Source organism: Sinohyriopsis cumingii, chromosome 12 (genome assembly GCF_028554795.1).
Source record: "Sinohyriopsis cumingii isolate HCF-2022 chromosome 12, ASM2855479v2, whole genome shotgun sequence".
Classification (NCBI taxonomy): Eukaryota; Metazoa; Mollusca; class Bivalvia; order Unionida; family Unionidae; genus Sinohyriopsis; species Sinohyriopsis cumingii.
This window is the reverse complement of record NC_142972.1, coordinates 54,446,779-55,023,494: the sequence shown is the minus strand read 5'-3', so window position 1 is coordinate 55,023,494 and position 576,716 is coordinate 54,446,779. Positions and strand designations below refer to the sequence as shown.

Here is a 576,716-nt window from a genome sequence, read left to right as displayed (position 1 = left end):
GGAAGTAACTTCATTACATGAATATACTCAACGGAGTTATCTCCCTTAAATGCACTGAAATTTATATTTTTAATGTAGAACACAAAAAAGAACAATTTATTGAATTTATGATACAATATTACGGGTCTTCACCTAACATAACAAGGATAATTAACGCAAAAATTTTTTATTTATTTACAAGCCTGATATTTTATCGTAAATATGTCTGCGGGTCTGTGTCATGGTAACTTCATTACATGAATATACTCAATGGAGTTATCTCCCTTAAATACACTGAAATTTATTGAAAATATAATTAAATAAATAGTTAATAAATTTAACGACACACAACTTTTCTTCACTGAGAAAACAACCGTAATATAAACTAACCACGTTATTACCTGTTCTAACAATATGGGAAGATGATTTTCTGTTTATATTTTTTAGAGAAAGCAGATTTGGTTATATTTTCCGCGACAGAACGTATTGAAAATCTTTCAATATCAAAATATTTGCCAGCTGCATACATTGATTGAAACATTATTTCTTCGCCAGTCTCTAAATTTATGTATAAAACTGCTCTGGCACTCTTATCATTATAGCCAGTGTTTCCAAATCTACAATTCTGGCTTTGTGTGACAACCATCAGGTTGGATAAATTATTGTTGGTTTTCACGCCGTTGATGTGATCGATCACAAGACCGTCTTTGATCAATCCCTTGTGACACTCGTATATGAAACGATGACAGTAATACTTTTTCTTCCCAGCACCAAACATTAGATAACCGGTATTAATAACAGTTATTAATAACAGTAACAACTAGTCTCTTCAACCTGCATGATTTGATTCGTAGTTTGTTATTATAGGATGCTTCACAAACTCGTGGTTCATTATAATTATATCATTTGTTTAAATTATAATTTGTCTGAAAGCTTAGCTAGATAATCCTCCACAGATTTTATAGCGTTGTTACTGTTATTATTTTTTTATCATAATATCTTTTAAGCTCGCGATATTTTTTTCACCACTATTTGCACTCAAATGTGTTTTTCTCGTACTCCAACACCACATCGCAGACATGGTATTGGTCCTAAACAACCTCTACGAACGCTCTGCAAGTGTTGTCCGCAGAATTCCTTTTTACAGGATTTATTACAAGGAGTCAATGATCCAATCATCAACCATTTGCATCGAGACATTGTACACATAATATTTTAATTTAACTATTTGTTTGAAATATAATATGAACGAATTCGATAGATTATCCCGAATAAAGCCTTGGAAAACAGATAAATTTAATCTCGACAGAATATCTCCTGACCTACCGATGCGAGATCTGGTTGATCCGAAAAATAAAAGTTTGATTAATAAAATTCACGACACCAAGAAATAATTTCACGCAGATGGTGCATCTCATGTCTGGTCAACGTTCAAGATTATACGCAACAAAGATATCATCGACGCTACGATGAACGACAAACGAGCAGCAATTATCATTAACTATCTCGATAATCGCAAATATCTTTACAGAATAAAATTTGTCGTGCTAACAGAAACAGATGATTAGATTATCCGTGACGAATATGATCCTGTTCATCCTAATAAAAAAAACTGTCGCACTAAGTAAAGATGCCAAACCAGGTCTATTGACTGGTATTGACAAACCGTATTATGAGCGAGCGTATCCTATGACCGCGGTTATTTATGGAATCTATCCGATGAATAAAAAACCCAGCGTTGATAATCTGAAACCGGTGAAATTTTCATAAATTAACTGTGTAGCTGAACGAGTAACAGAACATTTTACCGTTTCGACTCGTGGAAACGGTTTAACGGATAAAAGATGTAAAATAATAAACGAGTGGAGAGAAATGGTTAGAGATACCGGAGAGTCTATCAAAGATGTCGCTGAGGTTGGAAAAAAATTAAAATTCCCAATAACTGTAGCGACGATAACAGGAGAGATTTTGTATGAATCAAAATATAAATCAAAAGGAGTTTCGTATAAAATCATTGATCATAACACGCATGTGTGGACTAACGCAATAACAATATTTCCACGAGATCGAACTGTTAAATACTATCGCGGAGATATGTTTGATTTTATTAACAAAATAAGTAAAAACTATCCTGTGTCAGTATGGTTGTTTCAAAGTTCTGAGAACGACGAATTAGATATGAAAGAAAAAAGTAAATTTGATCAGTTTGCAAGACCGAATGGTATTATTTATCGAACAGATCTTCTCCACGAGAAAATGAAAAATATTGCGCTGCAATATACTGATGATACTGACGAACTACTGAGCAAATGTTTTACTGTTCCATCAGTTGCGGATCATTTTGCTAGAAAGAAAAAATCGTGGAAGCCAACTAGATTTGATTTTCTTGATGATGTAATATCGAGTTGTGTCGAACGGTGGATTATGGAATACTAAATACGATCATAAAGACGTTATTTCAGTTGATATGGTTGCATATTATCCAGAAAAAATGTGGGCACCAATAGTACTGATACGGTATATGCTTGATTGTGCGATATTAATATCGCTGACGATCAGCGAAGCAATTATATCATACCGGAAACAAACTGAAGTTTGGTTACCACAGCAAAAAGGAAAATTCCGATGATGAAAACCCCGATAAAACAGATTACGAGAATAAAATCGCAAAAGATCTTGGCAGAATAATTGGCAAGTTCACCCAAGGAGGATCATATGATCATAAACGACATTGTACGAGATTGATCATGGATGATGCTGAGTTAGATTTTATAATCGCTGATACAACGAATAAAAACACGTTTATAAGTCGAGAAATAGCTTTCTTGCCAAATGGAAATAAACTAGGTACAATTGTAAGTTATATGGACGGTGAGTCACCTCAATATACTCATTTAAGATCATCAATGTTAGCGTACGTTTCGATAAATTTATTATCGATGATAAATAAGGTTTCTGAGTTTGCTGTCCGAGTCGCTACAGATTCGTTTTATATCAATAACAAATATTCAGGACTGTTAGAAAAATTAAATATAGACATTTGTGCATCGTGGGGTTCGTGGAGAATAAAAAAAGAAAATATACTTAATTATTCCGAATCCGCTGATGTTGCGGTTAAAGATATTTACCTGATAAAATCAGGCAGAAATAATAAGATATCTTCTGTACCATCAGTATACGATCCAATAACCAGAAATAATACAGTTTATCTAACGGACCTGAAGGTTCTAGTAAAACTACTCGAGCGATCGAACTATTTCAGAATTCAGATATGATCGTGCTTACACCTACACATAGACTCGCGCGAGAAATGAAACAACGAGGTGTACAATCATGTACTTATCACAGCTTTTTCGGTACAAAGGTGATGCATGGACTCCTGATCGAATTGGAGAAAAATATATTCCGAGGATTATCGTTTGGGATGAAATATGTACAGTATCCTTAGAAATATTAAAAACATTTCTTAAATTTATTATTAACAAGACATACTGCTGTGATAATGTGCGGCGATCACGGTCAACCACCACCTATAGATGGACCATCTCCACATGATTGGCTGAAAAATTTCTTTGATTACTATGAAGAAATAACTGATGATCATAGAGTACCTGATGCAGAATTAAAGGAATTTAAAAAATTAATCAGACTACAACCGAATAAAATTCAAATGTGAGATAATGCGCGAGATAATTTCAGAAACACCCATGAACGACTTTCTACAAACGTGGAGACAAAACGATTTGATAGTTGCAAGTAGAAAGATAGTTCCTGATACACTTCAACGGGAGTTGTTTCAGTTACAACGAGATAAATTTCCAACGTTGCCAGTTCCGTTATGTTATCGACCAGCGGATACACGACGGCAAAATATTGACGTTGATTTGCCAGGACAGGGGAAACAGAATCTTGTGTTGAATGATACGGTCGCAGTTCATGTTGATGTTGTTGAAGATGCTCTACGTGCTAATAAATCCCCGTGGACGCTTGGATACGCGATGACGATTCATTCATCTCAGGGATTAACTATTACTGATACAGTTGTTTGGATTGTTGATGATCGTATCGAATGGTCGAACTTAGTTTATCTTGCAATATCTCGAGTTAGAAAAATATCTCAACTGTGGAGAATCGTCATGGACTCGTCAGTGATCAATGAATAAATAAATGGCCGGTTATAAACAAAATGAAAAAAAACACAAATTTGATCTTGATGTTGAGTTTATTAACACACTGAAACAACAACAGAATAATCTTTGTGCAAGTTGTAATTGTATAATGTTATGGAGGTATCCGAAAAATGATCCAAGACATTTTACCGTAGATAGAAAAAATAACAATTCTGGTCATACACGAGAAAATACTATGTTGACCTGTCTTGAGTGTAATCGACGTCAGGGTGCTGGCACCCTTGGTGCTAGTTAAGTGATTTAGGTGGTAATTGTGTGTCCTAGGGAATTATTTGTAATTGTTCACGTACAAATCCACGTCGAGGAGCAGTTATATCCAGTCTGTAGATTGCTGGTCTACCAGTGGATCTTGTTACGCTAGATATCTTGTGCGTCTTAATACTCCAAATAGGATCAGTCGCTCTTTTTTTACCACCTTCAAGTTCACCGGGTTCATATAAATACCTGACAGTGGTATTGCCTAATACTGGTTGTGTTGAAAAATCACGTTGTTGTATTGGTATATGTTTTCTTGTAATGGCATGAATAGGTTTCATGTTGGTTGTTCGAGTAATCTCAATATTTAATGCAGTTATCACATTTGGTAGTCTTGCCACCCATTCGCGAGATCTCATATCCTGAAAAAATTCCTTCGCGTATTGATATCCAAATAACCGCTCAGCGAGTGTTCGATTAAATCTTTCAACAATTGCCTGATCACGATGAATTACAGTATGTCCTTCACGTATTTTGACATTATGTCTCTTCATCAACGATGATACTGAACCAAGAAAGTCCATGCCAGGATCAGCCTGTAATAATTGTGGCCATCGTAGAGATCCTCGTTGATAAATTCTTTCAAACGCATCGGCTACTTCAGATGCTGTCTTTGCTGATAATGGTTCTGCATCTTTATATCTACTTGCAACATCAACAACAGTTAGCGCGTATTTGTATGCTATTTGACGTAGACCAATTTTAACGCCATCATGTGGTAGAAATAATATATCAGCCTGATGAACTTCATTAGGAACAATAACATCAAAATGTGCAAAGTGAATTTGCTTAGGTGGCGGTAGATAAATTTGCCATATTGCTTGTTTTTATAACCGCACTTTAGCAGTAGAGTACTTGACTTTTGCTGCATCAGCAAGTTTATTAATTCCTGCTTTACCCCTCCAGTATCCAACTGGGGAATAATAAACTGATTCCATTTAAATATTACCAGCCCCTAGCGCTAATTTACCTTTCATCGCGGATCTTACTAACCAGTTAGCTAATGATTCTCTGATATTTTTATTTTTTATAGAATTTAATGAATGAATCAATTTCACATCTGCAATATGTCTGTCTTGTAGGTTTTTGCTTTTATAAGCTACATCATGAATATGACACGCTTTTTCAAAAGCGTTTGTTGGTTCCTCGCCTGGTTTTGGTTCATCCTGATTATCAAGCCTGATATCAAGTCGAGTACCAGGACCGCAATAATTATATCCTGGTAGATGTTTTTCTCCAGAGTATTTAGCCCAGAAGGTGCCTGGGAACTTTGACATTAAATTTAGCAATATCACCACCATCTTTTTTAAGTAAAAAAGAAAAAACAATTATGTTGCATACTGCACATTTCCCACCATATGCTATTCTCGCATTTTTTGTTGTAACCGTGGATAGATCATTAGTTGGGGTTTAAGTTCTACAGCGTAAACAATATAGACTCATATGTTTATATAATATGGATATCATTGATTTCTCAGCGACTCGAAAACGAGAACCTGTCAAACATCATCCTGCGTTACCGAACTCGATTAGGATGATAATAATAGGAACTTCGGGAAGTGGGAAGACACAGTTGTTACTTAATCTTATAATGAGATGGCTAAAATGGGATAAATTATATTTGGTAGCCCCGTCTGTAGATGATCAACGATGTTACGATGTGCTTAAAGATTTTAATGAAAACGCAAGATTATTGGACAAAGATAACGATTTTATCGAGTTTATAACCGATATTGATGAAGCACCATCTGTTGATTCTATTGATGGATTTATTAATAATTTGGTTGTATATGTTGATGTGATGCTGGACAAACAATCAAATCCAGCTAGGATTTTTTCCCGTGGTAGACATAAAAACACTGATGTGATTTATGTTACTCAGCGATACACACAAATACCAAAAGTAATCAGAGACAATTGTAATATTTTAGTTGTGTTTAATGGAGTTGATACACATAGGTTGCGAAATATTCATCAAACTTGGTGTGGCGGTGACATGGACATAATCAAATTTAGAAACTTTTTTCACGAGCGCAAGCTACTCCGCATGGATTTATAACAATAAATTTACATGATCCTCGAGCACGATATAGAATCGGACTTGATAAAATATTTGGATAAATTAATAACAGCAGGAAGGGCGCGACCTCATATATGTAAACAAAGTACATACTTTTTTAGTATGATGTTTTGATTTAAGCTAATTATATTTCAACCAAGTAGTCTGTTCGCCCTTCCTGCTGCTAAAGAGTTCCCTTTTGATAAACCCCAGAATGGTTACAGCTATTGAAAATCTGCCTTCGAAAACACCAGCTGACACTAAACAGTATCCATTCTACCATTGCCACCATTAATTTAGCTTGTGGAGTAGCCTTGCTTAGAAAAGTTTTATTATAAACGCAAACTGGTCAAACAGTAGATTTCCGAAACAAATCACTTCATTCTCATTACAAAGGAAGTCTGGATTTATTTTCAAATAGGTGGTCACATTCCTCATAGGTTTGTTTTAAATAGGTGGTACATTCATCAAAGAAATGAATGGAAGAACTCTATTTCTTCCACATTGCCAGCTAGACTCGCGTGACATTTGTGTGTACGCTGACGATTATTTGGCTTTCTAGGCGAGCTGTGGTTATATTGTCAACGGAATGATGAATTGCGAAACCAAAATATCACTCACAGAGCTATACCCAACAATGCTATACAAAGATAGTACTAATTACTAAATACACAATTAGTATCGGACTAATATGACTTATTTCATTTCTCGTCCAGCAAACAAACAGTGTTCCCCAGAAGAATTTATGTGCAACTGGTTTTATACACAATGTTAATAATTATAGTGACTCCATCAACTTGTTACAGGCTTGCCACGAAAACAAAAATAAAAGTTTCTTTCTGATGTTAGATTACCAACTGACAAGTCTGTTTTTCAAAATCCTGCAAATGCTAGAACTCACTCCCTTTCATCCTGTTACAAATGCCTGCTATGTTTTGCAGTGTTTTCCCTGATATTCCATACATTTTTACAAACTGGGGGAAATGATTGTGCAGTTTCTTAACTATATTAACTCTGATCTCTTCTACGGCAATCATTTTGTTCTCACATGCCATTATATTACTTTAACTTGCACCACATTCAAATAGAGACAGTGCCATCGGTGCAAACATTAAAATAAAAAAACTATGCTGATATTTTCCCGGTGTCAAATCTCCGGAAATGCATATCTCCAACTTATAAAATAAACCTCAAGTTAAAGGTAACGCAACACAAAAACAAAGATATGGTGAGCATTTGAAACAATATATTTCATCTTATAATTGGATCTCCATTATAGATGAGGACTGGAGAAAGAATATTGCATGCTTGCCATCATTCGATATCTGTACAACTGTGTTTTAGCTAAGAATATGTCTGCACAAGCTCCCTACAAAGTGGGTGACTCGAGTGGTTCTGTGTTATGGATATCTCAGCTCACTAATAAATTATTTTGGTATTCACGATAGAACTTTTCACATTCATATCATAGTCTGTTCATAAAATCTATTCAACTACCAATGTGTCTGAGATAGGATTTCCTATGTAAAAGTACCTATGTAGTTAAATCACGTTTCTGAATAGTTATTTAAAAACGTTTAACAAAGCATTTTTGCTCTATTTGCCTGTGAAGTCTTCAATATATACAGCCATCTTGATCATGTGAAGAATCTTCATTTATACAGTCTTCAATATATACAGCCGTCTTGACCATGCAAAGAATTATAATGTGTACAGTCTTCAATATATACAGCCATCTTGACCATGCGAATAATTTTCATGTGTACAGTCTTCAATATATACAGCCGTCTTGACCATGCAAAGAATTTCATGTGTACAGTATTCAATATATACAGCCGTCTTGACCATGCGAAGCATTTTCATTCGTACAGTCTTCAATATATACAGCCGTCTTGACCATAAGAAGAATTTTCATATCTACACTCTTCAATATATACAGCCGTCTTGACCATGAGAATAATTTTTATACGTACAGTCTTCAATATATACAGCCGTTTTGACCATGAAAATAATTTTCATATGTACAGTCTGGTCTCGTTGAAGCATTCGTAGATAATAATATATTGGTTCTTTATTTAAGGAGAAATGAAAATAAAACGACCAGAATATTAAAGTCCTTGACAAATTGTATTCATTCTTAAAACGTTTTCGCTGGCAATTTTTATTAGCTTAATTGGACAGTATTTTCTTCGATGTATTTATGACTAGTATGTCATCAATTCTATCGTTTTATTCTTATCTGTAGCATCAATATTACCCATAATTCCCTATGTCTTCTCCTGCATAATGTATCATTATAATGTTTGGACTAATGCAAGGATATGCATAATGTATTGAATAGAATTGTTAGGTACCATAAACAGTCGCATAACAGGTCCTTTATGGCCAACCAGACATCCTCCCATTAGGTCACTAGAGTCTTACCGCATATAATATATAGCCTTAAGATGTAACAATATATTAGCTATTAGTCATAGCATTGTGTGAAATACTGGTTGTGTAATTGGTGCTCATACCTTGTCAATTTTCCTCGTACACCCCAATACCCACATCCGTAGATAGCTTGTCCATATTTGAGTTTCAAGTCCCATTGACCAATCAGTGGTGGCAAACACATTTTTGAGTATTTCAATACTTCCACAATATATGTACACTAATTGGATAGGTCTCTTTCTGAACGATGCATCTTTTGAATGCAGTTTCATTTTATTTATCTCCTCTCTTCTCCTCTCCTATCCTCTTCTCTTCTCTTCTCTTCTCTCTCTCTCTCTCTCTCTCTCTCTCTCTCTCTCTCTCTCTCTCCATTCTTTAGCTCGTGTTCTTTGTGGATTTTCTTACTGTCACTGTATGTCTTTATGTTACATTTTTTGTTCTAATCTCGCTACCGTGGGTTATAGTGTCATCTGGTATAATACGTCTATAAAGTGTAGTTCTTCTGTCTTATTAATTATTTTCGTTATTGGTGCCAATTCCTTCAATATACCTGCTTCCCGTGCTATTTGTATTGATCCATACGGCAGTATTGTTGATTCTTCCTTGGGTCGTAAAATGTATTCGCTGTTTCTATTTCTGTTGAAAGCAGTCAGATTTATCACATTTTTCTGATTATTTGTGCTACTAGAAATTTCGACATTGATGGTCTATGTACAGGTTGGATGACTGCGTTCCATCTGGGTATTTACATTGAAGAGATGGTCCATTTTCTGTTTCTATTCTTCCGATTGCAAACTATTTGTCTTGTTTATTAATTTTACTGTTTTCCCAGCTAAGTTCTTATGACACTGCATGTACCTTGTTTTGCCTGGGTTTTGACACGTATTCACTCAGTATTCGTTTGGTATTTCCTATTTCCATCCTTTATATTTTTTCTTCGTACTCAGATGGCAAATCCAAAACCAAAACGTGTTGTCTCGCCGAAAAGTGTGTTCCCTTCTAATCGGTAGATTTTCGAGCTGTTTGCTTGGCACTTGCCATCTTATGAGCGGTCGAAACAAAAATACGTCTAACCACCTACACTACAAGGAGGCCGTCGCGAGTCTCTTCAGGGGCTCTCTAGAGTTTCGCATATTGCATAGGGGTTAGCTTTTTATAGTAAATGGATTTCCGAGGTTATACTGGCAGTTCAAAATAAAGGCCTTTTATATCTTAAGTATTGTTAAAGAAACTTTTAATTCCATTTTAATTCATATTTTGGTGTATGATTGATGGGGGTTTGGGGGTTGTAGAGATTACAGCTTGGTTTTACTTCAAAGGTTCACCTGTAAAAAAAAAGAAAACTTAGCTCCGCTTGATCAATTTCACTCTCTGGACTTCAAAGGTAATTTTAAAATAGAGCCGACATTTTCAACATTCTGTCGCTTTTGTAATTCGTTCAATACACTGTCAAAACCTGGTATTGTCTAATCTGGCAAAATTCGTTTTTCCTATTTAATAACTGCTTAATATGGTGTACTTTACACTAGTTTCGTCTGATCGTTTGCGCATATATGAACACTCATATTGGTTAACTGTCAATTTCGCTAGCCAAGGTTCCAATATGATAACCCTGTCTACACCTTGGCGGATCGTACAGATATTTTAGTGCTTTGTCCAAGAGACATCTATTGGATTTCATGGGTTGCCTCCCTTCGTGCCAAAGAACCAATAGCGTGTAACAATAGTGCATAGGAAATCGGCCTGATATGGTGGAGGTAATGGAATTAAAAAGGATGCTTTGTATATTTGACATCGAAATTTGAATACGTCCTATATGGTAGCCATTACATATGTATTTGAGTGAAAATCATTTGTACAAACACGGACCGGTAATGGAAAATTGCTTATTTAGCAGTCCATTCAAGTTGTGTGGTCCCCTTGTCTCGATCATGTAGGAACAGTGTTCAAATTTGAACAACTTAATTTGGATTTGACGCGGTGGCTTGCCGCCGCATTCAATAAAATTCACAGACCCGAAGCACAGGAGTATCTACTCGATACGCCAAGGTGTAGACAGGGTTATCATATCGGAACCTTGGCTAGCGACGATGGTTAACTGTGTACTTAGATCATGTACATCCGTAGCTAGCGACGATAGTTAACTACAATGTACAATCTCCATAAGTATAATAACAAGAGAAAATTTAGCCACGGCACATGAAAGTAGCATAAGAGATATGTCAATAGTCTCTACATTGTACATGTTTACAAATGCAAACCATTTCACCTTACACCTGTCAAGCTCAGAAGTTCATAATATTTGTAGAGTGCCCCATAAAAACCAAACTGGTATTATTATTGTATTATATAATTTTGGTTGCATAGATGCAGCATTCAAGTCGCAAGCATCCAGACAGTAATTTGAATAATTCTCATGGGTTCCCACCACCATCACCACCACATAATGGTATTTATTAGTAGCAATGTCACACATACGCCCAGCCCTCACCCTGCCCGTGATGAAAAGTGAGCAATTTTACAAATGCACATTGCATTTTCTCACCAGACGGAACATAAAACGTGCCAAAAATATTGCTAAGATGTCGCTAATAAATGTTAAGAGTTTGAAAGGGGATGGAACTTATCAGGTTCATGGAGGTCAAAGGTCAAAGTGTAAAATAATTGCATGTTCTTCTAACACTAGAATGTGGAAGAAAGCGAATTTGGTCAGTCGTCATTTATTTACTTATTTCATTGCAAGTGAATGACAACAATGTTTTCACCATATGTTTATTTTGCTTAATGCAACAGTTTTGAATTTAAATTAACTTTGCTATTAAGCTCTAAGACTTCTAATTTCTCCATAATTAAGATCATTTTGTACACAGTACTGCCATGAGTAATATTTTGTAAGCCAGAACAAAATACGCATAATTACCTTAATGTCATGCATAGCATCGATGTTAATATACCCTTTTGTTGAGAACATCATAAACGACGATATTAAAATAAGGAAAATAATGACCAACATTTTTATATTTTAATTTTTGCTTTTTCAACTTAGGTTCTGGTTTGATTAATAAATCTTTCTTGGAGTTCGTGGTTTCTCAAAAACAAAACTGAATCTGAAGCACTGATAAACTGTTTAAAATGAGTTGAATTCGCTTGAGCTTCATTCATATTTCTAAATAACAATGTCGATTATGTCTTATTGATTTTGCTGTTTAACTAGAACGACTGAAGACGGTCGATCTGTTAAAAAATAAGGATGCTAACAAAACCGACAAAAAAGTATATGGTTCACGTTGAGCAAAACTGTGAAGACATATAAGAATACATCTTGAGGAAAAACATCAAGAAGATTTCGAGATTCCTTTCATCCACATAAAAGTTCCATTTTTTCTCTCAAGAGGAAGTCTCTTAGTGTCTAATTCGTACCAAGTAGATAATCTTTATCACTGACATAATAATAATAATAATAATAATAATAAGTACTCCTTTGCCTTAAATATATTACAAGTGTGACCCCGAAAAACTTACCTTAAAGCTAAACTGAAAACGGATGGCTAGAAAGGATGGATAAGGATTATAATATATCTCTCAAACACATTATTGTTGGGACATAACAATTTCCTCTGACCTGTGCCCACCGTTTTGTTGGATTTATGTTGGGAATACATGTAAACGTATCTAAATGTTGTGGGAAATATGAGAAGAAACTCGGATTACTGCATTTTACTGGGCATTTATTTGAGACACTGTAAAGCATAATCTAGATAATTCAGCTAAATAATGAACTGTTGCAACTGTATGTGCAGTAAATGTAACATGGTTCAGATTTGCTCCTTTACAATTCATTTTAATATGAGACAATGCTTTTTCTGGCAACATTTTCCCCCTGTTAAACAACGCAGTTAATGAAGCACTTAGTAAACTTACATATACCTATTTAGTTCATCGCCTCTAGCCCACGCAAAAGGGTGATGAGTCTGTAAAGTATAAGCAATAGTAGGTTGTTGATGTTGTAGTGTTTAACGCCATTTTTCAGCACACGATAGGCTATACATGGCGGCCAGTATTATTGGTGGAGGAAGAAGCCGGGAAAACCCCGGAAAGAACCACCGACCCACGAGAAACTACTGCCACCGACCCACGAGAAACTACTGGCGAGCTTTCTCACATACCCACATTAGCCGAATCCGAGACTCGAACCCACGCAGACAGAGGTGAGATGGCAGTGATCCGTAACGGAGAGCGCTTTAGACCACTCGGCCACTCGGGGCCCTAAGCAATAGTAGGAGTAGAATTAATAATAGCAGTAGATGATTTTGTTGTTGTTGTTGTTGTTGTAGCAGTACTAGTAGCAGTAGTCGTAGTAGTTGTAGCAGTACCTGTTGGAGGCGTGGTAGAGTAGGAATCGTAGTAGAAACAAAAGTAACATTCTACTAACTGTGAGTCAATATTATTTGTAAAATTATTGAAATTTATCACAATTTAGTAATGCCACAATATTTTGACTAATAGTTACAACTGCAACCTCATGAAAGCAAATTAACCCACGGCTATTCTTGAGTACATCGGATTTATTGAATGTCTCCTCCTCATCTTTACATGGACAACACAAGTGGTCGCAATGTATGTATGTATGTATGTATGTATGTATGTATGTATGTATGTATGTATGTATGTATGCATGTATGTATGTATATATGTACTCCCTTATAAGAAGAGTCCCACTACAAACAAAATAGACCGAAATCTGTCACAGCATAATGCTTCCTGTACTGATAAATTCTATCAGGGTCTGTGCTGTTTCTTGTACTAATTACTCCTCTTCAAGGTGTGAAAAGTCTAGTCCCGCAATCAGTATCAAGAAGGCAAAGATAATGCAACAACCTGAACCAGGAAAGCCTTAATTAGAGCCTAGCGTGATTGTACATGAAAAAAAAAACCTGCTGGCAGTGGACACGTTTGACAAACTCGGCATCACTGTCACGTGCAGTCCACATCGATAATGAAACGCGAGTATTGCTAAAGAATGTGTGGTTCTTGGCAAACCGTGTGCAAATATTTGGGTGTGCAGAGGAATCAATCTGCAAACAAATCAAAGTCTACAAAGCCGTCGTGTTGTTGACCCTGATGTATGCGAAACCTGTTCATTATATAGAAGAAGCGAACCGAGAAATCTCGTAATTGCAGCACGTCCTCACTTGACCAGACCTGTTCGGTATATAGAAGTGAGCAGTTAAATCTCAGAACTGCTACACGTCCTCTTTTGACCAAGCAAATACAAGTGACATATCCAGTCAAGTGTGCCATAGACAGTTCAGAGTTCAAATTGGCCTAATCAGCCACTTGCGTACTCACAGAATGTGTGTGTGTGTGTGAGAGAGAGAGAGAGAGAGAGAGAGAGAGAGAGAGAGAGAGAGAGAGGAAGGGAGAGAGATTTGGATTTTTAACGTAGCTTTAACAATATTTCAGTCATAGTTTATAGTGATGTCTAGCACTGGAGCATCATGCCGCAGACATGTAGCATAATGTCCCACCCAGTCACATTATCCTGACACCAGGCCGACACTAACAGTCATAACACTAACCTCTCAATGCTGAGCTCCAAGCGAGGCAGTTGTTAATTCCATTTTTGTAAGTCTTTGGTATGACTCGACCGGGTATCTAACCCATGACCTCTCGCATCCGAGGCGGACGCTCTAACCACTAGGCCATCGGAGCGGTCAAAATCAAAGAGAGAGAGAGAGAGAGAGAGAGAGAGAGAGACATGCCATTCAGCTAAATTGGATACGTTAGTTTCTAAAAGGAAACGGCACTGATTAAGCACTGTCTAAAAAGAATGGTAAATTATAACAAAACCCAAACTTTGTAAGTCCCTCGAGACACTAATGAAATAGTATATAGAGGTGTGTAAGATTATCCAAAATGTGTACACTGTGTATGCATTCTACGTAACGGGACACACTTACTTGGGCAAAAAGTGTTGACATTTCTTGTTCAAGGTTTATTATGGAATAATATTAGATATACATCAGCTCGTATGTCTTGTTTTATTTATTTTTTCCATTAGAAGGAGTTACATAAAATAAAACATTTCTATCTACTATCTCTATTGTAATAGTGATAAACGAAGAAACAGAATACAAAAAAAAACAGTACAATTAAAATCCAACGAATGTAAACACCGACTAGTTCAAAGTCGGTAGCTTATTCACCTCGGACCAAAAGTGTTGGCAGATCGTCAATTTCTCTAACTCTGCATTTTCTACCATCCACGAGCTTTGCAAAATTATTGCAATCTAATATCCACGCTTCTTCTATACAATATTACTTTTTTCATTTATCAAGAAAGTCTGTGGTTAGTTTTGCGAAATTCTTTAATGACAGTCACTCAACGTTTTCTTTTTCTTCAAAACATTGAGTTTCTTGATCCTTGAAATTAATTTACAAATCATGGATCTCTTGGTATTATTGTTAAATCTGCCATGTCAATGGCTATACTGATATCGCTTACTTTGATGGCATTCCCGGTTTACTATTCTGTTGACTTACCACTCTTTAACCATACTGGTTAGTAGTTTTCCTTTTGTTTCGGTTATCCAAACCATATATTTTAATTAAATCCTATCGCGTATATTGCTCCGACTCATTCATATTGTCTTTCAACATCATGTTAGCAATTTTTAACTCCAGTAATTTAAACGGCTTGTGACTCTTTCTCATGCTGCATAGAGTCAAGTCTACTACTAAAGGTTTTGTTTTCGATTTGTACAACGAATCTTTGTCTCTCAGTCTATTGATCACTTACATTTTTACATCATATTTACGTCTTCGCCATAACTTGTACATCAGCATCTTTTGCAGTGATGCAATTAGTATAGACGAACAGACTGGTTTTGAAGTCGATATAATCTTTAGGGATCATTTTTTCCATCATCTGTGGAAGAAACTTAAAATTGATCATGTCCATTTTGGTTTCTTCTGTTTGGTCTGAAGTTTCAAGCTGAGTTATCGCAAATTGCCTAACAGACGTTTGTGAAGGTGACAACAGAAAATCATCTACCCCAAATGCATTTCCATCCACTCCTCCTTTTTCTCTCCCCCGTCACTATTTATGTGGTTTATTTGACATTCTGTTTCCTCGTTCCTTCATCATAAAAATATCATGTCAAGTGTTGATTACTAGCCTTTAGTTTGAGAACAAATTCTACATCATATTTTCAAAGAAATTAACTTTTAACGCTTGTAGCGATGTTTCCCCAACGGCAGACATATCAGCTGTTGGAAAATAGGTCAAACTACGTACATGTATGCTACCTACGTGAAACGGACTTCACAAATACTTGTATACTTTATTTGTTAATGTCAAAAACATCAATAATTCAAGTACATATTTCAACGCATATTTGATTTCATATATACGAAGGTTGATTAGGCACTTCGTATTAGATACATTCAAATAGTCATCTAAGTGATGTCTACATACATGCACATGCACCCACACGGGCTCGTTACAAAGAAAATGTCCGCCAATTGTTAGAGAGCTGTAACAATATAACACAAGGGAAGTCCGCACCCCTCGGTATTTCCAGCCCTGCTAGCTTATGCTATTTTCGTCTCCAACTGAACAACTTACGCCAGCCGTAATCAAGATTGGATCACTTTAAAAACATCTCAACCAGAATTCGTTCAGTTCGTGACATATTGGAGAAACTTCGACGCTAGTTAGCCGATTTCGAAGAATCAATAAGTAGTGTTATGGATGTTGACATAAGCATCTAGATATTCTTAGATTTCCCTATTGACCGAAAGGTAAGTCTAAAACAAAGCATTATGATAAAATGCGTATGTTTAATATTTACGCCACTGTATTTATTATAACATGGCTCATTAAAAGTAATCACTTCTTCCTTTTATATCGTCTGCTTGTATTAAGCGCTAAATTTTATAATAGATGATGTTATAGATTTAACTCAACAGAGAGCAGCAAAAAGAACGAAAAAACGTTGAAAACATAGAAGTATGAAATTCCATTAGCTCCAACACAACCTTTTAGTTTCTTTCTTTATGCAGACCAGTGTTTCTGGTGTATTTTAATTTTTCAACTTTGGTCCACTTTAAATATGGGCGAAAGTTTATGTCTGTTGAAATATATCAGTTCTCAAATGGATAATGAAGCTGCATATCCAAAGCAAAAAACGATGGAAGGATATCATAGACAATGCACTGTTTAGATAAAGAAATATGACAATGCTTTAAAGGTGCCTTTGTGATGGAACCTACGATATTCGACACGGTGATGTCTCCAGTTTTATTTTGTTTTCTAGCCTAAGTAGTCAAACTAGGTTAATTTTATGAACGGAATGATCCACATGAGAACTGTTGACAACACAAGTAGGATAACTAAGAAGGATATTCCAATCCATGGTGCGAGTAGGGGAAGGACAATACGCTGTACGATGTACGTCAGAAGTGATGTTCCAAAATACACTGCAAACGGAAGCCATAGCTTCGTCAAGTTTTCTTTAAAACATGGCCAGCATATTGTTTTGTCGCTGTTGTACTGTTTCCATTGAGATATGGTACAAATAATACAGTAGATAAAATAGGCTACAATACTTCCGGCTAATATCCCAGCAGGGGTTGCCGTCGCGGAAGTCAACGCTGACGCTATTTCATCTGAAGAATTAAACAGAATCCTAAGAAGGAATTGTACTGTTTTGCTGCTTCCACCGAACACGAACTTAAGTACATTTTCAATACATACTTGGAGGCCCTGAACTTGGAAACTTTCATCCTTCCCGATGATACACCATGTAACAAAATGTTCACAGTTACATGTAAGTGGATTGTAACTGGCAAATTTCCCTTCACCGCATTCATTCAATACTAGTTCTGCCCTTCGAACAATCACCTCTGGGGAATATCTTGGGTGCCTATAATCTCTGACGCGTAACTCGTCTCTGTGTATATCGTAGCACTCTGTTGTTTCGTAAATTTTAATTTTTCCATCTTTTTTGTTAAAATGAATCAATCTGAGCTCTACGTTATCACCGGAACACGAGATTTTTTCCTTAATAATGGCATGATGTCTATATAATGATAAACCAGAGATTGCGAGACTTTGACCCGGAACAGATATATGCTGCCCACGTTGCAAACGGCTCGCGTCAGTAACTATTGTTTCTTTCGAACAATAAGCACAACTTCTTTCTGTACGATCATTTTGTTCTCCAAGTATATTTTCAAATACGGTCTGTACATCGGTTTGTAAGGTAATGTTTCGATCTTCTTCGTCTTCTAACTGATAACTTCGCTCGTGATTTGTTACTAACTCCCTGGAGGCCATTTTATCCTGCAATGATAGAAGAACAAATTCATTCTTTTGTTTTAGATGGAAAAATAACATCAAAATCCTGTTTTTGTGACTCTCGTAAACGTTTATCCATGCTCATTGAATAACGAATTTATTGCATACTTAAGAGTAAAACATAAAAACTTATCGGTGGAATATCATAGATATTTTTTTAATTCACATAAGTTCAAGCGATGTTTGTTTGTGTATGGCCACAGAACTCAAGAAAAACGAGCATATTGTAAGTCTCGAAAGATAATGATAACCATGTTCGCTTTTCTATGAAATAATGTCTTAAGTACACTCTTGTCAACCTGGATTATCCGATAAGTTCCCAAATTTATATTGGTATGTTGACGGCTTGGACTCTAATATGACCTATTAAAAAAAACATGCAATTATTGTAGACAGGTTTGTCCACAATATATCAGTGCACATATAAATCGTTTTAGACACGCACCTGCATTTCTTGCAAGTCTTTATGTACGGTCACTTTAAATGGCCTCTCGGCAATTCACATCGTATGGCATTTTATTTATAAATCAGATTGTGCCTTACACTGGATGCATTTGCAAAGGCAATAAATAGTTAACATTGCGTTAGCAAAGTGATTAGTCCATATGCGCATCTTACAGTGATGATCGTATTATTTACCAGCATGCATGGCCCTCTATCACATATTACAGGATGTCTCATTGTGTCATGAACAGTAATGCACAAAGGACAGTAACTCTAGCCACAGTCGCGGGGGAAAATTATTCGTCTTTAAGTGGATGTGTATACGATTAACATAATAATTACGTGTTTTCATGGCAGTAAATTAAAAGCTCTGTATCCTGTTTCTCTAAAAGGAAAGCAAAAGTTATTTATCAAAATGACCGTAAAGTTATCAAGTTTTACGGGAATCCATCTTTCGTATTTTGTCTTCTTACTTTCAGTTCCATAGCAACTCATGCTTCTAATATCTCACTCGCCTTCTTCGGAATATTAAGAAAATATTTTATTACAGAACCATGTCGCATCCCTAACGAACTCTTCACACCATTCAAGATCTACAAATAGAGCCTCAGAGAAAAGATTTAAAGAGGTTCTTCTCGGTTTTAGAGGAGAAATATTTCTGTCAGAAATTATATCCTAATGCAACCAACGCACAAATATTATAAGGTAAAACACGTTCAATTTAAGTTAAGAATTACTTCTATTACCTACAATGTTTAATACCATTATTTCTTCAAAGGAAAAACATTGGAGGATTGCATCGCACGCTATTAAAGTTGTTTGCGCCTGTTTCTTATTAACTCTTCCATAGTGTAATCACTCCATAGCGGAACAAGTACTGTAGACCGGACAGACAAAGATTTTATTAAAAATTCTTTATCACCTCCGCATTGGAACAACTTCGTAAAGAAATGTATTTTGGGGATTTGAAAAATAACGTTTGCTCTCTCTCTCTCTCTCTCCAGGGCCGGATCGGGGGTCTGGTGTTCCCGTCCCCGCACCCACCCCCCGCTAAAAATTAAACGTACAAAAACACAAACATACAGTCACTTGTCATTTGAAATTTTATTCTTGCGCAAATTTATTGGGTACTATGCACACTTTCAGTACATTGACACAGACGTTTTTTTGGTGCCTTTTGAGGCACGTCAGATCGCTTTTGAAATTTTGGAACCCCTCCCACTAAATCTTGACCTGATCCGGCCCTGCTCTCTCTCTCTCTCTCTCTCTCTCTCTCTCTCTCTCTGCGTAACTAAAGCATAATCAATTATCCACAGTACTTCCACACTTCTAGGTCCACATACTCACTTTTGTGTCTTTCTTCAGCAAAGACTTCCGGGAGCATGTGATTGTACTTTACTAATGATGATGGTGTTTATTGACGTTTTGGTGGCATTTACAATGAATTACATGCTGCTATACATGTATATAGACAGCCAAACATGTGACAGACGGACTGCCAGACGGATATGATTACATTCAACTACATTCTACAGGAAAACCTACCTACATGCAAACATTCATACGCACAACCAGACAGATATGGCAGACATACATAAAGACAGTCATTATTACATATTATATTTACACACACAAACGCACACGGGCACACACACACCATATCTCTCTTTCTGTCTGTCTGTCTGTATGTATGTATGTATGTATGTATGTGTCGACTTCTCCGGTGGCCTAAGTGGTTAGAGCGTCCGCCTCGGTATCGGAAGATCTCGGGTTCGAACCCCGTGCGAGTCATACGAAAGACTCATAAAAATGTTACTAGCAGCTGCCTGACTTTGCGCTCAGCATTAAGAGGTTACCTTTAGGACTGGTCGGCCTGGTTTCAGGTGATACATGATGCTATATGTCCGAGGCATGATGTCCCGGTGCTGGACATACATCTGTATCAACTGCCACAATGCAGACATCGTGGTGATATGAGTGAAAAATATTTAAAGCTACGTTACAAATCTAAGTCACACACACACACACACACACACATATATATATATATATATATATATATATATATATATATATATATATATATATATATATATATATATATCCCGGTCCATATATTCACATTTACCATTATCTATACAAATCTGCCTACCATCATGCATGTTTCCTACCCTATTTTTACATTTACAATTATCTATACAAACTTGCCTACCATCATGCATGTTTCCTGCCCTTTTTTAACATTTACCATTATCTATACAAACCTGCCTACCATCATGCATGTTTCCTGCCCTTCTACTACATACATTAAGGCAATGACTGTTCCACTACTAAAGCGATTACCTACCTACTCACGTGTAATTGTGCGTACGTTTTTGTCTTTGTGGATAATGTGTGCTAATCTGCTGATCAATATAGATTAGATATTATACATGCTAACTCTTCTATTCAATAGCCAAAAAGGGTTAGATTTAAAGTAAATTTGCTTTTCTTTATTCTTTTGAATATATTTAAAAAATATTAACTTTTCAGCCTTTTTTACTAACTAGCATAAATTGTCAGGTTACATAAACATTAAAATGGAGCTTTACAAAACTATAAAATTACCGAGTTAAGCTGAAGTGCCTACTTCATTCTGCAAACACGATTGGCTTGTATTTTCAACAAATGCAATTTTAAAAATACAAAACAAAGAAACAGATAAGATGAATAAAATATTTTATCACACCTTGCTGATGGTTAAGAACGGTTGTGCCAGTTTTTACTGTTGAAAGTTCAACTATGAAAGCATGTCCCTCATTTAAAGCATACGGAGCTATTATGAACAGAAAACGCATCATTTAGGAAAAGAGATTTTCTGATTGCAAAATAAATTTCTGAAAAATAACTCTACTGTATGGTGCATGACTGCCTACCTCTTGAAAAGAAACATTAGAAGTCATGAAAAGTTTTTTGTTTTTTTTTAATTCAAAGCGATTTGGAAAGTGCGGCAAATTTTATAAGTGGCTTAAGTGGTTAGAGGGACCAACATGGATGCGGGAGGTTGCGGGTTCGAACACCGGTCGAATCATACCAAAGATTTATAAAAATGGTGCTAGCAGCTGCCTTTCTTGGCGCTCAGCATTAAGAGGTTAGTGTTATGACTGGTTGGCCTGGTGTCAGGATAATGTGACTGGGTGGGGCATGATGTCTGTGGCACGATGCCCCAGTGCTAGACATCACTATAAACTGTTACACTGCAGACATCGTAGTGATCTGACTGAAACATTGTTAAAGCTACGTAAAAATCCGAATCACACACACACATACACACACACACACACACGTATACACAAACACCCTTTCCTGAATGCTTTTCTAAGCACATTGAACATAAAATTAAACATCGAACATAAACTTAAAGTTTGGAATTTAAATGAATTATGCCTTTTGCAGGGGTGAGGGTGCTTTGGGGATGGGGAGACGGTAGTGGAGGCCTGGAGGAGATGCAATATAAGATCTGGACATAGCGAATGACAGACCTCGCCGGTATACCACAACGTTATGTTGTAATTTATAAATATCCAAAGACGTGAAATAATTGCTTTGTTCTTATGTTTGATCTGGGGGGGGGGGGCACTTTGGGGGTCGGGTCTTTATCATAGACGAAAGAAACCTAAATAAAATTGTCCTTAATTCAATGACTTACCAAGCCAATATAAATCTCAAGGACTATTTCAAAATCCTGCTGACACAGAAGACTCTTTTAGCTTTAGCTTTCTTCTGACCTTATATTTTGATAAATATTACAAACATTTCTTGTGTAGAAAAAGTATAAATTCGTCAAAAACCGACAAGATTCATTGATTATATTGAAAGAATTAGAAACTGCAGTCAATAAGATACATCAACATGCTCATAAATTGTGAAATGCAAACAAAGACATTTGGCCCAAGAAACTGAGTCCCTATGAGAAAACAAAGATATTTACCCCTCATATTCCAACTGATAATAATCACTCAGCAAGTTAAATTTGCCCTTGCATGCAACGAGCATTCACATGATGCATTGCAGTATGTGGGAAAACCCGTGGGATTCCTGCCAAGTCAGGGACTGCATACTTTCTATATCTGGAAAGGGTCTGGAAAAACGAAGATTTTTAATATATTTAGGAGATAGGCATGCGCGTTGTGAATTAAGAGTAGGTTTCTCTAATGGTATTATGCTATATGTGATTGTTACTTCCTACTTCTAATTGACAATAATGTTGTAATTGATACAAGTATATAATTATCATAAGCTGTTCTTTGTTTAGACACCGCGGCATAGTATTTTGAGGATCGTATGCATATGTACGTACGTTTAGTGTTTGCACATCGTATGTGGTAGATATGCTAACACTCGTTTTCAGCTGCCACAAAGAGGTAAATTGTAAAGAAACTTTTTTTAAAAAAACATACAAGAAAACAATATGCTACCTCGGCTGCTTTTACGAACGATATAAAATGTCAATTTACATATACGCAAAAACCGAATTCAAGATAAAATGAGCCACTAAAGACAAAACAATTTATTTAGGAAATCTATTTCTTATATTAAAATGAATAAAATGCAACCCCTCCGTCTGCCCCCCCCCCCCTTCCCGTTAGTATCCTACTGTTAATCCCACTAATTCAGGAGGGAAAAAAAGAGCCTCTAAAACAAACCGACAAAGAAATGAAATTTCTTATATCAAAATGAAGCGTGTCGATGTGTGCGTTAGCATCACCGCTTGTCATTAAGAATGAAATTTTAAAAGTCTTGAAAATTTCGAAAATTGTCTTTTATAGAGACTTGTAAACGATCATAAATTTCGTATCATTTTTGTTATTCCGAAAGTACTGAACATGAATTAAACATTTGGATTTTAAATAGTGCTACTATTCCTCGGAATATTATACATGAACTAAGTGGATCCCATACAGTTTACAGACACTTGAAAACGCCGAGTCTTTCAATTTGACAAAAAAAAAATTAATAATGTAAATAATTATATCCGTTTCCAAGCTAATATCAATAGCTTCTCAACTACATGAAAACCTGCCCACATCGAAGTCTCTTTTGACAACGAGTGTGATTTTTTTTCCCGAGCTTAATCTTTTTAAACCATTACAAACACTTTTTTTTTTGAAAAAAATAAATACTTTAGAATACAATCATCACAGACAAGTAAGATTCAAGTCCATAAATGTACATGCTCAGAAATCATGAAATGTAAACAATTACCTTCGGCCGCAGAAACTGAAGACCTATGAGAAAATAAAGATATTTACCGCTGATGCACCGACTGACAATAATCACTCAGCAGGTTACATTTTCCCTGGCACTTAACGGACATTCCAGACTATGAACATGCGAAATCGTTGGAACCAATCGCGTAATTTCTTCCAAAAAGTGTGTCACGTGGTCATGACATCACACACAAAACCAAACTCAGCAGCTGTAAATATGACGTCAAAAGATGAAAATCGACCATCAAGAATGAACACTGGCGTGCCCAGTACTTCTGGAAGTACACATTATCAGAAGTTACGCAGTGAGAGCAGTGAACAGGTTTGTATTTCAATTTCTTGAAAAGATTACACCAATGTGTATTATAACGTACCAAACAGCTGCCAATTATAAATTATCATTTCATCCGTAGCCACCCACCCACCCGAAATGGATGGTCTATTAAAGAAAACAGAATGTGATTTTATTCATAGCCGTTTGAAAGAGGAAATATTTTAGAATTCTAGTAAGTTACTCTTTGCCCATGGATTATGTTGTTCTAGTTTAAAACCTATATTAACAATTTGAATCTTCCTTTAAAACACCGAACAGCTGCCGTTTACATATCAGGAAAGACTATAAGCACTGCCGCCGTGTATATAATTTACGTAAAGCTATTCGTAGGCTGCCGCATACCTCGTAACACGATATACGTAATATACTCATTACCCGTATTTCGATATTTGCAAGTTATTGTTTAAACTTTTACAAATAAGAATGTTTAAATTAATATTGAGTGAATCTCATTGGTGGAAAATTCAGTATTGTCGCCCAATAATTGCACTTTATTAATAATTAACTCAGTTGTATGACATATCAAATTAAATTAATGAATTAACAAGACTCCAGCTTCTTATTTTATTTTATAAGGTTTATTTAGTATAAGCGATATATAATACAGCATATGATATAAAGGTAAATTCTACGTAAACCTAAGAAAAGGAATAATATGCTCAGACCAGTATATGAAAATGTTATTATATGGCCCTGTTTTATGATCTTTTCCAGTGATAGTAATCACTTTAGTTCTCAATAAAAGAAGGTAAACTAATTTTTGCACCAAGATCAATGAGTAGCTCTGATAACATTTCCTTTTTTAAATTGGCAATCCGAGATAAATAGTCATACATTATTTCATATGATTTGAATACAGAACTCTGCCAACCACTCAACATACTTAGGTAATAATGAGATATCATTTTAAATGTCATATTTATATCTAAGACAAGATTTAATGTTTGTTCCATCTTCTTCATCTTGTTTTAGTTGAATTTACCATCAGCTTCCAGAGTACAAGTAGGGATATGAAATTGGTTAGTTTTTTCGATTAATTTTGACCAAATTAGGTTGGCTTTTTAAGGCATGTACTGGTGTTATGCTGAATACCCCCCCCCCATACATACATCCAACAATATGCTCAATGATTGTATACAGTGTCAATAGCCTAGTGGTTAGAGCATCTGCCTTGGATGCGTGAAGTTGTAGGTTTGAACCCCAGTCGAGTCATACAAAAGACTTATAAAAATGGTACTAACAGCTGCCTTGCTTTTCGTTCAGCATTAGGAGGTTAGTGTTAAGACTGGTTGGCCTGGATTCAGACATAGCGATATGACTGAAAACTTGTAAAAGCTATTGTTAAAAAAAATAATTAACACCCATATACAGTGTCATATACATGTGGCCATACTGTGTTTTTTTTATTTATTAATTGGTTAGGTTAAATCACTGCATGTAAACTTCCATCTCCACCCAGCATTTTATGAAGGATATTATTTTCTTGCAGGTGCTTGTCATGGGTGTTCCGTCAGACCATCCAGAACTTGGCATATACACAACAACAATGCAGCAAAACAAAGGTAGTTCTCTAAGTGTGCATTGATTATCCATTTCCATATGACTAACAGAAAAGTTTTAAATTACTAAGCAACTATATTTGCAAATCATAATGTGTTTTAATACAGACTGTCAGGGTTGTTAACCTGTATGGCTTGCATTAATTAGATAAGATTTAAGCAATATTCCAAACTAAATGTTAGTGTAAGAAAATATATTTTTTACAATATAAAAAGTTGAAAGGGAAATACGTGATAAATTGATAACGATAACCATGCAACACCACATCCAGAAAGGAACCTACATATATTCTCACACATTAGTTCATGAAATACATATTTCAATATTTTGTATTATTCATGGTCAGTACTATTGTCTTTTTCATGCTTTTATAATTCCCTTGCCCTGTTAAAACAATCGGGTTCAACAAAAAACATTAGAAGCCTTTATATACAGTGCCCCCCCCCCCTTGAATGTCTCTTTGACCAGTGTCCACCCACTTTTTATGGCCAGAATTCCATGGCACTGAAGAGTTCCTGTTTAACAGTATCCCCAAGAAAGTCCACCCCTCAAATGCAAACAGCAGCAATTATAATTGTGCACAAATGTAAGATTTTCACTTCACAAGTGGGAACATTTTATTTTAATATGTGTCCGAAACCAGTATTTGATTGGTACAGTAAGTAACATGATTATCTCTACTGATGTCTATTTCCCAATGTCAGGTTTGAGTGTACCACTAAGGTTAACAATAATTATCTATAAATGTCAGGATTACAAAATGGTCTTCATGGGCTAAAAATAGAGTTATGGATTAGCACACAGGAAGAAATTAACATTGAACAGCACTGAGTAGCAGACAAAGACCAGAAAATCATGAGACAACTCATGCATCACTTCCTTTATAAACTAGGCATTTTGTCCACAAAAGTTTCATCTTCATAATCAATTGCAGTACTGTACCATTAGAAAAAAAGGAAAAAATCATTAGAAGACTTTAACAATTCATCACGAAAATGGAGACCTATTACTTTAAAAGAAAAGTTAGTCATTCGACTCAACATCCTTGGCTGTGGTGTGTGGGGCCCAAATCGCTTTATGTTGGAAAGGCTCCAATCCAATACATTTTTTGTAACAGATACGGAGGATATTCATCAGCATTGGAAAATGGAGTAAATGGAAAGAGCATTGTATATGTACAAAGATTTAAATGACATTTTTTAATGTTTCTGCAATTTGCATGATAAATATACCTCACCTGCATTTCATTCTTAAGTCGAGAAAAAGAATTATTCAGTTGTTCAATTGAAATACGTCTGTTCTTAAGACAAGAACATTTTAATAATTAATGCTGCTTTTAAATGAAGATGTTAAATGCTTTGAAGTTGTATGTAACTTTCTTACTACTGTACTATGTACATTCTATACACTTATGCACAAAACATTTAGTCCTCAATTGAAAAGGCCACATAATAAGAACAGGACCAGTGTGTGTATGTGTGTATATATATATGTATATACATACACGTCTTATACATTTGAAAGATCCTTTTATCTTCAGTCAGTTTTGTTAAGGTGGTGGATAAGATGTAGATATGTAGAACTAATAATGTATTGGTGGTGTGAATATTTCTATAGATAATGATGAAGTAAACATTTGTGTGCAGTGTCTGTAAACTGCCACAAACTGGTTTTAATTATATATGATCTTTTTATTTTGTGTGTTTACAGAGTGGACTTCCAACCTCAGACGTAACATGGAATTATGTCATGCAGCAGTGACTCGGCAGTCAGCTTTTTGCCATCTTCTCCAAAGGACAACTTTACCAGAAACATCTTACATGTTCCTTTTGGAGAAGAGTATGATGGACATGGCAATAGCAGGATTGTCCGAAGGCTGTGCATATGGTGTTGTATTTCGCCAGGGACGTCTGCACTATTTACGATTTTTTGAAAGTGGCATTTTCAGTGGATTTTTTGAAAGCAAAGGTAATCACATCATCACAACATTATAGTTACATTTGAGACTCATGAAAGCAAATGCTCATGCTTTTGGGACATTCAAACTGGCTCCAAATTACTGGATGGTTAACTGGTGATCAAAGCACAGAGTACATTGTGCTTATGTTTGTAAGCATTTGTCAAATTCTATTCTACGACATCTCTTTGTAATTGCATTTATTCTATATTTGATCTATGACCACCTTAAATAAACCACAGGGGAGGGATAAAAACTATCATACCCTAGTTGCAGCTATAAAAGTATAAAAACGTATGTTGAAATATCAGTTAAGTTAGAACAGTGTAGTTTAAAACCTTGTTTATCCCACTGATAGGAAAGTTTTTAGAAGTTGAATTTGTAGTTTTATTTCATTTAGCATTAAACTGAAATTAAGACTGTCAGAGAACAGTTATTAATCTTCTGATATGTGTGGTTAATGAAATCACATTAGGCTTACAGTAATGTTATCTTTAACATTGTCATTTTGTCAAAATGTACAGATATAGCTTTTTTATCAGGTTATCAGTTTATACAAATATTTAATGTTCTTTTCTCCTTGTTAAAGACAATCTATTGATTATATATATATAATTCTATTGCATCTGATAAACATTGTTAACTTTTCATTCTGAAGCAGTATAGCGGATGAGTCTTTGTCTGCATGATTAGTTATCTCCAGAATCGAGGCACAACATTTTACCTATAAATCTTTCTCTTTCAAGGTTTGGATATTATCAAACAGGCGCTTGAATGCGATAGAAACGAGGATTTTTTTGGGAAAACATATTTACATTGGATGATATCAAAGCAGCTGAAGGAGAATACTTTAATTTGCTAACCGAGAAACGCAAAAAGCTGCCAGAGCCAGGTTTGTGCATTATTCAAGGCTTTCTTCTTACTAATACGTGACCAAATATACCTGTAGCTTGCCAGCTTTCTAGTTAATACTGGAGTGTTTAGAAGCCACAAAATCAACTATCTTAAAACGTAACTTTGAACAAAAATGAAGTGAGAACAAGATAGGCATTGTTGATGTGAAATGTGAACAGAAGATTGTCTTTAATGTTTAATAGTGCATTTAATTTTATACTTTGTAGTGTTGGTGCCATAGTAATATACGCTTACCAACTCCTACTTCAAGTTTGAGAATACAGCTTAAACAGAAGAATGCCTTGTAGTGTCCATAAGACAAGTAGGTCATTTGGATGTCAAGTAATTTTTATTTCAAGAGGTACAGGAGGAAACAAAGTAGAACACATGATCTTATGAGTGATAAAAATGGAAAATGTCATTTTATAAGAGAAAAGTAGCCAGAAACCAAATGGCAACAACATCAAAGCAATTTAACCAGACCTTCAAGTTGTTAAATATTAAGCAGCTACAGTAAGGAAACAAGTAAGATAAAGTGAATGACATCCGCAAAGAGCACTAAACCCGCAAACAAAATTGCACCATTCATCCCACTAAAACCTTTATACTTTATGTACATTTTACAGAAATTTAACATCTATACCTTGTATATTTTGCCATGTATATAACTTGCATCGAAATAGTCACATTTAGTTCTTTTGACAGAGGGTATGGATCTTTTTTTGTGCATGCTGGCAAGTAGATGCATGCCATAACCTACATTTGATTGTCTGTGGTGGGCAAGTTAAACACAGTAACATTATGCTTATAGTGTTTTTTTTTTGTTTCATTACAGATTCAAAGAAATTACCATCCACAGGAAGAAGGTATTTCGAAATACTGTTCCAAAATAAAAACAGTATTAGGAAGTCATTAGATCATTTTCTTCATCACGTACAAACAAATATTTTCAAAGAAAATAATTTTGGGTGTATGGAGGTGATGGTGCAAATAGAGAAGAAAAAGAGCTACAAAGACAAGCAGAATGCGAAGTAAGTATTAAGAAGAAATGCAGGAAATCATTATTACCTTTTCCTTCAGTCTTTCTATATCCATCTTTCATTTTCCATTTGTTATAACCATGCCCATATACTAATCCATATATGTCTATCCTTCCTTCCATTCAGCACACTGTTAAGACAATTAGTCTCTCATATATTTATATGAGTTGCCATAAAACATGTTATATGTACTGGTCATTACCTAAATAGGCACCAACTGTCCAGTCACTTTGCCCCAGCTGTTGCTGTAGGGTTTAACGCCATTTTTCAGCACAAGATAGGCTATACATGGCGGCCAGTATTAATGGTGGAGGAAGAACCCGGAAAACCCTCAGAAAGAACCACCGACCCACGATAAGCTACCAGCAAGCTTTCTCACATAACCACATTATCCGAATCCGAGACTCCTTTGCCCCTGCAATTTTTATTATATGTATTGCTCTTTCTGTCACTGAATGTCACAATCTTGTTAGTACAGTTAGCAAGGGTTGATGTGACACAGACTTTTTCCATTGGCTGGTGTGACCATCTTGTGTGAAAATCAGTTGGCCCTGCAGAAAATCAACTGGCTCTCCCAATCAGGAAAATAATGATGGAGGAAAATTTAATTGGGCCGATGGCCATCAATTTTAAATGACCTTCCTCAGAACCCACAGGTATTGGTCGGGCAAGCCAGCAACAAAATTGCCGCCTGAAGTAGTCCTTTTGTTTTTTATTAGACTGGAAACTTGGTAAATGCTATGGTCATTATCAGAAGATACATATATCAATGAATCAGTGTACTTCTGCAATTTTTGTTCAGTTTTCTTTTGTATATCAATGCAGTGCATGATACAAACTTGTGAGTGCAAATTGTACAACTTCTTTATGGATTGTAATGAAATTCAGTAAAATATTATGTTCATTAACAAATAATGCATATATCAAATCACTGTTCCACTAATTAAGTTTAGAATTATTGCCCTTTATTGATTTCAGTCTAAAAACAGTGCATAATATAATCTAATGAATCATCTAATCTTTCAGATTTCACTGGATTGCCATGACATTTGGAAAAATGTTTTCATCATTATCGGAAGTTGCATACATTGACAAATCTCTGCTGCTATTTCAGTTAGAGCTAGTTACTTTCTTAGATTAATGTTTGATAGGATTTTGTGAAGTCAGCTTGTCTCACATTTTTCATTGGATTGCCATGTAACTGCATGTTACAGTCATCATTTGAAAATGTTCATATAAACAATTCACTTTGCTTTTGCAATTTTAGTCTGATGTATTGTCGTGCAGCAGAATGCATTGTTAAAATCTTGTCAGTGCTACCGATTGTGGTGCCTTTTTGAAAGGATCATGAAAATTGGCACATGTGACAATATTCATCTAAAACTGCATGTACAAATCTTTGTGCTCCCATGATATTTGTAAGGGTTGTGGACATTTTTGGATTACAGTTGGATACAGTGTATGACCAAATTTTGTTAATGCAGTTACTCAAAGTATTTAGTTGATTGCCCTGAAACTTGGTACTTGTTCTGCTCATCATGAGAGGATAAGTTTCTTTACAGGCATTTCACTTGCACTTTTTTTAAAACAGTTGTGCACTGTTAAGCTCTACACGTCTTCATCATGGGCTAGGGGTGTGATGTAGAGGAGGCATTGGTATATTTATATGATCAAATCACTCACATTTCCTCTAGCTGTGAGCATCATTGTTAGTAGCCTTTTCAAAAGAACAAATACAATTCATTAAGTTAACTGCATTGTATGTGAACTTGATTCTTTTAATGATTGTGTCTTTGCAGCTCAATTGCTGACTTAGTTATTGGTCTTTTTTAATAAGAACTGAATCTGTACAATACCCGTTTGATAGCCTAATTACTGGAAGAAAGATTCATTATTGTGTTTGTGAGTGATCATTGTTACATGCTGCCATTCAAGTATGTGCATGATATTGTTGAAATGTGACATGAGTAATTGACGTGAGTAATTGACTTATGATCATTTTTGCAGGGTACAAAATTGATGGAGATCTCATGATGGGTTTGGCTTTACTATTTGCAATCTGTAACAAATACACTAAAGAGAAAAAATTGGTACTCGAGATTTTCAATTGCTTTAGTAGTGTAGTCATTTTGCAGGGTCTTAGGTTTTGCATAAAATCTCCATCGAGAAATATTAATCACAGATTTGTTTCAACTAGCATGCAATAAAAGAATAATATGTTTTCTTTTCCTACATTTCAGGTTTTTTCCTGCCAGTAAATGTTTTGATGGAACTGCCTTTCAGGCTGCTTTTGAAACTCACAGAACTGAAGGTAGGTTGTATGTGCCAACAAGTTACATTCTCAGATGTCTTTGTTCCACTTGAATATCCAGTTTCATGGGATCAGCAGCTTCAATATATCTCCATGTTTCCAAATTTGCATAAATGGCAGCACAAGACAGTTTCTTATTCCCGGTGGCTATCAATTCAAGATATGAAAGAAAAGTATAAACCTGCTTCACTAAGGAATCAGGTGCTGTACAATTTTAGAGAGGGTAACATGGATAAGGTCTATTCCATTTGCTCCAGATATAAAAACATTGCCTTAGATCCAGCTCAATCTAATTCCACATTTGAAAGTTTACCAGAGTCATCTGATTATGGTGACATAGTTCCCCCTGCATCCAAACGCAAACGTCATGAACCTACTAGACATTTGACAATTGAAGAATTGATGACAAACATACACACTGTAGACCCTCAGTTTTCTTCAGAAAATATAGCTGAAGAAAGATCTTGTTATGATAAATTCAAATATGCAATGATTGAAAATGGTCATGTAATTTGGCGACGTAGTGCAGCTAATGTGAATATTTTTTCAATGAATGAAGTTAGTATGACAACTGGACTGTTTCAGGAAGACTGTTATGTTCATTTGACCAAAACAGATATAGATAACACAACTGAATTGTCTTGTAGCTGTGGAATGTATGGCATATTACTGCAGTTAGCCACAATAAGTATACCTCAGGAAAACCTTGATGAGGTAGATCTGAGTGACGTGAAATGCTGCCATATGAGACTTTAATGAATTGATCAGTGACCATATACCTTCTGTATTAAATAATTCTTCCAGGTCAGAAAATAAGATAATTGAAAAACTTGAAGCTGCCAAAGATCAAATTAATGAGCCTATTTGCCAGATGCCAACATCATCTGATAAAACTTTGAAGTTCTTGGTGTATTCTGATGATGACAAAACATGTACTTTTGTTCATATCACTGACAATAGTCTATCTTGTCAGTCTGGATTTTGTAATGCACTTTATTCATCTTCAAAACGTAAAGTTCTCCATCTTGACAACTCTGAGACCCTTTGTCCTCACCTCAATCAATTGAAAGTCCATGCTGACAAATGGATGGATCTACTGATACAAACTGCTGATTCCAGTGATTCTGTATATTTTAGTGGTGGTGAGGATGAAGAGGATGTGATTCCACCAGCATTAGCAGCTACAGTTGCTGAGGATATAAAGGTACTATCAATAGCTGATATCCCTTCTTATATATTCCAACTCTTTATGAAGTGGAATTTTCTATTACCATGAGTTTTGAAATTCCATTAAACCAGACATTTATAGTTATACTCTGAGCATACTCTTTCAAATGAAATCTGAATTGATGAATAGCTCAGAAGAATTATATAGAAAATTGTCCCCAGAAATTAGATATTAGAATATTCGATTCAGAGGAAGTCTGAATTACATTAATATTTTCTATAAATGCTTAAATTATTTAACGTTGGATATACTTATAGATAACTGATAGTCCCATGGATTGCTGTTAACCTGTACATTCAGAATCATAATGTTTGGTTCATCCACTGAAAAACTTCTGACTGGTTGGATATTACCTTTGATGACGAGGATACAAATAGGTGCCAAACTTAATACCAATTTCTCTTGTTTCGCTTTATCAGGACACAGTCCTTTCAGAGAATGAGTATATTTAATGTGTCCTTTTAACAGGGGCATCAGTTTAATGAAGATACTGGCCTGTGGGAGTATCCAAGCCTCAGCAGACACATACCATCGCAAGATGGTTCATTGTTACTTCAGCAGGCCATACAGTTGAGACATACCTTTTGTGATGCCAGTTTTGGCCGCGACATTGATGGATACCTTTACACTGCCCCTGATGGTGGATACCATGAGTTGCCTCCACCGACTGTTCCAGACGTGTGCAAATGTGGTGTAAGTAAATGCTGTGTTCAGCTTAACAACCCATTTCTATAACCAACCACTTCCAAATACATAGTTTATCCATTTGTCTCTTTTTTTTCTCCTAAGCTATTGTATAAAACTCTGTAGGCTTGTAGTGTATGTTTTTAACAATTGCTGATAATCAGGGTATTGCTGGTTATTGCATTATCTCACTGACTGAAAGTGAGGCCTAACCTGTGTATCTCATGTATGTGACTAAAATCAGTGTGGCTCTAGCTTACTTAGCTCTGCTTTCACTTTTACATGGTCCAAGGTTTGGAGCTGCAGTTGCTAAATGCCAGGGTCATGACCATGATGGTGGAGGTTCAAATATTAGTATTAGATCAGCCCAGATACAATTACAGTGGTGTGTTCTTGGCAAGGTACTTTGCCCCAATAAACTACATTGTGTTGATGTACTGTAAAATGCCAAACCGAACTTAATTTGTGAGAAAGTATTTAAAAGAGAATGAAAATAACCAATATTAAATAAGGGTCTATGGTAAAATGCATTCAGGTAGCTCAATATTATGCTCGTGATCACATCAGTAACTGACATAAATCATTACAGCAATTATACAAACTATATGCATGTAACAGAAGTAAATTACCTGTATTTACCATTTATTATTGGTTACAGTTTTAATTAGATAGTCACCATACATTATTTTTCTAGTGTATCTTTCATCAGCTCTTTTTACTTATTATGAGTAGGAGCATGAACATACTGTTTGAGAAAAATCTATGATATTTACATGAAAAACTGAGGTTATCTATCACTTTTGTATGGAAGAGTTAGTGCATTATCAGCTAGTGTGTAATAAAGGAAGGATAAATTGCTTGGAGAAAAAAAAAGTTATTGCCTAAAGAAAACATCTGGAATACAGAATAATCATCATCTTTGTGACATCAGTATTTGTATGAACCGAGGATGGATGTACTTTCATTGATTGAATATCATACAAAGTTGTCATATGCATATTACTTATTATGGAAAATTATACAATGTATGTACTAATTGCTTATCCACAATTTAAATGAAATTTCATTCTAAAAAATTGTTATCAGTGTCAGATTTTTCTGCATATATTAATGGGATTCAGTACAGGTTCAGATGGACCAGGACTAGATAGTTAATATCACATCCTGTACACAATAAATAAAAGTACATTTACTTTGGTTCTGCTGCATCTTCAGGAAATATTTGTCACATTGCAACAAGAAATTTGGTTAAATTTTGGTCCTTGAACATTCACTGTCTGTTCATACTTTTCCTCAGTCATATTTGAATTACTTAAAGTTTTGTTTAATTGATTGATTTCAGGTAGGATATGTCTTTCCTAATGGAGAGACAATTGCAGTATCCCATATTTCCACTGTATATACACGTCATGGACCTGTAAAACACAAGGTATAAATTTTTGCTTTATTTTCTTCTTTCAATGAGCTTCAATTCATTGATGACGAACTTACTCATCTTTTAAGTAAACACTTTATTAGAAAGCATTGCATTTTTATTTGTTCCTATCTATTCATATCTCTGTCTTTCTATCAAATATTGTTAGCATAAATATGCACACAAAAAAAACAAACATTTTATACCAACAAATGAAAAATATGTTGTTGCTTATATTGGCATGCATAAGTCCTTTTTATCAAGCTAAGATGTATCGACTAAGTTATGGGGATGTGGGAGAATAATTTTTCTGTTGCTTTACAAACCCAAATCTAGTTCTTTGAAAACTCACAAATTTCACAACATGCATTAGCATCTAATTTTATGGTATTAAAAGATTGACTTCAATGGTCAAGACAGTGTACTTGCCTTAGTGTTTCCAGCAGTATAAAAGATAATAGTCTTAACTTTTTATCAGTGAGGAATCTGTTTTTACATTTGTGTTGTTTGTATAATGTTTCATTTATTTGGTAAATGATACATTTTGTGTGTGTGTGTGTGTGTGTGATTTTATATTTAGATTTGTTATCACAGTTGTTTAAGTGTTAATCAGGATACTGATATTTCTTATTTTATATTTAGATTTGGTATCGCCGTTGCTTAAGTGGCACTTGGGATTGTGACATAGGTCCAGGAGAGAGAGAGGCCATCCACTTTCTTACCAGGGATACTGGAGCTGGCGATGAAATTGGCTGGGACTTTGTGGACCATGTTCTGAACTCATATATTTCTTTTGGCTCCTATTGTACAATCATGAATAGTTTCTACAAACGTGTCAGTCATAATTCAGCTTCTTTTATGTCTAATAATACTTTTATTGCATGGTTTTTTTCCTGGATAAGTAAGTTCAATTTAGATTATAGACAGCCATGTTCCATTTGCAAATTTAGTCCAAAAGTGTTAGCTGCTGATGGAACTAAGATAGGCATCAACATTCGATATTCAACAGTTGTACCAATAGAGACTCCAATGAATGACTTTACAATAGATCCTTGTCATCGAAGGAATAAGAGGGCTTTCATTAGATTTGCCCAGGGTGATCATGATTCAAAGGATAAAGCTCAGAGTAGAAACTCTACCTTTCTAAGAAAGTGCTTGGTACCTTGGGCAGTGCTAATGAGCTACCTTTAGAAGAGGAAAAAAACCGAAATGATATTCTGTTACAACATGTTGATAGAAACTTTCACTCACTGTTGACTATTTTTCTGCAAAATGGTTGTAGCAACCGAGTATTGAGAAAGTTAGCAGTTCTTTTTATGATATTGTCTTCAAATCATTCCATTTCAAGCATTATTCCCTATCGATTTGTTGACGACTTCCAATCTATTTTGAATTTACTTAGGAAAAATTCAAATTTAGACACAAATGTTATAAACAGAGTTGCCAAGTTTTCTCCTGAAATTAGAGATGTATTATTTGCAGTCATGAATACTTGTATATGTTCAGCAACTTTAGAATTTTTGGACCATCTGGTGTCAAGAGTGAAACAGCTTTTTTGAAACTGTAAAGAACCAGACCAAATTAATCCTAAACCAGGTAGTTATAATCCTGCTAAATTTGGGAGAGCATATTACTTCACCTCCCATGGTAAGCAGTTAAGAGAAACTCCAAAATACACAATGGATAAAATATCTCATAATAGTACTTATGATGATGAACCTGCAAGAGCTGAAGAAAAATGCCATAAAAAGTACCCTGAAGTGGGAAGGAAGGGTACAACATACTTATTTCTCTGGTTTGACCCACAGCATTATGGGCATTGCTATGGATATCATATGATACCAGGACATGAAGGGAGAAAAGATCCTGCTTGTTCTGCTTATGCATACATGGAAAATGCCCCAGAAGAAATATTTTATGATTTTAGTTGCCAGCTTGAGGAGTACTGTTTGAATCGAGAACCTGGTTTTTGGAAAAACACTCGTTTTTTTCATGATACATTTCATGGCTTTTCCCATAAGTGTCCACCAGTATACAAGTCATCACGTCTCACGTTGTTAAAAAAAATTAATACTGAAATGTGTGAGCAAACAAATGATTTTCTTCAGCACATCAAATATTCAGCAAGAGCTATGGGAATGGGTAAATTCAATCACTACTTGCAGTTTTTTATGCACCAATGGAGCCAGAAGAAAAAGAAGAACTTCTGCAAAAAATGTATGTTAGCTTTCAGTTATGTTGGATGATACACTAACCACACTGTACTTATATCAATCAGTCCAGTACAACAAATTTAATATGCATGATTTACTGTGCAAATGGATGTACCATATTTGAGCAAATTATTGTCCCTGACTATAATATGCATCTTAAGACTATTTTAACGCAGCTCTCTTACAAAATGGATATATTTATATTGCAAGTTGTTTGAGAATAAAATATGATGACAGTAGAATAAAATATGTAGATCCTTCAAGTTTGCCGGTTTTGGATAATCTATAAATATTTTGATATGTTTGGTATGAATTTCAGATAGTGTTGTGGTTAGCACATGATATACCAAATCTGTTCTTAAGTTAATTAAACAGACCAGTGGTAAAACTGCAGCGATTAGTATTTCATCTATTTTCCAAGACTCTTAAATTGAGTATACATTGAACATGTTGTCCCCATGTATTTGTAACCTGTACAAAAGTGTCTGTACTTATTTATAATGTGACACATTGTCCCCACATATTTGTTACATGTAAAAGTCTGTCCTCCTTTATCATGTGACAGAATTTCGGACAGCATTTTTTTTTACAGTTATGTGGAAAAGTGTAAAGTTGTATACATTATCTTTTCTTAAATTTAAAAGAATTTAATTCATATGAAACCTCTTTGTATCATTTTCATTCCCAACCCAATTGTTTTATTGTGGTCATTTTCTAAGATTATTTGATGCTTAAGGATTTTATAGACTTATTTACTTCATGAAAATACCCAAAATGTTTTTTCCATAACTACCAATGTAATGCTGATTATGTCACTTACCAGGTACCAATGAGTCTTCTGTCATGGATTTAAAGTGGACTTTTTTTTACACATTTTTTATAAAATATGAATGTTAAGTTCAGAGATTTTTAAACAGGAAGTAATAGGCGTTTGTTTTTTGGTAGAAAAATATTTCCTGTACATGTATCAGTTGCTGTGAGAAGAATGGAATTTTATGAGAGCGTGTGTTCCGCTTAAGGAAAATTTAGACTTTACGTGATTGGAAATTATGTCTTATAGTACTTTGCCTAATGTGTGGTATTTCCAGTGTGTGTGTGTGTGCTTAAGATTTATTTACCCCAGTTACAATTCTGGGTAAGAAAGGTTCATAGCCATTATACAGTTAAAACGGAATAGAATATACTTGATAACATGTTAGACTGATAACTTGTAAATAGACATTTTTATTTTTGTGAACTGTACTTTAATCATTTTGTTGTATTTACAAGGCTGGTCATCTCTGGAAAATAATGCATTTATATGTTTGCCATAACAGTACTTGGATCCATGCATTGTTTAGGATTTGACATGCATTTATATTTGAGATCTGTATTATTTTGTTCAGTGAATGGTTATTGTTTGTATTTAAGAATTGTAATGCATTTGAAAAAGAGCAAAAATAAATGATTTGCTTGTTGTGAATGTGTTGATATTTTACCATGCAAAATATGAATAAATTGATTTCTCATTCATTGGAGTAAATTTTATTTACATATATGATTTATGCTCTGGTCATAAGGCTGACATATTATGATGTCAGTTGATCTTTGACTGTATTCATTTTGGCAAAGTGGTACTAACTGTCCTTCATCTTAAGTTAAAGAACTATGCAGATTCTTACACTTTGGGTAAGATAAGCCCTATTGCATTTGGGATCAAGATGTGAAAATAGTGTCTTCTGTACATTATGTTTAGTTCAGGGTAGTATACCTTGACCAATGATCAAAGTTATTTATAACCATTATAATGTACCATGCATGGTATTCCTGTTATGTTACTATTGCCATACTCCACGAGTCCATGTGGCCATCTTCCCAGTCTATGATTAACACAGATTTCAGGAGTGCAATGAAAACTTGCACTGTAGGTACATCTTTGGATGGTGGTGTGTTGTACATTGAGATCAATGCGGTATAAAAATGGCAAAAAGACTCTAGCTTGGCGCTCAGCATTTAGAGGTTAGTGTTAGAACTGGTACGCCTGGCTTCAGGATAAAGATACCGGGGTAGGGACATGATGCTACATGTTTGCGACATAATCCACACACACACACGCATGCAGGCATGGTTACTAAAAAGACTTAAAACATGGTTTCCGCGCAAAAACAAAAGTTGAAAACGACATACCTCACCCAAACTCTGCGATTGCTTGCAAAAGAGGCGAGGAAGAAGGTTGTGGAATTTTATATGAAAGGTTGAGATCACTTGCTAAAAGAAGAAAATTGGTTTCCGCACAATAACAATAGTTGTACAAATGTGGCGCAGACTTTGAGTATTACTTGCACTTCGGTTAAGGAAGAAACCAAGCGATTGTGGGGTGAAACGGACAAAGGTCGATGACAATCTGCATAAATCTTGTTACGCTTGATAAAAGAGAGGATGAAGTCCTCAAATACGAGATAATCCCCAAGATGTGCATATTTATAAAACAATAACCTTTTAAGGACAATTCTAGCTTTTGTGACTGTATTTTAATTATATGGTGCCTGACGAATGCTCCATGGAAGAATCATTGTTACCAAGCAGATATTCAATAACCTCGATTGGAGGATAACAATTTTAGCAGAAATTTTAATTCCAAACAAATTATGTTTAATAGATTTGTAAAATATTTGCAACGGTCAACAATATATTTATTTAGTGCTTGTAGTGCACTTAGTTAATATAAACGTTTTCTTGGAAAAATAACAAATAATACTACAAAGCAGGCATGCTCGTGTAGCCTATATACACCTAGAAATGGATGTAGCTGCAACACTTGTCCATGTTTTGTAGAATAAAACTCTGATAGATTAATGTAGATTCTAGCTCAAGTGACATCATGTATGCAATTATTAAAGTATCACTTACCGTACTACATCTTGAAAATGCGGAAAACTATGTATGACATGCAAACCCAACACATAATGGCAAATTTGCAAGGCTCATATTTGATATCAAGCACAATATAAATGAACCGGCCCGTAACCATTTTAATGTCACAGAGTCATTTGTCAAACAAGTGATTGGTTCTTCCAACATAATTACTAATAGACCAAGACAATCTAATAGATTTATAGGGCAATGAGATTATAAAATTAAAACCTTTAAAATCTTTGGGCTTTAATTTTCACGAATAAATGGACATCACTACATATGACACGACATTAACACAACTATTTGATTTAGAGAAAATCTATAAAAAAAATTAAGTCAAATCTGACCGAAAATGTTCCATATAAATTAGTCGGGGCCTACTGCAAAAATACAAATTTAGGTTTCTTTTCTTATTAAAAACATTTTCAAGAACACGATTAATTATCCCTAGGTCAGTGCAAATTAGAGTTACCGTACACTTACACCTAACCGTAACTCCAAATCAAACACTAACTACAATGCGAAAAACTTGGCAAAGATTACTGAAACTTTGCATAAAGGTAATAGTATGCAAGCAGAACAAAGAATGCAAAAGTCATTAACTGGATTGTTCTTCCTGCCTATCAGATCATATCAAATACTAATTTCTCGACATATTCAATATGATCCTCGTGTATAAGGAAAGATGTATGTATGTGAAATGTAATGAACTGTGCAACGTTTATGCTTATTCAAGGATGATCTTGTATAATATCTAATTTATCTCTGTTGACCTCTTACACAATGCTGCAAAGTTAAACATAATATATTAGATCTATTAAATTGCTTTGATACGAAAAAAAATATTATCTTAAATAAAATGTTTTTAAAAAATATTCTTCAAAATTTTAATACGTTATGGCATTCGGAAGGTTTTCGGTATACCAGCAACGATTGCAGATTTGTGAACACTTTAAGCATGCAAATGTTTAAATTTAAAAGCCATTAGAAGGAAAAAAGATTTTCCTCTATGCCGGATTATGTTAGAAAAAAAGAGTGACTAAACCGAGAGCAGCTTTCAGTTAAAATTTTGATGAAATAATTCAATACATTAAAAGGACAACTTAACAATTTTAGTTCCAATCACACTTAAATTTCGGTATTCATTGTGAATTATATTCATTATGAATTATAAAACTTTGGGATGGTGTATAATTCGGTATAAATAAAGACAGTCGATGTTGTGGGGAATCAGACCAGTTTTTCTGAACCCGGTATTCAAACAATGAAACCTTTGTGAAAACTATAGTATTCGTCAGTACGTCATTTCCAGAGAAGCCTAACCCTCATCGCTAAAACTTACCATAAAAGACAAAAATCCACTATTCTCCCAGACGGCTTGACAGATTCTCATGAGCGAGGTACCTGTTTGTCGGATTAGATGAGGCAAATATTGCAGAGAGAATCCTGTCAAGACTGTCATTTCGGTTCGTACGTTATCTCCAGACAACTGTAACCCTAACCCTAACCCTAAAAGTCACCAAAATTTATTTTTCTCGCAAACCGCTAAACCGATTTGCATCATCCAGGTACCATTTTATCGGTGTTGATGATACACGTATTGCAATAAAATCCTGTTAAATCTGGCCTGTCCGTTCATACGTTTTCTCCAGAAAAGCTTAACCCTAACCCTAATAGCTAACCCTAAAAGCCACATAAATTCACATTTCTTTCAAACGCCTGAACCGACTTTCATTTCAAGGTATGACTGGATTCGTCTTAATAATGCACGTCTTCTGGTCTATCACGTATGATAATCAAAGGTTATGAACACAGCAACACGTACATATACAAATGAAATTTGAGTATAGTTTTTATTTACTTGCATTCAGTGAACAAACTGATAATACACATTTATTGGTTTTACGGTCAATGGGTTTGTCTCAGGCTTACAGCTGTGTACTCTGGTTTATGAGCATGATAACACAAACAATAATTTTTTGTTTTAATGAATCCCAGTTTGTGCATATGCCTGCTGAATACGTTTGAAAATGATTTTGCTTTGAAAACAAGAATCACTCAAATAAACAGATTATGCTGGCTAAAAAGAATTTAAAGAATTTCTAGATAAGACATTTATTCCTTTTAACTGCTAAGTGTTGAAAGTATCTGATATTCTTAAGCAATAAGATTTTCAAATTAACTGTTGTGTAAGTCATATTGATATCAGATTGGCACCAATTTCATTTTGGATAACGTAGACATCAGCGGAGGTCTTTTGGTGAAAACCTCATGTCAGCATCCATTCAGGGTGAGTGGTGACAACAAGATTGTCAAGACATTCATCATAGCAGCCACATTGGATGTACCATATACAAAGTCCCCAGATAAAAACCTCATATCAATATGACTTGTCCACAAGAAGTAGCAATAACATGATTTTCAAGATGGTTGATGTGGTGGCCATATTTGATTTAGGACCAACTAGCCATCACATTCAGTCTTAAAGTAAAAAGTCAAAGTTGATATGACAATCCATTCAAAGGAAGAAGTAAAGATTTTCAAGATGGTCACTGGTGGCCATAGTTGATATCCAAACAGCCACATTTTCAAGTTGGAGGAACTAGACCATGTGACGAGTGTAAAGCTTCATGGCAATATTCTATGTAGTTTAGGATGGCAGTAACGAACTCTTGCCAATGGATAGACAAAGAAATTAACACACCATGCTATAAACTCTCTTGGTCTATGACCAGTAGAGACCAAAAATCTAAATTATGGATTAACCGAATATAGCATGTTGGTAAATCTTGACACTGAGACAAGTTTTATGACGTTCTATCCATTGTATCAGGTTCAAGGTCCATCACGAAGAATTTTGTACTGCACTTACAGGAATCGTGCAAACATGTCAACTTGGACAGGTAGGAAAAATACTATTTTTATAAAAATTTGGTTTGGTGGAGTTTTATAATGTATCAATGATGGTTTAACCATAACGATTAAAAAATAACCTGACAGTCAAGTATTTGCCCCTTTGAGGGACCTTTCCTTTTGTTAAATCTGACTAAAAGGTCTGATTTAATTATGCACTTCACCGATAGGGAAGATCCTTGTGGGACAGCATATGATTACCGATAGGGAAGATCCTTGTGTGACAGCATATGATTACTGATAGGGAAGATCCTTGTGGGACAGCATATGATTACCAGTAGGGAAGATCCTTGTGGGACAGCATATGATTACCGATAGGGAAGATCCTTCTGGGACAGCATATGATTACTGACAGGGAAGATCCTTGTGTGACAGCATATGATTACCAATAGAGAAGATCGTTGTGGGACAGCATATGATTACCAATAGGGAAGATCCTTGTGGGACAGCATATGATTACCACTAGGGAAGGTCCTTGTGGGACAGTAGTGGGACAGCATATGATTACCAATAGGGAAGATCCTTGTGGGACAGCATATGATTACCGATAGGGAAGATCCTTCTGGGGCAGTATATGATTACCGATAGGGAAGATCGTTCTGGGACAGCATATGATTACTGACAGGGAAGATCCTTGTGCGATAGCATATGATTACCAATAGAGAAGATCGTTGTGGGACAGCATATGATTACCAATAGGGAAGATCCTTGTGGGACAGCATTTGATTACCACTAGGGAAGATCCTTGTGGGACAGTAGTGGGACAGCATATGATTACCAATAGGGAAGATCCCTTGTGTGACAGCATATGATTACCGATAGGGAAGATCCTTCTGGGGCAGCATATGATTACCGATAGGGAAGATCGTTCTGGGACAGCATATGATTACTGACAGGGAAGATCCTTGTGTGACAGCATATGATTACCAATAGAGAAGATCCTTGTGTGACAGCATATGATTACCAATAGGGAAGATCCTTGTGGGACAGTACTGGGACAGCATATGATTACCAATAGGGAAGATCCCTTGTGGGACAGAATATGATTACCAATAGGGAAGATCATTGTGGGACAGTTGTGGGACAGCATATGATTGCCAATAGGGAAGATCCTTGTGTGACATCATATGATTACCAATAGGGAAGATCCTTGTGTGACAGCATGATTACCAATAGGGAAGATCCTTGTGGGACAGAATATGATTACCAATAGAGAAGATCCTTGTGGGACAGCATATGATTACCAATAGGGAAGATCCCTTGTGGGACAGAATATGATTACCAATAGGGAAGATCATTGTGGGACAGTTGCGTGACAGCATATGATTACCAATAGGGAAGATCCTTGTGTGACAGCATATGATTACCGATAGGGAAGATCCATTGTGGGACAGCATATGATTAATTAATCTGAATCCTCATATTCATTTCATGAAGATTCTTCTGATCTGTGATGCAATTTTTTTATATCAAATTACTGTTTGCAGCCTATTGCCAATAATCGTAAGACTTACCAGTATGTTATAGATATAGTATTAAATGGCAGATAATAACATGTAGCGAAAACACTACTCACTGAAATACTTTTTACAGTCTAAGTGACATAGAAGCAATATCATTTATATTTTTTGAGTTGTTGATATAAATAAAATGAGAAATAGTGGTCAGCTATTTGAAAATGTATAGGCAGCTCCATTGTTACCAGTCCAGCAATTGATGTACACTTATATCTCAATGTATGCTCCAAAGTATGTTTAGGTATTGATCATGGAATCAAAATTTGGTCTATTAATGATTATCCAGCTGACAAGAATTAAGTTCAAGAAATGTGAGGATTTCAGGAAGACAATCTGGTTGAAAGGCTTGTAAATTAAAACGTGTTTCTTAGCACATTACATGACATCATTAATGAAGCATAAGTAGAAATTCTTTAAAAATGGATCACATGTAGGATAATTCCTTCATGAACAGTTTACTCTTTGGTGTCAATGTGTCATGTATAATTCATTTGGACTTAAAAGTTATGCCAGCTGAACATGTTACATGGAAGGGATTGAATTTATTTTCTCCCCAACTATGCATTTACAAATTTTTTATATATGGATGTACACATTATACTAGCAATCAAAGACAAATAAAAATATTGATCCAATATTTAAAAAATTACTTCATTGTTAAAATTGTAGATGTTTTGGCTAAAACTATCATTAGTTCAATTATTATTTGCCTACTTATTTTTCTCTCATTTCTTACAAAATAGGCACACAATAACACATACCTGGCATAACTGAAGAACATTTAACCTCATGATTCAAGCTATGAAGTGTTCGGGTGAACATGTAAGGCAAGGTCAAATCAGATAGCGCTAAGTTAGCAAAAACATCAAATGTTGTCACAAATATCAGGCAACAGTCACTGTACAGAGCTACATGGAGGACTTTGGAAATTCAGTACAGCCACATGGACTTGTAGCTTCCTAAGAGTTTCCATTTTCCATTTCTGGCTGCGTCTTCAGATGGTTTTGTAAAGAAAACTCATTGTGTAAGTCATATGTACATAGATGTCTGGGGATTAAATTTTGTTCACCGCTCTCAGTGTCATAGAAGTACCTGACATTTATAGAAATTTTAACCTCAAAATTCAATCTAGGAAGTAATTTGTTTATCTATTGAAGGTAAAGTACAGACGTAATCTGATTAATTGACCAGTAGCAGTGGTGGCACCTAGGTAGTAATGATAATTCACTACTTGCTCCCATGAAACCATCAAGACCTTTTACACATTTATAAGTGGGTTGTTGCACTTGAACCATATTTACAGCATTTGTTGAGTGTATAATCTTTTATGACTTTTGAATGACTACATCTTTACACTTGCTTCTTTCAATCAATGAATCAATCAATATTTATAACTAAAATGTCAATGAGGTACCCATGCTGTCATGGTTACCTTCTTAATGTAAGGAAGCAGAGTACTGTTTGATATTCCTATGATCCTAACATGAACCCTGATTAGTGTGGGACACTAAAGACAATAAAATGGTAAGATAACCCTAACATGAACCCAGACTAGTGAGCCACACTAAAATAGTAAGATAACCCTAACATGAAACCCAATTAGTGAGCGACACTAAAATGGTAGAATAACCCAACCATTAACCATGACTAGTGAGCGACACTAAAATGGTTTGATAACCCTACCATGAACCATGACTAGTGAGCAACACTAAAATGGTAAGCCAACCCTAACATGAACCCAGACTAGATAGCGAAACTAAAATGGTTTGATAACCCTACCATGACTAGTGAGCAACACTAAAATGGTAAGCCAACCCTAACATGAACCCAGACTAGATAGCGACACTAAAATGGTAGGATAACCCTACCATGAAACCAGACTAGTGAGCGACACTAAAATGGCAGGATAACCCTAGTATGAACCTTATGACCGTTGCTCTAGTAGTCAGTGACATTTAGGTCACTAAAATTGACTATTATTACAATAAATGGTTATAATGTTACAAGTTACTACCACAAAAAATACATTATTCTAAAACCTCTGAGAAACACTTTTGGGGGAATTATGTATTGAATTAAAATTTTATATTGCTGACAAAAACATAATAAAAATCACCATGACCTTGAATAGCAGACACTAGGAGAGAGGTAAATTCTGTGTGATTCTCACAGAAACATTTCTTTCTGAATCAGAGAAGCATACAAGCTTAACTTTACTGAATGTCTGGCTTAAGGTGGAACAAAAAAATTAAAAAAATGGTAACAGAAAGCAGGATGTTGTTCCATTACAGAATTTTTTTCTCATCTTTCAGCTAATGCACAATAACAATTAATCATGTTATTTTCAATAGTGTGAGCAAGTGAGACAAAAACACAATAGAGACTTAACTTTCTCAAAATGAAACATTTATTGAAGAATGATAGTTGATGTCTCAAAACATTTAAAATGGTGTACAATCTGCTGTAATCATGTCCAATATTATCTCATCAGAAGCTTATGAGCTTAAGCTTGTCATTAAATACACAATGGGTAGTTATCACTCCAAAGGATCATTTGGCTTCTATCGTCAATTATGCTGCAAATAACCAACAGAATAACCACTGATGCTCCAACGAGACTGTCATGCTGGCAACATTTAAGATGTAACAATGTGATGCTGCTTTGTTTTGATCTCATTATATATTAATGCTCAAATGAATTAAATTGTAGTATTTTTTACACATGTCAATCAGCGAGGACTGCAAAACTTATTTCAGGTGAACATCTGTATGAAATCATGTATGATGCTCTTTTCTGTCCATATTGTTCACAATTATTTCCTTCTTGGAAACTGGTTACTGCAGCACTGTTCACTTGTCAAAGTATCTAGGATCTTCTCAAAAGAGGTTCTGAAAAAAGTGAGAAATAATTCATGTGATAATTCTGTAATTTGTTCCATCTCATGTGGATTTTACTACAGAATAAAACAGACACTAACAGGGAAATGTCATCAACCACTATTATAAATGGATGACATCATTCCTACAAACAAACTTTTATTATGCTGAAATCTATTATGGGAAGTCCCTCAAAGCTAGATCTTAGGCAAAGATCCCCGCCATTTTAAGTAATTTTAAAGATTATCCCTTTGAGTACTGATGGCCAAATCTGACGATTATCAAATTCATTTGAAAAATTTATAAAGTACTTAATACACTTGTGCTTAATGTGAAATTTTTGTTGCACAGATGTTTGTGAGAGAGTTGCTTACCAATTTTTCTTTGTGGAGTAAAAATCGTGATATAAGGAGAGTGGATCAGCATAATGCCTTGAAGCTTTCTGATAAATGTATGAAAATATATTCAGTGATTTTTTAAAAGAAGTTATTCAAAGTTTCATATGTTGAATTTAAGTATGTATACTTTTTGACAGATTTGGTGTTATCCTTAAAATTTTTAAACTCTGCATGGATGCAGTGTGCTATGTTTTGTTTTCATTTGTCTGGTTGTTTAGCAGATGAATGATGGACAGGGTTTTCCATTTTTACCAGATAAACATAGAAATACATGATTTCCAAACTGTCATAAAAACTAAACTGAGCATAATTTTAACAAATAGAACATTTTAGAGAATTTCGTAAGGGAAAATAAAATGAGGAAAATATTACATGATAGAAATACACATACATGATATCAATTATTCACTTACTTTTTCTTGAAAATTAAGTTGATTTTAAAGCAACTCAAAAACTGTGATAATTTTACAATATTATGATTTAGCATAGAATTTCACATTAATATCTGGGTATAAAATATGCTGCTAATCATATATGCAAATGTCAGTATTTGCAAGCTAAAAGTGGTAATTTCATTCTCTTCTCTTCCATCTTTCTTATGTTTCATAACTTTATAAAGCACAATCAAATCTGGAGACCCATATGAGAAATACCTACACAATTTGGGTGACTTTAGCAAATTCACATGCCTTCACTGGTCAGAGCACAGATCATAAGATCCACTGGGCAATGGACCTAAAACTGACAAAGGAAACATACTAAATTAGATAGTATACCACTTTAACTGTCAAGTGGCCATCCATTTAATACATACACAAAAATCTGGCAAGCTTGCCCCCCCCCCCACATGCTTTTTTACATCTCACCCCTGTGTACATATGCTTGATGCACACACACCCAGAATCCTAAAGAATGGCCCATATTTAATACTCAGAAATGATCAAGGATTAATAATATTAATGTGTTTAATAACACAGATATACCACCGATGTAGAATCTCTTGCTGCACCAAAGAAATAAGCTGTGTACATACATCATCAGTAGACACATCCACATCCACCCTCCATGCGCATGTACTAAATGGACAGCCCCCAATAATACATTCTTTACTCACTCAGGCTGCAAAGATAAAACAAGAAGATTGTTTCTTGCATACAGTGAAATACAATCAACACATCTGAAGGATAAAATAAGTGTAACAAAATTGGGACAGCATGTATTTATTATGTTATAAAGAAGCCTATAAAAGGTAAAAATTGCATATTTGCAATCTACTATTGCATACATTATATGAAAAAATAAAATGCAAAATAAAAGCTTAATTACAAAATTTTTAGAAATATAATTTTTTAAAAAAATATTATATTGTTCATATTAAAGTCTTAGCTAGACAAAGTTTACATTTAAATAATCATAAGATGGAATAGAAATAACAAGAACAAAGAGATGTGTTTAATAAACATGATAGCCCCACTGAAAAACAGATACAATGTAATATTTGATGAACATTTTAAACATTTAAAACACTGCGATACTGGCAGGACAATCCAAAAATGTCATCTATGTATGCAAATCCAATTGTTAACCTTATTTTTACCTTTGGGGGTGGGGTGATTGTGCCAACAGGGATTATGTAACAAGCTGAGCGTAAAAATTGTATAAAACATTTATGAAACTTAAAAATTGCTGTAAGGAAGAAAAGACAAGTAATAAATTACTTTACAAACTGAAATAGAATTACTTTCATACTAGCCATGTAAAACTCAGTATATTTTTATATACAGTTTGGTCAAGAATCGCTATATTGTATATCATTTTCATACAGTTTCAATTTCTACCCATGGATTAAGATGAAATGTAGTTGCAGATGAAGAGATGGATGGCCAGACAAACTGATCCAGTACTTGATGATTATAATCAGACCAGATGATTAAAAAATTCACATAAATACCGAACATTTTGTTAATGTTTACAGCATCTGCAATATTCAGATCACTGTTCCTTGCTGACTGCTCTTTGTATCTTTGAGTAGGTACAGTATATCAACCAGATTCTATTGGCATTTTATTCAGTCTTACATTTATTATCATACCTATTTTAGTAACATAATTAGATCTATTTGCATTTACTATAATTGGCTAGTTATCTGCATCACTTTACTGACTTCATCTGGTCATTATCATGGGAAGTTTCCAGTTTATTCAGTACAACAATCTGTAATAAGAAAGACAAAACATGATCTTTTGAAACAAGCTCACAGCTTTTACTAGCCGTGAAACCTATAATGAGATTATAATCGGTAAAATGAAATCAAAGCCAATAAAGATAAAAAAATGATTTCATACACTACCTTAAGACTTTTGTCAAGCTAAAATTGGAATAATCAAACTGTTTTGGTATGAAAAACTTCAACAAAATTTATGGATATAAGACACTAGAACATTAAGGCTAATTTAACTGTCATGATTTCACTAAATTACTGTAAATAACAAATAATGCAAATAGGAAGATTTGTTTACAAACTATTCAGTTATATGTAAAACACTGCAAGACAAATTAATAGGTATTGATGCAAATACATGACATGCCTTGAAGACAGCAAGTTAGTTTTCCATAGAGAATGTTAGCAAACTTGTTCCACTACTCAATAATGGAACCCATATCACTTGCATGTGAACAACTGTACTTTGTCCAATATGTTTTTGCAGAGTTTTGCATTATAAACACTTCGCATCAACATAGCCAGAAGGGTGTGTGTGTGTGTGTGTCTGGCGTGCATCCACTCCCGCTTAAAAAGAAACATACACACACAAATGTACAGTCACTTGTCACTTTAAATTTGACCATCATTTTATTCTTGCACATGTTTATTAGGTAGTATGCACACTTGGAGTGAATAGACACACACAGTTTAGCTTTGGTGCCCTTGCAAAGAAGTTGAGGCCTGAAGGAAATTTTGGAACAATCCCATTTCTGCACCACTGGACCTGATCCAGCCTGGCATAATCATATTGTTTACAGCAATGGGAGATATTTTAGACTCTGACATTGTTCAGATGAATTTCTTAATAATCTGTTTGGCAAAGTTATCTCCTATTCATTTTGAGAATTGCATTATTGTACAGGTTTAAAAATCAACAAGCTTGCAATAATGTCATGATGAATGCCAACACTGTAGTATCAGATGAATCAAAGTCATTGTTGTTGCTGTTGTGGGGTTTAATGCCATTTTTCAGCACACAATAGGTTATACATAGTATCCAGTATAACTGGTGAAGAAGAACCTGACAAGAACCACCGACCCATGGGAAGCTACTGGCAAGTTTTTTGGTCTTTACCTTTTTGGGGCTTAAAATTAAACAATCCAACTTTTTATAAATGGGAGTTAAAAATATCTGGTGTCGAGATTGTCAAACCACTCTATGACAAGATGAATTTAGAGTCAGTGCTGACCAAGTGTTGCATACTGGTTGGGCTTTCGGGGGGGTGGGGGTGGGGTATTTTATGTATCTCTGGTCCCTAAAATTATCAATATATGGGGGACATTGCCTGTTTGAGATGGGAGGGTGTCACAGGCCTCCCTCAAAGTGCAACACTGCTGATAATTGCTTCTGATGTCAAGAACACTGCCCACTTTATTCATTAAAAGTTCATACATTCTACACTAAGTTTGTTTTCCATTTGTTTTTATCAAACTCGTACAAGTTTTCACTCTTTGGTACTAATAAATGTTTACAAGACGGTGAGTAGACTGGTCTAAATTTAATTACATTAACTGTTGTCAGAAGGGTAATATAATATATTCCATTAACAATCCTTCATATGACTGATTTCAGGTCATTAACGTTAATTTTTATATTTGTATCATAACTGGTAGAGTAAAACTTTATTCTAGTCAAATTAAAAAATTTAGTATTTGCCTCACTGGGTGAATGTTGTATTTCGTTATTAATTGGAGATTTGTCAAACCAGGCTTTAAGTTCACCAATAAAATTATAAATTTCACACTACTACAAAAAACATAATGTGTAGGATATTATTGGCAAACAATAACTCTCAATAGAATGAAAAAAAAATGTATGCATCAAGCCGAAAGGGCTTGAAATGATGTCTTTGATTATCCTAAATAAAAATAAGTGAACCATATTTTGTTGTTGTCAAGTTGATGTGTTTAATGGGTGAAAATGGCTTTTAAATATTTGAATTTATGCAAGATATGATTGTTTCAAGCCTAGTTTAAGTCACAACGAAGATGAATAAAGGTCAGATTAGTCAAAATATAGTTACATATTCTGGCATTTTTTGTTTCTTCAGAAATACAAAGATTCACTAGTAGCTAGGGAAATAAGTTCAAGTGATTGTAGCAAGTTATTATTTCAATAGGTGGAGACACAGAAATAGCAAGTCCCAATTTTTGTTCCTTCTGCAGGTATTATGGTTTGCCAGAACAAATATTACATCTTGTATTACCCCACAGCATGAATGATTCATAACACAAATATCAATGAAAACAAGTAATGTCTGATATTAACTTGAGATGAAGCAAAAGATTCATTTTTCAAAACTGCCATTGTAAAGCCTCTGCTGAAGAAACCAACACTAGACCATAACGATTTAAGGTACTACCACCAGTTTGTAATCTCAAATTGATATAAAAGTCTTAGAAGAGCTTGTTCTACCCCAGCTTGCATCTCATCTGAATTCAAATAGTCTTTTTAGTAATGTACTGCTTATCGTCCTTGCCACAGTACTGAAATTACTCTTCTAAAAGTAGTTAATGACATTCTATCTGCTTGGGATAGCGGAAAGATTACAGTCCTCACCCTCCTTGATTTGTCTGCAGCAATTGACACAACAGACCATGATATATTACTTCACTGTCTTCAGCATGTATTTGACATTCATGATACATCCTTACTGTGGTTCAAGTCCTACTTGGTCAACAGGACACAAATTGTATCTGCAAATGGAATACACTCCAGCCCAGTTGATCTATGTTGTGGTGTTCCACAGGGGTCTGTTCTTGGACCTGTTCTCTTCATTCTATACACTCAGCCGCTCTCAAGTGTCATAGATCATCATCCAGTGTCTCACCAATTTTATGTTGATGACACCCAAATATACAAATTTAGCCACCCAACTGAAGTTGATGCTATCATCCAAGGTGTAGAGAGGTGCATTTAAGTTGTGAAATCATGGATGACATGTAACAAGCTGCAGATGAATGATGATAAAACTGAGACCATTCTAATCACAACAAAAAGACTTTCTCATTCACATCCTTTACCTCAAACAAGTATCAGCAACACCAACATTAATTTCACACAATCAGTACGAAACCTAGGTGTTACTCTGGACAGTACTCTCACACTGCACCAACATGTCATGAACATATGCAAGGATGTATCTCTTGAGCTGATATGCATCAGCTCCATTCTCAAATATCTTTCAGCTGATGCCACTTGTGTGTTCATTAGTACTTTCAAGACTGGACTATTGTAAATCAATTCTGTCTGGTTCATCTCAGTATCTACTCCAGAAATTTCAAAACACAGCTGCTCGGATCATACTTAGAGTACCACGATCAGAGCACACCTCCCTGCTGCTCTGTACCCTACACTGGCTATCCATTCCATCCAGAATCAAACACAAAATTTGTTCTCTGTGCAACGTTTCACTGTCGGACTATAGTCCAACATACCAATCCGACCTCACCCATATGTGCACACCAGCAAGATACTTACGCTCCTCTTCCGACAATCATATACTCATTATTGCCACTATGAAAACAAAGTCATATGGACATCGTTCTTTTGCATACCAGGACCCAGCAACATGTTATGAATTGCCCACTGAACTCAGACACAAAGACACAGTGATCCCATTCAAGAGTGCTCTAAAAACTCACTTATTTCGACTGCAAGAACAAACTTAAAGACCTAATGTTTCCTACCTTAAATATTCTCAGCATGTTTGTTATGTTTTCTAATTTCATAGCATTTGTTTTGTAATCATATCATTATATATGTTTTCTTATCTTATAGGTGTTGTCTGATGTTGTAAAGTGCTTAGAGCTTCTAAAGATTAGGTGCTATACAAAGTCCTCATTATTTCATTATTATTATTATTATATGCTACATGAGACTATAAGGCATTAAAATTTGGTTCTTCTTTTAAAACAGTATATCTTAATATACCTTCTTAATTCCAACCTAGTATATGACAAATATACTGTTATTAACTTCATTTTATTATAGAAAATGTTTATTAAAAATAAGGGAGTCCCAGATTCCTCCTTATCCTCTCTTGCAAAATGGTCCATATAATATGGAATGTGTTAAATGGCTGTTAAAACCCAATCAATATACAATTCAGTAAAAGCATACGACTTAAAATAAAAATCATACACCCATTATGAAGAAAAAGAGTCTTAACAATAAAGATAATAATACTCTGATATTCTTAACTCAAAATTATTTTTAAAATCTCATTAAAGGTTATGCCTCCTGTAACAATACAAAATTCCATAATCAATAAGTAAAAAAACCTCACGCAATGTTGACAGCTTTTTTAAAATTAAAAGTCACGATGAAATCGCATATTCTTAATTCAAATTTGGGAAAATATTGTTTACTTCATCATAATGTAACTTCTATCTGAACAGGAAGCACAACAAGTTAGTGGGATCTCAAATAAAAATTAAAAGTCCTCATATCAAATCTGATAATGCCAAAAAAATAAAATTATATTCTATATTCTCTACAATAAAACTAATCATTCATTATAGTCTATAGGTAAAAAAAATTTGAGAATGCCAGTCTTTATACATAACGTATATTCAAGCAATGATGACATTTGCATTTGAAAATGTAGTAAAAACGATACCTTCACTATATCAATTTTATCACTGTTTGAAACAAAGTAACTGAAAAATGAAAAAAAAATAAGCTGTTTAACTGAAAATGACATGTTGCATACAAATTGTGGCATGTTTAAAGACTAAGTTACTCCACATAGTAAATATCTAATTATTCACAACAAATCTTTTAATGGTACATTGATTTTATAATTTTAGGGAAATTCATCTGTTAAAATTATAAATATTTAAAGGAACAAAGATAATTTTTCAAAATAACACATATTCCATTTTTTATGTAGCTCTCAGAATATGTGATTTTCCATTTCTGACAATGATTATGCTTAATATTTAATTACCAATTGATTAACTCCTTATTTTGGCCAGATAACTTGTGTTTTGAAACTCCTCTCTGAGAACCTTCCTTCCGTAGTATGATGTCTATAGAAGCATACAGACAGCCAATTGTTCTTTATGGTGGTTAAGTACAATTTCCTAGTGCTCAAAGGTATTATCTTTTATCTTTTTGATACTTCTGCTCCAAAACTGAATTTTTAACAAACTTAAGCTGTGCCAAAGTTTCACTTTCTCAAATTAGTACTTTACTGAATACTATGATTAGACTGCTCTGGCTGGCCTAAGTGGTTATAGCATCACCATGGATGTGGGAGGTCGCAGGTTAGAACTTCGGCTGAGTCATACCAAATTCTTGCAAAAATGGTACTAACAGCTGCCTCACTTGGCGCTCAACATTAAGATGTTATTTTTAGGACTGGCTGGCCTGGTGTCAGGTTAATGTGACTGGCTAGGACATTATGTTACATGTCTGCAGCATGATGCCCAATTGCTAGCCATCACTATAAACAGCCACACTGCAGGCATCATAGCAATATGACTTTTTTTTTTAAAGCTACATTAAAAATCCAAGTCACACACACACACTACTGACAGATTTCTTATCTGTTCTTCAATGCTGTATTAGGGTTTTAGGTCCATAAATGCCATAGCTTGCTTGCTCCGACAGAGGTGTTTTGACCAAATAAATAACTGTACTTCTTATTATCATGTGTTAGTTTTACTTATTCAACAGATCTTAACCCTTAAAGGCTGTATAGTTTTGAAGCACATGATCCAGCAGGGCTAAATTGTTTGAGAAAAGAAATGAAAAGTGCACTCTAATTTTAAATTGTATGTAATTTAATTAGGTTTTGTATCATGTCTGCTTTACATTAAATTTTGATTTACTGCTCGCGGGGGTGGGGTGGGGGTGGGGGGGGTGGACTGGAAAAACTATTTTGTCCATTCAGAGTACATCGGACATGTATTTAACACCAATCAGTCACTGGTATCTCCATTAAAACTTTCCCAGCTCCAATAATCAGATATATTTCATAATAACAGAAATCACCGTCTTCATCAGTTTCAGCGGCCAGTATTTGAGGAACAAAAGAAAATGAACCAAGCAGGGAATTAGCCTTTTTGTTTTTTCTAGGTAGGCTGTATTTTTAACATGCACTTGTAAAACTTCCTTTTTACATGGCTTATACTATGACATAATGCTTACTACAGGGCACAATGTGCCAATAAAATCTAGTTTAAGAACCATATATGTCAAGTTGAAGAATCCAGATGTGAACAGTTGCCTACCTGAAAAAAGACTTATGTTGCAAAAAACACGACGATACCTCTACTGGTGTGACTTACCCAAAGCACTTTAAATAAAAATTGTTTACAGTGCAGAGTACATTTTCCTATGAGTGACTTTAAATTGTTGGAGTTCCTGTGCATCAATATTTGGGAAATTCATACAAATTTTGCGTGATTGATGCCCTGGAAGCATCTCTGTATCTGCTTTGTAATGAATCTAAAGATAAAAAACAACCACTGGATAATAAATTGTTTCCAAACTTAACAATTATCAATGGATGGGTAATGTGGGGTTTAAAAGATCTTAAAGTAACTTTTATGTTCTCAGAAATTTTCAAATATATTTTCAAATAATGAAAACAAAACATTGGTGGCTAAGCTAACAAAACCCTAAATCACAAAATTTCTATCATCACATCGGTTAAAAGTAGCATTGTGAATAATTGTAACCAAAATTAAAAAGAAATAATGGCCAAAATTGATAGGTTGGAAACAACTGGGTATTTAGTTTACTACTAGGTCAATGATTATGCAATCAACTTTTTACCCATGATAGCAACTAACTGATACATGTAAAATAAAATTCTAATGAGTCATGATCCATACAATAAAAAGAGTGGTCACGCTATACCTCCTACTATGGTTTGTGGTCATTGTGGTTTCAGCTCTGTATTCCTGTCTGGGTGTGGTATTTACCTATCTGCTGTGACACCAGGTGGTTTCTCTGACAGGTCGTCTCAAGCAAAATAGAGGTATACAGTGCTGAAAATACAAAAATAATTTAATTTTGCCACCAGAACAACTTCATACAAATTTGAGTCATACACTCTACTCTTACAGCATGGCTGGTTAATCTAAAGAGTACAACTTGTATCAATTTATTCCATGCTACTGCAGATTTATAGATAAGCAGTGAATTTTTATATTTTACACAATCAAACTGACTAATGTTTTGGAGACAAATTGTTCAATGCGTTGATAACAGTATTTAGGCATATACTACTCTTGCTGTACGTACAGTATGTACTTCATTTTGGGAATGCTGAAATCAGATCAAGTTGAAGTATACTTAGCTAATTAAATGCATAAAAAATATATTAATACTTAAGAAAGTGCTTAGATAGCTTCATTTGATTCAAGATACTTCTCATCCTTTTAACCAATTTTGGCATTTCTGACTTCATTGCATTACTGCCAACTGAAATGTAGGCCAACGAACTTGAAAACATTTCTTATGTGAGAATTTGTATTAATTAGAAAAAAGACATCAGAGTTAGTAAAGTCTGATAAACTTTATTACTTTAATTTGTAGAAAAATGTGGAGACAGGCTGCCAAGAGTGTGAGATATTCCTGACAATTTGACTTCTTGTTCTGATGTTAGTCAACATTGGAACTCACTACACATACCGTTATTTAATCAGTAAAACCTAAATCCCCAAAACATAAATATCAGGGTTGATGTCTTACACTGTTATGATTACCTTAAGCCCATTTTTCATGCTACACAACAGTAAATATATCTGTGGAGGAAGAACCTGGAAAACCACTGGGAAAAACCACGGACCCATGGGAAGCTAGTGGCATGCTCTCTCAAAACGGTGCAGAACCTGAGACTAAATTTTCCTGTAAATATTAAATGTACTATATAATAATAAATAAATAATTTAAAGAGTAAATTGTAAGCAACAATAACCCTGACCTGCGCATTACATTATACAAATGACTGCCTGTAATGCTGCTGATTGGTTATGAACTACTAAAGTATTCTCACACCATACCCTTTGATTGTACCACCCTACTGATCTGAAAAACAGAAAGAATAAAATATATCAAAAACGCACAAAACTTAGCCATTGCATTCACTGATTTATGAATTCTAAACTGATTGCCTCCAGGTGGGTCTCCAACACTGCTGACTTTTTTTAATCAAAAGGGAGCTTCTTTAGCAACATGGTCGCCATTTTTGCTTGGGCCAGCTTGTTTTCAAGCACTGTTGTGATTGAAATTACTGTCTTTGAAACTCTGTAATTCCATAAATTTGGGATTTACATCTCTTTGAACACGTGTATACAAGAATTCCTTCTATTTATTTGTTCAAATTGTTCTTGAAATATTAGAACAAAAACATTGCACATATTGGACGTAGATGGCACGGCTTCTACTTAGTCCTACAATGTAAGACATAGCACATGTTATTTTTGTTTTAGTGATATGATGCCCACAACATAAATATCAGTGTCGAGGTCTTACATGTAGGACGAGGCTACGACTGAAATAGACTATTATAAAAATCAGAAATGGAAGAGTGCTTACAAACAAACGGGAGGATATGCGAATACTATAATTATAATATAAATCTACCTACCTCGATGCATTTAAAGTCTCTTGTATAACAGTTTCGGCTTTAAAACAAAGCAGTCTAGGTGAATTACTAGGTCTACGAAAAATACTAAACATCTTGCCCGCCATGACTTTTGTACATTTTGTACTCTTCAGTACTAAAGATTCAGCATCCCGCAGCATTTCGCGAAACAACCAATGAGAGTGAATCTTACAATTATTTTACTGAATACTAGTATACTATTGGTTCCAACGATTTCGCATGTGAGCGATCTCACATTCACATCATGGAATGAAGCAAGAGATTATATCGAGGTCGCTATCAAGTTTCATTGTAACAAGTGGAAACCCCGTGCGAGTCCTGCCAGTTGCATATCAGTCAGGGATTGCACAAATTCTATATTTACGAAGTGGGCAAAAACGAGGGAAAAACCCATAATTTATATTTAGTGCAAAGGCAAGCGATTTTACAACTAGAGAATATTTTCCGTTGTTTGTTGGGAGGGGGAGTCCTGGTTGCGGCGGAGGTGGCATTTACTATAAATACATATATATATAGATATAATGCATTCAGATGGATGTCACTTTTTTTACCTACATTCATTTACCAGACCAGCCTCCATACTTGCAAGCACATGCATACTGTCGCATTAATAATTAGATCGCCTACCTACTCTCATGCAGCTGAACGTACATTGGCGTGTTTGTACGATGTGTGGTAATCAGCTGATAAATATATTAGACAATTGATATGCTAACGCTAGTTTTCAACAGCCAAATAGGATAGATTTCAAGGGAGATTGTATTTATACAAAATAATCACGAACTAGCCTAAAATGTCGTATTAATTACACATCTCAAGCAAGAGATATTCTCAAGGTCGTCTTCATAATACATTCAAGCATGCGCAGAACTCGTGCATTTACTGTGTGCTTACTGGTCGCTTGAAAACGAGGTTTTTACTAACACTATATTTAGAAGTGGAGAGACATGGGAAAAACCAGGAACTTTAAAATATATTTAGCAGACATCCATGTGAGTTGAGAAGAATTCTAATTGACAATAATGTTGTAATGACACAAGTCTGTACTGATCGTAAGATGTTCTTTGTTTAGACAACACAGCATCGTAATTTAAGGATCGTATGCATATATACGTACGTTTAGTGTTTGCACACCATATGTGGTAGATATGCTGGCGCTCGTTTTCAGCAGCCAAAGAGTGGTAAATATTAAAAGATGCTTTATAATTTAAAAAAAAAGAAAATAAATACTATGCTAACTTGGGCGAACGCCTATAAAATGTGGGTTTACATACAAGCATCAAACAAAATTTAGAAAACTGGCAATTACCGGCTTGGGCAGAATATTTTCTTTTCTGAAAAAAATATTATATTGAAAGAAAGAAGAAAAAAAGAAACACGACGAGTGAATATATTTTTCAAAGTCATCTGATTGTCTGTAATTGCAATTGCTTGATGCAAGTTCAACTGTAATAGTATATCCTCAGTATCGTACTACGGGTAAATGGCGCCAGAGACGACGATGAAGGCGCAAAAAAGGTTTTGTCGCCCCAAAACTTCTGGCACTTGTGGTTTTGGCACCCCAAGACCTCTGGCGCATGGGGCAACCGATCCTTCCACCCCTACCCCGATCGGCCCGCAGGTACCCCCACCCTCGACACCCATATTAATTCGCTACTGTTAATCACAATAATCCAAGAGAACATAAAGTCACACAGACATACTATGTCACTAGTAATTTAATTAGCTACCAACTCACAGGCAAACGAGCGCCCTTTTTGCGTTTACACACGATGATTATTTGCTGCATAATATTACTTAGATATTTTTTTATGATAATGCTTGATATCAACAACAATGAGGTGTACCTTTCATAGAAAGTACTTTTAAAAAAATAATTATCAACTAGAATAAAATTTATTAATTACACATTACAATGGAACTTTATAAAGCTGGGTTAGGCCGAAGATCTTTCATTCTGGAAACATGTGGCTTGTATTTTCAACAACATAAAATCATCAAGGTAACAGGATAGAAACGATTTTTTCAAACCTAACTTATCATTGTACCTTTCGTCAGCAAAGAATAATCACCTACATTCCGCAGGCAAATATATTTCCATATAAGCAGACATTCATACGGACAATCAAACAGACATGGCAGGCATACAGAAAGGCAGTAACTATTACATTTACATGCCCAACCCGATCTTCATCCTTACCTTTACCACCATCTTTATAAAACCTACCTACCAGCATCACTTGTTTTGGTGCCTTAAGATCTCTGGCTCCCAGGGCAACTGCCCCACCCCCACTCCCACCCCCGTTAGTAGCCATTGCTTCCACTGCTAGCATTGAGATGCTGACTGTAGCGCTATTGATTTGATCACCAACACCTGTTTACACAGCGTAATATATGCACACAGTGAATGACATAGAATTAAAAACAAGATATTTACCTTTAATGACACAATTGCCTAAACTAATCACTCAGCAAATTACATCCCCGCTAGCGTGTAACGAACATTTATATCAAGAACTCAGGCAAGAGATTTTCTCAATTTCATCTTCAAATGCATTAAACTATGTGCAGTACATATGAACATACTGTGTGATTCCTGATAGGTTGCAAATCAGAAATACCAGACACTATATTTGAAAAGAGGAAAAAAGAAAAAACCGGGTTACTATAAATATATTTAGTAGACACACAAACACATTTAACGGCATTCTACTGTATGTGAATGTGACCGTTCCGGTGGCCTAAATTGTCAGGTCGGGGATTCGAACCCAAGCCGAGTCATACCAAAGACTTACAAAAAATGGTACTTAAGCTGCCTCGCTTGGTGCTAAGCATTAAGAGGTTAGTGTTAGGACTGGTCTGCCTGGTGTCAGGATAATGTGACTGGGTGGACGTCATGCTACATGTCTGCAGCATGATGCCCCAGTGCTAGACATCACTATAAACTGCCACACTGCATACATCGTAGCGATACGACTGAAACAAAATTGTAAAGTTACGTTAAAATTCCAAACACACATACATGTACACACAGTCACACACATTATATACATGATTGTTACTGGCAACAATGTTGTAATGATGCAAGTCTATGTTATCTATACTGATCGTGAAATGTAATTTGTTTATACTCCACATCATCATAATTTGAGGAGCAATGCATATTTACTTAGTTTTAGTTTTGCATACCGTATGTGGAAGGTATGCTAGCGTCATTTTCAACAGCCTATTAAAAGCGGTAGATTTTCAAAGAACATTTTATTAAAAATACTCTGCTAATTCAGCCACTTTTATAAATGACTATACAATTTGGTCCACATACACGCAATAACCGAATTTTAGAAAACTGGCAATTACCGAATTAAATGGGTCTAACATTTTCCTTCTGTGCACACGAGCTGTTTATATTTCAAAATATAAGACACGAGTGAATTTTGTTTTCCAAACCCGTATGATCGTCTGTATTAAGAATCGTTGGCTGAGTATTTGCTTGATGCAAGTTCATCTGTAATAGTATATCCTTCCAATTCAAGATAAAAAGAGCCACTCCCCCAAAAAGGCCGAAACTAGGAAATGTTTTTGACTATCCCTGTTGTATGCTGTGTTTTAAAAAGTTTTGGTCTACGTAGTTTATAAGGAGTATTCGGTAGATCGAGCAGCATAAATTTTTATCTACCAGAACATTAAGTTGTTGCAGATTTAGGTCTTTGTTAATTGCAATTTCATCGCACGTATAAACAAGTACATACGGTAAATATCAATATGAAAAGCAATGAAGACATGAGAAGCAGACAGCAGACACGTGTTGGGCCAACATAAATAAGCTGGAAGACAGGACAGTTGCTCCAATGTTGGTGAATAGTGATTAAAAATAATATAACGTAAAATAAAAATTTAAAATGCATGTGTTTACTTCCATGAAATACGTGTAGAGTGTAAATTAATCCATTTCGTTACAATGTTAGTACAATTTTTACACAGTAGGATTATGATATCTTGATAACTCGTATTTGTTTGCCTGTAGATGGAGAGTAGTGAATGGGGGCACTAGAGCGACAATGGGAATTAGCATTAAAAACACCCCTGGGCAAATATAGCGACAATGGAAATTTAACATGGAGAAAAATCGTGGGCAAATATAGCGACAAGGGAAATTAACATGGGAATAAATCGTGGGTCTGTCTAGCGACAAGGGAAATTAACATGGGGAAAATTGTTGGGTCACTCTAGCGACAAGGGGAATTTAACATGGAACTATAGTGTGGGTCTGTCTAGCGACAAGGGAAATTAACATGAGGAATAGAGTTTGGGTCTGTCTAGGGACAAGGGGAATTGAACATGGGGAATAGAGTTTGGGCTTGTCTAGGGACAATGGGAATTGAACATGGGGAATAGAGTTTGGGCTTGTCTAGGGACAAGGGGAATGGAACAGGGGACTCTAGTGTGGGTCTGTCTAGGGACAATGGGAATTTAACATGGGGAATAGATCGTGGGACTGTCTAGGGACAATGGGAAATTTAACATGGGGAATAGATCTTGGGACTGTCTAGGGACAATGGGAAATTTAACATTACGGAAACCCCTGGGGGATATAGCCTCAAGGGAATTTAACATATGGAAATTGAACATGGTGGATCTGTATAGCGTCAAGGGGAATAGAACATGGTGGGACTGTCTAGGGACAATGATGGTAGAGGGTCAAACACAACAGAGACAGAAACATACATACACTAGTACAAGCGTGAGATTTATATATAAAGCATTACCAAGACCTGAAATCTTGCTGGGGTGTTCAAAAATTTGCATAATTGTAATGATGCTGTAAATAGCTATAATCAAGGAAATGCTCAACGACAAAATGGATATGACTAAAAGTAACGTTAAAATGACGAAATTGTCCCAAAATTTAAAGGAAAATAAACATATCTCCGAAAATTAAGTTACAATGGTTTAGACTAAAATGGATACAATTAGTAACTACTTACAATATCAACTTGTGCGACGATCGCGGATAAACACCCATGTATCTATTTATAGCTATAATCAGCTGAAATTCCTATGAAATCCCACTATCTATTTATAGCTCCAACTTGTGGGTTATTCCTTTGGAAAATCCCACTATCTTTTTATAGCCTCAGCTTGAGTGACGTTCCTGTTTATGAACTCTAGTACATATGTATAGCTACAACCTGTGGAAATCCCCAAGTCCATATTTATAGTCTCGAAATTTCCAGCGTCAGTGACGTCACTGTACTGAACACTAGGGGATAAATGTCAACAGTGTTGCAAGTGGCTGACCGGAATACGCGCTACTGCAGGTAGGTAGGTAGAATGTATTTGATAGGGATAAAGGGAGTTTTATACGGACAAACAGAGACCAATAGACACACACACACAAACACACACACACACAACGTACGCGCGCAGACATACTCACACACACACACACACACACACACACACACAACGTACGCGCGCAGACATACACACACACACACGCACACACACTATAAAACAGATAAAATTAGTAACTACTTACAAAATCAACTTGTGTGACGATCGTGGATAAACACCCATGTATCTATTTATAGCTATAATCAGCTAAAATTCCTATGAAATCTCACTATCTATTTATACTACAACTTGTGGGTTATTCCTTTGGAAAATCCCACTATCTTTCTATAGCCTCAGCTTGAGTGACGTTCCTGTTTATCAACTCTAGTACATATGTATAGCTACAATCTGTGGAAATCCCCAAGTCCATATTTATAGTCTCGAAATTTCCAGCGTCAGTGACGTCACTGTACTGAACACTAGGGGATAAATGTCAACAGTGTTGCAAGTGGCTGACCTGAATACGCGATACTGCAGGTAGGTAGGTAGAATGTATTTGATAGGGATAAAGGGAGTTTTATACGGACAAACAGAGACCAATAGACACACACACACACACACACACACAAACACACACACACACACACAACGTACGCGCGCAGACATACTCACACACACACACAAACACACAACGTACGCGCGCAGACATACTCACACACACACACACGCACACACACTATAAAATAGATAAAATTAGTAACTACTTACAAAATCAACTTGTGTAACGATCGTGGATAAACACCCATGTATCTATTTATAGCTATAATCAGCTAAAATTCCTATGAAATCTCACTATCTATTTATACTACAACTTGTGGGTTATTCCTTTGGAAAATCCCACTATCTTTCTATAGCCTCAGCTTGAGTGACGTTCCTGTTTATGAACTCTAGTATATATGTATAGCTACAACCGGTGGAAATCCCCAAGTCCATATTTATAGTCTCGAAATTTCCAGCGTCAGTGACGTCACTGTACTGAACACTAGGGGATAAATGTCAACAGTGTTGCAAGTGGCTGACCTGAATAAACGCTACTGCAGGTAGGTAGAGTGTATCTGATAGGGATAAAGTGAGTTTTATAGGGACAAACAGAGACCAATACACACACACACACACACACACAACGTACCCGCGCAGACATACGCACACACACACACATACACACACACACAGAGATGGAAGAGGAAAAAACAAACCCCAAATATACTATCAACACAGAAGGGAGATAATACAAACCCCAAATAAACTATCCACACAAACGTATGCGAACGCATACAAACCCCAAATATACTATCCACACAACGTCGCTAACGCATACAAACCCCAAATATACTATCCACTCTCGGGAGGAAGAAGAAAAAAACAACCAAATATACGATATACACAACGTACGCGAACAGACACACACACATACACACACACACACACACACACACACACACACACGCACACCACATAGGGAAGAAGAAGAAAACCATTATACACTATCCACACGGAGTGAAGAAATAACCCTTTATATATATTATCAACAGAGAGTGAAGAAAATAACCCATTATATTCCATCAATACAGAGTGAAGAAGAAAAAGTTTTTTGAAAGCACCTAAGCCCTCACCTGCAATGACCAACTCTACCAAACACCTACACCCCACCCCACCCCACTCCAACACTACAAAACCCATTTAACCCGTTATTTTATGGCATCAGTGTGTGATTTAGGAAACATCAAGACACAAAAATGATGGATGAATAGACTGACTATTGTTTACCGACTTGCATGCCTAAAGAGCGAGCGTGATGGAAAACATCCTTCCATTTCAATTCTAACTAAAACATGATCCAGAGGGATAGAGAGAGGTGAAAGAGCACAATTTCATAAAGTGTGAGTAAAAATAAAACACGCCATCCTTATTATACAATGTCAAGACCAAGAGACACTTACGTTTTCTTTCTGGTATATTCTCTTTTAGAAGGTAGCATGAAATTTCACATCAGGGCCAACGCATCGGCTCACATTGTCAATTTTTCCATTTCCATGTCTTTACTGGCACAAGTTCTTCATCATCTTCAATGTCTTCTTCTTCTGAATCCCTCTTCTCTGTTTCGTCTTGTTTTTTTGTTTCTTCTCTTTTCTCGTAGGGCACTCTGAATTCCAGTGTCCTTTCTCCTGACAACGATATTAGGTATCTTGACTTTTGTCTCTCTTTCTTAGACGAAACAGGTATTCTGGACACAAATACCCGTTTACCTTTGCAGATATAGCAAACTTCATTAGCACTTACACACTTTCGTATGACTCTCATCAAATCAACGACCAAAAGAGTAAGTTTTGTTGCCACTTTCGCATGTGAATTATGCTTTCGCATGACTTTTAGCAAATATTTGACCAGCAGGTCGATCTGTGCTGACTCTTCCATCTTCTTGATCGTTTGAGAGCGGAATGAATACTCTGACGTTAAGACACTCTCCTTATATACAGGGACCTGCTGCGTATGAAACCTAGTCAAATGTAATTTTGCAATAAGATGAAACGATTTCATTGAGGAAGTAAAAGGTAATGATGTACCGTATCGCCTCACACAAAACCTGAAGTGTTAGTTCAAATCCGTGTCAGCAATTTCGAAGACGACATAACTGAGCTTTAATCAATGCTCTCCAATTATGCCACAAAACCACGAGTCCTGATTCACGCCAAAAGAAATTTCGTTCGGTCCATAAAAAATAGTATCACATCGGAGAAACGCAAAAAAAACTTCCAGAAAACTGAGAACGACGGCTTACACCTACAACGTAAATGTATGAGTTCAAGTAGTGCGTAAAACTTAGTCAAATTAAATTTTTATAGTCAAGACGAAACGATCTCTTTTCGAACAAGAAAGCAGACACCAAGCGACAATGGCAATCCGTGTCACACAACACTTTTCAAAATGTATATTATCAGAGGTTTGTTCTAGCGATCTGCACGGTTAAATTAAATGTTGACGTATTTTGCAATAAGACGGACACAATTTCCATGGGATCGCCCATGGTACGATTGTTCGTGCATTAGTTTAATTTTTAAAAATATTTTTTATATAAATCGCCTATAGGATAGACCCAGTAAAGCATGGCCATTCTCGTCACTGTCTGAATAGCTACTCAAGTCAATTCGAAGCGAACGCGGTAAGAAAATAAGTATAGCCAATGAAATGGCTTACAACGGGTGATGCATTGTTTTGTTCTAGGACTGTGTGGCATAATAATCCCTATGTTCTTGCGTTGTTACCATTACAGTGCAGACAGACTGAAATGTGAACTTACAAGCCCTCTTTGTGTGTTGTACCATTTCCTCTTACCACATCAAAATACTGAGCGTCACAGTATTGGTTCGCGTTTTCAAGCTGACCATTTTTTTATATCTCACTTAAACATTTCAACATAAACACTCACACTCACATCGGTAGAGTCAGAACAGACGTGTTACAGTATTGAGGGGCATGTTATCTTTCTTTTTTTCAAACTAATAAATTTGGGGTTTGTATGAAGTAAAGAACCGAAAGTACAGTGAAACTCAAGGATGATGACCCAATCTGTCTGTCTATTGATGCGTGTATTTACTTAAGAAGAAATATGACCTCTAAAACACAAAGAGATACGGCAAGCATGATTAGATTAAACACAACTATGTTTTCCTTCACGCCCGTGTAATTTAGAGTTTCAATCGTCTTTGAAGACAAACTTGGTTTCCTTTTGTAGGGCTTGAAATAATAAAAAAAACTGAAAAATCTTAAGCACTTTGCTATAGATAATTTCATCAACAGACTAAACAACATAAATACCGTTACAACAATTGAAAGCCTTAAATCTTCTATCAAAAAGAAATGCATGAAAAAATTAAAGATTAACGATAACTAACCAATGAAACCGAATTTAACAAAGGCAATGACATGTGAAGAAATGCCTCTCACTTTGGAAAGGTAGGCGAATGTACTCTGTCATGCACCATCAACTTGAAAAAAATTATAAACAGAGAGAAACCTGAATTCAAAATTCAGTGGGTTTTTTTCTTCAAAATTATTTCGTTTCTTTTTTTTTTTTTTTTTTTTTTTGTTGGAACAAATCTAAGCACTAATATAAAGTGGAAAAGGGAAAATGCACATACGAGCTTTGATATTTCTGAAAAAATGACGGGATATTCCTAACGTTCATAACCACCTATATATGCTTGGACTTGTCTGTGACTTATCCACAAAACAAGATGTACATATTTCTGGTCAAGCTGCAAGTGTGTGCGTGTTTTTGAAAATGGTAAAAATTGGATATACAATTTTCTCGTGACACTTATAATGTGAAGAGTCTGTGCAAGTGTCAAAAGCCAAAGTCATATAAGTTTTGTATTTCGTACGGCTTGTAAAGATTTCCACTTTAGAAAATGTGAAGTATCACAAGCTATTATCACAAACAGAAGTGGAACATAGGGGCTTGCAAGAAAGAAAATAACCCAGACAGTTGGTGTCATCAAGAGTGCTAGAGACGGTACCCGAACTTGCTTGCTTGCTTACTTGAATTAAAGTGATTTTCGCTCTAATGGAGCATGTATCACTGGTTTAATAACGCACCGCGTGATATTTAATTACTCTTGGGGAAGGAAAGAGAGCCTCATCCCTCAGGCTTTTATGTACTCACAGACTATTTTTAAATTTAGCCACTCAGGTGTAGGACTAACTAGTCCTTAACAACCTGACTGAAAGGCTTTAAACATGAGTGGGAATTGTCTCACCACACACTCATTTTTCTGTCCGAGCGTGGTAAAGGAGGGAAAAGGCGCTCAGCAAGACAGTCATGGATGTTAAGTACTCACCAAAACGCTAGCCCGTACTTATTTCAAATCAAGTCCCGTTTTCGCTAATCGACAATAAAAAGTACCAATAATGTGTTAGCCACCTGTGCAATTAGTTCAGATCTAACGATTCTGTTAAATTTCCTACTTCCTAACGTATCTATTTAATATTAGTACTTAGTGTACATAAAAATAGCCATACTGGTCTTATTTAAATTAATATGTCTAAGCGACATATACAAGTTTTGTCACTGTTAGGTTTAAAAAGTTAAATTTGTTGCGGTGTTCCAATGAGTCAAGTTTGTTTCGAGAATAGTTTAGTCAAGGAGGGATACCAAGCCAAATATAGTTCCCTATTTAATAAAAAGCAATCTTTTGGAGCCCTAAAAGGCTGTTTTTTTTTCTGTTAGAAGGTAACACGTTTCTCTTTTATCCTCACGATCTTTCCTGCACTCCTAGTCTCATGATTCTTGATATCAGGAAATGCGTAGCCATGATGGGCGGCAATGTAAGCAATGGCTTCTACCAGTTGACTGAGGGGGTATCCAGTGTCGGCTTGTCTGTATAATTGGAGGGTGGGAGGTGGGGGAGAACTCTGACCCCAAATCCCCATTGAGAAGGTCTTGGTTTAAAGGTGTCTAGAGATTTGTAGGCAACGTATTGTATGGCTCTTATAAACTGCCCTGCTTTGTTGACGTCATACAATGCTTGATCTAGCCCCATTTTGGTGTACTTCTCAACGAGGGTCAGCGTCCCCCTCCTCCTCCTCAACCGCCTCTATTCCCTCTTCTGGTTCTGATACTTATTCTTCAGTTGAGGTAGATAGTTTCAAATCCGCTGCTATGGCGTCTGTCGCTGCTATTGTTGTTGTGGTTGTTCTTTCAGCTGGGATTGCCTGTATTATCGGAGTGAGAAAAGAACGTAGTGCCTCCAATAATTACATTTGAGTTTGCCATACCGTTTGTCTAACATAATTGACCCTTTTTTCTGCCACCACTCTTTCCGGGGCGGGTTGTTTGTTAGATATAGTCGGCTGTTGACTAGATGTTATTTGTGTTCTCGAGGTGGGTGGAGTGCTAACTGGCTGGGTCTGCATTTCTTGCTCCCGCTGCTGCCGCGTATATTTCTTCCCTCCACACCGAGTTCTGGGCCTAATTCTTTTAATTTCGTTGTACCCGAACTTACATTATCCATATTATCAACAACAACAAAAAAAAAAAACGCACAGACCTAAAGGAAGCACTCACTCACTTTTTACAGAACATCACTATTTTAAAAATTTTGATAAGCGACGGAAACGAAGGACTTAGAGTCACACTTTCTAACCAAGATAAAGAAATCGTGTGCTTATAGACTCGCTTCTGTTTTTTTTTTTTTTCTTCTAACTGATATCATATCATAGACAATGAAATGTTATATCTTTTGAGAGTATGGGGTAGCCTTGAAATTTTTTATTTTTTATTTTTTTGGGAACTTGAAGCTATGGCGATCTCTTAGGTCATAAGATGGCGGCCTCCTCTGACGACAGGCTTTCTCACAGAATAAGGTCTGCTTCTTAGGTGCTCAGATGGCGATCTCTTAGGTCATAAGATGGCGACCTCCTCTGACGACAGGCTTTCTCACAGAATAAGGTCTGCTTCTTCGGAATGAGAAGAGGAACTCTTTGGTGTCGATACGACAGTCGACAAATCCTCTGTCGGGTTCATGCTGCTGATGATGTTGCTGCTTTCTCTGCTGTTTATGTAGTATGTACTTCTCCGTCTATTCTTCTTTCTCCTTCTTGATTTCCTCCTTGAAGAGAACTTCTTTCAGGTCTTCAGTGACTTTCCACATTATAATATTGTCTATCTCTTCAGGTCTCGGTATCAGACTTGTCATGACCCTAAGCAAATTCACATAGGCTTCGTTCAACTTGGCTAATCATGAGCACATCTTCATAGGAAGATGAGTCGACGATTGATGGGCAGACTGGAAACTTCCCCGGTTCTTAAAGTCAAAGCGCGGACGTGAAGGAAAACATCCCTCTACGGTTTTCAAGCCGCGACGTTCAATGAGTGTTATGGGTGGGATAGAGAGAAGTCAAAGAGCATGAATCAGGATACCTATAGTTAAACAAACCACAAAGGCATTTTTTCTTCAAAACACAACATTTTTTATTCAAAATCACTTAACACTAACAAACAACAACTCTAACATTTTTTAACAATAATCTAACAATATAACATCAAACATTTTTTTCAAATACCAAACATTTTTTTTCAACTAACACATTATTTTGGACAGGGCTGACAACGTTGTGAATGAAGTTGTGATTTCCACTGTTGGAAGTCATTAGGCCATTGATGGACACTACGTATCCTAGCTTGAGACAAAAGATAAGCATAATGGTCACAAAACCATCGATCTACTTTCACATCGTTTCTTGAAGAAGAACGAGGATCAAAATGAGTCACTAAATGTTCTAAGGAATAGCCCAGGCTGCGATGATGCAGAAAATACACACAATATTGTCCACACACCAAGGAATCTGTGCCTTGTAATTTCACATTATTGAATCGGGTGGTCTGAGCATTTCTTCTCATAAAGTCAATGATATCGTCTTCCAAAGGGGGCAATCCGTACGAATCGAAATATTCCACACATCCTTCTTGAGGAAAGTAAACGGCTACCCAGTGGGTTCCTGGGAGATGACTGTCGTCCGTGTTGATCACGTAAGCTAGATGGTCTTGAGGTTTGCAATGAGGGAGTTCATCTTTAGCACAGACGACAGGATTCCAAGAAGCCGTGTACGAACTGTGGTTCAAAAGGTAATAAAGTTCCCAGGTATCCATGTTTTGTGTGGGGTTTTTTTTCTTCTTCTTTACAGGTAATAATAAGTCATCAATTCGATCCTGCCTTTTTGCTTGAAAATGTCTGACGAATAACCGTTTCTTCGCTTCGTCTCCCCACTCTGATCCAACAGAGCTTCGATGCGATGGATCTCTTGAGTTGTTAATGGAGGACAAGAATGTTCACGCAAGCCTTTATACCACTGTTGCAACACGTCTTCTTCCGAGATGAGCCTCCAAGCTTCGTCCAGATATTCGTCCAATTTTTCTTCTTGACTCAGCATCAAACATTTATCGTGTTGAATTTGACTGGGATGATCGTTATGACATCCATAGCAATCTTTCTTGATCTATTCTTTAATTTGTGTCTGTCAAAAATATAGCATAACAGGAAACTAAAAGTGCTTCTTGTTCTGACCATCTAGACTTCATCATGATGACTTCTTCGTCTTTGTCTTGGGTTTCTCCTTCCTCCGGATCTTCACATTCCATGTCCAAAGAATCCCTACTATATAAACATTGATAAAAGTCTTCCATGACTTCTAACAGTCTAGAATGACTTCTCTCAAACTGATGCTTTATATCGTATTGTCAAATTCAGCACACAAGATGACGTTCACCGTATTATCTGCGCGTAGATTTTCTGCAAACTGAAGTTACACACGCATCTGGTCGGATTTTATAGGGAGAAAATGTCCCTCGTCGCTGTCTTGACGTACAATTCGTTAGAGAACCGTTTTCGAAAATGGAGTTTCACTGTAACTTTCCCTTTGGTGAATGGAATATTTTGTCCCAGATCTCCTTTTATAGCAATGCTGACAGTGTCTAAATACGACTTACTGACGGGCAAATAGTGAGGATGTACAAATTCACGGTGTACGTGATAGGTGTTTGCACCTTCCTGGTCATTGTTTGTGGTACTATCCACTTTGAAAGGAATGACACGCAGTAACGGAACAAAGGTGTGTCCCACCACGTTGTACTCCACCACATCGGAATACACAAAGATCAAATTAAGTCCTTGGTTCAGTTCTACCGGGTTTCCAAAAGCTCTGTAAAAATCCATATTACTGTTGATCTTGGGGCTCATATTGTTTGCGACCATTTCTGCATGTCCACCCAAAATTTCAAACAAACTACCATTGAACCTGAGGGACAATGTGTCCGTATCTTGAAATTTGATCACGAGACGATGAGCCACTTTATGGTACTCAATCTTTACACTTTTTTTGACTCTGTTCAGTGCTTTGCCAAAGGCTAAGTTGAACCTGTCCGCAATAGTGTCCACCAAATGTTCACCACTAAAATAATAACCTGAAGGAATTTTTAAGGTGTAGATAATGAAGGCTGGATTGCTGGCTGGCCTTGTGTCCCCTAAAAACCCGATTTTATTGATTTCTTCCTCCAATCGGGCATTCAGGATTACCACCTCGAAAGTGTTTTGCTTTTCGGTGATGTTTTTGATTTGTGTTGGGTGAATGATTTCCACTAAAGCCACTTCCCAATGGGCTTCGTAATCTAACTTGATGGTCTGAGGCAATTTGACCGTGTAACAGCACAACGTGTTCTTGGGAAACACCTCCATGGAACTGTCACTGGGTAAGGTTAAGTAAAATTGGTTGTTACTGCTCATAATTCCAGAGTTTTGTGGCTGTCTGAGGTGTTACTGGAAGTCAGAGGAGTGTCTCCGCCCAAAATGGGGTTGTTGTTGGAGTGGTGACTGGCACTGGCACTGGACACAAGGTTTCCCTGGTTCCCGTTCGAGGAGAATTTCAGGGAGGGATTGGGAAGCAGGTAACCGATGCAACTGCTCAATACAATGGTCCACAATTGTTTGTCTCCTTGTTGCAAACTCAAATTGGTATTGGCTGCACCGATGACACAATACACCAAGAAGGTTTGGCAGAAAAAGACGATTTGCGTTTTAGTCACACGTTCTCCATACCACACCCACAAGGGTTGTTTTTGTAAATCTTGCAGAGAAGAATTGGGTGAAGGAGTGATCGCAGTAGCTGAATCTGTGTGAAAGGGAATGATGGTCACTTCTTTTTATAGTCGATGACGTGCGAAGCGTCGATCCAAGAATGAAAACTGGGCGGATATCCTTTCCAACGTACTTTGACTTCTTTGACACGTCGTTTGCCCACTTTACGGTTTCTGCGTTTGACAATGCCTTTGATGTCGTACACGGCGTCTTTTTTGGTGACACGACTTGATTTGAAATAAGTACGGGCTAGCGTTTTGGTGAGTACTTAACATCCATGGCTGTCTTGCTGAGCACCTAAGAAGCAGACCTTATTCTGTGAGAAAGCCTGTTGTCAGAGGAGGCCGCCATCTTATGACCTAAGAGATCGCCATAGCTTCAAGTTCCCAAAAAAATAATAAATAAAAAATTTCAAGGCTACCCCATACTCTCAAAAGATATAACATTCCATTGTCTATGATATGATATCAGTTAGAAGAAAAAAAAAACAGAAGCGAGTCTATAAGCACACGATTTCTTTATCTTGGTTAGAAAGTGTGACTCTAAGTCCTTCGTTTCCGTCGCTTATCAAAATTTTTAAAATAGTGATGTTCTGTAAAAAGTGAGTGAGTGCTTCCTTTAGGTCTGTGCGTTTTTTTTTTTTTTTGTTGTTGTTGATAATATGGATAATGTAAGTTCGGGTACAACGAAATTAAAAGAATTAGGCCCAGAACTCGATGTGGAGGGAAGAAATATACGCGGCAGCAGCGGGAGCAAGAAATGCAGACCCAGCCAGTTAGCACTCCACCCACCTCGAGAACACAAATAACATCTAGTCAACAGCCGACTATATCTAACAAACAACCCGCCCCGGAAAGAGTGGTGGCAGAAAAAAGGGTCAATTATGTTAGACAAACGGTATGGCAAACTCAAATGTAATTATTGGAGGCACTACGTTCTTTTCTCACTCCGATAATACAGGCAATCCCAGCTGAAAGAACAACCACAACAACAATAGCAGCGACAGACGCCATAGCAGCGGATTTGAAACTATCTACCTCAACTGAAGAATAAGTATCAGAACCAGAAGAGGGAATAGAGGCGGTTGAGGAGGAGGAGGGGGACGCTGACCCTCGTTGAGAAGTACACCAAAATGGGGCTAGATCAAGCATTGTATGACGTCAACAAAGCAGGGCAGTTTATAAGAGCCATACAATACGTTGCCTACAAATCTCTAGACACCTTTAAACCAAGACCTTCTCAATGGGGATTTGGGGTCAGAGTTCTCCCCCACCTCCCACCCTTCAATTATACAGACAAGCCGACACTGGATACCCCCTCAGTCAACTGGTAGAAGCCATTGCTTACATTGCCGCCCATCATGGCTACGCATTTCCTGATATCAAGAATCATGAGACTAGGAGTGCAGGAAAGATCGTGAGGATAAATGAGAAACGTGTTACCTTCTAACAGAAAAAAAAACAGCCTTTTAGGGCTCCAAAAGATTGCTTTTTATTAAATAGGGAACTATATTTGGCTTGGTATCCCTCCTTGACTAAACTATTCTCGAAACAAACTTGACTCATTGGAACACCGCAACAAATTTAACTTTTTAAACCTAACAGTGACAAAACTTGTATATGTCGCTTAGACATATTAATTTAAATAAGACCAGTATGGCTATTTTTATGTACACTAAGTACTAATATTAAATAGATACGTTAGGAAGTAGGAAATTTAACAGAATCGTTAGATCTGAACTAATTGCACAGGTGGCTAACACATTATTGGTACTTTTTATTGTCGATTAGCGAAAACGGGACTTGATTTGAAATAAGTACGGGCTAGCGTTTTGGTGAGTACTTAACATCCATGACTGTCTTGCTGAGCGCCTTTTCCCTCCTTTACCACGCTCGGACAGAAAAATGAGTGTGTGGTGAGACAATTCCCACTCATGTTTAAAGCCTTTCAGTCAGGTTGTTAAGGACTAGTTAGTCCTACACCTGAGTGGCTAAATTTAAAAATAGTCTGTGAGTACATAAAAGCCTGAGGGATGAGGCTCTCTTTCCTTCCCCAAGAGTAATTAAATATCACGCGGTGCGTTATTAAACCAGTGATACATGCTCCATTAGAGCGAAAATCACTTTAATTCAAGTAAGCAAGCAAGCAAGTTCGGGTACCGTCTCTAGCACTCTTGATGACACCAACTGTCTGGGTTATTTTCTTTCTTGCAAGCCCCTATGTTCCACTTCTGTTTGTGATAATAACTTGTGATACTTCACATTTTCTAAAGTGGAAATCTTTACAAGCCGTACAAAATACAAAACTTATATGACTTTGGCTTTTGACACTTGCACAGACTCTTCACATTATAAGTGTCACGAGAAAATTGTATATCCAATTTTTACCATTTTCAAAAACACGCACACACTTGCAGCTTGACCAGAAATATGTACATCTTGTTTTGTGGATAAGTCACAGACAAGTCCAAGCATATATAGGTGGTTATGAACGTTAGGAATATCCCGTCATTTTTTCAGAAATATCAAAGCTCGTATGTGCATTTTCCCTTTTCCACTCTATATTAGTGCTTAGATTTGTTCCAACAAAAAAAGAAAAAAAAAAGAAACGAAATAATTTTGAAGAAAAAAACCCACTGAATTTTGAATTCAGGTTTCTCTCTGTTTATAATTTTTTTCAAGTTGATGGTGCATGACAGAGTACATTCGCCTACCTTTCCAAAGTGAGAGGCATTTCTTCACATGTCATTGCCTTTGTTAAATTCGGTTTCATTGGTTAGTTATCGTTAATCTTTAATTTTTTCATGCATTTCTTTTTGATAGAAGATTTAAGGCTTTCAATTGTTGTAACGGTATTTATGTTGTTTAGTCTGTTGATGAAATTATCTATAGCAAAGTGCTTAAGATTTTTTCAGTTTTTTTTATTATTTCAAGCCCTACAAAAGGAAACCAAGTTTGTCTTCAAAGACGATTGAAACTCTAAATTACACGGGCGTGAAGGAAAACATAGTTGTGTTTAATCTAATCATGCTTGCCGTATCTCTTTGTGTTTTAGGGGTCATATTTCTTCTTAAGTAAATACAAGCATCAATAGACAGACAGATTGGGTCATCATCCTTGAGTTTCACTGTACTTTCGGTTCTTTACTTCATACAAACCCCAAATTTATTAGTTTGAAAAAAAGAAAGATAACATGCCCCTCAATACTGTAACACGTCTGTTCTGACTCTACCGATGTGAGTGTGAGTGTTTATGTTGAAATGTTTAAGTGAGATATAAAAAAAATGGTCAGCTTGAAAACGCGAACCAATACTGTGACGCTCAGTATTTTGATGTGGTAAGAGGAAATGGTACAACACACAAAGAGGGCTTGTAAGTTCACATTTCAGTCTGTCTGCACTGTAATGGTAACAACGCAAGAACATAGGGATTATTATGCCACACAGTCCTAGAACAAAACAATGCATCACCCGTTGTAAGCCATTTCATTGGCTATACTTATTTTCTTACCGCGTTCGCTTCGAATTGACTTGAGTAGCTATTCAGACAGTGACGAGAATGGCCATGCTTTACTGGGTCTATCCTATAGGCGATTTATATAAAAAATATTTTTAAAAATTAAACTAATGCACGAACAATCGTACCATGGGCGATCCCATGGAAATTGTGTCCGTCTTATTGCAAAATACGTCAACATTTAATTTAACCGTGCAGATCGCTAGAACAAACCTCTGATAATATACATTTTGAAAAGTGTTGTGTGACACGGATTGCCATTGTCGCTTGGTGTCTGCTTTCTTGTTCGAAAAGAGATCGTTTCGTCTTGACTATAAAAATTTAATTTGACTAAGTTTTACGCACTACTTGAACTCATACATTTACGTTGTAGGTGTAAGCCGTCGTTCTCAGTTTTCTGGAAGTTTTTTTTTTTGCGTTTCTCCGATGTGATACTATTTTTTATGGACCGAACGAAATTTCTTTTGGCGTGAATCAGGACTCGTGGTTTTGTGGCATAATTGGAGAGCATTGATTAAAGCTCAGTTATGTCGTCTTCGAAATTGCTGACACGGATTTAAACTAACACTTCAGGTTTTGTGTGAGGCGATACGGTACATCATTACCTTTTACTTCCTCAATGAAATCGTTTCATCTTATTGCAAAATTACATTTGACTAGGTTTCATACGCAGCAGGTCCCTGTATATAAGGAGAGTGTCTTAACGTCAGAGTATTCATTCCGCTCTCAAACGATCAAGAAGATGGAAGAGTCAGCACAGATCGACCTGCTGGTCAAATATTTGCTAAAAGTCATGCGAAAGCATAATTCACATGCGAAAGTGGCAACAAAACTTACTCTTTTGGTCGTTGATTTGATGAGAGTCATACGAAAGTGTGTAAGTGCTAATGAAGTTTGCTATATCTGCAAAGGTAAACGGGTATTTGTGTCCAGAATACCTGTTTCGTCTAAGAAAGAGAGACAAAAGTCAAGATACCTAATATCGTTGTCAGGAGAAAGGACACTGGAATTCAGAGTGCCCTACGAGAAAAGAGAAGAAACAAAAAAACAAGACGAAACAGAGAAGAGGGATTCAGAAGAAGAAGACATTGAAGATGATGAAGAACTTGTGCCAGTAAAGACATGGAAATGGAAAAATTGACAATGTGAGCCGATGCGTTGGCCCTGATGTGAAATTTCATACTACCTTCTAAAAGAGAATATACCAGAAAGAAAACGTAAGTGTCTCTTGGTCTTGACATTGTATAATAAGGATGGCGTGTTTTATTTTTACTCACACTTTATGAAATTGTGCTCTTTCACCTCTCTCTATCCCTCTGGATCATGTTTTAGTTAGAATTGAAATGGAAGGATGTTTTCCATCACGCTCGCTCTTTAGGCATGCAAGTCGGTAAACAATAGTCAGTCTATTCATCCATCATTTTTGTGTCTTGATGTTTCCTAAATCACACACTGATGCCATAAAATAACGGGTTAAATGGGTTTTGTAGTGTTGGAGTGGGGTGGGGTGGGGTGTAGGTGTTTGGTAGAGTTGGTCATTGCAGGTGAGGGCTTAGGTGCTTTCAAAAAACTTTTTCTTCTTCACTCTGTATTGATGGAATATAATGGGTTATTTTCTTCACTCTCTGTTGATAATATATATAAAGGGTTATTTCTTCACTCCGTGTGGATAGTGTATAATGGTTTTCTTCTTCTTCCCTATGTGGTGTGCGTGTGTGTGTGTGTGTGTGTGTGTGTGTGTGTATGTGTGTGTGTCTGTTCGCGTACGTTGTGTATATCGTATATTTGGTTGTTTTTTTCTTCTTCCTCCCGAGAGTGGATAGTATATTTGGGGTTTGTATGCGTTAGCGACGTTGTGTGGATAGTATATTTGGGGTTTGTATGCGTTCGCATACGTTTGTGTGGATAGTTTATTTGGGGTTTGTATTATCTCCCTTCTGTGTTGATAGTATATTTGGGGTTTGTTTTTTCCTCTTCCATCTCTGTGTGTGTGTGTATGTGTGTGTGTGCGTATGTCTGCGCGGGTACGTTGTGTGTGTGTGTGTGTGTGTGTGTGTGTATTGGTCTCTGTTTGTCCCTATAAAACTCACTTTATCCCTATCAGATACACTCTACCTACCTGCAGTAGCGTTTATTCAGGTCAGCCACTTGCAACACTGTTGACATTTATCCCCTAGTGTTCAGTACAGTGACGTCACTGACGCTGGAAATTTCGAGACTATAAATATGGACTTGGGGATTTCCACCGGTTGTAGCTATACATATATACTAGAGTTCATAAACAGGAACGTCACTCAAGCTGAGGCTATAGAAAGATAGTGGGATTTTCCAAAGGAATAACCCACAAGTTGTAGTATAAATAGATAGTGAGATTTCATAGGAATTTTAGCTGATTATAGCTATAAATAGATACATGGGTGTTTATCCACGATCGTCACACAAGTTGATTTTGTAAGTAGTTACTAATTTTATCTATTTTATAGTGTGTGTGTGCGTGTGTGTGTGTGAGTATGTCTGCGCGCGTACGTTGTGCGTGTGTGTGTGTGTGTGTGTGTGTGAGTATGTCTGCGCGCGTACGTTGTGTGTGTGTGTGTTTGTGTGTTTGTGTGTGTGTGTGTGTGTGTGTCTATTGGTCTCTGTCCGTATAAAACTCCCTTTATCCCTATCAAATACATTCTACCTACCTACCTGCAGTAGCGCGTATTCAGGTCAGCCACTTGCAACACTGTTGACATTTATCCCCTAGTGTTCAGTACAGTGACGTCACTGACGCTGGAAATTTCGAGACTATAAATATGGACTTGGGGATTTCCACAGGTTGTAGCTATAGATATGTACTAGAGTTCATAAACAGGAACGTCACTCAAGCTGAGGCTATAAAAAGATAGTGGGATTTTCCAAAGGAATAACCCACAAGTTGGAGCTATAAATAGATAGTGGGATTTCATAGGAATTTCAGCGGATTATAGCTATAAATAGATACATGGGTGTTTATCCGCGATCGTCGCACAAGTTGATATTGTAAGTAGTTACTAATTGTATCCATTTTAGTCTAAACCATTGTAACTTAATTTTCGGGGATATGTTTATTTTCCTTTAAATTTTGGGACAATTTCGTCATTTTAACGTTACTTTTAGTCACATCCATTTTGTCGTTGAGCATTTCCTTGATTATAGCTATTTATAGCATCATTACAATTATGCAAATTTTTGAACACCCCAGCAAGATTTCAGGTCTTGGTAATGCTTTATATATAAATCTCACGCTTGTACTAGTGTATGTATGTTTCTGTCTCTGTTGTGTTTGACCCTCTACCATCATTGTCCCTAGACAGTCCCACCATGTTCAATTCCCCTTGACGCTATACAGATCCACCATGTTCAATTTCCATATGTTAAATTCCCTTGAGGCTATATCCCCCAGGGGTTTCCGTAATGTTAAATTTCCCATTGTCCCTAGACAGTCCCAAGATCTATTCCCCATGTTAAATTTCCCATTGTCCCTAGACAGTCCCACGATCTATTCCCCATGTTAAATTCCCATTGTCCCTAGACAGACCCACACTAGAGTCCCCTGTTCCATTCCCCTTGTCCCTAGACAAGCCCAAACTCTATTCCCCATGTTCAATTCCCATTGTCCCTAGACAAGCCCAAACTCTATTCCCCATGTTCAATTCCCCTTGTCCCTAGACAGACCCAAACTCTATTCCTCATGTTAATTTCCCTTGTCGCTAGACAGACCCACACTATAGTTCCATGTTAAATTCCCCTTGTCGCTAGAGTGACCCAACAATTTTCCCCATGTTAATTTCCCTTGTCGCTAGACAGACCCACGATTTATTCCCATGTTAATTTCCCTTGTCGCTATATTTGCCCACGATTTTTCTCCATGTTAAATTTCCATTGTCGCTATATTTGCCCAGGGGTGTTTTTAATGCTAATTCCCATTGTCGCTCTAGTGCCCCCATTCACTACTATGGAGTGTCATTTCGTTGACTCTTTCAGAATCTTTTATGTGTAGGTGGGTTATCTTTGCTTAATCAAATTATTGGTCACTCTCCATTCCCGCGGAAGACTCTCTGATGATCAACTCCGTTTGATCAGACATCATAGCAATCTAACGGTGGTGCCATTTATATAATTCAGCTAAAAGTAAAATATTACACGTTCTTGCTAAACCCAATATTACCCATTTTATTGTTTCACTCTTTCAAATAGAATTTCATCAAGTTCTGCCTGCATGCAACTGAAAACCGAACTGTCCTTTCATAATATACTCATCCAACATTCATTTAATGTATTTTAAAGTCGAACTTGATAGTAGTGAATAGGGATACCCTAACGACAATGGGAATTAGCATTACAGACCCCCCCCCGGGACAATCTGGCGACAATGGAAAATTAACATGGAGAAAAATCGTGGGACAATCTGGCGACAAGGGAAATTAACATGGAGAAAAATCGTGGGACAATCTGGCGACAAGGGAAATTAACATGGAGAAAAATCGTGGGACAATCTGGCGACAAGGGAAATTAACATGGAGAAAAATCTTGGGACTGTTGAGCGACAAGGGAAATTGAACATGGGATTTTTTTTTTTTTTAAAAATAAAAAATAAAAAAATAAAAAAAGGGTAGGCAATCGAAAGTCATTCTCTTTTCGAGAAATGTGGGTGGCCCTGGAAAGGGCCTTTGGGTTTCTTCTGCTTCTTCTATTTCCTCCAGCCCCTAATCTTTCTCCAAATTCCTTTGTTCTTCCTCTTTTCTTTTTCTGGTAACCAGTCTGGGTGACCCATAGCCCTGAACTTCTCTTGTATCTTGATCCAATTTTGATTGACTTTGTCAAAGGCCTCTTTCTTCTTTATTGTTTCCTTATCCTGTGTTTCTTGACTCCATTTTTCTTTTATCTTTTTCACCTCTTCAGTCATCACTTGTTTCATTATTTCTTCTCCTTTATTCAACCTGTCCAGCCCCCTCTTCACATATGACAATTCCGTCCAATACACTATAGGTTCTAGGAAGCACCGGACTTGGATGACATAGTCCAGTGCTTCCTTCAAACTCCCCACTCTGACATAAGGTGGGTCAATAAATCCTCTTGATTTGTTGAATTCATCTTCTATCATTCCTTCTAATATATGTCTGGCGGCCGTTAGACGTTCGACTTGACTGGCTACCAAGTGTTCTTTATCTTCATACTTCCATTCCTTTTGTATCCTTTCTATAGCATATTCTGCATCTATCATCCAGAAATAGATATGCCTCAATTGATTAAATAAATCAGTCACTTGCGTCATCTTGTCTAGATTATTCTGTAGAATGGTGCGAACGACGAACTTTGTAGGTTCTTATAGTTAAAGCGCGGACGTGAAGGAAAACATCCCCCTAAGACATAAAATTGATATCACCTAGATCATGACCAAACAACTCGCGGACGTGAAGGAAAACATCCCTCCTACTTTCTCATTTCATATAATAAAACCCAAACTATACTCTCCACATACGCTAAGAAACAATAAACTAACCCATCATCTACTATTCACACAAACTTACGTGAGCTTTTACAAACACAAACACAAACACACAAACACATACACAAGAGTCAGTGTTTATATTCACACTACTCTACCTACACACATTGCCAAATTGATGGTTATTTCTTTTCTAGAGTATTGCGTAGCCCTGAAAAGGGCTGGGTTTTTTTTGGAACTTCATGGACACCTGGTTAATGATGGCACCTTCCAGGCCTGGCGCCACATATACATCTTGTTCTCCAGTTGCTTTTTACTTTTATTGGGGAGAGAGCAGAGGCGGGATAAATAGCTTCAGAATCCCAATTTTCTGTCTCTGGGATTCTGAAATTTCTTCTCTCCTTTTCCTCCTCTTCTTTGTTTCTTCTCTCCTCTTCCTCTTCTTTGTATCTTCTCTCCTCCTCTCTCATCCTTCCTTCTTCCACAATGGCTTCTGCGGCCAGTTCGTTCAACAGGCGCCTGGCATATTCCAGATGCACATGAAGTTCCAACAGTTTCCCTAGTCTGGTGTTCATTCTGGTGTTGATCAATCAACAAGGGTAGCTGGACTGACGAGTGACTTTTAATTTATACTAAAAGCGCGGAAGTGAAGGAAAACATCCCCCTAAAACATAAAATTGATCTTACCTAGATCATGACCAACACAACGCGCGGACCTAAAAGAAACACTCACTCACTTTTTTATACTACCCATTCCTATTCTAAAAGATTTTTCATTAATCACTTCAATATACTATTCACATACGCAAAGCAATCCAATCAAACCCCAAATCTACTCTCCCCACACCTCAAACAGCAAAAAAAACCCATGATCTTAATCTACTATCCACACCAACGTACGTGAGCACTTACAAACACACAATCCTATACACAAATACATACCCTCACACTATAAAAAAGAGTTAGTGTTTATATTCACACTACTCTACCTACACACATTGGCAAATCGATGGTTATTTCTTTTCTAGAGTATTGGGGTAGCCCTGAAAAGGGCTGTTTTTTTTTGGGGGGGGGTTGTTTGCTATGGCAATCTGTTAGTTTCTAAGAATGCGTCGTCCTCTGAGGATAGACTTTCTGACGATAGGTCTGCTTCTTCGGAAAGAGAAGAAGAACTCTTTGGTGTCGATACGACAATCAACAAAGCCTCCGTCAGGTTCAGGTTCCTGCTGCTGCTGCTGCTGCTGTTGTTGTTGTTGTTGTTGCTGTTGCTGCTTTCTCTGAAGTCTGTACTTCTCTGTCCATTCTTCTTTCTCCCTGTTCACTTCTTCTCTGAAGAGCTCTTCTATCAGGTCTTCAGTGACATTTAACATTCTCACATTCTCTGTCTCTTCAGCTTTCGGTATCAGACTGTGTCTGACCCTATGCAAATTCACGTAGGCTTCGTTTAGCTTAGCTAGTTTGGAGCACATCTTCGTAGGAGGATGAGTCGACAATGGATGGTTAGACTGGAAACTACCCCGGTTCTTAAAGTCAAAGCGCGGAGGTGAAGGAAAACATCCCTTCACGGTTTTCGAGCGGGAACGTTCAATGAGTGACATGAGAGGGATAGTAAGAAGTCAAAGAGCATGAATCCAACATTCTTATAGCCAAACAAACGACAAAGGCATTTTTTTCAAAACACAACATTTTTTATTCAAAAATCACTTAACACTAACCAACAACTCTAACATTTTTTTAACAATAATCCAACATTATAACATCAAACATTTTTTTCTAATCACAAACATTTTTTTCAATTTACAGTCTACTTTAAACAGGGCTGACAACGTTGTGAATGAAATTGTGATTTCCACTGTTGGAAGTCATTAGGCCATTGATGGACTCTACGTATCCTAGCTTGAGACAAAAGATAAGCATAATGGTCACAAAACCATCGATCTACTTTCACATCATTTCTTGAAGAAGAACGAGGATCAAAATGAGTCACTAAATGTTCTAAGGAATAGCCCAGGCTGCGATGATGCAGAAAATACACACAATATTGTCCACACACCAAGGAATCTGTGCCTTGTAATTTCACATTATTGAATCGGGTGGTCTGAGCATTTCTTCTCATAAAGTCAATGATATCGTCTTCCAAAGGGGGCAATCCGTACGAATCGAAATATTCCACACATCCTTCTTGAGGAAAGTAAACGGCTACCCAGTGGGTTCCTGGGAGATGACTGTCGTCCGTGTTGATCACGTAAGCTAGATGGTCTTGAGGTTTGCAATGAGGGAGTTCATCTTTAGCACAGACGACAGGATTCCAAGAAGCCGTATACGAACTGTGGTTCAAAAGGTAATAAAGTTCCCAGGTATCCATGTTTTGTGTGGTTTTTTTTTTTCTTCTTCACAGGTAATAATAAGTCATCAATTCGATCCTGACCTTTTGCTTGAAAATGTCTGACAAATAATCGTTTCTTCGTTTCGTCTCCTCACTTTGATTCAGGAGAGCTTCGATACGATCGATCTCTTGAGTGGTTAATGGTGGACAAGAATGTTCACGCAAGTCTTTATACCACTGGTGCAACACGTCTTCGTCCGAGATGAGACTCCAAGCATCGTCCAGATACTCGTCCAATTTTTCTTCTTGACTCAGCATCAGGCATTTATCGTGTTGAATTTGACTGGGATGATCGTTTTGACATCCATAGCACTCTTTTTTGATCAATTCCGTCATTTTTTCGACCAAGTGTTTGGCAAAACAGGAGACTAAATGGGCTTCTTGTTCTGGCCATCTTGACTTCATCATGATATCTTCTTCTTTTTCCATGGTCTCCTCACATTCCATCTCCAAAGTTTCTCCACTAGGTAAAGAGGGATAACAGTCTTCCATAGCTTCTAATAGTCTAGAATGACTCCTCTCAAACTGTTGATTTCTATGGTATTATCGAATTCTGCATACAGGATGACGTTCACCGTGTCTGGTAGAGCATTAGCAAATTGAAGTTCCACACGAATCTGGCCGGATTTTATAGGGTGGAAATGTCCCTCGTCGCTGCCTTGGTCTGGAGTGAAATCGAAAGCCCACAAAGCATAACCTCCTGCGTAATCTTCGTACGTAATGCCGTGACTGGTGTTGGTCCCTAATTGTCCAGTGGCTTCGTACAGGGACAAGTACGATCTCAAGTAATTCTTCTTCTCAAAGTCAGGTTCGAAAGGTCGGGTACACAAGGTCTTGCCATCGCGACTGACTTCGATCTTGGACACGCCAAAGTGTTGAAAGTGGAAAGGATTTTCAGCGAAGGCTCCGTTGAAGGCTGAATTCTCGACCATACCAAGGATTAAACGTTTGGGTAACTGTCCTTGAAACAGATGATCTTCGATCATGGATCGTTGTCCCTTGGGAATGGTGAAGGTTTTCACTTCCACGCGACGGATCGGATACTTGGCGGTCGTTCTGCTCAACGTCTGACTGATGTCGTTTCCCACTTTGGGTAACACTTCCACGCGTCGTACGTAGAGTTTGGCCTCCTCGATTTTGCTTTTAGGAGTGTCAGCAGCAGTATCAGCCAACAAATGGAAAGCGCCACTGCTGAGATTCAGTCTCAAGCGGACATTTACCCCGTTCAGCAAATATTTCTCTTGCAACCACATGTCCAAATGCAAACGATTCATCAGTTCTAAACTGTTCTTATTTAAGATTTTGTTTCGTCTTTCCTCAAAGCCGTCATTGTCTTTATCTATTATGTCAAACTTGGTCGCTTCGTCAGGTTCCCATAGCACACAAGCATTGAGATGAGTGTTCTTGGCATCTATTCCGTACGTCAAGAGATTTTCCAGGTAGGCACGATAAGGGTAAGTATCCATGCTGCTGCTGACCAGTTTGTTATTCAAGTACAAGTCCACTGAGCTGAACAAGGAATGCATGAAATTGTTGACGGGAGCTATATTCTCAGTGTCTTCTACTGCACCATTATCCTTATCTAGAACTTTGACTTTCAAGTACAAGTAACTGCTATTCAGATCGATGTAATCTTCGGGCTGTCCTTTGATTTCAAACTCGATGGGAGCGGAATCCGTCAAAGAGGAGACGGGGTGAAATTCCACCCATTGGGATTCTTGCATCGTCATCATCGTGGGGGGGGGCATGGCAAACAGATCCGGTTCCGTCTTGGAACAAGCGCAAGATTCTCGGTGCATAATTTTTTCTCTGTGTCTCAATAATCGAAAACGTCTAAGTCTCGAACGGTTCTTCTTTTCTTTGTCTTTCTCGCTTTAGACGTGTGAAGTCTGGTGAAAGGGTGTTTTCTTCGTCGTCTCTTTCTGCCTTGTCCTTGCTGAATGCCTGACTCGGTAGCGTGCAGGGCATTTATAGGTGTTTCTCGGCGACCCAAAATGTCTTTGCCCGTTTGCAACAAGACATTTTTGCCAGCCCTCATGAAGGCTTCTTTAGGGTTTTGTTTGTCGATGATGACATTTTGGAGAAATTCTTTGCCTTGCGTCAGTGCCGCATCTTTCAAGGCGTGCAATCCGCGTGTCACCATCGGTTTCAACACCGAGGCCACCGAACGAAAAGCCGATTTTAACATATCTCCTAAACCGTGTCCTCGCTGTCGAGCAACCCCTCGGTACACTGGATACATGACTTACGAATCGTGAGAGAACCGTTTTCGAAAATGGAGTTTCACCGTGACTTTTCCTTTGGTGAATGAAATATTTTGTCCCAAATCTCCTTTTATAGTAATGTTGACCGTGTCCAAATACGACTTGCTGACAGGCAAATAGTGAGGATGTACAAATTCGCGGTGGACGTGATAAGTGTTTCCACCTTCCTCGTCAGCGTTCGTGGCAGAATCCACTTTGAAAGGAATGACACGCAGTAACGGCACAGAGGTGTGTCCCACCACGTTGTACTCCACCACATCGGAATACACGAACATCAAATTCAGTCCTTGGTTCAGTTCTACCGGGGTACGAAATAACTTGATAAAAGACTCGTTGTCGTAAATGATTGGTAATTCGTTTTTCTTGAGCATGGTCATTCTCATGTTCATGTCTCCGCCCAACATGTCAAACAATTCAGGACAAAATAAAATGGACAGGATTTTACTCCCGTCAAATCTCATCGAGAAGCGACGAGCTGCTTTGTGGTATTCCATGGTGACACTTTTTCTGACACTCTCCAAAGCTTTAAGAAACACGCTATGAAACCTGGTGGCTATGGTGCTGACCAAATGTTGACCACTAAAATAATAGCCTGGGGGAATGAACAAGTGGTAGGTCCACTTTTGATTTTGTATACGGGTTTTCTTGTCATATTTGACATTCTTATCCAAGTACTCTTGCACTTGCTCGTCATGAACTTCCACATCAAAAAAATTTTGATTGGGAAGGACATTGAGGACTTGGGTCGGGTGAATGATTTCCACTAAAGCCACTTCCCAATGGGCTTCGTGATCTAAGGGGATGGCCTGAGGTAATTTGGCAGTGTAACAGCACAACGTGTTGTGGGGAAACACCTCCATGGAACTGTCACTGGGTAAGGTTAAGTAAAATTGATTTTGGTGACTCATAATTCCAGAGTTCTGTGGTTTTCCGAGGGGTTACTGGACGTCAGAGGCGTGTCTCCGCCTAAAATGGGGTTCTGGTTGTGGTTGTTATTGGAGTGGTGACTGGCACTGGCACTGGACACAAGGTTCCCGTGGTTCCCGTTCGAGGAGAATTTCAGGGAGGGATTGGGAAGCAGGTAACCGATGCAACTGCTCAATAAAATGGTCCACAATTGTTTGTCTCCTTGTTGCAAACTCAAATTGGCGATGGCTGCCCCGATGACACAATACACCACGAAGATTTGGCAGAAAAAGACGATTTGCGTTTTAGGCACACGTTCTCCGCACCACACCCACAAGGGTTGTTTTTGTAAATCTTGCACAGAAGAACTGGGTGAAGGAGTGGTCGACGTAGCTGCGTCTGTGTGAAAAGGCATGATGGTCACATCTTTTTATAGTCGATGACTTGCGAAGCGTCGATCCAAGAATCAAAACTGGGTGGATATTCTTTCCAACGTACTTTGACTTCTTTGACACGTCGTTTGCCCACTTTACGGGTTCTGCGTTCGAGAATGCTTTCGATGTCGTACACGTCGTCTTCTTTTTTGGTGACACGTTGTAAATCGGGCAAATAAAACGTTCCTTTGAGCACTTCTCCGTTCATGTCTTCCAATTTATAGACGGCAGGATGACGGCCATGCACTCGTCCAGTGACACGAAACAATTCGGTCGTCCAGTTAGGTAAGTAACCTTTGTCGAAAGTGCGTTTGGTTTTACCAATGCGCACCCAATCTCCTTCGGTCAGCTCTCCACTTTTCTTGGGGACAGCCCTCGTCGGGGACGTACCAAACAGGCGCTCAAACACCAACACTTCGTTGTCGGGAGTCACTTCTTGCGGGGCACGTCCGATGCTTCGATGGTAAGATTGGTTGTACGCTTGCACCAGGTGCGGTAAGATGTCGATGTACTTCAGAGTGTGGTGATGCGTAAAATATTTCCACATGCGTTCTTTCAAAGTACGTTGAAAACGTTCCACGATGCTGGCTTTGGTTTCGGGATTCTCGGTGGTAAAAAAATGAATGTCACGTTTCTTTAATTCTTTTTGGAAAGCTTGGTTTAGAAATTCGGTGCCTTTGTCCGTTTGCCATCGAAGAAGGTGACGACCGCTTTGTTTCAACACCCGTTGCAGGGCTCGCACTAACTCGCTGCTCGATTTGGAAGTCAAGGGCACGACCCAGGCAAATTTGGAAAAGACGTCGATGACACAAAACAAATATTTGTAGCCACGATTGTAGCTGGCCAAATGAGAGACATCGGCTAAATCGGCTTGCCATTGATGATCGATGCCTTCCACTTGGGTGCGACTTCTGGCAAACTTGCGTCGAATGGGTTTGTGTAAAGTGTAGGTAGCTTGTTCTTGTAACCATCGTTGCACTTGAGGTAAACGGAGACTTTTCAGTCGAGTTTTGGCAGCACGATACAATTTTTGAACTCCTGCGTAACCTGCAGGATGAGAGGGATCGTAGTAAATGCTGGCTAAGACTTTTTCCATTTTTTTGTGTGTGTTAATAAGTCACCCACTCTTCGGTGATGCTACTTTGGGTGGGTCGAAAGGGTGGTTTAGAAACGGATTTACGTGTCCGATGGGCTACGGGAGTAGAAGTCGAAGGTAGTGGTGGAGGAGGTGGCAATGGAATGGCTTTGGTCTTCTTTTCTTTTTTCACTTCTGGTTTCCTTTCTTTCTTTTTCACTTCTGTCGAAGGAGGAGTGGACATCATCTTTTTAACCCAAGCTTTCATTTCTTCTCGTTGGGGTGTGGGGGACGGGGTCAACAAGGATGCTGCAATCTTGCTCGAAATGGGAGCTGCTAACGGTGTTTGAAACACTTCTCGCATCTCTTCTTCCTCAGGTCTTCGTGGGGTAGCATCCCTGGTGACCCCTGGGGATGGTAGTAGTGGTGGTGGTGGTGGTGGTGGTGGTAGTGATGATGGTGCTGGACTTTTCATCAAGGTCTTAAAATCTTTCAGAGTGAGTAGAGCTGTTTCGTCTAAAGCTTTCTGGTGAAAGAGTTGCAGTCGTTGCAAGAGTTGACCGTACTTTTGCGATTTTTCTGTTTCGGACAAATCTTGGCGATCCATCAAGGACTGCAATTCGTGTTGTAACTGGGACATCTCGCTCAAATGGGGATTGGGAGGTAAATGCGGGGTGCGTTGTTCTTGCCAACGATGGTATTCCATCCATCGTTTGTAAGGCACTAAAGCTAGTTTTCGTCCTTCCATGGAGTTGTTAGGGGTCGATTCTGAGATCTTGGGACTTCCGAGGGCCTTTTTATCTTGCTCCCACCAGTCCTCCCAACATGGTTCCCAAGACTCCTTTCAGTAAGGGACCTAACAAGAGGGGTAAAATACCTCCACGATGGACCAACATCTTCTTCTTTTGACGAATCTGAATTTTCTTTTGAACCATTTGGCGAAGAACGTGACGATGTTTGCTTAAGCATTGTTTCTGGCGTTTGGACAAAGGGATCGTGCCTTTCAAGACGTTCAAACAACATTCGCACACGGTATCGATGACCTCTTTGGAGGCCGATTGAATGAGTTTTTTTCGTAGACGTGGAGAAGCTTTGGACAGGACAGATAACATGTCCCCATGTTTGACTAAACGAGGAGGCAGTCCTTTCCTTTTCTTTCCTTGGGGATGTTTAGAAGAGGGATGTTTTCTGGAGGGTGACATCTTTGAGTCTTCAGGAACACCAAAAAACACTGATACCCTACTTGGTCACACACCTTTTTTTATACTGGAACGCGTCGCCACTGATTGTCTTTACGTCGTATCAATTTGAGGACAGGCATGACACGTCGTGCAGGGGTACCCAACGGACTAAATCGAGCCAGTTCTTGCTTGGACAAATCCAGTAAACTTTGTAACATGCCCGATCTTTCTTGAACTTTGATTTTGGGAGAAGGTATTTTGTGAGCAGCAGCCACTGCCACTAAATTGGAGGTTCCTGCCAGGGGGAAGTTCTTTTTGGGGTCATCAACGGAGAAGTTCTTGGTGTGATCAACGTCTCCAAGTACTCTTCAGTTCTTGGTGTCATCAACGGAGAAGTGGATGAACGTGAGGCTGTCGGAGACGCAGTCACCGCCGTGGCAGGTCGTGGTTTGCGAGTGTAAGGTTGCGTCCTGGCCGAAGAAGAAGTGCCTCTCTTGCGACTAGTTTTCTTCTGTGGGCTTTTCTTTTTCTGGGGACTTTTTCTCTGTTTCTTTTTCTGGGGGCTTCTTTTCTTTTTCCGGGGTGGCGTCTGGTAAGAGGAGGGTCCCGCCACTGGAGAAGTTCTCCTTGGGGACCTGGTCTTTTTCTTCTTCTTCTTGGAGCTTCGTTGGACTTTTGTCTTGGGGATAACTTTGGGGGCATTAGGATCCCATCTTAAGAGAGAGCGAATGATGACCCCTCCTAGAGTACCGCTTCCTCCAGGTTTCAAAATGATTTGTTTTTTGGTTTGAGTGTCGATGCGAGGATCGGCCAGTTGGACCAAGGCGACTTTGTTTCGATCAAAAAAGCGTTTGGTTTGATGAAGAATCTGAATGATTCCTTGGAGTAATTGACGTGCCGTCACCGTGAACCATCGTAAGACTTCTTTGAGACTAGCTTCTAAGACACGAGCTCGTATTTGTGGATTTTTTTCTCGACTGATGCCATACAAGGCACGAATCAATTTGACGGGAAGATGCGACTGAAGGGACGTCATGTTCAAAATGTGTGTGAGACAGACGAAAAGGGTCTGAGGTTTTTATAGATTTTTTTTATGTGGAGTGAAATTAAGTCGAGGACGGAGACGTGTACAGGACAGGCCCTCCGTCTTGGCACCAGTGGTGAAACAAGTGGGTACGAAATCGCAAATCCTCGGGGGTTGTAGGTTTCAAATCGACGAGTAAATAGGCGTGTGGAGTTTGAGTGGCATCGTCGTACGCCTGAGTCAGCCAAGCCGTTCCTAACTGTTTGGCTAAGACTTGCACTTGCGATTTATCTCGAGGGCTTTTAAACAAGACCACGTAATGCGCATTGAGACTGATGGTGCGATGGGCTTTACTTTGTTGAAACAAATTTTGGGTGATGTAAACGACACTGGCATTACGATGATGCCCTTTGCGCGTGAACCACAGTTTAATTTCTTCTTCGTCTTCTCCTAACATGTCGTCAAAAATGACCAAATGGGTTTGACGGGAGTCAGAGACGATGCCGTCGTCTTCTTTAGGAATGCCTTCCACAAACACGATGGAATCGCCTTGATTTTCTCGCAAGAGGCTGTACGCCGATTGCCACTCTTTGTAACACCACACGATCCGTTGAGGTGGGCGATCGATCAGATGATGTTTATGTTCGATCAAACGTTTGTCGAATTCGGTTTTGCTTGAACCGCTAGGTTCAGCAATGAGCATGTTAAAGGGATGGCGAAGATACAAAGCCTCCCAACTGGCACGATCTAAGTGTTCGTCGATGACTCTGACAGTAGAGGAAGAGGGAGCAGAGACAGCAGAGGTAGCCATAGTGTGAGAAATGTCACTTGTGACATGAAAACAAACAAGACAAGAGTTTATATACTTTTTTCAGAACACGTTTATTGAATGTTTCAAACACGAATACGAAAGACAAAAATACATAAAAGCCAAAGGCTTAAGTACAAGGATAAAAGCACATGATAACCATTAACGTGGAATAAACACAAGTGTCTGTACAACATGTTTTGGGTAAAGTTCTGACCAGTTCTATAGTAGGGGGTAAGGTCACACAAGTGTCCTCCCGAAAGGGTCTTTCAGGCCTGTCAACGACAGTCTCGTCCTGGGTGACGGGTTCTTCTGGCACCGTCACTAACACGGGTTGAAAAGTAACTTTTTTCCTTGAACAACTCTCGTGCATACTGGGCCACTTCTTGGGTCCAAGCCTCAAAATCCCATTCTTGCCAGGCACGGACATCTGTCCAATGGGGATGTAAGTCACAAGCTACACACACATCGTCATACACGTCTTGGGTAGCTAAAAGTTGACGAATCTTTTTTTCCTGTTGAGGTCGAGAAGTATCCAGATGAAAACGCAAGGCTTTGAGCAAAAGGAGTTTTTCGTGACCATTTAAGGCCATGGGGATGTGGTAAGTACTGATCGTAAAGAGTCCACAAAGAATCGGCTGGTAAACGAAATCCCAGAAAACAAGTCACTAAGACACACACCACTTGTCGACCCAAATTGAATGGATACAGTTCTTGTAATAATCGATGGTAATGATCCACGGTTTGAATATGTTCATTGAGTTCCTTCCACGGAATCTGTTCAATTACATGTGACATAAGTCGTGGCATGGCAGCCTGTTTTTATATTCTCTTTTTTTCGGATGCAATACACGTACTTTCTAGCCAGAGATCTTCGTTCTCCAGTAGGGAATCTAAATCTTGCATACTGTAACCGAAACGTCAGAGTTCGTTTAAAAGTTTCCTCTTCCGCTAAGTAGATTCCACGTAAAATATGTTGGTAATCCTTTAACTTGTCTTCCTCAATGCGTTGCACTAGGTGAATCTCGAAGTAACCAAAATTATGAACATATCGATCATTGGCGACCTCAAAGTTTTGAACAATGTCTGACCATTGAAAGAATTTCTGACGAATCAGTTCTCTTATACCATTCAGGTACCAGTGGTTAAAGATCTGGTGACGTAACGGATGCAATTGTTCTTTACGTTTGACTTGTATTTTCACCAGCTCTCGGTAAATCCTTTCTCTCAAATCCTCAGGCAAGCCCAAAATGTTCTCTTGTAAAATATCCATAAGTATATACACTGTTTTTGGAATCCTTGGGTGGTGGCCAATAGCCTCGTTTACCTTTGTGCCTGATGTAATATCCACTCATAATCAGTCTACTTATACTTTGGAACACAGCATAATTTAAAAATGGTTGCATAACTTTGCGTTTGCGTTTCACTTGTATTTTGATCAGTTCTCGGTAAATGCGTTCTCTCAACTCCACAGGCAAAGCACGAATGTTCTCTAGCAAAGTATCCAGGAATAGGTCATACTAAATCCTCTTTTGTCTGACACAAGAAATGTACCGTTTGCACAGACATGGTTTTACTTCAGTGTCGAATTTAAATCGTTTAGTTTCTAATTTACACATTACAATTCGTTCAGAAGTTTCCTCTTTCACTAAGTTGACATTGTGAACAAGATGTCGGTAATTCGTTAACTCTTCCTCTGGAATTCGATGCAGTACGTTTACATTGTAGTAGATAGAATCGTCAATAACAAACCAATCCTTTTTAAAACCAGGGGGTTGTTGATCAATGTCTGTCCAATGGAACACTTTCAACTGAATCAGTCCTTTTATAGCATTCAAGTACCAGTGGTTCAAACACCGGTGACGTAACGGATGCAATTGTTCTTTACGTTTGACTTGTATTTTGACCAGCTCTCGGTAAATGAGTTCTTTCAACTCCACAGACAAAGCACGAATGTTCTCGTGTAAAGTATCCATGAACAGATTATGGTAAGTTACTTCAGTGTCTCGGTCCCACTAAGGGTAAGTAATGACAATTCGGTGACCATCGAGCATGTTCTACGTAGGCCGAATATTGCGGTTCCCAGTGGTGAAGTGACACACCGCAACTGAAGCACTTGATTTTATCTCCTTCGCCCAAGTAGAAAAATCCGGCTCTGGCTAATTCTTCGGGGTTCGGGCCTCCCAGATACTTAGGTCATTTTCCTTTGAACGATTGAAGACGATTTTCAAAGTCGCAGTATTCCGACAAACGCACAGGGAACGAATATTCGTCTTTCACAGGTTCGTTTCGATGAGGGTTGAGTGACATGGGCAGGAGTTTGCTCAGGGCTGGATGACATCCGTAGGTGGGTAGACGTGAAGGTGAACATTCCTCTTTAAAACGAAACCCAGTGAAATGTCCAAGAGGACGAGCGGCATCACTTTCGCATCCCTCAGGTTTGACACGCACAGCATCACTTTCCATGATAGGGGTCGTGAGAACAAAGTTCCCATGATGCTTTACGGCATCCTTAAGGTCACAGCGTACAGCATCGTTCCCATCGCAAGGCTCACAATCGCACTCGTCTGCAAACTCCGTTACGCAATTACAATGGTAACCACATGGACAATCGCAGTTTCCCTCCGGACATTTTCCGTCGCAATGCATGGGTCTTATCCATCCAATATTAGTCACACTAGAGGAAGATACAACTTTTTTACAATCCCCAAACTGGAACGATGTCTCTTTCAAAGTATTCATCTTGTTCGCTCGGTCTTGGTAGTCACAATGAACTATCGATCTTGCCTAGGGTTCCTTTTTATATACTGACCAATACCGACGTGTCCATACGGTAAGGTGAAATGATTGGGAAGTCGAACTCGCTTCTGGTACACGATTTGATAGACTTTTTCCAAGGGCCGACTGACGATGTGATGAGTGGGTAAACTTACAATCTTGTTCGGTTGATAGGTGGTCACTATAAAGTTTGCATCCTCTCCCGATTGCAAGGCTTCTTTCAATACCCCAAAGTTGACCACACGACTGGTACGATAATTCAGAGTCAATCCTTTCACTTTGCACGTCGTGTGCACTTCTCCTTGTTTGTCCCGGTATTCGTAGCCGTAATTTTTGGGACCGCCACTGACGAAACTTAGAATCTTGTCGTCGGGATGCTCGTCTGTCCAGGCTCCTAAACAGTCTCCTTCGATGTCAGGGTGCTGTAGACTCGGGTGATGGATGTAAATGCAACTGTCCGTGTCAAACTACAGGACGCGTTCCCCTAACAGTTCTAAAGCTTCGTACAATTTTAAGTGAGCATGAGCTGTCACGTAAGCCGCAATGATGACATTTCCAAAAGGGTCGTCTTGTACAAAGTCCAGATCTTCTTCGTAATTGACCAAGATCAAATCCTCGCGAACGACGTCCACGTGTTTCATGTATTTGGTTTTGTCGTGAATCATCTGGAAGTAGCGGGAAGGTTCTGCCAAATATTCCGTCTTGGGTAAACACGGTCGTTGTGCCATTTTACCCCACAAGCAATTTAACATCACTTTGGCAAACGATCGCCTGCCTTCGTTTTTCTCGATGTGGTCTAAAGTGATGCCTTCTTGTTCATAGTATTTCTCTTTGAATTGTATTTGGTCTTCGGGAGTGTGAGTGTGACACCAGGACGGATAGCCGCTGGCTTCTGGCTTCAGTTTCAAAAAGGCATCCACGTAGTCGGTGAAAATGCCTTTCTGACTGGGGTCACCCTTGTGGTATTGTTGTGTCTTGGGAAAGTGGCAAATTTCGTACACTTCTAACAGTTGGTATCCCATGTCCAGAGCTTTGAACAATTCTACGCTGACCCCGGTTCCCGTCAAAGCCCGTTCTTCCTGGGTGTGCTGACAAGGCTGATCTTGGTTGCACGTTTCGGCACAAGTACGGCACAATGGAAACATCAGTTTGCCTTGGCAATGGTGAGGTAACACGGGATGGTACAAGTCCGTGGGAGGCAAAACTTTACACTTGATCAGACCTTCGTATTGTCGAATGTTTTTCAGGTCGATGTGTTCCGTGAACAATTGTGGGTGCCCTGCAGGAAAGCGACAATATTTGCACACGTAGGGATACAGCGAACACACGTCCAAGTATTTGATTTTTTCTCCTTTCTCTTCGTCGGCTTGGTACAGTAAACAGGTGGCATTGGTCCTTCCTCCGTACAAACTATCCCTCGGGTTCAGCGGGTCCATGAACTGGTAACTTTCCACGAGGCGTTTAAACTCGGGATCGGTTTTTATACGGTGATCGTACTCGTGTTCCCACATTTCCACCACTTGGTATCCTTCCTGTTCCAACTTCAAGCGTCGCTGACAAGTGTCCTGGTACAAGTCTTCCATGGTTCGTTGTAAAAACTGATTTTTAGTGCTACGATCAGGGTAACAGACGGGACATGCGTGAAATAAGCAACCGTTAAACTCGTACACGACCTTGGGGTTTTCTAAGTCCCAGCCATCTACCGAATACGTTCCGATGGTCTTTTCACCCCCTCCATTGCGGGCATGCTTAATCCACTTGTCTTCCTTGTCGCACAAGTAATGTAACCAACGTAGGGCTTTGACCGAGTATTGACGTTTGACAAAGTTGGTCGTTTGAGGACTGATGACAGCTACGGTGTTTTCAGGCATGAATCGTTGTCGATACACTAAGGAACACTCTTTGGCAATGGTGCAAGCTTCTTTCAAAGGATCCGTGTTCCATGAACAGTTCTCGAAATTTTCCACAGTAACGTCGTAAAATGTCCACGTCGGAACGACAATACTTTAACATTTCTTCCTGAAAGTCAAAAGGGTCCGAGGCGTGAGCTTGGTACCAAGCGTAGAAAGCTTCTCGTTGTTCGGTACGCATGTTGTCGGGGTCGTAATAGTGAGCCTCAGGTAAATGGGGTAGAACGGCGTGTTGATTGGCTTCCGTATTGAAAAAGTGTGGAAAGTACCCTTTAGCCATTTCTGTCATTCCAAACGTTTTAGGCATTCGGCTCAAAGGCATGGCCAAGTAACTCATCGAATCTTTAAACTGTACTTGTTCTACTTGCATGAAAATGATTTTGGCTCCGTTCAAAGTCACTTTAGGACGCTCGGTGCCTTGTTCCGTATAGTATCTCAAAAGAAACTGTCCATCGTATCCGGAGAAATTGTGAGCCATCACCGTGACATGACGATGACAATCTCCGTAACGTTCGATGTCCTCTTGGCTCCACGTCTTGTCGATGGGGTCTAAGACCCATTGGGCAAAATCGGCTAACGTGTTCGGTCCTCGAAAGATTTTTTCACGTCCTCCAGGAATCTTGCTGCATTGAGGGCAATGACTGAAGATAGGTTCTTGAATGCACTTCTCGCACGCTCGATGAGCCATGCAGAAATTAGGAATGTGAATACCGGTCTCTTGAATGCATTCGAAATCAAAAAAGATGAAATTGCCTTTCTTCTTGTGACCGTCCTCTTTCTCTGGTGGAGGTTGGTATTTTTGCACGTAGCATTGGTGTTCCAAGTCCACGATGTGGTGACAAATGTGACATTTTTTCTTTCCTCGACATACGTGTGCCTTGGCAGTATTGGTACATATGCCTTGTCCACACGTAGGGCACAATCTCAGGAGTTGACAAGCGCATTTCTGCTGTGAACCTTGCGTCTTCAGATGTTGTTGGTAACAGGTATGGCTGACAAACGTGCGCAGACAAGTTGAACAAGGCACTGGTCCTTCGCTCAGACAGGGTGGAGAGGCCAAACATCCTGAGCATTTCAATCCGCAATGTTTGCGTTGCTCTCGATTATTATAACCATGGTCACATTTCTCACAGTAATAACCGTATCCCAGGAATGCACTGATACTGGTAATGGTATCGAAATGGTCATCGTGATAATAGACATGAATGTATTTTCCGTCCTTAAAGTCTTGCCCTCGAAACAACAGAGGCCCGCGCATTTCGTGAGGGTACACTTTCAAGGTGTATCGTGGAGCTAGGGCATCTTGCAATTTTTGCATCTCAGGAATGCCACAGGGTGTGTCTTTGGACAGTCCGGCTTGTTGTAACAGGAGTTCTGCTTCATTTCGTTGTTTGGCTCCGTCAGATCGTTGAATAGTTTTCCAGGTTCTTTTCCATTCTACCGTGTCGTTCTTGTTGTCATAGGTTCGGCCCACCACGATGGCACGGGCTAAACACATCTGGTCTTGAGGGTTGTTAATTCGGACGAGACTTGTTTTGGTGTTGCGAAGGTCGTCCACCAATAACATCTTTTTGCGTCCAGTCCCTTGAGGAGGAGAGACGTGGGTCATGTCCAGTGTGGCTTTTCCATCGGTGATGTCAAACTGGTCATTAGATTGTTGCACGTGTTGAATCTTGTCCATGACTTTGGAAGCGGTCAATTCTGCAGGGGTGCTAAACTCGATCCAAACAGGGGATTTCAAACCGTCGTGTTGTATGGAAAGTCTCAAGCGATCGTCTTCTTTGGGTTGACATTGTCGCTTGAGTGCAGTGAGCAAAGAATCCCACACTCCGGTGATGAACCCTTATGCTTTCTCTAACGGTACGTCGGACTTGAAATCTTTAAACTTCACCGTGTATTTGTAAGCCGTGGTTCTAAATTTTCTAGAGGAGCGCTTTTCCGTCTCTCGAATAGAATAGTATTTTTCAGGGTTGACTAAGGGTGGCGAACTTTGTTTAGAGGGTTCGGATTCTGGTTCACTCATGTCCTCTTCAAAATCACTGGCATGAATTTGTGCCAAGACTTCAGCCCTGGTACGAGTTGATAGATCACGTTTCTGCCTCTTACTTTCTTCTTTCTTCTCGAATGAATAGGATCGTTTCATCTTGAGTGCAAAACGTCAAATGACTCAAGTTTAAACACCATAAACTAATTTATAGTCATGGCAGACCAGCGTATATAAAAGGGTGTGTGTCTTGTCCTTTCACTATTCATTTCACTCTCTAACCGAGCACAACGATGGAAGAGACTGGCCAAATCGAACGTTTCATCAGAGCTTTGAGAGGGATCATTAGAAAATTCTCTTCAGACCAGCCGACGGACTACTCTCCTTCCTTTCGAGATAAAAGTCAAGATACTTGCTATATCTGTCAGAAGAAAGGGCATTGGTCTTCAGAGTGTCCAGACCGTCAAAAAAGAAAAAAAGGGGCTAAAAAAGACAAAAGTCAAGATACCTGTTATTATTGTCAAGAAAAAGGACATTGGTCTCCAGATTGCCCAAAAAAGAAACAAGAGGAGTCAGAAGAAAAGAGGGATTCTTCAGAAGAAGAAGAGAGGGATTCTTGGGAAGAAGAGAGGGATTTTTCAGAGGAAGAAAGCAGACAGGTGAAGAAAAAGAAACAGGAGAAGAAAAGAAGAAGGGAAGAAAGCGAGGAGGAAAAAGAGGAAAAGAGTGTGACGGTGAAGAAATTTAAAAAACAGACAGACTAAACAAGGAGACAGAAGAAGTGTATGAACTTTTTAAAGTGATCTGTTGTGAATTGTGAATTGGATTGTAACTATGGATAAAAGAATAAATTAATTACATAAGGTAAGTGTCTTTGAGTTCTGATTTTAAAATAAGAAGCTACACTCACGCACTCATATACACGTACTATAGGGGTAAAATGGGTTGTTTTGTTTTGGGTTTTTTCGAGTTATTGGCAATGGAAATTGTATCTCTTTTCGAGAAATGTGGGTGGCCCTGAAAAGGGCCTTTTTTGGTGTAGGGGTGAGTTTAAGCAATCAACTTTAACTGCCTTAAGCCTTTGCCACGGCCAAGGCCTACTTCTGGACTGCGTACTGTTGATGATGATGATGATGATGATTGGGTTGAAATCACTAAGGGTGGTACGGTAGGCTTAGTCACAGGGTTGACGTGTTTAGCTCGGGAAGGTCGTATTCTCTTCGGTCGTAATAACGAAGTCTGATACATTTGTTTCAGACTCCTTAACTCCGCTAAAATGTCCAACAGTACCGTGACCGTTTGATTTTCACCCTCTTGTTTCTTTGCTGCTACTTCTTCTTGTTGTTGTTTTTTTCTCTTCCCTCTTCTTCTTGCTGCTGTTGCTGTAGGAGAAAAGCTTGTTCCGCTTCCCTTTGTCGTTGTATAAATTTCTCCAATTCTTCTTTCTGTCTCTGTCTAAAATTCTCCACTTGCGGTAATGAAGAAGGTAACGAAGGTTCCGGAACAAATTCTTGCGAGGTAAGAAAATCCACAAAATCCCAATTTACCTCTTCTGAAAGTAAGTCCGGGTTCCCTTGGGCAGTCTCCCCTGCTGGTGCACCCCAATGGATCGTTTTCTGAGTTTCCGTCATGTTGAATCACTGTCGCATAGATTGACTGCACACAGGCGCTAGCGAATCTATATAGACCACGTGACGTCACAAACTGCTCTCTTCGGATTGGATGAGGGCTGACTGCATTTTGTAACGCGTGTTAGGATTGGTGAATGAACTCAATCCGTTTCAATCCTTCCTCTACCTATAAATAAGCGCAGTTCACTGCATTGATTCACCTGTTCTCGTCGCTTCAAGATGTGGACCACAGTTGAATCATCCATCCTTGTGTCTTCAATGATGTTTAGGACGGACATGCTCATGTATGTCTGGTCCAAGTGGACTGTTGTTGATAGGACAGATACTAGTCTATGGATGAGAAGAGTTTACATAGAAAGACAAGGATGTCTCAAGAGGGTACTTGTGTATGGACCTGCAGTTAGAAGGAGTTTAAGAAGAAGAAGATGTGACAGATGCCATCTATGTTAATATTAATATCAACATAAACCCAAAGGCCCTTTTCAGGGCCACCCACATTTCTCGAAAAGAGAATGACTTTCGATTGCCTACCCTTTTTTTATTTTTTTATTTTTTATTTTTTTTTTAAAAAAAAAATCCCATGTTCAATTTCCCTTGTCGCTCAACAGTCCCACGATTTTTCTCCATGTTAATTTCCCTTGTCGCTCAACAGTCCCACGATTTTTCTCCGTGTTAATTTCCCTTGTCGCCAGATTGTCCCACGATTTTTCTCCATGTTAATTTCCCCTGTCGCCAGATTGTCCCACGATTTTTCTCCATGTTAATTTTCCATTGTCGCCAGATTGTCCCAGGGGGGGTCTGTAATGCTAATTCCCATTGTCGCTAGGGTATCCCTATTCACTATTCTTGATACATGACACACCGCTCCGGTGGCCTAGTAGTCAGAGCGTCCGCCTAAGGGAGGTCGGGGTTCGAACCCCGGCCGAATCATTAAGAGGTTAGTGTTAGGACTGGTCGTCCTGGTGTCAGGATAATGTGGCTGGGTGGGACAGCATGCTACATGTCTGCAGCATGATGTCCCACTGCTAGACATCACTACTGCCACACTGCAGACACTGCAGACATAGTAGCAATATGATTGAAAAATTGTTAAAGCTCAGCTACGTTAAAAAATCCAAATCATACACACACAAAAACACTGATGAAGCCACGGAAATATAAAATTCATTCCACTGGAAATCTTAGAATTACAAAAAGCTGCTAAAATATTAACAAATTTAAAGAAATAAAAACAGAACTATCTTTTATCACTTATTTGCAGCTACTGTGACAACACACAAAGGTGAGTAAATGAATAAGCAGTTCACTTCTGTTATCATATAGTAATAACTGGTTTATCACGTGATGTATTAATAATAAATATAAACGCTTCTTGGAAAGGCCTGCTAAATTTTCTTTTTATGAGGTTTTTACACCATTTTTTGAAAACAAGATAGGCTATGTACTTCCGTTAGGAAAACTGGTGGAGGAAGGAAGACCCCAGGAAAAAAACATCAACCCACGGAACGCTAATGGCAAGCTTTTTTACATATCCATACTGACTGAGAGGAGATTCCAACTCATGCAGACAGAGGTAATATCTGTAACGGTATGCGCCTTAGACACCTCAGCCACCAGGAACCCCCAAAGGCTTGATAAAAAATGTGTAATAATCCAATCAGAAATTAATTATTTCAAGAGTAATCTATATAGGAGTCTAGCGTCTTTCATCTTCAGATTTTAATTACTAAATCTTTTCTTTCAGGGTCATGGTACCTGAAACTAAACTGAACGTAAAGCACTGAGCAATTAACAGTTACCTTAATTCCTTTCACCGTCATTCTTAGTATTCAATGTATTCAATGCATACGTGAATAATACTTTATTGCTTTTCTTCTTTAGCCTGAATGCATATTTTCCTATTTCTGAATAAAAATCGTCGACGTACCGGTAATAGCTTTGGATGCTAAGCAAAACTGATAACGGGTGTGTAGTGTATGCTGAGTAAAATTGTGGAAGTAAAGTAATATATTTTCAAGAAATCATGAGGAAGAATTTTATGATAGTTTCTAAATAACAGCAGGTAGTTAATCTTTATCACTGAATGTCACTTGTTAAGCTCTAATAAACAGTAAAACAGATAACGTGAAAACAACAAGCTTTGTAAAATTTAATAACTAATTTATCAAATTGGAAAAAGATTGTAAAAGTGAAGAAAAAAGAAATTACGGTTTCAGGAATCAAATCCAAAAATAATCCAAGAATAATCCACGAATTAAATTGCAAAAGTCCTAATAATAAAATATTCTAATCATTTCAAGTTCGAGTCCTGATGGAAAATCCAAGATGGATGACGTAGACGTATGCCGTAGTCTGTACTATGTTGTCTTTGACAGTTCCTTGTAAATAACACTCCGGTGTTTGAAATCGGAATAACATTGGTAAGCAATGTCTTTCCGAACATTCGTTATGAGCACTCTTCAAATATTTATAGAGAAGGAAGAATTAATATTTGTAAAATCCTAATGATCTAAAGATAATTCACTCAAAACTGGTCACGAACACACACACATCTTCTAATGCAAATGAAAAGCCCAAAAACTGACTAATTCTTTATCATAGCATCTGTATTAAACTATAGATACTGCGCAAAATAGATGCCCCTATGAGGGTCACGCTACGTTGTTTATATCACGTAATCCTATCATGACCTTGACGAGAACCAATCGTTTTACTCTAAGAATAAAAAAATATGTTCACTTCAGTAAACAATCTACAAGTCTAGAGTTACGTATTCAATAAGGCCTCGTTCTCAACCCTTATTACTCCCACAAAAAACAATAAACATTCTACGTGGCTGCTACCAATTCTGAATCAAGGTCAGGATCCTGGCCAACACCTGGTGTTTGCAAAAAGAATGATTCAGGTCAACCTATTTTCTCGAAAAATATCATCTAAAGTGAATAAATTTATATTATAATAGAATGTAGCAGAATATATATTTAAAAAATCAAAACTGACAAACAAACAATTAAATTAAAATAAATATATATTAAATCACATATACGTAAAACTGACAGTATAACGTAATTTTCTTCTTTTTTAAAAACCAATCGCTCTTTAACCTTAAATATATTACAACTGTGACTCCTGAGAAGCTGATATAATTACTTAACTGAAGACAAGTGGATAGAAGGATGGACAAGGACTGCACATTTGTATTTGAGGCATAATAATTTCCTCAAACATGTCCCCACCCCTTTTTAGATATTTTGACATATATGTTCGGCAAAATTGGAAAAGTAACTGGTGTAAGAAAGGTGAAAGGAAATTAGGACTAATGCCTCTATTGAGCATTTATTTTGGAAATTGCAAACGATAATCTAGATGATCCAGCTCAATAATAAAATATTACAATTGTTTCTGCAGTAAATATAACATTGCTCAGATTTCCTTTTTAACGGTTCACTTTAATTTAAAGACAATGATTTTTATCGCAATGTAAAGTAACCTTGATCAAAATTGCTATCTTCACAGATCAATTCAACGTGAGACTTTTTTTATAAATCTTTTCTTCCCAATTTCCCCAATTTCAAGATACATGCACTAAAACTGCATGCATCAATTGTCTTCATCATATTGTGCCTGCAGAACAAGTAAATAAGTAAGTAAAACCATAGTATATGCAAAGTAGTACATGGAGAAGTCTGTAGTTTTAATGCTACCTACAGTAATTGCTGACGTTGCCTCCGTAGTGTAGGCAAAATATACAAGTTGTGACCATATTAGTATTATCAGTATTAGTTGTTGTTATTGTAGGCATTGTAGTAAAAACGAAAAATAAACTTTTAATTTATTTTTGGATTGTACAGGTGATAATTAATACTATTAAAGAAAATGTGAAATAGTGTGATTAATGATTATAACCACCCTGAAACAGAAGTAAACCAGCAACAATGATCGATTGCATGCGACTCATTCTCTCCACCTCATCCTTCCATAGACAAATCAAGTGATTAAAAAGTGTGTGCGTGTCTGTCTGTCTGTTTTGTATATATATATATATATATATATATATATATATATATATATATAGAGAGAGAGAGAGAGAGAGAGAGAGAGACGTGCTTCGTGTGTGCCTCTGTGTGTCTTTGTGTGTGTATTTGCTTATCAGTTGCGTCTGACTCCCAACAGCATATACCCTGATATAATGTTACATAATCAGCAGACCGATCGGAGTCTACGTTGTTTCTTCTACTGATTACTCATGAAACACTAGCGGTCGCATGTAGTTCAATGCAGTTTACTAGATGCAAAAATCATTGAATAGTACATAAAGTACATACACTTTATTTAACACAAAGGAAATTTGGACATCCGTATTGATATTATTAAATTAAAATTTAGTAATCTAGATTAGTCATCAAGCTTTACTCAGCAATACGCAATGTCGGGGAATCATAAAATACCCAAAATATTGATTATTGGTAATGTTATGTTTAATTTACAATGATTAAAGGTATTTGTCAAATTTTTACAACAAGTTTTAATTCACATAATTTTCATACAATATTATATCATATTACATTATATATTACATTATATCATATTGTATTATATAATATTATATTGTTTCATATTACATTATAATTACATATAATGTTATGTGATGTATGTGTACGATTAGATTGCATCTTGATAATACATGCCAATAAAACATATGGCATACATACATACATACATACATACATACATACATACATACATACATACATACATACACCTGGCAACAAGGGAGAAAAATAGAAATATGAATGATCGTATATCTGTATCATTTTTCTAAACACAAAATTGCCCATACTTATAAAGCACTGAAAGTATTTATCGAAAAATTAAATCATTATTTCCCAAATTCGCATGCACACTATGTGAAATCGAATTAACAAATACAAAGAATACAAGATTGTACCATCTTCAAGATTATAACAGGATATTTGCCTCTATATATTTCATATACATTAAACTCCAGATAATTGTATCCTTCTATTTGAGTTTTGCTAAATCCAAAGAAATATATTATATAAACTAACTTACAATGTATTTTTCAATATGTGAAATATCATGACATCCAATTTTGTTATGAATCGAGTTTAGTGTATTATCATATATAAGAAACAGTCTAACTCTAGGCAAGATATAAAGACAACCCCATCAAGAGTATTTCAATAGATTTTCGTTAATTTCGTCTCAGGTCACACATAATTTGTATTATTTAAATCAATAATATATATTTCTTTATATCCTTACAGGAAAAAGCCATCAGTGTTCTATTATGGATGCGTATGATCACAAAAGAATGTGTCCACACTGTATAAAAGATGCAAAACCGTGCCAAAATATCAGGGCGATTCCCAGGCTTCTTCAGCTTCTGAAATATCGCTGGTATGTGACATTTCATGTAACAAAACAAAGTCACGACTGCTGTACACCAATTGGATCACATCCCTTTCTAACAGCTCCACATAACGACGTGGTTCTATTTTCTCATTATTCCCATTGGATGAGTCTAAGTCAATTACATATGGAGCTACTCGTTTTCCAACAGTGACATCCTCACGTTTTAAGTCAACCGATCTGCGTGTTGTTTACAGCATGAAGGATGGTCCACAAGAATGTCAGCTACAAGTCTATCTCGACCTATTAAATAGCTGAAAATTTAGTTTTTCCGTGAGCTCATTTTCAGCTTGAAAACTATCAGTCTTTTCAGCTACACCAAAGTTCGTGCATTACGCATCCATTCCTAATGGATTACCCTTCCGATTTTGTGGAACTTTAATACGCCTTGCACCATGTTGGCGTATTTCTCGATATTGAGACTCATAATCACCTTGACGTTTCTGTTTCATTCTCCGATGTAGATCATAATCTCGGTGTCGTCCATTTCTGTGCTCCCGATCCCTATCTTCCATGTACCTCCTGTCAACTTCAGCTTGTAAACCATCAGTCTTTTCAGCTTCACCAACGTTCATGCATTCCGCACCCATTCCTAATGGATGAAATCTCCTATTTTGTGGAGCTTCGATGCTCATTGTATCATTTTGGCGTCTTTCTCGATATTGAGACTCAGACTTATCTTGCGTTTTCTGTAGTCGTCCATCTTGGTACCAATCCCTTTCTTTCCTTAACCTCCAGTTTCTGTCATAAGACCGAGGATTGCCATCTTTTGCTATGTCTTTATCTGGTTTCATGTTCTTTGCAGGAACTGGACTCGGACTTCTTGAACCAATATTCTTCTGCTTCAAATACTGCCTAGCATCCTGAAAGAAAAATATATGATCACATAAAGGACCCAGACTTGCATATAATGAATTCAATTTTGCTACAGAAGAATGATGGCAGATGGAATGAAACTTCAAATCCAGAGTGGACAGTGAGCAAATTGTCACTTTCTGAATTCCATTGAACAACCGCCCAACATTTACACCATTTCGTGTGCATTAACAATGACTGCGTGTACATAAACAGGCACAAAGAATGTGATTACTTTGTTCAGCTTCTGTCATGAGTTAACCATGATGCACTTCAAAAACTGTATCCACCTAATTCATAGTAACAATCTACTGGACTCTGATGTTTGGATACCCTACAAATGTGCAAGCACTGAAAACCTCAAATAATCTCCCTAAAATACACTGGTCTTCCGTTCATGTAATGCTAATACCGCAAATGTCGTATTTCAGGCAAATTGAATTTCTAAAACAAATTCATGCACAAGTCCAACATAATTCCATTTTGTTCTGCATATTTTATTAGTCTGATTTAATTTAGGCTTATTCTCCCCTAGGGTCAACATACGTCAGCAAACCATAACCCAATTGGGATAATTATCAAATAACAGACTCACGTATAGAACATTTTTGTAGTGTAAATATACATATGTACCTTAAACAACAAGCTATCAAGACAAACAGAATGTGTAGATGCTGTGCATGTATTGTTTACAATAATAATATATTCTCAAGTTATATGACGTATGCTACAACAATGGATATGCCTACTTGGATACGCATTTAGATAAAATCTTACGAACGGATTCAATTCTAAGAATACTTGTCAAAGATCACAGGCTCGTCCAAAATGTGAAGTAAAATTAAACAACCTTTGGTTTATCATAGGCTATCAATCAAAGAAGATGTTGTTGTTGTAGTGTTTAACGCCATTTTTCAGCACACGATAGGCTATACATGGCGGCCAGTATTAATGGTGGAGGAAGAACCCTGAAAAACCCAGGGAAGAACCACCGACCCACGAGAAGCTACTGGCAGGCTTTCCCACGTACCCACGCTAGCCGAGCCTTGGACTCGAACCCACGCAGACAGAGGTGAGATGGCAGTGATCCGTAACGGAGAGCGCTTTAGACCACTCGGCCACTCGGGGCCCCCAATCAAAGAAGTAATTTTAGTACATTTGTGAGCGCAGTTTATAAACTTAGTTACAGGTCTGTAAACGTGCATGATGGTTAGTACGAATAAATCTTGTTGTCAAAAGTATTCTACATTCATAAGAATATCAAAATTCTTTACTTTTAAATTTTCATTTTTTCTTTTTAAAAGCTTATTTTACACTCTAATTAAAAATAAGAATAAAACCCAGTGAACTTGTTTACCGACAGGAACAAATTATTGTATTATTGATATTCGTTCTCGCTACAAAAAAAAACCACAAGCTCCAATTATTTCGTCTATTACACGCGTTATATCCCAAACGACCAAAAGATCATAAATCTAAATGGTTCTATTTCAAAAGCTACAATGTTTAAGTATTTTTATTCCATTAATTTCAATTAATTTTATGCAGACGTTGGTAATTTTACTCTTTTATATTTTGATGGAACGGCTAGTAGTACGATATAAGATGGCATGTTGTTATTTTCGATACTTTTGAAAAAAGATCTCACGTACCTGTGGACAGTTTTATTATACACGTATACCTGTTCTGAATAAATCATAAAGCACCTAGCCAAAATACTTTGAGATTAATTATAATAAACATATATGTCATAAAACAATAAAATAGCGAGTGTTTCGACTATTTATATAGTTTTTGATCCAGTATTTTTGTTTTTCTTCTGAATTTTCAGTTTTGTTCCTAGTTCTTTCAGTAAACACATTTCACCTTTTACTGGTTTATGATATTCTGTAGTTAGTTAGTGCCGAACTGAAATATGCAAGCATCGGGAATTTCATGCACTCAACACACGTGTTTAAAGTCTATACTTCATGCTTGACTGACCGGCACATTTTGTGGTAAAAGTCTATTTTCTATGTTATTCTCAAGCAAACATCATCAAAATGGTTAAAGACCATTCGGCCTAAAGACAAATCGACGCAATTTGGAGAAAATATAAGACCATTCGGCATAACTCCAAATACATTGGGCACGGTATAGAAGACAACTGTTTATACACACTTTTTATATAATTTTTGTATGTTTCCGTATACTTAAACATTGTAGCTTTTGAAATGGAACCATTTAGATTTATGAAAAGGGTGTGGTATATATACAATCTCATAGCGTGATGATTCTATCATGAATCTGAGAAACAAATGTGAACTGCACAATTTAATCACTCAGTGATGCATGAATTTTACAGCAGAGACTTTCATTTTATTTTACAAGAATAGTCTTTTCAACATCCATAAGGCCACCAAGTTTCGTAATCGAAGGTATAACAGTTTTATAGTGTACATGAAACCTGACCGAAGCACAAAAAGGAACAACGATTGTCCATATTTGTACCAATTTACCTCCTTCAACCCACCCTTTCTACGCGTATGTAATATGAAATCCACGCAGTAATGTTACCAAGAACGTAGGATGAAATAATGTTTGTCATTCAATAAAGGTGCACATGGTTATATACTTTTATCTGTGCAGATGCAAACGACAATGCCACAGCGTACCTCTATTTGGCAGAGGTGACATAACAAGAAAGAACATAAAAGAAACAGCCTTCAACAAAATAGATGCCTTACGTTTAAATTTATGTAGATACCAAGAATATTAATCTTTGTACCATTCAAAGCAGAATATGGTACGATTTTCATTCAGACCAAAATCCTAAATTTGTTAGAGCCACTCTGTTCATTATTAGATAAGTTACAGGATTTTCCATAAGCCTAATGTATTTGAATCTCATCATTAATGATGTTGACGCTATACACCTTGCATGCATGTTGACACTATACACCTTGCATGCATGTTGACGCTATACACCTTGCATGCATGTTGACGCTATACACCTTGCATGCATGTTGACGCTATACACCTTGCATGCATGTTGACGCTATACACCTTGCATGCATGTTGACGCTATACACCTTGCATGCATGTTGACGCTATACACCTTGCATGCATGTTGACCATATGCTCCTTCAATGCATTACTGTTGGAAGGCAATTTTGCTTTTCATCAGTTACACACCTTTAGCAAGTACTTCCATTACGGCCACTACAAAACTAGTCATTTTAGCTGCCGTTGTCAACGATACAGTGTTGTTACATCAACCAATGGTGTCCATTTTCAATTATTTTAGTACAACAGACATTATATGTACTCTGATTTGGATAGATCCGTTCTGACTGATCCCCTCTGAATGACGTACTTTTACGAATGCGGTATTATAAAATTATTAATTCAACGGATTAGTCATAATTTACAGAAATGTTTTCTCTTACCTTTGTATCGTGTTTACTTCTCTCCATGGCCTTGTATCTTAAAGATCCCAGTATGCTATCGTTTCACTTTCACTTCAAACCATAGACATGTATCACACAAAATCCAATATATAAGTGTCCTCCTTTTTAAAATTAAAACCTTAAATAAGCATCCTGTCTCCCGATTTAGATCACCAATCAACTCAAATGTCACCCGTTCATACCCATTCCGGGGTCCTGATTAAGATAATCCATAAATAATTGCCTACTCACTCAACTGTAATCTTTAGTTCCTGTCATGGCATGACTTACTTTGCATTACCTTTGATCTGGGTTCTAGCTTTATGCCAAGTTACATGACTGTCCATTGATGATTGAGTCCATCAATAATTTGTAATTTTGTGTTATTTATATTTCAGTCATTTCCCACTACCACTTCAAAACATACGACACATATTAGATTTTAAGTTTAGCAAATTAATAATGCTCATTCAAAATATGGAAATACCACCATCCAAGAAAATGTAAAAATTGCACATCCCTGGTTACGAGAATGAAACATTGTTGATTTATAGTCAAATAATGCAATGAAAGATCACAAGACACACAATTCATTTTGCAGCACTGAATGGTAGATGTCTTATCCTGAAGTGAAAATTGCTGGATCAGATGGCGAATCTTTCATGTTGCTAAATTCTCATTTAGATTTACTAAACAATGTGCAAGGCTGGTGTTGATGGAATGCGCGCCGTTGTCACTATTTGATTCTTACACTCCTTGTTGAGAAGTACAGTCAGTTATAGCAATGGCGCGAACAAAGCAAACAGTTTAGAGGTCCTGGGACCCCCAATAGGAATATCTTCACTGTCCACTACGGACTCCAAATCCTTTCAAGGGTAAGAATCAACTTTATAACTAATGTCAAATCTACAAATACAAATATAAAGGAAATTTAACATGGAAAATCAAGAAAGCGAAACCAGAGCACGTGCAACACGGGGCATTATAGCGACTAGAAGAGAAGTCAATTACCTTGAGAAATTCTTCAAGCTGAAAAGGGTAGAGACGCATGAAAGAAGCTACCTACAATGTACATATAGGGAAGGAACACAAGAAATAGATATGAGGCACATACAAAGGGAAAATATACCTAACCTAACTACGGTAATGATAGCCATGAAAATAGCCAACCCAGAATGTATGAACAGAGTATACTCCATAAACCCTAATGGATACAAAGGCTACATAGTAAGACCGAAAGGGAAGAAACCGATTTTACCATATGGAGAAATGTATATTGGGAAAGAAAAGGTGACAATAAAGGAACCAAAACCACTGCTAAGGGAGATATAAAAAAAACAGGAGAATTACATGTAACAGACATCCCGCTTGAAATTCCAATAGAAGAAATAGTGAAGCGCTTTGAGGAAAAATTTAATATTCCAGTTAGCTCAGCAAGGAATAGAACGATAGAACACGGATACTAGAAATAGAAAGAAGTAATATGAAGACAGTGAAGAGAGCCTTTTACATATTCGGGTTCCTAGCCAAGACGTGGTATAAAGGATGCATATATGACAGAACATGCAATAGATGTGGGAAAACAGGTCACACACCATTCAAATGTCCCCAGAATTCGGAAAAGATATTACCAACAACGACAATAACAACAACGAACATATCCAGCAGACAAATGGCAATAGGAAATATGCAGCAACAACAACAACCAATATCACAAGATGGGCTACAGCAACAACAACAACAACAGCTACAAGTACAGAGACAACAAATACAAGAACAGGAAATACCGAAAGCAAAGGATAGAAAAATACAACCACAACAACAACAAGGAATAGACATTTCACTACAGAAAGAAATTACAAACAAAAAACAAGGGCAAAATATTCAACTACAACAACAACAACAGACGCGAGCCCAGTTTTCAGTAGGAAATGAACAACAAGGACATAAACGGCAACAACAACAACAGCAAATACAGATACAATCAGGGAATGGAGATCCAAGGCAACAACAACAGGAGATTGAAACTAGACAAGAACAACAACAAAAGGCAATAAAATCACAGCAGCAACTAGGAAATATAGAGCAGCACGAAACTACCAATACAAAACAGGGGAATAACAATCAACAACAACAGCACCAACAGACTCGAGCCCAGCTTCCAGTAGAAAATAGACTACAGGGATGTAAACAACAACAACAACAATACAAATCCAGACACAAGCAGGAAGTAAAGAGAAAAGTCAACAACAAAATGACATGTTAAGCCAACAAGATAATGAAACCGGGCAACAACAACAGCAAAAGAAGATAAAACCACAGCAACAACTAGAAAACAACCTACAACAACAACAAACAAAACGAAGCCTAGAAGAGAAAGAAGTGATACCAATACAATCACAACAGCTTCATGGGACCAAACCACTACAGCAAGAAAATGATGCATTACAGGAGATTAGAGTATTCAAATTACAACAGATCCAGAAAACACAAGCACCCAAATTATTAGAAATAACCAAAATTAACAAGCCATCGCAGCAAGAAAACATAAATCCAAACGAAGATTCAGAAACGCTACAAACAGAGAATAGAAAACAAAGACAGGAAGAAGCACCCAAAAACAAAAATTCCACTAAAGAAGAGAAACGCGAAACAAGCCCAGAAGTAAGGAGAGCACTTAGGGAAATAACGAAAGCAAAAAGACAAGAAAGGAGAAGAAAACAACAAGAGGAGGAGAAAAAAGAATAGAAGAAGAAATTTGGTTCAGCACAGATGAATACATTGAAAAAAATACAAATAAAATTTATTAAAATTTTTTTTTAAAACCAAAATTTAAATTTTTTTACAATTCAAAAAATTTACATTTTCAAAAAAAGCAATAACACGATAGCTAAACATACAGAATACCAGTCAAAACATGTAAGGCAGGAGGGCCTCCCTAAATGGTCTGCGAAGATCAAAAGGAGAGAGAACCCTCCAAAAACAAATAATCAAAATATGGAAATACCACCATCCAAGAAAATGTAAAAATTGCACATCCCTGGTTACGAGAATGAAACATTGTTGATTTATAGTCAAATAATGCAATGAAAGATCACAAGACACACAATTCATTTTGCAGCACTGAATGGTAGATGTCTTATCCTTAAGTGAAAATTGCTGGATCAGATGGCGAATCTTTCATGTTGCTAAATTCTCATTTAGATTTACTAAACAATGTGCAAGGCTGGTGTTAATGGAATGCACGCCGTTGTGACTATTTGTGTATTTTAAACCAGTATCAGGAGTAGTTGTAGTTGCTATATTTGTCCTTCTTGCTATTTTCCATAACATGCCACTAGGAAATGTTTGTAAATGAAAACATCATCATACCTGTCGAGTAAATACTAAATCCCACCCCTCCGATGAAAAATGAAGGGACATAATCCCCTTAAAAAGTCTCGGTTTAGACCGTTTAAAACCTGGAAAACCATCACAAATATACATATTTGTATCGGCTTGGGCCCTTTGAAGTTTTGTGTCTGCTTTCCTTTAGGAGACGAAACACGTATAGTTCGTGGGTTAGATTTCAGATGTTTACAGACAAGGATAATAAGATGCCTATGATCATCTTGATCTAAGGACCAATTTCACGTTCATGTACTTGGTCACCTCGCTTTCATATGAATCATTCTTACACTGTCAATCCATAGCACTAAATCCTTCGGCAATGTTTTTAATACTTTTTAAAATCATATGCTGTATTTAGAAAACAAAATAGCGCCAAGATTATGGGGTTCATTTTGTTAGTCATAAGAATATGAATCCATATATTAAGCGTCATAAATTCCTTGCATCCATTGGAAATAGAGCACTACTAACATAGAAATAGAAGAATAGTGTTGCGGTTAGGCTTGACTGTATTTGACCGTTATTGTTTCATTGTGTGAAGTACTTAAAAACTAAGCCATTGCTATATTAGATAAATATGAATAATCATAATTAAATTTGCATAAAAATGAAATTCCATAATTAAATTAATTAAGATGTATATTCATATTACATCACATTTTTTTCTTTTCCCCATATCCCGTTTGGAAAAAACCCACTGCCAGATCCTTTAAATAAGTCTATAATAAATTGCCGAAAAGATTTCACAATAGTAGGTGAATATTTATGACACTTTAAACAGGGGGAGTGGATTATGTCGAGAATTTAGTCGGATTGAGATGGAGTTTGTCCTAATGTTAATTTTGCCCCACACCCCTACCCACGAGTTGCGCTCCTTTACATACAAATTATACTCGCAGCAATAATACAAATAGTATCATCAATAAATGAATTTCTTTTTGTCTATCCAAGCAAGAAAAAGAACACTACCTTCAAATTACACATGAACAAATATCATTTTCTCACTACTTTCTTTTACCAGTTTCTACCCCTCCTTGTGTACGATAATTAAAATAATCCATGATGATTGCTCACTCGCTCAACTGTAATCTTTTGCACCTGCCATGGCCTAACTGTCCGTGCATGACCAAAGTTGCAGGTTATACCTTTATAACGACTGTGTTACATAACTTGCCAGCACGATTAATCCCTCAGTTTGTGTTTTTATGTTAGTTATATTTCATTCTTTTCCAATACCAGCTCAATGTTTTGTTTCACATATATTGTATTTTAAGTTACGAAAATTAATAATGTTAATTTCAAATATGGACATGCCAACCATTAAAATTTTACCAATCACCAGGCTACGAGGATGATATATTGTTGATTTTTAGTCGGATATTACAAAGATCATAACAAACCAAAACACATTAAACACTGAAAGACAGATTTCATCTCAATGAGTGGTAATCTTTGGATCAGATGATCTTATTTTGATCTACTCACCAACTGGCAAAACATTTTATGATGGAATACAATTCTTAGCGCACTATTGCCATCTATTATTTTTCTTATCATTGCATATTTGATTTCAATTGTGTGCTTGAGATATAAATTTAGAGAAACTTATTTATTAGAAAATCATTGAGATTCCAGAGTGCTCATTAACCTTTTGGACCAACATATTTCTGTAAATATTGTGAATTCATTCCAAAAATTTTGGATTATACTATATTCAATACTGGAATTAATTCGGACCAGATACACTTTAGACTTATGATATAACTTTTTGGATTATTTGGGATTTAATTTGCAATATTGCAAGTTTATCTTAACTTTTCACTTTATTAGAGAAATGCATCTCTCTGTTACTGTTAATACATTTGTTGGCTTCACTTCTTTCTGTTACTTAGTTTAGAACCACAGTCGTCACACTCTACCAGTAAAAGTAGTAGTTTGTGTTGAAGTGTTTGTTATCATTCGTGTTATATTCCATAATACGCCTTGAGGAAAAGTTTAATCAATGAAAACAGCCTGTTACCCATGACCTGCTATTATAGATATCCTCTCAGAAACAATAAAAATAGTTCCATCAATAAATTAATTTATTTTTGTCTATCCAAGTAAGAAAAGGAAGAATCTAAAGCGTAAAAGTTCACACGTTTTGAAAACCTGTAACTAAAAGTAAGATTTTGAATATTTTGTTTTCCATTAATGGTGGCGGAAGAACCCGGTAAAGCCCCAGGAAAGAACCACCGACCCTCGAGAAGCTACTGGCACGCTTTCTCACATACCCACATTGGCCGAATCCGAGACTCGAACCTACGCAGACAGTAATGAAACTGATATAAAAATTTTACGTTTATGATGAACTTGTGCACATCAAGGCTGGGTCAGGTCAAGTAGGTGGAAATGGAAGGGTTCAACATTTTAAAAGGGTTCTCACCTTCCTCGAAAGACACCGAATCCAAAGTATATGTGTTTATTTACCCAAAGTGTGGATAATAGTAAAAACATGTGCGCAATAATTAAACTGTGGTCAAATTTCAATTGATAAGTGACCGTGTGTGTGTGTGTGTGTGTGTGTGTGTGTGTGTGTACGTGCGTCTAGGTTCTTGTTAGGCCCGGTGGATTCGGGTTCTTCGCACCCCCGATTCGGCCCTGCACATTCTTTAACGCTGTAAAATAAAATCTGGGGAGATACAGTACGATTTTTACAATCTTAATTTATAACAATATTCAACCTTTGTCTGTAATAAATTTTGGCAAACTTTTTTCATGCAATGAGACTATTTCCTGGTTTTATATATACACTCTCAGCAACAATGTATGTATGTATATATGTATGTATGTATGTATGTATGTATGTATGTATGTATGTATGTATGTATGTATGTAATATATGTATGTATACATACACTCACGTACGTACATACGTACGTGTGAGCGAGCGTACGTACATATATACATAGATACATATATACCTTCATACGTACATACATGCATACACTTAGGACTTATCGATAAACGTAGCTGCTACGTGCAGTATTTATGGAATATTTTGTATTATATTTGTTTTCAAAGAATTATAATTTGTGTTAAAGTGTGCGAACAGGAATGATAGAATACTGAACATTTTCAATTTAAAAGTCTTTGGTATGACTCGCACGGTGTTCGAATCCGCGATCTTCCGATACCGAGGCGGACGCTCATACCACTTAAGCCATCGGAGTGGTTGACACATATGTACGTGAATACACACATACGTACATATATAATTACGTGCGAGCATATATATATATATATATATATATATATATATATATATATATATATATATATATATATATATATATATATATATATATACATATATATATATATATATATATACAGTATTTAGGGAACATTGATTTTTATATGTTTTCCATAAATTATCATTTATGTTTAAGTGTGCGAACAGGACTGATAGAATATGGGTCATTTTTAAAATTTTACATTTGGCGCACCTTGTATTTTTACAAAAATAAAACATATTTTACTTATATATTTAACTTCGGACGTTTGTAAACCAATGTATTTAAAATAAAACAACGATGTCGAGTATGTTGAGAGAGAGAGAGAGAGAGAGAGAGAGAGAGAGATTTTGTGTGTGTTCCTCTCTGTGTGTTTGTATGTGTTACTTGCTTATAAGTTGTGACTGGCTGCAAACAGCATATACCCTGATCAGATGTTACATAATCTGCAGTCAGATCAGTTTCTCTGTTTTTTTGTTATACTGATTACTTGTGACATCAAGTTGTCCCATATATGTTAATACATGTTTTCATGCAACCGAACTTGTTGTTGTTGTAGGGATTAACGCCATTTTCAGCACACGATAGGCTATACATTGCGGCCAGTATTATTGGTGGAGGAAGAACTTGGGAAAACCCCGCAAAAGAACCACGGACCCTCGAGAAGCTACTGGCACGCTTCCTCACATACCCACATTGGCCGAATCCGAGACTCGAAACTACGCAGACAGAGGTGAGATGGCAGTGATCCGTAACGGAGAGCGTTTTAGACCACTCGGCCACTCCGAACTTGTTTTATAAGTGAGTTAAAACGGTATGTTATTTTTTGTCTCTAAATACATGATGCAAAAATTGAAGAAAAATAAGTACATAAACTTTATTTAACCCAAATGAAATAAATACTATTAAATTAAAATGTGGCAAATGATTAAACATATTTGTCCAATTTTTACAAGCATAATTTTGATTTCACATAATTTTCATATTACATTATATAATATTACATTATTATAATTACATATGATGATATGTGATGCATGTGTATGATTAGATTACATCATGATAATACATGGCAATCAACAAAAGATACATCCATACATACATACATACATACATACATTCGTGAGCAAGATGGCTGACAAGGTGGACGTAATGTGTTGAACCTCTGGTAAATTATGGACGCCTATAAGAGAAAAGATAAGTGTTTTTCGTTCCAGTGTTGAAATTCTGCTGTGTGAATACATTGACAACAGAATGGTATGTGTACCCTAGTTTTATATCAACTATGTTTCAAGAAAATTCGATGAAATCCAATTTTTCTTTCATACTTTTCTCGCGCCATTTTGATGTATCAGGCTATGAAAGAGTGTATTTTCAAAGCTACTGGTGAATCTTGTGTGCTGTTGGAGATATGTTGAGAAACATGTGCTGTTGGAGACATGCTGAGAGGGTACATACATTATGTTTGTTTCTACTGTGTGTGTGGATGCTAAGGCTTTATGGGCTTTTGTTTTCCAGTTTGTATGTCTAATGCATCGAATAAACAATATACTTTATAAATACATGAGTATATATTTTTCATGTATCATAAGTTGAGTTGAGTTCACTCACTATTCAGTGGATTAGTAGCCTGATTAGTAACCTGTTATATGGATATTATATGCTCGAGCAGTTCATTACCTGTGCCATTAACTGGGACAAGTGCGTCGGCATGTGGTAATACTAATATGAACACATAACAACTTAAGTAATGAGTACCTAGAATGTCCAGCATTGTATTTATCATTCTGCCTAATTTCCTACAAATTAGGGGCGATTAAGTGATAAATGAATATAGGGACAAAATGAATACTCAGGATACCCAGGATTCTGATTGTGATTTACCTCGTGCTTTTCAATTAGAGCGCTGTATTCTTGCAGAAATAAGAGAAACATAGGCAAATTAGACAAACAGTCACTCAAGCGATAGTTATCGAGCAGTCTTGACGTAACGTCCCTTCGTCATATTCGTAGTTCTTTGTATGTTAATGGTAGGCTCAACTATCCAAGTTATCCTTCTGGTCGACTGGTGGAGAGGACATCGCGTTCTGATAGTGCTCCAGTAACAGATAAAATAGCAGACGACATATATGCAACATTTCATTTTCTAGAGGGAGATGGTAACACAAGCGAAGTAAAGGCATGATGTCTAGGTATGGAAAAAGAAAGACGTGTAGAACATACAGTTTGAGTTGCTTAAAGAACCTGCAAGAAACTAGTCAAGGCATTTGCGAGTCGAGTGACATGGATCAGCCAAGAGGTAATAGATTAATCGGTGATTGTGGAATTAATAGTCAAGTTGAGAGTTGAAACCAGCATTCCTACGTTGGAATATGAAAAATGTATTGATCTGAAGCAATTTGTGAAAGATGAACTACACGTCAATTGTTCAATTATTATGGAAGAAATGAAGAGAATGAGGAAGGACATCGTTTGTTTGGATGAGATGATACAAAGTAAGGATGAGAACATTAAAAGACTAGAAACGAGCACTGACAAGGCAAGGGAGTCGGAAATGCTTTTGGAACCTGACCTACATGCAATGGCAGATGTGATACAGAGCAAGGCAATGATAATTGAAAAGCTACAAGTTGTAAACGAGAAACAAATTAAGACAGTAAGTGCACAAATGCGTGGAATTCAGCACCAACATACAAACTTTATACAGCTGTCTCGCTCTTACAGCTGTCTCGCTCTTATGCAAATATGACCAGATCTTCTTGCTCATCTTCAAATACATCTGGTACACCAAATTCAGCTCCGAATACAAGTGTAACAGATAGCCATCATCTAGAATCCCGAAATAGGATTTTGTCAGATCAACAAGAATATAGAAGTACCGGCTTAAGCGTTTCCAGGCTACCAACATACAAGATTCGTACTGAAGGTTTGATGCAATCTCAAATAGCACAAACCCCTAACACCTCATCACCTACTGTAACATGAAGCAGATAAAGAAAGAACATTTGAAAAGAAAATTGTTGAGAGAAAAAAAAATCACACTAATCGCAATCAATTATCAGATGCTAGAAATTCTCCACTAAAAAACAATGACATGAATGATGTGAATAATAATAATTCAAAACCAATTCAGGTAAGAATCAGTACTGTGCCATTCAGTGGAGTGAAGAGAAGTTCGAAAACAAAATATTTGTTGTTATCTTGAATTAAAGCAGACTATGGATCAGAAGGGCTAAATCGTATCATACGCAGGCATGCATACAATCGATGAGTAAACATCACAAATATTAGGATTTTTAAAAAGTGTTCAAGTATTAATGGAGAAACGTATACCGTTCGTGTCACTGTTCTGGAAAATCTGCTTACCAAAGTTTTTGGCCGGAATTTGTATTAGCCAGAGAATGGTATGAGAGATAAATGATCCCGTGTCCTTAAATTGCAAGTGGAATAGCTTTTGTTTACCTTTTCAATGACTACTCTAAACATAATGACTTGGAATGAGAAGGGCATTATGACCTGAACGCCCTATCTTTGTTCATTACTTCATATGGTAGATATTGTATGCATACAAGAGCATTGGCTATAACAAGAGCAACTGCAATTTTTTTCAATCATTGATAGGAAATTTACTGCTTTTTCCAGACCGGATAACAGAATCGATACATGTCCATGGGAAAGAAAGGGTCCCTCTGGATTTGGAGGAACTGCAATTTTCTATCGGAAATTATTACAGGTTCGTCCTATGAATAACATCGGGAACAACAGAGTTATTGCAGTTGAAATTAGCCTACGTGCTATCAAATTGTTTTTGTTTTGTGTGTGGTTTCCTTCCACAAACGCCTCATTAGATGATTATAAAGAAATAATGGAAACTGTGGAATGCCTTTATGATGAAGATATTCAGAAAGGATTAGTGATTATCTGCGGTGACTTTAATGCGGAGCTACACAAAAAAGATTCCAAAAAGTACAAATTTATACATACGTACATACATATTTGCACGAATTATAATTAAAGTGCGCGAACAGGAATAATAGTATATCGGTCATTTTTAAAATTTTACATTGCTTTTGTCTATAAAAAAATTAATAAGTTTGCTTATACGTGTAACTTCCGACACGTGTAAGCCACTGTATTTCAGCCACCCCACACCCCAGGGAGACAGATATATATTTGTGTCTCTGTCTGTCTGTCTGTGACTTAGATTTGTAGCGTAGCCGTACCAATTTCACACTTATATCGGCACGATGACTGCATTGTGGCAGTCAATACTGATGCCCAGCATTGAGACGGATACCTGCATAAACATAGGACTAAATGTAGCTGCTACCTACATTATTTAGGGAATATTGAATTTTATATTTGTTTTATATTTTGTGCTAAGGAGTGCGAACATGAATGATAGAATATTGGTCATTTTCTAAATTTTAAATTTGGCGGGCCTTGCATTTTATTTTTGTACTTATACGTTTAACTTCCGACATTTGTAAACCAATGTACTTTTTTAAAAACACCAGTGATTTAGATAGTGAGAGATGTAGAGATTGATGTGGATACATGCTGCGTGTGTGTATTTATTTACACTCTAAATAAAAATAAGATTAGTCATCAAGGTTTACTTAGTAATACTCAATATCGGGGAATCATAAAATACCCAAAATATTGATTATCAGTAATGATATGTTTAATTTACAATGATTAAACATTTGTCAAATTTTTACAAGCACAATATTCAGTTCACATAATTTTCATATTACATTATACCATTATATTATTTCATATTATATCATTTCATATATTTCACTATATCATATTACATTATAATTATATATATGTTATGCATGTGTATGATAGGATTACATAATGATAATAAATAGCAACAAAACATCTGGCATACATACATACATACATACATACATACTCTCGTTGTCGTCCATCTTGGTCCCAATCTCTCTTTCCTTAACCTCCAGTTTCTGTCATAAGATCGGGGATTAATATCTCCTCTGGCCTTCCCCCATCATGCCTTGATTTACCATCTTTTGCGCTGTCTGGGTCTGGTTTCATTATTTATGCAGACTCTGGACTACGACTCCTTGACCCAATGTTTTCTTGCATTAAATACTGCCTAGCATCCGGTTTCTGTTTCATTCTCCGATGTGGATCACAATCTCGTTGTCGTCCATCTTGGTCCCAATCCCTCTCTTTCCTTAACCTCCAGTTTCTGTCATAAGATCGAGGGTTATGGCCTTGCCCCCATAATGACTTGATTTACCACATTATGTGCCATCTCGGTCTGGTTTCATCTTCTTTGCACGCACTGGACTACGACTTCTTGAACCAATGTTCTTTCGTTTTAAATACTGCCTAGCATCCTGAAAGAAAAATCGATGATCACTTTAAGAACCTTGATTTGCATGGAACGGATTCAAATTTGCTACAGAAAAATGTCAGATGGACTGAAATTTCAAAATGTAAATCCACTGTGGATATTAAGTAAATTGTCACTTTCTGAATTTCATTGAACAATCGCCAAACATTTGCACCACTTCATGTGCATTAACAATACCTGCATGTACATGAACATGCACAAGGAATATGATTGCCGAGTTGAGCTTCTGCCATGATATGCTTAACAAAAGGTATCAGAGAACTTGTTAATCTAGAGGTCTTAAATCTCTTTTATTCGCAGATTCTAGCAATTTTAATCTGCACAAATTTTCCTCTTCTAGGCTTATGTTTTCCTTGTGTACAGAGCTAAACCTGATGCACTTCAAAAACTGTTTCTGCCTAACTCATAGACACAATTTACTGGACACTGATGTTAGGATACCCTAAAAGTGTGCAAGCACTGAAAACCTCAAATAATCTGCGTAAGGAACTTAACTGGTCTTCCGTTCATGTAATGCTAATACCACAAATGTCGTTTTTCAGGCAAATTGAATTTCTAAAACAAATTAATGCATAAGTCCACCATAATGCCATTTTCTTCTGCATTTTCTTTTATTAGTCTGATTTAACTTTGGCATATTCTCCGCTAGGGTCAACATACGTCAGCAAACGATAACCCAACTGGGATAATTATCAGACAACAGACTCACGTATAGAGCATGTTTGTAGTGTAAATACACATATGTACCTTAAACAACAAGCTATCAAAACAAACAGAATTGTGTAGATGCTGTGTATGAATTGTTCATACGAATATATTATGTGTTAGATCTTAAAAATCCTGGCAACTATTCTGAAGTCATATGATGTATTCTACAGCAATGGGTATGCCTACTTGAATACTCATTGAGATACAATCTTACGAACGGATTCAATTCTAAGAATACTTGTCAAAGATCACAGACCCATCCAAAATGTGAAGTAAAATTAAACAACCTTTGTTTAAGCTATCAAACAAACAAGTAATTTTAGGACATTTGTGAGCGCAATTTATAAACTTAGTTACAGATCTGTAAAAGTGCATGATGGTTAATAAGAATCAATCTTCTTGTTAAAAATATTCTACATTCATAAGAATATCAAAATAGTTTACTTTGTTTCAATTTTTCAATTTTTTTTTCTAAACATTATTCTATTTTACACTCTAATTAAAAATAAGAATAAAACGGTGTTCTCATACCAGTGAACGTATTTACCGACAGGAATAAATTATTGTAATATTGATATTCGTTCCCGCTACAACAAGCAAAAAAATTACAATAGTTTCATCTATTACACGCACTATATCCCAAACAAACAAAAGATCATAAATCTATATGGTTCTGTTTCAAAAGCTACAATGTTTAAGTATACGGTAACATACAAAACTTATATAAAAGATGTGCATAAATAGTTTACACGAGTTACTTTATATATAATATGGAATATCTATATACGTTTTGGGGTAAAATCTTTTTAAAACTATTGTCAAATTTTTGTCTTATATGCCGGGCCCAATGTCTTTCCAGTTATGCCGAATGGTCCTATATTTGCTCCAAATTGCGTTTGATTTGTCTTTAGGCCGAATGGTCAAACAAATTGTTGTTGTTGTTGCGGGGTTTTAACGGCATTTTTCAGCACATGATAGGCTATGCATGGCGGCCAGTATTAATGGTGGAGGAAGAACTCGGAAAAACCCCGGGAAGAACGACAGACCCACGGGAAGCTACTGGCAAGCTTTCTCACATACCCACATTGGCCGAACCCTAGACTCGATCACATGTGCCTCATGTCCTAGACTCGATCCCATGCAGACAGGTGAGATGGCAGTGATCCGTAACGGAGAACGACTTCGACCACTCGGCCACTCGGGACCAGCACAAATTATTGTAATATTGATATTCGTTCCCGCTACAACAACAAAAAAAAAAAGACACAACCTCCAATTGTTTCGTCTATTACACTCATTATATCCCAAACAACCAAAAGATCATATATCTATATGGTTCTGTTTCAAAACCTCCAATTGTTTCGTCTATTACACATTATATCCCAAACAAACAAAAGGTCATAAATCTATATGGTTCTGTTTCAAAAGTTACAATGCTTAAGTATACGGTAATATACAAAAATTATATAAAATTGTGCAAAAGTAATTTGTATGAGTTACTTTATATATAATTCGTTTTGGGGGACAATCTTTTAAAAACTATTGTCACAGTTGTCTTTATGCCAGGCCGAATGTTTTTCGAATTATTCCGAATGGTCTTATATTTGCTCCAAACTTTGTCTTTAGGCCGAATGGTCCTTAACCATTTTGACGATGTTTCCTTGAGAAGAGCAAAGAAAATAGACTTTTAACACACAACGTACCGGTCAGTCAAGCATGAAGGATAGACTTTAAGCACGTTGTCGTCCATCTTGGTCCCAATCTCTCTCTTTCCGTAACCTCCAGTTTCTGTCATAAAATCGAGGATTAACATCTTCTCTGGCCTTCCACCATCATGCCTTGGTTTACCATCTTTTGCGCTGTCTGGGTCTGGTTTCATCTTGTTATGTAGGCACTGAACTAGGACTCCTTGACTCAATGTTTATTTTCTTTAAATACTGCCTAGCATCCGGTTTCTGTTTCATTCTCCAATGTGGATCACAATCTCGTTGTCGTCCATCTTGGTCCCAATCTCTCTCTTTCCTTAACCTCCAGTTTCTGTCATAAGATCGAGGAAATAACATCTTTTCTGACCTTGCCCCAATAATGCCTTGATTTACCATCTTTTTTTTTCTTTTTTTTTTCCTGTTGTTTTTATTAAAAGAATTTTACAAAGCAAGTTTTATTAAGAATTTTGTCTAAAGGGTTGTTTTCCGAAATAGATTTCCATCACCTAATTTCGGTTTTGCTTCCCTTTGTTCTTTTGGTGACCTTGCTAGTGGTCTCTTACGTCCCGTGTGTGTTATATGTTGGTGCTATTTGTTGTGTTTGCTATATATTGTTTCTATTTAGGGACTTCAGCCGTGTTCAAATCTCAGCCCAGTTGTCCTATCACCTCTCTCGGAGGCTATATAATTTTGATTTTGGACGAGATAGCGTTGCGTTGTTGTGAAATTAAAACCCTAGTGGTTTATATGTTTGCTATATGGTGTCGCTCTCGTATTTTTCAATTAAGACAACTGTGCTCGAGGTGGGTTCAGTATTTTATTTATTTATTGTACTTCTCCCCTCTTGAGCAGGTTGTCTTCTAGTTATTTATTTCCAAAATTTCTAAAGTTTATTTGTTGATCTAAATTTTGTATAGAAATAGAAGAGTGAGAATATAGTAGGCAAGGAAAAAAAGTAAGACTAAATGTTAAGAGTCAGTTTTTGTGTTATGTTGTATTTATTGTAATTCCCTTTATGGGCTTTTTCCATTCTCTTCCACAGACCTGCTCACTTCGCATGGCGCCTTGTGATATAGCCCTGTGGTTCATTGATAGTACTTGCTCCTTAAAGGGCCCTGTCCCTGCCCCTACTTCCCCTAAATGGGAGGTTTGCGATTTGCAGAGGGTTGTCCGTCAGTCTCTTCCAATTTTTATAATTTGTCCACATTTCATCATGGTGTCTACTATGCAATTTGTCACTGTGTATAAGGTTTTCTTGTCAAAATGACCGTCGAGATATAGTAGATTCTGCGTCTTGTATGTAGTCTTCTCTTTAATTTCATCAATTATCTTCTGTCTTAGAGTCTGTCTTGTTTCACATTGTATTATAGTACGTATTTTAGTAAAATTGTATTTTTTGCACAGTGGGCATTTCGGCGATACTCTGATCATGTGCCGCCTCACTGCGACTTCTCCGGTCAACCATGCATTATGCATGTATTTGAAACAGAGGCTTTGCATTTTTAAGGACCCTAATTTCACCCAGTTTCCCCATGCTTTATCCCAGTTTACATATATTTTTTCTAACTCTACTTTACTTTTAGTTTTCCCGGTTATATCTTCCCTAATCCAATTGTATGTCTTGTCTTTTTCTAATTCCCACTGTTATGTTCTGTCTCTATATTTCATAAGTATTTCTCTAATTTCCCTGAACTTTTTGGGTGTTTCCAGTAGTCTGCTTAGTTTATTATTATTGTATATGTCTTTCCTATGCCTCATTAAAAAACCAGACCAATATATGTAAAGTCCTTCCCATGCCATATCTGGCATGGGTTTTAAATCTTTAAACCTATTTATTATATTTGACTGTTTTAGTATAGTTGGACTAGTAAGTGCTAAAATCCCCCTTTTCCCTTGCTTTGTGAAGTATTTCTTTTTTAATATAGTGAGTTTTAAAATCCCAGGTATAGTCAATAATTTGGTTATCTATTATTTTTAGCCTATCATTTTTAAAGTCAATTGATTTAGTTATATAGTTGATATTTGAATACATATATGTCTTTGCTACTTGTGCCCGTTCCATGAGACATAATGGCGTTAGAGCCCAGATGTTCACACTTTTGGTTATTTTGTTCTTAATAAGGTTATAATTTTCTTTATCTTTATTATTGCCAAAGTATATTCCTAATGCTTTGACCCTACCTTTTATTAGATTGGGGGTTATCCCAAAGTGATCTCCCCTCCAGTTGCCCATTTTTAAAATTTCGGTCTTTCCGTGGTTGATTTGGGAACCTGATGCTTTACCGAATTTATCATATTCACTCATAAGGTACTTGAATGAATTGGCATCCCTTATAAAGTTAGTGCAATCATCTGCGTGCTGAAGCATTTTAATTTCTTCTTTTATGTTCTGGACTTGAATTCCTTTAATTTGGTTGTTCTCATGTATTTTTATACTTAGTATTTCAATCGCTATCACGTATAATACCATCGACAGGTGGCATCCTTGCCTCACCGATCTTTTTATGTCAATTTTATCTGTGCTGGCTCCGTTAACCTGTACTGTTGAAGTAATTCCATTATACAGGATTTTAGTCCAATTTCGGAAGTTTTTCCCAAATCCAAATTTCTTTAAAACTTTCTGTATATAGTTTTGTTCTAATCTGTCGAAGGCTTTCTCCTGGTCGAGTAGTACCATAGCACCCCTATGACCCGAAGTATTCATATAATCAATGATAGTTCTGATATTTAGAATATTATTTTGTATGTCTCGTCCTTTGGTTCCGCATGTTTGATTTTTATTAATTATTTTCCCCATATCTTGTTTTACCCGCTCGGCTAGTATCCTACTAAGAATTTTATAGTCTGTGTTAAGGAGGGGGACGGGCCTCCAGTTTTTGATATCTTCCCTTTCTCCCTTTCCCTTATAAATTAATGTAATCGTGCCCTCCCTCATACTTTCAGTCATTTTGTCATTTCTTGATAGTATATTGTTATACAACCATTCTAAAATTGGCGACAACTCACTACTGAATTTCTGACAGAATTCTGCAGTGAGTCCATCTCTCCCTGGTGCTTTCCCTAGTGATAGATTTTGTATTGCTGTCTTAATTTCATTGTGCTGTCTGGGTCTGCTTTCGTCTTCTTTGCACGTACTGGACTAAGACTTCTTGACCCAATGTTTGTTTGTTTTTTGCTTTAAATACTGCCTAGCATCCGGTTTCTGTTTCATTTCATGGTCCCAATCCCTCTCTTTCCTTAACCTCCAGTTTCTGTCATAACATCGAGGATTAACATCTTCTTTGGCCTTGCCCCCATAATCAACTGTTAATTAAACATCCTGTTACATAATACAATGCATGGTCACTAAAATGACACCTGTTCCTACCTGTTCTTGGGTAGGTCATTAAAATAATCCATGATAAATGCTCACTCACTCAACTGTAACCTTTTGCACCTGTCATGGCATGACTGCCGGTTCATGACCAATGTCATAGGTTATACCTTTACGACGACGATGTTACATTGTTACATGACTAACCAGTGATGATTGAGTCCATCAGTTCTTTGTGTTTTATGTTACTTATATTTCATTCATTTTCCATTACCATCTCACAAATTTTTACATATAATGCATTTTAAGTTAAGCAAATTAATAATGTTCATTTCCAATATGGAAACATCACCTTTTTATTAAAAAAAATTCAATTACCAATCACCAACATACGAGGGTGAAACATTGTTCATTTTTATTAAGATATTACGAAGAACGATCATAAGGAAGAAAAGACATATTTCGATTCTGAATGACAGATTTTATGTCCTTGAGTGTTAATTGCTGGATTAGATGTCATATATATTATTAAACTTTCATTTAGATCTACTTGACAATTGGCAAGATAGGTCATGATTGAATAAAAATTCTTAGAGAATTATTACCATCTTTTCGTTTCCTTTTTATCGCAAAGTATAATTTAATATGTATTGTGTGCTTGAGATATAATTTTAGTGGAAACATTAATTTAAAAAATATTTATTTGTATACCAAAGTGTTCATTGACCTATTTGATTAATACACATTTCTGGGAATATTGTGAATTCATTCAGACATTCTGGATGATACCATATTCAATACCGGAATTAATTTGGACCACGATTCACTTTTAGAAATACTTGAATTAATTTGGACCACGACACACTTTTAGAAATACTGGAATTAATTCGGACCACGATTCACTTGTAGACCTATGACAGAACTTTAAGGATTATTTGGGATTTAATTCACAATACTGTAGGTTCCTCTTAAATTATCACTTTATAACTCAGACAAATAAATTTATTTGTTGATGAAAATAAACTTGTTGGTTTCACTTCTTTCTATTACTTAGTTTAAGACCATAGTCGTAACACTCTACCAGTAGCAATAATCATTTTTGTATTTCGGATAGTTGTCATTCTTGTTATATTCCATAATAAACCATTAAGAAAAACTTTTATAAATGAAAACAGGATGGTACCCAAGACTTGCTTTTATTTATACGCTTTCAGCAACAATAAAAATAGTTTAATCAATAAATGAATTTCTTTCTGTCTAAACAAGGAAGAAAAACAAAGAATCTTAAGATTTAAAGTTTTTACAAGTTTTGTAAATATGTAAATAAAAAATACTGAATTAGTGCTATATTTATATTTTATGTATTTTTAAAGTGTATGTATGTATGTATGTATGTATGTATGTATACATACATACACACACATGGACGTACTAACGTACGTGCTAGCGAGCGTACGTACATAGATACATAGATACATACATACCTTCATACGTACATACATTCGTACACTTAGGACTTATCGCTAAATGTAGCTGCTACGTGCAGTATTTAGGGAATATGTTGTATTATATTTGTTTTCAACGAATTATAATTTGTGTTAAAGTGTGTGTATGTATGTATGTATGTATGTATATATCATCCTTTGAACATTTCAGGTCATCGTCCTGTAAAAATAGAGTTGGTCACACCTTTTGTACATAATACAACAATGGCTGACGAGGATATCATTCATTCCATAAATTGGAAGAAAGCCTCGCCAAAACAAATAAATAGATATAAGGAGGCAACACGTAATGAATTGTTTGCGCAACTGCATAAGGCAGAACTAGTGACGAATGTCGATATTGAAATTATTACGGTAAAGATTTTACATGAAGCATCTTCTAGGTTTCTCCCCCATAAAGAGGTTTTACCCGTACGCTAACCCCTGTTGGAAACTACGTAAAGTAAAAAGGTTTCACACGGAAATGCGGCTAAAACGTAGGGTATGGATTTCTAATGGTAGGCCAAGAGGCTGGGAATACATGTTATACGCGAACTATAAGAAAGCGAAGAAATTGTTTGCAAAAGAATTATTGAAAGCTAAAGAATGTAAGATAGAGAACAGTTCGGTGAGCTTGAAAAGGCCGCAGAGCTCGATATTTCTACTTTCTATAGGTTTACACGGAATAAAAGAAATAAACGTGATTACATTCATGAAATCGAATCAAACGGAAAAATTGAACGCGACCACGACTCTATTAGAGAGTTATGGGCAAATCATTTTTCCATTTTGTCACTACCTGACAATACTTATCTGTACGATGAAAATCATTACCAGATGCTCTTAGCAGAGGTTAGAAAACAGAGTAAAGAAACCTATTCACACTTTCATGAAGTTCTTGATAAAATTCCCACTAGAGAAGAAATCAGTAGTGCAATTAGCTCTCTCAATAAAGATAAGGCATGTGGTCATGACGGTATTGTTGATGAGTATTTACTGTTTGCAGACCCTCCAAGCAGTGTTCAATTACTTGAAATTATATTCACAAAAGTGTATCAGGCCGAGAAGTACCCGTGCCACTCTAAATACGGTTTGGTAATACCAATATTCAAAGGAGGAGGAAAGAACAAATTAAATATGAATAATTACCCTGATATAACTATAATTCCAGTGCTTCAGAAAGTTATAGAACAAATTATATATAGTAGACTACTTATATTTTCTAAGCAGATTTCTTTTACAAATCCATTGCAACAGGGTTTTATAAATAATTGCAGTAGTATCACTGCAGTGTTCTTTATTAAAGAATCTATATGCTGCTATTTGGATAAAGATACTCCTATATATGCTACATTTCTTGATAATGATAAAGCCTTCAACACAGTTTGGCACAACAGGTTATTCTACAAGTTGTACAGACTTGGCATCAAAGGGAAGACCTGGCGCATCACGAAAGACTCGTTTGAGAGATCAACAAGCTCTGTTTTATTTGCGGGCAAGCTGTCCAAACGCTTCGATATTAGGCAGGGTTTATGACAGGGCCGTATCTTGTCTGCCTGGTTCTTTCTTGTAATGATAGATGATTTAATCACAGAATTAGATCACACTTTGCGAGGCCTAAAACTTGTCGATCTCCACCTGCCTTGTCTTATTAGCAGATGACACAACTGTAATGTCTAACTTGCAACATTCAATGCAACAGCTGCTTGATAGAATTTCTAACTATTCAAAAAGGTGGAGATTAAAATATAACGTAGTTAAAATTTGCACCATCTTGTTTACTAACAAAAGAACGACTGGTATCCCTTCCTTCTGTTCGACAAATCTCAAATTCCGATAGTCAAAAGTAAGAAGTATGGCGGCATACCTTTAAAATACAACTTAAAACCAAACGACACGATAGAAGAAGCTTGCGATAAAGTCAAACACTTCTTAAACTCTTTTTATTTTATTGGTATCAGAGATGGAGGAATGAACCCTTTAACAAGTCTGAAGATTTGGAAAAGAATTATTCTACCCTCGGTCTTATATGGATCTGAACTATGGTCAGGTATCACAAACTCCAATACAGAAGAACTTGAGTTATACCAGAGATATGCAGCGCGACGTATGTAAGCTTTCGATAAATATTCGCCTATGGAGGCAACGAGTAGTACCTTAGGATTCTGGTCAATGGAAGCATACATAGATAGGATGAAAGTACTCTTTTCAACCGACTGTGTAAGGGCGATTGGACTTTTATCAGGAAACAGATTTTTAATATGCGCTTATATCAGTATGTGATGAACCCGCTAAACCAGACGGGATTTATACCAGATATTGACAGAATAACTAAGAAATAGGGTATGGGAAGTGTTCTTTTAGACTATGCACTAAGAGTACAAACAGAAGAAAAAATCTTTGGAATCGACATATTATTGATATTATTCAAAACCGTGAAGAAACTACGTGGAGAGCAATTATGGAACTAATGGGTAATTTAATTCACTTCAGAAACATTCATTTGGACTTAAAACCAAGTAGTATATGGTTTCTTGGGCGTAAATTTCCATCCATGTTATGGTCTCTCTCTGAAGTAATGAAACTATATATCATGCCTGTTGGCAAATTTATGATATGCAAACTTAGTGGAAAAGAGACTGACGACAGAGCGAAACATCTTGTGTCTGTGTGTATATATATATATATATATATATATATATATATATATATATATATATATATATATATATATATATGTATGTGTGGATGTATATGTATATATTTGTGTGTGTGTGTATTTGTGTGTGTGTGTGTGTGTGTATTTGTTTATGTATATTTCCTAGGGATTTATATATGGTTTCCTGTATTTATATATCTCATTTTGTAAATGCATTAGTTGCTGTGTCTCATAATCTTATGATACGTATAATATGTATCTTAGTAACCTGATATAATCTTTGTTAAAGAGGAAATGAAGTCATTTAGACAGTCAGTCATAGATAAATACATACGCGCAAACAGGTATATACATGCATACATATATGTGTCACTGCATATAGAATTACACTGTTATAAGTTTTCCAGTTCCTTTTCGTTGCTATTTCGATGTTAATGTTAAGCACATAACAATATTGACGTATTGACTTTTCGAAATATTATCATCATCAAGCAATTGTTAAAAGATCAGTGCCATGCTCAGCCAAATGATTGCAGATTTGCAGACTTGCACGGACTGAGATATTGTGTTTTGTCAATACGGTAGCTGACACAGTATTACTGTTGTAATTTTGTCACTTTTCTGTTAAATTTCATGATATTGTATTATCCTGAATTTGATTAATCTGATGTAATAAAGTCAGTCAATCACTCAGTCAGTAAGTCAAATATAATAATGTCAGAAAGTCAGTCAGACATACATACATACATACATACATACATACACTTAGGACCTTCTTGCTAAATGTAGCTGCCACGTGCGGTATTTAGGGAATATTTTGTTTTATATCTGTTTTCCAGTGTTTATATATGTGTAACTTCGGATCTTTGTAAAGCAATGTATTTAAAATAAAACAACTCTGTCTTGCATATTGAGAGAGAGAGAGAGAGAGAGAGAGATTTTGTGTATGTTCCTCTGTGTGTTTGTATGTGTATACTTGATTATAAGTTGAGTCTGGCTGCAAACAGCATATACCCTGATCTGCTGTTACATAATATGCAGTCAGGCTGGGGTCTTATGTTTTTTTGTTGTACTGATTCCCCATGACATACAAAGTGTCCCATATATGTCAATACATGTTTTTAGGCAAACTGACTTATAAAGCGAGTAAAAACGGTATATTTTAATTTCTGTCTCTAAATACATGATGCAAAAATTGAACAGTAATTACATAAACTTTATTTAACCCAAATGAATAAACATTATTAAATTAAAATTTAGTAATCTAGATTGATCTTCAAGTTTTTCTTAGCAATACACAATTTCGGTGAATCATATAATTCCTAAAATACTTGTTATTGGTGTTGCTATGTTTAACTTACAATGATTAAACATACTTGTCAAATTTTTACAAGAACAGATTTGAGTTCACATAATTTTCATATTACATTATATCATATTATATTTTTTCATATTACATTATATCACATTACATTATATAATATTACATTATAATTACTTATGATGATATGTGATGTATGTGTATGATTAGATTACATCATGATAGTTCATGGCAATAAAGCATACATACATACATACATACATACATACATACGTATCTCGCAAAAAGGGAGACAAAATAGAAATCGGATTTCGTTATGAATAGAGTTTTGTGTATTACCATATATGCTCATATAAATAACGTCTAACTGTAGACAAGATAAAAAGACAAACCCATCAAAAGTATATCCATTGTTTTGCGTTAATTTCGTCTCAGGTCACGAATAATTTGTATTATTTAAACCAAATAATACATATTTCTATATATAATTACAGCACAAAATACATCATCATTATTCCCTTGTGTATGCGTATGTTAACAAAAAAATGTGTTCACACTGTATAAAAGATGAAATCAGGCCGATTCCACTGCTTCTCCAGCTTCTGCAACATCACTGGTATGTGACATTTCATGTAACAAAACAAAGTCACGACTGCTGTACCCGAATTTGATCACATCCCTTTCTAACAGCTCCACATAACGACGTGGTTCTATCTTCTCATTATTCACATATGTTCCATTGGATGAGTCTAAGTCAATTATATATGGAGCTACTCGTTTTCCAACAGTGCCATCCTCACGTTTTAAGTCAACCATTCTGTACTGAAGCACTGCGTGTTGTTTAGAGCATGAAGGATGGTCCACAGGAATGTCAGCTACAAGTCTATCTCGACCTATTAAATATGCACTCTGTCTGTGAATATGCAGTACTTGCAAAGCCTCATCATTTTTGAATGGGTACAACCTCCATCTCTTTTTGGGCTTCCGTGCCTCCGGAGGTTCATTATACTTAATAACAACACCTCTGTAAGTATTAGTGTCCTCAGTGAGCTTTCCTGAGAGCTGAAAATTGGGTTTTTCCGCTGGTTTATTTTCAGCTTGTGAATCATCAGTCCTGTCAGCTCCACCCATCTCCATTCCATGCCTATCAGGTCTTAATGGATAACCCTTCCGATTTCGTCGAGCTTCAATACGCCTTGCGTCATTGTGGCGTCTTTCTAGATATTGTGATTCATAATCCTCTTGCGATTCCTCTTTGATTATCCTATGTGGATCATAATCTTGGTGCCGTCCTTTTTGGTCCCGATCCCTACCTCTCCTGTGCCTTCTATCTCTATTGTTTGCGCTGTCTGGATTGGGTTTCGTCTTCTTTTCCGGCTCTGGATGAGGACTTCTTGAACGAATGTTCTTTTGCTTCAAATACTGCCTAGCATCCTGAAAGAAAAATAGATGATCACATAAAGAACCCAGATTTTCATGGAATGAATTCAATTTCGCTACAGACGAATGATGTCAGATGGACTGGAACGTCAATCTGTAAATTCAGTGTGGACAGTAAGTAAATTGCCACGTTCTGAAATCCAACCGCCCAACATTTACACCATTTCATGTGCATTAACAATGACTGAGTGTACATAAACATGTATAAGAAATATCATTTGCCGAGTTGAGCTTCTGTCATGATATGCTTAACAAAAGGTACCAGAGAACATGTTGATCTAGAGGGCTTAAATCTCTTTTATTCGCAGATTCTAGCAATTTTAATCTGCACAAATTTTCCTCTTCTAGGCTTATGTTTTCCTTGTGTACAGAGTTAACCATGATGCGCTTCAAAAACTGTTTCTACCTAACTCATAGAAACAATATACTAGACACTGATGTTTGGATACTCTAAAAATGTGAAAACATTCAAAACCTCAAATAATCGGCGTAAGGAACTTCCATTCATGCAATGCTAATACCATAAATGTATTTTTTTTCAGGCAGATTGACTCTTGAAAACAAATCCATTCATCAGTCCAACATAATGCCATTTTATTCTGCATTATGCACAATAACACTAGTCATTTTAGCAGCAGTTGTCAAAAATATAGGGATATTATCAGCCAATAGTATCCATTTTCAAGTATATTAGTACAACGTATGCACTCTGATTTGGATAGATTACTACTAACTGATCCCTTTCTGAATGATACACTTTTACGAATTTATTTTCTAAACATATTGTATCTATTTATAACTGTTAATTTAACAGATTAGTCATAATTTACAGAAATGTTTTCCCTTACCTTTGCATCGTATTTACTTCTCTCCGTGGCCTTGTATTTTAATGGTCCCAGTATGAAACAGTTTCACTTTCACCCTAAATGATAGACATGTATCACATAAGTTCCAATATCCAAGTGTGTCCTCCTTTTTAAAATTCAAGCCTTAAATAAGCATCCTGTCACCTGATTCAAATCACCACTCACTCAAATGACACCCTTTCCTACCCCTCTAGCGGTACTAATTAAGATAATCCATGTTAATTACTCACTCACTCTACTGTAATCTTTTGTTCCTGTCATGGCATGACTTACAGTGCATTACCTTTGATCTGGGTTCTAGCTTTATGCCAAGTCACGTGACTGTCCAGTGATGATTGAGTCCATCAATTATTTGTAATTGTTTGTTACATATATTTCAGTCATTTTCCACTACAAGTTCAAGTCAGGACACATATTAGATTTTTAGTTAAGCTCTTTAATAAAGTTCATTCCAAATATGGACACACCACCCTTCAAGAATATATCACATTGCCCATCTCCCGATTATGATGATAAAACATTGTTGATTTATAGTCAGATAATGCAATGAAAGATCATAAGAAACAAAATACATTTTTTAGCACTGAATGGCAGATGTCTTAACCTTAAGTGGAAATTGTTGGATCAGATGACGAGTCTTTCATGTTGCTAACTTCTCATTTAGAGCTACTTACCATTGTGCAAGGCTGGTGTCGATAAAATGCACGCCGTTGTGACCTAGTTTGTGTATTTTAAACCAGTATCAGTAGTAGTTGTAGTTGTTATATTTGTCGTTCTTGTTATTTTCCATAACATGCCACTAGGAAAAGTTTGTAAATGAAAACATCTTACTCATCGGGTACACACTAAATCCCACCCCTCCAAACAAAATGAAAGATAGGAAATAATTCCGTCCACAAGTCTAACTTTTGCCCCTTTATTACTTTCAAAACCATCACAAATATGTTTCTTTGTGTCGGATTGGGCCCTTTCAAGTTTAGTATCTGCTTTCCTTTAGTAGACAAAAGACGTATAGTGTGCGGGTTAGATTTAAGATCTTAACAAATAAGCAGAATAAGATGTCTATAGTCATCTTATCAAATGACCAATTGCAGGCACATGTACCTGGTCACCTCGGTTTCATAAGAATCATTATTACACTGTTAATCCATCGAACTAAATCCTTCGTCAATGTATTAGTACTTTCTTTTAATCATATACTGTATTTTTAAAAAATAGCGCCGAGATTATGGGACTTATTTGGTTGGTCGTGGGAATATGAACTCCCATGTTATTCGTCATAAATCCCTTGCATCCATTGAAATAGAATAGAAATGGAAGAATAGGATTTAGAGTTAGGGTTAGGGTTTCCTGTATTTAAACATTATTGTTATATTTTGTTGTTGTTGTTATGGGGTTTAACGCAATTTGTCAGCACACGATAGGCTATACATGGCGGACAGTATTAATGGTGGAGGAAGAACCCGGTAAACCGAGGAAAGAACCACAGACCCACGAGAAGTTACTGGCAAGCTTTCTCACATACCCACATTGGCTGAAGTTATATTTTGTGAATTACTTAAAGTCAAATCAATTATTATATAAACCATGAAATTCAATAATTACTTTTGGGTACACATGACATTCTATAATTAAATTTGGATGAACATGAACTCCATAATCGAATTTGGAAAAAATGAAATTCCATACTTAAATTAAACAAAATGCATATTCACGAGCCATCCCATTTCTTCTTTTACCACATATCCCGCTTCAAGAAAGCCAGTACCAGATCCTTTAAACGGAGGCTATAATAAAATACCGAAAAAATTTACCAGTAAAGATTTATATTTATAACAGTTTTAAGGGGGGGGGGGAATTTGCCCAAGGTGAATTTAGCTCGGGGGAGGGAGTTAGATGGATTTTGTCCTAATGTAACTTTGCCCCACACCCATTACCCATAAGTTGCGCTCTTTTGCATACACATTATACTCGTAGCAACAATAAAAATAGCATCATCAATAAATGAATTTCTTTTTGTCTATCCTTTTTTTATTTTTATTTTTTTAGAGGGTTCTCTCTCCTTTTGATCTTCACAGACCATTTAGGGAGGCCCTCCTGCCCTACATGTTTTGATTGGTATTCTGTATGTTTAGCTATCGTGTTATTGCTTTTTTTGAACGTTAATTTTTTTTTTAAATTAAAATATATTTTATCCATATTTTTTTCAATGTATTCATCGTAGCTGAACCAAGGTTTTTCTTCTGTCCTTTTTTCCTCTTGTTGTCTTTTTCTCCTTTCTTGTCTTTTCGCTTTAGTCATTTCCCTAAGTGCTTTCCTTACAACTAGGCTTGTTTCCTGTTTCTCCTTAGTGGAATTTTTGTTTTTGGATGCTTCCTCCATTGTTTGTAGCGATTCTGAGTCTTCGTTTGAATTTTGCTGCGGTATCTTGTTTATTTGGGTTATTTCTAATAGTCTGGGTGTTTGTGTTTTCTGAATCTGTTGTAATTTGAAAACTGTAATTTCTTGAGTCATTTTCTTGTAGTAGTGGCTCATAAAGCCGTTGTGATTGTATTGGTATCACTTCTTTTTCTTGTGGACTTCGTTTTGTTTGTTGTTGTTGTTGTTTGTTTTCTAGTTGTAGCCTTTGTTGTTGTTGTTGCCCAGTTTCAATTTCTTGCTGGATTAGCATGCTATTTTCTTGTTGACCTTCTTGTATCTGCATTTGTATTTGTTGTTTTTGTTGTTTACATCCCTGTAATTCGTTTTCCACTGGAAGCTGGTCTCGAGTCTGTTGGTGTTGTCGTTGTTGACTTTTATTCTCTTGCTGGTCTATGTTTTCTGGTTGCTGTTGTGGTTTTATTTTCTTTTGTTGTTCTTCTTGTATATTTTCCATCACCTGTTGTTGCTGCCCTGTTGGTATCTTTGTTTGTTGTTGTTGTTGTTGCCTTTCATGTCCTTGTTGTTCATTTCCTCGTGTCTGTTTTGGTTGTTGCAGTTGAACATTTTGCCCTTGTTTTTTGTTTGCAATTTCTTTCTGTAGTGTAGTTTCTCTCTCTTGTTGTTGTATTTGTTCTATCCTTTGCTTTTTTGCTGCTTGTTTCGGTATTTCCTGTTCTTGTATTTGTTGTCCCTGTTCTTGTAACTGCTGTTGTTGTTGTTGCTGCTGCTCATCTTGTGTTCTTGGTTGTTGTTGTTGTTGTTGTTGTGGCTGCATATTTCCTTTTACTATTTGTCTGCTGCTTGTTTTTGTTGATGTCATTGTTGGTCCTATATTTTCCGAATTCTGGGGACATTTGAATGGTGTGTGACCTGTATTCCCACATCTATTACATGTTCTGTCAAAAATGCATCCTTTATACCATGTCTTTGCTAAGAACCCGAAAATGTAAAAGGCTCTCTTTACTTTCTTCATATTACTTCTTTCTGTTTCTAATATCCGTGTTCCGTCTAAAATTGATGTTGTTTCTATCGTTCTATTCCTTGCTGAGCTAACAGGAATATTGAATTTTTCCTCAAAGCGCTTAACTATTTCTTCTATTGGAATTTCCAGCGGGATGTCTGTAACATGTAATTCTCCTGTTCGTTTTTTTTATCTCCCTTAGCAATGGTTCTGGTTCCTTTATTGTCACTCTTTCTTTCCCAATACGCATTTCTCCATATGGTAAAATTGGTTTCTTCCCTTTCGGTCTTACTATGTAGCCTTTGTATCCATTAGGGTTTATGATGTATACTCTATTCATACATTCTGGGTTGGCTATTTTCATGGCTATCATTACCGTGGTTAGACTAGGTATATTTTCCCTTTGTATGTGCCTCATATCTATTTCTTGTGTTCCTTCCCTGTATTTACATTGTAAGTAGCTTCTTTCATGCATCACTAGCAGCAGAGGGGGCGAATCGGACATTTTGTCCAATCGTTATTTTGCTTAATTATTACTTTCTGCAACTCAACGATCTAGTGTCGTCAGCGCCTGGTAAAAAAAAAACGACGACGTCGTTGGGGGATCGTCCAAACGTCATTTGGTTTAATTAACACCTTCTGCGCGTCGATCCCCAGCGTCGTCAGCGTCCGGTAAGCACATCGACGACCGCGTCGATGTCGTCGCCCCCTCTGCTGCTAAGTGGTTATTTACAATGAAAATTATTTACAACTAACCGAATATTTGGTCAAGTCCGATACGATATCGTGTCCGAGGATCATGTAAATTTATCGTTACGAATCCATGTGGGGTCGACTGAGCATGACTAAAAAAGTTTCGAAAAACATTAAAGTCCATGTCACCGCCGCACCATGTCTGCCAAATATTTCGTAGCGTGTGTGTATCAACGCCGTTGAACACAGCAAGAATATTACAGTTGTCTCTAATTACTTTTGGAATCTGAGTGTATCGTTGAGTGACATATATCACGTCAGTGTTTTTATGCCTGCCTCTGGAAAATATCCTAGCTGGGTTTTTTTGATTGTCTAACATAACATCATCGTACACGACTAGATTGTTAACGTCGCCATCAATATCATCAATACCCGGTGCATCATTGATATCCGTAATAAACTCAATAACATTTTTTTTAGCGATCGCTGATGCATTCTCGTTGAAATCTTTCAACACCTCGTAGCATCGTTGATCATCTACGCTAGGAGCAACCAAATACAACTTATCCCACTTCATCCATCTCATTATTAAATTGAGTAACAATTGCGTCTTGCCGGATCCAGATGGTCCGATGATAATCATCCGGATCGAGTTTGGTAACGCTGCAACATGCTTAACTGGTTCTCTTGTTTTAGTCGCCGAAAAATCAATTATATTCATATCTCTATACATAAATTATGGATCTATATTGTGTGAAGTGTAGAGTGCGTACTGGCACAAATGATATGACAACCGCTACAACAAGAAATAACAGATCGGCGCTTACTGGTAAGTGTGTACAATGCGGTACAAAGAAATTTAGATTTATTTCTATTAGACCCGGAGATGTTTTAAAAAAAAGCGAGGAGGTGACATCGCAGCCAAATTGGCAAAACTCCCCGGAACACCGTGGGCAAAGTATCCAGGAGAAAAACACCTCCCAGGATATAACTACTGTGGCCCCGGAACACGAATAGATATTAGACTCGATGATCAAAATCAGCCCAAACCCGGTGAGTATCCAATAAACGCTATCGATAAGGCGTGTCATGCTCATGATGTTGCTTACAAAAGTAGCGATCTGCAACAGCGTCATATCGCGGATATAAAATTAATTCACGCATTAAATGCTATTCCTGATAAATCCGTCAAAGAAAAATTGGCCTCATGGTTGGTAAAATCGGCTATGAAAGGTAAATTAATGATTGGAAGCGGAGCTTCTGGCGCTGGTAATTGAAAACGATAGCGTTTATAATAACAACATGGAATCCATCTATTATTCTCCGAGAGGATACTGGAAGGGGAAGGCCGCAATTGGTAAGCTTGCAAGCGCTGCAAAGGTAACAAAGACCACTGCGGCTAATTGGTTATCCAAACAGGCTATATGGCAAATCTATCTACCACCGCCTAAACAAATCAACTTCTCGCGCTTTGATGTCAGCGTACCTAATGAAGTTCATCAGGCTGATATACTATTTTTGCCGCATGACAACGGTTACAAATACGCGCTAACCGTAGTTGATGTTGCGAGTCGATACAAACAAGCGGAGCCGTTAAAAACAAAGTCGGCAACTGAAGTAGCCGCTGCGTTTGAAAGAATTTATCGAAGAGGCCCTCTGCGCTGGCCAAATCTATTACAAGTTGATCCCGGTAGTGAATTTCGCGGCGCTGTTTTATCAACGCTGAAACATCATAGCGTCGCGATACGACGAGGTCATACTGCGCTACATCGTGATCAGGCAATTGTTGAACGATTCAATCGGACTCTCGCTGAACGGTTATTTGGATATCAATACGCGAAGGAATTCATCCAAGAAAAACGATCTCGTGAATGGGTTAAAAGGTTGCCAGGTGTAATTGCAGCGTTAAATAACGAGATTACCCGAGCAATCAACATGAAGCCCAGCGACGCGATTAAATACGAGTATATTCCCGGAAAATCAAAAATAAATAGCGTTTCCAAGCCGATTCTTGGCGATGTCACTGTTAGATATCTATATGAACCAGGAGAGCTTGAAGGCGGTAAAAAAAGGGCTACCGATCCTATTTGGAGTGTTACCACACATAACATATCAACGATAACACGATCAACTGGTAGACCACCGATCTACAGACTGGATTCAACTGCTCCTCAGCGCGGATTTACACGCGAGCAACTACAAGTGATACCTAACGATACTCAATTACCCCCACGTGGTCTTAACTAGCGCCGTTGCGTCTATTGCACTCAAGACAGGTCAACCTCACATTGTTTTTGACATGACCGAGACTGTTATCGATCGTATCCACGGTAAATTGGCGAGTGTCTTTATCCGAATAACGCCAACTCATTATACAATTGCAACTCGCGCAGTGATTATTCTGTTGTTGTCGTAGCGAGATTATTAATTCGGCATCAATATCAAAACGCCGCTGTTTTTTTTTATCCTGTTGGCGGTAACCCGAGAGTTTTCTATCAATGACGCTTGCATCGATGATGTCGTCGGTGACTCCGTCAGTGACTCCGTCAATAACAATTCTTCGAAGCTGATTTATCCTCCGTACTCGGGACACTGCAAGATAGACTAGATTTGACCATTCGATGCGATTATCAACTATCCAAACAATTGTATCCGTGATGGTTAGTCCCTGCGAGGAATGTATTGTTGTTGCGTATCCTAGCGTCCACGGGGATTTATCAGCACGTAGCGCGTCCTCGACGACGCTGATATCAACGAGCACAATATCATTCAGCACAAGAATTTGTTTTTTTATCCCTGACGCTGTCGGGCCCGGGATTTCAACTTCAATGTTCTGCCGCCGTGTGTCCGCGGGTCTATAACATAACGGCACTGGACGCGTTGGAAACTTTTCCTTATGCAACGCAAACAATTTCCGCTGAAGTGTGTCTCTGACTATCTTTCTACTCGCTACAATCAAATCGTTTGGTCTCCATGTTTCCCAGAATTCATTTAACGGCGTTTCCGGAATCACCTCGCGGATTATTTCACATTGAACTCTATCCGGCTGTAATCTGATTAGTTTTTTAACCTCGCGCAGTTGTTCATCAAGTGCTCGGTAATCAGTATCGGTTTCTTCATAATAGTCCACAAAACCCTTTAACCAATTATGTGGGCCCTCGCCGACAAATGGTGGTGGTTGGCCATGGTCACCACACATGATTACAGCTGTATTCGCGCGCAGCAACCACTCAAGAAACATTTGTAAAACATCTAACGAAACAGTACATATCTCATCCCAGATGATAATGTCGGGAATAAATTTTTCACCCATTCGATCAGGAGTCCACTCACCGCCGCTGTATCGAAAAAAGCTGTGATAAGTAACGGCGTCAACATTTCGTTGTTTTATCTCTCGCGCTAGTCTATGGGTCGGTGTAAGCACGATTATACTTGCCCGCGTTCGAAATAATTCAATTGCCCGAGTCGTCTTTCCTGACCCGCCACAGCCGCTTAAATAAACTGTTTTGTGTCTACAAATTGGATCAGAACACGATGGTGCATTAGACCATTCTGATAAATTATTACCGCGTAGGTAATTGTTCTCAACGATGACATTTGCTGACGGGGAATAATCGCGTCGTATTTCTTCTTTAATTCTCCATGTACCCCAACTCTCGTCCGGACTAGTAAACTCGGTTACGTTTTTCTTATACTTTACGTCAATATAAAATGAATCAACGGCTACTCTAACCGCGGTATCGGGGAATCTATTTATCATCGAGAATAAATTGATAGCGGCGTAACCCAGCATAGACGCCCTCAAATGTGGATACGCGGGGCTGTCTCCATCGCTGTAGGAAACAACTGTACCCAACTTTGTTCCATTGGACAAGAAAGCTGTTTTGCAGTTCACGTATCTATTTTTCGCCACTGCGTCCTTGATTACGAAATCATATTCTGCGTCATCTATAATCAGCCGTGAGCAATATCGTTTGTAATCGCAGTTTTTTCCACCTTGTGTAAACTTACCAATTATTCTTCTACCGAGATCTTTTGCCTCGTGGTTTCGTTGGTTGAATATCCTCCTGGACCATTCGATGATATATTCCTCGTCGGCATCAATGTGTTTTCTGGATTCATCAATTATGCTATCTAGACGCTCTGGTTCTGGTAACCAGACTTCAGTCTGCGCCCGGTATGATATAATCGCGTCACTGACAATCAACGAAACTAGCATGCTACAATCAATCATATACCGTAGCAGCGCTATTGGCAACCACTTCTTTTCAGCTATGTGTCTACCGATCCAAATATAGCAACAGCGATGGAGTCCTGCCGCGAATTCAAATGATACTATGCGAGCGAATCCGGTTAAATCAAAATCAGGCAGTGGTCCATTAATAGCAACACGAGTCATTTCATGTCTGGGGTGTCCAAATCGTTTGAAATACTCAGCGGCGGATCCATAACCGAGAAAACTCGCTGGATAACAGGCAACCATATCAACGGAAATCATAGCGTCGCGGTTGTATTCAGTGTTCCATAGTCCACCGTGATAGTATTCCAAACAACTGGATTGTACATCTGGTAAAAATTCCTTGCGCGTTGGTCTCCACGCATTTTTCCTTGCTGCAACATGAGCTACAACCGATGGAATCGTAAAACAATTTGTTAGCAGTTGTTCATCATGCTCTTCAAATTCCATGGCGGTTTTTTTCATCCTGTTGTGAAATGCTTCAGTGCGATATAATTCACCGTTTGGTCTTACAAACTGATCAAAGGTATCCGCATCGTTTTCAGCGCTGCGAAGTAACCACACTGATACAGGGTCGTTTTTACACAAGTAGGCAATAGCATCAAATAGTTTCCTCTCCGCGAGAAAACCGTCCTTGGAGAATTGTTCTCCCAGGAATTCTTCGGGTATATACTTTACTGTTCTATCCCGTGGAAATATTGTGATCGCGGGCGTCCATGCGTGTTCGTTATGATCAATAATTTTGATTGGGGCTCCCTTCGATTTATACTTTGATTCGTATAATACTTCACCGGTTATCGTTGTAACGGTTATTGGAAATCTCAGCGATGTTTCTAATCTCGCTATGTCGCTGATGGTCGCTCCACGCTCTTTTACGGTTAGTTCCCACTGGTTGATTTTGCTACGTCGTAAATCAGTCAATTTGTTTCCTCGACACGCATTTGTAAAATGCTCTATTATTCGTTCTGCTACACAATTTATCCCGGTTGACTGTTTCATCGGTTTCAGTTTTCCGATATCAGGTTTCTTATTTAACGGGTATATTCCATAAACAACTGCTGTTTCAGGATACGCTCGTTCATAGTATGGTCTGTCAATTCCGGTTAACAACCCCGGCTTGGAGTCGCGGCTGACAATGACTGTTTTCTTGTCGCTGAGAACCGGTTCAAATTTATCACGTATGATCCAATCGCCTGATTTCACCCGGACAATGAATTTTACTCTGAAGAAATATCTTTTACCGTCAAGTTGTGATATTATCGTTGCTGCGCGGTTGTCGTTCATGGTAGCATCAACAATGCCATCAATTCGAAATGTTGACCAACTGTGAGATGCGCCATCACGCTTGAATTCATTGATACAATCGCGTATTTTATTCAACAAGGTTTTATCGTTTATTAACGCTTTTGGTGTGTCCTTGAGGACTCTATCGAGATTGAATTTAATATTTTTCCGGGGCTTAATTGCTGCCAATCTCTCAAACTCATCCATATAATTAAAACAAGTATTTAAATGAAAGAATATAGTATAATGAATCACTGCAAATGGTTGATGATTGGGTCGACAACCCCGTGCAATAAATCATGTAGAGGTGAATTCTGCGGATACCATTTACAAAGCGTTCGTAATGGTTCTCTTGGCCCTCTCCCGTGCTTGGTTTGCCACGTCGGTGTAAGAGGAAAATCACAGTTATGTATTAATTGTGGCGGAAAGCGATACAGGGAACTAAAACGCTATTATGACAAGCGAATTAAAAACGCCGTCATTGACCCTACCGCAGACTTCGTCATCAAAACCCCCCAAGACTACGTTGAAAGATTTATAATTAAACCAAATAATAAATTAGACAAATAGTATTATTATACAAATGGACCAAGAATTTCAGCCGCATCCTGTGCTCGTCAGTTACGAGGCATCTCGCGACGGCATTGTTAGAAACCGCAAACTGAAGAAGCCGGTTGGTACCGTGAATAATCGGGGGTATTTGCAATTTAGTGCTGGAAAGAAGACGTATTTTGTTCACAGGGTGGTATATGAAGCGTTTAACGGATTGATCAAAGATGGCCTCGTTATTGATCACATTAATTCTAATTGTCAAGATAACAGACTGTGTAATCTGCAAGCTATCTCTCAGAGCGAAAATATTAAAAAAGGCCAAACTGGTAAGTGTTCAAATCAAGCAAGAGGTGTCAAATCGTTTAATACATCAACGCACGAGGAAAAAACATTTCACTCCATGCATGCGGCAGGAAAATATTTCGACATTTGTAGGGCCTCAGTACGATTTGTTGCAGAACGAGTATATCAAACAGCGATCTCAAAAAGGACTGGACACAGAATTCGATTTTCATATGTAAATATCAGCGAGTGACGAAGTCACCGGCGCCTATGGCGCTGACAAGGCCACCGGCGCTGACAATAAATTGTCCGTTCCGGAAGAAAACAAAGTATGAACACCTCGGAATTGATACACGGGGTTTTCATTTTTTTTTATTTAAAAACAAGATGTTTTATAAGAATAATGAATATCGAAGACATCAATAATATATTAACTGAGATTTCAAAATTAAAAAATCAAGGAATTGAATTATCTGATGGTCTCGACAGTGAAAAAATATTATCCGATTATGAGATTATTAACGAACAGTCGAAACGGGGGCGTTTTACCCTGGCCCGCGAGTACTTTTTTATAAAACGATTACAACATACGATTAATGAAAACTTGTACCACAATGACGCAAATGCATTCATTGGACTATTTACTGCCGTTGAAATAATACGAAAAAAACTCGGACGTGTTTATGAACGACGCCGGGAGATTTCTAGTAAGATCAAAAACATTAGAAGGATTATAGACGAAAACTCCGGCGAGAAATTAGAAATTGCTTCGCAATTGCAATAATGGTAGGCGAATCACTTACTACTCGGCTAGCCAGAGAGCGGCTAGCAGCGCTTAAAAAGTTTATACCGTTACGAGACAGGGTCCGAGAACAACTTCAAACGCGGCAGCAACTACAAACCGATTTTACTGTTGGAAGCGAACAACTGTTTGCCCCGGTAACTAAAGCGACCAAAGATGTTACGGCGGCAACTGTACCCGTTCTTGGTGCGCTTGAAAAGATAGCGGCTCAGACCGAACAAACAAAAAGGTCTTTAGAAACACTTCCTGCAAAAATAGCGGCTGCTACAACACGGAGGCCGCCACCACTCGCTATAACCGAACCACAAGAACCCTATGTTACAATGGCCGATGAAGAAGAACTAGGTGCTACTGCGAAAGAACCGGAAGAAGAAATACCAGAAGAGGAAATACCAGAAGAAGAAATACCGGAAGAAAAAGAGGGGAATATACCCCGTATTGTACTCAAGAAGAGCACAATAGATGAAATTAGAGGCTTCAGCAGCAGGGAAGAATTAATTAATTTTGCTGCCAACAATTTTGCTAAGAGCATACGAGATAAGAAGCATATCAATAGCGGTTACGAGAAAAATATAAAGTCGTTAAAGGACTGGGCAAGAATAGTGTATTTAGCGAGTAAACATAAAGAAGCATTACCACATCGTGGTGATCCCGATTACGATGAATTCCACAAGGAAGTTAAGAGTATAACACCAAAAAAAGGAAAAGGATACCCTGTTGGTAAAGAATCCTACGGCGTTACCTGTCCTGGTAGTGTTCTCAGTGATATATCACGGCTAGAGGTACTAATTGGAGGAAAACGAGCCGGAAATAACTCTCCGGAAATAATCAATGAAGCCGCTGATATTTGCAAGCGGTTATTTGCAGGCGGTATTATGGACATTAATGCATATCGAACGCTCATAGACGAACTCGTGGATGATTAATTGGAAAACTGGTGTTTTTAATAAGGATGATCATACACTACAACCATGATAAACCAGTACTCGTCTACGTGGTAAACTCGCGATTGCCTGTTTACCGCGCGTACTATGGAGATGGTCTCGGTAGCACCATTGCGGGGTTATTTACAAGAATAGCTCCAAAAGTAGCGCCGTTAGCCAAACAATTAGGAATGAAGGCTATTGATGTTATTCGTGATAAGGGTATTAGTGCCATTGGAGATGTTGCCGGAAGGACGTTTTCTGCCGCGCGAGACAAACTAATGTCGTTGGTGAAATCCAGGAGAAAAAAACAGAAACCACCGGTAATGCCATCAACGACAGTGATGCCTGCAAATGTCAGTAAAGTAATAAATAACGCCGTGGAAGAAAAATTAGAGTCGTTGGCGACGACTCAGTCGTTGGCGACGAAGCCATCAATGGCTGAGCCATCCGCCGATGCGGCAACCAACGCGCTCATGAACGCGATAGCGGGAAGTGGTTTAAATTCAAAGAATTTACGACGAAAAAATCGCAATTGAAAACATCAACATGATAAATAATAAAATGTTTGCGCGTACCGCTGATCCCGCGTTTGATATGGACGCCCCAGTGCACAGGGATGATTCTGTCCGTGATTATCAATATTATTCTTATCATGCAGCGCAACCTGACCTACGATCGCGAATTGAACTTCAAGTCCAAGATACCAGTAAATATTTTTTGCCGTGTGAAGCGTTTATCGAAATCGAGGGAGAACTCGTGACAAATGCCGCCGATAATGCACCATACGCAGATGACCATCGTGTTCGAGTTGGCTTCGTCAACAACGGTATCATGGCGTTATTTGAGAGCGCCAGATATCTTATTGACGGGCGAGAAATTGAATCAATAGAACGCGAGGTTGATGTTGCAACAACGATAATTGGGTTGGCGAGATACTCGGATGATTATACAAGATCGGCGGGCCCATCTATGATGTTTTCGAAGGACACCACCAATAACGCTGACCATCTTCAGTACATCAACGTGCTGGTGGAAAGAGATACCGCAACTGACCCACAGGCTGAAGCAAATAACCCAGACCGCAGAGCAAAACCAGGCGCTAATTTCAATATTATAAAAAGTACTAATGATAATTTTAATCTAGGGTTTGCAGCACGAGTAGGAATGTTGCAAGGACAACGCCGAAAGTTTTCATGCGCGATTCCACTCCATCACATATTTGGATTCTGCAGAAATGTCAGAAAAGTTGTCTATGGGGCTAAGCATACAATCGCGCTGACGCGAAGGGGCGATGATAACAATGCAATATGGCATGCTGCTGGCGTCGCTGCCGGTAAAGTCATTTTAACTAAAATGGCATTGTGGATGCCGGTGCTGACTCCATCAGTTACCACGGAAGCACGATTGTTAGCATTTATGGAACAGGGAGGGAAATCGCTGTTGAGTTGGCTAGCGGTAACAACTGATGCTAAAGAGGATAACGTCGCCGATACGTTTACATGGCACCTAGCATCAAAACAGGGTGTTTCAGCCCCGCGTCATATATTCATAGCGCTACAGAATAGGGAACGATTGGGCAGTCAAGAACGCAGCCATATGATATTTGATCAATTAGGAGTCAGGGATGTTTCGCTGAGAATAAACGGACAACAGGAACCATCCGAGGATATACAGCTTAATTACGACAACAACCATATCGCACGTGTGTATCATCGATTGCTGTCATATATGGGTCGTGATCAAAACGTCGACACTGGTTTGCAAATATCACAACTTGATTTTAAAAACCTGTATCCGATTTATTACTTTTCGTTGGAACATCTTGATTTAACGAGACAATCCGTCGTTGATATACACTTCAGAGCTCGTATAGCCCCGGGTGGTGTTAATTATAGAGCGGTTGCTGTCATTCTCAGCGATAAATCAATCCTGCTAGAAGGCGTTGGTGGACGAATGAGAATCGTTGATGCGCCAGTGGAAAACATGTAATTGAAAGCACAAAACGCGTTTACAATAAAATGTCGTATAGTGTCGTCAGTGTAGAGTTGACTGATGGTCAAGTCAAGAAATTACGATCAAAGTCGGCTAAACAATGCGGGACCACAATAACGCTGAAGCCGTCACAGATGGCAGGTGGTAATCATAAGATATCGTTGACGGCGCGTCAAATAAAACATTTCAATGATGCGATGAAGAATAAAAAGGGTGTTCAAATAGATTTTTCAGCCGCAGCAATTAAAAACATGGAAAAGACCGGTGGGATATTTCCGCTGTTAGCTGCGATTCCGGCATTGATTGCCGCGGCCGCACCAGCAGTGGCTAAGGCGGCGGCGTTGGGGGCCGTTGGTACCGCGGCGGGGATGGCATTGAAGAAGGCAACCGGGAAAGGCTACAAAAAAAACGACCCGTGGCCGGAAAGGGTCTAAGACTACCGGGAACCCCGTATTCATGGTACTCGGGAAAGGGTCTAAGACTACCGGGAACCGTTTATTGACTCGGGGGTCAATGACTCCAATGTCTAATTTTGATTTAATAGACGCCGCAAACGCGCTAGCGATAAAAAACTTCAGAGGTGTTTTTATGAGGGATCAATTACCGGCGGCACCAAGGAATATTGAAACCGGCATAATTAACCTCGATGGGTCCTCCGGAGCGGGAACTCATTGGGTTGCATACGCGATTGATCCGCGTGCGATCGTCTATTTTGATTCATACGGGTTAGCCCCGCCGAAAGAGTTCATGCGGTATATCCGGGCGTGTTCAGCCCGGGCGTGTTCGGCCCGGGTTTTTTATTCCACGCTGCCAACACAGCGATTAAGTGACCCACCGATATGTGGCCGTGAGGTATTGAACGTACTCGCGGCGATTTCATCATCGCGGAAACCACCTCATGTGGTTGTAAACGAATACACTAGTGGGAAATTTAGAGACAATTACATTAGATAATAATGATTGATATTTGGGGACGACCGGTTTCGGCGCTGAAAGAATCCACGGAAACGGCCGCCGCCGACATAAAAAAACTAATTGAGGATGAAATCGCTGATATGTTGAATTTAACAAGTGTTGACCCGGGCGAAATAGTTGTATTTCAAGACCGCCAGGGTAAATTGAAATCCAGTAATGTGTCGCTGAATGACGTTTTAATACGACAGCGTGATGCCGCCGAGGGCACTATCGCGTTGTATACCGGCGACGGACGACTCAAACCGGGTGAATCCATCTTGACAATAAATGGAAAAATAAGTACACTTGGCGACAATTATATAACCATGTCAAATTCGTTAAAGGGTTTACGTGGTGAATTTAACTTTCATGAAGAACAGTTCAGGTCGATGATAACGCACGTCAGCGAAATGCGAGACATTGTCAATAGTTTTTTTCGGGGACCCCCGACGGCAACCGAACCGAATTTTGTAATAATAACAAATGCTATTTCGGATCTTATGACGCTGCCGGGCCAATTTACCTCGTTACGAAAAAATGTTAACAGGATCGATGACAACTTTGATAAATTCTTTGGTAAAAAAAATACCAAGCCGGATGAGATCACAATAACTATAAATGATATCACTGCGTATAGACAGGAAATAGAAACAATCAAAACTGATGTTGCAACGAACAAAAAGAGTGTAGACTCGCATGAACGGGAAATAGAAATAATCGGCGCTAATGTTGCAACGATCATAAATAATATGGACTCGCATGGACGGAAAATAGAAACAATCAAAACTGATGTTACAACGATCATAAATAATATGGACACGCATACACAAGAAATAGGAACAATCAAAACTGATATTGAAGCGAACAAAAAGAGTGTGGACGCGTATACACAGGAAATAGGAACAATCAAAACTGATGTTGAAGCGAACAAAAAAAATGTAGACGCGTATTGGCGGGGAATAGGATTAATCAAAACTGATGTTGCAGCGAACAAAAAAAGCATAGACGTGCATACATATGAAATAGGAACAATCAAACTTGATGTTGCGGCGAACAAAAAAAGTATGACCGAGAATACACGGGAAATAGAAACAATCAAAACTAATGTTGTAACGATCATAAATAATGTAGACGCGCATGGACAGAGAATAGAAACAATTAACACTAATGCTATAGCGAGCAAAAAAAGTATAGACGTGCATGAAGGGGAAATAGAAGTACTCAAAATTAATGTTATAGCGAACAAAAAAAGTATAGACACGCATATACAGGAAATAAATACACTCATTACTAGGGTTGCAGCGAACAAAAAAGATGTGGACACGCATATACAGGAAATAGGAACGATTAAAACTGATGTTGAAGCGATTAAAGACGGACTACCGAGAGTAGCAGAGCAATTCGAAAAAATAAAAATCCCTCATGAGAACATCATCAACACAGTATACACAATTCGGCATGGATCATTCGATTGGACTCCTACACAGAATACAGTAAATATTACCGCAACTGTTAAAGGCATTTATCGATTGACACTGGTTTCAATGATGCAGTTTAATATATTATCGTCGAGTTCATCCGGGTTTAACAATACAATATCAACAATTATAGACAGGAACGCAACTGAACAGTTTACAATTTATGCCGTTGATAGAAATCTAGCCCGGGCAAACATTACATGGTATGTGGAATTTGCGGCGAATCTAAGTAATTAAAAACACTAGCTCTTTTAAAATAAAATGACCACCAGGGTAATTGAATCAGAGGTATCACCGACGTCACATCAATATCGATTCGATACCGCAAAAGAATTCTCCGCGAATTTGAAAACGCTTTCCGAACAATACCGTGCAAAAATAAAAAAATACCGCAGAAAAATAACCGCCATCGACGCGGTCGTGTACTCGGTGTCGGGCATAGTAGCCGGTACCGGTGTTATTTTATCCACGGTGACCACGATAGCCCCGATCGCTGTTCCAATCGCTATCTCCGCGATGACAACAATTGCTGGAGTCGCCAACGCAATCACTAGGAAGATATCATCGTGTTTTCAGAAAAAACTCAACGAGTATACAGTAAAACATCAAATAGTATCCGACGCGTACTCGAAATTATCCGGGTTGATCTCGTTATCAATTGATAATTTGTTCGTATCCGATGTTGAATTCTCCACGATGGTCCAGTTATATAGCTCCGCGATGTCAAAAATCGAGGATTTTCAACTGGAAGCCGAAACCACCTGGTTGTTAAAATTAGACACTAAAAACAGCGAATAATAATAATGTCGCTGAACCCCGAAGGGTCTCAATTACTTCAGCGGATCGCGGAGAATACCACTCCGGTACAAACAAATATGATATCGATAACATCAACGAAACCCGAATTCAGTGTAAACTTCCCGTCGCCGGTTCCAGTGAAGAAAATAGCGCTGGCAAAATTGCGAATATATCACAGTTGGCCTAATATTCGAGCGAACGCATTTAACGGACAACAACCTAATAACTCGCTGGTTTTTGCACGGACAAATAAACCCGATGGAACCCCAAACTGGGAGGAGGTTACAATACCAACTGGGTCATACCAAATAGAGCAAATCAATAAAGAATTTCAACGCAGGATAAAATCGATCACAGGAAAGGAATCAAAAATCGCTATTACGGTTCATGAACCGACGTTATCGTCGACGATTGAAATAAGCACACCGGGGTATATGGTTGATATTTATAACAGTTCAATAAGAACCATACTAGGATGGCCTGAGAATCCACCCGCGGACACCCCCCCATCAACTATCCTCAGACACGATAACGGAGATGGTGGTAGGCATATTGCTCCATACAACGTAAATATTGCATCGGTGATAGCGATTAATCTAGTGTGTGATGCTATCGAAGGAAGTTACCAGGTAGATACCAAGCAATCAAATCAGGCTCAACAGGGATATATCCTTTATTCGTTTTCACCAACAGCCCCTCCGGGATTTTTAATCGTTGAGAGTCCGATTAATCCGGTCTATATGCGATGCCATGATCGGTTTTTAACGAGAATTAATTTTAGAATTACCGATCAGTCAAATAACCTAATTGATCTACAAGAGGAGGAGTTAGTGATCACTCTGTTTGTAAGATCATAAAGATTTTCATTGTAAATAGCCACTTAGCAGCAGAGGGGGCAATGACATCGACGCGGTCGTCGATGTGCTTACCGGACGCTGACGACGCTGGGGATCGACGCGCAGAAGGTGTTAATTAAACCAAATGACGTTTGGACGATCCCCCAACGACGTCGTCGTTTTTTTTTTACCAGGCGCTGACGACACTAGATCGTTGAGTTGCAGAAAGTAATAATTAAGCAAAATAACGATTGGACAAAATGTCCGATTCGCCCCCTCTGCTGCTTCACTACTCTTTCCAGCTTGAAGAATTTCTCAAGGTAATTGACTTCTCTTCTAGTCGCCATATTGTCTCGTGTTGCACGTGTTCTGGTTTCGATTTCTCGTTTTTCCATGTTGAGTTCCATTTGTTATTTCGTTTCTTTTTTATTTGTTATTTTGTATAAGTTGATTCTTTCTTACTCTTTAAGAGCTTCGGAGTCCGCAATGGACAGTATAGATAGTCCTGTGGGGGAATCCAGTGCTTCTAAACTGTTTGCTTTGTCCTTGCCATTTTCAGACGATAAAACAACAGACTGTACTTCTCAAGAAGGAGTATAAGAATCTATCCAAGCAAGAAAAAGAACACTGCCTTCAATTACACATGAACAAATATCATTTTGCTCACTACTTTATTTTACAAATTCAACTGTTAGTTGAAAATCCTGTCACCTAATTAAAAGCATCGTCACTAAAATGACGCCTGTTCCTACCCCTTCTTGGGTAGGTAATTAAAATAATCCATGATAATTGCTCACTCACTCAACTGTAACCTTTTGCACCTGTCATGGCATGACTGCCGGTTCATGACCAATGTTACAGGTTATACCTTTACGACGACGATGTTACAATTTTACATGACTAACCAGTGATGGTTGAGTCCAGCAGTTCTTTGTGCTTTATGTTACTTATATTTCATTCATTTTCCATTGCCATCTCACAAATTTTACATATAATGCACTTTAAGTTAAGCAAATTAATAACGTTCATTTCCAATATGGAAACACCACCTTTTTAAAATAAACAAATTACCAATCACCAACATACGAGGGTGAAACATTGTTCATTTTTATTAAGATATTACCAAGAAAGATCATAAAGGAAGAAAAGACATATATTTCGATTCTGAATGATAGATTGCATGTCCTTGAGTGGAAATTGCTGGATTAGATGTCAGATATATTATTAAACTTTCATTTAGATCTACTTGCCAATTGCCAAGACAGGTCATGATTGAATAAAATTCTTAGCGGACTATTAACATCTATTAGTTTCGTTTTTATTGCAATGTAGATTTTAGTATGTATTGCGTGCTTGAGATATAATTTTAGTGGAAACATTTATTTAAAAAATATTCATATGAATACCAAAGTGCTCATTGACTTATTTGATTAATACACATTAGTAGTAAAGTGGGATACTATAGCGACAATGGGAATTAGCATTACAGACCCCCCCTGGGAACATATAGCGACAATGGAAATTTAACATGGAGAAAAATCGTGGGAACATATAGCGACAAGGGAAATTAACATGGAGAAAAATCGTGGGACTGTTGAGCGACAAGGGAAATTAACATGGAGAAAAATCGTGGGACAATCTGGCGACAATGGGAAATTAACATGGAGAAAAATTGTGGGACTGTTGAGCGTCAAGGGGAATTGAACATGGGAATAGAGTGTGGGTCTGTCTAGGGACTAGGGGAATTTAACATATGGAAATTGAACGTGGTGGGTCTGTATAGCGTCAAGGGGAATTGAACATGGTGGGATTGTCTAGGGACAATGATGGTAGAGGGTCAAACACAACAGAGACAGAAACATACATACACTAGTACAAGCGTGAGATTTATATATAAAGCATTACCAAGACCTGAAATCTTGCTGGGGTGTTCAAACATTTGCATAATTGTAATGATGCTATAAACAGCTATAATCAAGGAAATGCTCAACGACAAAATGGATGTGACTAAAAGTAACGCTAAAATGACGAAATTGTCCCAGAATTTAAAGGAAAATAAACATATCCCCGAAAATTAAGTTACAATGGATAAAATTAGTAACTACTTACAATATCAACTTGGGTGACGATCGTGCATAAATACCTATGTATCTGTAATCAGCTGAAATTCCTATGAAATCCCATTATCTATTTATAGCTCCAACTTGTGGGTTATTCCTTTGGAAAATCCCACTATCTTTTTATAGCCTCAGCTTGAGTGACGTTCCTGTTTATGAACTCTAATATATATGTATAGCTACAAAATGTGGAAATCCCCAAGTCCATATTTATAGTCTCAAAATTTCCAGCGTCAGTGACGTCACTGTACTGAACACTAGGGGATAAATGGCAACAGTGTTGCAAGTGGCTGACCTGAATACGCGCTACTGTAGGTAGGTAGGTAGAGTGTATCTGATAGTCATAAAGTGAGTTTCATAGGCACAAACAGAGACCAATACACACACACACACACAACATACGCGCGCAGACACACGCACACACACACACACGCACACACACACACACACACACACACACAGAGGGAAGAGGAAAAAAGCAAACCCCAAATATACTATCAACACCGAAGGGAGATAATACAAACCCCAAATATACTATCAACACAGAGGGGAGATAATACAAACCCCAAATAAACTATCCACACAAACGTACGCGAACGCATACAAACCCTAAATATACTATCCATACAAACGTACGCGAACGCATACAAACCCCAAATATACTATCCAAACAAACGTACGCGAACGCATACAAACCCCAAATATACTATCCACACAAACGTACGCAAACGCATACAAACCCTAAATATACTATCCATACAAACGTACGCGAACGCATACAACCCCAAATATACTATCCACACTCGGGAGAAGAAGAAAAAACAACCAAATATACGATCTACACAACGCACGCGAACACACACACACACACAGAGGGAAGAGGAAAAAAGCAAACCCCAAATATACTATCAACACAGAAGGGAGATAATACAAACTCCAAATATACTATCAACACAGAGGGGAGATAATACAAACCCCAAATAAACTATCCACACAAACGTACGCGAACGCATACAAACCCTAAATATACTATCCATACAAACGTACGCGAACGCATACAAACCCCAAATATACTATCCATACAAACGTACGCGAACGCATACAAACCCCAAATATACTATCCACACAAACGTACGCAAACGCATACAAACCCTAAATATACTATCCATACAAACGTACGCGAACGCATACAAACCCCAAATATACTATCCACACTCGGGAGAAGAAGAAAAAACAACCAAATATACGATCTACACAACGTACGCGAACACACACACACACACACACACACACACACACACACACGCACACCACAGAGGGAAGAAGAAAACCATTACACACTATCCACACGGAGTGAAGAAATAACCCTTTATATATACTAGCAACAGAGAGTGAAGAAAATAACCCCTTATATTCCATCAACACAGAGTGAAGAAGAAAAAGTTTTTTGAAAGCACCTAAGCCCTCACCTGCAATGACCAACTCTGCCAAACACCTACACCCCACCCCCCACTCCCAACACTACAAAACCCATTTAACCCGTTATTTTATGGCATCAGTGTGTGATTTAGGAAACATCAAGACACAAAATGATGGATGAATAGACTAACTATTGTTTACGGACTTGCATGCCTAAAGAGCGTGCGTGAAGGAAAACATCCTTCCATTTCAATTCTAACTAAAACATGATCCAGAGGGATAGAGAGAGGTGAAAGAGCACAATTTCATAAAGTGTGAGTAAAAACAAAACACGTCATCCTTATTATACAATGTTAAGACCAAGAGACACTTACGTTTTCTTTCTGGTCTATTCTCTTTTAGAAGGTAGTAAGAAATTTCACATCAGGGCCAACGCATCGGCTCACATTGTCAATTTTTCCATTTCCATGTCTTTACTGGCACAAGTTCTTCATCATCTTCAATTTCTTCTTCTTCTTCTGAATCCCTCTTCTCTGTTTCGTCTTGTTTCTGTTTCTTCTCTTTTCTCGTAGGGCACTCTGAATTCCAGTGTCCTTTCTCCTGACAACGATATTAGGTATCTTGACTTTTGTCTCTCTTTCTTAGACGAAGCAGGTATTCTGGAGACAAATACCCATTTACCTTTGCAGATATAGCAAACTTCATTAGCACACACTTTCGTATGACTCTCATCAAATCAACGACCAAAAGAGTAGTTTTGTTGCCACTTTCGCCTGTGAATTATGCTTTCGTATGACTTTTAGCAAATATTTGACCAGCAGGTCGATCTGTGCTGACTCTTCCATCTTCTTGATCGTTTGAGAATGGAATGAATACTCTGACGCTAAGACACTCTCCTTATATACAGGGACCTGCTGCGTATGAAACCTAGTCAAATGTAATTTTGCAATAAGATGAAACGATATCACTGAGGAAGTAAAAGGCAATGATGTAGCGTATCGCCTCACACAAAACCTGAAGTGTTAGCTCAGATCCGTGTCAGCGATTTCGAAGACGACATAACTGAGCTTTCATCAATGCTCTCCAATTATGCCACAAAACCACGAGCCCTGATTCACGCCAAAAGAAATTTCGTTCGGTCCATAAAAAATAGTATCACATCTGAGAAACGCAAAAACAAACTTCCAGAAAACTGAGAACGACGGCTTACACCTACAACGTGAAATGTATGAGTTCAAGTAGTGCGTAAAACTTAGTCAAATTAAATTTTTATAGTCAAGACGAAACGATCTCTTTTCGAAGAAGAAAGCAGACACCAAGCGACAATGGCGATCCGTGTCACACAACACTTTTCAAAATGTATATGATCAGAGGTTTGTTCTAGCGATCTGCACGGTTAAATTAAATGTTGATGTATTTTGCAATAAGACGGACACAATTTCCATGGGATCGCCCATGGAACCATTGTTCGTGCATTAGTTTAATTTTTTAAAATATTCTTTTATATAAATCGCCTATAGGATAGACCCAGTAAAGCATGGCCATTCTCGTCACTGTGTGAATAGCTACTCAAGTCAATTCGAAGTGAACGCGGTAAGAAAATAAGTATAGCCAATGAAATGGCTTACAACGGGTGATGCATTGTTTTGTTCTAGGACTGTGTGGCATAATAATCCCTATGTTCTTGCGTTGTTACCATTACAGTGCAGACAGACTGAAATGTGAACTTACAAGCCCTCTTTGTGTGTGTTGTACCATTTCTTCTTACCACATCAAAATACTGAGCGTCACAGTATTGGTTCGCGTTTTCAAGCTGACCATTTTTTTATATCTCACTTAAACATTTTAACATAAACACTCACACTCACATCGGTAGAGTCAGAACAGACGTGTTACAGTGTTGAGGGGCATGTTATCTTTTTTTTTCAAACTAATAAATTTGGGGTTTGTATGAAGTAAAGAACCGAAAGTACAGTGAAACTCAAGGATGATGACCCAATCTGTCTGTCTATTGATGCGTGTATTTACTTAAGAAGAAATATGACCTCTAAAACACAAAGAGATACGGCAAGCATGATTAGAATGAACATAACGATGTTTTCCTTCACGCCCGTGTAATTTAGAGTTTCAATCCTCTTTGAAGACAAACTTGGTCTCCTTTTGTAGGGCTTGAAATAATAAAAAACCTGAAAAAGTCTTAAGCACTTTGCTATAGATAATTTCATCAACAGACTAAACAACATAAATACCGTTACAACACTAGAAAGCCTTAAATCTTCTATCAAAAAGAAATGCATCAAAAAATTAAAGATTAACGATAACTAACCAATGAAATCGAATTTAACAAAGGCAGTGACATGTGAAGAAATGTCTCTCACTTTGGAAAGGCAGGCGAATGTACTCTGTCATGCACCATCAACTTGAAAAAAAAATATAAACAGAGAGAAACCTGAATTCAAAATTCAGTTGTTTTTTTCTTCAAAATTGTTTCGTTTCTTTTTTCTTTTTTTTGGAACAAATCTAAGCACTAATATAGAGTGGAAAAGGGAAAATGCACATACAAGCTTTGATATTTCTGAAAAAATGAGGGGATATTCCTAACGTTCATAACCACCTATGGACTTGGACTTGTCTGTGACTTATCCACAAAACAAGATGTACATATTTCTGGTCAAGCTGCAAGTGTGTGCGTGTTTTTGAAAATGGTAAAAATTGGACATACAATTTTCTCGTGACACTTATAAAGTGAAGAGTCTCTGCAAGTGTCAAAAGCCAAAGTCATATAAGTTTTGTATTTTGTACGGCTTGTAAAGATTTCACAAGTTATTATCACAAACAGAAGTGGAACATAGGGGCTTGCAAGAAAGAAAATAACCCAGACAGTTGGTGTCATCAAGAGTGCTAGAGACGGTACCCGAACTTGCTTGCTTGCTTACTTGAATTAAAGTGATTTTCGCTTTAATGGAGCATATATCACTGGTTTAATAACGCACCGCGTGATTTTTAATTACTCCTGGAAAACGCATCTGGCCGGATTTTATAGGGTGAAAATGTCCCTCCTCGCTGTCTTGACTTACAATTCGTTAGAGAACCGTTTTCGAAAATTGAGTTTCACTGTAACTTTCCCTTTGGAGAATGGAATATTTTGTCCTAGATCTCCTTTTATAGCAATGTTGACAGTGTCTAAATACGACTTACTGACGGGCAAATAGTGAGGACGTACAAATTCACGGTGTACGTGATAGGTGTTTGCACCTTCCTGGTCATTGTTTGTGGTACTATCCACTTTGAAAGGAATGACACGCAGTAACGGAACAGAGGTGTGTCCCACCACGTTGTAATCCACCACATCGGAATACACAAAGATCAAATTAAGACCTTGGTTCAGTTCTACCGGGTTTCCAAAAGCTCTGTAAAAATCCATATTACTTTTGATCTTGGGGATCATATTGTTTGCGACCATTTCTGCATGTCCACCCAAAATTTCAAACAAACTACCATTGAACCTGAGGGACAATGTGTCCATATCTTGAAATTTGATCACGAGACGATGAGCCACTTTATGGTACTCAATCTTCACACTTTTTTTGGCTCTGTTCAGTGCTTTGCCAAAGGCTAAGTTGAACCTGTCCGCAATAGTGTCCACCAAATGTTCACCACTAAAATAATAACCTGAAGGAATTTTTAAGGTGTATATAATGAAGGCTGGATTGCTGGCTGGTCTTGTGTCCCCTAAAAACCCGATTTTGTTGATTTCTTCCTCCAATTGGGCATTCAGGATTTCCACCTCGAAAGTGTTTTGCTTTTCGGTGATGTTTTTGATTTGTGTTGGGTGAATGATTTCCACTAAAGCCACTTCCCAATGGGCTTCGTGATCTAACTGGATGGTCTGAGGTAATTTGACCGTGTAACAGCACAACGTGTTCTTGGGAAACACCTCCATGGAAGTGTCACTGGGTAAGGTTAAGTAAAATTGGTTGTTATTGCTCATAATTCCAGAGTTTTGTGGCTCTCCGAGGCGATACTGGAAGTTAGAGGAGTGTCTCCGCCCAAAATGGGGTTGGTGTTGGAGTGGTGACTGGCACTGACACTGGACACAAGGTTCCCGTGGTTCCCGTTCGAGGAGAATTTCAGGGAGGGATTAGGAAGCGGGTAACCGATGTAACTGCTCAATACAATGGTCCACAAGTGTTTGTCTCCTTGTTGCAAACTCAAATTGGCAATGGCTGCACCGATGACACAATACACCACGAAGGTTTGGCAGAAAAAGACGATTTGCGTTTTAGGCACACGTTTTCCATACCACATCCACAAGGGTTGTGTTTGTAAATCTTGCAGAGAAGAATTGGGTGAAGGAGTGATCGCAGTAGCTGAATCTGTGTGAAAGGGAATGATGGTCACTTCTTTTTATAGTGTGAAGCGTCGATGCAAGAATGAAAACTGGGTGGAAATCCTTTCCAACGTACTTTGACTTCTTTGACACGTCGTTTGCCCACTTTACGGTTTCTGCGTTTGACAATGCCTTTGATGTCGTACACGTCGTCTTTTTTGGTGACACGACTTGATTTGAAATAAGTACGGGCTAGCGTTTTGTTGAGTACTTAACATCCATGGCTGTCTTTTTGAGCATCTTTTTCCTCCTTTACCACGCTCGGACAGAAAAATGAGTGTGTGGTGAGACTATTCCCACTCATGTTTAAAGCCTTTCAGTCAGGTTGTTAAGGACTAGTTAGTCCTACACCTGAGTGGCTAAATTTAAAAGTAGTCTGTGAGTACATAAAAGCCTGGGAGATGAGGCTCTCTTTCCTTCCCCAGGAGTAATTAAAAATCACGCGGTGCGTTATTAAACCAGTGATATATGCTCCATTAAAGCGAAAATCACTTTAATTCAAGTAAGCAAGCAAGCAAGTTCGGGTACCGTCTCCAGCACTCTTGATGACACCAACTGTCTGGGTTATTTTCTTTCTTGCAAGCCCCTATGTTCCACTTCTGTTTGTGATAATAACTTGAGATACTTCACATTTTCTAAAGTGGAAATCTTTACAAGCCGTACAAAATACAAAACTTATATGACTTTGGCTTTTGACACTTGCAGAGACTCTTCACTTTATAAGTGTCACGAGAAAATTGTATATCGAATTTTTACCATTTTCAAAAACACGCACACACTTGCAGCTTGACCAGAAATATGTACATCTTGTTTTGTGGATAAGTCACAGACAAGTCCAAGTCCATAGGTGGTTATGAACGTTAGGAATATCCCCTCATTTTTTCAGAAATATCAAAGCTTGTATGTGCATTTTCCCTTTTCCACTCTATATTAGTGCTTAGATTTGTTCCAAAAAAAAAAGAAAAAAGAAACGAAACAATTTTGAAGAAAAAAACAACTGAATTTTGAATTCAGGTTTCTCTCTGTTTATATTTTTTTTTTCAAGTTGATGGTGCATGACAGAGTACATTCGCCTACCTTTCCAAAGTGAGAGACATTTCTTCACATGTCACTGCCTTTGTTAAATTCGATTTCATTTGGTTAGTTATCGTTAATCTTTAATTTTTTGATGCATTTCTTTTTGATAGAAGATTTAAGGCTTTCTAGTGTTGTAACGGTATTTATGTTGTTTAGTCTGTTGATGAAATTATCTATAGCAAAGTGCTTAAGACTTTTTCAGGTTTTTTATTATTTCAAGCCCTACAAAAGGAGACCAAGTTTGTCTTCAAAGAGGATTGAAACTCTAAATTACACGGGCGTGAAGGAAAACATCGTTATGTTCATTCTAATCATGCTTGCCGTATCTCTTTGTGTTTTAGAGGTCATATTTCTTCTTAAGTAAATACACGCATCAATAGACAGACAGATTGGGTCATCATCCTTGAGTTTCACTGTACTTTCGGTTCTTTACTTCATACAAACCCCAAATTTATTAGTTTGAAAAAAAAAAGATAACATGCCCCTCAACACTGTAACACGTCTGTTCTGACTCTACCGATGTGAGTGTGAGTGTTTATGTTAAAATGTTTAAGTGAGATATAAAAAAATGGTCAGCTTGAAAACGCGAACCAATACTGTGACGCTCAGTATTTTGATGTGGTAAGAAGAAATGGTACAACACACACAAAGAGGGCTTGTAAGTTCACATTTCAGTCTGTCTGCACTGTAATGGTAACAACGCAAGAACATAGGGATTATTATGCCACACAGTCCTAGAACAAAACAATGCATCACCCGTTGTAAGCCATTTCATTGGCTATACTTATTTTCTTACCGCGTTCACTTCGAATTGACTTGAGTAGCTATTCACACAGTGACGAGAATGGCCATGCTTTACTGGGTCTATCCTATAGGCGATTTATATAAAAGAATATTTTAAAAAATTAAACTAATGCACGAACAATGGTTCCATGGGCGATCCCATGGAAATTGTGTCCGTCTTATTGCAAAATACATCAACATTTAATTTAACCGTGCAGATCGCTAGAACAAACCTCTGATCATATACATTTTGAAAAGTGTTGTGTGACACGGATCGCCATTGTCGCTTGGTGTCTGCTTTCTTCTTCGAAAAGAGATCGTTTCGTCTTGACTATAAAAATTTAATTTGACTAAGTTTTACGCACTACTTGAACTCATACATTTCACGTTGTAGGTGTAAGCCGTCGTTCTCAGTTTTCTGGAAGTTTGTTTTTGCGTTTCTCAGATGTGATACTATTTTTTATGGACCGAACGAAATTTCTTTTGGCGTGAATCAGGGCTCGTGGTTTTGTGGCATAATTGGAGAGCATTGATGAAAGCTCAGTTATGTCGTCTTCGAAATCGCTGACACGGATCTGAGCTAACACTTCAGGTTTTGTGTGAGGCGATACGCTACATCATTGCCTTTTACTTCCTCAGTGACATCGTTTCATCTTATTGCAAAATTACATTTGACTAGGTTTCATACGCAGCAGGTCCCTGTATATAAGGAGAGTGTCTTAGCGTCAGAGTATTCATTCCATTCTCAAACGATCAAGAAGATGGAAGAGTCAGCACAGATCGACCTGCTGGTCAAATATTTGCTAAAAGTCATACGAAAGCATAATTCACAGGCGAAAGTGGCAACAAAACTACTCTTTTGGTCGTTGATTTGATGAGAGTCATACGAAAGTGTGTGCTAATGAAGTTTGCTATATCTGCAAAGGTAAATGGGTATTTGTCTCCAGAATACCTGCTTCGTCTAAGAAAGAGAGACAAAAGTCAAGATACCTAATATCGTTGTCAGGAGAAAGGACACTGGAATTCAGAGTGCCCTACGAGAAAAGAGAAGAAACAGAAACAAGACGAAACAGAGAAGAGGGATTCAGAAGAAGAAGAAGAAATTGAAGATAATGAAGAACTTGTGCCAGTAAAGACATGGAAATGGAAAAATTGACAATGTGAGCCGATGCGTTGGCCCTGATGTGAAATTTCTTACTACCTTCTAAAAGAGAATAGACCAGAAAGAAAACGTAAGTGTCTCTTGGTCTTAACATTGTATAATAAGGATGGCGTGTTTTGTTTTTACTCACACTTTATGAAATTGTGCTCTTTCACCTCTCTCTATCCCTCTGGATCATGTTTTAGTTAGAATTGAAATGGAAGGATGTTTTCCTTCACGCACGCTCTTTAGGCATGCAAGTCCGTAAACAATAGTTAGTCTATTCATCCATCATTTTGTGTCTTGATGTTTCCTAAATCACACACTGATGCCATAAAATAACGGGTTAAATGGGTTTTGTAGTGTTGGGAGTGGGGGGTGGGGTGTAGGTGTTTGGCAGAGTTGGTCATTGCAGGTGAGGGCTTAGGTGCTTTCAAAAAACTTTTTCTTCTTCACTCTGTGTTGATGGAATATAAGGGGTTATTTTCTTCACTCTCTGTTGCTAGTATATATAAAGGGTTATTTCTTCACTCCGTGTGGATAGTGTATAATGGTTTTCTTCTTCCCTCTGTGGTGTGCGTGTGTGTGTGTGTGTGTGTGTGTGTGTGTGTGTGTGTGTGTGTGTTCGCGTACGTTGTGTAGATCGTATATTTGGTTGTTTTTTCTTCTTCTCCCGAGTGTGGATAGTATATTTGGGGTTTGTATGCGTTCGCGTACGTTTGTATGGATAGTATATTTAGGGTTTGTATGCGTTTGCGTACGTTTGTGTGGATAGTATATTTGGGGTTTGTATGCGTTCGCGTACGTTTGTATGGATAGTATATTTGGGGTTTGTATGCGTTCGCGTACGTTTGTATGGATAGTATATTTAGGGTTTGTATGCGTTCGTGTACGTTTGTGTGGATAGTTTATTTGGGGTTTGTACTATCTCCCCTCTGTGTTGATAGTATATTTGGGGTTTGTATTATCTCCCTTCGGTGTTGATAGTATATTTGGGTTTGCTTTTTTCCTCTTCCCTCTGTGTGTGTGTGTGTGTGTGTGTGTGTGTGTGTGTTCGTGTGTGTGTGTGTGTGTGTGTGTGTGTGTGTGTGTCTGCGCGCGTATGTTGTGTGTGTGTGTGTGTATTGGTCTCTGTTTGTGCCTATACAACTCACTTTATGACTATCAGATACACTCTACCTACCTACCTACAGTAGCGCGTATTCAGGTCAGCCACTTGCAACACTGTTGCCATTTATCCCCTAGTGTTCAGTACAGTGACGTCACTGACGCTGGAAATTTTGAGACTATAAATATGGACTTGGGGATTTCCACATTTTGTAGCTATACATATATATTAGAGTTCATAAACAGGAACGTCACTCAAGCTGAGGCTATAAAAAGATAGTGGGATTTTCCAAAGGAATAACCCACAAGTTGGAGCTATAAATAGATAATGGGATTTCATAGGAATTTCAGCTGATTACAGATACATAGGTATTTATGCACGATCGTCACCCAAGTTGATATTGTAAGTAGTTACTAATTTTATCCATTGTAACTTAATTTTCGGGGATATGTTTATTTTCCTTTAAATTCTGGGACAATTTCGTCATTTTAGCGTTACTTTTAGTCACATCCATTTTGTCGTTGAGCATTTCCTTGATTATAGCTGTTTATAGCATCATTACAATTATGCAAATGTTTGAACACCCCAGCAAGATTTCAGGTCTTGGTAATGCTTTATATATAAATCTCACGCTTGTACTAGTGTATGTATGTTTCTGTCTCTGTTGTGTTTGACCCTCTACCATCATTGTCCCTAGACAATCCCACCATGTTCAATTCCCCTTGACGCTATACAGACCCACCACGTTCAATTTCCATATGTTAAATTCCCCTAGTCCCTAGACAGACCCACACTCTATTCCCATGTTCAATTCCCCTTGACGCTCAACAGTCCCACAATTTTTCTCCATGTTAATTTCCCATTGTCGCCAGATTGTCCCACGATTTTTCTCCATGTTAATTTCCCTTGTCGCTCAACAGTCCCACGATTTTTCTCCATGTTAATTTCCCTTGTCGCTATATGTTCCCACGATTTTTCTCCATGTTAAATTTCCATTGTCGCTATATGTTCCCGGGGGGGGGGGGGGTCTGTAATGCTAATTCCCATTGTCGCTATAGTATCCCACTTTACTACTCACATTTCTGGAAAAATTGTGAATTAATTCAGACATTATGGATTATATCATATTCAATGCCGGAATTAATTCGGACCACGATACATTTTCAGAAACACTGGAATTAATTTGGACCACGACACACTTTTAGAAATACTTGAATTAATTCGGACAACGATTCACTTGTAGACTTATGACAGAACTTTAAGGATTATTTGGGATTTAATTCACAATACTGTAGGTTCCTCTTAAATGTTCAATTAATAGCTCAGACAAATACATTTATTTGTTAATGAAAATAAACTTGTTGGTTTCACTTCTTTCTATTACTTAGTTTAAGACCATAGTCGTAATACTCTACCAGTAGCAATAGTCATTTTTGTATTTCGGATAGTTGTCATTCTTGTTATATTCCATAATAAACCATTAAGAAAACGTTTTATAAATGAGAACAGGATTTTACTCAAGACTTGTTTTTATTTATACGCTTTGAGCAACAATAAAAATAGTTTTATCAATAAATGAATTTCTTTCTGTCTAAACAAGGAAGAAAAACAAAGAATCTTAAGCTTTAAAGTTTTTACAAGTTTTGTAAATATGTAAATAAAAAATACTGAATTACTGCTACGTTTATATTTTATGTATTTTTTCAAAAATAAACACATACTCTGCAAATTGGTAAGTACTAAGTTATTTCACAGATATTAAATAACTTTTAGGATGCCATTGTGCACATCAGAGTCGGATCAGGTAAAGCATTTGTTTGTGGGTGAGGGGAGGTTTCAAATTATCAAAAGGCCATGACTTTGCTCGAAAGGGCACCAAATCAAAGTATATCTGTCTATTTACTGAAAGTGTGCCTAATACCTAAATAAACGTGCGCAATAGATAAACTGGTCAAATTTCAGGTGACATGTGACCGTGTGTGTGTGTGTGTGTGTGTGGTATTTTAGCCGGGAGCATCCGATCCCCTCCCATCCCCAACTCCTGTCCTGCATATGCCATAATGCTATACAAAGAAATCTGGAGAGATTGCTGATTACCATACAAGTGTTACCCAATCTTGATTCACAATTATTTGTCCACATTCCTGTGAAATCACTTTTGGAAAACTTTCTCATATAATGAGATGATCTCCTGATTTCTATTTTTTAAAAACTTTCCTATTTCTTTTCAATACAAACTTCTCACAAGTGAACCAGCTCTTGCCATCCATCTTTGCAGTACACGCTGTAATATGCCCGCATACCGTACTTATTTGAGTGCGGCCGGGGCGGGAGGGGGGGGGGGCAAATTGAATAAATGACCGTCCATATCTTTGCAAACTGGCAAATTTCAAAATATTTTTAAGTCCTCCTTATCAATATAGTGATGTCCCCAGACATTTTTGTTAGAATCGGGATCAGCATGCATTTGTATATTAAAACATTTTCAAATATACATATTGTCCTCCTAAAAGTGAAAAAATTATATCAATAATATACAAGCACAGTATATATATATATATACCATCTAATGCCACGCTCATTTGTCTTTGAATTAAAAAAATTTATATCATTCGTTTGTTCATTTCCCCATGTATTGTGATTACAGTGTGAAAATTAATGTCTTCTAGTCGAAGTCCTTTCAGTGCTCACATATTTTTGTTTTTTGTCATACACAGGCTCAGAGCTCGTAACTTTAAAAGAAGGTCGCAAGTCATGAATCAAATGGTACATGCCGCGGCTCCGATTTCAAATGCCCAAAAGATCCCTATATGTTTTAAAACTATTCAAAGCGCTCGAAGATATCATTGCTTTCAGACACAGGCTCAAGACAAATTAGTTTCAACAAATCACTACTCCTGACCCAATTTTCATTAGTCACAACGCCAATTCCATATGCCCGAAATGGCCCTATTGTTTACAGTTATTTTGACACAGTGTCGAAATTACTGTATTTTAATGTGAAAGAAAGAAACAAAATCACATTAAAGTGACTCTTTAGTTTATACGCCTCTCAAACTATTTCACGTTAAGCTATTATATCCTCTACCTCCTAATGTTAACCATTGTCTAATAGCTTCTGTATACAACAAAAACAAATCTGAAACTTCGTCCTGGGACAAGTGATTTTTACAAAAAAAACAACTTGCCCCAATTTAAAATTCCGTTACTCTACAAGGCCAGACTTTTTACACATCTGCACCATCCAGAAAAATTAAATGGTTGTCCACTCATAATTGTGACTTTGTTCACAAGACTGAACCCTCATTCACATTCCGTTAATAAGGGGTTCATTGAATCAGAAAATACTTAAATTGCAGATTATCAAAATACCCTTTTCAGTTACACTATGTTTGGTTTAAAATGAATAAACATTTTTCTCAAATCTTTTTAACGAGCACAAATTTTATTACACATGAGTTTCATATTACGCAATAATTACATCTGATTATCCATGATGTGTGCATATGATTATATTATACAATTAAAAATGTCATTAATATATTTTATTTATCGACAAAATATCTGTAATATGCATACCTACCTACCTACCTACCTACCTACATACATACATACATACTCATCATGCAAGCATAACTAATGTTATACAGTATGTAGTTTCAGAAATTACACTATTCCCACCAGAAGTATACTTCTCATCTTGAAGAAAGGGAACTAACTCTCAGCTAATATAGACAGATGGTTCACTTGTTGGTTTTAAGTTGCTTATTTCTCAATGACTTTCAATGATCGTTCGAGCTCAGTGCTGTCACTTTTAGCAGATTACTGGCTATATCATGACATAGTAATGGGAGCTAAGGGCCTTCCCCATAGACACCTCATGCCAGCTAACCCATGTTGGATTGGGTGGGTATCGAACCTGTTAGCATAGGATTACAAGTAAAGTGTTCGTTCTACCGTGGTTTTAGAAGACACTACCTCACTTATAGCCGATATAAAGTCTATACCTAAACTAACATTCTTTCACTGAAAGCTTTGTGTGAAAAGGTTAATGGAACCTATATTTGTAGTATTTCTTCACAGAACAAAAATGCGATTTGTACACGTCATAGCAAAAGATCATCATAGAGCGGTAGGGGTATGATCCTACCAACCACAGCCATCCTACCACCTAGACCAATCCCTTGGCAGAATAGCCGATTTTCCAGTTTGCAGGAGCTACATTTCTTATTAACTTGTCACGAACTTTTGTTTCTCAGCAAAACAAAATCTATTATTTCCTTGACTGAGTCACATAAAGAAAACTACAATTCCAATATTACAAGAACTCATTCAATAACTTTGTATGATGCATCATGTTAATATAACAGTCAAAGCAACTGCTTTGAAAATGTCTTTTTAAACTTAGTTTAGCCTAACAGCAAATTTATTGTTTTAGTGACGATCTACAGTTTCGTATTTTGCGCGGGGTTAGATTTTTAAAGAAAAGCCATTTTTCCAGTTTTCCTAGTTGGCTATTGTAAAAAAAGAGCATGCATATATATATATATATATATATATATATATATATATATATATATATATATATATATATATATATATATATATATATATATATATATATTTATATATCATCATTGGCGACTCGGTCTCGAAAGACCATGCGAATAGCGCCCTTGGGGTGTTGTCTGTCTCTGTTGGCAACGTCTGCTGTGGCTGTGCAGGCCTATACGTGAGTGACAGTCCCTACTGCAGTTGGTGCAGACATACTGGGAAGTCTGCGTTACTGTGGTTGTTGTTGCGTTCTTCTTTCTCTTACGTTTCTCTGCCGCCAACTGGCCTCTCCTCGCATCAGCGACTGATATGCCATTGTTTACCATCAGTCTCCAGGTGCCTCGGTCCTCAGCCACCTCTTCCCAGCCATCGGGTGAAATGTTGCATGCCTTCATGTCCCTCTTGCACACATCTTTGAAACGGAGTGAGGGGCGTCCGACTCTTCTCATGCCAGTGGCCAGCTGTCCATATAAGATGTCCTTTGGCAGCCTTCCATCCTCCATGCGTCGGACGTGACCCAGCCATCGAAGGCGGCGTTTAATTAGCAGGGAGTACATGCTGGGGGTACTTGCACGCTGCAGGATCTCGCTGTGTGGAACACGGTCTTGCCAGCTGATTTTCAGGATGCGTTTTAGGCACCGTATATGGAAGGAGATGAGCCGGCGTTCTTGCCTCATGTAGGTACTCCACGTCTCACTTCCATATAGAAGGGTGCTGAGAACGCAGGCCTGGTAGACTCGGACCTTGGTGTGCTCTGTCAGCGCGTTGTTTTCCCAAACCCTCTTTGTTAATCGAGCCATGATGGTGTTTGCCTTTCCAAGCCTTCTGTCCAGCTCCATATCAATCGAGAGAGTGTTGCTGATGGTTGACCCTAGGTAGGTAAAGTTGTTGACTGCTTCCAGGGTGACACCGCTGATTTTGATTGAAGGGGCAATGGTGGTATCTTGCACGCTGACATTTGTTTTTTCCAAGCTGATTGTGAGACCAAACTGCGTGCAGGCAACAGCAAAACGGTCTCCCAGTCTCTGGAGGGCTTCCTCGGTGTGGGCCACAAGAGCTGCGTCATCTGCAAAAAGCATCTCCCTGATGAGCACAGCTCTCACTTTGGTCTTTGAGCGCAGTCGTGCCAGGTTGAACAGCCTCCCATCAGACCTGGTGTGTAGATATATGCCATCCGTGGACGTGTCGAAGGCGTAGGACAGGAGCAGGGAGAAGAAGATCCCAAAAAGTGTTGGTGCCAGCACACAGCCCTGCTTCACACGACTGTTAATTGGGAAGGAAGTTGAGGATGATCCATCATACAGAACTGTTCCCTTCATATCTGCATGGAAAGAGATTATCATGCTGAGGAGTTTTGGGGGGCAACCGATCTTACTCAGAAGTTCAAAAAGGCCCTTCCTGCTGACCAAGTCAAAGGCCTTGGTGAGGTCGATGAACATCATGTAGAGTGGTTGACCTTGCTCTCTGCTCTTCTCTTGGAGTTGTCGTAGGGAGAAGATCATGTCTGTCGTCGACCTGCCTGCTCTGAAGCCGCACTGTGATTCCGGGTACACACGGTCTGCCAGCAACTGCAGCCTGTTGAGTATGATGCGGGCATACACTTTACCAACAATACTCAAGAGCGAGATCCCTCTGTAATTATTACAGTCACTGCGGTCGCCCTTGTTTTTGTAAAGGGTCACAGTTGTGGCATCACGCATGTCTTGGGGGACTACTCCTTCCTCCCAGCAGCGGCAAAGTAGGTCGTGCAGTGGTTTAATCAATGCTGGTTTTCCACGTTTGATAGCTTCGGGCGGGATGCTGTCACTACCTGGTGCTTTGTCGTTTGGAAGGCAGTCGATTGCTTTGATGAGCTCCTCTAAGGTTGGCACTTTGTCGAGCTCTTCCATGGTGGGCAGATTCTTTATGCTGCTGAGGGCTGCATCAGTGACTGACGTTTCTCGGGAGTATAGTTCTGAGTAGTGCTCCACCCATCTGGCCATCTGTTGCCCACGGTCTGTGATCTTCTCTCCCGTCAGGGATTTCAGGGGAGCGACCCCTTTCACTGTAGGGCCTAGAGCCTTCTTGATGCCACTGTACATGCCTTGGATGTGTCCGGACTCGGCACTGCGCTGGATTCCTTCACACAGTTGTTGCCAGTACTCGTTCGCACACTGTCTAGCAATGCGTTGGGTGTTACTTCGGGCACTTCTGAGAGCAGCAAGCGTCCGTTCATTAGGGCATTTTTTGTAAGCTATGAAGGCTTTTCGTTTCTCCTCGATTTGTGGTTCCATCCTTGATAGGTGTGCATTGAACCAGTCCTGGCTGGGTCGTTCCTTCTTGCCAAACGTTGACATAGCTGTACTGTAGATGGCACCCTTCATGGCGTTCCACTTGGCTGTAGCGTCATACTCAGGCAGGTCCTGAAGAGCCTTGTTCAGGGCAGACACATACTTCTCCACCTTGGCAGGGACTGACATCTGTGCAGTGTTTATGCGAGGACGTCCTTTTGGTTTTGAGCGGTGTAGCGCGTGTGGCTGTAGTCGCACTCTGCTGCTCACAAGGGCATGGTCGGAGTCACAGTCTGCACTGTGGTAGGTTCTGGTGGAGAGGACGCTGTTAAGGGCAGAGCGCCTGGTGATGACCAAGTCGAGTTGGTGCCAGTGATGAGATCTGGGGTGTTTCCATGACACTTTGTGTTGTGGCTTACACTTGAAGAAGGTGTTTGTGATGCACAGGCCATGGTAGGTGCATAGCTCTAGCAGTCTCTGGCCGTTTTCGTTGGTCTTTCCAGTGCCATGATATCCGAGGCAGGTAGGCCAGGACTCCTGGTCCGCACCTACTCTGGCATTAAAGTCGCCGAGGAGGAATAGTGGTTCATTTTTGGGGCATCCTTTGATCTGTTCGTCCAGCTGCCCATAGAACTGATCCTTCACGTCTTCTGATGACGTGAGGGTTGGGGCGTAGACACTGATGATGTTGACAGGACCTGAAGTAGTGGTGAGGCGGATGGACAAGAGACGCTCAGTGCCCCCTGTGGGAGGTTCAACCGAGGCCAGGAGATTGTTTTTGATGGCAAAGCCCACTCCGTGCTGACGGGGCTCCTCAGGTTCTCGACCCTTCCAGAAGAAGGTGTAGTTTTCTTCTCTGAGGGAGCCACTAGAGGCGAGCCTGGTTTCCTGGAGGGCAGCTATGCTAATATTTAGTCTGGTGAGTTCTCTATCGATGATGGCCGTCTTTCTGGTGTCGTCCACTTCTCTGAGGTCGTCGGAGATGCCTGTACACATGGTGCGCACATTCCAGCTTGCAAATCGAAGAGCTGGAGTCTTCTTTATTGGTTTCTTGTTTCTTTTGTCTGGTGTGGAATTACCGTCTGCTTGTCATGCTGAACAACACACTGAGCTCCAGACACCCACTGGAGCAGGCAGACGATGGCGGGTCAACACCTTATTGACCAGGGGCTGCCCGGCTTGAGGCGGGCGATAGTTGGCCAGTGGGACACGATGATCCCTCCCACCGTCAAAGCTGACCCGTGGCGCCCCTTCCCTACGCCAATCGGGTGGGACTTATAACCCGTAAACTGTCAGCTTCCGTGTTGTTTCCTCACTCAGTAGCGAGACTGGAGTGTCCTCTCCAGGACGCAAGCCTGGGCGTGGAGTATGGAGATCCTGGGCTGCCCAGACGTCAGGATCCCCCTCTCGTCCTTGCTGGTGGGGTCCAAAGGAATGCTGAGCATGACATTTGGCACCAGTTTGGATGCAGGAGCTGCCGGAAGGAGGTCGTAGTCGACCCCCAGCCGCCTTAGGGGCTCCACTCCTGATTTTCTGTCTGGGTTCACTCCCATAGCCTTTCCTTCTCCCGAAGATATCCACAAGGCAGTGGAGCCATAATCCAATGGATGGGACTTGGTTGGTTTTGAATCAGAGTTTCCTTCTCCTAGATGAACTGCCTGACAAGGCTAACGAGCTTCATCTGCCCGGGTTTGGGGTCAGAGTTTCCCTTCTCTTAGACTGGTTGCCTGCCAAGGCTAATGAGTCCAGTCTGCCCACCCAGTTATACCGCCGGGTACTCGGTCGCGCCACACAGCAGGCTCTGTTAAAAACAGGGGGCACCGCGTGAAGGTGCTGCTGTGGACACAATAGTGTAGGAGAGGCCATATGCAAGTAACCTCCTGCCCCGCAGAGCGAGACAGTGGTCCTGCGGCGATCACTACACCTGGGAAGGACAGGCTATGAGAGACGCTTCACTTTCCTTTGGCAAGCGGGACGTCAGGCCCAGGCCACGCACCCCCCAATATATATATTATTTTCAAGTCTGGCAAAATTCCTTTTCTTTGTTGTAATAACTGCTAAAGATAACGTACTTTAAACTAATCCAGACTGATTTTTTCGGGCGCATGGGTGCAGTCGTTAGCTTTGTGCTTAGATCTTTATGGCGGTTGCTACTGGTGGTGTAGTATTATAAGTTTGTACCTTTTTACAAGGTGTTCGCTTTATTTGGCGGAAGTAATTGCCTTCTACAACTTCATAACCTGCTTATTCCTGTCCACTCCAACTTCACTGTGGTGGTTCCTCCAAATTATTTCGCTTGATCCCTTTTCCGACCTCCTTGCTGCCTCGCCTCTTTTCGGCCCTCAAACCTTGTGTGGGTAGGTGGATACGTAAGTAGATACTTCAGTGGAAACGTCCGTGGAGCTATCTCCCCTTGTGCTTTTAAGCTTTTTTCGCTTCTACCTCCAAAATTGTGTTCGTTGACTTTCCAGACACCCGATCCCTTTGAACAATGTTTTACGAGAGAATTTCTTCCAAATTTACTCGTGGAGTCCCTTATAATTTCACTCTTGCAGGAAAAACGCAGACTTACTCGGCTTTTCCGATAAGGGCGATTTAACCCCAAAGATTTTCGTGTGATAACCACGCCTCTTGTTTATTGTAACCAATCAGGATTAAATATATTTACCTTCTTTTATAACTAGGCGCCAAAATTGCAGTTAGCATGACTTATAAAATTCCAAACAACAAATCTAGAAAAATTAAAATCTGACAGTTCCGATATAAGATCGATAGTACCCTTCTCTTTTCAAGTCGTCTAACGGTTAAGTAAACGAAGGCTTAATTAAGAATCACTTCCTCTCCCAACACAAACATTGGAAATCATTGCAGTATATCGATTTAACAAGCACCTGTCCCCATAAATCTAATTAATTGTTCTCTGGCCCAAATTAAAATGTTCTTCATAGATCGACCAAAATTTACAGCATTGCATATAGACAGCCCCACCCTCCACCCCCGAGTAAAATCAGGGATTTTTACTCCAAATTTCGGAGATCTAACTTGATTCATTTACGCATCCTCAAATGAACCCTTCACCCAAGACGTCCCTAGTCAATTTAAGCAGTCATCCCCTACATTCTCGTTGCCCTTAATATACCATACCTGTACTTGGTACTGTTGTATAAATAATGACCATCTCATTAATCGTCCATTTATTAACTTAGCGTGAGCTAAATATGCGAGTGGTTGGTGGTCAGTTTCTAAAATAAATTTTCGTCCATACAGGTAACGTTGGAATTATAGATATTCCAAAGATAATTGCCAAGCATTTTTTCTCAGAGACCGAATAATTGCGTCCCGCAGTTGACAATTTCCTGCTACTATATGCAACTGGGAATAAGTTTCCGTCATGCTCTTGTAATAGCACTGTCCCTAAACCTCTATCACAAGCGTCAAAACGCAAGACAAAATCTCGCGTCACATAAGGCAATTTCACTACTGCGTCTGACGTCAGTCTGTCATTCAACGTCTGAAATGCTCGTTCACATGCGTCTGTCCATATAACTTTCGTCGGGGCCTTTTTTTTAGTCAAGGCAGTCAATGGGCTAGCAATATCGCTGGAGTTATCAACATGTCGACGATAATACCATGCCAGTCCCAACAAAGATCGAACTTCCGTCTTAGTGATCGGTCGTACTGCGTTCCTAAGTTGGTCGACCTTTGAACTATCAGGGGTTAACGTGTCTTCGCTGAGGGTACGACCTAGGTAGGTTACTTTCCTAAACCCTACATGGCATTTAAATGGTCGTGCAGTCAGTTCCGTTTGTCAAAATCGCTCTAAAACTTTTTTTTTGCAAAATGATATGATCGTCCCAATTAGCTGTCACTAAGAGTAAATCGTCCATGATTTTTGAAACTCCAGTCCCTCTTAATGGTTCATGTAATTTTCGCATTATACGCGTGAATACACCCGGCACATTCTGGTCCCCAAATAGCATGAATACACACTGGTAGGTCCCATCTGGAGTTGCGAAGGCAAGTTTTCATTTCGGACTGGAATTTGCCAGTATCCCTTTGACAGATCGATTTTCGAAAAAATGGTATCCAACATGACAGAGCTATACCTCGACTCAGTTGGATCTATAACGCCCAAGTCTATCATAGTTTGAATTTCATTGCGGACAGTTTCTAATTTCGCATAGGGTAGCGGATATGGTTTTAACTTCACTGGCTTCTCATCCAGTGATCTTATCCCATTCCGTCTTTCATTATTATACTTGTATCCGTATAACAGCTTCAAAACTATTATTTATATTCAGATTGGGGGCTGGGTGAAACTGAAAAATATAATGCATACATGCATGCAGATTGCTATCATTTAAATGCAGGTAAACTGGTGTGTTCATGGTTAACATAGTAACCAAAAGTAATGTTAGTGTATGAAAGGTTTAAAAGATGTTTTAAGATAATAATGTTGGCAATTTTTTTTTATCCAACCAAATGCAGCATTCATTTTTGAAAAACTCTCTCTCTCTCTCTCTCTCTCTCTCTCTCTCTATATATATATATATATATATATATATATATATATATATATATATATATATATATATATATAATTGTAATTTTTATTCACTGCAGTAAATTGTAGTAATCTCGTTATTTTTAGCAAATTGTGCCCGCATGACTAAAATCTAACATAACATTGTGTCCGCATAACTAACATCTGTTTTAGGATTATTAAAATCGGAAACTAACATAGGATCTATAAGCAGAGTCTATTTATATGTTGACAAGTACTAATAATAGTTTTAATGAAAACTTTAAGATAATTTTTCACTGGCTGATGGGATTGTGATGGTTCTAGAAAACTTCAGTAACCTCCATTCAGTTAGACTAGGTCACATGAATTAGGCGGTTTCGCAATTTATTGAGTAGTATGATCTGCCACTTGGGGGTATGTTCTGAAAATGTAGTACTAGAAGGTGTATATAAGGAGAGAGCTGGGCAATCAGATTCGTTCCTATCCTGGAGTCATTTTTATTTCTTGTATTCCCGATATAAATTTGCAGACGTGTTTTATGTTGTACTTAGAAATTATTCGAGGAAAAACATTTGTTTGGACCGTTCAGTGAAAATAGAAAGTGCTCACTATTTTGACTATAATAGTAGCGCTCTACAGTTTCTTATTTTGCATAGGTTAGAATTTTAAAGAAAATGAATTTCGACTACTTTCCTCACGGGTTATGCTGGCTATTTAATAAAGACCTTGTATATCTTAGATATAATTCAAAGAACCTTTAATTTCCTTTATTTTGGTGCTTGATTGATGGGTGCAATATGGTTATAGATTATACAGCTTGGCCTTACTCCAGATGTGCATCTTTCAAAAAAGTGCTAGCTCCACTTGGTCATTTTCACTTTCCGACCTTCAGAGGTAAATTGTATAAAAAAGAGCCAATAACTTTTTCTTTTTACATTTTATATATTTGGTAATTCATTCATTGCACTTTCAGAAGCTGGTTTGTCTAGTCTGGCAAAATTCATTTTCCCTATTTTAATAGCTGTTATGGATAGTGTACTTTCCAAAAGTACAATATCCAGAGAAATATCATCCACATTACATTAATGTAGCATAGAGGTATGCCAGCATTCCCTCCATTGTGCATGTTTTAAATTCAAACAACTTCACCTTACATACGTCACTCTCTCAAAAGGACATACTAACTGGTGAGCGCCCCCATCATCAAAGTATCTCATTAATATATTTTGAGTAATATTTAAAGATTTACATGTTGTGTCCCCTTGTTGAAAGCAATGAAGTTGAGTTATTTAGCGGTAAAATCAGAACGTTGTAACTGATCAAAATAAACTAGACTGGTTGAAAACTATGTTACGGTGATAGTGCAAAGGATTAGATAAAGAAACAGATTTTCATTCATTCCAAAATTGAAATGAAATGTTTGAACTATGAATAAGTACGTAATAAATAATTAAAAAGCAGAATATACCAATTAGATATGATTCACATATAACATGACATGAAATTTGACTCTCCAGCGTGACAGATCCCACACGTCTTTTTACTTCCACGACTATGACAGTGGGATCAACAACAGATCCCGAAGAAAAGAACAGGTTATTAAAGATGAGGTCCAAGTTATAAATATTGACTGTTGACTATTGCATGAGCGACAGATCTGAGTTCTGAGTCTGACATGCAACAGATTATGGACCATGAAGAGATATATCATCTTGGTTCAATTCCGGTCTCAAGTTTGGTGGCGCTATACAGTTTCGCATTTTGCATAGGGTTAGGATTTTAAAGAAAAAGAATGTCCCCGGCTTTCCTCACTGGTTATACTGGCTATTTGAAAAAGACCTTGTATATCTTAGGTATAATGCAAAGAACCTTTAATTCCCTTTGTTTTTGGTGTATGATTGATGGGTGTAATATGAGTTATAGAGTATACAGCTTGGTCTTACTCCAGACGTGCACCTTTCATAAAATTGCTAACTCTACTTGGTCATTTTCACTTCCTGAACTTCAGAGGTAAATTGTATAAAAAAGAGCCGATAACTTTTTTTTACATTTTATATTTTTGGTAATTCATTCATTGCACTTTCAGAACCTGGTATTGTCAAGTCTGGCAAAATTCCTTTTCCCTTTTTTAATAGCTGTTATGGATAGCGTACTTTAGACTAATTCAGGATGATTTTTTTAGCACAAGGGTGCAATCATTTTAGTTAACAGTGTACTTAGATCATGTGCAATTTCCAAAAGTACAATATGCAAAGAAATATCATCCACATTACATTAATGTAGCCTAGAGGTATGCCAACATTATCTCCATTGTGCATGTTTTAAATGCAAACAACTTCACCTTACATACGTCACTCTCTCAAAAGTATATAATAACTGGTCAGCGCCCCCAATATTATTCTGGAACTGTTGTGAATTATTCAAAGAAGTTCTGGACAGCGCCATTTTGGAAATGTCTCGATTCTTGGCGTACGTTTTTTTAAGTTTTACAAAACTTGTTGGCTTTGCTTCTTTCTGTTAATAGTCTATGACCAGAGAGTGGTAACAGTTTTAATGCGAGTAGATTAATGTTTATGCAGTGAAGTCATACTAACGGAAAACTTATGTTCTCATGGGAAAATTGTTGAAAGGAAGATGTCTTACAGATTTTTATGTATACACATGAACAAGAAATTAATGTTGCTTGCAGAAAGAAGTCGGACAAATACAAGTGTATCTCTGTACATGAGACAAATGTAAGAAAATATCCATATGCAGGTTTATCATGGATTGCAGTCTATTCCTAAACTCTAGGATTTCGTTCATGGATTTAACGACTTTTAGGGTTATCTCTAGACTTGTACTACATAAAATTATATTTTGCCAGCTCCACCACTGAGTCTTAGTTACGTCTTAACTTTCCTTTACAATCTATTCATTTGCACACTGAATGCATACCACTAGTATTGGTTACCATATGTTTTTGATTTCTTTAAAAGTTTATATAATGAATGCGTTCTTTGATATATGACCAAAAACATAGTTTTAGAATAACTTTCTTTCAAGCTTATTTTGTGTTATTACATTTTGTTATATTCAGCTTATATTCAGCTGGGGGCCCGGAGTGGCTGAGTGGTCTAAAGCGCTCACCGTTACGGATCACTACCATCTCACCTCTGTCTGCGTGGGTTCGAGTCCAAGGCTCGGCTAGCGTGGGTACGTGGGAAAGCCTGACAGTAGCTTCTCGTGGGTCGGTGGTTCTTTCCCGAGTTTTCCAGGGTTATTCCTCCACCAGTTATACTGGCCGCCATGTATAGCCTATCTTGTGCTGAAAAATGGCGTTAAACCCCAGAACAACAACAACAACAACATATATTCAGCTAGTGTGAGAACAACTATCAATGACCTACCTAATATATTTAATCATATAACATTGTATTGTCTACATCAGAAATATTTTAATGTAATATCGTCAGTATTACAACAGTATTATAATTTCCATCCCTTTTGTTTTCTCTTGACACATTACAGTGGTGTACTAATTGTACGGTTACATATTGTACGAAACATTAGCTGAAAACTACCATTGTGTTACAAAGCCAAGTGAGATCTTTTATCTTTACCGCCAAGTGAGCTTAAAATAAACAACAATAGTATGAAACTGTCTATTCTGCCTTTTTGTCCACTTTGTGGCCTTTCCACCTAACCTTGCCTCTACCTTCATGCCATAGTAAGTACACCACACGCTCACGTGACTGGAGTGATCCAGTCATGGAGGCTAGAGTCTCGTCTGGATGGAAGTGCCCCAAAGGGTTTCCGAAAAAGGGCAAAACACCAGCCTTTCATACTACTCGAGTAATAAAACATATCTACTTGATGTGATTGTAATAACGAAATCACGCAGTGTACTACTTCAGCAAGCCTGGCCTGTGGTAGCGATCAATACACGTACTACATGAATCTAATGCATACATACATAATTGTGTGGCTATTTCAGCAAGGCTCTGTATTGATTTTTCCTCACGGTGCAGTATAGTTTCTATAGTAAGTCTAATTATTTTTCACTGGCGAAAGACAATAGTCGAGTTGTGAATATTTATGTATTATAAAAGTGAATATTTATGTATTATAAAAGTGGTTTAAATGGAAATGTTGAGTGTTAGACAAACCATATACTCACCAAATAATGACGGAAATCATGAAATTTTCAAATTATGGCATACAATTGCCAAATGATTGGAATATCAAACATGTGACAGATAAACTGAGATTTGATATATCGTTTGAATCAACATATACTTGGTTTATCAAAGAAGCACAAAAGATGTTCTACGCATTTTCCGAAACAAACTCAAAGTACATTGTTTTGTTCGTGAATCTGGGAATTACCTTAGAAATAGAACGAAATAAACTTGGGCAGATATCTGAGGCAAATTAAATGAAAAAGAATGCAGAATATCGTGCATACGTATTGTAGATCCGTAAAAAAAAAGAAAAAATCCCTTGTCCGCGGAGTATCAAGCGAGTAATCTTGTCGATGAGGACAGTGACGAAGATGTTCAAGAGAAAGTAAATAAAAATGCTTTTGGGCAAGAGTATAAGAATGGTATACGAACTCGCCAATAAACAGTATTTGCTTCACAAAGCAACACAACATATGCAAAAGAGAGACAGCGCTAGTATATGAGAAAACAAGTAAACTCTATCATGAAATTTAAATCACCCCAAAATTGTGCGTGAAATTTACAAGCCGTTTGACGTTATCGGGTAGATACTAAACATCCTGACAAAATTCATGTTACTCCTGTACTCAGTGATAGGTCATCTGAGATTATTAGGACGGGCTTGCAGGAAGCATACTAAGCAAGGAACCAGACTAGGCTTGTCTCTGAAAGAAGTTTTAATTCTCGATCGCAAGAAACAAAATTATGAGTACCCTACAATTTTAATCATTTGGCAAGGGCTGGCTCACAACTTTGTGTTATTTCTGTTAACGGCAAGCACTACGGTTTCTGTTTTTCATGAAATACAGGTGAAGGCTTATAACACAATAAAACATGGCAGTGTTTCCGCAGTTTGATAAAATGCTCGCGTAAAAGTACTGGAAGCTCCTTGGCATTGGGATGCAACAAATGTAAAGCTGCCTTGGAAAATATTAATTCTGTGGCAAAACATGCCATTATGAGTAATGTAAAACACACACGCAGATATTACACGATGGCCTAAGGGCATGACCATGTCTTACAGGTGACATCGAGATCAAATCACGTAATCAACTTTGCCAGCATTTATTAAGCGTTCGTGAATACAATGAATGGCGCATAAACAAATAAAAACCATGAACACCCGTGGCTGCACAAGTACAAACATATACCACAACAGAAATGAAATAATAACCAGGATTCAAGCGATTGGTGTTTCTGATCATGATAAAATAGCAAAAGTAAAACAAGCCATCGACAAAATTTCTCAATTAGAAAGATGCTTCACCCTCCCCTTAGTATAAACATGGCCACCGTCACAACTAAAACAATTCACATGGCAGCATGGAATACACATACCAATTCATTTAAGAAAAGCTGACATACTTGAATTATTGAGACCCATATTTGTATTGAATCCACCACTGGTTGCCACTGCAGCAATTACAAGCAACAATAGTACAGCTACTAAAACATTTTGCACATGAGAATATCATCTGAATACCCAGAGGTGTGTGAAAAACAGACATCCTTGCTGTAGTAAAAGAGTATGAACAAAACCGTCATCTCGCCTCTGCCTTCACTACTGAGGCGGCCGATTATGTTTGTGTAAAGAAAAAGAAAAAAACAACCACAAGTACCCGAATCAGAAAATCACGTGGCAAGTATTCCACCCACATTTACAAAATAGGCAAAGACACTCGACAACTATTGACAGATATGATTCTTGGAATCGTAATGGTGTTACAAAGCTTTGGTCATGATGGGGTCAATGAAGATATTGTTCTGAATGCACATCTGGTTAGAATGCTAAGTTGTGACAATGCTGGATTTAAAACTACTACCAAAGTACGAATGTCACTGGCTAGTGCATCCAACGTGTCAAAGCAAATCCTGGTGGCAGTTCTGTATATGCTGCAACAACTTGCAATTCTTCTCGCACTAATGGTAGGATTTGGCCACCAGGTGATCGGTAACGTGTTGGAGTATGAATACGTCTACAGACCATACTGGATCAGTGGCAAGATGTTGTCCACCTTGCAACTCTCCAGCCCGAACAAATTTGTCCTGGAGTGGTTGTAATAGTGCAGGCTGTGAAATCATTTTCGAAGTAACAGTGACAGTCTTTTGTCGAACTGAATTGGCCAACTGTAATCTAGTTATGCATGTAACTTCACTGTTCAATGCTGCTATAACTACTGGAAGTCATGCTACTCATTCCTGAGACGCTCTAGCCTTATCAACAATTCTTGTGCGTACTGGCTTTGATAAACCTAGAACTCATCTTAAAGGTGCACAAGTTTGGGTCACACTCATTTATCATAACTCGAACTAAAAGTTTATGGGGTTGTGTGTGTGTGATCTGGATTTGTAACGAAACTTTAACAATTTTTCACTCATATCGCTACCATGTCTGCAGTGTGCCAGTTTATAGTGATGTCTAGCACTGGGGCATCATGCTGCAGATATGTAGCATGATGTCCCACCCAGTCACGTTATCCTGACACGAGGCCGACCAGTCCTAACACCAACCTTTTAATGTTGAGCACCAGGCGAGGCAGCTGTTAGTATGATTTTTGTACGTCTTTGGTATGACTCAGCCGGGTATCAAACCCACGATCTACCACACCCTAGGCGGATGATCTAACCGCTAGGCCACCAGAATAGGCTGAATGGCAATGTTAATAAATGATAAGTGGCATCCTGGTTTAGTTTTGTACCACCAGTATCATATATCACAAACCAAAACAATGGCAAATTTTACTCAGATGCATTATTAGCATCAGTAGTTGATTGAGATTAAAAGTTTGTAGCACTCGACATTTATCCAGATGGAAACTTATCTTTGGTGTTTAAGATTTTATTTTTGTCATTGTATATCAGTAATGGATTCTAATCGCAGTGATGAGGTTATGCAATCTACTAATAGGGTATGGGATGAGCTGGCTGCAAATGCTAATAGATAACAATTTTGTTCCGCTTGAATTATCACCGAGGCAAATGCCCAAAAGTTGACTACAGCAGATTTAAAACCCATCCAGGATTGTTTCTGCCATGGTGAAGTGGCATTCACTGATATACGCACCCTGGTTATATTTACCAATGAATATTTTACACCAACACTGACTCAGATGAGAGAGAAGAATATCTCAACTGTTATTTAACAATGATGCACTTGTTCAGGTAACATTTATTCAGCAAAGATGATCCTTAGAAGCAAAAGGGTGCTAGCATAATCAGTGTGTTTTGAATGATCATAATGTCACACCACCAGAATACACAATTGTTGCAGATTTAAGTATGATTTAAAAGGTGTCCCAGAACACACAGTACACAAAAAATTACTTTTAAATTAATTTATGGTGTCCCAACAAATGCAGTGTCCCAAAATATACAGTAAATACGGCAATTAATAGTCTTAAGACCCTTGACTGAGAAACTCTACTGATGCTATAATGAGAGAAATAAAATCAAAGACGTAAAATCAATATCCAGTGATACATATAAATTACTACTAAATATGAATACAAATATAGCAACATTTCTTCATCTCATATTTCAGTAGCAGCCATACATTTCAACATGAAACTCATAAAATATAATCTAAAACAACATGGAATCAAAAAAGGTGAACAGATGACGTAAGAAGTTTTAGATTAAATGAGAATGGAGTTTAATGAGCAGTGTAGGTACTTTAAATCAATACAATTTTGGCTGTATGCAATATAAATCGAAAACACATTCATTCATTAAGTGTATATTGATGACACCATAAGCCTGCCTGATTAAGTACACTCTGCGGAATTTTGTTTCTACACAACAGAGTATATATGTTTTATTACTCAAGTAGCATGAAAGGTTGGAGTTTATAACACCTTCTTTGGAAACCCTGATATTCATACAAGACTCTACCCCACGACTGGCGTACTCCCATCACGTTTGCAACCCTGCAGACAAAATTAAAATTGAAAAATACGTATCATTTACATGGGGGCTAACTATGTCATGGGGGTAGAGTCTGGTATGGGTGTCAGGGGACCCAAAGGGTAACAAAAAATGCAAAACAGTTTCGTACTATTACAACAGTATGAAAAATGAAATGTGAATTTGCAACAATGGACGGGAGCTCTTATATCCAGTACATGTGTGTAAGTGACATTGGTAATCAGGTAATCTTTTGAGTGGATCTGTAGATATGAGAGACCTAGAAGTCAATATTACTGAAAATAATAGCGTTAATATAATTATTTCTCACCATATATAAATCAAAAGTCAAGGGTTGGTAGGTTTTCCAAGTTGATCATTACTTGCAACATGCCAAAAATATTTTAAATAAAATAGAACTATCTGCAACAATCTTAACATATTATGATTGTGACCAGGTAAGATACAAAATACATATTAATGAAATTCTGCTGATGGGCATTGCAATGTATTTAGATTAAGTTTGAGCTATATCTTTCAAGGCAATAACAGTGAAAACCACAAAAGTACAACTTTATATGTGGAACATACTGAATTGCAAAAATTGCAAACATTATACGTCAACCTTACTGAATAGCTGGTAGTTATTTTTCATACATAGAAACCATAATACGGATTTGTGTCAATATAAAATTGAAGAGAAAAAAAGCTGAAACATTTTAACAAATGTTCATGTGGAATCTGAGGAATGTATTTACATGCAAGCTTCTAAAATTGAACGAGTCTTAAATTTAAACTGGTTATTTATTGTTCTGAACACAGTACATTGGTTAAGCAGTTGTTTTTACGGGGGATTTATTATTCTGAACACAGTTTCAGAGCTATTCAATTGTCCTTACAGGTGATTCATGATTCTAAACACAGTAACAAGGCTAAGCAGTTAAGCAGTTATTCTGTAAATTAGAGCAGTGAATTCAATTATTAACTAAGTGTTTAAGTATCAGTCTATGACATTGTTTAAATTTTATAGCAGTGTTTAAATTTTAATTACTGAAACTTGAGGGAACTTTAAATGGATGAAATTTCCTGCAAGACATTTTCAGTATGTTGTCACTATGTCTTTTGAAATCTTAGTTATCATTTACGTACCTGTCCAAGTGGAATCACACTTTGTATATTGAAGATTGATTGATTGATGATAAACTCATTGATAAACAAATCTGGCCACTAGTTTAAGCTCGATTTAGAAGAACCTGACTTTGTTACTCAATGAGATGGCCATGTCATTGCACTTGCAATTCAACAAGTGAAAATTTCTGAGCACTTTCACATCAACATGTGCCATACTCCTGCAGAAAATTAATTCTCAGATCTGGCAAATTCAGTATATTACTATTTATACCTGTACATTGCCACAAAAAAGCCCTAACAAACTTATTCTAATTGAGACTACCCCACACATATATACAGTAATCAGTGGCAACTATTTATGAAACAGCTGCAAGACTGCAACTATTTAACAGCCACCGTACTGTTTACATAAATATCCATTGTTGAGAACAGACTTTCTCAGTCAAACAAGTCTCTTGCATGGGCACAGACAAATAGGGGCAAAGGGTGGGGGGTCACCTCTAAACATGTTTTGCCTAAATCTGTAAAACTTACTGACCACTAAATGTCACCTCCCCCCCAAAAAAAATTATGTGGGTGCTCCTGGTCTGTTGTAACATTTGTTTTGCTGAAGTACTATTACAATGATGCAGATCCGTTATCTACTGGACCATTTACACGTTATCTCCCTGACATTTACACATGTTATCTCCCTGACATTTACACATGTTATCCCCCTGACATTTACACATTACCTTCCTGACATTATTAATTCATGATCAATGATTGGATGTGATTGGACATCCATAGACATCACTGTCCAGTGTCATAAAAATATGTAACTGCATTGAGCTAGGTTATGTTTGACCGTAAATGTATGGTTCGCGCATACACAGCTATGTGACATCATCCATAAATATATGGTTTCCGCAAAACCAGAGTCAAAGACCACATAAGTATTATTTTATGATTTAATTTTGATTGTATAGCTGAAACGTTAAAATTGCAAGCATCAATGCAGACCTTGTGAATAATCCTATTTTTTCCCACCCACAGTACACTATTGTATGCATTACTAGCAAAGTCCCACAAAAGCTCAAGATGAAAAGTGAGCTATTTGAAAAATGCATATTTCATTTTACTGACATAGCAATCAATGGTATGCTGAAAGACAAGAGCATGAAACTTGCCATAATTATTCCTGATATGTCGCTAATAAATTTTAGTTTGAAATTGGGTGAAACAGATATGGTTCATGAAGGTCAAAGGTTATAATATTTGCTTATTCTTTCAACACCAGAATATGGAAGAAAGTGAACTTGGTTTGTCACGAATTTTATTTCTTAATTTCATTACAAATGAATGAAAAAGATCATTTTCAATACATATTTCGTTCACTTTACATAACAGTTTTAAACTTAAGATGACTTCACTCCTGTGATTTTAAACTTCTAATTTTCCCATAATTAAGGTCACTGCACACAATACTGCCTCAAGGCATGTTATATAAGCAAGAGCAAAAAAAGCACAATTAGCTTATTTTCATGGATAAAATCAATGTTAATGTACCATTTTGTTGAAAATCTCATACATAATATGACAATAAGAAAAATAATTGCACAAATTTATATTTACGTTTTTTGTTTTAAGGTGGTGCCCTACATTTTCATATTTTGCATAAGGTATGATTTTCACAGAAAAAGAAATTTCCTCAGCTTTCCTTGCTGATTAAACTGGATATTTAAAAACAGACCTTTAATTCAGGTATTGTTAAAAGAACCTTGAGTTCCCACTATTTTGATGATGATTGATGAGTGGAATATGGATTATAAATTGTATTAAAAAAAGAGCTGATAATCTTTTTTCCCATTTAAATATTTGGTAATTCATTCAATGCATTTTCAGGAACTGTTATTGTCTACTCTAGCAAAATTTCTTTTCCCCATTGTAATAACTGCTAAATACAGTGTACTTTAGACTAATTCAGACTGATTTTCTAAGTACATGGGAGCAGTCATAGCTGTGTGCTAAGATCACGTACAATGTCCCAAGTATAATATCCATAGAAATTTGTACAGTTCATGAAAGCAGTTGTTCTTGTTGTAGGGTTTAACGCCATTTTTCTGCACATAATAGGCTATACACGGCAGCCAGTATTAATGGTGGAGGAAGAACCCGGAAAAACCCCAGAAAGAACCACCGACCATAGAGAAGCTACTGGCAAGCTTTCTCACATACCCACATTAGCCGAAACCGAGACTTGAACCCACGCAGAGGTGAGATGGCAGTGATCCATAACAGACAGCGCTTTAGACCACATGGGGCCCCTACATGAAAGTAACATAGAGGTATGCCAAGATTCTCCCCTTTGTACATGTTGTAAATGCAAACAACTTCACCCTGTCAGAACTTCATAATATATGTAGAGCGTTTCCTTTCCCATCAACATCTAAGTTCAAGAAGAGAGGAAACTCTTGTGAAAAATTTCCTTTCAGAAATACATGCAGTTGGCCAAAAACATCATATAATATTTTATATACTAGGCAACAAGGGAAATAAAAAAATAGAAATATGAATCATCATCCAACCATATCATGTCTCTAAACACTTTGTTGTCCATGCATATGAACAAATGAAAGTAATTATCAAAAAAGTTAAATGATTATTTACCAAATTCACATACACTATGTGAAGTAACACAGGCAAATACAAAGAAATACAATAATGCAACATCTTAAGGTTATAAAAGAATATTTGTCTCTGTAAATTTTGTACACAGTAAACTTTAAAATATCATATCCCTTCTATAAGTTTCATTACAACTCAGGTCACACATAATTTCTGTATTGTTTAGACCAAATAATGCATAATTGCCATATATCATTACAGGATAAAAGATATTAACGTTCTGTTATTTATGCACACATACACAAAATGAGGTGTTCACACTGTATAAAAGATGAAAATCATTGTTAAATCAATGCCAGAATATTAGGGTGATTCCCCTGCTTCTCCAGCTTCCGCAACTTCACTTGTATCTGACCTTTCATGTAACAAAACATATTCACGACTGCTGTACCCGAATTTGATCACATCCCTTTCAAAAAGCTCCACATAACGACGTGGTTCTATCTTCTCATTATTCACATATGTTCCATTGGATGAGTCTAAGTCAATTATATATGGAGCTACTCGTTTTCCAACAGTGCCATCCTCACGTTTTAAGTCAACCATTCTGTACTGAAGCACTGCGTGTTGTTTAGAGCATGAAGGATGGTCCACAGGAATGTCAGCTACAAGTCTATCTCGACCTATTAAATATGCACTCTGTCTGTGAATATGCAGTAATTGCAAAGCCTCATCATTTTTGAATGGGTACAGCCTCCATCTCTTTTTGGGCTTCCGTGCCTCCGGAGGTTCATTATACTTAATAACAACACCTCTGTAAGTATTAGTATCCTCAGTGAGCTTTCCCGAGAGCTGAAAATTGGGTTTTTCAGCTGGTTTATTTTCAGCTTGTGAATCATCAGTCCTTTCAGCTCCACCCATCTCCATTCCATGCCTATCAGGTCTTAATGGATTACCCTTTCGATTTCGTCTAGCTTCAATACGCCTTGCATCATTTTGGCGTCTTTCTCTATTTTGCGACTCATAATCATCTTGCGGTTCCTGTTTAATTCTTCGATGTGGATCATAATCTCTGTGTCGTCCATCTTTATCCCGATCCCTATCTTCTCTGTACCTTCTATCTCTATCATAATGCCTTGATTTAATGTCTTTTGCTCTGTCTGGGTCTTGTTTCATCTTTTTCACAGGCTCTGGACTAGAACTTCTTGAACCACTATGCTCTTGCTTTATATACTCTCTGGCGTCCTGAAAGTAAACTTTATAATAAGATGATCACAAAAAAGAATCCACATTTTCAAGGAATAAAGCAAATTCTTTTTTTTATACAAGAATGATGTCCAACGGACTGGACTTCAACCTGTAAACCCAATATCCCAAGGTGGATAATAAATGCATAAACACTTTCTTAATTCCAATGAACAACTGCACAAACTCTACACCGTTTCATGTACATCTACAATGACTGCATGTACATGAACAAGCTCAAAGAAAATGATCGCCATCGCCAAGTTGAACTTCTGTCATAGCAGGCTAAACTAAAAGGACCAGAGAACTTGCTGATCTAGAGGGCTTACAGCTCCCAAATTCTAGCAGTTTTAATCCACACAAAAATATTCGTCATAGGCTTATGTTTTCCTTGTGTGCCGAGGTGCTACATCTGTCAACATATGATAACCCAATTAGGCAGAACTACCAGATACAGTACCTGGCAATCAACTCACACTGACCATGGTTAGTGTAAATACACATTTGGACCTTCAACATATTTCTGAAAGACAGAGTTTAATTGGCTGAAATAAAAGTGAAGTCAGCACTGATTGGATCTGCCACATTAGCATTTCATCCCTGTCCCAAGAAATGAGATGTTCATATAAAATTCAAAGAACATAAAATATGGGTTACACAGACTTCTTTTAGCAAAAAGGTTTGAGAACTATATAAGATGTACCCACTCACCTAATTTTATGATTCTAGATAGGAGAGTGAGCATATAACCTGACAAAAACATAGTCTTGAGTTAACTAATAAAGGATGAAAAATGAAAAACAGATCACAATAATCCATAAGAGTGTGGTAGTAACAGAAATGCATAGCATCATCAATTGCATGACAACAGCATAAACAATCCTAAGAAATCAACATGAAAAGCAAAAAACCCAAGTCAGTGAAATATAAAATATATCTGATATTTATTTACCACTTAAAAGAGGGTGTAGTGTTCACTGAGATGCACCCATGAGTTTTTATATTTTACATATGCAGAGAACCTGCCAAAAACTCTGCATGGTCATGAGCTAAAAATGTAACACCTTAACCTAAGCCAGTCAATTAAGCCAAGTTTAACGAATCCAAGTTTGTAAGTGTCTATCAACTCCTTGGTGGATCATGGTGTTATTCACACGTTTTTGTCAATTTTCCCAATTTATTATAAAACATGTCAAAATACAGGTAATTACATCTTACTGTAGAAAAAAATTAAACCAAAATATATAAAAAATATTACAATCAATATCATATATGCATAAAGTGTGAAAACTACATGCATAAATTTGATACAGTATGTGTATTGTTTGCATGCATCAAGTTTCTACTCTGCAAATTGATGCATTTAATAAATAAGCCTATCTCTTATAAAGATCTGTAGTGGTCAGGTGAGAAACTGACTTGACCGCAGTGCACTAATTGGTCGTAAATATATTTTGCTTTCAGCAAATTCATTAATCAGTTACAAACTCCATTTTCTATTTCACTGGTTTTACAAACTAAATGGCCGACTTATCGAATTTTGGTTAGCGGATATACAAGCAATAAAGCATACCATTCATTTAAATTTTACAATGGCTCGTCTATATCATTATTAATACACTCTAATTGTTTTTGTTTGTATTGTGTTTAGCTGATTTCTTTGAAATTAAAATAAATTTGAAGAAAAAAAACAAGTAAAATGCACAAATTAGTGCACTTCTGATGCATTTAATGATATACTTGTACTTACCATGTAATGACTAGAATACTGTAATATTACAATATTTTGTCTAACATGCATTCACAAGATGGAGAGTTGTCTGACTGGTCAAACATCAATGCGGTCATTTATCAAATGGAAAATGAAAACAAGAAAGAAATCTCAATCTTAATGATGATAAGGGACATAGTGAGGATGAACCCTTGGCAGTGTTTCAGAGAAGGACTTGGGGAATTCTTGAAAAAGGCCAGCCTGACATGCCAGCCATAACATGCTGTGTCATACAAAAAACACAATTTGGACACAACCCCCAACACCCCCAGGACATGGACATGTTTAAAAAGATATGATTTTCAGGAATCTTCACCCCCCAGTTTTTTCAAAGGACAATAAAAAGCTTACTTCTTGACCACCACGATGTCGGCATGTAATCACTCATATGTATGATCTATGATAAGGCCGGGAAGCAGGCTAAGTGTGGGAATAATTAGTCTGCTTCCCTGCTTCTTATGTTCCCGGTGTTGCTCTGCCCTATATAAATAGCAAATAACAACACAAGGAGCACATGAAGCAGGGAACCAGACTAAGGAATGAACTACATGTACTTAAGTCTGGTTTACAACAAAAACTATATAACCCCAGAAGCAGACATAAACATTTTTAGATATCGGTAGCCAGCCTATTTTTGGGGGAATGGTATGAGCTGTCATTGTTACTGGGACTAAATAAAAGTTGGTGTATTATATCCTCATTTTTGTGATGCGGTTGTTCATAGCAGTCAAAATGCATATTTTGCCAAAACATTGCGGTCGCCAGTTGCTTCAGCAGGTGGTTACTCACAACAGAGTGTTTATATAATAAAATCAATCCATGCATTATGATTGTAGTCAGAAATGACAGGTCATCGCTCATAGCAGCGGTCACTCAAATCAAAAGTTTTAATGTACAGTGATTGTGGTTATTTTTTTTAAAATTATTATGAAACTGGACCTTGGAAACTGGTCTTTTTGGAAAACCTGTTATAAAAGACCACCTGTCAGAAGAGACCATTTTTGTTGGCAGAAGGGGCAGTCTCTCATAACAGGTTTTACTGTACTGTCATCCTTTTGTCTTAGGCCATAGTTTTATTTGCTCTATTGTAAGATATAGGATCAGATCATAGCCTCAACATCGCTAAGGCAACAACATCATTGCTAAAGAATCACCAGCCTTCAAAAGATGATTTTAATTCATGTGATTCAAACATATCAAGGTCCATAAACATTTACAGTTAAATCAATCCATTCAGCTGCTTGGAATGTGATGGAAGCCGGGAGTGCCGAAATCAGAAAACAAAAGAATAGCAAATATACTAATACGGAAGAAAGTGTTTAGATAGCTTCATTTTGTTCAAGATATTTATCATCCTAAACCAATTTCGGCATTCCTGGCTTTCATCACATTCCAACCAACTGAAATGTAGCTCAACAGAAATTGAAAACTGTTGTGCCTGCTTGTGTCATAATTTGACTCCATTAGGAAAAAGACATCAGTGCAAGTAAAGTCCAACTAGAGCAATATGACCAAAATTTCTGGAAAAGCATTGATATGGGCTGCCAAGTTATGAGACAAATATTCCTGAAACTGATGTCTCATTTCCCTATCAGTCAACTGGGGAACACACTACACAATGCCGTTATTTAGGCAGCAAGACATCAACCTAAACATAAATATCAGGGGGACAGCTTACACTAATATCAGTACTCCTACTTCTTGGACAGAATACTAACATCAGCCTATGTGTATTAACGGAGCAACCAACTGCGATTCACAACTGACACTTTTCAGTCTATCAAAAATTTTGAACACTTTTCTTCCATATGCATAAAGAAATTATAAAGTCCAAATTGCTGCCTATCATTGTAGAAATATATGTAAAATATTGTTTACTTTCTATATTATCTTTAAGAGTGTCCACCATATTAATTAAATTGACAACTACTTCCGTTTTCAGCCTCATTTGTTTTCAAGTGTCTTATAAATACATTGCTGCCTTATCTGGAACATTAACAGATCAAAGTATACATGGTATGAATTGAATAATGTATCAAATAATACATGTATTCATATTTGGCATGACAAGCCTTATTTGGAAGATGAACTGGCACAAGAATATTGTGTTATCTGTCATGGTGGACAAAGTACAATTAGCGTAAACATACCAATATAATTTACCTGATATGGATTTAATAACTTATCAGTAGCTAAACTTCCTGAACAAAATTGCTCTGCTTAGGTAGTAGATTTTAACTACAGTCATCTATTTTTTTTGACAACTGTTTTATTTGCTCCATTTTAAAGTATAGGATCATATGGTTGATTCAACTTTGTTCCAGCTATGACATCGCAGCTGGACTAGGCGCCAGTTCTTATAAAAGCTGTATTCTTACAAAGTAAGACACATCACATATTGCATTCCAACCAGCTGAATGGAACATGAAAGTGCATCCATTTGCTACGGTCAGCTTTTATTCCATCAGGATAGAGATAGTAAATTAAGGTATAATCAATTAGATTTAAATTTGTGGGAGTGTCGATATGGGCTACCAAGTGTGTAAGATATTCTTCAAAATGTTACCCCTCAGTCTCCTGTCAGTCAACTTGGGAACATGCTAAACAAGGACATTATTTAGTCAGTAAGACACCTAACACCAAAACAAAAATATAATGTGATACATCTTAAACTGTAGTTTTACATGTAAGACCTCGATGCTGATATTAATGTTTTGGTTGTCTGGGTCTTAATGCCTAACTAACAGTGCTGTGTAGTATGTTTTGATGTTGACTAACATCATAACGAAAGTCAAATTTTCAGGAATATCTCACACAACTGGCAACCAATAATGATTTGGTTTGGATTCTTTTTTAAACGTAGCTTTAACAATTTTTCAGTCATATCGCTACGATGTCTGTAGTGTGACGGTTTATAGTGATGTCAAGCACAGGGGTATCATGCCGCAGACAAGTAGCATGATGTCCCACCCTGTGACATTATCCTGACATCAGGACGACCAGTCCTAACACTAACCTCTTAATGCTGAGCGCCAAGCAAGGCAGCTGTGGGTACCATTTTTGTAAGTCTTTGTTATGACTCAGCTGGGGATCAAACACATGACCTCCTGCATCGGACAGTCTTGGATTCCACCACTGACCGAAAGGAAAGATCCGAACAAACTCGAGTGCGCAGTTGAGCGCTAAATACAAGCAGATGATAATAAAGAAAGAAATGGACAATTTTATTGTGCCATCGTAAAATAAGATTAGCATTGTAGATACTGCTAATTATCTAAATGTAAAATTGTGTTCAATATTTTATACACACTTGAGTTTGTTCGGATCTTACCTTTCAGTCAATGGTGAAATTCAAGACTGTCCTAATGCAAAACTGCACTTCTAGTCGGGCTGTTGTCCAGACGTCAAGATCGGCAAACAATTGTTGCATTTTCTCCATTATATCACAAACTGAACGAAGCGTGTCGAGCTGTTTAGAAAATTGAACTATTCTTGATTACGACTGGCCTAAGTTGGAAATTAGCAGACGCAATTATGATAAACTAGCAGTTTTGGAACTACCGAAGGGTGCGGACCGGTGTCTTTCCTTGTGTTATATTATTACAGGTTAGATCCCCCATCCCTTGATTTTCTTTGTAACGAGCCCCTGTGGTAGGACTAATCAATACTGGTGATATTTCCTTTGGGGAACAAAATATGTATCTTACCTGAAGCAAGATATAACTATGTACATTCGTCGCTTGCGTTCCTGGTATATATTTGTTATTAAAGATATTGGATTTTTATGGAGATTATTATTTAAGACTTTTAATGTTTCGGCACGCTGACTAAAAACCAATATCCTGTGAAACGGACAAACAATTCGAAAATAGGTTATAAGTAAGAATTGCTCATAAACAAACCGAATGTTCAGGACTTTCCGATCGTCTGTGTGGTTTATGTTTCTTTCTTTTAACATCCTCGTCACTATCGCTACTACTAGTACGATGTTTGTGCTTTGGCTTTACCATCCTAAAGTATTCTGTGCGAAAAAGTCAGGAACGTACATACGTAAGGCATATTAAGAATAAACTTGTGCTAAGTCAATTGGAGCATCTCGCATCTTATATTTGACCGATCAATGGCGAAAATACCCGAGGACACTCCGATTGGTTTTCTTTTTAAATATAAATTACTCCCGAACAATTTTGAAACTTTGTTCCGGGATATTGTTCACTGTTGCCATTTGCACAGAACAGTGATTCGCAATCTGTTTAAATTAAGATCTCATCTGTTGTACGTAAAGACGGTAGGACATTGGAGATCTGCTTTTATTCAAATTGCAGTGATTCATATTCAAAAATGATGAGACCATTTATTACAAATCATATATTTAAAATATCATTCATTTTTCTGATTTGTGAGAGAGAAAATGTGAATCAGTGCTGAAATAGGTGTGAAGAGCTAATGTTGGTACAGTGTACCTGCAAGCTGTGAATTTGTTTTAATTATAGGAAAATGTTCTGCCAAGAGCCACTAAAGACAATTAGGAATGACCTTCATTAGTTAATTGTTGATATTTTCTCATTATTTTCAGAATAATTGAGCTTGAATAGGTTTTCTCCTTTGATGTGAAATAGTAAAACATTTTATATTATTATTATTATTATTATCATTATTATTATTATTATTATTATTATTATTATTATTATTATAGTAGTAGTAGTAGTTGTAATAGTAGTAGCTTGTCTTCTTCTTCTTGTTCTTCTAACTGTATATATTGATTTATTTATTGATTTATTGATTGATTTATTTATTTATTTATTTATGTATTTATCTGAGGGATTGTCATGACTCAGAGTTTATTTGCTTTAAAATAATTTTGGGATAAATCATTGTATTATACATGACTAAATTTATTCATACACCCTCCCATTCCTTTGTAATAATCTAACAATTTTACACATGAAAATAGCAAGGATATAAAAATGCACAAAACTAACAGGGTCCAACACAGAGAGAATTTCAATCAGGAAATCAGAATAGGTGATGACAGGTTCTGGCAAGGCATCATTCTCTTCAGGAATTACAGTACTATTTCAGTTCCAATAGTAAACATGTAGAAACACAGTGACGTTAAAAGTTCAATAACTTCAAATTTCGGAGTACTCATGATCAAACCTATATTTACCAGTATAGATGCTTCCTGGATGACATCTTCTGTGTAGAAAAAAAAAAAAACATATGAGCCAAACCATTTCTGGATCTACATGAGTTTGAAACAAGTGTTTTCAATTCTCCACCAAAGAGTAAGGTGTTAATTTAAGTAATGAGTGTAACAAACTCAAGTTTGTTAAAGGACTGAATTTTATCATTTTTACATATGGCTACAACAGAATTCATGCCCGGCTCTGGTTCATGAAAATATATGGTTTTCTCAGGTATTATTCCTCATATTGTCTTACAAGTGTCTAATTTCATTATCACAGAATTTCTCAAAATGAATTTTGGAAAATCTTGGGACTACATTTCAACATGTTATTGGTTATAAATATTTAGTTTTAAAACAAAAAAAAAGCAGACTAAAAGGATTTTCTTCACTATAAAACACAAAGGTGCTAACGGATAAAAACTGAGTCATCACCTACTCATCTGAGTCAGATAGGTAGGTGTTTGACTGGTTGAGTACCAGGGATTATGTCAAATCGAAACTATGAATTCCATCATTACAACAATGTCTCTATTTCGTCAGTTATAGCAGGAAGAAGCTCTAAAAACATTTATAAAAACTTCAATCCTACTTTCATTCTCAACCAATCCTAACCAGATATATATATATATACACACACACACACACACACACACACACACACACACACACACATTTTTATTATTAGTACCGTGAGTTCATCAATGACGACGTCTGCCGGATCCTCTTACTCTGCATCTACGTATTTGTGAAAAGCAGTCACCACGTACATGGGACAAAACTCTTGTATAACAATTTGGAGACGTAGGTGGAAAGTTAGGAAGAGAATATGGATGAAACAAGGAGAGTTCCTACCGTTGTACAGGGCGAGGCACCCGAATCTGATGATGAAGATGTCAGCTCTAGTAATTTACCTCCTGTGCAAAAAGTAACTTCATATTTTGAGTCTTGAATTGACAAGGCATAGAATTTAAGTCTAAAGTACAAGTTAAACTCCCACTGCCGCAGTTCACCTATAAAACAAAAAATTGGAAGATACAATTTACACGGCCACCATGTACTTTATCTGGATGACTAGACGACGGTATGCAGAGAACTCGCCCCATGGAGAACTCGCCCCAACGCATCTGGAGAAGTCGCCCCAGAGTGGTTGGAGGAGTCGCCCCAAAACTCGGATAACCTTTTGATAACAGAATTAAAACATCTTTTACGTGATTCATATTTACATGTTTATTTATACGCGTTCACAAAAGAGATATTAACTGGTAATCATAAAAAGCAATGACATAGTAATATGCTTAAGACGAAATGAAGTCTTTATATGATCTAATGAATGACGACAGTACAGTGATTAAAAAGGAGTATAAGTCAGACACTATTATTATTAAGAATCAAGAAGATTATGTTAAAGAAGTTGAATGTCAATTAAATGATGAATACTACTACAAACATATTGTTGAAGATCCGTCAATAGAAATTAAATAGACAATTTCAACATGTATTAATGAGATGGCTAAAAAAAAAAAATTCTGTATATGAGGAATTTGATACTTTCCCTCTTAATATGCGTACACCTCAATTCTACATATTACCCAAAACTCGTAATTAAATCATACATTAAAGATACAACAACTTTCATTACAAAGTTGAAGTCTATTCCACAGCTATCTGTTAATTTCAACCTTGGTATAATTAGATGTAACATCACTATATACCAACTTTCAGCATGCAGTTGGTATTGAAGCATGTAAATATTTTCTTGATAACAATCCCAGCAATAGCACACTTTCTTGTGAAGATATTCATATAATAATAAACTTATCATGGAAAATACTTATTTTCAATTTAATAATATGAATTACATACAAATAATGGATATTAATATGGCTCCTTCATACTCTTTCCTTTCATGGGTAAATTTGAAAGTTGTTTTCTTCAAAACGAAAAGTTTAATCATCTCTTGGTTCAGAATTTTCGATGACATATTTATATCTAGAAGCAGTCGGCCGAAGAACTGAAAAAGTTTATTGATCGCCTAAATCATTTTCATCCGACAATTAAATTTACTTATACTGCATTTAGTACGCATGTTTAATTTTTAGATGTAAAGGTGATATAAAATATTGATTGCACTATCTCAACAAATATTCATATCAAGGAAACTAATATCCACAAATATGTGGAATATTATTCATGTCATCCTATGTCATGTAAAAACGGTATACCATATAGCCAGTCGAAAATATACCGATGCATTATTTCAAATGATTGTCAATTACAAAATTCGTTGAATAAATTACAAACATATTTACAAAATAGAAATTATCCTACACATATAGTTCATTCTGCGCTGAACAAAGCCCATATTATTACTCAACATCAGGCTTTAAACACAGCAGAATGTAAAATAGAGAGATATGTAATTCCTTTCACAATACAGTCCAATCCTTCATTATCTAATCTACGTCGTATAATTAATAAATGTTATAGTCTCCTAAATTTATCAAATAAAACCAGCGTAAAAGCACTTTACAAAAATCAATTATTTTTCGTTATGTACAGAAGCGGAGTTGATCAAATGGAAAACTTGAAAAAATTTCACATTTTATAGATTTAATAAGTTATTAAGTTGAAGAAAAACAACAATAAATAAAGCCTTAACAACCATGTGGCGACATCTCGGAAATAATATATATTATACTTGGGGCGACTTCTCTAGATTAAGTGGGGCGAATTCTCCGACCAACATGGGATGAGTTCTCCCAAGGTGAGTTCTCCATGGGGCGAGTTCTCTGCTATTCCTGGAAGACTATTCGCACGGTTGCCATGTACATAATATATTTATAATTAATTACAATATACAGTATATATAATTAATGTAATTATATTTGTATGGCATTCCCGTGCATGACCAGTGAAAGCCAACAACCAAAACGGACTAATGCTTAAAAGTCCCGACCCAAAACGAAACTGCCTATTTATCAGTTACTAATTTTACTAGTACCATGTCTATTAAAAATAACAAATATGTAAATATCAGATCCTTGTTTTATTGTGAAATATCTATAAATAATGGGTAGTAGAGAATCATTGTGCAGTATATCACAAACATACTTGAGAGATAATGAAATTAATTGCGACATGCTACTACTTGTTCTTTGTAAAAGGAACAGAGAAGAAAATATTGCATGTTACTGAATGTGAAAAAGTTCAAATATGGCAAATATCAATTGTGAAAGAAAATATTTGAAGTAAAGCGAATCATTATCTTGGTTATAAAATATAAAGACTGAATAAGAGTTTATGTAACCCACTTTGGCTTGCGCATGGCTACTTTGTCATGGTAATGCCCTAATTAAATAACGACCATTGATTTATGATGGATAAATATTTTCGTTTGTGAAGACTTGATCCTTTTCCTGTTTCACATACATTCAGAATCCTTAATACATATGTATGCATATATTATTTTTATTGATATAATTTAGGCTTTAAATAGATGTTTGCTATATATTGTGTGACTTGTAGGTACCGTTATTGCAAGTATTTGAAGTATGTCAAGGATGCTGGAGTCTAACCTTTAGCTATTGTGCAGTTTGGGTACAGTTGATCATAATATGAAATGGGGGCACGTGGGAGGGTGAATAACGCTCTCCACAGGGAGAAATGAAATGTCCTTTGAGAATTTCACGTGTATTGGACCTCAGAAATCTGTGACTATTTAGTGAAAACCATGCTTAAATATGTCTCAAAAAACTTCCTGATGGTAGGTCCTAATCTGTGGGTATTCGCATTCAATCTCCCAACTTGGTTTTTGAAAAGATTTATTTTTTGCATGACACACTAGAATAAACAGTATTAACTAAATATATTCAGCGACTATTTTAATTGTTTGGAAATTTTTCTGTGCATTTGAAACTTCAACACAGAAGGGGCATTTATTTTTGGAATATATTCGGATTTCTTGGAACAATTGGAATAAATGGACTTTTAGGAAATAGGAATTTATTCACCATGCTGTAAGTTAATTTAATTCTTAAACTCCTGTATTTTGAGAAATTATTTTCAATTGTGCAAAACTTGTGTTTTTTATTATTTCTTGTTGCATAGTTTAAGTCCCTTGAGACGTCACATGGTATTGATGGCAAAAGTAACAGATCAATGAGCAAAATCAACATATATTACCTGCCTGGATTCATGTTTGGTGACACACTCAAAATATCACGACCAGTTGTAAATGAATTGATGACTTGTGCCTTGATACTTATATCACAGAACATCTGCTTTAACTTTGTATCAAATATCTCAGCCACATACACCCAAGTTTAAATTTTCTTGAAGTTTTGACCCGTTCATCATAATGTGGTGTTGCACTTGAAGTATTACTATCATCACTGCATGCAAATGATGTTGGACTGTCAGGTATAACATCAGGTTAATTGATTGTGTAGTCTGATGAATTTGCACTAAATCCAAATGCTCTTGATTTTGTTAACTTACTCATAGGATGAGATGATGAACACTCAACAGTAAACTTTCATTTACCCATGATAAAGTTGCACTGTGTACAGTATATAATTGTGATTGAGATTTTTGCCATTTGCTTTGTATTTATAAACAGCAATCGGTACTTCAAAAATAATCTATTTTCTGTGAAGTTTCTGCAAAACTATTTTATTGGTACATTTTTTTAATTTTAAAAAACAGAAGGTTTAGCCATCCTTCAATTAATTGTAGCTGTTTCTATTCGTGTCTTCAGAGGTCAGTCGATTGTAGGTATAGTCCAGTAGCATGACTGAGTGTATCACAGCATATAGTACTTAGGCCAGATGACAATATAAACGGATTATGATATAACAATGCACTGTAAAGATGAGTTTGTCAATATGAATAAAGGATTTGTTTACGTAGCAGATTCCAGTGCATTGTGCATCCAAGTTTGTGGGTTCCTGTCATGGTCCCTTTGAATATCTCCACTCAAAGTCCATGATTGTATATACAAATTAAACAGCCAAAAAGGTCGTCTCCAAAAAAAATTGCAGTTGCATGTCTCCGAAAAACATTGCAGTTGCAACATTGGCAAAGCCCAGGGTGAACCCTGAACACTTAGTGATAATATATGAATATTAGATTCTAATATCAAATTATACACATATACCTTACACTACAAATAATATTGCACATAATGGCTGTTAGATAAATTTAACAGTACAATTTAGTATGCAGTTCTAGAATAACAGCCGCAAATAAGTACCGAGCTATAAAAACATGCATACAGAGATATTCACTTTTCAGCAAGAAACCTTACAACACAACAATATTGCACACAATGAATGTCAATGTTAATAGAATAATGTGGGATGTAATCCTAAAATAACCAGCAGATAAGCAGTGAACTATCAAAACATGCATACTGGTACTATAAGAAAATGCATACATAAATATTCACTTTTCAACAAGAAACATTACACAACAACAAAATTGCTTACAGTGGCTGACAAAGTTAACAGTTCAATTTACAATGCATTCCTAGAATAACAGCACACATGTATTCATATTTTCCAAACCTTTGTTTTCCTAGTGTAAATCACAAGACATAAAAAGCTTGGTAGAAAATAATTTTGAAACACAGAGTTACAAATCGTGATCAGATATGTGGCAATCAGAAAGTCTCATTTCGATTTAATACATGATATAGGGCCAAAATGTGTGATATCAGTTTACTTTAATAATGTACATGTATTGACAACTGTTACAGAAATGTATGGTGCAATTGAATATCTGTATTAAAAAATTATGAGCTTCTTTCCATTGTTGGTCCATAAACCACAATGTGAGATCTATGAATATTGTGCATTCATCGAATAACGTACATTTTCTGTGTGCAAAACAACCCAACTCATTTGATTTGAAAAACCAATTACATACTTTTTAACAACATCTAAATGCTTTCATTATATAAGTACTGTGGTCCCCCTCTTATATGACCACCCTTCTGCTCCAGGAAAGTGACCTTATAAGACAGGTGGCCTTTCCAGATTGGGACTAAATTTTTTGTGAGAAGTATATGTAATATATGTAGTAAGAAAGCTACATACTTCCAAGCATTTAATATCTTCGTTTAAAAGTAACATTAATTATTAAAATGGCTCTTCTTGTTATAAACTAGACATTTCAACTGAATATACATTAATAGTTCTTATTCTTGGTGTAAGCGTGATATGCAAGCTGGTATTGTTGTCATGCACATTGAAAAACAATTCAAAAACATTTAAATCTTGGTACATACATAATTCTCTTTCCAATTGCTCCATTTTCCCACTTGATGTAGGACAGTGTAGAGCTGATAAACAGAGCTTTGTGAACTAGTGATAGATGACATGTTAACCTGGGCAGAGCTGACTTAACCACTGTCAGTTATTGAATTGGCATCCAATTAAAAATCTGTTGGTTGATTCCATACTCGTTATTTAGAAAGTACTTGCATTGGAGGAAAGATAAATTATGAAGTCATTTGAAAAACATATTAGTCAGAATGCAATCATAATGGTCATCATTTAATTCATTGTTACAGTACACAGTTAATCAAATTTGGTAGTTATTTCTCATTCAACATTCATGAAATTTGAATTCAGATAAGACTACTGTCAAAAATGAAATATTGATTTATTTGAAATGATATTCTTATAAGTTGGTGGAATTATCTAGGTTTTGACTATTGATTGTTTCATGATTCTCTGCAATAAACTACACAAGGCATCTATTTATTTGTATTTGCAGCACATTATATTACACAAAATAATAGGTTAGTTTGTTTCCATGACTACTGTTTATGCACTTGATAAAAGGTACATTTTGGCAAATGCCAGCTTTAAGTGCTCTATTACAAATGCCCTTTATGTGTAATTACTGTGTATACTCACTTATAAAAAGAGTCCAACTGCAAACTACATCAACCCAGATCTGCAGTGTAGATCTGAGTCTGTTTGTAGTTTGATTTGGTATTTAAGAGTGCATATATGGTACTTGTGCTGTGACAGTTCTGTTAGAACAGTATATGTATATTGTTTTCATTTCAGTCACCTAGTCATGGTATAGTTGTATCCGGGGAGGCCTCTGAATCCGAGGATGAAGACGGCGAAAATCAGCAAAGTTTACCTCCTTTAACAGGTACCATAGTTGTCTGATTTAAGGCAGTCTGTTTACTGTAGTATCAAAAGCTTACATGGTGGACCAATATTGAAGGTTTCTTGTTGCCCCAAACCACGAATTAAAAGACCCTAATGAAAAATTAGCCACATAGACCTCTCCCTCGATAACTCGTGCACAACAGGGTCCACAAACATAGACCACACTATAAGCAAGGCGCGAGTTACCAAGGGACCTCCAGAAATTGAAAAAAATCACTTTGACATTAAAAAAAACATAAGTTGTCAGGGGGGCGGCATTAGGGAACTGGGCTGTTTAATGACTGAATCCTCATTTTACAATCACATCGATAATAATTTTTAATAATGCGCTTTTTCTAATGAAGTTATTCATTATTCTGTTTAAATATAAAAAATTATCAAAATATCCAACATATGAAAGATCGTTCCAACTGGTTTGAACAACCATCACGTGTACACGAAAAATCTGCGTATTAACGTCACTGCTTTTTGTTTTCTTGATGAGTCTGGTTCCCATAGTGGTATTTAATAGTATCTTGCCAAATCGGTTGTTCACAATTTGGGAACTAGACTAACTGTTGATACACCACCAAACAAGATTCCTTTTTTTTTCTCCAAAAACATGTGACATTTACTTCATGACCCGTCTACGTCGAAACTCAGTTTTTTATTGTTCAATTAGTACAGTGTTAATGTCGTGATTTCATTGGTCGTAATAATGAAATTTCTTATCATCCCTGAGGATATCTCTAAATGCCATTTCAAGAATTCTCTGAAACTCACTTGCCCACAATGGTCTGTATCTGTGAAATCAAGCTCTTTATTTTACAAAGTATTCTTTTCGCTTTGCTGCCTTGTTATCTTTGGTCACAGTTATGAAAGAGTCAGATAATTTAAGTTAGTTTCTGTTACATGCACAATAACGTGTATTACAGTGTTCAATTGATCAAATGAAGTGAGTTCACCCGACATACGACCAAAGCCGCTAGATTGTAAGTTAGTCCGATTTTTGTGCCTTTTAACTTTTCTTTTATTCCACCTCCTTTTTTTTATTCATAAGACATAATTAACATGATAATATAAAGGGGGCCAGCTTTTAATTCAGTGCAGCAATACAACAAATACTTCCGCAAGTCAGTTATCAAAACACAGTCGGCACTTAATTGGGTTCTCAGATAAACGCTCGCGGACATAGCTGTTACGGTAGATTGATGCATTTTACATTTAATAACAAGAAGACACATTGCACTTATGATGATTACACTTAGAATGAACTAAAAGATGGAACTAGAATACAAATTTCAGTTGATTAAAAAATTATTTAATTTGTATTTTTTTGTTAAAGTAGTGCCTCCGCTCAGCGTAATTGACTTTTACATGGATCAAAATTTCCTTACATGTCATTAATTGCGGTGTACTAGGAATGTCGTTTGGAAAGAAAATGTAAAAAATTGTATGAGTTATTTTTAAATTTGATATTTCATAGTGTTGATTAAAATTTCCAGGTCCTATCTACCGTTTTCAACGATAAAACAAGCAATACATCAAAGTTTCCGTTACCAATTTTGATCGCGATTCTCTTCAACAAATAGGGATAATTTGGGGGTGGGTATTTTCGGGTTTATAAAATGGGATCCACGCCTGACACCGCATTATAAGCGGGTTCACAAGTTATCAGGGCGCAAGTTATCGAGGGAGTGGTGTATGTGGATGTCCACTGCCACCCATTTTTTTTAATGTGTTTTATTCCTTCAGATTAACAAAGCTGCTAATATTTGATAATTCAATGTCAATACTGTAACCTCGTAATAAAATATTAGCTTTTACATGTTTGTTTTATTTTAACACTTGGAAAAAGTTATTAAACATTTGATATTGTTTCAATAAACTCATATTATAATATTATAAAGGAATCAGGTAATTTGCACCCACTGCCTTAATTCAAAGTAAGAGAAAGGTAAGGATGCAGAGAGATGAGAAAATTCATAAGGTATTTAAACACTAGTTGTTGTTATTATAGGGTTTAATGCCATTTTTCAGCACACGATAGGCTATGCATGGCGGCCAGTATTAATGGTGGAGGAAGAATCTGGGAAATCCCCAGAAAGAACCACCGACCCTCCACCATTAATACTAGCCACCTTGTATAGTCTATTGCATGCTGAAAAATGGCGTTAAACCCTACAACAACAACAACAACAATTAATGGTTCTTTGAATTATACCTAAGATATACAATGTCTTTTTTAAATAGCCAGTAAAACCAGTGAGGAAAGCTGGGGAAATTCTTTATCTTTAAAATCCTAACCCTATGCAAAATACGCAACTGTAAAGCGCCACCTCTAGCAGCATCCTTTGTTACTCAGTTAAGTTTGGACAACAAAAACGTCTTATCTCAGTAAATAATCCAAGCAGTCCCAAATGCATCTCACACTCACAGTTTGCAACAAACAAAAATTAATGTGAAAATGACACTGAATCATTTTGCCAGCCTGTTCAACAATAGAGTATATCCCCTGGTCATTCCTTATTTCCTATTAATCACATTTAATTGCTTCTAAAAACTGACTAACAGCTTGCGGTTAGCTTCAATCATGTTTGAATAACATCTTATTCGTCATCTACTAACATAATCCACTGTCTGCCGAAGATAGTGAAAACAGGTATTAAGTGGTCCGAGTCATTTATACCGATGAAAAATTAAAAATTTAGTTTATAAAACTTTGTCGCCAGTAAAAAGTAGCACCACTTTCGAAATTCTTTCGCATTTGGTGACGAATGTTAAGCCTAGCGGAGGCCCTGTGTAAGTGTTGAACTTGCCAGGTCTTTGATTTGTTTCTATCCATGTGGTAGTATTCTTTTGACTGATCATGCGATTGCCATTTGCATCAGCATATTTTTATTATTTTGCATTATTTATTTGAGGTATTTGTAGAGATTAAACAATTTAAAAAATGACTACCAATATGCAAACGTTGACATAGAAAACCATAAATTTAAGCACCCATGAAAATGTCTTTTTATATGAAACCATGAAAATAGAACCCCATGAAAATAAACGATATAACAGCATGTGTTAGATCAGTTCAAATTTGACATTTATTTTCTCATTTTAAAGATAAAAATCATGTGATCATTATAAAGTTTGCATGAGCTTTTTTCTTGGCAAATGATGTTAAATGTGGGCAGAGCGTAACTCATTGAAAACAAGAAAAATGAAGAAAACAGTAAAGTCATTTTAGAAAAATTTGTGGATTGTTCAATATACTCCTTACCCATCAAGTGTGAATATTATAATTATGCAGCATACTTGTAGAATAAAATGCAATTAAAGCTACACTACACACAATTGTTTGATTATTATGATCACCAGACAGCATCCTGTGCAATGGTTGCTAATTCACTATTCCAAATCTAAGTGGCAAGTGTTAATTCAGAACAGATGGCTTTTTAATGAAAAGGAGTTTCATTTGAGAATATTGCAGACTTTGTTTATTAAAAGGTCCATACTTTCTACCAAAAGTTTGTTTTCCATTTATTTTGATTAAACTAATACTAGTGCTTTGATCTCACTCTTAATTGCAATTAAACACTTGCCAGACAGAGAGCAGACTGGTCTAAGTTTTTAAATATTTTCTGGTGATAGAAGGGTAACATTATATGTTCTGGAAAACAATCTTACATGATTGAATTTAGGATGTTAACATCTTTTATATTTCTTTAATAGCTAGTTGAGTAAGATTTATTATGGGTAAATAAAAAAGTATGGTACTTGCCAGACTGGGTAATTGTTTTTCTTTAGAGATTTTTCAAACCCTGCTTTGGAATAGCTGTGAAGAGCTTTAATTACATATTTACTTAAATCAATTGACATTAAATTTGTCACAAATTTCTGGATTATTTTCAAATGATTCATTGCTATATGTTCTGGTAAATTTTTCTGGATGCACTTGTTTCCTTCTCCTCCACAGTGATTAATCTAAGATCTCCATTTAGCATAGGACTGTGTTAGCTTTTGTGTATAGAATGAACCCCATTGCACCCTCAATTTGCCATAGGCGACTGTTAGATTTGTATGTAGAATACCGGTAGGCCCCATTGCACCCTCCATTTGCCATAGGTCCCTATTAGATTGTGTACAGTATGTAGAATAAGCCTCAATGCAAACAACATTGGCCAAAGGCCCTTCTCAGATTTGGTACGTAGAATATGCCCCAATGTTCTAAGAGGCAACTACTGGAGGCAACCATTTTTCACTGAGATGAATTCCACTGTCTTGCTCCAACATAGAATTCTTGGACATCTTAAAAGAGTGCAGATATCAAAAATTGGAATTTGTGTTTTAAGTATTTGCCTTATTTTGGCTTTATCTTTGCGTGTCTTACTGGCAAGACCCAAACTTACTAATCATCATGTAACCAGGGATGTGTTTATGTGCCATTGAACACTAATCATGCATACATACCTCATTAGTTGGTCATAAGGTACACGATTCTATAATACATACGTAAACATAACAAATATGAAAATGTCCCACAAGGCATGCTATGAAGGTTGACGTTTCAAAATATATGAACTTTGGCACATCTGCTTTCAGTCCACCCAAACAGTGAAGGTGATAAGGCAGATATCACTAACATAGGACTTCCACAATCCCCTACCAGCCCACATCAGGATACAGTGAAGCCAAAATATGATACGTAAGTACAGAAACATAAAAATGGACTGAAGGGAAGAAATTTCATGTAAATTATTCTGTTTATAAGAGATTTATATTTTTGCATTCAGGTGCAGTCTTTAAGATTTTTTTAATCTTAGAAACTTGAAATATGGTTGATGATAGTGAATTAATTGTGCTGTCACTTTTGGAACAATGATCTCATCCATGGAAGTACAGCATGGATCAAACCAAATAGGTTTATATGGTAAAACCTGTGTTGAGAGACCACCCCTTCTGCAACAAAAAGTGGTTTCTCAAGACGAATAGTAGACCACTCTGGTGGGCTAGTAGTTAGACCATCTGCCTCGGATGTGGGAGGTCGTGGGTTCAAACCCTGATTGAGTCATACCAAAAACTTCTGAAACTTGTACTAGCAGCTGCCTTGCTTAATGTTCAGCATTAAGAGGTTAGTGTTAGGACTGGTTGGTCTGTTGTCAGGAAAATGTCACTGGGTGAGACATCATAGCGATATGACTGCAGAATTGTTAAAGCTATATTAAAAATTCGAAACACACTTATACACAAGGAAGGTAGTTTATCATAATAGGTTTGTGAAAAATGACCAGCTTTCAAAGTCAGAATTCAAAGTACCTGACAGTTACAGTACATGTATTTTATTCTTGTTGAAATACTGCATTCTCTCAAACTATTATTACCAAGCAATAAAGATATGTGTGTGTCATAAAATAGTCTAATTTTATTTGAAGATTACAAGTACATGTTTTAGCATATGAACTGCAACATTAACTAAAGTTGCTATTAAATTATCCTGACCATATGTTAATTTCATATGTCCATAAATTTCAGAGTTTGGGGTGGAATGTTGTTGTTGGCATCCGTTAGTCTCAAGGGACGATGGAAGTGCACCCACGAGAGATATCTCGGTTGGTGGTTGTGCAGCATGTGCTATGGCTATGATGCGATGTTGGCAGAGGAATGTGACCATGCTGGGAATCGTGGCATGTTCACTCTAGGTTATTCCGAGTACACATTCAAGGCATCGCATGTGAAAGGCGCTCAGTCTTTTCTCTTGTGAAGTGTACAGAGTCCAGTTTTCACTGGCATACAGAAAGTGCTTAGCACACAGGCATGGTACACAGAGATCTTAGTGTTCAGGGTCAGCATGCTGTTGTTCTACACTCTCTGTGACAACCTGGAGAGAGTTGTTGATGCCTTTCCAATGCAAAGAGTATGTCCCTTATGTTGCTTCTTTTCCTTCAGTCATGCCATGTTGAACAGTCTGCCATCTGATTGCGTGTGCAGGTAGATCCCTTCTGTGGACATCCCAAAGGAGTGCTTGAGCAGGATGGCAAAGAAGATGCCAAAGAGCATGGGAGCAAGGACGCAGCTCTGTTTCACCCCGCTGTGGATGTCGAAGGGGGTCGGACGTTGAGCCATTGTGCCTTTTATGTCATCATGGAACTCAAATTAAACTAGTGGTCCAGATGTGCCTTGGTACATATATTAGGGGGGGCCCCAAGTGGCCGAGTGGTCTAAAGCGCTGTCCGTTACGGATCACTGCCATCTCACCTCTGTCTGCGTGGGTTCGAGTCTAGGAGTCGGGCAATGTGGGTATGTGAGAAAGCTTGCCAGTAGCTTCTCGAGGGTCGGTGGTTCTTTCCGGGGATTTCCCGGATTCTTCCTCCACCATTAATACTGGCCGCCATGTATAGCCTATCGTGTGCTGGAAAATGGCGTTAAACTCTACAACAACTACAACAACATATATTAGACTAGTGGTCCAGATGTGCCTTGGTACACATATTAGACTAGTGGTCCAGATGTGCCTTGGTACATATATTAGACTAGTGGTCCAGATGTGCCTTGGTACACATATTAGACTAGTGGTCCAGATGTGCCTTGGTACATATATTAGACTAGTGGTCCAGATGTGCCTTGGTACACATATTAGACTAGTGGTCCAGATGTGCCTTGGTACATGTATTAGACTAGTGGTCCAGATGTGCCTTGGTACACATATTAGACTAGTGGTCCAGATGTGCCTTGGTACATATATTAGACCAGTGGCCAAGATGTGCCTTGGTACACATATTAGACCAGTGGCCAAGATGTACCTTTTGCTATAGGTAATTCTTCAATTTCAATATTTTGATGCTTTTCTCCTTTGGTCTGTCTGCATCTGTCATTAACACTTGTTTATTGAAGAAACTCCAGAACTCCCACACTTAGTATCTGACTAGTATTTTGAATGTATCTCTTCAGGGTTTCAGAGATCCTTAAATTGTCTACTTTCCTGACATAAGTTTGTCCTATTCTACCGGACAGTGGAATTTTCCCTCCCAATCTTCTGCTAGCAGAACTTGTTAGCTTCAGTATTCTGAAGATTTTCTTATATCTCTCTTTGAATCCCTCAGTCATGTGCCCTTTCATTTCTTGAGCAAAATCAAAATATTTCTAAGATACATATCAGCTTCTTGATTCCTCTTGAAATATTTTGGTTATACACAGAAAAATGCATGCAGACTTGTACTTTTGCTGTTGCCCATCCATGTCAAAACAATTTAAATTTTACAAATGCATTAATACAAATTAAAGATGCACACACACACACACACACACACATGATACCTATCACATCACTGTATACTTCATTAGTACAAAACTTCTTCAATATGAAATGTTTGACAAATTCTTCAATGTCCATCAATCTCCTAGCAGGCATTTTGAATGGGGGGGGGGGGTGTAATAGCTGACTCATCTTGTTTTATTTATCTTTTGATTAATTGCTTTCATGTTCCGATATCTCAGTATTAACTACATTTTACACTTTAAATTTCACTTCATTTAATGAATACAATAATGAAAATTCTGCTTTTATTTCAGATTGCTGCACAAGAAATTGAGTAAGTCACAATTAGATAAGATGCTGTGAATTTGACTATGGGGTGGGGGGTATAAATGTTTGTTGATTTTATGGATTCTATATTTAAATTTATGAACCAAATAAATAGTTATTCTTCTAAAGTGACAGTAGTATTCCTCCCATTATCTATGAAATTACATCGTAATGAGCTATTGTAGCAATTGGTCCGTGTCAGCTGTTGTCTGTGATTAGGAGTATGGACAATATTGTAATCTTTATTATAGTGTGAAAAATTGATACAGCTGTCCCTCATTATAATGTGTTGCTATAATGTGAAAGCTAAAATTACATCGTAATGAGATATTATAGCAATTGGTCCATGTCAACTATTGTCTGTGATTAGGAGTACAGACAATATTGTAATCTTTATTATAGTGTGAAAAATTGATACAGCTCTCCCTCATTATAATGTGTTGCTATAATGTGAAAGCTGAAATTAATCCGTAATGGGATATTATAGCAATTGGTCCATGTCAACTATTATCTGTGATTAGGAGTATGGACAATATTGTAATCTTTATTATAGTGTGAAAAATTGATACAGCTCTCCCTCATTATAATGTGTTGCTATAATGTGAAAGCTGAAATTACATCCGTAATGGGATATTATAGCAATTGGTCCATGTCAACTATTGTCTGTGATTAGGAGTACACAGGACTGCTAAAATAGACTTAAGCTGTAAGGTTTCAGCTGAGTAACGACTTCATTTTGGTAAACATGCCTTTAATAACATAAAAACTTTGATGTTTAATTCCCTGTTGCTGAAGAAACATTACCTTTGCTATTAATCAACAATCAACAGAAGCATTACAGTTAATTTATAATGAACTTAGTCCTTCTCTCCAACTAAATCTGAACACAGCCAAGAACAAATACAGTACCATGCATGTCTTATGGGTGCATCTAGTTTTGGAAATGGATTTTTCTTACTATCATCACTCACACTTTCTTACAACAATGCAATGAAAGGATATGATTGCAAATTAAACCAATTAGTATAGCCTACATAATGATATGTATTGGTTAGATGTTATATGCTTTTGCTCTCTGGTGCTTGAGTAATAAATGTAAACCTACTGTTTGTGTCTGTCTTTACTTCAGAAAGCACATATATCCATTTATAATAATAACTACTCAGTAACACTTGATGCAGTCAAAGAAATTTGCAAACGTCTTAGAAATATGAAAGCATTAAAGTTCAAGAAATAAAATGTCACAGCTTTTTGCCTTTTATAGTGTCTGATTCTGATATTCATTTCCTGAATGAAAGAAGTTCTCACAAAATATTTTGTTTTATTCACAAGTACTATCTGAGCAAATGGAACATGAGGAAAATGTTATTACTAATTACATTTTATACTTAACTGCTGAAAACAATAGCTTTATTGAAACCCATTTTGTTTTATAATTACGTACGTATGAACTGATAATTTGTCGTAAGTGGAGTTAATCTAATTTATATTAATTGGCTTCAAGACCACTTTGGTAGCTTAGGTAGTTCAAGTGTCTACCTCAGATGACAGGTCATGGGTTCAAATCCTGGCCGAAACATACCAAAGACTTATAAAAATGGTACTAACAGCTGCCATGCTTGGTGCTCAGCATTAAGAGGTTAGTATTAGGGCTGGTCAGCCTGGTGTCATGATAATGTGACTGGGTGCAACATGATGCTACATGTCTGCAGTATGATGCCTTAGTGCTAGACATCACTATAAACTGCCACACTGCAGACTACATAGCAATATGACTAAAAATTGCTTAAAGTGACCTTAAAAATCCAAATCACAGACACACAATCTCATTTGATTTTCATTGCATATAAAAGGACGTCAGGATGATTGATTCCTATCTAAGCATTTATGCTAAGTGTTGGCAGTGAATTGAATGACATTTAAATCTTTTAGATCTATATTAGTTTTATACATTGTCATTATGAATTTTATGACATTTATTTTTCTTCTTCTTCTTAATAATATTAATTCTTAATAATAATAAGAATTATTATTATTTTTATTTTTATTATTAATATTAAAATGTTAAAACCAAAATATTGTTTACCAACAAATATACATTTTTAATCAATCTATGAGATTAATGCCCACAGTATACTCTCTATCCAGATGCCTAACTTGGTGGGACAAGCTTTTATGTGGCCTTTAGATTATGTAAGGATTCAAACCTAGATGGAGACTGGATTTTTCAGCTGACCATCTTAATTTTTGTTATATGTGATTATTGACTGACATGTGCAACCTATACACAAGGGCTGAATTTTATTCAGTGAACATTTATTCTGTCGTTTCAAGAAATATCCTTTTAAACCCTTGAGTAATGTGACATAATCCACATTTTGTAGTGGTTGTCTTTTCATTCTAGATCAGAAATAGGCCAGAGTGACTAATTCAGAAGTTACTGAAATCCTTTATTTCTCCATAAAATACATTACCCAGTCCCATTAACCTTGTAAATTAAAGTTAAAATATCCAGCATTCAGAGTGTATACTGCGGTAATCTGTAAGAGTTACTTCCCTTTGTCTACACAAGGTATAAACAGACTGTCTATTTCCAATCTATGGGCTGGATTGTGGAGGTAGGAAAAATAATTCCTAATGTCAGTTTGATTGGGTAAGTATTTTTGGAGAAACAGAATTTACTGCAAAATTTCTTTTATTTCACATTCCAGAATAAGTTAAGTTATGTTTCTTGCGTAATAAATAAATTTGGAGCAATTTTATGATTTTTAAACATATTTGTGAAATAAGTACCATATATACTCACTTATGAGTTCATCTGCAGACTGCACAGACCCAGATCTGTTGTCACATAATGCGCATGCAGATCTGGCTCTGTGCAGTTTGTTAGGAGTAATCAGTAGAACATACAACATAGACCCAGATCTGCAGGTGAATTATGCTATGGCAGATCAGGATCTGTGTTGTTTACAGCTTTTCTCAACTTATAAGTGAGTATCTATGTAGCATAATCATGTACAATTCCCTGGTAATCAAGTAAATTGTACAGAGTTTAGGTAAAAGTAATTTTTTTTTGTATTTGCAGGAGAGAGAAATATTGCTTTCCGCCGACATCTAGTGGACACCGTATTACAGGCATACACGTTGTCAGCTAGGGATCTGCATAATAACACATTACAATTACTGAAAACACAGGGAACCTTGCAGGTAGAATTTTTCAGACATTAGCCATTTAAATAATTGCAGTTTTCACCTATAAAGATATCTTTAAAGATTTAGTTTGTAAATTTATTGTCATAAATGGAGAAGAAAACAGATTTAACTAATGTTATAAAAATTGATATTTGATATTTTTGCTGTAATATAGATAGGTTTTGTTTGAATGTTTTGGATTGTTGATGCTGGTTTGTTTTTATTGTACCAGAAAAAAAAATGCTTTGTACAATGTTTGTTTGAGATGACTGCTATTTTGCACTCCTTAAATACACTTTTCTGCATTCAATAAAATTTTAAATGACCTTTTTATAAAATTGTATTGGCTGTTTTAGTTTTGCTAAAGAACGGAAATATTTTTTGGTGGTGTTTACAAGTAAACTTAAAGGCAGCTTTTTGTTATAGTCAATTCCCATTACAGTTGACTCAAATAAAATTCCTGAAATAGAGTGCTTAAGTTGTTTTGGACTGACACTATTCGTATTTCCCACAGTTACCTCTTAGTCATACAGTGTTAAAGCACAAGAAAAAAGTATAAACAGATTTTATTTCTGTTTCTGATAAGAGTAAGTTCTGAAACCATTTGAATAAAATTCTGTTAAACTTGTTCAGGGTCAGTACATCTTCCAGGAAAGTTGATGTTAAAGGATACAGCTGTATAGACATCTTTTACTTTATCCTTCTCTAACAAAGTGCCGACCATATTTGTTGTCAACACCTAACTGATAATATTTTGCCATTCTGGATACATGTATTGCCATTGCTACTTTAATGCATGTGTATTTTGCAAAATAGATGGGTTCAAAATACAATCTTAGGGAACTTTTTTGCTCATTATTTGAATAATTTGCAAATTAATTTAAAAGTGGATTAAAATTTGTGACATAGACCACAGAAATTATTCTTCGGAGGAAAACTAACTAGTTTTGTATGCTGAGCAGACAACAGTGGTAATTGTCTACTGCATCACAAATTGTAGATCCCATTATATATTTTATCACACAATAGAATAAAGTTCAAAGCTCATCTATGAAGAAAATTAATGACCATTCAGCACTAATAAAAGATTACTATATTCCTTATGTATGTATGCACTGCCAACAGATGATAAAAATAATCAAAACCTGATATGAAAATGTATTTAATTTTGCATTCATCCTTTCTTCCTTCTGCATAGTGTTTTACTTTTAGTTTCAACATGAAATCTTCTGATGTTGATGAATATTTTCAAACCACACTGGCTAAATTGGTATTGCAGCATTGCACTATGTTTACATCTTAAACAGCATGAAAAATGTGTGGACATGGATTGAAAAAGATTTGTAAATATCCACTTGTTCACTCTGGCAAATATCTTACAAATTTACTTGCCCAGAAAATCTTTTACTTATCAAGCTCTTAGAAATATATAAATTTATGTTAATGCCCTTAATTTGATCATCTGAAAGCATGTTTTTAACTTATTCTGTGACCCTATGAACTTTAGTTTTAAGTGATTATAAGTTGAGACCAGTCTGCTCTTCCTTTGTCAAGTGTTATTAAATAACAACAAAGTGCTTGCTGGAGTTTGATCAAAACAAATGGAAAACAAACTTCAGATGCTAAATATGATGTAAAACTTGTTAAAGGGTACAACAGTTTGTGTTGAGTACACACTCAAGTTGTTAAGTGTTATGAAAGCAGGACATAAAGTGTAACCTTACATAAACAGTTAGAGGTGATTATTTGGAATACCTTTTCACCAGAAAGAAAGACCGAATTCATGTAAATTTCACAAAAATATAATTTTTTTCCACAAATTGTGGATATCCTGTACGACCAATATTGTATTTGAAAACATTACAGATTTAAATTGAGTAGAAAATGCTTATTGAAGGTACTTGCTAAAATGTATTGTTTCATAATGTTTAGTTGTTGTTGTTGTTGTTCTAGGGTTTAACACCATTTTTCAGCACAAGATAGGCTATACATGGTGGCCAGTATAAATGGTGGAGGAAGAACCCTGGCAAACCCAGGGAAGAACCACCGACCCACGAGAAACTACTGGCAGGCTTTCCCACGTACCCATGCTAGCCGAGCCTTGGACTCGAACCCACACAGACAGAGGTGCAATGGCAGTGATCCAGAACGGTGAGCACTTTAGACCACTCGGCCTCTCGGGGCCCCTAATGTTTAGTGAAGTCCTTGATCAATTCTCCATATGAAATAAAGATTTTAAAAAATAAAAATGTTTAAAAATCAGATTTCATATTTGTAGAGAAATATTGGTATTTGCCTATGATCATAAAACAAAATCTGATTAACTGTATCTCATTGTTTGTGTTCATTTCTTTTTTATTCTGTTTGTGGTTGATTGGTTGATTTATAATGCACTTTCATTCATTATGGGGATAATGTAGGCAGAATAAATGTAAACTAAGTGCCTTCCAAAGAATACACTGAGGTAGCCAACATGACAGGTATTGATCCAGTTTAATGTGCTGTACTACCCTAACCCTCCAAGCCATGTATTCACAAAAATTTGATATTTTTCTTTCATAAAAGCCAGGTTTTTCAATGTATTCTTGCAGTTCAAACACAGTGACATTACATTATAGCAACGTGAATGTGAGTTGAAAAAGGGGCCCCTGCAATATGGAGATGGGGGAAGCAGCTGCTTTCTATAATTATAATGCTAAAAAGCAGTGAACTGTTTATAGCCTTATGTAATTAAAATGTGTATGTATTCTATAACTAAATGCTGTAATTTGAATTTCAGGATATTGCCAATCACATGCGTGTCCTGACCAATGATTTGTTTCACCTGGAAGATAAAGTGGACACTATATCAACATGTACAATTCTTCCAGAGATCACTCTGCCACCTGTTGCTATGGGAGCCTTGGCTATGGACACAATTCATACCCCTTGATTGTGTGGATAATTGCTAAATTTGTTTAAAAGATCATTATAAGAAGAGCAGAAGAGCAAATGAAAAGTGTTTTGAATTATCAGTATGTACAGATTTTGTCACATTGGCAATTTGTAACAAATCAGCACTCTTTATTCATACATCCCTTAGTCCTTCTAGTTCTTCCTAAGAGGGTGAACTAAAAGTTATACAACCATTGTGCATCAATTAAAAGCGCTATTAAAATTTATCTGAAGATTCAAAGCCAGTATCGTGACATTAACAAAAGGATCTTCTCGTTCCTAACTATTTCCGTAAAATGTATAAAATTCAAATTTTATTTGATAGTTACTGGATTTGTTAAACCAGATGGTAATAGATTCTACAAATTAGAATTATTGCAGACTGCTTGGATTCAGGTTTCTTTAATCTTCTTTGTATGTGTGTTTGCAGTTTTGGTCTGAATGTTGTCATGAACATAGTGTATTGTTTTTTTTTCAAGGCGTTATTATCAATGGAGAGAGACAGACAGACAGACAGAAAGAAAGACGGAGAGAGAGAAGTGCAATATGAAATGTTTATTTTCATGTGTTTGCTAAAAGTAATTGTAAATTATGTAATTTCTGATAGCTTCTAATTTTACTTATGAATCTATAAAATAATTATTGATTTTTGTACATAACATTTTTTAAACAGATAAGCTTGTTCTATTATCAGAAAATTCTGAGTTTTCCTATGTGTGAAGATGTCCTAGGTTGGAAGATAAACATGTTTGAGAATTAAAAATTAAATACAAATACTGTACATAAAGATGGCTACAATAAAGATAATGTTGACGTATAATGTGTTGTACACTTCCCATTTGAAATGCTTGAAGATTTTATGTTTATTTGTTTTGAGAATTTCTCATAAAGACCATTGTGAAGAAAAGATTCCAGCTATTTTCAAGAAAATACATAATAAACTGAGATTACTATAACAGTAGCCTTTTTGTACATTTGAATCATCTATTTTAAGTCTATCCAGTCATATTTAAATAATAACTGTATCACGAACTCCCCTACACTTAGTCAGATATTTAAGATGGGGAGGCTGAGTGTTTAGGACAGGTGATAATCACTCAAGGAGTGTTTAGGACAGGTGATAATCACTCAAGGAACAAAGACAAACAGTGGACAATACACAACATCACATTTGCTGGCATATAACACTAGTAATGCTCACACTCACTTTTGAAATACCACTCATGATGATAATAAAATGATAACTGAAATAATAAATGATGATAATAAAATGATAACTGAAATAATAAGACTAATAGAAAAATGCTTCAAAGTCATGTTATCCAGCTCTCTCTTTTAATTGTACAGTTATTTTATTGTACTACATTAGGAACTCTCCAAAGTCAGTTTTCCCACTTGTATCCTGATCTGAATATCACTCCATAGTTTGGCTCCATGAATATAAACATTTTGTCATCCATACATACCAGTATGTATATATACTTACATATTCGTCATGATTTGAGATCTAAATGTGGGCACAATTCAACACCATTCATTGTTCCAGAATTCAACACTACATCTTTGCTTTTCCTGCTCACATTTTTTAATCTTCCCTTCACCAGCCAGAACATTCTACAAGATTCGTAAGTCTTTGCTCTTCCTACTACCAGTCTATACTTGCCCCAAAACCGGCCAAATCACTTGGTGGAGTCACACATTCCCAGACTCATATCTCTCTCTGCTTTATATATTCCCAAAAGACATCAATGTATGTATGACATCTTGCATTCCATTAAGCACACGTATCTTGCAGGAACACATGCTTTTCCTTAAATCACACCATCAGTATTGCTCGGTGAGTGTATCCTGTGTTCACTCTTGGTAACATGTTACACTAAAACTTAATTTGGCAGGCTTTTGTGATAAATTGTGTGTGTCCTTTTTAAAATAATCAAATTGAATGATGTGTTAAAATGAATATTTATAGCAATGGAATAAACTTTTTGACAGTCTCACAGTAAGTTGAGACTACACTCTTTGACAGTCTCACAGTAAGGTGGTACTACACTCTTTGACAGTCACAGTAAGGTCGTACTACACTCCTTGACAGTCACAGTAAGGTGGTACTACACTCTATGACAGTTTCACAGTAAATTGGTAATACACTCTAGGACAGTTTCATAGTAAGTTGGTACTATACACTGAGTCTTACAATAAGGTGGTACTACACTCTATGACAGTCACAGTAAGGTAGTACTACACTATATAACAGTCTCACATTAAGTTGGTACTACACTCTATGACAGTCTCACAGTAAGGTGGTACTACACTCTGACAGTTTCACAGTAGGGTGGTACTATACTATAAGTCTTACAATAAGGTCGTACTATACTCAATTACAGTATGGCGGTGTGATGCTCTGTGACAGTCTTACAACAAAGTGCTATATTGTACAACACTGAACAGTCTCACATTAAGGCAGTACTATATGAAAGTCGAACAATAAGGTGCTAAAATCTATAAGTCTTACAATAAGGTGGTAATATTCTCTGAGAGTCAATAAGGTGGTGTTATAATCTATGACAGTCTTACCATAAGTTGGTACTATATGACTGTTTTAAAATAAGGTGGTACTATACTTTGAGAGCCTACCAATAAGGTGGTACTATAATCTAAGACAGTCTCACAACAATGTATACTCTATGAGAGTCTTACGATAAGGTGGTACTTGACTTTATGACCGTTTTGTAATAAAGTATTGCAATAATCTATGACATTTTTACACTAATGTGATACTATACTCTATGGCATTCTTACAGTAAGGTGGTACTATACTCTATGATAGTCTCACAGTGAGGTAGTATTATGCAATGTGACAGTCTCACAATAAGGTGGTGCTATAATCTATGACAGTCTTACAAGAAGGTGGTACTATATTCTGAGAGTCTAACAATGTGGTGGTACTATACTCTATCAGACTAGAGTCTCACAATAAGGTTGTACATTACTCTGTGACAGTTTCACAATAATGTGGTGCTATACTCAATGTCTTACAGTACAGTGGTACTGTACTCTGCGATATTCTCAAAATAAGGTGGTACTTATGCACTATTACAGTCACTATTAAGTGTGACTTCCAGGGGCAGCAATTTAATGTGTATTGTATTCCATACAGAAAATAATTTTCATATGATATTGATTTAAATCCAAGTTACAATCCTTATAAGGGTAAACTCAAACTTAGCTTTAGGTTTACTTTATATACGATGATTATTACTACTTTTAAATGTTTGCTTGTGAATAAAGGAAAACCTACATTGGTTCTGACCTTTGTTCACAAATCAATGAAGAAATTTGCACCAATATTTGTGGCTCTGTATTACAAAATAATATTGACCAACAGATGTATCAATTTTTCTTTCTGTTACATGCAAGTTGCAGTAAAACATATGTGGAAATATTTGCACAACAGTATAACATCTGAAATATATTCAAAAGAGACAGATGTCAAAATTGGCTTATATTTCTTATCATGAACTTGTTCATCGGGTATGCACAAATTTAACTTATATAAACAAACATAAAATGTCATTGTCTAGTGTACAGTAGCATTTTCAGGCAGCTATGTCATCAGTCGGATTTTGTGTCAGAGATTTGTATAGTGCATAAATGTCACCACAGTGCCATTTACAAATGACATTTATTATTCCATTAGATCTACCAGTACAAGGAATAGGAATATATATATATATATATATATATATATATATATATATATATATATATATATATATATATATATATATATATATATATATATATATATATATATATATATATATATATATATACATACATACATACATACATACACACACACACACACACACACACACACACACACACAAAATCCACTTGCCTGATTCCCAGAACAAGCTTAGATTTGGTTCAGGCAAGCTCTGTTTTGTAATGAACTAGCCACAAAATTGAGTGAAGGATACTGGGATTTTATTGAATATTAAATACAGTAACCTGGTACTACCAAACTTACTGACACATGGTCATGTTCAGTTCTACAAGTTGTATACCCATTGATCTCACCACAATACACATATTTGCCAGTAGCTTCTTTTGGGTCGGTGGTTCATTCTGGGGTTTTGCCTGGTTCTTCTTCACCATTTACACTGGCCGCCATTTGTAACCTATCTTGTGCTGAGAAATGGCGTTAAACCTTATAACAACAACAACAGTCTTGCTACTGTTTCTTTCATCTATTATAGGCTGTGTCATTTCCATCTTTTCATCAGTGTCATGGTCAGCATGATTGGTGTTAGGAAAATGTAGCACCTACAGGTGTCATTTATGATAGGTTGTTTATGTAATAATTACAGTAGGCGTGATGCATCCTGCTGTGCAAAAAGTTAAAAGGACAAAAATAAGTGTTCTCAAATCATTCTCAAAAGTCGGATTCTCAGACATTTTAATGCATGTCATCAATTTAAAGGTGACTAATTGATCATTCTTTGATAAATGAATAAAATAAGTGTTTGCAAATCCTTATGTTTTGAGTACAAATAAACCATTAAAAACAGTCATGATTTAATTCTCTGTCTCTATTTCTCTCTCAAAAATAAAGATATTTAAAAATTCTTTTTTTATACCAATCTCTTCATCTGTCTGTATACTATACCTGGCTGCTTTTTGCTTCTTCAACTATATATCTGCATTCTATTTAACTCTTTACAAACTGCATATCTATATATATTATTTCCTTGATATTTACCATATTAGAACTTACAGTTTTATTCATGTTGGGATATTATGCTTGTGGCAAGCTCAGATGTTTCATGGGCAAGTTCAGTTTTCCCATCAGCTGACTTTTATAAAGTTTGTATATCCCTAAATCTCAAATGGGTAATGATTTAATATTGATTTTATGAAATGAGTTTAATAGATGTCCAGCTTTGGCAAGCAAATGTTGGTCATTGTTCAATGAATTTCATATATTTAATACTAAATCATTACCCATTTGAGATTCTTTATATGACAGAATTTTTATTTTAATGGAAAAATAGTGTACAAAGAAAGAACAAAAATTAATTTTGTTGCTTGTAAAAAATAGTCCCAGCCACAGTTCTATATCAATTAACATCTAAAAGTATTTTTAAACATTTTTTTTATAAATCAAAGAGCATCTGTTCTTTCTTATAAATGTAAATTTTAATTCAGAAAAAATCATTTTTCAACACAATGTCCAGTGCAAATTCTGTGTGATGTCACAGTAAGTTAAGTTTTCTTTGCTATTGTTCTTCTTCCTGTTTGGGGTTTAAAGCCATTTTTCATCGCATGATAGTTATACATGGTGTAGTGAGCCCCTGTGGAGTAAATTTGCCATACTGAGACAAACGTTATCTTTTTTCCAAATTCCCTTTGATCAATAAATTTGAAGAATGGTGGCGATTATATTGGTAGTACTTCTTAGAAGAAATGGTTCCAGAAGGCGAGGTATATTTTCAGCATGTTTTTTTTTTTAACGTTTTCTAATTTCATGGTGTTTGTTTTTTGTAATCATATCATTATATGTTTTTTATGTTATAGTTGTTGTCTAATGTTGTAAAGGGCTTAGAGCTTCTAAAGATTAGGCGCTATACAAAGTCCTCATTATTATTATTATTAATTATTATGGAAAAATTCCCATGATTGCAGCCGATCAGTAAAGAGAATAATGTGTAAGAATTTCATGGACTTATTTGGATCAATCATAATTGCATAAGTGATATTTTAACAAGCTGTCATATCAAAATTATGAAACTACACAATGTATGTGAAGTAAAGGGAGTATGGGATAAATACATATATTACATGCCAATGACTTCATTAAACATCTAATAATGTAGTAATGATGTTAGGTGATAGCACGTGCAGTTGCAGACTGGACTACTTTACAATGAAGAGATCGGGTAATTAAAAATGATATAAAAATCTTTGACCCCGACGTGATTCGAACACGCAACCTTCTGATCTGGAGTCAGACGCGCTACCGTTGCGCCACGAGGTCTTATAACATAGAAGCTAAAGCTAGTCCATATAGCTAAAACATTAAAATCCTGTATTTCTTTTTTTTTCTACCACCTAATTATAGGGGTTATTTTTCTTCTAATTTAATTGAATTTTTAAAGATATATATTGACCAAAAACAAGTGTATCTTATTCCAAAAATTTTAGTGTTATCAAGACCGACGTATACGGTACGTTGAGTTTCGTATTTGTTTGCTGACTTTACCTCTTCAAAGGCCCGTATGTTGGATTCAATTTAATCCTACTTGTCTTTAAATGCAACTTTAAATAAATGGAAACACTTCTTGAGCAACAAAGACGTTATCATGAGGAGAGGGAGAGGTTGATGGATACCATGAAGAAGGAAAGACTGCATCCAGTAAAAACGGTAAGTGTACAGAAAGTGAGAAGTTTGACAATGATCGCATGTAACGTGTTTTCGTTATATACAATGCTGTCGGGCATTTCTGGGCACCTAAGGTTTCCGTCACCAATATTGAAGCAAAATGCATACCGAATTCGACCGATTGACGAAAATAAAATACTACAATGCTTACCATCTGAAAAGAGGCAATTGTCACCAGAATATTCTGTTCAAAATAAATATTAATTTTGGACACGCGGGATACCACTCCAGTGTTTTCATGACTCGCGATATTTCGTCCTATTCTGTGTATAGCTTTGAAAAGATGTAATATTTATCCATCGGGCTACGGAAATGAAATATATTACTTTGAACTGTTTCTGTCAGCATTTCGGCCGAGTAATTAGGTCAGGTTTTTAGCTGGTTTTACAAAATTCAACGTAACAATGCCATTAAATGGCTGGAAATATTAAGTAAACTAAACTGTAAATTTTTTTTAGTAAAGTCCAACATTTTATTTAAAAAAATAAGCAATCATATGGATGAGAACCAACAATGAATAGGATGTAATGTGTTTTGTTTACAACTTCTCGCTTATGGAAACAAAATTACTAAAGAATTTAGAAACAGGCTATAAGCCGGGAAATTTCTTGAGAATCCCATTCTAGTGGCAAGTTGACATGTTGCACAGCAGATGATTTTTGTATGTGTGGGACATCTTGCAGAATTGGAAACATGGTTTAAAGTGCAGTCTTATTTTAAGGTATACATTTCCATCTTTTATATAACGTATTTATTTTATGATTCTAAAAGATTCATACTAAACAGGATTTTCGGGGTAACATGTTAAAGACAGTCATGGAATGGGTCTTCATGTTGACATTTAGAAATCACGTTTTCATATGCAATTAGGGGTGAAATATGTGATATTTTTGTACAGTTCATGAATATCACTTCCTTAATAAAAGGATGATCGTTCTTTCTTGATACAAATTGGATATTTGGCCAAAAACAACATATGATCCAATGTTTACAGGAATGTCATATCATTGCGCAGACATGGTGGTATACACATGAAGACACTATTGCGATGAAATCTACATCTAAATAATACACTGATACATACACGCTTGACTGTAAAACAACATATGTTGCTCTGTCTGGATAATTGCAAATATGGTAGCGACAGGTCAGGTGGAAGTGTGATAACAAAGTGAAAGATCGTCCAGCTTCATTTTCGTCCCATCCTACTGAGACGAGTCCAGCAAACAGGGGCTCATATCGTTGCTTATAATTTACCTGTCATGTACTATATAATAACTACAAGAGAGGACCCTTCTTTCCTTTCTCACATGACCTATTTAAGAATAGACGCTGATATTTCAAACTACATTTCACGTAGCATAATAAATTTGCTACTGATGTTTAGCTCAGGCATTCGACTTTGTATGCATATCCAAAGTTTGGCTTACTAGCATACCTTTGATGAATGCCAGACCATTTTCCCACACTAATTTGTTTCTTTATTGTGGCGAGTCATTGTTTTGGCAATGAAAATGAACAAAAACTTAGCTTTGGAAAAGCTGAATTGTTACAAACACATCAGTTCACACATATTGTTGAAGATTACACTGATTTTAAGCTGTGGTGAACTTCACTTTCTTTCTGACCTTACTGACCCATGAAAGTGTACATCAGCTGACTCTAGCTGAGATTGGCTTGCACCAGGTTGTTGTTCAGACTGAGAACTCCACTGTTTGTCTATGAATGAAGTGTTTTGGTATAGGGTCTTTGTTTAACAAATGCATGTATATTTTATGTTGGCTCAAAAGTCATTTAACTAGGTCCATTGGCAACAATCCTTGTCTGACTGATTTGATTTGTCTGACTTTGTGTACTGCAAATGGGTTTTAATCTGTTTCATTGAAGAAAATAGCATTTAACATTTGGCTGTGGAAGGTGAAATTGTAAAGAGCAATTCTACCATGGTCTTCACATGCATTTACTATATGTGGTTTAAAGAAGCTGAGAGAGAACCACCATTGAGTAACATGACTTTGCATAGACTCTCTTGCTTTTAGATTCTTCCTTTGATTACGAATACTCAATCTGATATCCTGAGGCAAAACATTTGGAAAGAAGCATACATGGAACCAGCAGCTTCATTCCCTTACACAGCAAGTTCATTTAGGGAGTGTGGCCACACCAAGATGTCAAATAAACTATTTGAAAGTGAAGCTATAGAGGCTCTGCAGGATCCTGAAATCGGTCCATTATGTGTTAGCTCGCTTGCTAATTGAAGATTTTAATACCATTGTTATCAGTGAAGGCCTTTGGTAATGAACCCTTCAGTTTGATGTCAACTGCCCTTTTAGCCAGAATGGTTAGTGTGTTTGCCTTGTGGTAGGTAGCAGGTTTGAACCCCTGCCAAGCCATATCAAAGACTTAAACACACTCACCAGGTGTCACTGTCATGGCATGCAGTTGTTTGTCCAGTAAATTTAACGTTTGTAATATCATCCAGAAGTTTCTAAGCTTGCCCATCGTCTGCCTAAAGTCCATATAAATAGCATTTACAGCCCTTCTTTTCCCAGTTATGCATTTAATTGCTGCAATGTTAGAGCACATGATCAATTTACTAGCTGATCTAATCAAAATGCAAGCTTAGAAGCTGGTTTAACGATCATAATTTTAAAATCTACTAATCTGATGTCCTGTTTCCCTCACTTGTATAAACCCATGACTCTTGCAGTATGTTTTATGTTCCACCAACTCATCCACATTCAGAACCAATACAGTTACAGAGCTGAGCTTTGGTTACAATTTGCAATCTTAAGACTTCTTGGCAACTAGTTCCAACATGTAATTCTTACAAGGTTGCTATGTTGCTTCAAGAATAATCAAATTTTCCATTCTGGAAATTTTTGTTTCTTTTGAATCTCATAGTTTTGTCTCTTCTTTTTTTTTTAAGGCCAGGGAGCAAATCAACTCGGACCATAGAATGAAGCTGCTGTTGGACGTAAGTATCTTACAATTTATGATTTATGGTGAAATATTGTATTCATATTAGCTATACATCAGGTTATGTCAGAAAGACTGGAGCTATGGAATTAATTTGAAGTACATGTACCATGTGCAACGATTTGTAGAAGAGTTTGTTGTCAGTTTCACTCTGAACCATCTCTAATGACTGACACAGCAGAACTGCTGTTACTGTTTCCCCATTATCCAAGAAGCTTTCTTAGCTTGTTTGTGTGAAGTACTTGAGACCTTATGCTATGACCTTGGTGGCACCAACATTTTGTGTTGGCAGAGGACACTGAAAGTAGTTTACAGTTTGTGTTTAGGGTTTTAATTATGCCTTGCTCAAATTTACAAAAGCAATTAAATTTGCTGCTGTTTTCTTTATATATGCTTCTATTTATATTTTATTTTACTCAGTTTACGACTTTTTCCACAGTTTATGGGATTGGAACATATAGTAAAGAGTATATGGATTTTCATTGGCAGAGTATTGCTGTACCTTGTGTGTATTTTGATCCACTAGAAAGAATTAAGAGTCACATTTCTGTTTCTTCAGTATGTATGAAAATATGCAAAAATGATAGAGGGCCATAAGGATGATTAATTCCATGCAACTAATTTAAAAATAATGTTTTTATATTCGTAGGCCATGTAATAAGTGAGATCTGTGCATATTAATGAGGTGATCTTGCATTTGATTGGCTTAGGTCTTTACCATTGATGAGACTATATTTTTCTGATCAGAACATAAAGTGGCCATTTCCATCAGGTCATAAAATAACTTTGGAAATAGCTGTAGGAATACACATCAGTTTGATCTGTTTGGTAATTTGCCTCCGGTGGAATGCACTGCATAAATTATAATAGCAAAGGCTGACGTTGCTCTTATTGTGACTTTGTTTCCTTCCTCTGCCTTATATGAACAGAAATAGAGTATTCCCCTCTTGAAGCCCCCACGACGAGCGGCCGCCTGCTTCTTACAGCCAGAATCCCTTGGCACCGATGAGTTTTTATTCAAAAGTACTGACAAATTTTCATACAACTCCTACTTTTTCAGCTTGAAATAGGATATTGCAACTTGCACAACATACTCTCTCTCTCTCTTTCTCTAAACATACAAATATACCAACATGCACAGTTAACAAACAAATGCATTGTCCATTCAAAGATTAATTTCATTAGTTCATTTTTCTTTTAAAGTTGTACTTTTAACAGCCTCCTCAACAATATTATAGCCCAACACATTACATATAAGCCAATACAAAAAGCCAAATAAATCTTTTTAACCAAATGGGAGTTAATTTACTGCCTATCATCAAATGTGTTCTATCATAGGTTTCATTGTACTTCGTCCTAGAACACATTTATCCAAATATCAAGGAGGATACTGATTCATCTTCTTTCTAATAAGTTACACTTGAACTTTAAGATCTTTCTTTTATTGCAGTAAAAGTTAAAAACCCAAAAAATCTGCAATGACCCGCTGACTTTGTAATCCAAATAACGCATTTGTCTCTGCAAGTTTACTGATTTCTTTGTTGTGAAATAATGTCTTAGGTTATAATGTGTTCTCCAGATATCTTATGGCGAACAATGGCCTATTTTTAAAATTTTTAAAATCCTGTCATGAAAGGATTATTCACTTTTGCAGTCTTTGCAATCACCCGATCAGAAGTCACACCAGTAATCATAATGAATATTCCAGTCAAGGGAATAATTTTCTCCATTTTTCATTAAAGATAGATCCACAGTTACTCTTTTGTGTTCTGCTTCTTTCACTTTCTTTGCTAATGCTTTTTAGTGCATGATGTTTTAATCTGGAGATCACCTTCTAGTGCAACGAGCCTTGATGTTAAATATCTAGAACAGCTTGCTGAGCTCTATGGAAATCGCGAGATTAGGGGAAGCTATGTGTTGCACTTTGCTATACGAATAGAGGAGCGCAAGGCAGGAAGCAAACAAAGCGGGGAACTAGTCAGTGCCTATACGCGAAGTATATACGATGCCATCCATCGTCCAATGCATTGGGTATTAAATAAATCATGATCATATTATGAAAATCCTTTGCGTAAAAAAAAAAATGCACGGTAACGAAATGTGTGCGTCAATGTTCTCCAGCGTGCGTCCCTGACACACAAATGTGCGTAAAGGGAAACACTGCTTTATATCCCTTTTTGAAACAATATCTTGCAAAAACACAATATTACCAGGAATAATGGACTCTAACTAATGCATTATAACAAAAAGAGGGCTGTATCATGATCAGGTACAATGTTACCAGCAATTGTATATTCCAAGTAATGTGTTCTGTTGAAATAAGGAAGGTCTCTACCTTTTTTAGGTATACAAAAATGTGACCAGCAATATTTGACTCCCAACTAATGCACTGTAATTGTATTCTACTATGCTCCAGTATACATTCTGTCCAGGAATAATGGGCTTCTACTTTGTGATCTGATGATGGAGGGCTGTACTATGCTCAGGTATTAATGTGACCAGCAAAGTTGGACTCCCAACCAATGTATCATCGTGAAGGCATGCTTTACCATGATCCATTACCCACTGTGAGTGGCATTATTAGACTCCAACTAATGTATTGTAATAAGGATGGGCTGTGCCATTATCAAATAAACATTGTGACAGGTAGTAACAGGCTACAGTTAATGCATTATCTTGAGAGGGTGACTCTACCATGATCTGGTGCACAATGTGGCCAGCAAAATTGGACTAAGCTAATGTGTTATAATGAGAGAGGACTTACTATGATCAGCCATATTGGACCATAAAGAATGCATTATGATAAGAGAAGGCATGAGTAAGTAATCTGGATATTTCTTTTTTTTAATTATATAAACTGAAGGATGTTTTTGTAAATACTGTACATGTATCTTAATGATTGGCTGTACTGAAGATTTTACTTTGTTCTGCATATAGTAAACAAATTTGACAGTGTAATTACATCAATACTTCAGCTTGTTTAAGGTTGATGACGATACACATCAACCTGATATTGACATCAGTGACTTGTATCTCGGTGATGAAAGTGATAGAATTGTCTCCCCATTGAATTGCATTGTGTCACCTTCATGATGGCAGCAGCAGCAACAATATTTAGATTTTGTGTTAGACCTTTTAAAAGTCCTGTTCTGTATCTTCTACATTGATCACAATATTTAAATGAAATTAATATTACTATCCAGCTGTATGTAATGAATTTATTACTTCAAAAACTTTCAGGATGTACACTTAATGTTGAAAAAAGCAAATAGCCTGTCAAAAATATTATACCTCGTGACTCACTCAAACAAACTGTCCTGTCTATAATACTATGTGAATTGATGGTCTTTGGCTAGCCCAGACAGAGCCAAGTATCATGGTGCAGATTGAAGAGTGAAAGGAAAGAAAACCACTTGTTGCCAACAATTAAATGCTATGTAGATGAAATCCACTGATTTGATGACAGAAAGGTGCATAAAACTGGAATTATATGGATTAAATGATCATTGTTGGGTACATAATGAAGTGTAAATTGATGCCTAATCACTCACAAAGTTATTATAAAGTCCATCTAACTTTATTTACTTTGTGATTGATTATCAGGTAGGTCAGATTTACACTTCAATAAAAACCCAACCATGATCATTTAATACTATAATAATTGTAGATAATTTTTCTCGAGTATATGAAACAGTTATTTTTTCTCTTTTTCAGAGATACCTTGAGAGTACAACCGAGCTAAAGGATCTTTATGAAGACAAGGATGGGTGAGTTTTAAAGTCCAACTCCACCATGGGTTTTGCATTAGCTGTAGCATAATCTGTTCCCTTTCTACATAATACTATATGTTATGTTATTGTCAGTCCATGCATGTGTTTGTTCTTCTGTGGTTGATATATATATATATATATATATATATATATATATATATATATATATATATATATATATATATATATATCAGGGAGGTGTGGGTAACCAGCCCAGCCAGGTTTTTCCACTACCTGGTAAAATATATCATGCAGTCTGCTAGTTCCATGCTGGGTAACGCAAAATTTCACTAGTCCATCCGGAGTTGAAGCAGATTTTCTTTTGTAATATGATGAGAAAATGTTTGAATGTAATGTGAGGTTCAGTCTGTTTTGTATAGACAGATTTGAATTTAAAATGCAAGCTTGAAACCTAAGGTTTCCTTAAATGAAAGACTTAGAACTGACAGAATGAAATGCTGCTTATTTTTTTTAGAATGAGAAAAGAAGAAGTGCAAGCTTTGTCTGGGCCGAATGAATTTGCTGAATTCTACTCAAGACTGAAACATATTAAGGACTTTCACAGGAAGCATCCCAATGAGGTAATTTCATATATGCAAATTGATGTTTTTTAGAACTCTAGATCAAAATACTTAAGTATTTTTCAGTTTTAATATTTCATAAATTAAACAGAATAGTTAAACAAATTGTTTAGTTTGCTTGTGGACAGTTGTTTTACTTTATTGTTTACTATAAATTTACCTTTTTCTCATGAGGTTGCAGTTTTCATTGATTTCATGGTTGTTACAACCGTGAAATTTAAAGACAATTATTCATTTTGTCGAAATTAAAGGGCTTTGTCTTAAATCCAGGACATTGTGTAGAAATTAAAGGGTTCTGTCTTAAATCCAGGACACTGTGTAGAAATTAAAGGGCTCTGTCTTAAATCCAGGACATTGTGTAGAAATTAAAGGGCTCTCTCTAATCCAGGACATTGTGTAGAAATTAAAGGGCTCTGTCTTAAATCCAGGACATTGTGTAGAAATTAAAGGGCTCTGTCTTAAATCCAGGACATTGTGTACAAATTAAAGGGCTCTGTCTTAAATCCAGGACATTGTGTAGAAATTAAAGGGCTCTGTCTTAAATCTAGGAATGTAAGTCCTGACACTTATTGCAACAAAACCATGACAAATTTAGACCCATAAAAATAAATGAATTGACAATTCCCTTGAATCATTGCCTGCTGATAATGTCAGCTTTCCTGTCATGTGATCCAAACATTTACAAAATTTGTAAAATTTTCAATTATCAGTGTCATGTTATAGCAAAAGCATCCTTATGGTGGCTGCTTCAAACACAGGGTGTCATAGTTTATGACTTAGATGAACATAGCTTATTTGATATTTTATGCTCAAGCAAAAGAAATTTACTTTTTATAATCAAACAAAAAGAATTTTTATGTTATGCCCAGGCCAAATGAATTTTTATTTTGTGCTCAGGCAGAAAGAACTGACCTTTTTTGCTCAGGAGAAAGAAATGTTTAGACTCACAAACCCAAGGTAGTTCTATTCTTATGCTGATGATTTTTTAATATGAATATGAATGTTATTTAGTAATCCTAAATCCCTTAACACTTTCTTCCCCATCCCACCCAGTAAATAAAGTTTGATTTCCATTTCAGATAAGCATCCCAATGTCTGTTGAGTTTGATGAAATGAATAAACTTAGAGAGAGTGCCTCAGATGAATTCACAAGTAAGTAGTCTTTGAGAATTTTTTAAATTCTCTTTGGAATCTATTTAATATCATTTCTGAGAGGTCTGGGCTGTGTTCCATAAGGCTAGCATTAAGCTAGTGCTGGATAGCAGTACTACTGTATGGAATGTGTTCTATAAGACTAGCATTAAGCTAGTGCTGGATAGCAGTGCTACTGTATGGACTTTGTTCCATAAGGCTAGCATTAAGCTAGTGCTAGGATAGCAATGCTACTGTATGGACTGTGTTTCATAAGGCTAGCATTAAGCTAGTGCTGGATAGCAGTGCTACTGTATGGACTTTGTTCCATAAGGCTAGCATTAAGCTAGTGCTAGGATAGCAATGCTACTGTATGGACTGTGTTCCATAAGGCTAGCATTAAGCTAGTGCTAGGATAGCAATGCTACTGTATGGACTGTGTTCCATAAGACTAGGATAGCAGCACTACTATATAGACTGTGTTCTATAAGACTAGCATTAAGCTAGTGCTACTGTATGGACTGTGTTCCATAAGACTAGGATAGCAGCACTACTATATAGACTGTGTTCTATAAGACTAGCATTAAGCTAGTGCTACTGTATGGACTGTGTTCCATAAGACTAGCATTAAGCTAGTGCTACTGTATGGACTGTGTTCCATAAGACTAGCATTAAGCTAGTGCTAGGATAGCAGCACTACTATATGGACTGTGTACCATAAGACTAGCATTAAGCTAGTGCTACTGTATGGACTGTGTTCCATAAGACTAGCATTAAGCTAGTGCTTGGATAGCTATGCTACTGTATGGACTGTGTTCCATAAGTCTAGCATTAAGCTAGTGCTTGGATAGCTATGCTACTGTATGGACTGTGTTACATATGACTAGCATTAAGCTAGTGCTTGGATAGCTATGCTACTGTATGGACTGTGTTCCATAAGTCTAGCATTAAGCTAGTGCTGAGACAACGGTGGTTTTGTTACTGAGAGTCTTAGTACCATGTTCTCAAAACCTTTGAGCGAGCAACTCAAGCACAAGCTGAGAATCTGTAAATCAGATATGATGTATCTGGAAGAGGGCACAAACATTACTCACTTTGCCCCTAGGAACTACAAGAAGGCTTATGAGATGAGTTTAAATCAATATTGTATGTACCTAGTTCTCCGTTTGGCTTTCATTGTGTTCCAGATAAATTTTTCAGTTTGGTAAATCACTTTATGTTTATGTCATTTATTTGACTGACAGTCAGCTGATACTTTGGTGTGAAATCTGGGCTGTCACCACTAGTCTCCTACACTGTTATTTTCTGTTTTATTGATCTACTTCCATTTTTCTTTTTGCATATGCTGTCAAAAACTGACTTTCAATAAACAAGGAACACGAGCATACATTTCAGCTCATGCAGTTAGGATTTTTGTCGTAGTGGATGTGTCTTTCTCAAAAGAATAGACCCATTTCACAATATATGGGTCTGAAGAGTTGATTTTTATCACATAGTTTACAGCTTTTGATAGAAGTATGATAAGTAGATGATCTTCATAAGGGTAAGGGGAATACATGGGAATAAATATTAATAATTTACAAGTTTTTCAACATCATCAAATTAAATTTCTACATTTCATCACCATGATTGAGGTCTTCTCTCGCAAATTTAATTTTTTTAAATAAGGTTGATAGCCACCTCACTTAGGAGAGTCCTGACCTGAAAATAGAGGGGTCTGAGTGTTGGGCTGATTTTTTTAGCACTGCTTTCATTCAAATTTAAAAACAAATCAGATAGAATTATTTTTATTTAAACTTCTTAATACCATTTTTGCACACTGGATTAATACACTGTACTTTTGTACAGGTTTTTGTCCATGGTGATAACTCCTTGTCTCTGGCTAACAGACTAATATTAATAAACTCCTTTTCAGAATCCTGGATCTGAGTCCGATAATTATCTAAACATGGGCAATTTTAATTTAAAATAACATTCTACTATAGTTCGAGTATTATATTCTATTTCATGGATGCAATCGCATTTGGGGGCCCAGAGTGGCCGAGTGGTCTAAAGCGCTCACCGTTCCGGATCACTATCATCTCACTTCTGTCTGTGTGGGTTCAAGTCCAATGGTTGACTAGCTTGGGTCTGTGGGAAAGCCTGTCAGTAGCTTCTCGCTGGTCAGTGGTTCTTCCCTGGGTTTTCCAGGTTCTTCCTCCACCAGTTATACTGGCTGCCATGTATAGCCTATCTTGTGTTGAAAAATGGTGTTAAACCCTAGAACAACAACAATCACTTTTGCATTTGCACAAGGAAGGTCACTGACTTGCCCTTAAGCGAAAAATACATATGCACATTTTATTTGTTCATTTTATCACTAAGGAGTTAAACCTTTTTGTTTTCTTTACTAAATCTGATGGAAATTAGTTTCTGGTAATTTTTTTAAAGTTGTTAAAATCTCATGTCAATTTTGGAAAGCCGCAACAAATGGTGAAATGCTGAATGTCAACATTACACTCACATTCTTTTATTTATCTGAGAAATGCCCGTTTTCCCACTAATGAAAGCATGGACCATTTGTCCACTGAACTGAGACTAATGTGACCATTTGATAGACTTAAGATTTCTTCTAAATGTTTCATGGTTAAGCATTATAAAACCTCTAGGCTAAATTTGATATAGTTTTCATGATCCAACATTTTGATTGTTTTTAAATCTCCAAACATTGATCTTTTTGTTGTGAAATTTTGAGATTTTGCTAGATAGTGCGAGATTAATATTTTCAAATATTGCCCAATTGGTCTATTGCTTCAATTTACAGTTATAGTATAATGTTTGATAGCCTAAATTTTGCTGTGATATTGCTGTATAATTTTGTGGGCTATTAATTCTAAACTAATTTTAATGGAATTTTTTTCTGACACCTCCACTTACGTACAAATGATCTATTACTTAATTAAATGATGTGTTGGGGCCCCGAGTAGCCAAGTGGTCTAAAGTGCTCTCCATTACAGATCACTGCCATCTCACCTATGTCTGCATGGGTTCAAGTCTCAGATTCAGCCAATGTGGGTATGTGAGAAAGCTTGCCATTAGCTTCTCGAGGGTCGGTGGATCTTCTCTGGGGATTTCTCAGGTTCTTCCTCCACCATTAATACTGTCCACCATGTATAGCCTATCGTGTGCTGAAAATTGGTGTTAAACCCTACAACAACAACAACAACATGATGTGTTAAGTTGGGGTTAAAGTGCATATTCAGTCTGAATTTTATATGCACTTTCATATATATCGTTTGATATTATACAGGATGAAGACTAAAGTTTTGCAATAATCTGCACACATTTCATTGCAAAATAGATAAAAATACAAAATATAAAATCTCAGAAAGTTTACTTTAAGTGAATTCTATTATTTTTTTTATATGTTCATTTTTTTTCCCACAACATATAACTTTATGTGCAATATGTCATTATCTCAGTGTACTATTATAGCATAGTCTGTATGCAGTGTATATTTCAGCAGCATATAATTATGAAGTGTTCATACTTTTTGGCCAATAATCTCTTTTTAGGAAAATCCATTCTATGTTCCATGAATTTTTTAAATGACTTGAAAATATAGTAGTCTGCAGACAAATATACAGTTGTCATCAGTTCTCACCCTCAGTATTGCTGTTCTGTTATTTTGCATGTAAATAATGTATTTTGTTGAAGTATATATTCAAATGTATCAAAGCCATTGTAATTTCTTATTGCTTCGAATAATACATGTCTGTGGGGCCCCGAGTGGCTGAGTGGTCTAACGCGCTGTCCGTTACAGATCACTGCAATCTCACCTCTGCCTGCGTGGGTTCGATTCTAGGATTCGGCCAATGTGGGTATGTGAGAAAACTTACCGGTAGCTTCTCGTGGGTTGGTGGTTCTTCCCGGGGTTTTCCCGGGTTCTTCCTCCACCATTAATACTGGCCGCCATGCATAGCCTATCGTGTGCTGAAAAATGGCGTTAAACCCCACAACAAGAACAACAATACATGCTCTCGTTTAGTTGCTAAACATATGTTGAGTCAATTATTAAACTAGGTTGATGTTATTCTTACATCATTTGCTTTTCAGTGATGATATATTTGTTATATATTCTGGTTGAATTACTACCGTAGCTTATTGATCTTATCAATTATTTTTAGTGTTACTCATCTTGTCACGGTGAAAGTATACTTACATTGTCTCTTGGAGCTTAGGTTTACTCAGATGTATGTAGGTTTGTGTCTGGATATTAGGTTCTACCTTTTGATTTATGCTGAATTCAGTAATTTCATCTAACAAAATTTAACTGGCCTATCATACAAAATGCAGAGGTTGTTTGGGTGCATCTGTGTCATGAAACGTTGTTAGTCTTTTAAGGGTAATAAGAGAAAAAATTCTGAAGGTTCTCAGGTTCTTTCTTTAATTAAAGTCATAGACTGGTAATGTTTTAGTATTTAGAGCAAGAGCATGAGAATATGAGTCTGGAATCCCATTCTTTAAGAACTGTGGGTACATATAAGAGAACAGGAGGCCATTTAAGAAGAAAGCAAACTGAAAATGAGCAAAATGTTTCACCAGTTTTCCACTTCTAGCATTACCTTCATGAAAAAAAAAAAATTCTCCAGAATTGAAGACTTGCATCCTGTAGTGAGACAAGTTACAAAGTACCGTAATGCTGTACAAAATAATGTTGTATATGCAAGGCTGGCTGTGAATGGAGTAACTTCCTTTACTTACATGGAAAGTTAGCCCTTGTTTATGCCAGTTCCATATCAGCTGCTTATTAGTAATCAAATTCTATGAGAGGTATTAAAAAAATACATATATTATTTTGTTTTCTCTAGATCTGGCCGACTTCACAGATGAGGAGGGCTATGGAAAGTACCTTGACTTGCATGAATGTTATGAAAGATTTCTCAACTTGAAAGGAATGGAGGTTTGTTTTTTATGCCTTTGTTCATCTAGTTAGCTGAAGGTCAGTTTGTCTGTTCGTAAACAAGTTGATTTCTGCAACATTACTTTAGTTTTACTGTGGATTTTTTTTTCTCAAACCTCGTTTGGCTTACCTATTGATGTAGGCAAAAGGCTATTGATTTTAATGCCAAAGTGTCCATCGTCAAAATCACTGGAGCTGAAAGGTGTTATTAAAGTCAGGTTTCATTGGCCATAGTTTGTCAATCTATGGATTTTACAACCTTGAAAAATTATTGAATTCTGGGTGTTTGCCTTGAAAGCTACTTGAATTTGTGCCAAACCTCATGAATTTGTCTAAAAACTCATTGAATGTGTTCAAGAGAATGCAGAATGTCAAGACTTAGTAAAACATTTAACTTTTTAAGTGTTCACCATTGTACCACGTCAGCTTGATTCTTGAGTCCAAAGGTCAAGGATACAGGAGCTAAAATTGTTGTTTTGGGGGCACTCACCAGTTATTATGTACATTTGGGAGAGTGACTTACATAAGGTGAAGTTGTTTGCATTTAATACTTGCACAGTGGAGAGAATGTTGGCATACCTCTAAACTACTTTAATGGAATGTGGCTGACTTTTCTTTGGATATTGTACTTTTAGAAATTGTAAATGATCTGGGCACACAGCTAACTAAAATGACTGCTCCCTTGTGCTCCAAATATCAGCCTGAAGTTGTCTAAAGTATGTTATCAGCTTTTGAAAGTGCAGTGAATGAAGTACCAAATATAAAATGTAAAAATAGTTATTGGCTCTTTTTTTATACAATTTACCTCTAAGTTCAGGAAGTCTTTTTGAAAGGTGCACATCTGGAGTAAGGCCAAGCACTATACTCTATAACCCATATTACAACCATCAATCATATACCAAAATAAGTGGAATTAAAGGTTCTTTCAGCAATACCTAAGATATACAAGGTCTTTTTTAAATAGCCAGTATAACCAGTGAGGAAACTCAGGGAAATTCTTTTTCTTTAAGATTCAAACCCTGTGCAAAATATGAAACTGTACAGCGCCACCTTCATGTTCCACATAATTTGCCTTTCCCCCAGATTTTTGCATAAAATATTTATCAACTTCATAGTTGCATTATATCTGAGAAGGAGTTGCTTCCTATTGAGTCTGTGCTTGATAGATCGAAGACAGTGGTATCTGGACATCAACTTGCAAAATTGTTAATTTGTATTTGTAATAGCTAGTCTGTCAGCATGGGTGTGTTAGTAGGGATCAACATTTCCTGAGATGCTGTATATTTGTTTTGATGGGAGTAGTTGTGATGTTCTGTCTCTTCCCATCCCACTTATAAACAGTTGCATTTCATTTGTTTGTGTGTGTCTTTCTGTGTTCTCATTATTTAGTTTTTTTGACATTATACTTTTTCTTTAAGTAGTTAACCCTGAAAAATAAGGCATGAATTAGAATCATTGATTGTAAAAATATGAAAAAGGAAACTTTAGAAGGAAAAGGGATTTGATCTTGCCTTTGTAGACATGGATTATTGCATATGCAAATATGGGTAGTGTCAACCACATAGAAAATATTAACCTTATGACTGTAATGTGATTAACATTGGTTTAGAGCCCTGAGAAAATGGTTTAGAATTTTCATCCCATCTTCTTGAGGTAATGCTTTGGGTTGGGAAGAAGGGGATGAAAATGTACATTGGTAAGCAAAATGCCAGATAGTTGTTGATTATTATGGCTGTTTATTCCACGTCTTCATGCACTTTGCTATAAGCATGGCCTTGTTAAAATGGTCATATGAGTATATAAATAAAGCATAAGACATGAATGTGCTTGATCATAATTTTAATATTTTGTAATTGGATGCAATTAAATGGAGACTTTCACACTGACAAGCTTTTTTGTGTCTTTGGTACAATTACAGCTAACAAAATCATTCCTAATAAGTATAATGAGATACAAAAAGCACAAAATGAATGTTCTGATTTTTGCAGGTAAAACCCAATTAATAGGACAATTACATGGTTTCATTTTTTAAAACCACTCAAAAAGGTGATATTGCACATAACATTATCCCTGTCCATCTGTCCTTTGTTTGCCACTTCCTAAGTCATGCAGATCCTTTTAGGCACTGGTGGGGCATCTGTATTCCATGAATACATTTTTTTAATGCCACTGCTACTCAAGTCATGATGATTGATTGATTGATTACTTGGATTTATGTTGCATGTGTCCAGAAGGGCATGTGCGACGGGTTTATTCCTGCACAGTGGGATGCTAAATGTTCCTGGGGGAAGGAATTAGTGCCACATCCCCCAGGCGTTTATATGCTCAAGGAGCACTGCTAATTTAGACGTCAGGTCATAGGACTCTATGCCCCTAACGACCGTCGGGTCGTAGGACTATATGTCTCTCACGACCTGAATGAAGGGCTTTCATGAGTGGGAATGGGCCCAACACACACTCATGTTAACAAAGAGCTGATTTCAGTCTTTTATTGACTGTACTAGGTGTCGACCCAAGCAGTATGTAACACCCATTGTGATTGGTCGTATCGATGGCATCACATCGGGACACCAAGCTTTAGGCGGGTGGAAATTGTTCCACATTTCCGCCGTTATATGATGTCCAAGAGAGGCAGGAGGGCAAGATACTCTGCATGCCAGCCATAGATTTCGTTCACTCCCAAGAACGCCAGCCCATACTTCTTCAAATTTAGTCTAGTTGTACTAATGGACAATTAAAAATGCCAATGATGTGTTAGCCACCTGTGCATTTGGGTCAAATCAAAACAAGTCGTAAAATTTTCCTATGTCCTAACAATTGTAAAAATCTAGTACATAGTGTACAATGTAGATGCCCTACAAATTTTTATTAACTAATATGTCTGAGCAACATATAAAAAGTCTGGTCTCTGTAAGGTCATAAAACAATGATAACCATGACAAAAGCATTTATCGTTGTGGTGTTGATGTTAATAATAATAATAATAATAAACACCATAGAATTTTGCTCAATTATTTCATACTTATTTTTCAGAAAATTGACTACCTTACATATCTTGCCACATTTGATCAGCTGTTTGACATTCCGAAGGAAAGAAAAAATGCAGCATACAGAGAGTAAGTGTAACTATGATTTCATGTAAAAACTATGATCAAAGTCTGCAGACTGCTACACATATTTTCATACAGTTGATGTATATGCTTAGAATGGCACAATCATACATACAATCTTTGATAAATTAAAAAAAATTGTTGAAAATGTGCAACACAATGTATGTGTCCCCATTATTTTCTTTGGAATATGCATTTTTTTGCTGTAAAAGTATGGAAAGGTCTGCTAATATAAACTGTGTATTATTAAATCCTCACCAGAATTTTTTTTTTTGACTTATCGTCAGTCAGTAGTATTCATAAGATAAATTGTTACTATAATGTGTATGGTTACATTTAACACATTTCAGCATACTACATGCCCAACTTCAACTGTTGACACCTGAATGTTATTATGACATTTTGGTCTTGAACTAATAATAGAAAAGCAAAACCAACAAGTTTGGTAAAATTTAAATGATTTAATTCTCTAAGTTAAAAAATTGCATTTTAAGAGGAACTTACAGTGTTGTAAACTAAATCCCAAATTATACTAAAAGTTCTATCACAGGTCCCAAAATAAATTCCAGATCTGAATCTGCTGATATACCAATAGCCTTGAATGTACTAAAGTGCCAGCAGTCTTGATGAGCACTTTGTAATTCCAGTATATAATTTAAATAATGTTTCCTCTCAGATTATAGCTAAAAACAACATTAAACACATCTGCAGACTGTTATTAAAACAAAAATTTAGGAAATAGGAATCCAAATTTGGATGAATGTAATTGCTCATATCTCTCTCTATATATATATATATTAGTACATATGTACGTTCCCCTCTTATACAGCCGCCCCTTCTGCAGGTGGAAAGTGGCTGTATAAGATGGGTGGCCTTTCCAGAGGGAGACTATTTGTGACAAGTTTATCATCGTACACCACTCCCTCGACAGCTCGCACCCTGATAACTTGTGAATCCACTTATAATGTGGGGTCATGTGTGGATCCCATTTTTTAAGCCAGAAAATGCCAAAAGATATATCCCTATTTGTCGAACTTGAGGAAAATCACTATCAAAATTGGTAACTGAAACTTTTATATATCGCTCGTTTTATCATCGAAAACGGTAGATAGGACCTGGAAATTTTGATCAACATTATGAAATATCAACTTAAAAGTCATGGAATTTGTGTTCTAGTTCTATCTTTTAGTTCCTTTTAAGTGTAATCATCATAAATACAATATGTCCTCTTGTAGTTTAATGTAAAATGTGTCGAACTACCATAAAAGCTATGTCCACGAGCGTTTCTCTGAGAACCTAATTAAGTGCTGAATGTGTTTTGATATTGGACTAGCGGAAGCATTTGTTGTATTCTTGCACTAAATAAATAGCTGGACCCCTTTTCTATTATCATGTTAATTACGACTTTTGAATCCAATAAAGGAAGTGGAATAAACAAAAAAGTTAAAAGGCATACAAATCCTACATGCATAAGAATCAGCGGCCCCAGTCGTATGTAAGGTAGCTCATTTCAGTTGATCAGTCGAACACTGTTATAAATGTTATTGTGTATGTAATCTAATTAAACTACCTTTAATCATTACTCAGTCATCACTGTGATTAAAGATAAGGCAACCAATCAAAACGAGTTCTTCATAAAATAAAGAGATTTGTTTCACAGCTACAGACTGTTGTGGGAAAAATGAGCTTCAGTGAATTCCTGAATTTGCACGTAGAGATATCCACAAGGATAATAAGACGTTTCACTGTTACTTGTAATGAAATATTGGCATCAATATTTCACTTATTGAACAATTCAGAAATTGAGTTTTGACGATGATTGTCTCACGAAATGTTGCATTTGTTGGTTTTTTAATATAAAAGGGAATCTTGTTTGGTAGTGTATCAACATTTAGTCTGGTTCCCTGCTTCTTTGATTCCTTGTTTCACAAGATACTATACACACCACTCCGGGAACCAGACTAATCAACAAAACAAAAGCCTTGACATAATACATGAATGTTTTCTCATACCGTGTTTATCATTGAAACCAGTTGGAATCATGTTATTGATCTTTCAGATGTTGGACATTTTGAAAATAAATATAATTTATACAGAATAACGAACAACTTAATCAGAAAAAGCTCTTTACTGACAATTATTCTCAACATGATTATAAAACAAGGATTCAGTCATTAAACAGCTCAGTTCCCCCACCAAACCCCGTGGTTGTCTGGATGTCTAGCGGATTTTTTGGAGGTCCCATGGTAACTCACATTCTCGCTTATAGTGCGATCTATGTTTTTGGACCCAGATGTGCGCAAGTTATCGAGGGAGAGGTGTAAGTAAGAAAGCTACAGATAACTTCAAAGCATTTAATGTCTTCATTTAAAAGTAGCACCACTTACTAAAGGTTCTGTGGGTTGGTGGTTCTTCCCGGGGTTTTCCAGGGTTCTTCCTCCACCAATTATACTGGCCGCCATGTATAGCCTATCTTGTGCTGAAAAATGGCGTTAAACCCTACAACAACAACAACAACTAAAGGTTCTTGTCTTAAGAACTGACTTATTTCAAGTCAACATAAATTAAGAGCTGTTATTCTTAAACATGAAATGCAAGTAGGTTATTGTTGACATGCACATAGCAAAACCATTCAAAAATGTAATTTAAATCTTGATACATAGATTGCTTGGCATCTCTTTCCATTTACTCCATTTTCCCACTGCTGCAGGATATTCTTCTTAATTTTTCGGCAAGAACTCTTGAACTATCCCCATTGTCATTAACTCGAATAACTTTTACTTTTTCTTCTAAAGTATTAATTCTCCATTTATCTGATGACATGTTAAAGTTTTATAGTGATTTATTCCTGTGTTGCTAATTGTTCAGTTCTGTAACTTAATTATGCAGACAAAACATTTGTAGTCAACAAAATGCCTTGTTTGTAAAGGAATTTATACATGTACTGTCACATGATTTTTCTGTCTTCATCTGGTACCATGTTTTGTTCAAGGTTAATTTCTCTCCGTGTATTAATCCACATAATCTATATTTAGCCTATGCTGACCATGTTATGATCCTGACAGTTACACTGGGTCATAATCATCAAAGAAAACAACTCAGCCACTATGTGACGCCCAAAACTCTATCACAACATTGTTGACCCTGTTTCCTGTAAACGCCCACATTAATGATATAATAATAACCATAATTGTATATGTACCTTATACAACACTTTAAGTAATGAAAACCTGACATCAGGAAACAGACATCTGTAAACATAATCAGATTACTTACCATACCGTATAATTAAATATTGGTTCTGGAAATATATTAAATAAAATGATACTGCTTGTGAAAGGTATATTTTACGTTTTTGCACCAATATGCTGACTGCTGGTCACATTAGAGGTGTGGCCTTCTTGAGGGGTACTTTTGAACACAAACTTGTTGGTACTGAGGGATTCTGGCAATAAAAAATGGGTGGCTGCTGGTCAGGGGTGCCATTTATAAGGGGGTCTGCTGTATATATATATATATGCACACACACATACACACACACACAACCCCACAGCTCCACTATGACACTAAGGTGCAGTTCATTTCTACATGACAAACCTCACTACTTACCACATTCGACTTACATCACAGTACTCTGACACATAACTTAATTATCCAGCTAGAAAGTTCTCCATACTCGTAAACAGGTTTATTATTAATATTGATATTAAAACTTGTTTATAAATCATTGCAATCTACAGTCATGTACTGTAAGTTAAGAGGCAATATAGATAAACATAACACCTGTTACATCAAGACAAACAGGAAACGGTCTGTTTCTATCATTTGGAATCCTCAGATTTTTTTCCTTTAGTATGCTGTCTAGAAAAGCACATATCTAGTAACGGAGGAAGAATTCTTTGTGAATGAGTAAACATGTAAATGTAATGATATGATGTCAAAATTATCAGATGTGAACTATTCTAGTCAGTTTTGCTTTCAGTTTGTATTGTTTGCAAAAGCTGGAAAAAAAATTCTGCATCTATTTCAGTCTGGACTGCAACACCAAAGTTTATGACTCTCCACACTAAATCTTCTTTTAAAAGAGTACTTGGTTTAAAAAAAATCTGTTGAAAGAATACTTGATTAAAAAATTACTCCTTGAAAACTTGTGAAAAGGTCTAGGAAAAAATATCACTAAGTCTTTATGAACCCTGAAAAAGCAGTGCTCAAATGTACAAAGTTTTCTTAGCAAATGAACATGGTGCTGATGTGACATCCAATATGGCCATTACAGCCATCATAAACATTTTGTTATTGCTTCTTCTACTAAATTGAATGCCATACTGACATGGAATTTTCGGTAGAAGACTTTTTATGATGTCAAGTTCATTATAAATGAACAGGGTGCCAGCCTGATGTCCATTATGGCCGCCACAGGGGCCATCTTGAAACTCACATTGCTGCATGTGTGAGTGGATGGTCATATCAACATAAAAGACTAAGATATCTAATTGGTCCTAAATAAGAATGGTTACAATCTGATGTCCTATACAAATGGTACTAACAGCTGCCTCGCTTGGTACTCAGCATTAAGAGGTTAGTGTTAGGACTGGTAGGCCTGATGTCAGGATAATGTGACTGGGTGGGACATGATGCTACATGTCTGCAGCATGATGCCCCAGTGCAAGATGTCACTATAAAAATTGTTAAACCTATGTTAAAAATCTAAATCACACACACCCAATCGGATGTCCAATATGGCAGTCTTAACTCTTCCTGAATGGATGGATGGTCATATCAGCATGGGTTTTCATCAGGAGACATGCTTGTTTAGTTGGTCCTAAATAAAAAGGGTGCCATTTGCACATCCATCCAGTCTGGCTGCCATGGTGGTAACCTTGAAAATCTTGTAACTGCTCTCAAATGACATGGGTTTTTCATCCGAAGAGTTGTTAAGGCGTCTAGCTGGTTCCAAATGAAAACAGTGCCAAGTTTAACTCAATTTTTGTTTATCATGGTGGCCATCATAAAAATATTATCTCAGCTTCTCCCAAATGAGTCTCCTTACAAAAATGGTGCCAGTGATGCGCACAAAGGCCGTTTTGAAAAGCTCATTGTCACTAATCCTCTTGAATGGACGATCATGTTGACATGGGATTTCAACAAAGCAGTTTGACTGATCTGTACTTTGTTCTAAATGAAAATTGTGTGTATCTAACATTTGATATATAAACCAGATATTCTGATTTGAAAATCATAATATTGCTGAATAATCTCAATGGCGGTGGAAATTCTTTGTTGCCAGTTTGTTAGTCCTATTGAGGAATTCTTGTTTTATTTACTTTAGGGATTGTGTGCTTGAAGTAGGTGACTTGAGAATTTCCAGCCAAGTACAAGACATACAAAAAATGAAAAATTAATGGAAATCCTGAATGTAAATATATATATTATAAATGTGTTGCAAAATTAATTGAATATTAATATGAGCTGATGGACATTATGATGCCAAACTAGTCCCTACAGAAGTTCATCATTTTAATTTTAATTTTGCAAAAAAATGTGATTTAGAGTAATTCAGGCAGATGAAGAACATTATGATGCCAAACTAGTCCCCTACTGAAGTTTCATTTCAGAAATATTTTCTGAAAAGTGCCATAATATTGATTATAAGAACTAGTTTGAATCTAAATTCAGTTACATGAGAGATTAGCTTTTAAGCATGGTAGGAATTCTACTGCATCATTATTTTTTTTTATTTTTTTTTTTGTTAGAGCATGTAATTTTTAGACTAATTTACTTAGGGTATCCGATATTATTTTCAGTGTGTTTTAACAGTAGGTATTAGTGAAATAGCCGTTTGTATTTTTTTCTTTTGACTATAGAAGAAACACATTGTGCCTTCCTTCATGTTGTGCGAGGTAACTAACAGAAGCAAGGGCCATTGTGGCTCATTTGTTAGCATGCTGGACTCATGGCCGAAAGGGTGTGTGTTTGAATCCTACCATTGGATCATCTAGGACTAGATAACATGGTGTGTTCTTGGGCAAGGCACTTTGCATTGATTGCATTGGTACTAAATTACCTACTTGTTGCTTAGCTTTAAAACACCAAACTGAACATATATAGTACTGTATATTTACAAATTGAATTTTTATTTTCAGGTACCTATTGTTTCTGTTGGAGTATCTTGAATCTTACACACAAAGAGTGAAGCCTCTCCTTGATATCCAGCAGGTAAATATTGGATATGCATTCAGTCCTAGAGAACAAAGAAAACATATTGTGATATTTTGACATTGTATCTTTTTTATGTACTGTGAGTATTTTTAAATTTCATTTGAATCATCTATATGTACCCAAATATGTTTTCACAGTCGTTATTTTAATTGTGTCTGTGTCAATATGAGCAGCAAAGTTGGTCTTTAAGATTCATATCCAATGTAGCCATTGGTCTGGTTATGTGGCCAAATAAAATTATCCTCTTTTTCTTGATTTACCATTATAGTTGTTGGTTTCAATCATTAAGGAGCTAAAATATGCATGTGTGCTATATAGTCTGTTTCTGTATCTATGTAACCTATGTAAACTAGAGTCGCCTTTGTTAGGAACAGTCTCGTATACTGATCTGCTCATTTGATTGCAAATTACTGAAGGAGCAGAATGTTTAGTATAAAAGTTGCTTAGAAGCAATATGTGTATAGACATGCAGATCCTTGAGTTAATTTTATATGTGTGCCATGAGGCAGCATGTCTTATGATGTTGATCTGACCATCAGTCTGTTACAGGATTGTTTCTTTACATTAACTAGTCCAACATCTTAAGCTCACAAGTATTTTGGATGGATTGTACTTGGGGTGAGGATGAACCCTGTTATTTTCAGGGTGAAAGGATTGAAAGACTTATATTATGGTTACTAAAAGAACAAAAACGGTTTCTGCACAATAACTCTAGTACTCCACTATGTAATGTTACCAAACTTTGTGGATGACTTGCACATTGGGTAAGGTAGAACTATATTGATTTTGGGGCTTAAAGGTCATTGAATAACTTCATTCATTTGTCATCAGTGGGGACCTGATTTTCTGATTTGCTCACATTTTGGGGAGCAAGTACTCTGTTAATATTGGAGTCTAAATCTTGAAGGTCAAGATCGCTTTTTGGATAGCTCATACTTGAGCAGGAAAGAAACATGTTGCTTTTGGGGTCAAAAGGTCAAGGTTAACTGGAAGAATAAGAATGGTTTCTTCACAATGACATTAGTTATATGTGACAGGTCTAGACCAGTCTTTGTGAATGGCATGCTTTTGGGAAAGGAAGAAGCTTATCACTTGTAGGGTCAGAAGGTAGGAGGCCAAGGTCACTGACTGAAAGAAGGAAATGGTTTCTGCACAAAAATTCATGTATCTACTTAGAGAAATATTAATTAAACATGGGACTAGCATATAATGTTTAATTCATGGTACTTTTGTCAACATGGGCATGTATCACTGGTTGTGATCACTTGTGGGTTTTATTAAAAAAAATTCTCTTTTGGAAACGTGCTGTACCCATAAGATGTATGATGAGGGTTGGCTCAGATTGTAAATGTCATGACTGTCAATCATTAGCATAATATGCAACAAAACATACATAAACTTTATTTTAAAAAATAGACATGTGATGATTCGTGTCAAATCAAATGGAAATTATCTGAATGTTTTAAGAACTTCTTTAAAAGTTAAAAAAGAAATAAAGCTCTTTATTGGTGAATCATATAAGTCGTGTTGTACATTATCTAGATCCAGAAGGTTTTCAGCTGACCTGTCAATAGATATGTAAGTCTGATGAGCAATATCAGGTCCATTTGGCCGCTTGTTTTGTCTGCATCATCAGAACTTAAAAGACGTGCTTTTTCAGGTGATATCATCATAAGCATTATTAGGATTTTGTATAATGTGTTTTTCAACAAAACTCTTGTTAGAATGTATATTTTTCAGGGTTTGTATGCTGCCTTGCAAATTGACAAATTAGTTGTACAATCCTTTAAAATCATCTTTGTACCTTACAATTTATTTTGGACCATTTGTTTCCTCTTATGGTTCTTGGAATGTCAGCATGGTTGGTTCATCAGTGATCTTACTATGTGTATTTGCCAATCTCCAATGTTTCAACATTTTTTATTTGTTTTGCTGATCATTCCTTTATGATTTTTTCTTGTACTGTCTAAATTTAAGGTCCTGGAATGTTTTATTTAATCCCTGGAAAGTCCTTGAATTTCTCTTGTGGAAACGCATACAAGTCATGAATTCTACTATTGCTTGTTTTATGTATTAGGGAATTTCTGAATTTTATAATCATGTCATATTCTTTTCTTCTGAAATAACAGAAGTGATTTACCCTTGCAGCCAAACAGGTTATTACTGATATTTTTTTTTCTTTTTTCTGCAGGAGATGGAAACTGTGAGAACTGACTTTGACAAGAAATTGGCAGATGGAATTTTTCCAGGATGGCCGGTAAGTTCTGTCTTCATATATATTAAATGCAGTCCTAATTATCAGTTATACTCACAGGGTCTGAATGAAGTAGGGCTATTTGGAGTTAAATTCAGGCTTTTTCTTTCTTTAAAATTTAGCCCAATTTTCATTGCAATGCTCAGACTTTCTCCTTAAATGTATATTTTTACAATAATTTGCTGCTGATGCATAAGATAATGTCAGCTTGTTTTTCAGAGGTTGTTGTTGTTGTAGGGTTTAACGCCATTTTTCAGCACACGATAGGCTATACATGGCGGTCAGTATTGATGGTGGAGGAAGAATCCTGGAAAACCCCGGAAAGAACCACTGACCCACGAGAAGCTACTGGCAAACTTTCTCACATACCCACATTGGCTGAATCCGAGACTCGAACCTACACCGACAGAGGTGAGATGGTAGTGATTCGTAACGGAGAGTGCTTTAGACCACTTGGCCACTCGGGGCCCCTTTTTCAGAGGTAGAGACATTTGAAAGGATGAGAAATCACTTTTTAGTTTTAAAATTTAACGCATGGAAACCTTTTATTTTTGAAAAAAGTTGCAGAATACCTCAAAATTTCAGGAATTCTTCAGACAAGACTTCTTTAAGGAAAATAGAAGCTTTTATGACTATTAATTATGGATGCTTATCAAATTTTCTCTGAAACTAAGAAGAATACACAAATATAAAAATTTGAGAAATAAATTGAGATGTTTGCTGTAAATTGAGGTCAGGTAAGGATTTCAGCAACAGATTTTCTGTTTCAGCTTAATCTTAAGACTAGAATTCATCAATCTGATTCGATAAAATTCATATATGGAGTAAGTTTCACTAGTAAAATCCAGTACATGTGGACTTAAATTCTGGTGTAAGTTTCTCTAGCAAAATCCTGTACATGTGGGCTTAAATTCTGGTGTAAGTTTCACTAGCAAAATCCTGTACATGTGGGCTTAAATTCTGGTGTAAGTTTCACTAGCAAAATCCTGTACATGTGGACTTAAATTCTGGTGTAAGTTTCACTAGCATAATCATGTACATGTGGACTTACATTTTAAGCAATTTTCATATTGGTGAAATTGTGGTCTGATTTTCAAAGCAGAAGTAATTTACTAATTTCTGACTTATTAAACTGTAAAGTATATAGTATGTAAAAGTTCATGATGTTAATTTATGAATCCCTATATTCTACCCACATGACTCCAGCTGTCAGTCAAGAAGTTATTTGTTGTACAATTATGCCAGAGGCATTTAGCTTGACAGCCAGAACTGCCATGTGGTTAACCTATTTTTCATCCAGTTTCCATGAGATTTTCAGAATACACTGAAATTGATGTCTCTATAAAATGTTAAAATATTTATAAGAATGCCTTAGATTTTAAAGAAACTTATATGCAAATGAATGGGCATGGTTATCTCAGTTTTGGGAATTAGTAAATTTTGTTACAGGTGTTGCATGTAGCGGTGTTAACATCTGGGGACCTAGACAAACTGGTTATCTCGGTTTTGGGGATTCATAATAATTTCTGTCCCGGTGTTGGATATTGATCAGAAGTAGCCACATCTGGAGATCTAGACAAACTGTTTGCCTCAACCCAATGCACTAAAATATGGTTTGCAGGCAGACACATCAAAGAAATATAATAATAATAATTGATATAAACAAACCTCATGAGGATTGCTGCATGGTCAAAGGTCTGCTCATAAAGGAAATTTACACGATTGTTACCAACAGTTAATATTGTGCCTGGTGATGAGCTAATGAGAGTTTTTTTTTAATAAACATGTATCTGTTCGTCAGTTCAATCAGTAATAGAATCATTTTGTTTAAATATGACAGTTATACTGAGAGTTGGTTGTATCTCAATTGACAATAGATCGGACATTTTGGCAAAAAAGTCTTTGACATGTATCCTTTTTTAAATTTCAGAAAGAAGCCATGGGAGCATTGGCTCACACAGGAGCTCACTTGGATCTCTCAGCTTTCTCATCCTGGGAGGTATGTTTTTTTTTGTCCTAGCATTGTGAGACATGGAGATCACTTGGATCTCTCAGCTTTCTCATCCTGGGAGGTATGGTTTTTTTTTGTCCTAGCATTGTGAGATGTGGAGATCACTTGGAGTCATTGTCATTAATATTACGTTTTATGATAATGTTTTTGCAAGGAAGATATGGGGGTGGATATAGGTGAGACATTGGGATCAGCTGAACATTTGTTTTTCGTTTTGTTTCTTACATAATTTAACTTATTGTATCAAGATATACTAATTTATTACATCTGAGTCTAGTCTTTCAGTTGTGCAGCTTATGGTGTTCTTTTACTGTATTCATGCAGAAATTCCATCATCACCAGATTAATGCATGCTGTAATTCTTTCACCTCAAATTCTTTCGATTTTGGTGCTTTACAGTACATCAGCACAAGTAGGATATTTAGTGCTTAGGCAATTGGAGTCAGTACCTTGCCCTAGGACACACCAATGTAGCTGACCCAGGCTGGTGTGATGGTAGGATTCAAACCTGCACCTTCTGGTCATAAATCAGGCACGCTAACCTCTGAGCCACCGTAGCTCCCTCAAATTCTTTAAAATTCTCTTCTCTCAATTTTACAATTAAATATTAAAGGAAATATTATTGCTGCCCATTTTTGATTAAAAACATTGCTTCATTAATACTTTAAATTTTCAGGAGTTGGCCTCTCTGGGTTTGGATCGTTTGAAATCCGCTTTAATGGCACTCAACTTAAAATGTGGAGGGTAAGAGCTTTTTTCGATTATTTCAGTTCAGCATTTCATCAAGGCAGAAATAAATTTAAATAAAGGTATTCAAGTGTTTTTAAATTTAATTGAAATATTAATGATGGCGTTTTCTGTGTTTCATACAAGTATGGTGAGTTATCTTTGCATGGGCTTTCAGTCTGAGTAATGGGAGATAACTGATAGAGGCTTACAAAAAGCTAGCCACTTGGTCCATCAAATATGTCTTGTACTTGAATTTAATTTGTTATTAATGATGTTTTACTAATACTTGATGAGTATTATTTAAGGTGAAATAAGTACTTGGCCCATTCATGGTTATGTAATCATTGAATTATTCTTGTATAGCTCACATTTAATGTTTATTCACGATTATGACATTTTTTAATTCTGTCAGTAGTGTTTGGCTTGCAAGGATTTCTTTCCAAAGTATATGGCATAATGTCTAATTGTCTGTTACTAAAAATAGTTGGTGTTTTTATATTTAGTTGTATTGGCCTTGTTGGCACTAAATGAAAATAGTGCCAATCTGACATCTAGTATGGTCACTATGTCAGAGGGCAAAACAACAAAGCTCAGAATATGTTCATTTGTTTGATCCTTTTTAATGTACCACTGAATCCTCCAGGCCATGAATAATTCTCTATACTTTGACTTATTTCATGCACATAAAATGAACAACCATTATTACTAGTTGTTCAGGCAAGTAGTTGTTCAGTTAAAATGGAGATGAGTCTAGGAAAGGGACACTTTATTATATATTTTTGCTCATTGCATAGTACCTTAGAGGAGAGAGCTCAGAGACTATTCAGTACCAAAGGGAAGCGTCTTGAAGACTTGGATCCAGCCTTGTTTGCCAAATCAAAACCTGGTAGAGCAGGAAAAAGCAGGTATAAATGTCAGATAGTTTCTTTAAATAAGCAAAGGTTATTCACCCAGTCAGTGCATTGTTGCTTGTAAAGGGAAAAAGGTGAAACATTTGTTTTAATACAGTACCTGCTATTATTACTTTGTGTCTCTTCCTGGCCCTAGTCCAGAGCCCAATCTCTTTCTGGCACTAATCCAGAGTCCAAGGTGAAAATTTCCTCCTCCAGTTAGAAATATGACGTGTAGAACAAAAACTTTATTCAGTCTAATACCTTAGTTCTACCATTGCAGAACATCATCCTGTTCCTCAGACTGTTTGAAGTTCTTGTCTCTGAGTGCTTTCATTGTCCAAGCAGTTTTTTGGTATATCTTCAGTTAGTCATATTCATTTTTGTGTTGTAATTGATATTTTCTCTCCAGTCCTTGCATACATTTTGTTTATCTTCATCTATTTTTATTCATGGGGGGGGGGGTACTTATCAAGCAAAGCAGTGTTTTGTATTTTATCCCAGTTTTAGTAACTGGTGTTAGATCAAGTATTACCCACCAGTTTCTTGTTATGTACTTCATGGACACACACAGACAGATGTTCTTTTCATGTTCTTTTACCTGATGAAGTGTGGGGCTTAACTAAGAGCTGCAGCCCTATAGGGAATAAAAGAGGGACATGCATCCTCCTCTTTGTCACTGAAAAACCCTTTCTAGGGCACTGGATGTATGGAAATCACCATCCCACATAAAGGAGGGTTCCAAGGTACTTTCGATGGTACAGAAATCAACTGTTTTACCAAGGGAGGGAAGTTTTCAATCCTTTGCAGAATGGATTATCAGCACTTCTAAGAACAGAAAGTCACCAACACCTGGCAGTAAGTTTTGCCTCCCTGGCACATGGGTAGCACAGCTTTTTCTCAAGTTGACCTATCTGCAGATCTAGGGGGTATCATTCATCAGACTCTGGATCCTCATGGAGAGACTGCTCCATCAGGTCTTCATCACCTTGATATTTGGTCATTGACCTGGCACTGGGTCCTGGGCACATAGTACTGTAACTCGACACTGCAGTTGTGAGCCAGTTTCATCTCTTCTGCATCGATACCACTCTGGAGGCATATAAAGTTTTGCTAGAGCACAGGAAAAGCCTTTTGATGTCACACTGCTTGATGTGTAGTCAATATTCAGAAGGCTAATTCCTACAGTGGTCATGCACAATTTGAAGGATCAGTAGCTCTGGTACCTGGGCATAGAGCCAGGCCCAGCTAAAGAAGTGAAGAGCAATCCATGGGATTGATTTAGGTTTTTGTTAGGGGCAGGGATGTTGAAACTAACTCTAATCATGAAATTCTTAAATGCTATTATTACCTAATTTCCCTTCCTCGGACTGCTCCAGTTTCTTAAGTAGTTAGAGCATCTGCCTCAGATGTGGGAGGTTACAGGTTAGAACCCTGGCTGTGTCATACCAAAGACTTATAAAAATGGTACTAGCAGCTGTCTTGATCGGCACTCAGCATTAAGAGGCTAGTGTTAGGACTTGTCTACCTGGTGTCAGGATAATGTGACTCTGTCTGACATGATGCCTTGTCTGCGGCATGATACCCCACTGCAGACATCATATTGATATGACTGAAAAATTGTTAACACACAACCACACACACTTCTCCCTTCCCATTCTGATATCCTTTCAACCTCACTCAATTAAAAAAATTACACTTTTGCATATTACTTGTAACTAGGGCTGTTTTCCATATAGAACCCCAATAACGTATTGGAAACTAGATTTCTCATCTTGGACTAGAGACTAGTTTTGGGAGAAGAAATAGCAAAGTAATAAATAGCAGGAAAAATTCATATAGTTAAAATTATTATTAACCAAATCTACACACACACAACACACACATGTAATGGACCTGTTTTGACTTAATTGAATAAGAAAATGTTGTCACATTGGTTGTATATCTTTGAAAAATCATTGAATATTAGGGTTTCCCTTGATAACTCATTGAGCTCACAATTAATTATGACTTGACTTTGTATTTTGCTGGAACATGTTGATAGTCGGCACTCCAACATTGATTTCAAGGTGAAAGGTCATGACTTAGGTTTTTATCAGTGATGGTTTCAGAGCGCATGTATGTGTGATTTGGATTTTTAACATAGCTTTAACATTTTTCCAATTATAATGCTACAGTGTCTGCATTGTGGCAGCATATTGTGATGTCTGGTACTGGGACATCATTCTGCATACATGTAGCATCATGTCTCACCCAGTCATTTTTCTGACACCAGGCCAACCAGTCCTAAAACACTAACTTCTTAATGCTGTGCATCAAACGTGGTAGTTGCTAGTACCATTTTTATAAATTCTTACACACTGTTGTCAGCCAGTAGTGTATACATTCAAGAGGCTCATGTTAGCTGCCCAGGCTACAGGGCCACAGATTTCCCTACCCTGTCCATAATATGCCTATGTGTAGCCATGTGTATGTAATGTTCTGAATTATTCCCACATCATATTAAATAGAAGTATCATACTTTGGGATACGATTGGGATGGTTTGTAAACAGACATGATAATACATTCTTGGCTTTGCTTTGCCTACTTAAGGGACAAGGCTATGGAGTGGGATTGGAATACCAGGTAGGACATAAATAATGAAACATGCAAGGAAATGCTTTTTTGATGCTTATGGATAGTTATTTATGTTTTTCTTAATTGTTACAGGGAAAATGAGAAACAGAAGGAGATGGCCTCATTAGAGGCCCAGGTGTACTATTTCTCTGAGCTTTTAAGTGCACAGAGAGCAGCTACTCGGGAAAATGTGACGAGAAAGCAGGCACGAACTGGAGAAGAAAGAGAGGAGTCAGATGAGGAGGTTTTGGATGAAGAATCAGAAGATGATGATGAGGACATTCCCTACAATCCTAAAAATCTCCCATTGGGATGGGATGGGAAGGTATATTAACTTTACTAGGGTACTTAAGCTGTGAGTTTTTGTAAGCCTGCTGTAATGTGAAGCTTACGTTCTGATGCTGTCAAAATGTGCAGCTGTTACCAGTTTCCTTTCTGCTTGAGTTGTCCACCATCTACAGTCACCACTCTTTGTGGATGACTTGGGGTATGCGTGACCATTATCAATTTTGGAGTAAATGGTCAAGGTCACTGACTGAATGACAGTTGTCCACCACAGTTACCAAACATTCTGTATGGCTTGCACTTTGAACAAGGAAAAACCCTTTGATTTGGGTGCCAAATGATTAAAAGTCAAGTTCACTGTGACTGAAAGGATAACAATAATTGCAACTCCATAACTTCAGTTGTCCACCATCTACAGAGAGTAAACTTTGTGTATTGCCTGCATGATGTGGGTAAGAAAAACCTTTCTTTCTTGTTTTGTAAAAAGATCACTGTGACTGAAATAATAAAAATTGTTTTTGCACAGTAGTATTACATATCATACCTAGACTAAATTCTGAATGGCTTGCACTTTGGTGTGGAAAGAGCCTGTTAATATGGGGATTCAAAGGTCACAGTCACTGTGAATTCAAGAAAATATAAAGGATTTCCTTACAATTATTAAAAGTTCTTAATCATGTGTTTTCAAGGTAGTGGATGATTTACACCATGGCTAAGAAAAAGTCTGTTATTAAGGGTCCAAAGTTCAACATCACTTTGACAGAAAGAAGAATAGTGGTATTTTTACATTTGATAACTTGACCTACACCAAATACCTTGACCATAGTGTGAGGACACCTTGCACATAAACTTTGGCAAAGGCTCATTGATTTTGAGGTCCAAGGTTAGGGTCAGAGTGCCTTGAGGAAAAATGAGTTTTTCAGAATACATTAGTTCAAGAATCAGTTCCTTGACCAAACTTTGTGGATGGATTACACTTAGGATAATAAAGAAACCAGTAGATTTTGGGGTCGAAAGGACAGGTGTCACTTTCATGGTAGGTCAATAAGAAAATAATGGTTTCTGCTCTTTAGTGTTTAGTGTCTTAATTGCCTGCATAGAGAACAGTTAAACATGGCCAGAATATAATGTGCCATAAATGATATTCTTGATGTAAAAATGCAGAGAACCTCCTGCTATGATCCCAGCATTATAGTCATTGCCCACAGATTTTAAACATTGTAATGAAGTTACTTCCTTATATATTATGAAAGAGTTGTTTATGTTAATCTTGTTCATCTCTCATCTTGTCTGTCTTTTTGCCAATGTCATATTTGATGGATCAAAATCTTCATTATTTGGAATCAGAATGTATCATGGTTATGTCCCTTTTTTACTTAGACATGGAGATTTAAGGACATAGCTTGACTGGTGCATTCATTACTTTTAGTAATAATCTTGTTTGCAGTGAGGTTTTTGCCCCTCACCCATTAGTTACTCCGAAACTCAGTTATCATACAGCTGAAAAAATACTTTAAAACACAGCTTTCTGATGTGCATTTTCATGCTCCATTAAAAAAATTTGAAATTTTGTATCCATCTCCAAATCTCACAGACACTTTTTTCATGGTTGTTCAAATAAAACATACTTGGGACCCAGGGAGGCACTTTCAATTTGCATTAGTCACCCATATATTATGGTTAGAACTTCATATGATTTTCTTCTTTGAATTCTTTGAGTAACCATAGTATGCTGGCATGTAATTTTAAAAAATCTGATTTCCAGGGGTGCTATGTATGTTTAAATGAAACATCCCACAGCACTTTCAAATTTAAGGAATTTGGCAACTTTCTGTTATAAATTTTAGGATGAAAGTCTACAAATTCAGTTGTAATAATTAGCACTGGAAACAGAATATTAAGATGTTTGTATAGTGTGTCACTATAGGCATTGCAGATCATACGGAAGGTATTTAATACTGGTTTTGTTCAGTTTAATTGTGAATTGTGATATTATTTATTTTTCAGCCTATACCATATTGGCTGTACAAACTGCATGGTCTCAACATCAGTTATAACTGTGAAATCTGTGGTAATTTTGTATACAAGGGACCAAAAGCTTTCCAGAGGCACTTTGCAGTGAGTATGAATAAAATGTGAAAACAAACGGTTTACACAGAACACAGTATTTCAGTTTTTTGAAGGTATGGAATGACACAAAACCTTTAACATTTATAGCATCAGTAGATAAAACCGTTCTTGTTATGTCTCACATAACAGATCTGCTTTCTCCTTTGAAAATATATTCCCATGTCACATAAACATTAGGAAATAAACACCACTTCTTATTAAACCCATCAGACATGGAAAGATGAAAAATGTTTATCTCCATCTATCTGTCATAATGAAGAAAGAAAGAAACTTTAAATAACATTTCCTTTTACCTCCCCTTACCAGAATTATTTGGCTTCAATTGTTGACTCAGATTTTAGCCCTCGCTTGATACAACATCGTATCTCATATCTCTTACGGAATCTAACTTAAATTTGTGGATTATTGACTCCATCGACAAAGATTGTGTAGTATTGAGTGTAACGGTATTAACTACATTTTCAATTTTACATCATTCTTTTCGTTTGGACAGCTGAATGAAATGCTCCAAGTTCAAGATCTTGCATGGGCAAGGGCATGCATGATATACGACTTTCATTTGTAAAGTATTTTTCCACTGTTTTTATTGTTATATGTGAACACTTTTTGTTTATTTCCAGTTTGTTTTTTTGGTCGTCCTTGTCATTTCAGATTAAATAATGATGTTTTGTGCCAAAGTCAGTGAGCAAATATGTGTGAAACTAGTACAAAGTGTTCACTGGCATCTTACTATAGTGTATGCGTAAAGTGGTCAGTAAGAATATCATCTATGGTTTTGTGAAAGAGCTTGAACAGACAGGTAAAATCTCAGGAAAAGGAATACTGTTTTTGCTTGAAGTTAAAAGATGAGTGTCCTACATTATTTCAGCAGCCCAGTTGGCATAAAGTCCTTTAGATTTTTTGGGTTATGGAAAATCCAGGCTGTATAATACCATTCCAGCTGCTGACCAGCCAGTCCTGTGAGAGCTGAGCCAACTGTCCAGTCATAAACCAGGCAATCAGTACATCCAACAGCACAGCCAATGGGCAAAAACACTTACCATCAATTCAAGCTGATAAGGTGAACTGTGGCACATGCCAGGCTGCTGATGCAACTGCTAGCTAAATTCTTTACAGATTACCTGTTGGGAAGATACCAAACTGTATACTGGCTAGTTATTCATGTCTTTTCTTTTGGCTATGTGCTATACTACACATAGAATAATGTCCTATAAGGACAGCTCCCTTATTAAGTGCAGGAATAGTTTAAGTCAGTTACCATAATCTTTCTCACCATGAAGCATACAGGGTTTTAGCTTTAAAGTGACTGTAGCAATTTTAAGTTTGGCCAATAATCTGAGTACCCAACTCCACCGCCTGTAAGTCAGGCCTATAAGGTGAAGATTTTGGTTGATTTGGAATATGACGACAAACATACCTCTTCCCACGTACTGCAGTAGTCAGTAAGAAATCAAAGAGATCTCTGCTGGACGAAACTCAGGATTCAGGGAAGACCAAGGCTTCCTTTTTGGAAATTCATGATTGTGCCTGTCATGCTGGTACCACACACACTTGGACATGTATAGTACCAAGTTGCTGAACTTGAACAAAAGCAAGCAGCTGATAATTTGACAGCACCACTGTTTATAATGTGGATCTCATAGTGTTCCATTTCACCTGCAAGTAAGTGTGGAATATGCTGGCACAATGCAAAATTGGGGAAAGCAAATGTTTAATAAATTATATTTCTCCAGGCAAACTAACCTAGTCATGTTAATATAAACCTCTCCCACAGCTTTTTCATTAAGGTATCACTCATGCTAAACCTGAATAATGAACTGTAGTCACTTAGCAGTGGCATGGTGATATAATAGGTATGGTTGGGAAGTGTGTCCATTGTATGATATATAGAAGGGAAAGATTTACATTTTTCATCTTTTTGCAATTGCTGGATTCAAAAGGTAGCATATCTTCATACCTAGCATTAATGGTATGAAATTATTCACATAGAAATAATTTACTATAGAAATTTGCTTTTTCGTCAAAAAAGAGCTGAGATAAAAATCATTTTCATCCTTATTACCCAGACACCTTTGAATCTAAATAAAAAATCACCTACAGCAGTTTTCTTTGCTTTTGTGGCTATATTTATGAATATGATCCTCTTTTACTTACCTAGTATTTCCCATTGTTTCATGGAAATTGTATCATACTTTCATAGGCATTTGCAGATAAGTTATATAGTAAGTGTATAATTTTACATGTTCACGTTTTTATGAGAGTTTGATCAGGAGACAGGCTCGAATATAGAATAGTAGAAACTTGATTCTTAAAGATCAACGAGACCGTATTTAATTTTCACACATGAACTTATTTAATATTCTAGTTAATATATATGTTTCAAAGTCAAAATTTTACCAGTATTTGTGAACAAGTCGTGATTCTTTGTTCTATTTAGACTAATGTAATAATGATGACTTTTTTCAGGAATGGCGTCATGCACATGGGATGCGATGCCTTGGAATCCCCAACACAGCTCACTTTGCTAACGTGACATCGATAGAAGATGCTTTAGCTTGTAAGTTTTTAACTGTAATCGATAATTTTGGCTGTTTTGTTCAAACAAATGTCCCAGTACAATTTTCAAATTATTCCATCTATTGTCAAGAACTTAATATTTTCACAGAATGATTTGGTCTAAAATGCATTTTTAGCTTCACTGGTCATATACCAGACAAGCTTTTGGAATGACTTCTTGATTGATATCAATCATATTATATCAGACCTGCCAACTCTTATGATTTTGCGGTAAGTCTTTAAAAAAATTACCCTTAAAATACAGACTTACGGCATACTAGCAAAAACTACGGAAAAATGATCATTGCGCAAAATCCGGATAATTGGTTCATCCATGTTATATTTAGATCCGGGTTTCATCTTAGAATTGGAGAAATTCGTCAGGTAACTAGACTAACTTTACAGCAGCACCTCATACGCTTTAAACTGCACCTATTTGTTCACGCTAAGCGTCTCCATGATCAGACTGTTGATTATAGAGTTTTTAAAAATGGCATCCAGAAAGATGAAAGGGGAAAAAAGCTTCTAGAAAAATGTTATTAATCAGGGGAGAAGAATAAAAAGGAGTATTCAGATTTTTGTGAATAAAAGCTGGAAAGGACACAATTATGTTTATTGGACATCACATGCCAATTTGAGTATGACTCGTGGCGGGAGGTACGATTGCTGTCGTCATGTGAAATGGAAAAAGATAAGAATTACATCAAGTTGACAGATAGCAACAAGCCATTGAGCTGCATAGGGTTTGGAACTAGAGTATGTGCAACTGTACTAGTGATAAATAAAGTCTACATGTACTTTACAAACTTTTCAGTTGAACATAATGTTTATCGTCGATGTGTGGAACATTTAATTATGTTTTACAATAGCAGTTATTGATATTTTGTTCCACCTTACTGAAAACTGGTCAATCTTACGGAGAAAAATCAACTGCCTTACTGAGATGGACTCGTCAGGGTTGGCAGGTCTGTGGTATACATACGCTCATCTATTTTTACTATTTTTTGTATTGCTACTCATCCTCAAGCTACTTGGAGGATTACCATGAAACTTTAACAGATTCATCTCATTGGTTATATATAAAAATGGTGCTGCTCAGGCATCCATTATAGCTGTCCCAGCAGCCAGCTTGAAAATTTGATTATAGCTGCTTCTTATGAATTTAAAGACATATCAGCAGATAATTTTACCAGAAGTCTTCTTATGATGTCTAGTTACTCCTATATGAAAATGTTGCTGATCTGGCATCCATTATGGCCATGACAGAAGCCATCTTGAAAACCAAGCTGTTGATACTACCCTTGAATGAAAAGTCATAACATCATGTGGTTTTCACTGGATGGTGTTAGTGTATATTGGAAAATATTGTGTTCTGATATTTAGTGTGGTATAAATCTGGCAAAATCATCTGTTACTTCTAGAAAGTCATATAAGCATTGAATTTTCATCAGAAGGCTTATTATAATGTATTGTTGGCACTAAATGAAAATAGTGCCACTCTGACATCCAGCATGGCCACTATGTCAGCCATTTTAAAATTCTTGTTATTGATTCTCTGCAGTCATGTAAACACAATCCTTTCACGTCAAGACTTGTTATGGTAACTAGTTGGTTCTGAATGAAAATGTTGCTAATGTCACCTCAGATATGCCGGCCACAATGAACATATTGAAACTCTTCATGCTAATTCAACTGAATGGATGGTCATATCAACATGGGGTTTTGCTGGAAGACTTATAATGATGTCTGGTTTGTCCTAACTGAAATAGTGCTGATCTTAAATACAATATGGCCATATTGGTTAATTTGAAAATCTTGTTGCCCTGGAATAACAGTGATAGTTTCAAAAACAATGTTTTGATTTTAGATCTAATTGAAATTGTCAGATAACTTGCACAGTCAGCTTTCTTGAGTTTCTTGATCTAGCATCATGGAGATCTTGCTGCCAACCAGACAGCCAGCAGATCCATTTAATTCCTCATGGGCATGCACTTAGTGCTTCTGCTGGATTCACCCAGATTTTTGTCTCAGAAAATATCATTCATTCCTCATTACCCATGTACTGACACTGTGTATTACACGACTGTTGCTTCTGCTTCCTTCACGTGGGGGAGGGGAGAATCCATCATAAAGACTCCAGCCATGTTCTAAGGTAGAGAGGTAGGCCACTCACGCATTTCCTCCTGCCGTTAGTTTCATCCCTAATATTGATGTGATCAGAAAATGTTTTTGACAGAGAAAGTAAATTTTATTTTGTAAATTCTTTTTTCTGAGAGCACTTACCTGACCACCATTTTTTAAAAGCTCTCTCACAACTCTCTGCAAAATGTGAGCATTCATGTTTATATATAGCTTAGCAAACTGTCACAACATCTGAGTGATGGGTGCTAAGGGGAGATAATTAAGGACACTTTCTTTCCTTTGTCTATTATAACAAAATTGCATTGATATTAAAAACACAAATTATCACTATATTTGCAGTGTGGTCCAAGATCAAACAAAACAAGGAGACAGAAAGATGGAGGCCAGACACAGAGGTAATATCATAGTTAGCTTATTTACTTGCACTGTAAAAATAAGATTATTTTTGGAGGATTTAATATGTAAAGAAAACACTCCATGACATTGAAACCTCATGAAATTATCAGTTTAATATACGGTAAAAAAAGAAACAATGAATTCTTTTCTCCTGAATATATTAAGGCTGTTTCAATAAAACATACTTGGTATCCAGGGAAGGCACTTTCAATGTTGAGCAGTTACCCATAGATGCAGTATAGAATTTTGCATTGTTTTCATATGCACTCTTTGAGTGATAAGAGTTCCAGCTCATACATTTTTTATAAACTACCTTCGCTAGTGGTACCATTAAATTGAACAGCCCTTACTGATTTTGTAGTAGTTATAATAAATTGCCAGTCAGTCTGCTTTTAATTTAATTCTGATCCTTGGAAATATTACATTATGAGTAATGAACTTTGTGAATTACGGTCACTCCTAGATTAACCTATACATCTTAATGGTCTTCTGAGAATTTTGTCCTTGATTCTTTCATTGATTTCACAAGGCTCTATTCATAACAGTCATTGCTAAAATTGGACCCTGATTTCTCTGAATAACATTAGACACAAATCAACACTTCATAGAAAATCATCTTGCATAATTAGGAACTATGTGTTAACAAGAACCCAACACACAGCACACTTGATGTGCAAATCTTTATGCAAGATGTAATATGCCATTGTCGGATTGTCACATTTAACACACTGTTGACCTTAGTCATATGAATGAAGCCAACATTACAGTCACTAACAATTCTATATAACAGTTCTATATAACAATTCTGTATAACAGTTCTATAAAACAATTCTTTATAAACAGGTAGACTTTCTTCTAATAGTCAATGAAAATTAGCGGTGCAAATAAGACTGCAAGTTCTTTAAGTATAGATAGGTTGATGTGTAGAGAACATCGTTTGAAATGATAATGTATTCCTGAAGCACTGAGCTTTAAAAAAAGATTTGTATTAGATAATTTAATCTTTTATCAAAATGTTTCTCAGATTTTAATGAACTTTATTAAATGTTCTGTCTTGTAATGTAAAAAAGTAAGAGGAAGTTAATATCATTATTATCTTGCATGTAATTGTGCAACTTGTATTGATTATAGGTAGGTGTGTGTGTGTATCCATTAGGCAGATGTTTCTCTCATGTGCATAGTCTGCACTGTATATTAAACATAGATACAAATGCATATATTCAAATTACAGTGAAACCTGTGTATAAAGACCACTCAGTGGACAGCACAAAAAGTCTTTATAAACATGTGGTTATTATATACACTTATGAGTTTTGTAAATGGATTTTGAAAGAAACAAGGAGAGAGAGCAAGTTGATAGATTGACCCAACAGTTATTTTATATACTCACTTATAAGTTTGGTCCATCTGATTAAACAAACTGCATAGACCCTAGTCCTACATGTAAGACATAGCACATGTTGATTTTGTTGAGGTGCTCTGTCTTACTATCCAAATAACGGCCTTGTATAGCGTGTTTCAATATCATTGACATTGAAATGAGTAATCAAAGTTTCAGGAACATCTCACACACTTGGCAGCTGATGTCGACACTTTTCCACTAATATATGTGTAATTAATATACTTACTGTGCTGTCTTTATTCTGGTGGAATGAAAATATGATACTCGCAAATGGATGCATTTTCATTTTCCGTTGACATACATTTAAATTTGTTGCAATGTGACAGTAGTTGAGGTATGCCAAAGTAAGTTCAAGTAGATACATGTTGGGGATAAGTTTCTTGAATGAAACAAACTGTTGCTTACAGTTCCAGTAGGCATAATATATTTGTATTCGTTTCATTAAAGAATAATATTTCAACTTAACCCGATTTTGGCATTCCAGGTTTTCATCACTTTCCAGCCAACTAAAATGTAGGCCAAAGAAACTTGAAAATAGGTCCATTTCTTTTGTTAGAATTTGAATTTATTAGAGAAAAGACATCAGAGTAAGTAAAGTCTTACTAAAACATTATGACTTTACTTTGTAGAAAACTGTCATTAGTTTAGTTGGCAGTTGTTTGAAATATTCCTGAAAATGTGACTTTCGTAATGATGTTAGTCGACATCAAAACATGCTACACAGCGGCATTAGGCTGTAAGACCTTGACGCCCACAACATAAATATCAGTGTCAGGTCTTGCATGTATGACTACATAGACCCTAGATCTGCCAGTCCTTATGCAACAGCAGAGATGGGTCTGTGAAGTTTGTGGTAGGACTTGGCTTATAAGCAAGCATTAGGTCATGGGAAGTGGTGAAGGCATATCATGCAATCAGTAAGCCTACAACATCAAAGATTTTAAGTTTGTATTTTAGCCCATTGTATTAGCTTGCCTCTACCAAATTACAGGATAGGTAGGTAATGCTATACTCTTGCCACCAGTCACAGCTTTATGTGGTTAGGATAGTAGTATAAAAATAGGGTTTGTTTTTAACTGCTGCCAGCTTTATGTAATAGTTCTTCATGGAACTAGATTTTTCTTATGTCACTTTGACCCACTGAATGGGAATATAGGTCACTGATTTTCTTTGTGAAAAATTGTATACACACAGATTGTTATTGAAGGCTAACCTCAGCTTAAATGTTTTCATCAGCTAATTAAATCTCCAGATGTATGCATTGGGTTGTTCATGAAACTTGGTCAGAGTATTTCTTGCACCATTCAGATTCCACCCCAAGGTAATATAGGTCACTGACCTATTTTTATGCTTCATTGAATACAGAGGAAATATCTTGATTTTGTCCTGCCCATCCATGTATTTTTAGCTCTTCTGGTCTTTAGACCAGGAGAACACGTGATATGCTCTGTTGTCTGTCATCCATTTGTTGATTGGCACAGATTTGTTATCACTGAACTTCATGGAAGCGCGTCGTGAAGCTTAGCATGCACTTTCATCCCATGATCTAGTTGTTACCAAATTAAAAGGATTCTGTTCAGACATTGAAAATAGCCACCACAGTGGCAATGTTAAAATTTTGTTGCTGTTTCTCCTGAATGAATGGTCATATCAGCATGGAGTTTTCACTCAAGAACCTACAATGACTAGCTGATCCAAAATTAAAATGGTGCTGATCTGACATTCAATATCGCCACCTTTAAAATCTTGTTGCTGCTTGTGAATGGAAAGTCATATTGACATGATGTCCAATTGTTTCAAAATGAAAATCGTTCCACTTGTACATCCAGTGTGGTCACAGCAGTGGACAGCTTGAAAATCGTGTTATTGCAACTCCTTTGTATCAGGATGAAGTTTTTGCTTTAAGCATTCTTGTGCGGTTATCATCACACCTTCAAAATGGAATGTCAGCATGTGTTTTTCCCGAGAAGACTTCATAAAACTGTGTTGGTCCTAAAATAAAATGGTGCCGGTGCCTTGCTGATGTCTAATGTGGACACTTTGGTGGCCATATTTAAAATCTTAATGTTGCCACAGACGAGTTTGATCGGAAGAGTTCTTTTGTTGTTTAGTTGGTGCTAAAATAAAAATGAAGCATACAGACCCTCAATAAGACAACCATGGTAACCATCTTGAAGAACCTGTCACAACACCTTTTCCAAACAGATGGCCTTATCAACATGATATATTTGCAGATAGACTTTGTCAGATACCTAGTTGATCCTAAATGAAAATGTCCCAACCGTACATCCAATATGGCTGCCCTGATGGCAATCTTTAAAGTCTTGTTACTACTCCCCAGAATGGACGATAATATTGACAGAGGGTTTTCATCACAAAACTTATAATGATGTCTACTTGGTCCAAATTAAAAATGGTGCCAATCTGACAGCCAGTATATCTTCCACATCTGGTAATTTAGAAATCTTGTTGTTGCTAAAGAATTTCAGAGATACTTTAAACACTTGGCAGTTATAAGGAAGAAATGGTCTTGTCTTGAATCCTAGAAATTTTTTGGGCCAGAAGAGTGTCAGTCCTTTCAAGGAGCTCTTGCTTGAAATATCCTATATTAATATTCCTTGCCAAATATAGATGAATTAGAGAAACATGTTTTAGAGACAGGACTATGTTTTAACAGAAATGAAATATTGTTTAGGATGTAAGTACATATTCTCAAAGGACTTAAACAATTATATATTTGTCTTACAGGAAGAATATGAGGATTCAAGTGGAAATGTAGTTAACAAGAAAACATTCGAGGATTTGAAGAGACAGGGTCTTCTTTGAGATAATATGCAGCAGCATTTCAATTTAGAAAATATTTCATGTGTTGTGTTTTGACACCATCACTGTACAAACTGTATGCTGTTGGTATGACAAAAATTTCACAAGCAAAAATCTCAGAAAATCAAAACTGGAAGCAGACATTAAATGGCAGACTTCTTGCTTCATCTGAGTAAATCGAAATCCAGTTAAATATTCAGCAAAGCACAAAGGAAAAAATAATTTGTAGACCTTCATAAGAATTTTAAAACGTAAGATAACAGTTTGAAATTATGTAATGTACAGTTTGGATTTTAAAAAATAGCTTGCCGTTTTCGTTTGTATTGGTTACCAATTTGGAATCTTTCTATATGCGAAAAACAAATATATCATGTGGAAAGACTTCGCAAATTCGATAAAGAAAACTTTTTGCCAACTATAATCGTGTATTCAGAAGTTGAAGGGTATCATTTTATTATGTAAGACTAATGTTCTTCTTGAAATGTTTTACAAAAGGAGAAAAAGTGGGGTGAGAGTGATGAATCTTGCATGGGAGTGTTATGCTACAGATTGTACAGAACTCATTAGTAGGCTGTAGGACAGATTTAGATTATAAGATGAATATTTTGATCTGATGAGTTCTCATCAAGTAGATGTCAGGTACCAGTACTTACTATGATAAAATCATAACTAATGTTTTTAAAATGATCACACATGTTGAGCTTAAACACAAGCCAAATTCATTTATAATAGGTATACATGGCATCAATAAATGCATCCCATCATAATAAATTGTTTGTTTCTGTTACTACTTTATAAAGTTTGTATGTCCTTGCCACAAATGTGGCAGGCCATAGAGTGCTTACCATTCGTTTTAGGTCCATATTGGTATATCCCTTGCACAATCATCACATCTCGGTCAGGTGATGCATTTAGGTGAATTTCTCAGTTCAGCTCCAGAAACAGGCAGTATTATGTACCATGTGTATTACCAAAAGTAGCTGACTTACTGTGACCTAAATTTTATCCTTCATTGCCTTGTGGTATATATATATATATGTATATATGTGTGTGCAGTATGCACAGTGTATTGGTAGTGCATTACATGCACTTAAATTGTAGTCTTGTTGTTACATTCCTCGTTGGGGAGAATATTTATGGAGATGATGGTGATCCTGTTAGTACAAATGTGCTTTTAGTTGAAGCATTTAACCCATAAGCTACATTAATTCCCACTTGCAACATATGTGATGTGTGAAATGCACACAGATGTCAACATAATTCCACAGGTAATTACTAAATCCAACACATTCACACCAAAGGCAGTTTAAAAGAAAGCTGTCAGATCAGACAGGTAAACCATATGTATTAAATTAAAAATTATAAGTCACATGAGTACACAAATCTAACATCCCACATTTTCAAATGTAGAGAAAAAATATAAAAAATATTAAATGAAAGTCATATACTGGTTGTAATAAAATTACAAAATTAAAAGTACACAAAATTCTCCATGTTTATATATTCAGAGATAAACTTCTGGAGTTTTATTGTATCACGTGACTACCACGTTGAGATGTGCTGTTTGATATATCAGACTGGCCTGATTGCTGATTTTTACAAAAAGTATCTGGATTGAATTTCTGTACAACAGCGTTGTAAAGGAGTTTGTTGTTGATATCAGATGACTATTGGATTTCTGATGCCGTCATTTGAAATTTGTGAAGTCACATGACTAATAATGCAAATGGCGAGCGCTGCGTCAGGTTTCATCTATGCTGTAGTTTTGTCTTGTCTGTCAGCGGATTAACGACAGAACGATTATAATACTTGCCATTTCTGAGAAAATAAATCCTTTTACTATCGATTTCATGTAGGTGTGAGTTGATATAACATTAGGTTTAATTTTCATGGCCCGCTTGTAAGCAACTACCATATGTAGCTACTGCACGGTTGCGGCAAATTCCAAATTTTCAATTTGTAGTTTCAATGACCCCCGCCCCCCACATCACAACCTAAATGCGCAAATATTAAAAATATGGTGGGAATATTCGGAGGAAGCTTGGATTAGAAAACATACTGCTATTCATTTTAAGGCAAATTTGTAGTCCAAATTGTTGAATCTCGGAGCTGAAATGAGAAATTGTCGTCCCTTGTATTATATATTAAAGACAGACGAAATGAGCCCCTTTATCCATACAGGTTTGGCGACTGGTTTAACGACGTACAAGAAGACAAATTGATTTTACAGAAAATTCAGTCCTTGGTTATACAACAATATATAATTTTAAAGGTCTTTTGTCAAAATTTAAAGAGTCCTTTTTGAAAATGTTTTTTAAAATGATGGATTTTTAACCAGATCGTCTTAAGGAGATTAGGTTCCTTGAAAAATCTTGTTTTGGGATTTTATTGGCACAGATAAATTCAGGGTCAAACTTTTTTTTACAAGACAAGATTCTAATTATTTGCATTTATTGTTTCTTTTAAATACTGTAAAAGGAAATGTTACTTTCTATCATGTACATATATATATAATTCTTTTATTTTTAAAAACAATTTATTTCATTCTGTTGTTTCCACTTAGCAACATGATTCAGCTAAATAAAGTTAGAATTTTTGTTCTGTACAGTGAAACGTCTTTACATGCCTATTTATTGGAATATAATCAAACTTGTATCATGTGATACATTTTGTGGTTTTGTACATGATCATCTTTTCTGACTTCAATGTTTTTGGAGAACTTGAAGAAGAAACATCTTTGGATTTAGATAATGCCATGTTTTGTAATTTAAAATATTCTTTATTTCCATTCTGTAATGGTCATGTGAACCTTGAATAAATTAATTTCTTCCTGGAAAAACCATGGAAATGACCTGGAAATTTATCTTTAGAAAAGCATGGGAACCTTGTGTCTGAAAAAATGTTGCTATGTGATGTCTGAGAATAAAAACATAGTACAGTGAGAGTTTATAGTTTCAGATTTATGTTAAAACCTTTGTTTAATGATACGATGTCAGTAGCTATTTGTCGTTATATTTTCCCATCCAATCCGTTTATTTATGCTTACATGTTTTCGACTCCATGACATTAGACATATTTTGTAGTGCCAAAATGTGAACCAGTGATCGACTGTCTGTTCAATTCCTAACTGAATGAGAAGACATGCTTCTTCAAATACATTCCCCTTGATAGATATATTAGTCTGCTGCCTCACAAAAGATGAAAATATTCTTTTTCTATCTCACAGAGACAAAAGGACAATTACTCTGGCCCATTATCACCCATTGCCACTGCCAGGTGTATCGAGTTAATTTAGCTTTGCTACTGTATTGATAACATTGTACATTTTACATCTGACAATGCTAGCCATCTTAGTGACCAACCTTAATTTTGGATTTATTTTGTTGCACATTCTTCTACATATTTTATACCTATTTTTACAATTTCATGCCAAAGTTGAGTAACTGTCACCTCTTTGGACTTCTTCTTTTTATGACCGTGTTACACCATGTTGTTGTTGACCTCAAGCTGTCATTTATGAGTCCTCCAAGATCTGGAACTTTGTCAAGGTGGCGTCCAAAATTCCTTAGAATAATTTACAACAGTTCCAGAACGATAAAAATTAGATAAAATCATATACCAGGAGTTTCAATATATATATCTGTGTGTGTGTGTGTGTGTGTGTGTGTGTAATAAACTGACAACGAACAGTGCAAAACTAGTATCTAACTAGCCTGTGCACTTTCGACCCTTTCTCAAAAGGCAAATACAAAACGCTGACAAGACAAACAAATAAAACAGAAAAACGGTTATGTTTGCAAATCTTTACAAGGCTGTTTCTACAGGAATTTAACCTTTCAACTAGTTTATTTTAGCTTGTTGCTGATTCTGGAAAATATTTGTATTGACCTAGAAATTGATGAACCATAAAGGTATCTTATTTTATGTAAGCGCAGATTATATACCGAATATTTCATTATTATAGTAGTCATAGGCATTTAAGCAAATTTAGAGAATTATTTAAAAATGTATCGGCTGCAAAAGATAATTTTATTTGTGCATGGTTGCCTTTTTCTAGTCATCTTGGTTTAAACTGCTCGGTTTCAATGTTCTAAGGCAGCGTATCCAGTAAGATTCCTTTTCTTTCCTGGTTTGGGGACTCCAGTTGGTGTTGTGAGCAATTGCAATAACTGTTGTATCACGGAAAGTGTGGCATGGGGAGGAGAAGTGTTCTGCGAGTGACATGTATAGCTAGATTTTGCTTAGATAATTATTCAGATTTCCATTAAAGAGTACAAGACCAGATGACCTTTGTATAAATGCAGGGTTAAAAAATTGGTGAGAAAAATAATATGTCAGTGTTTGTACCAAATCAAGAAACTCACTGTTGCTGGGTTACATTGTTACTACCCTCAAAGAGCCTTGTGGGAAGATAAATAATGCAACCCCATGACTGATTTCCTCGTCTCAGTGCAAACCCTAACAGATTCTATTATTCTCACTTGTGTTGCCATGCTCACAATTCAGTCCAACAAACATGAGTCAAGAACTATGACCTTAAAATCAATGTCACAAAGTACTATCACCTTATTTACTACAAAGCAATTAAATACAAACTCGGGTAAAATTCACAAATAAGCCAGTGTACATGAGCTCCATTAAGTATAAAAATGCAAGTAATGACCTTTATCTTGACCTTGAGGTCAATAATGGTTTTCAAAACTTCACAAGAGTTTAGATACGTTGCTTGTCAGACCATTTTCATTCTGAACCAATTAAATATGGCAAGATGTGCTTAAATGAAAAACCTGCGTCAAGATAGTTTATGCAAGAGGGATAGTGATAAGATTTGCAAAAGGACTAAGGTGTCATGTTAGTCAAATGAGCACTATTCTTATTGGAACTAGCTGCATATTACTAGTTTTTTGTTTTTTTTTATAGTTAAAATCCTAGGTCAATATGAACATCTATTCATCAGAAGTAGTCATATAATATTTTCAATGTAATCATTTTGGAGGTTGTATATGCACCATTCAATACAGGAACTATAAATCTACATAACAGCTTTTAAAACATAAATAATAATAAAAAATTCATCCAGGGTATGCATTTGGGAGTTCTGTCAGACTTGTTATCAATTATGACCAAAAACATGTAACAAGAAGCATTTTAGTGAGAACCACATTCCAATAAGACCATCCATTAATGAAGACTAGTAACTTTTGTATGCTCACCATGAACATTACATTGGCAGTCTGATAGCAACATTTTGTGTGAGAAACTGATAGACATCAGAGGAAGTCTTTGAATAAAAACCCAATACCCACATGATCATGTTCATCAGAAGCCACAGTGGAGGTTTGTTCAGCACCTATTTCACTTGTGTCCATCATAAATCTTGTAGAGAATACCCCATGTCTCTCCAACTGTTTGCTCAGTGGTGACATTGCTGTAACATTTTCAAGACTGCCACCAAAGTGACCAGATTATATATCAGATCAACATCATTTAATACCTAACCAACATCCTAAGGAGTCATTTGGTGTAAACTTTATTAGCAAATGTCCACCCATGATGGGGATCAAAGTTTTACAACCCAAACCCACCCACCCACCCACACCAACCCCAATTTGTTTCTCATGGATGTTTCAAGGAATTTTCCAGTAGTATTTTATCATGTAAAATGGCCTTTTAGCACATAGTACTTTGTTTATCATTGCATAGGCACCAAACTAGAAAAAAAGAAAAAAAAACACCACCAGAGCAAATAGACATTACTGCATCTGGTAACTATTACCTATGCCATAAGTTACTCATCCCATGAATTTTGCCCACTTTTTGTATGTATCATTTTTTTTAAATCATGCAAATATACAAAATTCTTTACTTAAAAAGTGATTTATTTTAATCCATTAATGTTTTTTTTTATTCCATAAAAATATATGCAATTAGACGTGGAAAAAAATTCTAAGCGCCTGTCAAAAATTGCAATAACTTTTTATGGATGAAAACAACTTTTTCAAATTCAACATGTTTTCCAGGCAACCAATCAAATTCAAGGCTTTTTATTCAAGGTTGTATGAACCAAGCAATGTGACAATAATAAGATTAGGCAGTCATGATAGAGGTCTATCAGCACCTTTTTCTCTTAGTACTAAGCAGACAATACAAGTCTTTCAGTGAAAACCCCATGCTGATAAGAGTCGTCCATTTTGCAGAATTACTGACAAGAATTTCAAAATGCCACAATGGAGAATGTACTGAATGTTAGATTGGTACCGTGTTCATTTGTGACAAACTATATACCACACGAAATTTTTAAACGCAAATGAAAACCCCATGTTAACATCGCCAAGACCAAATAAAGGTAAAAACAGTTATAAAATGTGATTCATTATAACACAATTCCGCTTGTAATGCGATGGCAGCATGGTTCCCATTTTTTAGTTTAAGGTGACCGGTCTTTTTATCATCCTAAATACATGCTCTTGGAAAAGCAGATTATTTGTATCACTAGCAGATTTTTAATCCCAGCACTGCATTTAATGTTGCCTTAACTTCCAACAATTTTTAAAACATATTGCAGTGTTACATTTGTTAATGAAAATATAAAAAGCTACCAAGATCAGAGAAGTTTAAAGATTTTTTAATACAGTCAGTACTGTTTAATGTTTGGAGGAAGTAAACCTGGAAAACAAAACAAACGATATATGATGAAGAGGTTAGTTAAAGCATGACATTGTGATTTCAATGCACATTTTCTATGGGGAGGTTTGTCAAAATATTTTCTAAGACAATCCCACTTATATCACGATGTTATTCTTTGACAAGGAGCATTGCATTGTTAGACGGGAATGTTGAATTTCCCGAGTCCATTTCCAATGGGCACCATTTTCATTGAGGACCAACTACCCATTACAAGTCATTTAGTGAAATTCCAATGTCAATATGACATACATTCATGATAGATGTGGTAGTGGATAAATTGGAACATCAAGTCATCACCATTCTAAATTAGGATAAATTAGAAACAATAAAAAGTCTTCAAGTGAAAACCCATGTGTAAATGAACATCCAATCAGAAGGAATAGCAAAACAAAATTTTCCAGATAGACACCAAGGAGGCATCATTTTCAACTAGACATCATAAAATGATTTCTAGTGAAAACCTGCATGCCAGTACAACTATCCATTCAGAATGAGTAGTCATAAGATTTTCAAGATGGTCACTTGGAAACCATACTAAATGTCAGATCAGCAACATTTTCATTAGGGCCGACTAGACATCATTTGACTTTTAGTGAATAGCCAATTTTATGTCCATCCTTTCATGAATAGAAGGGACAATATGATTTTCAAGCTGGCCATGATGCTGGTCATACTGGATGGCAAAGGATATAATTTTCATTTGGGGTCATCTAGACCTTAAACTGAATAAGTTTGTAACATTTCATGGCAATCCTTTCAGCACTTTAGTAGCAGTTATAAAATGCTTCCACAAATGGACATCTGATGATAGACAAAAGTAGGTCAGCCATTCATCTGGTTTTATTTTCAGTTGTTTGTCCCTTTCTTAATGTGATCATTTTTGTGTCTATGCATACTCTCGTGTTTGATCAGTGGCCACCCTAGACAAAAGGTTATCGCATATCTTCTATGATCAGCAGGGCTAAAATGAATGAAATTGTAGCGTATCACAATACAAAGACTTGCAATAAAACTAAGCAAGTGACGTTGACAAGCATAAGCTACTTACAATTCAGCTTGACATTTTCAATAATGTTGCCTTGATAATTTAAGTCTATGCACTATTTAACAAGATGAATTATACCAAAATGAAAAGTGCAAGGACACAGAAACCAACAAGAGCTTTATTCAAAAAACAAGTGCAATAGATTTGCAGAATAACAAACTAATAAGAAGCATGAACCAGCATTCAATCCTGAATGTTTCTGAAAATAAAGACTACAACATCTAACACTGTCCTGTATGAGTATTCCTGAGAAAAAACATGCTAAAAAATAACTTTTCTCTTTCGGTGATTATCTAAACCACAGTTTCAATATTACAAAGTAAAAGACAAGAAATACAAAGTACAAAAACTACAATACCTACAAAATATGGTATCCTTCATACACAAGTTGCTGCCTACTTGGCTGAAAAAGCTGCTCATAAAAATTAAAACTTTACTAACTGAAACTTTTCACATAAATCCAAATCAAGATAAGTTATAAGATCCCTCTTGCAAGCAGAGTTGCAATGGGTATCTGAGCAGAGTCCTAATCTGGGACAATACCTGAAGAAACAAAAAGAGACAACTTGAAGAGAAAAAAAAGAGATACCTCGTACTCACAATTTAGAATATGTGCTATTTAATGTGGGTTTTTTTTCTTTTTTTGTTCACGTTCAATATGTCTGATGGCAACCACTGGTGATCTTATTCTTTCTTGTATATCGGGCATACATAAGACCTGTCTAAAATACTATTTTAAAAACAGAGAAAATGATGCTTCCTACTTTTTAATCTTCTGATCTTGCAATGTGGTCCTTGTCAAGCTGGCTAGCCAAGATGATTTAATGTGCTGAATGGAATACTGTTTCTGTATTTACAGCTGAAAGTGACAAAATTATTTTACTTTTCCAATTGACTTGTAGCTTTCAGCATGAAATATGCTAAATATATGATCAAACTTTATCAAAAAATGTACTAATATTTTTTTAATTAGAATTTTAAAAACTGTCTAAGAGGAGGTGTGTAGATGGGTAGGCATATTTTCTAACCTGGCTATAAGTTGTGCCATTAGTGAACTAAATTTTGAGTCCTCAAGGCCAAATCAAGTATGAAACTTTCAGCACTCAATCTGGCACCCACTGCAGCGCCCTGCTTGCAAGATACTTGGTTGATACATCAATGATCGATCTGGATTTGTAAAATGGAGAACAAACTATGACAGATCTGAACTGACCCAGTGTTCTGGAAATTTAAATTAAGAAACTCAAACTGAACTCAAATCTACAAATTAAAATATATTTTGGGATACACCTGCATCAATGAAATTTAGAATTGTTTAAAAATTAATCAAAGCATAGAAAATCCTTAAGTTCTAATGTACTAAGCTTATTTCAAAAGAAACAGAATAGCAACATTTTTTTACTTGTACTGAGTTCCTGCTCAGAATGTTTAAGAATAGCCTTGCACAGTTCTCCCTCAATATAATGAGCTTCATTATAATGTGATTCCAGATATAACACAGTATCACTCTGCACCCCATTACCAAAATCATAAATATGTTTAACAGTCTGGCCTAAAAAAAGACCATGCTAAGCATCCAAAACACCAGTATTTCAAAATAATCATGACAGTTCCTGCTGTAACATGGTTTTGTTTATCACACTAGTTTCCATACATCACAGTTGTGTACATAAAAGGGTTCTCACTGTAACACAGCTTGTTTGATACATCAATGATCGATGCACCCAACAGTTATGGTCCCTGACTACCATGCTATAATGAAGGCGAGCAATATTAAACATATTAATTATAAAATTCAAAGAGTTGACAACTGAACTTTCCAAGACCAAATATGATACCTCAAGTTTTTCTAGGTAGTGTAATTGTGCAGTATAGGAGAAGCAGTGAAGGAAATGTTAAGAAATTCCATTATTCTACATTGCTGTTATTATTGTTTGCACTTAAGCTCAAGGTAAATAGTCAAAATATTCTGAAAATACATGACCAGGTTAGACCAACATATTGTAATGTATACTACAAGTTTGCTACAAGACTTCAAAATATGGAACTTGAAACAAAAACGTACAAAATAAATTTACATTATCATCCCTGAGAAACGAGAGGTAATGACAATGCATAAAACAAAAAATGAATGTAAATCCACTGAATAAAACAATCAATGCAGAAAACATTGACAGACTATCGGTTTCTGCATTGACAATGAGGTCTATTTTAGTATGCTGATATTATCAAGCGGTCACAAAACAAAAACTAATTTATGGATATTAGAATTGCCAATACATTCTAAATACTGTGTAAGAATAGATTTTACTTTAACAATAGCACAGGTAATAATTTTCAACAAACATCATTATGATACAGAATTCACAGAAAATGCATTTTTTGTCATACCATAGACAAATCAACCTCCATGCAAAGCACAAGGTTAACAAAGTAGCTGCATGTGCTGCAGTATTATGTAGGTTTCTATTATTGTATATAACCGCTTACAAGTCAGGTACAATTGCAAACTGCATAGACCCAGATCTGCTATCACACAATGGACAGGAAGATACAGGTCAATGAAACTGTTTTAAGTAATCAGTAGAACAAAAAACACAGACCATGATCTGCTGGTGCATCATGCACCAGCAGATCAAGGTGTATGGTGTTTGCTCTGACTGACAAGCAAGTAAATATGGCAAGTTAAAATTGTCATTGTCAATGCAAAAAAGAATGTTTGCCTTGATTAAAACAGTCACCACTACTGGGTCAAAAAAACAAATATGAACTAATACTAGCAACTCTCTAAAGTAAAGAGGATCTGTTTCAATGTTCATCCAACAAAACAAATTTTTCATTTGGAAAACATTTAACTTCATACAAGCTTTAGTATCATATGCAGAAAAACTTTTCTTTTTAGACAACACTGTCATTCACCCTATTTTTGTGTTTGTAACAAGCAAACCAATTTTCATTACAATTTGATAGTTACTAATAATTTGAGAAGAGCACATCTGTACAGTTTACATGCCAACAAGTACAAGGACAGATATTCATGTTCTGAAAGCTTGAAATAAGTGTTTGGCAATATTAACTGCCAGTCTTCAAAACGGCTATGTTATGCATGTCAAGCTATTAATTATACCAGTGAGTGTACAGATGGACTTTAAAGAAATGCTTTAACTGAGGTTTTGTCTACAATTTTATATGAACACCCCTCAAAATCAGTAGCAATTCATATTATGTGGGTTTTGAAAATCCTTTAAACAGGAATAAAACAAACCACACTTCATTTGCTGTCTTGTACTGTATTAGACATCAGTTTGGTTAACACAGGGTAAAACTACCAGTAATGAGGCCATTTTTTATGTTGCTTGTATGTTGATATTACAGATTATTTCAAATTTAATGATGTCAAGATATTGTAATTTACAAGTTTTACTAGTCATATGTATTCAATAAATCGTCCTCCACTTAAAACTACTCCTCCATGTTAATTTACCTTACAATATAATTGGCAAAAATTATTTTTGCTAATTTAATTCTGAAACCTCCCAAGACTTGTACATGTTTTTGCCAGTATTGTGCCAGTTTTTTATGGCTTTAAATGACAGTTGCAAATGAAAATTTTTTATTGAGAAACAACATATTTTGAATTTTGCAGGAGATCAGCAAAAATGATGATAGAAACATTAACCAAAACAAAATCAAACAAATAAAGAACAATTAAACTTTGAAATCACTACAGTGCCATGATTGTGCAATGGTCAGCATCTTAAAAAGAACCATATTTAGACAAGTCTTTGATGGGACATCCACATGGTGACATTTCTCAGTCATTCTGCTACTCTTTTTTTCTTACAGCTGTTGTCCCCAACATCCAATTCAAATAGTAACATGGTGAATCAAATACTTTGTCCTTCAATCAGTGCTGCATTCTCAGCATGAAGCTGAGAGTCACTAAGATTTTCTTACGAGATCCCAAAATCCAATATCTCATGATTCCAGGAGCTGGGCTTTATAAGCACATACCAGGAGCTTTGTCTGAAATTAAGAAGGTATCAATTTTGATTGTAATATGATGATATTCCATGTGAAGTAATACCAAAGTATCTTTGCAACAACTAACAGAATTTTCAAACCATCTGATACCTATCAGGTTCTTATCTTGTATTGAGGATTTGAGGTGTTAATTGTGTTTTCATGTTTGCAAATAACCACTTTATGGGCTCTCTAAGAAATGATCAGAAGAATACAACTTGTGGCATTAACACCATACTCACTTGTTTTAGAATGCCCAGACAACTTGTGAACCCACTTTTGACATGGGGACAAGTGTGGATCCATTTTTTCTTACAAACAAGAGTCCTTTCAAGGAAGTCTGACATTCTACGGCTATAAAGAACTTCCAGGAATTCATGACCATTTCTTCCTTTTAACTGATGAATGTTGAAACCATCTCTGATAATTTTCAGTAATAATAAGATTTTCGAATTAGATTCTGTGATTATTTCATTGAGGACCAACAATACAGCTGGTGGAAAATCTTTTTTATTTCATAATGATTCATTCCAGAATCAACAAAATCCTGTTCTAGGTCTTTAGGAAATATAAATTCTTTAACCAAAACCTAACTGCAAATATTTTTTTATACTGTGATCTTGACCCTAAAGAAAGATGGATGCAAGAAGAATGAAAAACAAATTTGCTGGTCAATATATCAAGATGAAAATATAAAATTAAAATTTTCACTTGTGCACTTTTAATGTCAAAATATTACATGGAAAAGACAGTTCCAAGTCATGAGAAGGAATCTCATAAAAAAATGTGAAAAACATTTTAAGAAAAATAACACCAGAAATCCCAGGATGAACACTTTAAACCTATCTTAGAGTTCACCTATTTTCATTTGTGCACTTTTAATGTAAAAATAACAAATTTGAAAATACAGCTCCAAGTCTAAAGAAATCTATTTTTTTTTTTAAATGTGCAATTTTAAAAAAAGAAACATGAGCACTAGAAATCCCAGGATAACACTTTAAACCTAAGACTTCACCTGTTAGGAAACCAACTAACTTAAAGCCAATTTTAAAAGGTCCCATTTTTTTATATTAGTGTATCCCCAATTACACTGCAATCTTTAGTGGCCAAATTCACCTTACAGAAGCAGCTTTCAAATAAAAGATAAGAGTGTAAACATCATTTCTGTTCTGTTAATTTTGCGGTAGCCTGCTGCTGGGTTTCAGGGTAAATGGATTAATGAATGGAGAGACAGACAGAAAGACCACCAGGACATGAACAGGATGCTACAGTTGCAACTTAATTAATACAAACCTTAGACTGACATGCCTTCATTGTCTTGATTACCAGTTGATTGTTCCCATCAACAACAGGATTGAAGGAGAATACAAAATTACCCTCCTGTAAAGTGAAAAGAGACCTTAGAATCGCATAAATCTATGGGTGTTTGGGTTTTTAGCTGTGTTCATCGGTGCAGTTATGTACAAAAGTGTGAGCAATGACCTTTGACCGGACTCCAAGATCAATCAGGTCTGGTGTTGAAAAACCCCTTCAGAATAATGTGGGTAATTATGTTGGTGATCAAATTTGCATGATTGTCATTCAGAACCAATGAAATATTTCAAGTCAGTTGTTTAAGCAAAACACCATGACTATGCCACCGTTTATGCAAAAAGAGTAGTGGCTACAAGACTTTTAAGATGGCCACTGTGGTGCAATTTTGGAGGTTAGACCAACATAACATATTGCTATAACAGCAGTTTAGCAGAAAAAAACGTTATATTTTCTTTTTAAAAAATCAATTCTCAATACACTGTAAATAACATTATACGATGAAATCAAATTCAAATAAAATGTCAGTACCCTGTAATGCCTACTGGCGACAATATTTTTACAAATAAATACCAATTAAATTTGCCTTGTTATGGAACTTGTGTTTCAGTTTTATTTTTCAGTGCAATCATCATAAATGTGATATGACCTCTTGTAGTTAAATTTAAAAAGTGTCAATCAACTGTTGCATCAATGCCTCTAAGCATTTCAATGAGAGCCAGTAATTAGATACCAGCTGTGTTTTGATCTCTCACTTGGAATAACAACTAATTTTATACATTATTTATGCCAAAACTTTGTTCTCTTGAAAAAGGTTTTAAGAAAAAGTCTTGTTGAAATATCTGTGTCCTCCAGCCATAATATCATAATATATCATCTCTGACCTCATGACTGCCCTTGAACCACAGTGGATCAAATCCACCATGTATGAAAGGCTAGCTTTTTAAAACATTTTAGCATAGTCTTTATTAAAATACATAATTCAAATGTTTCATACAAAAAGATAACATCAATGATATCCCTCGAAACGAAATATTCCTCTTGCCACAAGAAACAAACAACTGCAGAATATAAATGTACCATAATTTCACTACATACTGGTATATATCTATTTAAAAAATAGCACTCTAACATAATTGACACTGTATCTTTAATTATTTTGAAGACATGATGAAAACATAAATGTTACTGTTTCTGATAGGAATAACTAGAGTTTTTAGTCACAATGTGCCCCCACACTGAAATGTTTCAAAATTAACTCAGTCTAATATGAACAAGATTAAATCCACAGAAAGGAATAGTCAAATAGACAAAGTTCATACTAACTTTCATTATAATACGTTAAACAATACCTGAGATGTGCCAATCAAAAACAACAACTGATGTGTAGATAATGAAGTTATTGTAAAGACCCATGACTCAATCTTATAATGTCTCAACACAAGAAAAAGTCTAGAAGTCATATCCAGGGTTATCAGCACATGTACACACTACACTGCATCAGAATAATATTGAAAGGTTCCTGAGCTCTGCTTAAAGGTCACCGGCCACCTATATTATACAAATATGTGATATTATTATAGTTATAAACAAAACACATTGGTTATGCATGCAAACCATAAAAAATGTTTAATTAAACTTAAAACTCTTTATAAAATGAAAAAATTATTCGGCAATCTCCGTAAACAATCGGTAGTTTCCTCGTGCCAAGAATGGATATGATGTACATTTATCCCTTCTATTCAACCTAGCCATTCAAGTGCTTAATTTCCCCACGTAAATGTCTATGTGATATAGCTTTTGTACAGCAAATATGGTGCACTGAGTTACATACGGATGTAACCAAAAGAGTGATGATGGGAAAAAGCGTTCTTTCTTTTTCCGAAAAACCATGTTTAATAGAAAAAAGTCTATTTAATCTGTGGGATCGAATAGGGGAGGGATTATAGTGAATTTGGCCCAAAGACAATTCGGCCCAACTCGAAATACAATTCGGCCAAACTTAAACAATAGTCTGTACATTCTTTTTCTTCAACAAAAATGTAGATGCTATGTATGATAGGTTTTAGGGAGAAAAAAACCTAAATTTAAACAAACTATTTTGATATTCTTTGAAAGAAAATAATCATACTTCATAACATACATATTTATGAGAGAAAACACAAACTGACATATCTTGCTTGTTCTAATTAAAATATTTATATACATTTTTTATGCTAAAAATTATATGCATCTGCACAACGACATTCTCAATTTAAGACTTCCAGTCAAATTATCAATAATCATTTATAAAACGAAAATACGTAACATATAATATTCTACACAATACGTATACATTTTGCTAAGGGTAGTGTACATGAGATGATATAACAATTTTACTTAATTTTAGGCTTCACGTTGCAACACAGCTGCATACAATACATACTAGATTACACGAGAGAGAGAGAGAGAAAAATGTTGAGCATTTTGTCAGTATTAAATGCTGCAATATGAAGCTCTTACCAGTTAATTTTATTGTTTGCTTTTATTTTTCAAGCTGTCTTAGTGTTTGCGTGCGTAAATTGAAAGCTTGTCATTACTGGTCAATATCGTCAATCATATTTGCTCCAATATTCCGTACAAATTAGAAAGGAAATAAATTTGTGTTTAATTTGTGCCCCCCCACACACACACTCACGGTACAAAATAAATTGATAAACATACACTTGTTTGAAAATAAAATGAAAGAAACTAACCTTGCATTGTTATCATTATTCCTTCTTTTTTCATCATGCAAAAATTATTTTAAAAAATATATATATCCAAGAAATCTGTATATGTAGTGGATGCCGGCTTGCATATGCATCCTTAGTGTAGTGTGTATCATGTATGTCAAATAACAAAATTGCAAATGAGATGAAAGTATCACCCGATTGCTTGAAGGCACCTGCCATTTACGCATGATAAGTTACTTATTGCAAACTGACCCAGACTGTATTGTATCACGGTTAACTATAAGTCGGTATCTTGGAAAAAAAATATTATTTTAAAATACATTCAATGTGAGTGCAAATGATAATCTTTTTGCTAGCATGGGTTACAAAATTATTATTAAAGCAAGTTATTATTGTGTATAATATTTGCCCTTCAAACATCAATTATGATTACATATGGCAAACAAATAGAAGACCTGGTGATAAACACAACTGGCAGGGAGCAGTAAACTCATTGTTTAAACTTATCGACAGGATATAAAATACATAGGTTATATTATTACAATGCAAACCAACCCTGGAAAATTGACTTTGGTATCTTTTTAGTGTGCCGATTATTTCTTCTGAAGTCGGCCGACAAAATGAATGAAATTCTGGTTCCTTCAGATTCTTTAAGTGTGCCGATTTCTTTCATCTTTTTTTTTATAAAGTCTGCCGACACAGGGAAGCCAGCATTGATTCTTTTTTACCTGTATTAATGGGAATTTTCAAAATAAATTGAAACAATGGAACAGTTTTGAAAGCGACACAATCTAGTGTGTCGTGCACACATACCAATATAAGGCTGAACAGTAAATTAGTTTTCATTAGTTTCATCTAAAATATTCCCTATCCAGAGTTTATGGTGTTTTATTTTTCGACAACAAGAAGCATGCACTTCGTCTTGTAGGGATAAATGTACGTCATTTCCGGTTGCGTCCTCTATAGGTGGGAAATTGTAACTAAGGGGAAGTAAGAGCGTTGTATACTTAGATTTGGAGTAATTAAATTATTATTTCTTCTTTACACTTGATAATACTTTTGGGTTTTTTTTGTATAACTATTTTTAATCATGTAATGCAAATCTGATATAAATAGGAAAATGTTGGAATATGGCCGGTAACCTTTAATAAAACATATGCAATGGTTGAGATTTAAAATTAATCAATAGACAAAGAAATCTTCAACTGCACTTCATTTAACAAATGATACCCAATGATATCCTGAGCCACTGTGGTCACAATTGTCAGTGTACAGAGCGAACAATTTATTACCACAGGGCTCCTGCAACTTCAAGAAGTGCCTAATTATAGAATGCTTGGGAGAGTGTAATTCAATAATGCAATATATCAGCCCAAGGAGATATGACAAAGGACTGACAGCTTACTGCCCTCCTACATACCGTCTCACATACTGCTCTGTTCCGGTTGCCTATTAAGTGGTTAGAATGTTTGCCTCAGATGCAGGAGGTTGCAGGTTCCAACCCTGGCCAAGTCATATCAAAGAGTTGTAAAAATGGTACAAGCAGCTGCCTAAAATGCACAAAATCTATTTTTAGCCTATGCTAATCCTGTTATGATCTTGACAATTCCGTCCAGTAGTAATCATCAAAGAGAAGAACTCGACAGATGTGTGAATCTCAAAATTCTATCATAACACTGATGAGCCCATTTCCTGTAGACGTCCGCTTTAATAGTCAATAATGTAATATTAATCTTAGAGTTACATGTACTTTAGTCAATGCTTCTTTCAGTAACGGAAATTTGACATTGGGAGACATGTATGGACGATAGAGATAATCTGCTTACTTACCTTACATCACGATATGAATTAATCATTGGTTCTAGATACATTTGAAATAAAAAGTGGCAGCTTGTCAAGGGAACATTTTACATTTTTGTACTAATATGCTGGCCAGTGGTCGCATTAGAAGGGTGGCCATTCTTGAGGGGTACTTTTGAACACAAACTCGTCAGTGCCATGGGATTCTGGCCATAAGAAGCAAGTGGCCGCTGCTCAGGGGGTCATTCAAGAGGGGGACTACTGTATACATACCGACTCACAACTGTGCTTTTCATGCTGTGCCAGTAGAACTGGAGTCATATTTTGAAAAATATATTGTATATTTGGCACTCTAATGTTAAATGGTTTTACAACCAATTGCTTTGTCATACTAAACTTTAATTTGATGCCTTTTTCCTCCCTAAAAGCTAACCCTGTCACAATCAAGCAGTTGTGGTTTCAAAGTATTTTGGCCCACAATTTATGTCTCTGATAAAATATGGTTGCAGCTGAATCGCAATTTTCTCCAACGCAATAAATACATGCATACACAGCCTATACATGCATACACAGCCTTGCTGGTTACACTGTTGATCTGTTCTCAAGGCCAAAATTAATGGAGTTTTAAGTCATTTTTCCCCCTGTCAGCAAAAATGCCTCCTCTTCCTGTAAATGTATTAAGGTTTCATGGCAAGTCAACACAATAGTCAGTGTCTATATGGTGGTGATTAAAAGTTATGTTCAAAACTTCTAAATATAAAGAACTGTAAAAACAAAATACTTTAGTGAGACTAATGTACCAAGATTTAAATGATGCATCTGCGATGGCTTTGCAATGTGCATAACAACAATATCCCACTCATATTTCAAGATCAAGTCAAGGAATATTACTCTCATGTATGTTGACCTGAAATAAGTCTATTTTTAAACAGAAAGAACCTTTTAATAATTAATGTTACATGTACTTTTAAATGAAGATATCAAATGCTTTTAAGTTATTTGTGGCTTTCTTACAACATAAATTACATTAACTACTCATAAAAATTTAGCCCCTCTCTGGAAAGGCCACCTGTCTTAAAAGGCCGCTTTTCTGGTGCATAAGGGGGGGGGCATATAAGAGGGGGACCCTGAGTATCGTTTAAAAATTGTTCTCCAGTCTCTGTTGGTATTGTGTAAGGGGTAGGGCTAGCCTGTGGAACAGCATGCAGGAGAGTAGTAAAATGTCTATACCACCTCACCCCCATCCTATCTACCTGGGTCAACATCTTACAATGTAGGTCAAGGCTGGTAGTAAAAATAAATCTGTACCAAAACAAGGATTATTAAATCTTTACACATCTGTATGATTCATAAGTTCTTTTATTAATTTAATCATACTCATTATAAAAACTACATTTTTTTTAAAAAAAGAATTTTGCATCATGAAATGTTTCACCGGCTCTGCTAGTATTAGGTAATGTGACTTTTACTTTTGTGTGATCAGTACCTTCATACAACTGATACACTCATGAAGTTTCATGACTGTAAATACAAAAGCTTCCGAAACTGTGCTAAATGCAAAATCTTAACATTATGCAGACATGCCAACCCTCACAAGTCTGTCTCAGTATGGCAGTTGATTTGTTTCCACGAGATTGACCAGTTTTCAGTAAGGTGTAACAAAATGTCACAAACTGCTACTGTGAAGCCGGAAAACAGAATTAAAAGTTTGGTATTCAAAACATGCAGTGACGATAAACATTATGTTCAACTGAGAAGTTTGTAAAGTATGTGTAGTCTTTATTTACCACTAGTACAGTTGCACAAACTTTAGTTCCAAACCTTATGCAGTTCAATGGCTTGCTGCTATCTCTCAACTTAACGTAGTTCTTGGATATTCTTTTTAGATTTCACATGACGATGGTAATCATATTTTCAGCCACATGACATGACATATTCAAATTGGCATGTGATGTCTGTCCAATAAACATAACAGTGTCCCTTCCAGCTTTTATTCACAAGAATCTAAATATTCCTTTTCATTCTTCTGTGTTGATTATTAACACTTTTCAAGAGGCTTATTTTCCATTTCGTCTTAAACATGCATCACTTGCTAAATGCCATTTAAAAACAATTCTATAATCAACAGTTTGATGATGCAGATGCTTTGTAAGAATAGGTGCAGTTTAAAGAGTCTGATGTGCTGCTGTAAAGTTAGTTTGGTTACCTGACTAATTTAACTAATTCTAATATGAAACCCAGTTTCAAAAAACTTGGATGAACCAATTATCTGGGTTTTTCGGCAATGATAGTTTTTGCTTTCATGCCATAAGTCCGTAATTTAAGGGTAATTTTTGTAAGACAATGTGATAAACTTTTCAGGGTTGGCGGGTCTACATTATGTATATGCCATCAACAACAAGGGCAAAGCCATAGTTAACTGCAATACCAGTGTGCAAGCAGGACAACAAGAGAGAGATAGACTTAATTACCGCTGTCATTGATGTTTGCTTTACTTCATTCAAGTACACTGACATCACTGCACATGGTCCATAGAACCTACAGTGAACTTCATCTGTTAAGAACATGGCATGAGCTATGAACAGCAGAAATCCTACTCCTGGAACAAAAATTAATACACATTGACAGAAAATACAACAGAACAAGGCTAAATGAGCAAAATGGTATTAAAGCTGACAAGATTTTTTCATTTCTCCATACATCTTAGTAGGGGTAGTGTTAGTGTGGAGAGAATTAAATGTTTCTCCATACATCTTAGTGGGGGTAGAGTGAGCGTGGAAAGAATCAGGTGTCTCTCCATGCATCTTGGCTGGGGTCAAGTGAGTGCAGGAAGAATTAAGCATTACTCCATGCATCTTGGTGGGTAGGGTGAGTGTGGAAAGGATCAAGTGTTTCTCCATGCGTCTTGGTGGAAGAAAGAGTGAGTGGGAGACAAAAAAGCATTTCTCCATACATCTTGGTAAGGGCAGAGCGAGTGACTGTGGAGATGACCAAGCATTTTCCCATGCATCTTGGTAGGTGCAGAGTGAATATGGAGATGATCAAGCATTTCTCCATACAACTTGGTGCAGACAGTATTTCTCCATACATCTTGGGGAGGGGGGGCCAGAGTGAGTGTGGAGATGATCAAGCATTTCTCCAGACAACTTGGGGAGGGGGGTAGAGTCAGTGTGGAGATGATCAATAATTTCTCCAGACATCTTGGGGAGGGGGGTAGAGTCAATGTGGAGATGATCAATCATTTCTCCATAAATCTTGGGGTGGGGGGTAGAGTGAGTGTGGAACTGATCAAGAATTTCTCCATACATCTTGGGGAGGGGGGACAGAGTGTGTGGAGATGACCAAGAATGTCTCCATACATCTTGGGGAGGGGGGCCAGAGTGAGTGTGGAGATGATCAAGCATTTCTCCAGACAACTTGGGGAGGGGGCAGAATCAATGTGGAGATGATCAATCATTTCTCCAGACATCTTGGGGAGGGGGGTAGAGTCAGTGTGGAGATGATCAATCATTTCTCCATAAATCTTGGGGCAGGGGGTAGAGTGAGTGTGGAGCTGATCAAGCATTTCTCCATACCTCTTGGGGAGGGGTCAGAGTGAGTGTGGAGATGAACAAGAATTTATCAATACATCTTGGGGAGGGGGGCCAGAGTGAGTGTGGAGATGATTAAGCATATTCCAATGGAGCTAAAGTAGCTTGTTGGTGGGAATAGCTCTCTGCACCATGCTTTCACCTGGAATTGAAGCCACAATTCACTGTGAAATAAAGTGCTGTCAATAAATTGAGTATTTTCTGCTGTTTATGACCCCAACCAACATGCACACAGAGTTTTATTGAGAGAGAATGATAGAACGTTCACTGTGAGGCACTTATTTATCAGCATCATTGTCCTTATCAATTAATTGATGTACACATTTTTTTTTCAAATCAAATTTTAGGTTTACATCCATAGAATGTCTAATGATGCAACTAAATTTCAGCTCCTATTTAATCCCACATTATCATAACCTACAGATGCTTTTTTGTGCCCCGAGTTTACTAACAAGGTGGTTGTCTACCAAGCATGAAGATTATTATAATTGTTTTCAAATAACACTTCAAAATAAAGCCTTTTCACACTGATTCTATAACGTGACTGATTTTTTAATGAAAATGTTAAATATCTAAAAATCAGTTACTAGTATGTACTGGAAGTAGAACTGATTTGGCTCCAACTGTATAGATCAGTTCGCAACTGGAAATTATTCAGACAAGGTGACAAGGACAAGAATACATAGATCTTGGAGAGAAATAAAAATCTTTAGATGAGGCCTACCAGTCTCTGGTTCACACAGTCAACAGAAAAATAAAATTGCTGGAAGGGTTAACAACTATTGTTGTTACATTGGCATTATATTCTCCACTTTTAGACACAAATCTTCATCTAGAGGACTTCAGTATTTAAGAATGTTAAACCTGGATTAATATAATTTGATCAGGCTGATGCAGTACTAAAAAATTCAACAGAGCTGCTTCCCTTGTATGTTCAAAGGACATTTATCCATTTTAAGTCAATACCAATGAACTAAGCCTCAAAGGTTGAATTAGGTTGAAGAGAAAAGTAATTTTGTGTTTTATTAGAATTTGCAAGTTTATTTTTTAATGTATCACTGCAAATTTTGATAGAAAAAAAATCCACATAAAAAGAAAATGCAACAGCTTAAAGTGCTGAATTCAATTAGAAATTAGGCTGACCATACAGATGATACAGTGATACTGGCATCTTTCATTCATTGTAATTATCTGGAGATAAATTATTCTATTAGCCTGACTTATCCTGTTAAAACATTAAGATTCAACAGTTGTTAAATCCAGTTTATCTGCTGAGTAAGAAATCAAATGAAATTCTTGAAGTGTTCACTGGCCTCTCGGTGATAATCAATTGACTCTTTCCACTTTTGAACAGAAGAAGCCATCTCACATTTATGATGATTACAAAAAAACTGAAGAAAACAAAATTGAAAGCATAAATTTATTTTGAGATGCGAGGTTTCTTGAATGGTATTTATTTTTTAGCAATCCCATCACTACATATTTCCCAATATTTTCACAAATCAATATTATTACATGTATCTAGAAAATATTTTAGCTAAAGATACTCTTACAAGAAACACAATTTCTTACTAAAATTTGTGGATTTTGTTGGTCCATTATTAATGAATAATGAAGCTGTTTTCAGCAATGAGAGATAAATACAGAGCTTTCATTTAACAATTTCAATCATGATTTTTAAATTAAGATAAATACTTTTGCCTTGTCTTTAATTACAAAAATGGAATCCCTACCTGCCCTAGTGCTTCATATCGCTTCATGAGTTACAAGGACATGCTAAAACTAGCCATGCACATGTATAATACAAAATACTGTATTTCATATATTTTTTGTACCCTTTAATTTCTGGTACACAATGCAGTTATCAAAATAATAAGTATTTAAATGTATCATAATTTTTTGTACATATTACTTTGTATTTTTTGAAAAAATCCATTCAGTTATCGGACATAAAATTTCTACTAAGAAGATTTATGTTTGCAAAAAAAATTTGAATATAGCGTATTGCCATTTTGTTTTTACAAAAATTAATAATTGTTGGTGAGAAAATACAATGATTGATGCATAAGCATGGGTGCCCGCAGAATAAGTCAAGGGGTCATATGACACACCCCATCCCCTGAAATCATACTGCAAATATATATATATATATATATATATATATATATATATATATATATATATATATATATATATATATATAAAAATTCCGACAAGTTTAATCAAGCAAATGAAGAAGAAAATATGTCACAAGATTCTGTTCAAAATGCTTAGTAAATATTAGCTTTAGTTTCAGACTGCTTACTATAACTCTCCTGGCCATGACTGACTGACCTCCCACCCCTGCAAAAAATCCAGCGGGCACTCATGTGCATAAGCTCTCTTATTGTCATTACAATATCTACTGGTGTTTATTAACAAATGGACAAAGGACTTCACAGACCATACCTTTAAATATTATCGTTAATTAGTTCTCCTTATTAAGTCCATCACGATAACAAAACTGCCTTGTGCATTTTAAAATGAGTTTGGAAGACCTTTAATGTTTTCTTATCCAACAAAAATTACATCTCAGTACATGCTAAAGTGAAGACCACAGACCATTGGTCAAATAGTTTTATTGTTTCATTATAGTCATACAAACATAAAAGATAAAATCCTAGTCATTTTCTATCACAAATACGAAAGTCATGGACTCGGTTAAATCTATTCGTATATATACATATACTATCTTTTAAGTACTTGTTCTGTTTTGACTTGGATATAATTAACATTTTATTGCAAATCTATTCTATGATTTACACCATTATTATCTTTATTGGTGAGTTCAAATAACAAGTAATGCGTATGATCACTTATCATTATAACATCTGCTGTATAGACAATGGCTTAAATAGCGTATTGACAGATTTTCATTTCCCTAAAGATAGCCCCATTTCCCTATTGGCAACCTCTGTGATTTGACCTCTTCTGTCGATTCTTGCACTCAATCTGGTTTCAACTGGATAACCCAAAGTGCTAAGAATGTTTAATTACCATATAAATAACACTGCATAGCCATATAATTGCAATGCCAGTAGCTGGTAAAGGAAAGTAACATTTCACGTGATCAAAATGAATTGCATTCATTTCTGTATGAATTGTAAGGAGAACTACTTTTCCACTTCTATAAATAGAGTCACGTGTACAGTATAAGATAAACACTGTCAGTGAAGGCAGACACGAAGCAAGCATTAAAGGCAAACAACATTCTTACATTTTTTTATTAAAATAATTGAATAAATTTGGCTTCCATTGGTTGAAGGACTGGTATTATGATGACCTTATTGCGATCAAGCTGGACATCCCAAGTGCTATAAATAGCTATGTAACAGAAAAACCACAAACATGTATTACTACGCTCAATTAAGATTTCAGTTTTTTTCATGATGCAAACAAAATAACATAACAAATAATTAAAATTTCAATTATAAGAGTTTAACATTGTTTTTTCTGAGTTTATCGTGGTATAAACTGTCAGTTGCTGACTCACACAGCTTTCATAACGCCCTTTGGGCGTTATTTGCCATGTGAGTCGGCAACTGACAGTTTATACCACGATAAGCTCAGAAAAAAACAACATTAAACTCTTACGTGGTTGTTGTGAAAATGTACATCATAATTAAAACAAGAATGAATTGTTGATTTAGCCGTGTTTATTGATAATGGAATAGAGCAGAGTCATAATACATGAGGATTATCACAATCATCAGGAAACAGTCTTTTATATCTTTTTGCAAATGCAACAAATAAAAACCACCATGAATAAATACGGTCTTGTACACTGAAAATGTTTTGTTTCAAATCTCTCTCTCTCTCTCTCACACACACACACACACACACACACATACATACATACATGTGCATTAACTAAAACGTGATTTCAAGTTCTTTATTTTTTGCTGGAATTTGATAATGAGATTATTGTTGCTTAAAAGTACAAGTTGCACTTAATATCTTGAAAATGTGGTCTCATATCATTGCGTACAATTTAGTAATAAATGATACCCATAACTAATACATGTTCAATCTTAATCATTTTGCCAACATTACACAACATAACAGCTACATATGGTCTAAATGCAGACAAGCTTGCACAATGAAACATAATCCTCTCAACCAATCCATTGGCTTAGTGGTTAGAGCATCCACCTTGGTTGTGGGAGGTGATGGGTTCGAACCCCGGCCATGTCATACCAAAGACTTCTGAAAATGATACTAACAGCTGCCTTGCTTGGTGCTCAGCATTAAGAGGTTAGTGTTAGGACTGGTCATCCTGGTGTCAGGATAATGTGACTGGGTGGGACATCATGCTACATGTCTGCAGCATGATGCCCCAGTGCCATACATCACTTAAAACTGCCACACTGCAGACAACATAGCAATATGACTAGAAAATTGTTAAAGCTATGTAAAAAAATTTAACCACACACACACACACAAAATCCTCTCTCTCTCGTTCACTAATAACAACAAAAATCTTTGAGTACTTTTATTTTTATTGTACAGTGTTACCCTGCTATAGCGTGCTCCGGTATAACACAAATTCGGATATAATAACGGTCTTGGTGTGGCTCCCGAATTTCACATACATGTATTTTCTTGTGCACAAAAAAAAATCTTTCTTAAAAAGTAAGAAAAAATTGTGAAAGGTTTATTATCATTTGGAGGAAGAGATCATGTATGAAGATTACAAGATGAGTGTGGCTTAGCTCCTGAAATTTTATGTATTTTTCTCGTACACGAAAAAGTATTTTTTTCTTCTTAAAAGAACGAAAAATAATGCATAAAAAGTTTATTCTGGGATCGTGTAGGCCTTCCCAATGTCGCAAACTTGGATTGTTTTTCCTTACTGGCTGCAAAACATACCATGTAGCGATTTTTTTTTACTGGCAACATTGTTGGCTGTTTAAACTTTTATATACAACCATTGGTTTGGAGTGCATAAATTCTGAGGCCCCATGAAAGGAAGCCACAAACTGGATATAAAATGCACTGAAATTTATTGTTACGTAAACAAATTCTTTGTCCATATTGACAAACCATCTAACAGTGCAATGTTATATCATAATCTGCTTATCTTGACATCTAGCAAGAGTTCTTAGCATAAGTTCTCTATGTTGTGAAATATCCGCTTTTTTGTTGTTGACATTTCTGGTAACGGAGATCAATGGAAGAGGCATTTTCTCGTGATCTATCTTTCATCGGATTTTTGACCGCTTACTAGTAATTAATATAATTACGAAGACTGACATTTGTATGTGGATGGTAAGTGAAATTCCTCTTCTTATCAGTCAGAATTAAATCCTTCAGAACTATCACATTTGCTGTAATAATCCGTTGACTCTTTGTTAATTTTCAAACATATGCATGGAAGGCAGCATCACCCTACTACCACAAATGTAAAAAAAATAAAATACATCTTACTTATTGGTTTATTTAACCCTTTACCTCATAGAGCATAGTGACAAAGTGCAGCTTGCTATAAATAGAACACGTTGCCTAGTCGACTGCATACGCATAGCCTGCCTGTGAACTGTTAAGCAATGTAGTGTATGTTACGTTTAACAGCAATTTTAACCATTTTACATTTTTGGTACACATCTATTATATGTGGAACAATTTAAGAATAAAGTCCGATTGTTATAGCTGTGTAATTATTTATCACAGAAGAATTTGTCATGTGCTTTAAAATCTGGAGAAAACTCGTTCACCGTCATGTCAGTGAGGCCGTGTGACCAACCGTAGCTGCCATTTCTCATACTCAAAATTTACAAGATTTTCATCTGTGTCTACATCACTAAGTCATCTGAATTTGATAATTTATAAAAACTAATTGCTGCCCACATCAATATCAGGGCCTTTACCTAGGTTATTGAATCTTTCATAGATGTGATTCTAATCATGAAAACTTTGTAAGTACTGAATGAAATCCGCGACCGCCATTTTGGAGAGTGGAGATTACGACCCAGTTACTTTAAATAGCAGATATCGACCAGTACATAAACAGTGACCACGTGATCTGACATAATTGTCATTCACTGAAATGAATGTAGTATCTAATAAGCCAGGTTTTCCCCAAAGGTGGTGCTATGAAAACCGGCTTAAAATGGCTGATGTTTACAGCCGATGTCAAAAGGCGCTTCCATGGGACTTTTGTAGAGGCGTCAAAAGGCACTTCAATGCGACTTTTGTAGAGGTGTCCAAAGACGGTTCTATGAGGTAAAGGGTTAATAGGCATGGAGGGACAGTAACTACAATAGTCCAAACAACAGCCAATTCCTTTTTAAAAATGTACCCAGATAAAATAGTTTGCTGAAATTTCAATGGAAACGGATTACCTTTGAAGCACCGATTGTTATGAAAACGTACTCAGCAAATGAAAAAAAAATCAGTCTCAATCATGCAATACAATTATTTGATTTTGCCGCCACAATAATAAATGGGCATTTGTTTGGTTCTCCAAAGCTGTCTTTTAACAGTGACTTCAATAGCACATGCACCCTTCATCAACGAAAGCTGACTACAATCTTTCAATAACAACAAACAACATTTCTTCAAAGGAAGCCAGTACCAAACTTAAATAAAAGTGATGGAATCTGATGGATTTTTGCATTTTCCAACGTGACTGGAACACTTTAACTGTGCTGTGAAAGTTTCCTTTTTGTAGGGAAAACGTTTATACTTAAGAATGCTACCAACGGCGGCTTAAAATGCAAATTAACTTTTACCGACTTGGAACGTACTGAAAATTAAATGTGCTTTATCATTCGTTATGTGATTGTGCTATGTTTTTCCACTGAATTCAGACCAATATGACCCGTTACAAAATTAGTGAATATTTTAAAGTTGTGTGTGTGCATATTTTCGATGGAACCACTTGTATTGTGGATTCAATGTATATGAGGTTCGCAGGTGAGTACTTGGTGTTGATCCTCTATTCATGCTATACATTAGACATTTATATATAAACAGGATTCACATATATGTACCAATTCATGGTTCTCTAAATAAAGTAAACTATTATATATGTCTTCTCTGTTTTCACTATAGGTGTATTTCTCATTTACTATGCATCAATTTAAGATGGTAACTGTGCTGATGAAGCATGTATTTTACCGCCCGCATATGTTACTTACACCCCCCACAATGTTGTTTGGGTACATTTTCTTTAGCTAACTGACCTGGTTGCTTATAACATGGTTCGGTCTATAATGCGGTCGGGTTCTATGGCTTCCAACTACCGTGTTATAGTGGGGTCACACTGTAATTAGATTCTTGAGTTGAGAGGAGAAAGAGACAGAAAATATATGTTTATTATGTATGTTTGTACCGTTAGGCTGTCGAGTAGTGTCTGTTCTGTAGTGATCCCTTTATTTTTCATACACGGTCAGTACCACTAAATGATAATTATTTATTTTACATATAATTTTTCGTACACTGAAACCAATAATTATTTTTTCGTGTATGAAAAATAACATGAAATATGGCAAAATCAATTCTATCAACTGGGTGTAAATTTTAATCCAAAATATTTATAGAAACGGGTGAAGACCACTTCAAGTCCACAAAATTGTATAAAATATATAAAAATGTTTATTAACACATCCATATCGCTTTGTGGTATTAACCTATTAAGAAATTGGCACACACTAACTATTAAACAGAAAGTGCAGTAGTACAGACTTGTACAAATACAGATGGTATTATCCATGATCTGTCACAATCTGTTCTTTGCTGGTCAGATTAAAACATCCCATTATGCAGAAACTTGCATCAATTATTAAGAAATGGAGATAATGTTAACCTTTAATGTGAAACCCAAACTAGAAATCTTTGGCCTTAAAAATTTATCTAGCATCCTTTATAACTAACCTGGTGTTGTAGGTTCACGCACATGGCTAAACTTGATGGTGAACTCTGTCCCTTCACACAAAATGAAACACTGAAGGGGAAATACAGTGCTGACAATCTTGGCTGTGTTGTTCAGTGTGATGGACAAATGTTTTTCATATTCCATTGTTATCCTGCGGAAAGTAAATTTTTCAGTAAATTATGTTCTTTCTGGAATATTTACTCAATCACATTAACATCAGGAATACAAACCCAACTACCTCTTGAATCCAGCCCTACCAAAAGACACCAACTGTCTTTCAGGTCGGTATTTTAAAGACAAAGGGAAATAACTCTTGCTTATTTCCCACCTTGCCACCACCTGGTAGCACTAGTTCTCAGCTGAGCAGAACATCATAAACAGGATATTCACATTGTGGCAAGGAGGGGGGGTATTAAAGTGACGTGATTAAGTATTCTGGAAGAGATATAATTTAGTGAAAAGTTTGCTTTTTATGAATACATTCACTGGTCACATTGACGTAAGGAGAAATAGGCAATACACAGAGAGACTGTTGAGCATCCTATCTATATCTCAGGTACCGTCAGAGAAAGAAGACTGGACTATCCCCATATAACCCACCTTCCTAACTTGCAAGCAGCACAACCAGAAACAACCTGATTCAAGTCTGAGAACAAGAAATAAATGACTTCATATAAAATCAAATTTCTGGGCAAATCCAGAGAAAGCTGCACAGGTTGCCCTTCCAGAGGTTCGATAACCACCTGTGTCACTGAGACTGGGCTTACCAGATCCCAAAGTGTGTTACTGTAGAACTAAATCTCATAAATAACAACTCATCAAGGTCTATGTGCATGCCAGCCAAAAACAGCCTCAATGGTCAGCGGCAAGGCTTGCACACATTGCTCTGATGTCATGAGCAGTGATTTTCATGAGGAACTTGGTTCTGGTGAGATGTCAGAGTATACCATGCATATAACAAACTACAACCATGACAAGTGGGCCTGAGGGGCTGTATCCTCCTTCCCAGGTTTAAACGGAGAAAGAAATGCTTTTGAGCTGCACGAATTGGCCCTGTTTGCTTTGCATAAAGCTCGAGACCATGTACCAGATCGTGTTTGAAAGTCTCTCAAGCTGCGTCAACAGGAGAGAGGACACGTGATAACATCCTGACTGCAGATAGGTGGCTTGGTACTGCCCTCTTTGAGGGCATATTATTGAACATGATTACAGTGTAAACATTCTCTCCAAAAATGAACAGCCTTGATGACAAGCTTTCAACTCCAAGAGATTGATGTGGAGATTTTCATCCTTTGCTTCCATTTGGCATTGACAGTGTCTGAGCCTGTCAACAGAATTTTCCAACCAAGGGTACTTGTATCCTTACACATGGTTACATTTGACTGGAGTTGTTACAAAGGAAATCCTATTTTGAACCAACTTTGGTTATGCCACTGATACAGGAATGATACTATTGCTCTCATTATCCTGATCCTGTAATCAAGCAGCATTGAAGAGCCAAGGAGACAACAAGGTCACCTGCATAGGGCAACCCAATGGAATGAGACTGATGATGCATTTAAAAATCCAAGGAGTTGCACAAACTCTATGGCTGGGATCCATTTCTTTATGGAAATGGACTTGAATGAGCTCAACAATTCAGACCACCTAAGGTTGAGGACAACATACAAGGCTAAAATGGTGAGAAAGTCCATACACAGATGGATGAAAATGCTGGGATGGAAAAGGGTCAGTCTTTTCCCAACTGACTAGAAAATCTAGATGATTTGAAATGGATAAGAGACTGTTCTTTCCTTTGACTAGTACTAAACATACCATATGTTTCTGGAGGATATTGTCCAAGTACACCACTGTCGAAGTAGATGAAGTCATGTGGGAACTGGGAGATTGACACAGTTGATTAGTCTCATGAAGGCCCAAAATCTTTATTCAAGTTGAAAAGGAGAGTGTGAAACAGAACAATTCCCTTGGTATGCAAACTGAAGGAATTTCTGTAAGGATGGATAAGAGGGAATGTGAAAATATGTTTGTCAAATCAAGACTGGTGGCAAATTTATATGGATGGATGGAGAGGCAGACTGGTCTTGCCATCTTAATTTCAGTGGGAGTATGAATTGATTCATTTGACTCAGGTTGATGACCAGCCTGAGCATGCCAGTGGCCTTCCCTGACCAGGAAAGGCCTGGAATAAAACACTGGAGAATGTGGATTGCTTTAAAAGTGCATCATTTACCGAGTCCAATGGTATTTCCATCAGGAGTGGAGAGAACAAAAGGGAGTGCATGGGTGGCAAAACAAGACCCATAACTCCTCCATGATGATTTGGATTTCCCATTGGCCTTGAAGAAAATCAAGCCAATGTTCTTTGAAATGCAGGTAGACACGAGTCAACAGCAAGATGGAAAGGCTTTCGGAGTAGAGAAACTGATCATTTGTCTGCATATGTAGGGTTGTGACTGAAGCTAGTTTGTGGAGTGTGCTGTGAACAATCCAGTATCCTTTCTACTCCACTTGTCATGTCTTTGAGGATAAAATGGCAGCTCAACAGAAAGGTTCTTGGGGTGCTGCCTCCACACATATTCTATCCTGCCATTCAACAGCAAAGGTGAAATGAAGTGAGTGGTCTGCAGGGTGAGGGCATGGTGTGGCTTGAGCAAGATCAAATATGTCAAGTTTTGCAGAAGCAATCAAAGCATTTGGCATCAAATGGTGAGCTGCCCTATTAAACATCTTTGCTATCCAAGCTCTCAACTCAAAGGTACGCTCATTGCCTAAGACACCAAAATCCAACAATGAAAACACAGGCACTATATTGCAAATGAACTATGATGTAGTGTGAAAAAGACTTTTTCCATGTAGAGTAGACAGAGTAAGTCAGACTGGGATGAGGCAATTGGGAGATCTGTACAGAAAACATGGAGTGAGTCTTATATCAGCTAGACTCAAAAGATGCATGTGTGTGTTTTTGGATTGTTAACTAGCTTTAACAATGTTTGTTATACAACTATGATGTCTGCATTGTGGCAGTCTAGCAATGGTGCATCAATCCAGAGACATGTAGCATCATATCCCACTCAGTCGAACTCCAGGCTGACTAGTCCTAACACTAACCTCTTAATGCAGGGCACCAAGCAAGATAGCTGCTGGTATCATTTTTAAAAATACCTGGTATGATTCGGCCAGGGTTCAAACCCATGACCTCCAAGGTCAATGCTCTTATGATTAAGCCACTGGAACAATCAGCAAAGATTGCTGGTAGTTGGCTTATAGAAAATTATCAAGGGTCAGTGATTTTGGCAGATAACCACTCTCAAATTTCCCAGGCTACAGGAGAAGATAGAAGGAAAGGCAGACTTCATCTTCATTATCAACAGAATCTGTGTAGGAGATTGGAGTGGTAGACATTGTGTGTTCAGTTGCACCCATTATAATGCAACCTTAAAGCTATACTCATGTCTTCTCCATAGTGGAATCTGAATACAAAATATCAGGCTTATCCCAACACTCAGTGTGTGAGTCGTCCGGATACGGATCAAGACTGACTGGATAAAATATTACCAGAGACTAAGAAAAGGCATGGCCATCGTCTCTAAGACTGTCACTGAACCATCTAAGAGGCTAAGCCCTCGAGTCTTATCCAAAGAATGTAGTCACTGAAATGAAATCGAGGTCTGTCAGTACAGGTGTTGTAAAGAAGGCTGTACTACTGGATTATTGGTAGCATCAGGCAGATAGCAGCATCTATCAGTAACATCCCCAACAACATTAGCACTCCATGGCTATACTCGACAATGTAAGAGTTGATAGCTACAGAAACCATACAATCACTGGACTGTATCAATCTAGAACTGGACATCTGGATAGTGCCATCAGCAACCAATACAGCATCAAAGTGAGGTCCAACTAGACAGCACATTTCATTGAAATCATGTATAAAATATATCCAACTGTATCTGCAGGCCGAAGGACCAGGTTTGGACAAGCAGAGGGGTTTATGTCCAATGGGCTGCCCAAAATTGGCATGATACCCCTCAATATGTCATAATTCGTGACTGAAACAGAAGGCAGAATGACTTGGAGAAATTGACCTAACTAATCAACTCTAACATCGCTTGTTGAACCTTGCAACATACATGTATCTCCAGAGATGGCATAGATGACTGGGGAGAAGGCACAGTTTACTTGATTTTTCCGAGATGCAACTGCATATTGCATCTTCACTGGGGAGGGGGTAAATGGCATCTATCTCCAAGTTGGCTAAAGACTAAAGTGTGAGGTTTAATGACCAGAACATCAGTGGTTTCCATTTTTTATTTTTAAAGTCTCTCCCTGTTTTCTAGAGTTTTTGCAATAGTGTAAACCAAGTATTCTCCAACTGATTCACACACATGATGTACAGTTTGTGCAAGCAGTACACAAGTCATGAGAGTCCTAAGTTTAAACTTCATACATCTAACATGTTTTGCTGTCATGTTTCTTCTGAAATGACCATAAACAAAAGATTAAATTAATATTTGATTGTGTTAACAAACAAGAGAAATCTCAGTTACACAAGAGGTGACAAGTAAATAGGCAGAGCCTGCAATATGTAACTACAATATGGTTTCTATTATAATGTTGCCACATGAGACCATGTGGTTTGAGTTTAAAGAAACAAAGTCTGCATACTAGGTGAAAAAATTAACTATGGTCATGAGTTTTAAAAAATGTAAAATAATCCATAATATATAGAAAATTAATATAATTTTCAATGGATGGATGAAATTGGCACACATTTCCAATGAATCTCAGGAGGCAATGTGAAATATGTGTTGTCAATTCAAAGTGAAAGCCAAAAACTAGTGCCACCTGGTGGTAGCAAGAACAGTTGATGGGCAAGAGTATTTGCTCTTTTTTCTAGATAATATAGACAGGTAAAATGAATATAGGCAGGTAAAATGAATTTTCATCTTTGAGTAGGGTTGGATTCAGCAGTTAGTAGGGCTTATATTCCTGATGTTAATGCGATCTGGGAATGTATTCAATGGAGAAGTAAAAATAATGTTATTTAAATATGCTGAAAGGAATAAAAATCAAAGCATAAACAAAACTAGACATGCAAACAAGAATTTGTTAATACACTGAAACTATCATGCCATTTGACATAAAGAAACTAAAAATTTCATCTGCAATGAGCTGGAATAATGTACCTTCAATCCATTGGAGGAAAATAAAACTAAATGTGGTTGCAGTAAGCTATCCTGTGATAGCCTGATTACAGTGATTAGATAGGCTCCTCTGGATATTAAAAGGAATTATGCTCAACTGCCTCGTAAAAGCCACTATCCCATTATTAAAGATCATTAGGCCTTCCTCAAGCATAATCTGATACAATTTTAAAACAATAATAAAAAAAATAATGATCTGAATTATGCTAGCAGTAGAAAGTGGAGATACGAATATAAAGGTACTGTACTTCTATGGTTTTATCACATTTCATGAAAATGTCTAAATCAAGCTATATAAAAACCCTAACTTTTGCCTGGTATGTGACTAGAGTTCAGCCTATTTTCTGCTGAAAGTTTCTTCAAATTCTGTTAACTGCACATTTGATGAAATTGACCATTTCAGTTTCCCTATTTTTGCATCTTTGTCTATTCTGGATGGCATATCTGCATCTTTGTCTATTCTGGTTGGCAGATCTGAATCTTTGTCTATTCTAGATGGCAGATCTGCATCTTTGTCTATTCTGGATGGCAGATCTGCATCTTTGTCTATTCTGGATGGCAGATCTGCATCTTCCTCTATTCTGGATGGCAGATCTGTATCTTTGTCTATTCTGGATGGCAGATCTGCATCTTTGTCTATTCTGGATGGTAGATCTGTATCTTTGTCTATTCTGGATGGCAGATCTGTATCTTTGTCTATTCTGGATCGCAGATATGCATCTTTGTCTATTCTGGATGGCAGATCTGTATCTTTGTCTATTCTGGATGGCAGATCTGTATCTTTGTCTATTCTGGATGGCAGATATGCATCTTTGTCTATTCTGGATGGCAGATCTGTATCTTTGTCTATTCTGGATGGCAGATCTGTATCTTTGTCTATTCTGGATGGCAGATATGCATCTTTGTATATTCTGGATGGCAGATCTGCATCTTTGTCTATTCTGGATGGCAGATCTGCATCTTCCTCTATTCTGGATGGCAGATCTGTATCTTTGTCTATTCTGGATGGCAGATCTGCATCTTTGTCTATTCTGGATGGCAGATCTGTATCTTTGTCTATTCTGGATGGCAGATCTGTATCTTTGTCTATTCTGGATGGCAGATATGCATCTTTGTCTATTCTGGATGGCAGATCTGTATCTTTGTCTATTCTGGATGGCAGATCTGTATCTTTGTCTATTCTGGATGGCAGATATGCATCTTTGTCTATTCTGGATGGCAGATATGCATCTTTGTCTATTCTGGATGGCAGATATGCATCTTTGTCTATTCTGGATGGCAGATATGCATCTTTGTCTATTCTGGATGGCAGATCAACTCAGTTCATCTGAAGCATGCGTGCATATGGCAGAATGCATGCACACACAAACACATATACACACATAACAAGCACAGGGACAGAGACTTTAAAACCAGATTCTTTACTCAAGGACAAGGAGAATTTTGAACCAATGGTAAGTCCTGCAATGAAACTGTTCGTTAATAATTTGATTTGTAAAAAAGGAACAATTTCAACAATATACAAGCACATATACAACACACATACACATTCTCAGTTACAAGATAAAGAAAGAAAGGTATATGACATTTAAAATCCAGCAACTTAACACTGGCAAAGATGCAAATGATCAGTCCAAAAGGCTCCATCACCTCCAATTTTTTCCTTGATATAGGCGTTCTTATTGCTTCTCTTTTTCCCACACGCATGCATGACCAAATGACCAAGAGCAAAAGAAGAGTGGAATGATACACAAAAATGCACTAGATAATGACAAATGTATGCAACCGGCTGAAATGGCAGTATTTGAAAACAAATTGCTTTCAAGCCTGTTTTAAAGCTTATTCAAATCTCTGGGTAGATTTAAGAAGATAGATATCAAGTTATAGTGTAAGAGGAAAAAAACTTAAATCACTGAAGGAAACAATTAATGAAAACTTGTTTATATATATCAATATTTTTTTAAATAAACTTACACTCCCTATGAGGCTAGAACTGATGATTTACAATTTAGAGGTGATGGAAGCAATCATGCACTTTATCTCAACACCAATATGAGTCCCTGAAATCTTGACATGCAAAGTGTTATACACAGATACATGGCTAATCAAATCCGAAGCACAATGTCTCAAAACTATTCCTTTTTATAAATGTTTTGCAGCTACTGTAAACTGTTATCCCAAACTGTTACAGGTTGGAATTTCAACATATGTATTATTAGTCAATGAAACTTGAATCCAATCACATTGACACTAACTAATCTACTTGTACGGCCGTGCTGTAAAACACCAAACCAAACAAACTCATAAAAGTATGGTGGGACAAGTGAATATTCTGAATACAAGAAAACAACATTTGATCAGCATGTGATACCATGTTGCTGTGTCGTGTTCTTTTGGGTAAGATCAATTTATGTCCCCAAAATTCTGTTTCCATTTTAAAAATATAAAAAAATAAAAAGCATTTTATACATGTCTTACAAAATGTGATCAGAAGAAAAATCAAAAAGAATACAAATGACATGAGACAGTTGAGTGTCAGTTATTTTTCAAAGAAAAGGGGAGGATAAAAAGGCATTTTTTGTGATACTGTGTACATGTACTTACAAGGGACATAAAGGGTGACTTAAGTACACAGTATTCATTCTTCTTTTCATTAAGGAGGAATGCAACAGAGAACACAAATGAAAATGTACACGTTTTAGATGGTTTTAAAAAAATGTTTTCAGTCAAAATCAAAATATTGCAAACTTTTGCCATTTGTCATGAATGTAAGACCATTTACATGCAAACAAAATTAAATGTTTATTTCAGTGCTTAACTATACCATACATATATCTTACAGTGGCCCTGTAGTTAGTGTGGATATGTCAAAATCTTTTTATACATTCGTTGGAACAGAAATATGTTGCAATGTTGTTGTTGTTGTTGTTGTTGTTGTTGGGTTTAACACCATATTTCAGCACACAATAGGCTATGCATGGCGGCCAGTATTAATGGTGGAGGAAGAACCCAGGAAGAACCACCAACCCAAGAGAAGCTACTGGCGAGTGTTCTCACATACCCACGTTAGCCGAATCCTAGACTCGAACCCACGCAGACAGAGGTGAGATGGCAGTGATCCGTAATGGAGAGCGCTTTAGACCACTCGGCCAGTCAGGGCCCCATGTTTCAATGTAGTTAATACTTGACTTCAATAAAGATGCAATGAACGTGGATTTAAATTATCTTGCTTTTCACAAAGTCCACATGCAACAATCAAAACAATATTCTAGTAAAATGTTATTCACGCAAACTGATGCACAAAATAGTTATTTTATAGACAAATGTGATATTAGTACATGACTATGATGTCATATCCAATAATTTAAAAAAATCAACTGCAATTTTAGGCTTTTTGAAGGTTGATAAATTTGTTGTCATGATATTGCCATATGAACTACTTTTTAAAAACTTTTTGCAATTTTGAACCAAAATGAGGCCTCAGAGTACGTACCTCTTTGACAAAATTCTCTATTAAAATGTTCTATTTTTAGTAATTGCAGCCATAATTCAGTTTAATAAATATTAAAGGCTATTATGAAAGCATGCTTACAGTCAGAGTTAGTAAAATCCTATTTTCTGGTATTTAAGATGCAGTTTTATAGTTCTTCTACTTTTATTAATCACAACCATCAGCATAAATTGGACAGATTTGAAAGGCATTCATGCCAGGGAGCATTCTGCCAAATGTGGTCATATTCTGGTCAGGCATTTTGAGAACAAGCTATTTACAATACCCTATATACTCACCTATCAGTCAAGTCAAAGTCTAAACAACAAAGATCCTAATCTGCCATAGCATAAAGTGCCAGCAGACCAGGGTTTATGTGTTTTCCTCTACTGATTACTCCAACTGCAAACTGCACAGACCCAAATCTGTCATGCATTACGCAATGGCATATCTGAGTCTGTGCAGTTTGCAGTTGGACTCGACATCTAGTTGAGTATATATGGTACTTCTCTGACAATATTTTGTTGCACTCAAGTGAGGCACCCTCCTCTCCTTGAGAAACCTGAAGCTAATTTTGAAGAGGAGAGGTAGTTCCAAGCAAGATGAATGCACTTATGATGCGGAGATAACCAAAATGTCTCAAGGCAATCACAATATTTTACAATTCAAAAGAGTCATCCAAAAGTATCCTTCCATTTTTATGGACCCAGTATATAAAAACCTCATTCAATAAATCATTTCAAAACAAGTAGTTCTTGGCATCCGTCCATCTACGGGAGACGATGGCATAACTCCAAAGTAAGCTCTTGTGTATCCTTCTTTCTAGCTCTCTTTTCAGCTTGTTTTATTTTTCTCTCTTCATCTGCGTTTTGAACTCCCTGCCTGACAGCTAGACGCCAGCTAGAACGGTTGTTTGCACAGCTCTCCCAGTCGTTGACATTGATGTTTGCCGTCTTCATATCCTTCTTGCAAATATCTTTGTAGCGCAGATGTGGTTGTCCAGTTGGTCGTGCACCTTCTGCTAACTCCCCCATATAACAGGTTCTTGGGAATGTGCCCTGGGTCCATTCTCTTGATATGGCTAAGCCAGCGAAGGCGCCTCTCACTGAGAATGGAGAACATGCATTTCATGTTGGCGCATTCTAGAACCTCTGTGTTGGGTACTTTGTCCTGCCACTGGATGTGCAGAATGCACCGCAGACGTCTCAGGTGGAAGCTGTTGAGCTTCCTCTCGTGTCTTGCATAGGTGGTCCATGTTTTGCTGCTTTAGAAAAGTGAGCTGAGCATGCAGGCTTAGTAGACACGCAGTTTGGTCTTCTCAGTGAAGCTGGGGTTATACCAGACTCTCTGGTTAAGTCTGGCCATCACTGCTGCTGCCTTGGCAATCCTGCAATTCACCTCAGAATCAATGGAGAGTGAGCTGGAAATGTTAGACCCGAGGTATGTGAAGTTCTCGACAACTTCCAAGTTGTACCCACTGATGGTGACAGAGGGAGGGGAGTCTGCATCCTGCACCATAACGTTCGTTTTCTTCAAACTGATGGTCAGTCCAAATTCCTTACAAGCATGGGAGAGGTGGCATACCAGCTGCTGAAGTCCATCTTCCGTGTGTGATGTTAAGGCTGCATCATCGGCGAAGAGCAATTCACAGATGAGTACCTCGGTGACTTTAGTCTTAGCACGGAGACGGGCGATGTTAAACAGCTTGCTGACAGCCCTGGTATGGATGTACACTCCCTCGCTGCAGTCCTTGAATGCGTACTGGAAAAGCATGGAGAAGAAGATGGCAAAGAGCGTCGGCGCAAGGACACGGCCTTGTTTGACTCCGCTGATGACTAGGAATGCTTTAGATGTTGTGCCATGGAAGCACACTGTGCTGTGCATGTTCTCGTGGAACGACATGATGACAGCAAGCAGACGTGGGGGGCAGCCAATCTTCTGCAGGAGTCTGAAGAGTCCACTCCGACTAACCAGGTCAAACGCCTTCGTCAGGTCTATGAAGGCAATGTAGAGGGGCATCTGCTGCTTGCGACACTTCTCCTGCAGCTGACGTAGTGAGAAGATCATGTCTACAGTTGACCTGCTGGCTCAAAATCCACACTGGGACTCTGGGTAGATGCGAGAGGCTAGGATCTGCAAGCACGCCAAGGCAACACAGGCAAAAGCCTTTCCGACGATGTTAAGGAGGGAGATGCCCCGGTAGTTGTTGCAGTCGCTACAGTCTCAAGTAGTTACATATCTCATTTACTAAGGTGATGTTTGGTTGCTCTAATCAATTATTTATTATAAAAAACATACTTTAAAAAATAAATTAAAGACCTTTTTGACACCACCATGTATCCACATAACCATTATCCAGTATAACAATCAACAGTCAAGACTTACACAGCTTCATCCTTAATTCGTACAGAATACAACTGCTCCTGGACAGTAAAGTTAAAAAAGGAAATTTAAAAGTGAAGGGGAAAAGAATACACAGCCACCATTCTGCCGATTCCCTATTACAATAGTAAAGGCAATTTGTAAAGTAGCAGATTTTCCACAGAAAAACACCAAAACAATCACTTTTTCAAATCTTTATTGTAAACTTTTCCAAGCAAATATTTTAAAACATTTAATCATCTTACAAAATTTACCAAAATATCTTAAATTAAGTTTCAAAGGGAACCTACCTTGATATATGTCTGACAATGGCTCTCTCAGTCTCCAAGTACTTTGATTGCTGAGAATATATCAGAGCTGTTACACCATCTTTGTTCTCTGCAGAAAAGTTGGCTCCATATAACAACAACTGCTTCACCAGTTCAACATGTCCCTGTCGAGTTGCCTGCAAGCAATAATGCATCCAATCATTTAAATGTTGTGAAATGGTTACAGTTCCAAACAAGGCCAAGAAGAAATGAGCATAGCCAAACAAAACTATTACTGCAAATGCAAATTACCAAATTCAGAATCACAATTCCAGAAAGACGATCATTACTACCTTTATCCGACATGCAATTTATAGTAATAAATGAAATATTTTCAAATGACATACATTGTTTTCATAGAGAAGCACTTTTCAAACCTTTAAGAGGATTTCCAAGCATTTTTCCAATACCTTTATGCAGACAACCTTAAATTCAAACATTTTCCAGTACTTTTATGCAGCCAACTTCAAATTCAAGCATTTTTCAATGTAATCACCATATTTCAAGAATTTTTGACAGTAGAAAAAAATTATCAAGTAGCAAATCTTACTGGATGGATGCCACATGTTAGAAGCAGGACTATACCAGATGCTCATCTGGCCTTACAGTGACGCGAGCTGGAAACATTTTACTGCACAAGGTCTTTGGCTGTGAGATCAAACCTTTGCTGGTTAGCCACCAAAATGAATACCAACCCCAAGAGAGATATGCATGCCAACCCCAAGAGAGACATGCAGGCCAACCCCAAGAGAGACATGCATGCCAACCACATGAGAGTTATAAGTGTAATTTATACTAATGGAATTATACTTAGTCCTACTACTTTGCTGGGGCTACGATATCATAGCTAATATATTACATGCCATAATTACAGTACACTGTCTGAAGAAGAAAAAAACATTTTTTTTTTTACTAATGTTTTTGCAGGCCAAAATACTTGGCAAAAATAGGCACAATCAATGTGAAATACAACCAGATTACAAAAACAAAACATACTGAAAAATTATTTATATTCAACGCTCATTTTAAAGAGTCATTTTTGTTGTGGTAGGGTTTAATGCCATTTCTGAGCACACAATAAGCTATACATGGCAGCCAGTATTAATGGTGAAGGAAGAACCCGGGAAATCCCCCAAAAGAACCGACCTTTGAGAAGCTACTGGCAAGCTTTCTCACATACCCACATTTGTTGAATCCGAGACTTGAACCCAAGCAGACAGAGGTGAGATGGCAGTGATCCATAACAGAGAGCGCTTTAGATCACTTGGTGCCCCTTTTAACTAGTCTACATATCTAATTTTTACCAAATGATCATGAAGTACACAAATTCTCCAATAGGCACAATGAAGTTGCTGTACTGCATCACTTTCATATTCTTCTTTATAAATTTGTAACTAGTGTTAATTTGTCCTTTTCTGATAATTCCTGTGTGAACACCGATATATACACAGAGAACACGTTAATACATGTGTATTTGGTGAGTATTTTGGTGTATTTCTGTTTTTCAGTGTTTCTAGTAACCCCTCAGATTGTCTTTTTCACTTCATTTCACACAGCATTGCAAATTTTATACTATCTGTAAATCAGTAACAGTTCCAGTCAGGATCATTAAATATAACTATTTCAAACGTGTACTTTTAGCTACATGTATATATAATGACTCTCACCTGAAGATGTGGGGAGTTACAGCTAGGATATAATTAAAAAAAACTTGTGATGCTGTGTGGAATTAAACTACAATAACTTGTGGTTTCTTAAATAATAAAAGTATCACATTATGCTATTTCAGATTACTAGCAAAAAGAAAATTGCATCATCAATGATAAAATGCTTTTTCCCCATTTTTATGGGGAGAGATATACAGAAAGTGGTATGCATATGTATTTCATCGCATTTTTCTTCTTGCACATCATGATCAAAATAAAATATGGTCTGATATAGGAGAGAGAGAGAGAGAGTTTGGATCTTTATGGGTATTTCTGTACGTTTCTTTTACATTATTGCCCCCCCCCCCGGTTTAGCTGAAGCTTTTGTCCAAGAGAGAAAGCATTAATAAATGAAACAGTAAACTTAACCCTTTAGCTACGACTGCCGCATCAAAGTGTCACTGTAAATAGGTCCTGAACCCCACTGACGCATACATGCAGTGTTGACAAGCCTCGTTTACTACCCGACTGTTGCTTATGTGCATACAGTTCAGCAGTACTTGAAACCTCAGTGCAACATCTATGTGAACATGATGGCTTTCTTAACTAAGCGTCGATTGGTTTAAAGTACAAAAGTTTACATTTTTTGATTAACATAACCAATGAGAGGACTGTTTACTCAACATTTTGATACTAGTTTGAAAGCTGGGAGGTTAAATTTGGACACACTGTAAGGGCTTTCCTGCACTTTACAAAACAAGTGTAGTTGAGATAAACAAAGATGGATTCCAATTCAGATATGAGCAACTTTGAAAGGTTCAGTGCAAGTGATATCGAAGAGTTTAATGGATCATTCTTAGAAAATTGATCAGATATTGATGTTAGTTTCATTTTAACACCCGATGTAAGTGATTTTGAATCGGATGACGAGGCAGACATAGTCCCACTTGCACAATGGAGTGATGACCTCACTGGGTTTCGAGATCAATAATTTTGATTCTCTTGTTGGTTCAACAATCACCCTTGGACCACTAAGCAATGAGAAAGATCTTTCATCAAGTTTTTTCCTGAATGTCTGGTGGAAAAGTTTGTGAAAGAAACAAACGATTATGACAAGAAAATGGGGGGGGGGGCCAAAAGGAAGACCTGAAATGGTATGAAACCAGCATCACGGAGATGTGGGCATATCTTGAAATATACATCGTCATGAGTACTATGCAGATACCCAAATATTCCATTGTCTGGATGACATCTGTATATTTTGGAATCCCAGGAATACCCAGAATCATGACAAGAGCATATTTGAAAAAACGGGGAAATATTTCAATGCCAATGACACAAGCGTTAACACACCCAGAGGCCAAACAGGACATGACAAGGTTTTCCATATAAGACCTTTCTAAGACAGTCTTGCATAAATGCCTGGAAAATTATGACCCTCCCAAAAACCAGTCAACTGATGAAGGCATGATTGCTTATAAAGGAAGACTGTCATTTAACCCTTGTAGTGCGGCAGCCATATATTTATAAATGATGTCACCTGGCTTTGTATACTTGAACCATATATTTATGGTCAAATGTCACCTAGCTCTGTGTGTGGATACCATATTTTTATGGCACAGGATAGTGATGTCTATGGATGTCCAATTTAGGCCAATCATTAATCGTGTGCTAATAACAGCTGAGAGATAGCACATGTAATTGTCCAACAGATCACAGTTCTGCATCACTGTAACAGAACATCAGTAAAACAAATATTACAACAAACTTATTTTCCCAGTAAAGTCTGCAGCAAACAGTGGATGTTGACATAAACAATATGGTGGCTGTTAAATAGTTGCAGTCTCGTAGCTGTCTCATTGCCAGTTGCCGCTGATTACCATATATATGTATGGGATTGTCTGAAGTATAATAAAGTTCATTAGGGCTTTGTGTGTGTAGAGATATAAACAGCAATATGCAGTTTTCCAAATTTGAGAATTTTCTGCATGTGTTGATAATGAAAGTGCTCCGACACCTATCACGTGTGCTATGAAGTGGCTATCCCATTCAATAACAACTTCAAATTCCACTAAATTGAGCTTAAACTAGTAGCCAAGTTTATCAAATTAAAAGTACTGTCATATATTAAAGGCATTACTAATAAAAGCTATTAAAGAAATCAAACACATAATGTATCCCATACTATTGATATGCATTCAGTTTGCATATTAACAGATAATAAAGGAAAGACATATATATGAAGATTCTGCCAACAATATTATTTTAACAAGTCTTTTAAACCTTTCAAACACTAACATTACTTTTTTGTTACTATGGCAACCAAAGTAAACCTATAATTATGTTTAATTTTTCAGTATGATCAGTATTGCTTCCTTATAAGTGAATAGAATATTTTAAATGGAGAAAATTTGTGAATAATAACACTGCATCATCCAAATAATTATTGCAACATACTGAAATGCTGAGACATGTTTCAAAGTAAAGTTTTAATTATCTAAGCATAGGCCTAAAAGCAATAAACTGAAGATATGTGATATGTAGAAAGAAAAAAAACTGTCCATGCACACATTTAGAATAACTATATTTAATGGAAATGTTTATGTTATGTTTGAATTTTTGTCACAAAATACTTTTCCACCCTTTTTCTCTATTTGTTTGCTATGGTAACCATGATACACATCATTTTCACTGACATTTTCAGTGTTAGCAATCTGCAAGCATATATGCAACACTCTGTACCATTTCACAGCAATCTGATTATATAAATACTATTTTTGTAGTTGTTATATGGATTTGGCCTAAATAGTCTGTATTGTTCTGAAACAATCCAGCATACACAAAGAAGGCAGTTACAAACAAATCAACACTGGTTTCAAGGTAATCCCAAAACAACACAGCACTACCAGGGATAAGCAATACCTGCTGGCCAAACTCACAAAATTTAGCATTAAAGTCTGGGAAAAAGCCCATCCCCAAACCGGCTATGTCCATGAATTTCAAGTGTTGTTGGAAAGCCCGATGGATAGAGAGGAAGAGTGACAGAAGGATTAGGATCTAGAGTGGTGCAAGACCTTGCCAGAAAAATAACAAATGAAAACCACTATGTATATCTCTTTTCAAATCCCTAATCGGATGGACTCTTCTATTGTTGTACAGTCTGAGGAACTAGGAAAGGAATGCCAGAACCTTTACAAAAAACAGTGGTTTAAAAAACCAAGGGAAAATGAAAATCATACAAAAAGAGACTCTGGTCTGTGTTGCCTGGAAAGACAAGAAAATTGTCCATATTTTATTTAAGAACATGGATCCCACACAGCTATCCAGTGTAACTCAAAAAGAAAAAACCGGCCGACGAAAAGAAATAACTTGCCCAAAGTTGCAGATGAGTATTTGAAAAACAAAGGGGATGGGGCTGGATATTGTGGACCAAAACAGAATGCAGTACAGTTCTTACTATAAAGCAAATAAATGGTGAAAATACTTCTCATTGATACAGCGATATGTAATGCCCTGATCTGTATGAAAGAGTCACCAAATCACCGGATCAAAACCAAGTCCAGAAAAGAAAAAAAAAAGAACAAAGCTTCAATTCAAAATGAACTTGGCCAAACAGATTGTTGCTGGCTTTCAGGAAGTAGGAAAAGAAAAGCTCTGTCCAGTGTTGATACTGAAGGTTTAAGGCACTGGCCAGGATGGTTCCCAAAACGTAGGAGATGAAAGATGTGTGTAAAGGAAAGGAGGAGACAAAGTTTTCACAGGATGCAAACAATGCCAAGTACATTTCTTTGTGGATAACAACTGTTTTGAGACATACCACTCTCAAATTTGTAATCAGAGTGTGGGTTTCTTTTGTTTTTATATGTATATATGTAAATATTGGATTTACTTTATGGAATTCAAAACAGTTTACATGACTGGGATTTCTTGTATGATGTGATGTAGGAGTATATAAAGTGGAAATATATGAATAACAGACACTATACAAGGTAAGACATTTTTACTTTATTTCACTGAAATCCAGCAAAAACTAATGAAATAATGAATATAAATGCAACCATGTTTTTATTTTCAGTTTCTGTAGTCAGCCTTAATGATGCTCTAGTATTCAGCCTGGCAACAAGCCTCAGTAACTGATGTGATAGCACTCAGCAGTAGTGAAACTGCACAGCTGTAGTACTGTAGCTAAAGGATTAAACTATGAAAATACATACCATACTCCTTCAGGGTTTAAATATTTACAAGAGTTATATCCATACAGACACCATGTAAGTTAAATCCCAAGAATGACAATTTCACATGCCGTCTATGCTATTCTTTGCAAGTATAATCATCTTTCCATTCCCAACAAATAATTTTTTTAAAAAGTGCATGTATATTTCCTATACTAGGTGGCAATTGATTCTTGATCTTTACTCATGATATATGTCACTGGCTGAGAAATTCACACAAGTAAAAATCTGGCATTTCTTTTCATTATATGGTACAGTATTCATAATACCCATGGGTAGCCTCATTTCCTATTGGAACCATTGCTAATTTGATCTGGTCTGCCAAATCTTGACTTCAAACAGTTGTTAGCTTGGAATGACTGAATACGGCTGTAGCACATAATTAGCATGTAAATACCACTACAAAGCCACGTGATTTTTGTATAATGGAAGTGACAACAAAAACTTTGAAGGAATTGCTTAGGACTTCTAGAACATGTTGGTAAAATTCAGATGTGCCATTTCATGAATATCTTGGTTCAAACCCAGTAGATCACATGAACTTTGTCCAGCCCAACACATTCAAGGCTACTCATTGCTGTTAGATTCTCCTATGTCCTCAGCCTTAGACTCTGGATAACAAGTACACCTGCTACAGGCTGTTCAAACCTTATATACAATCAATATAAACTGACTAATCAGAGTAAACTTCACCCCAATATAAGCATTACAACCATCTAGAACTGCCATTTGTAGGAATGAATATATTTGCAGACAGCCCTGCTTGTTCAATTTTGCTCATTAGGCCCCACACAAACCAAGTTTCAGTGCAAAGACAAAGTGTATGGATCAAACAAGGTTGCAGGATGATGAAAATGAAATTTATTCAAAATCTTGTAAATATGGAGCTCTCATCAAATGTGATTGAAATCTAAATAGAACAAAGACAAAAACTAAACGTGTTTCACAAAATCAGGACCCCACAGCTCAGAAATATGATGACTGAATGCTGACAATCCAATTAATGAGAGGTTTTATCAGTAAAGAATTCCTTTGTTATACTGCTGTTCATGGATGCATTCCCATACAGAAATTTCTCATGGATTCCGTATGGAATATTTATGGAATCTGTATGGAAGAGATATGGACTGAAAAACTTATGGAATCAGACAATTTATTCCATATCAATTCATTAAGTACTTCACAGCAAGTTAAAATTCCATAAGGAATAAAGTTGCAACTTTAATCCATAAGAACTTTTTTACATATGGAAAGCAGGCTCATGTATTATACCATCATGGAAAATAATCTCTGAAGAATTAATAACCTAAACTATCGGATTCAAATATAAATATTGGTGGGAGTTAGAGTACATGTATATGTCAGTGTAGCTGATGTGGAAGGATGAATATATACTCATATAAATTTGAAGAAACTCATATATGTCATTTTTCTTTATTTCCACAGATGTTTAAAAACAAAGACATGACCAAAAAAGTAGAGAAAATGTAAACATGATCAGAAAATTAATATCTGATAGTACAAGCAAAGATGAATCTTTGGACAGAAAATCTGGTGCAAGGTGGATTTTGGACTTGATCTGATGTTTATTCTGAAAAGTAATTTTGTTGTTTCCTATTAAAATATGCTCTACCAAAATCATACCCTAGTGAAAATGTGACTTAAATTTCAGCAAAATCAATGAACATTTCTTGACATGCACTCAAATGTCCTTTTTCACTAAAATTATGATATTTTAGGAGATTTTACCAAAGTTTCTGAAAATATCAGTGACATTTTGTCATTGAAATTTCACTGACTCTTCCAACATTTCTGAAAATATCAGTTGGAATTTGTGATTCAAATTTCACTGAGAGTTTGTCAAAAATTCTAAAAATATAGTGATATTTTGTGATTGTAATATCACTGACATTTTAGTAAAAAATATCAATAAGATATAATAAAGTTTATTTTTTGTTTCTTGTACAATTTTAATGATTTTCAGCAGCATTTATATTCCCAGTTTCTTACAGCTGTAATTGTATGTATTGTTTATTTTGGGCACAATAACTTCTTTCCACATCTTTCTGTATTGTATTTCTTTATCAAATTTTGTTATGTTGTTGTTGTATTTTTTTAAAACTAAAACTGGATTTAACTGCCTTCAAACAAGTTTTCTTGTTTTCTATTTTAAATCAGAATTTTGCTTTTCTCCTGGATCTGATTTCCTCGATACGGACCCTTTTTTAATATTGTTTCCGAAACTTTTTTAAAAATAATGCTCTATCCGGTCCCATTCCACAACGAGCTGTCTAGTAAGTATTTGTTCCATTTATTATGTAAAGGATGATCGTTGTAAAGAGCTTTCTGATTGGTCAAAATTTTGTACTTGCCCAAGAATTGTTGCGTAACGGAAACTGATTGGAATGCTAAACATGGCGATTCGAGCGGGATACGAGTTTGAATAACCATTTGAAAAATGTGCAGCAATGAGAATAGCTTGAATGCAAAGTCGATGGGAACCTAATTGGTCAGTCTGTATGAAAACTGAACGTCAGGACTAACATTTTGCTTTTTGTGCCATAAACAGCTCTACAGTAGCGGCTAACGTGCTAAATAGGACAAGGAATTGAACCAGGATGATTTCGAAGTTATATAACTAAAAACTGATTAACTTCCAGGATGAATTTAAGGAGGACAACGTATAGATCACTGGTGGGAATTGTTGCAAAATACCCATGTCTATCAAAGATCGTCATATCTTTGCGGAATTTTCTTGGCCCACACATATAATCATTGTTCAATATCATGAGGCATTATTGTTGTTGTTAATGTTGTAGGGCTTAACGCCATTTTTCAGCACACAATAAGCTATACATGGCAGCCAGTATTAATGGTGGAGAAAGAACCCGGGAAAACCCCGGAAAGAACAACGACCCACGAGAAGCTACTGGCAAGCTTTCTCACATACCCACATTGGCCGAATCCGAGACTCGAACCCACGCAGACAGGTGAGATGGCAGTGATCCGTAACGGAGAGCACTTTAAACCACTCAGCCACTCAGAGGCCCCCTAAAATAAGAATACTTATATCATGATAAACGTTTGTCACGGCGCTTATGGAACAAGGACTAATTCAAGACACCACAACAGCATCATAGTTTGTACATTAATCAAAAATCAAGTTGTAGTACAAGTGACATAGCAGGCTTCTAGCATTTCTTCTTTGGATGCTTTTCTGTAATTCTGCATTATTTTCCGTTGAATTTTTCAATGCAGATTAATATTTTATATTTTATATGTGTTTATGTGTTCACAGATGCCTGTGCATATATTCCAGGCTTGATACCTTGATTTTTTAAATCACTTAATTATTTAGTGTCAAGCCAGATTCTTCACATCATGTTGTATATACTGTAAATATTGTACACAACAGATAGAAGGCCTCAAGGTAGATTGGTTCTGTAATTAATTAAGTTACCTTCTCTAAATAAAGTTATCATTATTATTATTAGTATTATTATTATTATTATTATTATTAACTCCCATATCTCTTGCCTTGGATGTCATATAATTAAAACATCTGTAAAAAAAATCATACAAACTTAATATCACCTTGGTTAATAAAGTCCTATTTAATTCATATTCATTATTAATCTGAAATGTATGAAAAACTTCTGAAACTTCAGTAAAATACTATAAAATTATCCAAATTTTAGTGAAATCTCACAAACGTTTTAGTCAAATATTTGTGGGAAATGAAAAAGACTTAAGTGATGCCATCATGGATTAGACTTTGTATGCGAGAAAGAAAATGAGGACCTGAAAAACCTAAATCTTATTTGATAATGTCTGTCAAAATAAAATTTATGATCCATTTTAAACATGATGGTGAATATTTATCATGATTTCCAATAATGTCTAAGAATCATTTGGCAGTTTAATAGAAATCTGAAGATTTTTTTTATGGTTTAGACAGAAAGCGCTTAAATAAAATGGTCTGAAATCCGCCTTTAGTATGCCTGGAAAATTTTGTACGGGATGAACGTACCAAATTCCATAAGAACTATTTACAAATTCCATATGGATACACTGAAATCCATAAGAGTGCTTCAACTATAGAATAAAAATGTCCATGTGGATATTTCTGTAAAAGTAAACATGGATTCCATATCCAATCCATGTGGAAAATATACGCCGAGACTTTTAAATGAAAATATAAAATATATAAAACTTAAAAAGTATATTTTCATATATCATATGTAGTTATAACTCATGTATTAGAGATACACCTCTAGAAAGGCCAAAGGCCACTTTCCTGCTGCAGAATGGGTGTTCTTAAAAGAGGGGGATCACTCAACCTGCATTATAAGAGGGGAAGCAGTATAATGAGGGAGTTCAGTGTAGGATCACTGTACAAGCACCATATCAAATCCAACTGTGATCCATTAACTACAAACAGAGTCACTGCATAGAAAGAAATGTGGGTGTATCAAGCATTCAGGGGTCATTATTCCCAACAAGTGACACAAATAAAGAAAATAAAATTCAAACAAGAATTTGTCAGAATTAAAATGCACAGAAAACATATTACTGCACTCTACAAGCAATTTTCTTCAAGTTTCCTGATATTTTAGGTTCAAGAGGGTCAGAAGCAAACAGTTTGGATACTTTGCTCAATTACTGTGATTGGTGTGCAAATCAACTGTAATTGTTCCCATCCTAAGTATGATTTCAGACGATCTAAGCTACCACTGATCCAAAGTTTTCCAGTAAATACAACACATAGGTCTTTATCACTTTGTCATACTCATATATACAGTGTGTATAGTGAATGCAGTTAGGGAAATATTTTTTGAAAATAAGATTCTCAGTACAGAATACTTTACCAACTTTACCAACCAAAACAGTCCAGTCAATACAGCATCCATTTAAAAGATGTTTTCAATCCCCTAAAAAGTTTAAGCATATATGCTGCCTAACTGGAAATCTAACTGAATATTTAGCGCTCAACAGGGAATTACAATTCCATGAAGATTGGGCAACTAATAGTTGGTATTTTCTTACTGTTTATGTCAGTAAATATTGATGTTTTTCAATTAAATTCATTTGTTTCAAAATTAAAAGCAGTCATCAAAGAATTCTGAGTGTTTTCAAGCAAATTTCAAAACTGTGCAAATCCTGTTCACCCTTGGATTCTGGGTCACAAGACCTGTAAATGATGTGCCTCTTTTTATCTTCACTCATCTATACTGCCATGGAATAAATGGAAGTTTGGAAGACAAAAGTCAAACTCTGAAGACGGCTTTGTGGTGGTCTTTTAGCAGCAGATATGGACAAGGAATACATATTGTTTCACAAACTGGATGGTAACAAAAGCAGGTATGGAACTGGAGTATGAGCGTTGAACTGCTCTGTCAAGTACATAAGCCATGCACAAGACACTCCCAGGCATGTGTTTATCAGTTGAGATTTTAGATTTTAACATTAGAGTTTAGGCCATGCTTAGCTTGCTGAAATGCAGTCACTAAAACCAGGCTGAGCATGGAGCCAATAGCTTGGTGACAATAGCACACAAACCAGATGTCATGTGCAAAAGTAAGATTTCTGGTCCATGTGCACAGAGGAAGGTTTCAACATTCCCAGGTCAGCAATACCTTTGGTAACAGCTGGGATGTCAACGGTGAAGACAGACATGTAGTTTATACAAGACCAGGATGAAGTTCAATGGGGCTTGTTGTTAAGAAATGAAAGCATGTTGTTTTCATCTTGAAGTTGCATTTGAAGCTGTGGAAGATAATAATGACTGAACAAGAATGCTGAAACATATTAAAAGAGAGGTCATCTTTCTTGGCTAAAAGGACGACAAGTGTGGCAGTTCTGTAAAGTCCATCCATATTTAAACACATTATCTCTATAAATGTTCAGTCTGAGTGTCATCAAAAGTCTAAGGTGGGTACCACGTGCCTAGGAATAAGAAATCAACAGTACTGGCTCACATTAGAGCCAAGGACCATTGCTGAGCCTCTCTGTTGCTGGTCCACAATGCCTTCATAGTTCTGGCAGTTTATTGCGAGAGTTTTATTTACTGAATCCAATGCCAGTTATGCTGTGCATCCACAACAAAACCAGGTTTGAAGTGTTGTGATTAGGTGCCTGCTTGGTATCCCAGGAAAACAGATCACATTACCTATTTCTGGTCTTAGAGAGTACAGGCCAGTGCAGGAACTAGAGTTGACAAAATCTTGGGACTGCAAATGTTGGGTGCCAAGATTTGGCACCAGCTACATAAGGACTGATCATTATAATCATTACATCGGTATTTATTCATTTATGAGTTGTCCCAGACTGGTCAATGGGGCCCATGTCAGCATATAAATTCTGGCTCAGAAGACTGGTCAGTACTGGTATGATTTGGCAGTGGCACTGTGGTCAACAGTAGAGTTCCAACTATGTGGGAGATTTCAGACACAGAGCTCACCAGACAATCTTAGAAACTGGCAATTTTTCTGCTTCATGTCAATGAGACATGATAAAGTTGGTGACTGAGTCTGCATTAGTGGTAACACTGATAGTGTTTGCCTATTTATAGGAATGTGCCTTCACTCCATGACAAGTCCAAGTCTCTCACAAGTCCTAGTTAAATGTTTGAATGTTAGCTGCCTGTTTTAACAAATATTACAAGTATGATCTAAACAACACCCTGTTGTCTAATTGTAACGAGTCAAACTAATATTTTGCTGACCCCATTTTAAGTTCAGCATATTGTTACCTTTAATTAAAGAAAGCAAATAATGGCATATAAATCATACAAAAGCATAACACTAAGCTTACAGTAAAGAGGACATTATGAATTAAGATAAATGCAAGAAAAAATTACAGAAATGTTATTTTTACCAGAAATAAATGATAATTTACAAGATACAACTTAAAAAAGGGTCAATACCTAAATGAATTTTAAGTATTACTAACAATTCGAGTATATAGTTAAGATGGTTCCAATTAGCTTACATGATGAAGCATTGACAATTAAAGTGCAAAATGTTAGTCCACAATGATGATAGAGCAAAATTCAGTAGGAATACTGATGGAGTGTTACTTCTCAGTTATGGGAAAATCCTATTAAAGCTGTATTTTAAAAAAGCTTAAAAACTAAAGATAGTGCAGGACCTAATGCTTACCAAGACAATTAAAAGTAATAAATATTGACTGATTGGCTAATGACATTTTAGCATTTGTATTGCTAAAACAAGTCAAAAGGAGGCAAAAGTTTTACCAGTTTTGAAAATTCAAAGCTGCAAAATTCTGCTATAAAAATTCTTTACCAAGAAGCAACATTTTAAAGTAGGTAGCACCTTTGGTACTTACTACTGTGCATTTCAAACCACGTTTTCAATAAATTACTTCTAAATTTGCCCATACCATCATCAATGCTGTGTCTCCATCTACCGTCTGACGATTGATTTTTGCACCAAGCTTCACCAGAATATCAACTATTGAAGAAAAACCCTGAAATAATAACATACTTTGTACAGAGGACTTGTATAAAGACTTTAATTTAGAGACTTATCTCCTAAATTGCTATTATATAGAACTTCATCAAAACAGAAAAATATCAACCTTGCCAATCTGGTCATTTTCAAGCAGAATTATTTCAATAACACACATACCATAAGGACTACAGTGCAACCCCGCTATAACACAAATCCGGATATAACACGGTCGTGGTGTGGCTCCCAAAATTTTTTATATTAATTCGCACATGAAAAAATATTTTTTGTTCAAAGTACATGAAATCATGAATAAAAAATTTAGTATCATTATGGGGAAGAGATCACGTATGAATTCAAATTTAATATGATCGTGGCGTGGTTCCTGAAATTTTAAATACATGTGTATATTTCTCGTTCTGGGAAATTTTTTATTTTTTAAGTACTATAAATAGTGTGTACAACGCTTATTATCATTGTAGGGAAGAGTTCACGTATGGATTTTAATATAATATGATCGTGGCATAGCTTCTAAAATTGAACAATATCACCAGGTTCTTGGAGTGTTATGCCAAAATAAATATTATCGGACATGTTACCAGCAAATAATGTCCACTTTATCAGCTGGAAATTGAAATGGTATGAAACTGTATGTGTTCAGCTTTAAAACATTTTTTTTAAAAGTGACTCGTGACCATTGCAGGCCTACTGCACTTAGTTCTCGGGTTTTACATGTGTATGGGGTTTACTTATGAACTCGGTATTGATTTCCTATTTTTTTATAAAAATATTTTACCGTTATGGTAACGCAAGTTCACAAACGCAATTCGTTCTCTGCACTTTGCACAAAAAAAAATATCATTTTGGGGAAGAGATCGTGTATGAATTCGAGTATAATACGATATATAATACAATCGTTGTGTTTTTCCTGAAATTTTCAATACTTGTATGTGTATTTTTCTCGTACCTGGAAAAATACTTTTTAAAAGTACAAGAAATAGTGTGCAAAACATTTGTTATCATTTTAGGGAAGAGTTTGAGTATGAATTCGAATATAATATGATCGTTGCTTGGCTTCTGAAATTTAACAATTTCACCAGATTCTTGAAGTGTTATGCCAAAATAAACATTATCAGAAATGTTACTTGTTACTGATCCATGAGTAAGTCAGTAAGTCATCTAAGTAATTGTCTTCAATTAATTCTGTATACCATCATTGCTCAAACAATAGCCAACATGTGTTTCTTTAACTGCATACACAAACAAGCAGCAGACAATGTGGTGGTTGATAAAAGATTCTCACAATTTAATAAACATCAAAAAATGAAAGCCGCCAACATGTTTGCTGGGCTTGGCGGTGTTATTAGACGCAATCAGTTGACCAGTAAATAATGTCCGCTTCATTAGCTGGAAATTGAAGGGGTATGAAATTGTACATGCGTTCATCTTTACATTTTTTTAAAAAGTGACTCATGACCATTGCAGGCCTACTGCACTTAGTTCTCGGGTATGGTGTTTGCTTATGAACTCGTTATTAATATCCTATTTTTTATAAAAATATTTTATCGTTATGAAAAAGTAAGTTCACAAACACAAATCGTTCTTTGCACTTTGCGCCATGATTAGTATAGTAGTTTTCACATGTTTCTTTCGATATTCACCAAATCTGAAGTAAAAGTTATATGCACACTGAAAGCATGTGTTGATTGGTATTATTTTTGTTGTAGTCGTTCAACCGAATAGGCGTACAAGCATTAATTATTGGTAATTTGCAATGGATAAGTGTACACGGAAATGCATATGAGAAAATTTTAGCAGTATGAAATTTGTACAGACACCGTTCATAGACCCTGGAACGTAATGAACCGTACACGTGCTTCATCTTTCTTACCCTAATTTTGCTGTTAATTTTTCCCATTGAATTCAGACATATAATGATATGTGACAAAATTATTGGATAGTTTAAATATGTATGCAATTTTTGCAATGGAATTACATATTTTATTGATCAATTTCAAGCCCCGACGGTATGATATCAGATGGCAAGTAAACGGTAAATGGCGTTGATACTGTTCATGCTATATATTAGACGCTGAATTCAGATACAATGATCAGGGAAAAAATATTGAATATTGTAAATCTTTGTGCAATTTTTCAATGGAATTACATGCATTATAGATGAATTGAATGCCACGACATCACGATAGTAAACGGTGTTGATACCCTATTCATCATATACATTAGACATGAATACACGTATATGTGCCAATGAGTTATCTCAAAAAAGTAAAATACTGTAAAACCCCGCATTAGCACGACCCCAATATTAACGCGATCCAATTTTGTGGAACCTAATTATTGCGTTATAGCGGGGTTCCACTGTATGTCTTTGGACTGGAAATAATGATCATTTGTCATGTATCATGACTTAAGATCACTTGAAGAAAAAACAACAGCTCTTGTTCAATTACCATGCCAATAAACTGTTATAAATTACAATTAATGATTTCATTTTTATTTTGCATGTTCATATTTTCTGATTTCTACAACATAAAATTAAATAAAACTAAAGAAAGATTTCAAATTCAAAGACTGCTTAGACTCTACCACAAGACCTGTAATATGTTACAAGAATAAGGGGGGTAGGGGGAATAGAAGAAAAAGAATGGTGCTATTGAAATCAAATCTTTAAATGGTGTCAACTCTAATTGTATGTGCATTCATCTGTTAATTATTTTTGCTGAGGTTAATCTGTTCGTTATCTGTTTTAATATTGTTTTGTTCTAAGGATACGCTTTCACATCCTGCTCTCTGAAGGAGTATATAAATAGCTAATTTAGTCAGCTTGAATAAGTTGGGAAACTATTGGAGATTTTTTTAAGGTACAATTTTCTGCAGCTCCTAGGTATCGTTTGTTGGATACCTCTGCTCCAAAATAAGAGATTTTACTAACACATGCTCTTCCAAAATATTTGATGCACAATTTGCTTTATTCATTCTTTTTTACCAAATCTCATTCTTCCAGAGTATGTTTCAGCCACTGTGGTTTTATTTACTTTGTTTGCACCCTAAGTGAGTCGTATTGCTTGAAATGGGTCAAGTGTCTTTAATATGACTTTCTTACTAAACCATAAACAACACAAGCATAATCCAGGTAGGATCTAATATATAAAAAAACATGAAAATTAACATTTTTTTATATTTATTTTTTTAAATAAATTATATAAATTTACAAACATTTCCATGTAATCATTCATAATGTTGGTCCCTTTATGACCATGGGTTATTTTTTTTATTAAATAGCATTATGATCAATAAATATGCAGTGATCATTAGGACAAAAAGATTTTTTTCCTCAGGTGTCCCAAGACTTGAAGTACATGAAAAATTTATAAATTTTTATGTCCTGGTTTGTATAGCTAATAAAAAAATTAGTTTTGAAAATAATTATGTGTCTCCCAAGACTTGCCATAATAACAGTACACAAGATGTGCAGTTATACCAAAATATGCTTACAAAAATATAGATCATCAAATAAATATAAGTTTTAAGTTTGCATATGAGTCACATTGGTGAAAACGAAGACTGGGAATGATTTCAATTAAGAACCTGAACTTGTCTACAATCCATTTATGTGATTGGAGAATTAAAAGTCTGCCTTAAATTTCAGTCAATCCAATCTTTTAGGTCTGGACTTAAAAGCCTTGGGGCTTTATACTGATAAAGCTCTTTACAGTATTTATAATTAAGCAGGAAAAGTGTACATTATGGTGATGAGCATCAAGCACAGACACAAAACTCATGGATTTTATTTCTGCATTCAAAATTCACATTTCCAGCATTATATACTTGGAGTCACTTAGTGCTGAGTCAGACTATAAAACACTTTTTCCGTAAAATGTCACTGTCCTCCGAAAAAAGTGACCACTGTTCATTTATAAAACAAAAACAGAAGGTCAGCATAATCATTCAACTGCAGGCCTGCAAGATCTTAGACTGATGTCTTCTAAAACGCAATGTCCCCATTCTGGGCACAGAGGGGTGACGGAAAGAAATATGTACATAATTTTCAAGTTAAAGACAACCCAGACAAATGATGTCATTATCAATTATGGACTAAGTTTTGCATAAAGAGGCATTAAACCAGGTTATTGGCATGGAAATGACCACTGAACAATAATTAGCAAGAACTGTAGCATATATAATAAATATAGTAAAAATTATTTATGGCTTGTTGCCAACTTTCTCTTTTTTTTAAACAAATGAAGTGGGCATTTGTTTTGGGGAGAAAGGAAATAGTATAAAAAGACAGTGATATAGTAGTCTGACTTGACTGATTCAAAAGTATATAAAGTCTGAAATGGTTAATATCTGTTGCAGTAATTAATAAATCCAGAACCCAAATGGCTGTGAGTAGAGAGGTAAAATGAATAAAACTTAAATGGGTTTCTACTCTTTAAGAAGCAAAAATTGTGGGGAAAAACATGTGACTTATGTATATGTGCATGGAACTGCATGTTTTCTGCCCAGGAATCTGAGTGAAATACGTAACAAACTGAATTTACATTTTTTATTCATCGTTTGAAGTGATGCAAGTGTCATGTATAGGCTGTGTAATGGTATGAATAAGAGAGAATGAGAAGCTCTATGGTGCATCATATTTGAGTGATACAGATGAACAATCAATTTGTGTCCCTTGACGGGACTAATGCTCAGCTTGATGAAGAATTTCCAGAAATCCATGTTACATCCATTTCTTCTGTCGTTTTATTCTCTGTAATTGCTAAGTATTGAAAACAGCTCTAATAATGTTCTGAAAGTCCAACATATCAAATTTGGTAACACAAATATTTTCTTACATGTATGAGTAAACATATTACAAAAATACTTTTAGATGCAACACACATTTCTTTATCACATAAATAATCTAACTTGGTGTGAAGATATACCAACAACCTAAGTTTGATTAAATCTATATATATATATATATATATACACACACACACACACACCACTCCCTCGATAACTCGGATGCTTATTAACATGGTGTCAGACGTGGATCCCATTTTTTAAACCCGAAAATATCCCAAAAATGTATCCCTATTTGTTGAACTTGAAGAAAATTGCGATAAAAATTGGTAACAGAAACTTTGATGTATCGCTCATTTTATCGCTGAAAACGGTAGATAGGACCTGGAAATTTTAATAAAAACTGTGAAATATCAAATTAAAAAATAGCTCATACAATTTTTTACATTTTCTTTCCAAACGACATTCCTAGTGCACTGCAATTAATGTTATGTAAGGAAATTTTGATCAATGAAAATGTCACTTACGCCGAGTGGAGGCAGTACTTGAATAAATAAATACAAATTAAACAACTTTTTTATCAATTGAAATTTGTGTTCTAGTTCCATCTTTTAGTTCCTTTTAAGTGTACTCGTCATAAATGCAATGTGTCCTCTTGTAATTAAACGGAAAATGCGTCAATCTACCTAACAGCTATGTCCGCGAGCGTTTCTCTGAGAACCTAATTAAGTGCCGACCATGTTTTGATAACTGACTTGTGGAAGTATTTGTTGTATTGTTGCACTGAATTAAGAGCTGGCCTCCTTTATATTATCACGTTAATTATGTCTTTTGAATGCAAAAAAAGGAGGTGGAATAAAAGAAAAGTTAAAAGGTACAAAAATCGGACTAACTTAAAATCTAGCAGCCTCGGTCGTATGTCAGGTGAACTCACTTCATTTGATCAATCGAACACTGTAATAAACGTTATGGTGTATTTAACAGAAACTACCTTAAATTAACCGACTCTTTCATAACTCTGATCAAAGATAACAAGGCAGCAAAGCGAAAAGAATACTTCGTAAAATAAAGAGCTTGATTTCACAGATATGGACCATTGTAGGCAAGCGTGTTTCAGAGAATTGTTGAACTGACATTTAGAGATATCCTCAGGGATGATAAGAAATTTCATTATTACTTCCAATGAAATCATGACATTAACAATGTACTAACCGAACAATAAAAAATTGAGTTTTGACGTAGACGTGTCACGAAATAAATGTTGCGTGTTTTTGAAAAAAAAGGAATCTTGTTTGGTGGTGTATCAACAGTTAGTCTAGTTCCCAAATTGTGGACTACCGATTTGGCAAGATACTATTAAACACCACCATAGGAACCAGACTCATCAAGAAAACAAAAAGCAGTGACGTAATACACAGATTTTTCGCATACATGTGATGTTTGTTCAAACCAGTTGGAACGATCTTTCATATGTTGGATATTTTAGAAAAAAAATGTTATTTAAACAGAATGACGAACAACTTCATTAGAAAAAGCGCATAATTAAAAATTATTATCGACGAGATTGTAAAATAAGGATTCAGTCATTAAACAGCCCAGTTCCCTAATGCTGCTCCCCCCCCACGTTTTTCTCAATGTCAAAGCGATTTTTTTCAATTTTTGGAGGTCTCTCGGTAACTCACGCCTCGCTTATAGTGCAGTCTATGTTTGTGGACCACGTTGTGCACGAGTTATCGAGGGAGAGGTGTGTGTATATATATATATATGTGTATATATATATATATATATATATATATATATATATATATATATATATATATATATATATATATATTAAACTATTGAATTAACCTCATTCTAGGTATTTTTCATTATCCAGACTGTGTTTGAATAATATCCATTCATACTTCTCTGCATTATTATGCTTGCAAGCCTGTACAGTGAAACCCTCCTCCTGTAGGCCTAAAAGTTTACTGCAAAATCAATGTCAATGTGCTAAGTCAAAATTAATTTGTATATATAAAAGTCAGTTTTCATAAGCTCCATGAACAATAAAAATGCAAGAAATGACCTTTGATCTGACCCCAGGATCAAGTAAAATGGTTTTCAATCTCCATCACAAAAGTGTTGATGTAACATATGCACCATTTTCAGAACCAATTACATATTGCAAGAAGTGTGAAATGAAATCCCTCTCTCAGTGCTACTATTCATGCAATAGGAAATAGGGACATGATTTCTGACAAAGGTGCCAAAGGTCAAATGATTTTCAATTAAATATTATCATAATGTTTTCATGAAAGCATCAATATTACCATCCATTCAGGAAAACTGGCCATAAAAAGATTTTTTTGATTGCCATCAAGGGTGGATCAGGATATAGAAAAAACTTTATATAATGCAAGACAGAAGTGCTTCTTTAGATTTGTTAAAAATTTAATATGACCTTCTGTTCTGAAGAAGTAGTTGAAGTAGATTTTTCACATCCAGGAATATCACATATGCATTATTTCATTTCGGACCAACTATGTTTAGCAAGAAGTGGTTTGAGTGGTAACTCCATGCTGACAGGAATATTTATTCAAGTAGAGAGTGGTCAGATGTTCAAATTGACCATGACTGCCATCATGCTGGAGGTCTGTTCAGCACCATTTCAATCTGAGACCAACTTGATATAAGAATTATTTTGATGAAAGTTCAAGGTATATATGATCACATTTTAAGCGAAGAATTAACAATAAGATTTCTAAGATGCTTACCATTAGAAGTATGGTCTGCTCAGCTTTCACTTATGACCATCATTAAAATTCTTCTTTTAGTGAAAACTCAACATCAGTATGACCATCCATTTAGAAGAAACAGAATAAACATGATTTTTAAAATGGTTGTGCCAGCCCTACTGAATGTCCAATTGGCACTATTTTTTATTATGGATATTATTTTAAGATGGTGGCAATCACTGATTTCCAAGTGGCACCATTTTCATTTAGGATCCAGACCTGCCAACATTGAAAAAATCAAAATCAGGAAAATCACCATTAAAAATCAGGAGGCAGGGTAAAAAATCAGGAGGTCCAAGAGTAAAATGTATATATCATGATAAAGATGTCTACTTTTGTTATTTCAGTCCACTGTATGTTGCAGATTTGCATTTCTGCAAAAGTTCATCATTTATTGTCCTTGTCGTTGGGTGCCAAATTTGCTAACAAGAATAGCTTCCAGGGTTGATGCTGACAGGCTGGCTCTTTGGCCAGTTCTGTTTTTTTCTGACCATAGAGAATGCTCTCTCAGTATTGTTGTTGCTGTGTGGTATTGAAAGTATTGATAGCATTACTCTCCCAAGGGTTGGAAACAACAGTTGGCCAGATCCATCCTTTTCTTTCCTGAGAATAACACACTGATGATCTGCTCTTTCCACATTCAATTCTGCATCTAAATTGTAGATTTGGTAAAGCTGAAATTCTCTATGCAGATCATCAGTGCAGATTCCTTCCATTCAGCTGGAGAAAAAGGTCACGTCCTTAAACAATACTACAGATTGTTTAGATACATCAGCAACGCTTGCACTGTGTTTATTAATGTCATCTAGACCACCACATCGTACCGAGAAATGATGTGAGCAACACTGGCATAATGCATGATAGGCCCCGCGAGTCAATGGATGAATGAAAACAAACTGCTTCTCCCAATCACTCCTTTATTTTTGATCATTTCTTTTTCTTGGCTGGTAAAAATTCATCAGTTACTTCCTTTTCTTCTTTTTTTTTTGCTTCTTGCTGAGAAACTTATCCATTATGTTGCTGTGATTTGCTGATGGGCTTGGATAAAAAGAACCACACGTGAGACAATCTTTTTGCATTGGCAGATGAAAAATGGAAATCAAGCCGGATATGGTAAAGTACTAAGAAACATACCAGACACAGAAAAACCAGATATAGAAAAAGGGAAACTGAAAATGATGTTTTTGTAAAAAAAATATAACGAATTTTTTTCTTTTTCTTGAGGATTTGAAAAATCAAGATTTTTTCGGACAAGTCGAGGGAATTGATGGATAGGTCCAAAAATCAGGATTCTTTTTTCAGTAGGGTTGGCAGATCTGAAACATCTAGACCTTGGGATCAACATGTGTTAAAATTTCATGGTAATCCAGCAAAATAGTTCAGGCAGAGTACCAAAAGCTAACTAATGCTAGTGGAAGGCTAGATGAATGGATGGATGGACAATGAATGACGGACCATTGTACAAGCTCTTCTGGTCTTTGATCAGTAGAACTAAAAAAACAGATCTATTGGTGTTAACCCTTTACCACATAGAGCAAAGTTACCCAGTGCAGTGCGATATAAATAGAACACCTGTTACCTATTCGACTCCATACACATAGGCCTGCCTGTTAACTGTTAAGCAATGTAGTGTATGTTACGTTTAACAGCAATTTTAACGATTTTACATTTTTGGTACACATCTATTATGTATGGAAAAATTTAAAAGTAAAGTCCGATTGTTATAGCTGTGTAATTAATTTCAGGAAGAATTTTTTTATGTGCTTTAAAATCTTGAGAGAACTCGTTCACCGTCAAGTCATTGAAGCCATGTGACCAACTGTGGCTGCCATTTCTCATACTCAAAATTTAAAAAATTTTTGTCCGTGTCTACATCACTAAGTCATCCGAATTTGATAATTCATAAAACCTCATTGCTGCCTACATCAATATCAGAGCCTTTACCTAAGTTATTGAAGCTTTCATAGTTTTGATTCTAACCATGAAAACTTTGGAAGTACTGAATGAAATACGACCCAATTACTTTAAATAGCAGCTTTCGACCTGAGCATAAACAGTGACCATGTGATATGACGTAATGGTCATTCACAGAAATGAAAGTAGTATCTAATAGGGGTTTTTCCCCTGAAGGTGGCGCTATGAAAAACGCTTAAAATGACTGATGTTTACAGCAGGCATCAAAAGTTGCTTCCATGCGAATGGAGTAGAGGCATCCAAAGGCACTTGCATGAGATAAAGGGTTAATCTTGATAAAACAGGGAATTCCTTATTATGGCAAATAAAATACTGAATCAGAGACTTAAGCCCCATTGTATACGAGTTTAAGGCCCTGCAACTTTCAGCCCCAGAAAAACCTTTCCATATCTTAAAGTAGGAAGAGCAGAAAGGAACAAAGAAAATGCCAAAAAATTTGCCATCCAACCTTCTGTGCCGCCAGCATTAAGGCAGTAGTTCCATCCTTCATCTGGGCATCAACAACTGCACCATTCTCCAACAAGCACATAGCTAGGCATTCAAATCCTAAAATGACAATTAGCCAAGCAATTTATGATTTTCAATTGTCACAAATGGTCAAAAGTCAAATACACTTGCTGGAACATTCTTGAGAACAAAGTCTTTCTGCTAACTATTCAACATTATGGTATTCATAAAATCGTGCAACAGTATAAACAGACTATACACCTATCAGTAAGTGCTTAATGTTACTTCTTACCAAATGCATTTACTTTTTCCTTGCTGGCATTAGTCCTAAAACAGCATTGTTATCAGAAAGACAATTATTTTAAATAATGATGGAAAACTGCAGCTACTGTGGATAAACCATTTTTCTTCTATCAGTCATAATGACCTTGGCTTTTCACCTATTCAGCCTGCAATCAATAATTTTTTTCCTTATCCCAAACACACGCCACTCATAAAGTTTGGGAGATGCAGATCACAGCAAACTAGTTACTGTGTAAAAACCATTTTCCTTCCATCAGTATTATTAACCCTAATATTGACCTAAAATCAATAGGGTTCTTCCATACCCCAAGAACATACCATCCTCAAGTCTGGTAAATGTATACAGTGGAGTTCTAGTGTCATCGTGCTGAAATGATTTCCCTTGCTTCAGTATGTGATTCTGACCTTTGAGCTCTTCAACCTAAAACTGATAAGAGTTCTTTTTTACAACAAGTGCAAGCCATTTTCAACGTTTGGTAACAATAGATGATCAACAGCTTAAGTTACTGTGAGGAAACCAAACTAGTCGTTGTTGTTCTGGGTTGAATGATATTCTTCAGCACATGATAGGCTAAACATGGCAGCCAGTATAACTGGCAAATGGAAAATTTAGGACAACTCTCCATGACCTAAGGAAATCTACAAGCAAGCTTTTTCACATACCCACATAGGTCGGGCCAGAGACTCAAATCCACATCAACAGAGATGAGATAGCAGTCATTGGTAAAGCAAGCACTTTAGACAACTCAGCCCCACCCCACCCCAGGTTCCCCGAAACCAAATTGATAACAGACAGATCAACAGACAACATCATAACACAATAGACTCTACCTTATGGCAGGCATAAAAAAAAACACATCTATACCTGAAGTGTACTTTATCAGAATTGCGAGAAAGGAGAAAATTATGGCTCTACAAGAATTTATTCCTTTCTAAACGCATGATTTGCTTCCTTCTTATGTAAACCTAGAATATGCTAAAGTGGTATGCATTCAATTTCATCGCAAGAACATGAAGCACAGCCCAAACTAGTACCTACCTTTGTCAGCTGCCGTCATAAGCAGTGTTTTGCCAGACAAGTCACAAGATTCTATGTCATATATTTCACTGCATGAGAGTGCCTGCTGAACCAAATGAAGGTTGCCATTCCAAACAGCTCTCTGAAAATCCTCTGAAAATAGGAAAACAAAGCATATTTATAGAAATCTATCATCATATGAATTAAAAATCTGTTTATGAAACACAAATACCTTCCACTTTTGTAAACAAACATACACAATAGTGGCATTATTTCAAAGTCATATAAACCACACCCTCGATAACTCGCGAACCAACTTAAAATGCAGGGTCAGGCGTGGATCCCATTTTTTAAACGAGAAAATATCCCAAAAATCGATCCCTCTTTGTTGAACTTGAAGAAAATTGCGATCACAATTGGCAACAGAAACTTTGATGTATCACTCATTTTATCATCAAAAACAGAAGATAGGACCTGGACATTTTTATCAACACTTTGAAATATCAAATTAAAAAATAGGTCACACATTTTTTTTTACATTTTCTTTCCAAACGACATTCCTAGTACAATGCAATTTACGATATGTAAGGCCATTTTCATCAATGAAAATGTCACTTATGCCAAGTGGAGGCAGTACTTAAATAAATTGTTATTATATTTGATTTAATATATAGCTGATTTAATATATATTTATTTCAATTCGATTGTTTGTCCATTTTTTTTTCATTACATAATATTGTAATGTAAATTTATTCACTAGAGATGATACTTTTTTTCAGAAAATAATTTGACCTTGACTGTTAGTTTAAATCACCAGGTGTTGATCTAAATCCTGACCTTGTTTCAAAAGTTGTGGCAATCATGTAAACAAGTTCTATCTTTATTTTAAAATGATTGGTTGTTGTCGAGGTCATGATGGGACTTCGTGTTTAAGATGTAAACAATTTTTTTTATTTTTTTTATTTCTTAAGAGTAAAATGATTGATTTTGTCAGGGTCACACTGGGTGTATGTGACCTTTAGCAGGTACACGGTTTCTATAACCTTCGAGAAGATGATCACCTGACCCCTTGTTTACGTTTAGGAGATGATATAACCTCTGTTTTGGAGTTATTCTCAGTAGAAGCTGGACTGTTAAACTGGAAGTTATATGTTGTGCTGTTTGGAGTTATTTTGAATTACTTGGATTCAAAAGGATTAATTCTGTTATTTTTCTGGAAAATACACGTGCTCATGTCAGATTCTTAACCAAAGACAGTTCTTAAAAGAAATTTATTTTGATTTCCAAAACCAGAGTGATAATTCTTGTCTCTACAAGGGACTGTAGACTTCAACACCACAGATTGCACCATACCTCATCGACTTCCATCTAGTATTCTTCGTCAGGATTCGAAATTGAAATCAGTAGAACATTTTGTTATTAGGAGGTACAAAAATTTATTCGTGAATTATTCTTGGATCATTTTTGGATTTGATTCTATAAAACCATAATCGGGGGCTCATCCGGATTTGAACCTGGGACCTCTCGTACTACCAATTTCTCTCGTACCAATTTCTCTCATACTACCAATTTCTTATGTTACTTGTTCAGGCTCAAATAAACTGTAACACAACAAAGAGTGAAAACAACAAGCTTTAAAAAAAAAAATTTATTTCCTTGGAAATATTCTGTAAAAATGAAAAATATATGAACTTATGGTTTCATAGGTGTAATCTGTAGTGTTGAAGTCTACAAAAAGCAATGATGTAATACAGATTTTTTCGCGCACACGTGATGGTTGTTGAAACCAGTTGGAAAAATCTTTCATATGTTGGATAATTTGAAACTAAATGTTATTTAAACAGAATAATGAACAACTTCATTAGAAAAAGCATGTTATAAAAATTATTATCGGTAACTCGCGCCTTGCTTATAGTGCGGTCTATGTTTTGGACTCCATTGTGTGCGCGTTATCAAGGGATATGTGTATCATTGTGATGTTGCATGTTTCACCATGTTATTTTCCTTTGACTTCAATTTCAATAAAGTCCCAAGGAACCAAAAATAATAAGTGGACCAATGGACTGAAATCTCCCTAACAGCCAAATACAAGAGTGGTCAACCGAAAGACCTGGGTCAGTTGGATCCTACTGTCTGGCATCTTCAACCTACTGGATGTCATATCAGCAATATTGTACAATACTGAAATGGGTTCATACCAAGTTCATTTAAAAATTAAGTGACTAGTTGAACAAATGTCTCAGCCAGATCAATTCCCTCTGACAGGTTACAACAGTAGCAAAACTGGTCCGGAACCGGCAGTAACTAGATCCCCACAGCAGATGACAGGGTGCACCTCCACATCCTCTTTTAGTAATCACTTTCTAACAGTTCATGCCAAGTTCCTTTATGTCAAATTCATTCCAATTCTGTGAAGCGATTTAAAAAAAAAAAAAAGCATTTCACTGTTTTTTAATTTGTAGCAATGGCAGCCATATTTGATTGCAAATCAGTATTATTAGTATAAAGTTCTTTAAGTCAGGATACTGGATTCCATTTGCAAATTCTGCAAAATTATACTGGTGAAAAGGTCATTTATATCTTGTGGGGGTGTATAACAATGGCCATACTACATTCTAAATCAGTACTGTATGTGAAAGGTGTAAATGCAAATGCTGTCAAATTGGTGCAATTCTTTTGAAAATTTCAAGGAAGAAGTCTTTTAAAGAAATTTCAAGTAACAGCAACCATATTAGTTGGCAAATTGGCATCCTGTGCATAAAAGTGAAAACCCTTAATGTCCAAGTGATGTCAAACTTGGTCAGACAAATACTGTTGCTTTTATGACATTTAATGGGGTTTTTGTTTCTATCTTTAGCAATAGTGTATGTATTAGACTTTGGATTGGCAATATTTGTGCAATTGTTAAGACTTGTAGATGAGGATATTTTCTTTCAACTCTACTCAAATTCCATGAAGCAGTCTTGCATAAGTTGAAAAGGTCTATTTTTCATACTGGCAGGCATTTTTAAAATTCACATCAGTATGAATTTTTTCAACTTGAAAGACTTTTACGTAAGAATGAGCTTTCAATCAAATTTGGCAAAATTCTGGATAGCAGGTTTTAAAAACAGCAGTTTTAAAGTTTTTCTCTTTTTTTTAATGGAGGTCATATCTAATGAGCAGCAGCATTGTTACAAATCTGAAAGTGCTTCTTGCCAGAATGTACTCTGCCAAGTCAAACAAATACTGTTAACTCATTAAATCCCTGGTGCCGTGTTTACGTGGCAGGAGGTAGTAGCCTACTGCTGACCTCTGTAGCATCAAGGTCATGTATGATACACTGAAGTGGGTGGTATTATAGAAAGGTAGACAAATACAGCTCTACAATGTTATCAAACAATCTGGACATTTTAGTTGCACTACAAAATACAGAGGGAAAAACCTAATTGTTTGGCCCCGTTTGTTTTTCACTCAAAATTCACCCATGGTCAGAATCCGATTTTGTGTCTGGATTTTATATTTGTCGGCCTCAGATCTAAGGCAGACTGGTCTGAACTGCACACAGACAGGTGAACCTTTGCAAATAGTAGGATAAAGTAGGCATTTGGAATAAAGAGTGGTCTTGATATGAAAATGATGGGCCTGTTAAGCAAAAACAAAAAAACTAAACTTTTACCCTTCTGCTCATGTGCAAGCAAAATAACCAATGGAAAACTATGTTTCTAACACAACTAGACATTAGACTAATGGGAAATCCCTTGGAAGTCGATGTATTAGGATGTATTCAAAAATAGCCCCCAAAATGTGTTTCCTTCTCGCATTTCAGGCGAAAACGACAAAAACCTCCAGGGGTTAACGAATAAGAGGGTGCATTTTGATGACATCACCAAATTTGAATATTCCTTGCATATTTAATCACTTGTGCATCAACACTGCACATAAATTACAAATTTAGCCATTCCCTGACATTGTAAAAATTTTCCAAAATCCTTGTCAACTCATTAACCCCTGGTGCCATGTTTACGTGGCAGGAGGTAGCAGCATACTGCCAAGCTCCAGGGTTATTGAGTTAATGGGTGCATTTTGATGATGTCACCAAATGTGAATATTCCTTGCGTTATCTCTCGGCCACTTGAATCTAAAGTGAAACAGTTTATGTACATAAGACCCGGGTAGAAATGGCTCTTCACACTTTCAGTTTTCACAATAGTGTCAAAGATTTTTCTTCATTGACCCAGATTAAAACATGTCTTTGCTGTATACTCAGTCTGACCCAGATTAAAACATGTCTTTGCAGTATACTCAGTCAGACAAATCTAATCAGTCAGATGAGGATTGTTGCCAATGGACCAAGTTTAAATGACTTCACGCCAACAGAAAGTATAATGCATCTGTTAAATGAAATTTTATTTTGATCATGAGGTGCAAGAAGAAATGGAATACATTTGCATCCTTCTCTCTGTTTGCATCCTTCTCTCTGTATCTCTCCCCCCCCCACAAAAAATGGAAAAAGCATTTAGTATTGATGATGCAATTTCCCTATTGCTGGTAATCTGATATAGCATACAGTGACACTTTTAGCATTTATGGAAATTCAAGTTATAATAAAATTCCACACAGCATCGCAAGTTTTATCCCATCTACAACTCAATAAATTTTTGGGTCAGCATCATTATATGTAGCTAAAAGTACAAAATACAATTAAAATACTTCAAGTGAAACAAATCAGGTACTTTTAATTACATTTAACAATCCTGACTGGAAAGGTTACCGAGTTACAGATAGGATAAAATTTGCGATGCTGTGTGGAACGAAGTAAAAAACACAATCTGAGGTATTGATCTGGCCTCATCTTATACACAGCATCAACTTGTATATAGATGAAGGATTGAAAATTTGCCAAATTTGTTGATTCGACTTATACTCATCGACTTATAGGCCGGCAAATATGGTAAGTGATTTTCTGTGTCACAAAATTCAAAATTGGTGTCCAAATACATGCGATTATAGGTTTCTGAGACCTCTTATATAATACATGCAAGTGAAGACCCTGGTAGAATTGCTCTTTACATTTTCACCCTCCACAGCAGTTATTTTCTTCAATGAAACATATTTTTTTTAAATGTTCGCAGTACACTCAGATGTATCCAATCAGTCAGATGAGGACTGTTGCCAACAGACCTAGTTAAAATGTCTTCAAAAGAACAGAAAATGTAATGCATTAGTTAAACAAAGAGATAATGCCAAGCAACGGAGTTCTCAGCATGAACCACAACCTGGTACAAACAAGCTTCAGCCTTGGCCATTTGAGGCAAACTTTCATCAGAATGTCTTTGACACAACTGGGGACAATAAGGCCCAAGCAAAAGAGAGGGAGATACAGCATTAGATCTAGGTTCTATTTCATAATCAATGTGGACTAAACCCAAATGTAAATTGTGTTGGTGACAGTTTTTCAGAGTATATTGTTTCATTGTTTTCAACTCAACACAATGACTTACCACAATGAAACAACATCAAATTAATTAATGTCTGTGTAAACTTTGTTGTTTTATTTCACTTATGTATTCTAAGCACATACCTTGTACAGAAAAAGTAAGTTAATTCAAAATATCAATTATACACTGACATGTCACATATCTATATAAAAGTTTTAACAATCCTGTCTTTCACTATTTTTCAATTTACCTACAAAGAATGGACAAGTTAGTTTTTTATATGAAGATAGAACTTTTTTATTTACTTGTCCATAGAAAACTCAATTCGGACAAACTTTTTGCACCCCTAGATATGACCATGCATTCAGCAGTTATAAGAAACTTTGGAACTGCAGCAGCCAAAATGGATGTCCAAGCCGCATGATTTTCACTTAGGACTAACTGGGGTACATGGACTACTGGTAGTCCACAAGCTCCATTCAGGTGGTCTGCAGAATGGTTGCAATAGTAAGATAATGGTACAATCAACATCAGGAGAGATCATTAAATGGCTAGATTTGGCAGAGAGTAGTGCTTATAATGTTAATGAGATCAGATAATGTATTTAAAGGAGAAACAAATAGTATGCAAGGACTTGGAAATAAAATGACAATTACAAAACAGAAATGCACATGACAAACAACATGTATGCCATAAGACTATTCGTATAATGAAAACTGCCAAGTACCTAGTGGCACTGGGAACAACAGAGAAGGACAATATTCCAAATGACATAAGTTCAGTAAGATGTCAGGCTGGGGTTGGGATTTTTAATTCGAACTTCACACTTACTAACTGGAGAAGAGAATTATATAGCCTTGAACTGTGGACTAGCATCAGAAAAATAGCAATGCAATAATAGCAGGTGTTTATTGATATAAAAATATTATAACTACTATACAAATCAATGCATTAATCGCCAGGGGTGAAATGATACACATATGCTGCATATCGATACGATTCATGATCCACAGCCTGCTTTATGATACATATTTTTACACATATGACTTGATGAAATATGTTCCCCATGTACAATTTAAGGAAAGATGGTGCCAGGATTTTATCTCCAGGAAGATCTCTATCCTTCTCAAAGCCAGATTTCTTGTCTGTTCCATCATGCTGTTATTAGGATTTTTAGCCCGTCTGCTTGTGCAGACAGAGGTGTTGAAATAAACATCTCTACTTATTAATTTAATTTGTTTACCCTTATTTATTCAGTTTATCTTAACCCTGATATGACTATATGGTTTTTTAACATTATCCACAGGACTAAACGGATTCATTAAAAAAATGAAAATTACATTACACTTTTAAAGTTTCCATATCTTAATTAGGCTCAGAATTCTGCCCTTTCTACATTTCATTTTGAAATACCACTCAAAGGGAGACTGACAATCATGCCATTTATTTTTGTCCAACTAACAAGTGTATCTCACTCGTATTAATACCATTTTCAGACTCCAGGGTTGCATCTAGGATTTGATAAATGTGGGTACTTGCCCCCAACGAATCTGACAAAAGAAGGGGCCAAGGTAGCCATAAAGGGGGCCTTCCAGTATGGTGCAAGAAAACCTCAATGTCTTCAAAAAGAGTCAAAGTCTTAAATTTTCTAATAACAATATTCTATCAACACACTAACCATTAAAGAATCTCATGTCTTTTGTATATAATAGTATTTGTTTTTGGACACTGTTTTTTTTTTTTGGGGGGGGGATATAATATTTAAATGCCTTGTAAGTTTTTGGACGTTTCTCTGCTATACTTTTTTCTACAATTTATGTTTTCAGATACAATCTAGGAAGATCTGCTGCATCGTTTTATTGTAAAATTCACAATGTTTGCCTTTAATTTAACTGATACAAAGTTTGCTTCATTTGGTCGCCAATTATTTACTGTGATCATGAACTTCTATGAACTAATATCATTTGAATTTTTTAATCGTATGTATGTAAATATGTATGTATGTATGCAGATAGATTGATAGATAGATATATAAACACTGTTATATTAAGCCATACGCAATAAATAGCAATATCAAAGAATGAAGAGAAATATGATTTAATGCTGTAATATATTTAAATATATTATTCAATATCAAGTAGCTTGTCAATAGCCTTTTTTAGGTCCTTGGGTGAAAAGCCCACAAATTCTGAATCACTATCATCATCCATATTGTTTAATTGTTTGTTATTTCTGATAAGCGTGTTTTCACTTCCTCATCAGTATGACACTGATGCCGCACACCTTGAAAGATTTCATTATCATTGTGCGCTTTTCCTTCAATGTGTCCATGGCATTTACAACCCAGTCCAATACAGTCTGTTTGCTGGCTGTCTTGATCCATCTGTTGCTGCTTTCATTAGATGATTTTAATGCATTCGTAGCATCCTGATGTATACTGTCCAGCTGTATTGGAGGTAGCTCTTGACAGGTTTACTGATGCTCACATCAAAAGTTTGCAATTGGATGTGCAGCCTCCTGGTATTATTGCTGGCACAACATTTCCGCGCCGCAACCGTTTCTTCATGTCATCAGTGATGTGAGCCTGGAACGAGTCCATACTAATAGTGATCACTCTCTTCAGGTGAACGGCAAATAAATTTCTTCAATCCATCGCATCATTAGCATTTCATCCATCCATGCTTTCTCTTGAACAGTGATAATCCACCCTTTTGGTGCCTTCAGATCTAGATGCCTCTTTCACTTGAAAATAATCATTGGGGGTAATATGTCGCCAGAACCTGCAACAGCTAAAACGACAGTAATGTGTCTCTTCTCTGCTCCAGTGGTACGAATCAGAACGCTTTTCGTTCCTTCTTTATCCACTGTTTTCCCTGGCACAAGATCAAAGTACATCAGTGTCTCGGGTTCAAGATAATCAGACTCGTCATCTAAAGCAGCTTTCTTCATAGGCGGTTCTTTTTGTGATGCATCCTCAGAATCATTAAATTGAGGTCGCTTCTGTGGACGGCCTACTGGCCTCTTTCGAGACGATTTCGGCAAAGGAGAATCACTCCACGAACTAGGCAGTGCCTCCTCGCTTGTTACATAATGCATGATAAACTTATCCATCAAAATTATTACAGTACGAACAATATTGTTTCACAATGACAGCTATCCAGCATATAAACTTTTGATAGTCACTGTGGTGGGTATTTTATTTATACTTTATATTTTAATAGCTTGATTTGACTAACAAAATTATGACTGGTTGTCAATGTAGACATCGTTACACACGAAACCACTTCAAACAGGTGTGACAGTTACGGCTTTGATTAGAAACCATGACCTGTGCTTATCTCATTAGACAATACATCAGAGAGTCGGTATGGATTAGTAAAATTCATTGGCATTGTACAACAAAACAAACCCCTATCCCTGAGGCATTATATACAAAGGTTTAAACATAGTTATTGTTCTACAGGTAATAAACCTCTTTGTAGATGATAAATATTGATTGTGGGTGCTAAATGTTCGGTACATTGTGTGCTCTTTTAATGAAATCCAGATGGCTGCATTTTATTTCCGAACACACCTGTCAAAGAAATCCCACAAGTTATATTATTAACAATTATCACCTAGACACCTTGAAATCTCCAATATGCATCAAAACAATCTTTGAGCAGTCGACTGTTTCGAGTCGGCAAGCTCTGCACATTTTGAAGCTACCCTCGGCTAGGTGGAAAAAAAGAAAGAGAACCACAACAAGTAGATGACTGTTATTTTTTTTTAAATACCAACATATTAATCATGCCGACTTGTATTTGCAACTTGCTTGTTATTTTTACCCTTCCTATGTGTGCATACAACACTCACCCCAAATGGAGCCTCTCACCCTTGGTGCTCTACGATTAGCCATCATACATGTACCGGTAGTGGTTTTGTTATGGCATGACCATCACCACTGATGCTAATTTAAAAAGATTTGGAAATGTGTCTGCATGATGCTGATGTACAATCTGCCAGAGTCTGCACATTCTGTCTCTAAGGTACATTTCTCTTTTAATGATAGTCTTAATAAGAGACCACCCTGTCAAAACAAGTTTTGGGTCACACAAAGGGAGGCTGAAAGCTTCTTGATTTCTTCTCCTGACCAAAATGATCACAGAGATTTTTTATCTTGTCATAACCATACATTTCTTGTTCTTCAGAAGACAGGAATGTGAGATTACATAGACCATGAAAATGATGTTGCCACTTGTGTGCTGCTCTTTGGAAATCTTGCAGCCATCTTCACCTGCAAATTGGTAACAAACTCGTGGTGAAGGTTAGACACATCATCTGAAACTTTTTCAATGTGTTCCTGTGTAACTGGAGTTCAATACCATTGTAAGTGATTATAGTTTTGTCTCCATTCCTTAGATAATTTCAATTTTTCAGTCATACAGGTCTGGTGACATGATTTTCCCATGTCTGCTTTCTGTAAGGTAGAATTCAAAAAAATCAAGTGCTGATGACACAGCTGCTATATCCAATTCAGATTTCTGTAAAAACATATTTAGCTGTGCTAAATGAGGTATGATATCCATAACAATATTCATGCATGCCACAAATCTGTAGTCTATGAGTTTATTCAACAAGCCTTGACAATCCTTTGTCTTTTTATTCTTTTTGAAATAATTCACCAGAGCCCCCCAGCTGTGAAAAATTACATATAGTGCATCATAAAATACCATCCATCCAACTGCATGCACCTCTCTGACTTTTAGTTGAGGACTGTCCAGAACATTCTGGATTTCCTTCGAATCAGCTGTTCTATTGGCAGATTTATAAAAAAAAAACTAGAAGTGGTCTTTAACTCTTTCGTCCCCGATCACGTCTGTATGCATGATCCGGTTTCTGCATTCAATGGCCAATCCAGCCTGTAGTTGTGGTTTGTTTATTGCATTCAATGGCAGATCCTGTCTCCAGTCGTGCTGAATGTGTATTAGATACAAACTCTGATTGGTTACAAATGTTTTTTCCCCAAAGAATCAGACCAATATTAAACCAATCAGAAATGATTTTACTTTCATTTGTGCATATCTGAATTGTTCAGAAGCCAAGGGTTACTAATTGAGAGTAGTTTCAATACATGTGTTCTGTTCATGAAAAATCGTAAATGATGGCGGGTGTAAGAGTGATTTTTAATGACGATGAGAGCAAAAATGAGGAGTTTCTCCGGTTTCATCTTGAAACTATTGAGGAAGCAGAGGAAAGATATGTTTAACAGTTGGATATTTTGTGAAATATAGATTTGGACATAGAAGTTTCTGAGATTGAAGAAGATCCTGATAGCATTGATGATAGGGCTGACGACATATTTCTAAAAATGCTGCACATCATTCTGTTGTTGTTGTTGTTGTTGTGGGGTTTAACGCCATTTTTCAGCACACAATAGGCTGTACATGGTGGCCAGTATTAATGGTGGAGAAAGAACCTGGGAAAACCTGGGAAAAAACCACTGACCCACGAGAAGCTACTGGCAAGCTTTCTCACATACCCACATTGGCTGAATACGAGACTCGAACCGGCGCAGACAGAGGTGAGATAGCAGTGATCCGTAATGGACAGCGCTTTAGACCACTCGGCCATTTGAGGCCCCCCACGTCATTCTGTAAACAGTGCATAAGTTGTGAAAGTAGGGGGAAAAAATACATCACTGTGTAGACAATTTGGAATAATTTGTGAAAAATTTGTGGATTTGTTTGGGATACAGTCCTACCCGTTTATGTAGACAGGCCCGAGAAAATATTGTCAACATAGGCGGATGTCAAGATAAGTGTTGGGGGGGGGGGTCTGAAAAAGATGAGTTAAATTCGTCAGTAAGGGGTGACCTGCTGTCAGGGAGTAGCATTTACACTTTGAGCAAACAATGGAAATTTTGAGTACGTCAAGACAAAACCAGCGAAACACACTTGTATACTGACAAATGACATTTTGGTTACCTTTGTGTAATAAAATCCACAATAAAATATTGCATCGGTCACATCCTGATATGAAAAACATTCACTACGATATTTAATGTCGGCATTAGCGCATGGTTGCATAGTTGTTATTTACATGCTTCAAGTACATGTACTTAAACTGGCCTAGATTTTGGTCAGTCTGTTCCCATCTTATTGAGGCTACCAAGGGGATGGGGCTATTCACAGGGAAATGAAAACCTGTCAACAAGTTGGTTGAAACAGTACATGTATTTAGTTACAGAAGTCATCATGAAAAGTACATAAAAGCGAACAAGATATATGAGACTGATATGATTGATGAAGGCATAGTATTGTATACACTGACACATGTTAATGAGGTATTAAAAGAAAATGATTCTTACAATAAAATATTGTAACAATGTCAGCTCAAGTGGTATACATTTAAAATACATCCCGGAGATAACAAAAGTTATGAATTCTCTCAAAATACAAATACATGTAACAGTAAAAGACTTTAATGAAAAATACATATACACATAATTGAGATTATTATCTACAGCATAATCAATGCATAACATTACAATAAAATTTAAAGTAAATTTAAATTAATTAAAATTAAATATTGTTAGAACAACAAGTGGGCATGGGAGATAACAAGAGTACATGCATCTCTGAACTTCATGCAAGCTGCTTCTGTTTCAGCCTTGATAGTTGTTCTCTCTAGAGAAGACACTGCAACTTTTCCAAGTGACTATGTGCTTCTTCTGATATTACCAATGAGTTATATTGCATAAAAAATCTCTCCACACTTAAATTTTTTTGCAAAATCTAAAATCTTTCGCTTTTTCAATGATCATATCAAGATCTATGGATAAGGTGGAGTGTGCAATGCAGGTTTCATTGAACCATTTTGCTGTGGCCTCCTCCACATCTTCAAATTTAGCAGTCTTCTGCTTCTTCCTTTGGGGAGTGCAGTCACCTTCAATGTAGTCTTTCTTTACTGTCTCAGCAGCTTTCATCCATCCTAACAGCGTGTTATGTTTAAGAGAAAAAACTTCACAGACATCTTTGAGAGATGCTCCACCCTCAACTTCCTTAACAGACAGATATTTAGTTTCCAGAGACTGTAAATTTAATCCGTGTTTTACACTGCTGTTGGCAGCCATCATAAATATAAAGTTGAAAAGGAAACTTTCATGCCACAAAAAACTTTTAATCACGAATCACTTTGAAAAATACAAGAATCGATAAGATTGATTTCATTGCTTTTATTTAAGTCACCATGAGAGACCAACTTTATAGGACCAAACAAAAGCCTGTATTTTTTATCTGACCACAACATTAAAGCCTGGCGGCAAGATCAACTAATTGTTGAATAAAGTACAGGTCGAAACTGGCTGCTTGCCAACATAAATGATTAGGCAGGAAAATTAAAGCCTGGCGGCAAGATCAACTAATTATTGAACAAAGTATGGGTCGGAACTGGCAAAGGATTTGTTCAAGCTGGGACCAAGGGCTTCTGTCGACAGATACGTTTAATTTTTATCTTGACGTTGACATAAGTATGACAATTTTGGTAGTAATAGTAGACCAAGGGACCGAGACTTTGCTTTTTAGTCGAAACAGGCAGTTTGTTGACATAAGTGGGTAGGACTGAATAAGAAGAGAAATTACGGTAAGAGTGAATGCATGTGCATGATGTTCACAAAATTTTCCAAACAGGTAAAAACTCTCTGGGGCACAAGCAGCTAGACACAGCTTATTGCTGCTGGGGCATAACAGCAGTGATATTGATAACAGTGCTGGGGCTGAATGAGTTAACTGTGCCTTCAAAGCTTTCCTTGAGGTATGGAATGTTTTTTGATGCATGAGAGGGTACACAAATTCAATCTAAGAGCCATACAATGAATGCTGATCAAGTGAGGGCTTTTCTCCTTGAACCACGTTGCTAAACCACTTTTGTGACCTGTCATCACTGATGCCCCATCACTGCCAAAACCAACAACTTTTCCATGAGGAATCACCTTCTTTGCCAAGAACTGGATTTCTTTTAAAAAAATTTCAGCAGTGTGTGACTGGCCTTCCACTGACACATTACCAAGAAAATGAGTTGTAGAAACAAACATGGTTGGTTCAATGATTCTGGCATAAATGACCAGCTTCTTGGTATTTGAAAGGTCTGTGCTCTCATTAATTAAGATACTAATGAATGGACTACAACGTACTTTCTGCATTAACTCTGATTCTATCTGTTGCTATGGAAAAAAATAAAGTTCAATGATAAATCAAAGTCCAAAGTATTTTATTATTATTATTATTATTATTGTTATTATATTATTATTATTTTACTATTATTACTACAAGTATTTGAGAAATGTAAAACAAATATATTGTTAAAAAACAAAGTAAAATTATCAAAATTAGATGCAAATTCTGCAAGAACCTTAACCTAAGACCATGGAGTGTCTAAAAATGTTGCCTTGTAATAATTTGGTCCTTGTTGTAAGAAATGCCATCAAAGTGTTTAAATGCTAAAATAATATGGCACTAAAGTCTCTCAGTCTCAGTCTCTCTCTCTGTGTTAATTAAAGTCATTCAATTATAGTAATGAATGAAGTGATTATGCCTGTCTGTATACGATAATTTTAAAAACAAAAAATGTTGGTATTATATACATCATTGATGGGTCCCTACATATGCACAGTTGTGATATAAGCAGACCAGGGTCAATGTCATTTACTGCAATGATCATCAGAGCAAATAATAGTAACTGATTTGCTAAAGCATTATATAAGTTTCAAGCAGTGGGATTTTTCTGACTAATGTACAGTATCACGATGTCAACAGCGACTCCATACATGCTCAGGAAATTATTCAAACAACAGCGACTGTATCATCATTTCAAACAAACAAAAAAACATCACAGCGATACTGAAATGTGACCTGTCCAGACAGGAAAGAATTTCATGACAAAAGAAACAGGTACCAATAATCCAGATTGATTACAAAATAAAAATGTTTTGCACCATTAAACATTGACAGGAAGTTATGATGACAAGCTACCAAATGCAATTTCATTGGCCGATCACGCTGCTTGGTGCTATGTTTAGTAACACAGGGATTCCTCAAAATATGCACGGATTGGAACCTAAATGATCATGTCTTGGTTGCTTCCTAGTATCTACCATTTTTCCATCTAAATTTCAATAGAAAAAATGTAAATAAAAGAACTTGCCTGAAATTCGTCTACAGAAACCCCTTGATGAATATGTTGTGTTTCCTCTTACTCTCATGTTGCCAACATCAACACCGTCAACAAAATCTAACAGTGAGCCATATTTTAGAGAAGCAATATTCTCCATCACCAAGTAACAGGCAACTAATATAGCATGAATAAATGATTCAAATTTCTTGATGATAGCTGCCATGCACGTATTTTAAGATTTTCACTTCGTTTCAAATCCTGAATGTACTGTATGTGAGCTGGTAATTCAACATGTCTCTAAAGGGCTGATGTCCTGAAATTAGCATTTCTAAGTGTGAAAGAATTTTTTTGCTAGTTTTTACACACCATCTGCAAAATATCTCATTTTCTTCATTCATTTCCAGCCATGGTCGATTTTGTTTCCAGTCTGAATTGAAAGAGTACTTTTTCTCCAGGCGTTAGATGGACCCTTAGTTTCATCACCTCCATCTTTAAGCACATCATCACAAGCATCATCCAATACAGGATTAGCCTGAGGAAGTGTTAACTGTCATTGTGCCTACTGACAGAAACTTCTGCACCCTGATGTTATTAGACATGTTACTGCTAAAATAATGAAAAAGTGTCAAGAATTTTAACTGATTTTGCCATTTAACATGTTGTCCCATCAAACCAGCCTATATCAAATGTGCTCTTCTGACCTTTCTTATTAACCAATCAGAATTGAGCACATGACACACAGAAATATGTGACATATTTACAACTATACAAATACAACATATTCGCCGAGAGTGACAACCAGGAATTTTTCAGCAAAAAAATAATAAAATAACGCATTTTTTACCTAAAAAATATGCACAATTCTTATTTTTTGTTCAATTTGGCCCACAAAGGATTAAAAATCTTATGGGAAACCTTAAATTTGTGGGACGATTTGCTCAATCGCATGTCCTAGATGCAACCCTGTAAATCACTCACTGGTATCTCCATTAAAACATTCCCAGCTCCAATAAGCAAATATACTTCATAACTTTCAAAACTGTCATCATCACTATCATCAACAAAATTTCAGTGAACCACGGTGAGAATCAGACATTTTGAGTCCTATAGGTAGCCCGTATTTTAAACACACATTTGTAAAATTTCCTTCGCGATAGGTTCAAACTAATGCTTGCTCCAGAGCAGAATGTTAAAATCAAATTTAGTTTAACAACCATTCATGTCATGCTTGAAGAACCCAAATGTGTAAACAGCTGTTTACCAGAAAAACGTGTTGCAACAAGAAAGGTTAAATAAAATTGTATACGTCGCCAATCACATTTTCATATGCCAGACTTTGAACTAATCTGCAGCAGTTCTCCCACATCAAAGTTCTCCAAGTACACAAATTCATACAAATTTTGCACACCCTGACAACAAATCTTTTTAAGTATTTTACATATCAGTTAATGACTTGAACGAAGTCTCTGTTGCAAATATTTCCTGCTTTCACACAAGGAATAAGCTACATTAATTTCTGAGTGGTAGTTTTTGTTTAACCTGGACTGGAACAAGCAATAACCAACAATAAGCATTACATGTAACACATTTCACAGTGAGACCACTCGAGTGTAGCTTTCAAATCGTCCAAAGTAGACAAGATACAATTCAACACAGAAACTTTGCGTAAAAGTGGTTATTAAATGATGAGTAAAGTACTTCATTAAACATGTGGAACATGTTTGGAATGTATCCTATATACTGAACATGCTGCTGGCTTTATATAGTTAGCATGAAGGGGGGCAGATTAATTACCAGGTGACTTTGTTTTAATTTGTAGATGGCAAGTGAGTATTCTCAAAGCTCATTTTTGATTTTACAAAAGAGGGGCCCCGAGTGGCCGAGTGGTCTAAAGCGCTCTCTGTTATGGATCACTGCCATCTCACCTCTGTCTGTGTGGGTCTGAGTCTCGGATTCAGCCAATGTGGGTATGTGAGAAAGCTTGCCAGTAGCTCCTCATGGGTCGGTGGTTCTTTCCGGGGTTTTCCCGGATTCTTACTCCACCATCAATACTGGCTGCCATGTATAGTCTATCATGTGCTGAAAAATGGCATTAAACCCTACAACAACAACTAATAAAAATGAGTGCCTGTGACTGCAAATGCTGATTCAGATGAATTATAATTATAATTTTACAGAGGAACAAGGCAAACTTATAATAATTATTCGTGATTGCTGAAGACTAAAATAACTTGCATACTGTATCATTTTGTATCACTTCTCCATCTCTGGTATCGATGTGTATTGTTACAGCAAAAGTACTGATGCATCGATATATCGATAACTGTTTAACCCTATTAATAGCAAAGTCTTCATGAGGTACACAAGACTTAAAGAAGGGCCTGAACTAATTGAATTGTTCAAAGTAACAATGTTATACTCCATAATGTTGATACAGTCATCAAGAATGTACTATACAAATGGTGACACGTACACGTTTCTTAAAAACAAAAATAAATAACAAGCTTTTTAGCAGATATCTGAGAAGAAAACATGTTTCTTATTTAAATTACTTACCATCTGATAATGCTTTTAATTTGAGCTGAAATTAAAGAAATATGTATCATAATTATATGTCAGTAAAGGAATGCTACAGAATATGGTGCAATCTAAAGAGTAATAATCAATTCTAATAGGTGACATCATCATCATCATCACCATTATCATCATCCTTTATTTAAAGAGTGACTTAGTTATTCTAAGACTATTCTCCTCCGAGGCCCTCTTGAGAAAAGTATAGCAATCCGCATCATAAAAAAGATAATAGTAATTAATATTGATTTAATAACTTCAGTATGATAGATCTAGTATGACCCCGCTATAGCACACTCCGTTATAACACGAATTTGGATTTAACGCAGTCGTGGTCTTGTACACAAAAAAATTCTTTCTTAAAAGTACAAAAAAAAACATAAAAACTTTATTATCATTTTGGGGAACAAATCATGCATGAATAATACAAGACAATCGTGGCGTGGCTCCTTAAATTTTGTATGTATTTTTCTCATACACGAAAAAGTAGTTTTTTCTTCTTAAAAGCACAAAAAAATAACGCATAAAAGATGGTTCTGAAATCATGTAGGTCTTTGCCAATGTCGCATATTTGGATCGTTTTTCCTTATTGGCAGCAAAACATACCATGTGGCGATTTTTTCTTTACTGGCAATGTTGGCTGTTAAAACTTTTATATACAACCATTGGTTTGGAGTGCAGAAATTCAGAGGCCAAAGGAAAGGAAGCCGCAAACTGGATATACAATGCACTGAAATTTATCTATTGTTACATAAACAAATTCTTTGTCCATATTGACAAACCATCCAAACAGTACATTGTTATATTATGATCTGCTTATCATGACATCTAGCATGAGTACTATATGTTGTCAAATATTAGCTTTTTTGCTGTTGACATTTCTGCTAACGGAGATCAACCGGATGCAGTATTATCTCGTAATCTATATTTCATCGGATTTTCAGCCACTTGCTAATAATTAATATATTTACAAAGACTGACATTTGTATGTGGATGGTAAGTAAAATTCCTCTTCTTTTCACTCAGAATTAAATCCTTCAGAACACTCACATTTTATGTCATAATCCCTGTCATCAAACCTGAACACCTGCGTCTCTATCATCTGTTGACCATTTGTTAATTTTCGGACGCATGCGTGGAAGGCAGCATCACACTGCTACCACAAACATAAAAAAACAAAAAAAAATTTTAAAAGTAAAAACTACATCTTACTTATTGGTTTATTCAATAGGCATGGACAGACAGTAATTAGAATAGTCCAAACAATGGCCAATTCCTTTTTAGAAATGTACCCAGATAAAATAGTTTGCTGAAATTTCAAAGGAAATAGATTACCTTTGAAGCACCAATTGTTATGAAAACGTACTCAGCAAATGGAGAAAAAAAATCGGCATCAATCATGCAATACATTTGATGTTGCCGCCGCAATAAGAAATGGGCATTTGTTTGGTTCTCCAAAGCTGTCCTTTAGCGGTGACTTCAAAAACGCATGCACCCTTCATCAAAGAAAGCCGATTACAATCTTTCAATAAAAACAAAGAACTTTTCATCAAAGGAAGTCAGTTCCAAACTCAAATGAAAGTGATGGAATCTGATGGATTTTTGCATTTTCCAACGTGACTGCAACAAGCTAACTGTGCTCTGAAAGTTTTCTTTTTGTAGGGAAAATGTTTATGCTTATGAATGCTACCAAAGGCGGCTTAAAACGCAAACTAACTTTTACCAACTTGGGACATACTGAAAAGTAAATGTGCTTCGTCATTTGTTACGTGATTGTGCTATATTTTTCCACTGAATTCAGACCAATATGACCTGTGACAAAATTAATGAATATTTTAAAGCTCTGTGTGTGCATATTTTAGATGGAATCACTTGTATTGTGGATTCAATGTAAGCGGGTGAGTACACAGTGTTGATACTATTCATACTATACATTAGATATGTCTATATAAACAGTATTCGCGTATATGTACCAATTCATGGTTCTCTAAATAAAGTCAACTATTATATATGTCTTCTCTGTTTTCACTAAAGATGTATTGCTCATTGCATCAATTTAAGATGGTAACTGTGCTGATGAAGCACATATTTTACTGCTCGCATTTATCACCTACACACCTCCCTGCAATTTTTTTTGGGTACATGCATAATTTTCTATGTGATGTTGATCTCGATTGGTAATGTGTTCAATAAGGCATGAAGACACTCTGGTGCAGCTGCATATAGACATTTTATACAAGAACTGCCTTGTGAAAATATATTCTTTCATACTTCTCTAAACAAGTCTTTTGATGAATAATCAATGTACACATCTAAGATAATGTGTGCTGTCCTTTTCTGACTGTCACGCTGAGACTTGATGAAGCTTCCCCATTCAGCTGAACAATAATCCACTGTTGGAAGAATATATGAATTTTAGCAGAGAATGCAACTTTCTGTACATTAAATATTTCTTGATAATGCCGAGTAGGGCAGTCTGAAAGTAGGTGCTCTACAGTGCGTGTCAATATGGTCATCCCATTGTAAATTATCATCTATGGATACCCCTACAAACATTTCAGGTTCAATATTTTCTAACTGATGATTTTTTATTTAAGAGGTAATTCTAGGTTCCCTAACTTGTGTAGTTTTTATGATGTCCCCAAAATCATACATTTTGATTCATCTTCATTAATTACCATCTTATAATGCTGTGGTCAACTTTGAGATCTAAAAAGATATCTGTGCGTTGTTATGGGCAACTTTGAACTGAGCATAATCTTCTGTGGATAACTTGAGTATCTAAACTTGATGTATAAAAGTTTGCATCATCTACGGTTCAATTATTTAATGGAAGTACATTTACATAAATAAGAAAGATGAGATGGCAACAACAAAAAGACAATAGTGCCAGTTTCTGAGCTAATACAACCAATGGTTTTTAAGACCTTTTTTCTCAGTATGATCGAAACCAGTTTAAATAAGAATAATCAAACTTACAACACTTCGGTTTTTGCAGCAGAATTTCTTTATCAATTACCTCAAAGGCTCTCTTGAAGTCAAGGAACACTATCCCAGTCAAAGAACCATTGTACATTTCTTGTAGCCTAATATTTGCACACTTTTCACAATACAAATACCAAGTCCAGGTACATCACTCAGAACTAATGTCATTGTGATGAAACCATTGTTGCATTGATCTTAACATTTAACCCCAAAATCAACAGCATTTTTACTTGATCCAAGAGCAAATGGTCGACAATGTTTTGTCCAGGTATTAGATATATAAATAATTATATTGTGCATAAACTATCTTTTTATCCCAACAGAGCCACCTTGTCCATCTGACCCCAAACATTAACAGGCTTCTTCCTTACACCATTTGGAAGCTGACTTGGTAAAGATGTGGTACAGAACTGAAGTTAATGTGTAGAAAAGTTAAAGTTAAAAGACGAAGGGGGTCATAGCATAAGACGCTCTTCCAAACTGCCAGACGTATAAAAAGATAGAACATGATTCAGACTGAGTGAAGTATATTCTATGGCTGGCTCATTCTAACCAAGCCCGAAAAGATTTTTATCCAGCAGACCACACTAATCTGAAAATTTCACAGGGTAAAAGTAAAACTGTATAATGTACTGTTACAAGCACTTGCCCATTACTACGTATTCTTAGATACAAATAAATGTGCTGCATTACTGAAGGAAGTGTATGAATGTAGCTGTGACTGTTGTGTAATTTTCAAGTGTATATAAAAAATACAGTTCAGAACCTTCATGCAAATTCTAATTCATTTTTGCTTTACATACTAGGCAATTAAAGCTCAGGGACCAACAGTAATTTGCTAATACTGTGACCAACCGTCATCAATAGAAACTTGCATGCTTTATTAAAAATAGTTGTTACTTCCTTCCATTGAACCTTGATGACATCAGAAAGACATAAACCAACTTCTAATATCCTTAAAATCAACGTCATAGTATACATTTCAGTGGGTTCATAAGCTCAATTAAAATACCATATTGCAAGTAATGACCTTTCACTTGACCCCAAGGATAATTGGGTCTGAATTTCAAAACCCCTTTAAAAAAGTGGAGATATGTTGATAGTCATACGTGTACCATTTTCATTCAGAACCGCAACAAGTTTCAATTAAAAAAAAGTATGTTGAGGCCATAATTTATGCAAAAGGGGTAGTGATAAGATTTTTAAGCTCACTATAGTGCCATACTGAAGATCAGCCGAGTACCATAGCTTTATACAGAACTAGAAACAAATTGCTATAGTATTGTTGTAGTAAAAACTTTATCAATATGACTGTCCTTTTATGATACATAGCCATATTAACATTGTAAGGACCGTAATCAAGGCAGCCATTATTAAGGTTGCACCATTTTAAACAGGAACAACTATTTATTGTAAGAAAGTAGCTTTTCAATTAAAGAAAATGTCACAAGGTATCATTTTTATTTTCGACCAACTTGATACCATAAGATGTCTTTTACTTAAAATACAACAACCTGTTCAGGAGGAGTTATTGCAGATAGATTTTCAAGACAGCCAACATGGCAACCATACTGGATGTATATGGGATATCCATTTCATTTAGGATCAAATAGAATAAGAAGTCTTTTAGCAAAACTCCATGTCAGTATGACCATTCATTCAGTAGGAGTAGCAATAACAATATTTTTAAGATGGCCATGGTAGGAGCCATATTGGCTGTCAGATCCTCACCATCTTCATGCAGGATCAACTAAATAAGAATTTTTTTAGAGATGACTGCATATCAATACAACCATCTTGTTCAGGATTAGTAACTAGAGCAAATTTTCAAGATGACATTATTACAAAAGTCCATGGAGCACCATTTTCACTCAGGACCAACTCCAACTATAAATGAATGTGTTTGAAAAGTTTCATGGTCGACTTCCCAATAGCATAGGCGAAACAACAGTAATAAACTTGAGCTAACAGGTGACCGTTTGAACTAAAAATGACAAAAACTAAATATTTCAAGTAAAAAAATGCGTGCAAGTAGTTTAAGCTAAAATACAAGTTGATTTTCTCTGCCTCGTCTCTGATGCAGAGTACAAACAGTAGGTGGAAAAGATTTTGAGAGAACAATGTCAAGTTTAATTCTTCCTAGTGTGATAAGAAAACCAGCCTTAGATCATGACCAAGTACCTCTTCTTCCAACTGGGCCCAGTCTAAATCAGCCAGCTCTATATCAAAACCTACATCTGCTTCTGCAATGATAATCAAAAAAAATTATAAATTTTTTGAATAAACATCACCCTCTTCAATTTTTTTTACAATATTCCTTGGCAGAGACCTTCTGTATAAACTCACCGGTCGAGTCCACTTGCAAACAACATAGACACTGGTCTGCCATCAAATAATCCACCAGCAGATGAGGGTCTTCTTTGTTCTATTGATTCTTCATAATAGACTGTATAGTCTCAATTTTGCTGGCGCATTATGTGATGGTAGATCTTGGTCTGTGTAGTATGCAGCTGGACTCAACTTCAAAGTGAATATGTACATTACTCTGAAATTACAACAAACAAAAATCATCTTTTCTTTACCAGCATAATAAACCTATATATAAAGGACAGCTGACCATGATGACCAAACATTTGTTCCCTTAACGGACTGTGCATTTCACAGGTTTTGAGATTACTAACAAATACTCTGTCCCATGTAAAGCCTTAAAAAATAACCAGTTGTTTGCAAATACAACTTTCCTAGAAACTTATATGTCAATCACTCGTATGTCACTTGAACACATGCACATTTAAATCAATTTCTGTGGACAAAATTTCTAGGTCTATTCCCTTCAAACTCTTCATCATAACTGATCAGACTGACCAACTGACTCTTCAGAAAAGTACCAACACTGGGAAGTGCACCTAGCAGGGAAAACTTGTAAGATCTATGGTTGTGCATTTGAACTAAAGTTATCCAAGTTTTCAACTTAATTTCTTCAAGCCTACGAGATTTCACAACAAAATATTTTCTTCCATGTTTTATAAATGCAATAATCATTTTTATACAATATGATCTTAAACCTGATACTGGTGAGAAGATCACTGAACTAGTCTTTGATTCCATCAGCATATACTGACATGCTAAGTTTGTTTTTATCTATATTTTGTTTTTATTAAAAACAGAAAAACACAAATTATTGAACTTAACACCATTCAAGGTAATGTATTCTTCAGATGGTACAGAACTTGAAGTCCTAATATTCATGTTACATATAGTCTTCAAAAGTCTCACAAGTTAAAAGTTTATCAAGTTACTTCATTTTAAAATATACCAGAAATTTAGTATTTCCATATGAATGGAAACATTTCATCTAGTGCCACTGCATAAAAACGTTCTGGTGGTTCATCAAAATATGCAATATAAGAGACAAATGACATCTTTCTCTTATAATTTTTGCAATGTCGTTGAAAGCATATACCTGTAAAGCGACTGTGTGACAATGGAAACACCAATAACCGATCTTACTATACTGACCATCACAATCAACATGTTAAAACTTTAGTCACAGATTGGGTTGGACATGTCACAAGACACCATTTATAGTTTTCACTTAAGTTTATGAAACAGAAATGTTAAAATGAATAATCATCAAATTTAGAGAGTCAAGTTAATAGATTTTTTTATGTCCAACGTGTAGTTTTCATGCTGCTGCTATTCTTTATCTGTGTAATTTCAATTTTCAGGTCCTAAATACATCCATGGCAATGATTTTTCCTCCCATTTTGTAACTGCTGAAAGCACCACAATGTTTCATTACATTACATTATCTGATACAATTATTTGCAAGCTAGTTTAGTTTTAAGCATTTCTCTCATTCTTAAAAAAAAGTCATTTACATTGTTTTTTCAACTCTACCCTTCATCACTTTGGATTAGGGACAGTGGAGTACATCATGTCTGGATTTGGGGATCAGTGGCATACATATATGTGGGTTAAAGGGTTGAGGACAGTGGGGTATGTACATGTCACTTGGCACATAATGAAAGAGATTAATTTCTAACAGGTATAAAAACGTTTTTTATTTTTAACAATGTGATATACATCACTGAAAAAGTCTCTCTTGTGAATGGATAACTTCTACCCTGTTAAGTTCCTGCAGAGTTTCTCTTAAATGCAATACAGTACCTGGTTTTGTCTTTGTCAAACTGACAATATAACATTGTTATCTCTGACAGTGTGATGTGCCTGCTGAAGACGGATAGAAAGTATATTCCATTCACCAAATGTTAGCAACAAGGTATATGAAAAAACAACTGGTAACGTGATACCTACAGCTGCGCTATCTAATAAACCCTAACTGCCCAATGTATTTACTCATATTAACTGCAACTTTCTTCTTTTTCTACCGAAAAATTACTTATTAAATCATCCTTTATCCCTGATCCAGTATCAAAACGTCTATTTTAAACTTGAAATTTAACAAGTATGCAACAATGGACACATACATAAAATGGTTATCCAGCATAAACATAGGCTGGAAAATCTCAAGTTTTTAAAAATACAGAACATTGTGTCATTTGAACAGTTTCCATGTAAATGTCAACCAAACTACCACATAATTAAAACTATCCATCAATTTGCAACTAATTAAACCATTTTCCTTCTTTAACGTGCAAAAATTATATACATAATTGGTTATGTACAGACATAACTTTGTTAGGAAAGAAAATGCACATCATTATTATTTGTCAGCATTAAAAAGAACATGCTTTGTATGATGTCAGACTATCATAAATAGATTGCATATGTCATGAGGGGCCCAGAGTGGCTGAGTGGTCTAAAGCGCTCTCCGTTACGGATCACTGCGATCTCACCTCCGTCTGCGTGGGTTCGAGTCTAGAATTCGGCCAATGTGGGTATGTGAGAAAGCTTGCCAGTAGCTTCTCGAAGGTTGGTGGTTCTTCTCGGGGTTTTCCTGGGTTCTTCCTCCACCATTAATACTGGCCACCATACATAGCCTATCATGTGCTGAAAAACGGCGTTAGAACCCCGCAACAACAACAACATATGTCATGAACTTATTTGTTTGTTAGGTTCAAACTAATTTCATTTATGTAATAATAACAATACATTTCTCAAGTGGGTGATAAACTTTTAGCTAATGTCAGGGTTGCAATGCAGGTATGTTGGTGAAGTGTAGCACTCATGTTCAATACCTTTAATATTATTTTGTGTGCACGAGCCCCATACAGCACAGCAGTAGTTCGTAATAGATAATATGAAAGCAGAATAGAATAGTTTCGTTGCATAAAATTGTAGATATTTATTAAGTATTTGTAATAGTGTAAATTTGGAGGCTATAATGTTGCAGACATAAACTATATTTCATAATCTTTTAGCCTATGTTATAAGTTCATGAACACTGCAGTTTTATCTCATCTCTCAGTGATATAAGGACATAATGAATGTTATAGCTGCAATTTCTGAGATAAAATTATCTTCCTATCGATTTTCATGACCTGATGAAGGTCAGTTAAGTTTGCTAGGCCCACTAGTAAGCAGCTACCCTATGCTGCCATAATGTGATGGTGACAAATTCCAACATTTTGAGACACCCACCCCCCATATATTAATGTCAAAATATCTAAAATGGGGTGGGAAGGGTCAGGGGAAACTTGGACTAGGCATTACACTACTGTCGTGGTATTGATTTATAATGTCAATTATCAACAAAGCTCCTGTAAAAGGTCATTAATGCATTCTTTTCATTTTCTTCAACAGGATTTTGCTTAATTTATGCAAATGATTAACCATGCATCGATGACATTGGCCAATTTGCATTTGTAATGGTATAATTTTTTCATGTACCGACTTTATTCGTCCTTGCCAGTACAGAGCACTGGTAGTTGTAAAACCCTAGCAGAATCTGACACCAGCATTGTCCTATTAACATGGGTGTGATGTCTGACCGTTATAATCCAGAATCTATAGATTTATTACCTTAAGTTCAAGCCACTCACAAAGTAAGGACTCAAGAAGAAAAGTTATTCTGTAAATTCAGATTTTCTTTGCGCCAAAATGGATCTGACCTGACCTTCTGATCCCCATGTTAATTAGACTCTTACATACCTTAATAGAAATCAATCCCTCCACAAATGTTGAAAAATAAGTACTCTCAAACTGATGATGACCTTGACATTTGGCCCCAAATATAAGCTTCCTTACCTATCCACAATGTTTGGTACATGTCTGTAATGTAGAACTAATGTTGTTGTGTGAAACTGATATTTTTTTCAATTATCATGACCTTGACTTCAACCTTTAGATCTCAAAGTCAATAGGCTTCTTCCTTACCCCAAGTGTAAGGCATCTACAAAGGTCTGACACTTAATGGCGGAAAACTTGAGTTATCTAGGTCAGTCACAAGAATTAAGTTGAGGTCAGTTAGTGACCTTAACCTTTGACCGTTTAACATTTGGGCTTTTAACATGAAATCAAAAGGGTTCTTCGTTACCCCATGAGCAAGTCATCCACAAAGCATGATAACTATATATGGCCAATTATTTGAGTCATTGTGCAGAAACCATTTTTGTTCTTTAAATTAGTGACTATGAACTTTCAACTCTTCAATCCAAACTGACAGGTTCTACTCAGTGCAAGCTATTCACAAAGTCTGCTAACTGCAGATAGATGACAACTTTAGTTACTGTACAGAAAGGGGACCCGAGTAGATGAATGGTCTAAAGCACTCTCCGTTACGGATCACTGCCATGTCACCTCTGTCTGCGTGGGTTCAAGTCTCATTTTCAGCCAATGTGGGCATGTGAGAAAGCTTGCCAGTAGCTTCTCATGCGTCGGTGGTTCTTTCTGGGGGTTTTAAAGGTTCTTCCTCCACCCTTAATACTGGCTGCCGTGTATAGCCTATCATGTGCTAAAAGATGGCATTAAACCCTACAACAATAACTGTACAGAAAGAAAATTCGAAACATGGACGGATGGCTGGACTTCATAAAAAAAAAAACACTCCACCTTATGACTTGTGTAAAAAATGTAGTTGTAAAGTAATCATCAGAAAATATTTATTGTTTCATTTCATTCAAATAAAGATTGTACAGATACAACTCCCACTGATGGTGTCATTACATAAATGGCAATTGTGTTTTATATCTGCTTTGAAATGAAGTCACGACATTTAAGGAATGAAAAATTGTCATCATTAAGAATCTGATCCGAGATTGTGGTATCAAATGCATTAATTCTGCATTGTGCTTCAATTCCATTTTTGTTACACTGGTAAAATTGACCACTTCAAGGTTCGTACCAGGGTGAGGAATGAAGAAATAGAGATGAGAACAATGTATATCTGCAAACTGAATCAGTGCTAAATTTACACATACTTGAACCAAGTACTTCACCAAAACATCTTTCAAAACAAGCATAACATGAACATAATATTCATTCCACACATTTTAGTCAACACGAGTGTTTACAATCTGCCAATTAAGCTTATTTAAGATATCATTTGTTGGTAGACATACCAACTAGAAGTAGATAAAACTCGGTTGATTCAAGACACAGTGAAATATATTGATGTAAAAAATAAGTCAGAATAAATTAGTTTTGTGCCTAATTTATGAACTGTATCTGCAGAATAAATGACCCAAAAAGTGTCCTTTCTGATGTCCAAAGGAAGCACTGACTTATGACGTCTGAAGTGTAAGCACTAGAACTCCACATAATTTACTGATGGATTAATGAATGGAAGAATAGTAATTTTTGGGAGAATTATAGCCTTTTTTAATTACTATGTTTCTTTCTTCCTCCCTCATTATACCACCAAACAATGTGAGGCAACCGACAGATGGACAAGAGACAGCAGACAGCATTCACACATATCATGGCTTGAGCAGTACATGTATTTCTTACATAGCTGATCTCACACAAAATGTCAACTGTTTATAAACTCAGAAATCTCAGATATTAAAATATTAATCATCATCTGAGGCCCAAAGAATTAGTTTCTAATACTATTTCAAAAAGAGGAACCATCAACCATCTCGCATATAAACCTTCCTGAATAGAACCCTAACCCTGATTAATCAAATGACATATCCCTCTAATTCCCTTTCTTTTTCCAATAAAAATTACAAACATACTAGATCTGTGAATAAGGGATTGCTTATAGAATAACCTCCCAATCTAAAAGTAATAATTCAATGGAGCCCATTTTTCATGTGTCATAAACTCTTATTATAATAAAAATGCTTACCAACTTTCATGAAGGTATTTGGAACAGTTTGGAAGATATTAGTTTCAATTTTCTGATGGTATCATAGATGGACACTATGTTTTATAAAAGGAGATAACTCGAAAATTCTAATCAGACTAACACCATTCTTTTACAACATATGCCGCCTGGTTATGAAGCAAGAGTATGCCAGATGAAGCAAGAGTATGCCAGGTTTCCAGTTTCACAAAGTTACCTCAAACAGTGAAAGAGATGTGAAGTGTAATTACAAGTTTTTAACAAAGGGAAATCACTCAAAAAGGACTAAACTGGTAAAGCCTAATCTTGCATAGGATACAAAACAGTCAAATGAATACCAAACTTCATGAAGATATCTCAAATAGTTCAAGAAATGATAACCAGAGAAGACAGATTGGCTAACACAATTTATAATTAAAATGGGGATAACAAATTTATTTTTAGACAACACAGCGCGAACAAGATACAAAGCATTCCAAGTCTGATGAAGAAATACAGATATCACAAAAGGTTTCATGAATTTCAAAGTATCTCAAATTGTTTATAGATATTAACTCTCCTTATGAACTGATGGACAGCTTTTTTTTAAAACTGGGTTAAATCATACATTGATCATGCAAAACAGTTGAAGCATGGAAGACAACTCTTAACATACTAATAAGACAGCTGAATCTAATACGGGACACAAATAGCTGTCATGATACCAATGCACATGAAGCTGTGTTCAGATGTTAACTAGAGAAAACTGATGGACAAACACAATTTTAAAAAACTCTTAAAATGTTGTCAGTCAAAAGCCAATTTTTACAGGACACATTAATATGATATAAAAACATACCAGGTTGCATAAAGATATTTTACATGATTCAAGAACTCTTTTTAAAAAAATGTGATGGCTGGAGAGACAGACAAAATGATTGCAGTACTCCACCCACATTTCTTTATGCAGGGTGGAGGCGCTGGAAGTGGGGTGGGTAATTACTGCAAATGTTTTAGGCTTTTGGACAATGCACCAACTGATAGAGATCTGCAAGTAACAGAAGCACATTTCTAACCAAAACTAAAAAGCAAATTCTTTAGAATTATCCATTTCTTACCTTGCTTGACAGGTCCTGTTGGGGCTCTGTGCTCTTCTGTTTTTAAACTGCAAGGATTCCTCATTTCTGATTCACAAGTTCTTTTGCAGCCATCCTGGCCTTGGCTGTCATTTTCCCTTACTGTTCCCCTGATTTTACTTGACATTATTAAAGAAGTAGATGGATAAGGGGTGGTTTTCGTGAGAACACCATCATTTTTCTTAACATCATTACCTGGAGAAAATCCTGTTTTTGTATCATCAAACTTTTCAACTGCACTAGATGATGTCACAGAAAATGTTTTGCTGACTTGAACAGTAGGCTCATCCTTTATCTTCATAACAACAACTGAAGCTGTTGTTTTCTTTGTACTATCAAAGGCAGCAACAGATGATGTCTTTCTCTTCGAAGACACAGATTTACCAAGACCAATCAAATCTTTGCAGTCACCATCTTTCTGAATGTCAGTATTTAGTTTTGTTAAGGATTCACAATGTTCTGCATTAATGCTTGATCGTCTACTTTCTGGAAGTGCTGCAGAATCATCAGTATCTACTAAATTACATGTTGGAGATGTATCACCATCCATGCTGCTGATGTAAATGACTTCATTGTCATCATTTTTCCTCAGCAGATCTGCAAGAGAAGGAAGAGAACAAACCCTCCTTTTTATGGGTCTTGCCTGATTGGAAACTGGATCATTTTTATGAATTCCCAGGTTTGATTTCTTTGTTGGCTCAGCACAGAGAGACTTTTCAGGAAGTTGAATAGCACTGGTCTCTTGATGATCTGAAGAAGGGCTAACTGGAGGTTCTTTTATGGCTTCCAAAGGATGACTGTTTCCAATAGTGACTACTGTAGTATGCATCTGTTTCTTCTGTACAGAATTTGACACAGGCACTTCTGAAGTCATCAAATTTTGACTAAGCTGACAAGACGCTGATGACTTTCTTTTCTTCTGAGGCACCGATTGCATTCTTGATTTCTTGACAGCTGAATCATCCTTATTTTTCATGTTTACTTTCTCAATTTCACACTTGCTACAGGAATTATCCTTCAGGAAAAAAAATAAACCAGTAAATTTTCCTTTAAATGAGCTCCTCAATACAGAGTTAAAAAATTTAGAATCAAACTGTGTAATTTAATATGCTACTTGGTTTATTTTGTAATCCTATCCAACTTGACAATAGCTAACATTTTTGTTACTTTAGCCTAACCATCATTAAAGAACCTATAAAGTGTTTTATTCAAAGCAATTACTTCAAAAACCAAATAAATTAACAGTGTAAATTTTTGTTTGCTACATGTCAAGATGGTCTTAGTACAGCAGCTGGTAAAAGCTGGCATATTAGATACATAAACTTAGCTGTCTCATTTTTTTGTCCATAGATATGAACAGACGTTAGAACAGGCACCCAAGTGGTCAATAATATACCACAGTTGTGATAGCCTGGCCTAGCCCCTGTCTGTACAGCTGAATTCACCAGTTTTTAGAAAGCATGGAAAATATAATCAAACAGTTTACACACATGGTTCCCATACTTTTCTAAAGATAAATTTCCAGGTCATTTCCAGGGTTTTTCCAGGATGAAATTAAGTTTTCAAGGTTTACATATGACCATTACTGAATGGAATTAAAGTACATTTTAGATTATAAGACATGCATTCTAAACTTAAAGATGTTTCTTTTTCAAGACTCTCCAAAACATCTAAGTCAGAAAAGATGATCACGTACAAAACAACAAAATGTATCACATGAAATAACTTTGATTATATTCCTATAAATTGGCATTTAAAGTCATTTCAATGTACAGAATACAAATTCTAACTTTATTTTGCTGACCTGCATTATGTTACTAAGTGGGAACAACACAATGAACATAAATTAGTTGGGTTTTTTTCTTCAAACCTTTAATTCTAAAGAATTATATAGCAATATAGCACTGAACTTAGACACAATGATCACATTCAAGAGGGCTCTCAAAACTCACTTACTTCGACTGCAAGAACAAACTTAAAAACCTAATAAGGTTCCTACCTTAAATATTCTCAGCATGTTTTTTAATGCTTTCTAATTTCATGGTGTTTGTTTTTGTAATCATATCATTATATGTTTTTTATCTTACAGGTGTTGTCGAATGTTGGAAAGCGCTTAGAGCTTCTAAAGATTAGGCGCTATACAATGTCCTCATCATATATATATATATATATATATATATATATATATATATATATATATATATATATATATATATATATATATATATAATCTTACAGAAAGTAAACATTTTATATTACAGTATAAAGAAACAATAACCGCAAATAATTAGAATCTTGTCTTGTAATGAAGAGATTAATCCTAAATTTATCTGTGCCAATGAAATCCCAAACAAGATTTTTCAAACAACCTAATCCCCTTAAGAAGATCTGCTTAAAAATCCATCATTAAAAAAATTCAAAAGGGCAGAGTTAAATTTTGACAAAAAAAACTTCAAAATTATATGCTGTTGTATAAACAAGGACTGAATTTTCGGTAAAATCAACTTGTCTTATTGTAATTCATTAAACCAGTTCCCAAATCTGGATTGATACAGAGGCTTGTATTGTTTTTAATATATAATACAAAGGATGCTACTTTCTCATTTCAGCTCTCAGATTCAACAATTTGGACTACAAATTTGGCTTCAAATGAATAGCAGTTCATTTTCTGATCCGGGCTTCCTCCGAATATTCCCACCCACTTTTTATATTTGGACATTTGGATGTCGGGTAATTGCAACTGCATATCGAAAATTTGGAATTTGCTGCCACCGTGTGGTAGCGACATATGGTAGTCACTTACCAGCGGGCCTAGAAAATTAAAATGTATGTTACATCGACTTATACCTGTATGAAATTGATAGGAAAATGATTTTCTCAGAAATGCAAGTATTTTAAAAATTATGTCTTTAATCTGCTGACAGACTAGACGAAACTATGGCATAGATGAAACCTGACCCTGTACTCGCCATTTGCATTACTAGTCACATCATTTCACAAATCTCAAACGACAACATCAGAAGTCCAACAGTCATGTGATATCATCAGCAAACTCCTTTATAATGCTGTTGTACAGAAATTCAATTATATTAAATGAAAGTCTGACACTTTTTGTAAAAAAACCAGCAATCTGGCCAGTCTGATTTATCAAGCAGAGAGCACATGTCAACGTGGTAGTCACGTGATACAACAACACTCAAGCTGTTGTTCTCAGAATATATAAATATGGAAAATTTTGTGTTCTTTCGATCTTGTATTTTTATTACAACCAGTATACGAATTTCCTTTAATATTTTTTTATTATTTGTTTCTCTACAATATTTCAAAATAATAAGGAGGACTTTGTATAGCGCCTAATCTTTAAAAGCTCTAAGCACTTTGCAGCATTAGACAACACCTATATTATAAAAAACAAAAGAAATGGGTTGTTAAGATTTGTGTACTCATGCAACTAGCAATGCAAATCGCGAGTAACAGGTCACATTTCATCAATGCCGTAGTTTTATCTTGTCCTTCAGCAGATTAAAGGCATAATGATTACAATAGTCACAACTGAGAAAATAGGTGATTTTCATATCGATTTGATGCATGTATTACTTGTTCTAAAAACATTTCAAGTTTGCTAGACCATCCTGCAGGCGGCTACGCTTTGCCACCACCACGTTGGCCTCTTATGATGCTTGACTGGTTTTCATGCCTTCCATGTAAGGAAAGATATACCGTATATACTCGCATATAAGCCGAAAAAATTAGGAAAAAAATAAGGCCTGGAAGAAGGAGGGTCGGCTTATCTGCAGGCCAAGGTCCAAGTCTGAAATTTTTAATGCTTTTTTTCCCTCGATTTCCAGTATTTACTGTTTCTGTCGATCGCCAAAGATGAGATCACATGCCTAATGATGCCACATGGCTCATAAGATTTGTGCTGTCGTGAAGTGAAACAAATATTTTTTTCTAACTTAAGTGGTAGGATAATAAATAAAAAACATGTTTTAACGTACTTGACGTCTATTTGACAAATGTCCATCCACCAGAAAATGTAGCCATACGTGTTATTTGAGCCTTGGTGGTACGTGTATTTTCCAAAAGAACCGTCATATTAGTAATCTCCACTCAAGTATTTAACCCTCAGCTAATCAGTAATCATTAAACTCTATGGTATCATACAATGCATGCTAGCTTATTTCAGTGTAAATATGAAAAGAATCTACGTGTAAAAAAAAAAATTATGATACTGAAGGTATATATGACAAACATTTTGATCGAGAGTAGAAATACATGTACGATAGTCTTAAAGGAACAATAGCGAGAGGCTCCATAGGGGTTTGTTGCGTGCACGCTTAGGAAGGGTAAATAACAGGGCAATATATGAGTCACCATGAACAATTGTAAAACAATATAATTTGTGGGATTTCTTCGACAGGTGTTTTAGAATCGGCAGCCACAGTTTATATACTACTGTTGTTTAGTTGTTTGTAAAGCAAAGTGGTTTGTTAGCGGTAGAGTGTTGTACAATAGCTACCATAAGCTTAATCTGTGGTAAATGCCTCAGGGATAATAGGTTTGTTTTGTTGCACAATGCCAATGACTTTACTAATACATGCCGACTCTCAGATGTATTGTTTAATGAGATATGGTAGTGGACATGGTTTCTGCTCAAAGTTATAAACTGTCACAATACTTGACTAATGTCCACGCTGAAACCAGTCATATTTTGATCAATTGAATCACACTAGTAATTTAAAAAAAACACACAAATAAACAACAATGATAAATAATTATCAAATACAAATTGATAACCAACCACACATGGAAATAATTAGAGGATAATCTCTCTAGAAGTTTATATTCAATTCAATCAGATAAAATGAATAGTGCTGGAAGTAAAAGAAAGCGTTCTGCTTATGATGCAGCATACAAACTTAAAGTTATTGAATATGCAGAAGCAAATAACAACTGTGCTGCAGCATGCAAATTTTTTGTGAATGAGAAGCAAGTATGGGAATGGCGGAAAAGCAAAGAAGCATTAGAAGAAATGCCAAAATCCAAGAAGGCTCATCGGACTGAGATTGCCTCTTTCCCTGAATTGGAGAAAGAACTCTGTGATTTTGTAAGTGAATGTCGACAAAATAGATACATTGTCACACGAACTGCTATTCGTCTACATGCTATGCAGATGGCAAAAAATGATAAATATAAGTTGGCAGATTCAAAATTTGTTGCATCAGCCGGCTGGTGTTCTCGTTTTATGAACCGGAATGGTTTCTGCCTCAGGCAGCGAACGAAGATAGCACAAAAGCTACCAAAAGACTCGGAAGAAAAAATTGAATCATCTCAGCAGTTCATCATTAAACGCAGAAAGGAGTGCTCATTTGAACTATCACAAATTGGAAACATGGATGAGATGCCTATGACCTCTGACTTACCAAGCAATAAAACAGTCAATGCTGTTGGTGAGAAAACTATTCTGATAAAAACGACCGGCCATGAAAAAACGCATTTTACAGTTGTATTGGCCTGTTTAGCTGATGGATCAAAGCTGCCTCCTGTCATCATTTTTAAAAGGAAGACACTGCCAAAAAGCATGAAATTTCCTGCTGGTGCCATCGTTCGTGCACAGCAAAAGGGATGGATGGACGAAAGTGGAACAATTGAATGGCTGGAGAAAGTATGGAACAAAAGACCAGGTGCAATTCTTCGGAAACCTTCAATGCTTGTATGGGATATGTTTCGTGCACACAAGACAGATGAAGTAAAAAAGGCCGCAAAGAAAATGAAAACAACACTGGCTGTGATACCAGGAGGTTTAACGTTAGTGTTACAACCTCTTGATGTCTGCCTTAACAAACCTTTTAAGGACAAGTTACGAAATATGTGGGCAGAATGGGTTTGCTCAGGGGCTGTGAAAATGACAAAAGGCGGCAATTTAATGAGGCCGGATATCGATTTGGTCGCCAAGTGGGTAAAAGAAGCATGGGAAATGATTGCAAAATCATTCAAGAAGTGCTGTATCAGCAATGCCATGGATGGAACAGAGGATGATGCTATATTTCAATCCGACAATGACAAGGAGAGCGAGAAGGATAACGACACACTACTGGATGACCATGATGACCATGACGATGTATATGATGAAAGCACGCCCGTAACAGAAGCCGAGTTTCATGAACTGTTTGGCGAGTCTGATACAGAGTCAGATTTTGATGGTACATCCTCAAATTCTGTATCCCAACTGTATGGTGACGACGAGTCAACTGAAATTGTGGTGTCAAGCTTATCTCTAATGGTTTGTACTTTGTCATGGAAGAAATTTGCAAACATGTCCAGAAGGTTGACTGGAGAGAAGGTAGTTGGAAGGGGTGTAGATTTGTTCCTTCATTAGAATGCACCTTGTTATAACATGATTCCAGATATGATGCAGAAACACTATGCACTCCATGACCAGAATCATGCCAATGAATAACAGTATGGGTTACAAAACAAAATACAAATGCAACGCTATCTTACCACTTGATTTTCATTCAAGAAACAATTTAAAAACTGTTGTTGTTCCTTGAATTTTTATATCATGTAATTCTCATTATGTCATGGTTCGGTAAATCATGCCATTCTCATTATATCATGGTTTGGTATATTATGCTTTTCTCATTATATCATGGTTTGGTATATTGTGCTTTTCTCTTATCAGAGTTTGGTATTTTGTGCTTTTCGCATATCATGGTTTGGTATATTATGCTATTCTCATTATATCATGGTTTGGTATATTATGTTTTTCTCATTATATCATGGTTTGGTATATTATGCTTTTCTCGTTATATCATGGTTTGGTATATTATGCTTTTCTCATATCATGGTTTGGTATATTATGCTTTTGTCATATCAGGGTTTGGTATATTATGCTTTTCTCATATCAGGGTTTGGTATATTATGCTTTTCTCATATCAGGGTTTGGTATATTATGCTTTTCTCATTATATCATGGTTTGGTATATTATGCTTTTCTCATATCAGGGTTTGGTATATTATGCTTTTCTCATATCAGGGTTTGGTATATTATGCTTTTCTCGTTATATCATGGTTTGGTATATTATGCTTTTCTCATATCAGGGTTTGGTATATTATGCTTTTCTCATATCAGGGTTTGGTATATTATGCTTTTCTCATATCAGGGTTTGGTATATTATGCTTTTCTCATTATATCATGGTTTGGTATATTATGCTTTTGTCATATCAGGGTTTGGTATATTATGTTCTTCTTATTATACTTCAGCTTTGTAAACAGTCAGTGGTTGTGGACACACTAGTGGAATGATTTACATCAAATTTAAATTATTTGCTGTGTGGCCTTTAGTGCCATTTTGTCATTGTAATTTTTATTTTATTTTAATGAAATGTCATTGTGATTCTTTCAAATGTGGACATTATATGATAAATATATACTTTTTCACTATCCAAAATGCTGCTGTCAGCATTTACAGTACTGCCATGACATTTTTCTAAAAATATATCACTCTCCCGATTACCAGCCATCATTACTTCAGAGGATGTGGTATAATTCCAGCAATCACTGCTGTTACAGACATGTGGTAAACTTTACATTGCTTCTAGACTATCTGTTACAGACATGTGGTAAACAAGACATGGCACCTGGACTATCTGTACAGACATGTGGTAAACTAGACATGGCACCTGGACTATCCGTTACAGACATGTGGTAAACTAGACATGGCACCTGGACTATCTGTTACAGACATGTGGTAAACTAGACATGGCACCTGGACTATCTATTACAGACATGTGGTAAACCAGACATGGCACCTGGACTATGTTACAGACATGTGATAAACCAGACATGGCTTCTGGACTATCTGATACAGACATGTGGTAAACCAGACAGGGCTTCTGGACTATCTGCTACAGACATGGTAAACTAGACATGGCACCAGGGCTATCTGTTACAGACATGTGGTAAACTAGACATGGCACCAGGACTATCTGTTACAGACATGTGGTAAACTAGACATGGCACCTGGACTATCTGTTACAGACATGTGGTAAACTAGACATGGCACCTGGACTATCTGTTACAGACATGTGGTAAACTAGACATGGCTTCTAGACTAAATGTTACAGACATGTGGTAAACTACACATGGCGTCTAGACTATCTGTTACAGACATGTGGTAAACTAGACATGGCTTCTAGACTATCTGTTACAGACAAGTGGTAAACTAGACATGGCACCTGGACTATCTGTTACAGACATGTGGTAAACTAGACATGGCACCTGGACTATCTATTACAGACATGTGGCAAACTAGACATGGCTTCTAGATTATCTGTTACAGACAAGTGGTAAACTAGACATGGCTTCTAGACTATGTGTTACAGACATGTGGTAAACTAGACATGGCTTCTAGACTATTACAGAAATGTGGTAAACTAGACATGGATTCTAGACTATCTGTTACAGACATGTGGTAAACTAAACATGGCTTCTAGACTATCTGTTACAGACATGTGGTAAACTAGACACAGCTTCTAGACTATCTGTTACAGACATGTGGTAAACTAGACATGGCTTCTAGACAATCTGATTTATCTTGAACTTCAGCTCTATCAACAGAGACCTGGCTATGATCTAGTTCATTGTCCGCTTTCCTTCTGGTAGATGATTTTCTCCTTTTGCCTTCTTCATTTTGGGTTTTCACCTTCGTCTTTTTGTCATCTATGCTTTCTTTGTTTGCCAATCCCACTTGATCAGAATGTTCTGTTGAACTGACTGCGATATTCTCTAAACGTTTCTTACTTTTCACTCTGGAGTACATGTCAGTTGCAAAGTCAATGATGTGTCTCGACTCTAAATCCTTCCAAAAGGTATCTTTCTGGGTAGATGAAGAACACTTCATCTGAAAGTATATTGGGGGAAATCTCAGTGTAGACTGATAACTGTCTGATAACAACAAATACACGATGCATGCATGCATACTTTGATCTTCCCCACAAAGAAGTTAATCAACTTAACACTGACTTTAACTTGTATTTGTCCAAATTTACTATTTTGGACTGCACTGATATCTGTCCATTCATCAATCCCTCTCTAGCATCCACATTTACATGTAGTTTGGGGCTGTGTTTAACTCTGTTATTGATACCTGATTGCCTGGAGTCACGAAACTAAGAATGAAGATGTATCACAAGTACTACACCATGCACATGGCTTGAAAAAGCCTCAAATGATCTACTTGAAAAGTACAGAAATTTACATGAAAAATGCTAAGTAATCTGAATTTTTCTTTTATAATTAACATAAAACTTTGAGTAAGCAAATTAAAATTTTACTTGCACAACAAAAATGTTCAACATTCCTTGGCTATCAACAATGGATTTATTTTTACTTGCTTCAGTCAAAATGAATAAATGTTTGATTTATTGCTAAAGTATGCATTTCTGCATATTCTTTGATGAAATTTAGTCCATTACATCACATATACAAAATCAAATAGATGTTACATTTTTGGACATCACCAACTCGAACATAAAATGAAATTAAATATTCTATCAACAACAAGCCTTAGGATACTTCATCATGCATATAACTTGATGTTTTGCATTAATCTAACCATGCCATCATTGGAAGATTTTTTGTCATTCTCTGGCACAAAAATGCAACTTTGCTTTGCACATTTCTCTATGTCATGAAATATTCGCTTTTGTCACTTTGTTGCTATCCAGTCAGTTTCACACTGTGGTCTTGTACCAAAATCAGCCTATGTTAACTGGTCATTTCAACTTTGTAACAAAACAGTAACAGTGACAAGTGCTTTGGATAAGATTGTTATTTATAACTGACATATTCTGACTGATTCATTAGAATCAGGGATCAAGCTAGGGGATTATTCAAGAGAAATGGCCAGATATGACCATTTAAAAATTTCAACATGCAAGTGAAGTGAAGCTGACTTTGCCTTGCCACACAAATCAGAGCATATCTCCTCCACTCCCCAAACCCCATCCCATCTATAACTGAATTAATATTCTTACCACAGCAGTGAATCTTGCATGGTTTTATGTTATAAAACACTCATTTGTACTGTAGGTGTAAAACAGTAGAAACCTTATTTAGCTTTTTCAGATGCCTATCTTGACTGGTCATGCATAGATTTACAGTTTACTGCCAACAAATCTAGTGGAATCAAGTCAAATCCCATGCTTTTTTCCCCCACCTCAAAACCAAATACTGTATCACTGAAAAATGTTATAAGATGCAAAACTATCAAGCAACAAGTTTTCCAATATTCTACCTAGAAACTGTAGTAGGATGAGTCTGTTTGCCACTGACAACTACTGGAGAAAAGAATTTATGTTCAAGGTTGTTATCTAATGCTATTACAAAAGATAATCTGCAATTTTTATGATTAAATTTAAAAAGCGTTGACTATTTTCATACAAAATTAATGTATTTTTCTAAGAGTGACCATGTATTATTTATGACCAAGATCATAATACACAGATCATTTTTCTTATCTGAATGAACTGTATTGAGAGCTACTGCCTGCTAAACATGGCCAGCGGCGAAAACTTTTTTAAGCCAACTGTTTTTCATCAGTGTTATCAACCCATGCATTGCAAAGTCAAATATAATTTCTACCAACTTATTTACTCCTCTGCAACCACAATGAACAATAGCATCACCAACAATGTATTGCAAAATCATGCAATTATCTTTTGATGTTAACCTCTACCTTTTTGTCTGACACCACATAAGATGTGGACCCACACCCTGCCACATCTGAATTGCTGTAAGGCCAAGGCATGTGCATCAATGTCACCATTATTGGGGAGGAATTGATGTCCCCACATTCCATAGGAACTGAAAGATAATATAGAAAAAAGGGTGGGATCTTATCCCCTTCCCTAATTGGACAAGTATATGCCGATTCCCTATCTCAAACTAGACTGAATGACAGAATGGAGGCTGGGATCACTGAATCCATCCCACTAATGGGACTCCAATAACTTGTGACCAGCACTTGAAACCCAGAGTCTGGACATTAACTTGTCAGGTGACAAAGATCCAGCAAATTATATTCCATCAGTCAATCCTGAACAACATTGAGGCCTTCCATTCTCCATGATGTGTGATCTGGTCTTTGGTAACTTCTTCAGGCTGCTGATCCTGATATAGTGCTGCATCTCTTCAGGTGCATTACAGATCTCTACTCTGTGACAGATACCACGTGCTCCTTGGCTTGAGATGCAAATACCCTTATAAGGTTCTGCAACTCTTCAGGAGCACAGCATCACTAAACTTACTAAGGGACAAAAATCCAAACATTTCAAGACCAAGGAGTGGTCCCATGTTCTGTTGGGACAAAGGAGTTAAAAAAAACTCCCAAATGGGGCAGTACTCTTCTCAAGAGAAAAGGAAAATCCCATTCACTCCTGGGATCAAGGAGATAAGGATCCCATACTCTGCTAAAATCAAGTATAGAAAGACAAAGATCATCTCTTTCTTCCTCTGCTTTTCCTGAAATGAAATGGATACGCTTCAAAGCTAGTAACTCTGTACAAAGTTTTTATTCAAATATTTGATGTTGTTGTTGTTGTAGGGTTTAACGCCATTTTTTAGCACACGATACATGGCGGCCAGAATTAATGGTGGAGGAGGAACCCAGGAAAACCCAGGAAAGAACCACCAAAACACGATAAGCTACTGGCGAGCTTTCTCACATACCCACATTAGCCAAATCCTCGACTCGAAACCATGCAGACAGAGGTGAGATGGCAGTGATCCGTAACGGATAGCACTTTAGACCACTCGGCCACTCAGGGCCCCCAAATATTTGACTTCTTAGCAGTGCAATTAACAAGGCAGTACTGCTCAAGCGAATACTTGTTCAGAACAGTGCAATAAAATTTGATGCTTAGTACAAAATAAAACCCCGGAACCATCATATGATGAATTTCTTGACCTAACACCAGGTGAGGAAAAGGGAAGAACAGAAGAGCACTGCTAGATGAACATGGTGCAAAAAAATTTCCCTAAATTATCAAGACAGCAAAAACTACAATCAAAGATTTCAATGACTAAGGTATAAATGCTCTATTAAAATGGAAAATTAGAATAATTTGCCAATAAAAATATTTATATACTAAAAAAATAGCAATTATCCAAGAGCAAATTGAACACTTCTTAGTGTTAAAAGCATCTGAGGAAAAGTATCCCACATGAGCTGCTGATGGTAGTCCGAGTGGTACTGGGCTCTCCCTGTTCTTGTTTGCATGTACTATATAACGGGAGGTTAAAATTGAGAGCTCAGATGAGGAATTTGGTGTCCCCAAAGGTAAGCATAGTAACACTGGGATATAATTTTTTTAAAAAAACAACCTGTGCCTTCCTTTTCTCATCTTCCTTCTGTTGCCTTCTTTTCTCATACATAACAAGAAGGTCCATGCAAGACTGCATATTCTCCAGGGGTTCCCAGGTGTCATCTTCAGGGCCATATCCCCGCCAGCGAATCTTGTACCGAACCTCACCCTAAGAAAGAAAAACATGAAATATATGTTTAGCATTAAACATTTGCAAGTAATTTTGCCTGAAAAAAGCTGACATGTTCTACTTTGGTTTATAAGAAAGCAGCTAAAATATCAAAACTTTTGTTTGGAACCTGGTTCCCAGCAAACTTATTATTAACATAAGATTTCTTGTCATAATCCTCATAACAAGATGACTGCCATGTATATCTGGTCTTAACACAGCTCTACTCAGTTCAATGAACTTGGTGTAAAAACTGGTGTTAAATATGCTAATACCTATTGCCATAATTTATACTGTGGATTTATGACAATATTAAGTTAGTGTAAGTGAAATTTAATGTGCGCGTTTTCATTTATTCAAGTGAATTTGGAAACCTGTTCAAAACAAAGGATTTTTGGTTTTCCAAGATGGCTACCGAAGTGGATATACTTCTGAAATTGAACTACATCTACCATATCTGAACTTCAGTTGATACCAACTCAAACACATTATGCAAGTTTCATTCAAAAGTTTATGGATAGGTGCTAGTCATATATAAGGATTTCATATACTTGCTGTCACTGTTATGAACAAGCTGAAAATATCAGAATCATGGAAACATATTTAAATACCAGCCCTGTATGTTCCTTACTCAACACACTCAGCTCAACCTTTTCTGCATCATTCTCTGGCTTTAGTATGTCTGATATACCTGAAGATCAGAGCCACAAAGATAATCCCATGCAGGAAAGTCAGAGTGAAAATGAAAACAAAGGTGCAGATGATGATTTGGAGTTATCCAATATGGCTGACATTTATCCAGACTTCTTGAGGGTCAAACATAATAAATACAGTATCACTGTGCATATAGATCCACAAAAGCTTGAGTTTGTAAAATAGATATTGAATTCAGAACCTTGCATGACTTCATGCAGTTCAAGTGTACAAAACGGTATTATCTACAGAACACAAGAGAAAAACACTGTGACAGCTACATTGTATAAAACAACATGTGTCTTACATATACAGGGACTGAAAAGTTTCACATGGTTAGATCATATTATCTGTAAATGTAGACAGGATGAGAATACCCATGCAAAAGGAAATTATATATGGAGACATCTACACCAGTAACTAGATATACAGTATTACCTCAAACATTTGCGAGGTTAGGTTCCAGAACCAGTCGCAGATCAGGAGGAATCGTGAATGTTTGGTACAAGTCACTAAAAATGCTAATAAATGCTTATTTCTAGGGTTTAAACCCTAAATATGACCCAAATCATGCTCCCAATGCACTTTAATTTCATTTAAAAGTTAGCTTAATACATTACCCTTAAAAAGAGAAATAAATGGTTGACGTAAAAATAGAGTACAGTATCGCCTAATGGGTATTTGCCACACTAGCGCATTTACAGTACGGTACATGTATACTAATATTACCCCTATACTAATTCATTGGCTGCCGTTTTCTTTGCACTCACAGTAAGGCAAAACCAAGTAACAAATGGGACTGTAAACTTAATGACTGACGTTTTCTTTGTCATTATCAGGAAGGTAAACTAGGTAAACTTCATATGTCATATAACGAAGGTACAATTCAATAAAATAAAGAAAACATATATGTAGAGGTTACCTACGAAAATTTTGCGAATCCAGAAACGCAAATGCACGAGGTATTACTGTAGTACCAAACATGAAACAGCTCCTAAAGTCTTTGACCTAAATGACTCCTTTGACCTAAATTAACACTTTTCCAGAGTGTCAGGCAATTACACGCTCCATAGATCATGACCACAGCAGTGATGGCTTAAACCTTAATGATTTCTTCATGTGTGTACATAAAAAAAACAATTAGGAACTTGGAGGCCCAAAATGAATTAAAACTACAGTTACATGCTATTAAGTCATCACAAGGGTTAACCCTTTACCTCATGCAAGTGTATTTTGACGCCTCTACTCCATTCGCATGGAAGCGCCTTTTGACGCCTGCTGTAAACATCAACCATTTTGAGCTGGTTTTCGTACCACCACCTTCGTTGAAAAAAACCCTATTAGATACTACATTCATTTCTGCAAATGACAATTACGTCAGATCACATGGTCACTGTTTATGCACTGGTCGATATCTGCTACTTAAAGTAACTGGGTTGTAATCTCCGCTCTCCAAAATGGTGGTCACGGATTTCATTCAGTACTTACAAAGTTTTCACAATTAGAATCACAACTATGAAAGCTTCAATAACTTAGGTAAAGGCTCTAATATTGATGTAGGCAGCAATTAGTTTTTATAAATTATCAAATTCAGATGATTTAGTGATGTAGACACAGATGAAAAACTTGTAAATTTCAAGTATGAGAAATGGCACCTACGGTTGGTCATGCGGCCTCACTGACATGACGGTGAACGAGTTCTCTCAAGATTTTAAAGCACATAAAAATTCTTCCATGAAACATAATTACACAGCTATAACAATCGGACTTTACTCTTAAATTTGTCCACATATAATAGATGTGTACCAAAAATGGCAAATGGTTAAAATTGCTGTTAAATGTAACATACACTACATTGCTTAACAGTTCATAGGCAGGCCTATGCATATGGGGTCGACTAGGTAACAGGTGTTCTATTTATAGCGTGCTGCACTTTGTCACTATGCTCTATTAGGTAAAGGGTTAATGAGCAAGTAACCTCATGCAAAACAGCAATTGAGACAGACTCCCAAAAATCAACAGTATCAGATGCTCAGACACAGACAATCCCAGTACCAGCCAAAAGAAAATGTAAAATGACCATGCAAATAAAAACTGATACCCAAAGTAATCCTGCATTACAAATGAACAGTACCCCCCTCTTAGTCATGTGGCACACCTGCAACAGCAATAAGTGTACACCCATGACCCTCAGCTCAGACAAGTCTGTTGCCTTCACCAACAACTGCTCAGACAAATGTGTCAAAATCAACTCAAGTAGTTCACACAACTGAAACACCAATTTCAGCACCCCTTCCTCCAAGATATGTGTCTGAAATACAATCCCGAGTCCAACACATGACATCACAAGCCAGAAAAGATAGGACACTAATAATTGGCTCCTCAATATTGAAAAGTATAATACCAAAGAGACTTTTTAAAACAGATGTACAGACTCTAAGAGGTGCAAAATACAACAACATTCATCTTTTTAATAGGCTAACACTGAAGCCAAAAATAAGTATTTACAAACTGGACCTTTGTATGGATACAAATTTATGTTGATCTATGGAGAACACATTAACTTGGGGCCAGAGAACAATTAGTTAGATTTATGAGGACAGGTACTTGTTAAATCGCTATACTGCAATGATTTCTAATGTCTGTGTTGGGAGAGGAAGTGATTCTTAATTAAGCCATGGTTCACTTAACCGTTAGATGACTAGAAAGGTATGGTTAACTTTGATTTAATATTGGAACTGTCAGATTTGAAATTTTCCAGATCCGTTGTTTGTAATTCTATAAGTCATGCTGACTGCACTTTGGCGCCTAGTTATAAAAGGCAGTAAATATATTTAATCCTGACTGGTTACGCTAAATAAGGGGCAGGGTTCTGACATGAAAATATTTTGGGTTTAAATTGCCCCCACTGAAAAATCTAATCAATCTGCAATTTTCCTGCAAGAGTGAAAATATAAATATCTCCGAGAATAAATCTGGAAGAAATTCTCTCTTAAAACATTGGTCAAAGGGACCGGATGTCTGGAAAATCAATGGACACAATTTTGGCAGTAAAAGCGAACAAAGCTTGAAAGCACAAGGTATCTGCATCAATTTCATGTAGTTTCTTGATACCAATATAATGATTTGCTTGAATTTAATTGTTTATATTTGCATGAATTTAACTGTTTATATTTGCATGAATTTACTTGTTTAAACCTGTAGATCAATTCTCTTGGAATGAGTGTAACTGTACTGGAGTTAATCTATCTGAATCTGTACAATGATCTTCTTTATATAAGTTTGACAAATTGCTTGAATTTGTCATTTTGTTTTATAGTTGAGCTCCGTTAATTACTGCCCATCACAATTCCATATATTCTGTCAGTGATCAATATCGTAGAGTACTGGAGCTTCATTCAAGTCAATCCAGCCCTAAAATGGGAATGGACACTTGCTTCCCACCAGTCATAGTCAGCCCTAAAATGGGAATGGACACTTGCTTCCTACCAGTCATAGCCAATCAAATAAACATTATTTCACTACATGTTTTCAATGCCTAACTTATTAAATTAGTTTACTTCCATCTCTAAAAGAAACTACTGCCTACAATCATTCTATCACAAAGAGCTTGCCATTCTGATCATAAATCAGCCTCATTAAAACAGAGGCCCCATCCCTGCTTAACTAGATCTCACCCTTTTACAATGAGATAGCAGATCTGAATGATTTGTTTTATTTCAGTAAGTGCACTTTGTTTATCATTTCTATGCATAGTATCTTGGTGCTAAAAGTGACAATAATTTCTTAATGCACCATTAATCTATGAAGGACATTACAACTTTCATCTCTGGCTGTCAAAATTTTCCCAAACAAATGCACCTCAAAATTAAAGTTAACGCTATCCATGGAATGTATCAAATCAGCATGTTCTTCACCCTGCAAAGTAACGTAAAAAATGGATTCACTGTGACTGAGGTCTGCTTTTTGAATAAACACGTTGGCAAACTTACAGCAAGAACTTCTGTTTGGTTTGAAACACCAATAAGTTGACAGAGTCAGAGACCCAGTGGCAACAATGAGGTTAGAAATTATAAATTAAGTTTTGTGCATTTTTTATATCCTTGTTGCTTTTCTTGTTTAAAATCTGTTTGGGGGAGGGGGGGTAAAAATAAAGTGGAAGGTGTGAGAAAAGTATAATTGTTGAGACAACATACAAAACAAATTTTAATATTTATGATTATCAGAACCACGGCAAATGCGGTTGTCATCAAAGAAATTGTAGGAGGCCAGTACTGAAATTATTAATATAATAACTCACACACCATCCCATTTGTTTCTACCACCCCTTACTAATTTTAAAAACAAAACAGTATCAAGGATATAACAAAATGCACAAAACGTAGTCCTTTCATTCACTGATTTATAATTTCTAACCCGATTGTCACCATGGGTTCCCCAACACAGTTCACTTGGTGTTTCAATGTAAACAGAAATTCTTCATGTAAACAAGCAGACAGACTGCTCGCTGGCCATTTATGCTTTCTAGAAGTCTGTTTCAGTAAAAAGTGTGTTATCTGTGTCCAATATTTGCTATGTCTATTTACAATATTTCTATACAAAAAAATTGAACAAATAAAAGGAGGAACTCTTGTAAATGTGTATTCAAAGAGATATAACTCCAAAATTTAAGGAATTGTTGAGATTATCAAAAACGGTGAATGACATCACATCTGTTGCTTAAAAACTTAAGACAGGCCCAAGTAAATATAGAAAGCATGTTGCTAAAGAACACCGGTTTGATTTGAAACACCAACTAGTTGGCAGTGTTTGGGACCCCCTGGCAAGAATCAGTTTTGAACAAATACATCTATTAATAAATTACCAGGTTTTGTGTGTTAGTTATATCCATGATGCCTTGTTTTTAAAATTGCTATGGGGGGGGGGGTACAAACAAATGGGATGGTGAGAGAAGATAAACCAGGTATCACATTACCATGAATTAAATGTCCCAAAGTAAAACTACAGGGGCTCGTTACAAAGAAACTTACGAGTAGGTCAATGGTTAAAGGGGGTGGGGGTGGGGGCAACCTGTAACGAAAAGCAGCTGTACCAATAATGACACATGCTGGGCGCTCTAGCACTCTATCCATTGACAGAGTCCCCGAGAGTAAAACTGGGAAGTGCTCTCCCAAAGCAAACACGAGTATGCTACAGGTACTTTAAAAAAAACTTTATATATATATATATATATATATATATATATATATATATATATATATATATATATATATATGAATGTAATAGTATGTATGTATAAAACACAAAATGACGGGATGCTATGTAAGGGGTGGAAGCTGTGACTGGGCAAACATGCAAATCCCTCTGCTTCTTTTCATCTCTAAATATGCGTTTACATTTCTTTATCAGTATCAGAAAATCTTACATTTATTACAGACTTTCCAACGATTTTATCCACTTCAAAAGACTCCTCCGTCTCGCCTGCCACAACAATATCACCATTACCCTTCTTCTCACTTCCTGCCATTGTGAATGCACTACTGGTTTACTTCCAGCACGGTCCTGAGAGGTGAACTTTAGACGATCACATTATTTATATGAAGGGGTCGATTCTACCAATTATAAAAAGTTGTAACTCGTGTTTTCAAAATGTTTCGGGTTGTCAATTTTTTTAATTATTTGTCAGCATAGTATCAAATCATTTTATTTATTTAAATTGTTTTAAGCATCTCGTTATATCTAAATGGTTCAATTTCAAGTCACCTATAATAATTAATCATACCCCCTTTGATAGTAATGGTTCTATCCTGTACCGTGTCGCGCGCTATGATGTAAATTCGGTACATACTAACTAACCTCGTCTGGGACGAGAGAGAGACTGCCAGAGGAAATTCGATTTACCTTAATGATTAAAAACAAATTAATAATTATACTATTTTCACGAACTTATTACACAAAGCTTCAATTTAACACGTGAATAAGAATCGAGCGAATACGAAAATTCGAAATTATACTGCAACTACGATTTTACTCAGATAAACTTCTGGGACCTTTTAGTTCGGTGAACATGGAAAGTGGCCATTTGCCATACTATTAAAATGTATTTCAGAAAGATCGCCGCTGCCAAGTCTGATTAAAGTGGTAAAATTACCAGTAGCAATCTCCAAAGCGCCCCACCCTCACCCCCAACTATTTCATTTTTATGTTGGGCTCCTGAAGCATCTGCTCCATTTGCTCCTCGTTTAATCGGACCTTGTCTACAGTGACGGACAGAAATGGATAGAATTAGCATCGAAATTCACGAAAGTTTTGTTTTCACATTTGATCACGTCGCGTTTAGATACTCACATGTCAGCGAACCAATTTTTGCAACTGTTATTTGTCTAATCACTTCATCATGACAGCCGTCATGATCATGATTATGATAGTTGCTTAGGTCAATTGTAAATTGTAATTTTGACAATTGTAACGCTGCCCAGAAACATTTAATTTCACACGTCTGTAAACTATAGGCAAATAATGTACGTACATACGAATACATATTTCTTTCTTCTATTTGGGCGTCGATGAACAGAATTTATATTGTTTTGTTTTTGTTTTAATGTTCGTATTTCTTTTCATTTTAAACTCTTTCTCTTTAATCTCAGTTGCTTTTGTAACATCACAACAGATTACATTTGTCAGCATTGCTTATTAGCGTTATTATGTATATTTAATTTATGCTGTGCATTGGACGATTGTCCGTAATTTAGGGTTGCGCCTGCTATATTGTTTAATGATCATTAGCGATAAATATGATATTTACTAAAATTTAATTTCACCCCCTAATCTTTTTTTAAATTAATTTAGAATTGTTACGAGTTTAGGCTCGAATAAGTAGTAACGCGAGAAAGAGTGAAAACAACAAGCTTTGAAAAATATAACAAATAATTTAATTCCCTGGAAAAATACTGTAAAAATAAAGAAATATGAGAACTTACGGTTTCCAGAATCAAATCCAAACACAATACAAGAATAATCCACGAATAAAATGCTTATTCACCCCCTTTATGATATTGTATTGTGCGACACAAGATGTTAACATTGACAGCAAGTATTAGAGTGTCATGCTGAAGGTTGTTATGTATATTTAATTTGTTTTGTGTATTAGACATAGGTCCATGATTGAGGACAGAGGTTTTTATTGTACCTGATATTTGTCTTGTTTGTAAGTTACAAATTGCTTGTTTACTTCAATCTGATTTCAAGACCAATCTTTGAATATGACCTTAGAAGTTTCTGGAAGTGAACATGTTTATAGTTTGGTATAATTTTCCATTAAGATGATTGAAGTAGTTTTTCTCTTCAGAAGATGCTAATGCGTCTAGTCAAGTGTGGATATATATAAAGAGTATTTTCTCTACAAATTTTTCATTCATACATAATTAGAAAATAATCATTTATTTAAATTATTCATTGGAATTGCGATATGCTCATCGACATTTTGGACTAAAAGATTACTTTCCGATTATATCATCGTGATACATCAAGACTGTAAGTATATCAGCACATACAGGACTTGAAATTCTTTCTGAATATTGGACTTGTGAAAGAACATTTAGGATTAATTTGGATTTAATTCACAATACTGTAAGTTCTTTTTAAATATTAACTTTTTATTTGACAAAACTCGTTTCTTTATCTTTTTTATACTTTAAAGTCATAGAGTTGTAACAAGGTATTCTCTTAATTCCGTTTATAGACTATGGAGTAGTCGCATAAATCAGCTAATGTGTCCGTTTTAATTGTTGTTTTAACATCTTATTGTATAAAGTTTACAAGCTGGATATTCACATGATCATTTACATCTAAAACCATATTGCTTATTATATAAGATGTTCTTCTATGATTGATTCGTTACTAATGACTGTAAGATCTGTTTTAATTATGTTTTTGGTAATATAGGATATGGCTTCTTAACTGGGCCTCGGTTGTTGTGGTTCCTTGGGAAAGCCTGCCAGTAGCTTCTCGTGGGTTGGTGGTTCTTCCTTGGGTTTTCCAGGGTTCTTCCTCCACCAGTTATTCTGGCCGCCATGTATAGCCTATCTTGTGCTGAAAAATGGCTTTAAACCCTAGAACAACAACAACAACTTAACTGGGCGGGTGGGGGGGGGGGGCTACACCCTTAGTCACAACTGCAAACAACACCTTTTGCCAATATTTCTTGACAATGCTGTTGCTGCATTTCTAGATGCCCGCAGCAAATAGTTACCGGCATGACGACTTTGTTTAATTTGTCGAAGAATAACCTTTTCATGTTTTTTGGGGGAGGGTTTGCCAGATAAAATCATTATGGGATCAATCATTTTCAATCTGCAATAATTATTCCATCGTTTTCAAACGTATGAATGATTTCATGTCAAATATAGTTCCATTTCTACGGCTGATTTTAAACCGTGTACTTCATTTACTGTGTCCAATTATTGTTTTAAATCTAACTTTACTTCTCTTAAAATCTATGTAAGAATTTAAGACACAGTAAATGAAGTAACTTCTCTTAAATTCTATGAAAGACCGCACTGGTGGCCTAGTGGTTAGAGCGTCCGCCTCACATGCGGGAGGTCGCAGGTTCGAATCCTAGCTGAGTCATACCAAAGACATAAAAGTGGTACTATCAGCTGCCTCGCTAGACATTCAACATTAAGAGGTTAGTGTTAGGACTGGTCGGCTTGGTATCAAGATATTGTGACTGGGTGTGATATTATGCTACATGTTTGCTAGACCTCACTATAAACTGCCACACTGCCGACACCGTAGCGATGAAATTTTTTTTAAAGCTACGTTAAAAACCCAACTAATACACACACATACAGACACACACACACACACACACACACACACACTTTAATTCTTTGTATATTTCGTCGTTGTTGTTGTTGTTGAATGATTGTAAAATGATCATCTAACATTTATCATATCTTCAAGTTGTGATGTGGATTTACCCCAGAGGCGTAGCGGGGGGTGGGGGGGGGCAGGGGGGTACATATGTCCCCGGGCGCCAAGGTACAGGGGCGCCAAAATGAGGCTTACAACGTTACATTATAATAAGTAAACAAGGGTAATATTCAAAAATGTGATTAAACGGGGAGGGGGCTGGGGCGCCAATTTTATAGTTCGTCCCCGGGCGCAAAATATCATAGCTACGCCTCTGATTTAGCCGCATACAAATATGTGTATTTACTCGCATCGAATAAGTCATTAATTAATACATTCCGCATACTGTATTGCTTTAGACCATCTTGCTATCTGAATCTGATATGTCGCCTTTGAATGTAATATACAAAATTAGTTATCATCTTTTCTAAAGCATTGTAGTACATCCTTGGTTGATGTTTGAAAGTTTAAAAAGCCAACATGTGTTATGTCTTATTTTGTAACACAACTAGCGCTTACGTCACTTGTATCCCATCCAAACTTGTAAATCAATACACATTATTTCTTGATACTAACATTGCTGCCTTTATGTTTTACTTATACAATACCTATATCGCATCTGAAACTGTGGATATCAATACAAAGTAGCTGTATGCCCCGTTATTGACGCTGTAACAAAGTTAATGTATTGCTATGTATAATTGTGTTAATTTATATTTGATTTAATTTAATCGTTTGTAAGTTTAAATCTTTTTACTTTTAATATCGTTACATGTCAAAATAATGTAATTTTGTTTACTAGGAATTTTATATTTTGCAGAAAATTTAGTTTGACCTGACTCTTTTCATAAACACTTAATAATAGAAACACTCTCTCTATTTTTGACTTAGTGCCCGACATTGATTCAGAAATCACTGAGACAAGTAAACAACTTTTTATTTTTATTTTATTCTAGGAGTAAAATGTTTGGGTTTTATCAAGGTCATACTGGGAGAACGTGATTATATATGTAAACAGACGATATTTCGCAATTCTGGGTTATCTAAAATTGCGCAGTATTCAGGTTTTATGCCGATGTCTATAGCGAAATTGATAAGTTGGGCTTCTAAACACTGGGACGTAAAGATGTTCTTTTGTTGTGACAGTTTGGAGTTACAATTTCTTTTTCCTGGAGATATTTGAGTAATCACACATAATTCTTGGACAAAGACATTTATTTAAATTTTATTCGGAAATTCAAACACCGGAATATTATTGACTGTGGAATACCAAAGAATTGTATACGATAAAGCATCATAAAGACTACAGTATACGTCATCACCTTCCATTTTGGATTCTTCTTCGGGACTCGAACTTGAATTCAGTCAAACATTTCATTACTAGGACTTCAATATTTTAATTCTTGGATTATTCTTGGATTATTTCGGGATTTTATTTTTAAAACCGCAAGTTCTTATTATTATTTTTCTCATTTTTCATTGTGTTTTTGTTGTTGCTTTTTTGCAGGGAAATAACTAATTTCTTATATTTTTTCATAGCCTGTTGTTTTCATTCTTTCTTTTGTTACTGTTTACTAGAGCGTAAACACGTAACATAAAAATTGGTGGCTCGTCCGGGATTTTTGAATTTTGGCTAAAATATTTCAGAAAACATTGTGTGCTGAAAAGGCGATGGATACCGTTTACCCGCGGTTCAAATCTCCGTAGAGTACGAATTAAAAATTATCTAATCTGTATGATAGTATTATATATATATATATATATATATATATATATATATATATATATATATATATATATATATATATATGCTAACATTCTTGCTTTGCTTAAATTGGATGAAACTTTGTAAACTGTTTCAATAGTCCTGAATCAATATTCGCAGACTGCTTTCATCTGAGGGTGGTGCTTTTGTCCTATCCCATTCATAAACTTTCATCAGGCAATTTGTGAGTAGCCAACTGGAGAAATGGCTTCACGAGATGGTATTCGAGGACACGTCAAAACTCAAAGATGTAGACATACTGATAATGAAAATGAAATAAGTAGACTTAGAATGAGAACATGAGAAGCAAAGTCAAGAGCTTGAGAAATAAAATCAATGTCTGGGAAAACAGAAGAACAAAATGTGATCTGACTACAGAACTGGACTTAAACCTGTTCCCAAAACGTTGTAATACAAATTTAAATAGCTGAAACAATATTCCCGAAAGGAATTAATTTTTAAAAAATACTGACCAGTGTGTGTGTGTGTGTGTGTGTGTGTGTGTGTTTAAATTGGCAAGTCTGCTGACTTTTCCATTGGAGATGACTATCATAGGGAACGATACCAGCATAGCCCACTGACTTGACAAATCTGATGGAGAAAGTAAAATTTGCATTTCAGAACTCTATATAGGAGTTATCATCACTGAGGATTGCTTTATTTGTTTAATTAACAACAAAATAAATAATTTACGTAGTATTATATTAACGGCCATAAGTCAAGAGAATTTTGATGCAAATTTATGTGCAGCGAGATCAATGTATATCTCAGCTTAGAAATATGCATTTCCTAAAATTGAAACATTTATCAGAAATGCAATCATGGAATGAAGAAGGAAGAAATCGGAAGAAATTCGAAGAAAGAAAACACAGAAGGAACGAGCCAGGATAAGATCGAGGTCAACATGAGTTGAAAAAGGAGAGAAGAATACAAATATTTATGTAATTTGGAAATTGTAACTATATAAGTAAATCATTGCTTACGCTTGAGAAACACGGTGTTTCGTTAAAAGAAACTAAAGACGTTGTTTTTTTTTGTACAAGCAAACTTGCTCTTCATGAACCTGTACAAAAAACGTGGAGTGCAAATAAAGCAATGGAAGAGGAGCCTCAGTAGTAAGTACATTTTATTATGACTGACTTTTACAAATTCACTACAATGTTGGACTAAGCCACAAACTGTATTTGCACTAAGAGCAGACGGCCCTGCGTCATGAGAGCAATGCCTTTGTAATATTACCTTAAAACCCATGGCCCATCTACTGTAGGACAGCATGCCAGATGGGCTGGTCCAACAATGGCTTGCTGTGGTGTAACTAAACTGGGACATTATTCATATGCAAACTATTAAAATCTCCTTAGAGAATAACAAACTCTAACATGTGTATATTTTGTAGGGGTATATATTTATAAATTATACTTAAGTGCATCCGATAATAACTGCATTTAAGTGCACCCGCTAATTAGACTAGTTTCGCAATATCTACAATAAACGCTCTCGGATTATCTAGCAAAATATCGCAGAACTAGGTGCTCACTGCTGAGAGATTTACAAATATTAAAATCTTTGAAAGTTAGAAGTTTATCGAGCATAGCCAACATGATTTACAGTGTTTAACCATCAAACAATTAAAAGAAATCTGAAATCTGAGTAATGATAGTGTCAGCAGACAAATGTTCATGTTAGTATCATATACATATGTCCTAATTTGCAGGAAAAGGGATGACTTCGCAGCTAAATGAACAGGTTTAAGTGTCATGTTGACTTCCAACATTTCACAATCTGTTATGGCTCTCCGAAAACGCTCAGTGGACTAGATATTTTAAAATAAATTATCAGAAATGAATTCGATCAGATTTATGATTATTTCTGAATATTTAGTTCTGACAACGAAAACAGTGATGAAACAAACAAAATTTGAACAAAGGAATCGTAATTGTATCTTTCGCTGATAGGTATGTCATTGAGATTAAATTTCATGGAAGATATACGTTATTTGTGTATGTGAAAAGTGATTGCATCCATGAAAAATAAAATACAAAAACTATAGAATAATACTTAAAATAAAATATAAAATCTATAGAATAATGTTATTGAGAAGAAAATACTGAAACTAAAAAATAATGTTGTTGTTTTTCTTTTGTTTTGCTGGTTTTTTTTTAAAAAATACAAAAACTATAGAAATATGTAATTTTAATTAAAATACCCAAGCTATCGAATAATGTTATTTTAAATTAAAATTGTTTAGATAATTGTCATACTTAGATCCAGGATTCTAAAATGGGTTTATGTAGACATCTTCAGGGTTAGAAAATAATCCGTTAGTCAGAAGGTAGTAGTAGATTGCACTACAGACTACAGTCTTTACATTGATATTAGTCTAATGGGACTAAGAAAAATTGTCAGGATAATGTGTCTGGTTGGGACATGATGCTACATGTCTGTGGCACGATGCCCCAGTGGCTGACATCACTACAAGCTGCAACAATGCAGACATCATAGGGATATGACTGAAACGTTTTTAAAGTTACGTTAAAAATCCAAATCTCTCTCTCTCTCTCTCTCTCTCACACACACACACACACACACACAAACACACTCTTTCAAGTCAATATAAAGAACATACATCCAACAAATAAGCTTGGTTTGGATTTATAGGACACACGGTACTAATTATACGGAAGAACTGTGAACCAGTCTAGAAATGGGTGAACAAATAAATAATAGAGTATTTACGGGTTTGGTGGTTTGGTTAATAACGAAAATTAAAATTTTAGTAAAAATACATTTTGAGAGATTATCCTATACGTAATTAAAAAAAAATATAGACAAATTTCTACTGATGCAATTTTATTATTTTTACAGGCTTGACTCAGGAGTACTCAATAATAAAAGTAGCACCTGATTCATTTGGTGCAGAATCAATAACATGTGTTTCATGCACATGTAGATAAGCAAAATGCCGCGGCTCATATGGTGTTCTCCACACATAAGCTTGCAACAAGGTTAGATGTGCAGGGAGACTTATAGGTCTCATCATCAGCACCCAGAAATTTTAAGTTATTGAATTTTGAATATGATAGCGTTTCCATATGTTTACTATTGGAGTTGAATTAGTACCGTGAGAACTTCAACGATCGATATCAGGAACGGCAACTCATCCGAAACATGTATGTGAAAGGGGACTATTGCTCGGATCTTAACGCTAAATGTTACTGTTATAAGTGCCTGTATCATATTCTAGCAGAATCTAATTGTTAGTAGTGACAGCAGAACATTATTCCCAGCATTCTGGATATTTGATACCAGAGACTGTCAACAGGTTCAGTGCTGTTGTTTATCTTCCCATGGCTATCTGAGCCTGGATAAGGCAGAAATGTTAATTTAATTAGAATCCCATGTGTCTAACCCTTACTAAAACAAGAGCAGAGTGATAGAGCAAGCAGTTTTTAGCTGGGCTTGGTACTGTAATGAACACTGGTTTATCTAGTTTATTTTTTTAAGATTTTAGCTTTATTTTACATAAAGTTGTAGGACCCTTACTGGGTGTTTGTGTGTCCTTTGAACCCGAATGTAACAGTTACGTATGACACATACTGAGAATAAGGCATGAAATTTGAAAATATAGAACGAGGAAATGAGAAGTAATGGTGCGAGTCGTACGAGTCACAGGGAATGCTTTCCTGAAATAAACTAGCATATGACCTTGCATTTTCTTTTTCTTTTCAAATGATGTTTAGCGGTGCTTATACCTATATTCTATGTGATTAGGGATGACATAGCAAGCAGAAGTCACGAAAGTCAAAAAATTTCGTTAAACTTTCGTTAACTAACATTGGTGCTCTTTAATTTGAGGGGTGGGTGGAGTGGTCACAACGTTTACAAATATGGTAAAAGAATGTCCCGGGAAGCGTTACCTCCCTTTCATTGCCGCGTTGCACTACAATAAATTATTGGAATTTAATAAAATTAGATCAAATATATCTAACCAAAACTAACTAAATTATCCGTGGAATTGTAAAAAATTATATTAGTTTTAAGTCAATTCATAAAAATTATACGTGTCATCTGAACGGCGTTCCATTTCTTCACTCCACTGTACGAATATTGAATGTCAAGGTCTCCGATAATACATTATTTCCTCGGTTACTAGTCTTACAACATTGAGCAAGTAATCCGAGGTCACAGTCATGTTGTTCAGCGTATAAGACGACGATGTCGGTTTAGTTACATTTCAACAGAACTAACATAACAATCTGAACAAGAAAAAAAGTATTTGAGGTAAGTTAAAGTATCGTTTGCTGTACAATGGATCGATACATGCGGAAGCATTTCACATACCATAAAGGAAGTCTTGGATACTCGTCTTTGAAAGACTGCTTGATCGCGTAGAACACTCAGGCTTTTAGTTACGTGTCCCATACTATGGAGACATGCTATTCCTTTGTATACGTAAACCTCTTGTATCAGTGTTGTCCTCTTTTCAGACGAATCACAGTGCGTGAAAGTCAATAATTCAACTGGAGTTATTGAAATAAATAAATAAATACACAGAAAGGAGTTTAGGCGGGGTGCAAATATCTCTGCATTAATCGATCAGTTACATGTACACTTTCAGAGGAAGTTTAAAAACAAACCAACCCTGTCGAGGGGCAATATGTATAGCAGTAATGTAGTTCAACACAGCGAATTCAAAATTATCGTACTCTGCAGGTTTGGAAAAAGAAAGTAAATTGCGTAGAAATATTGATATATCCCCTGTATCTGCAAATAAAGCGCAGTGAAATTTAAAGAAAAATAATTACTGGGGGCCGGGGTCACAAATCTTTCTCTTTCGCAATAATAATACGTGTATAGCCAGACTTAAGGAATAACAGACAGGTGGACCGACTGGAGAGATGAAGCAGGGATGTACGGTTGATCCGATACAACATGACTTGTGATGTTATCGCTTGACTGTCGTACCAAATAATGTAGGGCGTATACTTGGGGGTTATTAGTTTTCCAGTTTGCAGTATAAATCGTATATCGTTACAGATACTGACCGCCTGTGTTTGCATCGTCCGAGCATTTGCAAGCCCACAAGAAGTCACATCAAAAGAGGTATATACGCATATATTGATTATTGATTTGAAATAGCAAATTCTGCTTCATGCTACGGGGCCAAGTTTTGCAGGGGGTGGGGTGGGGGGGTGGCATACTTTCTTGATACGTCACACACACACACACACACTGTTGAAATGAATATTGGTTGGAAAATTGTAATGATTCTAAGCCTACTCTCTTAGTCTGTCAAGGTTGGGGTGGGGGGAGGGGGCTAGATCTCTAGTTTGACCCCGTCTTGACTGCCACCATTATCAATAATTTCTTACTGCTACGTCTAGAGGTATTTCTGCTTTACCACGGTAATTCTTTCCGGTGGTATGTATCAGAGTACTTTTTCAGTGTACCAGTACTTCAGTAGTTTCCTTCAGTGTGGAATCTACGGAAATTACCGAGTAATTTGGTTACAAATCTACTGATCTAATGATACTAGCAACATGTTTTAGCATTTCATTACAAAATGATTCCATTTTTTTATCAAATATTTTGTTACAAATTAATTTTTAATATTGAAAATACAATTTTATTGACGAACCTTTAATCGCATGGTTGATATGTGTCACGTATGCCAACTTGGTTGCCGAATGAAATCTTTTGGAAAATACTTGTCAAATCCAACTTTTGAAACATAAATCAGATTAAAAAATGGAGAAATAATTCAATTTTGATAGGTTTTCAGTATATATGTGTTCCTTTGTAAGACTGTGAATCATTCTAAGATTTTCCGGAGAGCAAGTGTTTTTGCATTTGGTTTGAATTTTCTCAAACCCACTAAATATTTTCTAGTTTACTGAGTGTATTTTATGTTTACTGGCCATCTCTGCTAAATAACCTGCCGGGATATTTGCATCCCATTCAGAGTTTCCCTGCCAGTTACATAAATTGAGTAGCAAGTAATTTTTCGGCTTCAGCGTCAGCAGTTCCTGTTGTTACCAACAAGCTCTCAAATGTCAGCATAATGCCTTTCAAAGGGTGTCAGCTGTAGTGTGAGCGTAATCATCCTACGTTTGTTACAGTTTTTAGATTGCAATTTATACAATAATTACAAACACATAGCAGTGTCATCTAGTATAAGGTACTGACCATTTAATTTAAGGAGGTGTGTGTGTGTGTGTGTGTGTGTGTGCAATTTTCCATTGAGCCGAGATATTTTCTTTAATCACACGATAATTGTAATTTTTTTCTTCTTCAAATTATATAATGGATACACTATGGTGTTATTTTGCTTTAAATGAGATATTTTGCCCAGCTGTGGAGGGACGGAATGTTTTTGTACAGAAAAAAATGTCCCAGATTCCTGCTTCAGAACATTAAATTTTGGGTCACAAGTATAACTGCGGTACACCGTAGTACGTATCTCGATATGTTCAGAAATATCGCGGTACAAAGTCTTCGGGGGCACCGTGTGGCCGAGTGGTCTAAATCGCTCACCGTCACAGATCATTGCCATCTCACCTCTGCGTGGGTTCGAGAGTCGGGATCGGCCAATGTGGGTACATGAGAAAGCTTGCCGGTAGCTTCTCGTGAGTCGGTGGTTCTTTCCGGGGTTTTCCCGGGTTCTTCCTCTACCAGTAATACTGGCCGCCATGTATAGCCCATCTTGTGCTGAAAAATGGCGTTAAACCATACAGCAACAACAACAGAGTCTTCGTGATACCAAACTCCAGTTAAGTCGACCAACGATACACGTCTTTCCCATGGGCGTATTAACCATTAAGCAGACTAAGCACGTGCTTAGGGCACCAGGGCCAAAGGGGGCACCCCAAAGTTGAGAAAAGGGTGAAAAGAAAAAAAAAACGAATGAAGATTTGTAAAAAAAAAAATTGAAAAAACTAGTGCAAATTGATCATAATGTTCTGTTTCTTGATCATGGTGCACCCTAGGGTTATCTTTCCAGGTGTACGTGGAAAGGAGGGGGGCACCAAGATTCGTCAGTGCTTAGGGCACCAGTGAGCCTTAATCCGCCCCTGGTCTTTCCCCATTCGATATTTCCTCGGTCTTTTCCGTCAAGTCGAGAAAGCTATAGCTATAATTTGCTGCCATTGAGAAATATGTTTCCAAACTACTTTTGTTTGCATGGCACAATATGGCAGCAGAAGGTGACAAATTCATAATCGGAAAATTTTTGGCCTTGTCCGTGGCAACATATATGAGGTGCACTCCGCCCGCGGTGAAAAACCAAACAATCCATTTTATGTGTATTCCGACACTTTCCCATGCTGAATAATCTAGCAATCAGAAAACTGTCTTGAGAAACCAAATACTTCCAATCGTAACACAGTCGTAATTCGCTTTGAGTGTTCGCGCTGTGACATATCCCTGACTCTGGTCACGGAAACTGTCAAAGCTGTACATGACATATGGAGAATATCTTGACATGTACATTTACTTAAATATCTCGCTTACCGTTGATGTCCTTGCATGTTGAGTGTGATTTGGATTTCTTTTAACGTAGCTTTCACAATTTTTCAGTCACATCGCTACGATGTCTGCAGTGTGGCAGTTTATAGTGATGTCTAGCACTGGGGCATCATGCCGCAGACATGTAGCATGATGGCCACCCAGTCACATTATCCTGACACCAGACCGACCAGTCCTTACACTCAGTCCTTACACTAACCTCTTAATGCTGAGCGTCAAGCGAGGCAGCTGTTAGTACCATTTTTGTAAGTCTTTGGTATGACTCGGCCGGGGATCGAACCCACGACCTTCCGCATCCGAGGCGGACGCTCTAACCACTAGGCCGCCGGAGTGGTCATATTACATGTTGAAATTCTACATATAGACTTAACTTCACTCTACGATTCATATTTCTTATTTAAAGGAGACCATAAACCAATGGAAATATAGAATAATAATAATTGGATATTTTAAATCCTGGGAAAAGTGTTAAACGTGTGAGTTACGAAAATAGGTAGAAGGCCGAGTAAGTGACCACAAAATCAACAATCAATTCACAGATCTTTTATCTACACCAGCAGTGCTAAAAAAATCTGATAGCCCGACACCCGGAGCCCTTCTGATCTTAGTTCGGGCCCATCCTGTATTCAAAGTGAGGTGCCCGTCGGGCTTGTCGAAACAAAAATTGTTTGCCTGAGGAAACTTTGATCGCGCTGGTGAAATGAGTAAATGTATTTTCAAGATGTTGACATACATGCCTTAACAGGACACAATCTAAATCGAATCGCCACTGTCCTAGGTGAAATTGAGATCTGATTTTAATCAAATGGAAACTGTGCTAAAAATAAGATTCTAATCCTGTCGTGTTTCAAGAAAACACAGTATTCAGTAATCTTTAAAAAAAAATTCCCTCCCCCCAAAAAAAATTTCAATCTATGCCTGTTGCATGTAGTATGTATAAACGGTAATCTGTAAAATGATTGGAACTAATGTAAAACTATCCCTTGGGCAGTTTAAATAGCAGCTATTAAAAGAAGAGGTCAAATTTTCACATTAACTGGCTGACAATAGAAATTGAGGGGGGGGGGGCTATTGGCCCCACCCCCTTGCCCCAATGTGCGAGCGCCCATGGGACGTGCCATTTCTCCCTGTGATACGCCTTATTATTCCCCAAGAACAAGCCCCTTTTTCATATTCTGGTCAGCTCTGGCTACACTGCAAAATAGCTAAAGTTTTGATTTAAGTACGCAAACAATAAAGCCAGTGTGACTAATTAACAGTTAATCCTTATCCTTGCATTTATCTTGTGAAAAGGACTGCCCTTCGGACATACTTCAAAGAAACTATGTTCAACAGTGTGTGTATGTAAGCACCAGCAATTGATTGCCAAGTAAACGATTTTGTTGTAACTTACGATGCCTAGGACTTCATTTTAACAGTTCAAATCTGCAGTCACAAGTTACCGTACACGTGGCAACTGTTTTTCCCACGTTTTATACCCAACCTTATTTCATCAGCTTTAAGTCTTAATGAATGTAACACTGTTTACTGAATAAAATATTTATTATAGGATTAAATGATTATGGTTGGGTATTTATCGATGTGTAAATTTTACCAAATCACTCACAAAGTAAATAAAGTCCGAAGGACTTTATGTTAACTTTCTGAGTGATTAGGTAAAATTTACACATCGATAAATACCTAACAAAGGACTTTATTTACTTTGTGTGTGATTAGGTAAAATTTACACATCGATAAATACCCAACCATGATAATTCAATCCTTATAATTCCAATTTCGTCGTTTCGTCGTCAAATCTATTTATTCCATCAACAATGCATTCCAATTTAAGTAGCGCGTACTTTCCTTTCATTCGCTTCTTCACATCGCCCCATAATACATAACCTGTACAGAATCACACGAACATATTGACTAGTGTCACAGTTACGTTTATTCAGAATCATCATACTTTGCATCAGTGCTGTCCAACCATTTTGACACCATGGGCCACTGACAAATGTTTTTCTGGCAGCCGAGGGCCGAAGCAGAAAACTGAAAAGCAACGACTACATAGCTGCTCGAGCTCTGGCGGGCCATTTAAAATCAGCCCGTGGGCCGCGGGTTGGACAGCACTGCTTTACATCTTAGCCAATGGCCACCGATGGTTTCAACGCATTTAGTTCATTTACAACATTCTTGTTTAATTTTAGTCAGTCCCATCTGCTACATCCGATGACCATGACCTTACATAATAACAGCTGATACCGAATGAACTAGTGTGCTAGATCAAATTTCCAATCAGACCTTAAATCATAATGGATTTTGTAAATGAACAACATGGAAATATGAACAAGATGATGCTAACCCTTACTAACATAAAGGTAACAATTAAATAAATTGCATACAGAAATAACATGTTATATCATTCTCAACAGCGTTAATACCTGTGAATACCCGTTCAGTGATCTAATATCAGATGAAATGTAATGTAACTACTATCACCGTTACGTTTATTCGGCAACTTCATACTTTTACATCTTAGGCAATGGTAACCCGTGGTGTCAGCACTTTTCTTTTTATATATAAAAAATAGCATTCTTTTTTTAATTATAGTATGTCCTATACGGGAATAACATTTTATATCTTTTTCATCAGCGTTAATACTTAACAAGACCCTTTCAGTTATCTAATCAGAATTTAAATGTGCAGTTATTTAATGTAGAGTTGCTTGCAAAACCGGCCATATATTTTGTTTCGTTGCATAGTTGAGTGCTGGAGTGCTGGAAGGAATTAATGACTACAGATCTAAAAGAATCTAAATAAGCAAAACAATCACCTTTATGGATTATTATATACATTTTTCAAAGGTGTTAAGTCACATTGGTGGTGATGGTAGTTTCACCATTTAAAAACTTTATTCAGTCGTTTAATAATAGTCTCATAAATATTTGTTTTTATTTTTGTGTAAGTGGTCATATTCACCAAACAGCCAACATCCACACAAGTTTCACGTTTTTTAAATAAGCAAACAAAATTAAAATAAAAAAGTAACAAAATTACCACTGAAAACGCCAATACCCCATTTTGTGTTTCGTTTAGCAGCCTCTGAGTATTGATTTATTTCAATAGCTTTTAAGTCCTCCTCAGATAATTTCTTGAATCTTGGTTTATATCCCTCAGCAGCCTCAAAATTGACTGGCCCAGTTCCCACATTATTATTGTTGTTGTTGTGTATGGCTCTGGTGAATGAGGTCATGGGGTGTAGTTGGAGGGAATTTGTCAATCTCTATTGTTCTGTTTTATTTTCAGCGTTTGTAACATCCAACACATTATAGTCAAATCCATTTTCATCTGCTTCAATCGCTGCTATTATTTCTTTTAACGCCATCTCATCTAATTGTTCAAAAAAACTCCGCAGAAAATTGCAATGAAAAATCACCGTAATCGGCCATTTTGCGCGACTATATAGCAGACTAACGTTAAATTGTAAACAATGCATTTCAAAGAATATTTGAAAAAAGGATAAAAGGGTATAATTTCTATTTATTTGCTGAATAAAAAATTTAAAAGATGAAACCATTGTTTCACAATGACGTGTCTACAATGTTTATTTCTATTGCAAACAGTACAAAAACCGAAAGTAGTCCCAGAATTTATCAATGTATAAAAAATTCCAGATCAGTATCACGTGACCGTTTACAGCCAATCGTATTGCGGAAAATCCATTTCATTTATAAAAATTGGAATTATTCTGAATTAGTTCTTTAGGGGCACATATAATAATAATAATAATAATAATAATAATAATGAGGACTTTGTATAGCGCCTAATCTTTGGAAGCTCTAAGCGCTTTACAACATTAGACAACACCTATAAGATTAAAAAACATATATAATGATATGATTACAAAAACAAACACCATGAAATTAGAAAACATAAAAAACATGCTGAAAATATTTAAGGTAGGAAACATTATTAGGTCTTTAAGTTTGTTCCTGCAGTCGAAATAAGTGAGTTTTGAGAGCACTCTTGAATGGGATTACTGTGTCTTTGTGTCTAAGTTCAGTGGGCAATTCATTCCACGTTGCTGGGCCTGGTATGCAAAAGAACGCTGTCCATATGAATTTGTTTTCACAGTGGGAATAATGAGTATACGATTGTCAGAAGAGGAGCGTAAGTATCTTGCTGGTGTGTATGCATGGGTGAGGTCGGATAGGTATATTGGACTGGAGTCCGACAGTGAAACGTAGCAGAGAGAACAAATTTTGTGTTTGATTCTGGATCGAATGGATAGCCAGTGTATGGTACAGAGCAGCGGGGAGGTGTGCTGTGATCGTGGTACTCTAAGTATGATCCGAGCAGCTGTGTTTTGAACTTTCTAAGTTTCAGAAGTAGATATTAAGATGAACCAGACAGAATTGAGTTACAATAGTCCAGTCTTGAAAGTACTAATGAACACACAAGTGTTTTAGTGGTATCAGCTGAAAGATATTTGCGAATTGAACTGATGTGTCTCAGTTCAAGATATGCAGCTTTGCATATGTTCATGACATGTTGGTGCAATGTGAGAGTACTGTCCAGAGTAACACCTAGGTTTCGTACTGATTGTGTGAATTTAATGTTGGTGTTGCTGATATTTATTGTTTGAGGTAAAGTATGTGAATGAGAAAGTCTTTGTGTTGTGATCAGAATGGCCTCAGTTTTATCATCATTCATCTGCAGCTTGTTACATGTCATCCATGATTTCACATCAGAAATGCACCTCTCTACACCTTGTATGGTAGCATCAACTTCAGTTGGGTGGTAGATTTGTATATTTGGGCGTCATCAGCGTACAATAGCTGAGACACTGGATGATGATCTATGACACTTGAGAGCGGCTGAGTGTATAGAATGAAGAGAACAGGTCCAATAACAGACCCCTCTTGAACACCATAATATAGATCAACTGGGCTGAAGTGTATTCCATTTGCAGACACAATTTGTGTCCTGTTGACCAAGTAGGACTTGAACCACAGTAAGGCTGTATCATGAATGCCAAATATATGCTGGAGATGGTGAAGTAATATATCATGGTCTATTGTGTCAAATGCTGCAGACAAATCAAAGAGGGCGAGGACTGTAATCTTTCCGCTATCCAAAGCAGAGAGACTGTCATTAACTACTTTTAGAAGAGTAGTTTCAGTACTGTGGCAAGGGCGATATGCAGATTGTACATTGCTAAAAGGACTGTTTGAATTCAGATGAGATACAAGGTGGGATAGAACAACCTTTTCTAAGATTTTTGATATGAATGGGAGATTAGAAACTGGGCGGTAGTTCTTTAAATCGTTATGGTCTAGTGTTTTGTTTCTTCAGCAGAGGCTTTATAATGGCAGTTTTGAAAAATGATGGGATTTCCCTGATGAGAGAGAGGTATTAATAACATCAGTTAGTGAAGGCAATACTGGATCTAAGCACTCAAGCAGCAGTGATGCTGGAATTGGATCAAGTTCACATGACTTTGGTGCACTCTTCATCACGATTGTACGTACGAAATCCATAGAGACAGGTTCAAATGCTGCTAATGGTTGCCGCTCAAATTCTGTATCCCAGCTGTATGGTGATGACGAGTCAATTGAAATTGTGGTGTCAAGCTTATCTCTAATGGTTTGTACTTTGTCACGGAAGAAATTTGCAAACATGTCAGAGAGAATGTCATTAACTACTTTTAGAAGAGTAGTTTCAGTACTGTGGCAAGGGCGATATGCAGATTGTACATTGCTAAAAGGACTGTTTGAATTCAGATGAGATACAAGGTGGGATAGAACAACCTTTTCTAAGATTTTTGATATGAATGGGAGATTAGAAACTGGGCGGTAGTTCTTTAAATCGTTATGGTCTGGTGTTTGTTTCTTCAGCAGAGGCTTTACAATGGCAGTTTTGAAAAATGATGGGATTTCCCTGATGAGAGAGAGGTATTATTAACATCAGTTAGTGAAGGCAATACTGGATCTAAGCACTCAAGCAGCAGTGATGCTGGAATTGGATCAAGTTCACATGACTTTGGTGCACTCTTCATCACGATTGTACGTACGAAATCCATAGAGACAGGTTCAAATGCTGCTAATGGTTGCCGCTCAAATTCTGCATCCCAACTGTATGGTGATGACGAGTCAATTGAAATTGTGGTGTCAAGCTTATCTCTAATGGTTTGTACTTTGTCACGGAAGAAATTTACAAACATGTCAGGAAGGTCGACTGGAGAGAAGGTAGTTGGAAGTGGTGTACATTTGTTCCTTGACATTAGCTTGTTAGTAATCTCAAAGAGCTCTTTGCAGCTGGAACTTTCCATGATCTTAGTAGTGCAGTGTGCTGATTTCGCTACATGGACTATATTTGTGACATGCTTCTTAGCGGCTTCATAAATTTGCTTATGAATAGTGAGTCTGTTGGAAAGCCAAAGCCTCTCAGCTTTACGGCGGTCTCTTTTAGCAGTGCGAAGCTGGTCCCTAACACTGCTGTACCATGGAGAACACTTTTGAATTGATACTCTGCACTTGGTAGCTGGGGCATGTTTGTCGAGCAGTGAACGCAGACAGTTATCGAGTTGTTCTGCTGTAGGAGGTAAACAAGTTGTTAGGTTTGCTTGGATGTCATGCATTAGTTTGGTTCTGTTTATCATATGGAGGTTTCTCTTAGTAACAGATAAAGGTGGAGTGTTATTGACTGATACGTCAAGATGGCATATAATGCAGAGGTGATCTGATGCAAGTTCATGGGATACCAGGGAGGACCGTAGAATGTTATCATCAGGTCTGTGAAGAATCCAGTCTAAAATGTGACCATGTTTATGGGTGGGTTGGTTAACTGCCAGTTTGAGGTTGAAAACATTAATGGAATCTAGGAGTTTTAATGTGTTTGGGTTTCCGGGACAGTCAAAGTGAAAGTTGAAATCTCCAAGAATAATCAGGTTGCCACCTATCGAATATCCATACTCAGGAGATTCGGAGACTGCTCCAAAAAGAGAGAGTCAGTCAGCTTGTTTTATCTACTAGGAGGAGGGCGGTATAGGCAGAAAAAATTGACTGATCTTTGCTCCAGTGCGAGTGTGGTTTGGACTAGTTCAAACGATGGGTGTTCGAAATTAAATGTTGTGGTGTGGTTAAGACGTTTGATCATGGAGTTCTTTGTGATGACAGCCATTCCACCTCCTCGAGAGTTACGGGGGAACTACTTGATGGAGTAACCAGTGGGTGTTAGACCCGCGCACTTGGGTTCATCGCCTGATGTTTTTAGCCATGTTTCTGTCAGGAAAAAGACGTCGATATTCTGGTCATTGATAAAATTAACTATTTCTGTGCGCTTTTCCCGTGGTCCTATTGACTGGGCATTGAATAATGCAATACGCAGAGGTATCTATTGGATAGTCGACACAAAGGCTGACGAATTAATAGGGATTTGAATTAGGTTATCTAAATTAACGGTCGAATTTTTAAATTGTTGAGTCGGAAAGGGCATAAGGGAGATAACTGGAATCCTTCTTCCTATTCTACGCCGGCCAGCTTTGAAACAACGTTTTGTTTTTTTGTTTTTTTTTTTTCGCTTCTGTTTACACTTAAGTAATGATGAATGTAATCCCAGTTCGTTTAGTCTAGAGCACAATGTATTGTGGAGAGCCAGGGATTGGTCATTTAAAGCAATTAATGAGGATCCATCATAGCATAAACTGGTTGACTGGCGAGTATCACGTGATGGCGGTTTGTTCAAAAACGAAGGAAGTTGTAACAGTGGAGCAAGACAGCTGAGAAAAGGTCTAATTGTTTTCGTTTCCAAAACAAGGAGATGAGGAAACACATACTAACTGAACAGCCAATACACAATATACTGCATGGTATATTTGGTTTTATTTCTTCTTTTACTTTAATCATGGTAATTAAACTCTATATATACGGTAGATGAATGTCAGGTGTTAACTGGCCGAGTTTCTTTGGCTGAAATGGAGATTGCGATTTTGTTTGCAGATTAAATTTGACAGCATTCACAGTGATCATTCATTTAAGCTAATTGGTGACAATTTTTATCTTTTATTTTTTTTATACTATAGTACTGTTGTAGTCGTTTAAAAACATTTGAAATTTACGTGAATAATGTTTAATCTTAACGTTCTATTTTCTGAAGAAGAAAAAACTGTCATGTGATATTAATTATTTCGTCCAGTGCCGGATTTAGACGTGTGTGTGTGTGTGTGTGTGTGTGAGAGAGAGAGAGAGAGAGATTTGGATTTTTAACGTAGCTTTAACAATTTTTCAGTCATATCGCTAATATGTCTTGCAGTGTGGCAGTTTAGACATAGCGAGGCCCTAAGCTATGGGAAACTGTAGAGGTCCTATTTGGTATAAAATAAAATCGAGGCCCCTCAGATTTTGAGTTCAGATAGTGAGGCCCTAAGCGAGGTTTTTCTCCCGGCTTGGGAGTTGACAGGTATGAACTGTCCGGGCTTGCGGAATTTCAGTCAGGGCTTGAGTTTATTTAAGTCACCAGCCCAGGGTCTGTGCCGAAACAATAATTCTTTGAGCACTGACAGTACAGTACATAAACTATTATACCAGACAGCAGATTCAACTTTTGAATGTGCAACCCAAAATGGTCTCCTCCAGTCTGTCTCATTCGCCACGTTTATGTTTGTATTCCAGGACTGGCTAGTATTGCGTCACGGGACCACGTGATCTGTCGTCTCACCAAAACTTGGAAAAACTCGGGAATTTACGGAATCGTGGTATCTTCCACGCAATATAATACTACCCGCTTACGATATTTGATTTATAAACATTACAGTCGAATTAAAATCTGTAGAGAATTACATACGTAAAAGGAAAAGTTTGATTTCTGGATTCCTTTGAAGAAGAGTAGTTCACTGTACAGAAGATACAGGTCAATTTTTAGCAACGACGTGCTTTCGTCTCGTGTATCAGCGGATTAAAGACATAACGAATGCTATGATCGCAATTTCTGAGAAAATAAATCATATTCCTATCGATTTCATGCAGGCATATCTCGATGAAGGGTCGTTCAAGTTTGCTGGGCCGGCTAGTAAGCGGCTACCACATGCCGACACCAAATCGTGTCGGCGAGCAGCAGAGGAGGGGAGCAGACCACTTAAGGGAAGGGTCACCCTTGTTATACAAAAAAAATAGTGACCCTTCATAGAGGTCAAATACCATGTCTACGGTTGTTTGTCCCCAACATAATTGTAGACGAGCCTCCTCTGCTGCTATGTTATTCTGAATCTTCGGAATCCTGGGATTTTGTTCTATGTTTCAAGTAATATTCAAGTTCTGATGGTGGTTTTTCTATTTTTGGATTTACGTTTTTTCTTTTTCTGTAATATATCATTAAACTTCTGTATCGATCTCCACCGCAATTTTTGCAAATCTGATATAATCCTCTAACGCCGTTGTTACATCCAACACATCTTCGTGGACCAGCATGAGGGTTTTTCTTTACAAGATAATTATGTTTTTTGCAATATTCTCCACGACATTTTTTATCACATTTGTTAGTGGTTCCTTGACGCAGCCACGCACAATTGTTCATTATATTAATGATATCAGTTTAATTTTATCATCACCCCCTCTGCTGCTATAATAATTAAATCATTATGTTATAATAAAATGGTACATCCGGAATCTCATACTGCAAGAATAGCTCGAGAACGATTAGAAGCAATTAAGAAATTTCTTCCTGTTAGAGATTCATTTAGAAAAAATCTACAAGCGCAGCAAGAAGCACAAGTTGAGTACGAAGAAGAAACTAAAAAACTGTTTAAGCCCGTCACTGCAGCTACTGAACAAGTTGCAACAGTCATCAAAGAAGATCTTCTTCCGGTATCAAAACAAACTGCGGCGCAGACTGAAAAAATAGCAAGAAGAACTAAACAGACAAAAAAGATTTTACGAGATCTTCCACCTGGCATAGCCAGGGAAATAGCTGCAGCTCAACCTCCATATGTCGGTGAAGAAATACTTGAAGGTATTGGAAAATTTCGTACTGAAGTCGCCGACGTGGGAGAAAAATATGCATCTGAATCCAAACCAGTAGGAGAGAATTTAGAATTAATTGCAAGATTTAACGAAGGAACTGTTGAAGATATTAGAAATACTGAAAGAGAAAAATTACCTGAAATGATATTATTTGGTATATTTAATAAATCTAGTATTTTAAAACCTAGTTATGAAAAAGTAAATAATGATAATTTTGTTAAATGGATATATCGCGTATATTACAACAAAAAACAAGCTAGAGGCCCAGAATACAAAAGTCTTCATGAAGAAGTAAAAAGACTTTATAAAGAGAGAATGAAACAACTAGAACAAGAACAACTCTCTTAGTATCAACTTCCTCCACCTCTGCAACAGATAGAACAACAACAGTCTTCTTCACTGCAGGAAGAGATGATGTTGAAATCACCTATGGAGAGAATAAAAAAGATGACGAGAGAAGTAAAGCAAAGAATGAAGAAAGGATTGAGAAAAAAAACTAAACAGAGGGAGGAATTACGTTCACTGGGTGAAGAAAGAGATCCTGACGATGATCCTCCTGGCGCTGTAGGGAGTGGTTTTTTGACTGCATCAGGAGAAAATAATTTTGTTTGTCCTAATAATATCCTCAATGACGTGTCACGGTTAGAAGTTCTCATAGGGGGAAAACGTGCAGGAAATAACTCAACAGAAATAACCAATGAAATATCTGATATTTGTCGAAGATTATTTCAAGGTGGTATTATGGATCGCAGCATTTATCGTTCACTTATTGATGAAATTGCTGATGATTATCACAGTGACTAAACAATTAATCAATCAGTATATAAAAATGATTATACATACTGCTCAACGTGGACCGATCATGGTCAGGGTAGTAAACTCACGACTGCCAAATTACAAAGTAATTTACGGAGATGGACTTGGTGATGTTATTCAGGGTTTATTTAGAAGGATGGCTCCAAAAGCAATACCGATTGTAAAACAATTAGGTATGAAGGCTATTGAGGCTATTCGTGAAAAAGCTCCTGGTACAATTGTCAATGTTGCTGGTAAGGCGTTCTCGGCGATCAAAGATAGACTAGCACGATTAATAAGACGAAAACAACCACCAGTGAAACTGGCAAGTACTGAGGTTATGCCAGCAAATGTCAGTAAAATAATAAATCAGGCTGCAAATCAAAAACTAGCGGAATTATCTGAGGAAGCAGAAAAAAATATAACAGCGAATTTAATAGCGGGAGGCGGTCTTCGTCGACGATGATTATCATTTGGAAAAATGGTAATTACAATAAAATGTTTAAACGCATGTCCGACCCAGCATTTGACATGGATGCACCGGTCCTCAAAGATGAATCAGTGCGTGATTATCAATTTTATTCCTATGACGCAAGACAACCAAATCAGTGGGGGAGAATCGAATTACAGGTTCATGATACAAGTAGATATTTCTTGCCCGCTGAGGCGTTTATTGAAATAGAGGGTAGAATTGTAACAAATGTTGTGGCTAATACGCCATATGCTGCTAATTTGCGTGTTGGTTTTGTCAACAACGGGATTATGGCACTGTTTGATAGCGCCACATACATGATTGATGGAAAAAATATTGAATCAATTCAGAAGGATGTCGATGTTGCTACAACAATAATTGGTCTAGCCAGATATTCTGATGATTACACAAGATCAGCCGGTCCAACAATGATGTTTGCTAAGGATATTACTGACAGCGCTGATCATGTTCAATATACCAAAATACGGACACCTCGAGATACTGCATCTGATCCACAACCGGATGACTTTGAGCACGAAGATAGACCAGGTGCTGCTTTTGATGTTATAAAAAGTGTTAATGCGACTTACAACCTGGGATTTGCAACACGCCGAGCAGCGTTGTCAGGAAATGATAGAAATTTTTCATGTGCAATTCCATTATCTCACATCTTTGGATTTTGCAGAAATGTTAGAAAGGTCATCTTTGGAGCTAAACACACAATTGTGCTCGTAAGAAAAAATAATGATAATGATGCAATCTGGCGAGGTGCTGGTGTCGCTGATGGTAAAGTAAATATATCAAAGCTTTCATTGTGGATGCCAGTAATGATTCCATCTATTATTGAAGAACAAAAATTACTATCTTTTATGGATCAAGGCGGTAAATCATTGATATCATGGTTAACAACAACCACAGATGCTATTCAAAGCTCTGTTAATGGTTTATTTACATGGAATATAGCATCACAACAGGGTGTTTCTGCACCGAGACATATTTTTATTGCGCTGCAAGATAATACTCGGACGAGTAATCAAGAACGTTCACATATGATATTTGACAACCTTGGAGTTAATGAAGTTTCCTTGCGGATAAATGGACATCAAGAACCGGCTGAGGATATATTGTTAAATTTTGATCAAAATCACGTAGCGCGTGCATATCATCGTTTGATGTCATTCATGGGACGTGATCAAAACGTAGATACTGGGCTGCAAATATCACAGTTAGATTTTACAAAACTATATCAGATTTATTACTTTTCGTTGGAACATCTTGATTTATCCAAACAATCTGTCGTTGATATACACTTTCGAGCTCGTGTTACTAACCCTCCTCCTGATATAGCTGGTCCACCACTTGTTCGCGGCGCCTACAAAGCAATCGCGGTTATACTTAGCGATAAAGCCATGTTACTTGAAGGTGGTAGTGGTCGAATGAGATTCGTTGATGCACCAGTGGAAAATCTTTAATCACCATTTGAAAAATGGCAAGTATTATCATAAAATGCCATATCAACACGTTAGTGTCAGTCTGACTCACGGTCAGATTAAAAACCTTCAATCAAATTCAGCAAAAAACTGCGGAATGAAAATATCACTAAAGCGAGATCAGATCACGGGTGGTCAAAATAAGCTATCATTATCAGAACGCCAGCTTAAACATTTCAACGACGCTAAACAATCAAAAACAGGCGTCAAACTCAATCTCTCTGCGGGTGCGGTTAAAGACTCAATTAAAACAGGCGGTATATTTCCACTTCTTGCGGCCATTCCGGCATTAATAGCTGCTGCCGCGCCAGCCGTAGCAAAGGCAGCCGCGTTAGGTGCTGTTGGAACAGCTGCTGGAATGGCTCTAAAGAAAGCAACAGGGCAAGGATACAAAAAAAAGGGACGCGGCTTAAGATTGCCAGGATCTCGTTGGGGGAGAGGTCTAAGGCTTCCACGTTAGACGTTCCAGCATCAAATTTTGATTTACTTGACGCCGCTAAACGATTAAAAATATCTGCCTTTAGAGGTGTTTTCATGCGAGATCAATTACCAAAACAACCAAACAAACTCGAAACAGGTATTATTAATCTCGACGAACGTTCCGGACCTGGTACTCATTGGGTATCATACGCGGTTGATCCACGTGGAATCGTTTATTTTGATTCATACGGGTTAGCTCCGCCTGTTGAATTTATCAAGTATGTTGCACCACTCCACGCAAAAACCAAAGTTTGGTATTCAACGCTACCCACACAAACAATGACGGATCCGCCAATATGCGGCCGTGAAGTAATTAATGTACTCGATGCTATATCAAAATCAACCAGGCCACCACATAAGGTCGTGCATGATTATACAAGCAACCGATTCGTTTTAAACAACAGGTCTTATTATAATGGTTGATATTTACGGAAGATCTTCCTCACGCGTTAAGAAAAAACCCGGCGACGTTGATCTATCGAAGTACGCGACTAAGGATGACCTCGCTGATATTATGAACCTGGCTGGAGTTGACCCAGATGAGGTTGTTATTTTTCAGGATCGACATGGTAAACTAAAAAGCAGCAATATCAAATGGAATGATATAGTTCGACGAGTATTTGGTGCAGTTGCGGATAATATACCCGTGTTTACCGACAGCGGCAAAATCAGGGATTCAGGTATATCGTTTACAACCATTAGAGATGAAATTGGAAGAAGCGTTGATAATCGCGTGAAAAACACCGGTGACACAATGACGGGTGAACTTAGCATGAGCGGAAACAAAATAGTAGTTTTAAGAGATCCAACATCCGACGAAGATGCTGCAACAAAAAGGTATGTTGACACCGTAGATGGTAAATTATCCACGCTGAGAGCCGAGTATGATGTTCACGTAGGCGCTTTTGGAAGATTTCGAAGAAACCATCAAAAAACCACAGAAGAATTCTTCGGAACTCCGCTTATTGTCAACATAAAACTCGTTGATATCAAAACCAACATCGACACGATCAAACAAACACAGCAGGATATCAAGACCAACATCGACACGATCAAACAAACACAGCAAGACATCGTAGCGGGAATTCCTGAAATCGTTAACAAAACAAGTCTGATTAAAATCCCAGCCGGAATAACTTCCGGGCATATTACCAACATCGTATGCACGGTATCATCGGGATTTGCAACATGGTCAAAACAAAATAATACTATCAAATATACCGCAACAGTCACTGGCGTGTACAGGCTGTCTGTGTTTAGTGCTGCAAAATTTGAAATATTTACAACGTTTCCATGGCGTCATTCCACCGACAGGTTTTCCGGGGTTGTATCTGTTATATTAAATAGCGGAACCGAAGAAATATTTATTCTGGAAGCAGCTGATAAGAAATTAACCGCAACATCCTTCTGGTGGTGTTTGGAATTTGTAGCTGGAACACCTCAATTGGTTACGGCATAAAATATAATGAGTGCTATCGACGTTCAAGGATTTAGGTACAATCAAGCGCGTGAATGGCAGGCAGCGTTGAAAGATCGAGTCGAATAATATACAGTAAAAATAAAAAAGTATCAACGACGATTAGTTATCATCGACGTTGTTGTTTATTCGGTATCCGCTGTTGTTGCCGGAGGTGGAATAATATTATCCGCGGTAACAATGATGGCACCAGTAGCTGTGACTATTTGTGTTTGTGCAACTACGACAATTGCAGGTGTGCTTAATATCGTTGCAAAAAAAATATGTACTTGCACGAACGAAAAATTATCCGATTACAAGATAAAATTACACATAGCAACTGTCGCATACACGAGGTTATCCTCGTTGTTATCAGCGAGACTCAATGATGGAATTATATCCGATTTTGAGTTTTCAATGATGATCAGCGTATACAATTGCGCCGGTATTAAAGGTACGAGTATCAATAATGACGGAATTACTGCAGCAGATCGTGACAAACACAACCCCGCACAAAACCACGATGATCTCGCTAAGTTCGATTAATCCTGAATTTAACATCAATTTTCCAACAGCAATTCGCGCAAATGAAATTGCACTAGCACAATTACGAGTATATTACAGCTGGCCAAATATCAGATCAAAATCATTTAATGGTACACCAGCAAATAATTCGCTCGTATTTGCTGATAAAAACAAACCTGATGGAACACCTGACTGGGTTGTTGTTGGAATACCAACTGGTAGTTACGAGGTCGAACAAATCAATGATGAATTTGCTCGTAGAATAAAATCAATAACAGGAAAAGAATAAAAAATATCAATTGATGTTCATGAGCCGACCCTGTCCTCGACGATTGAAATAAACTCGCCTGATTATGCCGTTGATATTTATCAGTCCACGATAAGATCCGTGCTAGGTTGGCCTGATATTGCGCCAGTGTATGAAGGACCACCAGAACCAAAATTAATTGATTTTATCACTGACAATGCCGGGTTTATAACAACTCCAAAATACCGAAATTTGTATCCATGGACTGGTAGGGATTTTCGTATTATTCGTGGTGATAAAAAATATTATCCTTTTACTCCGTTTTCTATCACTGATTTTGATGTGAAAACATCAACTGAAATCGTTTATGAAAGAGATTTCAGATCACATGCTAGCGAAATTAGAACTGAATACACAACTACATTAACGACATTAGCATATTTATTTAGAAACTATATCCTGGAGTATCCCAGTATCAGTCTAAAACATCAGATCATTGCAACGATACAACATTTAAATCAAATTGTATTAGATCTTAAATATTTTAATCAGACCATTATTGAGGTAATAAATGCTAATAATTATATAGCTACAGGAGAAAAAAAAAGTATCAAACAAATATACATTGATCATTATAAAATAACTGAATCAGATTTATTAAATTTTACACTACCAGGATTTGAAACTGACGAATTGATAATATCACTCAATGATCTTGTCGTGAAAAACTTTTCTGAAATATTAGCTGTGTGGAAAAAACTAGCACCATATCCAACTGTTCTTAGATATGATAATGATCCACTCGGAGGCGGTAGGCACATATCTCCGGGAATCGTTAATATAACGTCGACGGTCGCGGTTAATCTAGTTTGTGACGTAATTGATGGCAGTTATCAAATAGATCTTGGAAAATCAAATCAGGCTCAACAGGGATACATCCTATACACGTTCACACCACAAGTCCCCCCTGGCGATTTGATCGTGCAAGTACCAACCAATCCTGTCTATCTACGCACACATAATCAGTATTTGTCACGAATAAATTTCAAACTCACGGACCACCTTAATCGCTTAATTGACCTACGTGGAGAAGAGCTTGTAATAAATCTGTATGTAAAGTCGTAGAAGAAAGATCCAACGTGAGGGTTTTTATACACTTGAAAACGCGCGTTTTCACAAAACATAACAATTTAGCCACGGAAACGAGGATTTCTTATTAACACAATGAACTCCGGCGCACTAGTCGAATAAATATATCTGATGAAGTAATTCATCTTTTTTAAAATGTTTTATTTTTTCCTGAAAATTTGATCATTTTCACATAAATAAGAATCTTCGATTCTAAATCTTCGATTCTAAGTACCAACTCACCCATAGAGTTATAAATAAATAATAATTCAGAAATAAATAATTTGTAAAATTAAGAAATTTGTACAATTTTGTGAATTTGATGGGGTAAATGGTAGTCAAAATTAAGAAATTTGTACAATTTTATGAATTTGATGGGGTAAATGGTACTCAAATTAAGAAATTTGTACAATTTTATGTTTTTGATGGGGTAAATGGTAGTCAAAATTAAGAAATTTGTACAATTTTGTTAAATTTCAGTAAAAAAAACAAATTAATTCAGTAAATAAATAAATAAATAAAATAATAATTCAGAATAAATAATTTGTAAAATTAAGAAATTTGTACAATTTTATGTTTTTGATGGGGTAAATGGTAGTCAAAATTAAGAAATTTGTACAATTTTGTAAATTTGATGGGGTAAATGGTAGTCAAAATTAAGAAATTTGTACAATTTTGTAAATTTGATGGGGTAAATGGTAGTCAAAATTAAGAAATTTGTACAATTTTGTTAAATTTCAGTAAAAAAAAACTAATTCAGAAATAAATAAGAATCTTTGATTCTAAGTACCAACTAGCCAATCAGAGTTATAAATTGCATAAATAAGAATCTTCGATTCTAAATCTTTGATTCTAAATCTTTGATTCTAAGTACCAACTAACCCATCAAATTCAGAAATAATATTTTCTGATCAAAGATCTCAGTCATCTTCAAAATTACTACTCTGGATCGTTTCACCAGTAACGAAGTTACTCTCTAACATAATTTTTCTTAATAGTCTTATGCGAGCACTAATCGTTTTCTTTGCCTCATACTCGTGGGATAATAACGATTTAATTCTTTCTACGGCGGCAGAGAGAGAAACGAACTCCTTCACATGATCATCTTCTACGGTAGCTAGCGACTGAAACATTGCCGATTGAATCCGTTTCATGAGACTGTATTCAGATGATAGTGTGTGTGTCCCCATGGTTTTACGTTCTTGTAAAATCTCAAAGTCAGAAACTATTTTTTCAGGATTTAGTTCATCAGATATATTAATTCCATCTTTTTTCAATTTTTTAATAGCAACAATTACATCATTGATATTTTCATGGTTCATTATATAATATATAAATCTTTAAAATAAAAAAAAATATCCCTAGAACACCTATCGAGTGTTTAGCGAGTTCGTCGGGATGTTTCAGGGACAGCACAACATATACAATGAATGAAGAGCTCCTATCGAGTGTATTAGCGAGCTCAGATTATGAATGAAGAGCCCCTATCGAGTCTTTAGCGAGCTCAGATTATGCATTGGACGGCACAAACATATAACTAACTAAGGAAATGGTTATATACAATGAAATGGATATATACAATGAATGAAGAGCCCCTATCGAGTCTTTAGCGAGCTCAGATTATGCATGGACGGCACAAACATATATTATGAAATGGAACCTCTATTCGAGTCTTTTAGCAGGTTTAAGTATGTAATGAATGAAATATATATAATGAGATGTAATGAATGAATGAATGTAATGAATGAATGAATGTAATGAATGAAATATATATAATGAATGAATGGCCATTTTTCTCCGCTCAACAGAACCACCTACCCCAATAATCAACCCGTGGGTGGTACAAAACATGTATCAACCACCGGTGATACGTGGTTTGGATGGTTTTGAGAGCGGAGAGAGGCTGGCGGTGCCCCAATTAATTATAAAAATCGCTAATATGCGTAACCACCGACCAATTGTCAGTCATGGGATTCGATCCTGGACCGCGAGCGTCACAGTCCAATTCGATACGGATTGAGCTATCAAATCTTATTACAAACATATGTTTCGGAAGTTAATATATAGCTACAGCAATTCTGAATTCAAGAAATACGTTTTCACCAAACAAGTTAGATTTATAAATGCTGGACCACGCCATCTAACTGTTAGATGTTTTTCATTCTTACTGTTAATGTTTTTCATTCTTACTGTTAATGTTTTTCATTCTTCCTGTAATATAACTGTTAATGTTTTTCATTCTTACTGTTAATGTTTTTCATTCTTCCTGTTAATGTTTTTCATTCTTCCTATGACTATACGAGATTTTCAATCCTCTCCATAGAAATATATATTACGAGATTTCCCACTCGTAAATCTGTATCGTGGTCAAGGGAGTATTTAGTTGTTAATATTACTCGATAAAAAAAAAGTAACCACACATACGCACACAAATACATACGCACACACATACGTATACAAATATATTTTGCTCTGAACAAGGAAAATGCAATTGATTTTTAATTCCAAACACTATATACATGTATTTCTGTAATTGAGTAAATACATGCAGGATCCCTGTACTGTTAACCCGCCACGATCGATACATACTAGACGCTGGATTCTGCATTCAGTAAGCTGGCATATAAATGTCGGTTTTCTGTAATGTATATGCTGTGTTGTTCTAAATGTTTCACTAATAGAACAGAAAAATACACGAACTGCATATTTTTGTAAGTTAGAAACCGAAATAATTATGACCATAAAATTACCTCCCTTTCATGAGTCTAAAATAAGTAGTGTATGGGGGAAAATCTGTGACATAAATTAATTTAATGTGGTAATGATAATTATTGATATCGGAAGATAATTTTTTGCTTATATTTTTTCGATAAAGCTGTTTTATGTATATTTTCTGCTACTTTTTGTACTGATTGCGAGTGAATATCAAAATATTTTGCAGCTGAATGCATTGAACGAAATATTATTTCTTCACCAGTTTCTATGTTTGTGGAAATTACCGCCCTCTTTCCGATTGTCTTACATCTTCCTGTATTACCGCGCGTATTATTCTCGCTGTATGTGACAACACAAAGGTTGGATAAGGAGTTGTTCTGAGGATCCCCGTCAAGATGATCAATAACAAGACCGTCATTGATCAATCCGTTATGACACTCATAGGTAAATCTATGACACAGATAATGTTTCTTTCCTCCCTTGTACGTGAACGCTAGATAACCAGAATTAATGACATGACCAACTGGTTTTTTTAACCTGCAGTGTCTGATGATACCATTAATATTTGATTCGTAGTTTGTCACGACAGGATGTGGGATAAATATATTTTGCTCCATATATGATAATATTATTTGTTTAAATTATTGTTTGTCTGAAAACTTAGTTAGATAATCCTCCACGGATTTTATAGCATTTTCACTACTATTATTTTTTTTGTCATAATATCTTTTAAGCTCTCTGAACCGTTTTCCCCCGCACTTTCCACATAATTTTGTTTTTCCTCGCACTCCAGTACCACATCGCAGACATGGTATTGGTCCTAAGCTTCCACGGTTAATGCACTGCATGTGTTGTCCGCAGAACTCCCTTTTACAGGATTTATTACAACGAGTCAATGAACCCACCATGAGCCATCTGCATTGAGACATTGTATACATAATATTTTAATTTAAATACTTGTCTGAAATATAGTATGAACGAATTCGATAGATTATCCCGAATAAAGCCTTGGAGCGTGGATAAATTCAACCTTGACAGAATATCTCCAGACTTACCAGTACGAGATCTGGTTGATCCGAAAAATAAAAGTTTGATCTCGAAAATTCACGACGCCAAGAAAGAATTTCACACAGATGGTGCATCTCATGTCTGGTCAACGTTCAAGATTATACGCAACGGCGCCATTAACGCTATGATGAACGACAAACGAGCAGCAGTTATCATTAACTACCTCTTTGATATTCATCAAAGTAATCGCAAGTATCTTTTCAAAATAAAATTCGTCGTGTTGACAGAAACAAATGATTGGATTATCCGTGACAAATATGATCCTGTCCACGGTAATAAAAAAACTGTCGTACTAAGTAAAGATTCCAAACCAGGTCTATTGACAGGTATTGACAAACCGTATTATGAACGAGCATATCCTGTGACCGCGGTTATTTATGGAATCTATGTGATAAATGAAAAACCTAGCGTTGATAAACTAGCGCCGATGAAATTTTCAAAAATAAATTGTGTAGCTGAACGAGTAACAGAACATTTTACCGTTTTGACTCGTGGAAACGGTCTAACGGATAAGAGACGTAAAATAATAAACACGTGGGGAGAAATGGTTAAAGATACTGGTGCGTCTATGAAAGATGTCGCTGAGTTAGGGAAAAGATTAAAATTTCCAATAACCGTAGCGACGATAACTGGAGAAATTTTGTATGAATCAAAATATAAATCAAAAGGAGCTTCGATCGAAATTATTGATCATAACTCACACGCGTGGACTAACGCAGTAACAATATTTCCACGAGATCGAACTGTTAAATGTTATCCTACAGATAATTCTGATGGAGGCATGTTTGATTTTATTAACGAAATAAGTAAAAACGATCCTGTGTCAGTATGGTTATTTCATTCTTGCGTGGAAGAAAATAATCAATTTGATCAGTTTGTACGACCTAATGGTCTTATTTATCGAACAAATCATCTTCACGAGAAAATGAAAAATCTTGCACTGCAATACACTGATGACACTGACGAATTATTGACCAACTGCTTTACTGTTCCGTCCGTTGCGGCTCATTTTGCTAGAAAGAAAAATTCGTGGAAACCAACTCGGTTTGATTTTCTCAATGACATAGTATCCAGTTGTGTCGAATATGGACACGGCGGACTATGGAATACTAAATACGATCATAGAGATGTTATTTCAGTTGATATGGTTGCGTGTTATCCGGGAAGTTTTCTTGGATACGGAGATTGTTCTGTGTATTTTGACCGATTCGGTCATCCCACGCACGAAATGACGCGAGTATCGATAAATGGACCATTACCGGATTTTGATCTGACTGGATTTGCTCGTATTGAGTCATTCGAAATGTCTAAAGGACTCCATGCAATTTGTTATGTTTGGTTTGGAAAACATTTTTCGGAAAAAATGTGGACACCAATAGTACTATTACGGTATATGCTTGATTGCACGATGCTAATATCGCTGACGATCAGCGAAGCAATTATATCATATCGAAAACAAACCGAAGTTTGGTTACCACATTCGGATGAAACCGATTCGAAGGATCTTGGTAGAAAAATAATTGGCAAATTTACCCAAGGAGCAGCATATGATCACAGACAACATTGTACAAGATTGATCATGGACGACGCTGAGTTAGATTTTATAATCGCTGATACAACGAACAAGAACACGTTTGTAAGTCGAGAAACAGCTTTCTTGTCAAATGGAAATAAACTAGGTACAATTGTGAACTACATGGACGGTGAGTCACCTCAGTATACTCATTTAAGATCATCGATGCTCGCGTATGTTTCAATAAATCTATTATCGATGATAAATAAGGTTTCTACGCATGCCGTCAGAGTTGCTACCGATTCGTTTTATATAAGCAAAAAACATTCAATGCTGTTAGAAGGATTAAACATAGGCACTTATGCATCGTGGGGTTCGTGGAGAATAAAAAATGAATATATGCTCGATTATTCCGAATCCGTTGATGTTGCGGTTAAAGATATTTACTGTAAAAAATATCAAACGTTGACGACTTCGTTGTTACCATCGATATACGATCCAATAACTAGACACAAAACGGTTTATCTAAACGGACCTGGCGGCAGTGGTAAAACCACTCGAGCTATCGAACTATTTCAGAACTCGGATATGATCGTGCTAACACCCACACATAGACTCGCGCGAGAGATGAAACAACGCGGTGTTAATTCCTGTACTTATCACAGCTTTTTTCGATGGAAGGGTGATACATGGACATCTTTAAGGATGGGCGAGAAATACATTCCAAGGATTATAATATGGGATGAAATATGCACTGTACCGCAAGAAACATTAAAAACATTTCTTGATTGGTTGTTAACAAGAAATACTGCTGTGATAATGTGCGGCGATCACGGTCAACCACCACCTGTAGCTGGACCATCTCCACATGATTGGCTAAAGAACTTTGTCGACCACGCTGAAGAAATAACTGATGATCATAGAGCACTTGATGCAGCATTAAAGGAATTTAAAAAATTAATCAGACTACAACCGAATAAAATACAGTGTGAAATAATGCGCGAGATAATTTCAGAAACACCCATGAAAGACTTTATGCAAACGTGGCGACCAAACGATTTGATAGTTGCAAGTAGAAAGATAGTTCGTGATACACTTCAGCGGGAGTTGTTTCAGTTGCAACGAGAAAAGTTTCCAACGTTGTCAGTTCCACTATGTTATCGACCAGCAGATACGCGACGGCAAAATATCGACGTTGATATACCAGGAGAGTCAAAGAGGAAACAGAATCTTGTATTGAATGATATTGTTGCCGTCGACGTTGATGTTGTTGAAGATGCTCTACGTGCTGATAAATCCCCGTGGACGCTCGGATACGCGATGACGATTCATTCATCTCAGGGATTAACTATTACTGACACAGTTGTTTGGATCGTTGATGATCACATCGAATGGTCGAACTTGGTTTATCTTGCAGTGTCTCGAGTTAGAAAAATATCTCAATTGAGACGAATCGTCATGGACTCGTCAGTGATCAATGATGATGTTGACGGTGATATAATAAGAACAAAATTATCTGGTTATAAACAGTGTGATAAAAAAAGTAAACGCAATTTTGATCTTGATGTTGATTTTATTAATGCGCTAAAACAACAACAGAATAATCATTGTGCAAGTTGTAATTGTATAATGTTATGGCGGTATCTGAAAAATGATCCAAGACAATTTACCATAGATAGAAAAAATAACAATCTTGGTCATACACGAGAAAATATCATGTTGACCTGTCTTGAATGTAATCGACGCCGGGGTGCAGGCACCCTTGGCGCCAGTGCTAGTTAAGTGATTTTGGTGGTAATTGTGTATCCGTAGGGATCACTTGTAATTGTTCACGCACAAATCCGCGTTGAGGAGCAGCCGAATCTAGTCTGTAGATTGCGGGTCTGGAAACGCCTACGTTTCTCCCGGTGGATCTTGTCACGGTGGATATCTTATGCGTGGATCAGTCGCTCTCGCTTTACCGCCTTCAAGTTCGCCGGGTTCATATAAATATCTAACTGTAACATCACCCAATATTTTTTGTTTTTCAATATCTTTTCGTATTGGTATATTTGTTTTGGTAATTGCATTAATGGGTTTCATGTTGGTTGTTCGTGTAATCTCATTATTTAATGCAGCTATCACGCTCGGTAATCTTGCCACCCATTCACGAGATCTTTTATCCTGAATCAATTCCTTCGCGTATTGATATCCAAATAACCGCTCAGCGAGTGTTCGATTAAATCGCTCAACAATTGCCTGATCACGATGAATTGCAGTATGCCCTCGTCGTATTTTGGTATTATGTTGTTTCATCAACGATGATACTGGACCAAGAAATTCCTTGCCAGGATCAACCTGTAGTAGCTGTGGCCATCGCAGACCACCTTGTGGTCCACCACCTCGTTGATAAATTCGTTTAAATGCGTCGGCTACTTCAGCGGCTGTTTTAGTCGTTAACGGTTCTGCTTCTTTATATCTACTTGCAACGTCAATGACAGTTAACGCGTATTTGTACGTTTTTCCACGTACAGTATCATATGGTAAAAATAAAATATCAGCTTGATGAACTTCATTAGGAACACTGACACTGAAATACGCGTACTGAATTTGTTTAGGACGTGGTAGATAAATTTGCCATATTGCCTGCCTGGACAACCACGCGCTAGCAGCAGAATGTTTAACCGCTGCTGCATCAGCGAGTTTACTAATTGCTGATTTACCCTTCCAGTATCCAATTGGTGAATAATAAATCGATTCCATTATATATTACCAGCCCCTAGCGCTAATTTACTTTTCATCGCGGATCTTACTAACCAATTAGCTAATGATTCTCTGATATTTTTATTTTTTATGGAATTTAATGAATGAATTAATTTCACATCTGCAATATGCCTATCTTGTAGATTTTTACTCTTATAAGCTACATCATGAACATGACAAGCTCGATCAATGGCGTTTACTGGTTCCTCGCCTGGTTTTGGTTGATCCTGATTATCAAGCCTGATATCGAGTCGAGTACCAGGACCACAATAATTATATCCTGGTAGATGTTTTTCTCCGCTGTATTTAGCCCATGGAGCACCTGGAAACTTTGACATCAAATTAGCAATATCACCACCGCGCCTATTAGGTAAAAACGAAAATTTCTTTCTACCGCATACAGAACATTTTCCACCATACGCTATTTTTTTATTTTTTGTTATAACCGTAGCTAAATCAGTGGTTGGAGTTTTAACTTTACGGCGTAAACAATATAAATTCATGTTATGATATATATGGATATAATTGATTTCTCAGCAACTCGGCAGCGAGAGCCAGTTAAGCACCATCCTGCGCTACCGAACTCCATCAGAATGATTATCATAGGACCATCTGGATCGGGTAAGACGCAATTATTACTTAATCTGATAATGAGATGGTTGAAATGGGATAAATTATATTTGGTAGCACCATCCGCTGATGATCAACGATGTTATGAAGTACTTAAAGATTTTAACGAAAACGCGCAATTACTGGACGAAAATAATGATGTTATAGAGTTTATAACAGATATTGATGAAGCACCGTCCGTTGATGTTTTAAACGGATTTATTAATAATTTAGTTGTGTATGATGATGTGATGCTAGATAAACAGTCAAATCCAGCTAGGATTTTTTCCCGTGGTAGACATAAAAATACCGATGTTATTTATGTTACTCAACGATACACACAAATACCAAAAGTGATCAGAGATAATTGCAATATTTTAGTTGTGTTTAATGGCGTAGACACACACACGTTGCGAAATATTCATCAAACCTGGTGCAGCGGTGACATGGATATAATTAAATTCAGAAACTTCTTTTCACGAGCGCAAACTACTCCGCACGGGTTTATAACAATAAATTTGCACGATCCTAGAACAAGATATCGTATTGGACTTGATAAAATATTTGGATAACAAGGTGATGATATCATTAATATAATGAACAATTGTGCGTGGCTGCGTCAAGGAACCACTAACAAATGTGATAAAAAATGTCGTGGAGAATATTGCAAAAAACATAATTATCTTGTAAAGAAAAACCCTCATGCTGGTCCACGAAGATGTGTTGGATGTAACAACGGCGTTAGAGGATTATATCAGATTTGCAAAAATTGCGGTGGAGATCGATACAGAAGTTTAATGATATATTACAGAAAAAGAAAAAACATAAATCCAAAAATAGAAAAACCACCATCAGAACTTGAATATTACTTGAAACATAGAACAAAATCCCAGGATTCCGAAGATTCAGAATAACATAGCAGCAGAGGAGGCTCGTCTACAATTATGTTGGGGACAAACAACCGTAGACATGGTATTTGACCTCTATGAAGGGTCACTAATTTTTTTGTATAACAAGGGTGACCCTTCCCTTAAGTGGTCTGCTCCCCTCCTCTTATGCTCGGCGAATTCCAACTTTTCGATAGGGAATGCGCTCTGACCCTACACCCCAACATACATGTCCAAATATCAAAAAATGGGGTGGCAAGGGTCAGAGGAAACTCGGACTACATCGTATCTTGAAACCGCTAGTGACAATAGAAAATGTTTCTACTTCACGAGTGAAATATTTCTGTATATCAACTCAAAAAACGTATTTTCTTTATTTTTTATTATTTTTTTTAAAGCAAAAGAACTGTCAATTGACATGGACACTTTTTCTTCATTCTGTGCCAGTGAGTACGATTTTACGGCTGCATTATTATATCGATAAAAAAAAAGTTACGAAATTTTACAATAATTTTAGGACAGCGATTTTTTTCAAATTTCTCCTGAACATGTGTATTGTGTATTTTGTCAAATTGATGATGGTTTTCATAAGAAATTGAAGAAATTTGTATTTTCGTTAGAACCTTTCTTGCGCGGATTGATACATTGAATATTATTGAGGTTCGGGTACTGTAGAAACAGCGCAGATATATGAGATACTTTAGACTTATTTAAACGAGAGATTTTAATGACTGGGAATGTTCTTATTAGGATTTCGGTTCTTTATTTTGTTTTTTTCTTCTTTCACACGTGAATCTGTATGTGGTTTTTGCAAGTTTGCGGTATACTTTGGTAGCAGACTCTGACCCAAACTTCGATTGTGGCAGAGTGTACCACGTATGTTACAAAAGCGAAGTCATTAGATGTTATGATTGTTACTTTATCTCTTTCTGCCGGCTGTTTCTACCAGGTCGTGAAATAACCTCTGAAGTAGTAGCAGTATTGTGTACAAGTTCGTGTTTGGTGATTCGTCTCTGGCCCAGTGTACCATATATGTTACGACAGCCAGTGCCGGATTACCAAATAGGGGCCCCGCGACAACGGATCAAAATAACATTGATAAAACGTATTAGGAGATAATTTGCGGGGGGTGGGGGTGGGGTGGGGTGGGGGTGGGGCTCCAAGAGCATCCACAGGATTTAATCCGGCACTGACGACAGCAAAATCAGTGGTTGTTGTGATTGTGACTTTATCTCCTTCCGCCGCCATATTGTTTCATGTGAACGAAAGTAGTCCAAAACATAGCTTTCATTACATGCGAGGTTTCTTTCTCGACTTGACGGAACATGTGGGAACGATTGTCTATGGTATACAGGATATCGAATAGCGACAAATCCAATGTGCACCATCGGCGCTAAGTAAGCACCTCTGTTGTCTGGCGATTTAATATTCAGTTTTGAATATAATTTCTACGCTAACCTGCTTGACTGGCACGTATGTGACTTAAGTCTTAAAAGATAGTTCAAAACGCTTTGCCCTTGACATTGCTATGTTGTGATTAATTGCACATATCAGCACAATATATGTATCGATTGTAATTTGACCTCAGTAAAATGCTTCATAAATGTGAGTCAGCGTGTGTTTTTGCAAAACTTCAAATTGGCCATGCTCATTATGGCACTTCTGTTGTAAAAGTCTAGTTTCGAAGGTGTGTACTTTTTGCACGTTGCCAAGTTTTTCATTTTTCGGTGGTAAGTAAATCTTGCATAATATCCGTAGTCCTATAATGCCTACAGGAAGTCATCGGTTTTGTAAAAAAAAAAAAAAAAAAAAAAAAAACGAAGTTTATTAACTGACAATTTTAACGTGGAAATTAACTAAATATTAAAGTTAATACTTGAACTTCCTTTCTGTTGTTTGAAGTTCTTGTTTGTTTGTTGTTATTTTTTTATTTTCCTGATGGCGCCTCCTCATTGTATACCAGAGGGTCTACAATATCGACATATTTAAGATCTTTTCATCATGATGGAGACCAGGGGTGGGTGGGAAAAGGAGCAGAAGAAGAAAATAGAAATAGGCCTAAATGTGCACATAAGGGTTTCTGTAGGATGTATAACGGCAGATATATTTCATAAATGGAACAGAAAGTAATTCCAAAAGTGATATCGCCACTCTGGCGATAAAGGCAATATTATTGTTCGCCCACTAATATATTCCAATATCATTATGAAATATATAACACATTCTTGTACCTGCAACGAACCGCTCCGGTGGCCTAGTGGTTAAGAGCGTCCGCCTCGGATGCGGGAGGTCGTGGGTTCGATCCCCGCTCGAGTCATACCAAAGACTTACAAAAATGGTACTAACAGCAGCCTCGCTTGGCGCTCAGCATTAATAGGTTAGTGTTAGGACTGGTCGGCCTGGTGTCAGAATAATGTGACTGGGTGGGACATCATGCTACATGTCTGCGGCATGATGCCCCAGTGCTAGACATCACTATAAACTGTCACTGCAGACATCGTAGCGATGTGACTGAAAAATTGTTAAAGCTACGTTAAAAATCCAAATCACACACACACACACACACACACACGTACCTGCAGCACCCCACCCACCCTGAAAAAAACCCAATAAAAAACAAACAAAAAAACCCGATGATTTGTTTCGGTACCAAGAATTATAAAGTATTGTTAAGTAGAAATGGCCTTAACCTAAAAGTGAATATCAGAGAAGGCCTCCATTCGTTGTGTATATTATTTCATTAAACATTTAAACTCGATCGTTCAAGGGGCCAGAGTCAAATTCTAAACTGATTTGATTTCGATTAACATAACTTTATATAATTATTTATTTTAGCTCTCGCTATCTTAACAGTTTGCATATTTTTGAAGATTCTGTGGTTCTTGAAATGACTCTTGTCTAAATTTCTTGATGGTGCATACATACACAAAACTGAATACATGTTTTCTTCTGGGTCGACCGAAATAATACTCGAGGCCGTCAGACCTAGACTTATTTAATGTGCCATATCAAACGAGTTCTTTCTCCCGACTCAGTACAAAACAAGAGTTCGGTTTTGTGTTTATTGTGTAATAAATCTAGGGTATGTGCCATTTCCACTTACGTCTTGATTTCTTAGATTTATAAGATTGTTGTGATTAGTTGTTTTGATTATGGGAAGTCGGTGTTGGGGAAATATTCCTCAGCCCGAGTAATTAGTCAGTTGCTAGGAGCAAACGTCACAGGGTGCAGTGTTGATGAGATTTCATGATAGCATTGTTTAGTTTCGCATTAAGTTCAGGTAAGAACCGCATTAGTGAGCATGGGGCCAGGTAAATAAAGTATAATTGTGTTGATTGATTGTGTATCTCCATTTCAAGCATTTGTGACAGGGACTGATAATTTGTACAATGGAATGATTGAGAAGGGATTGTTCCATTATCTGGAGATACCATTTATTGTTGCTGTGATGGTAAATATGGTGTCGAGTTGCAGGTGAAATGAGGATTTAAAATCATGATTTGATTGACCTAGGGTTAGAGTAGGAAAAATAGTTCCCCATATTTGATGTCTGAGTCGTATTTATATTTTGACGGTGTGAAGCACTGGCGTTACGTCACGAAAATGTAATAAGGAGAAACCATGCAGTTATGAGTTTGGCATGCAGATGTGAAGCTGTGATGCAGATGTGTAGTTGTGATATTTGTGGTCTTGCATTGCTTAGAGGAAAATAATTTATTGTTTGGGTGCGTTGGAATCGCCAGTAACCGTTGTCGAGAAGTCCATGGAAATAAGGGAAAACACGTGTCTTCTGGCAGAATATCACGCCAGGGTTTGATTCGCTTGGTAAAGAGACCCATTTGGCTTATTGCTACTGCATACCCCCTTTCTAAATATTTTTAACTTTACTGCACGAATGAAATTCAGAACAAACTGGGTCTTATAAAAGTTCGATTCACTGCATATAAGATAGTGTGTGATGGAGTAATCTTAGTGTGAACTTGGAGAGATCATGGGGTGAGCTGAAGTAATCATAGGGCGATTTGGAGTTATTGTTTTTTTTTATAGTTTTTATTAATTTGAAAATTAGTTCCAATATTAGACCTAGGGTTCGAGTTTTATTTCACTGTTTGATAGCTAGGTTTTATTAAAAAATTATGACCTTTGGAAAAGCGCTTTAAACCTAATGTTAACTAACTCTATTTTTTAAAAAGTTTATGTATCTCCCTACGATCTCCATGCTCACTCTACGATTACTCTAGCTGATCTTACGATAATTTCAGCTCACACTAAGATTACTTCACTTCACCTTAAGATTTTCCCAAGCTCACTGTACGATTACTTTAGTTCACCCTACGGTCTCTCTAAGGTCACCCTACGATTACTTCTGTGCACCCTACGATTAATTCAGTTCACTCTGCGATTACTTCAGATCACCCTACGATCACTCCAGTCTCACCCTACGATTACCCCAGCTCACTCTATAATTACTTCTGTTCACCCTACGATATCTCCAGTATGCCATCTCCAGCTGACTTTACGATTACTTCAGATCACCCTACGATCACTCCAGTCTCACCCTACGATTACCCCAGCTCACTCTATAATTACTTCTGTTCACCCTACGATATCTCCAGTATGCCATCTCCAGCTGACTTTACGATTACTTCAGATCACCCTACGATCACTCCAGTCTCACCCTACGATTACCCCAGCTCACTCTATAATTACTTCTGTTCACCCTACGATATCTCCAGTATGCCATCTCCAGCTGACTTTACGATTACTCCAGATCACCCTACGATCACTCCAGTCTCACCCTACGATTACCCCAGCTCACTCTATAATTACTTCTGTTCACCCTACGATATCTCCAGTATGCCATCTCCAGCTGACTTTACGATTACTTCAGATCACCCTACGATCACTCCAGTCTCACCCTACGATTACCCCAGCTCACTCTATAATTACTTCTGTTCACCCTACGATATCTCCAGTATGCCATCTCCAGCTGACTTTACGATTACTTCAGATCACCCTACGATCACTCCAGTCTCACCCTACGATTACCCCAGCTCACTCTATAATTACTTCTGTTCACCCTACGATATCTCAAGTATGCCATCTCCAGCTGACTTTACGATTACTCCAGGTCTCCCTACGATCGCCCCGGCTGAACCTGTTTGAACGATTTGACGTGCCATACCTAATGATAGATATCATCTGTTGGACCTAAATATAGAGATGAAATTAACAAAACGCTTATGCTTCAAAGTTGCAGCGCTATTATATAGATTCATGAAGGGTAGTTTTTTTTGTTGTTGTTGTTAAAAAGTTTAATTTGTATGAAGGGAAAATTCAGAGCCTTTCACCGCATCAGATATAATGGCCATCCTTAAAGGAAACAAAAATGTCACTAAAACGGACCAGTAGAGAGTAATTATGTCATTTTGAATTCCATTTTTGTGACTAATGCATGATTGTCTGTGGTTTTAATCACGTGAGAACGCAATATTCAAAGTGTGAGAACGCGGCTTTCTTTTGTATACTCCATCTAACTTGGACGATACGAGCCAGGATGTCCAGAAGTGAAATTCATCGAATGGTTGTTTGCTGGATGGTTGTTAAAATGACCGTAAAGCATGAGATTTGGTTGGTGAAGTAGATAAAGCTTTGTTATCTACCCATGACGAACAAGATGCGAAAAACCGTAAAGCATATTGACTGATCATGTGGTACATGGAGTCTAATTACCCCTTTCCTCCAGTCTCCTGAGTACAGTAGGTGCACGTCATGATGGCAAAACATGGAGCAAACTATTGTAATAAGTCTAGGGTATGTACTATTTGTATTTCCGTTTCCGTTTATAGCTTTGTTAGATTTTAATGATTATTTGTTGATTATGGGAAGTCGGTGTGGGAAGATATTCCTGAGCCAGAGTAATCAGTCAGTTTCAAGGAGCAAGCGTCATAACATACAGCATTCACGAGACTTTATGACAGATTGGATTAGTTTCGTAAAATGGACCCTCCCTAATTTCTTAACATAGGGAATTATACGGAAATTTTTAGGTACACTTGCTTAGTTATTTGAGGTAGGAATGATTCTTTGTAATAATTGTTTGGGCCGTGTTTTGTATTGCATGTCGTGAAATACTAATATTCTGCTTAAAAAAGCGTACTTGCGAATCATACAAACGTGAAGAATCCAAAACCGTGTTATTTTGAAATTGAGTTTCGTGATTTGTGGTCATTGGGTGATTAGAAGAGAAAAAAAATTTGTAGCGTTTAAGAACCTCTCAGTTGACAACGACTGTTGTCTTGAGGTCCTTGGGTCTAGGGGAAAACATGGACTATCAAGCCATGCTCATGCAGTGTTTGATTTCCTAGGTATGAAACTCAATGCGTGTAACACGATCATTTCGCTGGGGGGGGGGGGGGGGTTAGCTCGAAACAATCTTATTCCTTTTTTAAATTTATTTTGCAATCAAAATTACAACTTCGTAGCTGCTATATCACAATATAAACGTGAATATCAACTTTAAGCGTGCATATGGTCACAAGACAAGATTTAATATCCCACAGTCCATCAGGTGGGCTCTTTCTTGCATGTAAACACTGTAATCATATTGTGTTTGCACTGTAACAATGATAGGTGATTATTAATGTCAAGCATTAGTCACTATGTTAGATATATACTTAGATAAACTAGCCGATTTTCAGAATACGGGTATGAGCAACTATTCTCGATGGTAGCTACAGCCATACTGAACCTTATGCACTGCTCACTTCTTCACAGCGTAGTTTGAATCTTTAAAAATATAATAGAATATGTTTAGATTTAAAACACTGAGCTGAATTTTACCCTGCTTGAGTTTTTAGCCCCTCTGAGTGAAGCATTAAAAAAAAGAATACCCCAAAGAAGACCAGAACGGACAATAGAAGAAGCGTAGTAAATACATGAAAAAACCGTCAAATCCAAACATAAGTTTGTATACTGAATGTGCGTGTGATATCCAATGATGGTAGTTGAAAAACCTCAATCAGAGCTATCCTTTTTACCTGCTCAGATTGACATTAGTTTGACGCGAGAGATTTTGTTACATGAGCCATACTCAAAGATCGGATTGCAGTGTTGTTTGTGCACTTTTTCCATATTAAACCCCTTCCCTCATACATATAACAAAAACTACTTGTATTTATCAGCAGATCATGAAAAGAATAACGACCATACACAGTTTGCTGTGTGCAAACGTGTGTCATATTCGGGAAATACTTTGATCCCTCAAGTTCGGAGATTTCCCCTGTTTTTTTTTTTCTTTCTGGAAAACGTTTGCACGTAGCAAACGCTTGTATGATCCATTTATTTTACAAATAACTTGCATGTTACTGTATCACTTAAGAGAAAGGATATCCATTGTTGTAGGTGGGGGCAGAGGCGTGGCCTTAACATATAGTAGATAAAGTGTAATTCACAGGGCTAAGTTATCAGTAAAATATAGTGTACAGCCAGCAACAAACAAGATAGCAAATATGCACCACAACACAAGCAACAAGAAAAAAGAAAGGAAATGCATCACCATTTATCATTTATAGAACACACACACACACACACACACACACACACACACAACAAGTGATATAAAACTTCCATTAAGATACTCAGATGCTGTATATCTTAGAGTTTCACGACGAAAACACTTGCTCAAATTCAGCGAGAAAAAATATCGTGGAAATAATTTTAACTCTAATGACTGATGCATGATTAAAAATGTACTATGTTACAATTTATTAATTATTAGTACTGTTATTAACTCGAAACAATAAATCAGACACGAATATGCTTCTTGTGCTAAATTTGTGAAAATTTTCTAAAACAAAAATACTGATTAGCTATATTAATCTTCGTAGAATTTCATATTCTTAAATTATAGCCAATCTTAAATTATGGCCAACAATGTATTGCTTTACAAATAAGAAAGGTGTGCTTTATAGTCGAACTTAAAGGCAGTTTTATTTAAATCAAATTGTCCAAATGCATTTTGAGGGTGTGAAGAAGTATGTGATTTTGTCCTTTGAATTGGATCAATAAATTCAGCCACTAAGTAATTCGAAAAAGTCACGCCAAAATAAACATGAACACTTCATTTTTATTTTCCAGGAAACATGTTCGAGAGAATCATAGCCTTTGTCCTTTTTATGTTAGAGCTGTATCACGCCATTAGCCACCTGCTAGTCCTGTTTCGCATTCGTATGCTCCCGCGGAAGGATTTAGTTCGAATCCGGTTCTACTTTCTAGTCGATGCTTTGACAGTGTTTTGTTCCTCCATCTTGTTTACGGGGATGTACCGATGGTTGGCTGTTGCTCAGATTATCCAGCATATGTACTACTTTCTATTTTGGGATAAGACATATCTAGCCAAGAAGGTAAGAAGAGAAACAAAAAGATGTATTCTAAGTGATCTTAAAATTTGAAATCGTCCAGTTTCATACAATACGAAGATTTCATTAAATATCTTGAACGAAATGGGAAAAACAAATAAAATTGTTTTATCTATATCAGTCCCTACCATCTGCTTCTCACTTTCCTTCATGTGTTTATGCATGTGTATACTTTGTTATTTAATCAGAATGTATTTTATTTCTTTTCATTTTTCCATTCCTTTTGAGAAATAAGTAAGCTATTATTATGACCGATCCCTAGTTAATCTCTTATATTTAAACAAAAAGTAATGCAAATCTGACAAGTTTGCATTATAGAACAAGCTTATAGATGGTGTACACTCATAAAAGATTTTTATATTGATAAACAATTTCAAGGTGTGAAATTTGTTTAATAGTGAAATTTAACTTTATTTGGTTATCCTTAAAAATATCTCAGTCCCTTCATTTTTGGTGGGGTTAGGTTCCGAATTGGGAATGGGAGGTTGGGGGTAACTGTGCGAAGCTGCCTTGTTAAAAGTAGAAAAGAATGTTTGAACTTGTACTCTGAGCTCGTTTTCCACATTTTCAGATCATTAACTGGAGTTCGCTAGATTGGCTGCGCAGTCCCCGGTTGAACCAATGGGAACTGGATTCAATTATCGGCACATCCTTTGACGTTGGTGTGCATATTTTGATGGCATTCTGCCTGGCATCATACCTCTCCACTGTACAGATTATATTCGCGTTCGCACTGGTTCAGTGTAGTGCTTATGTTGTACTATTTGGGCGGTGGTTCGCATGGGCATCACCTTCCTACATACCAGACTGGGTTGAGAAACGGATCCAGCCAATTGAGACCACAAATTGACAGTGGGCAATGTTCTAAATTTTAGCCAAATTGTACAGTTTTTGGTATACATAGGCGCTCAAAGCTTTATTTTGGCCGTATGACAACAAATAAGATGGGGGGGGGGGAATCTTTTTTGACTCCATGCTTCTCGTACAGATTGATATCAAGGATCCGCACCTTTCTTTCCATAGACATGACGATTGTATAGAGAAACCATCATCCGCTTTTTGAGCTTAAATGATCCAGTAGACAAGCAAAAAGCTTAATCCATGGGATCTTACTTTAATCATAGGCTTGGATATAAATCTAGGTAAGATTAATGCTGACAGTTAGTTTGCAAACAAGATAATACGATGCAAATAATAAATTAGATGGCGCGCATTTGGAACACTTCGCATGGCTGTATATTATGCGTATGTAACATACATCTCGCGCCCTGGTTTTATCCACTTATTTATATCATTGAGAGTGGCTTTAAAAATCGCTTATACGGGCTATCCATTTAAATACGAACGCAAACACGAGGTGTTCCCAGTGCTTTTAAAGTCCCTTCTTTTCATGGATGCTAGAAATGCACATTCGACTGCACGCATGAAGCATGGACTCGTGAAAAATTATGCTATGTACACAGTTTGATATTTTGTTGCTGCGCTTGAGGTAATGATGCAGTATTCGTAAAATGAATATTATACTTGGGATCATGTGTGAAACGCACAATATCTTTTTTTTTATCCGCTACTTTAATCACGAATCCGAACTTTCTGTGGTAATGCTTTGGGCGCCTTGTATATTTTTTCCTTTTTTTTCTTTATAGCAAGCTATTAATGTTTAAAATGTATTAATTAATCAGTATTTGTGCGTAAAGCGCGCCCAACTGCGAACATAGTTGACCAAAAATCTGCCGTGATGTCTTGTAATGCGCCGATAGAGAAGCTGGGTCTACTTCGGAGTTTAAACGTATATGGTAGCAAAAGTCGCGTTAGCGCTAAGTGCCGATCTATGACTTCAAGATTTGGACATTCGGCGTTAGTCTACAGTCTAGCGTTATCAGATAGGTCAGATCCAGTGGCAGATTTCCAAGTAGGCAGACAAGGTAGATGCACAGGGTGACAAAATCAAGTCGGAAGCAGATTCGAATGTATGAAAACCGGTTTTGTTAAAAAAGATCAGATTTTTCTTTTAATGGACAGAAATCGTCTTATTAATTTTTGTTATTATATAAATGCGTAAAGGTCTTTATAGCTCTAGTATTAAGGCTTTCTTTTGGGATGAGGAGGAGGATGGGGTGGCAGCTCAGACAGTATCTAGGTACGGCAAAATGATAAATCCGTCGCTGCTTAGATCAGTAAATTTCCGATGCTACAGAGTCGATTATATAAAATCTATCTTCAAGAAACACCACAATTGTGCTCTGCAGTCATCTTTTAAGAAATTATGCCGAATAAGTAGGTATAGAGACGAAGTTTTCCGTTATCTTGCGAGATTCTTAAATTAAACGCGGGGTATAAAATACAGGATTCACCAGGCCGAGTAAATAAAGCTTGACTAGCCAGTGTTATAACCGATCTGGTGGCATCCCGAGTATGTTTTGAGAAATGGTTCAAGATCGTAACTATGACGTTTCTTGGCAGTGCGTGTTATTTTAACTATTTGTTAGTATAGCAAGCCCCCAGATATGGGTGATCGAGAAATAATGTGTGTGTGTGTGTGTGTGATTTGGATTTTTAACGTAGCTTTAACAATTTTTCAGTCATATCGCTACGATGTCTGCAGTGTGGCAGTTTATAGTGATGTTTAGCACTTGGGCATCATGTCGCAAACACGTAGCATGATGTCCCACCCAGTCACATTATCCAGACACCTGCTGAGCGCCTAGTGAGGCAGCTGTTAGTACCATTTTTTTAAGTATTTGGTATGACTCGGCCGGGGATCGAACCCACTACCTCCCGCATCTGAGGCGGACGCTCTAGCCACTAGGCCACCAGAGTGGTAGAAATAATGTAAGAATTTATACTGAACATTAGCTGTACGTAACACGTTAGAGCCATGGTGTCGAATAACAGTGTTGGGCGCTAAAGTGAACCTAGCTGCGTAAACGGATATCTGCTGACGCCCTAGATTTTGGTCTATATTGTTCGCAATTGGGTGCGTGTTGTACATGGTTTAATATGATATACATCTACTATAAGTCACACATGGTTTAATACGGCGTGATTGTCTGTCACACCTGGTTCAATGCAATATGGAACTCCAATAAGTCACACGTGGTTTAATACGATACGAATCTCGTATAAGCCACAAAAAAAGTGAACAAGATTAACGGAGTCTGTATTTTTTAACCAGTTGTCACTCGCTGCACGTCAATTATCTAAGTCTTACAAGATTTTTTTTATTGGTCAATTATACAAGCACTTGTGTATAAGATCAAGTACAGTCTTTTGTGGAATGCATTAGCAGTTCACAATAGAGAGTGGAGGGGAGGGAGAGGGAGAACATTTTCAAGACACCAGTACCCAGACTTTAGACTCTTTCGTTGCTTAGGAAAGGGTTCTAGCTTCACGACTGTCTTCTGCTGGTATTTGATTCTAACCATGCAACCATTTGTCCCGACCACAGATTAAGTCTAACATAGTGTCTTGAGAATGATTTCTGACTGTAGAGTACCTTATTGGATTGGTGAGTCCATTCACAAAGGCTCACGTGTAAATAGTAATATATCATAGCAGTATCAATGCAATTCGTTTAAAAAAGGAATTTATTTATTGTCTAGCTTTTAAGCAAATAACATTTCCTGGTTTTATTTCGGAAGAACGTGGAATACCTTTAATGTAAGAATCTGTGTAAGGTGTCGGGGAATACCGAAAGCTCATAGATTGGTCCTGTTTTACACCCTGAACTTGCGGTGAAAACTGCTTTGATTTTAACTAAGGCAGATATTTCATTGCTGAGTTGCTTATAGTTCAAGTTTTGTTAGGAGATCCAGTTTTCCCATTAATGGCATAGAGTTTACATGACCAGCTGATGTTAATTTATGGAAAGGAAAAAAAGAACATTTACGTAAACTACTCATGACTTAACTTGTTTTCTTTTATTTATTTCTCATTTTTTTAAATAAAGAGAAAGCTTCAATCTAGTCTTAAGGAGAATTATATATTAAGTTCGATAGGTGTCTATTCCAGTGTATTCACTCTACGAACGTAGCTGTAATGCAAGATTTTTGTGCGTTGTTTTATTATGAACATGTAGTGTTTCAGGTTTTTTTTTAAAAAGGGGAATATATTTTAGTTTTGATAAGTGTCTATTTTAGCAAGTTTGCACATCAAATGCAGCTTCAATGCACGCTTTTAGTGTATTGTTTTATTGTGAACCGGTAATGTTTAAACTTTTTTAAAAATGGATTTTGTTCCGCTAAATTTCGCTAAGTGTGTTAAAATTGTCCAAAGATAAGGTGCTTGGTGTGTTATTTGCAAGATACATTGACAAGCTGTATAGCTCGGTGCGGGGCGTTTTTCAATTACGTTTGATTGACACAAATTATTAACATATATAAGTATTGAAAATTTTCAAAATGTTTACGTAAAGAAGGGCTGGGTTTGCGGTTACAACTTGTGTCAGGAAGGCTGTGCGGAGAGAACGAGTTCAAAGTTTTGCACATGTACAGCTGTGTCTTCGTGGTTTTAATTTTGCCTTTCAACATACGTTCAACCAGTATGATGTGTTAAAACACAACTTTGCAGTCAATCGATCGCGCACTTTTGTCAGGACGACTTCACATGTGTACTTTCATTTACATTTATTTGCAGCACGGTAAATCTCTTTTTCATTCATAAAATAGATACAATAATCACGATCATTTCAAAGATAAAATGACGTCTTTTGTGATCTTTACATTCATAAGATCAATTTTTTTTGGGATGGAATGATACAGACATGCGTATCGGGAATACATACTTTCCCGTCTTATTAAAATCGAAAACTACTTAATGTCTGAGGTTTCGATATATGGGGTCGTCCATTAATTATGTCAACAAAATAGGGGGGAGGGGGTTTGAAGAAGTTTGACAATTGTTGACATGGGGGAGGGGGGAGTTCAAGATAAATTGACGTCAACAATGTTATTTTTTACAATAAATTTAATAAATCAAAAAATAGGAAATTAGTCGGTGCGTTGGTATAGCACACACTCGCTCGCCCGTCAACAGCCCACCAGTTTAATCCTAAACCGGTTGAGCTCTTGCCAAGGAAGTCATAGTCTTGCATCATCATATTTTGTTTTTATTCAATCTAGATTGTAGACTGTAGACAGATTAACCACATATGGTATTAGTCTGAAGAAATTAATGAATCAGCCACTATGCCCATTATAACAATTGAGGAACATTTGGCTTCCCCATGGGAAGATGATAGAAGCTAGAATATAAAGTCTCGATTTTTTCATGAATTCAAAGTGTTATAATCAATTTGAAATCTGTTAAACAAGTAAAAAAAATGTATTAAAATTTATTTGTAGACCTTTTAATTTCCATAATTCTATTTTTTGCATAAAAGCCAGCCCTATAAAATATTGTTAGTTTGAAGTGGGGGGGGGGAGTAAAAAAAATTTTGACATAATTTTATTAGGGGGGTCACTGAAAGTTTGACAGTTGTTGACAAGGGGGAGGGGGGTAAAAAATTGCCTAAAAATTGTTGACATAATTAATGGACGTCCCCTATCATATCGCCGTCAATCAGAATGACGCAAAGGACACTGAATAAATTGAGAGGAAACAAAGGTTGTGGAATACCGGTATGAAAACAGATTAGTAGATCATTATTCCAAATGTACTAATAATAAGAGTTGATTCAAAATAATGTGATTTGTTAAAGTAATTTCGGGATAACAGGAAATAACGTTGAGCTGAGAAAGGTAACAGGAAATAAAGTTGTTTCAGCTGAGAATGATACAATTTTACATGTTTACATGCTTGTGAATGTATGTGTCATGTGAGTGCAGTGTTTTTCCTGTTATTTTCAATTGTTGTCATTACTGTTTCACGTGTTTGATTCACTCGTACAAGTAAAGAATTTATAAGCAGAACTTTGGTTAGCTTTTGTATTGAACCCCTTAAGACAGTATTTCTTCAGAATTTAGTGAAGCGATTGCTATAGGTAGATAAATGCCAAATTAGAGCAATATAGATCGACAAATCTACATACATACATACATACATACATACATGCCTACCTACCTACCTACCTACCCGCATGCATGCATGCATACATACATACATACATACATACATACATACATACACATACATACATACATCATACATACATACATCTTAATTTTTGTCTATTTCCATATGCGAATCAATTTATTTGAGCTAATGACATTTGAGAGAAGGGGCCCCGGGTGGCCGAGTGGTCTAAAGCGCTCACCGTTCCGGATCACTGCCATCTCACCTCTGTCTGCGTGGGTTCGAGTCCAAGGCTCGGCTAGCGTGGGTACGTGGGAAAGCCTGCCAGTAGCTTCTCGTGGGTCGGTGGTTCTTCCCTGGGTTTTCCAGGGTTTTTCCTCCACCAGTTATACTGGCCGCCATGTATAGCCTATCTTGTGCTGAAAAATGGCGCTAAAGCCTAGAACAACAACAACAACATTTGAGAGGCATGGACACATATATTTTTTTTTCACATAATATAGGGATTCGCGAACATTAAAAATCAAAGTTTAACAATACAATAAATAGCCAGCTAGGCTAGGGCATATTTTTTTTTAAATAAAAATTTGTGAATCACTGAACCATTGATATTTTTCTGATAAATCATGTATAAAGAATACAGTCTTATTTCGGAATGCATCTTCGTGAACGACAGTGGCGTCGCTAGGGGGGTGCGGGGGGTGCGGACCGCACCGGGTGACACCATCTCAGAGGGGTGACACTAAAATGAAAAATTGCAAATTTTACAGAGCACACACTGCTCGGTCTAGTCGGATTTCATAAGCGGATAACCGATCATAGTTAAATACATGACTAGCAGGGACAGCAGTGACGTCGCTAGGGGGATGCGGGGGGTGCGGACTGCACCGGGTGACACCATTAGAGGGGGTGACACCAAAATGAAATTACTAAGGATTCTGTATGGTCTGTTACGGAAGGAGGACCATGGGGGTGACACTATGAGCTACCGCACTGGGTGACACCAACCCGAGTGACGCCACTGGTAAACGAGAACATTAAATATCACAATTTAAAGGAAGACTCAACCAGTCGGAAAGTGACGACCTAACACTAATTTACATCCTATTAAATTCAATGAGCGGAATGAGGAAAGGGAGATAAGTCATTTGGTATGATGTTTTGCTCTTTAGAGTTACTTGCTTTGGTATTGTACAGGTCGTTTGTAAACGCATATATATATATATATATATATATATATATATATATATATATATATATATATAATTGGCTTTTTTTTAAAAAAAACGTGTGACAAATATACGTATTTAATTGCACCTTGTACAACTGAAAAATTAATAATAATGAGGACTTTGTATAGCGCCTAATCTTTAGAAGCTCAAAGCGGTTTACAACATTAGACAACAACTATAAGATAAAAAACATATAATGATATTATTACAAAAACAAACATCATGAAATTAGAAAACATTAAAACAACATGCTGAGAATATTTAAGGTAGGAAACAGTATTAGGTCTTTAAGTTTGTTCTTGCAGTCGAAAAAAGTTTTGAGAGCCCTCTTGAATGTGATCACTATGTCTTTGTGTCTAAGTTCAGTGGGAAATTCATTCCATGTTGCTGGGCCCTGGTATGCAAAAGAACGCTGTCCATATGACTTTGTTTTCATAGTGGGAATAATGAGTATACGATTGTCAGAAGAGGAGCGTAAGTATCTTGCTGGTGTGTATGCATGGGTGAGGTCGGATAGGTATGTTGGATTAGAGTCCGACAGTGAAACGTAGCAGAGAGAACAAATTTTGTGTTTGATTCTGGATCGAATGGATAGCCAGTGTATGGTACAGAGCAGCGGGGAGGTGTGCTGTGATCGTGGTACTCTAAGTATGATCCGAGCAGCTGTGTTTTGAACTTTTTGAAGTTTCTGGAGTAGATATTGAGATGAACCAGACAGAATTGAGTTACAATAGTCCAGTCTTGAAAGTACTAATGAACACACAAGTGTTTTAGTGGCATCAACTGAAAGATATTTGCGAATTGAGCTGATGTGTCTCAGCTCAAGATATGCAGCCTTGCATATGTTCATGACATGTTGGCGCAATGTGAGAGTACTGTCCAGAGTAACATCTAGGTTTCGTACTGACTGTGTGAATTTAATGTTGGTGTTGCTGATATTTATTGTTTGAGGTAACGGATGTGAATGAGAAAGTCTTTGTGTTGTGATCAGAATGGTCTCAGTTTTATCATCATTCATCTGCAGCTTGTTACATGTCACCTTGGATGTTAGCATCAACTTCATTTGGGTGGCTAGATTTGTATATTTGGGTGTCATCAGCGTACAATTGGTGAGACACTGGATGAAGATCTATGACACTTGAGAGCGACTGAGTGTACAGAATGAAGAGAACAGGTCCAAGAACAGACCCCTGTCGAACACCATAATATAGATCAATTGGGCTGGAGTGTATTCCATTTGCAGATACAATTTGTGTCCTGTTGACCAAGTAGGACTTGAACCACAGTAAGGCTGTATCATGAATGCCAAATACATGCTGGAGACGGTGAAGTAATATATCATGGTCTATAGTGTCAAATGCTGCAGACAAATCAAGGAGGGTAAGGACTGTAATCTTTCCGCTATCCAACACAGAGAGAATGTCATTAACTACTTTTAGAAGAGTAGTTTCAGTACTGTGGCAAGGGCGATATACAGATTGTACATTGCTAAAAAGACTGTTTGAATTTAGATGAGATACAAGCTGGGATAGAACAACTTTTTCTAAGACTTTTGATATGAATGGGAGATTAGAAACTGGGCGGTAATCAGTGGTAAAAGCAGGATATAAAGAAACTAGCATTTACATTTACTGAGAACCGCCTCGTTGTCAGTCCACCATAAAAAATAAGTAAAAAGCAAGATTCAGAAAGGTTTGATATGTGCGAACAAAATGTAAATTAATGAGAATGTTGCCATATGAATGTGTGATGCAGCCTTTTACGTCAAAAAGACTAATAATAGGAGGGACCTTTTTCTTGTCCATCCTGTACATATTTCTACTGTCTCGTAAGTTTTTAATTGTTTCATATTTTTTAGCTTATTAAAATCGTAAAAATCTTCATTGTTTCCTGACATTGTTCAGCTTATAAAAATTAAAACAATCATCAGTCAACAAACATGAATGAAAAAAAATGGTAAATTGCGTTGTAAATAGAGGACTACATAAAGTTATTTGAAATACAAATCAGTACGACTTTTTCATTTATGGCTTGTTGTTCTTGAGCGCAGAGCTACTTCATTTAAAATACAGATGTGTTCCTACGAGTCGCTGCCCACTTCCTCTGGGACATGGTGGCGTAGTCATCTTAGACAGGTACCACCTACACCCGTGCGTAGATTTTCACCGTGTAAGACAAAAATATGTTGACCTGATCTGCGTGAAGAAACTATGAGGACGTACCACCTGACGTATTAAGGGAATCCGCTTTATATAACAAATTTTAATTATATTCTACAAGCGTTACATTTATGTTGTAGTTTGTATACATTTTATAGAATTTTTGCATTTTACATTTTAATTTTTGTCTTGTATATTTGAGCATTTATTAGGAAGGCTCTATCTTCCTAATTTATTCTTCTTGTAGATGATAACCTGAATAGGCACACAACTATATTTTTTAAAGCACACTTTAGTTCTGCACTGAAGGACAACACCAATAACAACCGCAGCAGCAAAAACAAACAACAACATTAATAATAATAATAATAATAATAATAATAATAATAATAATAATAATAATAATTCCTGAAAGATGAAATTTTTTAAAACTTATTTGTCATTGCTACGATTAAGAGATGCATATGCATGCAGTAGGTACACCGTATCATGTACGGTAGGGTGGCGGTGGTGATGTAGCACTTTCATTTCCATTTTCCTGTGTTTCATTGATAATATCAGTTGCGGGTTTCTGTAGGGGGAATATTTACGATCAATATTCTAGTCATGAATCTTATTTCTTTTTTTTTTAAAGTAACTAACTAGTGCTGGGAGGATAGTCGGTATTCTGATGTACTGTTCTTTCGGATAGATTCTGAGGAAGTTTCACTGTCACTGTTTGACTTTATAGAGACCTCGTGATGAGCCAGATGTATGAACTCATACAGCTGCATATGATTGAATTATTTCTCAGATATTTCATTTTCCATTACGAGAAGGTGAAACTGAAGAAACACAATTTATGCTTTGCTCCAGTCGTATCGTACCTACGTGCGTGCGTGCGCGCGCTCGTGTGTGTGTGTGTGTTTGTGACATTACTTCAGGGTAACAAATGGCAGCTGAACTCGTAGACAAATGACACACCATGGTAGCTGACCCAAACTGGTCCGATGGTAGGATTCGAACCCGTATCCTTTCGAGTGCTGTTTTTACCGAACAGAGAAATTTCTTTCAAAAGCAGAATTTATTTTTTTTGTATCTTATGACTTCATCGATTCCTTTAAGAACTAGCAAATCATCAGTGATACTGAAGTTACTAAAGACAGATGTTACTATTTCATTATGTTTTAGCACTTTGCTTAAGATATATATATATATATATATATATATATATATATATATATATATATATATATATATATATATATATATATATATATATATATATATATATAAGCTGTAGCAAAAAGCTAAATGTAATCCAGCATCGTCCACATCCATACATGCTGAAAATATTTCCATACCAGCCTCCATCTAATTCAAAAATGTGTATGCCTTTCTATTTTCAGGCCTCTGTAGTGTCAACCATCTCTAATGAAATTTTGTTAACCTCACTAATTTGTGGCAGTTATCTTCTGATATGTATACCTTTGTAAAACTTTAAAGTTTAGTTATCGAAAATAATTATTGATTTGCATGTACAAAACTGAGTTAATTATAATAAATATTTATCTCGCTAAATACTTTTATTATGATAACTTCGGTAGGGTGAGTTGACCAATTTATGGTCTTAAAATGAATCACAAGACAAGAGAAAGGCGATACAATAGTTTGCTTATATATTAGACAATAAGAAGTCAGTTAGTTAAATTTAACAAAAAAATATTCGAATTTGTTGTTATTGTGCAAATATATTAAGCGTCTATTTACGTTTCTTCGTATCTCATGTTTTTATTGAATTTTCTCTCTGCTCTGTCCAGTTCCTCAACTGTAATACCATTTTATTCTCGTTGATTATACATACTGTTTAAATCTCTGGCACTCGATGTTTGGTTTTTCTAGTTCCTCTATCAGTTTCCTTTATTACATTTATAACGTTTCACAAATGATTGTTCCATTTATTTCCGTGGAGTAATTTAGATGACTATTAAATGTCAATGAAAGTTCAGGAAAAACTGCATCTTCCTTATCTCCACACTTTGAAACGTGTACTTGATTTTTCTTCGTCCACGTTTTGTTAAATATCATTCCAGTATTAAATAACTTCAGCCAAGTTTGTGATAAGTCTTTGTTGCAGGAGGTTTGACCGTTGCATTAAAACTATTGTAAAACTATTGCCTTGAAAAATGTGTAATTCATGATGTAGTTGGCACAATTGCAATATCTTATTTAAATGAAATCTGAGAGGAGTTTAAATGTCCCCATACTTGCCTCAACATTTAGATGATTTTTGTTACCTCCATTTTTTGTTAAGATCTCGTAGACTAGCTTTTAGCCCGTTACTTTATGTCTGTTTTCATTTCTTATGTAATCGGAATCACCTTCCCGTTGTTGAATGTTATCTCGTTTCATTACTGCCATAATATCACTGATTATCCTGATAGTCGCCTTATCTTGTTTTCATGAGTATCATTTTGTTATGTGTTTGTGATGTTTTAGTTGTACAATCTTATTTCACTCTGGTTTTGCAATAGCACAGATTCGCATTTAACTAAACCAGATTAGTATGCTGTGCATCGTTTATCTCCTTCATGGTTTAATGTGCTATAATGTGCTGGCTTTGTTTCCGAATCTGTCACACTCTGAAACTCATTATCTTTATACAAATGTTTTAAAACGTTTTCATGCTCCTTAATATTTCCCTCTCATTTACACTTTTTCAGTCGTCCCTAGAGGAGTGGTGCGTGCTTTGCAAATATTCTCCTAACGAGGAATGTACCTTTTAGTATGTTGTCTACGGTGGTGCCTTTGATACCTAATTTACTTTATGATATATGGTGTTAGCTGGTACTCAGCTGTTCCATGATTCATCATACATTTTCCTGTAACTATTAGATAATTTACCGCGTTCGTTCTTTAAGTCCTGCTACCTTATTGATATTTCAGTTTTGATTTGTAATGTTCTTTATCTCTACACATATAAAGACACAAAATTATAAGGGCCCCCTCAATCTCACTATGTTTCACATACAACTTAAAACACATTAAACTGACCACATGAGTGCTGGACACCCACAGGCACCCCAACCCATCCTTCCGGTAGAGTGATTCCGAGACATACACACACCAAACATGAACTCTTAAGCATAGTCTTTTCATATGACGTCATCTCCAGTCGTATTGGAATTATTTTGACGGAGCTATAGTTTACTATTGATTTTATAAGACTGCTTGAAACGAATTCTTCAAAGCAAACATGCCGTTCGTCAGTCTGTATTACAGTAATTTATGTATTGATTCTGCGTTAGAATGCCTTTTGGAAACTGACTAATTGTGGTAGCATTATAAACGAGAAACTGAAAATCGTTATTTAATAACCTCAGTAAGAAAGGGTATCTATGAAATATTATATCCCAACCGGTAAAGCAACAATTAGTGTATTTCCGGTCGGTAGGCATCCTTCGTTAGAGCAGGGAGAAATCCATCATTAAGTCCCACATTCCTTATTACAGCAAATGTTTTTTTTATATATATATATTTTAAAATCATCATAACACCAATATTTAACATAGCTTTCCTCAAGTATCTAAACATTCTCAATTACTAATACGTTGACAAAACTGAATATATGTACAGTTTAAAAGCTTTTAAATAGTGCGTGATGTTACGAGTTTCCTTTTCCCAAACTGTGTAACATTATGTACGACAATTTAGACCAATATTAACTAGAATTCTCTGGTCGCAAGGTTAAATTTTCCATAATTTTTACACCCTGATGTTATCGTCGTATTTACCACATAATGTTCAACCGTTAGAGGAGTTGGTGGTACCTACTGGGAAAATATTAATGCTAATTTATCTCGTACACAAAATAATGCAAGCGACACCTAACAAGCTGTTGAGAGACCGATAATTCACCCTCTGGTTGTTCAACAAAGGCCGAGAGTATAATGTATCATCTACAGAAGAAAAAAAAAAAAGATAGACCTGTTTTTTTCGGATGCCACGTTGATCCTTTTAAGATAGATTTATTTTATTAGCGTAATAAAGGCAATGAGATTCACAAAAGATACACATTACTTATTAGTCGTCGGCTCTTCAAAGTCGTGCAAAAGTTCAAGTTGTGTATTTGAACACACACGAACGGATAAACGTATATCTTGGTTTGATAACAAATAACCTTGTCCGTATCTGAATCAGAGTGCGACCATAAGACAGCAGAGTTTAGTGGTGCAACGATATTTATATGCTATTTAATTTGTTTGGGAAGATATGGAGTTTGTTCGGAGAAATACTTTACTTCCAAGGTCGTGCAGTATTACTCAGAAAAAGTCGTTCATAGTTTTCCATATAAATGCAGTAACCTTTTTAATTACATACACATTTTGCGTTTCTACCTAAGGCTTAATAATAAACACACTACTTGAAACAAAGAATTGTATTAATGCCGTATTCCAAATGAATATACAACCGTACATTAATCAATGCACAGCAACAATATTAATGCGCACATAACACCTCCTCGCAACATTTTAACTTGATCCCGCGCTCATTAGTTTCAAAACAATTCTTGTTTTGGTCTACCTAAAATTTAAATATATAGTCATATTGCACGTGAATGCCCATTGAAACAACATTTTCTAGTTGGTCTGGAATTGAAGGATTTTCTTTTTCTATCGATTCTACTCAATTCCGCTTTTCCGCTTGCGATAGACTGGATTTATTAGCTTTGTCCATTCCATACGATGTACGTGTGATTTGAACAGTGGAGCTCCACTGGAGGTTCCAGCCTTGAATCAGCTGCGTGTTTGTTTCATTTGAAATTATCAAAAAGACGCTACTGAATACCACGTTCATTTCATTTTGAGTGCAGTAAAGAGAATATGATTACAGTTGGAAAGGTAGTCGATGTGCAACTTCGCGGTTTGTATGAAGTTTTGGAACTCATGACATAGGTCATGTAATTCGGATTGCAGAACTAACTAAAATAGTTCATTTTGAGGAAATTCAAGGTGCAAAAGTGTAAATATATATTTTGCCATTCTTTTACCAGCTGAAGAAGATATGTTTATGCATTGTCACTTGCATGATCTTTGTAGGGACCCAGCTATGTTTTGACCTGCTAGGCATCTATCGCAAGCCTAGATCTAAAACATTTAGCCAGCGGAAATAAGGATTCTTCGTCGTCATGGCTTGTTGTCTCTAATGCTCTTACTTTTCTACCAAAACATTTAGTTGCATTTTTTTTTCTCAAATTTAGTACTTTGACTTACAAAACGATACGTCTCTGACATATATGCAATAGCCCTTATTCTCGGTATGCTTTTCTAAGCTATTTTTGTTTACCCCAGAGAGCATTGGTCATAGTCTGAACCCGTCGTTTTTTTGCGAAAAGTTACGAACATTTTTTCTAGATAACTGTTTAAATGATCATAATGGTATTTTCAATACTGAGCCTCGCACGTTTTGTTGTAGACATTGTGAATATCACGTTTGCTTGTTTGAAAGTTTCATTTGTGACTCAGGAAACTCGTCCCAATCGTTACCTTTATTATCTCTACTACAAATGGACGAAACAACTTCTTTAGTTCATCCACAAACAAATCTAATAAACGAATAACTAAAGCGTCTGCTAATGAGCGTACATAGCTTACAATAGATGTAGTTTCTGATACACGATACTATTTTAAGAAATACGTGTCGTGCAATATGAAGCTGTGCAGAATGGAAAAATACTGCACAGTTCTGAAAATGTAAAGTTAACGGAGAGAAAAAAAAATGAGCATATAATAAACCGGTATTTCGGTACATTGCGGTTTGGTGCTCTGGCAATATATACCGCAATACGATTTTCTCTACTGCGATTTTTTTCATGTCTTGCTTTCATCTTACAAATCTGTGCATTCCTCACCATTTGAACAATTTAATTCAAGAGCCATGTTTTCTTATGCTCCAAAATACACACTTACCACGAGATTGCAAGAGAATGTAAAACACGATGAACATACCATTATTCGGTATTCGGCCAAAGTTTTTTGGGGTTTTGTGGGGTGGGCAAGTCAAGACCAAGGGATGTGTTTCCCGTTAAAAATAATAATTATAAACTTCACTTTATCTCATATATGTATGTCCTGTTCCTAATGACACTAAATGAAATCCAGATTTCACAGAGTGAAGCATGAGTCTTTACTTGTTCAGCAATGAATCCCTAATAATGTTGGATGATGATCCTTTGAAACGCTGAGAAGCTCCGCGGTACAAGTTTGCACTCCTTGCAAAAGTAGCTATGAAAAGGATATGCATTCCTGCAGCTTTGTGCCGTCGGAGAGTCTTTATTACAGCAGGAGACATTGGTATCGCAAAGAGGGCTGCTTTGAGTTCAGATGTTGTCGATATATCAATTTTTCCCAAGAAAACTGTGCAGTGACCTAGTTTGAGGTCTTGCTAAAAAAAAGTAAAAATATAGTTCAATTGTGTTGAGAAATTTAAAACAATGATCCTGTGAAGATTAAATTTTTAGACACAATCAAGGAATGGGTATGAATTTTTTATTTGCTGATAATTTTACTGCTTTCAAGTGTTTGTAGACTTGTTTCATTTTGTATATGATCAATTAACTACCATTTTAAGTCTCACAAGTTAACATTACTTACAAATGTTGTATTTTTCAAGGAGCAAATCTTAGAGTGATTATGTTATTGTTTCCATTAAGTGTTACTATATTGCAATATGGTTTTGTATATCGCAATACGGTTTTGGGCGTATCGTTGAACTCCAATCAGAGTGTGTAAAGCTAGTGTGTCACCACTGCTCCACGGGAAACTGACGCCAGCTTTGAAAAAAAAAAAATCAATAGCCTGAGGGTGGGGGGAGGGTCTCATAACAAGTGACAGAAGTTCCTCAGATTACTCCTGTGATCCGTTCTGATACCGGACCCTGTCTATCATATTACAGAAGGAACCTTTGCCACTCGCTATGATGTTTTTACCTTTTGCTTGCGTCTGCGAACTGTGCACTGATCGGGTATACAAGATTATTTGAACTGCGATTATACTGTAGCATCATTTGACCTTGACCTTGCAAGAGCTGATTATAAGTTAACTAAGGAAAGGAGATGGGGTCAGCGTGCTGTCAAGAACTTCCCAAGGTGTTTCCTGTCGATAGCCATAAGTAGTTTCCTCCATGAATTCGAAGCAACTCGTATAAAGATGTGTACCAGTTAGGAGAAAAACAATGTCACATTGCTAAAATAACATTTGAAAGTGCAATATTTAATCTGTTTTATATAAATAAAATATTTAAGTACATCCTGTCAATTTAGCTTTAAACGTATTATAGAGATGCTGGTAGTTTTGATTACAGAGAGCGGATAAGTGGACCGATTAAAGGTAAACGAACGCTGTATGTGCAACCTTGATACGTACATGCATGTATATGTGTGTAATACGCTACAAAAATTCTTCTTCATCATGAAATGTTTACGTGTTTTACGTTATACGAAAGTAATGCCGTTATTGTGTCATGTATATGTTTATGCATTAAAACGTTCAATAACTACTCTTCATACATACTCACATCTAACATGTAAGTATTACGTTGTCTTTATATGCTGCCTGTGCGTGGCCTGAGATTTCATTATCAAATAAAGGTTATGTTCCTGTCTTTTTTGTGCTAAATGAATGGACATATATACCAACACTTTATTTCAATCCGAGTTTATACACGTGACCAAATCCTATACATGAAGACAACGATTACGGCAAATAAGGTGAGAAAGTATTCTTTATTAATTTATTAAAAAGCAAAATTTCAGTAAATGCCGAATTTCTAATAAAACTGGCTTGTCGCAAGTTCGTTTTCCTTTAATAGTGCGAAATATATGTATATATCATCAAAGGACATATATCATTTAAAGGAAACACGTCTTTGAACGATAAACGGTAATAGAAGCATGCAATTCAAGGGAAATAACAAGGTTTCAGCCGAGAGTTCTTTAAAGAGTTGTTTCTCATTAAATCATTCTGTCCCCTACTACGGTTCAGTAGGTTCATTTTCATTTCCTCTTTCTCCGATAACAATACCACAGTCCTCCAGCTGTGTACTATTATTTTCATTACTTTTCCAATTTTCAACGCTTGAGTTTTCTTTCAAAATTTGCAGACTTGATCGTTAAAAAAAAAAAAAAAAAAAAATCGGTGTCTGCTTGAAGGACACTGTCACAATGGAGAATACTATCATTATATACTCATAACTGCTTTGAAACAAGTGTCCGCAGCGATCCAGATCTTTCCCCAGTCTCAAAGGCTGCACGCTGACTGTGAACAGTCTGCTAAACTCTTGGTTTTCTTTTTCATTTGATAAGAAATGGACAGCTGCATACAAATAAAGCCTATAAAAACACTCTTCGATGATCATGCAATACAAGTTAACGCCCAAAGTTGCAAGTTTGAGCAATTTTACAAAACCGGATTCCGCATTTCACTTCAGTAGATTGGCCAATCAGATGTATGTACAGCTGTCACATGAGTCCCAGATTACAGATACTCCAGGAAGATCTTAAACATTTCTTCGATAGCTGCTGATCGCATAAGACGAAATATAAAGTTCTTCTGCAACATGGCGTCGAACAGAGCAAATAAATCGGGATTTGCAAAGGATATTCAACAAAAGGTAAGATAAAATTCGGCTATATCTATATAATTCGGTATGTTACCTAACAGTCAAGCTGTTGATGACTGTATGAGACATATATTCTTTCTTAATTATACTGGCTGGGGCCATACTAGCACTCAAGTAAATTAGTCCCAGGTAAATTAATGTTAGTCCAAAATATTGTGATGAACGTTTTTTTTTTTTCTTCTTTCTTTTCTTTCATAAGCGTTAGTTTAAATCAAATTAAAGGCTCGTGTCGAGGCAAAACTTTCTTTTTTATTTCGATCTTCTTTTCCTGTATGCATTCCTCATGAATATTAGAACAAACCCTTGAAAGTATGAAGAGGAAGAAAAAGATAAAATAGCTAATGTGCCCATGCCATTACCGTTCTGGCTAAAGGCATCTGTTCCATTGACTGAATGTTATATATTAACCATTTGCACTAATTTGTATCTATTCAATATAGTAGGCCTTATTTTAAAAAAAAAGAAAAAAGTTTTGATCATTTTATAACTTTACCGCACATACATGTCTTGGTTGCTCAATCATAAAAAATTTCCGGATCTTGCATTATCTATAGTTATAATCTTCCCGTTGATTTACTGCTTAGACTTTTGATCCCACCAGAATTTGTTTTCAGCTTTCTATCAGTAACAGGTTTCTGAAGTTTAGATTGGGCCAAATATTTAGATATGCCCTTGGATGATCAGACCTTTACCTGATAATATTACCTAAAACCCTGCGGCATATCTGCCTTGGGCAGATTGCTTGATGAGTCAGTCAGATACTGCTCTGAATACATTCATAACTTCAAGGTCAGTCCTATGGATCCATACCTCGAATGTCAGTCGGAACGTCCTTTGCTTTTTCCGTCGCATGCAAGAAAAAAAATCTAAAGCATGCATAATGGCCATTTTGAATTGCTCTCAAGCCCATGGTTGTCCTTACATCATAATAACTGCATAACGTCACAATGAACAGATGACGTGTCATCACTAAAACACACGTAATAGTTGCAGACAACTGAAACCGAATGTTTTCTTCAGTTTTCTCTTACAGTTGCAGGAATAGCGTAAGAAGCTAAACGTGAATGTAGTTCATTCATCATGGGTATGCGACTCTTATTCGTAAATGTATCTAGATGTTCGTCGACCCAAAACTTACCAATATGGAATGTATTACTACGATTACTTCAGAGTCGAAGTTATTCGACTCCCTGCATAAAGAGACACCGAATGCTATGTTATCTGTCGATAGCTGCCATTCAGACTACTTCGGCTGTTTACGAGTACAGATTTACGGAGAAGTTGCGTGTTATCGAACTATTATTTTATTTTGATACGTACCTTCTTGGTCAATCCTACTTTCAATCCAGTCGTAGAAATAGTCGAAGTGTACCAGCTAGACTGGGTTTCTTTTCGTTTGTGGAGAAATTTCTGTTGAGAAAATGTAAGATTTTTTTCTTCTAAACTGCTGCGTCGACATACATCCGAGCCATATATCTGCCTCACAGAAATAGTTGAGGTTGTTCCGAATGCTCAGATTAGTGATGAAAGTAGATGTGATAGTTCAGCTTGATGAGCACCATCCCAAAAAGGCGATTGTAACTTGTTTGCTTTTCCAGTTTCAGTCATCATCTTACAACTTGCATTGAGCATGTGTATCATTCTGTCACCTAATTGAATGACATCATGCATATTGCAATGAAAAAGTACATAACTCCACATGGTTATGCTCACATCTCTATTACAGAAACTAGTCCTACATGTAAGACATAGCACATTTTGATTTTGTTTAGGTGCTACGTCTTACTATCCAAATAACGGCCTTGTATAGTGTGTTCCGATGTCGTTGACATCGGAATGAGTAATCAAAGTTTCAGGAACATCTCACACACTTGGCAGCCTATATCGACATTTTCCCACTAATTTATATGTAATTAATATACTTACTGTGCTGTCTTTATCCTCGTGGAATGAAAATATGACACTAGCAAATGGATGCATTTTCACGTTCCGTTGACATAATTTGAATTTGTTGAAATACGATGGTAGTCCAGATATGCCAAAGTAAGTTCAAGTAGGTTCATGTTGGGGATCTGTTTCTTGAGCGAAACGAACCGTTGCTTACAGTTCCAATAGGCATAGTATATTTTTTATTCGTTTCGTTAAAAATAATATTTCAACTTAACCCGATTTCGGTATTCTCGGCTTTCATCGCTTTCCTGGCAACTGAAATGTAGGCCAAATAAACTTGAAAACGGGTCCATTTCTTTTGTGAGAATTTGAATTTATTAGAGAAAAGGCATCAGAGTAAGTAAAGTCAGACTAAAACATTACAACTTTACTTTGTAGAAAAGCGTCGTTATTTTAGTTGTCAGTCGGGTGAAATATTCCTGAAAATTTTACTTTCGTAACGATGTTAGTCGACATCAAAACACACTACAAGGCGCCGTCAGTTAGGCTGTAAGACCCTGACGCTAAACGTAAATATCAGCGTCAGGTCTTACATGTAGGACAATTACAGAAACATGCACATTAAACTGCGAAGTATGTACATATATGCGAATTTAATCGTGTGAAATATGAAAACATGCTCTCAGTCGGGACGTACTCTTTGCAAATCATTTAACCGTCGATGGAAAGATACGCCCTTTAGCCCAACCGCTTAGTGGTTGAACTGTTTATTGTAAAACGTGTTCATGATGTAGCCAGAGACATAACTTTTAACTGGTATTAATTCCGTTCATAGAAGTTATTCTCGGGTCTTTCTTGTGAATAAAGGTCTGCTGTTTTAATTACAGTTTTAAGCTGATCCAATACACCAACCAATTTACTCTTCTTTTGCGTGACGAATTTAATATGTGATGGAACATATATATGATGAGGTAGGCCTCAATTCCGCCTTACCTTCTGTTACTAGAGCCATCAAAACTGCTGACCAATGAATGGCGGCCGTCTACAAAATAAGCGCATTGATTTATATAATAATATACATGAAGCAGAAACATTGCTCAACATAAAGATTGATCAGTGAAGGCCAAGAATACAGATATAACTGCACTATAAAAAAATGTATACAAAATACGATGTGAAACTCCGGTGTGTGAAAACAACTGACCTCACAAAAGCACATGACGTCAAGCCAGCCGGAACAATTGATAATTGGTATGTATAGGTTATTAAATGGGTATCGAAACATATTGGGACTGAAGTCACGTGATAAAAAATGGCTGAATGCCAATAACCTTTTTATTATATCCTCGAAACAAGCATATTAATCATTATGTTATATTATAGCATAACGCAAGTGAAACAAAAAATTATTTCAACGTTTTACTCAACATTTGATATGCCATTTATTTCATGAATGGAACTTAAGATTGTAGTAAAATACGCTACTCTGCTGGAATGGAAGTTACTCTACTGGAATGGAAGCGCGCGTATGTTTGGGTTGGTTCGCATTCAGCAATGAAAGAAACTAAGTTTGCTAAAGAGGATGAAATTTCATGTAGCCAAAAAAAACACTACGGAATATTGATATTTGGAGGAAAAAAAAAGATGCAATACAATTGAATACCTAAGTGAAAACTGAAGATATCATTATAAAAATATGAGCCAGAAAAATTCTGTCAAAGGTTATCGCTATGATCGTCTTAATGTTCTTGTCAAGACTAGTTGGGCAAGATTGACAAGCAGTCAAGAACGTAGTGTTGTGGGAACGGCGTTCCCTTCCTTTCTTCGCCCGCCATTGTCCAGCCGCATCTGAGTAACCCGCGTTCCCTCACTTCTTTTATGCGTTCTGTCACTTCTTTATAGAGCCTTACACCACTGCAAGCTTTTCTTTCAAACTTCGAATAAACAACAAATAACTGATATATGGTGGCATATTGCGTTCATGACATCCATGCACGGCATAGACGGTTATGATTTGATATTAGATCCGGTCTAATACATTCGTATGTACAACAGGTTTTGGGTCTTAAAAAGACATGTAGATCGTCTGACTAATACATACGGTCGTTGACACCGTTTGATGCAACACAGTACACTACACCGCATGAAATGTAGTTGGGTCGTCAAGCATTTAGAAGGGGAAGTAACTCGATCGGTCTTAAGTATTATACCATTCAATGTGTACATACCCTACTGCCGTTCAGTGATAGGCCTAAGTTTTGCAAGCTAATATTAAAATGTTTTTGTACGCAGCACTACATTTTCCTAGAGCTTCTTTGATAATTTGTATCAATAAGTTAACACATTTTTGTTGATCTAATTATGACCATGTCTTGCACAGTTAAACTTTTTCTTATTACTCCGTTAATAATTGCATATTAGTAATAATTCCAAAGATTTACGTACCATGGAGTTTTCGCTTCATTATTTCAATCAGGCAGGTGAAATAGTATTTCTGTTTGCTTCACAGCACCGTGGGAAATGTTTTCCCCGTTACTAAAATTACATCTATTTTATTCATCGGGCCACTATGGTGAGGTAATATGACGGATCACACGATTTGTACATGTTTTGTCTTTTCATTTTCTTAAGGAATGTTGTCTAGATTGTCTGATACAGCCTTTTGGAAACATCAGCTAGTTTTTGGAAACACTTATTACAGCAAAACAGTTACGGATCTTTATCTTAGCTACATATTGTACAGGTATATTGTCTGAACATTTTACAAGTATATTGTCTGAACATTTTACAGGTATATTGTCTGTACATTTTACAGGTATATTGTCTGAACATTTTACAGGTATATTGTCTGAACTAGGGCAAAAGTTTGCTTTTTTTTTAAAGGAATGAGTATGAGTATCAAGCACAGTTTGCGAGCTCAGATGATGTTAAAGAAAGACAAAGGAATATTTTAAAAGTCCATACAAAATTATCTAGTTTAAAATCTGTATTGCGTGTTGCTACAAACACGTATTTAAAAGCCGTTTATGGTCTTTATTCTCACGTGTTCAGTCACTATACAAAGAAATTAAAACATCCCTAATTTTAACCGTCAGTCACTATACAAAGAAATTAAAACATCCCTAATTTTAACCGTGGAAAGAACCTTGAGGAGCAAGTAAATGTATTCAGTTGGCTCGAAGAAATTTATTATTTGTTTACGGCTGAAGTTTCAAATTTCATGTTTTAAAGCAGCTGGGAATGATTTTATTATTTGATAATGTGTATGTCTAACACGTAAGTGTTGTTATGTTTAGATATTAGCACATTCCTGTTCCGCAGTGTCCTGGATCCCTGTGTAACATTTAATGTATGTATGTATGTATGTATGTATGTATGTATGTATGTACGTATGTATGTATGTATGTAATGTAATGCAATGTAATGTAATGTAATGTAATGTATGCATGCATGTCATGTCATGTCATGTATGTATGTATGTATGTATGTATGTATGTATGTATGTAATGTATGCATGTATGCATGCATGCATGTATGTATGTATGTATGTAATGTATGTAATGTATGTATGTATGTAATGTAATGTATGCATGCATGCATGCATGAATGCATGTATGTATGTATTTGTGTGTGTATGTATGTATGTATGTATGTATGTATGTATGTATGTATGTATGTATGTATGTATGTATGTAATGTAATGTAATGTATGTATGTATGTATAGATGTATAGATGCATGTAACAAGTTCGGCAATCAATTCGATGTGGACCACTTTAGTCATCCAGTGTTTTAGGGGGGACAGGTGGCCTGGGCCGATGTGTGCCATGAATGTTCTGTGGCACTGTGGACATGGAATGGTAGCAACGCTGTTCGCGGGGTTAGGGGCCATCCATTTAGTACGTACGCAAAAATCTGGCAAAGCTGGACCCGTCCCCCCTGTACAAATGCGTACTTTTGTGCACCCGCCCCCTGCGTACGTACGCTTGACGCACCCCCACCCCCAATTCTATAGAACGACATATATTTAATCCACGCAGAAAGAGATCAAGGATTGATAATATTAACGTGTTTAATAAAACAGATAGTCCACCAACGTTGAATGTCTGGATGCATTTAAGAAATAAGCTGCGTAACTTTAAAAAGTTTATCTGGTGTCCGTTAAAATTTAAACGCCGACTGAACCCAGTCGAACAGGTTACGTATTAGACAAATTATTATCGTTGTTTCAAGCCCCACCCCCACCCCCACCCCCCGCCCCCGTTTCCTATGCGTACGTACTAAATGGACGGTCCCTTACTGGCTGGACATTTCCTGGCCTGCTTCCGTTGTTCTACAGTGGCTGTCCTGTTGGCCTCGCAAGCTGCAGCACCTTTAGTGATGGAAGAGCGCCACACGACCTTTCCTGGGCAGTCTTCTCCCACGTGTCATAATTAATGCCAAAGTTCTTCAAAGACTTATATGTATGTATGTATGTATGTATGTATGTATGCATGTATGTATGTACGTACGTACGTACTTACGCACGTACGTGTGTGTATGTGTGTGTGTGATTCCATGAAAGATTACGTTTTCACTAAGAAGGTCAGCAATCTGAATGCATTTATAAATAACGTATTTTGACCGTAAAAGTACTTGATACACAAGTGTAATGTTAGCTGTTATGTCCGGTGTGCTTTTAGACTATGACATTTTTCCCACTACAACACTCGAATAAAATATGCTTGACTAAACGAAACGTAAGCCAGGGAGAGTTCACATTCCTTCCCTGCATTCCAACTCCTCTCTTTAGGGTTTGTGTCTATTTAAAACTCCGCCCAAATTGTTTCACAACTTGATTCAGGTTTAAACTAAATGTTACCAATGTAGAATTACGGTGAAATAATGGGGGGGGGGGTCATACCCGGTTATAACACTTTACAGAAAAAAGATAATGCGAGGTTCCAAAAAAAAAAAAAATTGGATGGATCACGGAGCGGGGGTTCATAATTGTACCAGTTATTTTGTGAAAAGGATTCTATTATACAATGACCCTGCACACAGTATTTTGGTATTAGCAGTTTTTGTTATATCTAAAATATAAGTTTTGTTGTTAAAAACGGTTAGACTGAGTGAACAAGCAGTGCATAATGTAGTGAAAATATCTAAGAGCTGACATCTTTTCATCGGGTGCACTGTCTTTGAAGTATAGCGAATGAACGTTTAGTGCAGGGATGTTTGTTGCCTTCTTGCCATTTCGATAGCTGTAGGCTAAGGTTGTTTGCATCATTTTAAGAAAATGGACATAAAGTATGGAAAAGAATTAGGAAATAAATAATGAAATTAAAGATCGGGACCTTTGCAGACCTGCCAACCCTTACGATTTTGCCGTTAGTCTTACGAAAATTACCCTTAAAATACGGACTTACGGCATAAGAACAAAAACTACGGAAAAATATCATTGCCGGAAATATCCGAAAATTTCTTTCATCCGTGTTTGATTTGGATCCGGGTTTCATATTAGAATTACTGTTAATAGTCAGGGAGCCAGACTAACTTTACAACAGTACATCGGACGGTTGTAACTGCACCTATTTGTTCATGCGAAGCGTCTGCACGATCAACCTGTGATTGTATTATTTTTCTCTCAAAAAATGGCTTCCAACAAGTTTTGCAGGTGTAAGACGAAAGGGGAAATAAGCCTCTTGAAACGTGTTAATAATCAACACTGAAGAATAAAAAGGATATTCAGATTCTTGTGAATGAAACCTACAATCGGCACAATTACGTGTATTGGACATCACATGCCAATTTGAGCATGACTCTTGGCGGGAGATATGATTGATGTTGTCATGTGAAGTGAAAAAAGAATTTCCAAGAATTACGTCAAGTTGAGAGGCAGCAACAAGCCATTGAGCTGCATAGGGTTTGGAATTAAATTTCGTGCAACTGTACTAGTGGTAAATAAAGTCTACGCGTACTTTACGAACTTTTCAGTTGAATATAATGTTTGTCGTCGCTGCATATTTTGGATACCGAACATTTAATTACATTTTCCATCTTTACAATAGCAGTTTATGATACTTTGTTACATCTTACTGAAAACTGGTCAAACGTACGGAGAAAAAAAAATAAGCTGCCTTACTGAGACGAACTCGGCAGGGCTGTCTTTGGTATATCAAAATTAAAACAAAGTATTCAACATTTTATCACACAAATGCTAGTGCAAATGCATCAGCAAGCTTCTCTCCAGCAAAAAGGTAATGTTTTCGCAAAGGAGGCCATTTCGAGGTTGCATCAAAACATTAGATCTAGGCTAATCTGTAGCTTGGGTGCAGGCTTACAAAATGAACAACATTACGCAGTCTGTTGCGATGGTATTGGGTGGGGTGCACAACGTACAAAATGAACAGCCGTTGCACGTGCTGTTAAAAAGTTAAGGGAGCATTTGCTATTAGGACAGTAACATATGAGACAGCGAAAACATTATGGCCAAATTGCAACAGTACATAACAGATTCAAAAGTTAAATCTGACCACGCTGTGGGTGGCGACGGTGTCTCTTCTTTACCGTACGACATGGTTATGACAGTGGATAGAATCGTTTAATACAGCAAGAAACTATCGACGTCTAGTTACTCATTTAAACATTCATCAAACCCTGCCATATATTTTGAGGTAGCAAAGAACCTTATAGTACAGGCCGACAAATAATCTGTGACAGGACGACAGGAAATTGAAGAGAAAAAAAAAGAAGACAAAGTGAGTCAAATTTAGGTAGAGAAGGAGACAAAATGAGTAAAATTTATGTACAAAAAGAGACAAAATGAGTAGAATTTACGCAGAAAAGGAGTCAAAGGGAGTCAAGTTTATGTATAAAAGAAGGAATAGGATGATTGCCCAACTGTTAGTTCTTATTAATGCTGTCTGATATTCCGACATTTTTGGGACACACGATAAGCGTACATTCACCAATAAATAAACAAAGAATATTATGTTTTGATATTAATGGTTTCATCAGCTGATGTTGTTTACATCTGAGATAGGTTACTAACCACTAACTGTGATAGTCACGTGGACTTCGCTCAGTACTACTCGTTGCTTTTTACACCTTTGATCAACAATAAGGTTAACAAACCCACGAGTGATGAGCCGAATAAAGTCCATATTTAGGATGAAAAGAAAAGGTTTGTTCAGCACCTTTAAATAGCCAATTTATGACACTACTAATAATATCAGGCAATGACGCTGCCTCCCTTTGTTGTAGATAACGTGAACAAACAATCGGACAAGTTTTTTTCAAACCCTTTTTCATATTATCAAAAATAGTTCTCCTGGAGTTTAACTTGGATATGGTGAAGGTGGAGACTGCGCAGGTCGTATTGGAATCCAGTGTGCAGGTGGTGTAGGCGGAGAGTGTGCATTTGATTTAAGTGGAAAGTGTGCAGGCGGTGTAGTTGGAGCGTGTTTGCAGTGCCGGATTACCCAGTATGGGGGCAGGGGCCAGTTTTTATGTACAAATTTAATGTCGCAATCAGCGACCTAGTATACAAAAATCATAAAAAGATCAAATACACAAGTGAGGTGAAAAAGTCCATATTTTTAGATACCTATATTAAAACAAAGCATAAGAATATTATCCAATTGACCAGAGAAGTCAATGGCAGTTCATAGCAGAAGTTTACGCACCCCAACCCCTATTTTATACATGCACTTTTCACCTCCGAAGGCCATTTCTGACAGCATGTGGTGCTCACAGTGCAAAAGCAAGCCCTTTCCCTGGATGGAAATTTTGAAAAACATTGTCTACTAAATAGTTTGATGCAATTCAGAATAGTTGTCATCCAAGCCGTTTTATAGATACTCTACTTGCCTTGAACCCACGTGTCTACTGCTATGGGAGGCTAGCTCTTCTTCCTAGCCGACTATTGGTATTTCACTATCAACATACTGCAGAGCAACTATGGAAGGTGTACATGCCTGACATAAATTTCAAGAACAACACAAGCCCGAAACACCTAGTTCACAAATATATCCATATTTATAAATAGTAAACAATAATAGTTGAAAAAGTCACACCATAGCCTTAAGTTAAGAAATTTGCCACGGGCCAATTTACGAAAGTACGTGCCTATGGCTCCATCACAACAGGGACACCAGAAACATTTCGAATTAATTGTTGATGATACAATTTAATGAATTATATATGACCATTTCGATCTGCATGTACGAGTATTTTGATTTGGAATGATGGCAACACTTTTCTTTGTTTTACCGGGGGGGGGGGGCATCGTAATATTTTCAGTGTTTAGGTGCCTGGAGGGTCTTAATCCGGCACTGAGTGTTCCACTGAGTATGTAAATATCTAGGTAGGAAAACAGCACTTTTCTTTACATTATATGCTTTTGTTGAAGCAACAGTTTATGGTGTTATTTATATTAGTGAAGCAATGTACACAACTGTTAAACCCCTTTCTTTACACAACTTTCAGTTAATAGTAATTAGTACTTCAATATTTAACGTATAGTCTCAATGGTTTCTCTGAAAATGATATTCAACTTTGTCAGCTGCCGAATTTGTTGGGTGTTTATGTTTGCACGTTTCCAAACTGTTCCTTTTTGCTTCTTTGGTTCTTTGTTGATGTCCTAGCTAATTCTTCAGTCTGTCTTTGATACGGTTTAAGAACAAGTTCCATCAACTCTCATTTTGGTTTGACAACTTTTTCAGTATTTGTTTATCAACGAAATCAATTTCTTCCTTGTAGTTAATAATCTTTAATTGTGAGTATCTACTTCCTTGTAGTTAATAATCTTTAATTGTGAGTATCTACTTCCTTGTAGTTAATAATCTTTAATTGTGAGTATCTACTTCCTTGTAGTTAATAATCTTTAATTGTGAGTATCTACTTCGTTTTGTTTAATAATCTTGAATTGTGAGTATCTACTTCCTTGTAGTTAAAAATCTTTAATTGTGGCTATCTACTTCCTTGTAGTTAATAATCTTTAATTGTGAGTATCTACTTCCTTGTAGTTAATAATCTTGAATTGTGAGTATATACTTCGTTTTGTTTAATAATCTTTAATTGTGAGTATATACTTCGTTTTGTTTAATAATCTTTAATTGTGAGGATCTACTTCGTTTTGTTTAATAATCTTGAATTGTGAGTATCTACTTCCTTGTAGTTAAAAATCTTTAATTGTGAGTATATACTTCCTTGTAGTTAATAATCTTTAATTGTACTTCCTTGTAGTTAATCGCATCTCTTTTTACTCGAGTACATATATATGTTGTCCTTGTATAACAGTATTTCCAACTACATATTGAGTGTTATATCCTCGTGGCGTTGTGTAACAGTATTTACAACTATATATTTGAGTGTTATATCCTCGTGGCGTTGTGTAACAGTATTTACAACTATATATTTGAGTGTTATATCCTCGTGGCATTGTGTAACAGTGTTTACAACTATATATTTGAGTGTTATATCCTCGTGGCGTTGTGTAACAGTATTTGCAACTATATATTTGAGTGTTATATCCTCGTGACCTTGTACAACATCATTTACAACTATATATTTGAGTGTTATATCCTCGTGGCGTTGTGTAACAATATTTACAACTATATATTTGAGTGTTATCTCCTCGTGGCGTTGTGTAACAGTATTTACAACTGTATATTTGAGTGTTATATCCTCGTGGCGTTGTGTAACAGTATTTACAATAATATATTTGAGTGTTATATCCTCGTGGCGCTGTGTAACAGTATTTACAACTATATATTTGAGTGTTATATCCTCGTGACATCGTGTAACAGTATTTACAACTATATATTTGAGTGTTATATCCTCGTGGTGATGTGCAACAGTATTTACAACTGTATATTTGAGTGTTATTTCCTCGTGGCGTTGTGTAACAGTATTTACAACTATATATTTGAGTGTTATATCCTCGTGGCTTTGTGTAACAGTATTTACAACCTTATATTTGAGTGTTATATCCTCGTGGCCTTGTATAACATCATTTACACCCCTATATTTGAGTATTATATCTTCGTGGCGTTGTGTAACAGTATTTACAACTATATATTTGAGTGTTATATCCTCGTGGCGTTGTGTAACAGTATTTACAACTATATATTTGAGTGTTATATCCTCGTGGAATTGTGTAACAGTGTTTACAACTATATATTTGAGTGTTATATCCTCGTGGCGTTGTGTAACAGTATTTACAACTATATATTTGAGTGTTATATCCTCGTGGCTTTGTGTAACAGTATTTACAACCTTATATTTGAGTGTTATATCCTCGTGGCGTTGTGTAACAGTATTTACAACTATATATTTGAGTGTTATATCCTCGTGGCGTTGTTTAACAATATTTACAACTATATATTTGAGTGTTATCTCCTCGTGGCGTTGTGTAACAGTATTTACAACTGTATATTTGAGTGTTATATCCTCGTGGCGTTGTGTAACAGTATTTACAATAATATATTTGAGTGTTATATCCTCGTGGCGCTGTGTAACAGTATTTACAACTATATATTTGAGTGTTATATCCTCGTGGCATTGTGTAACAGTATTTACAACTATATATTTGAGTGTTATATCCTCGTGGCGTTGTGTAACAGTATTTACAACTGTATATTTGAGTGTTATTTCCTCGTGGCGTTGTGTAACAGTATTTACAACTATATATTTGAGTATTATATCCTCGTGGCGTTGTGTAACAGTATTTACAATAATATATTTGAGTGTTATATCCTCGTGGCCCTGTGTAACAGTATTTACAACTATATATTTGAGTGTTATATCCTCGTGGCATTGTGTAACAGTATTTACAACTATATGTTTGAGTGTTATATCCTCTTGGCGTTGTGTAACAGTATTTACAACTGTATATTTGAGTGTTATTTCCTCGTGGCGTTGTGTAACAGTATTTACAACTATATATTTGAGTATTATATCCTCGTGGCGTTGTGTAACAGTATTTACAACTATATATTTGAGTGTTATATCCTCGTGGCGTTGTGTAACAGTATTTACAACTGTATATTTGAGTGTTATTTCCTCGTGGCGTTGTGTAACAGTATTTACAACTATATATTTGAGTGTTATTTCCTCGTGACCTTGTATAACATCATTTACACCCCTATATTTGAGTATTATATCCTCGTGGCGTTGTGTAACAGTATTTACAACTGTATATTTGAGTGTTATTTCCTCGTGGCGTTGTGTAACAGTATTTACAATAATATATTTGAGTGTTATATCCTCGTGACCTTGTAGCAGTGCGGCAAACTCAAGCTTATGCTGGAATTCTTTTAGTTCAAAATCTGTACTACTTTTACCTATTTATAAATTATTTACAAAGCAAATAGATGGCCAGCATGGAATAGAAGTGGGATTTACCAAAAACAATACCCATATGATGAATATGAAGGTATCATCACCATCATCTTATGCTTGGCGAAGTTTGGCCATCTTCGAAAAAAAAAAGCAATTTATGAGATACAAAGTATTTTTAATGATGCTGAGTTTCCATCTTTAGCTACTTATAATATCCTGTAATTCCCAGTATTCTGTTACTTTTTATATAGATATTTAAGATGATGTTTTTGCATTATGTTTTCATCTCTGCATTGTTTTGATGTCTGTCTTTATGGTTTGCACTACGTCAACATCCTGCTGAACCAGAATTTGAACATGTTTTTGTATCCAGCTCTTTATATATTCAGTTATATTTCAAATTAGGTCTCACTAATCAAAATAACATTGTAAATCATGGAATTGTTAATTTTTCTTCTAATTCATATGTATATTTATCTATCTTGCAATTTATTTCCTTGTCAAATAAATCGACGACGAAAAAGACGGAAAAGTAAGATGAAAACAAGGTATGTAAAAGCTTGGAAAGGTTACTTTTCAAAAACCAAAAAATGCCACGTAGATTTGAATTTGCAGACAACTGGTAAATATTCGTGGAATTTTAGAAAAGGGTAGAGCCAAGAGAGTTCAAACGACCAAGAGAATCGTCCAAAATGTCGACGATTATACCAAGAACGTCACAAGATGGTTAACTCAGTCTATGAAATGAAATAAAATAAAACAACGCACTCTTTTATTTGATATGAGAAGATGCAGATCGTTTCGAAATCTTGCTGATTTGGTAAAAAGGTTCCTTGTCTTCTTCGAAGTGTGCTCCCTTGGATAATATTGTATTTGTAAAGGATGCCGCATTTAAAAAAACAAAACTGGCAAGGTATAACCATCTGAAATATACGACCTGAGTTTATCTACATATAAACCAAGGCCAGAAACGTTTTTTAAGCATCCACGTGTATGTAGGCTTTGACTTTAACTTGATCGCTAGAAAGATGGCAAATGTCTTTGTTGAATTTTTTAAGGATAATATATGGCGACAGAAACAATGAACTGAACTAATTGTGTCTACCATGCTACAGTTAAATCTGCACTCGTTGTTCCATACAGATTGCTTCAAAGAAGATGCCTAACATTTAAATTTAAATAAGCCCACTATGAAACATTCACATTGTGGAAAATTTCAAACTGATAATTTCATTTTCACCTGTACACACTCGACAAACTGAAAATGTTATCTAACAAAATTTTAACACTGCAGTCACACAGGTGAAATTATACTACTTTTATTCAATGGATAAATGACGAGATGTCGATTGAAGAAAAAAACATTATCAATACAATTTATACAATTTACCACGCAAAATTAAATTCTGCACTTACTGTTCCTTACATTTTGCTTCTGAAAAAGCAATAGAAGTTTACGATTAATCTACCATCAACAAAAGACATTGAGGAAGGTTTCAAACTCACGATTCCAGTTACCTTTAGCCATTCATAATAAATTACCTGATTACAAATGGCTTTTACCTGATAAACGTGTTCTTTAAGAAAGAGTAAAATTACATTTGAAATATATGTATAGTATGTACGCTGTATCGATGATATACCAAGAGATATATACATTTTTCATTCAAAGGAAACAAGGCTTGCCGAGTTTCCTGTTAATGAAAAATTTATACAACGGGTGGTATATCATTGATACAGTGTACATACTATACATATATTTGATTTATATCACATACAAATACATATATTTGCCCTTTGAACGGAGTTGAGATTTACTACAGGCAGCTGTATACTGACCGAGTGAATGAACTCTCACATCACCCGAGTGCGTCCGCTACAAAATGTAGTTATATGTCTTTTGTGGTTATTCACAAAAACCTTTGCATAATGATAATTCGATTGTTTTTTTTTTCTTCTTCTTCTTCTAGTTTCTTTTTTTCTTGACACTGATTAATCAATATTAAGAGTTATCATTTAAACATAAAAGATGGTTTTAATGATGAAAGTAGAGCACTATAAACTTGGTTGCGCCATTCACATGAACGCTTAGCCATCACGTACCGGCGCATGGAAATTAATATGGAATAGAAACTAAGCAAAATGACGAACCAAGAAGAGGTAATTAAAATATTTTAATATATTTACATTTGATCTAAGTCATTATTCTGGTTTAGTAACAGTACCACTGACCATAAAACTCTCTCTCTCTCTCTCTCTCTCTCTCTCTCTCTCTCTCTCTCTCTCTCTCTCTCTTATATCCTTTGGTCAGTTTGACTTAACTTTTATCATCATTCATAAGTCCAGAGACATCATGGAATGACACAAATGAAAATCCTCTATGCTCGTCATTCATAGATTTTAGCCCGTATCTTCAGGAGATAGTCCGAAGCAGAAGAGAGAGAGAGAGGGAGAGGCCTTTGGACATTTTCATATTTAATTAAAAATAATCGATTTTTAGAACATTATAATATGTTTAAGAAATAACAACAATAACAAAACATTAAATACATCACATTATATGTACCGCGTAACCGAGAAATTTACCATATAATGTCGACATTGTTTGCAACTTTGTATCATTGTTAAACACTGTTGATAAATCCCTAGGAAAGTGCACACATATCATTGCGAAGAACCATATTCTTGTAGATTACTTGGTGAAATTTCTATTTCAAATGTTTTAATCCAGCCCAAGTTCCTTTTCTCTCTCTCCACATTTCTGCGTAATTGTCTGTTATGCACGCGAGGGGAGGGGGAACAGAAAGCAGAAAGGATTGCGAAGAAAATGTGTACTATATTAAATTCATTTAGAAAACGGAAAGTATTAATGCATTTTATTGTAATTTTCTTGCGTCACTAATGATTAATGTGTGGAAGTTCATCATTGATCTAGAGTCAGCTGCAGACGGTCGCGAGAATGTTTATATATGCGTATTACTGCGCCATGGGCGGATCACAATTTGATATACCAATAGTACAGGTATATCAGATTGCTTTATACCAAGACTTTAGAAGCCACGTATTTATGTATGTAGTATAAATATAATAATACAGCATACAAAAGACTGCAAAAATTAAATAAAACATAAATTGATTAGTCAAGGAGCTCGAATGCTATAAAGACATGAGAAAAATACAAAACTGTATAATTACAGTTGTTATAGGTTTGTGGCAGCTGGATTGTGTTTATCACGAAGAGTTACCACTAAAAATGTTCCAGTAATATTAATGGGATTTAGCACAGCGGTTATAGTAGTCGTTTGTAAAACTTTCACGGTAAAGATAAATAAAGGGTTTTAGCAAGATGAAACAGCAACATTCGCTATTTCCAAATCTTATCAAGGGACGACACCGCCAATAATGAAATTAACCATAAAAAGTGTATTTTGAGTACGATACATATAAAGAGATAAAGAAAATGAAATCTTTAAATCAAGTTGGACAGCAAATTCTCATACAAATGAACCGATACGATTTAACAAAGCATTAGCTACAAGCAAAGTCTTCTGAAAAGTGAAATCTATCTTATCCGTCTAATTGATAATATAAATTATAAACTTTCCATTTCATTAGAGAGCAGATATTTTACTGTTGGATGTTACAGTGGTCTCAATGAATATGCACACTTTACATCAGTGACAAGAATGAACCAAGGAAGTTTAAATTCCTGATGCTGATTGCAACATTGAAATATACTTTTAAAAAATACCAGAGCGGAGATGAATGGGATTGATAATGATAATGAAAGCATTTAGGCTGAATGTCTAGTATACAACTATAAAGGTATAACCATCAACTACGATGATAAATTGCTTTGACTCAATACCAGAGATCTATACAGGTAACACCAAAGTTGTTGTTGTTGTTGTTGTAGGGTTTAACGCCATTTTTCAGCACACGATAGGCTATACATGACGGCCAGTATTAACGGTGGAGAAAGAACCCGGAAAGAACCACCGACCCACGAGAAGCTACTGGCAAGCTCTCTCACATACCCACATTGGCCGAATCCGAGAATCGAACCCACGCAGAAAGAGGTGAGATGGCAGTGATCTGTAAGGGAGGGCGCTTTGACCACTCGGCCACTCGGGGCCCCAACACCAAAGTACACTGATGGCCATTCCTTGTGTTTATTTACATTTAAACATTACGTCTAAAACATATAAAAGAAAAAGGCTGCACTAGATCAAACAATTAACGGACCGATCGGGTATCCTAGTGGTTGGAGCTTCCGCCTTGGATGTGGGAGGTCGTGGGTTCGAACCCCGGCTGAGTCATACCAAAGACATAAAAATGGTACTTAAAGCTGCCTCGCTAGGAGCTCAGCATTAAGAGGTTAGTGTTAGGACAGGTCGGCCTGGGGTCAGATAATGTGACTGGTTGGGACATCATGCTACGATTTGACAGCTATAACCAAAACGTCAGTTGGACGTCAAAACCAAATGAATGCAAATGAAAGCACGATTACATTTATGACAACAATTTACGATCTAGCTATAATAACAACAAAAATGTTACATTTACATTAACATAATAAATGATCAATAATATTGTGTAGTATAAGGTAGCATTGACTGAATGAACAAAATAATTGAATGATTTAGAAAAGATTTCAATGATTTGTTATTGTTGTTGTTGTGGGGTTTAACGCCATTTTTCAGCAAACGATAGGCTATGCATGGCGGCCATTATTAATGGTGGAGAAGAACCCGGGAAAACCCCGGGAAGAACCACCGACCCACGAGAAGCTACTGGCATGCTTTCTCACATATCCACATTTGCCGAATCCTGGACTCGAACCCACGCAGACAGAGGTGAGATGGCAGTGATCCGTAACGGAGAGCGCTTTAGACCACTCGGCCACTCGGGGCCCCTCAATGATTTGTAACAAACGTTTACAAGGGACAGATGGATCTAAACTCGAATACTATGAAAAGACGTTAGCATTACATGGTAGCATTAATGCAGCTTAAACCTGAAGTAAACGAAAATAAAGATATCGAAACTGAAATTAAAACGGAAACGGGCACCAGAAATATTCCATTGTGTGTTAGATTCGATGAATTAAGAACGGAAGTCGATAAAACACAATTGACCACTAGATGTGCTTCGTATTCAACTTGTGTAGATAGGAAAACAGATTATTATTTTCGTTCGAAATAGACTGCACAGTTTGTGGTTTGAGGAAGAAATATAGAATACCATTTTAATTCAAACTTCTATCAGATCATTGTCATCTGTATCCTTGTGATTTTCCATGAGATTTAATTTTCCCCTTACACTTCTAAATGCATCTAAATTAATATAGGGAGGAAACCAATACTATGAATGGAAAAAATTTACTTACAGCACGATATAATCACGCCTGAATCAATTGCCAAAACGGGTAAATGAAAAGCACAGAAATGGAATTTATTTTAGTTTACGTCACTCTGAAGAGACTCAATCTTCATAGCAGGCAATAAAACTTTAGCTAACCAGACAGTTAATTCCCTATGAGGAGCTAGAAAGGTGTTTTGCTTCTATGCAGAAAAAGAACTGGACAAAGTGATCATAACCAATTTCAGCTCAGAGATACAAAATATTTATCTGACTATTGAATGGTCTGCCTAACATAGTATACTCTCAGGATTTTCTATTGAGACCTCATTTTGCAGGGCTACTATGTATTATTTCCATAATCGACAAAAGTACACATACATTTCTAGCATAAGTGTTAACAATGCTTACACAGAAAATACTTGTACATGGTTTAAACTGAGAAGACCGCACGATAACAGATTACATGGTAGTGGTATTAAATTGGACAACGTACAGCAAGGTATCTGCCTATCTCTAAAAGGAAAAATAAACGATGATGCTCGGAATAATAATTTAGACACTTTGGTTATTATTCAAAAAATCAATTTAATCAATTTTTATTGTAAGCATTATACATATATTTATTATATCATGAAATGATAATTTGTGGTGGTCACTAATTACGGAAAGTATTGTTTGTACAGATGTGATAGGGATTGAACACAGGCTTTTTCGATTACCTTGTTATCAACTGTCCAACAATTTTGGGCAAGAAAACTTATGATAGATGGTGGTTACTCAAATTTGAAAAAGTGATCGTGATAGATCATGATGATAAGTTACACGAGTCGCTTTATTATAACATATAAATTTATTTACTCAAGAAAGGGTCACAATATTACAGTCTTTACCTAATAGTCGGAAAATGATCATTACATTTTCCAAACCGGTATCACCATCGAGGTTGGAACTATTTTGTCCTTGGTGGTTCCCGGTTACAACCCAACCACTTGTAAAACACATGGATGCAATTAGTAATTCTGTAAAGTATTGGTCTTGAAGTCTCGTCAATTGTTTTCACATATATACAGAATCCTTAAGGAACTGGTTTAGGTGGTTTTGTTTTTTTTCAGTCAACAATATACGTATTTTATAGCTATTACCGTTATTTTTTAACTGATTTGCAACATGGAGACTTTTTATATCCTACGAATATATTTTCAAAAACACAATAAAAAACATATTTAGCTTTAAAGCGAATGTGATATTTTTTTTATATAGTTTTGATATCTGATTATCATTATGGTATTATATATATTGAGTTCTCTGCTCTGTATTATAATTATTTGTCTTGTAATAGGTTTTCTGGTGTAAAGAACAAAAGTCAAGCATTTTAACAGCGATCCTATTTCTTGTAATGTTTCTATATCTGTAATGAAACCAATCTGGACATATATTTCAGTCCCACGTAATAGTACCATCCATCTTGGAACTTATTATAATCAAATATGATTGGCATGTCAACGTGTTTTTCTCTTCGAGCCTCATTTATTCCCTCCGCTTTAAGGTTGCTTTTATTCTTATCAGCCTATACCCCTTCCAGTAGTTCATACATATTTACAGATAAGTCAAATGCTTTTGCAAGACAAGAAACATCGATTGTTAGTGCTTTGTACGTTGATGCAAAACCTTTTTTGTCCCTCACCCAATCAGGTACGTCTATATAAGAACTTCCCATGAGCAATAGATGTACAGTGTTATCTACTCAATCCTGTCGAATATCTATTTCGTACTTTCGCCTTTTTAATGTCCATATTTGGATTGTAAAACATCGTATAAACACCCAATTACATCATTCATTTCTGTTCATTATGTTCATGAGTTTTATTTTGGGTAAAATTCCCCAAGTTCAATTTTTGTTTACACTACTTTCGTATGCCGTTTCATAAGCACGGTCATTAAATCCGATTGAACATTCACTGAGTCAACTTATCTAATTTTCTGAATCATGACTCTCTTCAGGTTTGGCTCGTTACCATTTAACTGTTCAGACAAATCTGAATTTTTACCACTGTAGAATCTGTATTCATTTAAGTTTTTATTGAATTCATGTCACAGTCTTTCCATTATGATTCTATTTACGTTTGCTTAATGAAGGATCTTAAAAATTTCCAACTTTTAATACGTATTAAAGAAGCTCTCGATTTTAAGTTCATTTTTTCTCATTGTATAAAATTTACTTCTGACTTAGTCTAATCTTGTTGAGTAGTTCCAAGATTTCGAACTGTTTGCTTTCACACATCACATTACAGAAAGCACTTGCCTATTGAATTCATTATTTTTTGAAAACCAAGATTATTAGAAATATAACCCTTTTGCTGTTAAGAAGCATATTTTACCATGCATAACAGTTTAATGTTGGGTCTTATACAAGATTTTAAAAAAATACGAATTCTCTTTTGGATTAATTTGCATTCCGATCTTCCCATATGTGCTGTATTAAAGACTTGAACCAAAAAATAAAGAATACCAGAAATATTTCGACTTTTAAGTCGCATCCCAGCTCCAAGGTCATGAAGTCACCCTAAATAATGATGTAAATAAGGACCAGTTAGACCAGGGCAATCTAAATAATGATGTACTTAAGGACTAGTTAGACGAGGGCAATCTAAATAATGATGTACTTAAGGACTAGTTAGACCAGGGCAATCTAAATAATGATGTACTTAAGGACTAGTTAGACCAGGGCAATCTAAATATTCAAGTACATAAGGACTAGTTAGATCAGGGCAATCTAAATAATGATGTACATAAGGACTAGTTAGACCAGGGCAATCTAAATATTCATGTACATAAGGACTAGTTAGACCAGGGCAATCTAAATAATGATGTACTTAAGGACTAGTTAGACCAGGGCAATCTAAATAATGATGTACATAAGGACTAGTTAGACCAGGGCAATCTAAATAATGATGCACATAAGGACCAGTTAGACCAGGGATGGGTTGGCGTACAGAAAAGTTTGCTACATCCACCTTGTCGCCGGGATGACTATTTAGGACTGTTTCTAGTCAACAGCTGCATCATTTTTCTTTTAAAAAACAACGCCCTAGAATGCCCCGAGATTTTGAAATCAAGAAATGTGATTACTAATTACTACCACTCAGTAATGGATAGGTGACTCAGTGGGTGATAGGGAAGGAGGGTGGTTTTGTTTTCATTTGCTACCGTTAAAAATTACTTTACAACTACTTAGATTAGGGTGGAGTGTATCTTAAAAGCCGGAGGGGGGGGGGTCAATCCATTCCTTATATTGCTGTGATGATATTTTGGTTTAATCATTTAAATATTATCACTCCTATACTGCCCCATCTGATCTCGCTTTTGAATCAGTAGCTATTTCATTCCGTTCGTTCAATTCCGATTGCAAAGTAGTTCCTGTTCTATAGGGAAAGGGAGTGACATTTCTACTGGTTAATGTTTCAAGCAAGGAGTTCAAGGTTGTGTCGGTAAGCATCTTTATAAGAATACATACATACATACATACATACATACATACATACATACACCTTTCTCCCCCTTAAGGTCAAAACTGTAAGCAATGGCTTGTGATGTCTAGATTTGTGGTTCCCAACGTTTCCATTATAAGAAAACCTTAACTTCTAAACATTTCGTGGACCCCCCACATGCTAATAGTTGTGCTTGTAGGCTCCCTTATAATAACCCCGCGGCCATGAGGGAGTCAGCGGCCAACAGGCCGGGAATTACGGTTTACATAATACAAGATACATTTGCCATTAACCATTTATTTTTATCAAGCAAAACTTTTCATTGTATCGTTTGTCCGTGCGTGTTAGTCAGGTTATAACTATTTTGGTGCAGTTAACTTTCGGAGTGGTTTTATATTCTGCTTTAGACAATGGATCATTATCAATCCTCATCTGTAACGCATACCTCAGGTTTGACTTAAGAGTTACGTAGTTTGTTTAAGATTTGTAAAGGGGAAGATTGAGTTCAAGCACGCAAGGAATGTTGGTATACACAATAGTGTATTAGCTCGTGTACAGCAGATTAGACAGAGATATATGAATGTCAGTGGCTACCTGTTATGGTATAAATGATTCATATTTTGGGGAACAAAACTCTCTCTCTCTCTCTCTCTCTCTCTCTCTCTCTCTCTCTCTCCGGTGGTCTAGTGGTTAGAGCGAGCGTTCGCCTTGGAAGCGGGAGGTCGTGGGTTCGAATCCCGGTCGAGTCATACCAAAGGCTTACAAAAATGGTACTAACAGCTGCCTCGCTAGGCGCTCAGCATTAAAAGGATAGAGTTAGAACTGGTCGGCCTGGTGTCAGGATAATGTGACTGGGTGGGACATCATGCTACATGTCTGCGACATGATGCCTCAGTGTTAGACATCAATATTAATTGCCACACTGCAGACATCGTAGCGATATGACTAAAAAAATGTTAATGCTACGTTAAAAATCCTAATCACACTCTCTCTCTCTCTGGTTTGGAAACGATAAACAAATTCCTCGTCTCTCTTTACAATATTAAAAAGTTTGTTTATGTTTGTTTTCTATAATACCTGCAAAAGCTGCACGAGATCAACCATTAAATTCTGCCCTTTGATGGAGATAATGAAAAATAATGGATATACATTTTTAGGGCTGCTTTTTTTGTTTTCTTAAAGGGTAAACATAATCAAACAATGTGCATTATTATTATTATTATTATTATTATTACTACATGTTATTTCAATGTAAAGTAGGCTCTTCTTTCATTAGTGTTTTTGCATAGTCATGATGTAAATAAATCAAGAAGGTATCTTCCTTCAATCAAGAAACACTAAGTCAATTTTACTGATTAGCAGCAGATGCCGAATTAATTCCAGAAAACCGGGTTTCACATCTTCTATCAATATTGATATAACTGATTTTAAAAAATTGTTAATATTAACTTACGTGGAGTGGGAGAGTTAATATTGACCTGCAGTAAACTCAAGTTACCTGTCACTTTTTCTTGTCTTACAAGTTGTACATGTTTTACAAGTCTGCTTAAAAAATAAGGAATGTGAACATTACATGAAATAAAACTACAGACGGTTTTCTAGCACTTTTGTGTTTTTTTACCTGTACCACAAGATAAAGATTCGGTGAGTCTCAAGAAAGAGAAGAAATAAATGTTATCCCGGATTGATTTAGCTTGCCTCTTCCCTGACTTATGATTATTGTTCTTCCCTATGCGAAATTTTTCCAAGAAACGGGTCCAAAAACGTCGCTATTTTTGGATAACTTGAAGTGAACATTCTGCTCACTGTACTAACCCGGTATTATTATGTCTTGTCTGGGTTATTACTCATTTAATAGTACTTTCTGACATGCAGCCATACCAGTTATTTCTTCGTCAAAGCATATATATATATATATATATATATATATATATATATATATATATATATATATATATATATATATATATATAGAGAGAGAGAGAGAGAGAGAGAGAGAGAGAGAGAGGTCTGAAAAAGGAATACAATATAAACAGCTAACAGTGAGTAGAAGGAACTTGCATATGAGTATCAATTATGTAAAAGGTGTGAGAAATACGTTGCTTCCAAAAATCACTATTTGACGTTAGCCCATTTGTACCCAGTAGAAAAAAATGTTGCCAATAATTTCGTGAATGGCGACAAAAATTTCAAAACACTTTGCAAATACACTTTACAGGTCCGATCTTCATTAAAATACTTGTGAAACTGTCAGCTGTTGATGCATAGTAAGAAATAATATAATGGCATACATAATTTGCCTCGAGGTATAACGTGCCGACGTAATTACCAAAACCAAAACATCATACATGATTGACTTTTCTGTCAAGAGTGACAGCAGTGTTCAGTGAACTAAATCTATTCTACAAAATGCAGAACCTAAAGGAGACAATACGTACAATCCAGCTGTTAAGGGCTTTTAATTTATGGTTGGAACCTATTGGTTTTGTTGACAACTCTTAGCCTTCTCTCAGCATATGTTTTCTAAAAATGTGTGTCTTGTATGTGTTTCCCTGTCCACCCATCTATTGTTTGGCATTTGACTGTGTGATATAAGATCAATAACATAAATATAGCATGTAAATTTTCCAGGGATGCTTTTGGTTTTGCATATCAAATTATTTTAGTTTCTTTATCCCATAAGCTGTTGGGAATATTACGTACTTCCTTCCCTAGGCCTGGGCTGGCCTTGGCACTGGTTTCCGTTTTCCCTTGGCTTGGGGCTTTGGTCTGTATTTCCCACTCATTGGACTATTTTGTACTACAAGTGAGTTTCCATCCATGTTCCCATTGGTTGTTTAAACGCGTAGTGACTATGCCAGGGTCATTATAAATTCTGAATGGTAATGAGTTGTACAACTTAGTTCTTTATAAGCATTATTTACCATCAAAGCACTCCCCATGCACCTCTACACGTCATTGCTTACCATCGAAGCACTCCCCATGCACCTCTACACGTCATTGCTTATCATCAAAGCACTCCCCGTGTACCTCTACACGTCATTGCTTATCATCAAAGCACTCCCCGTGTACCTCTACACGTCATTGCTTATCATCAAAGCACTCCTCGTGCACCTCCACACGTCATTGCTTACCCTCAAAGCACTCCCCATGAACCTCTACACGTCACTGCTTACCATCAAAGCACTCCCCGTGCTCCTCTACACACTTTCTCAGTCTGGTTATCCAGGACGCGTGATTCTACTCCACAAATTTTGGCAACATTTTTGTCAATGCGAATGTCCCTTGTCAAGTAGCAGTGTGAGTCACAGTTACCCAAACGAAAATAATGCGTATAAAATTGTTTTGATAGTTTGATAACGTCAACCGACTTGCGGTCTCTGCTTGTTTTCTCCGATCCAAACTTTATTACTTTCATTTGAGTCGGATTCAAAACGTATATCCATGTCTCATCACCTTTGGCAATCTCATTCTGGTCATTCTTTCCATAGCTTCACAAGCCAAGTTTCCGAAATGTTAACCCTATCTACCTTGGCGGATCGAGCAAATGCTTCTGTGCATTTCGTTGGATGCAGTTAGGTTGTTCAAATTTGAACACTATTCCTTACATGATCGAGACACATAACTTAAATGGACTAACAAATAAGTAAATACACCTGCAACTTACAAAGTATCTTTCTGAAGTCAATTGACTCCACCATTTTCGGCCGATATACAATGAACCGCTGTCAACTGGCATTACATACTAAGGGAGGCAACTCATGAAATCCAATATATGTCGCTAACATATCTGCGTGTGATTTGTGTGATTTGAATTTTTAATGTAACAAGTTTTTAGTCATATCGCTACGATGTCAACAGTGTGGCAGTTTATATTGACGTTTAACACTGGGACATCATGCCGCAGACATGTAGCATGATGTCCCACCCAGTCACATTATCCTGACACCAGGCAAACCAGTCATAACACTAATCTCTTAATGCTGAGCGCATAGCGAGGCAGCTGTTAGTACCCTTATTATAGTCTTTGGTATGACTCAGCCGGGGATCGAACCCACGACCTCTCGCATCCAAGGCGGACGCTCTAACCACTAGGTTACCGGAGCGGTCTAAAATATATACTCGATCCGTTAAGGTGTAGATAGGGTTAACGTATCGGAACCTTGGCTAGCTAAGATGTTTTCACATATTTAGCGAGTAGATGTTCGGCGATTTCAGTCGCTGTCTTCGATCAACCGTTAATAAAAATTCGGCGCCCGACCTAAACAAACCTATTTCAGCTTCAAATATATATATATATATATATATATATATATATATATATATATATATATATATATATATATATATATATATATATATATATATATATATATATATATATATATATATATATGTGTGTGTGTGTGTGTGTGTGTATATCTATCTATCTATCTATCTATCTATATATATATATATATATATATATATATATATATATATATATATATATATATATATATATATATATATATATATCTATATATATATATATATATATATATATATATATATATATATATATATATATATATATATGTATGTATGTAAATGTGTATATAATATTAAAGTCGCCATTGTAATGCCCGTGATAATAGAAATATCTCACACCCTCTATCGAGTATCTTTATCAATCTCCAACTGCGCAGCCACTTACCGCTCACCGTTTGCAGAGAACCGTCTTGCAGAACGTGGGTTATCTTCCATTGATTCTCGACCATCTTTAAAACGATAAAACAGCATTAAATCAAAGAATATGAGTGAGAATTACATCCATAAACATGAGCTATGTCGGCCTTGACATCAGTCGGTGTACTCCAAGCGCGCCGGAATTCTGCATTATACTGTATCCTTAGTATCAGTCTTGTCCTCCTCCTATAGCGCTTTTACGCCACTGTCACTTACCTATGCTACGTCACATGCATGTTAATTGTCTTGTTAGGAACAAACGGAACACACACACACACACACACACACACACACACACACACCCTTTAACTAGTTAAAAAAACTAAATCGTGTGCCGGATGAGTACGAAACAACTTTAACGTTTCTTCCAGTCCATTTTCTTTACAGTTAGGTTGTGACAATAATGACCTGGGGCCGATCCCTACCGGGTTCCGTGGTACATACCGCCTCGCCCACCCGTTTTACTCTTCCCCTAAACACTTTTTCTGGCTCCACCCCTAAAATATTGTCCATTTGTTCTGCTTTGACTATAGTTAGATATGCATGCAGCCTATACTCGACAATGTTGTTTTTAGGCAAAGATAGATAAATAAACTCATTAAGTAAACTGAAGTGCCCGTATAATAACCTAAGGCTTTTGTATTGCTTTAAAATCAAAATAGTTTACCATAAACATAAATATGACAATTTTGTTTTAACTATCTCCTTCGTCATAACTGTGGTATTCGGGGATGAACAGCTGCATTTCAATCGTTATTGATTGTTTAGGTTATACAGTACTTAGGTCAAATATTTGTGCGGGAATTAGGTTGGCCACAGCGTTATTTTTTTTTTAATCGAGTCTGATCAAAAATACACACAGCAGGAATTTTTTAATCATAATATTTCCTATAAGGTCAGCTTTGTGAAACCACACCCAGCGATAAACTAAGAGAAATAGATAACACTACCACGTGATCAGTTTACGCCAATTATGATTCACCGTGCAGCAGTACTTTTAAGCGTTTGGACGAGGTCACCATTCATTCGCACAGTCATACTGCACAACTATATAACCAAGTAAAAACACCACGTATTTGCTAATTTGCCATATTATATAGTAATCATCCGTACCAAAATGAGCAACCACAGAGCTGAAAAATCTGGTTTTGCCAGAGAGGCACAGCAGAAGGTAAGCTGTTTATGTTATTTTTTTGAAAACAGTATCTTTCTTACATCTATTGATTTCAAACTTTCAAAGCATGCAGTTAGGATCTGAGTTGAATATGCAGTCTACTTTGCCATGTACATTACAACAGAGTTGCCTCGCGTGTTAAGTTGGCGAGGCTCCTTATGGGTTTTGCTGCCTTTATGCCTATTTATTACACAAGCACAAATAGCAGCTTATTTCTTTTTTACATAATTCCTCTCATTTATTTATTCCGGTAAAATTACTTCATAATTCATTATGGTTTGAACTGTGATGAATATTATATTTCCTGAAGGGACAGCTACATTTTATGAAATCACGATTTCTTTCCTTTTTATAATCAAAACTAGAACGCGGGATGTCATATAAATTATAAGCATATCTCAGACGTAAAAGACGTAAAAATTATTTTATAACAACAGTACACAGGGAAAAATGTTTTCATCGAACTTATCAATTGCGGCAACTTTTCTTCGTTTCTGCTTATACATACCACCTACACACGTCTGTATCAATATACTGAACTGGTACTACCTACTTATGAATGCATGTATGTATGTATGTATGTATGTATGTGTATGTATGTATGTCTACCGGTCGAGTTAGCCTTGTAAATTTATGTATGTATTCATGTCTACCGATCGTGTTAGCTTTGCACATTTATGCCTGTATTCATGTGTTTTGTGTATAGTCGCAATTTTTAAATATTACCATTAAAATAATTGATAATTCAAGTCTTTGAATTGAAAATATATTTCATCGATTCTTTTAGTTTTTTACAAATTGTATTCCCAGACCTTGTAAATGCCCAAGTAATATGTAGCTATGGAAAAATTACTCCAATTAAAGGACTATGCAGTGTATCTTTATCTCACAAGCTTTATCTATGGCTTGTTTTTCCTTTTTTTTACCACACGATTTAAAAGTAGAACATTACAAGGCAAACATGGGAACCGATTTTCACCTTTTGAATTCCCGACTTTTGTTTTATGTACACTGCTATACGTTAATGCGTGACGGACGATAAGCTGCCATGGTTTGAACAACATTCACATATCTCTGCGGGCAGATTTACTTTCAGGTCCAGTGCTCCAGACTTTCCATTTCTATACATAAATATATGATGACAAGCTGCCTTATTTGATATAGGTTTGAAAAACATTTACGTCTCCCTCCCTGCAGATTTACTTTCAAGTCCAGTGTTTCATTTTAGAGATAAGAAACGCTTGGTTGAGCAATTACATTAATGTTGTTTATGGTACACAGCATGTCTCGCGGTTGTTGTTTGATGGGAATATTTGTTTTCTATACACCGGTGGGTGGCGGGGTGCGCAATAGGTCAAGTGTGTATCACTAATAATGTCAGTAGAAAGAGTGGAATGTTCAACTTTACCTCTCTCCCCAAAGTGTCATCCTAGCCTTCTCTCAGCCCGTCAAAAGCCCTATCAACCGCCTTTCACCAGGACACTGAAACACCTTAAAAATATCTTTAAAATCTTGTCGCCAATTCCATCAGTTTGAGTATTTCACTAAAAGACTTCTTGTGATGCCTAAATGGTTCTGAGTGAAAAGATCACCCCTCGGACAATATTGTTATTGCTGCTTTTTCCAGAATTGTTGTTATGTGTTGTTTGTTCTAAGTAACGATGGCGCCGATCAGACCTACAATATGGCCGCCATGGTAGCCATCTTGATTATTGAAGTTACGTTTCCTTAACAGGTGGTCTAGTAAATATAGCAGTATTAACTCCAAGACTTTATGATATTCGGTCAGAGACACAAATGCTGCGGATCAATAATGGCCATCTGAAAAATCATACTGTTACTTCTTTTGAAAGAACTGTTATTTTGACATGGGGTTTTCGCTAAAACATTTCTCACTAGTGACAGCGGTATCGAAACGAATGGCTGTATCTACATTTAAAGGATATATAAACACCAAAGATGTCTTTCTTGCATTATTCAGTTATTACTTTATTAAGACGATGGTTAACTAACCTCCACATAAACTGTCGCGAAGACCAACCCGAAAATACTTCTGAACAGAGGATCCTATCGATATGGGTTTACGCGAAAACGCCATTACAGGAATATGTAGCAGATTCCGAATGAAAATTATACTCATCTAACTCCCATAATGACATCATAGCCACCATCTTTCAAATCTTGTTGCCATCAATCTTCCATTAATAGTGGCATAGTCTTGAAGTTTGACTAATATGCTTCTTGCAATGTTTAATTGGTCTCTTTAAATGTATCTCTTTGTTGTCGACAAATCATTATTGTATATAAAACACTTTTAATAACGAATAATTTTGCATCAGTGGATTATGTTCTATTATTTGATTATTTAGTGTTATGCCTAATATGAACTAGTTGTTACGGTGATTTAAACAGCTTGCTGTGCAAAAATTAAAATTTTCGAGAGTAAACAAATTAAAGGACGTTTCCGGCCTCTTATAATCCGATTCATGTGGCGCCAAGAAAGCAACAGTATCGTAGTTCTGGAATTGTTTGGTTCAAAAAGCAAATGCCACGTGTAAATTTAAGATTCGCCTCACAGCTCAACATGTGTTCTTCGTATAATGGAGTTATTTACGTATTTAGCTAGCATACAGTTTGTAGTCAATCGACGGTGACATTTGCAACATGCGTCTGTCATATGATACACGAACCTACTGAATAAAAGAACAGTTTATACAACAGTTTTATTAGCGCGTATGTCCTTAAGGTATTGCTTATATTTATAGCCTACGAGCCTGCCGTGCATCGTCCGTCGTGCCTGGTCGCGTCCGTCAAATATTGCTTGTTACTACTCAGAAGACCATAGTTTTGATCCGATTTTGATTAGACTTGGAATGATGACCATTTATCAAGATTTTTGGAATCAAAATTTCTGCTGATCTTCCAATTCTGCGAAAGCTTTGTCGACTGTTGTGTAAAAATGCTCTTGTTTTAATGTTACAAAAGCGCTTTCGCAGTCGGAGCTTGTGACCCTATGTTATGAAGCGTATGTTGTATGCATCTATATTTACTTAGTTTGCTTTGGTTACATTAAGAGTGGTGGGATAGGTATACTTTTGCATCCCCCCTTTTCTTTTTTCTTTGTTGGAGCTAAGGATACCCTCCCTTATGAAGTTAAATTTCGACCACTGAATGTTGAGTTTCCTCGAGTTTCATTTAAATCGTTTGAAGGGAAAGTCACCAGGATCTGCCAATTCTGACTGTCCTAAAGACCAATTTTCCGGTCGAAATGTAGGAATCCAGAAATGTTTGTGTTGCTAGATAACCGACTTGAATTGTGATATGGGTTTGAGATACAATATATATGTATCCATTATGTGACTTAGTTTCTTGAGGTATCTAGCTAGCGTCCTCGTCCATCCTATATTTTCCTCAAACTACACCGCGTGTATTGTTTGTTACTTGGCCCAGTTATGTTAACTTACACGTTTGACTAAGTCTTAATGCCTTACATAGAAACTCTGTTAAAACTGGCATATTTTATGTGTAAAGTCATATTTTTGAAGAAGAAAGAAATCAGTAGAATACGAGAACAAAACGGTATCGTCTACCGCAACAAGATGAAACTACGTTAGGGCAGTTGGTAGTACGCCGCACTCGTAATTCATGGGTTTGGGGTTTGATATCCCCTTCTTCCGATTCGTGTAGGCTACATCGGCGTGTCCTTGGGAAATAAGTACTTAACTCCCATAATTTAGCCAAACGATTGATAAAAGTGCTGTTAACACTAACAAGAGCAAAACAATATATACAATAAAAAATATGTTTTCATTACGTATCCTTTAAGAAATATCTCGTTATAGGGACTACAACTCGGTACTTCTAAACTCCACCGACATTTGAGGGTGAGAGAGCCTTCACAGAAAACGACAGTATGTAGAGAGGTTAGCGAGGCCGTAAAATACAACAGACATGCATACACTATTTCGGGGCCGTACATGTGTCAACTGCACGCTATAGGGGCCGAGTTTGTCAGCGGTTCTCTTTATTTATGATCCATTTCATTGGGAGTCAGTACCTATTATTTGGCATTAAATGTTTAAAGTGACTTTCTTTGTGTCTTTCAGATGCAGGCAAAATATGATCCAGAGCTTGCTAAACAGTGCCTCACCTGGATGAAGACGCTTCTAGGGAGTAAAGGTGAAGCAGCTGATTTTTCCAGTGATGGCTCTGCCTCTAATTTACATGCTGCCTTAGAAAATGGATATTGCCTATGCAAGTAAGTAGGTTTTATTCATATTTTTGACAGTGAATTCATGGAACGTGGATGTGATCTCGCGCCACTGTTTAACCATATTTTGTAATTAATTCAGTAAATATACGATATGCCACTCCTGCATATACTTTGTAGGGTGGGTGGGTAGAATTGATATTAAATGTAAAAATAATAGAACAAAAGTGAATAACTGTGCTAGTCTAGCAAAAACATAGCGAAACTACAAGGTAGCAAACAGTGTATTACACTTGGATTTCAAAGGAGGAAATTTTGTCATATTTAAGTACCACATGCCAAACAATTGAAAAATCACCTTAGTACAAGGCTAACAAGACGAACAAGAAACTTGCAATTTGACATTCATATTGGAAATGGGTACCTTTTATGCACAATGACGAGGCAGGCAATTAAAAAGGAACGGGAAATTACCATTATGTCTGCAAGAAGAGCCTAGGCCATTCCATATTTAGCTATAAACACGAGGTTTTACTACCAAGTGTGTCGAGTCACTTTTTCCCTTTTCTTATGGTACAGTCTAAACCAAGGATAAGTACATGTTCTGCACACACCGCTCCGGTGGCCTAAGTGGTAAGAGCGTCCGCCTCGGATGCGGGAGGTCGTGGGTTCGAACCCCGGCCGAGTCATACCATAGACTTACAAAAATGGTACTAACAGCTGCCTCACTTGGCGCTCAGCATTAAGAGGTTCGTGTTAGTCCTGGCTGGCCTGGTGTCAGGATAGTGTGACTGGGTGGGACATCATGCTACATGTCTGCGGCATGATGCCCCAGTGCTTGACAGCACTATAAACTGCTATACTGCAGACATCGTATCGATATGACTGAACAATTGTTAAAGCTACGTTAAAAATCCTAATCACACACACACACACACACACACACACAACACACACACACACACACACACAAGTAGACATACAGATAGAGAGAGAAGTCATGGTGATGTATAATGGTAAGTTATTGCCCAGTTTCCTTATTCAGGCTGTGACTTTAACTCCCAACGATATATTAATGAGACTTGACTCATGTCAAGTCCTTATCAGTATATCCCAAGCTTAATAAATGTCAGGGTCATTAGTATGGAAAATGTTATGAGTTGGGCAGATCATGTGCTGCTTCCAGTGATCTTGTCATTGTAGTGCCCTCAGTCAGTCCATTTATCACCCCCCTGAAGGCTCGTTGATGTGGTAAAACAGGCCCAGTGCACCTCCTGCATGTCACAATAAGCATGCTGACTCCAATCATTGGATCAGTCCATTTTGGCAACTGTGGTTTGTCCTTGGGCAAAGAACTTTGCTCCAATTTCCTGGTCATAAAATGACCGACTAGTGTTGCTGTATCATAAATCAAACAAATCTGGCCATCCATTGCCACAAATGTCTTATACCGATGTTTTATACCGTGTAGTGGAAGTTATTGACTCTATACTTGTGTTGCAAATGGGGTAATCATCAGCGAAAGGGTCTCCCAAGTGTTGGTTTTGGGAACGGGTGAATGTTCAAGTATTAAAAAACATTGCAATTACAATGACATTCTGAAATATCTCTTGTGAGCAGATTATATATATATATATATATATATATATATATATATATATATATATATATATATATATATATATATATATATATATATATATATACACACACAACATAATTTGCATTTTAACCCATCGGTCATTATCCGATTTTAAGGGCCAAGAACCATTGGTGGGTGATAGTGCTTTGGAATATGTACAAGAGCATGGGGATTTGTAATGGTGAGCCTTTGTTATTGTAATTGCTGCTGACATGCATTTCTGTTGCTAACCAATGATCTTTCTTCTGTGCAGACTTATGAATATTCTGAGACCAGGAAGCATTCCTGACAAGAAGTTAGCAAAAAAGGAGACAATGGCCTTCAAGAAGATGGAGTTGATTGGGTTGTTCTGTGACAAGGCTAAGGAATATGGGGTTCCACAAGAGGAAGTTTTCCAGACGGTAGACTTGTATGAACAGCAAAATCTTTACCAAGTTGTTGTTTGTTTGAGTTCTCTGGCAAGGAAGGTGGGTTTGATTTCAGTACCATGTCATCTCCTTATCTGCATTTGAAATGAATTTGTAAATAAAGCCATAATGCATGAAAATAATGGCAGTTTTTCACATATTTTAATTTCATTGTCCATGACTGAAAGTTTTGACTTTTCCAACATTATTTTTTTTTAAGGATCAGTTATATCTGTTCAAAATATATATATGTTACAATTTTGAATCACCTGTTTCTTTTCAAACATAGTGAGATTTTTATATAACAAAAACTGGCAGGTTCTTTCAGATTTTTACTTAAACCAACAACTTACATATTAAAAGGTACAGTTAAATTGTTTCTTCAAAACAAGGCTATATATCATTTGGAAATAAACAGGCATTATTTATTACAATTATTCTTTTCTTTACAATTTCGTTTATTGATTTGAGTATATATTTGCAAATATAATACATTTCTTTATAAAATATTTGTGGATTTTAAAGGTCAGACAAATTACTAGCATTTCTTTATAATTTTAAAAAAAATAAAAACAATCAAAAAACCCAAACTAAAACCAGTATTTGCTGGAAGAGCAATTTCATTTATGTGATCTTGACATGTAATTTTATGTCACCTTCCTTGACTTTCCAGGCTCAGAAGAATGGTCATATAGGATTTGGTCCAAAAGAATCTGAGGAAAACAAACGAGATTTCACAGAGGAACAGCTCAAGGCAGGACAGGGCGTCATTGGATTGCAAATGGGAACCAACAAAGGGGCTTCTCAAGCTGGCATGAACATAGGAAAAACCCGACATATTGTAGACTAAGAGATTACTGGATCAGTTCAGCTTTAAATTGTAGTGGGAACCAATGACCCCAAAACTGGGACCAATGTTACATGGGATCAATATTAAATGTGAACAATCTTTCGATCTTAAAATGTTCTCTTGAAAACTCATGTTTACTATATCATTCCCGTATATCCGATGAATTTTGGACATGATCATTTCTCTTGTGGACAACGTGAATAATGTGCTACTGGATGAAGCTTGATGTGAGAGGGATATGCATGTGTGAGAATCAGAGTGAGATGTCAGCATTTCTAACTCCTTGGCAAAACTCAGAGAGTAATCTCACACCGGGTGAACACATTGTGTTCGCTGGATGAACACATTGTTGTGTTCGCTGGATGAACACATTATGTTCACTGGATGAACACACTGTTGTGTTCACTGGGTGAACACATTGTTGTGTTCATGAGAAAATTAATTGATCATATACTTCAGAAATGACTGTAGGTCTTTCTTTTTATACCTTGTTTTGAATTGAAGCTAAATGTGTTAAACTTTATGGTGTTGTATAATTTCTGACAATAATCTAATCATTTGTCCTTTCATGACAAGTATGGAATAGACAAGTTGCACAGCTTTTTATAAGTGGCCTTCATTTGTAAAGTACATTGTTATAGCAATGTTAAACTGGATTTATGAATAGCATATGCTTTGCTGGGTATGCAGTTTTGGATGAATCAGCAAAAATGTTTTTGATGAATCAGCATTTTTGAATGGGTCCTTCAAACCATTCCTTGACTATATCATGAGTTTAGAGTTTGCATGGAATAAACTGTATGACTATTTAGTGTTAAATCTCATGCTATAAGATAGAAATGAATTGTATGTTATTTTCATTTTTTATATATAGTTCATTTTAAGAACTTTTTCTTGTCTTCATTATTAACTGCTTTTATGTCAGTTTAAATCCTTTCCAATAAAGGACTATATAAGTACATGGATATTGAAACATGATATTAAAATTTCTCTTTTGCATGGAGCATCTTGCATATTTTCATTTAGGCTTCATATTTTCTTGCCATGTCTTAAAGTACAGAAATAGGTATCTTTGTTATTTTTCTTTATGTGGTGGTCAGACTGACTGTCATATCCGTCTTGTACCCAAATAAGTTTCAGTTTAATGTGGTCATCATTTATGTTGTTTTCTTTGTTGCCCAAAATGGTGCTGAAATATCGAATAGTCATAGTTTCTCTTTCACTTTAAGGCAATGCTAGGTGCAGTGTTTTTATCAATTTAACTTTTACATGCATACTTACTCTTGACATTTACAGTTAAGACAGTTAAATAAATGCTTGAATATTTCTTTGTCTTTCCTTTCAATGATTTAACAACACAGGATTTATCAAAAGTGAAGGTTGTGTTGGTGATGGATTGCATATAAAGTACTAAAGTCAACTATGTCTAATAAGAAATGCCTTTTCTAAGGTCAGTTCAAAGCATAAATGTAGTATGCTTTTATATACAACTATCTGTCCGTCTGTCTGTCCATCTGTCTATCAATCTATCTCTCCATCCATCCACCCATCCATCTATCTTATATATCTAGTATTGTCGGTCTGGCAATCTGATTAAAAGCAGATCTCCACTGTCCTATGTGAAGATCTGACAGCGACAGATCAGGGGTCTTGTTCTGGTGATCTTGGAATTAGCCAACGGAAATGCAGCTTTCAGAAATCTGAAAGTGAATCAAATTGTTTGGCACATATTGATGGTCATCAGCCATACTGTTCAGTCTCCCAAAAGTGAACATGTAAGATTTCATCTGATTCGCTGATAAAATTAGCAATTATTGTAATAACACTGGTCACCAGAACAGAGCCCCTTATCGGTTGGTGTCAGATCTTCACGTAGGACAGTGGAGATGTGATTTTAATCAGATTGTTGGTATGGCATCATACTAATCTAACCTTTCCACCTTCTTACTGATACCCCCCTAGCTACGATGTCGTAGCCTCAACTTGATTGTGTTGTGGCTGAGGCTACGAACTGATCCCATATCATGTAATGGAGCAAACAATTTCATCACTAAAGTCAGAAAAACAAACAGTGTAGAAATCAACTACATAAGTATAATCATTTTGTGAAAGAAGTTTGGCTTATTTTGAATTTATTAAGCCCTTACACGATAAAATAAATTGGCATGGTTACTCTAACCTTATACTGTCCGCCATGACAGATAACGCGAGAATCTCGCCGTGACCCCTTTTCTACTTTAGGCTTGCCAAACCATATTTTGGATATTCTACGCTATATTATTATCAATCAAGTGCGAATAATCGCTTGTTGGTGAGTTTCAAAGTTGCCGATAAACCGTATTTACTTTTAATGCGCAGAATTTCTGACCCAAACGGCGCCAAATTTTTACTACGATTTGTTTACATTTCCAAATAAGGCGTCAATGTCCTTATATGGCACACAAACAAACGAGGCTGAGAACGGAAGTAATGAGGCTGAGAACGGAAGTAATCATTATTTGAAATAATATGGCGGACGATCTAAACGAAAATATCGGCTAAAAAAGGTAAACGAGATTTTACAACTATTTCTACAATGATTTTCGATACTTCCGGTATTAAATAAGAGGACTACTCAGTTTATTGGATTATATGCAAGGAATATGTTTAAAGTGTTATTATTAGGCTAAAAGAGCGCCGGGTGTGAATCACACCCGGCTTGCTCCATTAACACGTATGTGCTCATGTTAGTACCCTGTCCACGAGGTACGAGTAAGGGTACTAATATTAGTACTAATACCCCCACACACACCTATCTATCACTGATTTTGAAGACCAAGCAGGGTTAAGTTCTATATAAATGCTGCGTATAAATGAGAATTTTAAAAGTCCCACACCAGATGTAAACTCTTGGCTTGGAGTTTTTAAAACATGAGACTGTGATTTGTGTGCCAGCCAATCACAATGAGCTTTATATTTGAAAATGTCACTTTTAGATCTTTGAGTTTTTTTAACACTTGGCCAGAACTATGAAAATAACCTTTGTGTATAACAACAATATTGATAATTAAAAACAAAACAGTTAAAGTATTGAACATTATGATTACTCTGAATTAGATAATAAGACCGAAACTTATGACCTGTGAGAAGGTATATAATCGAGGAGGGGATGGTGGAGGGACCTAATTTTAGGATCGGTCTTTCGTTGTACAATACACCACTAAGAAGGCTTGACATAGGTGGTTCTTGATATCAAATCTCCAGAGATATGGAATTCAGTTCTGAATGGACACTGCGGGTCCAGATGAAGTGAGAGTTTTTGAGGGGTTCAAATCTATTTTCGGCTCTTGATTGGCTAGCGATACTTGACGGCCAGTGTGCACGCGGAACAGCTGGAAAGCTTTCTCATATACCATTGTTGGTGAAGTGAGAGGGAGTCCAAATAAAACTTGAATTAAAGACAACATTGGGATGCAACGTTTATAATAGTTAAAGTTACTGACTATATGTAAGTTTAAGTGCAATTTTCAATTTAATGTTAATGCTACTTGAATTTGAAGATGCTTGAAAGATTGTATTATCTATTAATTATTTGCCTTTTCTTTCCATAGCTTCACGTGGGTCCGTAGTTCTTACCACGGTTTTCCCAGATTAGTTCATTCTTCTCTCTAGCTATACTGGCTGCTATGTACATAGCCTGTGGTGAGCTGAGCAATGGCTTTAATGTTTTTCGTAGATGACCAATCGATGAAATTGCTTTTCCTCTGGTTAAGGAACACAATAGATCTATTACACCATAGAAAGAAGTATGTTTTAGCGTCCATGTCTAGACACAAAATAAAGACGTGTCTTTTTGAGTCTATACCTGGACTTTACCAGTAAGAATTTAAATCTAGACTAAATAAGTCTTGAATACAGTTGGGTCTTAATCAGGGTTTAAATCACATGAAATGTTGTTGAGAATGTGTGATTTGGATATTTAACATAGCTTAAACATTTTTCCAGTCATATCGCTATGATGTCTGCAGTGTGACAGTTCATAGTGATGTTTATCACTTTTGCCTTTTGCCGCAGATATGTTGCATCATGTTCTGCCTAGTGACATTATCCTGACACCTGGTCGACCAATCCTTACACTAGCCTCTTAATTCTGAGCGTCTAGCGAGGCAGCTGCTAGTATAATTTTTATAAGTCTTTGGTTGGATTCGGCCGGGGTTCAAACCCACGACCTCCTACATCCGAGGCGGACGCTGTAACCACCAGGCCACCGGAGCGGTCTAAAATATATGCTCGATCCTTTAAGGTGTAGATAGGGTTAACATATCGATACATGGCGGCCAATGTGCATGTTAGATGAAGAACCTGGAAGTACCATGAACTCACGGGAAACAACTGGAAAGCTTTCTCACATACCATTGTTGGTGAAGTGAAAGGGAGTCTAGTAATGGGATAATTAATATTAAAACTTGAATTAAAGACAACATTGGGATGCAACGTTTACAATAGTAAAAGTTACTGGCTAACCTAACCTCTTAATTATAAGCGTAATGTGAGGCAGCTGCTAGTATCTGTTAAGTCTTTGGTATGACCCAGCTGGGGTTCGAACCAGCGACCTTCCACATCCGAGGTGGAAACTCTAACCACTTAGACCACCGGAGTGGTCGAAACGTTGTTGCAGTTAGCGCCAGGATTCGGACTAAGCGCTACCAAGAGTTGTCAAAAATGAAAACTACCTCTAGTGCATTCATTGCTCTTCACACGGCAGATTTTAACCATCTTTCTCTCTGGTTGCTCGGCAAATGTTAGCTGTTATCAAAATAACAAATATGTTAGGAGGTGGCACCATTCCCTTCCCCAGGAACAACTAGCAGGCTGCGGTGAAGTCAGAAAAAAGTGGCACATGCACAATTGTGCGCACGCCACTATAATTAAACTCAACAACAAAAAATGTTACATTTTCTGTCTCTGAACAGAAACTTGACTTTGCATGGGTGTGAACAGATTGGTTGGTGTGGTACTTGAAGTGGATTCTCTCAGGCAGGTGGTATTTCTCTCTCATACGCCCATTGAAAATGGAAACCCAAGCACGAAAGATCTCATTAATTGAGTCACTAAATAAATTGGATCTGCTTTAAGACTGCTTCGTGTAAATATCCTCCCTAAGCCTTGACACGTTTGGAGACGTTCTAAAAGAATCGGAATCCAAGCCTGAGAACCAGCTTAAAAGTGACGGCCATATGATGCATCATGACCTGGATACACGTGATAAAATGTTTCACTTTGTAACAAAATGGGAGCATTGCGCGGACCGTTTAACTGTTTTAAAAAATGAATATGAAACGTTGACAAAGTTGTCACTCAGCATATTTTAATATTTTCAGGAGATAGTTGCATAGTTGACTACTGCGTGTAAGGACGATAGTATGTGATGTCTAGTAAAATAATAGACAAACAAATGTCGGAAACCTTTAGGAATTAAAGTTAACATTCATATGAATCCACATTTGCTTCACTATAATGCATACAAAAATCTAAAGGTTTGGTCTTGAGAAAATATGGAGTTATATATATATATATATATATATATATATATATATATATATATATATATATATATATATATATATATATATAGAGAGAGAGAGAGAGAGAGAGAGAGAGAGAGAGCTTCTGTATGCCCATTAGTTTAGCACCCTGTTGACTTTTCAAAAGAAACGCCTTAAGCGGTCAATGCCCTCCTACATGTAACCCCAGTATTTGTTCCCGGATTTGTTTGTTGATATTGCCATATGAACACATCGGTGTAATAGTGTGGGTTCGATAACAGGCCTTATATGGTTAGGAATGAAAACTTGCCTTAACGCGCAATGGAAATTCTTTATGTTGACTCAAGCTAATTTTGTTTAAATGAATGAAACAGGGGGAGAGTAGGGTGTGTTGAATATTCCAGGGATTGTTTTGTTGAATCTATTCCAATTCTGTAAATTCTGTATAAAAAAGGAAGTGATTAAATCTATGCAGTTGGTTGATCCCACCGCAGATTATGACCGATAAATTATCTTGTATTCTTGGGTACTTTAAACTCTGGTGTCACACACACACACACACACACACACAGACACACACACACACACTATTACAGTGTAAGATGATCGGGCAGAATTCGAAGCAATACTTATACTGAGAATCGGCCTTCCTATCAATCTATTTGATTGATCTATCTATCTGTCTGTCTGTCTACCTAGCTAGCAATGTAGTCATCTGTAATTTTCTGTTTTTCTTTTCAGATTTGATATGTATCTTTTGTTTTGGTACCAGGCATTATGAGGAATAATTTAAATAGATGCAGCAAAGACTCAAGTCGAAACATTAAAAACAATCTAAACATTATATCTAATAGTTACGATAAGTGCAGAATCAAAACCATTAAATAAAATATAAATGATTGTAACATATTAATAGAGACGTCAAGCTGTTTGCACTTTTTAAAGTAGAAATAGTTACTAAATAGTTCAATTCATGGTGGGTTTTTTTTGTTGTTTTTTGTTGTTTTTTTTATGCATAGGCCTATTCCTATACATGGCCTCTATTATGAACAACTGTTTAAACAAGAGATATTCACACCACAAAAAAAAGACAAAGAAAAAATATAAAGAAAATTTAACTCAAAGACTATCTAAACCTGATTACGGTTTCAAATATATACATGTCTCTCCTTCCAACTTTCTTCATACCGAATGCCAACATTCTTTGCCCCTAAAACTACATTCCTCTGTTAAATAACACTATGCTGAGGTTTTATCTCAGCTTGAGAAGTCACCTGTCGACAGTTTAAAAAGCTTTTAAATTATACCCCAAGCGGAAAGAGATTTTTAAGTTTTGGACCATGTGATGAAATTCGAAACATTGCTCTAGAACACGTATTGTGTCACTACCGAAATCGGAACCATCCAGTTCAAATCAATGAATAGTTTAAGCTAAGATTTCGAGAAACAAGTATGCCTTTTCATACACAAAATAATGTTCTTTACATAATAATATTTTTATTAAAAAAAATGCCCATAAGACGCAATGCAGGGATTTCTCTATAATCAGTAAATGGGATCATATAACTCTGTGGATGAAGTTGATTTCACAAGTGTCTCCATAGTAACTGTGTCTGTCTTTTTCTCTTATAGCCAAACAACCTGCTCATTGAATTTTACCTGAACTAATGCTTGATATCGATGTTCGATGTCCTTGACAGGAAATTAATCGCAAACATTGAGGTATCATGTGGGGGAAATTTAAGCATGATTTGCTGGCTCAACACAATTTGACCTGTTAATATTTAACTTCATCACCATAAAGCTTTAAAAACAGTATCCAGTGGCAGGGTCCATTCTGATTTTTTCCTCTGTATATTTTCGATGTGGACAAGTACAAGATTATCATAACTGCAAAGCCGAGATCGCGTCGCGTAACCCAGTGGTTTTCCGTCCGGAATTGACTGTGGACGATCTGTGTTGGTTCCTATATGAAGCATTTTAGTTATAATATATTGTTGTTGTTCTAGAGTTTAACGCCATTTTTCAGCACAAGATAGGCTATACATGGCGGCCAGTATAACTGGTAGAGGAAGAACCCTGAAAAATCCAGGGAAAAACCACCGACCCACGAGAAGCTACTGGCAGGCTTTCCTACGTACCCACGCTAGCCGAGCCTTGGACTCGAACCCACGCAGACAGAGGTGAGATGGCAGTGATCTGGAACGGTGAGCGCTTTAGACCACTCGGCCACTCGGGGCCCCTTATTTCTAATATACAGGGCAATCTCTGTTGCAGGTTACTGTTCCATTTCATTTAAATAAAGGCTGACTATTGCGGTGAGGTGGGGCACAAACAGACGACGGACGCTGTTAAGCCAGATGTGATAATGCACATAATTGGATTGCTTTTGTGGGATTTGATGCTATTTTTCAGCACACGATCCACAGCGGCCACTATAGTTGGTGGAGAAAGAACCCGGGATAAACAACCGACCCAAGGGAAGCTACTGATAAGCTTTCTCACACAGCCACATCGTTCGGACCGAGACTCGAACTCATGCCGATATGGGCAAGACCTTTAAACACGAGCGCCTTAGACCAATCGGCCACCTGGGGCCCTGTAGGTGCACATAAACACAACACAATAAAAATACTATATTTGTCTACTTATTCTGTTGACTTGTATTTCTTTTTGTACCAAAACTATTTAAATAATCTTTTAATTCATAAATTTGGAAAACTTGGATAAGACTCGAATGATTTGAACGATGCAGAGAAGCAAACATAAAGTGATAAGAAAATTAGCGATGGACACAGTGAAAGATTAGCACAATCTCTGTCTGTCTGTCTCTCTGTCTCTTAACTACCACTACTGAAAAATTGTTAAAGCTACGTTAAAAATCCAAATCACACACACACACACATACATCACTGAGAGAGAGAGAGAGAGAGAGAGAGAGAGAGAGAGAGAGAGAGAGAGAGAGAGTGAGTAGTTCAAATTAAACAAGGGAGTCAACTGAACATACCATATTGTGTGTTCATTCACTATTTGAGGCTCGCTAACAAGGGTTGGTTTGCAATTTTACAGACCATGAGACATTTATGACCAGTCACTAAAAGTGGATACAAATTGGGTCTAGCCACGTGCTGAATATGTGATGTGGGGCCTGTATGCTTGTTCAAGGACTTTACATCGGTTTTTTAAAACTGTGATACTTCTAAGTAAAGAAAAGGCTGAAAAGGTAACATTTCAGCGTCAAAGTATGTATAACAAATGAGATGTATGGCTTAGATAGAGTGTCCGAATCAACCAGTATATGTCCACAATAAACACAAGTCAAATTGTTCGCCACAATTTAGAGCTGCGCATTGAACCATCTTGTTTCTAATTGACACTTCGCTGCACAAACTGAATACAACTCTTATACGTTAATCGTCTCAAATGACGTCACATCCTGTTTGTATGGAAGGGAGCTAACAAATTCGGGGCAGATTCTTTCCGTTTGATCTCGGAATACAGGACAATATTTTATATGAAATATTTGTGCAAATACAATAGATGCAAAGAAAAAATTGTCGGGACAGATTATATACACAAACTACTAAATATCCTTCTATTTACAATAAAATTGTGCAGGTCGGGGTTTTCGTCCGCTTTAACTGTAGCCATAAACATGGAGCTGCATATATGTATGCTTAAACCTAATATAGGCAAGACCCAGCTCCATAGAGTTGTCATAGAAATGAGATCAACTTACATTTATTTGGAAAATAACGTTCCTAAAAATCGGAGAAAAAAGAATCCCCCTCAGAGAATAGATTATATCTCTTTTGAACCTTTTCACAGCAAAAAGGCTTTCATTAGTATGTACTAAATATTTACCAAGTTGATTAGTTGTTGTTGTTTTAGGTCATTTCTCAGTGTAAGAGAAGCTATACATGGCGGCCAGTAGAGCTGGTGGAGGAAAACCCTAGTAATATCCACCGACCCACGTTAAGCTTACTAGCAGCTTTCTGACATACCCACGTTAGCCGAGCCAGAGATTCGAAACCACGCGGACAAAGGTGAGATGGCAGTGACCGGTAAAGTCGAGCGCTTTAGACCACTAGCTAGCCATCCAGGGTACTAGTTGATTTAGTAGTCATATGGTTATTGTTACTTTTTTTCTATAATCTCTTTAATTAGCCATTCTATTCCATACATCACTAATATATCACACCTTTGTCCCTCTTACTAAACATTTATTGCTTCTTTTGTCAGTGCTAACAATAATCGTATGCACAAGGTTCGTCAAAGTGAGTATTTTCGTTAAACATCCGTGGAAGACGACAAATTATTCCTCTGAGCTAGTCAGTCAAAATTCATTTCTGCCTTGCATCACTTCCCAGGCGTTTGTACCTCCTCATCGAGGTCAAATATGCCAACCAGTTTTTGTGCCAAATATATGTTTAATGATTTTGTTCGCTCACCCGTGAAGAATTAATTGGTGCGCTGTGCGAACATAACAGTCGAGCTTGACCAATTGGTAGATATGCGACTATTCCAAATTCAGTTAGCCAAGTGCAGGGAATCATTACTTCAGCCATATTAGCCACCAACCAAGAATTGAACAACAGATATTGTTATGTAGGTTAGGAAGGGAAGAAATATATATGGCACCTGGATTTACTGGCTATACCGTGTCAATCAACCACCTGGCCCATTGGATGTCTGGAAGTGTCGTCTGTCGATGTCATACCACCATTAAAGCCGATAAATACCCGGCTTTCTGGCAAGAGCGGCTGATAGCTGAGCAGAATCAGCGGAATAGTGGCAGAAAGAATAAAGAGGCACCCAAAATTAACCATGGGAATTGCCACCATCGACTAAAGCTTCAATGTTTTTAAAAATGTCTTAGCGTATATAAAGTCTGCAGTAACCGAAACGATACCTTGTAATCGAAAATTAATTAAAAACTCAGCATTTCGCCCTATACACGCGTTTTGCTTATTGAACAGATGAACCTTATGTTCATGCTGTACCTCGCTTAACTTGTGATTATTTTCTTTTTTATTGTACTCTCTGATGCTTATCGTGGAGCATTAGATATGTAAGATACATTTTTGCTGAATATATCTAACAGTTTAGGTAAAACTCAGGTCTCCATTTTTTAAATCCATTAATTTCATATTTTAATATTTTCTCGATTATGATTATAACACCGTGGTCGATCATCCTCTAGAGATGGATAACCATCTAAAATAAATAATCCACCACAGTTAGTTCACAAATATGATTTAGAGGTGCCCTGTTATGCCCATTGGCTAAAAATGTGCACCGGGTGCTTTCTTATTGGAGTTTCATGCCTTTGGCGTTTTTTTACTGTGACAGTCTTCCTTGTAGTGGGTACAGAATGTACACATCAAAGCCGACCCGCCGGAATGAAAATGTCAACAGTACTACTCCTACTTTCACGAACATGCAATCGATATCGATTAGGGGCAACATCGAGTTTCCTGGTTCGTCTCAAATCTTGCAATTTTTCCGCTACTTGCGTTAAATTGTACTCTATCTAGCTCTAGCCGTTAATGGAGCGAATCCTAATTAAACTTCAATTCATGCCCCAAACAGAATAGATTCCATCCATCGCAGTCAAAAGTTTATGGCGAGTCTAACCCATACGTCAAATGTAATGTTTACGGGTCACAGTGACCACGACAGAATGCACTGTGAAATTATCTCTGCAAAATTTTTTCAACATACACTATACTACAAAGTTTTGCACCATTATAGTACTTCTCCTAAATGAATGATCATGTTTGCATGGGAGTCTTGATCGTAATTCAAATGAGGCCGATCTGATTTCCAATATATCAAAATTTTATTATCGGTATTCCTCGTGAATGAAAACATATGGACATGGGGCTTTCACCAGAATACTTCTGACAATGTCGAGTTGGTTCTGAATGAAAATAGTGCCAAACTGATATCCAACATGACCATCAGAGCAACACTCCTAAAGGATGCTCATATCAACACGGGGTTTTCACTGAAAGACTTCTTATAATGTCTATTTGGTCCTACAAAAAATGTGGCTAATCTGATATTCATTATGTCCGCAACAGTGGCCATCTTTATCGCTACTTCTTATAAGTACAATGTATTATTGCCATAGGCTTTTCACAAGAAGACTTCTTATGATCTCTAATTGGTCCGAAATGAAAATGATAGTTATCTTGAAAATCAAGTTATTGCTCATCCTCTTGAAAGAAATTTGATATTACATGGGATTTTGACCGGAAGAATTCTTATGATGTATAGTTGGTCAAAATGCAAATGATGTCTGTAAGATGTGTAATATGTTCAGAATTGCGGCCATCTTGCAAATATTGTCACTACTCCTCTTGAATGGATGTCCTTTTCAACACGTTTCTTTGCTAATAAATAATTTCTTATGATGTCTTGTTGGTCTTAAAGGTGCCGTTTAGACATTCATTATACATGCCACAGTGGCTTCCTGACATGTACGAAATCTCTCAAAGTGTTAAATGGGTAGTAGGACCTATTGGGATCACCTGTACTAACGCCACCGGCCCCGATAAAGGGCTCGTCTGCACAACATTAACATTCATTTTCAGAACTAGTACTAGTGCGAGGAGATATTATTGTCACAAGCATTTAGCATTCTTAGCGACGTCTTTAACAATAGCGATGCAGAGAGAGAGAGAGAGAGAGAGAGAGAGAGAGAGATTATTGCACCAGATTTTATGTTCATGATGTTGTTCATTCAGTAACGGCAAAGTTCTCGACGCACCCGCTTCTTCATATCTATTGCACTGGAGCTCTGGAACTGCAGACTATGCAGTGAGGTTTTGCAAGACCATCGGATGCGGAGTCTCCTTGTGCAATCACCTGTTGCCTGCCAAAATATCGTGGTTACCAAGCGTAGGTGCAAAGCTGCTACCGCTTTCCAGTTTAGTTCCAGATCAGGCAGAGTCTCAGTTAAATCAAGTACCACCTTCGGGGTGAACTGGAAACCGTATTGACATAATAGAATGGAAGGACCTCTGTAAAAACGTTCTAACGAATAGAATGACAACTGACAGATAAGCCATATTAGAAACAATGACCTAGGCAAAATGTGTATCAGTAATATACCTGGGAATATGGGAAGGTCTCCCCACCCAAGTGGCAGATAAAACTACATTTGAAATAGTCGCATACTTCACACGAAGAGGGTATGGGTTCTAAAGTTGGGTTGGTTTACTTCATGCTGAACAATTCGCAAGGTTATCCCAAGATCGGGGTAGGGTGGTGGTGCGTTTCAACGATGGCGTCCGGCGTAGGCTTACCAATCCTTGGCGTGCAGTACCAGATGCTTACCTTTGTCATCAGAGGAGGTAAGTCATTCGATGAAAATATTCAGTTTCTCACGCTCGTAAATGCAGACATAACCTCTCAAAGTCGAAAGCTAATTACCAGGATGCGAACACAGAACCAGAACCGAGATAGAGTGCGTCCTCATGGGCGGCCTGAGATCTACTCTGAGATAGTGCTTAGGTTTGATTTGTGGGATCCAACAACAACATTCAGGAGGAGACGATAAGATGGTAATCAGAAGCAACATTAATGTCAACGCAGCCAGGTACCTGGACCCGTGGCTAAGCAAACATACAGCATTGCCACTGCTAACAATCGAAGTTCTACCACATATCCATTTGGCAATAAACAGATGCATGTCGATGTCTGTTACCAGCTCGATCTTAATATCCGTCCTTTTCAAGAGGTGTCCCATTTTCATGCCATGCGATATAGACCTTGATCGGTGTGTCACAAAATGCCTAAAAATATCCGCTAACAGAAGCACATTTGACCTGAGGTAGAGGTCGTGATAGTTTCCAAGATTTTTGCAGCCGAATACTTTTCACATGGGTAGGCGCCCTTGTAAAGTAGAAGGTCAATGTATTCCTTGTGCCATGCCGTGAAACGTATGCGGCCAATCTTTCGAGGCTGCTGTTTGTAAACAGGAGGTTGTCGACAAACTGCAACTGCCATTGTGAGAACACCATATAGTTTGACATGCTGTTTCGAGTAGAGCTGATGTTCTCTGACGAGTCTGTTTCGGTATTATCCACGATCATATGACCTTCATAGCCACGATGGTTTTGAATCACAACTGGCACTTTGTTGTTTTTTCTTCTGAGTAGATGCGCAATTTTAGGTCACATGCTCTGTGGGTGGCGCCCCAATACTTGCCGGTAATATGGAATCGGTCTAGTACACAGTCGTCATCGCAGAGCTTCTAGCTGCATATGTCGGCAGTAGGTTGAATCTTGGAACGCTTTGCTGTCGACTCCATCCATGATAATCTTGGCCGGGTTTCGAAATACTTCTCCGAAGTCCTCCAACTTACGCTTGAGTGACTTGGGATAACACCGGCTTCTTGGAGACTCCGTCGTATAGGACAACTTTGAAGCAGAATCTACATGGGACCTATTCAGCAAAGTTCTTCATGTTGCTTTTCACTGGAATACCAATAGAGCCGTATACTGGCATGTTCAGTGCATCAAAATTGGCATACATCACTATGGAACACACCTCTGACGTTGGTGGGTCTGGAGCGCTGTAATGTTTTGCCTGTCTCCGATGAGGACACACTCTAGGGCTTTTAGCCTATACCGCGTCAGTCCTTCGTGTGATCTTCAAATAGGTCGCCCGGCTGCAGACGTGAAGGCAAATATATGCTTTCTTCTCTTGTTTCTATTGTGCTTGAATGCCATGCGGCGTAGCTTCTATATCCAAACATCGTCGCTCTCTTCACTTTCACATTCTTCAGCATCTTTTTCTGATTGTAATTTGTAGTGGCCAGCATGGCAATAACCTTACCAACGCCCACACCACATTTGCAGCATGATTTTATTTGGCACCCTCTCCTAATCTGTGCTACACGAAGGACATTTCTGCGTCACTGACCGCGACGTGCAATATCATTTATACATTTACCAATTTACATTCAGCAAACGAAACTAAGTCGTGTACACGTGCAAACGTAGCAGCCTTGCTCGGTACCAGATGTTCCGCAAATGCTACTGTGGGATTTCATTCTGGCCAAGAAAACCCAGTTTTTGATTACAACTGATACTAAATACAAGCTCAATCCGTTCGACCAACTGTCTGAAACAAATTTCTACATTTCATCACGATCTCGTAATGACAATTAATATCCAATTATATATTTGTAGAGCAATTTTAACCCCTTATTAAATTACAATTTATGGAAATATTTGGTACATTTTGTACAATAAATTATTAATATTAATAGGACAGGCAAAATGTTGGCCTTGAAGCACGTAAATACCCCCCCCCCCATAAATAAAATAAAATAAAATGAATAAATAAATAAATAAACTATTAAAAAAAATGCATGTAAAATGTTTTAGTTAACTATTTCATCGTTTACCTTGTTAAGTAACGAGTTTTTCATTTGCGTGCTTTAAGTGTACGTCTTTGAAAACGCGTTTGGAGACGTTTCAAACAGAATTCACTAAAGTAAATAATTCAGAAAGAATCATACCAGTTATGGCCTATCACGTGTCGAGTATTGTTCATTGCTTATCATTTGTGGTTTAGCGTTTGTCGCAGCGTACGACATATTCGTTTCTCACTCTTCGCTCCTTCTGCATTCTTTTCCGTTCAAAAACGTTCATTCGCCATACCCTTTGCATTTAATAGCGGTACTTAAACGTTGCACGGCGTGCACTGCACTCGGTAATATACATAACTAACACAAAGCTGACACTATAGGGAACGCCTGGCGTTTAAAATTGGGCATAATTTGATCAGAAAATATATAACACTCGTGTTTTATTTCACTATTTAGGCCCGCTTTGTGCCCTTGGACCCAGTTCTTCCAACATAAATAAATAATCGCGCATGACTGAATGTTAGAAAATGTGACTAAAGTCCTATCAGGCAAGTTCAGGGAGTCAGCATATAGTAGTAGGAAAAGAGATCAGATGTAAATACATGCACTGAAAGGAAAACCCTCTGGCTATTTTAACTCCCAAACCTAAACACAGTTACATCAAATTATATGTTATTGCAGTTCCCTTGTATGGGAATATGATCTATTCTCAATTTCCGGTTTCAAAAAGCAGATGGTTCCCATGCATTCAGATATATTAGAATAATTAGGACAACTAATCAAGGCTTTCTGTGAAAAATAATTTCGGGTTTCAAAACGCAGATAGTTCCCATGCATTAAGATATATTAGAATAATTAGGACAAATAATGAAGGCTTTCTATGAAAAATCCTCCTGGTTATTGGTACATGTAGTCCAGTTTCATATCCCGTCCCAATTTATTATTCTCATTGACAATATCTACACAGTTCTGATGATCATCAGTCCTGAACATTGGCTGCATAAAGGAATACATATGTAACATTGTGTTAATGTAAGGTAACCATACTGTTATGACATCAGTATGTCATAGCTATCACGCGCAAATGTTATGCGGTCATAAAATCAGGATTGCTCATTAAAATACTTACGGAGGTACGAAAACAATGAGTGCTTATGCTTGTATAACATCATGATGCAGACTGTTCCATAAAAATGTACCAGAGCAAGCAAGAGATTTCCTAAAAGACCCTGTCTGTACTTCATTGCTCTCATTTGACCAGGGAACCCCTTTTGGAAGTATTCATTATAACTTTAAAACATTTTGAAACCCTGGAGATAAATTACTCCATTTCTTTGAAAGATAGAACAACTTTTATTTATAAAAATGTTTAAATTCTTAATCGACATCGATCTATAATGAGTTAGATTTTAAAATACCTTTAAAATGTAAATGAACACGAGCTACTCATTTTGATAAGATTAATAGTTTCTGCGTGTACGAAGAATTACAGGGTTTTCGCCAGAAAGTACAGATAAAAATGTGGAAAAGCAACTGAATTGTAAACATTTTAGATGGACTTATTGAACATTAAACTTCCAACTATTTTTATAATTACCCTTCACTTTGATACTTTTATTTTAAAAAGTGTTAAAACTAGTCACCCCAGATTCATTATAATTGTAACTAGCCTTTTTTTTTAAAAGCTATTCCCATTCTTATCATGGAATTTTACGCGGATTAGGTTCCGTGTTAAGGAGACATGCAGATTGTCTTGGCATAGATGAATTTGGACACTTCTATAATATAAGCATACAATCAATGTTTTTTTTTCAAACATGGACTAATACTGAATTCGAATTTACTATAAATAGCTACAAGCATTTTGCTATAGTGAGGAACAAACACGTAAATGGAATACTAAATTTCGGGTGGCTTAGTAATGTTTATACGAAATGTATTATCTCACCCATTCATACAGAAACGATTTGCTTTTGTCTAATTTGGCGCCTCTAAAGACCTGGCGCCCTAGGCGACCGTCTAGTCCGCCTATGTGATCGGGCAGACTCTATCCTAAATACATTCTGAAAGAGAAAAAAACAAAAACAACCTCAAATGCCAGTACCGGTTGTGAACTTGGCATGATCGATGGGGATTCTAGGGCATACGGTACTAACTCAGTTCCCACAGTAAACGTATGCAAACACTAAGATATTAAAAATTCAATAGCTTCAAATTTCTGAGTGCTCATGATCAAACCCATATTTATCAGTATATATTCATTCTGGATGACAGCTTCTCTATAGAGAAACGGATATGATCCGCGGCATTGTCTGGACCTACCATTGTTTGAAACATGTGCTTTCACTTTCGCACCATATAATCAGGTGCTAATTTTAGTAATGAGTGTTCCAAGCTCAAGACTGTTAAAGAACTGAAATTCCATCAATAAAACAATGTCTACTTTTTCAGTAGCAACTAGGATAAGCTCTCAAAAGATCCCTTTCACTAAAATCTAACTTTTCACTAAAATCAACCAATCCTGGCCAGCTAACCTCATATATACTCTATTTCACCCATATCAAGATTGGTTCCCATACCATTAGTAAAGTATGTCCTCTAATGCCTCTACCGGTTGTAAACCAGACTTATTCCATGGTGATTCTAATGCCTGTATCGATTGTGAACATGAGCTTATAGAGGGCGCGACTCTGCTTAATCACGTGATAAATTAGACTATATATCAGCAGAGACATATATAACATATGTATTATAAATGTCTTCGATCTCAGATACACCATCAAGGTCATATGCAAATAAATTTGTAAATCTGTAGATTTCGCATTGCAAATGGTCGTCTGGGCTGCGATTAGATGGGTTTATTATACGAACTTCTACGAGGACAATTAACTCTTTTTGTCATGTGGTGACTGTTATATAAAACGTTTGACGTTGTGGTAGGAGTTCACTTATGTATATATGCCATTCTCATGAATGATATCTGTGTTTATCGTGAACACAACTATAAGCAAAATAAAAGCTAATTAGTACATTAATTATGAAGAATCTGACATCTCGATAAAGTTTACATAAATCGATGACAGAGACTAAGCCTTTCGTCAATGTTTAAATGAAGAATTTTTAAGATTTTCGTTTCATACTTTTAGCGATATAATTACTACTTGCGAAACTCTTAATGGTTTACAATTATTTGTACAGACCTTAGAAATTGGACCTTAAAATTCGTTGTGCAGATGGCCTATCCACCAATCAAAGGTTAACATTTAAAATAGTACATCCACTAAAATAAACAACAATGGCTTGATGCCTGTTGTTTAAAGGAGTGACTAAGGGTTCTGATACTTGTTAGACTGTTCCGTTCCCAAGTTTATCAAAGGTGACATTATAAAATTTTTTTATAATACCATGATGTCGTAAGTAAAAGTGTTGTAGTTGGATAGACAGAATTAGCACATTAATTAAGCATTATTTACATTAAGAGCTAAATTCTGATTCACGTTCCCTCTAAGCGAATGGTGGATGTACGCGCTATGCGCACTGCACTGTGCAAGTATTACGGTGACTAGAGCAAATTGTTGTAGATTTTCGTGGATTGCGATACGCGGGGATGTCTGAGCAGCTTCATGGCCGCGCGCGCGCGCGCGCGCAACTTAGAGGGAACGTTGATTTTGACATTTTTGTTGTTGTTCTAGGTTTTAACGCCATTTTTTCAGCACAGGATAGGCTATACATGGCGGCCAGTATAACTGGTGGAGGAAGAACCCTGGACAACTCAGGGAAGAACCACCGACCCACGAGAAGCTACTGGCAGGCTTTCCCACGTATCCACGCTAGCCGAGCCTTGGACTCGAACCCGATTTTGATATTGAAAAGCCACTGTGCTTAAATTTATTCTGAAAACTTAGAGATGAATGGGCCTATCTCAGAGTCAACGCATGCAGGTATGATCGTGTTTCTTAATATGAAACAAAAGTTATATTTGATGACAGTCACATCCAGACTAAATACCATTTTGCTTGTGCGTGTTAAACTTCTGAATTTGAAGGTCGACTGTATAAATACGAATATATATATATATATATATATATATATATATATATATATATATATATATATATATATATATATATATATATATATATATATATATATATATATATATATATATATCGTTTATTTTAGTTGAGACTGCAAATTACAAATCAACCCATTCAATGAAGGAAGCATGGTGGCTCAGGGGTTAAGGTAATGCATTCATCACCAGAACGGTTCAGGTTTGATTCTCACCGTCTTATCAGCCTAGAGCGGCTAACTCTGCGTGTCGGTGATTGAAACACTTTACATGTCTCGGCACAATGTAACCTTAAAAATGTTTATATGCAGCAAACCAAAGCAAAGTAATGCACGGTTTGTGCGCTGGCGATAAATTTAAACATGACTTGTATGTGCTTGAGATGTTGTACACCATATTTGTGAAGAAGCAGACAATTGATGTGCCTCTGTAAATTCAGCGAGTGTCGGGTCTGACGGATTTGCAAAATGTTAGTAAAGAAGCAAAATCATATATAACTTGTAAATAGTAAAGCAGAAATAGAACTGAATTTATCTGGTTTAATTTTTGTGCAGAATGTCGATTACATTTCAGTCAGTCGATGTATTTACCAAATCTTTGATTGTCCTCCGTTTAAATGATCCAAACATTCGTACAGACCTTGACCAGAGCTTGGCATGACGTAGTTTGAAACAGACTACACAGAAATAACAATAACAATAACAACAACAACAGCGACAACAACAGAAGTGATGTTTTCAGAAGCAACACAAAGACAGATGGTCCGATGGACTCGGTGAAAAGATAGCAAACAATAAACAAAGGACATGGTCTTATCACGCGAAGGCATCTAAAACTAGTTATTAGGGTAGAAATATCTAGAAATATCAATTGAGGTTTCGAGATAGAAACCAACAGCTGATACCATATAAAGCATGTTATAGCTTAGAAAATTACATTGTTCCGGTTATGACAACTGACTTAATATAATGACAAACAGATAAGCGATTACGTATAGAGATATTTTCAGTCGACAGTCAAGTAGAGCTGAAGAGGAATTACTCAGATTTTAGGAACTCCCAGACTCTATCCACAAATTTTTTAAACTTTGTAAACGGAAATATGCAGCGTTAAGACAACAGCGCTAACTGAATAGAACAGGGTGCCTACTCGGTTACTGGTTTCTTATTTACTGCATGAGCAAGGTATAAACCTCGAACTAAACGCTTCTCCTCACCCGGCATCGAAAATGTTTTTAAATTGTATCCTTTTGTTTCTTTTTCTTTTTCAGCACACAGAGTGCGAAGTACAATATGTGTAACACTTCTGACCATAACCATTGTAGTTTTGGATGGTTGAATATGAAACTTTCAAAAAGACTCCGACTGAAACGTATGCAACTGAGACGAAAGTTTAGAAAAGAAACGACGCCCGTCTGTCGTACATGCATTATTCTAAAATTATGATCCAGAATCTTAGTCTACGCCATAATGTTCAATCTGAGGTATAAAAAAAAGTATAAAAAAACCCAACAGCAACAAACATCCCAACAAACAAGCAAACTAAACGACTAATGATTGAAAATCTTTACATAATTGTTACATTTCACCCCTCCGCTTCCACTTGTATTAAAGTTGTTCGATTTTGCCTTAAACACACATGACGATTCTGCATGTAGAGCAAACTTGTGTTTGACCATCTGTTTCTGTGTTGTTTGAGGATGAATCTCTAAGTTTTGCGAGTATACGCGGTACGACAGGCAACTCAAAGAAAAGCAAACACAAAACAAACTGACACTGATTTGCTGGCGGTTTCTTCGATCTGGATCTATGCTTCTTGGACAGCATTTGTATTTCTTTTCTGTCCTCAATACAAGCAACTGGCTGACTTTATCTGCATCCAGCCGTTGATAGTTCAGATAATCATTAGAAAAACACAATCTAAAGTTGCTAGCCCTGGCACACACAAGGCAGACTACACCACCAATTTTGATATTCCACACAGACTTAACGAGGCCGAGCTAATGTCACGTTTTCAAGCGTGTTTACAGGATAGAACATTTGCCAGGCGCTAAAAGAGGCGGTTGATTTACTGTGTCAATAAAATGGATGTAGTGACCTTAATTGCACACTTGATACAGACATGATGAAGTGACCATTGTACAGACATAGACCTGGCGCCTAAAACAACACTCGAGAAGTATTCTAGACGAAATAAATTATAGGAGCTTAATTTCTCAGCTAAAGATTGCAAAAGTCATAACCATACGTAGAAATATATATATATATATATATATATATATATATATATATATATATATATATATATATATATATATATATATATATATAACTAAGGTTCTGTTTAAAATCGTTGTCTTTATAATTGGTGACATAATCAATGATGACAAGAGGAAACATGTATGTAGTATATAAATTGTTTCGGGTAACTGCTGGACTAGTAAATGTAATACTAATACCAATATGTAATGTATTACAAATAACAATACATGATGTAATACCAATAACAATGCCTAACTTTTTTATATTTTGCGATATTTTTTTGAAAATGCATATTTTGTACACCCTACTATCTTAGGGTTTGTTTTCTGCTTCTATCCACATAATTGACAAGATACAACGTAACATGTTATTTTTCATTGATGTAGCAATGCTTTATTACGCAGGTAACGTATGCTTAGATTTGTTGTTTCCTGTTTAATAGTTATCCTTCTTTTCCTGATTATTTTTTTTCTGCGAGAGCACCAGGTTATGAGTTTTTAAAAAATAATGAGACAAATACTGCGGACATGTAATTACTAATGATTCAATTTAAGACGATAGATTTATGAAGGATTAGAGTTATTCCCACATCTTTCAGGAAAAGAGATAATACAAATTGTTCTATACTACTCGCTGGAATTTGTCTCTAAAGACTGTCCACTTCAATTCAAGATAAGACTGACCACTTCAATTCAAGATAAGACTGACCATTTAAATTCAAGATTAAGATAAGATCGTCCAAAGAAAGTGTCGAGAACCCTTATACCAATGTAAAAAATATTTAACCGGTTGATCTCTCACTGCACCGTTGGTCTTTTGCACTGTAAAATAAGTAAGCGAAAAAAAATATATTTGTTATGGTGAAAACATGAAACAGCTTGTAGAATAAGTAAGGGCGTTCAATTGGCTTGATAACATATTGTATGTGTTTTAATAGAAAGGCATATTTTCTTTAGAATCTTGACAGCTTTACTTATTATCACCCTGACCCATGAAAATTTACATCCAAGGTTGTAAAGGGACAATAAATTGGTTTAATACTTAGCCACACCTTCGAAATCTCTAAATTAAAGTACAATAAAATGAACAAGTTTTGTCAGATTCCCACAAATATAGCCGCCATTTAAGCTCAGTCAGAAGTAGAGGGGCAGATGCATGTTCCGGAGTGAGTGTTGTAAAAATATTTGTTTTCTTCTCATGAATGTTCATGGGACTTATCGTCAGCGAAACCAGATTTACAGTATTGCTATACTATTTCTTTTTTTGCCTTTCTATTTTTTTCTCCAGATATTTAACGTCTGACATTGAGCAATCTTAAATAGGTCAATGTGATATGCATTAAGTAATTTGTATAAACCATCTACACATCTCATCTTCACTACCATTCTATATTCAGCTAGCACCAGAAGTGATTAGGGTACCTTAAATTGCAGGCAATTTTCAAACGATAGCCCTCCAACTTTCAGAGCTTAAAACTAAAGATTAATTTTACTAAATTCCTCGGCATCGAAAAGCAAAGTAGTGTTTCACAGATAAATTGATATCTTAATCTTGATTAAACAAATTATCATAGCACTCACTACGTAACTGTTGACAATTAAAATTTGCTTTCGGAGAACTTTGTTCCAGCTGTTGTTGTTACTTTGGGCTTAACGCTATTTTTCGCAAGATGGTCTACACGTCAGCCAGTATATCTTGTGGAAGAAGAACCGTAGGAAACCCCGGGAAGAACCACCTACCCACGGGAATCTACTGGCATTCTTTCCCACATACCCACGTTGACCAAGCAAGGGGCTCGAACTTACACGGACAGAGGTGAGATGTTAGTGATCGGCCAGGCCCCTGTTCCAAGTATAAGAAACATCCCGAGAAACATGCAATTTTGATCAGAAAGGAAGCACACTGTATTTCTAGTTTTATAACGAAATATTTTTTAAAATCATTTCAAAAAGTAGAATATAAACAAGAGTAATGGCGTGTAATTTACAAAAACAAAATCCCATCTTTTCCAGCAACCCACCCCTACCTCACAACATAGATAATCTTTTGTCCTAAAAGGGCATACCTCTTTCGAAAATAGTGCAAGTAGAATGACTGATCAAAATGCATATGTAGAGATGATGACTACAATATATATCCAAGTTTCACATCAATTCAGTAAGAACTATAAAAGTCGGCGTATTCACAAAATTGTCATTGTATCCAGCTGTAAAGCGAAAACGTACAATAACTCTTAAAAATTCCATGGCAGCAGAATATGTCAATATGAGCATTTTAGAAGACGTCCATGAATTTTCACAACGACCCGTACAAGAACAAGAGTCGCTCTCACATGATTCTGTTTCACCCTCAGCTGCAGTAAAAGAGTAGAAACTGAAATGGAAATCGTGAACGCAAAGTGATTTATTAATATGCTTATCTCAGACGATGAAAATACTGTTTATCGAGTTTCATGTCCATCTAATGAAACGGCGGGAATACCGAACCACTAACCAGATTGTGACAATGCATTAAGCTTTACAAAGAAAGGGGGAAGAACTCTTAACAAAATTTTCGGAAGCAAACCGATTTATCGATATTCACAAAATAATTGCCATTGTTAATGGCAATCTATCACAACCTGGGACTAATTTCACTAACGAGATTACGTAAATTTGTGGAAGCAAAGTATTTTGTCGATATGTACATCCTCATGTGATAACCATACAAATGATCAAGAGCTTAGTGGCAACCACTGAGTTGGTTGCTTTGACGAGACTGCAATGCATTAATTTACAAGGCAAAATAATAATAAATCTTGCAAAAATTGCAGGACCAAAGAGATTTTGACGATATGCTCGATTTTATGTAGTGACCGTACTACTTTATGTAGTGACCGTACACTTTCACGTCAATCTATTCAGAACTGCGGGATAGCTGCGATAACGACATTATGCAGGACGAAAGGACACCGACCGATTATTATGTAACCTAGCTCGACTCTACAGCGTAGGCCATAAAATACTGGAGCACGAATGTCTGTCTATGTTGAGAGGGCATCTATCAGATATCGCCTGGCTTACATGTCATAATTACATATCAGATGCAGGTAACATAGGTCACCCACATGGCGATGCAAACCTTAGTTGCTCCAAAATTTGTTTAACAGGAATAAAATCCCGATTTTCTGAAAAAGCTTCGACGAAAGACGAAGTAGAGAGCGTGAAGAGTTGCAGGTGGGTGTAGTAAATTAATGAATAAACATATCCCCTAAATGATGACAATATTTATCGACTGCAACTGCATAGTGATCAGGTTAGCTATGCTAATGGCACTAGATGTAAAGTGTCAATACTTTCTCTGAAATCTTTTTTTAGTCGCGTCCCTGGCAAAATGCGGCATTTGTACCTGACGGTCTATATTTCACGGGACTCGTAATGAATATCAAATAAATATAGGTTAAAGCGCTTAAGGATATTTTGCGCAGTGTATTAAATTTTGAGGAAATCAATAACAAACTAAAATGTGTTCATAATACACCAGTGCCTCCAATCCTTGCTTTGGTGGGAGTGCAGTACTAATAAGACCCATCCAAAAGAAATTACACGACTCTGCAGCAGCCAGCATGGGAAATGGTAAATTAAATACAAAACATAAAAGGTTAACCAAACAAATATAGGTCCCAATGACCTATTCTTGCTGAAGGGTGTTTTGCTTCAAGTTCTATACGTCCGAATAAACAAGAAATTGACTTAAGCACAAATATGAACCAAAGTTAAAAAGACATGGTTTTGGTTGCTGTTGTTGTTGTTGTTGTGGGGTTTAACGCCATTTTGCAGCACACGATAGGCTATACATGGCGACCAGTATTAATGGTGGAGGAACAACCCGAAAAAAAACCCAGAAAGAACCACCGACCCACGAGAAGCTACTGACAAGCTTTCTCACATACCCACATTGGCTGAATCTTAGACTCGAACCGCCGCAGACAGAGGTGAGATGGCAGTGATCCGTAACGAAGAGCGCTTTAGACCACTCGGTCACTCGAGGCCCCATGGTTTTGGTAGAGGCATATTTCACTCACAAAGAGTTATCCAATCTCAATGCTGACGTATGACTTTGCAGTCAGTAGTACGCGAGAGAATGAACTGTAATTCCAAAACTAAAACAAATTTCGAAGAAGAGACGGAAGTACAATCTTCCTCATGTAAATAATTACAGGCCTTTAAAACTAACAGACAAGTCAGCCACGTCTGACAAAACCATCAGACATAAAAGGAAAGTTATCCTACATGAACTATTTGGTTCGCAGGGCCTTCAGTGTGAACTATGTCGTTTGTAAACCGCTGATGGTACCAAAACATGGAGAAAAGTTGATATTTCCTAAAGTCAGTTTGGGCACAAATGCATGTTATTATGCTTGGTTGATTAAGCGGTGTTGTAGTATCAATACTGGGGGCCCCGAGTGGCCGAGTGGTCTAAAGCGCTCTCCGTTACGGATCACTGCCATCTCACCTCTGCCTGCGTGGGTTCGAGTCTCGGATTCGGCTAATGTGGGTATGTGAGAAAGCTTGCCAGTAGCTTCTCGTGGGTTGGTGGTTCTTTCCGGGGTTTTCTCGGGTTCTTCCTCCACCATTAATACTGGCCGCCATGTATAGCCTATCGTGTGCTGAAAAAAGGCGTTAAACCCAACAACAACAACAACAACAGTATCAATACTGAGTTGCTATTTTTTTTTGTTTGTTAGTTATTGATTGTTTACATCTTTTCCTATTTTCTAGCTGCCTTGAAAATCCAGAACTTCTACCTTCGTTTCATATTAAATTCGAAGTTTTGATGTCATAATATTATTATAGAATCATTTTTTTAGGGAAGTACGATTACATCATATTTTAATTTAAAGCAATCTTTACATCACGTAATTTGACACCGCGTATGGACTCAGTGATCTGCACAATAACGAGCAACATTTCTTGCATTAAAACTCAAGACTCGCCTACAAACTCTTGACATCTGATTGGATCAAGTCAAATCGTTGACCAATCAGACACCAGAACTATAGTCGAGTGCTGATTGATGTAATCATTTTTGTGTAATCCTGGAGCTGCAATGTCTCTACTGTTTGAAGAGTTTTGGGTTTATTTCAGATAGTGGAGATTGCATTGCATTAATTATCTAAATTTATAAACATTAAACACCAACGGCTGCAATGTGGTTCTAGTAAAATTGATATATTTTACATCAAGATCATGGACCTGTGCAAATATGTCATATTACCAATGAACAGGAAGTCTGACTTTGCCACCAGTATGTTGGTATCACTGCTATGCCGATATATATATATATATATATATATATATATATATATATATATATATATATATATATATATATATATATATATATATATATATGACTGTGGATCCATTAAAAAATAAAAAGTAAAAAAAAATGCAAAGATTGATCTACAAAGGTTATTCTGAGTATGTTTTATGATATAGTTTGACAAAATGACAGTATAAACAAATGCAATATCTTTATATTTCTTTATATAGGATTCTCTGCGTACGAAGTGGTGCAATACATATCTGAAAATTTTTCAATATACGGCCTGAATAAAGGTCAGACAGGTTTCATCATGGAATGCAAAAGAACTTGAAACTGATATAATTTTAATTAATTTCAAAATCAGTTACCGCCAATTTTTCGTTTGAAAATAATTTGGCTTTGTGCAATTAACGTTTTATGTCTTCACATAAAATAAATATTTTACGTTTGATGTAGCAAATCTGATATAATTACTGAAATTTAAAGAGAATTTCAATGACTTTTCTAAAATTTCAAAGATCACATAAAACTCTTTCAGTAACCCAATGAACTGAAGAAAACAAAATTCTGTATTTATTTTGTCTTTGATATTCGTTAATGTAGAGTGGTTGGTAAAATAGGTCGTTCCTTTTTAGTACGATGCTTTGGTATTCTCAAGCTCCATCTACATTCACTTCCTTTTTGTTCCATGAAAATAGAATTTCTTGATAAGAGTAAAGTATTAGAACAACGCCTTATCTGTCAATTTTTACATTAGAATAATGTAAAGTAGCACATACGAGTAGTCGCACGCAACTTTTGATTTTAGTCGTATTTATAATACTGTTTCCAAGGACTGTTTTAATATAATCACGGCAATATCCATGTGAATCAGTCGATAATTTTCCGTGATTTCCCAAAGCTCATTCCGGTTTGGCTAGCACCTTTGTTTGTTCCATACTGCAGGCTTATCACTTGCTGCCCGGCTTGCAGTTGCTCTTCTGTGAAAGTCCGTCTATTTTCTTCACTCTTTTTAGGCCACACGTTGGGACCGTTATAGTCTGGTCTCGATTGTGCCTAAATAGCAAGAGTTTTTAAAGTAATGAAAGATGAACCATTAATTACAAAGAAAATGTATGTATGTATGTATGTATGTATGTATGTGTGTGTGTGTGTGTGTGTGTGTGTGTGTGTGTGTGTGTGAGAGAGAGAGAGAGAGAGAGAGAGAGAGAGAGAGAGAGAATTTAGATTTTGTACTTAGTTTTATCTAATTTTACAGGCTAAACAGTTAATTCAAGACACACTCCGTATGCAGTTATTAAGTAGGTAGACAGATAATAGATTTGAGCAATGAATTAATTACCTCGATGCCCAAAGCTCTGATACACGTGCATACTTGGACAAGGTTTGTCCGTTCGTACAGGTAGTCTGTTTGGAAGCTTGCAGAGTTAGGAACGCCATATTCGTCTACTTTGTTCAGAAATATTCCTATTCTTTCTCTTTCTCTGGCGGCTACAAAAGCTGGCATGTTGGTCGGCTGGAAAGATTTCTTTGAAAAGTCTATTCTCCTGTCATCCGGAAGAAGAACGTTTATTAATCTGCAATTAAAATTGAACATAGATGTATTTACAGGTCCAGAATTGCGAGTTAAGGCAATGATGATGATGGATGGTGAACGGAAGGAAGAGACACACACAGAAACATACAGACAGGCGAGCAGACAAAAACGATTAGATGGATGGATGGGTGGATGGATGGATGGATAGATAGATGGATGGAAAGCTGGAAGGATCGATCGATAAACAGATATATAGATTGACGGACAGACATACAGACATAGAGATAGATAAATTGAGAGATAGAAAGATCAATCATATTGTGAATAGAATGAGACTGCAAGATACATAATAGACAGATCAGGTGCGTTATGAATATAATGTGATTTGCATTCAGGGGATTCTATATTGAAAGAAGGAAAAGGTGCACACTTTAAATTAGAGGGCTATGCAGCAGTATGAGTATGGACCAGTAGAGCAAATAATCTTGCTTGAATATCCGTAGACGTTTTCTCCGAAACCCGTTTCCAAACTCGTCTAAATTTGACTTGATGCCCGACAACTACGTCACATAAGTGAGATGAGTAAGTCATAATCGATACGGAAAAGCCCAGAGTATGATCTATCCAGCTACATACATATCTACCCATCCCCATCCATCAATCCTTCAATCCACCATCCATCAATCAATTCAACCATCCTTCCGTACATCCACTCCCTCCCTCCCTTCACCTTCCCTGGACACCCACATACCCCTACTTACTTATCTGTCTAGTCTAATCTAATCTAATTTAGTCTGTCTGTCTGTCTGTCTATCTCTCTCTCTCTCTCTCTATCTATCTATCTATCTATCAGATATATGCTTTCTCTTTTGCAAGTGACGTTTAATAGCTGGTTTACTCTTATATTGCCTGATAGTATTTAAATTCAATACAGGCTGTCAGACGACCACCCTTCCCTCGAGTAATATAAAGCATTTGAATGCAATCAAGGCTTTGAGATGATCACCCTTCCCGCAAGGAATACTCGCACATGGACTTACCTGCAAAGGACCAAGCCGTCTTTGAGAATGTTGTAGAAACAATCCCTCATCATTACCTTGTCCTCTGTATCCTCTATAGGCAAGTCCTCGTCTATCATGATGGCAATCCACTGTAGGCATTTCTTCGCTTCTTCCACGTTAAATGCATTGTCAATCTACGAAATAAATGAAAGTAATGCGGTTTATTAAATACTCGTCTTGCCTGCAGAATCACTACCAGAGATAACAAAGTAAAACACCCACTTCCAAAGTGTGTACGTACATTATTTTGTTTCAACAAGTCTTGCTATCGGTGTTTTTTTTTGCTAAGAATTAAACATAATTTTCCAATGAGTAATAGACAGAGCACTACTTCATTATTAGACCTAAATAAGGGGCCGATCGGTCTAAAGCGCTCTCCGTTACGGATCACTGCCATCTCACCTCTGTCTGCGTGGGTTCGAGTCTTGGAATCGGCCAATGTGGTTATGTGAGAAAGCTTGCGAGTAGCTTCTCGAGGGTCGGTGGTTCTTTCCGGGGATTTTCCGGGTTCTTCCTCCACCATTAATACTGGCCACCATGTACAGCCTATCGTGTGCTGAAAAATGGCGTTAAACCCTACAACAACATCAAAAAAGACCTACATTATTGACCCAACATATGATGACTATCTGGCTTATCAATTAAACTTGAAGTTTGATTTTCTTTATTTTTGCAGCTTCCCTTGGAAATTGAAATTCAAAAGCGGTACACTAAAGGTAAAACAACCTTTTCAAATCAGAACATCTCCAATAATCTTTTAATAACTTTACATAAACTAGGGTGTTTGTATTGCCCACTGTTTACCATAAAATTGGATTGTTCTACGCATTTACTGACACACTGTATTAGATGGCGTAAAGTGATAATTCCAGGCCACGTGAGCATAAAGTCATATCTAAGCCTAGTGCCATCGTGCAGTATGACTTTACACGACGTTTTTGCACATGTTCATATTGGCAATAGAGGTATGATGTTTGCGATCAAATCCACAACCTACCCCCAAACCCATTTTCATGGCTGTGTTGGGTAGGGGCAGAATTTTGTTCTGAATAAAATTAAAACAAATAAAATGTTCCTTGTCATATTTTGTGTTCATTTCTTGGAACGCTATTATTTATATGGACTGAGTATATATAAAGAATAAAGAAAATTGTTTCCTCAGAAGTGATTAATTTTGATGTTTTCTATGTTTAATGCAAAACAAAAATATTACATTTACATAGTAAGAAGAATTTGTCACCTTGTTTGCAATCTTTAAAATCAAACGGTAGAGAAATATGAATTATGTAATGATATAATGTGTTGAATAGCAAAACAATATGAATTATTTATTGATATAATGTGCTGAATAGCAAAACGATATGAATTATTTATTGATATAATGTGTTGAATAGCAAAACAATATGAATTGATATAATGTGTTGAATAGCAAAACAATATGAATTATTTATTGATATAATGTGTTGAATAACAAAACAATATGAATTATTTATTGATATAATGTTTTGAATAGCAAAACAATATGAATTATTTATTGATAAAATGTGTTGAATAGCAAAACAATATGAATTATGTAATGATATAATGTGTTGAATAGCAAAACAATATTAATTATTTATTGATACTGATATAATGTGTTGAATAGCAAAACAACATGAATTATTTATTGATATAATGAGTTGGATAAAATGGTAAAACAATATGAATTATTTATTGATATAATGTGTTGAATAGTAAAACAATATGAATTATGTAATGATATAATGTGTTGACTAGCAAAACAATATGAATTATGTAATGATATAATGTGTTGAATAGCAAAACAATACGAATTATTTATTGATATTGATATAATGTGTTGAATAGCAAAACAACATGAATTATTTATTGATATAATGAGTTGGATAAAATGGTAAAACAATATGAATTATGTATTGATATAATGTGATGGATTTAATGGTAAAGCGAATGATCATGTAATTGATATATAATGTTGGATTGAATGGTAAAACAAATGATTATGGATTGATTAAGTGTGTTGGATTCAGTGGTAAAGCAATATCAATTACGAATTGAAAAAATGAGTTGGATTGAATGTATTAAAAAAAACCCCACAACAACATGAATTTTGTGTTAGATATACTGGTAAAGCTATATAAATTATGTATTAATAAAGCGTGTATTAACAGAATGTGTTGGACTGAATGGTAAAACAATACGAATTATGTGTTAAACATAATGGTAAAGCGATATGAATTATTAATTAATAAAATGAGTTGGATATATTGGTCAAGTAACACGAATTATGTATTGTTAAAAAAATGATCAAATGGATATACGAATGTGTTGGACAGAATGGTAAAACAATATGAGTTATGTATTGGTAAAATTTGTTTGATTAAATGGTAACTTAATATAAATTATGTACTGATAAAATGTATTGATTTATAATAAAAAAACAATTAAAAAAACTAAGTGTATTTCCGTCTGGGTTTTAGCCTGGGTCTTGGCCAATATGTATATGTCAGTAAACTTGGCAGCAGCTTCCTGTGGGATTGGTGGCTGTTACCAGGTTTTGCCCTGGTTCTTCCTCCACCAGTTATACTAGTCGCCATGTAGAGCACATCGTGTGCTGATAATAGTATTAGGTCCACAACAATATTCATCGAACGAGGTAGATCCAAGGAGCCCCAGGTGTCCAAATGGTCTAAGGCGCTCGCGTTTACCGATCATTGCCATCTCAACTCTGTCTGCGAGGATTTGATACTCGGGCTCGGCAGTGTGGATATGAGAGAAAGCTTGCCAGAAGCTTTCCGTGGGTCGATGGTTCTTACCCAGGTTTGACCGGGTTTTTTCTTCACCAGTTATATTGGTCGCCATCGGGTGCTCAAAAATGGCATTAAACCCACGTAACGGTGAATAGTTTTGTGGAATAATTTCAATTTCATAATAGTTTCTCTCGCGGTCAGAGTAACAAGTAAGCATTACGCTTGACGTATTGGTTAGACTCGTCATAAACTGCTGACGGCGAAGGATGGAATCTGACCTGCTTGGGGCATTAATTTGATTTTTATTAGGACTGGCTCGGTTAACGGTAAGGCCAGATAATAATAATAATAATAATAATAAGGTCTTTGTATAGCGCCTAATCTTTAGAAGTTCTAAGCGCTTTACAACATTAGACAACACCTATAAGATAAAAAACATATAAAGATATGATTACAAAAACAAACACCATGAAATTAGAAAACATTAAAAAACATGCTGAGAATATTTAAGGTAGGAAACTTTATTAGCTCTCTAAGTTTGTTCTTGCAGTCGAAATAAATGGGTTTTGAGAGCCCTCTTGAATGTGATCACTGTGTCTTTGTGTCTAAGTTCAGTGGGCAATTCATTCCTCGTTGCTGGGCCCTGGTATGCAAAAGAACGCTGTCCATATGACTTTGTTTTCATACTTGGAATAATGAGTATACGATTGTCAGATGAGGAGCGTAAGTATCTTGCTGGTGTACACGCATGGGTGAGGTCGGATAGGTATGTTGTACTAGAGTCCGACAGTGAAACGTAGCACAGAGAACAAATTTTGTGTTTGATTCTGGATTGAATGGATAGCCAGTGTAGGGTACATAGCAGCGGGGAGGTGTGCTCTGATCGTGGTACTCTAAGTGCAATGTTAACACACGGCCAATTGCAGTAAAATGACAAGAGTTGAGACGAGCCATTGAACATTTTAGGAAGTCTGGGTCCATTTGAAACAGGTGTTATAAAACGATATTTTCCAGAATAGTTATTAATAAAGGCGGAATAGAGAGAATTATTGTGACTTGTAAGGGAGTTATAAAATATTTGGCGTTTAAAGTAGTAATCCTGACTGGATAAGCTAAACGCGCGCGCGCGTGTGTGTGTATGTGTCTGTGTGTGTGTTTGTTCCCAGAACGAATTTAGAGGTTTAAAGTCGTACCCTCGCGATATTACGCAGTCCAAATTTTACTGCCGAAGGGGAAAGTATGGGGAACTGCGAGGAAAATTAATAAGTAATTTCTCTCGTTAAACAAATGATCCAAGAGACAAAGGGTCTTTGGTATGACTAGGTCAGGGTTCGAACCCAAACTCATCTGCATTTGAGGTGAACCCTCTAATTACTTTGATCACCTGAGCGGTCTATTTTTAATTTGTTTCTTGGTAAGTTTGTTAAGCATGAAACTTAATAAAAACTGTTTAAACTTGGTCATGTATATCTTGGACAGGTAATTAGACAAATTTCAAAGATTGTTTACATAAATTTGGTAAACGTTGATTTAGCAGCATGTACAGTTCCATCTATATATGCAGCATGTCATTTAGACATGCAAAGTCATGCCAGCTGTTTATTTAAGGACTTGGCTTCATTTTATTTTATAGGACTCATGAAGTCACGAAAACGCGAATGGTGTATGCCTTTGATTACACCCGTCTAAGCAAAAAGTACTAATTATATTGGTGACAAGTGGGAGATAGTTTAATTTAGTCGGTTTGTTAATACCAAATATTCTTGTCGTCACTAAGCAGATGTAAATTTCGTGATTGACTATAAAATGGAGTTGATGACGCTATGGCAAGAAGCGAGTTGCGTGTCATTGCACAGTTGCTCTGCACTGGATGCCCCATTACACATCAGTTTTAAAAGAATTTAAATGTAAAGGAACGCACAAGAACGTAATCCGAGAGTGAAATGAGTCATTCGTTTCACTTGCATATTTATTATATATTAAAGTTTGGTCACGTACATACCCTATGTACTCTCTTATAAGTCCGGTCCAACTGCAAACTGCATAGACCCAGTTCGGCCATCACACCATGCGCCAGCACAGATCTGGTCTATGCAACTTGTAAGGAGTAATCAGTAAAACAAACAGCATAGAGTGTGTGCATTAAGCGATAGCACGTCAACGTCTATGTTTTTAGCATGTGTAATTCGATTTATAAGCGAGTGCGTACGATACCTTTACAAAGTACAACTCGTATAATCCATATTAATTTATTGACTTCATAAGTAAGTACATTTTTATGACTAGTTTATTTTGACTGCATATTATTCAATAGTAATTTATTATGTTGTAAACATGGAGTCTCGTTAGAAAGAGATGTGACCATCTTTATATATATATGTGTGTGTGTGTGTGTGTGTGTGTGTGTGTGTGTGTGTGTGTGTGTGATTATGATTTTATGCGCGCGCGCGAGTGTGATTAGGATTTAATGCAAAGGTGAGAGAACATTCTATTCAATTCACGTACAATATTGTAGGGATTGTTCCTGATTGTATCTAATATTGTCCTTAACATAATCTGCTGCCGTTCTTTCACTATTCTATCAAGAAAACACGTCATATGCATTAAAAAAGGAAATACGTCCAATGCATTAAAATGGAAACATGTCATGCATTAAAAACGGAAATACGTCCAATGCATTTAAATGGAAATATGTCATATGCTTTAAAAAAAAGGAAGTATGTCACATGGTATAAAAATTAAAAGAAAGAACAGTTATGAACAAAAGCATTGTCATTTTGATTTTCTCATTTCTTCAGACCCAACTCCCAGCTCTATTCCCAGCAACCTCCCATTCATTCCCAGCCCCACCCAAGGGGGTGGGGTGGTGGCATATACGGACTCTAAGAACGATGAGAACACATTAAATCATTTGCCATTTTAAAAAAAAAGATCAAGTCAATATTTCTTACCACGTGCAAAGTGATATTCTTCATTTATAGTGAACAAATGCACCACCGAAGAAGTAGTGTCAATTACCATTCGTCGATTTCTTTCTAACGCATGGTAAGCATGAAATCGGCAAACACAAAGACATGGGCTTACTATTTCAATATAGAACTGACTGGCCACACAAATTGACTTGGCTCATTTCTTCTGTCGGGCGTACATAGTTTCAAATCGCTGTATAATGCTCTCTTCCATTAATGTGATGGTTTCTGCTTGAAAATTGATGACTCACGAATTTAAATTTTCCATACAATACAAAATACATTTTGCCAACTAAGCAATACCTATATCACATGTAACAGATTGACTTTCAAATGTATTGCCATAAACATGAATAACGCATAAAATACGGTAAGATGTGCTTGAAGGGGACATTGATCTGTCAGACCTAAGACTAGGCTAAATATAGATATAAAACACTTTTCATTGGGCAAAATTCAGAACAGAAATAATTTTATCTCTAGTACAGTGGCTTACGTTTTTTCTTCGATCTGAAAGATATGAACACACAAAACTAAACACACAAATGAATTTTAAGTACCAAATAGTCCATATCAGCGATGCAACTGCTGAGTACGAGCTACATGCTTGTTCTTTCTCATAGTTTTAATTCTGCTTTTTACGAGACACAACACATGTCACCATCATCCTAGAAAAGGTAAGAGTCTCCTGTGGTCATTATTCTTGTGGCCCATAAAATGACTGGCGTCACAAGGTGTCATGAGAGATAACAAAGGTGGTCCATCGAAAATGCCCTCATGCGGCCCTCAGGGTGGTTTGAGTTGGAGACCCCTGCTATAGATAGATACGAGTTTCCCGTGTTTATTACACTATACTACAGAAGGGTACGATATTACAACATGTTAGAGAAGGGTAAAAGTTTCATTTGGCCATTACACCATGCTTTAGAAGGATACGAGTCTCCCGTGGTCATTAGACCATGCTAGAGAAGTTTTACGAGTTTCCTATGATCATTAAATCATGTTAGAGAAGGGCAGGTGTTTCATGTGGTTATTACACAGTGCTAGAGAAGAGTACGAGTTGCATGTGATCATTATACAATACTAGAGAAGGGGAAGAGTTTCCTGTGCTTATTACATCATGTTAGAGTTGTTGTTGTGGGCTTTAACGCCATGGCGTCTAGTATTAATGGTGGAGGAAGAACTTGGGAAAACCCCGGAAAGAACCACTGACCCACGAGAAACTACTGGCAAGCTTTCTCACATACCCGCATTGGCCGAATCCGGGACTCGAACCCATACAGCCAGAGGTGAGATGGCAGTGATCCGTAACGGAGAGCGCTTTATATCACTCGGCCACTCGGGGCCCCACATCATGCTAGACAATGGTAAGAGTTTCATGTGATCACTACATACTGCTAGAGATGGGTAAGATTTTCCTGTGCTCAATACAGCATGCTAGAGATGGGTAAGAGTTTCCTGTGCTCGATACAGCATGCTAGAGAAGGGTAGGAGTTTCATATGGCCGTTATACTACGCTATAGACAGATATGAGTTTAGCCCATGCTAAAGGAGAGTAAGAGTTTCCTGTGCTCGATACAGCATGTTAGAGAAGGGTAAGAGTTTCATATGGCCATTATACTACGCTATAGACAGATATGAGTTTAGCCCATGCTAAAGGAGAGTAAGAGTTTCGTGTAGTCATTAAATCATGCTAGTGAAGGGAAGTGTATTCTGCGGTCGTTACACCATGTTTGAGAAGGGCAAGAATTTTCTCTGAACATTACACCATGCTAAAGAATGGTGAGAGTTTCCTGTGGTTATTACACCATGCTATATAGAAGGATAGGAGCTTTCAATGGTTATTACTAGTTTATACCATGCTAGAGAAGGGCAAGAATTTTCTCTGAACGTTACATCATGCTAAAGAATGGTGAGAGTTTCCTGTGGTCATTACACCATGCTATATAGAAGGATATGAGCTTTCAATGGTTATTACTAGCTTATACCATGCTAGGGAAGGGTAAAAATTTCATGTGGTCATTACACCATTTTAGAGAAGGATAGAGTACTCTGTGGTCGTTACACCATCCATAGAAGTGTAAGAGTTTCATGTGGTCATTACACCAGGCTAGAGAAGAATACTAGCTTACACCACGCTAACGAAGAGTAAGAATTTCATGTGGTCATGTTATGGAAGGGCAGTGTATTCTGTAGTCGTTACACCATGCTAGAAAAGGATACGGCTGTCTTCTGATCATTACACCATGCTAGAGAAGGGTAAGAGTTTCCAGTGGTTATTACACCATGAAAGAGAAGGATATGACCTTCCTGTGGCCATTACACAGTGCTAGAGAAAGGTAAGAGTTTTCTGTGGTCATTACACCATGCTTGATGTGGATAAGGAACTTCCTGTGGTCATTACAGCATGCTTGATGTGGATAAGGAACTTCCTGTGGTCAGTACACAGTGCTACAGAAGGGCCATTGTTTCCCGCAGTAATTACACTATGCTAGAGAAGGTTACGAGTTCCCTTTGCTCATTACACAACAGTAGGGAAAGGTACGAGTTTATACCATGCTAGAGAAAGGTACGAGTTTGTACCATACTAGAGAAAGGTAAGAGTTTATACCAAGCATGAGAAGGGTAAGAGTTTCACGTGGTCATTATACCATGTTGGAGAAGGTCAAACGATTCCAGTAGTCATTTATACTATACTAGAAGAGGGAAAGAGTCTCCTGTGGTCATTACAAGCGAAATAACAGGGCTTCCAACAATAAAACTCCAATCCTTTAAAACATAAAACACAAACATTTTTGGTAAAGAAAGATGTAGTTTATTTTCTGCATTAATTCGAACTTTCGACATTTCTTAAAATCTATCTTCCGTTTCTTATTCAAATTAGACATTTCAAACATTGGAAGATTTGTTGAAATATTCCGCATATTTTATTTTGTCATGTGAAGAACCAGCCACATTATATCATGCATTTTCAATTGTGTAGGTTCAATTTTGTGTATCCTGTTTGGCTTCACCGAGGCAGACAGAGACTCGAAGTAGACAAGAAAATGAAATGTTATAACACAATTTACAACACAACCGTAGAATGGCACTTCTTAACCTGGTTGATATTTGTTTTTAAACTACATGTGTTTACCTTGAAAACATTTTATCATTATCATTGGACTTCACAAATTACAGTACACCCAGTGGATCCAGGAATCGGTGCACCCAGAGGTCATTCTTTCAATGTTGAATGAGGGCGTGGAATTCAGTAGGCATGTATGTTCTGTTTCGTGAAGTATTAGACAGGCTATTGGAAACAAACCCTGCCTAGAACATTTTCTTCAACGATTTTCGCTGACAATACAACATGATATATTATTGAAGAAAAACTATAAGGTACAGTTATGGCGATGCTTACATTGAATACAAAAACTCGTTATCATCGTAGGACGACAGGTTTCGTGCTGTTAAACACACATCAGTAATGAAAGATTATTGTTTACCATAAATAGTATATGCAAATAGACTATATTTGCTGTTGCCATTATTGGTAGAGTGACAGGCACATTACTGACATTTAAACCACGCTTCCATTTAGAAGATGATCATGTCATTTCAAAGTCACCGACAGTCTGAAGCACTCATAATAAAACTTTTACATCACAGTATGTCATATATGCCATATAAATATTCGCTAATAAGGCGCGGATATATAAATTGTTTTTTATGTTAAGCACGAAATAATGGTCATTGTAACTTACTCTTGTTTTTTATGTTAAGCACGAAATAAGGATCACTGTAACTTACTCTTGTGGCAAGGGTTTATTTGGTTTTGAGTTAAACGTAAAAGCTTAATCTAAACTGTTAGACTGTGAAATGTAGGCTACCATGACCTTTAATTGTAAGGTTGTATTACTAAATAAGATGCACACAATAATCGAGTGCTTATTAAGATGCGTCCTCTAACAAGCGTCACGATTCCATGTATAACTAATACGCATTGGACACAAAACAAAACAAAAATAAAAATGCGGTCATAAGTTATTAGCAAAAGCCTAATACAAGCCAGTAAGACTCCAAAGTAGGTCACAATGACTCTCGACTATACTAAAGTTGTGGCATTAATAAATATGCATGCAATCATCTAGTTTGATGACTGTTTCATGAACTGAGTTTGAGAAATAATCTGTAAAAAACAACCATTAACCAAATTCACTGAAGCGTAAAATGTAGGTAACAGTGATCTACCTTTTTGAAGAGGATGTACAATATACATCCCTTCACCAAGATTTAGGACATCAGGTGTAACAGTATTTATACAGTGTGCAAAAACCTTCGAGCTAAACTCAACCAAGATTTACAACTAAATGTACGTGTATGTAACATGTAAACTCCCTTCCAAGAGGGTGGTTACTATGCAGGGACATAGCTAGAATATCCTTAGGCATTATTTAGGGGTAGGAGTGGGTGTAAAACAAAATAGGTGATGACTCCGAAAGCTGTAATACCCCGTGGGGACCCATGAGACAAAGCCTTGGACATTCCTGCATTGTAAGCGTTTTCTGGGCATGATTTTAACCATGTAACTGTAAAACAACACCGCACTGTAGCCTTGAGTCAAGGAAATATTCCAGTTGATTCGTGCTCATTTTGTTGGGTGGGGGCTGATCACTAGGCTACCCACCCTAGGATGGTGGGGGGGGGGAGGGGAGCAATTGGTGCCTGAGTATAGCCTTTATCTTTTTCAACACACACACATGATTGCACATAAACACCCTGACACCTCTTGATAGTAAAGCGGCACGTAGGAAACTGTTGATTTTGGGCCTAATTTTCACCCTGTTCATCACTGGAGTACAGGGCCATGGACAGGGTAGGACAACTAAGACAAATTTCCGGGAGCCGATAACGGTCCTGTCAGGGTGCCAACCGCCGAAGAAAAGTTTTTAAACAAAAAAAAAAAAAAAAAAATTCTTAGGGACTAATGAAGGTTTTTTCCTAGGACCAACATGTCCTATTTGCGGCCTTGCTGGAGTGTCTGTAGTTGAAAATTTGCACACGTCTAAGTGCACGATGTCAAAATTAAATTAAGGAGGAAGTCTCGTTTTATCTGGATCTAAGATACAAGATATCCATGTCACTGGTAGTTACCCCGATACGCACTTTACTTACCATGTACAGAAACGGAAGATTCGATGACATTGGGATAACATTCATATTTGGATGTTTTTTTTAAAAATGGCAAAATCTCTCAGAATAATGCCAAATATTATCTTTTAAACTCGTCCACGAGTTTCCTTTGAAAGACCATTTCGGACTTCCAAAGCGCTTATCGTGCATTCATTCTGACAGTGGATTTGAATAATGTTGAACACCTTAATACTGAATGGAACAAAACGATGCATTCTTAACTACAAATATGCTGCCAGCCACAGATGGCTAATGAGTAATGAAATTGATTGCGCTGTAAATGTGATATCAACTGACACTGACTATAAATATTTATCACCAGAGACCAAGGTGAGTGGAGGGTGCGCTGGGATAATCTTTTTTCTTTTACTTCAATATCTTTTTTTTCTCAATTAATACATGGATATCATATCGGTTTCTTACGTGTTATAAATAAGACTTTTTTTCTCTTCAAAAGCTAGCCCCCCCCCCCCAAAAAAAAATTAAATGGGAAAGAGGTGTCCTAAACACAGGACTCAAAGCTTATGTCAGGTAAAAAAATGAACGTTATTCGAGATACAACTGTACTTCAAAAATGATATACTGCTCCATTTCTCGTAGCATATCTCACTGTATAGATTATTCCAATGTATTAGTATATTTCTCCTAAGGAATGCCCCCCACCCAAAAACTCAATCACTACTTTAAAAAAATGTCAGTGAACAATATAGTAATGGAAGACAAATGTAAACGAAAATAAAGTTGTATAAAGCAAACCTGACCCAGAAGTTCGGGTAATATCCATGCGTATAAATGTGCTGATTCAAATTCCCACTGGTACCCTCCAAACCTAAGGTATCAGGTTTGATTTAATTTAGATTATTCATTTCCCACATACCAGAGGTAGACAAGGAATAGCTGTGTGTACAATTCCCTTTTTACAGTACACTGCTGGCGTTGACTCAGATTTCCTTTCTCTTTATTCGGGTTACTCTCCTTCTTGTAGAGGACGATACTTTACTTGACCTTTATTCACTGGGTCACAAACAAAATCACAAAAGTTACTAAGTACATTATCACTAGCATTCAACCAATTTTGAATTCACATTTGTGTATTTGACAAGGTTACTCCGCGTTGCTTGTTTTTAATCCTTTGCTGTTAATGAAAAGTTACTTATCTTTATGTGCTCTTTTTTTATGACAATGTACCACGAATGGCACGCGAACATTTAACCTTCTGGTTTAAGGGGAGAAAATACCTATTATGATAAATGCCGTGGTTAAAGCACTTAAAATTTTCAATACAAGAAGAACATGATCCTCGCAAATCGAATGTTTATACTGTACTTTCTGGAAGTGTGTCACTAAACCGTGTGTCACTAAGCCGCGTGTAAAACTCAGGACGAAACTCTGGTACACATCGTTGTCCCTAGTTTCACACTAAAAATTGCATCACAATATTAATTGTATACGACCACCTCTGCTAACAAATACAAAACAAATTAGTGTTCGTGAACACCTTCTCTATCCTATATATTGTTATCATAATTATCTGTTTATATTAACAACACTTATAAGACATTATTGGTATATGATGCCGATGATATGGAAGCCAAGTGCCTTTCCCAAGGACACACAACTGACCCATGCTGGTCTGAGCAGGTATCGAACCCGCGACCCTTGGGTCACGAATCTGACGCTCTACCAGCTCCCCCTTTATCGTCTGTCTGTGCAGTCAATAATCAGGACTAAATCCATGTCCCAAACTGATAACTGGATACTAGACACAGAGATGCAATTTACATTATTGTTTTTTTAAAGAGTGAGTCTCATATCAAAATGAAGAAAAAAAAAAGTTTTAACACACGAAGGTCATCCTATCCTAGTGACTGCTATCTTGAACACATTAATCAGATGTTCAATATAAATAAGATATAGCTGTGTCTCGAATTCAAGTCGTCTCACGTGTTTGAAATTACATGTAAAGGCGACCGTTCTGGTATTGTCAGGGCTTGGATTTAAAGCCCCAATGCCGCCGTATATAATAACTTTTCACCATTCTTCCAGTCTAAGTAAAGATCAGAAGAAAGGAAACGATTTCTTAAAAAAGCTATCTGACATAAATCGTTCTTTGAAATAATCAGTATGTTTGGTTTGAACAACGTTCGAATATTCAGTTTAAAATTAAGAGGTGGCACCACTTAATTCAGTCAACGAAAGCGCTCGTAATTACGATCTTTTTCCGTAGTGACTAATCAAATAACATTCGTACGTGGCGCACTAATTGGTTTGAGAGGCAACGAAGAGAGGCATGCAACCTTTTTAAGCGGATCTTAGAAGATTGTGTGTGTGATTTAGGTTTTTAATGTAGCTTATCAAATTTTTCAGCCATATCGCTACGCTATCTGCAGTGTTGCAGTTTAAAGTGACGTCTAGAACTGGCATCATGCTTCAGACATGTAGCATGATGTCCCACCCAGTCACATTATCCTGACACCAGGCAGACAAGTCCTAACACTAACTCCATAATGCTGAGCGCCTAGCGAGGCAGCTGCAAGTACCACTTTTATAGGTCTTCGGTATGACTCGGCCGGGGTTTGAACCCGCGACCTCCCGTATCCGAGGAGGACGCTTTAACCACTAAGCTACCGGACTGGTCTAGATCTGAGAAGAAAAGCGTGCATTAGATATAAATATGACTCGGTTTAATACTGGCGATCAAAGGGGGGGGGGGATGTAATAATATACACTGAAGGGCAAACTTGGGCTGAAGACAAACCGACATAGCGTGGTGTTAGCTTCTTATGTCCACATCGGTTACGTCATCCAGTCTTGTGTGGCAGCTTCGACTGAAATCGGTTGATTCACGGATGTCGCCCACAAACATCGACTAAAGTCGTACACATGTGGAAAACAGAATGTATATCAATTCGAGGAAGAAATTACATGGTTCATAATGTCATGAAACGATGATAGTATCTGATTGCAATGGAACCTAAATATGTTAATGACCAATTTCTTTCAAGATTTATTATTATTCAGATGATTAGACATTTACAACGTTTTGCACGTAACTGCAGCATTGGGGCTTTAGCACTCACATACCAACAATGTAACCACTTTTATAAATTGAAGACAGTATGATTTTGCAATTCGAGTTTGTCTCTACTCCCAAAGAAATGGAAATAGCACAAAATGTTTAATTGAAAATCTGACCATTGGGTTGGGCGGTGTGTTACGACACATCAACACGCTGAAGGTTATATCATGTTGAGGGAAGACGAATAAAGTATATTGGTACCATGGTACCCCACCTGGGCGTAACCAGTGTTGGAATTTTACCAAACACCATTCTCGTTAAAAGTCCAACGACTTAAACACCGAGTAAGCGGCAACATAGTATAGTACACATTTCAGTTTGCATGCACAAGGATAAGAATGCTATACCGAGTCTGATGGCACCTGCTCTCACTCATCCCTCGTCATGTCCGAGGTGGCTCATAAGGCTTCGACGAGAGTGCGCCTCTACTGACGGTCTACCACCCTGCGTGTGATGATGTTCCATGTCCGGCCACATTCCATCAACTCTTACTCCACAGTTCTCCACCTTGTCTCTTTGGACTGACACCTCTTTCGTCTCTCGTCCGGGGTTCAGCGGAGGGCTCTAGTGAGCGCAACCGGTTACGTTCTGCACACACGCCCCAGCCATCACTATCGTCTTTTCTTGACAATCTGGACATGAGGTCATGATTCTGTTCTTGGATGAAGATCTTTATTTATCCTGGTGGGCCAGAAGATGCCAAAAATCTTCATCAGGTGTCATAGAGGAGTTCAAGCTTTTGTGTTATCCTTGATATTAGCTTCCGGTATTATGACCAACAGAGCAGCACCCATGATGACATTGCTTCAGTAAATCCTCAGGTACCGTAAGTCTTGAATCTGACATTTTTGGGCTTTCATCTGGTTTTGTTTATAGCCACATTTGCTAGTATCGCTGATATCAGTTTATCGCTAAATCATATATGTCCAATATATAAAACACAAGAGAACACTTCTTCCAGTACTCATGTTACTTTTAGTCTCGTTCATGTAGACTCTCGCGTGACTTTGGCAGCTACGCTGACCGAGAGTCTAAAGTTTGAGCTATGTATCGCTCGCATCTTTTATTCTTCTATTCGAAACATACAGCATCTCTGCGTTAAGTTTAACAGAGCTAATAGTTTTTAAAATTAGTGACAAATGTAAATATATATATATATAATGCTCTTTAAAAAGTGGCATAATACATATGTACGAAAGCGTGCAATGCTTGCCGCCTGTATGTGGTCATACCAAAATATAAACACATCGATTACAATTGTGTATTTGACGTGGTTTATCTTTTCTTTGAAACGTTGGCTAACTCGCCAAACAATCAGCAACTTTACCATTTTTGAGGTTAGCCTCATTTATGGGCGTTACCTTTAGTCCATCAGCACTATTTGTGCGTTATTCGTAATGTGCTTTTGCAGTGGTAGAACTTATTTGCGCAAATACAGAAAAAGCATACAGCTTGTGTGTACTATATGATTTAATGGCAGACTCGCACGGTTTGCAAAATTTGTGTGCAGAAACGAAAACCCATATTAGCTAGTATTTTGTGTATTTCTTCCAAAATATAAACAAAAATATAAAAATTGTGTAATTGATGGGATGTAGGTTTTTGTTAAGAACGCTCATCAAATCGTCAACGATATCTTCGTTATACCTCGTTTTGAACGCTGCCGCTGAAACTGACTTAACCAATATGTCGCATAGCGAAGATATCACAGAGCCAAGCGAGATCTGGTTGAATGAGACTTTGACTAAAGAAATACGTTTCCTTCGCTTCATAAATGTCCATAAAACCGGTGAAAATTTTGCGGGGCGTCAGCTTTTATACAGTGAAATAATATTTAGCAATACTTCTACAAATTTAATTTCTAAGACACGGCGGGGTGGAGCCTTGAACAGAATTAAAGGTTTAAATTTAAGATCAAAACAGCATTTTGAATACTCTGGTTTAACTGTGATTTATGTCATGCCATATACCATTGTAGTTCGTTCAAAAAGGAGCCATTGATCTGGAGTCTCGTTATTTATGTACGAGACAACTGCACACGTCAGCACCGTCTGATGGACAATGTATGCTATGTCAACGTATATTTAATGAAAAACAATGGAGTATTATTCCATTGAAGTTTGCACTAAATCCACACAAAGAGCACAATCTTGTTACTTACACCAAGGATTATCTAAACTCAGTTAACTGTGAATAACGAACATTTGATTGGTTATCAGTAACCTCTCAGAAATTGTATAATTGTACATACTAAGTAATTTTTGAGGATACAAAATCGTACCTTTTAAGCAAAAGAGCTAAACCCATTGCTTCCGTTCCATGTTAAGACTAAAACGTACCATTAACGTCCTCCAAAAAACGACTTCCTGTAGTACTAGAAAACCCGATATTATGGAATGTGTTTATTACCCACCTTTTTATTGTCGCAGTTTATAAGTATATAGATTGATGGGCATCACCCTTGTTTTAGAATTTTATCCTGTCTCATAAAAACTGCTCTGCCATAAAATAATTTTTAAAAAATAAGTCTTTAGTGCGTCTACAAATTGTGCATTGCATCATAGCACGCTCTCTCTATATAATCCATGAAGTTTCTCCTTAGGTCACGCACGTGAGTGCTAAAGGTTGCTATTTTTGTGATTTCTTTTTTGAATAAAACTTTGATGAAAAGCTTCACCTAAACCAACGATCGCCGGATTTAGGGAACCTGTTTTCGACCAACACTCTCGGACACGCGGTGTTAAATGTATAGAAAAATGGGAACCAGCCTGGAAATGGGTGAACATAAAATAGAGTATATATGGGTCTGGGTGGTCAGGATTGGTTGATAATGAAATAAATATTTTTATAAAAAGAATCTTTTCAGAGCTTATCCTAGTTGTAACTGAAAAAACAGACAATGTTTTATTGATGGAATTTCATTCCTTTGTTTCTATCTATATTGATAAATATATGTTTGATCCTAAGCACTCAGAAATTTAAAGTTATTGAATTTTTAATATCATGGTGTTTGCATAGGTTTACTTAAACTGAATTAGTACCCTGAGTTCTTTAGTCCACTAGGCTAGAGATGTATACACGTATAATGCATTATGGCACGTATAATGTATTATGGCGTAAGATGCTGTACACGGTTGTTTTTCTTTCTTCAGTTTCTTATCTCCTTTTGGGAAGCCGTTTACAAACTGTTTATATAATTTCACTTGTATAATATTTCGTTCCTTGGTAGTAACTATAAACGACGACTAGATAGACACAGATATAGAACAATGATTATTGTACTGTAGTTAAATGCTTTTTTTTCTAATCCCGTATTATGTATGAGCTGTTCTATTCAAACTTGTACAGCCTAGCTTCAGTTTGACTATAAAACTCACCACACACCTTCAAACTGTTATGTATTAATATTCAATAGTATTACAAAGAGGACTATTGCAATAATATAAACTTGAACAAACACGACCACAGTCAAACTGAATGTGATTTAGAGACACTCGTACGAGTCTACATTGCTCTGAAACCTCCTGGTCATTAACCAGACACAACTTCTCCCACATTTCTGATAAATTGCTACTCATCTGTCAGTAAGGTAATTGCCGGTACCCTGGTTTGCATTGTCACGCTTCCTAGATTTCAACATGGTAGGCACTTGGAGAGGTTTCTTGATACAGGAGGAATGTAGGGGTTGGGTTTTGAATGTTAAGAATGATTCTTTTATGTGCCCTTGTGACTGTACTAGGCGCTTCTGAGAGCAAACACATAGGCGGGGTTACTCCCTGACTTTCCATTTACTACCTTCATATCATTTACACGGTTTCCGAAGTGTTTGTGGCACTACGAATGCTATCATCCATCCAATCTGAAGATTGTAAAACATAGTTTTGTGTCCCTCTGAGTTCAAACATCTTAGCTTTAATCTGGTGTTTCTGTTAGAACAAAATCTCCAGAACCCCTGGAAAAGGTTCAAAATGCACTTGACATTCCTTATCAAGATCACAAGTGACAATTTATGTGCGAGACGAAATAAGTTTACTTTAATTCGGATTTCTGGTATGTCTGACCACTTTAGTTCCATGTAGTATATTTATCGAGCAAAGAATAGTTTGCAACCTGTCTTTCTCGTATTCGCGCAATGCTTTTTCTAACATAGTGAATAACACTTGTGAACAGAAACTATTTAGCAAACAGTGTCAAAAACAATTTCAGGCTAAGAGAGCATCTGGCTGGCCAGTGTTTCAACAGGAAACATATTACGCAAGTATGCAGCATCAAAAAGTTAATATCAAAATCTGCTAAGCTTGCAGAAAGTAAAATATTTGAAAATATTAAACATGAAGTAAAGTGTCTCTTTAGGACAGATACAATTTAAATAAGACGAAAAATGAATTTGTACCAAAAGTTTGAGTAAAATTTAGTATTTAGTTCCTCAAAGTATCATACACTGCAAACGTCTGTACAAAATAGTCAACACGTGAATTGAAATTAATACCATGCACTTGCTTTTGGCAAGAAGCTTCATTATTACCTCTGAATATAATGGGTTTTGACAATAGTGTTATACTGTGTGGTCGTGACCGTAAAGCATTTGTACAAGTTAATGACAAAGAAGTCAGAAATAGTCCTATCTAATTGTTCAATTGTTTTAACGTTTATTTTGGAAAAGAAGGAAAATGCTTTTCCGTCCAAAGGTTGAACTTTGAAGGCATTGGAGTGAACTAATTATAACAGAGTATTAGGTGGGAAGTTGAAAGCAGCACGCATAGTTTCCCTGTAAGGAACAGGAGTGAACTATAACAGTGTAGCAGGCGGGGGTGGGGGTGGGTGGTGGTGGAAACTATTGTGTTGATGGCGGCCAGCATAGTTGGCCCTGTAGGACACACGATACTAATGACACGGAAAAATGGGAACCAGCCTGGAAATGGGTGTACATAAAATAGTGTATAGGTGGATTTGGCTGACCAGGATTGGTTAATAATGTAAGTTATGTTTTAGGAAAAAGAATCTTTTGAGATCTTATCCTAGTTGTAAGTGAAAAAAATAGAGACATTGTTTTATTGATGGAAAATCAGTCCTTTAACAGTCTTGAGTTTGGAACACTCATTTCTAAAATTAGCACCTGACTCTGGTGTGGAATTGAAAGCACCTGTTGCAAACACATGCAGGTCCAGAAAATGCCGCGGCTCATATCCTTTCCTCAACACAGAAACTGACATCCAGGTTTCATCTGTGCTGATAAATATAGGTTTGATCATGATCACTCAATTTCTTTATAAAGTTGTTCAATTTTTAATATCATGGTTTGCATAGGTTTATTATGGGAACTGAATTATTACCGTGAGTCCTGTAGAGGCGTAATCAAAATTTGAGTGTAAGTACGTCGGCTTGCTTAAATTGGTCTCATTTAAATTTGGTTTTTAATATTTACAAGTACTTAAAAGGAAGTCAGGTTAAATTCGGAACACTCTCTAAATCCGCTAATGCCATGTGTTAATCCTACTGGGAAAGTAACCAAGTGCAATTTTAAATTTGTACCTGCGTGTATATATAAGATGGAATACTTGATGTCGAATTCATATTTTGTAGGCTACGGCTTTTAATGTGCCCACTTTGGTTATTACAGCATGCATTTTTGGCCATATGACATCAAATTAGTATAGCGGAAACAATGCATTGAAATTAGATTGTACTTGTCAGCAGTGTCTAGATTACGTTACAATAAATGATACTAAATCAAGTGTTTAATGAACTGTCACTTCAACACAATTTATTTTTTACTTGTTGTCAAAACTTCACTCAAAAATGACATTCCAAGAATTATTTTAAGCTAGTTAGAAACAATTCATGGAAAACGCACAGGAGAGAACACGTACAAACATCTTCATACCATAGAGGTCACATTTCCAAATTGTAGCACTTTAATTGTCATGGCACTAAATACCCTACCTGTGCTGTTGTGCGTAAAACAACAAATAAAATAAAACTACAGTGGTCACTGATGTTACGGATTACTAACCTCAGCTTTACATGTTTAGGACTTTTTTCTTCTTCGTGTGTTTGTCTAGTTAAAGTATCTGACTCTCAGTATCGAGCACAAAGTCTTAAAATCCCACCCCACCCCGAACGCCGCATCACTTAAAAAAGCAATTAATGTACTGATTTAAGCATCACACTTTGTCATGTACACACTGTCTAGATATATGTACGAAAAATGCTTATATGCGTATGTCTTTTGTTATGTACGTCTGTCTCCACACGCCTGTCGACCAGCTTACCTGTTAGTTTAAATACTATAATACTTGTACTAGGGCAATGTTGAACATAAGCTGTCCTGTTGCCTGAGACAACATGAACTCACACAAGTCACATATTGAACTTTAAGTGACTCGATTAATTAAACAATAATGTCTTGAACTTCTATTGTCAAGATTTGTAAAATGTCAATAGATTCAACTCCTATTCAAAATAACCAGCTTTTGCAACACAATTCATCTTAAACATCCCCTGAATATGAATATCACCATAGATTATTGACAATTTATTCGGACAAGTGAATTTCACTTGCCCGAATGGACAAGTAGTTTTGTAAGTTAAGTTTGAATCCAGTTAATGTTTGTTAAAGTGGAAGGATTTACGGTTGTGAACATTATGACTTACTCAAAGCAGGTGTGAGTTTCTAAAGTTTTGATATCCATTGTAAAACGGTCTAGTTCCGATCATAATAGTGAATGAAGAAACAAAACACGTGCTTCATTTACCCCTACGCACCCTACCTGTCATGTGATGCTAATTTCTATTTAATGTAAGTTCCGACATGTAAGAATATTATCCTGTATGCGCAACTAGGACACAGTAAACAAATACTGCACCCACAGAATGCGCCATTTTTTTTAAAATATTGTATTATTTGTATTTTAATGAACACAATATGCAACTCAATAACCTATTATCACACTTTAGATATACATTGAAGTTCTGCTGGAACTCAAATCGTAGTGTACAATGTATCTATTCAAATGATCCTTCCTTTATAAATCCTTTATCACCTGGTGGGTTAAGTGTTTCTTACGTTCGATTGAAGATATTGAACCACAAAAAGGACGAGAACTTTTCGCAATTGAAAATAACATGCTTATACAGAAACCAGTTGATTTTTTTCAATTAAGAGTCCACGTATCTGTGTGTGTGTGTATTTTGGGGTGGGGGTATATTAGATAACGATGTAGAATGAAACAATATGAACTGATCGGACCTTACACGATTGTCTGGGACGCTACCGTGTAAGAAGGAATCCGATCTGTAACACTGTGTTCGTGTTGAACATAAGATATTATTAATGCGTATAAAAGCACTTACGTGGTCGCTTTTTCACAAACGACTAAAGAAAGTCAATTTAAGGTTTCGTCATACCATTTGGGTCAATATACCATGTATTGTGGCCATATGGCTTTGCCGACACATCAAAATCAATACATTCTAATGAAATGTACCTGCTGGTTGTACCTAGATTACTGTATGGTAATTGCTAAGGGAAAACAATGTTTAATGAACTGACACTAGAACAAATATTTTGTTTTTAGTTTATAAAACCTCGCCAAAATTGACTAATCACACACACACACACACACACACACACACACACACTTTGAACTGACCCCTTAAACATGCAGTTGTTAAGTCCAGGTTACTGTCCCATAACAACAGCATCAATGTCCAGCAATATTCAGTATATGACCGCTACGGCATGAAGACGTTCGTGCATGTGCTCCTGTGTACATTTATTGTGATTGTTTCAAAATAATTTAAAATGCTTTTGACTGTGTCAAATATCGTTTTAGAAAATAACAAAAAACTTGTCTGTTCTAGTGGTAGTTGATTCAATATTTTTTGTTTACTGGAATCTAGACATAATAAGCAGTTAGAATTTATTAATGTGCGTATGTTTTGCTGTGGACATTCAAAGTCTCCTAGCCAAAATACATAGGGTAATGAACAAAGTGTTATGAACCTTTACTCGTGCTTAGTGAAGAGATATAAAACATATACAGAAATAAACAAATAAAACCTACCTTGATTTGAGAGTCGCGTGCTAATCCCGATTTAGCTGCCCGGTAGTTAGCCATTATGAATTGTCAAAACTGAATATAAGCTACCTTGACACTTGTACCTGATACACGCTGTACACTAAATACCAGAACAGTAAATAAAAATAGATTGTCTTCACCGGTAGCACTGTCGTACTCACTTAGGCTATTGGGGTGTAGCCTAGCTACTTAGCTCCGCCCACAGCAGGACACATTTCGAGTTCCGAACGGTTGACTGCAAGGTATTTTTGCTTGGTATGTACTTTTCTTTACTACTGGATGCTGTCCATAACCACGGAAATCATACCTGCCTAGTGAGCACTATTGCTAACGTTATATAATGTCTAAGGACAACGTGCTATGTACTAAATCAAATCTGTTATTGTTTCCTCCCATGCTGGCTGTTCACCTATAGAAAACATGATACTAAATATTTGGGAAAATGGGAACCAGTCAAGAATTGGGTGAACATAAAATAGAATATACTGGTTTTCAAAGCTATGATTGGTTGATAATGAAAATTAATTCTTTTATAAAGAATTTTTTAGAGCTTTTACTTTTTACAACTGAGAAAAATAGAGACAATGTTTTACTGATGGGTTTTCAGGTCTTCTACAGACTTGAGATTGGAACACTTCTTGAAATAAGCATCTCAGTCTTTCTATGCGGAACTGAAATCGTGTTTTAGTCACATATTGATCCAAATAATGCTGCGGCTCATTTGGTTTTCTCGACTCAAAAAACGTGCATCAAAAAATGTGTCTAGACGGAGAAATACGGGTATGATTATGAGTATTAGAAATATAAAATTGTTGTTGTTGTTGTGGGGTTTAACGTCATTTTTTCAGCACACGATAGGGCTATACATGGCGGCCAGTATTAATGGTGGAGGAAGAACCCCGGAAAACCCCCGGAAAGAAACAACCCACGTGAAGCTACTGGCAAGCTTTCTCATATACCGACATTGGCCGAATCGGAGACTCGAACCCACGCAGACAGAAGTAGAAATGTAAAATTAATGCATTTTTAATATCATGGCGTTTCCATAGGTTTTCTGTGGACGCTGAACTAGTACCATGAGGCATACGAACATACACAGCTTGTATATTGGAAAGACGTTACAGGCATGTGTAAATAAATACCTTTCAACCTGGAGACACTTTCAGATGTTTACATACACACAGAAGATTAGTCAGCACCCTGGAAAACAAATCATGTTTACACCATACATTTGTACCGCTCACATATGACGTACTTGTATTATTTATATAAGTAACTCTCGTAAATCTCCATGTGCATGGTAAAGGGTCTTTCCACAAAAATGCCCGTATGACCAGCAAGCTCATCATTATACATTTCAGTGCAATTATATAAGGCCCAAGCTATCCATCTGCTATATTGATATTTCGAATAAATTTCAATTAAAGAATATATTTCAATTAAAGTTGAAGATTTTTTAAAATTATTTTGAACAAACCCAACACCCACCCCTCACTAAGAAATACTGATTGCACAAAATGTTGTAACTCCATGTTTACACTGAATTAGCCCCCTTTCTGCACCCAAGAGTCAAAAGTAATAAAAACATGAATTTGTTTACATAAATAGTAGCAAGATTGTTTTTCATGAAATAATGCAGTTACTATGTAATGATTTTGAAATCTGCAATTCATTTGTGTCATTTGTAGGTCAAAGTCTTTAGATAAGAAATTAGTTCCTATTAGATTCAAGTTTCATTTCATTTCATGTATGTATGTACGTATGTATGTATGTATGTATGTATGTATGTGTGTATATGTGTGTATGCGTGCGTACGTGCGTGCGTGCATGGATGGATGGATGAATGGATGGATTCATGCATGCCTGTATGTATATATGTGGTTTACGGCATTCAAGCACAATCCGGGGGCCCCAGTGGCCGAGTGGTCTAAAGCGCTCTCCGTTACGGATCATTGCCATCTCACCTCTGTCTGCGCCGGTTCGATTCTCGGATTCAGCCAATGTAGGTATTTGAGAAAGCTTGCCAGTAGCATCCCGTGGGTCGGTGTTTTTTTCTGGGGTTTTCCCGGATTCTTCCGACACCATTAATACTGGCCGCTATGTATAGCCTATCGTGTGCTGAAAGATGGCGGAAAAAACCCCACAACAACAACAACAGCAGCAAGCACAATCCTGTCCATACAGTATTGAATAACGTCAATTGTCCAAATGGTGACATACAAAAAAGATAACTTCAAGAAAGGGTAAATTCCTCAATATACAAAATTATAGTTTTGATATAAACCAGGCTCACCTTACACGTCAAAGACCTTGCTAACAAGAACATCGTCTCAGGACAAGCCCGCAAGGGTTGATTATAGTTTCCTGGTGTATATGAAAGGTTGAGATTGATTGCAACCCATAGGCGATTAAAGTCTCTCTCTCTCTCTCTCTCTCTCTCACACACACACACACACACACACACACACACACACACACACTACGCCTTAGCTTTTGGGATCACAAAGCGATAATGTAAAAACAGACTCCAGTACAGAATACATTTGTACCTTTGAGATTTTAGATCTCCAATATATATAAGGGCCCCGAGCGGCCGAGTGGTCTAAAGCGCTCACCATTACGGATCACTGCCATCTCACCTCTGTCTGCGTTGGTTCGAGTCTCAGATTCGGCTAATGTGGGTATGTGAGAAAGCTTGCATGTAGCTTCTCGTGGGTCGGTGGTTCTTTCTGGGGTTTTCCCGGGTTCTTCCTCCACCATTAATACTAGCCGCCATGAATAGCCTATCGTGTGCTGAAAATTTTTGTTAAACCCTACAACAACAACTCTAATATATAACTTCGATTTATCCCTGATTTTGAATTGATCTTAATGTTTATACTTTACAGCAAGAAACCCGGCATCATAAGTCGACCGCTTTGACAACGAACTCCGTATCAAGAATGGGATGGTCCATTTATAAATAAACATAAAGAGACTGGTTTGGTAACGTGATAGATCACGTGGTACCTGATTTATACAAAAGTCGAATCTGCGCAGATATCAGAATGTGCATGAAGAAGCTAAGAAAAAAAAAAACAACGAGAAAAGTCAAGATAATATTGAGTTAACTATTCCAATAAGAAGGCGAGGGGTGACGTGCCCGTACAAGGCTTTCCAGGGCGATAACGATACTGATGGTAATAAATAAATTGTTTGATCTTGTACACATATGCAAGCACTGGGGCCCCATAATATGTATATGGAAGACTCGCCTATAAGACAGTACCAAAGTCTGATACAAAAGTTGTAAATATTTGTTTATGCATGTTCCCTTTACACGTCACATAATACGTGGTAGTAGCGGTCGTGTAGAAAGAGGATAATTCTATAATTAATGTTGAACATGAAGTATTACTAGATGATGAATAACTTGTAACTCCACCTGATTCAGGGCGCACACATAGTGCTGAGGATAGAGATGTAGCTACAGAATTTGAGCTAATTGACGAATTTCATCTTTGCAAGCCAAGGTTCCGATATGTTAACCCTATCTACACCATGGTAGATCGAACAGATACTTCTGTGCTTCGGGTCTGTGAATGTCATTGGATGCGGCGGCAAGCCATCGCATCCAATCAAAATTAAGTTGTTCAAATTTGAAAACTGTTACTACGTGATCGAGACAAATACCTTTCGCTCATCAGATACACATATAATGTCTTTCTCTGGTATGTAGTCATACTTTCGATGTGAAACTTACAAAATATCTTTTGAAGTCAATCGTCTCCACCATTTTCGGTCAATGTACAATGTACTGCTGTTACACGATATTGGTTAGGTGGCTTTGCATGCTAAGGGAGGCGACTCATGAAATCCATTTGATGTCGCTAGGACAAACAACAGAAATATCTGCTCGATCTGCCAAGGAATAGATAGGGTTAACATATCGGAACTTTGGTTAGCGAAAATGGACGGATCCTTCAATGAAATTTTGTGGATGGTGGATGACAGTTCGCCCAAACTGGACGCACGGCATTCAAAGCATATTGCCAGCTAAGATATCATTTAGACTGTCAGTGGACTAGCCGTGAAGCTCGAATACAGCCTGAGTTAGCGTTATCATTACACGTTAGAGGTAGGCCTTTATTATTTCCTGATAGTATTGGTCATTTAGAAACTAGTGACAGGTTAGAGGTAGCCCATTGCTGTTTCATGATAGCATTTCCCAATTAGCAACTAGTGCGAAAAATGTTGAGCCGCAGAATTGGAACCTCCACCATAACTTTAGAGTTTAACTCCAAACACATAGATCCTTTTATATAGATATAATTGATCCTAAATTGACCTAAAAAGAATATTTGTTTCTCCAGAGCAGAATATGGTGGAGATTTCAACCAGAGAGGTCATATATTGACACCCTAATGGGACTCTGAAACCTGGAATCTCCACTATATCATTAGACTCAAAAACTTTTCACTACGTAAAATATTTAACAAATTATCTTTCTCCTTTTAGAATAGAGTGTGGTGCAGGTTTCAACCAGAGAGGTCAGTTTTGACTCCCTAGAAGGGGCTCTGAGATTTGGAATCTTCACTACAAATTTAAACAATATAAACACATTTGGATTGAAAAGAAATCATTTAAAAGACTATTTAATAATTTAAATTTTAATTGTCTTTTTTCTTTTTTCAACAGAATATACTGGAGATCTCAACCAGAGAGGTCCAACTTTGGAAACTTGGGACTTCCACTATAACTTCAGAACAAACTTAGAAAAAGAACCTGATTTGGAATTATGTGATATGGCACAATCAGTTAAAACTCAAATTATAAATGATGTTGCCATTACATCCTCATAATAGAAACTTCAACTTTGAACACAACAATTATGTGCTACGGTACATTCAATTTAAACTTAAAATAACAGAAAATTCTCCCAACACACAGTGTATGGAGGAATTCATCTATCTCCAATTGATAATGAAATTTTTGTGCTATGGAACAACCAAATAAAACTTAAAGCAAATGAATGACCCCCACCACCATGTGTGGGAAACCCTTGTATTGAAATCAAGCAAACAATACCTAAAACCTAAAACCCCTACCCCTATATGCTATGGCATATACTCCTATAACAGACACACTACATGCATACACAAACAATAATACATCTCAGGCAGTTATTATTTTTGTGGGTATAGTAGATAGGAAGAAAACTTATAGATTTGGACTAGATAAGCCGTCCGGTCATTTAGCATGCAAAACATTATACATATATACATACAAACAAATTTTGTTTATATTACAAAAAACACAATACGGACAGAAAGACTCTGGCAAAGGCACTTCAAATAATCAAAATAACTTTAAAAGGGGAAGGAAATTGACCCAGGGCCGTAACTAGCCTTTGGGCTAATAATACAACCCCAGTCCGAAGTAACTGTTGGAAATCAGGCCCACTGTCAGGCCGGACAAAGGGAAGAAAGTACACCTTTTAACTTCAGGGGATAATAAAACTCACAGATTTGATGGATAAAAAATAGAAAAACCCTGGAAAATAATTTTATAACGCATTATTGTTTTCTAACAGCTACACTTACAGACCTCAGGGAAGGACGGGGGAAACCCACACCAAATACACTTTTAGAGAAACAGGGTGTCATTTCTATGCTCTAACCAGCCATACATGCTGGGATGGGGCTAAGGAATGTCAACAAAGCAGGTACAAAACACGACGTGTTGTGCCGTGTCGCAGCCACAGCGGACGCATGCGTAGTAATACACAGCATACAAATGTTACTGAAGATAGTAAACACAAAGATAAGGATTCTTATGAAAGAAAAGCAGATTGTAACACTTTCTCCTTGTTTTGGACCTCAACAATTTCCACAAGCGAAACATTTGGGCCCATGGAACGTACACTTAACTTCCTCCCAGATGTTGTTACAATCAGTAGTATACAATGTCAAAATACTAGGACATGTTTGCTAACGCAGGTGCTTTACAGAGGTAAATAATCATCAAACGAACCAGACCACATGTCATATTACACCAGCAACATTCAATGTAACTGGTTCCTGGCTATATTATAAGATCCATTTCGAGGCATGTGCGCACCGTAATGGTTACTGCACCCAGCAAAAAGGCACATGTCACGTAATTTCTCTTCTTCGATAAAGACAAGGCGGCACCGGAAACCTGAAGGATGGCGCTGGTGACAATTATGAGCGTCTTACAAGGGCACTTGAGGAACGGTTTTCATATCCCAACTAAACAAAACTGTATATAATCTGAATAAGACATGACACAGAGCAAGCGGCACGTTCCATGAATTTGGACAAAGCATCAGGAGACTTGTTTAATTAAGCTATCCGACAGCGCTTGACGATACAACTGAAGCTCTGGCCAAAACAAATATTATTGACACACTTATACATTCAGATATTCGACATTTTGCATTCAACAGGCGCAGTTGAGAAGTTTGAATAATGTAATATATCAAACCGTAGAACTGAAAGCCTTCGATCGAGCAGTAAAACATTAAAAGGGTGATCGTAACTAATATCGCCAGTCTGGAGCCGACGAAAAAGAATGGAAGGAAATATCAGAATCAGTGGCGATGGAGCATTTGCTAGTTCTGCTGGAAGGGATGAACGGGACGACGAAATACGTATGTCTCAAAAAGTCTTCCCAGTGCAACAAGGTTATAGTATCTAACATTGGATCGGAATCTTATAAAAATTGACTCTAAATTCCTGACTAGCTAAAAGTCTTCAAATGTGGGTAGAAGTCCGTATGAAGAAAAATTGTCCATAATCAAATAAATCTGAAAAAGATGGCAGTAGAAGCACGAAGGCCGAATCTACAGCTGGCGCAGCGCGGAGATTACGTTGTGCGAGGGCTGACGTTGTGACAGTCATCCAAACCGACTTTGAGGAAAAGGAAACAATCAGCGGCATTCGGTTGGAGTCCAGTCCGTAGTTACAGAGGCAGCATCCAAGGTCGCGATGCCAAGCTTTTGATTGATAACGGAGAAACCATATAATTTTTGTCTGAGAAATTATGCTAGCACATTTTCATCCCAAACCCGGTCTCCACTCTTCAAAGCTAAGCAAGAGATTGTTTCTGCAGACGGTACCTTGCAGTCACTTTTAGGACAGACAACCTTCGCTTTTGAGCAAATTCTACCAGAGCAAAGCAATGCGTGTAAAGATTGATATCACCGGGGGCATATGTTTGGACTTTATAAGAGGAAGTTATGTGTCCACTGATGTTACAAACGACTTACTCTGGATTGGTTACAAGTCACATTTGAAGGAGCATTAAGGTGTTACAGGTTCAGTATGTTAACTTCAACAGTTCCTGAGCAGCAGAAATCGACAGTCCTGTGCGAAGGCCTAGACAGGAGAGTGAGCAATGGAAAGCTCATATACTGGCATGCAAAGAGAAACGGTGCTAGAAATTTCAATGTACGACATGTGGATATGGGTCGCATAAGCTGGAAGACGTAAACCGTAACTATCAGAGGAAACACTCTTCTGATGATTCAACAATACGATTGCTAGCGTTAAATCGGTAACGGGCAGCGAGAGTAACTGGGGAGCTCTGGATAGAAGTCAGCTCAACGACCTGTTTGGGACCAGGGAAAAACCAGCTCGCCCGTCTTGTGTTTCTTACTCAACGCCACCTGCATTATTTCTCAGATATTTTAGTGCATGGTTTTTAATTAAAAAAACTTTTACATTTTTTTCCCTCAGGTATCGTAGGAAATTGAAGTCGCCATAGCTCCTTTTCGGTAGTTTTAGTAAGAAACAGAGGACATATACGTTGTGTGCGTAGATATACGAAAATATTTCACGAGTGAAGTGGAAAGACTGTATTGTTACGGGTGAGAATACATGTTTCCAATTCATGAGATAAATATTTCAATATATGTACTAAAAACATATTTTCTTTTCTCTTTATTATATGTTTTTAAAAGCAGCACCGCCGTTGTGCATGAATTTTATATATTCTATGCCAATGCGATTAACAGCTGTATTTCTGCATTGATAAGAGACAGTTGATAAATACTACATTATCTTTGGTAGACAAACGTTTTACACATTTGACATTTTTATATCATGCATCAGACTGTGTAATTTGTGTAAGTAATGGCTGTATTTGTACGGGAATGACGAGATTAAAAACAAATCCGTGAACACGTGGGTCTAAAGTAGAAACATCACAGAGCGGTTGTATCTGACAGACTTCAAAACGTAACATCTTTAAAGAGCTAGTTTTAATCATTATGAATTTACCTGTTCAGAATTTTAGTCTTTATGTTTTATTTATTTCTACATTCAAACGTGAAGTTTGGCGTGACCTTGGAATACTTGCAGTCTGGCTCGGTAGCAGACGATGTATCCACTTTTTCCATAATCATTTAATTTCAGTTTACCATCAACACTAATCAACGTCCGATTTAATCATCTTTTTCAAATACAATTGTGATGCGAATTAAAATTGTTATAAACGTTTCTTACAATATTTTAATAAGGAGTTTTGTTTCTTAAAAATGTTTACCGCTTGGCGAAGAGTATAACAAGTATAGAATAATGTATGGGTGACACATGTCAATCGGGTCATGCAAGTTCAGTCACTGACAGTTTCCATGATTCATATAGAAAGATAATTATTGAAAAGATAATACTTGAAGCCTACTTTTGCTGTCTGGAATTCGTGTTTAAGCATTTGTTGATGGGAACACATTGATTGCAAAAGAGTTCACTAAAGGGTCTAAATCCTACACGTTTTAAGATCAGTACCCGAAATCTTTAATAATTATTTCTACCTGTTACTATAGACACTCACAATAAAAATATAAAAACATAATTTAGAACCACTATAACCCTACCATCCATCAATTTTTGTTTCCTGACTTCCTATACTACAATCTCTCTCTCTCTCTCTCTCTCTCTCTCTCTCTCTCTCTCTCTCTCATTTACGTGTTCACATGTTTCTAACGACATTATTCATTCATTTATTCAGTCCTTTATGTAACAGTTTCTTGTATATGAATTATGCATTGACTATGTGCTTTCTTCCATGCATCAAAATTAATAAAGGTATGTTCTGTTTCGTTTTGTTTATACAGAGAGTGAGTGATCTCCAATCACTGCTGCCAGCTCCATGCCAGCTCAGCTATCAAATTCTTCTGCTGCACACCTTTCCTGGCCCCAACAGGTCGTTGAGTTGCCCTGAATCCTGAGCTTTCCAGTCGCTCTTGCTACCCGTTATAGATTTAACGCTGGCAATGTTATTTTTGTATCCGCAGAAGTGTATTTCCTCAAGCAGTGATGGTTTAAGTCTTCCAGCTTATTTATCCAATATCCTCATGCCATGCATTCAGATGTCTAGTCTCGTTTTTCGTTCCTGTATGCCAGTATATGTGCTCTGTATTGATCAATCTCCAGCCAAGGCCTTCACACAGAACTGTCGATTCCTGCTGCTCACGGAGTTCAGAGTACTGAACCAGTTATCACCCTAAGGCTCTTTCAAACGTGACTGACAGTACCATTGCTACCAATCCTAAATAAGTCTTTCGCAACATTAGATGAAACTTGGCTTTCTATCCTGAAGTCCAAACCTATAATCCATGTAACACCAATCTTTGCCACCAATGCTTTGCGTTGGTCGAGGTTTTCGCCCATACCTAAATTAAAGGTTACCTGTCCAAAAAGTATCAACATGGTGCCTCCTGCGTAGACAGTATCGTACATTACTTTGACGAGTGGATACCTGTTTTGGGTGAGAATTTTTGAACATAATTTCTCAGACATCAGTTTTACGGTTGCCGCAGTATCAGTCATGAATTTGATATAACATCTTCCATCTGCTTTCTTGAATAGGATGACAGAATTTGCCCAAGGACTGGTTGAAAGTCGTATTGCAGCCCTGTTTAATAAATATTGAACCTGATTTCTAACTTCCTTTCTTTGAGAGAAAGGAAGCGTGTACAGTTTACATTTAATTGGTGTACTATTCCCCGCGTTTATCCTATGTTCCACTAAACCTATTTATGCTTGATCCTCGTCAGATAATGGAAACATATCACTGTAGAAGTAAAGAAGATTGCGCATTTTGTTGTTCTGGAGTATATTTGTTCCAGTCAATACCAGTCTTGGTTATTAGGTTCAGCAGTTTCCTTCGGTTGCATTGTCTAGTATATCATTCACAAAGTTAATTTGTCTTAATTTAATCATTACTGTTATTGCGTCATACTTAAGTTTATGACAACACATATTTCCCTGAATGACTAATCATTACCAACACAGATGTTTTATGGCACAACGCATATAATGTCCAGAGACTGCCCTGTTGCGAAGACCACATTTGTTACTTAGGTTCTAATGTTTTATTTGGTCGTAGTTTTCATATTTATGTCTTTCACTAATGACGCCGCATCTCCCGTATCAAGAAATAAACTGGTTTCTTGGCTGAACAGTATATTGGGGAATAAAAAGTCCTTTAGTGCTCCTGGCCGTTACAGAAGTAATTATTGTGTTTGGTTGACGAATCTAATAATCACTGGCATCAGCCATGGTTCAAGACGAAGTTCTCGCGGAATTTCCTCAAGTTTATATATGAAGTTCTTGCATAACTTCCCAGAGTTTCTGTGGCCCCTTTGCCCTCTCTGAATGGAGACCTATTTCATTTAAAGATTGAGCTTGGTTTTACTTTACAATTTACTATCTTTCAATGCGTCCTACCCACCGGCACAAGTTGCATACTGATATAGCGTCTGTTATTGTCATATTTATTGGCGTGTAGGTGCCACGACCCCGTCCATGAAAGCTACTTGTGTAGTTCCTTTACCGACCTCGAAATGGGGGAAGCTGAATTTCGAGAGAAGTAACTTCACTTGTCAGAAACTCGACTCCTTCACTTGAGGTTAGAATTTTGTCATTGCTCCGAATATCACGATTCAAGGTCTGTACGACTGAGGTCCATTATGATTTTCATTACATTCCTCACGATTAGCCTGTTCAACCCTGTCCTCAGTGTTCCATTACCAGTTTGTCATTTTCATTCTGCCTCCCATGGGCTCTGCGTGCCAGACGCTATATTGCATTTCCGTAATCTAGCACATTTTCACAATTCAGTTGCTTCCTTTGAAATAATTCAGAGGAATACATTCTCAGTAAATCCTTTGTGTAGAATATTTCCTTCAGTTATCTTATAAGTGTATCATAAGATGATTTTTCTTTTCCGTCTAGATCGCCCAAATGGTAAATCACCAGGCACCTGCAAGCATCTCCAGTTTTCTAGCGCTATTCCACCTGTTTGCTTTGGATATCTTCTCAAATGTTTTGTGCTATCTTTCAAAGTCATCGTTCATTTCTATTTAAAGTTTGGAGATGTTGTTGTTGAATGTTCAGCCCCATTTCGTCAGGGCCGGAATCAATAGTGTTTCGTCTGTTTTTTTTAAAATACGGTTTTTCGTTTGCTCTTCCCACAAGCAACCAAGATGAATTGTTTTAAGCCCTGCGGAACCATTTTCTGACACCATTAATGTTAAGGAGGCATTATTGTGAACGTTTGATATTCCCCATGGTATCATTATCTGATCCAGTATATTCTTCCTATTCCTTTCTTTATTATTACACAGCTATGCATCTAACAATGAACGAATACACTCCTATCGTCTACATCAAAACTGATCTTAACTCCTGCTGTCTTCAAACGCTACTGCCTCCAGCCTGTATGACCCTGCCGTCTCATCTCGTATCTTGGCATCATTAGTGCCATAATTAGCGTGGGTCTGAGGAACTGTGACTACCATGAGCTTCATAATTAGTTTTTGTCTGGGGCACTATGAACACCATTCTCTCCATAATTAGCTTGTGTCTGGGGCGCCATAAACACAATCCTCTTCATACTTATCTTGGGTTTTGGGCACCATGAACACCATTGTCTTCATAATTAGCTTTGGTCTGGGGCACAGTGAACACCATTCTCTTCATAATTATCTTGGGTCTGGGGCATCATAAACACCATCCTCTTCATAAGTAGCTTTTGTCTGGGGCACCGTGACTACCATGAGCTTCATAATTAACTTGGGTCTGGGGCACCGTAAACACTATCCTCTTCGTAATTAGCTTTGGTCTAGGGCATCACGAACATCACTCTCTTCAAAATTAGCTTGGGTCTGGGTTACTGTGACATCATAAACTTTTATTTTTAAAAAGAGCAGGAAAAATAAATGCAGAAATCGGAAAGAAATAATACGTTTGACAAATAAGTTTTTATCTTGGGTCTACAAAATCCTCAACTTGTTTTAAAGAAAGTCTCACAAAGTACTGGAGGAGACATTATGCTTGCTGCAAGATAGAGATGGTGACTACATCAGTATAAGGACTGTCCGAGGTGGTTTTAAGTAATATAGTATGTATGCCAGGTGTACGTAAGCTCACGGCATCACCACTATTAGCACTACGCTACGTTTGCTGTGCTTAAAGGGAAGCAAATCCTATACAAACGTGTAGTTTCAATAGAATTATCTGCTCTTAATTCGTCCGTGCGTCTCTCACTCGAAGGTTTCATTTCGGCCTATACATGAAATGTTCTTGTTTAGCTTGCTTGTACTAAGTTCCGAAGAGTGTGTGTGTGCGTGTGTTTTTGGATTATTAATGTAGCTTTAACAATTTTTTCAGTCATATCGCTACGATGTCTGCAGTGTGGCAGTTTACAGTGATGTCTAGCACTGAGGCATCACGCCGCAAACATGTAGCATGATGTCCCACCCAGTCACATTATCCTGACAGTCCTAACACTAACCTCTTAATGCTGAGCGCCAAGCGAGGCAGCTGTTAGTACCCTTATTATAAGTCTTTGGTATGACTCGGACGGGGATCGAAACCACGACTTCCCGCATCCGAGGCGGACGCTCTAACCATTTGGCCACCGGAGCAGTTTAAGTTCCGAAGAGATTATACGGTCATACTGGGTTGTCGAGGCTAGACCACTACGTTTTTCCAAGGGATATTTAAAGCACCATTTGTTGGATAATCGACCTGTTTGGTTTAGACCTTGTATATCTCCGATGTCTCGGGTTTACTGCTTTCCATATCCCGCTGTCATCATCTAATCTTTCCTAGGTTTTATGTTTGATCTAAGTCATTAACCATGATGTTGAATAGAGTTGGGCTAAAAACCCTTCTTTCAGGGGTACCATTTTCCTGTAGAACTTTATCTGACTATTCATTTCCTATTCTTAGTTTGGATATTTTTCTGGTGAGAAAGTCATTTATCCAGCGATGAATGCAACCCGTTATTCAGTAATGATTTAGCTTCACAATAAGGCATTTGGTCCACACAATGTCAATGGCTTTTTCAAGGTCAAGAAAGACAGCAATGAGATGCCGATCTCTCTTCCGTTTGGCATTAAAGGCCAGTCTGACACTAGCTTCAAGTCTAAATAATTGATATGTAGTGGACCTTTTATTGTGAAAACCACTCTGATTTTCAGACAACAGGTTGTTACTTTCTAGGTGTAGTTTTAGACTGCTGTTGATCATTATTTCCATGATTTAACATATGTTGACTGTTAGGGAGATTGGTCTGTACGCATTGATATCCATGGGGTCTTTGCTTGGGAGAGATTGGGATAACGATTGCCTGTTTCCAGTTGTTGGGGATTTTACCTTTTTCCCATATTGCATTAAGCAAATCTAGGATTATAGGTTCAAAAGTATCTGGAATATTATGGTCGATTTAGTATCCCAAGTGATCTTTTCCGGCGAGGTCCTTTTCTTTTTTCTCCATGCTGTTTTCCATCCTTGACTGTTGAAAGTTTCATTTAATGGGGATGTCTTTTGATCTAGATCTGTAAAGAGATGGGGAAGTTTTTCTTCCTCCTGTTTGTGGTGCTCCTGGATTTCTTTTGTATTGTTGACATTATTGCTTGTATTTAGGGTTTCTGAAAAACAGTCATTTTTGAAAAACAGCTGTTTATTGTTTTCAATTTTCAGAAAACAGCTGTTAACAGCTGTTTTTACTGTTTTTCTTTCCATATTTTCACTAATTTTACAGTCAATAGCTTATTTTTATGATGAACACCGTTTTATTATATATCTTTCGTGATAAGTTCTAAATCAATACATTTTTACTTCTTATAATAATATTTCAAGAATACAAGTGCATTAAGCGACTTGTCTGAGAGACGCGATCTTAATTTTGTACAGAAATTCGTACAGACCAAAAAAACTCTTTCAACGTCCGTTGATGTCGGTTTAATGGATAGAATTGCGTTGTACAATTTCTGGAGATTTTCAGTGCGCTGGCCAGAGTTCCTGAAGAGCGTGAATTCGGACTTGAGCCATTTGAAACTGTCTTGCCCTCCGACTGCAATTGATGATCCATCATTTTGAAGCAACAAATTCAATTCATCTTGAAGAGACAAGTTCACACTTTCAGCATCATTTGACGACTGTTCGACGACATCTTTTACATCGTTGACTTCAAATAGACGAGACGCTAGACTTCCTGCGAAATTTAGCGTAGTTTTTGACGGGGCGACAGATGAATCTTTGAGACTGCGCAGGAGGTTCATGACATCATTGTTCAATCGCTCTTCAACGCGACACTTCAAATTTTCCATGAGCTTGGTACTAATGTCATTATTCAGGTTAGAGAGCTTGTTGAACATGAATTCTAAAATTGTGTCAGCACTCATCAACGTCGCGTCTTCTCGACTTAGATTCTCAACAGCAAGTTTCACAGGTTCTATTGCCTTCAGAAGTGTTAGAAACAGTAAAACAGTTAAAAAAAACAGCTGTTTACTGTTTTTTGATTTTGGACGAAAAACAGCTGTTTTACTGTTACTGTTAAACAGTTACCAGAAACCCTACTTGTATTTGAGAAGTGTGTGGCCAGTAAGTTTGTTTGTTCTCTGATGGTGGTTATTTTTGATAGTTTTGGGATGCTTGGTTTTGGCTTGCCTTTAATTGCCTTAATCCTATTCCATACATTTTTTTGCATCATCATTATCATCTTTATTTCCTTCCATGGAAGGTTACATGATATAAGAATAAATCATCTGAATACAATCAATAAATATTTAAAAAAAAAAATAAAAAAAAAATTCTATATTAGAATACAAATTCTTACACAATATCAATCAACAAAGTGTTCGTCAACTCATAAGTTGCAAGTTTCAGTACCTTATTTACAGAAGATAGCTGCACACTGCATAACAAAGTATGCTGCATACAGGACGAATAGCTTGGAGTTTTCTTTGTCGATTACTCCTGATGGTAACCTTTGACCTAAAAGATATTGTAGTTGCAGCTCATCTTCTGCATTAAATAACGTAATGTGCAGGCTCAGGGGAAATTTATCAGTAAGGAAATCCCAGAAAGAATTTCGAAAGTTCGACATATAAGGACAACTAACACAACAATGAAGTATCAAGTCTGTATAAACATTCCCACATCTAATACACATATCAAGCTGTGTTTGAGGAACAGCAGCCCATAGTTTAGCTACATATGTAAATACCTTAGTGTGTTGTCTGGTTTTAGCCGACTGCCACACCGAGGCAGGTCGTAAGTATTCGTGTATCGAAGAGAATCTATCAAAATCTGCTTGATTAGACATACGAACTTTCCAGAGGCTATTTTCAAGACCAACAATTTTTGACCTTACAATTTTTTTCCAATTATGTTTATCTGGAATTTCAGAATGATGTAAATAATCAGTTAGATACCCGAGCAAGTCAAACTTCTTTGAGGTATAATATAAATTTGAAATTAACCCGCAGCTTGACATGCATCCGCTCAAAATGAAGTGAAATAACGCAACGTTAAACACACGTTTAGTATGTACATTGTTAGGCATCAAACACAATCTGTGTAAAAACATCAATTTTCTTCTATCAATTTCGGACTGCGCTGATGTCCATCCTAGCATTCCCAGGGCAATGTCTGATCTTGTATGTATTGGAAAACCTTGTAAATGTTTGGCAAAATACCTCAGAGTTTTATCCAATAAAGCGAGGTCACTTTTTGAAATGTTACACCATAATTCACTTCCATAAAACATTGAAGGGAAAATTACCTTTTTAATTACATTTGCAGCAACCAAAGGATTTAAACCATTCGGTTTAATGCTAATACCAAACAGACCGTGAAAAGATTTTTTCCCTTTCTTGCATGCATCGAGTATTGCGTCATGCGACGTCAGCTTTGAGTTAATCCGGTGACCCAGCTGTGTTGCCGAATCGGTAACCGGCAAACATGACGGGCCAAGATAACATTTCATATTGATATAATTCTTGTATTGGGGTCCGAAAATGATAATGTATGACTTTGTGACACTAAGCTCGAATCGCCACTTATTACTGTAGTCGTATGCTATATCTAACAGGTTTTGTAGATTGCTAGGATATATAGCCAAAAGTGAAATATCATCAGCTAGGGTTGGATTTCCCACAGCTAAGGATCCAATCTTTGCTCCAAATCCACTATTTTCTAACTGTAGCAGCAAGTCATTTATAAATATTGTGTACATCAAGGTTGACAAAACACCCCCTTGTCTCACTCCTTGGCCAATTGAGAACCAATCTGAAAATTGCCCATTTACAAGAACTTTACTCTGTAAATTTGTATACATGTTAAAAAATATCAAAAGGGATTTACCCGTAATTCCCAACGTGAATAATTTAAAAAGAAGTCCTTCGTGCCACACGGTATCAAATGCCTTTTTTGTATCAAGAAAAGCAGCAAAAACCCGTGAACCCATGTTTACATTATATTGTACTGATTGCAACGGCACAAAACTCGCTGTTGTGCAGCCTAAACCTTTTTGGTAGCCATGTTGTTGTGAACTGGGTATACTAGAATTAGTATCTTTGAGCCAAGTTACCAAACGTTCATGAATAATTTTCTCAAAGGTTTTGTAGATAACAGTCAGTAAAGTAACAGGCCTGTAACTTTCGAGGGAGTTCTTTGATTTTCTGTTACCTTTGTACGGTGGTATTACTAACCCTTTTTTGCAATCTACAGGTATGTAAGATTGATCAATCATCCGAGTAAATAAAATTGTCATACACTCGATGAGGTAGTCGCTGCCATAGTAGTAAATGGGGATACCCTAGCCTCAATGGGAATTAGCATTACAGAGACCCCTGGGACACTCTAGCCTCAATGGAAATTTAACATGGAGAAAATTGCTGGGCCACTCTAGGGACAAAGGGAATTGAACATGGGGAATAGAGTTTGGGCTTGTCTAGGGACAAGGGGAATTGAACATGGGGAATAGATTTTGGGCTTGTCTAGGGACAAGGGGAATTAACATGGGGAATAAATTGTGGGGCTTGTATAGGGACAATGGGAATAGAGTTTGGGTTTGTCTAGGGACAAGGGGAATTGAATATGGGATTTTTTTTTTAAAAAGTTTTTTTAAATTTAAATTTAAATTTCAATTTAAAAAAGGGTAGGCAATGGAAAGGCTATCTGTTTTCGAGAAATATGGCTGGCCCTGAAAAGGGCCTTTGGGTTTATGTTAATGTATCCATTAACATAAAGGGCACCGCATTGGTCTTCTTCTTGTCCTTAGGCTGCGTTTCACTGTAGGACCGTAAATCAGGACTCTTTTGAGGCATCCTTGTCTTTCTACGTAGATCCTACGTATCCACAGACTGGTGTTTGTCCTGTGGACAACGGTCCACTTGGATCGGACATACATATGTCCGTCCGGAACATCATGGAAGACACAAGCGTAGAAGATTGCACATCGGTCCACATCTTGAAGCGACGAGAACAAGTGAATCAATGCACTGAACTGCGCTTATTTATAGGTAGAGGTAGGATTGAAACGGATTGAGTTCATTCACCAATCCAAACACGCGTTACAAAATTCAGTCAGCCCGCATCCAATCCGAAGAGATTAGTCTGTGACGTCAGTTGGTCTATATAGATTCGCTAGCGCTTGTGTGCAGTCAATCTATGCGACAGTGATTCAACATGACGGAAATTCAGAAAACGATCCATTGGGGTGCACCAGCAGGGGAGACCGCCCAAGGGAACCCGGACTTACTTTCAGAAGAGGTACATTGGGATTTTGTGGATTTTCTTACCTCGCAAGAATTTGTTCCGGAACCTTCGTCATTACCGCAAGTGGAGAATTTTAGACAGAGACAGAAAGAAGAATTGGAGAAATTTATGCAACGACAAAAGGAAGCGGAACAAGCTTTTCTCCTACAGCAACAGCAACAGCAACAAGAAGAGGTAAGTAAAAAACAACAGCAACAACAGCAAGAAGAAGTAGCAGCAAAGAAACAAGAGGGTGAAAATCAAACGGCTACGGTACTGTTGGACATTTTAGCGGAGTTAAGAAGTCTGAAACAAATGTATCAGACTTCTTTATCACGACCGAAGAGAATACGACCTTCCCGAGCTAAACACGCCAACCCTGTGACTAAGCCTGTCGTACCACCCTTAGTGATTTCAACCCAATCATCAGAAGTAGGCCTTGGCCGTGGCAAAGGCTTAAGGCAGTTAAAGTTGATTGGTTAAACTCACTCCTACTCCATAAAGAAAAAAGGCCCTTTTCAGGGCCACCCACATTTCTCGAAAAGAAATACAATTTCAATTTGCCAATAACTCAAAAATAAACCCCACCCATTTTACCCTTATAGTACGTGTCTGTGTATGAGTGCGTGAGTGTAGCTTCTTATTTTAAAATCAAAACTCAAAGACACTTACCTTATATCATTCATGTATTCTTTTCTCCATTTTTTACAATCCAATTCACAATTCACCACAGAACACTTTAATTAAAAGTTCATTGACTTCTTCTTTCTCCTTGTTTAGTCTCTCTGTTTTTTGAATTTCTTCACTGTTTTTTCCTCATTTTCTTCCCTTCTTCTTTTCTTCTCCTGTTTCTTTGCTTCTTTTAAATAGAATTGTCTTCTTTCTTCCTCTGAAGAATCCCTCTCTTCTTCCGAAGAATCCCTCTCTTCTTCTGAAGAATCCTTCTTTTCTTCTGACTCCTCTTGTTTCTTTTTTGGGCAATCTGGAGACCAATGTCCTTTTTCTTTACAATAATAACAGGTATCTTGACTTCTGTCTTTTTTAGCCCCTGTTTTTTTTTCTTTTTTGACGGTCTGGACACTCTGAAGACCAATGCCCTTTCTTCTGACAGATATAGCAAGTATCTTGACTTTTATCTCGAAAGGAAGGAGAGTAGTCCGTCGGCTGGTCTGAAGAGAATTTTCTAATGACCCCTCGCAAAGCTCTGACGAAACGTTCGATTTGGTTAGTCTCTTCCATCGTTGTGCTCGGCTTGAGAGTGAAATGAATAGTGAAAGGACAAGACACACACCCTTTTTATATACACTGGTTTGCCATGACTATAAATTAGTCTATGGTGTTTGAACTTGAGTCATTTGACGTTTTTCACTCAAGATGAAACGATCCTATTCATTTGAGAAGAAAGAAGAAGAAGAAAGTAAGAGGCAGAAACGTGATCTATCGCCTCGTACCAGGGCTGAAATCTTGGCACAAATTCATGCCAGTGATTTTGAAGAGGACATGAGTGAACCAGAATTTGAAACCTCTAAACCAAGTTCACCACCCTTAGTCAATCCTGAAAAATACTATTCCATTCGAGAGACGGAAAAGCGCTCCTCTAGAAAATTTAGAACCACGGCTTACACCTACACGGTGAAGTTTAAAGATTTCAAGTCCGACGTACCCTTAGAGAAAGCAGAAGGGTTTATCACCGAGATGTGGGATTCTTTGCTCACCGCACTCAAGCGACAATGTCAAGCCAAAGAAGACGATCGCTTGACACTATCCATACAACACGACGGTTTGAAATCCCCTGTTTGGATCAAGTTTAGCAGACCCGCAGAACTAACCCCTTCCAAAGTCATGGACAAGATTCAACACGTACAACAATCTAATGACCAGTTTGACATCACCGATGGTAAAGCCACACTGAAAATGGCCCACGTCTCTCCTCCTCAAGGGACTGGACGCAAAAAGATGTTATTGGTGGACGACCTTCGCAACACCAAAACAAGTCTCGTCCGAATTAACAACCCTCAAGACCAGATGTGTTTAGCTCGAGCCATCGTGGTGGGACGAACCTATGCCAACAAGAACGACACGACAGAATGGAAAAGAGCCTGGAAAACTATTCGACAATCGGACCGAGCCAAACAACGAAACGAAGCAGAACTCCTGTTGCAACAAGCTGGCCTGTCCAAAGACACACCCTGTGGCATTCCTGAGATGCAAAAATTGCAAGATGTCCTAGCTCCACGCTACACCTTGAAAGTGCACCCTCAAGAAATGCGTGGGTCTCTGTTGTTTCGAGGCCAAGATTTTAAGGACGGAAAATACATTCATGTCTATTATCACGATGAACATTTCGATACCATTACCAGTATCACTGGATTCCTGGGATACGGTTATTATTGTGAGAAATGTGATTATGGTTATAACAATCGAGAGCAACACAAGTCTTGTGGATGGAAATGCCCAGGATGTTTGGCCTCTCCACCCTGTCTGAGCGAAGAACCAGTGCCTTGTTCAACTTGTCTGCGCACGTTTGTCAGTCCTACCTGTTACCAGCAACATTTGAAAACACAAGGTTCACAGAAGAAATGTGCTTGTCAACTCCTGAGATTGTGCCCTACGTGTGGACAAGGGATACATACCAATAGTACCAAGGCACACGTATGTCGAGGAAAGAAAAAATGTCACATTTGTCACCACATCGTGGACTTGGAACACGAATGTTACGTGCAAAAATACCAACCCCCACCAGAGGAAGAGGACGGTCACAAGAAGAAAGGCAATTTCATCTTTTTCGATTTCGAATGCATGCAAGAGACCGGCATTCACATTCCTAATTTCTGCGTGGCTCATCGAGCGTGCGAGAAGTGCATTCAAGAACCTATCTTCATTCATTGCCCTCACTGCAGCAAGATTCCTGGAGGACGTGAAAAAATCTTTCGGGGACCGAACACGTTAGCCGATTTTGCCCGATGGGTCTTAGACCCCATCGACAAGACGTGGAGCCAAGAGGACATCGAACGTTACGGAGATTGTCATCGTCATGCCACGGTGATGGCTCACAATTTCTCCGGATACGATGGACAGTTTCTTTTGAGGTACTATACGGAACAAGGCACCGAGCGTCCTAAAGTGACTTTGAACGGAGCCAAAATCATTTTCATGCAAGTGGGACAAGTACAGTTTAAAGATTCGATGAGCTATTTGGCCATGCCTTTGAGTCGAATGCCTAAAACGTTTGGAATGACAGAAATGGCTAAAGGGTACTTTCCACACTTTTTCAATACGGAAGCCAATCAACATGCCGTTCTACCCCATTTGCCTGAGGCTCACTATTACGACCACGACAACATGCGTACCGAACAACGAGAAGCTTTCTACGCTTGGTACCAGGCTCACGCCTCGGACCCTTTCGACTCTCAGGAAGAAATGCTAAAGTATTGTCATTCCGACGTGGACATTTTACGGCGTTGCTGTGGAAAATTTCGAGAACTGTTCATGGAACACGGAGGGGTCGATCCTTTGAAAGAAGCTTGCACCATTGCCAAAGCGTGTTCCTTAGTGTACCGACAACGATTCATGCCTGAAAACACCGTGGCTGTCATCAGCCCTCAAACGACCCACTATGTCAAGCGTCAATACTCGGTCAAAGCCCTACGCTGGTTACATTACTTGTGCGACAAGGAAGACAAATGGATTCAGCATGCCCGCAACGGAGGAGGCGAAAAGACCATCGGAACGTATTCGGTCGATGGCTGGGACTTAGAAAACCCCAAGATCGTGTACGAGTTTAACGGTTGCTTATTTCATGGATGTCCCGTCTGTTACCCTGACCGTGACACTAAAAATCAGTTTTTGCAACGAACCATGGAAGACTTGTACAAGGACACTTGTCAGCGACGCCTAAAGTTAGAACAGCAAGGATACCAAGTGGTGGAAATGTGGGAACACGAGTACGATCACCGTTTGAAAACCGATCCCGAGTTTAAATGCCTCGTGGAAAGTTACCAGTTCATGGACCCGTTGAACCCGAGGGATAGTTTGTACGGAGGAAGGACCAATGCCACCTGTTTGTTGTACCAAGCCGACGAAGAGAAAGGAGAAGAAATCAAATACTTGGACGTGTGTTCGCTGTATCCCTACGTGTGCAAATATTGTCGCTTTCCCGTAGGGCACCCGCAATTGCTGACGGAACACATCGACCTGAAAAACATTCGACAATACGAAGGCTTGATCAAGTGTAAAGTTTTGCCTCCCACGAACCTATACCATCCCGTCTTACCTCACCATTGTCAAGGCAAACTGATGTTTCCCTTGTGCCGTACTTGTGCCGAAAAGTGCAACCAGGACCAACCTTGCCATCACAGCCAGGAAGAACGTGCCTTGACGGGAACCTGGGTCAGCGTGGAATTGTTCAAAGCTCTGGACATGGGATACCAACTGTTAGAAGTGTACGAAATTTGCCACTTTCCCAAGACACAACAGTACCACAAGGGTGACCCTACTCAGAAAGGCATTTTCGCCGACTACGTGGATGCCTTTTTGAAACTGAAACAAGAAGCCAGCGGCTATCCTTCCTGGTGTCACACTCCCGAAGACCAAATACAATTCGAAGAGAAATACTACGAACAAGAAGGCATCTCTTTAGACCACATCGAAAAAAACGAAGGCAGGCGATCGTTTGCCAAAGTGATGTTAAATTGCTTGTGGGGTAAAATGGCACAACGACCGTGTTTACCCAAGACGGAATATTTGACAGAACCTTCCCGCTACTTCCAGATTGATTCACGACAAAACCAAATACATGAAACACGTGGACGTCGTTCGAGAGGATTTGATCTTGGTCAATTACGAAGAAGATCTGGACTTTGTACAAGACGACCCTTTTGGAAATGTCATCATTGCGGCTTACGTGACAGCTCATGCTCGCTTAAAATTGTACGAAGCTTTAGAACTGTTAGAAGAACGCGTCCTGTACTTTGACACGGACAGTTGCATTTACATCCATCACCCGATTCAACATCACCCTGACATCGAAGGAGACCGTTTAGGAGCCTGGACAGACGAGCATCCCGACGACAAGATTCTAAGTTTCGTCAGTGGCGGCCCCAAAAATTACGGCTACGAATACCGGGACGAACAAGGAGAAGTGCACACGACGTGCAAAGTGAAAGGACTGACTCTGAATCATCGTACCAGTCGAGTGGTCAACTTTGGGGTATTGAAAGAAGCCTTGCAATCGGGAGAGGATGGAAACTTTAAAGTGACCACCTATCAACCGAACAAGATTGTACGTTTACCCACTCACCACATCGTCAGTCGACCCTTGGAAAAAGTCTATCAAATTGTATACCAGAAGCGAGTGCGACTTCCCAATCACTTTACGTTGCCGTACGGTCACGTCGATATTGGTCTGTATATAAAAAGGAACCCTAGGCAAGATCGATAGTTCATTGTTCATTGAAGTAACTTACCATGTCGTTGACGAAGAAGAAACCAGATTGGTTTGGCTTGGACCCAAGAGGTGGCCCAGTATGCACGAGAGTTATTCAAGGAAAAAAGTTACTTTTCAACCCGTGTTAGTGACGGTGCCAGAAGAACCCGTCACCCAGGACGGGACTGTCGTGGACAGGCCTGAAAGACCCTTTCGGGAGGACACTTGTGTGACCTTACCCCCTACTATAGAACTGCTTAGAACATTACCCAAAACATGTTGTACAGACACTTGTTTTTATTCCACGTTCATGGTTATCATGTGCCTTTTATCCTTGTGCTTAAGCCTTTGGCTTTTATGTATTTTTGTCTTTCGTATTCATGTTTGAAAAAAAAATTCAATAAACGTGTTCTGAAAAAGTATATAAACTCTTGTCTTGTTTGTTTTCGTGTCACAAGTGACATTTCTCACACAATGGCTACCTCTGCTGTCTCTGCTCCCTCTTCCTCTACTGTCAAAGTCATCGACGAACACTTAGATCGTGCCAGTTGGGAGGCTTTGTATCTTCGCCATCCCTTTAACATGCTCATTGCTGGACCTAGCGGTTCAGGCAAAACCGAATTCGTCAAACGTTTGATCGAACATAAACATCATTTGATCGATCGGCCACCTCAACGGATCGTGTGGTGTTACAAAGAGTGGCAATCGGCGTACAACCTCTTGCGAGAAAGTCAAGGCGATTCCATCGTGTTTGTGGAAGGCATTCCTAAAGAAGACGACGGCATCGTCTCTGACTCCCGTCAAACCCATTTGGTCATTTTCGACGACATGTTAGGAGAAGACGAAGAAGAAATTAAACTGTGGTTCACGCGCAAAGGGCATCACCGTAATGCCAGTGTCGTTTACATCACCCAAAATTTGTTTCAACAAAGTAAAGCCCATCGCACCATCAGTCTCAATGCGCATTACGTGGTCTTGTTTAAAAGCCCTCGAGATAAATCGCAAGTGCAAGTCTTAGCCAAACAGTTAGGAACGCCTTGGCTGATTCAGGCGTACGACGATGCCACTCAAACGCCACACGCCTATTTACTCGTCGATTTGAAACCTACGACCACCGAGGATTTGCGATTTCGTACCCACTTGTTTCACCACTGGTGCCAAGACGGAGGGCCTGTCCTGTACACGTCTCCGTCCTCGACTTCATTTCACTCCCCATCAAAAAATCTATAAAAACCTCAAACCCTTTTTCGTCTGTCTCACACAGTGTGAACATGACGTCCCTTCAGTCGCATCTTCCCGTCAAATTGATTCGTGCCTTGTATGGCATCAGTCGAGAAAAAAATCCACAAACACGAGCTCGTGTCTTAGAAGCTAGTCTCAAAGAAGTCTTACGATGGTTCACGGTGACGGCACGTCAATTACTCCAAGGAATCATTCAGATTCCTCATCAAACCAAACGCTTTTTCGATCGAAACAAAGTCGCTTTGGTCCAACTGGCCGATCCCCGCATCGACACTCAAACTAAAAAACAAATCATTTTGAAACCTGGAGGGAGCGGTACTCTAGGAGGGGTCATCATTCGCTCACTCTTAAGATGGGATCCTAATGCCCCCAAAGTTATACCCAAGACAAAAGTCCAACGAAGCCCCAAGAAGAAAAAGACCAGGTCCCCAAGGAGAACTTCTCCAGTGGCAGGACCCTCCTCTTACCAGACACCACCACCACCCCGGAAAAAGAAAAGAAGCCCCCAGAAAAAGAAACAGAAAAAAGTCCCCAGAAAAAGAAAAGTCCACAGAAGAAAACTAGTCGCAAGAGAGGCACTTCGGCCAGGACGCAACCTTACACTCGCAAACCACGATCTGCCACGGCAGTGACTGCGTCTCCGGCATCCTCACGTTTGTCCACTTCTCCGTTAATGACACCAGGAACTGAAGAGTACTTGGAGACGTTGATCACACCAAGAACTTCTCCGTTGATGACCCCCAAAAGAACTTCCCCAGTGGTAGGACCCTCCAATCTAGTGGCAGTGGCTGCTGCTCACAAAGTTCCTTCTCCCAAAATCAAAGTCCATGAAAGATCGGGCATGTTACAAAGTTTACTGGATTTGTCCAAGCAAGAACTGGCTCGATTTGGTCCGTTACGTACCCCTGCACGACGTGTCATGCCTGTCCTCAAACTGATACGACGTAAAGACAATCAGTGGCGACGCGTTCCAGTATAAAAAAGGCCTGTGACCGAGTAGGGTATCAGTGTTTTTTTGGTGCTCCTGAAGATTCAAAGATGTCACCCTCCAGAAAACCCCAAGGAAAGAAAAGGAAAGGACTGCCACCACGTTTAGCCAAACATGGGGACATGTTATCTGTCCTGTCCAAAGCTTCTCCACCCCTACGAAAAAAACTCATTCAAACGGCCTCCAAAGAGGTCATCGATACCGTGTGCGAATGTTGTTTGAACGTTTTGAAAGGCACGATCCCTTTGTCCAAACACCAGAAACAATGCTTAGGCAAACATCGTCACGTTCTTCGCCAAATGGTTCAAAAGAAAATTCCCATTCGTCAAAAAAAGAAGATGTTGGTCCAACGTGGAGGCATTTTGCCTCTCTTGTTAGGCCCCATACTGAAAGGAGTCTTGGGAACCATGTTGGGAGGACTAGTGGGAGCAAGATAAAAGGCCTTCGGAAGTCACAAGATCTCAGAATCGACCCCTGACAACCCCATGGAAGGACGAAAACTAGCTTTAGTGTCTTACAAACGATGGATGGAATACCATCGGTGGCAAGAACAACGCACCCCGCATTTACCTCCCAATCCCAATTTGAGCGAAATGTCCCAGTTACAACACGAATTGCAGTCCTTGATGGATCGCCAAGATTTGTCCGAAACAGAAAAATCGCAAAAGTACGGTCAACTCTTGCAACGACTGCAACTCTTTCACCAGAAAGCTTTAGACGAAACAGCTCTACCCACTCTAAAAGATTTTAAGACCTTGATGAAAAGTCCAGCACCATCACCAGTACCAGTACCAGTACCAGTACCACCAGTACCAGTGACCAAGACAGAAAAAGGAGAAGAAGAAGAAGGGTTTCAAACTCCACCAGAAAAAGTACGCAAGTTAACAACACCACCTACCTCCAGAATTGGATGGATTAAAAAGATGATGGCCACCCCTTCTTCATCACAAGAGAAAAAGAAAGTGAAGACAGAAGTGAAGACAGAAGTGAAACAAGAACCGATATCCCCCGCTCAGACATCCTCCTCTTCAACACCTATTGCCGGCCGCACACGCAAAGCATTGCAATCCAAGAAAGTACCCCAAGAGAAAAAGAGTAGCATCCTCCAAGAGTGGGTGTCTTATTAACACACCAACCAACACAAAAAAAATGGAAAAAGTCTTAGCCAGCATTTACTACGATCCCTCCCATCCTGCAGGTTACGCAGGAGTTCAAAAATTGTATCGTGCTGCCAAAACTCGACTGAAAAGTCTCCGTTTACCTCAAGTGCAACGATGGTTACAAGAACAAGCTACCTACACTTTACACAGATCCATTCGACGCAAGTTTGCCAGAAGTCGCACCCGAGTGGAAGGCATCGATCATCAATGGCAAGCCGATTTAGCCGATGTCTCTCATTTGGCCAGCTACAATCGTGGCTACAAATATTTGTTTTGTGTCATCGACGTCTTTTCCAAATTTGCCTGGGTCGTACCCTTGACTTCCAAATCGAGCAGCGAGTTAGTGCGAGCCCTGCAACGGGTGTTGAAACAAAGCGGTCGTCACCCTCTTCGATGGCAAACGGACAAAGGTACCGAATTTCTGAACCAAGCTTTCCAAAAAGAATTAAAGAAACGTGACATTCATTTTTTTACCACCGAGAATCCCGAAACCAAAGCCAGCATCGTGGAACGTTTTCAACGCACTTTGAAAGAACGCATGTGGAAACATTTTACGCATCACCACACTCTGAAGTACATCGACATCTTACCGCACCTGGTGCAAGCGTACAACCAATCTTACCATCGAAGCATTGGACGTGCCCCGCAAGACGTGACTCCCGAGAACGAAGTGTTGGTGTTTGAGCGCCTGTTTGGTACGTCCCCGACGAGGGCTGTCCCCAAGAAAAGTGGAGAGTTGGCCGTAGGAGATTGGGTGAGGATTGGCAAAACCAAACGCACTTTCGACAAAGGTTACTTACCTAACTGGACGACCGAATTGTTTCGCGTCACTGGACGAGTGCATGGCCGTCATCCTGCCGTCTACAAATTGGAAGACATGAACGGAGAAGTGCTCAAAGGAACGTTTTATTTGCCCGAGTTACAACGTGTCACCAAAAAAGAAGACGACGTGTACGACATCGAAATGATTCTCGAACGCAGAACCCGTAAAGTGGGCAAACGACGTGTCAAAGAAGTCAAAGTACGTTGGAAAGGATATCCACCCAGTTTTGATTCTTGGATCGACGCTTCGCAAGTCATCGACTATAAAAAGAAGTGACCATCACACAGCAGACGCAGCTACGTCGACCACTCCTCCTTCACCTAGTTCTTCTGTGCAAGATTTACAAAAACAACCCTTGTGGGTGTGGTGTGGAGAACGTGTGCCTAAAACGCAAATCGTCTTTTTCTGTCAAATCTTCGTGGTGTATTGTGTCATCGGGGCAGCCATCGCCAATTTGAGTTTGCAACAAGGAGACAAACAATTGTGGACCATTTTATTGAGCAGTTGCATCGGTTACCTGCTTCCTAATCCCTCCCTGAAATTCACCTCGAACGGGAACCCCGGGAACCTTCTGTCCAGTGCCAGTGCCAGTCACCACTTCAATCACAACCAGAACCCCATTTTAGACAGAGACACGCCTCTGACGTCCACTAACCCCTCGGACAGCCACAGAACTCTGGAATTATGAGTCACCAAAACCAATTTTACTTAACTTTACCCAGTGACAGTTCCATGGAGGTGTTTCCCAAGAACACGTTGTGCTGTTACACGGCCAAATTACCTCAGGCCATCCATTTAAATCACGAAGCCCATTGGGAAGTGGCTTTAGTAGAAATGATTCACCCGACCCAAGTCCTCAATGTCCTTCCCAATCAAAATTTTTTTGATGTGGAAGTTCATGACAAGCAAATGCAACAGTGGATGGATAGCAATGTCAAATATGACAAGAAAACCCGTACACAAAAGTACACCACCTATCACTTGTTCATTCCCCCAGGCTATTATTTTAGTGGTCAACATTTGGTCAGCACCATAACCTCCAGGTTTAATGTCGTGTTTCTGAAAGCTTTGGAGCATGTCAACAAAAATGTCACCATGGAGTACCACAAAGCAGCTCGTCGCTTCTTGATGAAATTTGAACGGAGTAAAATCGTGTCCATTTTATTTTGTCCGAATTGTTTGACATGTTGGGCGGAGACATAGACATGAGAAAGGCCATGCTCAAGAAAAACGAATTACCCATCGTTTACGACAACGAGTCTTTTAGCAAGTTATTTCGTGCCCCGGTAGAACTGAACCAAGCACTGAATTTGATGTTCGTGTATTCCGATGTGGTGGAGTACAACGTGGTGGGACACACCTCCGTACCGTTACTGCGTGTCATTCCTTTCAAAGTAGATTCTGCCACGGGCGCTGACGAGGAAGGTGGAAACACTTACCACGTCCACCGCGAATTTGTCCATCCTCACTATTTGCCTGTCAGCAAGTCGTATTTGGACACGGTCAACATTGCTCTAAAAGGAGATTTGGGACAAAATATTCCATTCATCAAAGGAAAAGTCACGGTGAAACTCCATTTTCGAAAACGGTTCTCTCACGACTCGTAAGTAAGTCATGTATCCAGTGTACCGAGGGGTTGCTCGACAGCGAGGACACGGCTTAGGAGACATGTTAAAATCGGCCTTTCGTTAGGTGGCCCCAGTCTTGAAACCGATGGTGACACGCGGATTGCACGCCTTGAAAGATGCGGCACTGACGCAAGGCAAAGAATTTCTCCAAAATGTCATCATCGACAAACAAAACCCTAAAGAAGCCTTCATGAGGGCAGGCAAAAATGTCTTGCTGCAAACGGGCAAAGACATTTTAGGCCAACGAGAGACACCTATAAATGCCCTGCACGCTACCGAGTCAGGCATTCAGCAAGGACAAGGCAGAAAGAGACGACGAAGAAAACACCCTTTCACCAGACTTCAAGCGAGAAAGGCCAAGAAAAGAAGAACCGTTCGAGACTTAGACGTTTTCGATTATTGAGAAAAGAGACAAAAAAAAAATGATGCACCGAGAATCTTGCGCTTGTTCCAAGACGGAACTGGAGCTGTTTGCCATGCCCCCCACGATGATGACGATGCAAGAATCCCAATGGGTGGAATTTCACCCCGTCTCCTCACTGACCGATTCCGCTCCCATCGAGTTTGAAATCAAAGGACAGCCCGAAGATTACATCGATCTGAATAGCAGTTACTTGTACCTGAAAGTCAAAATTCTAGATAAGACTGGAGGTCCTATAGACGATGAAGCAGTAGCTCCCGTCAACAATTTCATGCATTCCTTGTTCAGTGGAGTGGACTTGTACTTGAATAACAAACTGGTCAGTAGCAGCATGGATACTTACCCTTATCGTGCCTACCTGGAAAATCTCTTGACGTACGGAATAGATGCCAAGAACACTCATCTCAATGCCTGTGTGGTATGGGAAGCTGACGAACCTACCAAGTTTGAAATATTGGAAACTGATGAAAAGAAAGACAACAATGATGAATTTGTAGAACGAAGAAAGAGAATCACGGGAGCCGACACAAGTTTAGAACTGATGGATCGTTTGCATTTGGACATGTGGTTGCAAGAAAAGTATTTGCTGAACGGGGTGGATGTCCGCCTGAGACTGAATCGTAGCAGTGCCGCTTTCCATTTGATGGCTGATAGTGACGGTTACAAAATCAAAATCCAAGAAGCCAGACTCTACGTACGCCGTGTGGAAGTGTTACCTAAAGTGGGAAACGACATCAGTCAGACGTTGAGCAGAACAACCGCCAAGTATCCCATACAACGCGTGGAAGTGAAAACCTTCACCATTCCCAAGGGACAGCGATCCATGATCGAAGATCATCTGTTCCAAGGACAGTTACCCAAACGTTTGATCGTTGGTATCGTCGAGAATACAGCCTTCAACGGAGCTGCCGAAAAAAATCCTTTCTACTTTCAACACTTTGGCGTGTCCAAAATCGAAGTCAGTCGCGATGGCAAAACCTTTTGAACCTGACTTTACCAAGAAGAATTACTTGAGATCGTACTTGTCCCTGTACGAAGCCACCGGACAGTTAGGAACCAATACCAGTCACGGTATTACGTACGAGGATTATGCAGGAGGCTACGCTTTGTGGGCTTTCGATTTCACTCCAGACCAAGGCAGCGACGAGGGACATTTCCACCCTATAAAATCTGGCCAGATTCGTGTGGAAATCCAGTTTAAAGACCGAGACCCTGATGAAACGGTGAACGTCATCCTGTATGCTGAATTCGATAATACCATAGAAATCAACAGTTTGAGAGAAGTCATCCTGGATTGCTAGAAACCATGGAAGACTGTTATCCCTCTTTACCTAGTGGAGAAACTTTTAGTGTTGGATTATTGTTAAAAAATGTTAGAGTTGTTGTTGTTTAGTGTTAAGTGATTTTTGAATAAAAAATGTTGTGTTTTGAAAAAATTGTTTGATGTTATATTGTTGGATTATTGTTAAAAATGTTAGAGTTGTTGTTTAGTGTTAAGTGATTTTTGAATAAAAAATGTTGTGTTTTGAAAAAAATGCCTTTGTGGTTTGTTTAGCTATAAGAATGTTGGATTGATGCTCTTTCATTTCTTACTATCCCTCTCATGACACTCACTAAACGTTGCGACTCAAAAACCGTGTGGGGGATGTTTTCCTTCACGTCCGCGCTTTGACTTTAAGAACAGGGGTTGTTTCCAGTCTAACCATCCATTGTCGACTCATCCTCCTACGAAGATGTGCTCCAAACTAGCTAAGCTCAACGAAGCCTACGTGAATTTGCATAGGGTCAGACACAGTCTGATACCGAAGCCAGAAGAAATAGAGAATGTGAGAATGTTAAAAATCACTGAAGACCTGATAGAAGAGCTCTTCAGAGAAGAAATGAACAGGGAAAAAGAAGAATGGACAGAGAAGTACAGACTTCAGAGACAGCAGCAACAGCAGCAACAACAACAACAGCAGCAGCAACCTGAAGTTGACAGAGGCTTTGTCGATTGTCGTATCGACACCAAAGAGTTCTTCTTCTCTTTTCGAAGAAGCAGACCTATCGCCAGAAAGTCTATCCTCAGAGGACATCGCATTCTTAGAAATTAAAAAAGAATGCCATAGCAAACAGAAAAACAGCCCTTTTCAGGGCTACCCAATACTCTAGAAAAGAAATAACAATCCATTTGCCAATGTGTGTAGGTAGAGTAGTGTGAAAATAAACACTAACTCTTTTAAAAAAAATGTGAGGGTATGTGTTTGTGTTTGTAAGTGGTTAAGTAAGTTGGTATGGATAGTAGATTAAAATGATGTCTTTTTTTTTGGTGTTTGAGGTGTAAATTTGGGGTTAGATTGGATTGCTTTGCGTATGTGGATAGTCTATTGAAGTGATTTATAAAAAAATTTTAAAATAGTGATGGGTAGCATAAAAAAGTGAGTGAGTGTTTCTTTTAGGTCCGCGCGTTGTTGTTTTTTGGTTATGATCAATTTTATGTTTTAGGGGGATGTTTTCCATCAGGTCCGCGCTTTCACTATAAATTGAAACTCGCTGGTCAGTCTAGCTACCCTTGTTGATTGATCAACACAAGAATGAATAGCAGAATAAGCAAACTTCTTGAACTCCAGATACATCTGGAATATGTCAGGCGCCTGTTAAATGAACTGGCCGCGGAGGCTATAGTAGAAGAGGAAAGAATGAAGAACGAAGAGGAGGAGAGAAGACAGAGGGAAGAGGAGGAAAAGAAACTAGAAGAGAGGATGTCGTACAATATTCCCGAGACAGAGGATTGGGGTGTTGAAGCGAATCATCCTCCCTCTGCGCTCCCCAGAAGAAAGGTGAAAGGAGACTGGGGAAGAAGATGCGTGTGTGGCGCCAGGCCAGGAAGGTGCAACCATTAGATAGGTGCATCTGGAGTTAAAAAAAAACAGCCCTTTTAAGGGCTACCCAATACTCTAGAAAAGAAATAACTATCGATTTGCCAATGTGTGTGTGTGTGCGTGTGTGTGTGTGTGTGTGTGTGTGTGTAGGTAGAGTAGTGTGATTATAAACACTAACTCTTTTTTCATAGTGCGAGGGTATGTGTTTGTGTGTTTGTGTTTGTAACTGCTCACGTACGATTGTGTGGATAGTAGATTATGGATTTTGTTTATTGTTTCTTAGCGTATGTGGAGAGTATAGTTTGGGTTTTGTAACCGCTTACGTACGATTGTGTGGATAGTAGATTATGGATTTTGTTTATTGTTTCTTAGCGTATGTGGAGAGTATAGTTTGGGTTTTGTAACCGCTCACGTACGATTGTGTGGATAGTAGATTAAGGATTTTGTTTATTGTTTCTTAGCGTATGTGGAGAGTATAGTTTGGGTTTTGTAACCGCTCACGTACGATTGTGTGGATAGTAGATTATGGATTTTGTTTATTGTTTCTTAGCGTATGTGGAGAGTATAGTTTGGGTTTTATTATATGAAATGAGAAAAGTAGGGGGATGTTTTCCTTCACGTCCGCGCGTTGCTGTTTCTTTGGTCATGATCTAGGTAAGATCAATTTTATGTTTTAAGGGGGATGTTTTCCATCACGTCCGCGCTTTCACTATAAGAACCCACAGTATTCGTCGTTCAAACCATTCTACAAGAAGATGGCTTCGAACCAAATGGACAAGATGCAAACATTGCAAGACGTTTTAGACAATTTAGGAATGATGGAGCAGATGTTAATAAGACTCGTTGAAGACCACTATTCCTATAGTCCCCATCGTGTAAAGATGGAAATTAATAACTTGAGAAAGGTAAAGGACAAGATAAGTGGTGTAATGAAAGAGATAAAGGAGGAGAAGGAGGATGAAGAGGAAAGGATAAGGATGAGAGCATGGAATGAAAAAATTGAGAAAGAAGAAGAAAATGAAAAGAGGAAGAAAGAAGAGGAGGAAGAGAAGAAGAAAGAAGAGGAGGAGAGAAAAAAGAAAGAAAAGAAGAGAAAGAGTGTTGGAGATAAAATAAGAAGTTGGTGGAGAAAAAGAAGAAATTAGAAGCAGAAGAAGAAGAAAACCCAAAGGCCCTTTTCAGGGCCAGCCATATTTCTCGAAAAGAGATAGCCTTTCCATTGCCTACCCTTTTTTAAATTTAAATTTAAATTTAAAAAAACTTTTTTTTAAAAAAAATCCCATATTCAATTCCCCTTGTCCCTAGACAAACCCAAACTCTATTCCCATTGTCCCTATGCAGACCCCACAATTTATTCCCCATGTTAATTCCCCTTGTCCCTAGACAAGCCCAAACTCTATTCCCCATGTTCAATTCCCCTTGTCCATAGACAAGCCCAAACTCTATTCCCCATGTTCAATTCCCCTTGTCCCTAGAGTGGCCCAGCAATTATCTCCATGTTAAATTTCCATTGAGGCTAGAGTGTCCCAGGGGTCTCTGTAATGCTAATTCCCATTGAGGCTAGGGTATCCCCATTTACTACTTGCCATAGATCAAATGTTCATTGCAAATTTGATCATGGCCCGATGCTTTTGGTTTCTTTAGACCTTTAATGATTTCTCCTACTTCGTTTAAACTGATACTGGTCTGTAAGGCCTCGATATGGCTTACTTCGTCCTGTAGACCCCGATTTAATTCTCTCTCTATAAATTCATAAAAGTTTCCGTCAAAACTATGGTTTAAATTCGGCGTGTGAATGTCCTCATAGTATCTGGCAAAGCGATTTGCGATGGAATCATCATCACGGACACAAACTCCATCAGTTGATAGTTCCTGACAAAAATTTATATTGTTCCCTCTCTTAATGTTGATGATTTTCCAAAAGTGTCTTACATCGCATTCATGTGCTTTTTCAATTTCTTCATACACCTCCCCCATATATTTTTCCACAGCCAGTTTTTGAACGTTTCTAAAGTCTCTCTTCTTATCTTTATATTCTCTGATGGTGGTTATTCCTGATAGTTTTGGGATGCTTGGTTTTGGCTTGCCTTTACTTGCCTTAATCTTATTCCATACATTTTTTGCATCACATTTGATGGTGAGGTTTGAGCAGACGTTTTGCCAGGATGTTTCCTTGGCATTCCTAATACTTTTCTTGGGTTCCTTTTCTTTTCTTTTGTATATTAGTGAGCCATTCGATCGACCAGTGTGTTGTAATTTGTTGAGCGGTTTCTTTTTGGCTTTGAGGACTTCCTTACATTCGATATTCCATCAAGGGACTGAATTTTTTGTGTCCCGCCCCCTGCTTTGGCTATACTTCGAGCTGCCTCTTCAGTTTGTGCTTTTTTGACATTATCGCTATAGACGTCGATATTGTCATCTTTGATGTCCTTTCACTTTAGGGATATAATACTGCCTTGTCAGCCTTGTCAAATCTCCATCTGGCTATATTGGTAGTGGATATTGTATGGGTATTAGTATTGAGTTTGATGCTTATTGGAAAGTGGTCACCTCCAAGCGTACTGGTATGGTCTACTTCCCCGTTGGATAGCTGTGCTAGATTAGGGGAGCATATTGTTAAATCAATTGTGGACAGTGCTCCAGTGGGTAGATTCTTGTTCGATTTCCATCATTCAATTTTACGGCATTATTTTCAGCAATCCACTTCTCTGTAAGTCCACCTCTTTTGTCCAGTTTGTTAACGCCCCACAGTTCGCTGTGTGCTTTAAAATCTCCACAGATTATGATGTTTCCGGGTTGGTTCCTTATCAGGATTTTGTACGCCTCCATAGCGACAGGGTTGTTTCCGCCTGGATCGTATACATAACATAGTGCGAAATGAGTTTTTCCTGTATTAAATAGGATAGTATGGGTTTCAAATGCATCTGGGTATTCTGGGGATAGGATTGGGTTTACAAAAGAGGAACTAGGTAGGAAGTCGTGGACATATATGGCCAGTCCGCCCCCTGTTTTCCATTTACTCTGTTCTTAAACTATTATGTTGAGTACCCTGATATGTTTTGCGTGAACCTGGTTTTGTTTGACAATTTTGTTTCTTGTATACAGATTATGCCTGGTTTTTGGGTCGTGTTATTGATTCTGATTTTTAGTTCCGTGATGTTGGCTATGAGCCCACGGCAATTCCATTGCCATATAATTAAACCTTTTTTGGTTGTATTATTCATTTAGAAAGATATATATTTATACTATTATACTGATAATAATTGAGTTTTATATTGAGAAGTATTTTTGGAACAATTTATTTAGTAATTCATGTACCATACTGGATTGGGGCTAAGTCATTTTGAGTGAATTCTAATACTTCGAATAAGTACTAGGAATTAGAATATACTGTATAATTTAATTGTTAGATCAGTAGTAACAGTTAAGTAGATAGATGAAAGAGCATGTAGATTAGAAATGGGATAGAATAAAATTATCAACAGCACATAGTACAATACTCGAATGTTTAATAAATCAGTGTTCTCCTTACCTCACACAAATTTTTGGCCTCCTTTCCAAAAGGTTCCTAATTAATTTGGAGTCAATTGTATGGACTTTATGTTGGGCGGGCTCAGAGGCGTAGCTGGGGGGGGGGGGGCAGGGGGTACATATGTCCCCGGGCGCCAAGGTACAGGGGCGCCAAAATGAGGCTTACAACGTTAGATTATAATAAGTAAACAAGGGTAATATTCAAAAATGTGATTAAACGGGGAGGGGGCTGGGGCGCCAATTTTATAGTTCGTCCCCGGACGCAAAATATCATAGCTACGCCTCTGGGCGGGCTGGAACTCCTACAGCTTGGTGGGCTGCTAGGACTCCTCTGCAGGTCGAATGGCTTGGCGGGCTGCTTCAGCTATTCCTTGCTCTATGTATTGTTATTGATGGCTGGGTTGCCTCTGAGCAAACGCTTCAAACCAAAACTACAACTTTATGTTTGTATGTAGGCACGTCTACTTCTTACGAGTGTCGTGTCTCGAATCTGAATGTGAATGAGAAAAATCTGAATGGAAGGTGGCAAGACTGATGAACACGCCGTTTTTTAAAAAAAAAATAGGAGAAGCATGTGTGTGAAGGAAAACATTATCAAGTTCGACAGAAAGAGGGTCAAAGAGAAGATCATTGCAGATTAGTTTCAACAAAGAAAATAAAATAACACCAGTTTGTTTTCAAAAACAATATGTGTGGCAAGAAGACACTTCTCTAACTCAAAATGGAATAGAAGCAGACAATCGTTTAAATATAAACTGTTTAAAAGCTTGACAACGTTATGGAGTCAAACTTGACTTCTAATGATCTAAGGCATCACATTTTGCCATCGATGCACACACATTTCTGAGCTAAATATAGATAATGATAATCTTCACAAAAACTTCATAATTTATCATCATTTCTAGAGTACATGTATCCATGATCAAAACAAGTTACTTATTGTTCCAAGGGAAACCCATGACTGCGTCGATGAAGAAACTGTACACTATATTGTCTGCACATAATGCAATCTGATCCTGATTGAATTTAGTATATACATCATTTCTTCTCATAAAGTCAATGATGTATATTCAGTGATTCCATATTGTGGTTGGTTAGAACGTAGACGGCTACCCAACGGGTTTCTTGGCAATGACTGTTTTCTATACTGATACCCTTAGGTTTAAACATCTTTAGGTTTTCTGTTGGGAAGTTCATCTTTAGCACCCACCACAGGATTCCAAGACGCTGTGTATATAATGTGAGTAAAAAGTTAAGGAAGTTCTCATATAAGCTGTCACGGAATTGCATAAATCCTTTTATTTATTAAACACATGTACTCGGGTTTCATTTTTTGTGTACAACGATACCCGAGGGTGATTTATGTATATTGTACAATATTTCAAAATAGTTCGATTCATCCTATGCCGCACGTGCGAAGTGCTTTCAATCGGAAAAACCGATTGCTTCCAGCACACAGACAATGTATGACTTCGTCTGTGTATAAATGCCTCACCGTAAGATCAAATCTTCACATTAAGGAATGTCTTGTTAGTGAGCAGTCTACTTTAAGGACTTGCACATCTTCAGCTGTAGAGGTATGTGAATTATTAAGTTCTTGTGTATTAGTTATAAATATTTTACTACCACCTTTATTTTTGTAGGCTTGCTATGTAGTTTCGGTGTACGTAGTGCAATGCAAATATTTTTTATTCTGGTTTGTGACTTAGCAAGGGATTTATATTAGCAATATAAAGCTGCATTTTTAAGAAACGTTTAGTACTGTAGGGTTCTTGTCGGGCATGGTTAGGTTTACTTTTGAACCTGTTTGTTGTTTTGTAATTATTGTGCTGATAATGTAATCTGTATAACTTACCGTATTTAACGTCATTACTTTTTATTGTATATGCCTGTGTCATGCATATTACATGGTGTTAGATGTATTTTCAGCTGACCAGAGTGATTGGAGTGGTGATCCGAGTGATCACACAGAATTATTGGAGTGATCGGAGTCGACGTGGTGCCAGCTGCAGAGCTAACCATATAAGTTGACAATGGCAGCTGTGAAGCTGAACCTTACCATCCGTAGAGCTGAATAAACAATGTTACTGATCGAGTAGCAGGTGATTGGGCATAGCTGACCGAGATTGGTGAGCGCTGATTGCTTGATTGACCAACCTGGAATACTGACGGCTTGATTGGCCAGTGTGACTGGTAGGTGAGTGTGCTGGTGACGGAGTGTGTAATTCCATACATGTAATATTTTAGCCGTGAGCTAACTTTGGGGGTTTGTAAAACCCGGTGTGGTTTTGGTACTGTAAGGATAATTTGTATATCTGTCCCTTTTATTTACATAATTTCACTATTTGAGTGAATACATTTTACGATACGAGTAAAATACCACATTTGTTTTACTATCTGAGTAAAACACATTAATCTTTTCGTTGTGAAATCGCTGTGAATCATTCACCCCTTGTCCTTGTACTGTGTAAGGTCATTTTTTTATATTTTCCTTATTACGTCCGTGCGTTTTATGTTAATTGATCCAATATTTGGATCACACACACGCACATATTAATCATAATTAATTGCTCATTCACGTCGTTCGTTATTATACATTGTATTTATATCACCAACAAAAGTGTTCTGTTGTAAATCTGAAATCCCACCCAATTATCTTGTTACACAGCCTTTATTCTTTTTTTAAATTCAGGTAATGATACGTTTACAACTGACTCTTTCCTTGCAATCTTCTGTCAATAAGTCGATGAACAATGGGTAGTCTCTACGCTTTATTGTAAGAGAGCTTAGACTCATTTCATTTCCAGAAAAAATTCTTTTTGAATGTTCACTTTATGTCTTACGGAGAAAAAAATGATTTGTTGAAATTTACTAAACTTGCTGGTTTTCACACTTTTCTGTTACTTAGATTAATACCAGTCTTAAAGTGCCATACCACCGGAGTGTGTAGATCGCCTGACGTCATATTTTGAACATGCACATTGCTTCTATTTCTATCGAAACATAAACAAAACACGTGTTCCGTTCCATATTAGTTAGTTTGAAAAGTTTCATCATCATAATCATGCCAAGAGGAGATAGTGGAGGTACAAGCAAGGGCAGCGGGGTAAGGTGTGTTGCAGAAAATTGTGGGAATACAAATGCTGATGGGTTTTCCATGCATTCCTTCCCGAAAGACCAGGCACTTTGTAGTAAGTGGACAGATTTTGTAAAAATCAAATGAGCAAAACTGGGATGGTTCGAATGAGTGTTGTGCCCTTTGCTCCTTTCATTTCACACCAGAATGCTTCCCATTTAGGTATAGATTTGAGGTTGAACATATGAGTAGGGCACCAAAGAAAATCAAACTCATTGATGATGCTGTCCCATCTATCCACTGCGTGAAGGAAACTGACAACCAAGCCAAGGTAACTGCAAATGTATCAGAACCTTCAACACCAATGCATCAGCTGTGTAGGTTTGAAATGTTGTCACCATCAGAGGAAGTAACTTGTCAAGTGTCATCGCCAAAGAAACTAAGAAGGGGCTATTCAAAAAGAAAAGCAGCAAGGGTGAGGTTTTAATGACAAGTACCATATTATTATATCTATGATATTCAACATACCAGTCACCACATCATTTCCATTTGTACCCTCTAGAGCGCTCTTTCATAGTTTTCAAAACAAATGCAGTAAATATCTAATCAATAAAGAACTGAGATATAAACATTTGATAAATATTGTCAAAATTTTCATGTTGTCTTCAAGTTTGTTTGACCATGTAAATAGAAAAATCTTTCTGCTGCTAGATTTAGAAGGCCTACATATATATGTCATTGTCGGCCTAATGTATGAATCAGATTACATATAGATATTTACAAACATGAGGTTTATTCATATCCCCAATCAATAATAATCTCTAAAAACAAAATGTAGTAGAAATTTTACAATATTGTTTTATGATTTTTCGGTGGTATTGGTGTTATCATCTTCAGTAATTTTTAAGTCATAACTTGGCAACAATTGTTCAGGTCCATCGAGTTTGTTCAGTTAGTAGATCTATTTCTTACTGATCAATAATATTTGGTATGCAAAAGCATCTTATGGAGTGCATGTCACATAGGTATGTGACTTTGACTTAACTGTATTGGTCAAGTAATTTATTGAATTTAGATACATTTTTGTTAGTGCACACTTTAATTTTCATGCAAGACAGCATAAAACAAAGCTTTGATGAAAATATTCTATAACTTATAGGATATAAAGTATTTGACAAGCTTGAAGAGATTGTGACCAGCAGACAAATGAGAAAAGATGTACCAATGCTGTCATCTGGACAACAAACTTGAACACTGGAGAGATACCACTCTGTGATCAATCATTTTGCACCAAAGATGATTGGTTTCTCCTATCATGGAATGTTTTCAATGTCAATCTTAAATTATTGCACACAAAAAATACTGATTCAGGTTTTTCAGTGTTTTATCTATAGTCCAGTATATTCATCTTCAAATTAAATCATAGATATCAAGATCTGATCTTTTGATATCCTATAATGTAAAATTGTATAGCAGTTTTTAGTGTTTTGAAATGTTTGCAAATAAAGTATCTATACAAATAAATTATCTGGTTTTTGATAGAATTATATATTTTGCATCTTTATTTACTTTGAAACAGGCTTTAACTAGTTGCATTTTAATGAAAACAACCAAAGAGAGCAAGCATGCACTAAGGATGGGAGAGCCATATATAAAATAGTGTATCCAAAGTACAAGAAAGGAGAATACACTGTTAAATATGTTACCTAAGTATGGTATTTCATATATGAAGTTGTTTTGGTTCCCAGCGGGGATGTTATCATCGACGAAGTAAATGTCCGTATTCTACATGCAATCGGCACACAAGTGGGAAAAGGACGTGAATTTAAATGCGACAGTAAAGATCATTTGTTCTGAATGATGTGTGAATATCAGAACTCTACTTTTGTGTAATTTTCTTTTTACCAGGAACTGTTGGTTCTAGGCACGGATGTTATAATGGAACATGCAGTAAAAAACAGACTTTGGTCGATTGATACCCTATATACCCTCGTGGTACGATTTGTGTCCAAAATAAGGAATAGTCCTTTCATTTACTGGTGATTAGTATCAGATGGTTATGTAAAAAATAGTATTACTGATGTTTATTCAGGCACCAACTTGTGCTGTGACAGGCAGTGGTAATACGTGGTTCTAAGCGCATATGTATCGCTTCAAAGAAACATGTGTAGGTACCTTGCAATAGGAATCGCTTCTTGTGGTCAATGATTTAAGAATAAAGCTGCTAAACTGCAATACCTAAAGATGAAGAGATGATACATGACATACATGCAGATGATGTGACGTGTACAGATGTGTAGGAGACGAAATATATATGACTCAGGCTTTTACAAAGAGAAGTATATAAATTGGTTCTGAGCACGGATGCAAAAATTGGTACTAGACTATGGTCGACTGATATACTATATATCCTCGTGATACGGTTTTTGTCTACAAAAATGGAATAGTCCATTAATTTACTGGTGGTTAGTATCAGATGGTTATTTTAGAAAATAATAATACAGATTTTTATTTTGGCATCAACTTATGCTGTGACAGGCAGTGGTAAGAAGGTCGTGGTTCTGAGCGCAGATGCATCGCCTAAAAGAAACGAGTTCTGGTGCCTTGTATAAGAAATTGGTCTTGTGAGCAACGATTTAAGAATATAGCTGCTAAATTGGAATACCTAAAGATGAAGAAATGCGAAATGATATACACAGAGATAATGTGACGTTTACAGATGTGTAAGAAACGAAGTATACATGACTCAGACTTTTGCAAAGAGAAATATATAAATTGGTTCTGAGCACGGATGCAAAAATTTATACGTCGCTTCTTAGCTCAGGTGCACGAATTTTTGATGTAAGTGAAAAATCATGAAAAGCACGAACATTATGAAATTTTTTGATTTATACAGCACACAGAATTTCAGATATGCTAACTATAGTATGATAAAATATACGTGAAGCGGGGATTTTATGATTCATGATGTGAATGTCCCTATTCTACATGGAGATAACTTAGCGTCTACAAAGGAGAAGAAAACCCAGTATATATTAGTCATTTTCCTAGAGAAATATACAAGTTGGTTCTGAGCAAGGATGCTAAAATTGTAACGGTAGGTTGATTAAAAGAAGCCCAACACATTTTACTTAGGAACATACACAGTTAGTTGTTTATACGGGTGCTCTAGAATTCATACAGTACTTCAAAGCACATGTCCATATATCTTCTAAGGAACACGAAACAATAGAATTCCATGATATTCGTTGATTTTTGTACATTTGCAGACTAGACTATTTATTATTATGTTGTAGAGAAGCACGAATCTAGAGGCTGGTTTACAGTACGGATGCAAATATTCGAGTGGTATTACATACCCCATTTTAGTAGATATTATGTGACAGAGTGAAAGCGCTTCGTGAAGTTCATAGATTGTTTTTGGACACAGAATTTGACAAAAACTTAGAAAATCTGTTTTGGTTCCTGGTGAGAATGTTATGATCGCCGATGTAAATGCTCGCATTCCACATCCACATATTATGGGTAAAGGATTAAAATTTAAAACAAAAAATTTATTAAAAAAAACAGTCGTGAATTTGTATAGTGCTATAGGGATCTGATACGTTAACATTTCTTCCGAGATCTGTATGCGAGACTTATCAAAATTTTTAAACATTCTGAAACCAGTGGGGTTAGTTCCAGGTGAGGATGGTGTAAGGCAGTACGATACATAATTACGTCCATTGTACTGAGTTGTTTGTTCGTTGTCCGAGTTTACCCATATTAATCGAGGATTCCAAAAGGTCCCTTAATTTCACCTGAATTTTGTGCAGGCACAATACGCTCCGTAAGGTGCAGTAGC

At 36.8% G+C, this 576,716-nt stretch overlaps 10 protein-coding genes, 2 long non-coding RNA genes, 1 other non-coding gene and 1 pseudogene across 22 annotated transcripts; 7 read left to right on the top strand and 7 right to left on the bottom strand.

Annotated features, from left to right (window-relative positions):
* Window positions 1-14,934: 14,934 nt before the first annotated feature.
* On the bottom strand, window positions 14,935-59,935 carry LOC149786485 (uncharacterized). 4 transcript variants are annotated; one of them, XM_089976947.1, is made up of 3 exons: window positions 59,332-59,935; window positions 24,013-24,079; window positions 14,935-18,262 (listed from the first exon to the last, which is right to left on the bottom strand). In XM_089976947.1, the coding sequence occupies exon 3, from the start codon at window positions 18,254-18,256 to the stop codon at window positions 17,249-17,251; it is 1,008 nt and encodes a 335-aa protein (XP_089833073.1). In that variant the 5' UTR covers window positions 18,257-18,262; window positions 24,013-24,079; window positions 59,332-59,935; the 3' UTR covers window positions 14,935-17,248. The 4 variants fall into 4 exon arrangements, with proteins under 4 accessions (XP_089833073.1, XP_089833072.1, XP_089833071.1 ...); XM_089976946.1 differs by lacking the exon at window positions 59,332-59,935 and adding an exon at window positions 22,692-22,841 and having other exon boundaries at window positions 23,966-24,079; XM_089976945.1 differs by lacking the exon at window positions 59,332-59,935 and adding an exon at window positions 22,692-22,841.
* On the top strand, window positions 24,086-29,680 carry LOC149786487 (uncharacterized). The gene is made up of 5 exons (XM_089976949.1): window positions 24,086-24,292; window positions 25,794-25,866; window positions 27,575-27,832; window positions 28,568-28,713; window positions 29,551-29,680. The coding sequence occupies exons 1-4, from the start codon at window positions 24,086-24,088 to the stop codon at window positions 28,681-28,683; spliced, it is 654 nt and encodes a 217-aa protein (XP_089833075.1). The 3' UTR covers window positions 28,684-28,713; window positions 29,551-29,680.
* On the top strand, window positions 29,609-39,115 carry LOC149786486 (uncharacterized). Of its 2 annotated transcripts, XM_089976944.1 has the most exons (5): window positions 29,609-29,746; window positions 31,996-32,066; window positions 33,763-33,987; window positions 35,321-35,407; window positions 36,035-39,115. In XM_089976944.1, exons 1-5 carry the CDS (start codon window positions 29,740-29,742, stop codon window positions 36,581-36,583), a joined length of 939 nt encoding a protein of 312 aa, XP_089833070.1. In that variant the 5' UTR covers window positions 29,609-29,739; the 3' UTR covers window positions 36,584-39,115. The 2 variants fall into 2 exon arrangements, with proteins under 2 accessions (XP_089833070.1, XP_089833069.1); XM_089976943.1 differs by lacking the exons at window positions 29,609-29,746; window positions 31,996-32,066 and adding an exon at window positions 32,077-33,270.
* Window positions 59,936-135,015: 75,080 nt separating the features above from the next.
* LOC149786484 (smad nuclear-interacting protein 1 pseudogene) lies at window positions 135,016-139,130 on the bottom strand (annotated as a pseudogene).
* A 47,048-nt stretch (window positions 139,131-186,178) lies between these two features.
* On the bottom strand, window positions 186,179-197,302 carry LOC149786483 (smad nuclear-interacting protein 1-like). 2 transcript variants are annotated; one of them, XM_089976941.1, is made up of 2 exons: window positions 197,110-197,302; window positions 186,179-191,436 (listed from the first exon to the last, which is right to left on the bottom strand). In XM_089976941.1, exons 1-2 carry the CDS (start codon window positions 197,215-197,217, stop codon window positions 190,555-190,557), a joined length of 990 nt encoding a protein of 329 aa, XP_089833067.1. In that variant the 5' UTR covers window positions 197,218-197,302; the 3' UTR covers window positions 186,179-190,554. The 2 variants fall into 2 exon arrangements, with proteins under 2 accessions (XP_089833067.1, XP_089833068.1); XM_089976942.1 differs by lacking the exon at window positions 197,110-197,302 and adding an exon at window positions 196,539-197,015.
* A 1,862-nt stretch (window positions 197,303-199,164) lies between these two features.
* Window positions 199,165-220,222, top strand: LOC149786482 (uncharacterized). Its single transcript, XM_089976939.1, has 6 exons — window positions 199,165-199,323; window positions 205,475-205,565; window positions 210,161-210,263; window positions 213,128-213,147; window positions 216,226-216,347; window positions 219,112-220,222. Exons 1-6 carry the CDS (start codon window positions 199,225-199,227, stop codon window positions 219,262-219,264), a joined length of 588 nt encoding a protein of 195 aa, XP_089833065.1. The 5' UTR covers window positions 199,165-199,224; the 3' UTR covers window positions 219,265-220,222.
* Window positions 220,223-225,234: 5,012 nt separating this feature from the next.
* On the bottom strand, window positions 225,235-225,306 carry Trnaw-cca (transfer RNA tryptophan (anticodon CCA)). The gene has a single exon. It is a non-coding gene; the product is annotated as a tRNA-Trp (tRNA).
* A 224-nt stretch (window positions 225,307-225,530) lies between these two features.
* LOC149786480 (splicing factor 3A subunit 3-like) lies at window positions 225,531-271,620 on the top strand. Its single transcript, XM_089976936.1, has 17 exons — window positions 225,531-225,693; window positions 228,641-228,688; window positions 232,405-232,457; window positions 232,936-233,041; window positions 234,121-234,193; window positions 239,023-239,114; window positions 242,148-242,230; window positions 248,368-248,440; window positions 250,635-250,700; window positions 252,628-252,696; window positions 253,385-253,452; window positions 254,232-254,342; window positions 257,038-257,269; window positions 259,237-259,347; window positions 261,826-261,916; window positions 264,397-264,452; window positions 268,604-271,620. The coding sequence occupies exons 1-17, from the start codon at window positions 225,598-225,600 to the stop codon at window positions 268,679-268,681; spliced, it is 1,506 nt and encodes a 501-aa protein (XP_089833062.1). The 5' UTR covers window positions 225,531-225,597; the 3' UTR covers window positions 268,682-271,620.
* Window positions 271,621-275,287: 3,667 nt separating this feature from the next.
* On the bottom strand, window positions 275,288-382,109 carry LOC149786479 (uncharacterized). 2 transcript variants are annotated; one of them, XM_089976934.1, is made up of 14 exons: window positions 381,979-382,109; window positions 375,711-375,860; window positions 371,950-372,228; window positions 363,306-364,338; window positions 356,139-356,200; window positions 350,958-350,982; window positions 333,850-333,981; window positions 332,509-332,606; window positions 322,430-322,516; window positions 309,133-309,287; window positions 297,763-297,914; window positions 288,730-288,857; window positions 281,727-281,813; window positions 275,288-280,436 (listed from the first exon to the last, which is right to left on the bottom strand). In XM_089976934.1, exons 1-14 carry the CDS (start codon window positions 382,078-382,080, stop codon window positions 280,389-280,391), a joined length of 2,538 nt encoding a protein of 845 aa, XP_089833060.1. In that variant the 5' UTR covers window positions 382,081-382,109; the 3' UTR covers window positions 275,288-280,388. The 2 variants fall into 2 exon arrangements, with proteins under 2 accessions (XP_089833060.1, XP_089833061.1); XM_089976935.1 differs by lacking the exon at window positions 371,950-372,228.
* Window positions 382,110-391,327: 9,218 nt separating this feature from the next.
* On the top strand, window positions 391,328-435,212 carry LOC149786478 (uncharacterized). Of its 3 annotated transcripts, XM_089976930.1 has the most exons (4): window positions 391,332-391,512; window positions 392,269-392,334; window positions 429,023-429,288; window positions 429,875-435,212. In XM_089976930.1, the coding sequence occupies exons 3-4, from the start codon at window positions 429,028-429,030 to the stop codon at window positions 430,151-430,153; spliced, it is 540 nt and encodes a 179-aa protein (XP_089833056.1). In that variant the 5' UTR covers window positions 391,332-391,512; window positions 392,269-392,334; window positions 429,023-429,027; the 3' UTR covers window positions 430,154-435,212. The 3 variants fall into 3 exon arrangements, with proteins under 3 accessions (XP_089833057.1, XP_089833056.1, XP_089833058.1); XM_089976931.1 differs by lacking the exon at window positions 392,269-392,334 and having other exon boundaries at window positions 391,328-391,512; XM_089976932.1 differs by lacking the exons at window positions 391,332-391,512; window positions 392,269-392,334 and adding an exon at window positions 396,989-397,115.
* A 9,006-nt stretch (window positions 435,213-444,218) lies between these two features.
* LOC149786477 (uncharacterized) lies at window positions 444,219-449,936 on the bottom strand. The gene is made up of 2 exons (XR_016424926.1): window positions 448,685-449,936; window positions 444,219-445,129 (listed from the first exon to the last, which is right to left on the bottom strand). It is a non-coding gene; the product is annotated as an uncharacterized LOC149786477 (long non-coding RNA).
* Window positions 447,200-483,768, top strand: LOC149786476 (myophilin-like). 2 transcript variants are annotated; one of them, XM_089976938.1, is made up of 4 exons: window positions 447,200-447,355; window positions 479,439-479,590; window positions 481,438-481,651; window positions 482,265-483,768. In XM_089976938.1, the coding sequence occupies exons 1-4, from the start codon at window positions 447,302-447,304 to the stop codon at window positions 482,439-482,441; spliced, it is 597 nt and encodes a 198-aa protein (XP_089833064.1). In that variant the 5' UTR covers window positions 447,200-447,301; the 3' UTR covers window positions 482,442-483,768. The 2 variants fall into 2 exon arrangements, with proteins under 2 accessions (XP_089833064.1, XP_089833063.1); XM_089976937.1 differs by lacking the exon at window positions 447,200-447,355 and adding an exon at window positions 475,167-475,329.
* Window positions 483,769-509,137: 25,369 nt separating this feature from the next.
* On the bottom strand, window positions 509,138-534,058 carry LOC149786475 (myophilin-like). The gene is made up of 4 exons (XM_089976929.1): window positions 533,647-534,058; window positions 511,569-511,723; window positions 510,334-510,568; window positions 509,138-510,047 (listed from the first exon to the last, which is right to left on the bottom strand). Exons 1-4 carry the CDS (start codon window positions 533,698-533,700, stop codon window positions 509,862-509,864), a joined length of 630 nt encoding a protein of 209 aa, XP_089833055.1. The 5' UTR covers window positions 533,701-534,058; the 3' UTR covers window positions 509,138-509,861.
* Window positions 534,059-572,460: 38,402 nt separating this feature from the next.
* Window positions 572,461-574,265, top strand: LOC149786474 (uncharacterized). The gene is made up of 2 exons (XR_016425202.1): window positions 572,461-573,347; window positions 574,032-574,265. It is a non-coding gene; the product is annotated as an uncharacterized LOC149786474 (long non-coding RNA).
* The last annotated feature ends 2,451 nt before the right edge of the window (window positions 574,266-576,716 follow it).

What these genes read in the sequence shown, in the direction of transcription:
- LOC149786479 (XM_089976934.1), bottom strand. Translation starts at nt 382,080, where the DNA reads ATGGCAGGAAGTGAGAAGAAGGGTAATGGTGATATTGTTGTGGCAGGC. An exon ending in TATGACGGCAGCTGACAAAG is followed by an intron (nt 332,607 to 333,849) that starts GTAGGTACTAGT and finishes TTGTCATTTTAG; the next exon opens with GATTTGAATGCCTAGCTATG. An exon ending in TGAAGGCATGTCAGTCTAAG is followed by an intron (nt 280,437 to 281,726) that starts GTTTGTATTAAT and finishes TCTTAATTTCAG; the next exon opens with ACAAAGCTCCTGGTATGTGC.
- LOC149786475 (XM_089976929.1), bottom strand. Translation starts at nt 533,700, where the DNA reads ATGGCTAACTACCGGGCAGCTAAATCGGGATTAGCACGCGACTCTCAA. An exon ending in CACGCGACTCTCAAATCAAG is followed by an intron (nt 511,724 to 533,646) that starts GTAGGTTTTATT and finishes TTTATTTCGTAG; the next exon opens with ATTGACAATGCATTTAACGT. An exon ending in TCAGAGCTTTGGGCATCGAG is followed by an intron (nt 510,048 to 510,333) that starts GTAATTAATTCA and finishes CTTGCTATTTAG; the next exon opens with GCACAATCGAGACCAGACTA.
- LOC149786483 (XM_089976941.1), bottom strand. Translation starts at nt 197,217, where the DNA reads ATGGTAAAGCCAAAGCACAAACATCGTACTAGTAGTAGCGATAGTGAC. An exon ending in CGGAAAGTCCTGAACATTCG is followed by an intron (nt 191,437 to 197,109) that starts GTTTGTTTATGA and finishes GTTTACTTTCAG; the next exon opens with GACGCCAGAGAGTATATAAA.
- LOC149786482 (XM_089976939.1), top strand. Translation starts at nt 199,225, where the DNA reads ATGGATGAAACAAGGAGAGTTCCTACCGTTGTACAGGGCGAGGCACCC. An exon ending in AAGTTTACCTCCTTTAACAG is followed by an intron (nt 205,566 to 210,160) that starts GTACCATAGTTG and finishes ATCTGCTTTCAG; the next exon opens with TCCACCCAAACAGTGAAGGT. An exon ending in AAACACAGGGAACCTTGCAG is followed by an intron (nt 216,348 to 219,111) that starts GTAGAATTTTTC and finishes TTTGAATTTCAG; the next exon opens with GATATTGCCAATCACATGCG.
- LOC149786480 (XM_089976936.1), top strand. Translation starts at nt 225,598, where the DNA reads ATGGAAACACTTCTTGAGCAACAAAGACGTTATCATGAGGAGAGGGAG. An exon ending in GAATGAAGCTGCTGTTGGAC is followed by an intron (nt 228,689 to 232,404) that starts GTAAGTATCTTA and finishes TCTCTTTTTCAG; the next exon opens with AGATACCTTGAGAGTACAAC. An exon ending in GGTAGAGCAGGAAAAAGCAG is followed by an intron (nt 254,343 to 257,037) that starts GTATAAATGTCA and finishes TAATTGTTACAG; the next exon opens with GGAAAATGAGAAACAGAAGG.
- LOC149786487 (XM_089976949.1), top strand. Translation starts at nt 24,086, where the DNA reads ATGAACATGCGAAATCGTTGGAACCAATCGCGTAATTTCTTCCAAAAA. An exon ending in AACAATGCAGCAAAACAAAG is followed by an intron (nt 25,867 to 27,574) that starts GTAGTTCTCTAA and finishes GTGTGTTTACAG; the next exon opens with AGTGGACTTCCAACCTCAGA. An exon ending in TGGATTTTTTGAAAGCAAAG is followed by an intron (nt 27,833 to 28,567) that starts GTAATCACATCA and finishes TTCTCTTTCAAG; the next exon opens with GTTTGGATATTATCAAACAG.
- LOC149786486 (XM_089976943.1), top strand. Translation starts at nt 32,938, where the DNA reads ATGCCAACATCATCTGATAAAACTTTGAAGTTCTTGGTGTATTCTGAT. An exon ending in CAGACGTGTGCAAATGTGGT is followed by an intron (nt 33,988 to 35,320) that starts GTAAGTAAATGC and finishes GATTGATTTCAG; the next exon opens with GTAGGATATGTCTTTCCTAA. An exon ending in ATGGACCTGTAAAACACAAG is followed by an intron (nt 35,408 to 36,034) that starts GTATAAATTTTT and finishes TTTTATATTTAG; the next exon opens with ATTTGGTATCGCCGTTGCTT.
- LOC149786476 (XM_089976938.1), top strand. Translation starts at nt 447,302, where the DNA reads ATGGCGTCGAACAGAGCAAATAAATCGGGATTTGCAAAGGATATTCAA. An exon ending in CAAAGGATATTCAACAAAAG is followed by an intron (nt 447,356 to 479,438) that starts GTAAGATAAAAT and finishes TGTGTCTTTCAG; the next exon opens with ATGCAGGCAAAATATGATCC. An exon ending in AATGGATATTGCCTATGCAA is followed by an intron (nt 479,591 to 481,437) that starts GTAAGTAGGTTT and finishes TCTTCTGTGCAG; the next exon opens with ACTTATGAATATTCTGAGAC.
- LOC149786485 (XM_089976947.1), bottom strand. Translation starts at nt 18,256, where the DNA reads ATGGCCTCCAGGGAGTTAGTAACAAATCACGAGCGAAGTTATCAGTTA.
- LOC149786478 (XM_089976931.1), top strand. Translation starts at nt 429,028, where the DNA reads ATGTTCGAGAGAATCATAGCCTTTGTCCTTTTTATGTTAGAGCTGTAT. An exon ending in AGACATATCTAGCCAAGAAG is followed by an intron (nt 429,289 to 429,874) that starts GTAAGAAGAGAA and finishes CCACATTTTCAG; the next exon opens with ATCATTAACTGGAGTTCGCT.